Source organism: Culex pipiens, chromosome 2, assembly GCF_016801865.2.
Source record: "Culex pipiens pallens isolate TS chromosome 2, TS_CPP_V2, whole genome shotgun sequence".
In the NCBI taxonomy this organism is placed as follows: Eukaryota; Metazoa; Arthropoda; class Insecta; order Diptera; family Culicidae; genus Culex; species Culex pipiens.
The window spans coordinates 90609225-91181984 of NC_068938.1; the positions used below are offsets into that span (position 1 = coordinate 90609225).

General features: G+C 38.3%; 15 protein-coding genes, 1 long non-coding RNA gene, 3 other non-coding genes and 2 pseudogenes across 35 annotated transcripts; 13 read left to right on the top strand and 8 right to left on the bottom strand.

The window, feature by feature from the left end:
- Nucleotides 1–16834: 16834 nt before the first annotated feature.
- LOC120416303 (protein arginine N-methyltransferase 9-like) lies at nucleotides 16835–27373 on the bottom strand. Its single transcript, XM_039578022.2, has 2 exons — nucleotides 26759–27373; nucleotides 16835–18839 (listed from the first exon to the last, which is right to left on the bottom strand). Exons 1-2 carry the CDS (start codon nucleotides 27082–27084, stop codon nucleotides 16886–16888), a joined length of 2280 nt encoding a protein of 759 aa, XP_039433956.1. The 5' UTR covers nucleotides 27085–27373; the 3' UTR covers nucleotides 16835–16885.
- A 3010-nt stretch (nucleotides 27374–30383) lies between these two features.
- On the top strand, nucleotides 30384–49081 carry LOC120416299 (polycomb protein Sfmbt). Its single transcript, XM_039578018.2, has 8 exons — nucleotides 30384–30905; nucleotides 37859–38016; nucleotides 38286–39066; nucleotides 42228–42723; nucleotides 42795–43654; nucleotides 46637–47076; nucleotides 47140–47446; nucleotides 47514–49081. The coding sequence occupies exons 1-8, from the start codon at nucleotides 30899–30901 to the stop codon at nucleotides 48311–48313; spliced, it is 3849 nt and encodes a 1282-aa protein (XP_039433952.1). The 5' UTR covers nucleotides 30384–30898; the 3' UTR covers nucleotides 48314–49081.
- Nucleotides 49082–55601: 6520 nt separating this feature from the next.
- On the top strand, nucleotides 55602–260423 carry LOC120416291 (helix-loop-helix protein 11). Of its 4 annotated transcripts, none has more exons than XM_039578005.2 (4): nucleotides 55602–56127; nucleotides 56772–56990; nucleotides 131016–131214; nucleotides 258197–260423. In XM_039578005.2, exons 2-4 carry the CDS (start codon nucleotides 56920–56922, stop codon nucleotides 259646–259648), a joined length of 1722 nt encoding a protein of 573 aa, XP_039433939.1. In that variant the 5' UTR covers nucleotides 55602–56127; nucleotides 56772–56919; the 3' UTR covers nucleotides 259649–260423. The 4 variants fall into 4 exon arrangements, with proteins under 4 accessions (XP_039433939.1, XP_039433940.1, XP_039433941.1 ...); XM_039578006.2 differs by having other exon boundaries at nucleotides 55602–56073; XM_039578007.2 differs by having other exon boundaries at nucleotides 55602–55870.
- Nucleotides 117769–119326, top strand: LOC120416293 (uncharacterized). The gene is made up of 2 exons (XM_039578009.2): nucleotides 117769–117926; nucleotides 118065–119326. The coding sequence occupies exon 2, from the start codon at nucleotides 118136–118138 to the stop codon at nucleotides 119186–119188; it is 1053 nt and encodes a 350-aa protein (XP_039433943.1). The 5' UTR covers nucleotides 117769–117926; nucleotides 118065–118135; the 3' UTR covers nucleotides 119189–119326.
- Nucleotides 193094–193165, top strand: Trnap-cgg (transfer RNA proline (anticodon CGG)). Its single transcript has one exon. It is a non-coding gene; the product is annotated as a tRNA-Pro (tRNA).
- Nucleotides 195401–195472, bottom strand: Trnap-cgg (transfer RNA proline (anticodon CGG)). Its single transcript has one exon. It is a non-coding gene; the product is annotated as a tRNA-Pro (tRNA).
- On the bottom strand, nucleotides 203144–203215 carry Trnap-cgg (transfer RNA proline (anticodon CGG)). Its single transcript has one exon. It is a non-coding gene; the product is annotated as a tRNA-Pro (tRNA).
- An 8608-nt stretch (nucleotides 260424–269031) lies between the features above and the next one.
- Nucleotides 269032–271907, top strand: LOC120416320 (uncharacterized). The gene is made up of 3 exons (XM_039578042.2): nucleotides 269032–269285; nucleotides 269352–270130; nucleotides 270191–271907. Exons 1-3 carry the CDS (start codon nucleotides 269142–269144, stop codon nucleotides 271722–271724), a joined length of 2457 nt encoding a protein of 818 aa, XP_039433976.1. The 5' UTR covers nucleotides 269032–269141; the 3' UTR covers nucleotides 271725–271907.
- Nucleotides 271908–274412: 2505 nt separating this feature from the next.
- Nucleotides 274413–276967, bottom strand: LOC120416324 (PRKCA-binding protein). 3 transcript variants are annotated; one of them, XM_039578047.2, is made up of 5 exons: nucleotides 276808–276967; nucleotides 276376–276510; nucleotides 276135–276287; nucleotides 275816–275927; nucleotides 274413–275758 (listed from the first exon to the last, which is right to left on the bottom strand). In XM_039578047.2, exons 1-5 carry the CDS (start codon nucleotides 276852–276854, stop codon nucleotides 274490–274492), a joined length of 1716 nt encoding a protein of 571 aa, XP_039433981.1. In that variant the 5' UTR covers nucleotides 276855–276967; the 3' UTR covers nucleotides 274413–274489. The 3 variants fall into 3 exon arrangements, with proteins under 3 accessions (XP_039433981.1, XP_039433980.1, XP_039433982.1); XM_039578046.2 differs by having other exon boundaries at nucleotides 276135–276290; XM_039578048.2 differs by lacking the exons at nucleotides 276135–276287; nucleotides 276376–276510 and having other exon boundaries at nucleotides 276808–276966.
- Nucleotides 276968–281059: 4092 nt separating this feature from the next.
- On the top strand, nucleotides 281060–287393 carry LOC120416315 (WASH complex subunit 2). Of its 2 annotated transcripts, none has more exons than XM_039578037.2 (4): nucleotides 281060–281217; nucleotides 281843–281935; nucleotides 283433–286709; nucleotides 286765–287393. In XM_039578037.2, the coding sequence occupies exons 1-4, from the start codon at nucleotides 281215–281217 to the stop codon at nucleotides 286878–286880; spliced, it is 3489 nt and encodes a 1162-aa protein (XP_039433971.1). In that variant the 5' UTR covers nucleotides 281060–281214; the 3' UTR covers nucleotides 286881–287393. The 2 variants fall into 2 exon arrangements, with proteins under 2 accessions (XP_039433971.1, XP_039433970.1); XM_039578036.2 differs by lacking the exon at nucleotides 281060–281217 and adding an exon at nucleotides 281354–281755.
- Nucleotides 287394–290523: 3130 nt separating this feature from the next.
- LOC120416323 (tumor suppressor candidate 3) lies at nucleotides 290524–292115 on the top strand. The gene is made up of 3 exons (XM_039578045.2): nucleotides 290524–290748; nucleotides 290884–291767; nucleotides 291838–292115. The coding sequence occupies exons 1-3, from the start codon at nucleotides 290662–290664 to the stop codon at nucleotides 291851–291853; spliced, it is 987 nt and encodes a 328-aa protein (XP_039433979.1). The 5' UTR covers nucleotides 290524–290661; the 3' UTR covers nucleotides 291854–292115.
- Nucleotides 292116–295386: 3271 nt separating this feature from the next.
- On the bottom strand, nucleotides 295387–355197 carry LOC120416296 (carnitine O-palmitoyltransferase 1, liver isoform). 4 transcript variants are annotated; one of them, XM_039578013.2, is made up of 9 exons: nucleotides 354826–355197; nucleotides 318827–319025; nucleotides 314454–314590; nucleotides 313265–314378; nucleotides 309406–309431; nucleotides 308424–308489; nucleotides 303151–303289; nucleotides 302482–303090; nucleotides 295387–296027 (listed from the first exon to the last, which is right to left on the bottom strand). In XM_039578013.2, exons 2-9 carry the CDS (start codon nucleotides 318965–318967, stop codon nucleotides 295908–295910), a joined length of 2352 nt encoding a protein of 783 aa, XP_039433947.1. In that variant the 5' UTR covers nucleotides 318968–319025; nucleotides 354826–355197; the 3' UTR covers nucleotides 295387–295907. The 4 variants fall into 4 exon arrangements, with proteins under 4 accessions (XP_039433947.1, XP_039433949.1, XP_052562929.1 ...); XM_039578015.2 differs by lacking the exon at nucleotides 308424–308489 and adding an exon at nucleotides 308992–309054; XM_052706969.1 differs by lacking the exon at nucleotides 354826–355197 and adding an exon at nucleotides 325250–325652.
- Nucleotides 355198–357812: 2615 nt separating this feature from the next.
- On the top strand, nucleotides 357813–358402 carry LOC120416330 (60S ribosomal protein L38). Its single transcript, XM_039578060.2, has 2 exons — nucleotides 357813–357971; nucleotides 358058–358402. Exon 2 carries the CDS (start codon nucleotides 358059–358061, stop codon nucleotides 358269–358271), a length of 213 nt encoding a protein of 70 aa, XP_039433994.1. The 5' UTR covers nucleotides 357813–357971; nucleotide 358058; the 3' UTR covers nucleotides 358272–358402.
- Nucleotides 358403–359244: 842 nt separating this feature from the next.
- On the top strand, nucleotides 359245–360609 carry LOC120416314 (uncharacterized; annotated as a pseudogene).
- Nucleotides 360610–369878: 9269 nt separating this feature from the next.
- On the bottom strand, nucleotides 369879–370282 carry LOC128092653 (uncharacterized; annotated as a pseudogene).
- Nucleotides 370283–370299: 17 nt separating this feature from the next.
- Nucleotides 370300–371215, bottom strand: LOC128092854 (uncharacterized). Of its 2 annotated transcripts, XR_008212044.1 has the most exons (4): nucleotides 371103–371117; nucleotides 370760–371038; nucleotides 370396–370699; nucleotides 370300–370336 (listed from the first exon to the last, which is right to left on the bottom strand). It is a non-coding gene; the product is annotated as an uncharacterized LOC128092854 (long non-coding RNA). The 2 variants fall into 2 exon arrangements; XR_008212043.1 differs by having other exon boundaries at nucleotides 370760–371215.
- An 8576-nt stretch (nucleotides 371216–379791) lies between these two features.
- LOC120416300 (platelet-derived growth factor receptor alpha) lies at nucleotides 379792–481561 on the top strand. Of its 4 annotated transcripts, XR_005605323.2 has the most exons (21): nucleotides 396658–397252; nucleotides 411602–411709; nucleotides 415985–416009; nucleotides 416075–416274; nucleotides 418907–419048; nucleotides 421532–421694; nucleotides 436700–436896; nucleotides 437082–437107; nucleotides 437346–437370; nucleotides 437450–437478; nucleotides 437589–437710; nucleotides 438010–438076; nucleotides 440086–440251; nucleotides 441907–442061; nucleotides 448415–448599; nucleotides 449303–449370; nucleotides 449579–449720; nucleotides 450405–450510; nucleotides 454717–454822; nucleotides 480726–481061; nucleotides 481386–481561. XR_005605323.2 is itself a non-coding variant. In XM_052707322.1 (20 exons), exons 2-20 carry the CDS (start codon nucleotides 411647–411649, stop codon nucleotides 459328–459330), a joined length of 2268 nt encoding a protein of 755 aa, XP_052563282.1. In that variant the 5' UTR covers nucleotides 379792–379809; nucleotides 411602–411646; the 3' UTR covers nucleotides 459331–461373. The 4 variants fall into 4 exon arrangements, 3 of the variants coding, with proteins under 3 accessions (XP_052563282.1, XP_039433953.1, XP_039433954.1); XM_052707322.1 differs by lacking the exons at nucleotides 396658–397252; nucleotides 480726–481061; nucleotides 481386–481561 and adding exons at nucleotides 379792–379809; nucleotides 459050–461373; XM_039578019.1 differs by lacking the exons at nucleotides 480726–481061; nucleotides 481386–481561 and adding an exon at nucleotides 459050–461373.
- Nucleotides 481562–486089: 4528 nt separating this feature from the next.
- LOC120416294 (unconventional myosin ID) lies at nucleotides 486090–535267 on the top strand. Of its 2 annotated transcripts, none has more exons than XM_039578011.2 (9): nucleotides 486090–486285; nucleotides 493480–494056; nucleotides 504089–504391; nucleotides 506875–507094; nucleotides 511848–512073; nucleotides 518838–519301; nucleotides 526359–527753; nucleotides 534366–534523; nucleotides 534594–535267. In XM_039578011.2, exons 2-9 carry the CDS (start codon nucleotides 493959–493961, stop codon nucleotides 534766–534768), a joined length of 3039 nt encoding a protein of 1012 aa, XP_039433945.1. In that variant the 5' UTR covers nucleotides 486090–486285; nucleotides 493480–493958; the 3' UTR covers nucleotides 534769–535267. The 2 variants fall into 2 exon arrangements, with proteins under 2 accessions (XP_039433945.1, XP_039433944.1); XM_039578010.2 differs by having other exon boundaries at nucleotides 486090–486260.
- A 6776-nt stretch (nucleotides 535268–542043) lies between these two features.
- Nucleotides 542044–549835, top strand: LOC120416328 (helicase domino-like). 3 transcript variants are annotated; one of them, XR_005605329.2, is made up of 5 exons: nucleotides 542072–542619; nucleotides 542835–543488; nucleotides 547816–547957; nucleotides 548211–548371; nucleotides 548426–549835. XR_005605329.2 is itself a non-coding variant. In XM_039578058.2 (2 exons), exons 1-2 carry the CDS (start codon nucleotides 542350–542352, stop codon nucleotides 543174–543176), a joined length of 612 nt encoding a protein of 203 aa, XP_039433992.1. In that variant the 5' UTR covers nucleotides 542073–542349; the 3' UTR covers nucleotides 543177–543747. The 3 variants fall into 3 exon arrangements, 1 of the variants encoding a protein (XP_039433992.1); XR_005605328.2 differs by having other exon boundaries at nucleotides 542044–542619; nucleotides 547816–548371; XM_039578058.2 differs by lacking the exons at nucleotides 547816–547957; nucleotides 548211–548371; nucleotides 548426–549835 and having other exon boundaries at nucleotides 542073–542619; nucleotides 542835–543747.
- LOC120416329 (deoxyuridine 5'-triphosphate nucleotidohydrolase) lies at nucleotides 546363–547108 on the bottom strand. Its single transcript, XM_039578059.2, has 2 exons — nucleotides 546895–547108; nucleotides 546363–546831 (listed from the first exon to the last, which is right to left on the bottom strand). The coding sequence occupies exons 1-2, from the start codon at nucleotides 546996–546998 to the stop codon at nucleotides 546492–546494; spliced, it is 444 nt and encodes a 147-aa protein (XP_039433993.1). The 5' UTR covers nucleotides 546999–547108; the 3' UTR covers nucleotides 546363–546491.
- A 2445-nt stretch (nucleotides 549836–552280) lies between the features above and the next one.
- On the top strand, nucleotides 552281–557771 carry LOC120416312 (sodium/potassium/calcium exchanger 1-like). The gene is made up of 2 exons (XM_039578033.2): nucleotides 552281–553077; nucleotides 556503–557771. Exons 1-2 carry the CDS (start codon nucleotides 552474–552476, stop codon nucleotides 557276–557278), a joined length of 1380 nt encoding a protein of 459 aa, XP_039433967.1. The 5' UTR covers nucleotides 552281–552473; the 3' UTR covers nucleotides 557279–557771.
- The last annotated feature ends 14989 nt before the right edge of the window (nucleotides 557772–572760 follow it).

Here is a 572760-nt window from a genome sequence, read left to right on the forward strand (position 1 = left end):
AATATTTGAAAAAAACTTTGATCGTTGAAGCCAATAAAAAAAACTCAACTCTTACTAAACACACCCTCATAAAAATATTAAAAGAACGACATTGATCGTTGACGCCAAGAAAAAAAACTCAACTCTCTTTAAATACGCCCTCATAAAAATATTAAAAAAAAAAACTTAGATCGTTGAAGCCAAGAAAATAACTCAACTCTTACTAAATACGCCCTAATAAAAATATTTAAAAAACGACATTGATCGTTGACGCTAAGCAAAAAAATTCAACTCTCACTAAATACGCCCTCATACAAATATTAAAAAAAACTTTGATCGCTGACGCCAAGAAAAAAAAATCAGCTCTTTCTAAATACGCCCTCATAAAAATATTTAAAAGAAACTTTGATCGTTGAAGCCAATAAAAAAAACTCAGCTCTCACTAAATACGCCCTCATAAAAATATTTAAAAAAACGACATTGATCGCTGACGCCAAGAAAAAAAACTCAACTCTCACTAAATACGCCCTCATAAAAATATTTGAAAAACGACATTGATCGTTGACGCCAAGAAAAAAAAATTCAACTCTTACTAAATACGCCCTCATAAAAATATTAAAAAAAAAACTTTGATCGCTGACGCCAAGAAAAAAAACTCAACTCTCACTAAATACGCCCTCATTAAAAATATTAAAAAAAAACTTTGATCGTTAAAGCCAAGAAAATAACTCAACTCTCACTAAATACGCCCTCATAAAAATATTTAAAAAACGACATTGATCGTTGACGCCAAGTAAAAAAATTCAACTCTCACTAAATACGCCCTCATAAAAATATAAAAAAAAACTTTGATCGCTGACGCCAAGAAAAAAAACTCAACTCTCACTAAATACGCCCTCATTAAAAATATTTAAAAAAAACTTTGATCGTTAAAGCCAAGAAAATAACTCAACTCTCACTAAATACGCCCTAATAAAAATATTTAAAAAACGACATTGATCGTTGACGCTAAGCAAAAAAATTCAACTCTCACTAAATACGCCCTCATACAAATATTAAAAAAAACTTTGATCGCTGACGCCAAGAAAAAAAAATCAGCTCTTTCTAAATACGCCCTCATAAAAATATTTAAAAGAAACTTTGATCGTTGAAGCCAATAAAAAAAACTCAGCTCTCACTAAATACGCCCTCATAAAAATATTTAAAAAACGACATTGATCGCTGACGCCAAGAAAAAAAACTCAACTCTCACTAAATACGCCCTCATAAAAATATTTGAAAAACGACATTGATCGTTGACGCCAAGAAAAAAAAAATCAACTCTTACTAAATACGCCCTCATAAAAATATTAAAAAAAAACTTTGATCGCTGACGCCAAGAAAAAAAACTCAACTCTCACTAAATACGCCCTCATAAAAATATTTAAAAAAAACTTTGATCGTTAAAGCCAAGAAAATAACTCAACTCTCACTAAATACGCCCTCATAAAAATATTTAAAAAACGACATTGATCGTTGACGCCAAGCAAAAAAATTCAACTCTCACTAAATACGCCCTCATAAAAATATAAAAAAAAACTTTGATCGCTGACGCCAAGAAAAAAAAAATCAGCTCTTTCTAAATACGCCCTCATAAAAATATTTAAAAGAAACTTTGATCGTTGAAGCCAATAAAAAAACTCAACTCTCACTAAATACGCCCTCATAAAAATATTTAAAAAAAAACTTTGATCGCTGACGCCAAGAAAAAAAATTCAGCTCTTACTAAATACGCCCTCATAAAAATATTTAAAAAAAAACTTTGATCGTTGAAGCCAATAAAAAAACTCAACTCTTACTAAATACGCCCTCATAAAAATATTTAAAAAACGATATTGATCGCTGACGCCAAGAAAAAAAATTCAACTCTCACTAAATACGCCCTCATAAAAATATTTAAAAAACGACATTGATCGTTGACGCCAAGCAAAAAAAATCAACTCTCACTAAATACGCCCTCATAAAAATATTAAAAAAAAACTTTGATCGCTGACGCCAAGAAAAAAAAAATCAGCTCTTTCTAAATACGCCCTCATAAAAATATTTAAAAGAAACTTTGATCGTTGAAGCCAATAAAAAAAACTCAACTCTCACTAAATACGCCCTCATAAAAATATTTAAAAAACGACATTGATCGCTGACGCCAAGAAAAAAAACTCAACTCTCACTAAATACGCCCTCATAAAAAATATTTAAAAAAAACTTTGATCGTTGAAGCCAAGAAAATAAGTCAACTCTCACTAAATACGCCCTCATAAAAATATTTAAAAAACGACATTGATCGTTGACGCCAAGAAAAAAAATTCAACTCTCACTAAATACGCCCTCATAAAAATATTTAAAAAAAACATTGATCGCTGACGCCAAGAAAAAAAACTCAACTCTCACTAAATACGCCCTCATAAAAATATTTAAAAAAAAACTTTGATCGCTGACGCCAAGAAAAAAAATTCAGCTCTTACTAAATACGCCCTCATAAAAATATTAAAAAAAAACTTTGATCGTTGAAGCCAATAAAAAAACTCAACTCTCACTAAATACGCCCTCATAAAAATATTTAAAAAAAAACTTTGATCGCTGACGCCAAGAAAAAACTCAGCTCTTACTAAATACGCCTTCATAAAAATATTTAAAAAAAACTTTGATCGTTGAAGCCAATAAAAAAACTCAGCTCTTACTAAATACGCCTTCATAAAAATATTTAAAAAAAACTTTGATCGTTGAAGCCAATAAAAAAACTCAACTCTTACTAAACACGCCCTCATAAAAATATTAAAAAAACGACATTGATCGTTGACGCCAAGAAAAAAAAACTCAACTCTCACTAAATACGCCCTCATAAAAATATTTAAAAAACGACATTGATCGTTGACGCCAAGAAAAAAACTCAACTCTTACTAAATACGCCCTCATAAAAATATTTAAAAAAAACTTTGATCGCTGACGCCAAGAAAAAAACCCAGCTCTTACTAAATACGTCCTCATAAAAATATTTTAAAAAATCTTTGATCGTTGAACCCAAAAAAAAACTCAACTCTTACTAAATACGCCCTCATAAAAATATTTAAAAAACGACATTGATCGTTGACGCCAAGAAAAAAAACTCAACTCTCACTAAATACGCCCTCATAAAAATATTAAAAAAACTTTGATCGCTGACGCCAAGAAAAAAAACCCAGCTCTTACTAAATACGTCCTCATAAAAATATTTTAAAAAATCTTTGATCGTTGAACCCAAAAAAAAACTCAACTCTTACTAAATACGCCCTCATAAAAATATTTAAAAAACGACATTGATCGTTGACGCCAAGAAAAAAACTCAACTCTTACTAAATACGCCCTCATAAAAATATTTTAAAAAAACTTTGATCGCTGACGCCAAGAAAAAAAAACCCAGCTCTTACTAAATACGCCCTCATAAAAATATTTTAAAAAATCTTTGATCGTTGAACCCAATAAAAATATTTAAAAGAAACTTTGATCGTTGAAGCCAATAAAAAAAACTCAACTCTCACTAAATACGCCCTCATAAAAATATTTAAAAAACGACATTGATCGCTGACGCCAAGAAAAAAAACTCAACTCTCACTAAATACGCCCTCATAAAAATATTTAAAAAAAAACTTTGATCGCTGACGCCAAGAAAAAAAATTCAGCTCTTACTAAATACGCCCTCATAAAAATATTAAAAAAAAACTTTGATCGTTGAAGCCAATAAAAAAACTCAACTCTCACTAAATACGCCCTCATAAAAATATTTAAAAAACGATATTGATCGCTGACGCCAAGAAAAAAAATTCAACTCTCACTAAATACGCCCTCATAAAAATATTTAAAAAACGACATTGATCGTTGACGCCAAGCAAAAAAATTCAACTCTCACTAAATACGCCCTCATAAAAATATTAAAAAAAAAACTTTGATCGCTGACGCCAAGAAAAAAAATCAGCTCTTTCTAAATACGCCCTCATAAAAATATTTAAAAGAAACTTTGATCGTTGAAGCCAATAAAAAAACTCAACTCTCACTAAATACGCCCTCATAAAAATATTTAAAAAATGACATTGATCGCTGACGCCAAGAAAAAAAACTCAACTCTCACTAAATACGCCCTCATAAAAAATATTAAAAAAAAAAAACTTTGATCGTTGAAGCCAAGAAAATAACTCAACTCTCACTAAATACGCCCTCATAAAAATATTTAAAAAAAAACTTTGATCGCTGACGCCAAGAAAAAAAATTCAGCTCTTACTAAATACGCCCTCATAAAAATATTTAAAAAAAAACTTTGATCGTTGAAGCCAATAAAAAAACTCAACTCTTACTAAATAAGCCCTCATAAAAATATTTAAAAAACGATATTGATCGCTGACGCCAAGAAAAAACTCAGCTCTTACTAAATACGCCTTCATAAAAATATTAAAAAAAAAAACTTTGATCGCTGACGCCAAGAAAAAACTCAGCTCTACTAAATACGCCTTCATAAAAAACTTTGAACGCTGACGCCCAAATCAAAAATCAACTCTTAATAAACAAACCCTCATAGAATAATTTTGAAAAAACTATTATCGTTGACGCCCAGAGAATAACTAAACTCTAACTAGAAACACCCTTATCAAAAATTATTGAAAAAAAACTTAGATAGTTAACGCCAAGAGAAAATTTCAATTCTCAATTCAAATTCAGCAAAATCGATTTCGAGTGGTGTGCCGCGTAAAATGCCCCTAAGCCTTTGTATGGGCAGCTTCGAAGTTTCTATGGAAACCTGTACGGACGAATCAATCAATTTATTTAAAAAAAAGCTAAAATGCTGGTAAATTAGGTTTGAGAACGTTCTATTGGTGTTCAAAATTAGGGGCATTTAGCCTCAACTGTAAACGAAAATCAACAAATTCGAAATCGAATTTTTTAAATTATGCTCAAATTTAGTGGGGCTATTGATCTTTTAAAACACGGCACCGCCCCAAAGTTTTGCGATTTTCGTCAATTTTCAAAAAAAAAAACTCTTTTTTTATTGAGCATGTCTTTGAAACAAAAATTAATAGAGCAAAACTCGACTGTTATTATTAAAAGAAGTTGGACGCTGAATTGCGTCCCGCCCATGTGGATCAATCGGACCGCGCACTGGACTCACAATCCAGAGGTTGCAGGTTCGAATCCCGCGGCGGGCGCTCTAAAATTCTAAGTGTAAATATGGGAATCCGGCGCCGTCGCTCCGTGCCGTACTCAAACACTTAGGAGCCCAGGGCGGCAAAGTTCTTGTAGTTAAAAGGAAGACACTAGAGCAGTTCTCTAGGATTTCGGTCATTCGATTTTTTTTGTATTTTTTAATCCGACTGAAACTTTTTTGGTGCCTTCGGTATGCCCAAAGAAGCCATTTTGCATCATTAGTTTGTCCATATAATTTTCCATACAAATTCGGCAGCTGTCCATACAAAAATGATGTATGAAAATTCAAAAATCTGTATCTTTTGAAGGAATTTTTTTATCGATTTGGTGTCTTCGGCAAAGTTGTAGGTATGGATACGGACTACACTGGAAAAAAATAATACACGGTAAAAAAAATTTGGTGATTTTTTTATTTAACTTTTTATCACTAAAACTTGATTTACAAAAAAACACTATTTTTAATTTTTTTTATTTTTTGATATGTTTTAGAAGGCATAAAATGCCAACTTTTCAGAAATTTCCAGGTTGTGCAAAAAATCACTGACCGAGTTATGAATTTTTTAATCAATACTGATTTTTTCAAAAAATCGAAATTTTGGTCGAAAAAATTTTTCAACTTCATTTTTCGATGTAAAATCAAATTTGCAATCAAAAAGTACTTTACTGAAATTTTGATAAAGTGCACCGTTTTCAAGTTATAGCCATATTTAAGTGACTTTTTTGAAAATAGTCGCAGTTTTTCATTTTTTTAAATTAGTGCACATGTTTGCCCAGTTTTGAAAAAAATATTTTTGAAAAGCTGAGAAAATTCTCTATATTTTGCTTATTTGGACTTTGTTGATACGACCTTTAGTTGCTGAGATATTGCAATGCAAAGGTTTAAAAACAGGAAAATTGATGTTTTCTAAGTTTCACCCAAACAACCCACCATTTTCTATCGTCAATATCTCAGCAACTAATGGTCCGATTTTCAATGTTAATATATGAAACATTTGTGAAATTTTCCGATCTTTTCGAAAAAAATATTTTTGGAATTTTCAAATCAAAACTCGACTGTTATTATTAAAAGAAGTTGGACGCTGAATTGCGTCCCGCCCATGTGGATCAATCGGACCGCGCACTGGACTCACAATCCAGAGGTTGCAGGTTCGAATCCCGCGGCGGGCGCTCTAAAATTCTAAGTGTAAATATGGGAATCCGGCGCCGTCGCTCCGTGCCGTACTCAAACACTTAGGAGCCCAGGGCGGCAAAGTTCTTGTAGTTAAAAGGAAGACACTAGAGCAGTTCTCTAGGATTTCGGTCATTCGATTTTTTTTGTATTTTTTAATCCGACTGAAACTTTTTTGGTGCCTTCGGTATGCCCAAAGAAGCCATTTTGCATCATTAGTTTGTCCATATAATTTTCCATACAAATTCGGCAGCTGTTCATACAAAAATGATGTATGAAAATTCAAAAATCTGTATCTTTTGAAGGAATTTTTTGATCGATTTGGTGTCTTCGGCAAAGTTGTAGGTATGGATACGGACTACACTGGAAAAAAATAATACACGGTAAAAAAAATTTGGTGATTTTTTTATTTAACTTTTTATCACTAAAACTTGATTTACAAAAAAACACTATTTTTAATTTTTTTTATTTTTTGATATGTTTTAGAAGGCATAAAATGCCAACTAATCTAATCTAATCTAATCTAATCTAACCCTAGCGCAGCCAGTCTTTCGAGGGCATCCTGGAAAATGCCTTAGGTTGATTAACGCCTAGCATCCTCTTGTCATTATTAACAATTGCAGTGCCCCAATGCAATAAATTGCTTTGAAACATCACAAACGTTAAAGCGGCCAGGCCAACTGCGTAAAGTTTACCGCAAAGATGATTCGTTGAATTGGGTTGAGTTTGAGCACGAATGTTCAAACAACAACGCAATTCTGAATCTACAGGGGAGGAAGAAACGTGGGGATCCCCCGCTCACGTTCCTGTTAGTTATAGCAATAATCGTTGGGAGCACCATGCTAAGAAGTTTTGGTGCTCCGGGACCCTCTGGGATGGGACATTGTATTTCCACAAATGCCCTGGACACTTTTGCCATGGTTATAGCGCCACAACTCGCTCTCTGTGGATAAATAAAATATGAGTGGATTTTATCAAAACAAAATTACACATATTATTTAACGAGATGCAACACACAGAGCATAATCGAGATTTTCTACGTTAGTTACTTATTATAAAATTAACAATATAATCAAGAGATTAATTTGAAAATGTCCTATAAATATAAGTAAACCCAGAGCTTTAAGGACCCTTGCAAAAAAAAACAATAGTAATGTTGAATAATTTCAAAGTTATTCAGATGTTATATGTTGGTCAATAAGAGCAACCATGGGCATTGGAGGGTTAAAAACAAGTTGAAATTTACTCACCTTTCAGTGCACGCACACACGCGCGTTAGCTGGAACGTACTCACCAGAAGTAAAGCTCTTCCACGTCAGCACCAATACACAAGCAAGAACTTGCAGAGCGACTGCGAACACCACAGACATACTAGCATCTTCGATGTCAACCTGCTCTTCGGTGTTGTTGTGGTCTGGTGCCGCTGCAACTGCTGCTCCTCTGATGCATTTGTTGGTCCAAATTATTAAACTGGAATCTGGATGCAGTTGAGGCAAGTCTGGCTGGTCATATTTCACAATCCCACAGTACAGACATTTCATCACAGTCAAATGTCTCTAGCAATTTTTGCCTTCGTAAAATCTCAAGCTTTTATCTCCTGCAAAAAAGCTCATGCCCCTACACTAACACACGCGCACAAACTCAGGCTGCCAAAGCTGGGCTCTCTTCGAAAAACGGCATCATCTTCCGTGAGCAGCCAGCACAGGATGTGACTGTAATTTTCCGCTCGCTATCACTCACACAAAACACGTTGATTTTTTTAACCGAAAGGAACCACTTTTTTCAACCAACCGACTTTCTTATTTGTTTCCACCACACGTTCTCCTTCTATCCAGCTTGGCTCGAACTCACGCACACTACAATCACACAGTTTGTACTACAATCTTTCTCTCCTGGTGCACTTTCCGGAGGGCATAGCGCTGGGCAGCCATGACAAAACAAATCGAAGCCAGAACAAAAACTAAGCATAAACACACATTTCTTGCAAATTTCCCAAGACTTCACGCTAGCCACAAGCACCGACGAATTCCGAATTGTGTACCATCACTTATGCGAAGTCAAACCGATTTTTTCCCGTGAAAAACGCGACGAAAACAAAAAAACACACGGACCGCCACGTTTAAGCGTCTGCTCTTGGAGGCAGTCTTCTTAGAAGGCATAAAATGCCAACTTTTCAGAAATTTCCAGGTTGTGCAAAAAATCACTGACCGAGTTATGAATTTTTTAATCAATACTGATTTTTTCAAAAAATCGAAATTTTGGTCGTAAAAATTTTTCAACTTCATTTTTCGATGTAAAATCAAATTTGCAATCAAAAAGTACTTTACTGAAATTTTGATAAAGTGCACCGTTTTCAAGTTATAGCCATATTTAAGTGACTTTTTTGAAAATAGTCGCAGTTTTTCATTTTTTTAAATTAGTGCACATGTTTGCCCAGTTTTGAAAAAAATATTTTTGAAAAGCTGAGAAAATTCTCTATATTTTGCTTATTTGGACTTTGTTGATACGACCTTTAGTTGCTGAGATATTGCAATGCAAAGGTTTAAAAACAGGAAAATTGATGTTTTCTAAGTTTCACCCAAACAACCCACCATTTTCTATCGTCAATATCTCAGCAACTAATGGTCCGATTTTCAATGTTAATATATGAAACATTTGTGAAATTTTCCGATCTTTTCGAAAAAAATATTTTTGGAATTTTCAAATCAAGACTAACATTTCACAAAGGCCAAACATTCAATATTACGCCCTTTTAAAATGTTTGTCTTGATTTGAAAATTCCAAAAATATTTTTTTCGAAAAGATCGGAAAATTTCACAATTGTTTCATATATTAACATTGAAAATCGGACCATTAGTTGCTGAGATATTGACGATAGAAAATGGTGGGTTGTTTGGGTGAAACTTAGAAAACATCAATTTTCCTGTTTTTAAACCTTTGCATTGCAATATCTCAGCAACTAAAGGTCGTATCAACATAGTCCGAATAAGCAAAATATAGAGAATTTTCTCAGCTTTTCAAAAATATTTTTTTCAAAACTGGGCAAACATGTGCACTAATTTAAAAAAATGAAAAACTGCGACTATTTTCAAAAAAGTCACTTAAATATGGCTATAACTTGAAAACGGTGCACTTTATCAAAATTTTAGTAAAGTACTTTTTGATTGCAAATTTGATTTTACATCGAAAAATGAAGTTGAAAAATTTTTACGACCAAAATTTCGATTTTTTGAAAAAATCAGTATTGATTAAAAAATTCATAACTCGGTCAGTGATTTTTTGCACAACCTGGAAATTTCTGAAAAGTTGGCATTTTATGTCTTCTAAAACATATCAAAAAATAAAAAAAATTAAAAATAGTGTTTTTTTGTAAATCAAGTTTTAGTGATAAAAAGTTAAATAAAAAAATCACCAAATTTTTTTTTACCGTGTATTATTTTTTCCAGTGTAGTCCGTATCCATACCTACAACTTTGCCGAAGACACCAAATCGATCAAAAAATTCCTTCAAAAGATACAGATTTTTGAATTTTCATACATCATTTTTGTATGGACAGCTGCCGAATTTGTATGGAAAATTATATGGACAAACTAATGATGCAAAATGGCTTCTTTGGGCATACCGAAGGCACCAAAAAAGTTTCAGCCGGATTAAAAAATACAAAAATTAAAATTGAAGAAAAAAGACCGATTTCGTAGAGAATTGCTCACTAGTGGTTGGTACTAGCAATGGTGGCCGACAGCTTCGTTGGACGCTGAATTGAATGATGTCAACAGATCTTCGATTGGTGCATTGAGCATTTTAAGCAATTGAAAACTTTTTCAAGCATTTTTTTCAACTTACATGTGATTTAATTTCAAATGATTTAGATGTTTTTTGGATTGATATGTAAATAAATCCATCGACTTTTAGCGACTTTTCTGAAGAATTATCATTTATAATTAAATCAATCTTCAAAATAAAAAGATGCATTAAACTCCTCGACGAAATATTTCAATAAACCTCGAAAAGTTTTGAGAATAAACCTCTTTTCATGGTGCCAAATATCACCTGCGATTTTTATTTTAACTTAGGCCGTTGTTTTTTGAAGTTTATGTCCCTCGACTCTGACAAAAGTCAAGGGGAGCAAAAAAATAAAAAAGTTAAAAAAAATGAAATTACAGGCCACAGTTTTAACATGTTCAATACACCTGTCCAGTCGTTTTGCAATCATAAGTTTCCAAAATTTAATATTATTAAAAAAAATTGCGAGAAAAATGTTATAAATAACACTGATACAAATCTTGTAAGCATATCCGGTAACTCTATGTTTATAAATTTGTAAATTTGGATTTTTTTTCAAAATCGTCAAAATTTTTCTCGAACTCGATTTAAATGTAACTCGATGTTGTCTTCGGCAAACTTGTTCCTTAAAATACGAACAATAACCTTATGACGTTTTTGAAAAATAAAAAAAATCCATAAAACGGTATAACCAAATTGTGTTGATTTCCTCTAAAAATTGATTTTGTTTCGGGGGTTCAATCTGTGAACACAGAAAAAAATCAATTCCCGAAATCGTGAAAATTGTTCATGAATGTGAGAACCACGAAGAAATATATTCATGTTAGTAGTGTAAATGCACCAAACTCATGAATAAATTCCTCCGCGGTTCTAACATTCTTGAACAGAATTCACGATTAAGGGAATTGAATTTTGTCTGTGTACTACAGCTGAATAGAGTCATTTGTATTTATTTTTTTGTGCATCCCTCCCTGAAAAAAATGGGGGCAAAACAAAATATTGATGAAAAAATATTAACTTTTGGAATCATGTACAATAGATTGTAAATTATTTAGGATTTAATATCGTTAAGTTTTATAATTTCAATCATATAGAGCATTCAGAAATTTACAAAATAGGATTTAGGGATCGCAGAAATTAAAATATATAATGAGTTTATTGATGTTGTTTGCGCATGCAAAAGGTTCAGATTGTAGATTTGTATCAGTTCAGTTAGATCTAGTACTACAGAATAATTCTAAGCATCTTCAAATGAGTTCTTGGCATTGCTATAGAATTTCCCGCTAGAACTACCAGCTTTGGTCACAAGAATCTCCTCTAGAAGTGGCAATTGCTCCGCGAGACACAGTACAGAACAGATCAGACAGAACAGAACCGTCCTGTTCTGAAATACAGCTCAAGATGTAGAAAGATACAGTTTTCTCGTCTAATTACCGTCCAGTACAGTTCAATAAACCGACAGAAACCAAGAGCAATAAAGTTTTGATTACAAATAACTGTGCACTAGCTAACCCGCGAGCTTCAGTTCTGTCCAGATCCGATTAAGCCACGAACCAAGCACCAGACGCTCTTATGTGCGTTAACAGATGTTTAGATTATTTTTTAACATTACTGTTACAATATATAAAGCAAATATCACGTTTTGGCAAAAAATGTTTGAATTTTAGTTTAAGGATTAAGGGATCGCAGAAATTAAAATATATAATGAGTTTATTGATGTTTAGATTATTTTTTAACATTACTGTTAGAATATATAAAGCAAATATCACGTTTTGGCAAAAAATGTTTGAATTTTAGCCAAGGGACAAAAACTTTAAATTATTTTTTTACTAGCCATAACCAATTCCACCACAATTCATCATTTTGTATCAAAAATCAGCGCCCAAGGAAGGTTTGTCAACTGCGTTAACATATGGCACTGAAATAAACGCCTATGTTGACTGTATACGCCCTTCCTACCACACACATACACCCCTAACGCCCTATTGGGGAAAACACCCCCCATTGAAGAATCCTGGATACGGGCCTGCCTTCCAAATGCCTTTGCGAGTTATTTGCATGTATAGAATGTAGATCTAAAAATACATGGAAACAACTCAATTTGTAAGAAGTGGCCGCGTGGTCCCGTTTGGTTGGTTGCACACACGCACACACACACACAGTCGAGGGACAAAAGCAGAGCAATCCACTTTAACGACCCCGGGTCTTTTGTGGGCTCTGTTGCAAGTTTCTGCTCATTTCTAGGCGTCCGAAGTAGAGCGTCCAATTTCCCGGGGTTACAAAATTCCCGGGAAACGGGAAATTTTCAACAAATTTCCCGGGAAATCCCGGGAATTCCCGGGAAATTTGAAACTCAACGAAAATTATTCTGATCCTGTTTCTGATCAATATTTTGCAACACAATTGTATAGAACAGTAACTTTAATGGTCATAATAAGTGTTAGGATCAATTAATGGCTTGACTGCTTGTGAAAAATCATCAAACTTTGAAAAAATATATAAATTTTCTAGTTTTTTATACTGTCTTTAAATCGTACCAAATCGAAAAAAATATAATTAGTATGTTTTTTTTAAGAAGTAGTATGTTTTAATCAATGTGATTGAACAGTGAAAATTTATGCTCCATAACATAAAATTGCTTTTTAATTTGTCTCAGTGACCATAAAATTTAAATGAAAAAAAACATGCTGAAATTATGTTTATCACGGCAAATAACTTATACCAAAACAAGTTTTTTCAACATGTGAATGAATAGATAATCATTGAATTTGCGTTAAAACCTAATTTCTAGCGCATTTTAACTTGAAACACTATTTCATGAAATCACAACTCAAAGATTTTAAATATATGAAGCGAGTTTTTGAAATATGGTTGCATTCTTTGGGTTAATTTGATATTATACGAAGTTGTTTTTTAACGATTTTTCATGGTTTCATTTATGAAATGATTTTAGTTAAATTAAATATTTTTTATAGTGTAGAAGTGGTTGAAATCAAACGATATTTTTTTCATTTCATTTCGTGGCGCGGTGGTTAGCGGCTTCGGCTGCCGATCCCTCATGTGTGCTAAGGAGCCCGGGTTCGATTCCCGCCCATCTCCTCTGGGTGTTCTGTATTTGTCCCGTTTAGTTAGTAAATTCAGTCTGAAAAGACGGTGTGATGTCTATTTTAATTTTTAACCCTCTTACGCCCTTGGTAGCTCACGTGCTTCATAAATTTATAACTTCAAACTGTAATTTCTCGAATACTTTTAAACAATTTCGTTTCGCACAACCCTTTTTGAGAAATGTAATTATATCAACTCAATTTTCATCCAATTTGGCCAAGGTAATCAAAATTGTTGAACAAATCTCAAATTTAATCTTGGCCGGAAGAGGTAAATATCTTATTTTCAAATTATATAACAAAATAATTCGTTAAAATAGGTTGTCAAAAATAAAATAGTTAATATTCATTCCATAATAGCGTAATTTTTGTTGCCCAACATGTAAGCAAAAAATATTCCTAGTTGTGAATGCTTCAAAAATAAATATTATCTGAATTAAACCTTGACATGAAATTTACAGACAAACTGATTAGTTCAATATGAACAGTAGATTGAAATGAATAAAATAAATCAGGTTTTCTAATTATTATTTTTTGTACAATTTAAAATATTGGTGCCAAAATGGTAGGAAAATGTATACTTCCGCTTGTATTTCGGGAATTCCCGGGAAATTTACAAATTTCCCGGGAAACGGGAAATATTTTTTCCGGGAAATCCCGGGAATTTCCGGGATTTTTTTCCCGGGACGGGAAATTGGACGCTCTAGTCCGAAGGTTATGTGTGGTGAGTCACTCAAAACCTCTTTTAGCGTAAAAAAGTCGAGGGACATAAACTTCAAAAAATATTTGCAACGGCCTTATTATTTTTTTTATTTCAACAACTAATCCGATCATCCTGATAACAGTTGGAGATATTCTTCCATAACAAAAAATATTATTCTGAAGTTGTTTTGGCTTTCAACCAATATCAGACCAATAACAAATTTGGTTATGATAACATAAACTGTTATTACACCCTTATGCAAAAATGGGTTTTTCAAGAAGATTCCATAACACTTTCTGTTATTTTAACAGTATTTGTTATTGAAGTGGCATGAATTTTGTTATTACCGTCTGCCCGGATTGTGTGATTAAGTATTTATAAATTGCAAAACCCTAATATTTTTCGAAAAAAAAATCACATTAAAAATTCCTATAACTTGAAAAAGGTTCACTGTATCAAAAAAGTTATGCTGTCATTTCGATTGCAAATTCAATTTTCATCTAAACTGGAGATGATTTTCGAAATTTTCTTTGACAATGTTTTAGAGAAGAAAATGACAAAAACTCAATTGTTTTAACTAAAACTTTTTAGGGTACAAAAAGTTGCGTCTTTCAATTACGAAAATTTCAGCACCCAAAAAAAGGATAGGTCATCGCTCAAATTTGCTAGTTATCGCAGTTTTAGTAAAAAACTTTTTTTTTTCGTTTTGGAAATTTTGGCAAAAACAATCTCAAGTGCATGTTTCTACATTGATAATCCTAATATGCATGTTTGAGCTCGTTTAAAAATATTCTGTTTTTTATGAAATTCGGATACACTACCGCAAAAACTCTTTTTTTCAATTTTTTTTTTTTTGTCAATACTTTGATATTTTGAAAACTAATGATTGCCAAACAACTAGAACAACTAGACAGGTGGGTATTGCATTTTAAAACACTTTTTTTGATTCAAAAGTTCAAATAACAAGCTGTGCTTTCAACATTTGAATGAAAAATTTTCGGTTCATTTTTTTTTCTTTCTTTCTAAATGTTGGAGCGATGTTTTTAATTGCAAAAATTACAGATTTGATCTAATCGAGTTCTGCAAAGTTCTAGGATAATCTATACATCCTTACGATTCACTCAAAAAAAAGGTCTCGATTAGTTGAGTTCAAATTATGAACTATCTTGATGAAACTTTTTAAAAAAGATAGAAAAATCAATTTACAGTACACTCAACCCCTCCGGTGGTTGGTAACTTTTTCGTTTGACACTTTTTAAATTTGTACCCCGTTGGTTGGTCAAAGTCAAACTAAAAAGTGTCACTTTTTACACGGCGCTCACGCACCCTATCAAAACAAACGTTTGATAGTATGTGTGAACTCTGTGTAAAGAGGGTATCAAACTAAAAAGTGACACCGTTCGTTTGACAACAGTTAATGTCAAACCAACGGGGTTTGAGTGTAAAACATTACAACTTTCAGCAAAAAAAAAGAAATTGAACGCAATTCTAACGCTTATTAAAGTACCGTCATCACGGATGACATTAACCCAATATTGAGTGTGGGGTGAGAGTGGACATACAAAAATGCTGAAATTTGTATGACCCAATATCACCCTTGATGACGGTAACGTTAATTTTGATAACAATACCCATGCGACACCTGCAACCACGTGCACATTCCTCTATCCATCTTCGAAATATTCGCCGTTATTCTGACCACTCTACTGCACTTTCCTTCAAACACATTAAAGTTTGCGTGTGCACATTCCACACACAGTCACGAGTCGTTTTGTTGTGTTTTATTTTTCTCAAATGTGTTGAGCACCCCCACCGAATGTGGGGTGTAAACACATTCATTGCTCCCTCGCAAAACGATTTTGCTCTTATTCTGTGCGTATTTGTGTGCGTTTGTGCCGATTCCTTCTAATTTAGGCTGTCTGAATTGGATGAATTAGGTAAAGTGAATTGACCATCGACTATCGATGTGAGGACTTTTTTTTCTCTCCCTTTCTTTCATGATTTATTGGTTGGGTTTATTTTTGGAATCCCGAGGTCAATTGCATGTGATCTCGGAATTGATGCTGGAATGTTGGTTGAATTTAAATGGAAAGAAACATTTGTTCAATTTTTAACGAACTTATCAAACAAATTAAATATTTATGAACAAATAAGTTAAGAGGACAACTACTTAGCATATTTAATTTTAAAAACAGTAGCGAATCAATAACACAACTCAACATTTTTTAAGTTGATGTCAGTAAACGCGTCAGTTTCGTGAAGATATGATAGATTTGGGCTCCCTGAACACGCTCCAAACGACAGAATTGAATTCTAGCGAATTCCCTGCCAATAAATAAAGTTGGAAATTTCGGTACTCACTCACTTATAAGCAACCATGCGCACCCCTTAGTTTGGTTCCCCCACAGGAAAACGTGGGTACGCATGGTTGCTTAACTTAATTCCATACCAATAATATCCGAAATTTACAACTTTATTCGTTGACAAGGAATTCTCTAAAATTCAATTCTGACGATAGGAACGTGTTCTGGGAGTCCGAATCTACCATACCTTGACGAAATTGAAGCGTTTGCTGTGACATCAATTTCAAAAATGTCGAGTTGCGTAATGATGACCATTTCCAGGCTGTGATAGTCTCACCAATCGAGTGAAAAGCGGTTTCGTTCTGCAATACTACAGGTACTCTAGGTAGGGTCCTCAGATAGAGAGAGTGTGTCACTGTTTTTTTTCCTTTTTACTTTTGTGTGTTTGTGGTTCGGTGAATGTACGTGTATTCAATCTATTCAATCTTATCTTTGCATCATAAATGTCCTTAATTGTTTCTTGTTTCATTTCTTGGTAAGTGCGAGTGTAATACAATATGTTTCATTTTGCTTTTACTTTTCCCCATCTTCTTCTTCTTCTGTATATATGTAGTGTATAGAGTATAATAATGATTCTCTACTGACAGTCAAGCAGATTGCACTTAATAACACCATGATTCTGCACTATATTGATATTGACTCGGTTCACCTTGGTCCGGGCCGGTTGGCCGCCTTCTTCTTCGTTGTCGTCGTTCTCTTGTCCTGCTTGAGCTTTGCCATTGCCCCCCTGGAATGCGTCCTTTGGAATGATAAAAGCAGACCGCTTGGCGAAGCTCTGCACCCGTTGCGTGCTGAGAAATTCCTTCTGCGGTGCGAATTCGATCTGGTAGTAGTACAGGATGGCGTGGATATGGGCGGGATCGGTCGGTTCCCGGAGCGCCAGCTGCATGTCCGCCTCGTGCAGCTTGCCGTCAAAGTGCACGTCCGTCAGCTTGGCCGGTTCGGCTAGGTTTTCATACGTGAACGGGCCGAGATCGAGGTGGTTTTCTGTTTCCAGCGTGGAAAGGTAGCGATCGATGTGGAACTGGTGCAGCTCGGGATTTTCCACGCGGCAACACTTGACGATCCAGTCCGAGTGGACGATGCTGCCGTGCAGTTCGAGTCGCGACGGGACGATCGATCCGGTGGGTTTAAGCTTGGGGAAGAGCGATTGATACTGGCAAAAGTGTTCGCTGTTGATCTGACCGAACACGTCGACCGGCTGCAGGATGATCAGATCTAGCGTGTAATCGTTCAGCAGGAATGCTTCGGGAAGCGAACTGAGCAGCATGATTGCGCTCATTGGAATGTCGTTTTGATTAGCGATAAATTCAATCAGATCTTCGGCACGATCCAAGCAGAACAACATCGAAGTTTTGCCCTCTTTGAGGAGCTTCAACCCTGTATACGGGAACAGCGATAAATCCAAGACCTTCTCCAGGTCTTCCATCTCTTCAATATCTGTGGTCAGTTTGTTATAATATTCAGCATCATTTAAATATTCCAGCACGTGCTCGTCAATACTAATTTGATTATCCATCGAGTTTAGGTTGTGAGATATGGCGAGGGCTCCGTCCTTGCAGGACATGGTCAGCGACAATCGCTGCTCTTTGGTAACTGGGAGCCGTTGATTTAGCTTAAATATTGCTTGATTCCAGCAGGTGGCCGTCGTCGGATCGGTGCTAATCTTATTATCCTCATCCAACTCCAAATCGAACCACACAACAAACCCATCCAAAATGCCATCATCCAAACAGCTCAGCTCAAACTGATCCACCTCCAGCCCCTCCTGGCAGCGCACCAAACACTCGAGATCATTAAAATCGACCGTCATCGCACAGACCGTGTCCGTAACGAAGACAAAGTCGTCGTTTGCCTTAATCCTACTGACGTCCTCCGCGTCGTAACACTTGATTCCCTCCTTCGAAATCAGACAATTGCTCGGTAGATTAAAATCACTGCTAAAATGTTCGTTGATCAAAATATTGCTTGCGGTTAAAGCCCGCGACCGGTACCCGGACACGTACAGCACCACCTGACTCGGCACGATCCGTCCCTTGGGCAGCAGCAGGTTCTGCTTGGCGTGGATCAACGTCTCCAGAATACCCTCGCCAAACGCACCCGAATCCAACGTTTCCGTCACGATCAACGAAAACTTGTCCCCAATCTTCAAATCCTGCGAAAAGCTCTGGAACAGACAAATCCGATCGCTCAACCCGTTCGCCCCGAACACATCCCTCGCTATCTGCACCATAATCTCCGAACCATCGCAAGCGGCCACCTTCCGGATCCCCTCGCACTTGAGCGCATACAGCGACAGCAACCCCGTCCCAGTCCCAATATCCAGCACCTCGTCGTGACCGGCCTTGATCTGGTTCTGGATGGCGCGTTTGTACGCCGCGTTCCGCACCACGTCGTTCAGCATACGAAAGTGCCACCGCTCGACCAGTTCACACTTGGTGTTCTGCAGGTTCTGGTACGCCTTCAGATACTTGGGCTCCTGCAGCAGAACCCGCTCGAAGCAGATCGACGCCTCCAGCGAGCGGCCATAACTGCCGAATTTAAACGAATCGATTGTTTTTGGAATGATAGAAGAGATAAAATAAAAGAATAGTTTTACTAAATTCTGCTTGTGATTTTTGTGCAAATTCATGTTTATTTTAAAATGTGATTAAATGACGAAAAAGTTGTGCTATAAACAAAATCAAATAAAGATTTTATTACATAACTAACTCAAATTTCTAATGAATCCTTTTTTTTACAATCAAAAAAAGTAATGTGGGATACAACTAAATTCCTTCATCAATCAATCAATCAATCAAAAAATAAGAATCTTTACCAAATATCCGATTGCGGTTCAATGATATTCTGTTTAATAAATAATTATAATGTTTAATAAGGTACTCCGCAAATTAAAAAAAAAAATGTCTTGTAGAGTTTTGAACATTTCGCCAAAGGTCGTTTCGCCAAAAACTTTTATTTTGCTAACAAAATTCATTAGTAGACCGATTCTCCGGCTACTTTTCAAAAAATTCCCAAGTTTCTTCAGCGTTTTGACTGCAGTGGCACAACCTCAAAAAAAAGTATAAGTAACACTTAATGTTATCAAAATATCTGAGATCCGGGCTCAAAAAAGTGTATTAAAACACTAAAGTATTAATAACTTTTGATAGGGTTGTCCAATGTTCAATCTTTAGGATTCTTTGGATAGATCTCTAGATTACCCATCCAACGACAGGTCGCATGGTAGATCCGGACAACTTTTTCATCAACATATTTGAGATCCGGCCTCAAAAAAGTGTATAGAAAACACTTAAGTGCTCATAACTTTTGTTCAGAATTTGATTCTGAGTCGAAAAATATACGTGAAGGTCTACGAGGTTGAATAAAGAAGTTCATTTTTCGAGTGATTTTATAGCCTTTCCTTAGTAATGTGAGGAAGGCAAAAACTCCTCTCCCATTCCCCACCCCTACTTCAAGATTGGTTCGAAAAAACAGAATGCAAAAAAATTGTTATTCAAAAAACTAGAAAATTTTAAAAAATATCAAGGGGTTACATACATGTGGAAAATCAAAAAAATCATGTTACAGAAAATTTATTAAATCAACTTAAAAGATGATTTTCAATCACTCCTAATAGTTTCATGAAGATATTTTATGATTAAAGTAAATTACAGACGATTTCAGTACACAATTTTGCCATGCGCAAAGCGCACTGTCAAACTTTGGGAACGTTTTTCTCTAAACACCGATTTGATTTCGGGTGCCACGATATATCGAGATGGAATAGACCAAATTGACTTTAGCCAAATTGAAACTTAGCATTTTTGAAAAATACAAAAATCAAAAACTTTTGATGATTTATATGAAAAACATAAAAATATTTTTATCTTTTTTAAAAATAAACTTTTTGAAAATCGGCCTTCGTCATGCACACGGGACCGGTTTGACGAGTCATCACCAAAATTTTGAGCCGATTTGGTTAAGGCAGTGTTAAGATATCGTGGCACCCGTTTTTTGAAAATGCTAACTTCATATAGCTGTATCTCGGCAATGATACAACCAAATGTCTTCAAATTTATTTTGTTAAAAATTGAAAATGTATATTTTGATGTCCTGAAAACAGATTTAAAAAAAAGTTTAAGTTTGCGCTCAAACCAACCTCTGACATTTTTGCTGATTAAGATGTATGTAACCCATAATTAAAATTCATTTCAAAAAATTTATAAATGTATTTGAAAAAGAGCGTTACAAAAACCCGGGGGAATAATTATTGAAAAAAAATACTCAAAATTTTACTGGTTTGAGCTCTTGAACTAAAAGGTGAAGCGTTAAATTCATGCTGGAAATCAAACTTCACGTTTTTCAACATAAATACATTTTATTTGAAATCACAACTCGAAGTTTTCAAATATGATCGAGTTATTGAAAAATGTTTGCATTGATTGCTAGTTTTTTAAAATATTTTTTGTATGATTTCACTAATGATTGGTTTATGATTTATGAAAAAATCAAAATCAAATTATTCGCTCTACAGGATTGCCTTGGCGTTCTCGATTGCGAGATTCCTACTCGAAATTAGGTGTTCGAAGGCTTGATTGTTGAGGCAATTGCAAACCTCTTTTTACACCTTAGCTTCCATCCACCCCGGGATTCGAACTGACGACCTTTGGATTGTTAGTCCAACTGCCTACCAGCGACTCCACCGAGGCAGGACCCAGGGAGACAACTCCTACACCTGGATTGAGCTAACGACCTAACCTTTTTTAGGTTAGTCCGGGACCAACATTTACTTCCCTTCCGACGGAAGGCGTGATCAGACAAATCTCGTCTCGAAAAATGCCACCGGGACCGTCTGGGATCGAACCCAGGCCGACTGGGTGAGAGGCAATCACGCTTACCCCTACACCACGGTCCCGGCTATGATTTATGATTCCAGCTTAATAAACGGCTTCAGTTAAAAGTGTTTTCATAGCACAATAAGTTGTTATAAATTAAATGGTAAACTTAAATCATTGATCAATCAGCAGTGCTGTAAATGAGTGATAGAAAAATCTATCATTTGATGATTCCTGCACGAAATATCAGAATATAGCTTTTGATTGTTTTTACTCCTTCTCTTTTCCTCGTTTAGGCACACTCGTCGAAGATTCGTTTGTTTTCTCAGAAAACTGCAATGAAATAACGCGAGAGGGGGATTGGGAATTGATTGCGTATTCCGTCCCGTTAAAATGCGTTGGAAATTTAACCATGAAACTCATTGAAAATACATAACACAACAGAGCAGTATCCTAGGATTTCGGTCATTCGATTTTTTTGTATTTTTTAATCCGACTGAAACTTTTTTGGTGTCTTCGGTATGCCCAAAGAAGCAATTTTGCATCATTAGTTTGTCCATATAATTTTCCATACAAATTTGGCAGCTGTCCATACAAAAATGATGCATGAAAATTCTAAAATCTGTATCTTTTGAAGGAATTTTTTGATCGATTTGGTGTCTTCGGCAAAGTTGTAGGTATGGATACGGACTACACTGGAAAAAAATTATACACGGTAAAAAAAATTTGGTGATTTTTTATTTAACTTTTTATCACTAAAACTTGATTTGCAAAAAAACACTATTTTTAATTTTTTTTATTTTTTGATGTGTTTTAGAGGACATAAAATGCCAACTTTTCAGAAATTTCCAGGTTGTGCAAAAAATCATTGAGCGAGTTATGAATTTTTGAATCAATACTGATTTTTTCAAAAAATCGAAATTTTGGTCGCAAAAATTTTTCTACTTCATTTTTCGATGTAAAATCAAATTTGCAATCAAAAAGTACTTTAGTGAAATTTTGATAAAGTGCACCGTTTTCAAGTTATAGCCATTTTTATGTAACTTTTTTCAAAATAGTCGCAGTTTTTCATTTTTTTAAATTAGTGCACATGTTTGCCCACTTTTGAAAAAAATATTTTTGAAAGGCTGAGAAAATTCTCTATATTTTGCTTTTTCGGACTTTGTTGATACTACCTTTAGTTGCTGAGATATTGCAATGCAAAGGTTTAAAAACTGGAAAATTGATGTTTTCTAAGTCTCACCCAAACAGCCCAACATTTTTCAATGTCGATATCTCAGCAACTAATGGTCCGATTTTCAATGTTAAAATATGAAACATTTGTGAAATTTTCCGATCTTTTCGAAAACAATATTTTCAAAATTTTCAAATCAAGACTAACATTTCAAAAGGGCCAAACATTCAATATTACGCCCTTTTAAAATGTTAGTCTTGATTTGAAAATTTTGAAAATATTGTTTTCGAAAAGATCGGAAAATTTTACAAATGTTTCATATTTTGGCATTGAAAATCGGACCATTCGTTGCTGTTACATAAAAATGGCTATAACTTGAAAACGGTGCACTTTATCAAAATTTCACTTAAATACTTTTTGATTGCAATTTCAATTTTTACATCGAAAAATAAAGTTGAAAAATTTTTGCGACCAAAATTTCGATTTTTTGAAAAAATTAGTATTGATTAAAAAATTCATAACTCGGTCAATGATTTTTTGCACAACCTGGAAATTTCTGAAAAGTTGGCATTTTATGTCCTCTAAAACATATCAAAAAATAAAAAAAATTAAAAATAGTGTTTTTTTGCAAATCAAGTTTTAGTGATAAAAAGTTAATTAAAAAAATCACCAATTTTTTTTTACCGTGTATCATTTTTTCCAGTGTAGTCCGTATCCATACCAACAACTTTGCCTAAGACACCAAATCGATCAAAAAATTCCTTCATAAGATACAGATTTTTGAATTTTCATACATCATTTTTGTATGGACAGCTGCCAAATTTGTATGGAAAATTATATGGACAAACTAATGATGCAAAATGGCTTTTTTGGGCATACCGAAGGCACCAAAAAAGTTTCAGTCGGATTAAAAAATACAAAAATTAAAATTGACGAAAGACCGATTTCGTAGAGAATTGCTCAACTACCGAACTACTTTGGAATCCTGTTCCGGTTAACCTGGAACCGGTTCGCGGGTAACCGAAAAGTGGTCAGCTTGATTATTCTGATGAAACCCCATCATGTTGTATTTAAAGCTTTATGAAATTCAAAGATTTAACCATCAATCATACTGTTGTTCTCTGAACAAACTTGGTCACACCAAAACCGGTTACCGGTGTTCGTTGGGGGACACTTCGAAGCCAACATTTCAAAAAGCATCATGTACAAACCATCCTTTTTGAGAAAAACGCATTTGAATGTTGAGCATCATTTTTCAATTCCCATTTTAATATAAAAGAAGAGCGTCCAATTTCCCGTCCCGGGAAAAAAATTCCCGAGAATTCCCGGGATTTCCCGAAAAATAATATTTCCCGAAATTCAAGCGGAAGTATACATTTTCCTTACTTTTTGGTCCCAATTTTTTGAAAATTTATTTAAAAAAAATTAGAGAACCTAACTTAATTTTATTCATTTTAATCTACTGTGCATATTGAACTAATAAGGAAAATTCAGGTTCATTTCAGGTGTATTTCAGATAATATTTATTGTAAAACGGGGTAACAATCATAGGATTTCATTCTGTTTTTATATTTTTTTCCAACTTGTAAGGTTAGTCTCAAGATTATTATTTTGAAAAAAAGGAACTGGTCCATGCATTTTTGTTGGGAAATTTTTTTTTTCAATGGTTTTTGAAAAAATAGTGGCGTTGAAAATTATATTTAGCATTTGAGGGTGACTTTGTACAAAGTATTTGTTGTTAAAATCATATTTAAAGTGTTAAAATTTTACACAATCACTAAGGTTGCTGATAAGTTTTTAAGAAGAAAAAAAAATCGATGTGTAAATTTACTAAGCTTAAGCTTTTTAACAATATAAATTATAGGTGAAATTGATAAAAAGTCAAAATTTTGCCTAAAAATCGTTAAAATGAGTTTTGTTGATAAAATTGCGGTCTAGAACAAGTTATTTGCCATGAAAAACATAATTACTGCATGATTTTATTTTTTTGCTTTATGAGTCAACGTTATTCTTAAACATATTCCCTTGAAACAGAGACAAATTTAAAAGCATTTTTATGGTTGAGAAGCCTGGATTTTACTCACTGATTACTCACTGATTCAAAATTTGATTTATAAAATAATACTTCTCAACAAAAAAAAATCAATTGATTTTTTTTTATTTGGTAGGAGTTGAAAGACAGCATATAAAATTAGAAAATTTCGATATTTTTTATAAAGTTGTATGATTTTGAAAAGCAGTCAAGCCATTAATTGACCCCCACACTCATTTTGAACATTAAAGTTGCTGTTCTATACAATTTTGTTGCAAAATATTAATCAGAAGCAGGATAAGATCAATTTTCGATAAATTTAAAATTTCCCGGGATTTCCCGGGAAATTTGTTAAAAATTTCCCGTTTCCCGGGAATTTTGTAACCCCGGGAAATTGGACGCTCTATATAAAAGCAAAAGAAGATGTTCTAATCAGACATGCATCCGCTCTAACTCCTCTTCTAGAAGAACTTCTTTGGCATTTCACTTAGAAGATACCCAGCATGTTGTGCCAGTGATTAGAATACGCTAATTACGCTTGTCTTTTAGGCTCCCGAAGACCCTGAGAGATTATTTTGAAACCCAACTGAGATATAGGTTAAGAGCTCTTAATTGCACTCAAAGAGCTTTTAAGAAGTTCTTCTTGAGAGCTTAAGAGAACATTTACATGAAAATATAGCTAAAATCGGGGTTTTCAATGAACCAATGTTTTCTACACATTATTCAAGCCAAAAACAAGAGATTTTTACCTAGCAACAAGCATAACATTGCTTAAAACGAAAATGCCATCTAGAACAAGCTGAGTGCCGTTAAAAAGAGCTCATAGTGCCGATGCATGTCTGGTTCTAATGATAACAAACGATGAAAAACGTTGCTTTTATTGATACTTGATCATCCAAATTCAATAAAACATTATTTCCGTAATTTTATTTGAGAAAAACAAACATAACTTCTTTTGAAATCACCAACGTCGATATCACCCTGCTGTCATTGAGGGGGACGCTTTGTTATGATTCGTTTTTCTTCGCCGAATGTACATGGCGCTTTTTTCATGATGCTTTTTTTTCATCACGAGGTTCATGTAGTCTTTTATGTGACAGGTTGACAGGGCTATATAAACAGGCACTGCTGATGGCAGAGATTTTGTTTATGTTACTTTATTTAAAATCATGATTAAACAGACTTTACTGAAGTAACTTTTGCTCATTTTTGGTGGAGAGGTAGCTTATTAGGAGTACTTTCAGAATATGCAATAACCCAGAAAGTGTCAAAATGTACATGATGCCTTTTGAAATGTTACCGTCGACTTCCGGAATTTGCAAGCAACCCTAACATGCGACATATCAAACTTCATGAAATTGAAATTTATGACAAACCACGATAAATCTACACAATTAATGTTTGCATAAATTAGCCAAATGCTACGTAATTTGTCGATGGCGCCAAAGAATTCACGGAAAAGTTAAGTTTTAACATATGCTTGGCAAAATAGGTAGTAGAGTTGTATGTGAGGTATGTGTGATATAAACTAAAAGAAAAAATAAGAAAGGCAATGTTCACGATCCCATTGCATGAATTTCCAGTATATTTAGAGCTACATTTTACACCAAAATCACAATTCTAATTAAAGTACTACGGTGTCTAAGGTTTTACTAAAGCTTGTAAAATGGAATTCACTATCGGCGACCTTTTGTTTCCACAAATCTACACTGGTCTGCACAATTTCGAGCACACAACAAGGAACGCTAAAGGAAACGGCGGGAGTGGTAAAGTTTGGCCCAGACTGAGGACGCCATCCGACCTGGAATACTGTAAGTGGCACTCCCGACAGACAGTTTTGATCCGATTGTGCAACATCGTACCAGTAAACGACCGGGTAGCCAATAAGCAGACCAAAAACCGTGGGAATGCAATGCACGGTCGAATCGAAATCTAGCGTGAGAATTTCGTTTGGAATTGAGTGCTGAATTTGGGCACGTATTGAATTTAGGGTTTGCTGAATGGTTTGAGAGTTTTGGGAAGACTTTTCAACAACGACGGGACAGTTCAAGTGATTGGAGATGTCAATGAATGCGAAATTATCGAATTTGATCTCGTCAATTCGACTACCGTCAAAGAATCCAAAATCTTCTCCAATTTGGAATGCGAGGAGGGAATATTTAACAAGTTTAGCTTCTTTCAACTTTGTTAGCAAATCATTGGCCTGTGCGGCACTGAAGCACGCAAAGTCCCAAATAAATCCTGTTTTGAGTCCACGCTCAATACTGTGAAGCTGCTGCACCAAGGCATCTGCTGCTTTGTGGCCATGCCGTGGCAGCGTTCCGATAAGATTTGTCCTCAAAAAGTTTCGTATTTCTTCCATGTTACAAACTAAAATTTGAACCAATAATAAAAAACTAATTCAAACCAATAAGAAGCTAAACTTACCGTTGCAGTCGGACGCCGGTTTCGTTCAGCAGTTCCGGATGTTCCGGGAAAAGCTCCAACCCTTGCTCGATGATCTCGAACACCTCCTGGAACTTTTCCTCTTGCTCGAGTTGATCGGCGTACTTGCTGACCACAAACAGAAACAGCTCCTCGGCCGAGTCCTTGTCCTCGATGCCGGCGGCGGCCAGTGGAGCCTCGGTCAATTCCGGTGTCTTCAGCTGAAGCAGCTTCTGCAGGGCCTCGAACGCCTTTCGGAACTTGGCCCGGGTCACAAAATCGTACACCACTTTCAGTTCGCCAACCAGAATCTCCTCATCGCTGCTCATCTTTCGAGAACGGATCGATCGAACGAACCCGAAACCAGAATCGATTTTTACACCCTCAAACGTAGGTTCCACCAACCGAAAACGCCGAACTCTCTTCCAACTTAAACACGCGCTGCAAACAACCGGTTTGGTCAATCTAACGGCCCATCGGGAAATGACCTCGGGAGACTTTTTCTACGGACAGCACAGAGTTGTCGCGCAAAACAGGAAAAATCGATTTTTTTGAATCTCGGCGACCCCGTCCCGCGACCGGACCACTTTTTTTTTTGTTTGGGCAGTGTCAAAACGGAACTGTCAAAATTTTCAAGGTCGTCGAGAGAATCGAGAGAGTTGAGATCAACAACAAACAGAGAGAGAGCAAGCTTTGCACGCATAAGTGAAATAGTCCAAATTTGAGTGAGTAAAATTTATTCATTTTAAGTTAAAACCGATCAACCCCAACAAAGGGGTCAGAATCGTAATCAGAATATTTATTGCGCGTATTCCCGATAAAGACACGCGGCAAACCAGCCTCGGAACGACGCGCCGCACTTTCGGCAAATGCGCGCTGTCAAATCCCATACTGCACGTTTTGTTTTTGTTGATCTTCTTCTTCGATTCGCCTGGAATAGAGCTTTATGACGTTTCGCGTATGCACACTAGCGCACCATTTGATTTTGCTGGCTGAGAAAATTTAACCTCACTTTATTTTCGTGTACGTACACGTAATACATACGCACGTAGATAACTCTATTGTTGGCAGGTATGTTTTTAATTGCACCAAAAGTGCAGAAAATCACTGGCAACAATGCCTACGGCACATTCTGAAATGCCACGCGGCGTGTACCTTTGAAAGAAACGGACAATACATTAAAACAATTTCTGCAAACACACATTTAAAATCAAGCAAATAGAGTTATCTCTCACGCAAACTACCAAGCAATCGGTTTTATAGTACAGATTGTCTAGGAAACAGATTGGCTAATGTTTGACAGATCCAAACGCGCTGGACACCAAACGCCCTTTACGCCCAGCAAAACTGGCAGTGTTGCAAGCGCAAAACATTGGTTGCCAGTGCCTATTTATTTTGCATTGGCCAGTCTGTTTCCCCTAGACAGTCTGTTTTTCATAGTGGTAAGAGTGGTTACCTCTCACGCCAGTTGTAACGAAAATGTTGTGATATTTACCCAGATCTGAGTGAGTTTTTGCTTTTTTCTACAAGTATTTCTTATGGAGCGAACTGTCAAAAACTGCTCGACTGCGGGTGCTCCATTTTGAGTGAAATTCACTCGATTCTGACAAATGCCCCCTTGCTCATTAAATTTTATCAGCAAGGTTAGGTTTTGACAAAAATTAAGTAATTTTGAATGTGCGTGTACTGCTAAAAGTTTAAACCCACTGAGAAATATTGTTTACATTGTCGCATAGGATGTTTTGCCAGCACCTATCTGACAGCTGACGACGAGAGCGCTGATTGGTCGATTTTTTCTCCTAACGGTTTCTCTCTCTTGTGCTGCAGCGTGTTGAAACATTTCATGTTCTCGATCAGCTGTTGCCAACACGTTGCGCGAGGATTGGGTAAACATAGTAATCATAAAAAGTTTGTTGATCTTTTTAAATAAAGATTTAATTTAATTTAGAAAAGTCCTTTGTGCAATGCTGCACGCATTAGATCCAATGTGTTTAATCCTATCTGCAAAAATTGTTCTATGAAACGTGTCCTATGTGCAATCAAAGGTCGTATGAAACAAATTTATTCAGAAATAAGGTTCAACTAGACTTTTGGTAGTTCCCGTTAAGTACACTTAAAAAGCGTCATTCTAGGTTCATTTGCGCGTTTTTAGAATTGAAAAATACCCAACCTTGTTTAAATGGGATTTGAAAATGTCCAGCAAAACTTTGTCATCAAATTACTCAGTTTGAGGTTGTAGCACATAGGACCTTTTGAAAATTTACTCTAGAATTTTGGCTAGAGCCTCGACTCGATTCAGACTCGATCTCGAGCCAGATCGACTCGAGGCTCGAGCCAAAATTCTCAGTGGGAAAAATGTATAGTTTCTGGCTTTACGTAACGTCTTAAGGAGCGTTCTTTTATTACATAACGCAAAAAAAGATTTTTAAACCTCTCCCTCCTTTCGTAACAAAATTTCCATACACATTTTAAATATTTTGTATGGAGGGTAACATGGCCTTCGACCCCCCCCCCCCCCCTCCTCGCAAACTGCGTTTCGTAATAAAAGAACGTTTCCTTGGTACGCTGGTTGCCAGAATAATGATTTGAATCGGCTCATTTAAAACTTTATACAGACATTTATGTGCAAGACAGATTTCTTGCAGATGTTTGTGATTTCTTGCAGATGTTATGATGTCATCAAAAAAACACAATAGCTAATAGGACCTTTTCAAAAAAAACTCTAGATATAATATATACACCCTAAACAAAATTCATGATTTTCTGAATTCAATATCCCACTTTTCGTAAGATTTTTTCAGTTCAACCCATATAACCATTTTTCATGGTTGTAGTACCTGAACTCAAAAATCGTATGAAAAAGTGGGATATTGAACTCAAAAAATCATGATTTTTGGTAACAACAGCACCAACATTAGAAAAAAAAATGCGGCTGTCATTCCATGGCACACTTTTTTCGTAATGTTGGTACCACTGCGTGATTTTTACATTTCGGGCTTTCACCATTTGAACACCATTTTCGCTTAAAAAGCTGGATACGCAGACTTTCCTGCGAGTATCTATAATGAGCTGCGTTGGTTGCTGTGATTCCCCATTTGGAACTGTCAACGCAGAAATCTTGCGAAAATTTTCATATGTTTCAAAATTTAGAACTGCGGCAGTTGGACTAACAATCCAAAGGTCGTCAGTTCGAATCCCGGGGTGGATGGAAGCTAAGGTGTAAAAAGATGTTTGCAATTGCCTCAACAATCAAGCCTTCGGACACCTAGTTTCGAGTAGGAATCTCGCAATCGAGAACGCCAAGGCAATGCTGTAGAGCGAATTATTTTATTTGATTTTTTACTCTGTGATGAGGAGCTCGTTATTTTTTATTTAAATTTAACAACAGGCCCAGTGCTAGAAAGACTTGCAGGTCATTATTAAGCACAAATTACTTGTTAGATATATTTTGAATAAACGTGCAATGTGTCAAACATGTTTCCCCCGGCTCATACAGATCTTTACTCTCTGATACAGACTTTTCCCTTTTGCTTACAGATGTCTACCCTCTGCTGGCCACCCTGCCCACCTTCAAGCTCAAACTTCAACAAACTCTCTGCGTGCCATCGGGCAACACCGACTGGCGGTTTCATTCTTGTTGCCTCTCTTTTTTTCCTTCTTCTAATTTCGTTTTCGAAGCCCACCGTCGTCGGCCCGCAGGACAAATTTTGTGACGAGTTTTTCGCGTTTTTCGGCACGCAATTCTAGCCCGAATCGGTTTCCGCGTGCGGTGGCCACTGCCGGCAGCAGAGTGCGAGTGGTTCCGGAACCGGGTTTTGCGACGGCGGCCGGAACAAAATTTTCGCCTTGAAGGAAAGTTTTTTTTTTCTTCCTTTTTTTTTGGCTGCTCACTTTTGTGTGGTTGGTGGTGGTGCGGACTGACAGAACGCGCTTGCTTGTGTTTGTGTGAGTGTGTATGTGCGTCGTTCTCGGACTGGAAGCAGAATATTTTCGAACCCCGGAACGGGAACGCAAAAGAAGCAGCAGCAGCTGTGGAGGAGAAGGAGGACACCGAATTGTGTGGTGCAAGAAAACATTGTGCAAGCATCTTGTCACAACAACCGGGAGAACCTTCCCCCAAAGCTATGTGTAGCTAGTTGAAGTATGAACGGTAAGTGGCAACATATCCAACGGGGAGCTTTTGACAGGTTCTTTTGCTCCCCCCTCGAATCCCTTCTTTGTCCTGCCCCTTGAACGGCTAAATTTACGTGAATATTCTGGAAATTGAAGGCCAAACAGTGATTTGTTGTGCAAAAATCGCAAGAACATCATTTGCGGATCCGAATCCGATTGTGGAAGATCCACTTCCGGAAGGGGACAAACATTCTGGCTTCGCGAAGGAACGCAAATCATTAGCATTTAATTGCATCTGCCTCAGACACAGGCACACATTGTTCCTGTCCTGGCTGCAGCGCGGACAGGGATGCCAGATTTCACTTAGATGAACATCATTGTTTTTTAATCAATCATAATATGATTATGAAAATTTACATGATGCAATGTTTACATTACTTACTAATTTAATTTGTAATTTGTTGATCCAAAATAAACTAACAAATTCTAAAACACTAGCTCTAAACCGAACAAAAAAAGCTAGTTACAAATTTCAGAAATTCTCCGTTAAGGTTAATTGATTTACTGATTATTGTAGTCTTCAAAATCATAAATTTATCAGCGTGCGCATTAGTGTGTCCCAAAAAACACGAAGTCGAGGAAATTAATGTGATCAGTTCTCATTTAATGATAGATAATCATGTTAGAAACAACTCTCTCATACATGAAAACTTTCGGAAAAATCGTTTACCATGTTCCTTGGGCATTTTTTGAAAAAAAAAATCAAATTTTTCGACTATTTCACCAAATCTGCTTAGTAAAAATGAAAAATCTTAAAATTTTATATAGCCTGATTAGATAATGATGGACTGTGGTCCAATAAACAAGTTAATGTACCGTTTCGGTTTTTTATTAAAACCTTGTTTTCACTTTCCCGGTAGCTTCAATGTAGAAAAATACGAGTTTTAGCTTTACTTTTTTTCAATCTTTTTCCTCAGTATTGTGTGTGTTTAACAAATCCAATATCCGTAGGCCGGCTACGAAATTATGGGAAAGTATAATCTGTATCAGACTTGGTTTATGCTGATACAGCTTATCGCAGTTCCGGACATTAGGTGGTGTTAGGCGCTGCTTCCAATGACCCGTTTCAGAATGACAGAGCTCCTTGCGGTCCAATTCCGAGGTCATTGGGCATTGTCTGGCCCCGCCTAAATTGGTTGTTGGTTGTTGATAAGTAAGCAAATTTTTAGAGTTTCAGTTTGGATAGATCTCACCATGTTTCTGGAATTTCCGGGAGCCCTTTTTGTCAGCTGCTTTTCTTCTAAGCATCTGGATGTTGCCATCCATTTTCAGTCGTAAGCGTTTGTTTGGTTCACTCTGTAAAACGATATACGCACCAAAAATTTCTCCTAACGCTTAAACTAATCGAATCAATTATGACCAATAATTCATAAAATAAAACAAACCGTCAAAAAGTAATTTGATTCCGCATCACTGTATTCAATCTTTTCCCTCAGTATTGATCACAAAAATTTCCTCATCTGTAAAGATACATGCATGTATGTATTATGTAGGAAATAGGACGCCGTCTTGTGTAGGAAATTTTCCGACGAAGATTTTTGTCTAAGCAACTTTGAAGTTTCATCAACTCTGAGCTGAGATATTCCAGTTTTTGTGAAGAAAGAATATTGAATTTCTGAAAATATTGAAATTAATCATTTTTGACATAAAATACTAAAGGAAACTGAACCCTTATTTGAATTGAGGCTATATCGCATCTGTTTTTAAACATAACTAGCTCATCCTCTAATACTTCCCTGGGCCTTGTAAAGTCAAGGGGCATGATTTGATCCTAGTGCATTAGTTAAAATTTGGGTATAAATTCTTTTTTATAAGCACTATGGACACCACTTCATGCTACGAGAACTCGCTTTGTAGCAGCCCCAGGGCTTAAGCGTTGACCGATAAGCTGTCTTCGTGAAATATCACAATTGCACAAGACACCGCTGCTTCTGTGACTTTTTCACTATCACAATGTGGGATTTAGGTGGGACTTCAGGATAGTACAATTGATTTGTTGCTTAGCACTAGCATTTAAAATAAATCTGTATCTTTTCCAAATCTATTTGATGATAAATTTAGTTGCAATTGTTAAGTTAGAGTAATGCTGTCAATAAACTTTGATAGATGTAGAATACTAGGCATTCTTTTATGTCAAATTGTCCATAGAGTCTCGATCAATCAATAATGTAATGATATCGGACAAAATTCGTTGATCTGTTGAACTAACGGTTTTCGGATTATGGTTGTATTGACCATTGTTGCGAATCGAGGAACTACGGATCTTTTGACGTAAATGATCATTTCTTTTTAAAATCGCGATTTCTATCCTATTTGTACATTAGTTCACAAATTTTTATTGTTTTTTTTATAGAAGTAGTACTGCAACAGTTAAAGGAACGTTTAGTTTTGAACATTAAGTTTAGAGGATTTTAGATTAAAATTTAGATTTTCAATCCAAAGTAGTTAGCAAATGAATATTTGGACTTAAATGAATAATTGAATAAGTTGGACTTATGAATAACACACAACTGTGCATTTATTCTAGAGTCAGATCCATACAGCGTCAGTGTTTATTTGGTCGAAGTGTACTAATTCATTGGCAGATCTGATTCTAGTTGTAATGTACGACAAGACTTCTGACGGACGTGACAGGACGAGGGCCCAGTTTAGAGGTTTCAACATCAACGATGTGCGGCTGGACCACCCTCCCAAAAAAAAAAAAAAAAAAAAAAAAAAAAAAAAAAAAAAAAAAAAAAAAAAAAAAACTAGCTCATCCTCTAATACTTAGGCCACCTGTTGTTTTCTCATGGCACACTACGTGCTAAATCAGTGAATTACTTTTAGTAAATAACTCATGTTCAGAGCATTTTGAATTTAAGCCAATCGATGCACGTTTACTGCGTATCCATGGATACAAATCGATGCCAACATTTCAAAAAGCATTATGTACACACCATCCTTTTTGAGAAAAGCGCATTTGAATGTTGAGCATCCATTTTCAATTCCCATTTTAATATAAAAGCAAAATAAGATTTTCTAATAATAACAAACGATGAAAAACGTTGCTTTTATTGATACTTGATCATCCAAATTCAATAAAACATTATTTCCGTCGTTTTATTTAAGAAAAACAAACATAACTTCTTTTGAAATCACCAACGTCTATATCATCCTGCTGTCATTGAGGGGGGGCTCTTTGTTATGATTCGTTTTTCTTCGCCGAATGTACATGGCGCTTTTTTCATGATGCTTTTTTTTGTCACGAGGTTCATGTAGTCTTTTATTTGACAGGTTGACAGGGCTATATAAACAGGGACTGCTGATGGCAGAGATTTTGTTTATGTTACTTTATTTAAAATCATGATTAAACAGACTTTACTGAAGTAACTTTTGCTCATTTTTGGTGGAGAGGTAGCTTATTAGGAGTACTTAACCGGCTCCGTGGCTTAATGGTTACGGCTTCTGCCTCACAAGCAGAAGGTTCAGGGATCAAATCCCGGTCGGTACCTTTGAAATTTGGAATCAGGAATTGGAACAAAAACGAAACTGAATCAGGTGGGATTCGAACTCACACCTCTGGATTGATGGTCTGGGACTCTAACCAGTCGGCCATCTGAAGGTTATAAAACATGTTGTATTCTTCTCATATTAAATACGCTCTGATCCCTGATTTGCCTGAAGGGATTGGGAGTCTTAAGATAGATCAAGTATCCGTCTGGTGCTTGCTTCTATGTTAAGGCGGGGCCGGACAATAGGGACGTGGCGTTACATCGTGCTGCCACCTGGTTTTTTTAAGCGCAAGAGTGTAAAAGTGCTGAGTCATCGTCTAAAAATAGACGGCGTCCTATCTCGCCCAGCAAAATTAGGTCGATAAAGTAGTCGGTTTCGATGAGCAAAAGTGGAAAACGTGGTCTAAAAATAGCGACGCCATCCCCCTATGCCCAACGACCTCGGAATTGGGCCGCTAGGATCTCTGCCATTCTGAAATGGGTCGTTGGAAGCAGCGCGAGGGCTATCACCACCTAATACCCGGGACTGAGATAAGTTGTATCAGCATTCGGCATATACAAAGTCTGATACAAATTATACTTTCCCATAATTTCGCTACCGGTTAGCGGGTATTGGATTGGACCACACACACACACACAGAGGTAGCTTATTAGGAGTACTTTTAGAATATGCAATAACCCAGAAAGTGTCAAAATGTACATGATGCCTTTTGAAATGTTACCGTCGATTTGTACAATGAACCGCTACATAGGGGAAAGTGGGGCAAGTGTAACAAGTTAAGGAAATGCTCGTTATAACCCATTAAAAACGTTAGAAAATCTGTCGGTTTCTTTAAAATCATCTGATTCCAAGTCGTGACTAAGACTTTGCTGGAATAAGTTTTCAAAAAATTCTGTTTTTTAATGTCCCTGGGCTTTGTCATAATGAGTGTCATAGGTTTGATGCTTGTTTGGCAAAGAGTACAGTCATCCCACATATTCGGAACACCCACAAATTCGGAACACTTTTGTGATAATTTGTCAATAACATGCCAAATGCAGCTTTTCTGTCGACCCTACTATTTTTAGGACCTTTATTTGGACATTCTCTTGCTATTTCACTAGTAAAAGTAGTATTTTTTGAACAAAAAACCTCATTTCAAGACTATTTTATCCAGAGCAACAAAACACTGCCTCCAAATTGCCTGTTTCATAATTGTGGGATGTTATTGTGCCTCCCACAATTGTGGAACACCTGAATCTAACTGATATTTTCACAAAAAAAAATATCAGACCATTCATAAAACATAACTAAGCTTGCATTTCGTTGCTTTCAGTGCGAGAAGTCATTATTTTGTAAAAAATATATACTCATGGAGAGAACCAAAGTTTGTTTACATCCGTAAGAAAAAAGTGTTCCGAATTTGTGGATTTCAAGGGTCAAAGTTTTTCTTCAAAAACTTTATATAAAAGTTAAAATTTGCAGTTGTTCGATACAGCATTAAAAGATCGCAAGAAAAGCTTCCAAATGAAGGTAAAAACGAATCATTAAGTTCAATCATTGATTTTCTATGATTTTTTGAACATTGGCCGATCTGTAAACTGTTTCGAATATGAGGGATGACTGTATGATTTGATTCGATGTGGAATTAAAATCGAAGTGTTCAGTATATTGCTGAAGCTTCCATTTTTACACATGGACACCACTTCATGCTGCGAGAACCCACTTTGGCGCAGTCTCAGGGCTTAATCGATGGCCGGTAAGCTGTCATCGAGACAAGGAGGTTCTCAGATAGTGGAAATATCACATTTGTACAATGAACCGCTACATATGTGATTTTTCCCTATCTTAATGTGGGTGTCAGGTTAGGATGCGGGTTTTTTTTTAAATTTAGTTTTTGTAGAATTTAGGATTTTAACTATAAATATCAACTTTTTATACTTTGCCTTTAGTTATTCAGGGACAAAATTAGTAACCGTGAATTTAGTAATTCTATCAGAATCGGTGATTTTCATTCAAGTACCATAAAAACTATTATGATTTGTCAAAATTTCCGTAGAGTCTCGATCAATCAATAGTGAAATGATATCGGACTAAGTTCGTTGATCTGTTGAACTAACGGTTGTCGGATTATGATTGTATCGACCATTGTTGCGAAACGAGGATCTACTGGAATTCTGACGATCAAATGGTCGTCTCTTTTTCAATTCACGTTTTGTAATATAAGGACTGTTATTATTATTTTTTTTTTTTTTTTTTTTTTTTAAAGCGGCCAGACAGGTTTTAAAAGAAACGTTTTTTTTTGGCTTTTAATTAACATGTCGGGGATTTGAGATAAGTGTAGCTTTCGGATAGCTTGCTTTAAATCTTGTATTCAATTCAAGTTAGGTAGTTATCCGCAAATGAAAATTTGGACTTATATGAATAATTGAACATTTTGGACTTATGAATAACACACAACTGTGCATTTATTCTAGAGTCAGATCCATACAGCGTCAGTGTTTATTTGGTCGTTTAAATGGGACGAAAGGCCGTAAGAGCAATGTCGTACCGCCCCTTTCAAATGTTGCTCCAGAACTGTATCAGCATAATAGAGTTATCTACGGGCGCATGTGTTGCGTGTACGTACACGAAAAAGATTGAGGTTAAATTTTATACCGGCCAGCAAAAAAAAATTGCGTGCAAGTGTGCGTAAGATCGGGCTTAGATAACTCTATACAAGTCTGAAACAAACTATACTTTCCCATAGTTTCTCTGCCGGCCGGCGGATAGTTTGGAAATACACACACAGGTGAACGGTAGTACGCAATTGTTATTTCTACCTCATATCTCTTTACTCCTTTTTTTATTGTTAATTACTACAAAATCAGCAGGTGCCGCCTGAAGTGTCGCGTACCTCGAATATCCCTGACCCTTCTACACTTCTCTCGTGTTATTCCTTCTACGCATACACACTTTTTTGTTGTTGTTATAAAAGCCATCACCGATATCAAACAGTCTGCAGATGCCGCCGAATAGCAACATTATTCGTTCCTTTTTTTTCCTTTTCCCTAGCATTGAAAGAACTCTACCCTCTTTTCTTTTCCTCTCTCAAATTCGGCAGTGTCTGCCTTGGTTTGGGTGCATCATTTTCGGTGCCTTCCACCAGGTCGACGATGTTTTGATGCAAGATGGTTATTTGCAGCGAAAATTACGATAAACGTCAGCGACCCCGTAATTGAGATAGGTTCTGTTGATACGTGATACGTAATTCAGAGGAGGGGGGAAATGTTAGGGTTTTGCAAGAATGAAGAAATTATTAGGAATGTGCGTCATTGTACTGGGAAGGTTAATTTCGCAACTGTTACGTGTCAACCAATTATGAAAAGATTACTGAAACGCACAGGTTCATACACGGAGTAACTTGTTAGTTCAAGACACTTAAATATCTTTTTTTTTTCTTTTATTTCCCTCTTTCAGTTTTCAACCAAGTGATACCTAGTATGAATCCGCAAGAACTTAGTACTATGGTTTGGATGGGACAGTTCGCCTCACCACTGGATGAAAACCTGACCAATATGTACGGACAGCCGGTGCCAGCCGTGATGGACGACATTGCCCAGCCGACCCCGTCAATGGTAAGTGCTCTTGCAGAAAGAGGACCTCCTCCATCAATACCGTAATTCAAGAGTGTGTGTGTGTTCGTTGTAATGTATTTTAGTTTGCGCTTTTTCGTAACTTATTTTGTTGAGTAGCACTTTTGTTTGGGGTTTTGTCTAATTTTCCTTTTGTTTTATTCTCTTTTTTCTTTTTTGATTTACGTTTCGTCAAATTTTGGGTCGGACACAACACATTGAATAACCCAACAAAAAACACTCGTCAACACACAAAACAAAAATCAACACAGGACATGAACCCGGCGATCGGATCACTGATCGGTGACTACAGTGGCCACGTGACGGCCATTCCCACGCCCGGCGGAGGCCTCGCGGCCCTCCCGAATCCCGAGCTGGCCATCACCAATCCGGAGCTGTTCAATCTCCAGCAGCAGCAACTTCAGCTGCAGCAACAGCTCAGCATGGGCAACTACAGTTTTCTGGAGCAAAGTGGGCTTGCGGGTCAGCTGGCTGCCGCGGCCGCCGCAGGAGCTGCTGCAGCTGGAGCCGCTGCCGCCGCCGCCGGAAGAACCACCAACGAAACGGGCCCCCCGACCATGGTCGACGACGACGACGATGAGCCTGGACTGACCGACGAGGAGCGCGCCATGCAAACGTACGAGCAGTACCAACGAATGGTGGACGCCAACGAGTTCCTGTCCGTAACGGGCCAGGAAACCTTGCTCAGCTACAAGCTGATGAACGAAGCCCAGCTCCTCCAACCGCAGGGCAACTTTCTCGACTTTGACGTGCACGACGACGACGGTTCCTCTAGTCCGACCCACGACATGAAGCTGGCCGGCATGGCGGAACACATGGCGGCGGCGTCCGCCAGTGGCATGATGTCCTCCGGTGGTTCCCAGCACGGACACGGAGAATCCGGTGGCGGTGGCGGCAGCGGGTCGGCGGCCATCCGATTCCCAAACAAGAAGATTAAACCCGTCAAGCGGCCCGGGCTGGTCCTGAAGACACCGATCGCGTACAAGGGCGACATCGATCCGTCGGTGATTCCGATCCAGCGCGATGGAATGGGTAGGTTGGATTTTTGGGAATTTACGGATTTTATTTTGTTGCGGTTTGAGTTTATTTTGCTCCTTTGTTCTTGTTTGGTTGGATATACGTTTGAAAAGCATTATTAAATGTTGTTCACTTATCACATTTGGCTCAAAACAAAAACTTGTGGAATGGGGAATTTCCATTTCTCATGCAACAAATTCCTAATTAAGAGTATTGAAAAAAATTGACATTCGAGCGAGTTGTGGCGCTATAAGTACGGTATGCTGATCGAGAGGAACGCGGTCAAGAAATGTTGCGTGTTCTTTTCGTGACCCCCCCAAGAAAAGTTGACAGCTCGGTTGACAGTTCGGTATGAGCGCGATTGACGGTGTGCGCGCTTGAGGTTCTTTCGAGGAAAAAATAAAAAGATTAAAAATATTCAAAACTTACAATTAAATAGATTAAAAATGTTTATTCAAAAACTTTTAACAACAATTATAAACAAAATTAAGAAATCAATAAATAAAAGCAAATTTAGAAATTCTTATATTCTAAAACAAGAAAAACTAAAATTAAAAAATATGTAATTATGAAATAAGGAAATTAAAAAACTATGTAATTATAAAATAAGGAAATTAGGAAACAAGGGAATTAGGAAATTTGGAAATTATGATAATAGCAAATTAGTAAAATAAAGAAAATAAGAAAATTAGGAAATTATGAAATTATGAAACAAGGAAATTAAGAAATAAGAAAATTAATATGTAAGGATATTAGAATGTTAGGATGTTAGGAAATTAGGAAATGAGGAAATTAGGAAATTAGGAAGTTAGGAAGTTAGGAAGTTAGGAAGTTAGGAAGTTAGGAAGTTAGGAAATTAGGAAATTAGGAAATTTGGAAATTAGAAAATTAGGAAATAAAGAAATTTTTAAAATTCGGAAACTAGTAAATTAGGAAGTTAGGAAATTGGGATATTAGGATATCAGGAAACTAGGAAATTAGGAAGTTAGGATATTAGGAAGTTAGGAGATGAGGAAATTAGGAAACTAGGAAATTAGGAGTTTAGTAAGTTAAGAAATTATGAAATTAATATATTAGGAAATTAGGAAGCTAGGAAATTATGAAATAAGGAAAATAGGAAATTCAGAAATTAGAAAATCGTGAAATAAGGAAAATAATATGTTAGGAAATAAGGAAGTTAGGAAATTAGAAAATTAGGAAGTTAGGGAGTTAGGAAATTAAATTAGGAAATTAGAATATTAGGAAGTGTGGAAGTTAGGAAATTGGGAAATTAGGATATCAGGAAATTAGGAAATTAAGAAGTTAGGAAATTGAGAAGTTAGGAAATCAGAAAATTAGGAAGTTAGGAAATTAGGAAACTATGAAATTAGGAGTTTAGGAAGTTAGGACGTTAAGAAATCAGGAAATTTGCCAATTCTTTTTAAAGATCAAAAATTGGTTGAAAAATTGATTTCGGCGATTTTTTTTTTAAATCGAAGCCCGTCTAAAGGCGGGATTAGGTTGTAGAGGGTTAACTTAGGCCGTTGCAAATATTTTTTGGAGTTTATGTCTTCGACTTTGAGCAAAATCAAAGAAGGGGGACGAAAAATTAAAAAAAAAATGAAATTGCAAGCCATTGTTTCAACCTTTTAAGGCATTTTACAACCAATCCCTTGACCAATCCTGTTATTCAGCAATCATTATTTTTAAAATAATTTAAGTACCTTCGATTAGGCTGGTACAAATTTAATTTAAAGTTTGGACTCACAATATAAAGGTCGTTAGTTCGAATCCCGTCAAGGCAATTTGACCAAGAATTTGACAAGTACAGGCGCATAAATAAAAAAATGCTACATGATATTTTATTTTATGATGTATTAGGATGATGCCTTGCAGTTTTGCATCATTTCCGGCATTGTTCTGTGAAAAAGTTTTTGTTATATTGACCAAAAACCCATATAGTAGAGCAGAGGTACCCCATCGGAATCCGGAATATCTCCGGTAAAAGTGGACCATATTTGTCCCCCATCTGATAGTTTAAAATATAGACAAATCTGGATCTTTTGCAACCGGAAGCATCAAAATTGGTCAATTCTACTAAAAGTCATAAGATTTTTAAGAAAAAAAAACGTTACTTAATCCACCTTAAGGTGGTTGGTGCCTTCCTCTCATTTATAGAGTAATTCCAACCCCTCTAAAGTGTCCACATGGTTTATGGATCGTCCCTAACGTGATCGCAACACCAAAGAGGTCCTAATAAAAATAAGTGATGAGTAAAAAAACAGACTACCTGCAGACTTTTTGTCAAGATTGTACATATTTCCGTGGGGAAATAGATTGAGGTTATGTAAATTCAGAGCATTTTTTAAACTGCTTGTAATTATAGATAGGTAAGTCAGATCTTGAAAATTCTTAATCCCCAAGAAAGCTTATTTCAGAAACTTTCTAAAAATATATAATATGGCAGGTTTCCATGCAAAAACCACCCTTTTTTGCAAATTGTGAAATTTATATGCAGCAGTTTTTTAAGCATAACTTTTGATGTGCTTTACTAAATCTTATAAATTTCAATAGGGACTTATGGGACCCCAAGACGAATCGAATGAGGCCAATACGGTCAAAATCGGTTCAGCCAGTGACGAGATATTTCAGTGACATTGATTCGGTACACATGTCTACATACAGCCAAACACACAGACATTTGCTCAGCTGGTGATTCTGAGTCGACATGTATAAATGACGGTAGATCTAGGAGGTCTAATTAAAAAGTTCATTTTTCGAGTGATTTTATAGCATTTCCTCAGTAAGGTGAGGAAGGCAAAACAGGGGTCAAATGAATGCCCAAGCGTTTAAGTGTTAACATAACAAAAACCTAAATCTTCAATTGATCTGAAAAAAAAACAGACGTTTTACTTAAGATCGTAGACATCTAGAGTTTTTTTTTTTTTTTTTTTGAGTAGGTCCTATAAACATATTAAAGACAATAGTTTATAGGACCTTTTTAAAAAAATAACTCTGGATATTTATGTTTCAAAAGAGAGGCATTTCAAAAGACGTTAAATGAAACATGGACTCAAAACAGCAGCGCAGCTTTCGGTTATCCTTGGAACTTGTAGTTGCTGCAGTTACAAGAATGAATCCGTTTCATGAAAATAATTCTAAACTCAATGTTTTTCTTTCCTTTCGCCACCCTCCAGCAATTTGCGAAAAGTGCGGCGCAATAGGTGTGAAGCACTCGTTCTACACCAAACAGCGCCGGTTCTGTAGCATGACCTGTGCCCGCTCGTTCGACGCGTTACGTCTGTACGGTGGCAACAACAGCAGCAGCAGCAACAGCGGTCCTTCGGCACCTTCCTCCGTCGGTAAACTCCTAGCGGGTTCCACGACCACAACCCTGGACGACGGCATTCCCTCGCTGGCCAATCCGTCGGCCCTTCCGCCCGAACAGCTGATAGACGACTCGGCCGCCGAGGACGACGAGCTTTCGAACGGGGGTTCCACGTCGGCAGCGGCCGCGGCCATCCCCGAGGAACTCATCGACAGCAAACATCTACTTCAGCAACAGCAACTCCAACTGCAGCAACAGCTGGCCCTGCAGCAGCAACTACAACAACAACAACAACAACAGCATCATCAACATCAACAGCAGCAAGTACAAAATATCAACTATCGATTCAAAATGTCTCAGATTGGGTAAGTTCCGCGGGTAGAGGTGTCCTGCGATTGCAAGTTGTCTAACCTTCATTTTCTCTCTCCTCCTCCAGAAGCGACAATAGCAATCACGGTGTAAATAGCGACAAAACTATCACTCACGAGATCGTTCCCCAGGACGAGATTCCGCAGCTTCCGCGGGGAACGCGTCTCCCATCGCCTTGTCCGCAGGACGAACGGATCATCAGCATCCGGCGGAAGCCGTCGGAGTTTATCAACTCGTTCGACTGGACACCGGCCCTGTCGGATCCGACGTTCTTTGCGGCACCGGTGACGTGCTTCCGGCACGCTCCCGGCTACGACATGTGGCCCAACGTGGTCATCGGCATGAAGGTCGAGGTGGAGAACACCGACTGCGACCCGCAGCAGTCGGCCCTGATCGGCGGAGCGCCGCACTCGTTCTGGGTGGCGACGGTGCTGCGGATCTGCGGCTTCAAGGCACTGCTCCGCTACGAAGGGTTCGACACGGACTCCTCGAAGGACTTCTGGGTGAACCTGTGCTCGTCCGAGGTCCACCCGGTCGGATGGTGCGCCACCCGGGGCAAACCGCTGATCCCGCCACGGAGCATAGCGAAGCCCTACAAAGATTGGAAGGAGTTCCTCGTGAAGCGCCTGTCCAACGCCCGCACCCTGCCCTCGACGTTCTACAACAAGATCAGCGAAAGCTTCAAGTCACGCTTCCGGGTTGGGCTGAACCTGGAGGTGGTCGACAAGAACCGCATCAGCCAGGTGAAGGTCGCCTCGATCAACAAGATTGTTGGGAAGCGGCTGTACGTGCGGTACTACGACAGTCCACCGGACGACAACGGGTTCTGGTGCCACGAGGACTCGCCGCTGATCCACCCGGTCGGGTGGGCCACCACCGTTGGCCACAATCTGGCCGCGCCCGAGGAGTACATGGAGCGGATGAATGGTGAGTGGTTTAATATTGATTATTAGTTTATCTTTTACTAGCTTCTTAAGTGAGGGTACAAGAAGTGTCCGAACATGACGTCAACACAACCTTCAACGATCTCAACGCTCATGTCAACAGACGAACGAGACCTCCAGAAACATGATCATACGCAGTAGCTTCTTCCAGTACAGCCTTCACGGAAAGTAGACCTGGAGATCTGATACGGCGATCGCCACTTCTGGGACATAATCGGCCTGGTTGGAGCCGCATACGCTCAGCCACCATCAGTGCAGCGGAAGCCGCGCTGGGTAGTGCGATCCGAGTTAGTCGAAATGATTGGTAGGCCGACGAGTGCCAACGGATTACCGCCGAGAAGAAGGCAGCTTACGACAAGAAACTGCACAAGGCGACGAGAGGAAACGAGTGGAACGATACAGGCAGGCTCGGAATCGGCAGGTTGCGGTCTCTAAGATCAAAGTGCAAAGTGCCCACACATCACATCTTTATCGACTTCAAGGCGGCCTATGATACAGTCGACCGCGAGCAGCTATGGCAGATTATGCACGAGAACGCATTCCCGGATAAACTAATTCAGTTGATCAAGGCTACCTTGGATGGTGTGATGTGTCACGTGCGTGTTTCGGGGGAATCAGCGGTACCCTTTGGATCACGCCGAGGGCTGCGGCAAGGTGATGGTTTATCCTGTGCGCTGTTCAACATCGCCCTTGAGGGCATTATACGAAGAGCGGACATTTACACGAGTGGCACGGTCATGATCAGGTCCTACCAGCTGCTTGCTTTTGCCGATGACATCGACATTGTGACAAGAAACCTGTAGACGGTGAAAGATGACACCCGACCGAAGGTACAAGCAAGACGCGTAGGACTTGGCATGAATACGACGAAAAAGTAGTACATTAGATGAAGGAGTTCGAACTACGTCGGCCTCCAACTTTCTCACCCCTCTAGCTGTGGTCGATGATGAGTTGGAGGAGTCGAGCGAGTTCGTGTACTTGGGATCGCTAGTAACCGCCGACAACGACACCAGCAAAGAGATCCGGACTCGTATTATTGCTGGGGATCGTTCGTGTGCGTACTTCGGATTACGGAAGACCCTCACACGGATCGAGTGCAACGCTGCACAAAGCTGACGATGTACAAATCACTGATTAGACCGGTAGTCCTCTATGGCCACGAGACATGCGGCAGGAGGACGAACGTGCCCTTGGAATTTTCGAACGGAAGGAGCTACGAACGATCTACGGTGGAGTGCAGGTGTCTGACGGAGTGTGGCGAAGACGCATGCACCACGAACTGCACGCGTTTCTTTAAGAACCGACCATCGCCACCCAGGCGAAGATCGGGAGGCTCAGGTGGTCCGGCCATGTCGCCCGAATGGACGATAGCCTGCCTGTCAGACTGCTTTTTGACCGCGCTGAACCAGCTGGCGAAACAGGCAGAATAGTAGGGAAACCGCGCGCACGGTGGGACGATCAAGTGAATGGTGACATCTAGAAGATCTGTAACCTGGAGAAATGTAGAGTAGCAGCGCAGATCGAGAAAGATGGAAGCGCCGACAACGACTCCAGCAAAGAGTTTCTAACACGTATTTCCGTGGGTACTTTAGATTGCGGAGCACCCTTACATCGGATCGAGTGCAACGCCACACGATGTTAACGATGTTCAAAACACTGAATAAACCGGTAATTCTGTATGGCCATGAGACTTTGTGGATGCGGAAGACGAACGTGTAAGCCGTGGGCACCCCTGTCAAGAACTTTAATAAGTAATGCAAAGCAGAAGGTTGAAGAAACGAGAAGGTTGTACTAACGCTGAAAGTGGTGAAGACCAAGTGTTAGGCGTTTGGGCTCGCGTAAAACCAATCGTGACCATTTTGAGGTTCTGCAAAATTGGTGTACCTCGGCTTGTTTGTTGGGTCGAACATCAATACAGCAGTATAAAAAATCACAAAGCAATCTACCGAATTATGTGGAGCAAGCTGAGACCGATGAACGAGACCTTTGTCGGCGAATACCAGCGTGGTTTTCGAGCGGCTCGGTCAACTATGGATCAGATGTTCACTCTGCGACAAATTCTCGACAAGTTCCGGGAGTACAACCTGCAAACACACCATTTATTCATCGACTTCAAGGCGGCATGTGATTCAGTTAAAAGAAACGAACCTTTGGAAGGTTATGGTAGAACACGGCTTTCATTGGTATTGAACGTCGTTCAGTGGAGGAAGCTGATACTCCCTGTGGCTAGTTACGATCACGAATCGTGGGTGCTTAAGAAGGCTGACCAGAGAGCACTTAGGGTCTTCGAGCGGAGAATTCTGCATGTTATCTTCAGCGGCAAGCTAGTAGGAGACCGTTGGCACAGGCGCATAAACTTTGAGTTGTACCAAGACTGCAAAAACGCTAATATCGTGAAAGTAATCAAGCACGACCGAGGGGAAATACGGCGTCAAAAAACTGTTTAAAATGGTTTGACTAAGTAAATTTACTAAGTAACCCATGCTTTTTTTCTCGACGACCGGACAACCACGTCACTTGCTGATGCAGAAGGACGCAACATCACGGAAATCCTTGAACCGCACAAACATGGACACTTTTACAGAAACTGCCCGTGCCCTGTTCCTGATCAAGCCCGAACCCCCGCGTTGCACTTGTTCAATCACCGCCAATCCGAGTCCTGCTACAATGCCAATGCCACGAGCAAGATCAACCGGAAGGATAACGCGCAACCCCTTCTTCAACTATTTGGGTCACTTCCGGGCCAACCACCGCGATCTATCGCCGGTGGGTGTAACCGTGGAGGGTGCCCGCGTTTGGCGTAGGATGACCCATCAGGAAAAGGCGCCGTTTGTGAGGGTAGCACGGTTGGCGCGACGACGCCGTAGGGGAAGACGGTCCAGTCGTTAGACATTGTGTTGACGTGGAAATAAATTATTTGTGGAAAAAGAGACCAAAAGTTGTTTTTGTTTCTATTGCCTTACAGCGGCCCGCGACCAGATCCTGGAGCCGAATGAGGACGACGCCACGATGGACCTGTTCAAGACGAACTTCCACTTTGAGGAGTACTACCTGGAGGGCAAGCAGACCGGCTTCGAGGAGGGCATGAAGCTCGAGGCGGTCGACCCGCTGAACCTGTCGTCGATCTGCGTGGCGACGGTGATGTCGGTGCTCAAGTTCGGCTACATCATGATCCGCATCGACTCGTACGATCCGGACGTGAGCGGCGCCGACTGGTTCTGCTACCACGAGAAGTCGCCGTGCATCTTCCCGGTGGGATTCTGCACGGTGAACCAGATCACGCTGACGCCGCCCAAGGGGTACGACCTGACCACGTTCACCTGGGACCAGTATCTGGTGGACACGGACAGCAAGCCGGCCACGGAGGACCTGTTTCATCGGGATCCGATTCGGCAGAAGTTTAAGGTGAGGTTTGAACAATTTGGTTGGGAGGGCGTTGTGACGAAATTTCGCTTTTTGTTTCCCAAGGTTGGCATGAAGCTGGAGTCGGCCGATCTGATGGACCCAAGACTGATTTGCGTGGCGACCATCTCGCGCGTCGTCGGCCGTCTGCTCAAGGTCCACTTTGACGGCTGGGACGACGAGTACGACCAGTGGCTGGACAGCGAGAGTCCGGACATTTATCCGATCGGCTGGTGCGTGCTCGTGGGCCACAAGCTCGAGGGACCCCGCGTACTGCCGAAGGTTCCACCGGCGCAGAAAATCTCCCCCAAAATTCTCAAAAAGGGCAAACGGAAGAAAAAGACCATGAAGTTCGAGCTGAACGTGTCCGAGCGTAAGTTGGAATGACGAAGCTGCCTGACTTGAATTTCAAGCTAAACTCCCTTTTACCTTCCTTTCAGTGCACCCAGTGGCGACGACCCGCACGGCTTCGATCAAGAAAGAGCAGGAACAATTTGAACAGCAGAAACTGCTCAGCCAGAGCAGCAACGCGCCCTACTCGTTAGCGGAAATGGACGACGACGAGGAAGACGACAGCGGCGCATCCCTCTCCCTTCACCACCACCAAATACAGTACACGCAGCAGCACCAGAGTACGCCCGTGACGGCGCCCACGCTGGACACGCACCACGTAACCGGTGCCACGTCCGCGTCCCTGCTCTCGATCAAACACGAACCGCCGCACGAGCCCCTGCTCGGGCCCATCTTTGACCAGTCCAACGAGAGCCTCGGCGTCGACGACGACGACATGGCGGACCTCAAGACGGAGGACGAGGACGGCGAATCGAACAGCGCCACCGGCAACCCCTCCTCAGCCCCGTCCGAAATCACCGACATCGAGATGGAGAAAATCATTCCAAGGCTAATCAATGACAACGGAGGCAGCAGCTCGCCGGAGCCAATGTCGGCGGCGGCGTCCGCGGCCGGCGGCCAAATCAACCCGGACGCCTGGGACGTCAAGGACGTGGCCATGTTCCTGACGGCGAACGACTGCTCCGTGCACTGCGAGCCCTTCCTCGCGAACGGCGTCGACGGCAAGCGGCTGCTGCAGCTCAGCAAGGACGACATCATCACGCTGCTCAACATGAAGGTGGGCCCGTCGTTGAAAATCTACGATCTCATCCAGCAACTCAAGTGCAAAATCGACCCGAGCAAGTCGCGCCTGCTGCTCAAGTCCAGCCTGGGCAAGAAGTTTCTGTAGCGGGCCGGCGTGCAATCGTCGCGCCGCCGCCGCCGCCACAATCCAAGAGTATTAATTTATGTCTCCGCGTGCTTGATTCGAGCGCAGTCGCAACCGCCACAAATCTGGCGTTTATTTAGGGAAGCTTTTCTTTTTTTTTTTTGTTTTTATTGGTAGATTTTTTTCCGTGTAGCAAAGTTTATAGGTCTCTTTTTTTTTAAACCAAGTACTCTTTCTGTTGTGATGAAAGCGAAGTCTCTTTTTTTAATCATTATCAAATAGTGTCGGTAAATTCCAAAGCTTTGTGTCGTAGTGCAGTTGGGAGAGTTAGATTTTCTTTTTTCGCGAAATGAACATTTCCAGTGTGAGGCAGGGAAGTGTGGGAAAAGAAAGAAAGCAATTACCAAAAACCTAACACATGGAAGGAAACACCACTTAGATGAAGGGGGGAGGGAAACATAATCAGGAGCGCGAAACGGTCACGGGTGGAAAGTCGCCTCAAGTTTGGTGTGTAGAGACGGAGAGAGAAGTTGCTCGAATTGCTATCAAGATAGGTTTACTTACACAGTGTCTAAACATCAAGCAAACAAGCGATACAAAACGTATAAAAAGTATACACGAAATTGTATAAAGGTAAAAAAGTCTAAAACGCTAAGGTAGTATAATGTTTCAGAATTTATTGGAGTATCTTTTTACGAGGAGAAAGAGAAAAGTAAAAGTATATTTAGAGTGTAGAAGCCAACATGGAAGAAATACAAAGCAAAAGGAAGTAATATTTCTTGAAAATAGTGCGTGTGGCTTGTGTGTACTGTTATCCGAAAGTCCTTGTATTCGTTCTTTTATGTTGCAGATTATCTGATTTGTCTAATCGGCAAAAGTCACCGCGGTACAAGTTCAAGAGCTAATTTAGCTTCAAGTTAATCCGTGCTCAACCGAATCTGAACACCGGACCATCGAGATCGATTGCTGATCAAATCTTTTTGCTACGCCAAATCCTCCAAAAGTGTCGCGAGTACCAGATTCGACGCACCACCTGTTCACGTTTTCAAAGCAGCGTACGACTCGGTCGATCGCGAAGAGCTATGGAAAAACATGCACGAGAACGGGAGCGTTCTTTTATTACGTTACGCAAAATTTGGGATTTTTGACCCCCCTCCCCCCCCCCCCCCCCCTTTGTAACAAATCGTAACAGATGAGCCATCCCTCCTACCCCCCCTGTCTCCCAATTTTCGTAACATTTCGTAACAGACACCGACACCCCCTCCCCTCCCTAACTGCGTTACGTAATAAAATAACGCTCCCAACGGCTTTCCCGGGAAGCTGATCAGAATGATGTAATCAACGATGAGTGTCATTGTACTAGAGCGTTCGAGGAGGTGGTTACGAGGCGGAAGCGTTACCACTGGACTACGTGGCTTGGTCTTAACTTCAATAAGGCTTTATTATATCATTTTGCCTTAATCGCCATAATCTATGCTCTGTTTTTTGTATCCTTTCAGATTTCTCTTGCCAGGATCAACCAAACTCCTTCACAGGTGGAAACCAATGGAGTTTGACCGGATATTTAATACATAATTGTTAACACTAAAATTTATTGTATATTGTATTAAAACGATGTAGGTTTTTGGTGCTACTGCTTTGGTGGCTTTTCCTACCGAATAAAAAATCAAAAAAAAAATGCTGTGCAAATATTTTTTTTTAATTTTATGTCCCTCAAATCTGACCTAAGTCGAGGGGGACAAAAATATCCCAGCCATGGATTCAATATATGAAAAAAAATTGTTTTAAAATGCATTACACACCTGTTCAGTTGTTTTGCAATCTTTAATTTGCAAAAAAATAATTTTTGTAGTGCTGTACATTGGAATTTCATAAAAATTCATAATATTTTTAAGCGAACCCAAACATGCTAAATATCAATGAAGAAAAAAGCATTTTTGATTGTTTTCAGTTGCGAGGGCGTAAACTTTAACCCAATCAGGACTGAATTTTCAAAAAAATATTTTTTTCAGTAATGATGGAAAAATGATCCTGAGGACCATACGAAAATCAAAGGTTTTCCCGACATTTTTCCTTTCGTTCGTTATATAAATAACAGTGAATTTTTGCATCCTTTGTATTTTTAAGCCAGGGTGGCCACTCAAGTCGGCAAATCGGGAAAGTCGAAAATTCGCCAAAATCCGCTAAAAATTGAGAAAAAGTCGGGAATTTGTGATTTTTGTCAAAAAGTCGGGAAAACATTTCACATAAAATTGGTAAAAAATAAAGTCTTATCAAACTGGAAACTTAGAAAAAAAAACTTTTTTTTAAATTCCTGAATATTTTTAAAATTATTTGAAAGAATACCCTGTAAAAATAATGACAGTTCTCAATCTGAGCCATCAACCAACGAAATCGGGTGCCTCCAAAAACGGCCGATCAATTAACCGACTAAGTTTGGATGCGTATTGTTTACAAAATGGACTTAGTGAAAATATTTGCTATTTTTTTCGGCAAAGGAAACAAGTGAATTACGAAGTGAAATTGATAGCATTTTGTGGAAATCCATTGAAAGGTAAGTTTTTGCAATGAAATATGTGGTAAGCTTTTGAAGGAAAACATCCGGAACCGTCCTGGACCTTGTCGGACACTTCTAAAAGAGCAGGTAATAAATCATGAGCATTATTTTATTTTCAGATGCCGTAGCGAAATCAAGATTGCCGCCGGAAAAAACAGTCAGGAGTTTTAAGGTATGTAACAATAGTATTCATTATATGCAGCGGATTGACCAACGGGTTCCAGTAAGGGCCCCCCGGAACGAGTATTTTTAATCAGCCGACTAATTGATTAATTTCGTCAGATCAAGTCGGCTAATTCCGTGTACCGATCCGTCGAATATCGTCTGTGTTAAGTTTCCATAAGAGTTGGGTGCACCATTGACCGATTCTTCAGCCAACTCCGTCGGTTGATTCAACCGACTAAAACCAACTTAGTTTTGGGAACAGTAGGGTGTTTTTTTTACAGGGTACAAATATTATTAACAGGGTGGCCACTCAAGTCGGGAAATCGGGAAAGTCGGGAAAAAGTCGGGAATTCGCCAAAATGCGCAAAAAATCGGGAAAAAGTCGGGAAAAGTCGGGAATTCTAGGCATACTTGTTTGAAAATTATTTTTCAACTGTTGAATATTTTTTTTTTACAATTTTCCAATTGAATATACTGAATTCTGCTTTAGTAACTTACTTTAAATTTATTATTCTTTCCACTATTTCAATATATTTGAGTATGGAAAAGCTGTTTAAGACATTCAAAATCTTAATGAATATTGGATACTTTGACACAGATTTTCATAATATTTTTTTATGAATCCAATGATCTCTATTAATTAATGTTTTATCAAACAAGAGGTAAACTGCCGTTCTAAGCATAATTGTCCCATGCCATTTTTGGACGATTATGACTTTTTGACATATGAAAGTTTAGTTTTACATATACTAAAAAAAAACACATAAAATCTGGTATTTTGTTCGGAAACTCATTAAAAACAACACCAAGTCTGTTTATCCCATCGTTAAACTTCTACGCATAATTGTCCCACCAAGTATTTTCTTACACGGAATCATTAGCTTTACGAAGCTTTATGTCTGGTTTATCTGTTGTATAGCAACAGGATTACAAATAAGGGTGATAAAGTGCTAACTGGAGTGTTTAGGGACACATAGGGCGAATCGGAACCCGCGGGACAATTATGCGTAGAAACACAGAAATCGTTAAAAAAATTCAATCGCGTTTTTCTCAGTTGCACTTTTTAAAGTTAATCAAAAAATAATATAAAAATAGAGCCTAATGGCCAGCTTAGAGTTATGACAACATGAGTTTGGCAATGTTTTTTTTTGTACATATTTTTAATTGTTTAACTAAATTCATTAAGTAATTTATAATATGTTTTTATTTTTTCAAATATTGCCCTTGAACTTTTTTTGAGAGTATGGAAAAATTACCTACTATAGATAAAGCTTGATTTTCAGTTTTCGGAAAACTTAAATATCGAATAAAATCCAAAATTGAAAAACTTTTTTACGTTTTAAAACTATGACCAAACTGAATTTTCATTGATAAACAAAAAGAGTTTAATAATGGCCACTACATAAATTAACATTGATTAAAAAATTCAATATCAAAAATTACAAAATTTAAAAGGGAACTTGGCAAAAACATTTTTTATGAATTCCTTGGCATTTTTCTAAATCCTTTGAAAGAATAATAACAGCAATTATGTTTAAATCGTTCTTTGATTTAAAATGATGATGAAATTTAAAAAAATTGGAACGAAATTTTAAGTTCAGTTATCTTTAACTTTTTGTCATTTCCAGTTGAAACGAAGTATCAAAAAGTATACGTTTGCCAATTTAAAAAATAACATGGAAGTTATAAGTATTGTTGATCTTTCGATTATATTTCAAAGACTAATTGTTTGTGTTTCTACTCTGAATCATAATAATGAATTTCCATTTTTGAAGTATTTTTTTATTTGTTGTTCAGTTTCTGTATTTACAAAAATTGCCTATAGTTGGAGGGGTAGGCGTGGCTGAATGGTTACGCTGTTCGCTTTGTAAGCGGAAGGTTCTGGGTTCGATTCCCATCTGCTCCTATCGAGAAATTATGGAAAGAAGGAATTCTGAACACTTGAATATGAACGAAAAATTCATTTGCTCGCGGCGGGGTTCGCTTGGTGAACCGAATTGGAAAGCTTCCAAAAATGAATCTAAGAACATACGAAGAATTAAGGACTATAAATAGATTTGACCGGCCGCATCACTTACCACGGTGAATCCTGGCTTCACACCCATCTTACTAACACCCTCAAACCTCACGTGATACTTTGTCGAAGACGCAGCCGATTTAGCGGTCTTCATCACTCAAGTATCGGACTAAAATTCCTATCCACTTCCCCCGTGTCTTACCACTGGTCGTGGCCGGCGCTGTGATTGACTAGCATGATAGGGACAGTTGAAAGTTGCGAAGTGGTGATGATTGGTTCTTACTCTTCATCTGTGGTCCACGGAGCAATTCTTGGAGGTCCTGGTCAATAACAGAGTAGCAACTACGGGTAGACACCAATGCTATGCTATGCTAATTGCCTATAGTTGGATTTTTTTAAATTCATTTAGAATTTTTTCTCGGTGATTAGTATTGACTTTTCTTAAAGAAAGTGTTATGTTTGAAATAATTTCTGGAGCATTCTGGAAAAGTCGGGAAAAAGTCGGGAATTTGAAAATGGGCTTTGAGTGGCCACCCTGTATTAAGATTTCGGTTATTTTTTTAAAAACACATAATCGGAATGGCCATCCCGTGTGGATCAATCGGACCGCGTACTGTAATCACAATTAAGAGGTTGCTGGTTCGAATCCCGTACTCAAACACTTATGAGCCCAGGGCGGCGAAGTCCTTGTAGTTAAAAGGAAGACACTAGTGGTTGGTACTAGCAATAGTGGCCGACAGCTAGCAAGTCAACTTCGTTTTTATTTTCTAATCAGAATCAAAATAATGAGTGCTTAAATTTTAAAGGTTTTTTTTTAGGAATTTGTTGTTAAATTTCTATTTTGACGAAAATTGTCAATAGTTTTATTTTAATTAAATTCATTTAGATTTTTTTATGGTTTATATTTATTGATTTTTATAAAGAGTTTCTTGTTTGGAATCATTATTTAGATAAGAAATGCCTATTACACCGACCAACAAAATGGAAGCATGAAGTTTTGGGTCCCCAGAAAATTTTCAGAAAATAAGGCCGTTGCAAATATTTTTCAAAGTTTATGTCATGTCAAAGTTTATGTAAAATTTTCGTCAATACTTATAAATTTTGGAAACTTATGATTGCAAAACAACTGGACAGATGAGTTATGCATTTTAAAATACTTTTTTAATTCAAATGTTGAAACCGTGGCCTGTAATTTAAATTTTTAAACTTTTTTATTTTTTTAATAGCACCACCTAGGTATATGAGCAATTATCGACATTTTTATTTCTTTAGATTACTTCGTTTTAGTTTTTAATTTAGTTGTTAGTTTTAATGAAACATTTAAGTCATTTAAGTCAATGTATATAAAAATGGTTGTACCTTCGGTATATATTTGAAAAATAAAATACAAATACAAATTTTCAAACAACTTTACTAACACTGACCTACAAAAATTGATAAAAATGGCTGCGCAGACTAAACTCGAGGGGAAGCATGAAGTTTAGGGTCCCCGGAAACACGTGCATTTTGAATTTTTCAAAAATATTTAGGCAGGGCCCAGGGAGAAATACCATTCGGCCCTGCCTAATTTTTTTTTTGAAATATTTAAAATCCACGTGTTTCTTGGGACCAAAAACTTCAAGCTTCCCCTCGTGTTGAGCCTGCGCTGAAATTTTGTTGGTCGGTGTAATAGGCATTTCTTATCTAAAGAATGATTCCAAACAAAAAACACTTTATAAAAAATCAATAAATATAAACCATAAAAAAATCTAAATGAATTTAAATAAATCTATTGACAATTAAGTCGTCTGACTATGCTGCAAAAAAAATATCTAATTTACAAATTTCAATTTATTCAGTTTGAGAAACAAAAAAAATTGGATTTTGTCAAAAAAGCTCCTCCATTCCCCAAAGCTCTCGAAAACTCCCAGCGAAAACCACGTGGTTTGCTTCTCGCATAGCCAGACTTGCATCCCGCTTGCACCACTAAACGCACCCCGCGCCGCGTCGCAAACACGAACACTCGCGTTTCGCGCGCTCTCTCTTTCTTTCCCTCTGCTTCGGGCCGCGACTTATGTACTCCATCGACCGCCGATGATGCCAGGGGAAGCCCCCCTCACCACCACCACTACCGAGCAGTCAGTGATGATTCGATGATCGCTCGCAACACAACATTGACGGTGTGGTTCACACACACACACTCGCCCGCGCGTTCAAAAGAAAAGACGTAATTTATTTGCTGCTCGCTCGCTCGCTCTCTCTCTCGGTGCGCCTACTGCGCACACCAATACAGACGCAACGCCGTTCTTCGCCCCGCTCGTCGTTTCCCGTTGTTTCGCCCACGAGCGGACGCGTCTCTGCGGCCGTAGCGCATTTTTTACTACGCGAGACGAAACTAGATCCGGCGGATTTTGGGCCTAGGGGGACCGTTTCCGGGCGGGGTTTGTGTGAAAAAGTGCGCCGGAAGTGGGTTTTCTGGGGTTTGCGAGCGTTTCCGGTCGGTTTTGGGGTGTTTTGCGTGGTGTACGGGGGCTTTTTCTCGTTACCGCCCATGGGCGTAGCAATACAGCAACATAGCGTCACCTACGGACTCAGCTGTTTCCCGCCACCAGAAATCGGCCGAAAGTCGACGCAGAGTGTTGTGCGGATTTTTCGCTCGCCAAAGTGCTCGTGTCTTGGCGGTGTACAACGCGCGGATTTGTTCCTGCTGAGTGTGTTTTTGAAGGGGGGAAGCAAGCAAGTGTGTCTCGCGTTAAAAAAAAAACGAAGAAGAAAAAGATTCAGCAGCGCGAGAGGTTAAGAATTTGGCGCGCGCGACCAAGTTCTGGATGTCGTCGTAGCAGGCGGGGGTCACCGTGCAGTGAGTGTGGAACCTGTGAGGATACGCAGCTAGAGCATTCAGCGGCGCAATATCAAGAAGAAACCAACGGAAGTTGGTCAAGTGCGGTGGTCACGAGGTCCCGGGTGGCCCAATCGGCGCAGGAAACGCAAGAATCGCTCCCGGAGCGTCGGATATCCACGGAGGCAACCTGTGGAGAAAAAGCTAGATCCGAAGTGTGGAGTGTGAGTGTCTTATCTACCACACAACGCCGTGGAGTGGGTACCTCTTATCGCAAGGTACAGTACAGGCCCGTTGTGCAAATAGCGAGTGAGTGCGCTGAGGGGAGAGTGAGTTGGGAGCAGCGAGTGAGAGTGGTGCAAGGCGGCGCCATTGCTCTCGTTTAGTAGCAACAACAACAGCAACAACAGTTACTGATAATAACGAGTTACACAGCTGAGTGTGTGTGTATGCACGCAAGGGAATGATACACACCGGCTAAGGAAGAAAACAATAACAAACAACACACAACGCAACGCGGCAGTCTAACATAGAAGGCAACAACAAAACAAAAGCAAAGCGAGAATCAAAAGTGATGAAAGTGGAAGAGTGTAAAGTGGAAAAGTGAGAATAACAGCAAAGTCCAGAGCAACATTTGAAAGGGGCGGTACGACATTGTTCTTACGGCCTTTCATTACACGCGTTTAAAGGGGACGAAAGGCCGTAAGAGCAATGTCGTACCGCCCCTTTCAAATGTTGCTCTGGAAGTGTCGTCAAGTGAAAAGATCAGCTGAGAAATCAACGACGAAAGTTTCATCTAGCAAAAAAAGAAGAAAAGAAGCCAAATTGAAGGCAATCAAAAAGTGATTCTGAAGAATTTAGAAGAGAGGGAAGTTAATCACAAGTGAATTGGGTGAAATTGAGTGTGTGTTTTTTTTCGTAGCCATCATTCTAAGGTGTGGTGATTTGAAGTCTGAAAAAGCTGGTTAGTTTACGCGCAAAAAGGAATATCGCAGAGGTGGTGATATTAGGCGCAGCTAGTGCAAAAACGGAGTGAGAATTTACAACTTTACAACAACGCAACAGCAACAATGTCGGTCGACGTGTGGTGTAAGGGCGACGAACAGATGCAGGACGTCATCGTCGAGGAGGATGCAGTCAGGTGGGTGAAATTCGATTGTTTTTTTTTTTCAGTTGGATCACAAACCGGATCTAAATCATTTTTATTACTCAATACTACGAGACTTAATTTTCCATCTGATTATACAAATTGTAATAACAGATAGTTATCAAAAATTCAAAACTATCTAATGTTGGTCAGAAATAAATAATTAGTGAAAATACTTCTCACAAAATATATTTGGTCAATCCCACTATTAACTTAAACTTCAATAATTATTTAATTTAATTTAATTTAATTAAAAATTAATTAAATTTTGACTTGAAATTGTCTAAAACAATTTTTTTGGAGAGCAACTTTGGCCTTGATTTTACCACAATCGTCCATACTTTTTTTAAGTTAAAAATCTGCAGTATTTTTAAGGATTATTTTTAGCTGTATTTTCTTTAAAACTGAGCTTCAAAACTCGAGTTGCGGAGCGTGTGTTTTTTTCGAGATTTCTTATAAAACTCCTGTTCAAATGAAATCAATTTCTGAACTCGACAGATTGCTTGCTTTTGTTATATTTATCGTCTGTCTTTTGTTTAACTAACGACATTTTCCTTAAAACTTGGTTTAAAAACTAGCGTTGTCTTCCCGTTTCACCTTAAAACAAAATAAAAAAACAAAAACAAAAAAAGCTTCAAAATAAAGTAGACTTGCCCAAACACATACCTGAAAGATTTCCGAATAAAAAATTAGCTCAAACTCAACCCAGAACAGTTTCAGTGATTGATGTCTTCCTCTCAAAATCAATTGCAAAGGAAAAAAATACAACCTTAATTTTTAAAGAAGTGCGAGGAACTTTTGGACAATTATGTTGATCCGATTTCAACGAAATTGTAAATTATTTAAAAATGGCCTTCAATCCCTTCTTAGACTTGTATTTATGTTGTGAACTAAAATAACGTAAAAAAGAAACTAAAAGAAGATAATTGTTTCTGTGCGAAGCTTTCCTGTTTTTCCTCACTGAGGTAAGACTATAATCCTGCTCAAAAAGCGAACTTCTTATATTAAGCTCGTAGACCCACCTTCATGTAAAAGGCTTTCTAGTAAAAAAAAATTACTAACACGTTCACACCTTTGAGTGCCACAGAAGTTGATTTATTTGCATCAGATCTGCTTTCTCTTTCCAGCAAAAGTTTTGTTTGCGACTTAAGGAGATATTAGACTACGGCAAACAAACAAAAAAATCGCACATTTTGATAGTTTGCGTTGTTCGTTCGCCAACATTTGTTTGAGGAAACGTCAACTTGCATGCATTTTGTCTTCTTTGCGAGTTTGTTTGTTTGTCATAGTCTAGTACCTCCTTTATAGCTGGGTTTTGAAGGCCTAGATTATAATTTGTTCACTAGGCCTTGAAAGCCTCACATCTATCGACTCACAATCAAAAACTAGACAAATGTCTGTGTGACCAAAAGTTTAAGATTTGTTTAAGCCAACCCTGTTGCATTCAGTCCGGCTAAGGGTCTTATAGAAAGCTATAACTTTTATGAACCCACGGCAACCCTATCAAAATGTATAGTTACTTATGTAACATAAACTGTTTTAAAGTCTGATAACTGGAAATCTAAATTAATACGTTGTCCGGATTAACTTTCTAATGAGTTAAAACAAATCAATACCTGGTCACTCATTCTCTTGTTATAGCCACATAACTGATATTTATGTACTTTTTAAAAGCCGTATCTTTGTAAACTTGATGAACATGATGTCCGGATTTATTTATGACACATTATTGGTAATTGAAAACCCTTTCCAAAGAGTATTAAACTTTAATGATCTGGTCACCTTATATCTTATTTTGGCCACTTAAGTGATATTTATGTACTTTTTCTTGTACGCATCATTGAATAGAAATAGTAAGATTTTTCTAAAAGTCAACATCTCAGAAGATCTGGTTACCCTATATTTCAATTTTTTCAATATATATAATATGGAAATTGTGAGGAAGGCATCAACCACGGAGGTTTATTAGTTAGTTAGTTTATTTTATTTTAAAACTGCCTAAGAATGTATAGGGGCCATCCATAAACCATGTAGACTCTTTAGGGAAAGTAGAAGGGTTTGATGGTTTTCTACACTTAACTCAAAAAAATGGTTTTGTTCGAACGCCTGAAAATCCATTGAATAATGAAAAATTGTAATGGTAATTTCTATGAAACAGTGAAACTCACTTTTTGTAAAAATAATCAATGCTGTAAAGAACAAATTGACAAAATTTCATGGAATAAAATCAAATAAACTAATTATTTTTTGTAAACTAGTTATTTCTAGCAAATTTTCTATCCAAAAATTAGAATATAAAATGGATTAATTCACTTTTAGTGTGTAAACCTCCTGATGGCAGACGGGTTAGGCGCCCCAGAAAACCAAATCCCAGGTGTGAGTTCGAGGCCCACCTGATTCACGAAGTTATTCTAAGTAAAAATTTCAAGAGGATTCCTGAACCTTCTACTTATGGGTCATACAAATTTGCAAAAAAAAAAGAATCAATCTCACTTGTCCAAATAATGGTTATTTAAAGTTTATTCAAAGAGTTTAATTTTCGAGATTTTCTAAGTATTTATTTTAAATAAACCAACTTTGTAGCATTTTTCTCAACGTTCTAAGAATCTCGAATAGGTTATCAGGCCATTATAATGTAATTGAAAACTTATCAATAGTTCAAACTAATTCTACGGAAATGTTTTCGAAGACTCCACAGTGTGGTCGTTCGTAGCCCGTGAATGTTTGCAAACCATCATTCGAACAACAAAAGGTTCAAAAAGGGCCGGATTATTCCTAAATAATAATTATTATTATAGTTGTTGCGTACAACTTCCAGCTTCTTTTAGTGGTCTCCAGATGAAGCTTCCAGAAGTTATCTTGGTCCTGCCGCCGCACACACGTTTCCGAGCCCCCGCCCCTCCCCTTTCAAAATAGTCTAATTAGATTTCGCAGCCCGAACATGTGCCGTTTTCATGTATAAACACACCTCTATGCTCTGACGAGCGCTCTGCGGTAGAACGACTCAGCTCATAGCACATAGCAGGCCGAAACGTGACCAAAATTATTCAACTCCTAATGTTGCGTTGCGCTCACATGGCCAACTACGACGACCAGGACTCGTCGCCCGAAAGAACCGCGTGTTCTTTTCGCACATTTTCCTTGCTATCGCGCGTCTGGTCTGGTCGTCGTCGTTCGTTCGTTCAGCTGAATGAAGGAAAATCGATATTTGCTGTTGTTCCCCGAGAGCTGCGATTCCAGGATGCTGGTTTCGTACCCAAGCTCGCGCTCGTATAGTCTCTTCATCAGCTAGAACCTCAACGCGGTCAAAGCCTGCTGTTTCCACTGCTGTTGCGCCGCTGCACAGGTCCTACAAATCGCTCTCTACTCCACATCCTCAGCTAGTCGTCGTCGTCGTCGTGTCACATTTTACGCAAAGTTCAGCACTTGAAATTTTCCAGCTGTACCTCTTTCTGCTCTCTCGTCGCTGTGTTTGTGTATCCACTCCACGCTCTTTCGTCCCTTCTGTACCTTCCTCCTTTCGCTTTATCCTTTTGGGCTGTGTGAACCCGCCGCAGTCTCCCTGCTTGTGTGTTGATGGCGTCCTTCGGCTGCTCGTGGGCTGATTGTAGGTTATGTATCACCACTACACATGAATGAACCGTCAACCAGGGTTCGTCCTGCTTTGATGGTGTGGTCGAGAGCCTTTTAAATCCCCCCACCGATGACGATGATGGCTCGGTGTAGTCTCTCCTGCTTCCTTGATTGTGTGGCGAGGGAATGAGTGTGCGGGAACAAGTTTTGCCTTCTCGGTCTTTCTGGACGCTCGCTTTTCATGGAGGGATTGCATGTTGCAACATGGAAGGAGAGTGGGTTTCGGGTGTGCGTGTGTTGTGAAATACCTTGCACCGAGGGGATGATACGCGGTATAAACAGTGGAAGCGAAGATTTGCATCAGGGTTTTGGGAACCACATGGTTTTTGTTTTGACGTGAAACAGCTGGGTTTTGCGTGAATGTTCGGGTTGCTACTTTGCTAAAGGTTAATTTTGAAGAAATTTGTCGATTTTTGAAAAATAATAGACAGAAATGCCCTTGTTTTATGGGTAAAATAATAACGGTAACAAAAACAAACTAAATCCACCTATGTGTTGGGTGGGGCTTTCCTCACTTTTTTTCAAATATGTAAAAAAAAGTAAATTATTGGTACAGTCCAGACTCGATTATCCGAAGACCTCGAAAAATGACACTTCGGATAATCGAAACTTCAGATAATCGAATCACGATTTTTTTCGCTGTTTTATTTTTGGTTTTGGATCTCAAGTAACACCCCTAAACAACGCTAAAATGGTTTAAATTTTAAAATTCAAGATGGCGGGAATGAAGTATTGAAAAAAAAAACATTTTTTTTAATTTAATTGGCAAACAACCATTCAAATTTGACTGCGACCCCATGCAAAACTCGAATTTAATGATAAAAAAAAAAACGAAAAAATGTGTTGACATGATTTGGTTATCCGAAGACTTATACAAACCTTCGGATAAGAGCAATTCTCTGAGATTTCGGTCATTCGATTTTTTTTTGTATTTTTTAATCCGACTGAAACTTTTTTGGTGCTTTCGATATGCCCAAAGAATCCATCTTGCATCATTAGTTTGTCCATATGATTTTTCATACAAATTTGGCAGCTGTCCATACAAAAATGATGTATGAAAATTCAAAAATCTGTATCTTTTGAAGGAATTTTTTGATCGATTTGGTGTCTTCGGCAAAGTTGTAGGTATGCATACGGACTACACTGGAAAAAAAATGATACACGGTAAAAAAAAATTTGTGATTTTTATTTAACTTTTTATCACTAAAACTCAATTTGCAAAAAAACACTATTTTTAATTTTTTTTTATTTTTTGATATGTTTTAGAGGACATAAAATGCCAACTTTTCAGAAATTTCCAGGTTGTGCAAAAAATCATTGAGCGAGTTATGAATTTTTTAATCAATACTGATTTTTTCAAAAAATCCAAATACTGGTCGCAGAAATTTTTCAACTTCATTTTTCGATGTAAAATCAAATTTGCAATCAAAAAGTACTTTACTGAAATTTTGATAAAGTGCACTGTTTTTAAGTTAAATCCATATTTAGGTGACTTTTTTTTTAAAATAGTCGAAGTTTTTCATTTTTTTAAATTAGTGCACATGTTTGCCCACTTTTGAAAAAAATATTTCTGAAAAGCTTAGAAAATTCTCTATATTTTGCTTATTCGGACTTACGTTCATCACCGCAAACACTTTTTTTTCTCGCAAAACAAAAATTTCGTCTATGCTTAGAAATTTTGGAAACATTTGATTGCAAAACAACTGGACAGGTGTGTCATGCATTTTAAAACACTGTTAAATTCAAATGTTGATAAACTTCAAAAATATTTGCAACGGCCAATTGAATACATGGAAAAATCATGAAATGTAACCTAGTACGTAGCTAACAATAGATAGACTTTCCTTTTTTTCTGTAGACATATCGTTTTAAAACATATTTTATCCAATGATTTTTGGGAAATGTTGACTAAAAACTTCTCCTTAAATTAATTTAAAGTAGACGGATTGCCGTATTCTTTTCTAACTTACAAAAAAAATATCATTCTGGTTTTTTATAGCTCAATCAAAGCAATAGTTTAGTTGATCGGTAACCACAAACAAACACACGAAAATCTCTTTCAAATTAAATTAATCAGAGCAATTCTCTACGAAATCGGCCAATTTCGAGCTTTTCTATTTTTTTTATTTTTTGAACTGACTCAAACTTTTTGGGGTCCTTCCCTATAGAGCAATTCCAGCTCAAATCAGGATTTTTTCTGGTACTTTTGTACCCGACCCTCTCCGATTTCAATGAAACTTTTTAGACATGTTATCCTAGGCCTATATAAGCCATTTTTGTGTATATGGAGCCAATAGTACTCGAAAATATCATTTGAGAAGGGCGTAAGGTATTTAAATATTTTTGTATTTTACAATTTAAAAATTACTGTATCTCGATGCCATTGCGTCGTATCAAAAAGTGGTCAAAGACAAACTTGTAGGAAATTGGACGGGCTTTCTGAAAAAAAATACACTGAAACAAAAATACACGCCACTTCTATGAGATTTTTAGATTTTTAAGTCTAAAACTTAAATTTAAAGGTGTTGTCACGATTTTTTTTCGTTCAAAATTTTTGAGGAAATAGCCTAAGATGTTACAAAAATACTGACGAAAAATGCAGGATGGTATGTCTCTCCTAAAAAAATACAAAAATCATTTACTAAAACTGTTTTTTTGAAAAGTGGTCTAAACGTCAAAATTTTGAAAAACCCATAGTGGGAATCGATTCCCCAGACAATTTTACATAAAAGTCTCTATATTGACCATTGTCCTATGTCCAGTCCTTGGGAAGATACAGCGGTTTTAAAAATAAAAATGATGAAAAAATGGGTTTTTTGGTGGTTTTTGGCAATTTCTATATGACAGACTTGGTTTTTCAGTCTCGTTAATATTTTTACCGGAAAGCTCGTCCAATTTCCCATAAGTTTGCCTTTGACAGCATTTCAATTGGATGTAAGGGCTTACAGTTATAAGCTTAATTACATTGTTAATAACTGAAAAGGGAATATTTTTTTCAGTGTGGTAGAAACCTGGATAGTAAATTAGCTTACGTAAATATCAAAACGAGTCAAATCAAAAAGCTGTCAAAGGCAAACTTATGGGAAATTGGACGAGCTTTCCGGTAAAAATATTTACGAGACTGAAAAACCAAGTCTGTCATATAGAAATTGCCAAAAACCACCAAAAAACCTATTTTTTCAACATTTTTATTTTTAAAACCGCTGTATCTTCCCAAGGATTGGACATAGGATAATGGTCAATATGGAGACTTTTATGTAAAATTGTCTGGGGAATCGATTCCCACTATGGGTTTTTCAAAATTTTGACGTTTAGACCACTTTTCAAAAAACAGTTTTTTTGAACGAAAAAAAATCGTGACAACACCTTTAAATTTAAGTTTTAGACTTAAAAATCTAAAAATCTCATAGAAGTGGCGTGTATTTTTGTTTCAGTGTATTTTTTTCAGAAAGCCCGTCCAATTTCCTACAAGTTTGTCTTTGACCACTTTTTGATACGACGCAATGGCTTCGAGATACAGTAATTTTTAAATTGCAAAATACAAAAATATTTAAATACCTTACGCCCTTCTCAAATGTTATTTTCGAGTACTATTGGCTCCATATACACAAAAATGGCTTATATAGGCCTAGGATAACATGTCTAAAAAGTTTCATTGAAATCGGAGAGGGTCGGGTACAAAAGTACCAGAAAAATTCCTGATTTGAGCTGGAAATGCTCTATAACCAAAGAAAACATTCTAGAGTTTTTTTTTGAAAAAGTTCCTATAAGCTATTGTCTTTCATATGTTTCTAGGACCTATTTAAAAAAAACTCAAGACATTTTGAAGATAGTACGTAAATATTCGAAAATTTATTAAAAAATATTTTTTCTGATCGGTTTGATGCCTTCGGCAAAGTTGTTGGGGACATGGCCGCCAAGTTTTGATTTTTTGAAGAATTTTTTTTACTTTAATTTTTTGTCTTCAGTTTTTAAAGTGAAATTAAATTAGCAATCGAAAAGAATTTCACAGATTTTTTGATAAAGTATACTGTTTTCTAGATATAGCCACTTAAAGTTCAATTTTATCTGAAACATTCCAGTTTTTCGATGTTTTAAAATAGTGTCCATGGAAAAGTGGACCTGAAACCTGTTAAAATACAGCTAACAAAAGAAACAAGAAACATAAAATTATAAGTTTTTATAGTTTCATTTAAACAGTCTTTTAATTTCTAATACAGTCCAGACACGATTATCCGAAGGCCTCAGAAAAATACTTAAAAATTGCATCGGATCATTTTTCAAGCAAATCATCCATTAAAATTTCACTAAAACGGGTTCGCAGAACTCGAATTTGATGTTAAAAATAAGGAAATGAAAAAAAACGACAACATTTTTTTTGTTCGTGATTCAATTATCCGATGTCCCATACAAACCTTCGGATAATCGAACTTCGGATAATCGACACTTGGGATAATCGAGTCTGGACCGTACCAATATCTCAGAAATGAATGGTCCTATTTTAAATGCTTAAAATGAAACATTTTTGAAATTTTCTGATTTCTTCGAAAAAAATATTTATAAAGTGTGTAAGGTTTATGTTACTGGCATGACCAATATGATAATGACAAAGAACATCGTTTCCTTATTAAGTGTGTTGGGAGAGAGGATAAGGGTCTGGAGAAAAGTCTCAAACAAAATTTTGCATTGCCTAAATAAAGATTAAGATAAGCCCTAGAAAGATTTTTCCGGAATTGTGGTATGAAACACAAATTAATATTTTTTCAGACCTCTTTGAGCCCACAACATTCTTTACAAAAAAAACCTCTCCAGCAGCAACAAGGCAGCAACTCGCCCCATAACAGTGTGTCCTTCGGTCTCCCGAACGATTCCCGAACCAGTCGGGTTCGTCTTCGGAAGATTTTTTTTTCATGTTTTTTTTCCCTACTTCTCATTCCAACTCTTGATTCCCATCTGACTTGGTTCTTGTTTGGCTTTTGGCTGTGTGCTCGGATGCTGTATCCCCCTAGCCTCTACTCATTCAGCAGCTGTGTCGGGTACCTGTCGGTTGCAGAGTGGTAGTAGTAACCCTGTACATAGCGACAACACGAGAAAGTTTGTTCCTTGTCTCGTTCCAGCTGCTTTATCTGCTCCTTTCGGTGGTGGTGTTTGTGAATGTTTGGCTGTAGAGGTGTGACGGCGCGGATTGCGTGTGTAAATTTGGAGGGTAGAACGAGAAGAGGAGTCGTCGTCGTGTCCATCGCCCAAAAGTGTACACAGTATTGTAATCAGATGTTTACAACCATATGTTTATGTAATTGTTGTTTTTTTCTCCTTCTCTCGCTTACTTGTTTTCATTGTCGATCTATTATGTATACAGACGGGCGGCGCGTGTGTACGAACGCGATATCCTACCCTGTAATACACACACACATCCAGACAAATTTACACAAAACCTTCGATGTAACCTGCGCGCTAGTAAAATGTGCTCCTCTCAAATGTATTCATCATCGTGCTTTTTTTTATTATTTTGTTGTCTTCTTTCTAGCTTCCCTTTTTCTTACTCGAAAGATTCTTCCCTTGTTTTCCCATTCCAGCTGTGTTTTGTTTTCTCCCTTCTCTGTTTCTCCCTTCCAACTCACTCTTTTTTTTCTCAAACAACAAATTCAAACGTGTAAATGTAATTTCCTTTTCGTGTGGAAAGTTTTCCGTTTGGAGACGGAAAAAGACAAACCCTCGCCTATTAGAATCTCACTAATCAGCTGAGACCGCGTGAGACGTGAGAGGTGTCACACACACACTGTGAGAAGTGGCGTTCTGTTGTTGTTTGTTTTTTTTGGGGGAAGATGGCGCGCAAATTAGATTTTGGAGGACAACTTTGTTTTTGCTGGATCAAACTGCGCAGTTGGCGGTGAACGGTTTTTTTTCGGGGGTTTGGGTTCTACTAAAAGTAAACAAAGGTGCACGGTAAAATTTGGTTGAATTACTACGCTAAAAATAAGAAAATTATGCTTTGAATTACAAGTTTAGCCTCAAAAATTAAATAAAATTTTTTTTTTTAGATTTTTCCATGTGTTAGGATGACTATTCTGTATGTCTCAAAAATGTTGTTGGTTTGCTAGTTGGTTGTACTACTTTTGAAAGCCTCAGGCAAGCGTTTTAAGCTTCACGAGACATCGTAGTCGTAGTTTTGTTGTTGTGCGCGCGATGTTACCTTCGAGGTTAGACGCGGTTTTATGTGCGATTTTTTATTGTTTTGTTTATCGTGAAACAAAAGGTGGGGGCAAACTTCTTTGGACACACGTTGATTTATTGAGAAAGAATATTGAAACGGGGTTTGAGCAGCTTGTACTGCTTGCAGTTATAATGTTAATAGATTTGACTAGGCACTTAGCTTGGAAGCACTTAAAATATGAATGTGAACATAAAAAATGCAATGAAATGTTATACTTTTACTGTTAACTTAAATATCAGAAACCTTCTTTTTGATATTTTAAATCTTCAATTCGTCAAATCTTCAATCTTTAAATCTTCAAATCGATAAATTTTAAAATCTCAGAATCTTTAAATCCTCAAATCTTGAGTTTCAAAATTTTCCGAAGATTTTCATTATCACCAAAAAATTGTAGGAAAAACGCCTGCACCTTTAACATATCAAAAATGCTTGCAAACATTGTGAAAAAATCATGGCGCTGACCGAGAATATCATAAAAATATCGTTTGCTCGTTGATGTTCTTTCGAGAGATCGGTAGAGATTTTCGCCAAAAAAGCTGTCAGTCGGTGTCATAACTTAACATTTGTGTAGGATGACGAAAGTTTTTTTATTATTATTTTGAATTCAATGTTCTAAAATTAAGTGCAAAAATCAAATTCGTATTACATTTCCAAGCCAGGGAATTTCCATGTAATTCAATACCTTTATTATATCCTCACTATAGAAATGAATAAATCATTCTCGTCACATACCTTACAAATGCGTTAGTGAAACCTAATAATTGCAAACCACCACCCTTCTTCTACCTCTTCTGGGAGCAATAAATTTCACGAACATTAAATTTCCCATTTCGCCGAGCAAATTTCACTTTCCCTCGCCAAACATACGTTCAAACAGCAGGGGGGTGACCCTTTAAAAGACGCATTTCCTTATGTACAGCAAAAAAAAAAGAGAAGCTATTTGTCATAACTTCTGGGTGCATCACAAACAACACCCAACGAAGAAGAAGAGGGAACCCAATAATATGGTACACCTAATGCAATTATGCTACCCAAAGAGTGCAACCCCTCCCAATTCTTTGGCCTCTTTTAAACAAAAAAAGTCGAGGGGGTTCCGCTCTTCCTTTCCCGATGTATCAGGCCAACATATGCTGGACGTGTCGGAGTGTCGATTCGGTGGCGGCGTGAAATGATAGAGGTAATAAAAAGAGAAGACGGGTCGAAAAATGGGTAAAAATTGAGACAGAGGAAAAAAAAAAGAGCTAAAAATCGTAAGGCACTTACTTTCCTTCGTGCCTGGTAGCGAGCGATGTTACTTTGAAAAGGGGAAAAATACAACACATCAGACCCGACGGCATGGGTGGAAAGGTTTAGACAGAAAATTGGTTATTTCTTCTGCGGTTGGGATCAACCTGTCTTGCTGTTCGATTCTTTCAAAAAGAAGAAAATCACAAATGAATTCCCAGAAACATCAATGAGTGAAGGATTAGTAGAACCCTCAAAATAGTTTTTTTTTTATTTTTTTTATTTTCAATACTTAGTTTTTTTTCTTTTTTTAAATATTTTTTTGAACGGGTTTGTATTGTTTTTTTGTGCAGATTTTCAAAATGAATATTTCTCGAGAAATTATCGGATTATGAAGCTCGATCTTTAGTCGGATCCAAAAGCAAATCCTATACCTTTCTTTAGTAAGAAATGCAAAAAGATGTGCAGAAATGGAGTTCATTGAATTTAATGTCTATGAGCTTTCTTCAAAACTTTAGCAGTGAGGTCCTTTTTTGAAATTGAACAAGAATCTCAATGCTCAATTTAAGTACTTGGTTGCTTCGTGATTTTTTCTCTTAAATATGAGCATTTTTCTGAAAACATAGGCAGTTACAAATGTTTTTAAATATTATTCCCTACTTGAAAATTTTCTAAGAAAATCGAAGGGCAAGGATAAACCAAAGTCCTCACCAAAATTTCACCTGAGATAATCGAATCATGACATTTTTATATAAACAATTGAGTGTAATCTAAGATTGTGGCATTGGGATAATGCATCATTTTTTTTTTTAATATCAGACAACGAACAGGCCGATTTTTTAAATTCATGATTCGATTACCCGAAGGCTTTTCAGAAACTTTCGGTTTCTGAATAATTGGGGTTTAGAATAGTTGAGTACGAACTTTATTTAAAAAAAAAATAATTTTCATAAAAACAAACAGATTGTAAACTTTTTAGAATACATTATTTAACCTTTTTTTTACTATTTTTGATGATTTTGCCCAAAAATAACAAGAATGTGCATTTTTTATTAAATAAGATTTTTTGTAGTTTTTGATTCGGGAGAAATTTTGTGTGTACTTTATATATGACCAAACAAGTCATTTTGCATTATTGGTTCTTCCATACAATTTCGGCAGCTGTTCGTATTCATAAATCTGTATCTTGAGAACTCATTTTCAGATCGACTTGGTGCCTTGGGCAAAGTTGTAGGTATTGCTTAGATTTTTTTTTCAGAAAAAAACACAAAAAATGTACTCATTTTCTACCTTGGATATGTTTTAGATGAAAAGTAATATGCCATCTATTTAGCAATGGAAAAAATTCGCAAAATTGTGCTGATTTATTTTCGAAAAAAATGTTATTTGAAAAACGTTGAAAAAATACAGTATTTGCCCTTTTATTACTAAATGTCAAATCCAATTTGCAATCAAAAAGCACTTTAATTTCAATATCGTGCTCCGTTTTGAAGTTGTAGCCACTTGTTCTTTTTTTTATACCTAAGGCTACCAACTCTTGCTGAGCCGAGTCCGTACACTTTGCTTATATGACACAATGGTATAACAAAAACTGTCAATGAATTATTTAGATAAATTAAATTTAATAAATTTGAGAATTAAAAATATAAAACTGTGTCGTTTTTACAGCTAACAAATTTCACAAAATGCTATCAGAGTGCTTATGACTTGCACGTTTAAAAGTATTCATAAAATAAACCGTGATTTGAATCAAATCATTATGTTCTTCAATTTTTTTTGTTAAACTTTTAAAAGTTTACGAAATGTCAAGTTTGCTTTTACGAATAATATCGTTCTTAGTGTTTTCACGAACACTTTTCCAGAGTGTTTTTTTTTTTTATTGAAAAGGTCCTATAACATGTGAAACACAACAGTTTATAGGACCTTTAAAAAAAACTCTAGATTTGTTAATTCAAATGTTCAAATGTTTTCACAAGTTTTAGAAAGCCTTTGGAAATGGATAAATATATTTAGTAAGGAATTTCTAAAAGAACAATTCTAGAGTTTTTTTAAAAGGTCCTATCAACATATGAAAGACAATAGTTCAAAATCTCTAGAATCATTGATAATCAGGTTTGAATTGAGGAAACGCCGGAAAACTCTCCCTTTTTAAATCAAACTCACAGAAAAATAAAAATTTCTAGTTAACAAAAGCTTTGACCACATCAAAAAAGCAATTCAATGATTAAAAAGTTGTTAAAATTCCGTACAAATCCGTATTATGCGTAAAATTCCCTACAAAAATTCCGGCCTGTTAAAAATCCGCGAAATGGTTCAAAAGTCCGTATGGTAAGGAAAAAAATCCGTACAGTTGGTAGCCTTATTTATACCGTTTTTTTTTTTACCTCTAGGGGTCATGAACAAGCTTGATCATTTCTAAACATATTTTTTAAAGAAAGGTTCATAAAATTTCCTATAAATTAGCTTCAAAGATATTAAAGAGTGGAACAATGGTTACTGGGATACAGCTCCTGAAAGAAAAGCTAACAGAAAAAAAATATGTTTGCTCTACATCACCAAAATATTGTATTTCTTTTAAGAAATGAGACAACAACTCAGCAAATGCGACCAATTTTTAAATGGCACAAAATGAAAGTGTGAAACTTGTTGATCTCTGAAATAAAAATATATATAAAAAAAAATTAAATCAAAATTTACATTTGAAAACACCTATTTTCCACCAAATGTGTGCATTGCATTTCTCATAAGAATTTTACTTTTTACGATGTTTTGGCTTGGAACAAGTTTCTACACAAAAATAATAATAATAAAAATTATTGTCAACACCACTTTTATTCTTAAAAATTTCATAACTTTATCCCTGAGTATGAAATTTTAATGTTTTTGCATATATTGTAACGTTAAGCTGTAAAATTTGTATGGAGTTTTGTTTAGAAACGCCAATTAGTGCGACCACAAAATGTAAAACAAAAAAAAAGGTTGCTGGCCGAAATTTCGGAAAATATCACAAAGGTATTTTCAATCGAGTATTTGACATAACCTTTGGTTCCTCAACCTTCAAATCCGTTACTTTACCTCCACATTAATCACACATCCGTTTAGTTCAATATTTGCCTCCAGCTCCTCAATTTGCTCCAAGTAGCTGTCTCGTTGGCAACTCGCCCGCGAACCTTCTCTCAGAACGTAGAAGGTTCTTCCCGTACTACTCCTCTGTACGTTTCCTCAATTACGACCCCATCGATTTCCCCTGCTCCATGTGTCACGACGATTGTTACGAGCTGGGTGTCACACACACAGTCCGCTTGACTCTTCCGCTGTTTCCCGTCTATCCAGCTCGCAATTATCCGCGCGCTGCAAACAGCTGTGATGAGTTGTTACTGTTGCTGTGTTCCAGAATCAGCCGCTTCGAAATCAGATTGTTGTGTCGGTCGGCAGGTTTATTTTTAGAACACGAACGATAATTATTATTTACACCGCGCAGAGCGAGGAGTACGTAGTACGGCGGCGGCAACCGTAACTCAGCGGCCTTCCCGCGACCTGCCGGAGAACGTGGCGGCGAGATATATCATTCAGTACTCCAGCATCAGTCGGCTCGCCGTCAACCGGCGTTGTGATGACTGTGCTGACGATGACGGTGACGTTGATAAATTGATGATAATGAAACTCGGGCCCCACTGGCAGCTCCCAGCTCAGCTGACTTGGGAAAATGTGACGAATGCAGCAGCCACATGACGAACACCCGTCCGGAACTGGCGCATGAATAACTACTACCTACGCGGCGCGTAGATCCGGGTACATCCCCAAATCGGGCGCTCCAATCTACCAGGAGAAGAGAAACGCGCCTTGCGTGTACAAGTCAGCTTCGCCGAGAGGTTCTGCTTTGTACGACGCAACTGTACCTGCTGCTTCCCCTCTCAAGAGTTCTTTTCAACGCCGGATTACAACAACCTCATCCCCACAGCAGCAAAGACGGTGGTAAGGGGTCGTGCATAAACCACGTGGCCTTTTTTTGGAGAATTTTTGACCCCCCCCTCCCCCCTCATGGTTTTTCGTGGTTTCACGCCAACCCCCCCCCCCCTATGTGGCCACGTGGCTTTTTCCTCCCAGGTGAAAAATCTTTAAAAAAAACAAAATAAGTATAGATTTCAAAAATGTTTATCCACAAATGATGTACCGTCAGTGGTGGTGACTTTTGGTCAAAAAACGAAATTACTGTTGTTATTTTAACACAATAAAAACATTTCAAATTATATCGAAATAAATAATGTTGGGGAATGCTCCTGAATTTACCAACATTTTCCCAGAATATGGCAAGTATAATCACACCGTTCATAAATGCCAATCGTTTTAAAATTAACTCGAACTCACCCTTTAGAGGGGGTGACATTGGGTCAAATAGAAAACATTTTAATTTGTGTAGGTGCTGTAACACCATTAAAACCAATTTAATATTATATATAAAAAAACAGAAATTCACTTAAAAGTGTGAAAAAAGTATGATATCACAAAGTTTAAGGTAAATAATAACAGCATAATATAAAAATTTCGACGGTTTTGTTCGAACGCGAATCAGTTCAATACGGAACGTCGGATCGAGGTGCTCTTTGTTGCGTTGGGTTCGTATAAGCCCAAGGAAGGTTCTTACGCCAAAAAGTGACAACTTTGGCCACTCTGGAACTGATTCCGGAAAATCTGCAGATTGTATGGGAAAAGTAACTTAAAAACAAATTTTGGTCACAGGAGGCTGAATTAGCAAACAAGCAAGAAACGTCAGGAAACCTTAAAATGGCAGGACGAAGTTTGCCGGGTAAGGCTTGTAACAGTATAACAATTTATTGAAATGGTACAGAAAGTAAAAAATACTCTCAACAAAACAAGCAACTTAGTAAAACATATGTATTCAAAATTATGGAATTGCAGTGCAATTAATTGCATCCAGAATAAATATGCTTTAAGAATTAAAGCTATTTTGATATATAAACAGCATTCATGATTTAATTTAAATGCGCTTTTAAATATTTTCTTAAAATCAAAATTAATTAAATAGAAAAGTTTTGTTTCAGGAAAAAAATATTTTCATTTTATTTTAAGGAAAATATCTAGTTATGAAAGCTTCTAGTTAATATTTATTTTATTCCAAACATTCATAAAAATCCAAACTAAAGCAACTTTTCTTTTTAATTAAGCATGATTGATTCCAATGATTCTGTTTGTCCCAAAAAGTCGAGCAATGTAATTTTTTTCTCCATACAAGAATCAGAGACAGGGACAAACATTCAATATTACGACCTTTTGAAATGTTAGTCTTAATTTATTTTTTTTGAAAATATTGATTTCGAAAAGATCGGAAAATTTCACGAAAGTTTTATTTATAAACATTGAAAATCGCACCATTAGTTGCTGAGATATCGACATAAGAAAATTATGGGTTGTTTGGGTAGTAAACATCAATTTTTCTGTTTTAAAATCTTTGCATGGCAATATCTCAGCAACAAAGAATTTTCTCAGCATTTCAAAAATATTTTTTTTTCAAAATTGGGCAAACATGGGCACTAAATTTTTTAAATTAATAACTGCAACTTTTTTTAAAAAACGTTACCTAAAAATAGCTATAACTTGAAAACGGTGCACTTTATGAAAATTTCACTAATGTACTTTTAGATTGCAAATTCGATTTTACATCGAAAAATAAAATTGAAATTAAGTTGCGGTCAATATTTCGGTTTTTTTTAATCAGTATTGATTCAAAAATTCATAACTCAAGCAACGATTTTTTGCCCGTTCTGGAAATTTCTGAAAAGTTGGCAAAATTAAAAAAAAATAGTTTTTTTTTTGCAAATCATGTTTTAGTGACAAAAAGTGAAATTAAAAATCAGCAAAGTAAATTACCATTTATCATTTTTTTCAGTGTAGTCCTTATCCATACCAACAACTTTGCCGAAGACACCAAATCGACCAAAAATTTCTTCAAAAGATACAGATTTTTTAATTTTCATTGCTGCCAAATTTGTATGGAAAACTATATGGACAAACTAATGATGCAAAATGGCTTGGGCACCAAAAAAGGTTTCAGACGGATTAAAAAAATCAAAAATAAAAATTTAAGAATAAAGACCGATTTTGTATAGAATTGCTCGAAAATCGATTTCGTGTCTTTAGAAAAGTTGTAGACAACGCGCTAAAAATCATTCTTTTAGTCATAGACATCCAAATTGTTTAAGTCTTACTCTTACTTTAAATTGATTTTGCTATCGACTAGGTGTTTTGATAAATTTAAAAAAGATTGAGCTAAAATTTGGAATTTATTTTACACTTTTTTTCAGTTATTTAACGGTGCACATCAACCAGAGCTTATGCACCCAGATTTGTATTACAGACATTTTAGTATCTTCAAAACTACAATTACTATTGCAATATTTTGTTATTCATCCCCTAAAGTACTGTCCACAAAGCAATTTACAACAAAGTTTGACTAATTTTACAATCCCGTTATTGCAGGATTGGGTCCGTAAGTTTGACAAATTTGAAACAAGAAGACAACAACTTCCTTCGTTGCTGTGCACCCTTAAATAGGCAATTATCTACGATTTAAGATTTTTGATCCAACTTTTGGTTGCTGAGATATTACCTCAAAATAAATACAAAAAAAATATTAAATAAGTTAATTTTTCAATCTTTTCAATATCTTTGAAATTATTAACACTGGGACGCCCAACGCATGTCCAATATACACGGATGCCAAAGCCTCCCTAAAACGTTGGAACGGTAACTTCAACTCACAGGTTTTCGGGCTTGTCTCCGCGGATTTTCGGGCGATTTTTTTTACTAGAGCAAACAAAAGTTGGAACGACGTTTTTGATCGCATAAATTACAGATTTTATCAAATCGAGTTCTGCAAAGTTTAAGGATCATCTAGACATCCTTATAATTCACTCAAAAAAAAAAATGTCCCGGTTGGTTGAGTTATGCCCGAGAACCAGCGAGTTGAAAATATCGTTCCATCTTTTTTTAAGTAGATTTATTTATGTTGATCTTTAACGGCATTGTATTGAAATTTATTTCACAAATTGATATCGGCATTTAAAAATTAAGTGACTCTTTAAAACTTAAATTATTTTAATGTGTCTATATATTTGAGTGGTTTTATCTCAAATATGAAGTTGAGGGTATAGTATATTTTCTCAGCTTAAAGAAAAACTAATATTTTCAGGAAAGGGCACCTTTGGCCCCTATTTTTTTAATCTTTAAATTAATTGAGAAACAATAACAATGTTTGCTTGAAGCTCGTTTTTTTTCTCTAAAAATCTAAAATGTTTGCCCATGTTTCTCTTTGGCTCAAGAGATGGTCCCTATTAACATAAAAAAAAACAAAAAAAAATACCTACAACTTTGACGATGGATAGTAAGCGTGTATTTTATGAAATGTTATGTAATATAACATTCCGAATTGTGTAACCCATGAAATAAGGAATCTATTTTAGACCAAAATATTCATCAAATTTTTTGGTGAATCTTAAAGTATGTATCGTTCGTTTTTTCGTTACTGGTTATTTTTTAATGTTAGACGTTTCACTTGCAAATGAGGTAGTGAAACTGAAATTTTGCGCGATAATCCTGAAATTGGGGTTTTTAGTTTCTTTGTACTTAAAAAAATATTGCATGAGAGAGGAGATACAAGATATCTTGAGTTTGTTTTAAGTGTCAAAAGGAAATCTTTCGATTAAGATTCTTCGATCACTTATAGGACCAGCTACGGTAATTAGCTAAGATCTGAGACTTTGAAATTTTTTTTTTTTCGCAGAGAATCATTTTTAGACACTTCATTTATAATACATATTTATTTTTTTGCCTTGTTACGAAAATCTTATAAAATTGTCAGCAATATTTATTTTTTAAGTTGTTCCAAAATAGAACTATCGAAGACTACATCTACTTTCAATGCAAATTTGCAAGCACATTTTTAGCTACTTGATACCATCAACAAAAAAATGAAATTGTGTTTGCATTTGGGTTCGCATTTTTTAGGGTATTTTAACTTTGGATACTGTCACTTTATTTTTTAACAGCTTTTAAACTTTTGCAAGACGTAGTTACATGAGTATTAAAAAGTTTACATTCAATAACAGGCTCAAAGTATTGATATGAATCTGCCGAAATATATAATTCAATATTGAATTGGAAAATATTATGACATTGAAATATAAGTAATAATTTTAAACACAATAATTGTATGGTTTTGAAGTGTAACAAAAAATGTATGCATGTGAGTAAATTCAAAGCGCGTATTTTTTGTTTTTTTTTATGAAGACTTTTTTTTTAAAGGCCACGTGGTCAGCCGTCGACCCCCCCCCTCCCCCCCATGGCTTTTCATGGTTTTTTTCGGTTGGATTTCGGACCCCCTCCCCCCCCCCTAAGGAGACCACGTGGTTTATGCACGACCCCTAATCGCTCTTCCGTATCGCTGCACCTTGCACATGAGCTCCCGGCACTTGGTTGGATCTTCTTCGCTTCTTCACAGCTGTGGAGAGGGGTTTCTTCGCGGCGAGTTCTCGTGCTGACGGCCGTCAGTCAGTCAGTCGGTGGAGACCTTGGAAGGGAAGACGACCTGGTGCGATAATAAGGCGCAGATTGCGATGATGATGAGGAAGGAAAGGGCCTTTTACTACGGCGAGAGTGGGGGACTGTGAAAGCAGGAAGGAAAGGCAGGAACCGGGAAAATGGAGTGGGAAGTCAGAGGCAGAGCTGCGATCATTGGAATAGAAAATTCTGCGGAAGACAGTTCAAGTGGTGGTGGTACCAGCAAAGTGCTTTCTTGTAGAAGATCTCGGAAAAGTAATCATTTTTGAGAGAAAACCTGATGCTTGATAGGCTTTTATCAGTTATTTATTTTTGAATATTAAATTTCATCCTATTTCAAAAACAGAAGTTCAAAAAAGCAATGATACAAAAATACTAAAATACTAAAATACTAAAATGGGTGATTCTCCGCCAACTCACTCAGCAGTTGCCCCGACCCCTCTTCGATTTGCGTGAAACTTTGTCCTAAGGGGTAACTTTTGTCCCTGATCACGAATCCGAGGTCCGTTTTTTGATATCTCGTGACGGAGGGGCGGTACGACCCCTTCCATTTTTGAACATGCGAAAAAAGATGTGTTTTTCAATAATTTGCAGCCTGAAACGGTGATGAGATAGAAATTTGGTGTCAAAGGGACTTTTATGTAAAATTAGACGCCCGATTTGATGGCGTACTCAGAATTCCAAAAAACGTATTTTTCATCGAAAAAAACACTAAAAAAGTTTTAAAAATTCTCCCATTTTCCGTTACTCGACTGTAAAAAAATTTGGAACATGTCATTTTATGGGAAATTTTATGTACTTTTCGAATCTACATTGACCCAGAAGGATCATTTTTTCATTTAGAACAAAATTTGTCATTTTAAAATTTCGTGTTTTTTCTAACTTTGCAGGGTTATTTTTTGGAGTGTAACAATATTCTACAAAGTTGTAGAGCAGACAATTAGAAAAAAATGATATATAAACATAAGGGGTTTGTAGATAAACGTCACGAGTTATCGCGATTTTACGAAAAAAAGTTTTGAAAAAGTTGGTCGTCGTTGACCATGGCCGTTCATGGTCACCCGCGACAGACACGGACGACGAAACAAAGAGAAACGCAAAAAGTAACTTTTTCAAAACTTTTTTTCGTAAAATCGCGATAACTCGTGATGTTTATAAGCAAACCCCTTATGTCTATATATCAAAAATTTTGTAATTGTCTGCTCTACAACTTTTTAGAACATTGTTGCACTCTAAAAAATAACCCTGCAAAGTTAGAAAAAAACACGAAATTTTAAAATGAAAAATTTTGTTCTAAATGAAAAAATGACCCTTCTGGGTCAATATAGATTCGAAAAGTACATTAAATTTCCCATAAAATGACATGTTCCAAAAAATTTTACAGTCGAGTAACGGAAAATGGGAGAATTTTTAAAACTTTTTTAGTGTTTTTTTCGATGAATAATACGTTTTTTCGGAATTCTGAGTACGCCATCAAATCGGGCGTCCAATTTTACATAAAAATCCCTTTGACACCAAATTTCTATCTCATCACCGTTTCAGGCTGCAAATTATTGAAAAACACATATTTTTTCGCATGTTCAAAAATGGAAGGGGTCGTACCGCCCCTCCGTCACGAGATATCAAAAAACGGACCTTGGATTCGTGATCAGGGACAAAAGTTACCCCTTAGGACAAAGTTTCACGCAAATCGAAGAGGGGTCGGGCAACTTTTCCCGATTTCGTGTGAGTTGGTAGAGAATTACCCAAATACTAAAATACTAAAATACTAAAATACTAAAATACTAAAATACTAAAATACTAAAATACTAAAATACTAAAATACTAAAATACTAAAATACTAAAATACTAAAATACTAAAATACTAAAATACTAAAATACTAAAATACTAAAATACTAAAATACTAAAATACTAAAATACTAAGATACTAAAATACTAAATACTGAAATACTATAATACTGAAATACTAAAATACTAAAATACTAAAATACTAAAATACTAAAATACTAAAATACTAAAATACTAAAATACTAAAATACTAAAATACTAAAATACTAAAATACTAAAATACTAAAATACTAAAATACTAAAATACTAAAATACTAAAATACTAAAATACTAAAATACTAAAATACTAAAATACTAAAATACTAAAATACTAAAATACTAAAATACTAAAATACTAAAATACTAAAATACTAAAATACTAAAATACTAAAATACTAAAATACTAAAATACTAAAATACTAAAATACTAAAATACTAAAATTCTAAAATACTAAAATACTAAAATACTAGAATACTAGAATACTAAAATACTAAAATACTAAAATACTAAAATACTAAAATACTAAAATACTAAAATAATAAAAAACTAAAATACTAAAATACTAAAATACTAAAATACTTAAATACTTAAATACTTAAATACTTAAATACTAAAATACTAAAATACTAAAATACTAAAATACTAAAATACTAAAATACTAAAATACTAAAATACTAAAATACTAAAATACTAAAATACTAAAATACTAAAATACTAAAATACTAAAATACTAAAATACTAAAATACTAAAATACTAAAATACTAAAATACTAAAATACTAAAATACTAAAATACTTAAATACTAAAATACTAAAATACTTAAATACTAAAATACTAAAATACTAAAATACTAGAATACTAGAATACTAAAATACTGAAAAATAAAAATCTAACCATTTCGTCGCCGTCGTGCTAACTTGTCGTACGTGCATTTTGGGCCAAATTGAGTCAAGAACGCCATTTTGTGCAGCTCACAATGCCACATCTTTTGACCTTCACAGATCCCCAAAATTCGATTTCAATCCTAAGATATTCAATGAAAACCAAAAAAGCTCCGAAAATTTTTGTCACTTTTCATATGAAAGTAGTTTCAATCTTGTCGTGCTATCTTGTCACTCCCTGAAAATTGATGTAAGTGCGACAAAGGCCAAAGGGATTTTAGGTCAGGATGCGTTTGACGCACGTAAAAGCTAGACTACCGTAAATATTTGTAATTATAACTCGGGACTCCGGCAACCAAATACAACCAAACTTCGGGACAATGTACAGAATGGTCAGCCAAACAAAACGTGTTTGTTATTGTTTACATTGCGTGCTTTCGTTTTTGTTTATTCAAGGTCAAACATTAAAACGCGTTTTTCTCGGAACGTCAAAATGGCGGGTGCGACATGATAGCACGACGACGTCGATTTGGAGACCATTTATTACGTAACTCTTTTTCGTGTCAGTTTCATGGACCTCTGGTCTGGTTCCAGCGTTTGGTTCCTTAAAATAACCTTTCTCTTCGGATCAATACGGACAAAAAATAGATCATCAGTTACACCTGAACCGTCGGCGGCGCGGTGGCGACCTTAATGGTCACACGGATCATCGCATGCCTCCTCACACTCTTCTGAATGACTCAATTTTACCCCAAACGAAACGCGTGCTTTCGGAACTCTTGGTATTCCCTGCCAATGATCCACATCCACACAACCTTTGAGACGAGACTCGTGTGGAGTCGGAGGAGCCTCGAGTCGTTGAAGGAAATGCATTTGAATTTGTAGTTGTGATTTGAGCGAACTCAACTGTCGCAACTACTAAAGAAGCAAGATCTTGAAAGCAAGGTTGAACATCGGGATTCGAACTGATGACCTTCGGATTGCTAGGTTTGCATTACGCTTCTTTAAAGTCGCAAAGGTTCCCCACAGCGCTCGAGTCTTTTACATTTCCCTCGGAATGACGCTGCGCATTCAGGTTGAATAAATTATATCACATGGAGTCACGTCGGTCGGCCGAGAATTGGCCACCGGTCCAGCCGTCGTCGCCGCCACCGGTGGGGTGAGTCTATCGACCACCTGACCCTGACCCCGCCCAGCCTGCACTCTTCGGCAGCCGACTTGGCGGAGACCACGGCGTGTGGTTGACCTTTTTTTTCGCGTTAGTCTTGGCGTCGCTTTATACACACGAGCGTTTTATAGTGTGTACGCCGAAGGAAAGTCTATCGACGAAACGCGCGTTTTATGAATTATTCAATAGGCAGCGCACTGCTGCCGGAGTTCACCAGAGTTACAAACTTGGCCGCCGAATAAAAGTGAGGTTAGAAATGAAGCACTAAAAGATCCATTACAGCGCGCGCGTACCTTCGGGCAATATCGATTTCGAATTCAAAAAAAAAAAGGGGGAAACCCCGTATTATTAGAACAGAGTCGTCCGCCTGATCTGAACCCCTTTTGACGATCAGCCTGCCTGCGGCGACGGCACATGTTCGGAACACGTGTTTCCGACTTTTCTTCTTCGTTTCTTCTACGGAAGTGTGCTTGCGGCGCGCGAGACTAGGTCTGTACGCGCACGAGGTGTACTCTGGAGGTTGCTCTCTGGAACGCCGCGAAGCTGGTCAGAGTTCTACTTTTTCCAATTGATACAATTTCAAAATGACGTTGATGAAAATCACATTTTCACGAGATATTTCACGTAATCTAAACCATCTTGGAGAGTTAAAAGGTATTGTTATCAGACTGAGAGAACTCTTTAGCAAAAAAAAAGTGCAGCGGGATTCGATCGCGAATCCTTTGACATCTCAGATTCGTGCCTTTACAGTATCAGCTACCAAGATTCACTAATTTGAATAATATAACACAAATAAAATAAATAAAAATAATATGTGCGTAGATCGGTAATTCGAGGTCGTTAGCTCTCAATCCAAATCGAGACCATTTTACTCTCTACCGTCTGCCTAGGTGTATGCTAACTACACCCACCCTCACTTGCACCCACCTTATCTTGATCCATTTTTTCTAATGACGTTGAGAGTTGGGGGTTGGAGCCAACATAAAAATAGTGCAATGTTATGACCGATTACCCCCCCCCCCCCTCTCCCCCCTTCTCAGCAGGTAGTACAAACTGCCTCACCAATGTGTGGGTGTGGATATTCAATTCATTAGCATAGCGTGATACATTTTTCCAACCCTCCTCCCTTAAATCAAACAACAATTTCACCCTTCGAGTGACTCCTGGTGGTGGTAGTGTATCGATCTCCGGTGTGTGTTTGTGTATTTGGGGCTACCTGCGTGGCCACCATCACACAAACCAATCGATGATGTTTTGTTTACATTTTGTTCACCTTGCTCCACTATCACGGCGTGGGTCGTGTTTTGCACCCCCACCGAGCCGCCCCTCTTCCACGTGGCTTATCACGACAGAGGGAAATGTGTTTTTTGTTGTTGTTATCGGCGGTAGGCTTCAATGGGATAGCGATTCTCGTGATTGTGAATGATGGTGGGTGAGATTTGTTTTGTTTTTTGGTTTGAGATATGACCTGGAAACTTGAATTTGTGGGCGGATTTTGTGATTTGTTCAAGATACAATTGTTAAAACTAGTTATAAGAAATCATTTCAACAGCAAAATAACTTTTTGAAACTTCAGAAAGTTTGAAATCTTTAACATGTTTGATGTTGATGAATCATTCGTCCTAAAAAAACTAGAAACTTCGTTTGGGATACGCCCTAAGCAAGTATTGTGATCAATGGTAATATTCATAGAGCATCTTACTTAAACACCTTCCTGATCAAAATTTGAAAAAAAAGGAACGTAGCTTCCACTGCAATTGGAAAAATAGGATACGCCCTAGGCAAGTAATGCGACCATTTGAAATAAAAAAATAAATTAAATTTGAAATCAACCTTTTCAAAATCCATAAACTCTAACCAGCAACACCCGCGTCCTCAACATCACTAATTACAGCTTTTCTCTGCCCTTGACGTTGTGGTCCATTTGAGGCGCGCTGCTTCTTATGCTCACCCAACGGAACATCGTATGACATAAATGTCAGTCAGCGCACCCAAGTCACAGTCATCATCATAATCATATACAGACCATATTTTGCACACTGCAAAAGAAGAAATAACCCCAACCCCCTTCCCCACTCCGCTTGCCACGTCTAATTGTGGTCTTTCACTGCAGCGGAGCGTATAAACGCAACTTGAGGCGCAAGTAGCAGCTACACGGTGAAAATGAGTTGGTAAAGTTTCCAGAAAATGAGACATTATTAACTCATGGTGTCCACAAAACTTGTCCAAATTCGGATGGGTTGACAAGTCTTGTCTAGTTTGACGGTTTCGAACAAAATATTTTTAAAATTGAAAAGTGTCTTTAACTTTTGACAGGGTTGTCAGATTGTTTTTCTTAAGAATAAAATCTCACTTTTCAACCCAATTATGCCAATGGTCGTAACGCTTGCTTAGAGCGCATCCTAGATTTTTTACCATAACTAAAAATGAGCAACTCTAATCAATGCATTTTCAAGAAAACAATGAAAATTTTCCCTCAGTCATCATGGTTCGTACCCTTTGTTTGTTTCCAATTCCTAGGCACCTTGGACTAGAAAAACATCACAATTACATGACGAAATCCAGTCTGCAATTTCCCAAAATCACCGTCTCCAAACGAAGCGCGGCATTGGGCAGGGTTCCCAGAACATCCATTTTTTTAATGTTCGGAAAGCTGCTTCAAATATCTACACTATACCGGAGGGAGGTTTATCGTAAAATGTATTTCTTTACAATATTTTTTAATTACAAAAAAACGTGGATTTGACATTTTGAAATATTTTCTGAAAACTGAAAAAGTAGCTGTAATTTTTGATTTTTTTATTTTTAATGCTAGAAATTTTAATTTTTATCCAGCTATTTGATTACTTAAGCTTATTTTTTCTCAAATCTTTGAAAAAAGGATTTTTCACATTCTGAAAAAAAACTAAAATACTAAAATCCTAAAATCTTAAAATCCTAAAATCTTAAAATACTAAAATACTAAAATACTAAAATACTAAAATACTAAAATACTAAAATACTAAAATACTAAAATACTGAAATACTAAAATACTAAAATACTAAAATACTAAAAAACTAAAATACTAAAATACTAAAATACTAAAATACTAAAATACTAAAATACTAAAATACTAAAATACTAAAATACTAAAATACTAAAATACTAAAATACTAAAATACTAAAATACTAAAATACTAAAATACTAAAATACTAAAATACTAAAATACTAAAATACTAAAATACTAAAATACTAAAATACTAAAATACTAATATAATAAAATACTAAAATACTAAAATACTAAAATACTAAAATACTAAAATACTAAAATACTAAAATACTAAAATACTAAAATACTAAAATACTAAAATACTAAAATACTAAAATACTAAAATACTAAAATACTAATATACTAAAATACTAAAATACTAAAATACTAAAATACTAAAATACTAAAATACTAAAATACTAAAATACTAAAATACTAAAATACTAAAATACTAAAATACTAAAATACTAAAATACTAAAATACTAAAATACTAATATACTAAAATACTAAAATACTAAAATACTAAAATACTAAAATACTAAAATACTAAAATACTAAAATACTAAAATACTAAAATACTAAAATACTAAAATACTAAAATACTAAAATACTAAAATACTAAAATACTAAAATACTAAAATACTAAAATACTAAAATACTAAAATACTAAAATACTAAAATACTAAAATACTAAAATACTAAAATACTAAAATACTAAAATACTAAAATACTAAAATACTAAAATACTAAAATACTAAAATACTAAAATACAAAAATACAAAAATACAAAAATACTAAAATACTAAAATACTAAAATACTAAAATACTAAAATACTAAAATACTAAAATACTAAAATACTAAAATACTAAAATACTAAAATACTAAAGTACAAAAAAAAATCATAAAGAGTTTTGCTTCGTTTTGGTCTCAAATTTATGATTAGTTACAAGCATTCCAGATAATTTATACGCAAGAATCTTAAATTTAGCTAAAATTCTATCCAGCGGTGGAATAATCATCATCAAAAGAAAATCTTTGGATGTTCATCCAGAGAAAAAATCCAAAGGGAGCATGGCTCTCCTCTCTCGCGCACGAAAGTTCGGTAAAATGAATCTAAAAAAATCATCATCTCGATTATTCGGCGGAACATCATTTTCAATACTACACTTGCAAGTGTAACGTCACACGTCGAAAAATGACCTGTCACATTTTGTATATGGACAATGTGTGTAAACAAAGTTAAATAAATATTTTTGAGTGGTGCTGACAAGGAAATTCACAAAAAATCATCAGCAGATTGATTTTCTTGGAGAATTTCGGGAGCGATTTTCTTTTGCGTGATTTGCCTCCTCTCTCTTTCGCGGGTCAAGAAAGTTCGCAAGCGAAATTGATTTTTTCGCGATTATTCCATCCCTGATTCTATCTGATTCTAACGAAACAATAGCTGTTTCTTAAATTTGAAGCTAGCCAATTTAAATTGCTCAATTTTAGATGTTTCTTTCCGTTTACAACAATGCCTCAAGTACTAAAAACTTAAGACAGTGTTGTCAAATTTTTCGAGAAGCTGAAAACAAATCAAATTGTCACATTCGTTTCAACTGTGCGCAGCGCGTGTGCGTCTTGCAGTGCAGTACCTACTGCGACATAATAAATTGCATCGAAAGACGCCGTCGCAGGAGGCACAAAAAAAAAGAAACAATAATGAAAACTTGTGCGCGACACATCGAGCGAGGAGGAGTTGAAAAGGATGAATCGAAAATAATAACAACTCTGCCTATTAAAAGGAGGTGTAGTGAGGAGCGAGAGAGAGGGGGAAACTGAAATGAATATAAAAATAAAAAAGTACGATATATTTATTTTTAAATTTTTCGAGTCGAAGAAGGAAGTTGACGGGAGGGAACGAGTGGGCGAAACACAACAATAACAATAATAATAAACAGCATGTGTGAGGAGGAGGACGCAAGTGAGAGAGCAACACAACAACAACAAGAGGGAAACAAGGTCTAAAAAAAAGTGCAGCTTTCAGCTGTGGGATGGGTGCAACCGTCGTTGATGACGTTGATTGTTGACGACGATGACGCGTTAAAACGGCGGTGCAGTTGCATGGTCGTTGCAGGGTGTAGTATATTGACCTAGAGCAATATGGCCGCAGAAGAAGCGATCGACGGATGGAGAGAACGAAGACGTCTCCGTGATTAAAGGCCTCGAGCCGCGCTTCTGTAAACGACGTGGGTTAACTCCTGGTAATGGTTTTGGATTTTGGAACTCGCGGGAGGAAGTGATTATTTTTAGCTTCTGGCACCAGAATTGTGGCAGCGATATCTACCGCGTTCGACGTAGATTTCGGGCTCACACTCGGTGGTTTTGGGCTTTTTTGATCTGGTGGCGAGAGGTGGTTAGAGCGGTGGCCTGATTCAATTTTAGTGCACTTACTGGCGGTGACAATGGTTGATAGCAGGTTATTTTCAACTTTGTTGGAAGCCAATTATAGCCATTATATATGTGAACACCGTCTGCGATATTGATCTTAAATGTAGTACAAATTGAATTATTCTGTCTGAAACAGGGGAAAGAACCTTTAAACTGAGAGCAGAAGGCACGAGATGGTCGAGAGAATTTTATTCTCAGGTTCATACTGAAAAAAGATTACTCGTAAAAAATGTCAGGATTCGATCCCGCGCCCTTTGCCTCATCAATGCATTGCTTTAACCGTATCGACCATGACGCGATGAATTTACGAAAATCATAAGTCGATATAAAAGGCACTCAGCTAAGATGAACTGCTCAACGATCGAATGAACTCACCAGAGCATAATCCTCTCGCGATTACTATTATGCTCTCAGACAAACTCGGGGACGACTGAGAGTAAAATGCTCTCAACCGTTTCTTCGTGCAGTCCGTGCAGTGTACCGTTTTACTCCTAGTTTGAGAGCTATTTCCTCTCGGTTGGCGTAACATTTGAGTGCAACGTAAGAATGCACCTTTCTTTCTAGCTGTTTCAAACACCAGACTGCACGCCAACCCAAGGTGGGTAACTACAATGTTTGGGTGCAACGTTCAACGTTAGAACAGGGACAGGGAAGTTGGAGGGCGGTTTGTTTTCGTTCTCATGCAATTTAATACGAATTATTGCCCCTGATGTTGTTGCTGCTTCTCACAATGACTCCACTGACGACGACGATGATGATGATGGGAAAAGGGGGGAGAATGAATCGTTGCCTTTGGCGTTGGCCACTGAATTAAGTGGTGGGGGTGGATGGGGTAGGAGGTCTCCAGTCAAAGCAATGTAAGGCTTTGATAATTCCATCTGTTTGTAATTTGAGGTGGCAGGGTTGGCAAAAGCAGACTGAGTACAGGGGCGACGCTAAACGATACATGCTCTCGGTACACATTCTAGGGGGGCATTGCTCAGTGTGTGTGTTGTTGATGTTTTTGTTGCGCGAAAGTTGATACCGGAGCGTTGTTATGCGAGCCTTGAAGCAGAGCAGCTGGTGCGGGAAGGTTCTTGGCGGGTTCACGTTTCTGGACCAAGTTTGGGAAATTGGACGCAATTCGAATGAAGTTTAACTATGTTTTATAAAAAAGCTTAAAAGTTAAAGTTTCTTTTGAATTTTCGGCTTTTGAACTTCTACAAGTTTAAGTCTGATTGAAATTTAAGCATCGTTCCTTCGGAAAACGCACTTCTTAAGTAGATCTCCTGGACCCACCTTCACGTATAGATATCGACTCAAATCAAATTCTGAGTCAATGTCAGAATAATTGCACTCGATTATCTCGTAACTGCCTCAACAGATTTTGTCCGGGTTGGTGTCGTTCGATCCGGATTGGGGTCCCATAGGTTCCTATTGAAAATTATTATGTTTAGCTAAGTACTTCAAAAGTTATGCTTAAAATCGATTTTGCTTAAAGTCCAGAATATTATTATTATATATTTTTATAAAGGTTTTTGAAGGTCCTTTCCGATAAGCCAACAAAATTGAAGATCTGATAACCCTATCAAAAGTTATGGGCACTTAAGTTCTCTATTATATACTTTTAGAGCGGGATCTCAGCTATTCTGTAAAACATATTGTCCTGAACTATCAAGCGACTCATCTTTGGATGGGTAATTGAATGGAATCTCCAATAAGCCATACATTTTGAAGACCTGGCAACCCTATCAAAACCAACCACCTAAACGTGGATTGAGTAATTTTTTTTTAAAATTTATTCTGCTAAAATTGAAAAGGTCGAAAAAAATTATTAAGGCAAATTTCAAGCTCAGTCCAACCCGCGAATCCCACCAAAACAAACTCTCGTGGTGGTAATCCGAGATTCTGAGTCTCCATTCCTGGCTCGTCGTTACCTGGCTCGTCAAATCTTCCACGTATGTGTGCGTGTATGTGCTCACCAACGCGAAACTGGCGCCATCAATTTTCGCCTTTCGTTGCACTTTTTACACTCAAAACTGAGGCTCCTTACGAGAGATTTTTTCTCTCAAATAGTTCGCCAAGCAAAAAAAAAAGTGTTGATGTCGGGAATCGATCCCGAGATCTTTGACACGTTGATTCTGTGCCTTAACAGTATCGGCTACCACAGCTCGATGAACGTTATAAGGAAATTTGTCACCATAAGTCACTCAATGAGCGGATGAACACTTGAGAGAATTACTCTCTCGGGATGAGCGTTATTCTCCCAGTAAAATTTGATACCATTGTTCTCTCGACCGTCTCTCCTTTGGGTGTAAGCCACCAGTCTGGCGCGGCCGACAACACCCCGCCTGCAGGCTTGTCTTGTATGTCCGTCGCAGTTGCATGTGTTTTGAGTTGCATTTTTTGCCCGGGTAGGTCAGGGGGTAGGAACGGACGGGCTCCTTTCTAAGGTTTCCGCACGCTAGTCGCCCGAATGCACACTACCTGCAGTGCACACTGGTCGGGGCACGTGTTTTTGCTGCGCACAAGAACCTGCGGAGGTCTCCTGACCCTGCAGCAGCGATATTAATGACGCGCCCCGGGGGAGGTAGAACTTGGGTACGAGGGCGCCACCTAAGCGCCATACGTTGCTAGGTCGTCGTCGTCAGCTGGGTGAGTGTGTTTACTATTGTGAATAATTCACCACACGAGGTGCACCGGTTGTACTACGGCACTCTATAGTATGCGGCCTAGTACTATCTAGGCACTTACGTAGTGCACGTAGAACTTGCGCGCGCTTTTTGCGTTGTTGTTTTGTACCTTTGAACTCTGCGAACCGGAACGTTCCGCGCGGAGACCTGGAGGTAGTGCAGCAGTAGTGGTAGTTGTGAGAGAGTACCTCGGCGTCGTCGCGCGATTGTTTTGTTATTGTTGATTGCGTCGAATCATATCGCAGAAATAGGGGGGCTCTCTAATGACGATGATGATTGCAACTCTCTTGGAGACGCGCACTCTGTTTTCGTTTGCTGTTTTCGTTTACCGACGCCGCCGCCGGGGTCTATTATAGTTATTAGAGAGGGGAGAGAGGGCGGGCATTGTTGAACTCCGTCGTGCGTTCGAGGAATCACGGTCAGGCTAATTAAGGGTAGGCTCGTTGGCGCCAGCGACGTGTTCTCACGAACAAATTGGATTAGAAACAAAACGGTACACGTCAGACGGCGGCGACGACGGCTTATCAGCTGCTACTGGGTGATGTTCGTAGAAGATGCCAACGGTGTGTAACCTTGAAGCGCCGAAAAGCTGGCTTATCAGACGGATTTGCGAGAATGTAGACTACGCACCCCGGTGCGAGACTTGGTTTTCTTTAGCGAACTATGGCGAGGAAGCTACGCGGAAAATGATAACTAAGGTCAATGTGGTTCAGGTCGTTTCATTTCGCGTCTAGCTGGACCGAATTTTTTTACAATTTGTCTAAAAAGTTCCTGGTTCAACTCCCGTTCATCAAACCTAGACTTGATCTTGAAACAGATTTCCTAGAGACTGGAGGCTTCGAGATTTGGAGATTCGGAGAACAGTTTGAGTAATTTGTCCTACTTTCGAACTTTGCAGCAAAGGAAGCTTAATGTTTTGTTAAAGAAAAAAAAAAAACAATTTAAAATTAAGTTTAAAAACTAACCTAATCAACCTATGTGGTTGATGCCTTCCTCACTTTTTACCAAAAATGGGTAATATGAGTGGTTTGGACACACATTTCAGCTTTTTTTAGATCCAGAAAAAAAACACAGATATAACTTATGTGGTAATAACTCGAGACAGGGTTGCTAGATCTTCAATGTTTTGGACTCTTTGGAAAGGCCTTTCAATTGCCTAACCAACGATGGGTCGGATGATGGTTCCGGATATAGTTTAAATACATTTAAGTGAGATCCGGCTTTAAAAAGTACATAAATATCACTTAAGTGGTCATAACTCGAGACAGGGTTGCCAGATCTTCAATGTTTTGGACTCATTGGAAAGGCCTTTCAATGACCTAACCAACGATGGGTCGGATGATGGATCCGGACATAGTTTACATACATTTAAGTGAGATCCGGATATTTGCGAAAACACATTTTTATACATAACTTTTGAACTACTTATCGAAACTTCAAACAATTCAATAGCGATGTATGGGACCCTAAACCAAGTCGAATGCAACTGGTTCGATCAAAATCGGTTCAGCCAGCGCTGAGAAAACTCAGTGAGAATTTTGGCACATACATACATACACACACACACACACATACACACACACAGACATTTGTTCAGTTTTCGATTCTGAGTCGATATGTACACATGAAGGTGGGTCTAGGAGCTTTTAATAAAAAGTTCATTTTCAGAGCAGGATTATAGCCTTACCTCAGTGAGGAAGGCAAAAATCAAAATTTCATTGAAGATTGTAGGGTAAAAGGTCTTAGTGGTGAACATTAGGATATAGGGTCCAATTTTTGTTTATTAACCCTCCACTGTCCAATTTTTTTGGACATTTTTATTTTTCCCGTGTTCAGGAGGTCATTTTGAGCAATTTTTGTTTTACAAGAACCTCACTTCTCTTGTTTTATGTTTTTCTTGTTTTATTTTTAGTATTTTAATTTGCATTTATCTTGTTTAGTTTATGTTTGTTTTTGGTAGTATTTGGCCTATTCTACGACCTAATATAATTACATTTTGCCTAACTAATTTTTTCACATTTTTACAGTCACTTTTTCAATTTTTTGCATGTTTTTCACATTTTCTGCTATAGAATGGAACCATTATCATTTAAATTACAAAAAATGCGTAGAGGCATAGTCTGGGACACTACAAAAATTACTGCATACTTCTTTTTACTGAAAATATAGGAAATGTTTTTAAAAAACACAGCCAAAGTTGACCCCTAAAAAAATGAAATTTTTAAAAACATTGGCAAAGTCACATAAAACAAGTTAAACTTCCAACCCTGAAATTTTCTAAAATTTTAAGATTTCTTCTTTCCAATGCTTTTTAAAGATCAAAAATCGGCTGGAAAATTGATTTTTGACGATTTTTTAGATCGTAGCCCGTCTAAAGGCGGGGTTAGGTTGTAGAGGGTTAATGGGCTGAGCAGAGTTCCCTACTCAAGTAGGGAAATCGGGAAAGTCAGGAAAAAATCGAGAATTTGTGATTTTTTTTACTGAAAAGTCTGCATGTAAGCATGTTTAAGGGAAAAATATTTTTCAACTCTTCAATATTTTTTCAATTTTTTGTTTTGCAATGTTCGAATCAATTGCTGTTAAATTGTTATTATTATTTAACAGAAAATTTAAGGTTCAGGTTTTTAAAACATTAAATTCCTAAACATTATTCATCATTCTGATGGCATGCATTTGAAACAGTTTTTCTTCATATTTTTTAAAATTCATTTTCATTTTTCGACAAGCGTAAATTTATGGTTTCATTTTGTCACATTTCTTAATTATTAAAATAAAATATTCCAACCCAATATGAGTTTGGCAATATTTGCTTGTTTTTGCAGTGAATATTTGCTTGTTTGTGCAATGAAATAGATAATGATGGAAAAAAATTGCATCATTAACTATTTTTCTTTTTAATTCAGGCCTGAAAGGGTTTGAAAAAGATGTTGGATAGAGATGGAATTCTTTTAATTTTTTTAAATATTTATTTATAGACAATTTATTATTTGAGATTCTGGAAATGTCGGAAATTAGGGTGAGACTCACGACTGTTAAAAATTAGGGTGATGCTTTATTTAAAAAAAATCACGATTCAAGGGTTATGGTTACATGCAGTGTTGCAAAAGAGTGATAGAAAAGCTATCAATAGATTATCTCTGCACCAAAAATATCCGAGAGTAAAGCGGCCGTCACTATAGCTTGTGAGATCTCTTCTTGTGTCTCGTGATTCCCAGCGATGTCATTCTCTCTCTATCACTCCTTCCCTTTTCCCCGACTATGCGCTCTCACCGCTGAGTCTCTCAATCTCTCCGAAAACTGCAATGAGAGAACGCGAGATGGCGATTAGGAACCAACCACGCATGACGTCCCGTTAAACTGCGTTTGCAAAATTGGTTTTGTGGCGGTTTTTGTGGTTAAACGCTGTTGCGTTAGGATGATTGTGGAAGCAAGAATGAGAGAGAAAAGGAAAATGTCAATCGCGAGTGGGTAAACACGAAAACGTGTTCGGCTTTTTTCGGCGCTGAGAGATTCAATAAGGAGAGAAGAGCAGTTGTATTTGAGGCATGAATATTCAGGCGGGATAATTGTTGTTGCTGAGAACTGATATTTTGATATTTTAACAACCCTGGTTACAAGATCAAAACTATAACTATTGAATAATTTTCTGAGTTGTTACGTTAACTAATAAATTATTTTTCTTTCTCTTATAGGTGAGACGACCTATCTATTACCAGCGTTGAGTTACACTCACAGCCGAGCAGCGCCATTCGTGAGGAAAAAGCTCACGATATGGTAGTTGAAAGGTACTTTGAACGGAAGGAGAGAATAAATCTCGAGATGTCCAGAAACTTCATTCCCGAAGGTTTATTTAAAAAAGATCATCAAGCTAAAAAAAAATTCACTTTTCAAGCTTCAGAATCTTCCATCTGCCTTGTCTATCAAAACACGTGTTCACGGAACAATTTCCTGGAATCCGTGCAGGGAGCAGATGTTTACGCAATTCTTCTGTCTCATCATCCTTCGAGCTGATGCCACTCCGGTAGAGATCTTGTAAAATCACAATCTTACGCGGGGAAATCTCTTCATCATCTGTGTACTGCACAACCCCCGGTAGGCGAACAAGACATGCTTGTTTCTGTTGTGATTTTCGGGAGTTTGTACAAACTCACACAACAAAAAAAGCAAAAGAAATGCGAATCAAAAATAACATTTGTGCAATCTCGCACGCATGATTTTCTTGTACGACATGACTGCAGGCAGCCAAATTTGGCGGTTCTTCGAACCACATGTTTCGAGAAATGGACGCCGACATCTTCAGGCAAAACATCAAATATTTATCTCGATTTGCGCTGCTCTGCTTTTTTGTTGTTGTTACTTCTGGGAAGTCCGGCGACGAAGATTCGCGCGATAGCAAAGAAGAAAGAGCCTGCACGTGCTCGGAACCGTCAAAAACAAGCCGACTGAGGAAGAAGTCAGATTTTGCAACAGAAACAAAAAAAAAATCTTGAAAGACGGGGATTGATACCTGGATGCGAAGCTTTCTGAGGAGTGCAAAAAATGGCAGCTTTTTCGAGAAGGATCGGGATTCTTCTTCCGATGGACACAGATAAATTCTTCGGAAAACTTTCTTCGCGATAATTTGGACCGTTAAAGTAGGTCACCGTGGATACACGGCTTGGATTAAAGCCGACGATGATGGTTCTGGGATTTCCGCAGAAAAGAACAAGAGTGCAAAGATGCGAACTGATTGAGTAATTTGCACACTCAAATGAGAAAATTCTTAATCAGCTTCAACATATCAGAAATTAAAAGGGTTGGTGGTTATGTTATTAGCATGACCAGAATTACAAAAAATACTGCCAGAAGTTTAATAAGCTCTAGGACAATCCAATTCTGTCCAACTGTAAATTGTCATGCCCGGTATCGAAAACAAGAAGTTTGACACCCATATAGTCCAAACTTGCGTGGTTCGATGAATGTCCCATTGTCGGAATATCCCCATGGACTCCCGGACATTGAGAGTTGTGATCAATAAATGTTAGGATTTGGTAGTCAAAACTTTTGCCAGATGTATTTCGTTTAGGTGTTCGTTTTCAAACTTCAAACCGTGTCATTTACTGAAAATTAAACAAAAATTGCAACAACTTGAAAGCAGCCGATTTCTATCAACGCTCCCCTAGACTAGACAGCCCCCAAAACGATACATTTGACGTGCCCCAGATCGGCGAGACTTCGTCAAAGTGACTTGTCCTCTAAATATACCTCTATCTCGTCAGTAATCGATCCACTTGTGCGGTGTCGCACGCAACTTGAATCAAGAAATGCTTTCACATATTTGTGCCTTCGCGAGCAGCATCCTACGCCCGAGATAACGTGTGCAGCGCGCAGATCTAAAATTAGTCCCTCCCAACGTCAGAACATCAAAACAAGCGAAACTTTATCTCATCACACTTTCGGTTTTCATCTCCGTGCGACGCGTTGACGTCGCGGACGTCGCAATTTCTGGGTGTGCAATTTAGGCCAAACGAGACAGACACAACTGGTGTTCAAGGTTCTTCGTTCTACGCACCCAAACAGCAGCTCGGCAACGGAAGGACCTCTTGACACTGTCGAGGTCGTGCCAACCGCCATCATCATCATCATCTTGCTCAGCGAGCGATTACCGCGATGGGCGTTGAGATGAACGTCGCGTTGCTCGGCCGGTTCTCGGATATCGCTTGGAATCGCTTGGAGGAGGGAGGCGGACCAGCTGTTGGTTCGGTAAGGAGGACGTGAGTAGCACGAAGAAATGATGGTGATTAGTAGTGGCTGGCTGGTACTAAATCGTAGTCGAGTAACAGTTGCTGCGAGGCCAAGTACTGCTGCCATCGAAGTGATGATCACCGTTTTGATGGGACACCCCCACCTTTTAAAAGGTGTTATTCGCCGGATCCGTAATGGGTACGTGTGCGCATCCTGTGATTTTCTCCCTTCTTGGTGAAAGTTATGTCATCTTGAAGTTTCCCTTATAGTTGCGTATAGTTGAGAACTTCACCCAAATCCAAAAGTTTTGAGACAAAAACTCTGCCAAGATTGGCCTCTAATAGCGCCCAAATTAGTAAGTGAGAGTAAAAAGGTCTCACTTTGAACTGAGAGAATTATGGTAGGATCGAGAGCGTAATGCTCTCGAATCAACGATGTACGCATTTTGCCATTTAATGGCATTTGTTGGCGTTGAACCCTTCCAAACTCATGGTGGCCGATACTGCAAAGGCACGAACTTGTCACGTCAAAGGTTTCGGGATCGAATTCCGTTTTCGAAACTATTTTTTTTATAATGAATATATTCATTTTACTATCAGACTGAGAGCATTTATCTCTCAGTTTGATTTCAATAGGTTTTTAGCATGATTAATCATAAATCTGAGTAAAAAAAACCAAGTCAAGTTTGAGCAACAATCCTATGTTAATGGCACTTTGCAGTGCTGCCATCTACCCTAGTTATTTCGTATCGAATACAACTGGTTCAAGATTGAAAACCATTGCCAGACACCGAGGCACTTAATATTGACAGTTCTGATAAAGTAGTGTAATTTGTATCCACTTCTCTCGCCAATGGCGTTCAAACCCGTTACCAAACGTGACTCAAATCGCTTCTTGGAAACTAAACGATCACCCAAATGAGTGTAGTGATTTAATTTAATTAAGACCACACTCCGACCAGCCGCGGGCGAGACAAATGATCCCGCCGACTTTTGAGTCTCCGCCGCTCCGAAATGGCCAAGGACAATACCCGGAGAGTGCTCTAAATTTAGACAATCACCGAGCGCGTTCTGGCGGGGTGACCGCTTTTGGACCTGGTGGCCGACAATTAAATAATCGGAGAACGAAACCACCCCCGCCGATTGCGGGGTTGTCACATAAATAGTCTGGAAGGGGAAGTAATTTGGGCACGGAAAGACTGAAGCAATTATTAAATTGGGAAAAAACTCAGTTTAAATTTGTCAAAAAAAATCTGCCAGTTTAGCTCAAATTTAGCTATTTTAGCGAACAAAATTGTTGGATGTGAGCAGAAAGCGGTTCACTCTTTTCCGATATTTCCTCTTAGTGAACAATGAAACAAAAATCGAAAGAGAACGCCTCTCTCATCTCTCTTTCGCGAGGTATTGCATCAATGATAGATTTTCAGGAGTAATATTGATATCACTAATACACTCATAGGTAAAACGTCAGACCCCGCTTAAAAAGCCGATTACCTGAATAATTGAGTTCAAGCCCGGAACTGAAAACTTCTCTTCTCGTTGACCCTGACCCTGACACTTGGGGACTCCATTTTCGGATAATTTAATACCATCCGATTAAATGACACATGTGCGGGTGGGTGTGCGTCGCCGGCGGCCAAAACGGAACGGATTTGTACGACGACGACGACGCGTGTGCGTGTGACAAATTTTCTTGGCCGCGCGCGGTCCCAAAAAAAGTGAGAGTGATTTACGAGCTGACAATGGGTCTCTCCCTCCTTAGAATTGGATGACTAAGTTTTTGATTTCCGAGCAGAGTGGGTTTTTTGGAGACACCGACTACACAATTGGACGCGTTGGAGGACGGCTTTATTGCCACAGTGGAACCCCGCTGGATCGACAGTGTTTGATGTCAGTTCTACGCTTTTCAACCTTTTAAAAATGATTTTAGTGTATTCAAATACACAAATACAAATCATGGTAATATTACATCTGGGAAAGGGTTGAATATTACCTCTTTTATGATGTAATTTTACCTCAATTTAGACTGAAAAAGTGACATTACACCAGAAAAGTGGTAAAATTACACTTTTTCTGATATATATTCAGAGGCTTTTGTTTTTCTATCAGAAAAAAACCTCTGAAAATGTGTAATTTTACCACTTTTCTGGTGTAATGTCACTTTTTCAGTCTAAATTGAGGTAAAATTACATCATAAAAGAGGTAATATTCAACCTTCCAAAATTATAACTTCCAAATTTACATTATTTTTTACTGTGTATCTAGTGTTTTGTTCCTGAGCCATTGTCGGAAACATAAAAGTTGGTTATGGTCAAACAATAGCCATTTTGTTTTGTAAGTAATTGTGTTCACCTTAATTCTAATGAAGTTGTTTCTTAATTGTGAAATTTCGAATGCGGCAAAAAAAATTGATTATAATATCTAGTTTAAAGAATTCTGGCAACACTGCCCTTGAAAATTGTAATTGAAACTAACCTAATATTTCTGGTTAGGGAAGCCACTTCCATAAAATTAGACCAATAAGGTTGGTACTAATTATGAGCCGGCTTGAATGAACTTAGCTGGAAATCAACAAATTTTCAAATATTGATACCGTCCAAAATATTTACCCACACACACACACGCGCGCTCCTGAATCGTTGTCTGAGGGGGGTAGCCAAATAAAACCACAATCTGCGAAATGTGTTTATTTTTGGCGAGGAGGCCCAGCAGATAACTGCGTTATCAAAAATGAATGAAATGTTGTGGCTTCATTTTGAGCAAATCACGCACGAACACACACAAACAAACGGTACCACTTTGTGCTTGTTTAGGATGGAAGGTGCTATATTTAGCCTGTTGATTGAATTTTGTACCTTAGGTTAATATTTTGGCAAGTTTCTTGTGTAATTTAATTCTCCACCGCTCCTTTTTCTTTCTTTTTTCTCGACCTCCTTCATTATGAGCAAATTTTAATTCAAAATTTCTTTCGCTTTTTAAATTTTTTAAATTTACATTCAAATATTGGCTTAAAACCATATTTATGCTACAATCTAAAAATATTGCATTTAGCTTAAAACAAAATAGTCTTAAAATATTGTTGCATATTCATAAAAAAAATTTCAAATAAAAAAAATAAAAATCCTTTTTTCAAGTCAGTGATTCAACATTTGATTGAAAATAAAAAGTGTTTTAAAACGCATTTTACATGATGATTTTACATGCCCAGATGTTTTGCAATCAAAAGGTTTCAAAATATCTAAAGGACGTATTAGACTATGACAAATAAACAAACAAACTCGCACTTTTTCGTGTTTGCCCGTTTGACAAATTCGCAAACTTGTTTGTTTGCGAGTTTGTTTGTTGTAGTCTCATAGTCCAGTAATGACGAAATCTGCAAGCGCAAAAAAAAATTGCCGTGGAATTAAAAATATTTTTTAATTTGCTCAAACATGCAAATGACTATTATCAAAGCAAAAATTGAAATTGTATTCAGCTTATTAGACTTATGTTTCCGTTAAAATTATGATTTTTTTTTAAATAATATGTTTTTGCACCCCTGATTTTAAGGGGCAACATGAAATTAGATTTGATTTGATTTAATGAACTTAGAAAAAATATTTTCTACGGCTTGAATTGGGTCCTAAAATGAAGCTTAGATTGCTGATATTATTGTTTACAGCGATAAAGCTTATTTTTCTGAGTACAATGACCCTTTGTACGACCACAAAGAGTTTAAAATTGATTTTTAAATCAATTTTGAAAAATTAACCTCGCGGTCCTTCTTGACAGAAAAGCTCCTACTTGACAGTTCGTTCCAAGGGGACCATAGTTGATCCATCGAAAAAATGTTGCCTTGTCAAAAAAAAGTGATCAGAAATAGTTTTTAATCGTGTTTTTTACCGTTGTACATAAAAATTTACATAGGGCTTTAGTACCTAATTGTTCAAAAATTGAATAATGATGTAAATCGGTAAACCATCAGTCATAATTTATTTGAAAATATTATAAAATCGATCTCAAATAGAAAAAAAAATGAGTAATTTTAAAAATTTCGATGAAATTTAACACAGTTGTTAATTTTTAAAATATGTTCGACATCTAGTTCTGTGATCCCAAAATTAAAAAATATATTTCAAAATATTATATAATGTACATGTTTTTTTTCCAGTATAAATTTACATTAATGATTTACATGGTGATAAATGCTTTAGCTGTTTTTTTTTGTAAAATTTTGAAAAGATAAAATAAAAACTCAAACCTTTCTATCGAATTCTGTAACCAGAATTGTGTTTGTCTACGGAACATGTATCCCAGTTATACAGCTTTCATGCAATTAATCATGTTTTAGGTATTTTGTGACACATTATGCCAGCATTATGCTCAGCAGAATTTATAACTAGTTTTCAAATATGATTATTTCGATCTCATCATTTAAAATTAGGAAATTTTTAAATATTCGATTGTAGAAACCAAAAGGATCTATCACTATAGGAAACTCATGATCTTTAAAAAAGTTCTTCAGAAACACAAGGATTGTTTTCGTAAAATTCTTTTTAAGTAAAAATTTGAACGAATTAATTTTAATGCTTCAAAAGTTGGCATATTTTGAACACTAAAAGACATAACATAAATATTAAGTTTTTTTAAAATGAAATTTCACAGATAAAATTAATTTAAGTAATTAAAACTGATTAGATTCAAAGAAGTCCTAATTATCCATTAATCAGAATAACAGATGTTTGTTCGCATAACTGACTTACTAAAATTGACAAAAAAATGTATGCAATATGTACAAGGAGCGAACTTGGAATACTTTTTTGTTTGTTTTTGATGTTAAAAGTGCATTTGTTTATTTTGTGTTTTATGTGTTTTATGATAAATCCTTAAAAAAAACTTATTCTATTTACTCATTTCAAGGCTAAAATAACTAATTTTGGACAAACAATCTCAAAATAGGTGATTCAACCTTCATAACCACGTTTTTGATTGCAAATATCGATACAAATCTTGCTGCAATTAAAAACACACTCGTCAAGATAAGATACGAGAAATTACATAATTTTGCAGTTGACTTTTCTCGAATTCGCTTGCAAAACCGAACCTGCCCCAGGTGATTTCACCACACCACGAGATTTCCCATTCGCTCGCGTTTTAGGTCAAGGAAAAAGCTTAATTAGTCTGGTCGCAAAAGCGCACACGCACGCCACGGGTCCTAACCTCATTCTAGCGCTACGTTTTTTTCTCGAACAAACAAAAGAACGACATCAACAACAGAAAAAAAAATCGAAGCACACCGAGACCTGTCAATCTCCGAACCGACAAATGTGTCGACACATGACGGAACCGAAATTAGATCACTCAACGCGCGTGTGTGTTTGTGTGTGCGTGTGCGACTGTGTCCTAAACACGCGCGCTCACACAGAATAAAACGCAATAGACCAAATGTTTTTCAAGGTTCTTTGCCGAAATTTATTTCGCGGATCTGCGGTGCGACGTCCAACGCACACACTCACACAACGATAGAGAGCAAACAGAGAGAAGGAAAAAAACAACAAAAAGAAGCGAAAGAATTTTTCGCACAGCCGTGCGTCCCCACCTCCACCAACGTCGTCGCCGCCGCGCCGCACCCACCTTCAACACGACGCAAAACGACCATGCGTCGTCGTCATCGAAGCATGCCGCGGCGTTTGTTCGTGGTGGTGGACAACATGTGCGAAGGATTGCGATTTGACCGCGTTGTGTGAGTGCGTGTGGCGGCGTGCGGGGGCTATTTTTGGCAGCACGGAAAGACAGACCAACACACGGAGAGCGGAGAGTTGAAGTTGGAGCTAACGCATGGTTTTGGGGGAGGGGAGCGGAGAGGGGATCTGATGAGTTCTCTGCTGTGTCGGCATCCGTTTGACTGAGGGTTCGTTTGTGGTCGTCGTCGGATTTGGGGAGACACGGTGGAGCTGATATTATTTGAATAATTTAAATTGAATTCTTTTAATTCCCTCAGAGTTATTCTCAAGCCCAAAACTATATTAAAAATGTTTCGATTTATCAAAAAAAAATAGATATTTTTTTTTATAAAATTCAAATTTGCCTTAAACGACATAAAAAACTTACACAATTTTACAATCTAAAAGTTTCACCAATCAATCTGATTTGAGTTTTCAGCTAAAACGGTGCTGATTTGTCGATTTTGACGATTTTTTGTTGTGGTTTAGGCCGTTGCAAATATTTTTCAAAGTTTATGTCGATAATATAAAATTGGAAATGGAAATTGAAAATTACATAAAATCTATTGGAAATTAAAAAAACTGAACGCAATTTATTTCTTCTTTAAGTTTTTATTTTTATTTCGGAACAAAATCCTGATTTAATCCACCTAAAATTGAGGTAAGGGGTGACCAAATGTCGCTGGCGAAGTGATTTTTGTATGGCTCGAGAACACATCCAGAGTTTTTTTTGAAAAGGACCAATAAACTATTGTCTTTCATATGTTTATAGGACCTAATCAAAAAAAACTCTAGACATTAGGAGGGTTGATCATGTAAAATGGCCCTTTAACTCAGCCGTAAAGTAAATTTATAATTTTCAATAATGAAGGTTTAGTTTAAGGGTACACAGCAACCAAGGAAGTTATTGGCTTATACCAAAATTGTCAAACTTACGGACTCAATCCTGCAAAAATCTGATTGAAAAAATAGTCAAACTTTGTTTTAAATTATTTGGTTGACTGTACTTTAGGGGATGAATCAAAAATTATATCGATAGTTCCTTTAGTTTTGAAGATACTAAAATGTCTGTAACAAGAATCTTGGTACAAAAACTCTGGTTGATGTGCACCGTTAAACTTTTTTTTATCCTTTTTATTTTTTGAAACCAATGATTTATCAATACTTTGATCCCAATTACATGACACAAACATTTTGTTTAAATGCAATCTCATTCAAAAAATTTCACATGTTTAAATGTGATTGAAAATAGTAAATTTCGTTAAAATTATCATCAAACAATTTTGGAAATGAGTTATTAAAATTTGAATTTCGACTCAAGTCAAAAACTGTAAAGATAGTAAAAATATAAGTACTTAATATTAATTTGAAAATCAAAATGCACCATTTTTTTTTGTTGGGCTGTGCTTCAAATTTATTTTGAACTTCGTAACCCTTCACATCGGGATTCAAACTCACACACTAAAAAATTTGGAATTTTACATTTGACGTGATCGTATATTAAACCTAATACCAAAACATGTAATCGTATATTCGATGTAAAATTATGTTTATTTTGACGTAAACTGATGAAATTCTCGTTGGTATACCATAACCTCATCCGAAACCTAAAATTACATTACTTACAGTATGTAAAAAAAGTATTTACACCCCTTGGGCACTATGCACATTTTGTGATGAAACATGTAAAAAATTTAAAGTTTGACAGGAACCTAGTACTACGTTTTGTTCAGAAACTCATGCCAAACATTTTGCTACAAAAAGCTCATGACAAGATGATTTCTATAAAAAAGTTATATAACAAATACTATTACGATAATAAAAAAGGTGCAAAAAAAGTTTGTACACCTTTCAAAAAATTAACATAAATAATGTTATTTGTTGACAAATCACCATAAATCCAGTCTCCAACTCCAAATAGGCATCCTTGACTGATTAAAAAAAAGAATTTGGATTGAATATAAAGTTTACTAACTACTTAGTATAAAAGTTTATATAACTCTGGAAATTCTATATAAAACTTATCTAAACTTAATTTTGCAAACTTTTAATTCAACTAAATGTCAATATATTACCATAGAATTGCTAAATAAACATTTTGGAGTGGGTATAACACCGTTTTGGGGGTATTTATATCGATAGAATAGATTTTTCGTTGGAATTTCGTACCAACCCGGAATTACGTCGTAGGAAAATCCGCCGGAATCCGAACCGGTCCACGATTCACAAGTCAACCTATGTGGAATCGGAAAGGGCATAAAATTTCCGATCTTTTGATACCCAAACATCTAGGTTTTCTTTAAAACCTACGTTTTTAAATACCTAAGCAAAAACGTTGTTATGGTTTCGTTTGAGCAACCTGCCAAAAATGTATGGAATTTCGTAATTTTTGTTCTCGTGGATCAAACTTACTTTTTGCCCAGGTATTTAAAAACGTAGGTTTTAAAGAAAACCTAGATGTTTGGGTATCAAAAGATCGGAAATTTTATGCCCTTTCCGATTCCACATAGGTTGACTTGTGAATCGTGGACCGGTTCGGATGCCGGCGGATTTTCCTACGACGTAATTCCGGGTTGGTATGAAATTCCAACGAAAAATCTATTCTATCGATATAAATACCCCCAAAACGGTGTTATACTCACTCCAAAATGTTTATTTAGCAATTCTATGGTAATATATTGACATTTAGTTGAATTAAAAGTTTGCAAAATTAAGTTTAGATAAGTTTTAAATAGAATTTCCAGAGTTATATAAACTTTTATACTAAGTAGTTAGTAAACTTTATATTCAATCCAAATTCTTTTTTTAATCAGTCAAGGATGCCTATTTGGAGTTGGGAGACTGGATTTATGGTGATTTGTCAACAAATAACATTATTTATGTTAATTTTTCGAAAGGTGTACATACTTTTTTTGCACCTTTTTTATTTTCGTAATAGTATTTGTTATATAACTTTTCATAGAAATCATCTTTTCATGAGCTTTTTGTAGCAAAATGTTTGGCATGAGTTTTTGAACAAAACGTAGTACTAGGTTCCTGTCAAACTTTAAATTTTTTACATGTTTCATCACAAAATGTGCATAGTGCCCAAGGGGTGTAAATACTTTTTTTACATACTGTATAACCCAACTTCACGTTTTATTTGATGCACATAACTGGAGCATCAAATTTGATGTAATTTTACATCAAACGAAACCTAATTTCACGAGCTTTAGCCGTTACACTTTTGTCTGAGTGGCGAAACGTCAAAACGTTCGCCATGTTTGACGCCGCAAAAAATATTGTTGCATCAGCATTTTTCGTCAAGATTATCTTATTTTTTTTTTCTTTGCTGGCCTGAACCTGCTCTCGGCACTCAAATCTATGAGAAAGGTAAGCATTCTTGAGGTGGCAAAATAGAACACTAATAGTTTTGACGTTTTCCGTTTCGTTGCGGTTTGTCGCAGGTTGCACAAAATCATCGTGCTCAAAGAAAAAATCGGCGATGTTCCTGTTCCAGTTCGGTCCACTGAAGAGGATGTTCCCGGAGTGGACCAAAACCGTAGTGCCCAAGAAGTGAGTTCCATCAAGCATGGCAAGCATCCAGTTGTGTGGCCAACACACTCCAAACGGCATGCCGGAAAATTTGTAATGGAACAAAGCCATAGATTAAATTTTGGTGAAAATGCGAGGAAGAAAAATAAGACAATTAGTGGCTGTGAGTGAAATTGTGTGATGAATTGAAATGTGTTGCAATAAAATCATAAACTTCAGATAAACAAACGTTTCTTTTTATCCAACAAGATTCCTATTAGAATCATTCTCCACCAAACAATATGTTAATGTAATTTTACACGAACATGGATGATAGTTGGTCGTGTAATTTTACGTCTTATTTAACACAAATTTAGGTCTGATTAGATGCTCCAGTTATGTGCATCTTATTTGACCGAAAATTACACGTTTTTTTCTTAGTGTGGCATGACATTGAGATTCTGATTCACTCCCATCTGAATCTGCATAGCAAACTTTATTGATATTTAATTGAAATTGGAGGAATGATAAATGGAAAGTTCTTTCGCAATCATTTATCATGATTGTTCAACTTTATTTCAAAATTAAATGAAAATTTTTTACCAAAAAACTGTCTGTAAAAATATTTGCATTTTACTTGCATTGAATTTGTAAAATTACAATTGTCTTCAGCTAAAAATGTTGAACTACCCCTCAACCTTGACAAGACCGTGGTATACAAACTTCTTACGAAAATATTTGCAGCTGTGCAACCTTTCTTGTTTGAAAATGAAAAATACAACAAGAGCCTTATAAATAAAATGTTTCAGTTTAATTTTTAGTTTTGCTGATTTAAATAAATTTCAACAATTGTATGGAAGCTTTTTTTATTTAAATCAAACTATAGGCAAATTGTCATTTTATCTATATATATATAAAATTTGGACGGTTTTGTTCGAACGCGAATCAATTCAACACGGAACGTCGGATCAAGTTGCTTTTTGTTGCGTTGGGTTCGTATAAGTCCAAGGAAGGTTCTTACGCCAAAAAGTTACAACTTTGGCCACTCTGGAACCGATTCCGGAAAATCTGCAGATTGTATGGGAAAAGTTACGTAAAACCAAATTTTGATCACAGGAGGCTGAATAAGCAAAAAAGTTACAAATGTCAGCAAACGAAAAAAGGCAGAACGAAGTTTGTCGGGTAAGGCTTGTATTTTATAATAATTTAATGACACAGAAATCCCTTATGTTTCAAAAGATTTCAGATCAGATGTATTTTGAAGTCTTGTAGATTGAAATAAAGTACCTAATTTCATTTTTTTTATGAAACTATTTTTCACATTTTGCCCGCCGTTCAAATAACTTTGTGGACAAATTAATTCAAGTTAGTTCTTTTTTAAAGTAGTATGATGTAAATGAAAATGCGTAACAACAAAAAAATGCCACGGATAAAAAAGTGGTTGTAATGTAACTAAAATTAATCCATGAAAAACATATTGGATTTATGTTATTGGAAAATACAAAGAGTACAGTCTCAATGCTAGTCTATACCCGGGTAGACAGTAATAACAGAATTCATACCATTTCAATAACAAATACTGTTAAATTAACAGAAAGTGTTATGCAATCTTCTTGAAAAATCAATTGTTGCATAAGGGTTTAATAACAGTTTATGGTATCATAACAAAATTTGTTATTGGTTTGATATTGGTTGAAAGCCAAAACAACTTTTTAATTACATTTTTTGTTATGGAAGAATACCTCCAACTGTTATTGGGATGATCGGATTAGTTGTTAAAAAAATATACCTCCAACTGTTATTGGGATGATCGGATTAGTTGTTAAAATAACAAAAAAATAATAACAAAGATTTGTTCGAAGAATATCTAAAAGTGTTATTAGTCTGTTATTACAATAACAATCCAATAACAAAATATTCATAACGACGAATAACAAATCTTGTTTTAAATAACATTAAATGTTATTGTCCTAGTATTTTGAAACATCAAATTTTTTAATTCTTGAGTTATTTCCGTCTGCTCGGGTATTGAACCTAAAATAGAGCAGTCTATCGATAGTGCACTTTGGAGTTATTAAACGATAAGCCACAAGGTTCATTAGCACTAGCATTCGACTTAAGGACTTGACGATCTTTTGAGCAAGAACGAGCTAGAACTTCGAATTTGATGTGCAGTTTACGATTCTGCAAAGCCAAAAATTTAATGAGTAAAAATAGGTAAAAATTATGAAGCGGAATGCAAAAGATTGAATAATCTTTGGAAATAATATTCAGAAAAGCTTAAATTTCTTGGTACATTCAGTTTATGGCGCATGCTTTCGAAAAACTATTGTTTGAAAATTGAGTTCTTTGATTTTGAATGTATTTTTTGTAAGGCACAATAACTTAAAATTGTAATTGTAATTTCATTGAAACGACTAACAGTATAAGTTGACCTTATTGTTTTTTAGTCAAATAAAATGTCCTATGATTTTTAAAATAATTTTTAGAGCAGCATTTGCAAATAAGGAAGGAGGTAAAATAGAAAGTAGATTTGAAAGCCAATCCTTTAAATTTAAGCAATTTTATTATATTGAATCCTAATTTTATCGAAATGTCAAACCCACTGTGCACTGCCCAAAACTGCCAACGACGAACGCACATTCGCGTTGTGTCCGCACATTCGTGTGGTGGACCATGTGGTCGTCGTCGATCGAAGAGAAAAAATCCCTCTCCAACACACTAACGCACCCGAGCAGCTGCTGGCAGGCTGACTGGCTGGGGGTGGGTGTTGAGGTTTGCAAAAATCAGCCGATTCAGACCGGTTGGGCATACAAGTGTGTGTGCGTGAGGCCAGCCGCGTCAGATGATTCAAACGCACCAAATTTTAAATAGATTTTATAATCGTGATTCAAGGGAATGGCGTTTTTTTTTGCGTTTATAGCATTAAAAGCGTGGAACTTGTCGGATCGCGCGAATCTATCGGTTCCGGTTTTGACAGATGTTCGCAGTACTGCGTGTGGAGCACGGATTTCCAGCAAACGCACGTGGGTTGAAATCGAACGTATCCAAAATGTTTGAATATGTATCCGCAGAGGAAAAGCACGTGTTTTCGGGGTTGTAGCAGGTGGTGACGCTTGGAGGAGAGAACTAAAAAAACGGTTGAAAAGAAGACTTTGAGCTAAATATTAGAGCAAACTGGCAGCACTGCTGCTCTGGATTGTAGCATCTGATTAGCACTTTGGCGAGATAACGAGAGTGCAGCAGCGGTTGCTCAGGTGTGAATTGGTAAAACTATCTTCTTGAGCAAATTGAACTTTTTACCGTAGAAAGCAGCTGGGTTTGGATTATTACAAAGTTATGATAGCATATGGCTGTTGAACTATACTAGGGAAGAATACTCATTCCAAAGCTTCGCCAAACCTCGGTAATCGTAACTACTTTCGTCACGACCAACCACACCGTGCTAATTGATACCGCATGATCTGGATCACCCGTCATCACTGTGACGAGCGCCGGTACTGGTCCAACGGTGCTAACCACCAAACTAGTTCAATTAGAGAAGATCCTAGACATTGCCCCGAGATGATCCCTGAGCCGTTACGCCCAAATAGCTTCACCGACAGACCGGCCGGCCGTCCATCTCGGTGGACTACAAATTCTCCCCCCGAAAAAACTCATAACTGTCTCGCATTCCCAGACGGAACATCACTTTTGTGCGCGCAAACAAAACAAAGTCGTCCCCGTGTTGAATATCTTAAGACGACAACTGCGTCGAGGACGCACAGCTTCTGTTTACATTTCGGCCACATGACAAACATTGTAGCGCTGCGCTGCACCCCGAAATGTGTTACTTAACGCGGAATCCGCCGGCCGGTCCTAAATTTAACCCGCACGGACGACGGCGGTACTTCAAAATTGAGCACGGTCAGCTGATGGCCGCCCCCTCTTTTGGGGCTATTTCTGGCCAAGTGGTGGTTCCGCCCAGAAACACACCGAGAAGACCAGTGGCGCCTGGCAAACTGCCAACTCCCCATGATGACCGGAACAGAGCGGATTTGGCACTCTTGGAGTCGTCCGGACGTGGCCACTCACATGACGATTACCAGCGGCAGCTAATTAACTGTCACGCCCGATGACCACTTCTGGGGCGGCCAAGTAGCCGTGCTCCACACACACTGGATCAGGTTCGGATGATTCACCGTTGCGCACCCAAACTATGAACGTCTAAAAAAAGTTCAATAACCGAGAATCGATCCCAATCCCTTTGCTTTGCATTATTTATCTCTACCACAATGCTACGCTGGCTTGAACGCAACAAAGCGCCAAAACGCAGCCACCGACGCAGGCTCGTCGAAAAACGAAGTTGCCCGAGTACTCTCCCGTTTGGGTGTAGTGACGAACGGTGGCGTGTGTGGCTACTCGGTTCTAAAATTAAATTTTCGCAATTTTTGACGACTAGCGAGTGTGGTGAAACTCTCGCTTTCGCCAAAATTTTTGCACACGCAAAGTCTCGTCAGCGTCGAATTAAACTTGTGTGTGTGTGCGTGTTTTCTCCCTTCGCACACAAACACACTCTCTTTCAAGGATTTAGAAGCAAAGTGCGAGGGAGTTTTCTTTCGCGCTGTGGACGGTTTTTTTTGTTGTTTCGTGTTTATTTTTTATTCACTTGTTTGTTTATTGTACTGCGATTTTTTTCGTCTTTTTTTGCACTTCTGGTTTAACGGGAACGAGGTCAACTCGAGAGCGCGCGTGGAGTAAATTTAAGAAAACTCGCGCGTCGAGTGTCAACGGGGATATCGCGGGTTTTGCGCCCAAACATGGTTTGGTGTGCAATTGAGGTTAGAAAAACACTTGGTGGAGGCACACATTTTTGGTGGTTTGCGCAGATTTCTGATTTTTTGAAATATGCCAGAGTATTATTTACTTATCTTAATTTGATTTTTCTTACGGCCTACACAAACATGTTGGAACGACGTCTCCTTTTTCAATTATTAATTAACTAAAAGTATTAAAAGTTTTGTAAACATGAAATTTTATTGAAAAGCCTTCTGCAATCAATTGTTGGCGGATAATACAAAATTTCCAATCTTATTCATTGATTTTGGGTAATTTTTCAGGCCTACACTTTTTTTTAAATTTCATATTTTGGAATTTGTCATGACATGTGACAAGAGACTTTTTATTATACAATTTCTTTTGTGTTTGACGGTAAAGTCGTGATTATTCAGGTTAATTTTTTGGTGTGCTTTTGTGTCGCTATTCGTGTGGGGTGAGTGATTGTGGTAATCGAATAATAGCATCATTGGTGCGCTGGAAGTGGGGACGCGAAGTCGTGATTATTCAGGTTAATTTTTTGATGTGCTTTTGTGTCGCTATTCGTATGGAGTGAGTGATTGTGGTAATCGAATAATAGCATCATTGGTGCGCTGGAAGTGGGGACGCGAAATCGTGAATATGCAGGTTAATTTTTTGATGTGCTTTTGTGTCGCTATTCGTGTGGGGCGAGTGATTGTGGTAATCGAATAATAGCATCATTGGTGCGCTGGAAGTGGGGACGCGAAGTCGTGATTATTCAGGTTAATTTTTTGATGTGCTTTTGTGTCGCTATTCGTATGGAGTGAGTGATTGTGGTAATCGAATAATAGCATCATTGGTGCGCTGGAAGTGGGGACGCGAAATCGTGATTATGCAGGTTAATTTTTTGATGTGCTTTTGTGTCGCTATTCGTGTGGGGTGAGTGATTGTGGTAATCGAATAATAGCATGACTTTCTGAATAGTTTGTGTCTTGAGCGTAATTTTCGTTGAGTAATTGGTGTTTTTTATGATTTTTTTTGTGATCTTAATTAATTGTTTTGTGATTTTCAAAGCCTATCCTATATCATCGTTGATCGGAAGGCACGGCGTCGGGTAAATTGTGTATATTTTTTCGAATAAGGTTTTATTTTTTATGGTGAAAAAGCCATTTCTATATAATGATCGAAAGACGCACTGACATTTTGGATTAATTAATAGTGAAGTGAAATAATTGTGTGTGAGTGACTTTGTTTGTTAACCAGAAAGACCTTCCCATAGCATCGTTGCTCAGAAGGCTCGCCGACGGGTTTGTTATGAAAGTCCTCCCCATAGCATCGTAGCTCGGGAGGCATCGAAAAGCCAATACCTTATCCTACTAACCCAAAAAAAAATAATCATGTGATGCTTGAAGGAGATGCTGTGGATTCAACGGTCTCAAGCGGTATCAACAAGTATATAGCGAAAAACTGTGTGCTTGATGAGTCTGCAACTTCAACTATCGGACTAACATTCCTCCCTTTCGTTGAACTGCAGGCTTCTTGGGAGGGCGCCGGTATTGACTAATAAAGTAGGGATCTTCAGAGGTTAAACAGTGAACGGATGGTTGGCTCCCACTGATCATTTTTGATTCATTGTTTAACTTCAGCTGATCCGTCAATAACGGAGTAGCAGCTCATTGGCAGTCAACCATGCTCATGCTCATGCTCATGCTCAATTTCTTTTGTGTTTGACGGCACCAAAAAATGTATCTTTTGCAGTTTAAACAGTGCAAAATCGATTTTTTGAAAAAATATTTTTTTTTGGCATATATCATACATATGGTAATACAAATTAAAAAATTGGTTTTAAGATGCAAAATCAAATTTGCAATCGAAACTTATTTACCTTTTTTATATTTGAGAGGAGCCTTTAAACGCTTATTTTGGATGTTTTGAAATGTTAGACTTGTTTCTAATAATTCAAAATTATGTTTATTGGAAGAGTTAAAAAAATCCCCATACTTCCAAAATTCTGTTATGATCTTCAAAGAAAAAAAGGATTAATTTTGTTTTACCAGAACCAATTTTGTAGCTTCTGCTTTTTTTATAAAATCAAATTTGCAATCGAAAAGTACTTTACAGATTCTTTTGATGAAGTCAATCGTTGTCAAGATATAACCACTTAAAGTTAAATTTTAACTGAAAATTTCAAGTTTTTCGTTATTTTTTCAATAATGTCCATGTTTGTCCATTCCTGAAAATATTTTTTCTAAAAGTTGAGAAAATTTCTAATTAAATTACCTAAAACGCAAAGATTGCTGAAATGCAACGAAAAGAAGATAAAGAAACAAGAAAATTTATGTTTTGAAAAGTTTCATCCAAACAGCCTTTTATTTTTAATACCAATAACTCAACTAATGGTTCTATTTTCAATGTTAAAAAATTAAACATTTGTGATATTTTCTGATATTTTCGGAACAAATATTTTAAAGTTTTGGAATCAACTCTTACGTTTTAAAATGGCGTTATATTGACTATTTGACCTTTCATCATTACCTACAACTTAACCAATTAGAAAATTTCTTCAATAGATATAGATTTTCGATTGCAATTTTGATTTTTTATCTAAAATTATTTTTTTTGTGTCATCGTATGTTTGATATTTTCCAAAATCCTTTTTTTCCAAAATTCGTAACTCCAAAACTAGATTGTGCACCATCCTAAACTCAAATGCAAAACAATATTTTCGTTTCGTTTTTCGATATCTTTTTTTTCGTAAATTGCGATAACTCTTGATGTTTATAAGCAAACCCCTTATGTTTATATATAAAAAAAAATTTTTGTCTGCTCTACAACTTTGTAGAACATTATTACATTCTTAAAAATAACCCTGCAAAGTTAGAAAAAACACGAAATTTTAAAATTATTTTTTATTGTTATAAATGAAAATAATACTCTTCTGGGTTAATGTAGATTCGAAAACTACATTAAATTTCCCTTAAAATGACATGTTCCAAATTTTTTTTACAGTTGAATAACGGAAAATGGCAGAGTTTTTGAAACCTTTTTAGTGTTTTCTTTTCGATGAAAAATAGGTTTTTTTTTCGGAATTTGGAGTACGCCATCAAATCGGGCGTGCAATTTTACATAAAAGTCTCTTTGAAACCAAATTTCCATCTCATCACCGTTTCAGGCTGCAAATTATTTACAAAACACGTACTCCTTAGGACAAAGTTTCACGCAAATTAAATGGGGGTCGGGCAACTTTTCCCGATTTCGTGTGAGTTGGTAGAGAATTACCCTCATATGTAAATCAAAGATCAAAGGAATAAAAAATCTTTTTTTCCGCTTTCTTCTTAATTAGTCGATTATGATAAATTCAACCAGTTTAACCTCAAAAAAAAAGTTTTTTTTGTAGTCATATTTTTTAATTATAGTTTAAACTAATGTTTTAAAAGTATTGCAAATACATTAATTAATTTAGTTTAAAAATGTATTTGCAATCAGAAAATACTTTTCGTGTAAAATTTTAATAAACGTTTTCAAGTTATTGCTTTCTGTACCCTTTTCTCCAATTGTTGAATTTAAAAAAAAGTTTTGTCCATTGCAATTCCCCAGTTTTATTTAATAGTTTATGAAATCACTACAATTTTCTTTTCCTGACCCTGCAAGAATTAAAAAAATACAATGAAGAAATATCCTTCTTATGTTATTAGTTTAGCCTTCATTTTTGAATCGCTATTGCTTTGGATTTGATTTTCAATGTTAAAAATTGAAACTTTTTAGAAATCTTCTCTTTTGAAAAAAACATGTCCATGTTTTTAAAATTCCGGCTAATTATAACGTTTTCTTTAGGGTCTCAGTCACCCATTGCAATCACGTGTCCCCCACACTTTCACGTGGCCACAAATCGAAATGTCTTTCTTCCGACACAGCCTAGCCCTTGGCCAAGCCCCCACAGCTGTTGTCAAACTGAGCTGCACTGCATTTTCGCAGGCCTTGTGAGACCCTCTGCTTCAGCCCGGGAAAGAAAGAAATCCTCACACACGTGGGCGCCACCGTCAGCTGCCTTCTCCTCCTGGTTCGCGTTAATCATTTCCATGGCAGCATCCCACGCCGGACCGGGGGAAAACTTTTATGCTCGCGAAACGTGATCGCAATCTCAAGTGGTGGGTCCACTGCGAAATAAGGGTGGGCTGATGGAAATGGCCACGTGGGTTTTGGCTGCGTTGGCGCGCGTTTTTCTGTGCGGGGGTGAGGCGAAAATTTGCGGTGGGTGGGATTTGTGGATTGCTGGAAGCTCTACTGTAGCTTGATTTAATTTTTTTTAAGCCAAAGCTAGTCCAAAATTATGTCAATTTATCATTTTAGCAATGACCTACATGAAAAATGCCACTGCGCCACGTAATGCAATCAACGGGACAGAGTGGTGCAATTTTTCTTCGAAATCCTGTGCACAAAATCCACGGTCAACGACCGGTTGACCGTGGCGTTAACTGGCGGTTCCTTTCAATCAGTTTGTGTTGTTTCGATTTCTTTCAACGCGGCACTTTGCTAGATCCTGGCCGGGTCAGTTGTCAATTGTGCAACTTGTATGCAACTCAAATCGATAATGTAAACTTGTATGCAACATGCGTCAAAGTTAACACTGCCATCTAGTGGCAAAACCTGCCTGATATTGAAAAAAATAGATATTCGCACAAAAAGTGGGCAAAAGTCAAACCGCAGCGATATCCTTCAATAAGCAACTCTTGGAAGAGGTTCCGGGAAGGGTGCGCGGCAGTAAATTGAGAACGATCCATCATTACTGTAGTGCAGTGGATTGCTCGCCCACCGAGCTGTGTCCTTTAATGGTTTCGCGCAAACCATGGGAGGAACAGGAGGAAGGGTTTTGCGACGTGCAGGGTCTTCAAGGTGAGCCAATTTGCGTTGGCCACGACTTTATTGCAACTGAGGGTCATCGCTGGACCTGTTCTTTGTAGAAAAGGGGCTATATAGCTTCAACCTTAGACTTCCATTACATAACCTCAAAAAATTAAAGCAAAACTCATAAAATCTTTTCTCCTTCTTCTTCTTTCAGGTAATTCAAAATTCCCGCCAACATCGAAATTAATTCAACGTGCTTGCAACATTGTATTCACCGCATGCATTGATTAGTGGCGATGCCCAAATAGGTGTCTGTGCGGCGGCGTCTCTTTTCGAAAGTCACTTGCCATATACCGGCGAGGACATCCAGCATGGCCATTATGCGCAGGACGTCGCGGCAGCGCCGCGCAGCGGACAAAAGCGCGGCAAGGCGACCAAGAAAGCAGCAACGAGAGAAGTAGAAACACCGGGTATAGCATGTGCAGCTCGGCAAGAGTACCGACGGTGCAGTGGCACTCGGAAAGCGCGCGCGAAAGTCTCGAGTGCAACGGGGTGGAGAAGCGGGGACACGGAAAATATAATTTTCATATTTAAAATAAAATTTTATTTAAGTAATTTTCAAAATTCTGAGTTAGGTCAACAAAACCATATTTTGAAAATGAATCCAAATAATGGATTTTTTAATACATTTTTTTATACCAACAAATTATCAAATCGTGTTGTAGAATTGTCATATAAACCCAATAGAATCCTTACTCATGAAAAATAAAACGATATTTTGTCACGTTGGCTCAATTCTGAAGGTAGATTCAGATTCAGTGGGCAAAATTACATTTGAAAACATATAGTTGAACAATTTTCGAAATTTGTTAGGGTGGTACCATTTTCTTGGCAATCTATCTAACGTAACAACATCGACAGACATTTTTAAATATAAAATCTTGAATTTAAAGGAAATAAACATCCATGATTTCTTCAGCGTTTGTAGTGCAAGATCACCCCTTTCGAATGAAAAAGGGCCACTAGTCGAAACCCATTCTCTACCGGTTAGGATTCCCAGTGCGCATTTTTACTCTTTGAAGGGAATCTGACTTTGCCGAGTCAGACAGGATTCGAACTTATCACCGTTTGCTCATAAGGCGAAACCCGTAACCATAATAGCTCGATTCTAAATTAAGTCAAATTGATAATGTGCTTTTTTAGCTCTAGAAGTGCTCCGAATATCATTTTTCTCTAAATCTTATCGCTGACTTATTGCTACGTTAAAAAACTGATTTTTAGAATAGAACTTTTCAATTTACTAGAAGGGAAAAAAATTCCAAAAATATTCCTGAAAAGTAAGATTTTAAATGCCGGGACAAAGCCTCCACAAGCTTAATATTTTTTCTTGAGCTAACTTACGTCTATGGACCAAATATGAGTAACCAAAAGTTTATCATTGGAAATTTAATGCTTTGGAACTTTGTAGAACATACCAAAGCTGTAAAACTCGATCCTGAAAAGTTATTAGCAAATAAAAAATGTAATTTTTATATGAAAAAATTGTTTTCATTAATTTCAGGCTCGGGTATCAATGGGTTATTCTAAACCAATTTTGCTCAAAATTGGAACAGATGCTTAAAATATCCCAAAACCGTTTCCTGCTTGCGAAGCAGGGGTTTTTTTTCTGGGCACTCTATTTACCACCCTATTTTTTTTTTTAATTAAATATGTCTTTATTGAACTTTCTTATAATAATTACATTTCTTAAATTAAATTACAAGCCTAGGTTTCAACATTTGGATGAAAAAAGTGTTTTAAAATGCATTTTACACGCGTCTAGTTGCTTTCCAATCATTAGTTTTCAAAATATCGAGATATTGACGGAATTTTTTTTTTCGCGAAAAAAAAACTTTTCGTGGGACTGTACTGTACTGTAAATTAAAAACGTTTTCAAAGGAGTTCAAACATGCTAAATAGGGTTATAAACGCAGGAAAATGCATTTTAACTGGGTTTCAGTTGATTAAACTTTAATTTTCTTTAAAATTTAGAAGTTTTATTCAGGCCGACTTTGAAGGGGGGGGGGCTTAAACATTGAAAAATATGTGCAACTGCCTTAGGTATATAGTATAACATTGTCCAAGACACCATCAAATTTTACACATTCCATACTTACACATTTTTCGATCACTGAAAAATTAAAAAAATCTGAAAATGATTTCCATTATTGTAGCAAAATTTAACCATTTACTTTTGTACGATAAGCCATCAGATCTGGGTGTTAGATGGTAAAGACGTAGTTCAATCCAACCGTTTGTTATAGAATCCATAAAATCTAAGAAAACAAATCGTTTTTTTAAAGTCGAAATGAGCATGCACCTGAACTTTTGGGGGTGTTCGATTTTTCGGCTAGGATTACCATTTATTTGATTACGAAGGTTATTTACTAGATGAACTATAGTTATGTATTATATTTCTTTGTTATATTTCATTTAACAATATATTATTACACTGAACACAACCTTCAGAAACATATAGCACCAATAAATCACACTATTTGTTACGGTATGTCCACGCACCCCTCTTCCCCTTCAAATTCTGTGAAATGTGATCCGATCACAGAATGCTCTCTGCGACAAACACAACGCAGTAGGGCTGGCAGCATTCATTTTCTTAGAAGTTAGTAGGTTTTTTGTAGAACAAAAATTGCTCAAATAGATTTCCTGAACATGGAGGAAAATCGAATAAAATACCCTGCATTTTTTTCCGTGCATAACCACAGCTAGAGCGAGAGAGAGAAATAGAGAGAGTGCGAGTATTTGCAGACCCCCGGTGCAGCAGCTCGCAATCCTCTCCCGGCGGCGGCGGCGGGCCAGACGACCGAAACGAAACTCGAAACTGGGTCATCGCGGCCACACGGGACCACAAATCGCATGTCTGCGCCATTGCATTGTGAGCCGAGCTGCACTCTCGGTGCAAGTGCGCGCTGGATGGTGGAGGAGGTGGTGGATGGCCGTCGGCAGCCGGTGTCTGCCGGTGTGGTTGCCGCGGCAATCAGCCGGGGCTCTCGCGGAGGACGACCTGGGATCGCATGGGCGTAGCTGGAAGTTGAACTCTGCGGTTGTGACGGAGTAGTGACTTGCAGTGCATGTGTGCAATATCCTACCCGAGTGGATGGCACGTTACGTTCATGTGCGAAGCACAGACATGATTCGGAGAAGCTCCAGACTAAACAGAGCGAGAGTGAGCAAGTACTATACAGTAGTCGCCCCTGAAGTCGCCCCGCTCAGGAGAGAGAGCGAGCGTGTATCGGATTTCTTCCAGACACCAAAGTTATGCACCGCATATTACATCGCGCGAATGTACTCGTCAGGGACATCCAACCTCCGCGAAGCTGGTGCGCGCGAGTGCAGCATAATAAAAATAAATGGAAATCGCATAAATTTATATGCGGAGTTGTCGCGGCTACAGCTCAAAAGACCCCCACTATTGGGTGGACAGCTGTGGGGAAAGGTGGTTCAGGCTCCTGGGTGACGAAGGGACGCGATGGTGGCGAAAGATATGGCCGTCACCGGCAGCATGAATAAACTCTGTACTCCTTACCCTGGTGGACTGCATATCGACTCTTATCGGTCAGGATGGTGGAGGTCCTTGTAGAGCCATGGGGTATGGCTGGGTTGTTCAGCAAGTGACATGATTTCTCAATGTCAGCCTCTTTTCGATAGCGATCGTAATGCCCTGCGAATCCAGTGTGTAAATAAAGTGCACGTGGATTTAAACTGGAAATGCATTTGTTTTATTTATTTAAATGTCTGAAAAGAACAACCCGACCGCGCACTGGATTAGCAATTCAGAGGTCGCCGGTAGATGCCCGTCTATTTTTAACTCTTCAAAATGTGTCCATTTCAACACAAAAAAAAACTTAACATTTACACTGAGATTCGAACCGAAGCACTTTGTATGAGAGTCTGAATCTCTACCACTGTGCCACAATAGCTCGTTGGTAGAGCTGAGGCAGCACGCAAACATGCTCTTCGCTGTTGTTCTCTCTGAGCCCACATTTTTCATTTGCAGTAATTCTGCAATTCTATGCCATCACCTTGAGATTACATCGCTTTGTAGTAATAATTTGGTTTGGGTGTAACCAAATAAGGGTCATGACTCATGACCATGAACCGCAGGGTTCGTAGATGGTCCCAAAGGGCTATAACGTCACATCGCATTTGTGCTACGTGACTTCTGTCGCGTCACCACCATAACCGGCTACTCTTCCCATCGACATGTGCGTTTTCAAAGACTACGCACGCGTCCACATTAGCATACACGCACCGCTCACACACACATAATCACTCACATCAAAACAGCTGAGCCGCCACGGCAGACGGCGCGGTATTTCCAACTTCTAGTGCCGGCTATTTTTGTGGGGTTCAAATCCACGCCTACTTGTTTTGGGGGGACGTCCCCGCACCGGAGGGCATTCCAAGGTTGGACCCTTTTTGTAACGCAGGTCCAAGGTATTTGAGGAAGTCGGAGCACGTTTGAGCTAGTTAATACCGTAAAGGTAAATAAAAAACAAAGACGGCTGGAGGTGTGTTCCTGAGCTGCGGACAGAAAAGTCATCTAATTGCGGAACTTCGCGCCAGAGCAGACCACGACAGTGACCAAAAGAAGGAGACCGCTGATATCTCTCGGACCAAGCGTTATCTAAACCAGCCCTGCCCGGACAAAAAGGTGAACTCGTTTCTAATTTCTCCGAAAGTTGGTAATTGGTCGCCATTACTCGGAAATCTCACCCGCCTCTTTACTGTTTTTATTCGTGCATCTGATCAGTCAAATGTGCAAGTACTAATTCCACATTTGCTTGTGCAGTACTAGATCGCCGTCTTCTCTGTCAATATCTACTTCGTCATTCTACCGCGTCCACACTCGACACTACCACCATGAAGAATAGTGCATTCCTGTGTGCTACATGTAACACAGAAGAGAACGACCAAAACAAAATTGTCCTGTGTCACTACTGTATGAAGTGTGAGCATCTGAGCTGTAAAAAGGTGTACGGAGTAGCTGCCGAAAAACTGCGCGCAAAAAAGTATTTTTGCTCGCTGGATTGTGCTAAGCTTTCGTCGCACACGAGTTCTGGGATGGAGAACCAAATTATGGAGGAAATCGGGAAGGTGCTCGCCGAGGTTCGTGGCACCTCCGCTGAGCTGCGAAAGGTACAGGACACCATTGGGGAGCTTCAACGCACGCACAACTCGTTCGCTGAAAAGGTCGACACACTGCTGAACGAGATGCAAGCCATCAAAGAGGATCAACAGCTGCTGAAGAACGATGTCGCAGTTTTGCAGGAGGAACAGTTTGCAGTTAATGAAACAATCACTGACCTGGAAAAGCAGCTTGATCAACTCAATCGTGCTGCCCTCGCCACACACGCCGTCATCCTAGGAGTTCCATCTTCCAAAGATGAGGATTTAAAGAAGGTGATCACTGATATCGCCCTGGCGGTGAAATGTACGCTGCCCGAAGATGCTATCGTCGAAACGAAGCGGCTGGTGTCGAAGGACGGGGAGCAGACTGGCAAACCGGTCCCGATAAAGGTGATCTTTTCCGACACAAGCTACAAGGAAGAACTCTTCGCCAAGAAGAAATGCCACGGTCTACTCCTCTCATCAACAATCGGCTCCAACAACACTGGCACAGGAGGCAGCAGAATCATTCTTCGCGACGAATTGACGTCGTTTGGAATGACGTTGCTGAAGCAGGCGAGGGTGGTCCAGGAAGCAGCAGATTTGAAGTTCGTCTGGCCTGGTCGCGATGGGGTTATCCTCGTCAGGGCCACCGACAACTCGAAGGTTGAAAAAATTCGTAACGCCAAGGACCTTGAGAAACTCCAGCACCAGCACCCCAAACGCCCTCTCGATGGATCGCTGTTGAACTCCACCATGCTATCGTTGAACGGCGCACCGGCTCCGAAGCAGCAGAAGCAGCTGTAACACGCAGTTTCGACGGCAGATCAACTGCAGAGCATTTTGTTCTATTATTTTGTTTTATAAAATGTTTACAAATTGTAACTCTAGTTTTGCTTGTATCGAAGATTGGATTAAAAATAAAAATATCTCTCCTGTCTCTTCCTTAAACATCATTCAACTAAACATTCGAGGCATCAATCAACTATCAAAGTTTGACTGTGTGGGTGAACTGCTTCAACGCCTCGGGAAACGCATCGACATTATTGTACTCGGCGAAACCATGCTGAAGGATGATCGTACAAGTTTGTACAACTTGTCTGGGTACAGAAGCTTCTTCTCGTGTAGAAAAGAAGCTGGTGGAGGATTGGCTGTCTTTTGCTTAGCAGATCTGAATGTAGAAGTCCGGGAGAACCGAGTCCTGGATGGTCTTCATCACATTCATCTTCAACTTTCTTCTCGGGGTAAACACTTGAACATTCACGCGATCTATAGACCACCAGCGTTTGAAGCAGCTCGTTTCCTTTCTGAACTTGAGCAAATGCTTTCAGCCAATCCCAACAACCAGGAATGCATCGTGCTTGGTGACATGAACATCCCTATAAACATCGTCACAAACAACGTGGTCTGTGAATATTCTCGCTTGCTATCATCTCTCAACATGGTAGTAACCAATACATCGGTAACCAGGCCAGCCAGCGGCAACGTGCTTGACCACGTGGTATGCAGCGAACATCTTGCAGACGGTGTCTTCAATGAAACCATCTGCAATGATCTGAGTGATCACAACTGGATCGCAACTTCATTCAAGTACTCCTGCGAGCTGGTGAAGCAGACCTTCCACAAGGACATCGTCGACCACGCACGGCTAAACCAACAGTTCACTGAGTCCCTGGCAGGGCTGTCTCCACACCTGACTGCAAACGAGAAACTTCTGTTCGTGATGAACAGTTATAACTTGATCAAAGAGCAATGCACGAAAACAGTAACGATAAAGGCGAAGGTGAAAGGTAACTGTCCATGGATGACTTTCAATGTCTGGAAGCTGATCCAAATCAAGGATAAAACACTGAAAAAGCAGCGACGAAACAGCGACGACCCACGGCTAGTAGACCTGTTGGCTCACGTGTCCAAAAAGCTACAAAAAGAGAAGGAAGCTGCTAAGCGGAACTACTATGAACGTCTCCTCTCCGGATGTGACCAAAAATCTGCTTGGAGGGTAATCAACGATGTACTAGGGAAGCAGCGCAGCAGATCTCAACCGAAAGAGCTACTTGTTGATGGAAATGTGATTTCAGATTTGACTGAAATATGTCAATCTTTCAACGAATTCTTCTGCAACATTGGACCAGAACTGGCCGCTACCCTGAATAGTGACCGCGACATCTACAGATTTGGAACCCTACGTAGACACCGATTCTCCATCTTTCTACATCCTGCAACTGTTGCTGAAACGACAATTTTGATTAACGGTCTAGACTCCAAAAAATCCGCTGGGTACGACAACATTCCTGTTACTTTTGTCAAGCAACACTTTAATGTGTTTGCGGCCCTGCTGTCCGATATCTTCAATGAAATCGTTGATACAGGAGCATACCCAGATTGCTTGAAGGTTGCCAGAGTCACGCCAATCCACAAATCTGGCGATTTAAAGAACCCTAGTAACTATCGACCCATCTCATGTTTGTCAGTTCTTGACAAAATTATCGAGAAACTGATAGTTTGCAGACTTGTTGGTTTTGCTAACAAGCACGGACTGATCTACAAGCACCAGTACGGATTCAGGCAAGGAATGAGCACCCTCACAGCATCGTGTGACCTAGTGGAAAGTATCTACGATGCCCTGGACAGCCGGAATGTAGTTGGCGCTCTTTTCATTGATTTAAAAAAAGCATTCGACACGATCGACCACAACCTGCTGCTGAAGAAGCTAGAGATGTACGGCATACGAGGAATTGCCTTATCCCTAATCCAAAGCTACCTGGACAACAGATCCCAATTTGTGACTATTGGTGAATCTCGGAGTCAGCTGAGTCCTGTGACAACCGGAGTGCCCCAAGGAAGCAACCTAGGACCAATCTTGTTTCTGCTCTTCATAAACGACCTCCCGTCACTGGGCCTTACCGGTGAGGTACGCTTGTTCGCCGACGACACATCGATCTTCTACAACGGTGTTGGTGGAAAGTATGCTGCAGTAGTCGAGTCTTTGCAGCACAGGATTAAAGTGGACCTTGAGCTACTGAATGACTACTTCTGCACCAACCTTCTGTCAATGAACCTAACAAAAACCAAGTTTATGCTGATCCACTCGCCCTGGATTCCCATCCCTGTGCATGATCCTGTTGTAGTCTGCAACCGAGTAGTCGAGGAAGTATTTAGCTTCGAATTCCTCGGTCTAACGCTGGACAGCACGATGAGCTGGTCAGCACATGTGGATCTACTGAAGCGGAAGCTGTCTTCATTTTGCGGAATACTTCGGAAAACCTCATCGTTCCTGCCGACGTCTGCACTGAAAAAGCTGTACTTTGCAATGATCCACTCTAGATTGCAATACCTCATCGCCAACTGGGGACATGCCCAAGAGTCGTGTCTTCAAAAATTGCAAGTTATCCAAAACAGATGTCTCAAAATTGTGCTCCGCAAACCTTTCCTCTATCCCACCCGTCTGTTGTACAATGACCCAAACGATTCCATACTCCCCGTTCGAGCAATGCACGAGTTCCAAATGCTAATGCACATTCGGAAAAACATTAACTCTCCTGACATCAGCCTGGTATTGCAAAGGATGCACACAGGCCGTTCCAGCAGACAAGCTGGACACTTCTACCTGGTCAGAGCTCGAACAGAATTTGGCCGAAAGAAGATTGCACACATCGGAAGTAAGCTGTACAACGACCTCCCACCACCCTGTAAAGCATCACCCACGCTGATCCAATTTAAAAAATCCTTACGCGCGCTCTTCAAATCAAAAGTGTTACACTACCTTCCAAGAAGCTCACACTAAAAAAAATATATGCTTTCTCGTTTCCGCCACCGCCCACCCGCCGCCACCCACCGCAAGCCGCCCATCGCCCACCGCCACCCGCCCATCGCCCACCGCAAGCCGCCCACCACCAACCGCCAACCGCCATCCGCCAACCGCCCACCGCCAGCGGTCGATCACCGACCGCAACCCAACATCACAACAAATCCGCCATCACACTAGTTATATGTTTAATAGTTTAAGTGTAGTCTTAAAGGCAAACTATCCCTTAAAAGAGCTTAGCTCACTGGGATCTGTCTATTAGAATTGCACCCGCAATAAATCCCACGACCGAGCCTAACCCTTTATAAGGGTAGGTGAATGTTTCCGGCAAGCAATGCTGTGAAGTGCGAAATTCGGTATTAAAAAAAAAAATAAAAAAAAAAAAAAAAAAAAAAAAAAAAAAAAAAAAAAATGTAACATAAAACTTGCATTTTCACCGAGGAGCTCTAGCTACAAGGTAGCAATTTCTAAACCCTTGAAACCGAATTGCCGATGTTAACTCCGCCAAACAGCCAAAAGCTCGTGAAAGATGATTTACGCGACATCAACCAGCCATGCAACGGCGACGTTGGCCACCAGAGTAATACAAACTAGTGCGCGCATTAATGGCACATTAAAAGCGATAAAACAAGTTCACGTCCTCCCCCCTCTACCGTTACATGGGAAGTTACAACTCTACTGTGTCGGATCGGATCATAAATCATCTTTTCCGCGGGGCAGGTATGGAGGTAGCCCGGGAATGTCGATCGATTTGCGGCCAGTTTTGTGTCGTTAAAAAGTTGCGACTTGCGACATTGTTGCGAGGGATGATTACTAATTTTGAAATTATACTGTTCAAGACTCCGCAACGGGAAAGAAGTTTTTTTATTTTTATAGTTGAAGTTCGAGCTGACACCTGCCTTTAGAAAGAGTTACACTCTCTAAGGAAATTTTATTGTGAACACAGCAAAAAAAAAATTGTTATCCAGCTACATGTAAAAGTCCTGCATGTAAAATAAATTTTGCATTATTCTATGAAAATGTATGTAATTTTACACCCTAAATTATGTAGTCCATTAGTATGGGAAACCTACTTGATGGAAAAGTCAAGCTGATGTATTTGTTTATCCTTTTCATTCTCCATCTGGCCGAGCGGGTTAAGGCACCAGTCATTACTGTTGGTGCTGGGTTTTAATCCCGACGGTAGCAACTTTTTTTTGTGTTTACAAAAAATGCTCATACAGTGTGTAATATCAAGTGTCTTTTCACAAAGGTGACGTGAATGCATGCGATTTTACCATCGGAGTTTTTGTTGTGAACAAATTAAATTATAAATTTTGGTACGACTTCAAAAGTTATGATAAACTACCAAGTGTTTTATGTTATTACATCTTTTAAAAACTACCAGTTACCTCTGATCTGGAGCGTATGTCCATGGATCCTGTAGATTCTGTGAAATGTAAAATTTCCTGCTCTATTCAAATTGTATATTCTGAAGCAACTAAAACACTTATTTTGGACATTTTCAAATTGTATGCCAGATTTTTAAATTGCGACATATTTTTCATTGAAAAGAGCAAAAGATTCATTTTTAATTTTGAAAATCGAACTAATTTTTTTCCAAATACAGTCCAGACTCGACTACCTGAAGGCCTTGGCAAAATTTCATTTCGGATAATCGAAACTTCGGATAATCGAATCAAGAAAAAAATAGATTTTTAAATACATGATGGCGGCCACAATGGCGGCAATCAACTCGAATTTGATGTTAAAAGTGAGAAAATAAAAAAAATACATTTTTTTTTCGTGATTCGATATCCGAAGTCCCATACAAACTTTCGGATAATCGAACTTCGGATAATCGAAACTTCGGATAATCGAAGCTTCGGATAATCGAGTATGGACTGTATCGTGAGTTGAAAAATGAGGGCTTATCAGATAACAGTTAGAAAATCTATATTTTTTCCCTATTTGATTATCCGAATTTTGTATGATGCCCTTCGGATAATCGAAAAAGAAAAGAAAATGATTAACACTTTACATTTTAACTTAAATTTGTATTTGTAGTGTTTTTTATGTTTTTCAAAATTAGTTTTAAACGGTTTTGTTCTAGTTTTAGTGTCTATAAATTTGATTAAAAGGAATAAAATAATAAAAAGGTAAAAAAAAGACTGAAACATGTAAAACACTGAACAAAAAAGAAATTTTGAAAAAAATGATAGATCATAATTCTTACAAGTGACTACTCTCCCCTTTTCCATGCGTATGGCGCAAACAAATCAATCGCCAAGGACGCACATATTTTTTTATGAATGAAGCTCTTGGTCACTTGCGCAGCAGCAGCGTGACAAATGGAACCTGTAATAGGGAGATAATTGTCCCTGCGGTGCACACTGCGACTGGCTCTGAACTGGTTAATTGGAAGGCACGAAATAGACAGTGCACTGTAAAAAAGTGATCGTGAATTTGGTTTCAAATGAGAGGTTTTGGTTTTAAACAACAATCAATGTAAAGTTACATAAAAATCATGGTAAATTACTTTTTCGCTGTGTACCATGCGGTTTCACTTCTCTTCCAATTAGCCAGGTGATAATTGGGTTTCATTTGTGCGACGCCTCCACTACCCTGGTTGTACACATCACTGAACTACACGTGTCACGTTGGAATTTGTGCAAATAATAACATGTTGTTGAACTTGGGGTGGCACAAGTGTAAACACGAAATCAATATTCAGTAGAATTCATTTACAAGTATCCACTCAAGCTCAATTTGTCAAATTTGGAAGTTTTTCATGTAACTAGGTGAAACAGCTAATCCACCCAGTTTCGCCTTAGGTGTATGCGTACAGGCAAATCACAACAAAAGTGGAAAATTCCCCAACCAAACACAAACGAAAGAAAAAAAAACTCACTGCAACGGAATTTTACCATGATTCAGCGGCGCACACCGAAAGAGACCGGGTCCCCCCTGTTCGCGGTGGAATCCCCAAAACACCATCAACATAACCTCACAAACCGATTAAATAACGCATAGTCAGACGGTCAGACGCACACCGCCGAAAGTAAAAAAACGCGACGCACGTGGGCGATTTAAAGAGCTTGCCGCCGCCACCACAAACACACAAATGCCCGTACGCACTTTTACGCACACCAGCCCACGGCCCCCCCAAACAACAGCTGAGTCGTGTCCGAGTTAGAGAGCGCGGGAGAGAATGGGAGAAAGAGGTTTAGACTTCTGGAGCAACATTTGAAAGGGGCGGTACGACATTGCTCTTACGGCCTTTCGTCCCATTTAAACGCGTGTAATCAAAGGCCGTAAGAGCAATGTCGTACCGCCCCTTTCAAATGTTGCTCCAGACTTTTAAAAACTTGTGTTGTGCGTAAATAACTAACATTCCGCGGTCTCCGAGAGGTTTGCTGGTTTTGATTGATGTGAGCCTTCCCACGTGTGGTCAGCGGATTTTTGGTGGCTTATGTTGTGGAATTTTATGCGTAGAGATTGTTCAGTTTATGTAGTAAGACAGAAAATTATATCGTTAAACTGAACAAAAATAAAAAAAAAATCACTCGATTTATCCTTTGTCAAATTTTTTTTTGAAGAAGTCCCTCTTCTGTCTAATTCATTCAAACTGAGCCGTTGCTAACTTGAAAAATTATGGTACTTTATGCTACATTAATATTATTTGCTACATTATTCTAGGAATTGAAAAATACGGCACGTTTTTTTTTTTACATTTCTGAAAAATATTCATAAATGAGTCCGCATGGGAATTTTATACAATCCAGACTCGATTATCCGAAGTAACGATTATCCAAAATTTAACTGTCTGAAGGTTTTCATGGGACTTCGGATATTCAAGAACATTTTTTTATTTTTTTTATGTTCTTCCTTTAACACCAAATTCGTTTCTCACGACCCAATTTTGGTAAAGTTTGAATCGTTGATTTCCAATAAATTAAAAAAAAATGTAGTTTTTATATCCGTGTACTCTACCTCCTCCTATAATTACATTTTGCCTATCTAATTTTTTCATGTTTTTACAGTAAATTTTTCAATTTTTTGCATGTTTTCACATTTTCTGCTATAAAATGGCACCATTATCATTTAAATTGTAAATAAATGTGTAAAGCCATAGTCTGGGGCACTAGAAAAATTACTGCATACTTCTTTTTATTAAAAATATAAGAAATGTTAGTAAAAAACACTGCTAAAGTTGACCTCTTAAAAAAGGACATTTTTAAAAACATTGGCAAAGTCACATAAAACAAGTAAAACTTCCAACCCATAAATTATTTAAAATTTTAAGAGTTCTTCTTTCCAATGCTTTTTAAAGATCAAAAATTTGTTGAAAATTAGATTTTTGGCGATTTTTTTAATCGAAGCCCGTCTAAAGGCGGGGTTGGGTTGTAGAAGGTTAAGGGTTATACTTAAGCTCGACAATCAAAAATAATACAGCAAAAAAACATTTTTCTGTGATTCGATCTTTCGAAGATTCTATTATTCGAAGTTAAATTTGTCCAAGGCCTTCGGATAATCGAGTCTGGACTGTATTCGGAATTTACTTTTTTTTACTCTTTAACCCTTTTGAATTTCTACAAGAATTTTATATAATTGGGCCATTTTAAACCAGTTTTGTATAGATCATCTCAAAACCATTAAAAATATTCAATTTTTTAACTCTAAATTTGTTAACTGTTGAGCAGTTATTTGAATGAAACTTTGTGTGTTCCAATTTTGGCAGCTGTCCATTAAAATATTCAAAAATTTATTAAAATATTCAAAAGTATTGAGAACGGATTATATGATCAATTTGGTGTCTACCCAACGTAAACTGTCACTAAAGCAAGTATATCCAAGGTTTTGCCCTTTTTAAAAGCTATCGCGGTACAGCGAAAAAAAAAAATTACAAATTTAAACAAAAAATAACCTTGTTTTAATTGGAGTTTTCACACCAAACATTGGATTGCGCATATTAACTATTTTTGAAATAAAACAATCGCATCCTGCTGTGGCAAAAGTTGATCTAAATTCATTTAGCAGTGTTGCCAATTTTTCGAAAAAATATCTTTTGAAAATCGTGTCAAAAATGTCGAAAACCTTTTCGAAAAGCAAACAGAAAAAATGAAGTTTTTTTATAAACTGTCAAATCAACGCATAACATTGGTCAAAAAACAAGTGTTGTAATTGGGTAATTCTCTACCAACTCACACGAAATCGGGAAAAGTTGCCCCGACCCCTCTTCGATTTGCGTGAAACTTTGTCCTAAGGGGTAACTTTTGTCCCTGATCACGAATCTGAGGTCCGTTTTTTGATATCTCGTGACGGAGGGGCGGTACGACCCCTTCCATTTTTGAACATGCGAAAAAAGAGGTGTTTTTCAATAATTTGCAGCCTGAAACGGTGATGAGATAGAAATTTGGTGTCATAGGGGCTTTATGTAAAATTAGACGCCCGATTTGATGGCGTACTCAGAATTCCGAAAAAACTTATTTTTCATCGAAAAAAACACTAAAAAAGTTTTAAAAATTCTCCCATTTTCCGTTACTCGACTGTAAAAATTTTTGGACATGTCATTTTATGGCAAATTTAATGTACTTTTCGAATCTACATTGACCCAGAAGGGTCATTTTTTCATTTAGAACAAAATTTTTCATTTTTAAATTTTGTGTTTTTTCTAACTTTGCAGGGTTATTTTTTAGAGTGTAACAATGTTCTACAAAGTTGTAGAGCAGACAATTACAAAAATTTTGATATATCGACATAAGGGGTTTGCTTATAAACATCACGAGTTATCGCGATTTTACGAAAAAAAGTTTTCAGTTTAACTCTTTAACAACTTACCGATAATTTAATTTACCTTTTGTCACAAGAAAATAAATAACCCAAAATTGGTACATACTTTTGAGTTCTTTTGTTTAAAGCCATTTTTTAATAAAGAGTTTCATTTCAAAAAGATATAATTTGAGGAAAAATCATGATTTGAAAAAAAATCTTCTAAAAATAATAAAATCGATTATAAAGGCATAAAATTCGAATAAAATAAATCTAAATTAGACCTAAAATTTCTTGAAAAGAACGAAATTGGTGTTTTTATCCGCAGAATATCAATTTCTTAAGTAAAGGTCTGTTTTTGACATTGGGTTACGATCTTTTTTCGTAAAACTAGTCTCAGATAAGCTTGTATTAAAATTATGTTTTGTTTTAGAGAAAAAAGTCACTCTATCTGGCTTTTTGTATAAAATATTAATGTCTTCTGTTGAAATATGTTTAAAGGAAATGAGTCAAATTCAGAAAATCAGAAGAGATGTTTCAGAAAATGATTACAGTGTAACATTTATTCTGAGGGAGCGGCCGTGGCTGACTGGTTACGGTGTTCCCTTTGTAAGCGAATGGTTCTGGGTTCGATTCCTATCTGCTCCCAACGAGAAAGTTAAGAACACAAAAATTTGAAATGATGAATATGAACGAAAAATCATAGTTGCTCGAGGCGGGGTTCGATCCTCCGTCCTTTGGATTGGTGAGCAAAAATGCTAACCACTAGGCCATGACGACTTGGTGAGCGTGAACTGAAATTAGGAATATTGTTACAGAGAGCGAGTTGTGGCGCTATAACCACGGCAAATAGTGTCCAGGGCATTCGTGGAAATACAATGTCCCATCCCAGAGAGTCCCGGAGTACCAAACCTTCTTAGCATGGTGCTCCCAACGAATACATCCAAATCTCGGAGCGTATGGTGGTGTGTCGCTTCTTCCTCCCCTGTCGATTCAGAATTGTGTTGTTGTTCGAACACTCAGTGCTCAAACTCAACCCAATTACGAGTCATCTCTGCGATACGGCTTTACGCAGTAGGCCTGGCCGCTTTAACACTTGTGATGTTTCAATGCATTGTGATGCAATGGCGCACTACAAATGTTAATAAATGACAAGAAGAGTGCTAGGCGTCATCTAACCTAAGGCACTCTCCAGGATCCCTTCGAAAGATTGGCTGCGCTAGGGTCTGATTAGATTAGATTAGATTAGACAGTGTAACATTTATTCTGATTCTTATGAATTATATGTGAGGATAATAGCTGTTGAAACAGCTCAAATGTTTATAAATATGTCTAAGAGCATTTTGCTATTTTCCACCAAAAACAAGGAACTTTTTCTTTGCTTTACTTTTTGATTCGAACGGAAGTAAGGCACACCATTTTAATTATGGATAAGAATTTAAAAGAACCCTGTTCAACCATAAAATTAGCAACGAAAAAAAAAACAGCTTTTGCATGTTATCCCTTTCCGTCCATTTAACCCATGAAATCACTCTCACTTGTTGTGCCCGCGGATGATAAAAAGGGCCCCATCCACTACAATCAGCTCCAAGATAGCCTTCACTGCCTAATTAGCATCCGGCGTCCGGCTACTCTAGTAAAGCTAATTAACTTGTACCCACAAAAGGCGCGCAAAGAGGCTCGTCAGGAGTTAAACCGATCTGCAAAGATGTGCACCACGGTGTAATGATGGAGTACTTGCCCGGCGAGAGCAAGACATAAACTTCTCCCAGACGTTACGCTCTGAAAAGCTTGGCCCATTGGAATCGATATGGTTTCGCCAACGGGGGGTGTGGGTTGGGCGTGTAAACCACACTCGTTACACGGCCTCTGGCCAAGTGCATCTTTCCCCTTCGAAAACTGCACCAGAGCAGAGCTGATGAATGCACGCACTTGTTCAGATTCCCTCTCGAAGGGCCAGCCAGCCGGCCAGCGTGTTGATAGTGGCCAACAGTGAGGGTCTGTCTGCAACATAGTTATGCGCCCACTTATGCTCTCTTTCTCTTGGGCGGTTTTCATTCATTAAAAGTCTTTTCGATGGCGAGATTTTCAAGTGCACTCTGAATCGGTCGATGAGTGGTTATGCTTGGGAAATAGAGTCGTTTTTAGGATTTGATGCGAATCACGTGCCATTCGGTCGTGGAAGGCTCAGGACACCCCAACATATAAGCCAACTAATCTACCATGCTCACTGAAGCTAAGCGGGTATTATTCTGGGACGAAATTCACCGACCTCTTGCTTGTTACGACGGTAGATCGACAGGTATTAACTTCAGGAACCGCTTGGATGACCCAGCACAACCCAACATACTAACAGAGTAGTCTACCATATTCACTGAAGCTATGCAGGTATGATTCGGGGTCAAAATTCGCCGACCTCTTGCTTGTTACGACGGGAGATCGACAGGTATTAACTCCAGCCATCCTTGGATAACCCAGGACACCCTTACATACCAGCCAAGTAGTATATTATACTCATTAAAATTGTGCGGGTTAGAATCGGATTCAAGTTTTATCGAACTCTTGCTTGTTACGGTGAAATACTTATAGATCTTCACGAAAACTATTTTTGAACAACTCCACCTATATTTTAGCAACAAAAATAACCACAAAAGAAAAGAACACAATTTTGAATTGCCTCGCTTGAGATAAAATGTAGCATAGAGTCACAGACACAAACTTTTTCAAGTTCTGCTACCAATTTCCAAGACTTGAACACACCCTTTTGCCACACCCGTACCATCCAATCCCGGTGCTATTTTGGGAACTTTCTTCGGAACCATCAGCAATGACACAGACACTCAACGAATCCAAGCCGGGAAGAAAGCCCCGGTCGGCCCACCATCGACTACCCCACTTCCTGTTCCGCTGACACAGATTCCTTCGTCAAGCTATTTTCGGATTCTTGCTAGCACCACCAATTTCTCAAAACATCCCAGCCCCGAACCGGCATTTGTTGTGACTTAAATCTAGCCCCAACACGACAAGTGAGCGATCCTAACCTAGATTCCCGCTTTTCTTCTTTTTTTTCTTCCGCAGATTCTGCCGCGTCACGACCGAGGAGGGGGGCGGGGGAGGACCCGGCTCCGGGGGTCCCATCTCGATGGACAAGGACGAGAAGCGGATGCGCCGGGAGATCGCCAACAGCAACGAGCGGCGACGCATGCAGAGCATAAACGCCGGCTTCCAGAGCTTGCGACAGATGCTGCCACACCACGAGGGCGAAAAGTTGAGCAAGGTAGGTGGTTCTGAAAAGTTGTCAAGTTTCTGGTACTCCGAAACTTTGGAACATCTTGACAAAAATTGCAAACTTTTCCGCTTGAGAGTGACACTCTTCACCTGCAGGTTGTTTTCCGGTTTTTAGACCGATTTTTGATACAAGGTCCTTGAAAGAAAGGTTGGAAACAAACTTATGTAGCGTGTAAGTTTCACAACGGTTTTACAACAGTTGCAAACCTCTGTGAAACACTTCTGAAACCTTTATGCAACAAAATTAAGCAGGAGTGTCACGATTACACATGAGGGCCAACCTTAACATTTAGAGCCTTGAATATCACTCTAATCGTCCTGCCGCTCCAACGACATCTCAGTTTTAAGGTTAAAGTGATTTTCCCCTCGCGAACTTCATGTCAGGAATGAAAATTGCTTCAACACGTTAATAAATGCCATAGCTAATCAAGGTCCGCCCGCGTCAATATTGATTGAGCCCCCTTGCCAGCACATGTTTGCATACTTTTCGCACCCCTCGACACAGTCGAGTTCAAGTGTGTGAACTACAAGTACCGAGGTTCTTGGGGCAGGTTCAGGTTTTGCAACAAAGTGTGCGCGACACAGCGTGATGTTCGAAGAATAAACATCTATAAATAACATCTCAATCTATTATCTAAAATTCCTTAAAACCACCTTTTCAAATCGATTGTAGCGAAACAATACTTTTATTTTTCCCCATAATCTTCCCGGCAAGATCGCGGGAAAGCTCACTGTGCCGCCGACGGGCAGTGCAACAATGTTGCCAGCGCTTACAATGTTGCCGTGATAATCCAGTTGATAATTGTAATCGAGCACCCACCAACGACGACTACGTTGACCTAATCTTTTCTCGCGTACCAACGCACTGGTACCTCTTCCCCTACCCCCCTAGCTAATGGGCGGTGGCGCCGCACTGTGAGAAAAACTCTTGGGTACGGTGGTAAAAATATGGTTTTAAAATAGTTTAGACAACACACTTTTTTGAAATCGTTTTTATGCCGTATTATGACCAAAATATTCTTACAAAAACAAGTTATTTATTGAAGACCAACGAGTTGCCGCCGCCGTGCCTTCCGAGCTACGCTACTATACGAATGTATTTTCTGTCGTGTTGAAACATGCATGTCGATGACATGCTCAATTTTCAAATCGATTGTCCGTTGGCGAGTCATGAGATTGAACTTTAACTAAACTTGCCCGCCGGCATGCCTTCCGATCGGTAATGATCTGCTATGTCCTTTTTCGAATCTGTTCATGCTGCTAACGTTAGTTTGTTTTTCGGATTTCATTGCAAGTTTTAGTCTCTCCTCCTACTAAAAAAAAAATAAAGTAGAAATTTAAGTTGAAAAAAAAAAAAAAAAAACTTGCACGATTGATTGAGCTAATAAAGTTTATTGAATTATGTTTATTTTAGCATTTTCATTCTATTAGGGCACTCCTTATATTTAACAAATTTTAAATTGTTGTGCCATTTAAAGCTTTTAAAAATTTTAGGATCATTTTGAAATTTTAACAAATTTCGAATTTTGGGAAAATCATTATTTTTATGAATTAATCGAAATTTTCAAAATGTTCGACTGATTACTGTAGTTACAGTTTATAACAGTTGTTATAGCGTGAAAAAAAAATGTGACTTTTTTTATTTCAATATTTTAAAATAATGCTTTGACATCGGTAACGGCCGAGAAGAACCAGTTAATTAATTTTGCTAAAAAAAAAAAAAAAACACTTTCCTCAGATTACTTTAATTAGTATATTTTCCAGATATTTTTTTAAATTCCTGTAAAATCATATTTAATACGACAAAAAAAATATCCTTCTAGCTTTCTTTTAACATTTTTGGTAGATTTTTGGGTAAAATAAATACAGAAAACTCTAATGGTTTTTAAAGGTTCTCTAAGCTATAGGATTCCATTTGTTCAAAGAACTCTTTCAAATAAAATTTTACTACTGTTTCAAATTTATTTTCCAGAGCTTATTATTCAATTTTCAATCAAGCGGGACCATTTATAAAATTTTAATTTGAGTCCACAAATGGACTACTTGCCTAAACCGATATTCACCAAAATTATGTATTGAACCGATATAACCAAAATTATGTCTTGAACATTTTTTGATTTTATGGTAAAATATTTTGAAAATGAGCCTTTAAACCAATAAAGTTATAAAACTCAAAACCATGATCAGCTTAAAAAAAATGGGACTTTATGCAAAAATGCAGTCAAAATTTTTAAGAAATTTGTAACTTGAGAAGGGATTTTCTGAATGTTTTGTTCTCTTCGATAAATTCTAGAGTTTTTTTTTATTAGGTCCTATAAACATATGAAAGACAATAGTTTATTGGTCCTTTAAAAAAAAAACTCTGGAATTGAAGCTATTGATACTGATAAAAAAATGGTTTTATTTTGAAATAATAATAACTTTTTTTCACTTTTAAAAATAAGAAATGGACAAAATGACTCTTTGGTTTTTTTTTTAATGGACACAACATAATTTTTTTGGTCCTAAATGTTACAGTGTTGCCATCTTTTGTTAAATCATGGATTTCCAAGCATCTCTAAATTAAACTAATTTTTTTTTGTTCGAAATTTTAAAAATAAGATTTTTATTTATTATTTTTTTGTGTAAATTTTTTATTTGGTGCACTGTTTTGAGTTTTTTTTTCCAATAAAAGTTGATTTTCGTTCAAACGCTTGTTTTTGAACCTGTTGAAGTCATAACTATAAAGATTTAAAAAAATTGGAGAGATGACTCACACTTTTTTCTTCTCCCAATTTTGACCATTTCCGCACCCACTGTGCCCTATGCAAGAATGTGCACCCGGCAAGCAATTAAATAAACGCGCATTCTCCCGGCTGCCGGTTGATTTTGTTGTTTAGCCAGATTCCTTCCAACGTACTCAGTGACTCTATTAAGGCTTAACGCTGATAGTACTAGTCACACAGTTTCAGGAAAATCGCGAGCAACGGGTTCTGGATGGAGTCATCTAAGCGAGGAGTGGAATTAGTTTCCAGGGAATGATTTTAAGGAACCGTTTTAAAAGTTCCAGTTTCCAAGAAGCTGGCACTAACGTTTTACCACTTGCGAGTGGGGGGGGCACCCTTACGGAATTCACGTTCGTATAAGGAATTCCTCCGACATTCCACCGGTGAACATAACTGCAGAATGCAAAACTCTCTGCAGATCTACCTTCCCAGCAGAGGTTAGTTGCATTCCACAACCGTTGTGTGCAGTACCTTCTTCTTTCTACAAAGTATTCCAAACGCTTTCTTCGCAACTCCATTAACATTCCAACGCCCAAGGCTCCAAAAAAGTTGGAACGGTAACTTCAACTCGCTGGTTCTCGGGCATAACTCAACCAATCAAGATGATTCTTCTTTCTAGTGATTTGTTAGGATGTCTAGATGATTCTAGAACTTTGCAGAACTTAATTTGATCAAATCTGTAATTTTTGCGATTAAAAACATCGTTCCAACTTTTTTTTTAGCGTACAAAAAAAAATTCGCCAAAAATTCCGCGGAGGCAGTCGTTTTGAAAAAAGGTGGAACGATGTTTTCGGTCGCAGAAATTACAGATTTGATCAAATTAAGTTCTGCAAAGTTCTAGGATCATCTAGACATTCTTACAAATTACTGGAAACAAGAATCGTCCCGATTGGTTGAGTTATGCCCGAGAACCAGCGAGTTGAAGTTACCGTTCCAACTTTTTTGGGAGGCTTGGGAGTCCGTGTAAGTTGGACATGCGTTGGGCGTTCCAGTGTTAACAGCATTACAGCTGGATGTTCGCTATGCCCGGCCGGTCGGTCGGTTCTGTGCGCGAGGAATTTAAATTTCAATTATTTACATCCAATTAATAGTGGCGCGGGGCGAGCTCTCGAGATCTCTTCACGTTCGCCCAAGTCAGACTCGCCCGCGCCTCTGTTGCCCTAGGTCAGGGTGGCAACATTTATTTCAATTTTTAATTACAAATCCTTTCCCTTCGGCCGACCCCTGCGGGGCCTCCTCGGCTTCTCTGAGTCGCGACTATTTATAGTCGATATTTATTGGCAGCTTGGCCAATTTAAATTCTACCGCCGTCGTCGGTCCAGTGAACTCCGGCGATGGTTGCAACGCGCGGTCTATCCTGGAGCTAAACATGGCCGTAGAAGGCAAAAGAACGACCGTCGTTCCCACACCTCGAGTGCCACCTACACGCGACTCCGGCCGATGTTGGCGTGGTCAGTTTGGTCGCGGTAACGTCGTCATCACCAGAGACGGTGGACTGAAGTACGTCTTTGGCTATAATAAATCATTGGGAAGTTTGTGGATTGAAGGATGTTGGTCTCAAGTCGACCAAGTTGCAACGATTCATCTCTGCGGCTATCTTAACGTAGTGGGTCTGGCCAGTTTACGATTTTAAGTTCGTTTTAGCCTCCTTTTTAAAAGCTGATGTGCAAACGCTTTAGAAAACGAGCGCAAAAAGCATTTTGTTGCAAGCGAGATTCGGAACACTGGTCTTTGATTTATGGACCAACTCTCTACCACTGCGCCACGATGACTTGATGTTTGTGGAGAGGCAGAACGCAAATACTTCCTTTCCTTTGCTCTTTCTCTCTTTCTTCATCCTTTAATTGATGCCAGCAGTACCTGTATTAGGTTTTACGCCGACTCGATTTGGAGGTTAGAAGGAGTGCACTGTTTACATGGACTTAGCACAGTTCGATGCGGTCGTCGATTTTGTTCGGGGAAATTCGTCGACAATCGACGAAGACCATGTAAACAGTGCACACGAGCTGTCAAATGACGTCACGGTGTAAAACCTAATTGGTGACGTGACGATGTTTTGATTTCTTAGTCGCTTTGAATGTCAAAAAATTCGGTTTGCCCATAAATTCCGTACTTTGGAACGCCGCGATCCGCGCAGAACAAATACGGGCGCCAATAAATCTATAAAGTAATTAAACACAGAGTGGGTTTCCCCCCTCGCTGAAATCACCTGGTTTTACACTACACACGAGTACGAGCAGGTCAGCCCTGTCGAGGAGGAGGAGCGCACTTCAGTGCATTCGCGCTCGTTTCGCGCCCAGGCAATCATAACTATACGACGCGCGCGATATCGCCGGTTGTAAATCTTTATCTCCGCCGGCGGCCACACTCGCGAGCGATTGGCCGCTTGTTTTTGCGCAGCTTTGTTTTTATTTACAAGTTCCAGCGAGAGCGGGAATTGAATTCCAAGCCCCTCCGGAGAGGTGGAAGCGTCAGCTGGTCCGGGGGCTCCAGATATGGCAGGGTTGCCAGAAAATTGGAGTTTTTTTTGCTTTGAAGAAGTTTGCTGCATTCTACATGATTGGCATGCACAGAAAAAAAATCATGGTAATGTTACATCTGGGAAGGGGTACATCTTTTATGTCAGAAAAAATGTGTAATTTTACCTCTGAAAATGTGTAATTTTACCACTATTCTGGTGTAATGTCACTTTTTCAGTCTAAATTGAGGTAAAATTACATCATAAAAGAGGTAATTTTCAACCTTTTAAAATTACACCTTCCACAATTTTTTGCTGTGAGGGATCAACCCAAGCAACATTTTTTTCCAGGAGTTCTACAAGAGCTCTTCAAGATAGCTACAGCATAGCAGTTTGGACCGCGGTAGGATAAAACTCTCTTCAAGTACTCTTCCAAACTCCTGAAGAAGTTTTGAAGATAATTTTATCCTACCGCGGTCCAAACTGCTATGCTGTAGCTATCTTGAAGAGCTCTTGTAGAGCTCCTGGAAAAAAATGTTACTTGGGAACGGAACTTCCGTCAAATCTGGCAGCACTGGCAGCTCGGTTAATCTCCATCGAGATCAGAACGCCGGGCCACGAGAATGCAAATCCCGCCTGAGGGGGCTGGCCGGTCTGCTCTAGGGGGGCGGTTTTACGACTGTCAATTACTTTTAATTAGCATACTTTGAGATTAACAACATTTATGAGCGCGAGTCTCGGCTGGTTGGGAGCGCTGTGTGTGGCGGCCCTGAAGGACCTTGGAGTCCGTAGAGTTGGTCGTGACCTCCGCGAGGGTATGGGGAGCTAAAAGTCTCACGAATCAATGTAACGTTGAGCAGTGGACTAATGGATTATAGAGGAACGTACACCCAAATCAGAACCCCCAAATTCGCTTCAAAATACTTCGTTTCATAAGAGTTGCAAATGTGGAGATTTTCCCTTATCCTCTTAAAAAAGGGGAACATCAACACTTCCTTATCCCAGGTGCGCGGTGGAGATGAGATGGAGAATCTTCACTGTTATAAAGACAACTCTTTTGGGTGTAAACCTCACAAACATTGTTTGTTATCTCTAGAGACGCCGTTTAATTTGTAATTCCCATGTGAAAAATCGCTCCAATTTCGCTCGAACACGATAAAATCTCATCATCTTCAAGACTCACCAGCCATGAACCTCGTCGCAGCCTGTCAAGTCCGCGCCGTACCTGTCATCCGGTCCGAAGGGTGCGCGCGCACTTAATAAATTGTCGGATCAAATCGTTCTGACACCCCCATTACCGTCATGGGACGCCGTCGTCTGACGTTACCTGATATCCGTTGCATCTGTAAGGCTGGCGGCGGCGCTTTCTGCCTGCAACTTTGTTGCAAAATTAAATTACACCACGATTGCAGCAGAGGGGCCACATGTTTGGCTTCGCCTGCAGGGGTGTAGACACGGTGGGAAATTGGCGCTAAATTGGACGTGGAATGTCAGTTTGTGGCCGAGTTGGTAAGGTCGCGTGCGTCAATCAAAGGGAGTCGGATCGAATCTCGCGATTTTTTTTTGAAACTTTTTTTTTCACTGTGCTCAAGTCGTAATTACGGTACACCTCAATTGGAAAGCAATCATTTAATATGAAAATTTATGATTATTCAGAACCCGCGCGCTAGCGATTGAAGCTGGACAACCTTGGGTGCCGCCGCCGAAGCCGATGTTGACCAGCGGTGAAGAAGGGCCGCCATCTGTATGCAAACGAGCAGCACGCGTGAAAGCAATTTGCTATCGGTGATAGCTTCGAGAGCTCTTCCGCATGAGGTGTGAAACAAGTTGGCGAGGTGTGCTCTGCAGAGCAACAAGTTTCTGCTTTCCGGCGTACAATGTAATTGACACAATACCTCGCCAAAAGGCGACAAAATTTGTAAACAAACTTTCGACGGACTGCAGAAGCACGACACTGACATCAATTTGTAGTACAAAGTGGCAAATTGCAGCTCAGGTTTGTTCTCTATTCTAGCCTGTGTAGCAATTATGTGAACATTCGTAGGTAGTTCACCACTAGCTCCCCAAGAGCCCTAAATTGGACACTCTCTGTTTGGATCATTCAAACACAATATGCTGCAGATCTCGAATCTGAACTAGATTTCTATTCGTAAGATGTCATCGGGGTTGGTATAATGTAATGTTCATCAATTTGAACCCAACTAGTAGTATTGTAGACTGGCAACACTGTTGTCTTGATTCCTGATACACCCAAAGAAGATTTAGATGGACTCAATTATCCACAGCCCAGAATGGCCAGATACCCTCGGGGATGTTCCGACACATAACATTTATTCAAATATCTCCAAGTTAAGTCAATATGGGCATCAAACTTCATGGTTTTTGATACCGGAGTACTTCCGGTCATGTCTACAACATACCCCCTTGCCCAATCAATCGCTACTCCCGTTGTCCGAGTCTTCCGTCCTTCGATGTTACAGAGTTAATGAGAGTACAAGTAAATCGCATTGTCCGCACCAAAGAGACATCCGGTCCAGGCCGCATTCCTGCCGTCCGGAACGGAAATCCGGTAACTCGGTTCCCATTAGGAGCCGTCGTCACTTTGCTCTCTGTGCATCATGAATTATGCATTTGCGCTGGGCGCGCGTGCGCGCAGCACGTGAACCAGTACCGCGATTGCCGCAATACCTCTTCATAATGCAGTTTTCGCGGCGTAGAAATTAATTGGATGCCAACCCTGCACTCTCTTTTTCTTCTGCTCGTGGGTTGCCGGTGGTACAATATTCGCGAGCAAAAGTCATACATATAAATTGGAACCGCGCAAGAAACTGGATCATCTGGTGGGTGCCCTCCGGGTACCACTCGCGGACTCTGCGCGATGATGAATTGCTGATAATAACAGTCATAATGGCTCATCAGCTAACAGTTTAAATGACGCGTGTGTGTGTACGCCGAAGAAGTGGCCGTTTATTACTGTTATTAGCCGCGGAGGTGACGGAAAATTCCTGGAGTGAGAGCGCGAAACAAACTCCGGAGAACCTTGGTGAGAAATTAGGTACAAATGACCCTCTGGTTTGATGATAGGCATCAGGGTCGGGCTAATGTAGGTGCGAAAAGTAGCGCGAATTCGTCAAAACATTTCCCGGTTGGCAAAGTGGACCGATGGATGGATGAGCCCTAATGGGACTTAGGTTGACTTCCAAAATGGTCGTCCGTAGGGGACCTTAAATTAGAGCAAGAACTACGTGCGGTGAATACGTAATGGATTTTCTTGTAGCTCGTGGGGATGACTACTAGATGATACCTTGTCAGTTGGTGTCTTAAGTCGTAATATTAAAGAAATGTAGCAGTAACTGAACATTCGTAGGTATTTCACCACTAGCTCCCCAAGAGCCCTGATTTGGAAACTCTCTATGTTGTATCATTTTAACGACAATCTGCGTTTCCGAATTTGAGCTATATTTCCATTCCTACAGTATCACCAGGGTTAGTATATCGTAACGTTAGCTGAAAACACACAGGTACTTCACCACTAGCTCCCTGAGAGCCACATAGAACAAGCCCTGCACAGACTCAAAGTTCGAACGCGTCAGCGCCCATAATTCACCTGTTGTGAGCAGTTAAAGTTAAACAGGAGGTACCCCCATGTCGAGTCCGCTCTGGTTAGACGGTTCAACTAATTACACCGAAGTTAAAGAGCGTTCCAAACGCTGCGCGCACCTCCGATGCATTATGATCCGCCGCCAGGTTTGAGCAGCAGTCTAGAATAGCATTTATGTTCGGAAATGAAAGTGCGCGAGCAGCAACAAAAACGCAGCAAAACATGATGGGCGTAATTATAAACTGTAGACGAGAATCAGTCCCCCCCCTCCCCTCTCGGGAGGGTAGCTCAACCGAGTCAACGTAGAGCTTCATGTAGAGTATCATGTCAACTGGTAGTAACAATTACTCTCTCTCTGCGTTTGCGATTATCATTATTAACCATTATTATTTACTATTATTTGCCCGGTATATGGTGCACGGAGAGAATGAACCGCTGGCACAGCTGGTAATTACGAGCTTGGTATGTACTTGACTGAGTACGGTGTTCAACGCTGCACCATGTAGAGGTAACGATTAGCAAGCGAAATGTGACTTCAAATGGCTTAAAATTTTACCAGTGAAAATATGGAGCAAAAAACCATCAATTCAAGGGACACTTGTCTGATTAGTTCTATCCGGATAGTATGATCCTGGATAGAATCATATTCTATCATCCGATAAAGCGTTACTTTTAAACTATTTCATTGCTGGTATCATTCGACACCATCAAGATTTGGGATTTTATCCAGAAATGTTATCCAGATAGTATCATTCAAACAGATTGTATTTCGGATGGTATAGTCCAGGTTATCCGGATAGTAAAATTCGTAAAGTATTATACTTATATTGGTACTGTTGGATAGTTTTATCAGGCTAGTATCATCCGGATTTTATTATCTCTCGGATTGAAACATTTGATTAAACCGATACTATTACTTAACTGGTATCTTTCGGATAGTATCATCTGGATCTGGATATTGTTATCCAGATAGTGTATTCCAATTAAAATGTATTCGGAATGTATCTTCCACTTGCACCACTTGGATAGTATCGTCCAGATCCAGGTCCTCTAGATTGTTCTGTCTGGAGAATTTGTACTATTATATGCCGGACTATACCAGACTGTAGAACACAATACCTATACTATCATTATTTTGGTATAGTATCGCCTACATCCGAGTATTATCTAAGTATTGTCATCCAGATGGTGTTGCACAGGTACTTCTGTTCAGGTGGAATAATCTGCATATTATTATCCGGATTATGTTATCTGGTATTATTTGGATCCGGATTGTACTGATATAGTTATATCTGGATAGTAACAACCTCTGGATTGTTTCGTCCAGTAAATCGGTGTGGATCCAAAAGGTATTGACAGTAATGGACCATCCGGATAATGTAGTCTTGATAGCCAATATGTGCAGTATTTCAAATAATGGCTGAAATAGTTTAATATCGAACTCATTCAACCAACTCTCCAGTAACTTGCAACGTTACGCCCAACCTGACCCCAAACGCACTACTGGCACGTCCAACTGCACTTCCAGCAGTGCAGCTGCTGCTCTCGCTATCACAAACCGGCCGGCACCAAAAAGTAGGTCACCCTGTGCGATGTCCCTGTACGGAATCCGACCGCAGCAGTGTGCAATCATGCTGTCGCGCCGCGTATTTTCCCATAAATCAAAGAATTCCATTGAAAGAACTTGCCTACGGTTTCCTGACACCATCACTCTTCATCTTCGTCGTCGGGGGTTGTCATCGCTGAAGAGGAGGCTGACTTCTTTTTTTTTTTGCTCTCGCTGAGCAAGCCCGGTCCAGAGATATTCAGTAGCTCGGCCAAGCCTTAGATGGCAAGGGAAAGTGAAGGCCCCTCTTGACTTTTCAATTCATTCATAACTCTGGGCAGACTTGTTGTGTGTACTACATCTTGAGGAACCCCCCCGAAGGGGGGAGGGGGGCGGGACGGTATAAAACAATTTTAATCACCCCATATTTCGCTCGATAATGCCTGCCGGCTAGATGGTCTTCGGTCTGATGGACACAGACGAGCGGCGAGTACTCGATGAAAGGGTACGAAACCCCGGAGAGTGGACTTTATGAGAGTTGTGAGGACTATCAGCGGCAGCCGCTGTGCGTTCGGGGAGGAGCAGCTTCAATGCTATTCAAGAGAAAGGATGCAACAAAGTCGAGAAACTTTTTGAACGACTGTCAGGGCTAGCTTTCGTTGTAATACAAGAGAGTACTCGTCGTGGAAATAATACAAAAGTAATGTTTGAAGTATGAAACTTTTGTTTAATGATTTGCTCTTTTCTCGTACATCTCCTAGCGAAGCTGTGCAGCACCCAACTAAGAGGAAAGAGTTAAAAAAACTTAACTCGTGCAAAAAATAAAGTTGCGACACGGGAATTGATCCCGCTATCTTCGAGTTGATAAAATCGCGCCTTTACAGTTTCGGCCACCATGACTCAATGAGTTTGAAGTTTAAGAAATCAGTTGCAACACAACAAAGTGGTGGTGTTTGTAGATCTGTAACTCATGGGTAAATCTGTATTGTGCTTTCGATGACCATAAACCTCTCAAACAAAATCGCGACCATTTCGCTCTCGACCGTCTGCTGTGGGTGCAAATGATGCCGAGATTTGCATACCATTAAAAATACTTTGTAGCCGCAACGTAAAGTACGTTACGAGCAAGTGCATCCCACCAACGCAGCTGATCTCGTCAAGTCCCGCACCGATACTGTCGCGACAGCCAATTTGAATTAATTTAGCTTTCGATTTCTTTCTTGGACGTTGATTAAAATACGACACGTCTCGCGCTAGGCAAAAATGTGACTAGCTGTAAAGGCCACCCTTCGCCGATACCTGGCCGCGAAGGTTGAAGCTCGCCTAGGCCGCGCCGCGGCTCAAAACAACATCACAACAAACGCCTCGCTCTTTTTTTTCTGTTCATTCATTTTTATTCGAGCGTTCGAGTCCCACACCACCGCCGCTCGGTAGCCGCGCGTTGATTTTCATTCATTCAAAAATGGTGTTTCATTCATAAAATAAGCACCGTTATCTTGGCGCGAACGAGCGCGCGCGCGAGCTTCTCGTGATTGCCGGCCGGTCGTCGCGGAGAAGAAACTTCTCGGCAAGCCATTTTTTAAATCACCCGCTCGCACGAACTTCAAAACTTCTAGTTCATGTGAGTGGGGGTTGATCGGGCGGCCCATTTCTAGGTCGTCCATCATCCTCGAACCTTGAGACGGCAGACTGCTGCCCTCCTCTAGCGTGCGCCGGAACCTAGACCTAGGCTGATTGACACATCATAGGTTGAACCTCCGCCGTCAGTCGTGCCGACGACGGTGCAGTTTGCACGAGATGCAGCGGAGATCTTGACGCGATTTATGAGTTGAGAGGAAAACGCCCCCACGCGGAAAGCGTTCGATTGATCGGCATCCAACTGAGAGGAGAGAGCTCTCAAATTGGTAGTTAAATGGAACTAAGAGTATTTTGCTCTCATATTGATTCTGAGAAAAAATGGCAGTGCAAAAACAGCAATGCCGACTTTGGGATCGATCCCACGACCTTTGATTTATTATGACCGTGCCTTTACAATGTCGGCCACCACGCATTGAGAGCATTATGCTCTCGGTGTAACGTAAAACCTCTCAAACTAAATCGATACCATTTTACTCTCGATCGTTTGCTCGATACCAGTACTCTCAAGTATGGGTGTATCAATCTAAAACAAGTCAACAAAGAGGTTTACTGTGTGTATTAAAGTCAGAAACTTTGTGACTATAAGCGATCTCATTACAGCTGTCAATTTTGCAAATTGCTCACTATTGAGACAGGTGTGATTGCTCTCAGTCAGAGAAACGAACACACTCTCTTGCGCGGTACCGTCTTGAAACACTTGCACCCTTGTGTCATTAAAAGAGAGGATGCATCCCATAAACCGCCGCACACATTGTTGCCTGCCTGTTGGTCGTGATGTTGGAGGCTACAATGTATTTGGCCATCGTCGTGGCAAGACACACCGCAACAATAACCAAGTTATAGCCGGAGCGCTAACACATCTCAGCTGTGCATACAAACTTAAAGCTGGCAACTCGGGCTGCCAGCGGTAATGGAGTGCACTTGGGTAGTAGTTTCGTCTAGGGAGCGAGTGAACCAGACCAGACCTCATTAAAGTCTGGAATTTTACTATGAGCCTTACTTACCTTTTTAACCCATAGAAAAAATATCCAAAGTATCAATTCAAACGATCGTAAAAGTCTTATTTGCAGCAGAATTTCTCAGAAAACTACTTGCATGCAAGTTTGTAGAACGTGTACCGCATTTCCATCACATTTTAATTAAAGTTTAACAATACACCGAAGGCAGCTCAGGACAAAAATATTAAACTGATTGCATTCTACTGTCAAGCTCATTCTCAAAAAATGGCATCTATAAAAAACGATGTCGATAACGGGGATTGATCCCTCGACCTTTGACTTATCAATGTTTTGCCTTTACAGGATTAGCCATCACGATCCACTAAGTTATAGAATGCTTAAAATATGTAACTCTTTCGCGATTGCCATTATTCTCTCAGACAAATCCGAGGCCATTTTGCTCTCGGCATTCTGCTACACTGAAAAAAAAAAGTACAAAATTCCTAAATTCTAGGAGTTTTGCCTCCTTTACTTATTTAGTAAACCAAAAACCCAATTACTAAATAAGGAAAGGAGCCAAAATTCCTAGAATTTAGGAATTGGGTACTTTTTTTATTTCAGTGTATAAACATTGAAACTTGTGTTAGTAAAGTTGCACCGTACTTTTCTTAAATGTTCAACATGTTTTAGTAAGAAATAATACTAATCTTTCTTATTTTGTTTTTCTTCTTGCAGGTAAGCCACTACTTCTTTTTGGAGCCAATAACTAGAACCCATATCTAGAAAAAACTGTTTTGGTAAGCTTTATTCAAATTGCAACTTCACTTGATGAACCACCATTTAGAGAAGCCTATCGTTTCTATTCGCCACTCTGCCTTATATCTCGGCAGCCAACTTAAAAAAAAAACATCACACCTGACCCGGCCAAAACAGATGACCGGCCAGATCGCGGTCTCAAGGTCGTCGTCCCCTGCTGCCAGTTTTGCGCTAAGCTGAATTCAGCCAAATTTCAGCAAACCTCCGTCATGTGCGCCAATTAGCGGACCCCCCCGACTTTAACCTTGGCAGATATTATGAGCTGTGCGTGTCTGACTCGTACACACACACATGTATTCGATGTGCCGTCCTTTTGTCTGTTCCGACAGATTTTTTTTTTGTTGATGTTTCGGCGAATATTCACGCATCGTGCTGCGATGTGGGGGTTAAACGTCGAAGGTTGCCAGACCTCGGAGGTGAAGTCATCGTTCCACCGCGAGTTTGAACCCTTGCTGATCGCCTAGAAACGAGGAAGTTCTACTGTGAGCTAGGGAAATCAACGTGTACTCAGGTGGAGATCAAGGTTATGCTGCGTAGACACGGAGGGAAATATTGTTACCATAACTGAAACCTCTTTTTGACAAATTTGAAACTATTGTTTACACCGCATTTGTGTAAATCGGAAATATCTAGTTTCAAAAATTCGTCAACAAATGTTCGCGTTGACTCCGAGCAAACTTCTTCCAGTGCACACCGCACATTAAACGTCACATTAGGGCTGGTTTGATGTGGTGGAACGGACCGTCCCAAAAAACCTAACACAACAAAACCTGCAAAGTTTAATGAAATTCGGTGGTGTGCAAAAATCGTCTGGGTCCGGTTGACCTTCGGTCTTTCGGTGGCTTTTGAGGGTTTTTTTTCGCCGAGTGCGTACAGTAGTCGGTGTGCACAAATGAACGAAGCACGCATCGGATCAAGGTTTGCACGTGTACTGGCGAAAATGGGGCGAATCGAGTGGTTTTTTTCGATGGCGTTAAACCGGTAATGTGCGTAAAGGTCGCCACGGGCAGCAAACCTCGCAGATTGCACTTTTATTAAATTGAGTTTTGCATACCTGGAACTGGTTTTTATTTTTATGTTGGAAATTGTAAGATTGAATGACACTTAGATTTTTTTTACCGAATTCGGTAAAGTTTACCGAATTTTCATCTGCTGAACAGTTCGGTAAACTGAAAACTACCGAATTCGGTAAAAACTTACCGAAATTCGGTAATGAAGTTCATTATTGTTCATCGTACAACCGAAATTCGGTAAAATTTTGTTCATTTTGACAGATGGTTTACCGATCTAAACTTTACCGATTTTTCAATTACCGAATTCGTAAAAAAAAATCTGAGTCTTTTTTGAGTGTTTGCATTCTCTGGAAAATATTATCTGGTTTTTTGAAAAAAACTAAATATTTATAACAATGGATTTTATTAACTACTAATCCATAATTGATTGCGAAGTCTCCTGTTAAATGTTTTTGTTATGATTTTAGAAAAAACTGATTTAAACATGTTTTTTTTATCTTTTTCAAATAGTTTTGATTTATTTCCTAAGAAATATTTTGTTCAGCAAATCTAGAAAAAAAATCCCCAATTTTTTAAAGATTTTTTAATTTTGTTTTATTTATTTAGATGAAACTTTATGTCCAAAAATTCAATTCTGCATAATTAGTTTGTTCATACAATACAAAACTATTCTGCGGAAAGGGATTTTCTAATCTGAAAAAGTTGTAATTGCAGATTTGATTTTTTTAAAGAAAAAATAGGCAAAATTTAAAAAAATCCGTTTTTGTTATTTGACTTTTTATTTCTGAAAATTGTAATTCTCCAAATACGTTTTTTTATTTTCGAATTTATTTTATATGTTTAAGAGGGCAATAAAGAAATCTTTTGGGCAAGATGTTTGTAGGACGGTGCAAAATCTGATACCGAAGCTATAATTTATTGAAATAATTGTGATATTTGGATAAAGATTGGACTATTTGTCCAAACAAATTTCAAAAATTATCTAGAATAATCTGTAAAATCTAATTTGCAATCAAAATTTACGATTTTTTTTTTGAGAATGTACACCGGTTTTTAGGTATGGACATTTTCTGATGAAATTTTTCGTAAAATGTTCATTTTTTTTTCAATTAAAAAACATTTCATGGAGAAACCCACCCACACCCACATATTTTCGAAAAGCTACGAAAATTGCTTAAAATTTATATTTTTTTTTGTCTCTGTTGATCAGACTGCCTGTGAAAGTTTAAATTTTGTTAAAAATAATGGTTCTCAGTTTTATTTAACTAGCCTTTATTTTTCTTTTCGCTATATTACTAAAATTATTTGTTTGATTTTCAATGTAAAAAAATAAACTTTTATGAAATTATATGTTCTTATCAAATAAAAAAGTTATATTTTAATATATTGCCTAACAATTGAAAATGTCCAAAATAAGTTTTTTAGACTTTTCAAAAGATTACTCTCTTGTTTCTAAAATTCCTAAATTATTTATTTTGAAAGTATCAGAAAATTTCACAACAGTTTTATTTTGCAGAAGTGTTTCATACAATATTTTAAATTGCAAAAAATGTTTTTTTTTCATAATTTCATTTTAATATGCATATAACATTTATACAATGGAATTTATTAAAAATGTGTTGAGTCATTTTTGACGGCAAATTTTATTTTGCATCAATAGTTTAAGTTTGACAAAACTTTGGAATATTTCCAAAAATTACATTTTTATTAAGAAAATTATAACTCCGGTACCATAGTAAATTCTAGCGCAAAATATCCATTTTTGTTTATTAAAAGTTGTAGGTTTGTATTAAAAAAAAAGACTGATTATGTTTATTTTTCAATTAAAACAGAAAAAAAATATTTTTACACAAAAGTGTTTAAGATCACGAAAATTGTCATCGTTTAAAAAACTATAAACCACAAAGGTAGCTTTTTTTAAAAAAAAATCATGATTAAAAACAAGACTTTATAAAATGTTTTAACGCTGTTGGAAAAAAGATGACAGATAAGTTAATAATGTCATCCGCAAGAGGAAAACCCTCAAGCACGCACACCAACACAAAATTCTGTTCATTCGTTCATTGAAAATGTTCATCCCATTAAATGGCTTATATGCCAGGTTGCCAGATAAATCTGGCATAGCCAGTTTTTTTGAGTAGCAATTTGTAAAATTTTATTTTTTATTTCTTCCAGACTTTGTTGAATTGACGTATGATGTTTATATTGTGAAGCTATAATGCATAAAAAGTGAAAATACACTATTTTTGAACACTATTTCGCTTATTACTTTGAGAAAAGTGACTAGCCAGGTATTTTTTCCAGCTTTTGCCAGATTTTTTTTTGTTCAGGCCTGGTAACCCTGCTTATAATGTCTAATGACCATTACTTGATCTTCGATCCGAGATGGCTAGAGCGTCCAATTTCCCGGGGTCCCGGGAAACGGGAAATTTTCAGCCAACTTCCCGGGAAATCCCGGGAATTCCCGGGAAATTTTAATTTTATTGAAAATTGTTATGATCTTGGTTTTAATTAATGAGTAATTCTCGCTGAAAGTGGACCACTATTTACACAAGGTGCTCGAAAATCAAAAGCAATGTATATTTTCAATAGCCCCCACCAAGTTATGAAAGAAACCATGTTTGGTTGGTTAAATTTGTCCTCACCTCGGCGCCTAGAAGCTAAAACATTTTTTTAAATTGGTAAATTTTTGACTTAGGCGCGTCTACAAAATTGGATATAACTTTGCAAAACTTCAACGAACCCTTGATGTTTAGGGGTGTTTTGGAAAGGAAATGAGCAGAGCTTTCGAATGCACTTGTCGGAAAAATACCGTTCCATACATTTTTTAGCCACAAAACACCAATGTATTTTTAAAAGTCATTTTTGAAGGCCGGCGCCCCGCTTTATCGAAAAACTGACAAATCCATTCGAAAGCTGAGACGATTTCACATAAAGGACCAATAAATCTAAGGTGTATGTTCCTCCTATCTTTTTTAATCTAATTTTGATTCTGCGAGCGAAGCGTTCCGTTCGCATTTCGGGCACCCAAAATGTTGCAATTTGCTTGCCCCATTTTAAGGTTTTGTAAAAAAAAAAAGGTGCTCACTTTTTAAATGATAGTTTATTTCCAAGGATCAAAATGCACTTTCGATAATTGACCAATATTTATGTTTTTGGGTTCTCCTAGGCAATTTAATGTCGAAAAATTGTTTTTTTTTTACTTTTTTTTTGTAAAATGCTCACTTACAATTGGGTGGACTTTTTTTCAGTAGAAATAATGAATGTAGCATGTAGGAAATTTCACCACGGAAATTTTTCTCTAAAAGAAAACGTAATTTTGATACTCCAGTGCCAAGATATTTTAGTTTAAGTGAGAAAAAAAGTGCCAATTTTGCAAAGCACGGCCTATTATTTACATGCGGCATATGTTTTGGAGGCCAGAGTATGGTTTATTATAGTTATTTTGGTCGCTGAATTTGGATCTGGAATCAAAATTTAGATAAGCAGTGAACAGAGATATTTTAGCCACGCTCAAATATTATTTGCATGTATTCTCCATAGCCACTTAGGGATTGGCAGCCGAAGCCGCTAACCACCGCGCCACGGGGCCTCTCAAAACAATCAGAAGTTGAAAAAAACAATCTCCATAAAAAAATCCGTAAGTAAAATATCAATTAAAGGTGAGCGAAAGATGAAATATGACCGAATTCACTAGCGATTAAAATTACAGCATATTACCGCAAATAACTTTTGGGCGTGGCTCCAAATTTAACTGTAAGTCCGAATTCAGCGACCAAAATAACTATAAGAAACCATACTCTGGCCTCCAAAACATATGCCGCATGTAAATAATAGGTCGTGCTTGTTGATTCCGAGAAATTAGTAAAATTGGCACTTTTTTTTCTCACTAAAACTAAAATATCTTGGCACTGGAGTATCAAAATTACGTTTTCTTTTAGAGAAAAATTTCCGTGGTGAAATTTCCTACATGCTACATTCATTATTTCTACTGAAAAAAAGTCCACCCAATTGTAAGTTAGCATTTTACAAAAAAAAAAGTAAAAAAAAACAATTTTTCGACATTAAATTGCCTAGGAGAACCCAAAAACATAAATATTGGTCAATTATCGAAAGTGCATTTTGATCTTTGGACAATAAACTATCATTTAAAAAGTGAGCACCTATATTTTTGACAAAACCTTAAATTGGGGCAAGCAAATTGCAACATTTTGGGTGCCCGAAATGCGAACGGAGTTCTTCGCTCGCAGAATCAAAATTAGATTAAAAAAGATAGGAGGAACATACACCTTAGATATATTGGTCCTTTATGTGAAATGGTCTCAGCTTTCGAATGGATTTGTCAGTTTTTCGATAAAGCGGGGCGCCGGCCTTCAAAAATGACTTTTAAAAATACATTGGTGTTTTGTGGCTAAAAAATGTATGGAACGGTATTTTTCCGACAAGTGCATTCGAAAGCTCTGCTCATTTCCTTTCCAAAACACCCCTAAACATTAAGGGTTCGTTGAAGTTTTGCAAAGTTATTAGCAATTTTGTGGACGCGTCTAAGTCACAAAATTACCAATTTAAAAAAATGTGTTAGCTTCGTGGCGCCGAGGTGAGGACAAATTTAACCAACCAAACATGGTTTCTTTCATAACTTGGTGGGGGCTATTGGAAAAGTACATTGCTTTTGATTTTTTAGCACCTTGTGTAAATAGTGGTCCACTTTCAGCGAGAATTACTCAATATTAAACAACAAAATTGTATAGGACATCAACATTAATGGTTTAAATAAGTGATTTAAGGTTCCACACAAGCCGGAAATTTCGCCTAACTTTTTTTTTGCGAAAATCGCTGTAACTCTTTATTAGTTTTGTCAAACTCTTATATTTTTACGTCTACGGGAAGAGAATTGTCTGACGAACAAATCAACACCAAAACGGAGAAAATCTGTCCAGTACTTTCTTCACGACGCTGGAATCAATAAGGTTCAATCGGTGAAAAAAATAAAATAGTATGGGATTCAAAATCTTCAACTCTTTGAAGCTCCATTGCGCTGAAACGGCATTATAGATCTAGCTCATATTTATATCTCCGGGAAGAAGACATTTCAAGGAATAAAATGGTTCCTCCAGACTGCCGGAATCCCATTCCTAAGTGGCCACCACCTTGAAATAAAAAGATTCCGTGTTCCGGGCACAAGCCGCCATGTCGGCATCCTTGCCAAGTTCGCATTTTGTATCATGCACTGTGGAAAAAAATAATGCAATATCGCATTGGCTTCCCACGTTGTGCTTTATTTCAACAAAAATCATACTGTTATGGTATTGCAGTCTTGGGGGCAATAAAATAAATCATTAGACGAAAATTGTTTGTTGCTATGTTCTAAATTTTGGCAATATTTCTTGAAAAGTTTTTATATTTTTACATTCCAATTTTGCTTTACCGCTTTTTAGTGTGCACTTTTAGGTTGCGCTGCGATTTGTTTTGTTGCAGGTGCTGTTTTGCAACATTTTGATGTTGCTCTTTGTCGTGCTTTGCAAAATCTTCAAAGTTGTTTTGCAAAATCGGATTGGTTACGTGAAAAGTGACGGAATCGGATGTTCGCCGACGGTTCCGGAGAAGTTTTTGAGACCTGGCCAGCAGCCAAGGAATAGTTGCGGTGTCTTCCACAGGCGGTAGTGGAATGACCGCTCGAACTGTAAGTTGCTTCCGGCACCAGCACGTTGGCCGCTGAGGCCGTCGGAGTTCCGGAGAAGAGTTGGCCGATGGCCGAAGATGTGTTATAGTGCTTGTGGTAAAGGGGAGTGAGCTGGTGCCGGCTCGACGTCGGAGTTACGGAGAAGAGTTTTAGTGCCTTTATCACCGACTGGAGTGGAAAAATTCCGTGTCCGTTGATTCCGGCACAAGCTCGAAATTGACAGCAGCAGAAGGTCGTCGGAATTCCGGAGGGTAGTTGGCCAATGGCCGAAGATGTAGTGTTCATACCACACACGGGAAAATGAACGCACTGAAGTGTCCGTTGATCCGTTGAGCTGGTGGACGCTTGAATTGTAAAATTGTAAAATTGTAAAATTGTAAAATTGTAAAATTGTAAAATTGTAAAATTGTAAAATTGTAAAATTGTAAAATTGTAAAATTGTAAAATTGTAAAATTGTAAAATTGTAAAATTGTAAAACTGTAAAATTGTAAAATTGTAAAATTGTAAAATTGTCAAATTGTAAAATTGTAAAATTGTAAGAAAATAAGAAAATAAGAAAATAAGAAAATAAGAAAACAGGAAAATAAGAAAATAAGAAAATAAGAAAACAGGAAAATAAGAAAATAAGAAAATAATAAAATAAGAATATCAGAAAATAAGAAAATAAGAAACTAAGAAAATAAGAAAATAAGAAAATAAGAAAATAAGAAAATAAGAAAAAAAAAGAAAAAAAGAAAATAAGAAAACAAGAAAATAAGAAAATAAGAAAATAAGAAAATAAGAAAATAAGAAAATAAGAAAATAAGAAAATAAGAAAATAAGAAAATAAGAAAATAAGAAAATAAGAAAATAAGAAAATAAGAAAATAAGAAAATAAGAAAATAAGAAAATAAGAAAATAAGAAAATAAGAAAATATGAAAATAAGAAAATAAGAAAATAAGAAAATAAGAAAATAAGAAAATAAGAAAATAAGAAAATAAGAAAATAAGAAAATAAGAAAATAAGAAAATAAGAAAATAAGAAAATAAGAAAATAAGAAAATAAGAAAATAAGTAAATAAGAAAATAAGAAAATAAGAAAATAAGAAAATAAGAAAATAAGAAAATAAGAAAATAAGAAAATAAGAAAACAAGAAAAAAAGAAAAAAAGAAAACAAGAAAACAAGAAAACAAGAAAACAAGAAAATTAGAAAATAAGAAAATAAGAAAATAAGAAAATAAGAAAATAAGAAAATAAGAAAATAAGAAAATAAGAAAATAAGAAAATAAGAAAATAAGAAAATAAGAAAATAAGAAAATAAGAAAATAAGAAAATAAGAAAATAAGAAAATAAGAAAATATTACAAAATTACAAAATTACAAAATTACAAAATTACAAAATTACAAAATTACAAAATTACAAAATTACAAAATTACAAAATTACAAAATTACAAAATTACAAAATTACAAAATTACAAAATTAAAAAAATTACAAAATTACAAAATTACAAAATTACAAAATTACAAAATTACAAAATTACAAAATTACAAAATTACAAAATTACAAAATTACAAAATTGCAAAATTACAAAATTACAAAATTACAAAATTACAAAATTACAAAATTACAAAATTACAAAATTACAAAATTACAAAATTACAAAATTACAAAATTACAAAATTACAAAATTACAAAATTACAAAATTACAAAATTACAAAATTACAAAATTACAAAATTACAAAATTACAAAATTACAAAATTACAAAATTACAAAATTACAAAATTACAAAATTACAAAATTACAAAATTACAAAATTACAAAATTACAACATTACAAAATTACAAAATTACAAAATTACAAAATTACAAAATTACAAAATTACAAAATTACAAAATTACAAAATTACAAAATTACAAAATTACAAAATTACAAAATTACAAAATTACAAAATTACAAAATTACAAAATTACAAAATTACAAAATTACAAAATTACAAAATTACAAAATTACAAAATTACAAAATTACAAAATTACAAAATTACAAAATTACAAAATTACAAAATTACAAAATTACAAAATTACAAAATTACAAAATTACAAAATTACAAAATTACAAAATTACAAAATTACAAAATTACAAAATTACAAAATTACAAAATTACAAAATTACAAAATTACAAAATTACAAAATTACAAAATTACAAAATTACAAAATTACAAAATTACAAAATTACAAAATTACAAAATTACAAAATTACAAAATTACAAAATTACAAAATTACAAAATAACAAAATTACAAAATTACAAAATTACAAAATTACAAAATTACAAAATTACAAAATTACAAAATTACAAAATTACAAAATTACAAAATTACAAAATTACAAAATTACAAAATTACAAAATTACAAAATTACAAAATTACAAAATTACAAAATTACAAAATTACAAAATTACAAAATTACAAAATTACAAAATTACAAAATTACAAAATTACAAAATTACAAAATTACAAAATTACAAAATTACAAAATTACAAAATTACAAAATTACAAAATTACAAAATTACAAAATTACAAAATTACAAAATTACAAAATTACAAAATTACAAAATTACAAAATTACAAAATTACAAAATTACAAAATTAAAAAAATTACAAAATTAAAAAAATTACAAAATTACAAAATTACAAAATTGCAAAATTACAAAATCCCAACATATCGCATATGATTTTGGGTCGAAATCTATCGACAGCTTTTTTGTTACGGCGGTAGACCCACAGGCCTCAACTCCAAAGAGTGATCCTGGGTCGAAATCTATCGGCCTCTTTCTTGCTACGGCGGTAGACCCACAGACCTCAACTTCAGGGAGCTCTGGATGACCTAGGATATCCCAACATATCAACAAAGTAGTCTTTCATACCCACTGAAGTTATTCGCATATGATCCAGATTCAAAATCTATCGACCTCTTTTTTGTTACGGCGGTAGACCCACAGGCCTCAACTTCAGGGAGTTCTTGATGATCTAGGATATCCCAACATATCAACAAAGTAGTCAACCATACCCACTGAAGCTATTCGCATTTGTTCCGGAATCGAAAATAACCTCTTGCTTGTTACGGCGGAAGACCCACAGGCCTCAACTCTAGGGAGTTCTTGATGACCTAGGATATCCCAACATATCTACAACAACCAGTTCGAGCACAGAAACGGAATTCGTATACGATTCTAGTTAGATTCTGTTTCAGAAATCGAAATGTATTGACTGGGTACCTTGCAACATCAATTTATGTTGCGCGACATTTTTTGGAAGTGTTGGCAAAAATTCAGAAAATTTACCAGATTTCGGCTTTAGTGGTACCTTAACAGCTTGACTGCATGTACAAAATCATTCAACTACAAGAAAATGTATTTTGGTATTTTTTGATGAGAAATTTTAAACTTGCCTCTGTGACCAGTTTATTGAAATGAGAAAAAAACATGCAGAAATTATGTTTTTCATAACAAATACTGGTTTCAGCTTTTGAACAAATGGTAAAGCTTTTTAGTGTTGGTTTTACTCCAAACAACCCAATGTTTTTAAATATTTGAAGCAAGCTTTGAATATATTTTAGCATTTTTTGAGAACAAACAATAGAAAGTATTTTTTCAATGATTTTTTTTGTATTATTATGAAACATGATTTAAATTATACGATAAATTAATATCATTCCACAAAAAGTCTTCTTTTTTTTCACATTTAACCCTCTAACACCTGTAGTTGCACAATCTGCATAATTCTTTTACTGCAAATTGTAATTTCTTTAGTACTAGGTATTCAACCAAATGAATTAATTCTTTCTGCACAAATTCGATTTTTATCTCATTTTATCATGGTAAACAAAAACGTAAAAAAATCTCAACTTTAATTTGGAGGTAAGGAGTTAATATTGTTAAAGCTTAACTAATTGTAATAATTTAATACTAATTAAGCAAGATCTATTCCCAGTTGCTTCAAAAAATAATATTATCAGAAATAATTCTGATATCATAATTTCGGATAATCTGATTAATTATATATAAACCAAACAATACATTTAATTGAACAAAATCATGTTGAGTTTGTTCATTTATTATTTTTCAGACCATTTTCAAAAAATAGTTCCAAAAATTTAAGAAAATTTATACTTCCGCTTGAATTTTGGGAATTCCCGGGAAATTTACAAATTTCCCGGGAAACGGGAAATATTTTTTTTCGGGAAATCCCGGGAATTCCCGGGAAATAATTTCCCGGGACAGGAAATTGGACGCTCTAGAGATGGCTGAAACGGTAAAGGCGCTGATTTGTTGATTCAGAGGTCTCGGTATCGAATTTCGACTTTCTGTTTTTTTTTTAATTGAAAATGAGTGAACAAGAGTGAAAAGCACTCAGCCTCGTGCAGTATACTCCCAGTTCGTTCATTGTAACTTATTACTCTCAGCCCATGTTATTCATGTGACGTGCTGACTTCCCTTCGTTTGGGTGTACTGTCCCCCTCTAACGGAGCACAAATGCAACCATAACCGGAGCTCGTATCCACTCAAGTGTCGGTGACTCATCACTGCTACTCGCAGCTGTTTTTGACGACCCCGGGCGGTAACATCCTCTTCGCGCCCGCGAATTTCCCATTCACGGTGTGCTGCGCGCAGCCAGTCATAAATTGGCGGATAAAAATAGACAGTAAACAAACCACAATTCGCCGCGCGCGGTGTACGCGATGACGACTTGCCGCGGGCAAAAAAAAACGCACGCCAGGAGCATGCTTACCTGCGCGATAAGTGCGCGGTCTTGACACAGATTCGTTCGTTCGGTGTGCAAATTCGGGTGTGTGCTGCACGGTTGAGTGACTCCAGAAATGGGCGGGACTTCCCACGCACCGGAGTCATTGTCCCCGCTCCGGGAGTCGTCTCCTCGGGAGTGTCGGGCTTTTTAATTACGATCGTTGAAGTCCTGCCCCAGGACGAGTGGTAGGGTAGGATGGCGCGGGGTTGAGGAGGTCTCACCTTGAGTTGTGCATATTTTCTCACCGTCTCGAAAAAGTTGATATCAAAATCAGGTTTTGCAGCCCCGGCCGGCCGGTCGATCCGGTGCACCGTCATAGTCGTTCAGACGACGGCGGCCTAGAAGACTGAGTGCTCAACCAGCGTGTCTGGTTGGTTGATCCCATCTCCGAGCGCGAAAAGTGGAGGTAGCAGCAGTCTCAGAAGAAGAAAAAAAAACGAACGAACGAATCTCTTCAATGAATTTGCATATCTCGAGCGATGCAGTCTACTGTTGTAGAGGAATCAGGGGGTGTGAGGACAGGGTACTTGTTGCGACGACCATTTGTAGGAGGACGCTCTCCAACAGGTGCGCTTGACACGGTCCATCCGCCACCAAGCAGGTGATGAAGATTTTATTATTAAATTGTAGGTAATTTTGATTGTCGGCAATTTGTTTCACCACTTGGGGCTCGCAATTTCATTGTTTTGTGAGTTCGATGGGCGGCAACGCGCGGGGGTGGACCTGTCAACTCTGAGCTGAGATTGATGGCGTTGGGTTGTACACTGCGGCACAAGTGTGAACCAGGTAATTAGAAGTGGCGGAGGGATGGTAATTTTGGCGCCCCCGGCAACTTAACGAGCGAGGCAAATCCACTGAAAAACATCTTCAATCAGGAATTAAAATGAAGACCATAGATTGGCAAAGTAACGCCAAAACAATCTGATATCCTAACCCCTTTTAAAAAATAACTCCAATAATCTGCACAGAATTTTTTTTTTGTAAATTTGGAAGATTTAATTTTGGAAGGTGGAATATTACCTCTTTTATGATGTAATTTTACCTCAATTTAGACAGAAAAAGTGACATTACACCATAAAAGTGGTAAAAATACACATTTTCAGAGGTAAAATTACACATTTTTTCGGACATAAAAGATGTACCCCTTCCCAGATGTAATATTACCATGATTTTTTTTCTGTGTATACATTTTAATGAAAAAAGAAGTGAAATTAACAGAATACAATTCAAAATACGTTTTCAAAGCTTTTTTTAGTGATTTATGGATTTAGCAGGGTGGCAACTCAAGTCGGGAAAAAAATCGGGAAAGCCGGGAAAAAGTCGGGAATTTGCGAAAATCCGCCAAAAATCTGAAAAAGTCGAGAATTTGTGATTTTTTGTCAAAAAGTCGGGAATTCCAAGCATATCTGTTTGAATATTATTTCCGACCTTTGAATAATTTTATAATATTGATTATAATAGTTTAAATTTAATTTCACTCAATTCGTCTTTAGTATCTAACTTTTAATTCAAGGTTTCTTTCACTATTTCAATCTATTTGAGAGTGGAAAGCCTATTTGAAACATAAGAAATTCTAATAAATTTGACACAGATTTTCATAATATTTTTTTTATGAATCAAATGATTTTCATTTACTTTTGTTTATCAAACAAGAGGTAACATTGTACTTCAAAAACAATAACAAACGTAATGAAAAACTAATATGAAAATAGAGCCTAATTTCAACTATTATGGCTAGAGTAAAGTTTTTGTTCTTGTTATGGTAATGGTCACATAGCTTGAATATAAGAAAAAAAAACGATGCCAACATAATTTTTTTTAATTAATAAACTAAATTAATGAATTTATTTCAAACATTTGTTTTTCCAAATGTTTCCCTTAAAATAGTATTAAATAAAATCCAATCGTTTTTCGGTCTAAATGGAAATGAAATACTTTTTACACGTTATTTAAACATGAAAAAATATAGAAATTGCTAAACAAAAATCCAAGGAATTTAGGTTTGCCGATGCCGGTGTGCTCTTTTGTACTAAGCTTGCTGGGATTCCTATCTAGATAGAACAAAAGAGCACACGGGCATCGTTATGTTATCACAAATATGTTTTAAGAATTTGTCTCTTCAAACATTTCGCTTAAAATATGTGGTAAAACATGGAATGTTATCAAACTGATGTTTTCTTTACAAAAAATAATATTATATATTTAGATAAACATTGGAAAATTAAATATCAAAATTTACAATGTTAAGAAGGGAACTTGGCGGAAACAATTTTTAAGCGAAATCCTAGATATTTTGATTTTTTGATAATCATGTTTAAATCTTTGATAAAAAAAATTAGGATAAAATTTTAAATAAAGTTATTTTTAACTTTTGCCATGTTTTTTTTTTTTTTTTTGAAAGTCGGGAATTTGAAAATGGGATTTGAGAGGTCATCCTGATTTCGGCTCATTTTAAAATATGTTTTATGTTAACGAATATCTCAAACCTGTTCGACCTTTTGTCTTTTCGACGTTGTGTCCATTCGACCTTTTGTTCACTTTCGACTTTTTGTCCATTCCACCTTTTGTCTATTCGACCTTTTGGCATTCGACCTTCTGTCTATTCGACCTTATGTCTGTCAACCTTTTGTTATACATTCCTAAAAAATTGTTACAACAAAAAAGATTTGCTTACATCGAGATTAAAACCAGAGCTCTTTAGATAAGAGTTACCAATGTACGGCCAGCCCTACTCTTGTAAAGTTTACCGCAGAGATGATTCGTTGAACTGTTTTCAATTTAAAGCACAATGTGTCGAATTACATAACAAATCCGGTTTTACAACAGTGGAGGATCATCTGTAATTCAATGTTTTGAACGGATAGTGGCATTCGCTGTCAAAGATTTTCCCTTTCAAATGTACAATTTAAACTTGGACGTACTATAGAATCTTGAATGCTCTTCTCTTCACAACTTCGAACGTGAGTTCCAGTTCGCTTCGTGTGAAAATCACCATCCCACTTGTATCTCTCCCCTCTCCAATTTAAAATTTCAAAATTTCCAGCCAGAACACGACTCCCGGTTTTGCGCTAATGACTGCACGTAAATCACTGCTCCAGGAGGTCGAGCAAAAAACCCCAGCCCGTTCGCTCCAGTTAGCCCCCAACGCGCGCGCGCGTGTACGTAATTTATGGTGAACTTTTGGACAGCTGAAGAATCGGCGTTGGCTCCATATGCACTTCTTGCCGTCGACTCCCGAGTCTGACCTTTCGGGTGTGGTCACCACCACCGCCGACCACGCCGGTCTTGATGATTTAATTATCTCTGGGTAGACACCCCGAGAGTCCCGAGAGGGTATTTTTTTAGCTTCTACCCAGTGTGCGGAACCGTCTTCGGCGTATGGCTTCCTTAAAGGTACACCGAGCCTGTCCCCCATCACCCCATCTAGCACGCACACACCCCGTAGTGGAATTATTTACGAGGTTACATACTAATTTATTTATTTATTCGCTATAGAGTTCCTTTTCTTTCGCCCGGGCAAGGTTCCCCCCTCGGTACACACTTATTTGAATGCGCCGCCGTTCAAAGGAACTGCAACATTGTAACACATAGTACGGACGGGTGGCAGCAGGGCTGCCGGCGACCCGAGCGGAACGTCCCTGAACGACGGCGAAGTCGGTTGGCTATCTCCACCGCCGCATCGCCGAGATGCGCTTTTCTCTCTGCACAGTTGCACTTTTGTAATGCGTTTGCGAGTGTCCATCCCTTGGTTCATCAATAGATTTCATTGCATTGCAGAATAATTAGGATTTTATACAGATTTGTGACAGACTTTTGTTACAAGACAGAGCACCAAATAGACGCCCTTGTTTACGTAGATATCGTTTAACTCACTGCCATGCAATTCGCGCTAAAGTACTTCGATAGAGATTTACATAGACGCCCTTGTTTGAATTGATATCTTCTTCAATTCTGCTAACAGGATAAATGAATTCGCATCGAATTTCAGAGCCAATGGACACCACTTCAACTTTTTATAAGATCTGCAAAAAGGAGTTAAAAATAAGACATCCCATTTAAAGCGGTGGTCTGCTTCAAGAGTAGTCGAAGGAGCGCAGGAGGGGTAAAGTTAAAACAAATGACGCAGAATGCTGCTGCAATTGTAAATGATGTGTTAAAAGCTGTTACTCTGGCTCCAGCAGTGTTCGCGGCTGGTCGTAAACCGCGCTCCTTTACAACGTTCGTGTAAGCCGGAGGGGTCGCTGGCAGCACTGCTGCCAGACGAGAGCCCGGGACAATGTGTCTGGGAAGAGATATTTCTTCATTTATTATCATTGACGACCACCGACTTTGAGAATTGAACACAAACGAGCCGTTTGTTCTCCCCCCAAAGACAGCACGCGCGCGCAATTGAACTGTCAGCGATGTACAATTTCTTGAAAAACGGCTGCACGCCAACAACTGCAATGGAGGATTACGGGTTGCGCTCAAAAATTTGCATAACCTTTCCCTCGGTGGGAATGTTGGCCACCGCGACTTGTCGCGGCTCGATTCCTGCGTTGATTGCCGGTAGACGGCTTTGACGACCCAATTCTTGACCAGGGACAATCGGCGAACGTGATGTACGCGGCGCTCTGTAGAGCTTGGCGTCGTCTAGCGAAGCGACTAGGTCAACCATGGTCAAAACTATAAACACACTGGTAGACAGACATACACATACGAGCAGGTTCTAGTTCGAGTCATCGCCAGAGATCAGTTGCATCCAGCTGGGTAGCGCAATAACAATGCACCCTGACCATATTTAGAGATTACGAACGTTCAACTAGTGTCTGCTGGTGAGTGTGTGCGACTGCAATGCAAAACATTCCGTGACACCGTCGAGACTACACGGACAGAAATCTGTATTGATTGATTAATTTGAAAGGCGAGGTCAAATTCAACAAAAATTGTAACAGACAGAAAATAGACGCCCTTGTTCACATTCAAATCTTTTTGAGTACTGCAAACTGAAACCATCAACTTCTTTTAAAAGTTCGTTAGAAGTTCTGTGAAAGAGTAGCGACATTGGCTTCAAATTCACTCAAATTTAAACAAATGAAGTATCACATAGACGCCCTTGTTCACATTGATAAACTCTTAAGTACTTTAAACTGAAAACGTCAACTTCTCTGACAAGACAAGCTGCCGATGCCGATTTCTCTCCGTGCACCCCTAGCTACACTCTAGCTTACACTAATCCGGCTCGCGCTGGAAAGTGATTAATCTTTAATGACCTCACCCCCGGCGCTCGGCAGCTGTTTTTTGCGCGAGTGTATACAGAGATTCTGTGCAACCGCTGATTCTCGAGCTCGCGAAAATCTAGGTCTCCAGCTGTTGAATCACGTCATCCGGCTAGCCTGCAGTAGCAACAGCCGATGATAGAGTGGTCTTGGCATTTGAAATTTTGTGAAAGATCACGCGCAATTGTAAACAAATGCACTGTTGTTGCGCTACAGGTTTCGGGTCTTGCGATGACATCAGCTGGGAGTTCAACTCCTGGGACTTTGCGACGACGTATTGACTTTGTTGGAACCACAAAAACGTAAGGTTCCACTATTGTATGCAAACGTGCGCCGCCCGATTGCATATTGATGACCGCCTGACGACTCTATCCGTCCGTCACCGGCTGATCAATTGTCAGTGCCAGGTCACCGTGTGTGGCATTTGAGGCGGGGGGATTTGCATTGTCCCGCACTTTTGGACATGACCCCAGCTCGTGAGCACATGACTTGATCGCGTGCGCAAGCGAAAGTTTGGAGCAGATTGTGGCGGTTTTTTGTTACAATTAGACGCCCTTGTTTACGTAGATATTCTTTACTTGTTCGCAGAATCTATCGCGAGAGTTTCGTTCTACCATGTAGTTTGGGACAAATTACTAAGAGTTGTCGCATTATTTCTGTTTTGCTCAATACTTACAAGCCAATGATTCGTATAGACGCCCTTGCTCAGATTGATATCTCCTTCTGTACAGCAAACTGGATAAGCCAACTTCTCTGACAACTTTGACCAACTGTGGATACCGCGCCCTCAAGTAGGTCATTGTTGTCCAATTATTATCTACGACTTAAGATCCCAGTTTACAACGGGGTGCGCAAAACGCCCGAGATCAAGATCAAGGTACAACGACTTGCGCTCTACGACTCTGGAATGCTCAATCGCTGCTAGCGCGCGTTGCATTCAATAGAGACATTAACATTCCCTGAATTGTGGCATATCTAATTCAATTAGTGATTCACGACGCTGCGCGCCATTTAGAACCAGTCCGCGAGAATTACGCGCCGTTCTCGGTCGCGCCGTGCTGAAATTTCAAAGTAATTAAGCGGAATTAATTTCTTTACGCGAGGTTTCCTCCTTCTCCTCCTCCCCGTCTACAGTAGTAGTGCAGCTGATTAAGGGGCGGTTAACCCTCGAATGTCGCAAATTTGTCTCATTTTTTGGAATGAAATTAGTTTTCAATTTCTTGACGTCAACGCTTCAAACCGAGTATTGCGAATTCCAACCAAAGTATTGCAAGTGTCCACCAAACTTTCCGCCACAACCCCGCAGAGGGTTAACGAATCACCAGCTCTGAAAAACTGCATTTTTGCGAGCCGACTCGCTCGCGTGCATCAGGTGTGTGGCCAGACGAATCTGGCGTCGAACAAAAATGAATGAAAATCACGCGGTTTTTCATTCAGTCGCGCGAGCGAGGGTGCGCGCACTCGGTAGTAAATACAACAGCGACACTGAGGACTGGTAGTAATATCGCGGCTGCAGACATCAATGAGCGATGACGGGGTTGGTGCTTGGTGGTCGTTGAATGCAGAGAGTGATGTGGCAGTTAGAAATGGACTAAGCTAAGATATCTCAGGCTCATGCTAAAAATAATACTTGCGCAAAAAAACCCGTTGATAACGGGGCTCGATACCAGAATCTTCGACCTTGCAAATCGATGCCTTTACAGTATCGGCCATCACGACACAAAGAATTTGTTGAGGTTCAACGCCAATGAACGTCACTATGTGGTTATGAACAGATCAACAGATCAGTGGACATTGTGCTCTCAATGTTACCAAAATTCTCTCAAACCAAATCGAGACCATTTTACTCTCAACCGTTTTCCACACTCGAAAGAGCAACAAACTGAGAGGAAAATGCTCTCAAACGGGTAGTCTAGTACACAATAAAAAACCATGGTAATATTACATCTGGGAAGGGGTACATCTTTTATGTCAGAAAAAAGGTGTAATTTTACCTCTGGAAATGTGTAATTTTACCACATTTCTGGTGTAATGTAACTTTTTCAGTCTAAATTGAAGTAAAATTACATCATAAAAGAGGTAATATTCAACCTTCCAAAATTACAGCTTCCAAATTTACATAATTTTTTGCTGTGTAATATTGTATAAATACAGAGAATAAGCAACTTTACCGTTGAGAGCATTTTACTCTTAGGTGAAATCTTCGGCGCTGACAGCTCACAATCCAAATCGAGAGCATTTTACCCTCGGCGTTATGCGCAGTAGATCAGCCGAGTTCACGTGTGATAGAGTTTGATATTCGTTCTCACATAAAAAATAGTCGTTATTTTTACTCCGTCCCTTAATTGCAACGCCGTAAAACTGATCGCCCTTATCCCAGCGCGGACAATGGATCGCATTAATGCTGCTTTAATGCTTGCTAGCCGGCAACTTGCATCGCTCGTTTAGGCAAATTATTCGATATTAATTTAGCGTTATTTTTCTTCAGCTCAGTGTCATGAACCATGTGGATGAATGTGTTATGGAGCTGCGGCTAATTGCACTTTATGAAAGCCGGGAGGCCTTCGGTTTTATGAAGCTGTTAAAAATTCAACGTGGCTCGACCAGATGCTATCAAGAGCGCCGCGAAACTTGATAGCATGTAATCTGGCCCCAACATGCAACCAGCTTCAGAGTTGAAAAAGCATAAAATTTGTAGTACCGCCCGCGCCAGCTAAAGTATTCTTCCGTTCATTTGCATTTCATAATTTGATTCTCGAAAAGAGAGGAAGAACGAAAAAACGAACACCTCTCTCGTTCGGATTGTGCACTTGAATATCGGTTGCCACCGCCGCCGCCATTCATAATGAATTGGCTTTCCCGGGCTGTATCGCATCCGATCTCCAGACACATAGCTACATAGCTTGAGGGTACAGGGAGCGTTTGTTGCCCTACCTTGCACAACAGCAGACGGTCGAGAGTAAAATGCTCTCGATTTGATTTGAGAGAGTCCTGCTAGCCGATACTGTAACGGCACGATATTGCAAGTCAATGATTGCGGGATCGAAGCCAGAAATCAAATGATCTCAATTCTGATTGAGAGCTCTATTCTCTCAATGAATGCTTTGGGTTCAGTATCAATCACACTACCCTAGCCGCTCTTAAAAACCAAACTGCCCACGATTTGTCGGCAATGCATCATGCAATCCGCCCATCAACCCACTTTCCCACTGCACGTTCTATACCTAACCTCACCCCTCGTCTCTCGCCCGCCAACCTACCAACAGATGACTGGGCCTTATGATGTGCACTTCTCCGGTGTTTCCTATACCCAGTACTATACACTCTATGCATAAAACGATGTACGATTCCGTGCCACGATATGAAAAATCATGAATGAAATTTGCGTGTTTTGTTGCCCTCCTCCTCCTATACGTTTGTGTTAGTAGCTCTCTTTCCACCCTCGAGTGCCATTGTCTTAACGACCTTATGCGTATGAGACGTGTCCGGCAGGCATCACCCACACGCAACTTTTCCTTACCCACTCTGGAAGATGCAGCGGAAAATTACGGGCCGCAAATTGGAAATAAATTGCATTTCCGACTTGGCCATCTTCAAGACAGCACTGACTAGGAGGGCAAACAAAAGGTCTTGCATTTTTTCAATTACTCGGTTCTGTTTGAAGATTTTATTAACTCTGACAGAGGTTGGTAAGATGGATGTTGAAAATAGCTGAATCTTTTGTGGCGTAAAATTGTCGCTGTTCCCTGACAAGATGAAACGTCCTACACCCAGAACTGGGCATCGGCATACGAGAGGATAAAGAGCACGGTTCGGTAGTAAAATGGTACTGTGTGCGGACGGAGAGGATAAATCCCGAAATTAACGAGAGTACTTTACTCATAGGTTCATTTTCCAAAAAAGTTCATCTACACAGAAAAAAATTGTGTAAATTTGGAAGCTTTAATTTTGGAAGGTTGAATATTACCTCTTTTATGACGTAATTTTACCTCAATTAGGACTGAAAAAGTGACATTACACCAGAAAAGTGGTAAAAATACACATTTTCAGAGGTAAAATTACACATTTTTTCTGACATAAAAGATGTACCCCTTCCCAGATGTAATATTACCATGATTTTTTTTTTTCTGTGTATCAAAAAAAAAAAAAGTACCGGTACCGAGACTTGAACCCAAGACCTTCGGCTCATTGAACCATGCCTTTGCCGTATGGGCCACCATGGTTCGGTGACTAAGTGGTGGTCATTTGTCCATATAAGCCACTCAATAGGATGAACTGTTTCAATGAACGAATGAGCACAAGATCCTCTGTAATTATTAAGTCAAATGTAATTACAAAAGCCGACTCGGTCCTAACCAGGTCCCAGTACCGAAAAGGACCTAATAAAAATAATTTTATGAAAAAAAAAAAAAAAAAAAATGAACGAATGAACACGCAAGAGGTCTTTACTCACGCAAAATAGTACTTTCCTCACGTTTCTTTTCGAGAGGACTATCCCCTCGGTCTTTAACTTTGGGTGTATGCTTAATTTAAAAAGGGTATAAAGCAGTTGGTCATCTCATTCACAACACCCACAGCTGATGGTTGAGAGTAAACGATTTGGAAGGAGAGAATGATTTTGACATCAAAGAATCAAAAAGATTGACGATTTGCTTAAAATCGTGTGTTATAGATCATAGTCCAGACCACGAACGAGCCTCCACAACAGAACTGAAATTAATTGAAACTTTTCGCTTTCCATTATAAGACTGAATTGTATGGGTTACTTAGCCTAAATCCCAAATGTAAGCTAGATTTGACGAAAACTGGAGTAATCCAAGCCAAGATTTTGTAGGGGAACTATACCCTTTTTAAGCCTATTTCTATTATCGGCCTATCAGCACTTTGATCATGAATTACAGCTTTCATAAAGTGTTTTAGACTGTTACAAAGTAATAAATAGCTCAAATAAAAGTGAGCAAGCATCTCTCCATTGTTGATACATCTGAAAATGTTGATTTAATAGCGGAAAACGGCAAAAATGATGAGAATTGGTCGAATGGCTTAGAGTGATTAAAATGGGTATATTTCCCCTACCTTTTCAGTTATGGCCATACAAGTTTCAAAGATTCTGGAGCTCTGTACGGAGCATTCAACCAACACAATAACAACCCCAAAAATAAAAGTTCTCAAAGCAGACACTTTCATCTCGGCTTCAATTTCACCAAAGTATCACACTCTCAAGCTGCAAAACTTCCCCGCGAAACATTTCCATTGCAATTTTGTGTGGTGGGTGCAAACCCACCCAACACTCCCACGTGCTTCTTCAGCGCGCTCACTTCAACCGTCCAACGACCTACCAGCCGGATCGCGTGGGATCCTGGTACTTTTCCGTTACATCCTTGCACACTTACAAGGACAGGGCACGCGCCCGCCAGCAGCTGAGAACTCCACCACCAACACTACTGTTTTGTTGGGGGACTTTCCAGATGGTTCCGGACTGCCCTTTTTGGTCCAGAAGCAACACGTTACAATGTTGAAAACAGTGTTTTCGTTTCTATAAAATTCCATGAAATGTAAAGGGAAACATGAAATTCGATTAATTGGTTCGCCCATCATCAATCGAAATGTGCCCAAATATCGCTTTCAATCTCCGCATGTCAAGTCGAACCCCTCGCAAAATCGAGAGGTCTCAATCCAAACAAGTCCTGACAAATGTATGACAGATTGCATCGAAATGGCTGACACAATAACATGATTATTTCTGATGCGATACCATCTCGTTCCATCTAGCTGATTTTATGTAAACACAAGCTTTGGAGCCCAGCATCCCAACCTTTCTCGCAGCAGCAGGCAGGCGCTTATGTAACAGTTTTCCACCCATACCCTGAAAAAAGACGCCCCCACCCCCACAGAACCGTTTGCAAACATTGTATTTCCCTCCAAAAACTTTCCCAGCAACAGGATTTTCGTGGGCGCATGGGCTTCTGGTAGCGTCACTTGGCAGTGATGTAATGTTTCGGAAGGCTGTTGCTCATACTCGTTCTCTCTTTCCACCTCTCTGTTGTAAGAGGTATCTATCGTGTAACGTTACATTTAGAGGTGGGTGGTGTGGGGACTTGTGGGAGTTTTGGCAACATGTGTGAGAATGGGACTCTTTGTGAACGGTGGGAAGGAATGATTTTTGGAGGGAAACACAGATCTGGGTTTGTGATGGGATAACTCTGAGCAGTGCAACGTTTACGGTAGAGGATTATTTTTTTAATTTGGTATGTGCATAATACTTGCTACCAAAAAATAATTATTGCAGACACCTCATGATACATATTTGGCTTTCTTTTAATATAGAGCAATTAGGATCTGGTACATTTCGCCGATTGTCGTTTCGCCGATTGTCGTTTCGCCGACAGTCATTTCGCCGAATGTCGGTTTGCCGAATGGTACATTTCGACGAAAGTCATTTCGCCGAATGGACGATTCGCCGAATTTCCTAAAATAATGACTTTTTGCCTTCCTCACTGAGGTAAGGCTATAATCCTGCTCTAAAAATGAACTTTTTATTACAAACTCAAATACCCACCTTCATGTATACATATCGACTCAGAATCGAAAACTGAACAAATGTCTGTGTGTGTATGTGTGTGTGTATGTGTGTGTATGTGTGTGTGTATGTGTGTGTGTATGTGTGTGTGTGTATGTATGTATGTGACCAAAATTCTCACTGAGTTTTCTCAGCACTGGCTGAACCGATTTTGATCAAACCAGTTGCAATCGACTTGGTGCCCGTGGGAGTCGCTCAACCTGCATTCCTGTCACACATGAGGTCTGCACAGCTGATTCCACGTAGATTTTTCCCGCCAGTAATGACAGGAAACGTTGACAAACGGAATATGTGCCAAAATAATAAGTGGTTTTTAACATATGAAGGGAAATCATCGTGAACTGGAACTGCCGGTCGTTAGCCCGGGTAAAGTGGAAACGTTGAGATGATTGTTGTCCTCTGCTCTCATCTCGCAAAAAGCCATACAGAGAACCACGTCTCATTCAACCGGCTCCGTGGCTTAATGGTTACGGCTTCTGTCTCCCAAGCAGAAGGTTCAGGGATCAAATCCCGGTCGGTACCTTTGAAATTTGGAATCAGGAATTTGACTATGATTAAAAACTAAAATGAATCAGGTGGGATTCGAACTCACACCTTTGGATTGGTGGTGGTCTGGGACGCTAAGCAGTCGGCCATCAAGAGATTTTAACTCTTTCAATGAATTGATCCGTAGTGTTGAAACATGTTATCTTCTCATATTAAATACGCGCTGATCCCTGATTTGCCTGAGGGGATTGGAAGTCTAAATATAGATCGAGTTTCCTTCAGATGCTTGCTTCTATATTTAGGCGGGGCCAAACAATGCCCAGCGACCTCGGAATTGGACCGCAAGGAGCTCTGTCATTCTGAAATGGGTCGTTGGAAGCAGCGCGAGGGCTATCACCACCTAATACCCGGGACTGAGATAAGCTGTATCAGCATGCGGCATGTACACAGTCTGATACAAATTATACTTTCCCATAATTTCGCTACCGGTTAGCGGGTATTGGATTGGACCACACACACACACACCAGTTGCAATCGACTTGGTATAGGGTCCCATACATCGCTATTGAATTGTTTGAAGTTTCGATAACTAGTTCAAAAGTTATGTATAAAAATGTGTTTTCACATATATCCGGATCTCATTTTAATGCATGTAAACGATGTCCGGATCCATCATCCGACCCATCGTTGGTTAGGTAATTGAAAGACCTATCCAACGAGTCCACAACATTGAAGATCTGGCAACCCTGTCTCGAGTTATGACCACTTAAGTGATATTTATGTACTTTTTTGAAGCTGGATCTCACATAAATGTATGTAAACGATGTCCGGATCCATCATCCGACCCATCGTTGGTTAGGTAATTGAAAGACCTTTCCAACGAGTCCACAACATTGAAGATCTGGCAACCCTGTCTCGAGTTATGACCACTTAAGAGATATTTATGTACTTTTTCGAAGCCGGATCTCACTTAAATGTATGTACACGATGTCTGGATCCAACATCCGACCCATCGTTGGTTAGGTTATTGAAAGACCTTTCCAACGAGTCCAGTATTTTTCTAGATTTAAAAAAATAGCTGAAATATGTGTCCAAACCACGCATATTACCCATTGTTGGTAAAAAGTGAGGAAGGCATCAACCACATAGGTGGATTAAGTTAGTTTTTGTATAATTTATGCTATTTTTTCGCTGCAGTGCCATCTTGTAACTCACTCATGCAAACTCGAGAAGGAATTGCAAGATAATAATATAATAACTTAAAAAGTAAAGAACGTCTCATGTTTGAAAGAAATTATTTACTTAAACAATAATGAAAAAAACTTACAGTAACCATTCTAAATTATATACTGAAAGTTAAAAGAACTGCTCATGTTTCAAGGAATGCAAAAACTCACAGAAATAATTGAAAAATATGCTTAAAATACAAAGAATGCAAAAATAAACAGAAATAATCAAAATTATAAGTAGAAAAAAAGAACTGCTCATGTTTGAAAGAATGCAAAAACTCCCAAAAATTATGCAAATAAAGTGCTTAAAAAACAAAGAATGATAAAACAAACAGAATTAATCAAAGTTATTAGCAGAAATTTAAAAGAACTACTCATGGTTGACAGAATGCAAAAACTCACAGAAATAATTCAAATAATACATTAAAACAAGAATGCAAAAAACTTACAGAAATTAATGCAAAAACTCACAGAAATTGTTTAAAATTGTATGCTGAAATTAAATAACTGGTTATGTTTGAAAGAATGCAAAAACTCACAGAATTTTCTTCAATTCGATAAATTTTTAATCAATTGTTTATGCATGTAATAATGCATAAACTTATAAAAATAACATACTAACAAACAAAAAATTACATTTTTTAAAAAAGAATGCCAAAGCTCCCTCAAAGGTTAAAACATTAAATTTTTTTTAAATATTTTAATACTATTTGTGCCCTTTTTATTTAGTTTTTTTTAACGATTTTTTGTCATTTCGGCGAAACGTCCCATGCGGCGAAACGACATTCGGCGAAATGACCGTCGGCGAAATGTCCCGCACCCGAAGCAATTTTATATCATAGGTTTGTCAGTTTATTTGATCAGTTCAGCAAAGATTATTTGATCAGTTCAGCAAAGATTATTTGATCAACTCAGCAAAGTTGTAAGAATACACACCAATAGTTACACTCTTAAAATATAAACTAATTTTTCAACACTTTCTACATTTGATCCGGTTGAGTGATCTCCGCCGAGGTAGAACCAAAATAAATACATGTACCCTAAGTTCTGGAATGTATAATATTTCCATCTTTTATCCTCGAGAATTTTCAAAAAAAAAAGCCGTGATTTTTGAGACCCTTTGTGGATCAAAAAGTCTAAAGAAAAGGATGGATAATTATTTTTATTGGAGTTGTATTTTTTTTTTACGTCATGGTCTCCAGTGAAATGTACTGGGAGAACTCAATTCGATGGTACTTTTAGTTCTTTTTTTTTGTTATCGAAATCAAATTTTTTTCAAGGTCATATGTTTTAAAATCCTAATCCTGTACATGGATATTTACCATTTTGAGATGTGTTACTTAAAATATTCCGAAAATTATTTTCAGCTGTGAGCTGGGAGCTCTTAGGTTCTTCAAATCAGCAAATACTAAATTCATTATATCTGTACTGCCCCTGATCGCATAAATGTCCCATATGTATTTTCATCGTTTTTGAAGTATTGATGCAGTTTGGTTCAAAATCGTGTGCTCTTTCAAAAGAGCCTACAACATCCAGTACTTTGTTCTAGAAATCAGGAGGCAATCCAGTTTTTCCGCGAAAACTTAACACGTAGCCTTATGTATGGGACAAACTTCAAATGCGTTTTTCTCAGCATGCTCTTTTTGCAAATGGGACATTTATGCGAACATGGGCAGTGTAAGCGTATTCAGCTTTGTTATTTTTTATTTTTTTTTTTTTTCATAAAAAGGTCACCTTTCTTTTGCAACTCGGCGAGCCAAAATTGGTTGAGCCGTTCTGAGGACACGATAATTTGAAAAATGTGTTTTTTTTAATGCAAAAATGTCAAAATTCATTTTTTATGCACACCCTATTTTGGCAAACAATAAACTATAGGTCTAATTTTTTTGGACAAGGAATTTACAGGCGAAATTTGACCAAATCAGAGCAATTCTGATTTGGACAAGAACATTTTTGTTCTACAATTTAAATGACAATTCAAAATGTGTCGTGATGAGGTTCATATTGTGATGATGATCTTCCTTTACTAAGCAATGAAATCAAGAAGAGAAACGATCATCAGTTGTGTTGATCTGAGCCGGGATTTGAACTCCGATCTACTGCTTTTAAAGAACTAGGCTTACAAAAGTTTCCTATACATAGAGTCGAAATATTTGATGTGCAGCGAAAAAATATTGTTGGAATCTCAAATCTCATTATCCCAAAATCCATTTTCTGCCTTCGATATTGAAATGTAACCATGAATCATTCTCAGTCAATCAATTCTTTGGAAATCCCAATTTGTTTTCAAATCGAAGCTGCACTCCAAAAACATCATCATCACCGCAGCTCGGATTTCCAACGCAATGAATCAGCGCGCGCGAGCAAGGATTACATAACATCGTTCATCGAAGGTCCTTCCACTTGAGCGAGCGACTGAACTCGCTCCGCATGTTATGCTGGCTGGCCAGTCCGGGTGAAAAAGGATAATCCCATGAAAAAATCATCTTTACGATCCACCTCTACCACCCCATCTATCTCTCTCCTTTAGTTTCCTCATCATCCGACGGTACAACCGACCGTAAAATTTTCGCATATGTTTTCGTCGCTGCAACCCCCCACCCTACTTCTCCGAATTTCCCTTCTATGACCTACCCCTCCCCAGCTGGGATGCGCTTCCTCACATCTGTTCGGGGTTGACCTCCCCGTCCCCTTCTTCCAAGCCCCCATGGATCGATAATTTCTCCACCCGTTGCCAGGGCAACGGTACAGAGAGAAAGCTCCTGCTGCAGCATCAGGAGTTTGTTCTCACAATAACCCCGGGGGGGTTACCATGGTGTGGGGGACCGAGGGGGAGGCCACCCACTATGAAAGCCAGTCGTCGTCGTCGTGGGCGCGCAAAAATTTTCCTTCACAACGCGCGTGCCCCAAAAACACGGGAACAACACACACGGGTAAAAGACCGCGCTGCTCCTTCATCAGAGCAGATGAGGAAGACAGGTAACCTGCAGAGATTGGGAAAATTTGGCGGGTAGATTTGTTTCGGTTATGGCAGACGAAAGACAAATTGGTACCCTTTCTGAAGCTATTTTCACATGGTTTGGCCGTTGGAATCATGCTAAATGTCAACGAAACACGATAATGTTTCCAAAGAACTTTATGTCACAACCAATTACACGGCGCGGCAATGTTTACCAAGAACCATCGAACGCAAATCGAGCTCGCATCGTTCAGTGACCGCGACGTCAAGGGACCGAACCATATAGAATACCCCTTGAGTAGAAGTAACTTGTCACCGTAGTTTGAGCGCAGTGCCCTCAACTTACAGCAGCGTCAACTTACCTCGTGTGACCACATGCTACTGGCCGCCGCCGAGTGCAAATTCTAATGAATCATAAAATCGCATACGTGTAAAAGCCCTTCCAACTCCACAACTCTACCCCCCGACTATGATTTATGCTCAGTGGGCTTCGTCAAGCCGCACGCGGCTGGGCGCGAAAAGTGGGCAAACTCTCGGCGGCGGCGGCGTGGAGTCACACTCCGACTAATAGAATAATTGCAACCGTTTTGTACTATTTTACATAAAACACACACTCGGTTGGTTAGCTGGTTGAGCTATTCCAGTAAGCAAAGGGGTGCTTGAGTATGTTGTGAGTGCATTTCGCAAATTGCATCAAGTCCGACTTGGTCACGAAGCTGCTGCTTGACATAATTTGAGCCGGGAGAGGACATGTGTGACCCGGGGAAAAAAGGTGCAACAAATGTGTAACAATCAGCATGTAGCCTGCCAGACACCTTAATTGGTGTTGGGGGTGTGTGGGAGTGTAGCGGACTATGTATTCGCGAACGCGAACAAAAGGCCAAACGCAAACGATGACGACCTGGTTCCGAGGCTCGGTGTTCAAAGCCTGATTACAATTAGTATGGGCGGCTAGACAGAAATGCAATAAACCATCAGTAACAGCAAACAGAACCATATGGTGGACCACGCTGCTGGGTTTATGTACACACCCCCGCGAGCGCGAGCAAAAACGTGTTGTTTTTTCTGATTGTATTTTTTTGAGAGTATTTTTTTTCGATTTTGTTTTGTCTAAAAGTTCTTAAAGTCACCTGGAGACCGTTCACCTTCCCAAAAACCGCCCAACTCGAAGCGAAACTTACTTGAGGATACCATGGAGATTTTCCCTTGTCCTGTTGAAAAAGTCGAGCATCAACAACTTCCGTCTTCCAAAACCCCTATCTTTGTCCATGTTGTGACGGTTGCCATGTTGTTGAGAATCTGGTTCAGATAAAGTTGGTTCTATTATCAATTATCGATTTCTAGGCAACTTGAACTTGGATAAACATTGCATGAACATGACTACTGCGCTCATTCTTTGAATTCCCGGGACAAAATTTCCGGGATTTTTCGAAATCCGGGAATTCCTGAATCCCGGGATTTTTTTATAATTTGTCCCGGGAATTCCCGAAATTGCAAAAAAGACAAATTATGGTCTTCATACATAGTTATCACAAATAATCAGTTAATCGATAAGAATTTTAAAGCATTAAAAATTGTATTCGACATATATCAGCATTACAATATTTTCTGTTTATTTTATATATTTTTAAAAGACTGGGTATCATATTAACGTTTATTTATGCTTTTAAATTTGAAAAAATGACATATTTAATTATTTTCCTTCAAACACCGGCATCTTGGGCAAATCAGGACAAATGTAACGATTAAAAAGACAGAAAAAAATGATGGTAATATTCATCAGGAAATGGTGACACATTTTGTGGCAAAATAAATGAAAAATTTTACCCCAGAAAATGATGAATTTTCATCAGTTTTTGATGAATATTAGAGTGTAACAAAAATGACTTTTTGGCGGGCATTCAAGGGTTTGTTCCGGTGGGCATACTAAGCCCAAATCCAAAATATGAGCTTGATTGGACGTAACAGGAGCTGGCGCTCCGCCCTTCAATTTTAAATGGGATTTAACCCGTAAAAAAAGATTTTTTCAAAAATGTCACTTTTTGAGGCATTTTGGCCACTGAAGCGTTTATTTTCAACATCATTTGCGTGTAGGCCAGATCCTTGCGCATCTTTTGGTATATATGACATTGAAATTTGGAGCACCCTGGAGCTCGGTACAGACCTTCAAAGTTTGGCATTTTTTTTGAAAAATCGGCTACGGCAAAATCAAATGGCGTCCAGGGCGTCGTGAGGCGCGACGCATATCTTTTTTGCCGGGGCCGATTTTTCGAAAAAATGCCAAACATTGAAGGTCTGTACCGAGCTCCAGGGTGCTCCAAATTTCAATGTTATATATACCAAAAGATGCGCAAGGATCTGGCCTACACGCCAATGATGTTGAAAATAAACGCTTCAGTGGCCAAAATGCCTCAAAAAGTGACATTTTTGAAATAATCTTTTTTTACGGGTTAAATCCCACACAGCAAAAAATTCGATGGTAAAATCGCATGCAAAAGCATGCACATCACCTTCGTCAAAATAAACACTTAATATTACACGCTGCATGTACAATTTTTGTAAACACAAAAAAAAAGTTGCAACCGACGGGACCCAAACCCAGCACCAACAGTAAGGACTAACGCCTTAGCCCGCTCGGCCATCAGACCGATAAAGAATAGATAGGATAATCGATCAGTTTCTGATGAATATTCATCCGGTTCCCATTTTTACACATTTTTTGAGTAATATTACTCAAAAAATGAATAATATTCAACCTACCAAATTTTCAACATTCCAAAATTCAACTTATTTTTGCTGTGTAACAATTAATACACCGATTTCCAAATTTACTGCTCTAAAATCTCCTGTTCAGACTGTAGTCCCCACACAGTAAAAAATTGTGTAAATTTGGAAGGTGTAATTTTGGAAGGTTGAATATTACCTCTTTTATGATGTAATTTTACCTCAATTTAGACTGAAAAAGCGACATTACAACAGAAAAGTGGTAAAATTACACATTTTCAGAGGTAAAATTACACATTTTTTTCTGACATAAAAGATGTACCCCTTCCCAGATGTAATATTACCATGATTTTTTTTTCTGTGCAGTTGGCGGTGGTAATTTTAAGATAGTATGTGAAATATGGTTTATATAAAACATGAAATTTAAAACATATTTAAAATTTTACATTGACTGGCATCATTTTATTTGTTGTTGCTTCTTGTTTTTATAGACATTTTCAAAGAAATTTTGCAAGCTTTTCTAGTCATGTCCTTTTAAAAAAATATATACAGTCCAGACTCGATTATCCGAAGCCTCGATTATCCGAAGTTTCGATTATCCGAAGGTTTGTATGGGACTTCGGATAATCGAATAAGGAACAAAAAAAAGTTTTTTCCTAATTTTTAATTTTCTTACTTTTAACATATAATTCAAGTTCTGCGACCTCCTTTTAGTCAAATTTGAATAGTTAATTGCCTATTAAATTGAAAAATGCATATATTCAATATTTCAGCACAGCCATTTTGGTCGCCATCCTGTATTAATTTTTTTTGAATCACTGAAGAGTAATTTAGGGGTTATACTTAAACTCAACAATCAAAAATAAGACAACTTTTTTTTTGTGATTCGATTATCCGAAGTTTTGATTATCCAAAGTAAAATGTTGCCAAGGCCTTCGGATAATCGAGTCTGGACTGTAAATGAAATATTTTTATGAAAGCCTTTTTTAATTTGAATCACATTGGAAATAAACATCCAAAGCACAACAAAGAACAAAAACAACCATTTATAACTTCTTTTTATCTTTTCAAAAACTGTTATCCTCGTTTAGATTAAAGTTTAGATTATCACCAATCAATATTATTGAGCTGATTCGACGATTTTAAGCTTAACAAATATTATGAATTCATAACAAATATTATGAAAACATAGATTTTATAACTATTTTAAAAATTCCTGGGATCCCGGGAATTCCCGGAATTTCAAAAATATTTTTCTCGTTTCCCGGGGAATTCAAAACTCGGGAAAATTGGACGCCCTAAACATGACGAAAACCAGTGTTTAATTCGCCAAATTCGCCATCTCCAAGTAAAGCGAAGGAAAGTTCTTCTGAAATAAATATTTATTTTCTGTTTTTTTTTTTTTCAATGAGTTATCTAACGTACTCGTTTATCTCGACTGGGACAGTTAATATGGCTGTTTTCGGCTTAGCAGTCGTAAATAATTAATCAAAAACGATCCGTTTTTGTTCTACTTCCGACGTTTCGATGTATTTGACATCATCTTCAGGGATTCTACAAAAACATTAAACATAGAAACATAAAAGTACCCAAGAGCAAAAGCTGTCTAAAATCTAAGTATATGTTTGGCAATATATTTTACTTGAAGTTGCGGTTTTTTTTAAATATTGAAAAATCGATTGGTCCAAAGTCCATATCGCCACACTGAACCAGACAATCCGTCGTCATTTTAATCCAAGCTGTTTCGCTTCTCTGTAACGCAACCATCGCCAGAAAGAAAAAATGTATAATTTACTCGTCTCAAAATTAAAAGAAAAACAACCCCAAGAAAGTCCTCCCATTTTCGACCACGTGGCCGCCGCCAACAATCCTCAACATTCATGAGCGCCCGGACTAGACAGGAAATTGGGCGGAATCGACTTGGTGTGCGGTGGTCAATTGAGTTTTTCCCAATGTGGCATTCCGTCGCCGCCGCCGCCGGAAAGGACACTAATTGAGTTTTATTGCTCTTTGGCTGGAGGGGTGGGGTGTTTGAAGGTCAGGATCGGTTCGGTTGGGTTGGCTGTAATTTCTTACGGGTCGTCGGCGATGGAAATGACAGCCGTGGTCAGTTGATTTTCGTGGGATTGGGGCGTCAAATGTTGATAGGTTTGAAACAGTGCTTCACTCATCTTTCCATAACGGCATAGCTCGGTTGGCACATCGTCAGTTACTATCAGTTGTTTAATTTTGAATCAAATTTCAAGTACTTTTTTAAAGTAAGTTCTTCAAATCGTCTTAGTATGTTTGATTTCCGTCGTTGCTGAATTAACTTAAAGAATATTAAAATGTCTTTGTTGTAGATTTTGGTTATCGTCTTTCGCTCAGATTTTTTTTTCAAAACTTACCTCCTTTATAAAAGGAGTTCAGGGAATCGGGGTGGGTCGCGGTGTCCGCACTTTTCCGAGCTCATCAACCCGGGGAGTGTCTCGTCGTCGAAACGCAAACGGCGCAGCTGTAGCAGCTGATATTTACTACAAGGTCCGCTCTACGCTGTACAATCTCCGGGTTCACCGTAAAATCCCCGGTCTCATTCCAACAATTTCTCTGCAACTGGACAAGGAGTTGGAGCTGGGGGGTCGTTGCATAACTTCAGGGGTGGTAGTGCAGCATCCTTCGCAGGAAAAACTACGAGCCAGCGGTGTTGGTATTGGTGTTGCAGTTCTGGAACGTTGGCGATACATAGACACCGGGGGGTGGGGGATTTTTCCTTCATTTATCAGGAAAAGTACATAAAACTCTCGTAGAATTCGGGAACGGGAAAATTGCACACCGTTGTATTGGTGGGCTCTTGCCAATGCAGTAGTCTGGTGTGGGCAAGAAAGAGCTTGCAGTTGCAGTGCAAGCAACAACAAAAAAAACTCCGACACTATTGTACGAAAAGCTGCATCTCGTGTACGAGAGTCGGGTCGGGTTTTGTGAGATGAAAAATCGATAACTGCGATAATTATTCGAGTCTGTCTGCTGGGGTGGGAGAGGACGTGCCGGTGGCCCCATTTTTGCGACGACCAGGAATAAAAGGGGCTCGATGCACTTTGAATGATTTCCCAGGTCATGAAAGTGTAAACGTGGAAAATGTTTCAAAAACAATTAAAAAGTAATTGGGGTCAATCGGGGGAGGGAAAGGCCGGATGGCTTGGTCACTTGACCAGACCAGTAGTGTAGTGGCAGAGGTCAGTCAGTTGCAGTAATTACTGTTGTTTGCCGCCTTTGGTCGATCAATCGAGGCAATTGTTGCATTATTAATTGTGTGGTGGTTTATCGCTGCTGGATTAGCTTTCGTATGCATGGGCGGATTATGATTTGATGGGTTTTATTCTTGCACACAGCTAACTTATGTAATAACCATGCATTATTTTTTTGCATTTTTGATGTTATTTTAATCATATACTTTAGGTTTTTGATGGGTTTTTCATAGTCAGCTTCAAAGTACTTTTTTTATGCATTTTTAAATTCAAATCATAATTGTTTATTTTTTCGTTAACCCAAAATCAGCGTATTTGTAAACAAACTATTAGTCATGTTCAGAAAAATAAACTATAAAGTACAGTCAGGAATGCATTTTTAGATATTTCATGTGTTTTTGCCTTGAAAATCCATAAACCGCCGAAAATAACAATACTGAAAAGTTCTTTTTGCAATTCCGTCGTTAAACTACTAACTTTTGTTGTCATTTTCGAACGACGAAACGGCCTACTTTTCTCTACCAAACATAACAAATGGGTGGAATGGGTGCTGAAAAGTTGAACTTTTTGGCACTAGAATAGTATTGAAAAGTAACATTTTTCAATATTGTTCTGATTTGAACGGTGAACATACTTTGACACGAAATTCCATTCAAAAAGCGTTTTTCGAAATAAAAAAAAAATGTTATAAGCAAGTCGGTAAACCTCGTTAAATAATGTACGACTTGTGCTGAAAAAATCTTCTTTTGCAAATTGTTGAATAAAATACTGTTTCAGCTGCCAATTTAGTGCTGATAAGTTCAACTTTTGGAGTTTCAAATAATCAAAAAATATTCAAACGGAGAAAAAAAAACCTCTGCAAAAATTCAATTCTTTGGACATGGTTTCCCTAATTTTGGTTTTGAAAACGTTGCAAAACTTGTTTTTTAGCACTCGTCGTATTTATCCGACTCGGTAAACCTCGTGCTATTGATTGATATTCAAAGTACTATTAATACGAGTAATAAAACATTTAATAATAATTAATAAATTTTTCTACCTGTTTTCAACCTGTTTAAAAATATCAAATTGGAATTAAATTTAAATATTGACTCCAAACGATTAATTAATTAAACTAAACATGAAAAACTCAAATTAAAAAACTTAAAAATGAATCAAGAAAAACAATAAAAAAAAGATGTAAACTTTTTCGCAGAACAAAAATTGCTCAAAATGACCTCCTAAATTCGGGAAAAATAAAAATGTTCGAAAAAAGTAGTGCATTTGTGGATTAAGTTAAATTCAAACTATTTTGTCAATTGTTTTTAAATATTATTTATAGTATACTTTACCACTAAGACCTTCAGATTCAGTCATATTCAACCATCTCTGAACTGCTCATGATCTACTAAATGTCCCATATACGCAATAACAGCAAGCTGAGAAAAACGCAATTCAAATGTGTCCCTCACATAAGGTTACGTGTTATGTTTAAATTTCTGGAACAAAGTTTTGGATATTTTTGGTTTTTCTGAAAGAGCAAATATTTCTCATTTCTGCAAACAGGGGCAGTAAATCTCTATAAAAATGTATGTGGTATTCTGATTAGAGGGTGACGTTTCTCGAGATTTTCAATTTCCCGGGTATCGAGAGTTGTTTTTTTTATTTCCCGGGAATTCCCGGGACCTGGGAGTTTTTGCAACTATGCAATAGTGCCAATAATTTAACAGAAATGTAATAAATTTGCTGCTTTTCAACCAATTCAGTTACAATTAATTCAAACTTATTCAGTGAAACGTTAATTTTATTAGCCTCGTTTTATAGTTCACAGTTCTACATTTTAATATTTTTTTCTGAACTCTGAAGCTTTTTGCATGTACTTGTTATTAGATTTTTAAAAATTTAAAATTAGCTAATATATAATTTCCCAGTATCTTTATTTGAATATGATAAATAGCGACTCAAAACAACAATTTAAAATTGTTTTTCCTTCTTGGGTCAATTGTATATATTAAATAAAGAAATATTTACCTGGAAAATATTAAATGAAGAAATATTTACAGTTATCCGGAAAACCAGAATTTCAACAATTGGCGGACCTAAACTTTACAAAGAGTTGCAGAGTTATTTTTCCAAAATGTAATTTAATATTGAGGTTGATGCAAAACCCAAAACTACTATTGACATCAAAAAGGAAATTACCTTGATACAGCGAAATTAACTTACTTAGAATTAAAAAAAAAAACAAAATTGTACGGTTTGTTATGCTCTAGAGATGATATAGAAATTGAACTTATCTTAAAAAGGCTTTTCCCTCTTAGACATAATAAATAAAAATAATATTTAAAAAAAAAAGTTTTTCATTTCAGGAGTGTACCTGTTAAGTATGCTTTAAAGTAACTTTGGCTACACTCAATTATAGTTATTGGAATTTTTGACAAGTTAAAAATTACACTTTCTGTATCAGAAGATTACACAAGCATTGGTTTATTCGAACTTGAATATCGATCATTGAACACTCAATGTTCTGAGCAATTTCGATTTTTTCAAAAAAAATTCTGATTAGTTTATATAATTTGGCTATCATATTTATATGAATAAAATTTCCCGGGAGTCTCGACCAAATTTTTTTTTTGAGTTAGTCAATATCTTAAACATTACCAATTTTTGACCAGTATCTAATGTTTTTTTCTTTCTTGTTTCCTTCCAGGTAAGTTTTGTTAGTTTATTTTTCAAACTGTAAGTAAATCAATATTTTGTAAAATATTTAATTTGTTTATTCGGCGCTTGATATACATCAGAAACTGAATTACTTAAAAGTACTTCAATTCCTACAAGAACCAATAACTCCTTCTTCACCAATGCAACAGTTGCCTAAACGGGCGATGAAAACTTTTGCCTGGCTGGAACTACCCTATTTCATCCCGTCCCGTTTTGGTCCCACTCAAGCAAATCCTTGAACGCGCTTGCAAAGCAATCGCAACTTGTTGAGCAACGGCCAAGACCGCTAAAACTTTCTATGGTTGGAGGGTGACTTGAAGATGTTTTTTTCTTCGTTAAATCTTAAAACCTCTGAAATCTCTTGCAAAAATATAAATGGTACCAACCTTTCCATCGAGAACCTTGTGCCCCCGCCATCGTCGTTGGCCTATATGGAAGATTTCAAGGACTCGCGCGCGTCTCGTCGTCGTCGCTCCCAGAACGTGGGATTGCCATTATCAACGGGCCGCCGCCCTGTCAACCACCGGCAAGCCTTCGCGTCGAGAGACACATTGTTCCATTCCTTGTGACATGCGAAACATGTTCGTTCCCTGTGCAAGTCAAGAACAGAAATTATGTACGACGACGTCCTGAACAGTGGGCCGAGCTATCACCGAGCCGCCTCCGGGGCCCCCTTCTTCCAATCTCGGGTTGCGCAACAGTCGACAGCCACGGCCAACACGTACGTACGTACGGAGGAGGAGGCATATATTGGCCAACCTGTCAGGACCGCCGTCTCCCGCCCGTAATCTCTCGCGTCTGACTGGTGGGCGCCCTTGGCTTGTTAGCATAAAGTTACGTAACGCGCGAATGTCCTTGCCAAAGCATAACGAGTTCCAGTTCAGACCCACAGTCGAACCAAAACCAGACGAAGAGTTGGACGAGAGAAAAAAAAAGTCTCGACGACGACGGGCTCCTTCAGAGGAAATCGAGAAACGCTCACCCGAAATGTTGGCCAGTTAAAGGGCAGCAGGGTTGACACCTCCTCCGTCCGGGAGGGAATCGACCCACACTCGAAGTCACTCCAGTCCTGCATGCAGACGAAAAGTGTAATTATTCCTATTTTGGTTCAATGTCAAATGTCAAGGGTCAGGAGCACCAACCAGGTGGGTTGCCATTTTTGCTGGACCCAAAGCAGGCTGGAGTGTTATGTGGTTGCAGTCTTTTCCACAATAGTCATTGAAGACGTAGGCGTGGAAGGAGTTTTCGCACACACAAAAGCGAATCAGTTCTCCAGGTTATGTGCTGACCGATAAGAAATTTTGTTGTCTCAATGTTTAGAATGAAGGACAGAATTGGTTGATTAAAGCATCTGGTTTTTGATGGACACACAATTACTCCTGATATTTACGAAATTTGAATACATAATTTTAAATTTGAATGTCCTTAGATTTCTTAACCCTCTACTGCCCAATTTTTTCGTTTTTTTTTCAGGAGGTAATTTTGAGCAACATTTGTTCTGCGAAAAAAAAAATACTTCTCCTTATGCTTTCTTGTTTGTTTTTTTTTTGTTTTTTAATTTGTATTTATGTTTAGTTTATGTTTGTTTTCGGTAGTATTTGGCCTATTCTACCTATCCTATCTTATCATTACATTTTGCCTTTCTAATTTTTTCATGTTGTCAGAGTCATTTTTTAAATTTTTTGCTTGTTTTAAACATTTTTGGGTCTAGAATGGCACCATTATCATATAAGTTGTGAAAAATTGCGTAGAGGCATAGTCTGGGATACTACAAAAATTACTGCATACACTCAACCCCCGGCTCACGCACACTCTCAAAACAAACGTTTAGTAGTGTGTGTGAACTCCGTGTAAAAGGGGTGTCAAACTAAAACGTGACCTCGTTCGTTTGACAACAGTTGGTGTCAAACCATCGGGGTTTCAGTGTACTTCTTTTGACTTAAAATATAGAAAACGTTAGTAAAAACACAGCCAAAGTTAACTGCTAAAAAAATTGCTTCCAAACGTTAAATTTTCTAAAATTGTAAGAGATTTTCTTTCCAATACTTTTTATAGGTAAAACTTTGATTGAAAAATTAACTTTTGGCGATATTTTAGATCGAAGCCCTCTAGAGGTGGGGTGTTGGTTGTAGAGGGTTAACATTTTTTGAACAGCTTATCAAACCGACCTGTATTTCATTTGAAGTTCACAATTATTTCATGTTGTGATATATATTCAGCTGTTAAGCAAAAAAAAAAAACAACAAATAAATAAAACTACAATTATTAAATTGTTCTCAATTTCATCCTTGACAAATTGTTATCAATTTTTATCTTATTTTTAAAGGAATTTGTATTTTGTATTGAGGTATTTTTCATCAAAATAATAATTATGAAAAAATATCGAGTCTTTTCTATTGCGAGTGAAAATTTCTGTGAAATCAAAGCTCAAAATTCAAAGTATTCATACACAGCAAATAAACCATTTGCAGCACAGCAATAAATAAAACTACAATTATTAAATTGTTCTCAATTGCATCCTTGACAAATTGTTATCAATTTTTATCTTATTTTTAAAGGAATTTGTATTTTGTATTGAGGTATTTTTCATCAAAATAATAATTATGAAAAAATATCGAGTCTTTTCTATTGCGAGTGAAAATTTCTGTGAAATCAAAGCTCAAAATTCAAAGTATTCATACACAGCAAATAAACCATTTGCAGCACAGCAATTTTTCAGTTCCTTTTGGGGTCCTAAACAATTCCTCAAAGTTTGAGAAAGATTGGTTAAGTAGTGTTAACTTGCTCCTGAATGAAGATACAGCGTCCTCAAAACTCGTCTAAAACGTGATTTTTGAGCAAAAAACACGTTTTAGAGGAGTTTTTAACACGCTGTATCAAAACTAAAAAAAATGGTTTTTCTTATACGAATTTATATGGAAAATTAAATCGCTTTGCGCAATGTGAGGACTTAACCAATCTTTCTCAAACTTTGGGGAATTGTTTAGTTCCCCAAAAGGAACTGAAAAATTGCTGTGCTGCAAATGGATTATTTGCTGTGTATGAATACTTTGAATTTGAAATGGTTTTCTCCATACAAATTTATATGGAGAATTGAATCGCTTTGCGCAAAGTGGGGAATTAACCAATCGTTCTCAAACTTTGGGGAGTTGTTTAGGACCTCAAAAGGAACTGAAAAGTTGCTGTGCTCACTAAATTTGAACAACTTTATTTTTTTCCATACAATCATACTACACCCTAGTGGCCCATCAGTATAGCAAACCTACGTGCATGCGATTATTATCATCGGATTTTTTGCTCTGTACATTTCGAAATATTCAAAATTTAAAATCACAGAAAATTTAAAAAATCTTCTTATAAAATGATTTTCATCACTCCTGAAAATTTCATTAAGATATTCCATGATTTAAGTGAGTAACAGACGATTCAAGCTTACATTTTGCCATGCGAACCGAACTGTTAAACTTGTTGAGAATTTTCTCAAAGCACCATGTTGATTTTCGGGCACAATAATATCTCAAAATTGGATGGACCAAATTTGCAGAAATCTCAAGACATAGCCCATGTGCATGACAGAGCCCGATTTTAAATGCTTGTTTTAATAAAAATCGAAAATCGGTTTTTGTCATGCACACGGGTCCGGTTTAACGAGTCTTTACCACAATTTTGCTATCAAATATTGATATTGGAAATTGTTAACTTTAAATAGCTTTGTCTCAGCAATGATACAGCCATTTTGCGCAGCTCACACTGCCTCAACTTTTGACCTTCACCGATCCCCAAAATTTGATTTAAATACTGAGATATTCAATAAAAACCGAAAAAACTCCGTGCATTGTTGCCACTTTTCATATGAAAGAAGTTTCAATCTTGTCGTGCTATCTTGACACAACCTGAAAATTGATGTAAGTGTGACAACTGGCCAAATGGATTTCAGGTCAGGACGCGTTTGACACACGTACTAGTCCGACTACCGTAAACATTTGTAAATATAACTCAGGACTTCGGCAACCAAATTCAACCAAACTTCGGGACAATGCACAGAATGGTCCGCCAAACAAAACGTGTTTGTTATTGTTTACATTGCGTGCTCTCGCTTTTGTCTTTTCAAATGTCAAACACTAAAACGCGTTTTTTCTCAGAACTTCGAAACCGTGGGTGCGACAAGATAGCACGACAGTGTCGATTTATAAACGAGATTTACAATTTTATTTATTGGTAGGGAATTCACTAAAATTCAATTCTGTCGATTGGAGCGTGTTCAGAGAGCCTAAATCTATCATTCCTTGGCGAAACTGAAGCGTTTACTGACATCAACTTCATAATTGTCGAGTTGTGAAATAAACATAATTCGCCAACATTGCTATTTTTTCAACATAAAATGCCTAAATGTCAAAAAATCACAACCATAATCGGTAAAGGAGAAAAAAAAATCAGCTCCATTTCCGGTTTCGATTACTTTACTTTCCGTAAAGAGATCTCTCTCGGGCTCAACCACCATAAACCGTTGGGGGAGTCCGCTGGCATGCACAGCCGCATCAACATTAAGTCAAGGATAATGGAAATGAAATGAATTTCGTGCCTTATCACGATCGCGCCAATTTCGCCCCCACTCTCAACCGGGGAAGGACGCAGTTTGCTTTTAAGCACCCTTGTTTTGAGGTGGAACACAGTGGATAAAACTTTGGAATTATCAAACAAATATTGAAGGTTGATTTTTTGAAGATGTTTTCAATTTAAATGTTATAAACACAATAAATTTTACAAAAAAGAATCTACGAGTTGGTAACATCTACAGGGGTTCAGAAAATTTTCATCTTATTGTTTGAGTGTTTCACTTCACAGCAAAAAATCCGATGGTAAAATCGCATGAAAAAGCATGCACATCACCTTCGTCAAAATAAACACTTAATATTACACACTGCATGTACAATTTTTTCAAACACAAAAAAAAGTTGCAACCGACGGGATTCAAACCCAGCACCAACAGTACGGACTGGCGCCTTAGCCCACTCGGCCATCGGACCGATGAAGAATGGGAAGGATAAACGCATATATTAGCTTGACATTTCGGTCAAGTAGGTCTTTTATTTTTATATTTTTTTTTTTTTTTTTTTTTTTTACACAGAATTTCATATAATAATGCAAAATTTATTTTACACCCAAGCCTTTTACACGCAGCTGGATTACTACTTTTTTAGCTGTGTTGAAAAACCTCCAAAGTCAACAATTACTAGTGATACACGGAATGATTCGCTGATTCTGATTGTGGTTTTTTTTTTTTTATTATTTTCCAACTTTCCGTGTGTACGTTTACCACAAACAAGCTTCCTCGAAGAGCCTCCGGCGGCAAAGTGTCATTGCAAAAGAGAGGACCCTTGTCGCTTGAAAGGACATTTTTCATACAGAAAATTACACAATTGGGACACTTGTGGCACCCCCCTCACCTTCTTGGGGGGCGGCAAGTCAATTGATTTCTCGAACGCACACAAAGAGTAAACATAATAAAAATTTAAATTGACTCTTGGCCGCGACTCATCCTCGAGCGAAATTTACAAGCGGCATGAGAACATAAATATGTAATAATACGATTTCCATATTTTTGGCCCGATCGAACGTCGCACGCAGGGAAATTTCCAGTGCGTGTGCCTTAAAAACACAACACACACTTCAATTATGCATTTGGGTATTACTGACTGTGGGACCTACGCTGACTGGCGGAGGGAGATGGGCTGGTGCCGATTCTTCAATGGAATTAATGTTTACTTTGGAACTTGGAAATGGAGTGCGTGTGTGCAGTTGAATAATTTAAACTGATTCTGCGACATTGACACCAAATTGGAAGTGGGTCATTGGCTGTGGAAATTGGAAGAACTGTTTTTATGCAAAAACAAAATCAGTACTTTAAAAATTATACTTTCCCATAATTGCATAGCCGGCCTTCGGGAATCGTATTAATTGCATTTTTAGACGATACAAGCCGAAGATCTAGGGATCGAAACTTGTCACCGACATTTTTTCAACCCCATATTTTTCCTCTGCACTACTGTGGCTGAACAAATTTTACATTAAAATCTTCAAACTCCAAAAAACTTTCCAAAATCCTCCAACTGACCTGGTTAGAGCTTCAGAACTCGCTCCAAATTCCCCGCTCGAACCACCCAACCAACAAGAGCTGCTCACCGAGATCACGTTACTCCGGCCAGATGGTGAGTTCCGCGGCAAAGAACATGCTGCTCTCTTCACTTTAACTCTTCCAAACGGAGGAAAAAAGCGCGCGAAACATCTGTTCCCCGTTTCGCCATCAGTGATCGCAATCGAGGTTTCCAAATCCCAGTCTTCTGCATCGAACCAAAAAAAAAAGATGAATGATACTGTGTGTGTGTGGGATGTGCGGGACCAATTTTCTCGAAACTTCGAAACGGTGGAAAATTATTATTTTGGAAGGCTTTTACGCCTTTGTTTTTATCAGCAAGCTCCGAGGAGCGCGCCAAAAAGTAATGAACCAACCGGTTCTTGGGTTTTTTCTCTGCGCGAAACCCCGTTGCTGGTACGTACAAGAATGTAAATTACGACCGCCGCGGTTCAGGACGATCCCAAGGATCTGGTGCGTGTAGCAATACCGCTTCGGACCTCATTACAGGGCTTTCTTGGGGCGCGTAATTATGAGTGTGTGAAAACCAGTTTCGAAGAGCGCACCACACACGCTGGATTGTTTTGATTACATACAGAGAAGGGGGGGGGGGGTCCGGAGTGTGTACGTAATTGGCGAATGACCTCCTGAAATACGGGTACAACTGCAGCATAAATTGGGACAGAACGTCGAGCATAAAAAAACGAGTGTGGGAAGGTTTTCGAATTTTCGTTGACCGTTGCAAGGAATGAGGATCGTAGTTTTTGAGTACTGTACTTTTTGAGTTGGAAAAAAGTCCGTTGGAGTTGGAGAAACGTTGTGAAATAAAGTTACCAAATTTTACTGGATGAGAAGTGCTCATTGCGAGAAAAAAAAATCATCATCAAAAAATTATATTGCCACATGACAGATTAAAAATTCAAGTGCAATATGCTCTTGGTGATATCTTAAAACACTCAAAAAAACGAGACCATTAACAGGCAACGCTTGTGTTCTATCGACATTTTTTGCGACACTTGACTAATATCTTCTTTCGTTGTCGCTACGTCTGTCTGACTTTGATACCCTGCTCTCGCTCACACACACCTGAACGAATGAGCGCAACGCAAAGTCACTCACACAGTCATTTGACTCTCGCCACTCTCTCTCTCATTCGCGCCGCGCAGAGCTCGTTCGTTTGAATTCTACCAATATTCCGTTCACTTGGCCCCATGACTGCATTCAACTGATTGTTGTCACCACACTTACTCGCACAAGCTAGAAAGAGATGAGAAAAGCGAGAAAGATAGAGAACATGTGTCTTCGTATCGCCCGGCTGTTTGAGTGTTGAGTTCGGCATTGTCTCGTGTCAACCTCGTGTGTGTCAACTGACGGTCGCATCTAAATGACGATCATGACCGGCGCTGCGTCAGTGAAAATTCAACGATGATTCCCAGTCAAATCAATCCGAATTCTGAAACGGAATCTAATTAGAATCGTATACAAATTCCGTTTCTAACGCAACAACCGGTTCCGTATTCGAACCGGTTGTTGCGTTTGAAACGGAATTTGTATACGATTCTAATTAGATTCCGTTTCAGAATTCGGATTGATTTGACTGGGTTATAGCTGACTCCCGAGGAGCTCTATAAAATATCAGCAATTTCTCTCAGTGATCGATCATTTTTCAAGCTTTGTTAAAGGGTGGCCACTCAAGTCGGGAAATAGAGAAATTTTCTTTGTGAATGATATCCTTTTCTATAATTATAGGTAAAAATGTAGATAACTGTTTTAATTTTTTTACATTTTAAAACATGAAAATGCTCCTCGAAAAATATTTTTTGAATTTGTGGTCAAGTTTATATGTTATAGAGGTGGGCAAAAAAAGAGCGAGCCTCTCAAAGAGCCGGTTCACTAAAAAATGGAACGAACCATGGCTCACTAAAAAAGAGCCGCGGTTCTTTTTGAACTCCGGTCTTTTGAAAAAAAAAATCGTCCCATGATGGAACGATTTCTAAACTTTTATCTTTTTTTAAGTTTATAAAAATATAATTGATTGAATTTCCAACAAATTGTAGCCAGAAATTTGTTTTCGAGAATTTAATTGATTAATGTCAAATTTGTCAGAATTGTGAACACGGTGTACTTTTTCAATTACATTAATTACTTATAAAGTGAATTATTTTCTGAACAAAATAAAATACTTTTCATTCCTTTGATCGTAAAGATACATTAAAGAATTACCCAAGTACATATTTGAGGAAATTTTTAAAATGCCGATCATGGAAAATTTTGCCGAAAAACTGCTAAATAGCCATATACCAACTCCTCTTACACAATTAAACTTTTGAATTTGTAGACTTAATTGATAAATCAGAATGTAGAAAAAAGTTCTCAGAATATTTTCTCAAAATAAAACATCAAAATTTGTTTACTTTTAGCAGAAATAAAGGCAATTCCGTACAATTAAAAGCAATTTTCTCCAAAATCCTAGATTGAACTTTGGGTGCACCCCGCACCCAATTATTCAAACGTTTAGACCTTTGGTTCTCAAGAGAATCTTCTCGTTTATAGTTTTTTTTTTAATAATATATTAAAGTTTAATAAAAAAAAACATAAAAAATTACACCATTCTTTAAAATAGCCTTTTCAACAAAATTTTGAAAAAGAGCGAAAGAGGCGTTCAAAAGAGCGGTTCATTTCAATGAGCGAGCGAAAATTAGTGGCTCCTCAAAATGTGCGATTTGGCCCACCTCTATGTTTTACTAAAGCTAACAGATGTTTATTTTTAATTTGTTCAATTCATTTAATTTTTTTACAAACAATTAATTAATTTTCTGCCTTTTTTTGAGGTTGTGGGAAAATCGAAAAACATTCAAGAATTTGAAAATAGGATTTAAGTTACTACCCTGGAATCATTTGACTCTCAATTTTTTTTTATATGTTAATCGAAGGTCCATATTTTAGACATGCTCAACTAATAGTTCACATCCGGTATTTGCCAAAACTTACCCACCTCTCCGTAGCCACCACTGAAGGGTCCAAATTCCATCGTTTCGCGACTAGTCGACCTCGCCAAAAAAAATAGCACGAAATTCGCACAGCTTCACCCCTCCGGCGGCCCATCGAAATCGTGAGAAACGCGAAACTTTTGTCCGTCCAAATTCCACGGCGCAAAAATCCGCTTGAAAGTGCCTCTGCCATTTATGGAGTTGCCTGCCAGTTGCGGATCTATTGGCAGCGTGATTTCTCTCCCCCCTCCGTGGAACGTCTCGCACATTCCTCAGGTGGTTGACCGGAAGTTGGCACAAATCGTTATCCGTACACCCACGCCCGCGCGCTAATGGGAACTAATTACACACACTTTTTCGATTAGTCCGCCAAGAATCAGAACAGCTGGTACCTCAACGAGGTTCCGCACCAACCGGCAATTATCACGTATAAATTACCTTTCCGCGTGTAGAGCGATTCAGAGAGCCGCGCGCTGCTCTTTCATTACGAGATTCGCTCCGGCTTGTTAAGGCTCTTGCCGCGAGCTCACAGAATCAATCTCCCGAAGAGGGCGCCCCGCTTCCTCGCGTGGAGTCAACCATTAGCCGCGGCTAAACGAATCGAGATTAATTAGCTCTACTCAACAATTTTCCTCTTTAGGCCGCGGCGCAATCACAGAGATTGTGTGTGCACTTTCTTCGCCCGGCAGCAAGAGTACCTCGAGATCAACGGTGGAGACCTCGTGCGGGTAGGTTCCCAGCTATCTAGGGGCGCTCGCGCGAATAAAGAGGTCCCGCGATAAACTTCTGGGTGGTAATGAAGAGAGCTGCTGCTACAATGTTGGAAGGGTGGGATTCTGTCCTGAGGGCGTCCCGGGCACATGGTGGGTGTCTTGGATTGGATCGTAGACTTCAGCTGATCGCTGGCGGAAGGCCTAGAAAACCATGTTCAGGGTTTGCAGTACCGCAGGAAGATCTATCCTTGAGCTTCATACTTAATCTTCATACCGGGAGAGCTCTCAATTCTTTCGTGATCTGTTTACTATCGGCCGTCTGCTGTACGGGTCGATGTCGATGATCAGATATTCACCATGATACGTCGATTTTAAACTTATGATGCACGAAGTCTTTTAATCAAAAATTCAATTTAACCTTCAAATAAGCAAAACAAGTTCTCTATTTTCTCAGCTGATGCAGTCACCCTCGCGTGTCTCAGTCTCAACCAAGTAACCCTGACCTCCGACAGCAACCTCTCCTCTAATCCCCCCCTTGAATCTTCCCTTACCGCCAGGACGATCGCAAAGCTCGCTGCGATACACCCCCAAAGGGCAAAGCTGCAGCTCCCACGAACTTCACCCAGCCAACCGCGATCGCGTTGCATTGTTTATGCCTTTTCCACTTAACCTCGCGTCTCCCCTCACAACCCTTTGGGATTTTCCCCCTCCTCTAAAACCCGACAATGGCGTTTGCACGCAGTTGCAACAATGTTGCGGAATTGCATCTGCTGATCCGCTTCGTTGGCCAAGCTTTGTAGACGCTGCTGCAGAGCGGCCGCATCGTGGTGTTTTTATGGCCTGCACTTTTACCGCCCACTTTGATAGATCTATCTGGCCGCTGTTGCTACCCATTGCTGGGGGGCGCGCTCTCCACCGTCGCGCGTTGGTACAGAGAGCAAAAGAGGTTCTCGCATGTTTCCGATTGATTGAACGCCGATTTGTGGGCATATTTGTAGAGCGATTTGCGGTGCATTAGCGGGATATCATTATTAGTGGCAAATAAATCAGCGTGTTGTCTGTGAGGTGAATTAATTTATTTACCTTTGCCAGCATTACACTGATTGAGACGATGAAAAAAGGTCAAAATAGCTTAAATTCCAACAAACTTTGAAGAATTGGATCAATTTACAGTCGACTCTCTGGCTGTCGATCTTCTCGATATCAATATTGCTCCAGCTGTCAATATATTTTTATGAGTCCCTTCAAGTAGCATGCCAGGGATGCCACATGATTTTAAAAAATGTCTGTGAAAAAGTCTGTGTATGTCTGTGTCTTTGTCTAAAATTCAAATAAATCAATTTACAGTCATAGAAATCTATCAAAAATTGTGTTTTTAAGCATTTGAAGACTAACGAAATAAGTTTCGATTGATATTTTAACAAAATAACAATTTAATGAAGTTTTTAAAAAGTCTGTGCACCTCAAAAAATGTCTGACACGAGCTCAAATGTCTGTGAAACACAGACAAATCTGTGTATCTGGCATCCCTGTAGCATGCTTTGATTTTTCGTTCTATAATTTGATACCTCCCGCTCAATATCACTTCAATATGAACTAAAGGATAGAGTCCACCTTATTTGTATGTGGCTCGTTGGTCTAGGGGTATGATTTTCGCTTCGGGTGCGAGAGGTCCCGGGTTCAATTCCCGGACGAGCCCGCTTTTTTATAAAACCCAATTTATCAATTCTCGTTTGGTCGCAGGTTGAGGATTTGGAATTAAATACACAATTTAACTTATTTTGCAGTTATTTACTGTTAAGGGCTCGTGCATAAACCACGTGGCCTCCAAATTATAATATTCAAGAGTGTATAAATTTTGTTTCACAAATAATTTATTTAGAGTCTAAAAAAAATCATGAAATTTAATGATTTGGTTTGATGGTCTCCGTCGATTAAAATTAATTAAAAAGTTTTTATTTTATTTGGAAGATTTAAGTAATATATTTCACTCATAATCATTGCTTAAGTTCTTTTCCGTAGATAATGTTATGGTAAGTCATCTACAGTCTTACTCGACTAATAAGAAAAAAGATTTTTTGATAAGTTTTTCTCATAATTTTCTATTTTCGTCACACTGAAATTTTCGACATATTCTCGTCACTTTTGCAGTTTGCCGCTATTCAAACAACATTTTCAGATACGTCAACAATAGCGAATTGCTTGCTCACTTTTATTTAAGCAATTTATTACTTTGAAACAGTCAAAAACACTTCATGAAAGCTGTAATTCATGATCAAAAATCTGATAAGCCTATAATAGAAATGGGCCGAGGAAGGGTATATTTTCCCCTAATAATACTTAAGGGGTTACATACATGTAGAAAATCACAAAATTTCATATTACCAAAAATTTATTAAATCCACTTGAAAAATGAATTTCAATCACTCCTGAAAGTTTCATGCAGATATTTCATGATTTAACTCAGTTATAGATTATTTAAGCTCAGAATTTTGCCATGCGCAAAGCAAACTGTCTAACTTTCTGAGCGTTTTTCTCTAATCACCGAGTTGATTTACGGGTGCCACGATATCTCGAGATGGGATGAACCAAATTGGCTGAAATTTTGCGTGAAGACTCCCAAGACATATCCCGTGTGCATGACGAAGCCCGATTTTGAAATTTTGAATTTTCAAAAAATACAAAAATTAAAAACTGGCGATTTTTTATATGAAAAACAGAAAAATATTTTTATCTTTTTTTTAAACAACGTTTTTTGAAACTGCTAACTTCAAATAGCTATATCTCGGCAATGATACAATCAAATGTCTTCAAATTTGTTTTGTTAATAGATGAAAATGTATATTTTAATGCCCTGAAAACATATTTTGAAAAAAGCTTAAGTGTGTGCTCAAACCAACCTTTGACATTTTTGCCGATTTACATGTATGTAACCCCTTAAAAAAATGGGGAAAAAGATATAATAGATTTCCAAGATTTTTAAAACATTTGTGTACAGAAAACTGCTTGTGGCATCATCGAACCCTAAGACTTTTCAGTATGCTTTCTTCGGACTGGCTGCGTTTGTGTTACATTAATATTCAATTATGTACAGTAGTTGATCGGTAACTGGGTTTTGTTTAAGTGGGCTGCTTTTTAACTGGGCCCAGTTAAAAAGCAGACAAACTTCAAAAACTAAAACAAACCGAAATGACCGAGGGGTAAATGGATGCAAAAATCATGTTCAATAAATTAAAAAAAACTTGTTTCAAGCTTTTATGGAATTTCAAGTCACAATTAAAGAATAATGAAAAATAAGCATTGTAAATAAATTTGAGTATCTTTTATTTTTATATTTTATCAGAAAAATATTATGCATCGGTGGTCCCCTCGTTATTTTTCGATAAGCCCAGTTAGCGAGCAGAATTCGGTGACTGGGCTACGTTCTCAGCCCAGTTACCGAACAAGTACTGTACATTGTCCCGAAGTTTGGTTGAATTTGCTTGCTGCAGTCCCGAGTTATAATTTAAAATGTTAACAGTAGTCGGGCATGTACGTGTGTCGAAACGTCTTCTGACTGAATTCCCTCTGGCTAGTTGTCGCACTTGCAGCAAGTGTCAGGGTGTGTCAAGTTAGCATAATCAGATCTTTTTTTTTTTTTAAATAGGGACAACAATGCTCGGAGTTTTTCCGTTTTTTGTTGAATATCTAAGGATTGAAATCTAATTTTTACGATCTGTGAAGGTCAAAAGGTAAGGCATTGAAAGCTGCACAAAATAACACTTAACTCAATTTGGCCCGAAAAGCACGTGCGACAAGATAACACGAGCACAACGAATTGCTAAATCAAGTTTGATAAGTCAAACATAGGTTCTGTGCCAAATAAAAAATATTCAACCAAGATCAAGATTGAAAAAATGAAAAAAAATCAGGATTGTGTTTCCTTACAAAATATGGGCTCGTCCGGGAATTGAACCCGGGACCTCTCGCACCCGAAGCGAAAATCATACCCCTAGACCAACGAGCCACTTGGTGTAGTGAAGGACAAAGAAGTATCATGTTGTTGAACTCTACTTTCAAAGAAGTTTGCATGACATAACCTGGTTTTTTTGTTATTTTTTTAAGTTTGGGATCAGAAACGACCCCAATAACTTTAAAGTCACTTTTTATGGAAGTTCCCCAAAGGATCGCTAAAGGTTTTATTATAAATATTTATTTTTCTGTTGTCTAAAAATCTTGTTTGTTCAAGGCCCATATTCTACTATGTTTATATTTAAAAAAATTAAGTATAATTTAACAAAGATCCCAAAGTTCAAACCGCGTATATTTCAAAAAAAAATCTGGTCAAAAAACCCTCAAAACTCATACCCCATTGCAGCAATCCAAAAGTGGCAACCACCTGTTTCGCCACCGTCATCGGTGGAAATTGGAGAAAAGATGCCGACAAAAAGCTAAAAATAGCCACCGCAAAAAAAAACCGCTTCATCGCAACAACAACAAAACAACACAAAGTTGCAGTAAATTGTTGTTATTTTTGTTGTTACGTCAACTCGCGCGTATTTTCGGCAGCTCAACTTTTCAAAACTCACACTTCGTGGTCGTGACACACGTTTTCTTGAAAGTGGTTTTTCCGCTATCGCGCGAAGGCTACCTTCCCCCCGTGTGGTGGGGCAAATCGGTTTGGGGCTTTCCCGCCAAAATGAGCTCCGGGGAAAGTGTGCTGATTTGATTTTTTTGCAAGTGTTTTGGCGCGGTTTTTCCAATACCTTTCAACGCGGTGGGTTGATGCAAAATGTTTACTTGAAAAAAATGTTTTCAAAATATTTTTTTTTTCGAACAAAAAAATGTTGTTATTATTTTTATATCGAATAAAAGATCAGGATTTTCTCCAAAGAATCCACCGTGCCCACCCCTCCAGTGGTGGAAAGCGCGCGCAGACTCTCTCTCTTGTGTCGAAAAGAAGACGCAAAAGAGCGGGAGTTACGGTTTCTACCGGGCGTTCAGCATCGGCGAGAAGTTTTCCTCAACATTTTGGGCGTTGGATTTTCATGCCAGCCTGAAGCTGGCCGGGGCCGGCAGATGGCCCCCTCCGTTTGTTCCGGTGGATAACCCTCTTCTTTGCTTGAAATTTCTGTTGTAGAATTCGTTTTACAGCAAATTTACAGGAAAAATACTAAAAATAAAAGGAAACATAAAATTATTTTTGAAATTATTGGAAAAGCTTTACTGAAAAATCTTAAATTTAACACACAAATCAAGAAAAGACAATTTTTTCCAGTTGAGGGTTACTTTCCCCTCAGATCGAGAGTGAAGTGCACAGCAGCAGATAATTTCACCGGTGTAATGTTCCAAATTAAAAACGTGCGAGCCGTTATACCTCCTCAACCCGCTTCTGCTGCTGGTTGGCGTGATTTACCCCTCATTTGAAAGAATTCTGGTGTGAATTCCGCGCTTTAATTTTGATTTGAATTCGAGGTGGGTCACGTAGCGCGTGGGTGACGAGACCCCAGAAATCGTGCCCGCGACTTGGTGCGATGATTTTATTAAGCCTTCATCTGCTTAACATCTCAATTTAATGGCCTTTCTTGGGGGGAGGATTCGAAATGTAATTTCAGCGCCATCATCAGCTGCTGGCCTGGCGGAGGACGACGTTTCATTTGCTCTCTTAACAGGCGCTGCTCTCCTCTCAATGGTGGGTTACTTCATTCATTCGTTCAATTCATGAATGGTGTGCGGTGTGTGAGGCGTTGTGACTCACGACCTGTGGTTGGAGCGAGGGATGCAGTTGTAAATATCTTGTGTCGCAAAGTTGAATTGAAATAATTGAGCTAAATCATCTTTGCGAACTCTACAAACTCAACTTTAAATCAAATAAGCAAAGAGATCATAATTTGATTGAATCCTTTTGTTGGCCTTTGGAGTGCTCAGTAATAAATTATTCGTGAGAAAAACCTGGACAATCGTGTATGGTTCCAAAAACTCTACGAATGATTCAAGCTGCAGCATCCACTTAAAGTTTGGGTCTTTAAAAACTAAGATCATTGTTCGTGGATTGAGAACTGTGGCTCCAATGTTTACCAATACAAGGGGTATGGAAAAGATTTCTCAACTTGTTTAAGGATAAGGGAAATTCTCCACGTCTATTTTCGGCCACTTCAATGTTCACCAGATACAAGGGGTAGGAAAAGGATTATCACTAGATTAAGGGTATAAAGAAAATTTTACACGTATATTGCTGATTAGACACCAGGGGTACGAAAAGGATTTTCCCCTGGGATTCCTGGGATAAGGGAAATTCTCCACGGTAATTAACGCCTTAATTTGACCACAATGCAAATAAAATGTCGTTGTAATGTAGCAAAATAACGGTCAATCGATGTTATAATTTTGAATCAGGTACATTTCGCTGTAAGTCATTTCGCTGAATGAACATTTCCCGTAAAGTTTTTTTTTTGCTTTAAAGATCATAGGGATTGCTTGTATTTATATTTGGCTGACTAAATATAATAATTGAAAATATAACTGAATTTATGTTAAAACTGCCTTTTTCAAATTCATTACAAAAAAACAAATTATCAGACAAATAATTTTTCTAAATGATAATTTTTAATGGAATGCAAAAACTTAAAAAAACGTTACTTAATCCACCTTAAGGTGGTTGGTGCCTTTCTCATATTCATGTTGTATTTTAGTCTGTATTTACAAATTAATTTAAGAGTTTTTTTTAATTTTTTCTATAATTTTTTTTATTTATTTTTTTTTATTTTTTTTTTTATTAAATTTTATTATTATCAACATTTCAATTCTTTTTTAACGAACTCTCCATTATAAAGGAGAAATTAATTGAATTTTAAAGTGCTCATATGCCAACATTAGACAAAATGATGTATTCAGCAACATAATTAATACAGACTTTTTCCAGAAGACATTTATTCAGAATTGATTCTGAGTCGATAGGTATACGTGAAGGTATATCTAGGAGGTGTATTTAAGAAGTTCATTTTTCGAGTGATTTTATAGCCTTGCCTCAGTGAGGTGAGGAAGGCAAAACTGCTGCCAGCCGGCCAGCGGCGCCGATTTCTGACTGAGTATTAGGGAGCATTCTGGGGGGCAGCTCATCTCACCAAGGGAAAAGGGTCAACATTTTGTGGGGAGCAAAAGGTCCCGTGCCCCCCCAAAGTCAGCGCCCCTGGCAGTCAGTATTTTTTAAAGGAATAACTCATGCCAAACAAATGCAAATATATTCAAAAAATAATTTTAAAAATCTCTTCGAATTATTTACAGAACTTTTCATGTTTAAAAGAATGCAAAAACTCATAAAATATATTTTTTGAAAAACCTATTTGTTTTCAAAAACTGCTTTTGTTCTTATCTTATCAGAGAAATAAGTTTAAATAAAACTAACTAAATAAAAAATCTAAAAGTTGAAACAATCCATTTTCTCAAAATTTAAATGAAAAAATGTGTTTTAAAATGCATTTTACACTAGTTCAGTTGTTTTGGAATCATTAGTCCTCAAAAAATGTAAGATTTGACAAAAACAAAAATTAAGTGAAAAAAATAAAACTCATACATTTTTTGATTAAACCCAAACATGCTAAAAATGATTCTAAACGCAGGATAGATTTCAGCTAAATACACTTAAATTTTCATTGACATTTTATAGTTTTTTGGTAAACTTTTTTTTGCCCCCTGATTTTTCAGACCGACTTTGAAGGGGGGATGACAAAAACTTTAAATAAAATTTGTACCAGCCTTATAAATTTTTCAAAGAACTGGTCATGTTTATAAGAATGCATAAAATAAAGATTTTTTTATTTAGATAAATATTTTTTTCAAAGAGCTGGAAATGTTAAATAGAATGCAAAAACTTTCAGAAAATTATAAAATTATCTTTAAAATTGTCCAAAGAACTGGTCATGTTTGCAAAATGCAAAAAATTCAGAAATATTTTTTGTTGAGAAACTTCTTTATTTTCAAAGAACTGGTTATGTTAAAAAGAATGCAAAAACACCCAGAAATTAAAAAAAACATTTTTTTAATTGTCCAAAGAACTGTTCATGTTTAAAAGAAAACAAAAACCACACATTTTTTTTTAGAAACCAATTCATTTTTGAAGAACTGGCCATTTTAAAAAGAATGCAAAAAGTCCCAGAAATGAATAAAATAATTTTGAAATAGTCCAAAGAACTGGTCTTGTTTGAAAGATTGTAAAAAATAAAGAAACTGCTGTTTTTCGAAAACAACTTTTTTAAAGAAGTGGTAATGTTGAAAAAAATGCCCAGAAATGAATAAAATCGTCTAAAAAATTGTTCAAAGAACTAGTCATGTTTCAAAAAATCAAATTATTCGCTCTACAGCATTGCCTTGGCGTTCTCGATTACGAGATTCCTACTCGAAACTAAATGTCCGAAGGCTTGATTGTTGAGGCAATTGCAAACCTCTTTTTACACCTAAGCTTCCATCCACCCCGGGATTCGAACTGACGACCTTTGGATTGTGAGTCCAACTGCCTACCAGCGACTCCACCGAGACAGGACCCAGGGAGACGACTCCTACACCTGGACTGAGCTAACGACCTAACCTCTAGGTTAGACCGGGGCCAACATTTACTTCCCTGTCCGACGGAAGGCGTGATCAGACAAATCTCGTCTCAAAATTTGCCACCGGGATCTTCTGGGATCAAACCCAGGCCGACTGGGTGAGAGGCAACCACGCTTACCCCTACACCACGGTCCCGGCTTGTTTATAAAAATTAAATAAATAAAAAACTCAAGCAAATATTATTTCAACATTATTTTTAACTACCGTAAACCGGGGTGACTTTGATAGGATTTCAATTTGTTTTTAGAATATTTTCCAACAGGTAAGGTTTTTCTCAAGATTATTATTTTTAAAACATGTACTGGGGTAGACTACACAAAGTCCATGCACTATTTCGGAAAAAAAGTTTTTTCAATAATGTTTAGAAAAATAGTTACGTTAAAAATTCTTAGTTTTAATTCCGGGGTGACTTTGATAGTCATAGTTTTTCTTGTTAAAATCATATTTAAGATGTTCAAACTTTATTTGTACGCTTAATGTACCATCACTAAAGTAACTGATATAGTTTTTAAGAAAAAAAATCAATGTTTATATTTATTTAACTAATTGTATAAGCTTTTTAGCAATAAACATATAAATTTTAGGTAAAATTGTTAAAAAGTCGGAATTTAGCCTGAAATTTGTTAAAACTAGTTTTGTTTATAAAATTATCGATTTATATTGCATTTTATACTGAATGCAAAGCATGAATCACAAGTTTTCACATTTTACATGAAATTTGTTCAACTGAAATTGCCTATAAATTTGGAGATTTTTTTTAAGTGTGTTTCAAAAACACAAATTATTTATTATTTAAAAACCTTTTTTAACCTTTTCTTAGTGGAAAATTGTCCAAAGAATCCGAAAATGCATTCCGTTTTCCGATTAAAAATCATGTTCATTGAGAAAATCATGACACTTTGAGAAGTTTAAAATAATGACTTTCATCATCATTTTCTTAACTATAGTTAACTAACTTTTTAACCTTGTCAAAATTTTATGAAAAGTTCTTCTTGTGGTACTTTGAACACTTCTCTACCACGGTCAGTATGTTTCTAAATAATTCATTACGTATTTTAATAGTACTCTTCATTTTGCGGAAAAATCGCAAACCTATCAAAGTCACCCCGTTTTACGGTACTATTTTTCCCAATGTTCTTTTTCGGCGAAACGACCGTCGGCAAAACATCCTTTTCAGCTAAAAGATCTTTAGCGGAATGTCCATTCGGCGAAACAACTTTGGGTAGTCAAATTGGTTGTCCAAGATCTTTTGCTTAGATGCAGACAAAAAATGTCAAAGTATAGTATTTTTAATTTCAATAATATTGATTCGTAGAAAGGATTTCACATCCGATACGCTAACCTAACCCAAACAGAAATCAATTACCAGTCAATACCGCTCACTCTACCCACTCAATTAACCCCGTTCAAGGGTTAATTTCTCCGAGGGCCCCTCGTCCGCGTCGCCCCAGTTATGCTTATCAACCCCGCGCGATCACCATAATTTATCGCCCACCCGATGCAGTTTATCTTGTTCTCACGTTATTACCATTACCGGGCGGCGCGAGTAGGAGGCACTGTATAATGTCAACCCACGATCGACACAACATCACGGGGCAAACCTTTCTCCGTCCGACCGTCTCCTCCACTCGAAGAAGTTGCAACCGCGCACGTTCGATGCACCACGTGGTCCCAGCCGCCCCCCTCGTATTTCAACCAGAGGCAACCTTCACCGCTTGTGGCTACAGCTGGTCCCCGGGACAGACGACATCGCGTCAATAGACTGCATCAACAAACCGGGACTGTCGAGACACCACCGCCAGATCAATCGCGGTTGATTTCGGAGAATGGAATGCGGTTTTGCGAGGTCTTGCGGGACGGGGCGGGATCCGGTGTTAGTCAAGGGTGCCCCCGTGCCGTAGAGGTGCTCTGGTATTTCTAGACTAACTGGTTGCACATTTTGCGCTAGGTAGACTGCATCTCGCTGCACAGAGTTCGTTGTCTTTGGTGGAGGTCGTATGGTGGGCGCGCGCAGCTGGTCGCGTTACGCGGTTTGGAGACGTTGGGTCATTAGATGTTCATGAAACGATGTTTTAATGGGGTTGAGCCCCTCGAACTATTTTGAAATCCTAGAGGTTCAACACAGACTCATCGAAACAGCTGTTCTCCAAGAAACGTCCCAAAATTTAAAGCCATCAAGCGGGGATCAACGGCTTATCAATGAACGACCACACCAAAAACATAGCAGTTCTTCGTCAGCCCCCCCGAAATCTCGCGCGCAGCTTGGAATGTGTCGGAAGACCACGCCGGTGTTTACAACGGTTCCGCGCTCCACGAATTTGCTTTCATTCGGGGTTTCTCCTTTTATGACCACAGAAAGCGCCTCCCGGCCCCTTGGAGCCCGTTGGGGTCGTTGGGGTTGTGTGCGTGTGCGTGTGTGTTTGTGTATTTGAGGGGAAAGAATTTCGTGTGCCGGCCGTGACCGCTAGAGGCCGCGCCACCAACTTCAACGCTCCAAGTGACGAACCTCCTCAAACTGTTGTGTACTGTTTTTTACCCTCTCTCTTGAGCGGAGTCGCCAGCGTGGTCCAATGACCCATCGAGATGTTGTTTTTGCCCCTCGTGCTGAAGGGGAGGGGGGGGGACCCCCACGTAAAATGGTCAGGAATTTCGGTGTGAATGATCGCGCGCGCGCGGTACGACGCAATAACGCAGACTTCTAAGCCGGTTTTTGCCCGGTTGTACTGCGCTACCTTCTTGAACTCCTGAGCTGATGATAGGGCGGCCATGTCCATCGAGACCGGTCAGCGGCAGTGGTTTGCCTACGGTCCGCTCGGATATGTGTGATTTCGATAATTTCGCCGTGCCGCGGACAATTGAATTAAGGCTCTTTGTGGTCTCGTCAGGCCAGCTGTCGTTGACGCGATGATTACGAATCTGGTCGAGGGGTTTTTTTGTTCATCTTCGTACGCGCGCGGTCCTCCTGATTACACGGTCGTCACCTGGTAATTGTGCTCGCGTCAGAGACGGTCAATGGGCTTCTATCTCTAGGTTGGCTGGAGCAAAAGGGTGAGAAAATCTACAAAATCTACGAATGACGCGTGAAAAAAAAATTGGGCTCGTCCGGGAATTGAACCCGGGACCTCTCGCACCCGAAGCGAAAATCATACCCCTAGACCAACGAGCCACTTGTAGAATTGCAACTAGGTGATCGCTACTGTCCTTGAATTTCCCATAGATGAGTCCGGACGAGGAAGGGTGTTTTTGCGGGCATGATGAAAAATTCACAGGGCCACATGATTTCCCAAGCTTCACAAAAAAGCCCCACGCGATCTTTATCGTGACGCCCACGAAATGCCCCCTCCGACTGCGTGTGTAATTAGTTCATTAAGCTATTAGCATTGGGTAAATAAAATGAAAACAGCAGTTGGAGCAATTAGTTTAAATATTCCATTAATTTTGAACAATGCTTAGCGTGTAATTAGCTGGATTTGTTTGACAATGCGCTGCATGCATTGGCGCTTTTCTCTCTGTCATCAACATAGATTGACAGGTGTTCTGGAACACACTGTGTCCACAACGCTTTAATTTAAGTAAAATGGTCTTGATTTGGATTAAGAGCCATGTTCGTGAACTACAGATCTACGCACACCATGAAAAAAAAAAACTATTCATTCAATTTTAACTGATTTACTGTCGAGTTCAGTATCGATGCCGGTGTGCTTTCTTATACTAAGCTTGCTGGGATTCCTATCTAGATAGTACAAGAGAGCACACAGGCAAAGTGCTGCTGAGTGGCATTAAGTAATATACCCATTTTAATCACTCTAAGCCGTTCGACTAATTCACATAATTTTTTCCGTTTTCCGCTATTAAATCAACATTTTCAGATGTATCAACAATGGAGAGTTGCTTGTTCACTTTTATTTGAGCTATTTATAACTTTGGAACAGTCAAAAACACTTTATGACATTTTACTTCCTCATCCGATGGAAGGTTGGAGCAGGTGGGAATCGAACTCAGAATCATCCGCTTACAAAGCGGACAGCGTAACCATTCGGCCACGCACTGCCACTTGTGTGAAATAGTATTTTAATGATGCTATTACTGAAAATGTAAAATAAAATAACTACAATTTAAAACCAAAAAGAACTAAATAATTATTATTTTCAAAAAGTGATTGCTTGTGAAAAATTTGTTTGCCAGTAGAATATTAGACTTTTTCAATGCAATTTCATTATTATATTATAAGAATTTGACAGTTCTGCTCCAGCATGTTACATTTGAACACGCAGAAAAATATTTTGTAGAATCAGCCTGTACGAGGTTTGATTCAACAAAATTTTTGTTGAATATAATCAACGCCGATTTAGCGTTGAAACAAACCTTGATTTTCTCAATTCCACAAAAATCTTTTGTTGTTTTGAAAAAGTTGCTTTGACGTTTAGCGTTGATTCAACAAAAATCGTTTTGTTGATTCAAATATGCCTTATTTTTCTGCGTGAAATTCAGAGATTTGGAGAACCTTTCAACTGACATCAATTCATAAGCCTTTGCAGGGAGGGTACATATTTCTATGTTTAGATTTTGCTAGCTAAGTGCTCTTTTAGGGAAAATATTTTTTGAGAAAAAAAAACCCTAGATCTAATTTTACAAATCTAAAGTCAAAATTTTGAAAATATTTCAACTCCAGAGAGAATCAAGAATATTTTACCTATGTTCAATTTGTGTCATTGCAATCAAAAAGATCAACACGTTTTGATAGGTGTTTTACTGGTGAAAGTTTCCTTAACAATTATTTAAAATATCTTTTGTACCAAATATTTACTATCAATTAATAAACATTCATAAAAAATAAAAAATAAACTGCAGGGCAATTTGTTCTGGATTATTTAAAAAAAAACCATCTCATCATGATTTATCTGACATCATCAAATTTTTAACAGTGAAAATCGTATGATATTATTCATTTATTTATAAATATCGGGTTAGTTTTTAAAAGGTCCTAAGTGCCAATTGTAAACGAAGCCGTTTGTCGATTATTAAAATTATCAAATAAAATGCTTTGAATTCTAGAGTTTTTTTTAAAGGTCCTATATACTATTGTGTTCTTATGGACCTATTAGAAAAAAAAACTCTAGAATTGTTCTTTACTGAAAAACAACGAAAATTTGATTTGTTTCATAAAAAATCGAAAAATGGTCGGAAGTCACGATGGCTGTTACGACGAATTGCAAACAAACCAGAGAAATAAATATTGAAATACCTTTTAAAATAAAAAATAATAATTTATTCGTTTGTTTATTGAGTTTAGAGTTTATGTTCTTTCAGAGAAATAATATTTAAGAGGAAATTATCGAATTTACACTCACTCAACTAATAATATTTTCCGGATTCAGTCAGTCAGTCAGTCTACTTCTCCCAAGTTGGCCCCCTGATTGTTCTCGATGGTGCATTTCACCAATTGACTGCACCTTTGGGTGAAAGCTGTATAGGTGACATCGAGTCATATCAAGTTTAAAAGACCAATCAATGTTATTAAAATTTGAAGTCGCATAAAATATCAGCCATGTTATGTTTGGGTGTAATAGAAAACCAGTAAACCGAAACCTGTTTGCATTCGCGGTTCAAATTCCACCGCACAAACGACCGAATCAGCTGAGTCTATAAATATAAACTCTGGCGCTCCATTCTACACTAACCCAAACAAATCGCCATTCATCGATACCCCGTGGGTAAGACCTGATCAACATTGCCGGCTTAAAAACGGTAATTTCTTCATTCGCTGCTCGATCAAATCCATCAACCTGTCGGGAGTTCCCGTTGCCCGTTCTTGGTGCGAATTTTGGCAAGATCTACGCGATCTGAACGCTTGAGAGATTCGCGCCAAGTTCGCATCGGCGTCAGCTGATTCTCCCTAACCTTGTGACTGACTCTAATTAGATTATCGCGCTAATCGCGCCCACACACGAGCACGGATTTGTTGTGGCGTAACTTTGTTGCACAACCCCATCAACAGCTGGGAGGACGGAGGAGGACGACCGCGCAACCCGGGGTTGACACGTTTTCGTTTATTCTGGGTAGGGATTTGCGCTGATAACATGCTGATAAGAGTGTTGAAGCTGTTGGCGGAACGGCGTGTTTTAAGAATCGTGCGATGACATGTCGCGGTCGTAAACGATGTTGAAAGAGTCGAGATTGGAGTGCTGGTAATGTCGTTGCTTTTGATAGAAAAAAAATGCAGTTATAATCTGTTGTTGGTCCTCGCTAGACTTCGAAACTAAGCGAATATGTTTCAACGTTGAAAACTATCGACCTCTCACTGTTATGGCGGTTGACACTTTGACCATAACTCACGTTTAACTTTTCATCTCCTTCACACAAGCTCCTCACAAAGCATCCCTAACGGCGGAGCAGAGTGTCGACACTGTCAACAGTTTAGTCACGATCGGTTTCGATTATGAAGCGCTCTTTCACTGCTGGCAACACTTCCCACCCTTACTCCTTGTGGATCTACAGCATCCATCCAGGATCGTCCACCCCGCCGAAGAAGATCTCCGCTCCGCCGGCTAATGAGATTCGATTAATGGCGTTTTTCTCACCGAGTTCGGATTTCTGCCGGTCGTGTTACCTCCTCCCCGGGGGACTCCCAACTGACTAACGCTCCCCCCATACGGGGCTGCGGTGGGAACGTACTGCCCCGATGGGAAGATGTCTTCATCAACTCCCAACCAGCGCTGCGGTCAACACGGATTGTGGTCGGTGTGGTCGTGACAATTGCTCCTCCCTAGACGGTCCCAGAGAGAGAACGTGCGGCCAGACGCCGTTCGAAGGTTAGAGCTCTGTTACGGCCTCCTCGATTATAAAGTTATTTACGACCGGAAAAGATTCACTAATGATTTACTTTTGCGTGATTTTTATCTGTTTTTAGTTTTGCATTGAAGCCGGTAGACGGAGCACTAATTACCTTCTTTTTTTTATTTATTTCTCTTCACAGGTGAGTGCGTTTTTCGGCGAGTGATGGATGGGAGCCACATCTAGATCAACTGCTAGTGGTATGGTGAAAACACTTAAACAAGGGGGAAGCCAAATCTGCTGACAAGGTTGGCAGTACCTCTGACATTGAAAGACGGGCATCTGAGGATAATATCAAAAAAGAACGACATTTCCTTTTCTTCTATTACATATCAGTGAAAAAAACGCTCTCACCAAATATGTCTTACTAAAAACATCACTTATTTCTTGATAAATTTTTTTTGAGTCTTACACGGAAAAAAATTATGGTAATATTAATCAGGAAATGATGACAGATGTTGTGTTAAAAAAATGTGTAATATTGCATCAGAAACTGGTGAATTTTCAACAGGTTCACATTTTTACACATTTTTTATGTAATATTACTCAAAAAAGCGTTAATATTCATCGTACCAAATTTTCAACCTTCCAAAATTCAACTTTTTTTTGTGTGGTAAAAGTAACACTCAAACGATCGTATTATAACATTGACAGAATCTCTGTCATTCGAAGTCAGACAATATTAATTGTCTTAGCATCACAAAATTTGATAACATTGGTCGTCTGCGAAAAGCGCCACGCTGAAGATTATTAGTAAATGTATTAGTGAGATCTAAATCTCTTTCAGTGCATTACAATTTATATAGTTAAATACTAAAATTTTCCAAAAGTTTGCGATTCTGTCGAAATGTATCGAAATTTATGAAAATTTTAGCAAAAACAGTATTTTGTGAAATCGAAGTATTTTACATTAGAAATGGTAAAACAGTAAACATGAATTAAGATCCAATTGTACCCACATAGTAAATATTGAAAATTTGAGTGTTTAAAATCACTAATTTGTGAGAATTTTAGTACATGGCACTAAAAATTGTAATATGTACAGATATAATATATACAAATTTTGCGTTGTTTTGCACCCAGATTTCAAATTAGAGGCTAATACAAATTTTATTTAACGTTTTTTCCCCTCGGGTCTAGTCAAGGTCAAGGGGGAGCAAACAAAACTAGACAAAAAAAATAATTGTCAAGCCTATTTTTCAAAAATTATTTAATCAAAGACTTTCACAAAACGCTTGTAAAATATCAAAGAATTTTTTGAAATTATTTATTTTTTCTTGAAGTTTCATGTCTTTTTTCCGACATGTTGTCCCAAAATTTTAATTCAGCAAAAATTCCAAAGATTTCCTTTTTGAATCAAATATTTAAAATATTTAAATAAGGCTGAAGCAAAATTTTCAAAGTTTTTAGAACAATAACGTGAAATAAAATTTACAATCGTTTTTGGGTACATACATATGCTTTATTAGAATTATGTATTTCATTTTAAAAAGCTCTTTATAATTAATTAGCTTAAAAAAAAAATTTTTGTCCCCTGATTTTTTGGACCAATTTTGAAGGGGGGAGGGGGGGGGGCGACATAAACTTTGAAAAATATTTGCATCGGCTTAACTATTTTTTTTTCAACACAATTGTGGCCTACCCTAGTACATATTTTAAAATTGATAATCTTGAGAAAAATCTTACCAGTTGGAAAATATTCCAAAAATAAATTGAAATCCTATCAATGTCACCCCGGTTTACGGTATCGTTATCGATTTTCGATTAGGTTACCGGTGACAACCTTGAATAAAATCATGCTCTACGCTTTTCATTCTTGAAATCAATCAATTTATCTTTTATTTCAAAAGATTATCACCAAAGATAGAAGATGAGTTCGTTTGCACTTGAATTTTACCCTTATTATTTTTCAAAGTTAAAAAGAGTTTGAATGATTCAGTCTAGAATGAAACTATGCGGAAAATAGGTTAATTATTTCAATTACTCAGAGATGCAACTTTTTTTTAATGTCTGTAAAAAAGTCTGTGTATGTCTGTGCATTTGTCTAAACTCAAATATATAAATTTACAATTATGAAAATCCATCGGAAATTGCGTTTTTAAGCATTTGAAGACTAGCGAAATAAGTTTCGGTTGATATTTTTACAAAATATTAATTGATTGATGTTTTTAAAAACTCTGTGCACCTCAAAAAATGTTTGTCACAAGTTCAAATTTTTGTGAATCACACATAAATCTGTGCATCTGGCATCTATGATCACAATAACATTTTAACATAATATCTACTACCACGTACTAACAACATCACAAAATTCCTCCATCAAACGAGCTGAGCTTTTCGTTGGACAGCAACGTGTAAACAAAGTATGACGCAGCAGTGTTGCCGAAAATTGCTACAAATTTGGTATGCTCCAAAGGTGGCGGCGGCAGCAACTAATAAAACGTATAAAAATGTCAATCAACCCAGCTTCGTGTGCCCGCGCGTGTATTTGTCGTGCTCGTCATTTTGGCTAACAAGACTTTCACGTTTCCTTCGGTTGAAGAACCTGTCGATGGCTTACACACTTCTTTCGCAGATCGTTAGGGTGGTTTGTCTTTTGTTGTGTGAATTTGGCTTATGTCGTTTTGATGCATTTACTTCGTTTCGCTTTTTGTCATGTTTATTGTTTCCTAATTTCTTTTTTTTTAGTTTTGTTAAATTTACTTGTTATGTTATTTTGTTAAGTTCTGTTTTTTTCTTTTTGTTTTATATGTCAGTTCTTGCTTCCAGGACTTGTTCCATCATCTACCTTTCTTGTTTTATGTACCACAAAAACGTGTAAGCTCCGATGAATATAATACACACACCATCATCAGTCAAGTGTTTGCCGATTCTGCGGGTTTCCAACGTGGAGGTAAATTTGTTTTTCGGCTGTTTTGCTTTGCCGCGGCCACTTGTTTTTGTTTGTGATTGATTTTTGGCGGCAAAATCACCACGTACACCTAATAAATACATATTTGTATCGCGAGAGTGGTTGTCCTTTGGCAGCTGCAGGGGGGAGGGATGGGTTCGGGAGGAGGTTTGTTGTTTCAGTTGTTGGATAGCCCATGGGCTGATTTTACGACCCTCACCCGGGGAAGAGGGGGGGACTAAGACTGGGGCACAGGTAATAGAGAGAGAGGAGAGCGAGTTTCTGTGCGGAATGCTAATGCGTTGTTTGTGGAATAAATTTGCATTTGATGGATAGACGGTTACGTCGAGGGACAACGTGTGCGGCTAGTAGTCGTAGTAGCAGTATAGGTGAAAAGTGAGGGTCTGATTGAAAGAATGTTAGCAATTTGGTTTGGTTATGGGGAGATAGGATCGATCGGGCTGTAGCAGTGGAATAAATTTACCAATAATCAAATTTGATGCCGATAAATCACTCTCTGTGTTTCTGTATGGAGAAGGTTTAGAGGTGGTTTAACTTTTGGAACCAAGAATTGATGATAGGAATTCATAATTGGACATAATGGATTATTAAGTTACTGATTACCGTTTTGACCACCCACGTATTAGCTGTTGGTTAAAAGAGGATACATTTTTTATTGACCTAATCCACCTATAGTGATTTGATTTACCCAAATTTGTGACTTCCCTAAATTCAAGTAGTGCACGAGCCACAACTAATGTTTAAAGGCCGGATTAAAAAAAACTGTTTAAAGCACACAATCTAGTTTTGGGGGTGCATTCTTAAAAAAAAACTGTTAAATCTTCACTAACACTTTTAAAAGTAACCCTGTAAAGTTGCAAAACACAAAATTATAATAAATAATTCTATTTTAAATGCAAAATTACCCCACCTGGGTTATGACAGTTTGAAAAATATATTACATTTATCATAAAATTACATTCCTCTCGATTTTTGACGGTTTAATAATAGAAAATGGGAATGATTTTGAAACCTTTTTTTATTTTTATTTTACATTTTACAATTTTCAAAGACTTTTTTTGACAAATTCATAACTCTAAAAAACGTATCTCAGTAAAAAATAAAAATATGAAGTGGTTGTACCGCCCCACACCGTCCACAACCTGGGATTTGTGATCAAGGACTAAAACAATCTTTTTTTATGTTTTATATGAGGGAAAAGCCCGTTTGAGTGGAACGCCTACCGATGGGTTCTTCTCAAATAGGCACAAAACCTCTTCTTTTTTTTATTTTCAACAGATTTTACAATCCAAATGACATAGATATATATACAATCAAACTTTAGCTAACAAACTAAACTAGCAATGTAAAAAATAAATAAATAAAACTAACTAAAAATAAACCGGTCTAAACCTTTGTCAAAACACATATGCTTCCCTGAGAAAAATTAGAGCAAAGTATCGCGGAAATCGTAGAGAGGTCGTGGCAACTTTTTCTGATTCACTGTGTGTTGTAGGAGAAAGACCCACTGATTTCCAAATTCGGAGATTTTTTAGTAAATCTTTTTCCAAAAATTACGTACACTGGTTAAACTAAGTTTAGGGAGACAAAAAAAATATTTTGAAGTTTTTTTTGTAAATCTTTTTCAAAAATTACGTTTGGTCTTACTCGACTCTGGTTAAATTAAGTTTAGGAAGACAAAAAACTAAAAAATTTCAAGCCTGAGATTTTTTTTAAGTCATCAGCAAAATCATATTTTTTTCATTGAATATTTAAACGTTGCCATCGGAAATGCTCTAAATTTGTGCAAAACGTGGAATAGAAATGATTACTTCAAATAATATTCAAGACTCAAAACGAAGCTCCTCTCGAAATGTTGTTGGCAAAAACTCATTTTTTTAGAAAATATTTTATTATGAACATTTTCAGTGTGGCCACTAGGGTGACAAGAAAAAATGAAAATTTTGTAAAATCGTAAGAGATACCCCCTGGCTCGATTCTATAGGTAAAAAAATAACTGTGCCAATTTTTAGCCAATTCGGTTAAGGGATGCTTTTTATCGTTGAAGCAAAAATTTCAAAATTTCGCCAAAAGGTGTCGTTAAATGTGTCGGATCAGAGATTCTCATGTAAAAATTATGACAAACAACTTTGTGGAAGACCGCAAAACGATCCGAGTTAACTCTGACGCGTTATTAACGATTTAAAAAAGACGTTTTTCATGAGAAGATTTTTTTTCACCAACTTCAACGATAAAAAGAGATCGTGCTCTTAACCGATTTCGCTCAAAATTTTCACAGTTTCTTATTTTTGTCTAAGGAATCGAATCAAGGGGTATCCCTGTTGTCGATTTTTTTTATAGTCATCCTAGTGGACACTCAAGTCGGGAATCTTCTCAATCTGGCTATTGCTTCAACTATTGAGTTTTCCGCAGTCGCTTCAAACTGCATACTTCGAAGCTCTTCATTCCAAGATGATCTCTCTTGCTCGATGAATCCCTTATCTCGATGGTTGCTTGGATTCCATGTGCTTCATGTCCAAAATACATTTTGAACAATATCTTCAAGTTCTTGAAAATTGTTATTTCTGTTTTTTTTTGTCCAGAACCATCATTGACAGTCAAGGAGGTATTACAATATGGCAAACAAACTCGCACTTTTTTGTGTTTAACAGTTTGCCAAACTCGCAAACTTGTTTGCGGCAAAGAAAGCCAAATGTATGCAGGCTAACGTTTCTGCAAACAATTGCAGGCAAACTAACAAAACAAAGAATCTGCAAAAAGTTTGTTTACGAGTTTGTTTGTTTGTCGTAGTCTAATACATCCTTCATTCTTAGAAAAGTAAATGACATCAACTTAAACCATACTAACGAACTACAGTCATCCCACATATTCGGAACACTTTTGTGGTAATTTGTCAATAGGATGCAAAATGCAACTCTTCTGTCGACCCCGCTATTTTTAGGACCTTCATTTGGACCAGGGATGCCAGATACACAGATTTGTCTGTGTTTCACAGACATTTGAGCTCGTGTCAGACATTTTTTGAGGTACACAGACTTTTAAAAAACTTCATTTAATTGTTATTTTGTTAAAATATCAATCGAAACTTATTTCGTTAGTCTTCAAATGCTTAAAAACACTATTTTTGATAGATTTCTATGACTGTAAATTGATTTATTTGAATTTCAGACAAAGACACAGACATACACAGACTTTTTCACAGACATTTTAAAAAATCATTTTGCTATTTCACTAGTGAAAGTAGTACTTTTTGAACAAAAATTTTCATTTCAAGACAATTTTATACAGAGCAGCAAAACACTGCCTCCACTTGCCTGTTCCATGATTGTGGGATGTTATTGTGCCTCCCACAATTGTGGAACACCTGAGTTTAACTGATGTTTTCACAAAAAAAAGTTATTAGACCATTCATAAAACATTACTAAGCATGAGTTTTATTGGTTGCAGTGTGTGAAGTCATTATTTTGTAAAAATTATGTACTCCTAGAGAGAACCAAAGTTTGTTTACATCCGTAAGAAAAAAGTGTTCCAAATTTGTGGATTTCAAGGGTCAACTTTCAACTTGATGTAAAAGTTAAATTTTTAAGTTGTTTGATACAGCATTCGAAAGATCGCAAGAAAAGCTTTAAAATGAAGGTAAAAGTGAGCCATTAAGTTCAATTATCGATTTTCATGATTTTTTGAACATTGGCCGATCTGTAAACTGTTCCGAAAATGAGGGATGAGTGTAAACAAAAAAAAAACTTTTTCAAGAAAAACAAAATTTGCTTACTACAAATTACACAGAAAAAAAAAATGATGGTAATATTCATCAGGAAATGGTGACAGATTTTGTGGCAAAAGAAATGATTAATTTTACCCCAGAAAATGATGAATATTCATCAGTTTTTGATGAATATTCATCAGGTTCACATTTTTACACATTTTTTATGTAATATTACTCAAAAAAAGAGGTAATATTCAACCTACCAAATTTTCAACATTCCAAAATTCAACTTTTTTTTCTGTGTACATCCTGATTATTACACTCTTTAATTCCATAATTTGGAACAAAATAAGATATACATTTTTCTTCTTCATGGTCCTTTAAATCAGTCAAACGAAATCAAAATATTTCGTTAATGAAGCTATCAGAACCGACTTTGCCAGCACAAGATTTGTTCACAGCCCCAACTGTTTCCCGCGGGGTATACAATACTGTCACTACAGCTGATTTGCGAAAGCCTCACCCCATTATTATTGCGCTGCTCCAACGAACCCCGATGAGTCAGGTCGGTACAAGTGTTTTACCAGTGGTGGCGCCGCCGTCGAGGCCTTATCACTCAAATTCTAAACCTCTCTAATAACAATCATCGTGTGCCCAGCGTGCTCGCCGGCCACTTCGGCCGGCCTCGATCGTTCTCAGCTGAGCTGGCGTTGCAGGTGACTCGTCGCCGTCTCCGTACCGAAATCCCACTCCGCAAGGCATTTCAACGTGCAGGTCAGTATGTGTGCGTGAGGGGGCCCCCAAGCCCCAACGGACAAATCGCGCGCAAAGGCCTCTCCAAGAAGGAACGCCACGCCACCTCGTGGTGAACGGCGCAAAACAAAACACACAACACGAAAAGTACAGTCATGACAAAAACGGCTGAGAAGAAAACACACTTCTTCCAGCGAAGTGAAGAGAGTCAGATGACGGCCGGTATACCGGCTTAGTGGTGGTGTGCGAAAGGCACCTTAAACGCGCACGGTGTGTGAGTGCGGTGGACCTTAAGCTGTTAAGGCTCTGCTCCAGCGTACAGGTTTTTAATGGCCATCATCATCAGCCGGTCTCTTAATGGCGTCTTGGTGGTAGTTAACACCGCAATCACCGACTCCACGCTTGGTAGTGGTGTCGGATCACACTCACACTCGAACAAACACACAAGTAAACGGAAGAGATACGAAAAATAAATCAAATAACACAGCGAGCAGCCACTTGGAGAGCTTCTTCTGGTAGAAGGAAGTTGTGCTCTTCGATGGCATGGACTCCCGGCAGGCTAGCGCGGAACTTTGGGGGGCTAACCAAGCCCCGTCGGCGGTTGAACCGCGTGGTCAAGCGAAGCACCCCAACCGGACGACTTGGCGTTCTTGTTCTTGTTTGATTACTTCCTTCCGCTATTTCGACGCTGTCGTCGTCATCGTCGATTGATGTATTTATGCCTTGGGGCATTTTCTGGAATGGTTTTTGAGCAGGGAACCTCCGGGAAGTGATGCTTCTGTGTAATAAAGAAAATAAAAACACTTGGAAAAACCTGGCAGTGCTACCGGAATACTAATTGGAATTGGTGTACTTCGTAGTGGTTATGGTGAATCGTGTTTACCCTTTTCAAGGTATAACACTAATAAATTTAAACACGTATGCAAACATGATGGAAAGTCTTAATGTAAAAAATAAAAGTTGTAAGATCACGGTCGATAGCAAGCAATCTGTCGAGTTCAGAAATTTATTTAAGTTGAACAGAAGTTGTCCAACAACTGGCGTCCCGTTTCCAATATTTGGTGGCTCTAAAAATATAAATGCCTAGCAATAGATGTACGTTTTGATGGGAAAAGTGCTGTTTTTTTTTAAATCCTTGTTTTAAAGGGGTTTTTTTTAAACCATGTTTTAAAGAAAACATTTTTTGCGATAAAACCTACTTTTTGCAGTATTGCACATTGAATTTTATTTAATATTCTAAACATTTTCAAACAAGCCAAACCATGTAAAAAGTTATTATCAACACAGGTGAATGAAATTCAAGATTGCTTTCAGTTAATTGCACTTCTACTTATACACATTTTTTACAATTTTTTTCAGGACAATCTTCCAAGGGAGGGGGGGATGTGACATAAACTTTGAAAAATGTTTTCAACGGCATTACTAGACATCACAAAAAAAAATTGGTCAGGTGGTATAAAAAAATGTTTAAATTTAGCTTCAAACACAAATTTTAATACGAGCATTTATTTTTAAATATTCGCTTTAACGTGAAGTCTTCCATAATTGCCATGATTTTTCGTTCAAAGATATAAATTTTGCGTCGGTATCAATATTTTGACAAAATTCCTCTACAAGTTGTTTAGAATAGTGCCCTACACATGCTGATTCCTTTTGGTAACGATTATACCATTCCTTGCAAAGTTATGGAAATCGTCATTAATCAATGATTGCCAACTAGGACGTCAATGATTGTACCACAAAATTATATAAATTTTGAAACACATTTGACTTAGACCAAAAATTCCTTCAGTGGCTTCAATAAAGGCAACAACCGGCACATGTTCATTCATTTTGGTGCAGAAATTTGTTAAGAGTACAGAGCATTTTAGAGTGATGATCAATTTTCTTCGAAAATGATCAACGACATCACCTTAAAGGGCAAAAAAATATTCGATAATCTGTAACCTTTGAAGGAATTTTCTGTTCAATTTGGTGTCTTAGGCAAAGTTGTAGGCATTGTTGAGGACTATTCAGAAAAAAAGGTACACGGAAAAAATAAATTTTGACGACTTTTTATTAACTTTTTTTCACAAAATCCGTATTTTTTTATTTTTGAGATTTTTTTATATGTTTTAGGGGACAAAAACCCGCAACTATGGTCAAAAATTTGACCGCCGAGTTATCTATTTTTGAAACAAATAGTGATTTTTTGAAAAAAAAAATCGAAATTCATGAATACATTTTTTTTTTCTTTTTTTTAAATGTAAAATTGAATAATCGAAAAGTACTTTACAGATTTTTTGATAAAGTGACCCGTTTTCAAGATATAACCACCGAAATTTTGATTTCAGCGAAATATTTGCAGTTTTTCGAATTTTAAAAATAGTATTACTCTCTGGAAATATTGTTTTTTTAAAAGTTCAGAAAATTTTCTATAAAATTGTCTAAAAAACATTGAAGATTGGACGTCTGGTTGCTGAGATCTCAGCAACTAATTGTCCGATTTTCAATGTTAAAAAATGAAACATTCGGGAAATTTTACGATCTCTTCGAAAAAAATATTTTCAAAATTTTGTTTTATGACTAACATTTCAAAACAGCGTAATATTGAATGTTTGGCACCAAATTGACCAGAAAATTACTTCAAAAGTTACAGATTTTCGAATATTTACGTACCATTTTTAAATTTTATGGATACTTTTATGGGTGAACCAATGACACAAAATGGCTCCTTTGGTCATAGGGAAGGCCCCACAAAGTTTGAGCCTAGTAAAAAAATACAAAAAATAAAAATGGCCAAAATCAACCGATTTCGTAGAGAATTGCTCCCATGTTTTGTCAAAACGCATAATATTGCAATAATTTTTTTCGATATCATGGATGTTTTTTACTCTTCTGGTCATGATAGAAAGGCTACTATTAAATTTTGGCAAAATATGGATTTTTACTTCGTTTCGTTTTTCACATTGTTTTTCGCAATATATCCAAGAATACCTTTTAACAGAATTCTGAGATTTTTGAAAAATAGTATCGGGTTTCGGTGCATCAATCAAACTTAAAGTACCATGCTTCTCCATCCAAATGAGTTCCCAGTACATTTGAATGGAGACGCATGGTGCTTCATGTTGATTAATGTACCGAACTCTGATATATTTATTTTTATATATATAATCATATCTCAGAATCCTGTTAATAGATATTCACCATTTTTAGGAATTTGTCGGATAGAAAGAAAATTTTCATAAATTCTTTGTTTTTATAGCACAATTTGTGACAGATGCTGTAATAATGTTTAGGCATCTAAAAATATAGTTAACACTTTTAAAAAGTAGGCTTGTAATTTAGAATAATTTCCCTCAACCTCGGCCAAGGCAGACGACAAAAACCTTCAACAAAAATTGGTATTTGCCATATTTAAATTACTCATCGATTTATTTTTTTTAAATGTTGCAAATTTCGTATATTGGATAGAGAAAAATCAATTTTACGTGTTATCCAGGAAGTACGAAATCCTACGGATTTCACGTGTTCCGCGAAATCGTGAAAAATTACTAACCTTAGCTATAACTAAATCAGGATAAGATGTCTTCACCTGAATAAATCTTTTAAGAGCTCTAAATTTTGAATAAGAAACATACATGTCGCCAAAGTCGGGAAAGCAAACGGGTACCCGAACAAAACTCCAACCCTCTCGCATGTCTACTGTAGTGGTCTCTCGTTGCGTTACTGAGCACAAATTTAATTCACTAGCGAAAATAAATTATGCTAATGAACCGACGACCTTCTGCAACATTGTATGAACTGCGTTAGTGTTGTTCTACCGTAGAGAGCGGTGATCTGGATTAGCTTCGTCGAGCGTCGGGAATCTACTGAAATATTCGAAGCATCTCCAGCTTACGGTCTCTAACTCTTGGACAACTTTTACGCCCAGAAGGGGGTTATACCAAGAGGAAAAGCACGGAGGACGGATTTCCGCTGATCGCGACTACTCGAGTTTGATCACCAGCTGTTGGGTCGTTAATCTGATCGGACTGTGTATACAGTGCGAGATTTGGTTAATCGACTAAACATCATGAAACGCAAGTCGTCGGGACTTTAAACACCCAACTGGCAGTCGCATGATTGTGATGCATGGCGGCATGAAAGTATATCAGAATCTGCATGAAATCTGTCCTCATGCATTTTTTGCGATATAGGAGTATGACATTTTTGCCCGTTACCGACAATTATCGACATTATCGACGGCTTTTTGGTTGTATTTCACAAAAAAAACACTAAGCAGAACGAGGATTGAACCACCAACTTCTTGGTTATTGATCCGACACGCTACCACCGCGCCATGGACGCTTGATGAAAAGTGAGTGAAAGAGCACCAACATACGCTTCTCTTTGGAGTGTTGCTCGGGGACGGGCTAGCATTATATGTGTTGGTGAGAACTGCAGATCGCTGAAATTTTTACACGCGGGCAAAAATGATCTACGGGCTTGGTGCAAAAAATGTTATAAAATATGACATTTTCTGCAGCAAATCCAATGTTGCAGATTTTGAGATATATTTTTCCTTTGGGTGAACCTTTACGCAAAACTCAAAGTGAGCATTAACCGACCAGTTTCTCTGCAAGAGGAACAAAAGCAAGCCTGTTTACGTGCAGCTCGCGGCTATCCCGCGCGGTTCCCCTTTAAAACCTTCAACGGTGGAGCATGGCCTTCACGACTTCTGAATGCCGTCGTCGGCCCTCGAAGGCAAGATCTTCGGGACGTGCATACACACATATAAGCGTGCAGACAGAAATGCACTTGCACACAGGTGCTCAAGAGACCGTAAACATTTTCGCTTGGAAGCATCGAGCAGCATGGTCTGCGAAAGACCACATGTTTCATGGTTTCAAGCCAAAAAGCCACCACCAAGCAGAGCTGCGTTTAAATGGCCCAGCAGAGGTGCAGCAGCAGCACATTTATCAACACGTGAAACCACTGGGCCATAACCTCAAATCAATTATCTTCAAGCAACGTGGAAAGACGCCATCTTTGTTTGCTTCCTCTGCTGCGTTGTGTTGAAGAAAAGAGCGCGTCAAGTAGTTTTAAAAGGCTCTTCTCGACTACCATGAAGCGGATGCGTTTTTGCAGCAGCGCATAAGACACGACGACGGTCAAGGACGTTAGACGAAAACAGGCTGGAAAGCAGCAACTCTTGGAGACGTTTTTGCGGGCAGCAAAACCGGTCTTGCGACGAGCTGCAAAACCGGACGGGACATTTCTGGAAACGTCGCGGAATGTGCGCTGTGCGAATCAGTTTTATGATTCTGTAATCTCCAGCTCAGATACGAAAGATGTGTCCGGATTGTTCCAATTAGTCAATTAGTGGCGCCAACTTTGCATTAGCGTCGAATAGTTGTTCGAAGTGGCTTGCGATTTTTTATCGTTCAAATATCAAATTTAATCGAGCATTAGCTAGAATGAATCACGAGAGTTCGATCAAAACTGGTAAAATTCAGGCTCAGACACTATCAGACACCAAATCAGCAAAGAGATTTTTTTGGTTTGATTTTGCTGATATTTACCAAAACATTCTATAAACAAGCGATTTTTTTTTCGCAAAAATCAGTAGCTGCGCCAAATCAACTTTATTCTTTGACAGCTGAAAAACTAGCGAATTTTTTCGCTGTTTTCAGCGTTGTTCTCTACTACTCTGGCAGAAATTCTATTGTATGTGTAGCTGCAAAAATTACAGTTGTCATTCACATCTCAGAAGTAAAATCGGTAACATATTTGGAAAACAATGTTTTTTTTAAACCTAACAAACGAATTCAGTTTGTCTGTTGGTAATTCTCTACCAACTCACACGAAATCGGGAAATGTTGCCCCGACCCCTCTTCGATTTGCGTAAAACTTTGTCCTAGGGGTAACTTTTGTCCCTGATCACGAATCCGAGGTCCGTTTTTTGATAACTCATAACGGAGGGGCGTGCCGCTTCCAATTTTGAACTCGCGAAAAAGACATGTTTTTCAATAATTTGCAGCCTGAAAAGGTGATGAGATTGAAATCTTATGTCAAAGGGACTTTTATCAAAAATCCGTCCACCCGATTTGATAGCGTACTCAAATTTCCGAAAAACGATTTTTTCATCGAAAAATACATTAATTTTTTTTAAACTCTGTATTTTTTCGTTAACAGTCAAAAATCTTGAAACATGCCAATTTAAGGGAAATTTAATGTACTTTTGGAATCTACATTAACCCAGACCAGAAGGGTCATTTTTCTTTATTTAGAAATTTTTTTTCATTTTAAAACTTCGAGTTTCTCTAACTTTGCAGGGTTATTTTTCAAACTGTAACAATGTTCTTCAAAGTTGCAGAGTAGACAATTACAAAAATGTTGATATATAAATAGGCTTAGTGATTTTTCACGCTCGAAAATTGCTAATTTCACGGGGACCTCAACTTAAAAATACCAAATTTCACGCAAACTTCGCGGAACTTGAAAAATGTTAAAATAACTCTGAAAATCCTATGTTGAAATCACAGAAACTACTTTTTATGCTTCATTATGTATTATTCTTCAATAAACTAAAAAAATCTTCACTAAATTTGAATGCGAGACAAAAAAAAATCATCTCATTTACAAAAAAAAAAATCCTTCTGGTTTATGGATGGGCTCTATATATATTTTAAAACAAAATGTAGGGCACGCATATTCTCATTTACTGAACTGCTCTTTTAATATTCGACTAATAAATCTAAAATGTTTTCGCTAATTTGCTTCTGTTATATTATTTTACATTTTATTGAATTTCATATCAAAGCAAGACTTAACAATCTTGTCCAGTCAAAATGAGTAAAATAAATTGAATTTTCTGCGACATTTAGCCCATTAAACATATTTTTAAGGATTTTAGCTCACTTTTCAAAAACTAAATTTAAAATCAATTCGCAAAAATAATATTTTTTTTAACAAAATCGACATTTTTATTGTAAATGAGAAATGAAAACAAAAAAGTAGTATTTTTAAACTTTCACGGGAATCATCCACCCAAATAAACAAATATCGTTAAAATTAAACGGGTCAAAACGAATTTATATGTTTTTAAAATGTTATTCCAAAGATAAAAAATACTTTTCATTTTATTTTGAATAAAACAAAACTTGATTCTTTTAATTTCTTCCAAAATTATATCTTTCAAATAAAATAGTAGTAAAATTTTTAATACGGCGAATGAAAATATTACTAAATTTAGTTAGTTTCTAAAAAAAAACTAAAAAATCTGAACTTTTCTTCAAATGGACATACATATATATTAGTGGGCCCAGAATATGGGACTTTTTCTCAAAACCTCGCTCCACAAGCTGATTATTGTTCCTTGAGCTATTTTAGGACTCTGGACCAAATATGAGCAAAATCGGTCAACATTTACCCATTGATACTCGAGGGTGAAGTTTGTATGGGAAAAATCGAAAAAATATATGAAAAACTTAATTTTCATACGGATTTGTCTGCAAGGCACGCTACTTCCATCAAAACATTCTCAAAAGTGAGATTCTAATTGAAAATTTAATGTTCTACAACTTTGTAGAACACACCACAGCTGTAAAACTCAAGCCTGAAAAGTTATTAGCGACTAAAAAAGTCATTTTTGTATGAAAAACTTGTTTTTCGCCATCTTTAGGCTCGAGTATCAATGGGTTAATCTCAACCAATTTCGCTCAAAATTTACACAGATGCTTAAAATAACCCAAAAACTGTTTTCCGCTTGTGGGGCAGGGGGTCATTTTTTCTGGGCACCCTTATATATATATTCAAGCTTTTTAATTGAAAACTTATAAAGTTTTATTAAATAGTCTTTTTGGATAAAATATTTATTAAGTTGTTATTACAAAAAATGATTTGAGAAAAGTGATAAATTTCACGAATTTCACGCCGTCCACGAAATCGTCAAAAATAACTAACCTTAAATTAGTAATTAAACCAGGATATTCAATCGCTTAATTCTACAGTAGTTCATTAGATTATTTGTATTCCTTTTTGAAATTGATAAATTATTTTGAGTAAAATCGTCACATTTTCACACAAACATAAAATTTCACGGGATTTCGCGGAAAAATCCAAATTTCGCGGATTTCACGCTGTCCGCGAAATCGTGAAATTTCACTAACCCTATATATAAACATAGGGGGTTTGCTTATAACCAACACAAGTTATTGCGATTTTACGAAAAAAAATTTTTTGAAGAGGTTACTTTTTGCGTTTCTCTTTGTTTCGTCGTCCGTGTCTGTCGAGGGTGACCGTGAACGGCCATAATCGACACAACCAACTTTTTTAAAAATTATATTTTCGTAAAATCGCGATAACTCGTGATGATTTCAAGCAAACCTACCTTATTTTTGTATATACAAAATGTTTAATTGTCTGCTCTACAACTTTGTAGAACATTATTACACTCTAAAAAATAACCCTGCAAAGTTAGAAAAACACGAAATTTTAAAATGAATAATTTTGTTCTGAATGAAAAAATGACCCTTTTGGGTGAGTTAATGTAGGTAGATTCGAAAAGAACGTTAAATTTCCCTTAAAACGACATGTTCCAAAATTGGTTGGTTAACGAAAAATGCAAGAGTTTTGAATTTTTTTATTCGTGTCTTTTATTAAAAATACGTTTTTTCGTAATTTTGAGTACGCTATCAAATCGTCAAATTTTACATAAAAGTCCCTTTGACACCAAATTTCCATCTCATCACCTTTTCAGGATGCAAATTATTGAATAACACGTATTTTTTATGTTCAAAAATTGAAGGGGTCGTACCGCCACGAGATATCAGCAAACGGATCTCGGATTCGTGATCAGGGACAAAAGTTACCCCTTAGGACAAAGTTTCGCGCAAATCGAAGAGGGGTCGGGCCAACTTTTCCCTATTTCGTGTGAGTTGGTAGAGAATTATTGGCGATTACAAACTTAAAACGAGTCCTTCTCATAGCGTCATACCTTGGAAGGCACTGAAAACAATAGTTTAAGACATTTTCATTTATCCAGCCATACTCTCTAACTAACGTGAGGCCTTGTTCATAGTTGTAGGGAAGCGTGGTACAAAAGGGGAGACGCGGCAGGGCAGCACCAAAAAGTGGATATTGAACTCCTCTGGTCAGCTTCCACCAGCCAGTACACGCCGCTTGCTATGCTGCTACTTTTTCGCGGTCGTTTCGCGCCACGAATCAAATTATTGCGAACTTTTTTTTACTTTGCTTGCTTACCCCAATCCTCAACCCACGGATCCACCTCCCCCCTCAGTAAACCTCCACCTGTTATGCTGCTGATTCTTTTTTGGCAAACAAAATTGCAAACTTAGATGTGTGTGTGCGTGATTGTGCGAATACTAACGCAGACAACGCACACCAACCCAAGCTTACTTTTGGGGCCGATTGTTGTGGTTTCTCTCGGCTGTTTTTTTCGGGTGAGAAGACCCCCCTCTGCTGAGGGGAAAGGGGGTTCAGAGGGGGGCACGTTTTTATTTTGCTTTGCTTTTCGCGATACCGACCTACATGCCAGTGTGCGTATTTACAAGAGAGTGTGTGTGTATGTGCAAAGTTTCGGTGTTTCGGCGTTTGCGTTTTGTGCGAATTCACAACACTGAGGAAGAAGAGGAAGACCACAAACACCACAGCGAAGAAGAAAAAGAAGAGGAAGAAGTATGCTTTTAGCGCGCGCACTCTACCGAGCAAACATGAGACCAGAAGAGAGAGAGAGAGAGAGAGGCACATACACACAGACAACCAGAAGAAAATTACTGCGCAATTTCTTGCGGATCAATCAATTTGTGTGTGCGAGGCGCGGGGATTGGTGCTGCGTGAACACGTGGAACAGGGTGGGTGGGAAGAGGAAACCAGGTGGCAAAAGGAGGAATTGGGCGCGGAAAGGGGTTGCGAAAAGAAACTAGCGAAAATATAAATGAAGAAAATAGCAGACCAGAAGGAAAATTAAATAATTGTGCTTCCGAAACTGGACATCAAAAAGAAGATGCAAAGTAGAGGAGATGAATGAAGAAAGAACGCAGAGAGCTAACGCGGATTGAAGCTCGTGGAGCGAAACGGAGCGAACGGTTCGAGCGTGGTAAAAAGCGCTGCTGGCGTTGATTTGTATCCCAAATCTAAGGAGGAGAGCACATGCTTGTTGATTTAGAAGGGTAGTTTAAGCTGAAAATTAGCTAATCCGGATGTCCATGGGTTAAACCCTGTGCGGCTGTGTAGAAATGATTCCATTAAAATGTATATTTTCCACCAGTTTTTTGTTGTTTGTTCCATACAGTACTAGAACATGCAATTTGAACACTTTGTTCATGGTTTCAAAGTCCAAAAACGCTTGTTCACGATTTTGGGAACTGATTTTTCTCCCTGTGAACAAAACTTCAGATAATTGAAACTTCTGATAATCGAGGCTTTTAGTCTGGACTGTACTTGAAAGCAAACTTTCGAACGCAACTTTCGCGGAAATTGGAGAACTACTTCATATGGGTCATTTCACGTTTCACCTCAATCATGTACAACAAAATTGCAAATTTGAAAACAACATTTTATGATCAAGCTCAAATTTGGTGGGCTGGTAATACCATACCAATAGGCAAGAATCTCGATTTGCGTCAAAATCGGATCATCCGCTCCTAGGTACTGCAGTTAAAAAATTGAGGTTTTATTTTTTCCAAAACTTTGGGTGGTGTCAACAAGGAGCGGGTGGTCCGATTTGGACGCAAATCCAGATTCTTGCCTATTGATATGGTATTACCAGTCCACCAAATTTGAGCACGTTTGAATGAAAAAACGTTACTTGGTGCCTTCCTCACATTTAGAGGGTAATGCTATCCAAAATAGATACAAAATGGCGGACCTTTGACCTTTGGTTGCCAGATCTTCATAATTCAGAGCACTTATGTGCTTATAACTTTTGATAGGGTTGTCAGATCTTCAATCTTTTGAACTCGTTGAAAAGGTCTTTTAATTACCTATCCAACGACAGGTCGCATGATAGATCCGAACAACGTTTTCATCAAAATATTTGAGATCCGGCCTCTAAAAAGTGCATAAAAAACACTTAAATGTTTATAACTTCTGATAGGGTTGTCAGATCTTCAATCTTTTGAACTCGTTGAAAAGGTCTTTTAAATACCTATCCAACGACAGGTCGCAAGAGAGATCCGGACAACGTATTCATCAAAATATTTGAGATCCGGCCTATAAAAAGTGCATAAATTACACTTAAGTGCTTATAACTTTTGATAGGGTTGTCAGATCTGCAATCTATTGAACTCGTTGGAAAGGTCTTTTGAATACCTTTCTAAAAATGTATAACATGGCGGGGTTTCTTACAAAAACCACCCTTTTTACAATCTTCCGGACTTTTGTTAAAATCGTTTTTTAAGCATATCTTTTGAAGTACTTAACTAAACTGCATAATTTTCAATAGCGACTTATGGGACCCCAAGACGGATCGAAAATCGGTTCAGCCAGTGCCGAGATAATCCAGTGCAAATTTTTTGATCAACATCCCACCACACACACAGACATTTGCTCAGAATATGATTCTGAGTCGATATGTATACATGAGGTCAAATAAAGAATTTTGTTTTTCGAGTGATTTTATAGCCTTTCCTCAGTAAGGTGAGGAAGGCAAAAAGAAAAAAAGCCAAAAGAGTTTTGAAAACAAAGGGTGTATTAATTTCCCTTAAATTACAGTTTTAATAAGGTGTGAGAGGAACACATTCTTTTTTTACAAAGCTGATGTTCCCGTTTGAAATAAGCAGTAGCAAATGTTTTTATATTTTAGATCCTTTAATTCTTTTAATTATTGTAGAAAGTCAAAGTTATTATTTGTCTTCTTTATAAAAGCATCTCAAATTTAAAATAATGGAAATTGAATGAATCAAAAATAGTTTTGATATAATTGAACTTCTTCCCACGTAAATGAATTTTATGTTGAAACAGTCAGGTTTTCTACCTACTTCCTTTCTGCTCTGGACCTGGAAAATTAGAATATATTTTCTCAAGTTTTTTTCAAGGAAAAGAACTAAAGTTTACTTATGAACCACGTGAACATTTTCGGGTAAAAGGGTACCAAACTAAGACCATTTGCATTTTTACTAAGCAAACCATCTTTGGCGTAACAGAATTGCAAATTGGAAAACTTTAATTTTTATTTGCTAAATTTGTAAAAAAAAACCTGCTTTTTTATTATTTGATTCAGACCACATATGTATTTAAGATTCTTACACAAATTGAGGGTACTTTAAAGTGGATCAAATCAACTAAATTTTAATATGTTTGTTTCACGTGGGTGTTGTTGTCTGCAAAGTTCTGACGAATACTCACTGTTAGATCTTCTACGAACCGCTGACGCTACAGCATTCCCCCATCAAAGGTTCGCGGTCTACAAACGACGAAATTAGCCCATCGACGATTTCCAGAACCCACTAATCCAGCAAGGCAAGAGTTAAAAAAACGGGACCAAACCCGCTCCACCCAAACAGCTGATTCGCCAATTTTGACGTGGAGCTTTGAAATTCCGATTCCGAAAGAGACAATCCGACATTTGTTGAATAAATATGCACTTTTGTTCCCATGAATCAGCGAGTGATCGCCATTTGGCGCGAAAAATTGCGGTTATGTTGCGCGCGCCAAAGACACTCACACACACACGGGCGAGCACGCCCGGTCATCAACTTTTATTTTATTACCAATCCGAGGAATTCTTGGGGTTGACCGGTTTGCGGTCCATTTGCGCTGCACCCAAACCAAAGATTATCGGCATGCAGTGCGTCTGTTAGGTATGATAACACTTGTTGACAGTTTTTCTGCAACTTGATGCAAAACTAAAGAGAGAGGGAGTGCAACGATGAAGAGAGTGTTTGCGCTCTGACTCTCTTCTACCATCAAACCGTCTTGGTACAGTGGTAATAAGATGTTCTAATAATTGGAAAGCTCTGTTAACAGTTCAAGTTTGTGTGTTGTTTACATTGAGCCGGTTCGGCTGAACGCGCTCATTGCAGATATTTTTATTAGGGTCTCCTGACCACGCGCTTTGACTTCTTGGAAATATTTTGTTTTGTGTAAAAGAGGCATCGTCCATGCATCGATTCCGGACGCATACCATCCACACCACCACCCTGCCTCGCCTGTAGTTATCCGTGTTCTGTTTTGGTTCTGGAAGAGTTCAGCAAAGCGGACTGAACAGCCCGGCACAACTGTACCTCGCGTCAGGTGCGCTCAATCGAGTTGTTCACCTGACCTGGCGGAGGCCGAAATACGAGCTTCGGCTCATCTTGTGCTGACGTCAATCGCGCGCGGTGAGGCTTCCAGGTTCAGAAGCTTATGGCGTCCGAAATCGAGGTAACAGGTACGCAGACCGTTGATCCGTGGAAAAGCCGAAGACACGACGACGAGAAGCTCGCCGCATTTTGGGCTCGCCTGAAGCTTTCAGCGCCCCGATCGACGGTACCATGAATGATATGTACTATGAGGAACAAAACGCGGAATGGTGTGCTGCAGGTGGAGAGGAATGGTATCTCATTAAATGTAATTATCACCTGAACGGTGTATTTACATGCCGATTTCGCGCATCGGAGAGCTTGGCCTGCCTCGGGCAAAGTAAATTGTCGAGTCAAAGCGCACGTGAAGTGCCTGGATTGTAGAGGTAATCGATTGGGCACGCACATTCGTAAAAAGGGAGTTTGAAGGGCACCGGTTTGTGATCGAAACTTATTGGTTTGACGGTTTGAGTATCATATGAATTCGGAATTTATAGAAATTTTTAGTTACATTCCAGACTCGATTATCCGAATGACTTGGAAAAACTTCGGATAATCGAGTCTGGACTGAAATTACAATCTTATGTAAACCATTCTTTTTTTAATTTGATTGAAAATTTATCCATCCATTTCTTATGCACAAATGATCCATCTTGCATATTTGATTGCTACATACAAAAGTGTTGTGAAAATTTTAAAATCTGTATCTTGATAAAGGGTATTTCTGATCGATTTTGGTGTATTTAGCAGATTTGTAAGTTAAAAGCAAGACTGTCAAAATTAAAAATCCCTACAAATACCAATTTTGTAGTCGAGTTTTAATCAACAATGAAAAAACAATCCAGTCAATCTTTTTTTGCTTTTTTTTTTTTGAAGTATATATATTTTTTGCAATGTGTTGTTGAAAAGTATTTAAAAAGTCCAACTTTGTCTATTTTCATCCTTTTAATATCTCAAAATTGCTTTCTTAAATTTGTCATTATTGAAATGAGTAGAATAGTGTCTATTTTTGTCCATCTTCGATTCTTTTTAAAATAAAGTCATATGTTTAAAGCATGTTTAAATGATCAGTAGTTTGTTTGATGAAAAATGTTCTTTCAAAGTATGATTGAAATTTCCTCATGTTTTGCTTTTCCAAAACTTGTTGACCTGATTTTAATGTATGTTTTGTAAATTTCCCAGATTATAACTAATGCTAAGAAACAACCTATTTTTTTGTAATTTTCAAATGTTATTATTCGTGATTTCTAACTTCAGTAAAAATGTTCCGATTAATGAAAAGAATCACAATAACAATCTCAAAATCAAAATCGATCTGAACATTTGCTGTATGATTTTATAATTTAAAATATGTAGAAGGCCAAGAGGTGGGCTGAAATTTAAGCAATCCCCGTTAACCTACACAATGAAAATAAAGTTTAAAACAGCAATTTGAAGGGATCAATTCAAGTACAATTAAGTACAAAAGGATGACAAATTGAACAGTTTCTGGAAATTTCAACATTTTTTGACATAAAATCTTAGAAGATAGAATTTAAGTCAGAAACTGATCAAAATAACTTCGTCGAGGTAATATTCTCATTTCATTATATGTAGTTTCGTTTGTTACAAATTAATTTCCATTACACCTTAAAGTTTTCATCTTATATTTGACTTTTTTTTAACCTTTTATGAAAATCGACCAACTGTTTTTCAAGTTTTCAATTCTCAATCAAAGTAGGCTGGTTTGGGTGACAAAACATGACCCACGTAATAAAAAAACAAATTGGTGCAGATTTGACGATTATGTATTTTCAACAAAATTACGGTTCTTCGGTTTAAAATCAATAAATTAAGGGGTTACATACATGTAAATCGCAAAAAATGTCAGAGATTATTATGAGCAAAAACTCAAACTTTTGTTTAATCTGTTTCCAGGGCATAAAAATATACATTTTTATCTATTAACAAAACAAATTTGAAGACATTTGGTTGTATCATTGCCGAGATTTAGCTATTTGAAGTTAGCTGTTTCAAAAAACGGGTGCCTCGATATCTCAACACTGTTTTGTCCAAGTCGGCTCAAAATTTTGGTGAAGCCTCATTTATCCGGTCCCGTGTGCATGACGAAGGCTGATTTTCAAAAAGTTTATTCAAAAAAAATAAAAAAACTATTATGTTTTTTATATAAAAAATTGCCAGTTTTTGATTTTTGAATTTTTTGAAAATGCAATTTTTCTAATTCGGACTTTGTCTTGCACACGGGATTTATCTTGAAAGTCTTCACCCAAAATTTCAGCCAATTTGGTCCATCCCATCTGGAGATATCGTGGCACCCGTAAATCTACTTGATGTTCAGAGAAAAACGTTCACGAAGTTTGATAGTTTGCTTTGCACATAGCAAAATTTCGAGCTTAAATCGACTGTTACTCACTTAAATCATGAATTATCTTTATGACACTTTCAGGAGTGATTGAAAATCATTTTTTAAGTGGATTTCTGCAATATTACATTTTGAGATTTTTTACATGTGTGTAACCCCTTTAGTCTTTGTTTTGTGATTTGAAGTTTGACCAGTTATTTTTTTAATACTTAAGCAAAATGGACAGAAAAAACTTTGCAACTGTTTCAAACATTGTTGCAAAATTTTGTTTTGTTTTATTTTAAGTCACTTTCTGTAATTTTTGAACACTGTTATTTTTCTACTTTTATATTTTGATGCGAAATAAAACAAAATATAGTTTATTCTTCTTTTTTGTAACTGTTTGCATTGGCTTAAATTTAAAAAGTGTCCCTAACATAAAGCTATGTTTTTTTTGCCTTCCTTTTTTTTTTTTTTTTTGCTGCATAGAAAAGTATTTTAGATGACATTTATTTTCAGTGCAGATTGGAACAAATTTAAAATATAAATTTCAAAAGCCATTATCAGCATGGAAGATCCTTGAAACACATGTAGTAATAAAAAAGTACTCAAATTTCATTAGCGTCATAGTTTTTCCGTTTGGGAACATACAATCAAAATAAATTGTAGCAATCAACAACATTCGCCCAACTTGCAGTCCCAACCCGCAAACTTTCCAAACTTGGCATCAACTCGAATTCCCACCGAAACTCAATTGGCGCGCAAAATCTGCCCAAAAACCTGTTGAACTTGACCTCGCCCGGTTTCGGCTGCTGCACAGCCTTTTCGCAATGATTTGCCTCGTTCCCATCCCATGGGCTTCTTCTTCCGTGGAGTATTACTTTTGAGCTTTTCCTCCCCTCGACGGTTGAAAGCTCTCATTTCGCGCTTCCTTCCTTAATCTCACGCACCCTTCCAGATGCCCCCAACCTACCCCATCAACAACTCTCTAAGCTAGCCTAACTTTGTAGAGTTTAGCAAATTTAACCCCCTCCCCCCTCGTTCGAATGAATGGACTTTGTTGCGAAATCATCCCAAAGTTGCCCAGGTGTACTAGGAAGAAACTCGTTCGCGAATAAGGGGGGGCTTTTAAAATTTAAATCTCCGCAAAACCATTTGAAATGAGCATCGGCCAAAAAATGGAGGAGGCCGGGGGAAAATAATCAACCGCACCTCCTCGCCGGAGTTCAGGTTAATGGCTAGCTTGAACCCTTGAGGCTGAAGCAGGAGAGTCAGGTGGAGTGGACGGAAGACTCCAAACTTCTTTCTTTCCTTTTTGGTGTGTGTGGTTTGTGCGCTACAAACGTGAAGTGCAGAGAGGTAAACAACTTTAAACTCAGTTGAAGAAAAAATCGTCTTATTTAATGTTTGCTAAAAATACAAATGAGAAAACGGAGAGTTGAGAATGCTTTTCTCTTAATCAGGATTCAAAAACAAAAAATTACATAAAAAACTTAGTTTTTGTATTGGGAAAGGGGCACATTTAATTAAAAAAAAAAGCGTGCATACTTCTCTAACATAATTTTTGAATGTTTTCCTACCTTTTTTGAATTTGGAACATCTTAGTTCTTTGAAATGGTAATGAATTTTGACAGGGTGGCCACCTCGGGAAAAAACCGGGAAAACCGGGAAAAACCCGGGAATTTATTCCACCGGGAGAAAACCGGGAAAAACTCGGGAATTCGACTGACAAACCGGGAAAATATATTAAGCTGAGTTAAAATTCAACAAATTACTATTAAATGACTTCAACGTATACTTTTCTCCATAAAAATATTATTCTAGTTATTCTAAATGAAGAATTCGGGAAAATAATGTTTAAATTTGTGTAATAGACTCGAGCTACTAGGCTTTGGCTGTTTTTTTTTTCTGTTGAGTATCCCATGATATATATCTTTGGCGAGGGGGGAGAAGCAACTACGATTACCACTACACCACCGGACCCGGTTTAAAAAACAAATGTTTGATAAGCTGCAATTTTTCCGATCAAGTTCGCGTGTCAATAGAAAATTTACTCAGCGCTATGATTTTTGAAGTCTTATTTCAATAAGTATTGAATTTCATAAGCACAATAAACATTTGTTTTATTATGTATTTACATATCAACTTGAGGGTGCACAGCAGCCAAGGAAGTTGTTGTCTTTTTATTACAAAATTGTCAAACTTACGGATTTCACCCTTCAACAGTATGATTTTAAAAAGAGTCAAAATACGCTTTATTTATTTTTTTGTAGACAGTAACTTTAGGGAATAAACAAACGATAGTTCCCATAATTTCGAAGATACTAAAATTTGCGTACCGAAAATCGTGGTGCAAAAAGCTTAGCTTTTTTTTAGAATACAGTTCAGACTTGATTATCCGAAGGCCTCGGAAAAAAAAAATATAAATATTGAAATAAAAGGCCACAGTTTTAACATTTGCATGGAAAAAGTGTTTTAAAATGCATTTTTGCAATTCCGTCGTGAAACTACTTACTTTTCCTGTCATTCTTGAACGACGAAATAGCCTACTTTTCTGTACCAAAAATAACAGAATCGAATAGCAACACTTTTCAAAATAAATGCTGAAAAGTTCTACTTTTCAGCACTGAAATGGGTGCTGAAAAGTTGAACTTTTCAGCACTTGTTTCGAAAAGTAACACTTTTCAACATTTTTTTGATTTAAACAATTTATTGACAAAATACATGAAAATTTGACTTAAAATTTCACTCAATGGGTGTTTTTCGGAATTGCAAAAAATGTTGTATGGAACTCGTTGCAAAACTTGATTTTTTCAGCACTCTTCGTATTTATCCAACTCGGTGAACCTCGTTGGATAAATGTACGACTCGTGCTGAAAAAATCCTCTTTTTGCAACTTGTTGCATAAACTACTATTTACACTAGTTCAGTTGTTTTGCAATCATTAGTTTTCAAAAAATGTAAGATTTGACGAAAACAAAAATTTTAGCGAAAAAAAAACATTTTAGCATCAAAATTTTCAAAAATTCAAATGATTTTTAGATCAACCCAAATATGCTAAAAATTATTCTGAACGCAGGGGAATGGATCTAAAATTGATTTCAGTTGATTACACTTAAATTTTCATTATAATATAGAAGTTTGCTGAAAAAAAATTTCCCCCTGATTTTTCGGGCAAAAACTTTAAATAAAATTTGTACCAGCCTAAACTACTTTGAAATGATTTAGAATTATGAAATCCAAGATGGCGGCCAAAATGGTTGGAATGAAATATTGAAAAAAAATGCATTTTTAAATTTAATAGGCAATCACTCAACAGTGACTAAAATTAATCGCAGAACTCGAATTTGATGTTAAAAGTGAGAAAATAAAAAAGACGAATTGCTTCTTATTGTTCAAACCTTCGGATTATCAAGACGGACTGTTTACAATTTTTACTGTAAAACAATTGGTGGAATTTAAAAAATCTGTTTTTGGTATTATTTAATAAGATGATTATTGGCTTTCTCAGTCAAACAAATTATTAAGGACAAATTGCTATGAAACTTTGTGTTTCTGTTTTTAAATCAGATTTGAGTACTTTTGTATAATTTTAAAATGTCTTAAATATTTGGTATTTAAGATATTTTATATATAGTTATTTGGGAATCTTTCAATAGTTAAATGCCTATCAAATTGTGTTCAAACTCACTTTTCAAAGAAAACTGAAGAGAATTGGCATAAATATTGTTGTCTTTTGCAAATCTTTTCTACCCATACTCATACCTAACATTGTAAATTCGATTTCCTGCTTTCCAGTAATAATTTATGTAATTCTTAAATTTAATACAAAAGATTTTTTATTGATTTTAAGTTAAGAAAAATTGTGGAGCATGGAGATGATCACAAGCATTATGGAAATTAAATTAATTCTTAATTTTTGTACTCAATTTGAATGCTTTCTTGAGAAATAGAAATATTGAACCAAATGTATACGTTGTGTATGCGTTCAAACAGAATTTTGATACTAACGTCAGTCTATAAAAAAAACATTGTAATTTGATTTAAAACTATATGGAAAAAATCCTTCTGGCCTCGGGAGAAAAACCGGGAAAAAACCGGGAAATTGAAAATCCAAATCTGGTGGCCACACTGATTTTGATTAAAAAACTTTGTATTCTTAATTTTTTGAAATTTTATCTGTACTCAATTTATTATTAAAATTTGCAAAAAAAAAATCCGATAAAGTTTACAAAATTAATGATGAATTTAGTCATAAAAATCCATTTCGCATTTTTAGTTTTTCCATACCAGCTTCGATACAATTTTGTTTGGAAATAAACATCTTGAGGAGGGATCGGTTATGATAATGATGAAATTTTTTCAGAAAAACTTTGCACAAGGAAAAAACTCCTGATTTTTTATTTCAGTTTTTGAACAAAAAAAAGTTGGCTTCTCAAAATACTTTATTTATTTTAGGGGACTAAGGCATCTTTTTCGCCAGAGTTAAGAATGGTGCAAAATCTGGTTCCGGAGTTGATTTTTTTTCAAAAATAGTTTTTAGAGGCAAAATTAAATTGGCAAATTGAAAATTACTTTACAGTTTTTTGATAAAGTGCTACATTTGCATATTAAATAGGTATAGGAATCTTCAGGTATTTTTTCGAAAAATGGTCAGTTTTTAGCAAATTTCCAAGAATTTTCCTTTTTTGACATTGTTGAAGGAGATAAAGCCTAAAATTTTATTCTCGCTGTCACCTAATTTGCTCTCTTTTTTCAACTCACAATATCTCGGTTACAATTGATTCAATTTTAAATATTTAAAATGGAAGAATTCGAGATATTTTTGGCATTTTTCTATGAACATGATTTTGAAATTGACAAATCTAGCCTGTCAGTTAAAAATGTCTACAATAAGTATTTTTAGCCCGTTTAAAAAATTACTCTTCACTCTAAAAATTCAAAATTGTTTTCAGATTTTTGACAGTACTTCAAATAATGTTCAAATTCTATTTTAAAAAAATATAAGTATTTTGATGATGATGACGGCTTAATATTTTAAAACATTTAAATGTTTTAGAAAAAAAACTCCAAAATAATGAAAATTTATGACTGTATATTTCCGGGATTTTTCGATACTATTACTTTCATTTGTTAAAAAATAACGCATTTTCTATTTTTTTATAGGTTGAATTTCAGTATTTTCGAAAAAGGCATAGCACAAATGAAAACTTGTAAAATACTTTTGTATTTTTTTTTCTTTTTTTTTGCAAAACACTCGAGTATCCATATATTTTTGGCAGCCGTAAATTTTGGAAATCTGCATCTTGGAAAGATTTTTTTAATCAAATTGTTGTTTAAAATTTTGAAAAATATGCTTGATTTTAAAAAAAACTCATGGGGTTTTTTAAATTTTTAAATGAGTAAATAAATTGTTTTGAAAAAAGATTTTTTGCAATTCCGTCGTGAAACTACTTACTTTTCCTGTCATTCTTGAACGACGAAATAGCCTACTTTTCTGTACCAAAAATAACAGAATCGAATAGCAACACTTTTCAAAATAAATGCTGAAAAGTTCTACTTTTCAGCACTGAAATGGGTGCTGAAAAGTTGAACTTTTCAGCACTTGTTTCGAAAAGTAACACTTTTCAACAATTTTTTGATTTAAACGATTTATTGACAAAAAACATGATAATTCGACTTAAAATTTCACTTAATGGGTGTTTTTCGAAATTGCAAAAAATGTTGTATGGAACTCGTTGCAAAACTTGATTTTTTCAGCACTCGTCGTATTTATCCAACTCGGTGAACCTCGTTGGATAAATGTACGACTCGTGCTGAAAAAATCCTCTTTTTGCAACTTGTTGCATAAACTACTATTCCAGATTTAAATTTCAAAAAAAAGTTTTGTGCTCAAAGAAAATAAGTTAAGAAAAAATAAGATACGCTTGAAAATACTTTTCAATTTAGAATAAATAGTAACTATTTATTACTCTAAAAAGTATATTTTTTAAATAAATGTTTTTATCACGAATTACAAAAAAGAATCACCCACATTTTTTACACATTTTAAAAGTAAAACTACTCAAAAAAGTGGTAATATTCAACCAACCAAATTTTCAACTTCCAAAATACAACTTTTTTTCTGTGAAAAAATACTCGTTTTATAAGCTTTGTCGGATTAAAAATTCTGTTCAAACTTGTTTTTGTATTTTTGTGATTTAGAGTTTTTTCAAAGGTCCTTTAAGCTGTTGTGTTTTATATGTTTATAGGACCTATTAAATAAACTCTAGACCTGTAACAATTGTGTGTGTGTGTGTGTGTGTGTGTGTGTGTGTGTGTGTGTGTGTGTGTGTGGTCCAATCCAGTACCCGCTAACCGGTAGCGAAATTATGGGAAAGTATAATTTGTATCAGACTGCGTACATGCCGAATGCTGATACAGCTTATCTCAGTCCCGGGTATTAGGTGGTGATAGCCCTCGCGCTGCTTCCAACGACCCATTTCAGAATGACAGAGCTCCTTGCGGTCCAATTCCGAGGTCGCTGGGCATTGTTCGGCCCCGCCTAAACATAGAAGCAAGCATCTGAAGGAAACTCGATCTATATTTAGACTTCCAATCCCCTCAGGCAAATCAGGGATCAGCGCGTATTTAATAATATAAGAAGAAGAGATAACATGTTTCAACACTACGGATCAATTCACTGCTAGAGTGTAAACCTTCTGATGGCCGACTGCTTAGCGTCCCAGACCACCACCAATCCAAAGGTGTGAGTTCGAATCCCACCTGATTCATTTTAGTTTTTATTCATATTCAAATTCCTGATTCCAAATTTCAAAGGTACCGACCGGGATTTGATCCCTGAACCTTCTGCTTGGGAGACAGAAGCCGTAACCATTAAGCCACGAAGCCGGTTAACTCTAGACCTGTATGGGACATTTATGCGAACATGGGCAGTGTAACAGTTTTTTTAATTTATTAAAAGACTGACTTTGTACACTCAGGTAGTTTGGAAGATTAACCTCATAAAAACTGTTACTTAAAAACGATGAAATTAGTTTGACTTTTGATTTGCACGCTTATTTATCATAAAAAAAGGATTTTAGTAAACAGAGTTGAACTCATTTTCAATATTTTTTGAAGGTACCTTCAAAAAATATTGAAAATGAGTTCAACTCTGTTTACTAAAATCCTTTTTTATGAAAAATAAATGTGCCATTCAAAAGTCAAACTAATTTCACCGTTTTCAAGTAACAGTTTTTATGAGGTTAATCTTCCAAACTACCTGAGTGTACAATGGTGCCAGAGAGCAGCAGCGTTGCGTCCAGCAGGATTGAGCCAATTGTGACGACGACGACGTCAACGGTCCGGCTGGCCAAGTGGTGGCTGTTCAATAAATTTTGAACGTAATTTTCGGTGCTCGAAAGCACTAGCCTTGAGCATGGGAACCTCGCCGATTCCCGTGGGGTTTCGCGCCCAAGATCGCGCTCGTAACTCTCGTCTTGGCGTCTTCTTGGTTGTGGGCACTCCTGTTGCGGTTTTATGACGCTTGAGTGATTGGCGCCAGTGAGCTTGGGTCCATTCAGTGGGAAATAATTATTAGTGCTATTGTAATGTAATACGGTTTTTCGTTTTTTTTTTTTTTTTTTGGGAAAATCAGAACGAACTCAAACAAAATCTTTAGATTAACACGACTTAAAAAAAAACTCGATAAAATGTTTATTGGACATCTACTAACTTTAATTTCCCTTTTCTTTCCAGGTTTGTACCTTCTGATATGTAATAATTTTGAAACAGTTGGTATGTATGAACACAAACAAGATTAATGAATTTGTATTGACGCAATACTATTGAGACAACTAGGCTGTTTGGCTACATACTTGCTCGTGATGTTTACCGAATTGTTCAAACTTCACTTTATCACTTGATTTAAGTTAATCAAACATTGTTCAAAACCACCAACCGCGCTCATTGTGCGTTCCTGAAATTTACGAGCAAAACTTTTCCAATTATTTTTCTGCGCCAAAATTTAAGAGCAATTGTGGAGTTGGAAGTTATTCCCAGTAAAAAAAAAAAATCTAATAAATTTCCAATACGATCCCAAGTAAATCATTGCCCATTGAGTGAAAACTCAAGACGAATGAAAAGGTAAAAAAATCGCGCGCCTTTTTCCCGTCTAAATTTACACACGCAACGCACATTTGTTGCGACTCGCCCCGGTGAAGCTTTTCCAGCCCAACCCTAAACACCGATCGATATTTCCCACCCACCCTCTCCAGCGCAACATTTTCCGCAATTCTCTCACTCTCCCTCACACATGCATCCGTCGTCCAAGTGAGTGCTTTTTGGCGCGTCGTCGTCGAGGTTTTCCGTTCAGCTGGTTTTCCACTTTGGGTTTCAGCTGGTTCCTGTGACTGTGGGTGGGCGGGTTGGGTGACTGAAATATCGATCGCGGCATGCCATGGGATGGGGTGCTGCTGAGACCACCCTTGCCTGGTGCGTGTGTGTTGGTGTTGGCGACATTGGGTGCCTTGGGCTTGGGCTCGTCCTGGAAAGGATTCTTTTTTGTTGTTTTGAGCGATTCTCTTGGAAATAAGACTTTTACTGTTGAGTTTGATTTAAATTAAAACAAATTACAAAAACAACCTAAAAAACAACGTACAACTGACAAAAATCGTGTTTTTAGAAATATTTTCAAAGTTACTGTATCTTCGAATGGATAAGACTAAGAATAATTATCTAGAAACTTTTATGTTAAATGATTTGTGTATTTTTTAGGAGACATTCCACCCTGTCTTTTTTACATCTTAGGCTATCTCCACAAAAAAATTACTGTGAAAAGTATAGTTACCTTTTCAACCATTTAATTTAAAAATCTCACAGTTAATTTTTTTACAAACTAGTTTTTGGACACTTGATGATACAATGCAACGGAGAAACAGCAATATTCAAATTAATCAAGCTCTATCTTTCACGCCCTTCTTAAATGGTATTCTCTGGCTCCATACACAGAAAAATTCCTTATAAGAGCTTAGTCTACAAAGGTACATTGGTATCGTTAGGGTCAACCGATTCCCTTTTTGGCATTGAATTGCTTTGTGAAGGGTTCTTATTTATGTTAAGTTCATATAAATGTTGATGTCTCTCCTTACATCAATTCCCAAGTAGCTAACTTGTTGAACAACAGTTTTGGCAACCATTTTAAATTTTTCACTTCAAAGTCTTGTTTTATATTATCTGACATTATTTGAATATCAAAGAGAAGAGAAGAGATTTATTATTTATTATTTCATGGAAAATAGAACGTGTTACATGTATCCAGATTATGACTAAAATTATTGTGATAAAATATGATGTTTATAACAAAAAATTTGACTTTTCTATTGAAATAGTCTTGGAAATAGCAGTTTATGCACTAAATTGTAGAGCCTCATTGGATAAATGTACGACTCGTGTTAAAAAACGTTACTTAATCCACCCTTAGGTGGTTGGCGCCTTCCTCACATTTAAAGGGTACTATCCAAAATAGACACAAAACAGTCCAATTCGTGCTCGTTGAAAAGATTTTTTAATTACCTATCCAAAGATAGGTCGCATAAATGTTATGAGATAAGATGAGATGATCATGCGATCCGGTCTCCAAAAAGTGCGTAAATAACACTTAAGTGCTTATAACTTTTGATAGGGTTGTCAGATCTTCAATGTCTTGGACGCGTTTAAAAGGTATTTTGATTACCTATCCAACGATAGGTTGCATGAGAGATCCGGACAACGTTTTCATCAAAATATCTGAGATCCGGCCTCCAAAAAGTGCATAAATAACACTTAAGTGCTTATAACTTTTGATAGGGTTGTCAGATCTTCAATGTCTTGGACGCGTTTAAAAGGTATTTTGATTACCTATCCAACGATAGGTTACATGAGAGATCCGGACAACGTTTTCATCAAAATATCTGAGATCCGGCCTCCAAAAAGTGCATAAATAACACTTAAGTGCTTATAACTTTTGATAGGGTTGTCAGATCTTCAATGTCTTGGACGCGTTTAAAAGGTATTTTGATTACCTATCCAACGATAGGTTGCATGAGAGATCCGGACAACGTTTTCATCAAAATATCTGAGATCCGGCCTCCAAAAAGTGCATAAATAACACTTAAGTGCTTATAACTTTTGATAGGGTTGTCAGATCTTCAATGTCTTGGACGCGTTTAAAAGGTATTTTGATTACCTATCCAACGATAGGTTGCATGAGAGATCCGGACAACGTTTTCATCAAAATATCTGAGATCCGGCCTCCAAAAAGTGCATAAATAACACTTAAGTGCTTATAACTTTTGATAGGGTTGTCAGATCTTCAATGTCTTGGACGCGTTTAAAAGGTATTTTGATTACCTATCCAACGATAGGTTGCATGAGAGATCCGGACAACGTTTTCATCAAAATATCTGAGATCCGGCCTCCAAAAAGCGCATAAATAACACTTAAGTGCTTATAACTTTTGATAGGGTTGTCAGATCTTCAATGTCTTGGATGCGTTTAAAAGGTCTTTTGATTACCTATCCAACGATAGGTTGCATGAGAGATCCGGACAACGTTTTCATCAAAATATCTGAGATCCGGCCTCCAAAAAGTGCATAAATAACACTTAAGTGCTTATAACTTTTGATAGGGTTGTCAGATCTTCAATGTCTTGGACGCGTTTAAAAGGTATTTTGATTACCTATCCAACGATAGGTTGCATGAGAGATCCGGACAACGTTTTCATCAAAATATCTGAGATCCGGCCTCCAAAAAGTGCATAAATAACACTTAAGTGCTTATAACTTTTGATAGGGTTGTCAGATCTTCAATGTCTTGGACGCGTTTAAAAGGTATTTTGATTACCTATCCAACGATAGGTTGCATGAGAGATCCGGACAACGTTTTCATCAAAATATCTGAGATCCAGCCTCCAAAAAGTGCATAAATAACACTTAAGTGCTTATTACTTTTGATAGGGTTGTCAGATCTTCAATGTCTTGGACGCGTTGGAAAGGTCTTTTAAATACCTTTCTGAAAATGTATAATATGCCAGGTTTTCTTACAAAAACCACCCTTTTTACAATCTTCCGGACTTTAGTCAAAATCGTTTTTTTAGCATAACTTTTGAAGTACTTTACTAAACTTCATAATTTTCAATAGGGACTTATGGGACCCCAAGACAAATCGAATGAGACCAAAACGGTCCAAATCGGTTAAGCCAGTGCTGAGATAATCGAGTGCATATTTTTTGGTGCACAGACCCACATCCCTACACACACACACACACACACACAGACATTTGCTCAGAATTTGATTCTGAGTCGATATGTATACATGAAGGTGGGTCTATAAGGTCAAGTTAAGAATTTCGTTTTTCGAGTGATTTTATAGCCTTTCCTCAATAAGGTGAGGAAGGCAAAAAAGAGTTTTGCAACAATTTGCATGCAACATTGTATGCGATTCCGAAAAAAAAACTTTAGTGTAAGATTTTTCAATGAAACTTTTATTTCTCTGCTTGAAGTTGGCGTCCGTGTGTTAAACCATCTAAAAAAATCATTGTAAAAGTATTACCTTCCCAAACAAGTACTTAAAATTCGAACTTTTCAACACTCAAATAAGTGCTATAATAAATTTTTCAGCACTTTTATTTTTGGTGACGACAAGTAGGCCATTTCGTCACTGTAGAATGACAGTTTATAGTTACCATCTCTTAGAGAAAAACCATCTCAAAACAAAAGTACCAATCCACAGTTACGAAAATTTTTGAGCTCACCAATCAGAAGAGTTGTTGCAAAAGCTTGGTTGAAAATGGGGGTGCTTCACGATTAGGGTGTTTCAGAACCTCTAACGTTCCAGGAATATTTTCGAAATTTTCTTCTCTTTTAGAAAGTTATTACACGGAGAAAAAAGAGTTCCCAAAATCGTGAGCACGCATTCATGTAATCGATTTTGAAAAACGCACCATGACAGTTAAACACTTTGTTCGTGGTTCCCAATTTCATGAACGACTTGTTCACGATTTTGGGAACTCTTTTTTCTCCGTGTAGGCATGCTAATCCAAGCCACTCGAAAACACCAAAATTTTATCTCGTAATTTACTTCTACGACTAATTTTATAAATTATAGCATTAGCAACACACCAAAATCTGTTTTTTGTCGTAGCAATTAAGGGCTATGTTTTGGAAATTAATGATGTTTTGAGCACTTTTTGAGCTCTAAAACGTATATATTCGTTTTGAAAAAATGATTTTATGACATTACTCGAATATCTCGAAAAAGCGCTAGCCAAATTATATGCAACAAAATGCTTTAAAAAAACTCAGTATTTTTCTCTAAACTCAAGACATCTTCATTTGAATGTGTCTAATTATCAACAAAGCCTAAGGTTAAGATTTTTTGTTTTACCCTAAGCAAAGGGCAACGCGATTTCTTAATTTATCATGCTAATTCTTCAAGCCGAATGAGTACAGAAATTAACAGTGCGAGGAAAAAGCTACCGCACATCTGGCGCGCCGGGGAATCGAACCCCGCTCTTTCGCATACCGTGTACATACACCATACACCACTTCGCCAACGCGCCGTGCTTGCTGATGGCCGAGCGGGCTAAGGCGCCAGTCCTAACTGTTGGTGCTGGGTTTGTATCCCGGTGGTTGCAACTTTTTTTTGTGATAACAAAAATTGTACATGCAGTGTGTAATATTAAGTGTCTTTTTTGACGAAGGTGATGTGCATGCTTTTGCATGCGATTTTACCATCAGATTTTTTGCTATGTACCCTAACGAAGTTCTAAAAATGTGTAGTCACTTTTTGTTTTATCATGTCCTGAATCTGAATCCGCCCTTAGAATGTTGTATGAGTCATATTTGACCTCAAAGACTCAACGAATAATGCAATAAAATAGTAGTTTATGTAACAAGTTGCAAACAGAAGACTTTTTCAGCACGAGTCGTATATTTTTCCAACGAGGTTTTCCGAGTTAGATAAATACGACGAGTGTTGAAAAAATCAAGTGCAGCGAGTTGCATAAAACATTTTTTGCAATTGAATGGAATTCTAAGTCATGTGTTCATGTGTTAAATCACTTCACCGTTCAAATTAAAACAATATTTAAAAGTATACACAATGTATAACATATATATAAAAGTGATACAAGGGCTGAAAAGTTCAATTTCCAGAACCCTTTTTAGTGCTGAATAGTAGAAATTTTCAGTCTTTGTATCGAAAAGTATTACTTTTCGATTCTGTTAGGTGGTAGAGAAAAGTATGCCGTCTTTAAGCAGTTTCACGCCGGAGTTGCAAAAAGTACTTTTCAGTACCAACAAATAAAATTCAAAAAATGTTCTATAAACTAATTCGTGTTTTGTTTATAAACACCCAATCTTCCGTAGTATTCGTACACGATGCAAATCGCTGTGTCTTCCTTACCAACTCATACACGTGCACACGTGTCGTGGTTCGGTCGAAAAACCGGGAAAAGTCCCGCATCATCTCCCCCACAACCACCACCGTATAGCTATCCTTCCTATATGTCTACCAAGAAAAGCTCGTGCGCGCTACTACCGACCGAACAGATGATTCCTGTAGTAGTACACCAGGAGAGTACTCTCCTCACTCCACTCGGCGTTCCCAGCAGGGGTTCCTTTCTTCAACCCAGCCAGGAAACACTGCTTCTTGTTCTTCTTCCCACAAAGACGACGCGCTGCGGGGCTGGGGACCAGCTTGGCAGCGTTCTGCAGGAGGAATACCTACCTCCGGTCGGAGTTGTCGTTGACGGTCCTCGCGACATGCGCGTTGAGGCTCCATTTATGAATGATGACGTACAGCCAGCCAGCCTGGTCGAAGGAGTGGAACGCTTCCAGAGGACACACTGCTGGCACAGATGCCAATGGCATAGTAAGGGCGAACACATGTTGAGAGGTGGGGGGGTCACCCTCACAAACACAGCTGTAACAGTCATCGACGACCGTCATCGCCGAGTAGGTATATAGCCACGAGGACGAGAAAAATCGGTTCGGAACGGCGGGCCCCGGAGTCTGGTGGAAACAGCTGGAACCTCTGCGACACAGACATGACGCCACGCCATTTTCGCCAGCAGAGCCCCCCACTGCAGACAATCAGTGTGGATTGGGGATTGGTCGGCCCAGCCGCGGTGACGCGCCGGAGGAACATGGAACCGATGTTGGGTGGGAGGCGGGAGAGGGGAGAACATGACCGGGTTGGAGACACTGCTCTAGACCGAGAGCGCCGAGTTGCTGCAGAGCTTTCGTTGGAACGCGGGGAGCATGAAGTTGGTTGGAGTTGGTGGTGGAGAGGTATACGAGGATCCGGAGCATCGTATCCTGGTGATGGGAGAAAATGAAAATGCGTCAGCTATTAGGGTTGGGTTGGTTGAGAAAATTGCAATGCTGTGGGATTAAAAGCCAGTGTAGGTCAGGGGAGGTTTGATCTTTTTTGCTGGGTTTTATTTTATAAAAATTGAGAGGTTTCAAGGGATTCAGAATTTCCCTGTGTTACATGATTTGACTTGAATATTGACACTTTTGAATTCATACCAAAATGTTGACTCATCGGATCACAGCTTTTAAAAACGTTTCCTTTTAAAATCAAGCAATGCATAGCTCATTAGAAAGTGAGCAGCAAGTTCTCATTCGAAGTTATGAAAAATAATCTGTTAGTTATTTTTTTTAAATTAAGACTAACATTTCAAAAAGGCCAAAAATTCAATATTACGCCCTTTTGAAATGTCAGTCTTGATTTAAAAAAATTGAAAATATTGTTTTTTTACCGTGTATCATACCGTGTAGTCCTTTTCCATACCTACAACTTTGCCGAAGACACCAAATCGATCGAAAAATTCCTTCAAAATATGCAGATTTTTGAATTTTCATACATCATTTTTGTATGGACAGCTACCAATTTTTTTATGAAAAATTATATGGACAAACTAATGATGCAAAATTGCTTCTTTCTACTAAATTAGTCTTTCTATTCTCTAATCTGTTTTCTCAAGGATGATTTTTTTTTGAAAGTTTGGTTTTTGTATGTTTTGACTTTGTGTGTACTTTTTCTATGACAAAAAAAAAATCATTTTGCATAATTTTTTCGTCCATTGAAGTCTCTATAAAAAGATGTCAACCGTCATACAAGAAGGCTATATTAAAACAAATATTTAAAAACTGTTGGTGTTTTGGGCAAAGTTGTAGGTATTGCTTAGAACTTTTCAGAAAAAGTCACACTATAGAAGAATACCTGTTTTTTTTTCAATTGGACCTTTCACACAAAAAAAAATAATTGCGCAAAAAACTATTTTTGGACTTGACGAAATTTATATAACTTTGCTGTTTCTGAGATACAGCATCTGAAAGAAAATAAAACATGAAAAAATAGGCGTCAAATTTTTAAGAAAAAACTTTCGTGGAACTTTTTGTCAAATACTTTCAATTGCAAATTTGATTTTACATACAAAAATAAAGTAAAAAAAAACTACTTTTTTAAATTAATTTTGACCAACTTATGTCATAGCCCACAAAATTGCCAAAAAAGAGAATTTGAAAAATAGTTATTTTGTGCAATTTATTCTTGGGTTGAAAGTCCAATTACGTTTCAGACTCGATTATCCGAAGCCTCGATTAACCGAAGTTTTGATTATCCGAAGGTTTGTTGGGACTCCGGATCAGGCCTGCAAAAAGTTTACAACCCAGCGTACACATGAAGCAAACCAAAATGTCAGTTCACTGCTAGCATGTGACTGCAAGCCTACTGTGTCTATTCAACCACTGCCGCCTGACTTGTGCCGGTCGGCTGCTGGAGAATGAGAGACGTGAAAAAATGAGCTACACTCACTCAATTCGTGTCATATGACTGACTCGTAAAATCCTCTTTAAACACTATTTTGACAATTTTCAAACAATTAAATGGTTTAGACTGTGCAAAACACTTAAAACAACCATAACTTATATTCAAAATTACATTTCCACGCATGAGCATGAGCATGAGCATGAGAGACCACCCATGGTTGTCCTTCTCCGTTGCTGAACAGGACCGTAATATCCTATCAATACAACTGACCATACGCTTAAACGATCTAATGGCGTTTCCCTTATCAACAGCATGTATGAATGCGTTGAAAAGATAAAACATCAAGATCATTAAAACTAGATCTGAAGCAAATAGGTAACAGTCATTGGCCACCAACGGCGCCCGCCATGTCAGTTTGTAGATCTCGGGGGGATTGGGACGGGAATGTTAGTTAGCACAGGTTGCTACAAAGGGTGGGTTCTATACGATATCCACACCCCCACGTGTGCCGGAAAACTACTTCTACTTGGGATTTTGTTAGTGGGAAAGGGTAATGGCCAGGATTCATCATAAAGGATGATGATGCGACCCAATAATCAATAAATTTTGTTTAATGATGTGGTGTATTATGCATTCTCAAGGCAAATAGTCGGAGGATGCGGATGAGATTATTCCCGGTTATTTGGTGTTGAGTTTAGCATAAATGATTCAATCTTAGACAGCCGGCTGTGGAAAGATAAAACCAAATAAAATGCGAAAACGCGAAACCGCTCGGACCGAAAAACACACACAATCGGGGGGGAAACAAAGACGGAAACGGCAACGAAAATCCGGCTTGTTTACCGCGACGCGAACCGTTCAAATTCTCCAAAACAACTTCCAAACATCCCAAAATCACCCGGGTCGAAATACACACACAATCGGGGGGGAAACAAAGACGGAAACGGCAACGAAAATCCGGCTTGTTTACCGCGACGCGAACCGTTCAAATTCTCCAAAGCAACTGTCAAACATCCCGAAATCACCCGGGTCGAAATACACACACAATCGGGGGGGAAACAAAGACGGAAACGGCAACGAAAATCCGGCTTGTTGACCGCGACGCGAACCGTTCAAATTCTCCAAAGCAACTCTTCAAAATTACATTTCCACGCATAAATACAAACTTTTTGTATAAAAACTTGTTTCTTTATGTGTGTGCGTGCAACGTCGAATGAGCGTTGGTCGACTACTGCCTCGCATTGCAGCTGCTCAATGAGCTAGGGCACTCACGACTGCGCGGGGTTTGTTTATGTCACGGTTTTGCGGTTCAGTGAATGGATCTCAAAAATTCGTGTCAGCGTCGCCGATTTTCGCGTCATGACCCCTGACATTTTCAGCTCTGCTCCGGATAATCGAATCACGACCAATTTTTTTGTCTTTTTCTCGTTTTAACCATCAAACTCGAGTTCTTCGACACTATTTTAGTCAAATTTGAATAGTTGATTGCCTATTAAATAATAAGATGCATTTTTTCAATATTTCGTCACCGCCATATTGGCCGCCATCTTGGATAAAAAAATAAATCACTTTGGCGTAGTTTAGGGGTCTACTTAAGCTAGATAATCAAAATTTGACAACGAAAAAAAATGTTTTTTCGTGATTCGATTATTCGAAGTTTCGATTTTCCGAAGTGACATTTTTTCGAGGCCTTCGGATAATCTAGTCTTGACTGTATTTAAATAAACGAAATTTTCAAACAATATTTTTTTCAATGTTACATTTTAACTACAATTTCAATCAATTCCGTTGTAAAAAAATAAGCTAGTCTGTTTGTACCAAACATCTGAAGTGTTCATAATTTTATCAAGACTAGTCAAAATTCTTCTCATTACAAATTAGTTCAGTTGGGCGAAAAAAAGAGATCTGTGTTTGTTCCGAACGTTAATCAGTTCACCGAGTCTTTATTAGGATTTTCAAACCCAAAAATGTGCAGAGTCTAACCAAGAGGAAAAGCCTCTCAAAAGTATTTTTACGCGAAGGATAAAGAGCAAGGTTTAGAGCATTTTACTCTCAACTTAAAAGTTGATGGCAAATGCGGTTGGTACGATTTCCTTCATAACTCTCTCAATCCAAACCAAGACCATTTTACTCTTCCTGGCTTGTTTTGAATCGTCACCAGTCTCTTGGAAGGAGATCGTTACGTAATATTTGAATAGTCCCCAACCAGAGCACAGTATTGTCTACCAACTCAAACCTCAGACGGCAGCGTGTACTGTCGCACACTATGCAACTTCTGTTCGCCGTGGCTCGTTACACCAGGCAAAAGGCAGCAAGAAAATCCCTCAGACAACGCCCTGTTTTTCCTCTAAGGAAAAAAAAGTACAAAATTTCCCTTTTCACGTGGTCAAGCTTTTCTTTTTCGGACGAAACGCTTTCGCCGGAAAACTTTGGCGCTTAAATAAGAAGAGAAAAAAGGCGCAACTAATTACCCGGGATGATTGTTTAGGGGGGAAAGGGGGACGATGTTGACACAAGAATGTGCTTGCAGATGCTGAATATCCTGCCGGAAGTCAACAACAGACGCTAACGCGAAGGAGGCCCCTCTATGTCGGGGTCTATTTGCGGGTTGACCTTCGTCAGCCGGCGGCGGCGACCCCGTCATCCGAGACATCCTTGATTGATTTTTGATGGGGGGATGGGGAGACGGGATCTTGCTGCGTATGCTGTGTGGAGTACTAACACAGGGTGGATATTTCCCCTAGTTTGCGGCAACCGACAGACATTGCGACGTTATGGCATTCGACGTAGGAATGTGCGTCTAGCCGGAATGTTTCGAGATGTCTACGGAGATTGGAATCTGCATGGAAGGGTAGAAGATGCTGAAGCATATGTTACACGATTAGACGAGTATTACGATGAAGCTCAAACTTGCGGTTGCGATATTGATTTTCACGAAACATACACCCAAGATAGAGTGAAATAGTCTCGATTTGGATTGAGAGGAAAATGGTAACACCAAGAACATAATGCCCTTAAATCGTACATGCTTTTCTTCCCTGTTGATCAAAAGTGATGAGCGTCGTGGTCGCACTCTGTGAGTAGACTAATTTTTGTTTGTGAGTTAAAACTAGCAATCTAAACAGAGATTCAATTTTAAGATTCCCTCAAACATTCTACCTAAACAACAACCAACAGCGAGACAGACTTTTGCAAATCCAAACAAGTTTCTCCCCGTTTGTTGATTCTTAAGCATGCGTAATCCATTTGCAATCGCTGCAGTTGCAAGTCCCGTCCATTAGGCAACCCTCAGACCACGAGGAGCGCGAGTCCGGTCATCTAACGCGTGTGCATCCATTATCGTTTAATTTACAATTCAATATTTGTTTTTAATTACGGTGTGCCGTGCGCGTGAACTTGCCAATTCGCTGAACCACCACCGCGGTCGGTGTGACAAACGGCCACTTTGAGTTGACCAGTATGGTCGTCGCGGCACATGCCGACGATTACCAGACCCCCTGTCCGAGGTGTTGACGACTGTCTCAGGGGGGAGGCCTTCGTGGCCACCAGTAACGTCATTATGAAATCGCTTTAAATGTTTGCCAAAAAAACATCATCCACACTGGGATTTAAACGGGCGCAACGTGTCTTCACCGAACTGTCACTTTACCGTTAGAGCTGCACTCGAATTGTCGACAGGGAGAAAAATCAGTTTCCAAACAAGCGGGAACAAGCGTTCACGAAATTCGGAACCAAGAACAAAATGTTCAAATTCCACGCAATTTTAAAAATTTGTTCCTGGTTCCGAATTTTATGAACGCTTTCTCACGACTTTGAGAACAGATTTTTCTCCGTGATCCAAAAATTCTAAAGTGAAAATACTGAATCAAATTTAAAGATTTCTTTTTGCACTCATCGTGTGTGTGACTTGCTAATTTTCGCTGTTTATGGGAGCATAAATGTACGCATTTTTAAATTAGTGTTTTCATTATAATATTAACTGCCTGGAACAAGATAAAGAAACCATCCAGAGCGCACACCAATTAATGATACGGGAGGCATTTAACAACCTGGGAAAGTGCTTCTTTTTTCGGCCAAAATGTGGGTTCCCCCCTTTTGCTTCTATTCCAACAGACTGACGTGACAAGAACGCAGTGGCATTTTACATTCTGCTCTGTTTTGTTTTTAGTTTCCCTCCACAAACCCGAATTAATGAATCTCATCAACACCTGATTATCGATATTTTATACAGAAGCGAGTTTTTTGTTGTTGTTTTAATTATTAATTCCCACTGCTAAAGGTTGGTGTTCACGATTCTGCTTTCTTCTTCTTAGACACTGCTAGATGAACAAATCACACATTTTGCTGTGAGTTCCTTCAATTTAAAAACTGGCACGGAATTTTCTTGGTTTCTTGGTTCCTTTACAACTGGGTGATGGTTTAATCTCCTGACATACACAGCAAAAAAGATAGTAATCCAGCTGCGTGTAAAAAACCTGGGTGTAAAACAAACTTTGCATTATTTTATGAAATTTTATGTAATATTACACACTGAAATGTCAAGCTCTTATATGCGTTTATTCTCTCCATTCTTCATCGGTCTGATGGCCGAGTAGGCTAAGGCGCCAGTCCTTACTGTTGGTGCTGGGTTTGAATCCCGTCGGTTGCAATTTTTTTTTGTGTTTACAAAAATTGTACATGCAGTGTTTAACATTAAGTGTCTTTTTTGACGAAGGTGATGTGCATGCTTTTGCATGCGATTTTACAATCGGATTTTTTGCTGTGTATCTGTTTTAAATATCTATATTTGTTAAAAGTAACTTTAAAATTTTGATAAACTGTCAGATGTTCAACAAATCTCTGACTGCACAGTGTTTGGATAGCAAACTTAAGTGGGATAAATTGTTAACTCCTTTATTTGACGTCCTAGCCAAATGGTGTTTCTGGAAGCGTTGTTGCACTTGATAAGGGCTATCTTTTGAAGTTATTGATGGCACGAGATGGCGTATACGCCATTTTTGCAAAAATGTGATAACTCAAAAGGTTAGCATTTTAGCGGCCTAATATGTTATGAAGAGTTGTTCATAACATAAAACTACACATTTTTGCCGAAGACATCAAAATGTTTTGAGCCTTTATTGAGGAGTTATATCAATTTTTAAGTGATTTTGAGCCTATTTTTTAAGTTCCTTATTTTCAATATGGCGCATTTTGACCCGAAACCAAACAAAGCATCTGAAAGAACACACTTTCAACTACATTTCCCGAAAATATCTCCGTGTCTGTTTTTAGATATCTTAATTTGAACTTGACAGTTTTTAATCAATTCTAGTTTTTTTTTAATAGGTCCTATAAACATATGAAAGACAATAGTTTATAGGACCTTAAAAAAAAAACTCTAGATATTTGTTTATAAAATTTATACGGAATAATATTGAAAACGGGGTTATATTCGATAAATTAATGAGTAAATTGTTTGATGTCAATGGTAAATACACTGTTTACGGAAAAAACTCACAATAAACTTTCATTCAATTTTTGGATACTGAAATCACGAAAAAAATAATTCTTTGTCTTATTTTTGATTGCAAAGCTTCAGTACCCTTGGCATGACCCATAAACTACTCTAAGGTTATTTTGAATTTTGAAATCCAAGATGGCGGCCAAAATGGCGGTAATTAAATGTTGAAGGCTCGAGCCAAAATTCTCAGTGGGAACTTTTCAAATTTGACTAAAATGGGGTCGCAGAACTTTAATTTTTAAATTTTTGAAGTAAGAAAATAAATATAACAAAAATCGATAAAAAATGTTTGTTCATGATTTGATTATCCGAAGTCTCATCGAATCGAACCAATCGAATCAATCGAACCTTGGATAATTGAAAATTCGGATAATCGAGGCTTCGGATAATCAAGGCTTCGGATAATCGAGGCCTGACTGTATGTCCCTATCTCATCTGGGTCTGAAGACAATGATTTGAAAAATGAGATAAATTAAGACCACCCTAGTGTTGACATGGCCCAAAAACACGTAAAATTAAATACTAAAAATAGTTCTTATGACACCAAAGCTCTTATCGTTTTAGTTAAATCATTGTCTTAAAAGTGGTGAAACTACATATGCTACTTACGAACCATTAATCCTTAATTTGTCCTATCTTAGCCTGTTTTTCACCAAACGTGTTCAAACTTAAATGTTGAATTCTAAATTAAATACTCTTATTTACAAATTATAAAAACAAAATAGGTATTTATAGAAATCTAAGTGTTGTTTGTGATTTTATTAGGGTAAAAATCTAAGTGAAAATCCAGAACATCCCCCATTCAATCTAACCCCCAGTCCTCCAACCAACCAACCTCCCCCGTGTTTGGCCCAAAGATTGAACCTCTCAACATGTGCTCCGGTGAACCAGCCAATTCCATAAGACCACGCTGGTCAGCAGGGGCAGCAGCAGCTGTGATTAACTATGCTCACTGGCCGGTTGAAGGACAAGAGTTTCTTCACCTGCCGACCTGCTTCTAGTGGTGGTGGCGTATCAATGTATTTGTGTGCGTACAGATATGAATGGAATCGATTCGTGTATCGCGTATACGATATAATGTGTTACAAACGCGTTCTAGAATGTTTGTAGAAGTTTGAAAAATGCACATGAATTTGTTGATGTTTTTTGTTTATTTTGTACACCAAGACGATGGCAATGGCCAGCTGGTGCGGCTTTAGATCGTAATCGAGTGGTGGTTCCTTTCTAAAGTTTATGATAGCAGTTTAGAGCTGTTAGAACGTTATACGACGTTTGGGCCTCATCGCGATGGCATTTCGATTATTTCAAATCACTTATATGTGACCTGGATTAGCTAAGGAATGAGAAAATCTTTGACGAACATCTGATTAGAAACACCTGCTAAATTGATTCTTCTAGAAAGATAACATGTCAAGAGATTTAACAATCTTCTAGGTATTTACGTTTTTTTTTTTTTTTTTGTTGCCAGATGTCGTTGATCGAATTTATTCATTTGCGTGCAGTTTTCGGATTTAGTTGTTCAAGTTGTATGCAACAATTAAGTTGTCACTAAACTTCGCGAGTTAGTTTACGAAAGTTAGATTTTCATTTGGAACAGTAGGAAACGATTAACCGGAACACATCTCAAAATACAGAAGAAACATCAACAAAAAAGGAAGTTGAAGTAATTTGTGCCTCCCAACGAATTGGTTCCATTGCGGAATAGATTTCAACTGTTCTCCTGGCCCCACCAAAAAAAAAGTCGGATTTCCCCCTCTTCAAGATGATGGAAGAGGTTTTTCTCTTCTTCTTCTTCTGGATTCATTGAACTTTTCGGGCAGCCGAGCAGCAAGAGTATGGAAATAAATTAGCACCCGAAATTAGCACTTTCGCGCGCGGTTGGCTCTCGCAGTAGGGTGGTTCCGCGCTGCACACACCGCAGAGTTGGTGTGCTGGGAACTCATGCCAAACTAATTAACCTTGAACTCGGGCGCGAGCTCGATGCAGCAATGTTTCGTTTCGCGAGTTTTGGGTTTTATTTTGGAAGTATTGAAATCATTGGGTGGTTGCAAGGTTGGAAAGATTGAAGTTGTCTTTCCAAAGTGACAATTTTTGTTGAGACCTTTTTAAGTTTTCAAATGATTTTAAAAGTTGTTGCTGTTAAAAAAATCTGACCAACTTTCAGAAACAGAGGGTAAGAGAAACCTTTTTTATCTGTAGTAATAGCTTAACTTCTCTTGTTTAATCTCACCTTTTTCAATTTTTTATGCTTAAAAAATATGTTTATGTAATAAGTCTAGGCCTAGTCTACAATCTTTTATTTTTGCGAGTGTTTTTTAATGTTTCCAGGCAAATTTTGTTTTTTTACTTGTTTCCAAAATTTGTTGTTATTAAATTAAACATTAAACAGTTGAGGTTGCATAATCTATAACCAGGGTTGGCCATCCTTGTGTTCTCTTTAGAAGAAGAATAATACTCACGATTTTACTTAATGAAGAAAAAAATTAATGCTCCGAATCTATTGTCTGTTCCTGTTCTCAGCCAAGCTTCACAAAAATTAATATTCACTGATTTAAATGATAACAGTTTTTGTTGGAAAATATAGAAACGCACAGTAAAAATATTGTTTAAGATATTCGGGGATCCGTTTACGTTTCAAAGATAACAAAAAACCCACCGAAATTTATAAAAGAATGACTTTGAAAGAATCTCCATAAAAAAAACATAATCTGCTAAATATTACAAAATTGGAGAAGATTATTTGAAACCAAGAATTTTGTAATAATTTTCAAAGCTACTCATATTTATAAAGGTTTCGAAAAAAATAAGCCAAAATGGAAACAGCTTCTTAGATAAAAGAATGTGCCCTTGGCCCTTTTCTTGGAAAGTGCGCATTGGCCCTTAGGTAGAAATAGCAGTGTATATTGAAAATTAAACATTCTTAAAAACAGTTATATTAAATGAGCTCAAATGTACTTAAAACAAACTACAAACGAAATTAAAATCAAATTTCTTATGAATATGCCTTTAGAGACTCTAAATAACATATTTTACCGTATTTCACTAATATTTAATCTCTAATAGAAAGTTTTCAAACAAAATTTACCAGATTTCTAGCTTTCTTTGAAATTATCCCAAAGTCAAAAGTGGAAAAACCTTGGAAAGAAAACCAAGACGACCGAATAAAAATATTTTCTTTGTACAATGTGTGATGGAATTTCAGCAACATTATGCCCGGAGCTTTAAACAATGCTTAACTTAGATTATTTTTTAAAATGCTTTTTACTACCCAAAAGGTTTCCCACAATTATTTTCTCAGTAATTTGCCATATTATAGTTTTAAAACATTTTCGAAACAATCACATTGTAGAGAATAATTTGCAAAACAAGTTTCCTGAAAAAAAGTTTCGGGTTTGGTTCAACTATAAGCAATATTGCAGCCTACTGTGTTTTTTCAATGATTTTAATAAAATAATTTTCAATGAAATTCATCATTAATTCATATTTTTTCTAGAGCGTAGAAGTTTTGTATGATTTTCGTAAACATTTTTTATGAAAAAAAAAGCTCAAACGGGGGAAGAAAAGCAAACAAATTAGATAAGTTCTGTATTGAACTAAAGGAGCCTAATTTGGCCCTTCAAACACTAACAAAATAATGTTATGAAACTGCAAAATACATAACAAATTTTGATCAACTCATGGCAAAGACAAAGCCAAATGAAACCAAAGAAGAAAATCACAAAAAAAAATCGAAAAGACTAAATTTCTAGATGTTAACAATCGTCCTATCCTGTCCGCTTCCACTTCGTGTTTATGTTCTGATTGAGCAATCAAGATACGCACAAAAACAACTCTACGAAACACAGACTTAAGCCACACATGCGTATTTGATCGTACCCAAAAAAAGAAGACCGAAGAACTGACCATCACCACGAACCAGCGCCCAGCTTGTGTACGCACTTTTTGAACGCTCGTAGAGAAATGTGCGTTGATTTACGACTCCGCGGGATTTCGGAGCTCGGAGGGGCGGAAACGCACAACGCAACGGGTTGGTGTTTAGAAAGATCCGAGCAAAAGGAAAAAGACCCGCGGACGGTCAAAACATTCAAACTTCTTCTTCTTGACGGTGCGTGTGCGTGATGTCTTGAGATCGGCCTTACGCAACGGAATCGAGGACGGGAGGAGGTATCGCGACGAAGATCTCCGACTTTTTTCGGGGGAAAATTCCGAGGGAGTGAGAGTAACGACGCATACTCGTGGCCGTGATTTTGACCGCGTCTTCTTCGCCGAGTTTTTGATGCATTCGGTCGAGGTTTTAAAAATTTAAATAGACCGAACAAACGCGCGCGCGGGGAAAAGGTGTGCGTTTTGAAGTGCGTACGAGGCGGGCACGCTCTGTGAGCGCTCCGGGAGTTGCTGCGTGCCTGGTTGGACAAATTTGGGAATCGGCTCCCCCTTCGTATTTGAAGGCCGTGCCGCCGCCGTGTTAGAGCCGTCAATTGGGGTTCACTCAGATTTTGATTGGAGCTAATTTTGGGGTGGATCCTACTGGTGCGTTCTGTTCCCGGTGGGGGGAGGTGGGCGGCCCACCTTCTGGAGAGGACTTTCTCTCTCAGTTCGAAATGGAGCTACCGGGAGGGCAGGAAAGGAATTGGGAGTTTTTTGATTCTAGGTGGTGGGAGCGCTTACGCACTGATTTTTTGTTGGTTAGACATTCTAGCGTTATAATCGCGGGAAGGATTGGGGAACTGAGAATGCCTGAACTTGGAAAAAAGTAACTTGATCGGAAAGAAGGAGGGAAATAGATTGACAATTTTACTCTGAAACATACTCCTAACAAGTTGCAAAATAATGAAAATTAAATTAAAATAAGGCCGATGCAAATATTGTTCAAAGTTTTTGTCCCTCGATTCTGGACGAAGTCGAGGAGAACGGTGCGCAAACTAAAAAATATGTAAAAATTTAAATTACAAGCCAAATTTTCAACATTTCAACGAAACAACTATTGGACCACCACTCTCACAATTGGCTTTTAATCATTAGTTTAAAAACGTTACTTAATCCACCTTTAGGTGATTGGTGCCTTCCTCGCATTCATAAAGTGAATACACACAGCCTCAAAAAAGTGTATAAATAACACTTATTTTCATCAAAATATTTGAGATCCGGCCTAAAAAAGTGTCCAAATAACATTTAAGTGCTCATAACTTTTGATGGGTTTGTCAGATCTTCAATCTTTTCAACGCGTTGCAAAGGTCTTTGAAATACCTTTCTAACAATATATAGCATGACAGGTTTTCTTACAAAAACCTCCCTTTTTACAATCTTCCTAAGTTTGGCCAAAATCGTTTTTTTAGCATAACTTTTGAAGTACATTTCTTAACATAATAATATTAACTAGGGTCTTGTGGGACCCTAAGACGGATCGAATGAGACCAAAACGGTCCAAATCGGTTCAGCCAGTCCGAAGATAATCGAGTGCATATTTTTCGGTGCACGGACTTACAGACATACACACGCACATACATTTGTTCAGAATTTGATTCTGAGTCGATAGGTATACGTGAAGGTGGGTCTACGAGGTCGAATAAAAAAGTTCATTTTCCGAGCGATTTTATAGCCTTTCCTCATTGCGGTGAGGAAGGCAAAAATGTAGGATTTGACGTTATTCCTTGAATTTTGCGATTTAAATTTCAATAGGTCAATCTGCATAGGAAGCCCATAGCAAATGGGCTGTGTTGAAAAATTACTCTAGAAATATTTGCGTTTGGAAAAAAAAATCATTAAAAAATAAGCCATAAGTTGACCAACATGCTTGGCATATTAATGAAAAAAGCAAAGCAATGTCGTAATCTTTATTGAAGTCAAACAATATATCTAGATTTCTTTTTCAAAACAACCAATGCGCCATGGGTTTCCTATGTACAAAGGACCTTTTGGAAAAGTACGCGAGATATTAGATTTATTTGTTTTCATTGAGAGTCATTCTAACTAGCATATTATACTAAAAATATGTTCAGATGAAAAGAGTCCATCTAGATTGGAAAAAACAGGTTTTTCAAGTCTATACTTGTAAGCCTTAAGGAGGCACAAGACTATGACAAACAAACACATAGACGCGCACTTTTTGACAGTTTGGTAGTTTGGCTGCGTTTGTTGTCAGAAACGTCAGCCTGCATACATTTTGCTTCGTTTGCGAGTTGCCATAAACAAGTTTGCAAGTTTGGCAAACTGTCAAACACATAAAAGTGCGAGTTTGTTTGTTTGTCATAGTCTAACACCTCCTTTAGTAGTTCGGTACAAACATATTTTTCTTCATAAATTTTAAATATTTTGGGTTCGAATTTATATTTTTTGTTAGGTTGCAAAAATGTATTTTTTGAGACCAAATTCAAACACAATAATTCTCATAAAGTTTGTCCTTCGGTTTGATTAAGTGCCTTATTTGGTATTTGTTTACATCCCAACATTTTACTGAAATTTAAAAAAAAAACAACCCCGCGTCTCCATTGTTTCCCCGCGTCTCCTCTGTTTGGCTTGGCGATGCCTACTATCTTCGCTTGCCCTAGTCCCAGACAGACAGAAACTGACGGAGGATGGGTAAAACCCAAACAGAAAATTGCACATTTGTGGTTGCTTGCACGAAATGCATTCAAAGTGGCACGCATGAAGAGTGCGTATTTATTGCATGCTAACCCTGCATTGGCAGTGCCTATTTTGATTTAAAGATTTTTATTTCAATTCAGTTCACTCGTTACAGTGATCAAACTATTTAAATCTTATTCGAGAAATCCTCATTGCTAAATAATTAAATTATTCAGATTGAGAAACAGTAATTATTCAAATCGCCGCCCAGAGTTAGCGGCACTCGCCGTACCAAACCGGCTATATATTTATAGAATTTATATATATTTAGCTAGTACGCGACACCGGCGGGCCGCGATCATGACCACAGTCAATGCAATGACGCCGTGCATCGTGTGGAGCTGGTTCTAACCGGCTTTGCATTGCACTTTGCACATGAAACTAACTTTTGTTTTTTTTCTCCCTCTCACAACAGGCGGCAATCCTGCAGCAAACGGCCGAGTACATTTACGCGCTGGAGCAGGAGAAGACGCGACTGCTGTCACAGAACTGCGCCCTCAAACGTGACCGGGAACGTGACCAGCAGGACCAGGCGGTGGCAGCGACCGAGCAGGCCACTGTAGCGTCGACGACGACGATCGTTCCGGTCACGACCGTGGCCAAGAAGCGCAAGATCGACGCCATCATGACGGTGTCGGACTCGTCGGACGAGGGTTTGGGCTCGATGTCGCCGGAGCCGGTTAGTCTCATGCAGGTCGTGAACAACGCCACCGGCCAGACGATCATCACGGCGGCCGGAAATGGACGGGTTGGAGCGGTGGCCGGACCGACGATCAGCGTTAGCGCCAAGGACTATTTGGAATTGAAACACCAGCTGGAGGTCGAGCGACGGCAGAAGGCGATCTTCGAGGAGCGGTTGAAGGCGCTGGAGCGACAGATCTACCCGGCGCGAGTGCTCTACCCGGACATTGTCGAGGCGAACGAGGCGATCGAGGAAATTGCGGCGATTCCGACGACGACGACAACGACGACGAAGCCGACGACAAAGATGGAGAACGTGCAGCTGATCACGCTGGACAGCGGCATCATCGCCAAAAAGCAGCTGGTTGCGGTTTGCAACCAGGAGGTGATCGAGGAAACGATCTTGCCCATCGCCAAGACTCTCAACATTGTTCCGCTGAAGGAGGAGAAGGTATTCATCAAGCGATCACGGTCGCGATCGCCAACGATCGAGCCCCTGCCACTCCCGCAGCCGCCACAGCAGACGACGGTGGTCACGTTGCCCCCGAAGAAGAACCGCTTCCCGACGATCCTGGAGGCGGCCATCAAGGCCGAACCCAAGGTCGAAGTCGAACGCATCAACTCCCCCTCGTCGATCGTCGTCAACGACGATCACCTTTCGCACCTGGCCGCAAACAGCAGCAAACTGGTTCCGAACCAGCAGCATCAACAGCAAAACAACTCCCGCATCAACACCTGCCGACACAACCTGGAGACGATAGTGGAGGCCATACGGCACCTCGAGGGTGATGCGTTCGACTCGGTGATCCCCGCTCCGCAGCAGCAGCAGTTGACGATATCGCGACCGGCCGCCGTACAGGAAGTCCCGCTTGCGTTGACCACGTCCAGCAAGCAGAAAGAGCGCGATCACCGCCAGAGTCAGCTGGAGCCGTACCTGAAGTTCCGGACGGCACCTGCCGCCGTCGGGGCCGTCTCCAACACCACCTCCACCATTGCCGCGTCCAGCGCTACCTCCGCCTCGTCCAGCAACCCCAGCGGCCATCCGGCGATCGTGTCCGTCTCGATCACGCCCACGTTGAGTCCCGCCACCGTCGTCGTTCCGAGCGCCCAGCAGACGGCCTCGCAGATCCTCCAGCAGCATCAGCAGTGCCGGCCGGGCGTGATCGTCGTCAAGCAGAACTCATGATCAGCTGGTAGTAGTTCCACGATCACCGCCGCCGCCGCCCCTGCTAGCAAGAACGTGATCATCAAGTACCACCACCAGGCGGACATTGGCGGCCGATAAGAACCTCTTGGACGGAGCATTTTTCTTTTTTGTTAATTATTTTTATAGCAGTAGCAGATATATTTTTTTTCTCTCGTCCCGATCCAGCAGTTATACATGAAACAACCTTCCACACACATCGTCATTCAATGCATCCCGCGGTATATTTTTTTCGTTTTATACAAAGTTGTGATTTTTATGGCAATCTTTATTTTTCATATATACTTTTTGTTTTTAATTTCCCGCGCTCGCGCGTTAGGTTTTAGAGCAGACATTCAACCCCACAAAACTCTTGTTTAACTCCCCAAACCCCCTTTTTATTAGACGCATAGTTTCTTTGTTTTGATTTTTAAAACACACAGAATGTCACGAGTGAAGAAAACCGGGAAACGTAGAGAAGAAAAAACAAGCTAAACTAGAATTGATAACGTGAATATCAAAATAATAAGCAACACACAGACACACACGCGTGTTAGGACATATAGTATAGAACGCGAGGAAAACACCTGAGCAGCACGTATGTTGACTAGCGAAGAAGAAAAAAACTAACGTGAAACATATACACATTGTACAGAGAGAGAGACTCCGAGATGGACGCAAATAAAACATAAAGGTGTACCTTTACAACAACCATCTGCATTATACCGTAAGGCTAAGAAAAAATCATGTTAAAACCGACAAAACAATAGATTGGCGATTCAAGTTAACTCCTTTTTTTTTTTAACCCTGTGAAATGTTGCGATCGTTTCGGAGTTTGTTGTAATTTACTAAAACATTTGAAATAGCTCGACTACGCCGTTAAAACAACTTCTGCGTGACTTTTAATCGCTCCGCGAGAACAATGCGAAAGGTGGTTCTTTTAACCGATCGCAGCGCCACGTGCGTTCGTTTTCTGAAGCTCGAAAGGACTTTAAACTCACTCAGATCTTGTCAAAACCAAAATTATTTAGAAATAAGTTTTTAGTTAAACTACACACTTGGTTTTGGGCAAATTTTCGACTCTCGATCGAGATTTCTCAATCGAAATATTGCGATGGTAATTTGTCAATGGTAAGTTGTAATTTGTCGATAGTAGATTGAGATCATTCAATAGTAATTTCTCGATCTACCATCGACAAATTACAACTGACAATCGAGAAAATTTCAAGACATGTTCGAAGCGAGTTTTCAAAAATGACGAAAATTTCAAAAGAAAATAAAATAAAAATAAAATAATTTTCTTTAATCATAAGAAATTTATAAATTCAAATTTTAAAAAGATTTAAAAATGATAGAAATAAAAAAAGTTTCCAGAGTAATTTTTTTTAAATATAAAAAATTGCATTTATTTTTTTATGAAATTGGATTTCTAATTTTTGAATCATTGAATTTTATTCTAACTTTAAAAATTTCATAACTCTTTTCAAAAAATTTAAAGTTTTAATTTTTTTAAATGCTTAATTTTTTTTAATTTTTGATGTTGTTACTGCTGATTTCGGTCGTGATTTTTCGATCCACAATAGAAATTTCTCTAGAAATATGTTCAAAATATTACGATCGATTGCAATAGTCACCACGGTTATTTCCGGCCAACTTTTAAGGATTTCTACTCCATTTTTAAGCGAAATTTACTGATATTTGAGTATACAGTCCAGACTCGATCATCCAAAGCCTCGATTATTCGATGTTTCGCTTATCTTAAGTTCGATTATAAAAATCTAGAGCAATTTTTTAAAGGTCCTATACTGCCGTTCTACGCATAATTGTCCCATGTTCAAAAAAGTGCAACTGAGAAAAACGCGATTGAAATTTTTCGACCGATTTCTGTGTTTCTACGCATAATTGTCCCGTGGGTTCCTATCCGCCCTATGTGTCCCTTATCGCCCCAGTTAGCAGTTTATCACCCTTATTTGTGATTCTCTTACTATTCAACAGGTAAACAAGACATAATGCTTAGTAAAACTAATGATTCCGTGTAAGAAAATACTTGGTGGGACAATTATGCGTAGAAGTTTAACGATGGGACAAACAGACTTGGTGTTGTTTTTAATGAGTTTCCGAACAAAGTACCAAATTTTATGTGTTTTTCTTAAAGTACACGTCAAACTAAACTTAAAAATGTCATAAAGTCAAAATCGTCCAAAACTGACATGGGACAATTATGCGTAGAACGGCAGTATAAGCCCTTAGATTCCCTGTGTTTATAGGACCTTTTCAAATAAAACTCTTGGAATGGTCTCCAAAAAAACATCGGATAATCGAGTCAAAAAAACACCTCGGGCTAGTTTTCAAAAGGTCGAGTTTGTTTGCCGTAGTCTAATACCTCCTTAACCAGATGTTTATTTAAGATCAAATTCAAGACTGTTATTTATATAACCAATTTTCAATTTATCAACACCGCCATGTTGGCCGCCATCTTTGAATACATAGTTCAAGTTCAAAGCAAAGTGTAAACAAAGAGTCTATCATGCTCACGTCAGTTGATGTTTACATTTGGAACGAGCAGGATAGACTCTTTGTTTACACTTCGATTTCTTGAGTAAAATTTTAGCTCAACAACCCGGTAACGGCAACGAAAAAAAAATCAGCCATCCGTTTTGAAATTTTTGCTCGTACTTTGGATAATCGAGTCTGGACTCATTTCTGAATAGATTCAAACAAAACAACAAAACTTAAACTGAGAGAAAATAACTACAAAATTGAGAAACTTCCTTTGAACAAAATTTGAGGAAAGAGCCAAGTTTAGAAATTAGGAAATTTGTAACCCAAAATCGAGTCCAATCCACTCAAAACAAGGGCAAACACTCATTTCTGGTAGAGCCAATTTCAACAAAATTTTAATCATAATAGCTCTGCTATAAAAGATGAGCCTTTCAAAGGCTATGTGTGTCAAAACTAAAAATGCGTTAATATAAATTTTGAAACATGTATGTAATTTAGTAGAGTGTGATAAATGTGTGTTAAATGAATTATCAAAATTTAAAGGCTATGTGTGTCAAAACTAAAAATGCGTTTAAACGAATTTGGAAACAAATATGTAATTTAGTAGAGTGTGATAAATGTGTGTTAAATGAATTATCAAAATTTAAGTTTCAATTATGAAATTCACTCAAAGTTTATCGAACAGTTTGCACAAATGTTGAGTAAACTGCTACTACTATTTGAGAAAACACGATTTTAACCAAATTCGAGTGATTTAAGTTTAAATTACAAAAAAAAAATCGGTCATTTTTTTTTGTCTGAATACACATGAAGTTGTTTATCGGTTATGTTATGAGTGAGTTAAGGAGCTATTAGACTACAACAAACAAACAAACTTTTGTTTGTTTGCCATAGTCTAATAGCCTCTTTTAGAGTAAAATAATAATGAAAAAGGTGTTTAAACCCGGGAAATGATTTATAGTTAAGTAAGAACCGAATGTCTAATCAATGCAACAAACCCTTTTGGCAACAAACTCCAAAACGATCTATCAACACGTTTTTTTTTTGTAAAAAAAAGTATTTTTTCTGTTCTCTAAATCAATCAAATTTTAACCCAACAATCATGCTTCAGCTTCAAACCGCGCGCGGAATCGTTTATTGATTTTGAAAACAATTTCGAAGCGAAACAAAATGATCGTCGGTTCAAACCCCCAAAACCAACCAAATTGGTATAAACTCGTGTGAAAAACTATAGCTAATCCTGTGCTGCAAGCAAACCACCACACTTCCCGCGCGCAATGCTTTCGAATCAAATTCGGCTGTAAACTTTTGAGATTGCGGGCGGCGACAGTGGGAACGTAAATCAATGAAAAAATTAAGGCAAAATTGAACTTTAAAAGAGAGTGTAGAAAATATATGTTTGTTTGTTTATTTTTTGTGATCGCTTAGTGAAAATTATTTTCGGTTGGCTTTAAAATCCTAGATTCCTAGCAGCATTGATCGGCGATCATTAGAGGGAAGGCATTTCATCATTCGGACAACTTGAACAGCGTAGAATAATTTACTTTACGATAAGTGTGTAAGGCTAACGCGAACGTGCATGAATTTGGGATTGCAGCTTCGATATCTATATACATTAAATATATAGCTGATAAGGTTACGTCTGCGTGTATAAATCTATTGTTTGATTTGGCTACACATTTGAAGCGGGAGTACGCGTAGAGTTTAGAGGAGGAAGGTTAAAAGAAAACAGAAAATCAACATAAAATATTGCTATAATATTACGGTATATATATCTATAAGTATTTAAATCGCATTAATATATGAAACAAAATATGGAAAAGGCAGAATCAGAATATAGCTCGAATCTCTTTATCAATAAAAACATAATAATTAATACTATTATTATTACTACTATTACAAACACATACATTTACGAGTTCAGATTTAAAGTAAATTGATACAAAACAAAACATGCAAAGATAGCAACTGAATGTATTGAATTGATTTTTTGTATTCATCAAACTACTTATATATTCATTGACTAAGGCGATTAAGGCAAAAAGAAGAAGCAAAAATCTATTGTTAAACACACATACATTATCAAACACACACACACATACATAAACACAACACGCAAACGAAAGCATCTGCATCATATTGAATACATTGCAAATGATGAAGGAAAATTCGCCCGAGTAAAAAGTCCCCTTCCAAAAGTGAATATTTCTAATCGAAGCAAAACAATTGCTTTCAGTTCAAAGCATAAACACACAGAGACAAGTAAGTTCAGAGTCAGTCTGCGGAGAAACAAAGTCGTAATATTACTAATAATAATGTTATCAAATATTATGATTTTATATAAGGAGAAGCAAAAGAAGAAAGTAAAAAAGGGAAGCGAACTCTAGAAGACCATCGCATAAATATTAACGGATATTTTACACCACAAAAATACACACAAGCACACACACAAACAAACAAACTCCAACACAAAACGTGGTGACAAGAACGTAATTGAAACGAAACGTAAATTTAAAGTGATTTGTAACGTAAAAAAAAATACCAGTAAAAGTACAGTCGGCGCGAAAAGAGTTCGCGCGAGCTGCTAGTTTTTTCAGAATATTTTAAAAGCATCTTTTTTGACCGTGTGTATTACAACTTTTTTGCGATTGAGCGATTGAAGAAAAAAACCTAAGAAGCATAGTGGACGATAGGAGAAATATTCAAGAATAACATTTACTACGGGCTAACTAACAAACAGTTCGAAGTCGTGGCGAGAGGAACGCGTGAGCGGAAAATAACATGAATACTGCCCAATAATGCCTGATATATCTTATTGTCCTGAACCAGTTTTACCAACATAAAATATAACAAAAGAAAAAACAAATCCAAAAAATCAGACTAAAATGCGATTTTTCAGTACGGTAACAAACAAAAAAAACGCGAGAAAGAGAAGCGCATCCATATTTAAAAAAAAGTGCATAAAAAATAAATAAGGATATGTCAAACTAAAATTAAAACTCAAAATTGTCTGCATACAATCTCTGAAACAAAACGACTAAACTCGCGAGACGCGTCTCGACCCCGACAGAAAGACAGAAAATAAATACACTCACACACACTTACAAACAGAGAGAAAAAACATCCCAACATGCGAACTCCCTTTTCGTGCGAGAGAGTTGACGACTCGCACTGTGCGGCGCACTCAGAGAATCTTCTCTCTTTTGCAAAATTGCGCTCCCGTAATCGCTTGCTCATGTCACGAGAGCGCGACTTAGCCAGAGAGAGAGAGCTCCCGCTCTCGTTGATGTTGCGCGAGAGAGCATTTCTTGCAGGAGAGAGAGAGCTTTTGCTGGTGTGGTAAACACAAAGCTGAACGTCACACACTCTGCGCGAGGAATAAGAAACTTTTGGCGACTAACGAAATTGGAAACCTAACAATACAAAATAATGAAATTTTAGTTCAAAATTTTCCAAACCGATATGAAACAAATCAAATATCCCTAGGAATAAGTAATATTTAAAGCATTAATTATTTATTTCCTTCGAAGACAGAGACACAGGTTAAGCGGAGTGACGTGCGAAAGCGAAATACTACGAAACAGGAGAGGAGAATAAAGCAATTAAGCTTGAAATTAAAATTTAATTTCTGTGAAATTGTTTTAAATATTATTTTTTTATTTAAAAAAAAGTCTGAAGACAAAATTTTTGAAACAAAGAGAACTAAAAAGCAAAACAGAACAACGCTGTTGCGACTTTCCAACATTTGGTAAAACGAGAAATCAAATACAAACCAGCAATTCCTAAACATATACACTTGTATTTGCTAATCTTACACAATCAATACAAACACAAACCCCTCTACTCCCCTTTTTCACCCAAGTAACAACAAAAAACAAAACGTTTGGCTCTAGTAAATTAATTTTTGGTTTGACATACCGCATTAAACGTCATAAGAAGCTTGAAAACACATACACATGAAAATCATTTTAAAAAAATCTACAACTATTAAACTAAGCAAACCAACATTTACCTAACATATTGATAAAAAAAAACCAAGCAAATCAAGCAAGTAGAAAGAGAGAGAACGAGTGAGCTACAGAGAAAATGCATTACCCAGAGAGCAGGTCAAACAATAGGTGATTGTGTTGCGCCCGCTCCCCTGCGAAAACACACACAACAAAACGTATTGTATTTATTTAACTGTGTTGGTAACAATCGCACGTGAGGATTGCAACACAAATACACACACCATCTTCACAAAAAGAAAAGAAAAGTAAAGTAAAGGCAACAGAACAATAGCAGCGAGCAAACGTTGCAGGACGCAGTGTTTAGTTTTAACCCTAACCTAGGTTTACATTTACTTGACCCCGCCCATCCCTTCCCCGTTTCCGCCACCCAAAAATCCCAATAGATTCGCAGCAGTAGTGTGCACCTCCTACTTTTCAAGATTTCTACGCACCAACACACACACACAACCACACGCGCCGCAGCTACTGTTTCTCCCTTCCATTGTGTGAAAACAACACTTCAAGATAACACAAAAAAAAGAACGCATTTCATCGAATAATTTTCCAACGGAACTTTTTCATCAGGGTTTTTATTACGAAAAACAAAAAGAAATAAAGAAAACAAAAACAGCTTCTCAGATTCTCTGATACCTAACACATATAATATTATTTTTTTACGTTTAAGGTGATGATTTACATTATTTGTATATTGTGTATAAATGTAAGCAAAAACAATTGTTCCTTTGAAGAGAAGTTGGAGAAGACGATGCAAAATAAAATAACAACAAAAAAAATCAAACACCCGAGAGAAAGTGAAAATTATTTGTAAATCTGCGGATGAAAAAAAAATTGAAACAAAAAATCGCTTGTTCACAGGTGGTTCAAACAAAATATACAAGAGCAAAAAGAAAACGCAAGTAAGATTACACACGAGCTAGAACAGTGAAGCAAACAAGAAAGATAGAGCGAAGAACAGCAACAAAGTGTTTTTTGATCATTTTGCTTTATTTTATTTTTATGTTTCTAGCGCTAAGTTCTCTTTTTATTTTTTTATTTTTTATTGTAACAACATTATTTTGGAATGTTTAGAAAAGAGAAATATAGATGCTTAAGACTATGTTTAAAAAAAGAGATGCATTTTACTCACTGTGAAAGAAATTCCTCCCCTGACTTGCCTTGTGTTAATACGCACCTCCAAAGGAAACGTGCCAAGAATCAGCCTTACGAATGGCAGAACAAAAGAGATTGAGCGTTTTCTTGGGGCTGTCCGTCACCCTCCTCCCACCGAGAATTGGGTCCTATAAATCAATTTTGAAAAATTAACCTCGCGGTCCTTCTTGACAGAAAAGGTCCTACTTGACAGCTCTTTCCAAGGGGACCATAGTTGATCCATCGAAAAAATGTTGTCTTGTCAAAAAAATTGTTTGCATTAAAATGAAAAAAAGTGATCAGAAATGGTTTTTAATTGTGTTTTTTACCGTTGTACATAAAAATTGACATAGGGCTTTAGTACCCAATTGGGTACTAAAGCCCTATGTCAATTTTTATGTACAACGGTAAAAAACACGATTAAAAACCATTTCTGATCACTTTTTGTTATTTTAATGCAATTTTTTTTTGACAAGACAACCTTTTTTTCGATGGATCAACCATGGTCCCCTTGGAAAGAGCTGTCAAGTAGGAGCTTTTCTGTCAAGAAGGACCGCGAGGTTAATTTTTCAAAATTGATTTAAAAATCCATTTTAAACTCTTTGTGGTCGTACAAAGGGTCATTGTACTCAGAAAAAAAAAAAGCTTTATCGCTGTAAACAATAATATCAGCAATCAAAGCTTCTTTTTAGGACCCAATTTTGGCTCGACACCCTAACATACTTTAGGGCCAATACGCACCTCCCAAGAAAAGGGGTCAAGAAATGGCTTTACAAACAGCAGAACAAAGAAGAGGGAACAATTTTTTGGGGCTTTTCTTCACCCTCTCGGGCTTGCTTTCGCTGCCGCTGCTTCCCATTTGCAATTTTCTTGACCGGTTCCATCCGAAGTGCGTATGCTATAGCCTTATTTGTGGGACAAACTTCAAATGCGTTTTTCTCAGCTTGCTGTTTTTACATAGGGGCATTCATGCGACCATGGGCAGCGCAAAGAATTTAAAATGGACTTTAAAATCAATTAAAAAAATAGCTTATCGGTCCTTCTTGACAGAAAAGGTTATACTTGACAGCTCGTTCCAATGGGACCATAGTTAATCCATCGAAAAAATGTTGTCTCGTCAATATATTTTTATTTTTTTTCAATTAAAATTAAAGAATGTGATCAGAAATGGTTTTTAATCTTGTTTTTTTTACCGTTGATTTAATGCACAGAAAAAATGGTCATTGAGTCTCCACCCTAACCAAAAATCATGCTTTTCTAAATTCAAAATTCCACTTTTCATACGAATTTTTGAGTTCAGGTACTAGAATCAAAAAAATGGTTATATGGGTTGAACTGAAAAATTCGTAATCAGAAGTACCCTTCAAAAAGGGTTCTATCTACCCTTTATCTGTCATCCCAAGGAAAACAAACCCTTTTTGAGGGTTACTTCCACCCTTTTTTCAAGTTTACCGGTAGTAACCCTTTGCAAAAGGGTGACGACGGGTAAACTTGAAAAAAGGGTGGAAGTAACCCTCAAAAAGGGTTTTTTTTTCCTTGGGATGACAGATAAAGGGTAGATAGAACCCTTTTTGCGGGGTACTTCTGATTTTGAGTGTACGTTTTCTGCAATTCCTTGGCAAGTCTGTAGTGATGGTAATGATGCAGATTTTTCATAAACCAGAGCTTTTGTCGGATTGTGAAGCAACCCTGCTGTGTTTACACAAACTGTCAAACCGCTGAAGTTTTTGTTTGCGTTTGCTTTGTTGTTTTTTTTTTTAACACGAACTCGTAATTTCATTCAATTTTAGTTGGATCTTCTTTTTGTCCCGAAAAATGCAATTTTTTGGTATGTAGTTTGCCTGAAAACTGCAAAAATGAGCACTGCGAACAACGCGCTGGAACCACCGGCCAGCTGCACACTCTGCCAGGCCGACGACCGTCCCCTGACAAGCCTGATATCGACGGATGCGAGGGCCAGGCAACTGCGACGGTACATCCGGGATTGTCTCAAGATTGTGGTGAGTAGTTATCAGCATCTCTCTTCTGATAATATTTTTTACAGAATGTCTTTTTCGATTTTGTAGACAAACTCTGAAGATGACAAAAACACCCGAATTTGCGCCGATTGTGGCGAAAAGCTTCAGTCTTTCAACTGGTTCTACCACCAAGGACAGGCAAACGATGTGTTCCTGAAGCAGCTTCCCGAGGGAACCATTCCAGCCGATGAGCTGTACTGTCGGTTGTGTCTGGGCCTGAAGAGCAACATGTACAACGTGTTCCCCACAAACGGTCAACCGGAGAACCCGCTGAGCGAAATCATCGCCGAGTGCGTGGGCGTAAGCTTGAGCTTTTACCAGGACTTTGGGGCGTTGATTTGTCCGTCGTGCCACACCCAGCTGGAGGGTTTCACCACCTTCAAGCGAATTAGCAAGCAAATTTTGCTGGACATTGGCGATTCGGGGGCGAACGTGTCCGTCGAAGAAACCAGCGAGGAAGTTCGCCAACCCGGTCCGGACCCGGAGTCGCTGCTCGAGGTGATGAGCGTTGAGCCGGAACCGACGAAGGGCTCGAGCAAGTCCAAGAAGCGGAAAAAGCCACCCCGACAGGTCGTCGAACCGAAGCAGATCAAGGTTGAACCCGAACCGCAGTTTACGAATTCGAGTGTGGCTTTTGCGAAAAACGGTCGCCAGCGCATGTTCCGGATGCTGAGGGTGGCCGACGACGAGCGTAACTTTGAAGTGATCAAAGAAATTAAGGGGCGGTCGAAAATCGTAGTCGACGGATACCGGTTTGTGTTTACGTCGGAGAAAAAGGACGGCACCAGCGTTTGGAACTGCGAGTGGAAGGTGCTGCACAATTGCAAGTGAGTGGTTTGGTTGAGGAATGATGTCGTAAAATTTACTAATGTATGTTTTCTTTTTAGGCACACGATAACCTTGGACGCCAACACAAAGTTTGCGACCTTTCCGAAAGGCATGGTTCATCCGCATGAGCCGGAAACGCGCCTTCTGAAGTGTCCTCTCGGAAGGGGAAATTTCCTCCAAGACGACGGCACCGAAGATCCGTTTTGGCTGATTGGAGAATCAGGCCTGAACAAGCAAAACGAACGACACCTGATTTACCAGAACCAGCGATACGTACTGCGCAGCATCAACGCGATGAACGACACGAGCGAGTGGGTGTGCAATGTGGCCAAATGCAAATCCCGGGTGGAGATTATCGGAATCTTTAAATTCATCTCGTTGGCAAGTGCTGAACATGGTCATGCACCACTGGCATATCGCGAAGTGTGTCAAGCGCTCAAATCGAGCAAGATTGGCGTTGATGCGAGGGATTTGATAACGGAGTTCCGTGAACAAACGCTGCCCGAGGAGGAGTTCAAAAAGCTGAGAGGAAGACGCACGGAACATTTAGCACCGGCAATATACGCCAAAATGGCGGTGGAAGATTCCGGTCGAAACTACGACATTCTCAAGATCAAGGAAAACCTGTTCAAAGTCTGCTTTCAACAGTACGGTTACAAGTACTATCTAAGGTTGGGCGAAGGCGCAACGCTCTGGAAGTGCATCTGGGAAGGCCTGCACAATTGCAACGCGATGGTGCAAATTTCGCCGGACGCAAAACGAGCCGAACTGTGGGGCAGCATCCAGCACACCCATCCAGCCATCCCAGCACCCATTTTCGACTGTGATCTTATCAAATACTCAGTTCGTAGCATTACAAGCGCGGCCATCGAGACGATTGAACTTCTCTCTCGCAAATGTCTTTACTTTGACAGTCGTTCGCTAGTCTACCGGAAGCACATCTACAACCTGAACCAGGTCGTCAACCAGACCGAAACGCGCTGGTCCTGCGTCAAAGCCGGCTCCAACGGTCAAATGTGTCCTGCTTTACTCATCATCAACGGCATGATGGAGTCATTCCTTCACAAAGGACTTCACTGTGATCAACCTCTGACCGATTCCCAGCTGCGCAACATCATCCTCCCCGGAAACACGATCGATCTATCCGTACAGCAAGACACCCTCCCCGACTCGGACGATTCCGAACCGGACGAACCAACCCAGGAACCCCCACCGGATGTCCTTATAATACTCAAGCAACAACTCTTCAATTTCACCCTGGGACGCGCCACAATCTACGACAAGCAGGAAGGCAAAGTAATGCCCTTTTACTTTCTCAAGGACACCACCAAACAGGACGACGGCGCGTACCTTCTTTTCTACCAACAGCATCGCTACTCGTTCGCCTCGATCGATGAGTACGGCGTCAGTCAGTGGATTTGCTCGAAGCTGCTGCAATCGGACGCGCACGGAGTCACCTGCACGGCGCACATCACCGTTGAAGGGGTCTTCCAGCGGCTTGAGGCAAAGGGCGGCCACAACCACGAGGGGGCCGCCATGATGGAGTACGTGTACAGGCCGGAAGGGGAGCTGGTGCGGGCGGGAGTTTCGTGAGGCGGTTTTTTGTTGTTGTAATTTTGTGTCTTATTTATTCTCATTTATAGCGTTATATGTTCTGGTCCAATGGGGTTTATAACTTGAGATTTTACAACACAGTGTAAAATGTGTACGTAACGTAGAGTATTCAATTTAAAATAAACTTGACAAGGATTTAATCCCACTACACACTTGTTTTATTGCAACGAGAAGAAGTTCTTCTTAATCGCGTTCCAACTTCATAGTTGTTATGAAAGACTGGTTTCGTTACAAACGCTTAAGCGACTTTGTGGACTTTCGGGATTTGAGTTAGCTGCACTGCCGTTCTACGTATAATTGTCCCATGTCATTTTTGGTCGATTCTGACTTTTTGTCATTTTTAGGTTTAGTTTGACGTTTACTTTTCGAAAAACACAAAAAATCTTTATGACACGAATGCCAAATTATTATAAAGTGTCAATAATAAACTATAATAAAAATAATAACAAAAAATCTAGTACAGTATGTAAAAAAAGTATTTACACCCCTTGGGCACTATGCACATTTTGTGATGAAACATGTAAAAAATTTAAAGTTTGACAGGAACCTAGTACTACGTTTTGTTCAGAAACTCATGCCAAACATTTTGCTACAAAAAGCTAATGAAAAAATGATTTCTATAAAAAGTTATATAACAAATACTATTACGAAAATAAAAAAGTGCAAAAAAAGTTTGTACACCTTTCGAAAAATTAACATAAATAATGTTATTTGTTGACAAATCACCATAAATCCAGTCTCCCAACTCCAAATAGGCATCCTTGACTGATTAAAACAATAATTTGGATTGAATATAAAGTTTACTAACTACTTAGAATAAAAGTCAGTTCCCCAAGGGCCAGGAATTGTTCCGCCTTATTCCGGCAGCTCCGAAACCGCGTCATCATCTCCCCCGCGAGAGCAAAGAACTCCGGCAGGTTAAAGAGATCTTCCCCGGTGACTTCTTGCTGGGCCGCATTGCCGTTACCGGCAGCGACCACGCTGGCGAACGAACGCCCCCAACCAGGAGGGAACGCTGAGTTTTCCGCTGGAACCGTACGCTGTCCAGCTGCAGGAACGGCTGCGCTCGTACTTCGCTGAGGAGAGTGGGACGCTGCTGCTTTCTTTTTCTTCTTTTCCTTCTCCTCGAGGTAGGCTTCGCGCGCGACGCATCCGCGGTAATTGCCGGTATGGTTGCCGTCACAGTTCGCGCACTTTACGCGCGGCTTGGTTTGTTCTGCCTTGTCCCCCATGTCCGCCTTTCGTGGCAGTGCGCACGCCTCCGAGAGGTGTGACTCACCGCACTTCACGCAGCGGGGCCGGAGGTTGCAGTTCCGCGAGCCGTGGCCGAATTTCTGGCAACGGTGGCATTGCGCTACGTCCGTCGGGTTCTTGGCGTAAAACCGCCAGTTTACCCAAAAACCGTCCAACGTCTTAGTCCGCCGCAGGTCTTGAATCTTGATCCGAAAGGTGCTTCTTCAGGTCGGAAACCGGACGGTCTTGGTAACCCTGCAAGTCTACCCTGACAGGGGGCTTCTCGGGGTTGAATGTGTAGAAGGCGAAGTTGCTACGCTTCAATTCTTCAAGCACCAGGTCGAAATTCTTTTTGGTTAGTGTGATCACTTGCACTGACGACTTGCCGATTTTCAGACAATATCCGAGGCCTTCCAGAAACTCGTCAACATCGTCCGCCAACGTGTCCAAAACAAAAATTGGAGGTGGTCTTCGTTCCGTAGGAGAATTGTTCTTTTTTGACGTCGGCTCTTTTTTCCGTGCACGACCATCGTCTTCGTCGTCGTCGTCGGTAGTGCTGCTACCGTTTGTTGTTGTTTTCTTCGTCGTCGCTCAGCATCTGGAACTCGTTCCTGATGGGGATGTTGGCGGATGTTGATGTGCCACTGGTTGTGGCACCGGAAGTACCGGAACGGGTTCGCACTGGTGATCTTGGAACATATCCGGGATGTAGTAACTTTTTGTCGATGCCGTCTGCGCTCACGCTCCCCTGAACGATGGCGGTCGACACGACGTTGGTTTGTTTACCTTTTTGCACACGGCCGGTAGACGAACTTGGGTTGCGATTGTCCACGTTCCATAAAAAAGATTTTTGAATGGTCCCTAGACTGTCTGTTGAATGCGTGCGACTTTGGCTTCATCCATAAAGTACGTCACGCTAAAAACTGTCATGGCCTACTATAGTAGTGCATCCAAATTTGCAACAATATTGGCTTTTCAACGACATTTTCATGAGAATTGTATCAGGTTTATCGACCCAACGCTGAACTAATTGATGATTTTCTGGACGCTAAACCTGCTTCCTTCAGCTTCCAGGTTTCGTGTCCGTAAAGAGCTACAGGGAGTATCAAGGACCTGTACAGCGTTAGGTAGACCCTGTTTGTAGCTTTAATCTAAACTCACATCGTTGAAAGACGTTACGTGTGTATCAAGGTAAACAGATTCATCCACCACTTTTTATCTTTTGGATTGCGAGTACAACTACCCACCGACTCAATCGAAGAAGGTTCCTAGGAGGACGACTCTACCTAGAATAACCGAACAAGCTATCCGGGGTCGACCCAGGTTAACAAGGGTGAGAGACAGCTTCAAGCTTCTAATTTGAGCTTCTCCTTAAAACGTTCACCAGTTATAATCAAGGATGGAATGTTCTTTCATATTCATAACTCACACCTGTTCAATTAGGATAAATATATTGACATGACACAAGACAAACATAAATAGCCGTAGAACTGCACCCAAACCACCACATTTTACTTACCAAAATCTCCGAGATCCGGTATGAGCGGATCTTCCAGCAGGTTCGCTCCCATCGTCGACGCTCCCGCAGACAAGTCGATATCGGCCAGCCCAAGTTCCACCAACAGATCGTTGTTACTCTCGGCCGCACTAGCAGCACTGCTCTTGTTTAGATCAATTTCCTCGAAACCAGCCAACAGTTCATCAATCGTGTCCCGTCCTCCGTTCGACGACTTGGCCGGCGGAATCTCGATGGCCTCCTCCGCCTGGTGCACTTCCTCTTCGAGCTCCTCCTCCGGTTGGAACTTGAGCGCCGACTTGTACTGGAATGCACTCGCCTTGAGGTCGACCTCGATCGGGAACAGGTTCGGGATTGACTCTAGCCGCTCGACGGTTTCAGAAGCTAGCGTCGATAGTCCCTGGATGAACTTGCGCAACTGCGAGGCCAAATCCCGCGCATGTTTGCACTCGAGCAGCTCGATCTTTTCCAGTACGTCGGAGCGCAGCTTGGCGAACTTGACGCGCGCCTCCTGGCGACAGCGCAGAATAAGGCGGTACTCGTAGTTGCCGGTTTCAACGCGATAGAGCGGTTCCTGGATTGCTGCGTAGCTGTGCTCTTCGTCGTCCATTTCCTTGATCTTGAGGCAGTACGAAAGATAGGTGAACTTGGCGTCGGCGTAGCGTTTGACTGTTAGCTTCGTGTCCGGAATGGCCTTGTGAAGGTACGTGCCCATGTCGGCCAGGATCGGCTTCAGACTCTTGATCATCTTGATGCCGTCCTTTTCCAAGTTGCGGTGCAGCTCGCTGAAGATGCGGAACGCCTCGGAAGCTCGCGGTTGGGGTTCGCGAACGCTGATGGCGGCGAAAATGTTACCGAATTGCTGGTAAGTTTGCAGAACGTCAAAGTGAGCCTTCAGCATTCGCTTGGCGTGCTCTACCAGTCCCTTGTACATGGATTCGGTGCGCTCGAGCTCCTGGAGGCGCTTCACGAGCGAGTCGTTGCACAGAATTGCTCGCGACAGTCCCAGAGTGTCGGCCGTGCTGCTCGACATTCGTTCCACCAGGCGGTGCTTCATCTTCTTCAGCACAATGTCCAGCGTTTCACCCTGGGTTGGATCGGCGTGCAATTTGTTGTAGTGAATCGTAACTTCCGAGGTGGCTGCCTGAATCATCTTGGCCACTTCGACCTTGGTTTTGCCCTTGACCGAGGCACCGTTCACGCCGAGCAGTTCGTCTCCGGACTGGAGAGTTCCCTCCTTTGCCGCCGGAGTGCCGTCGAATACCTGCAGAAAGGGGAAGATTTTAGTATTTGAAGACTAATTTCCGACGACTTCACCGACCTGCACAATGTACAGACAAGGGCACAGCGGGGCTCCTCCACCGATGCTTATTCCTATCAGGTTAGTAGTATCTTTCTTGACTATGACCGTCCCTGAGCTAACGGTCATTCCCCTGATTTGCGTGTTAGTTGAGGGTTATGAATTAGGATTAGTAGAACGCAGTTTCAAGAACACAACACAATTAATGCAACTAAATGACACAAACAGCAACAATAACTAACACATAAAGAAACAGATAAGATTTTTCTAAATTTCGCGAAAATCAAGCGTTTCCTACCGGATAAATTCTACAAAATTTTCAAAACTCAACAGAACTTACAATCGCTCCATCTCCTGCTTCTGGCAGAGCATAATGATCTTGGTATCGTCGACGCAACCGTCAGCGTACAGCACCGGTTCCGGCAGGTCATCGTTCGACACGAACGCAATCTCGTCCTTGACCCTGCCCGTTCCGGCACTGTCCGTGGTGCTGCTGCTATCCACGTTTTAACAATAGAATTGTAAATCTTTAAATCTTTGCTCATAAAAACGTAACAAAAAAGAAGGTAAATCCTACTCACAATTCGGACGGTTTTTCGCGCTCAACGAAAGAATCGGTACTGCCGTCGAGTGGACCGAGCAGTAGCGACGTTTCGTCGTCGCCCCCGCCGTCGTCCGGAGACGGCGCCACGACGGACGGAACATGTTCCCTGGGGCTATTAGGAGTGCGATTTAGGTCACCGCGCCCAAATAAGGAACAAGTATTGTGTGTGCGTACCATATTGGTGGGGAAAATAACGTGAAAATTACTTGCTTAATCTTCCTGTCTGGCGGTAATGTTATCGAAACTAGTTTAAAATCAAGTATTTTTTGTTGGACAAAAAGATACAACCACAAAACATTAAAAAATGAAAATTCAAACAAAATTCATAAACATAAACATCCATTGTCACAAATTTGCGTGCAGAAAATTAGTGGAAAAATAATTGTTTCAAGATATACGGAATACTTACATTTTATCCTCTTCGAGGAAGTAATCATCCTCGTATTCCTGCAGCATTTTTAATTATATTTAAACAGCAACTTTAAGCTGTTTTTCAACTAAAATATGGACCAACAAATTTAAAACATCTGAAATCGGATCAAATTTTTCACTGTTTGACATAAGAGCGTTACGAAATTTTTAGGGATGTTCACCGCTCGGCTGCTAGTTTACACGCTCATTTAGTCTTAGCAATTTTAATTAAAATTTTTATATTTATATATCTGTATCTGTAAAACTTTTAAATAATCTTTTTTTTTATTTAATGAACTCCTAAAATTATGCATATATTGGTGAAAATATTGTTCACCATTTTAAATTTTAAACGTATTTTATTACCGTTGTACATAAAATCTAGAGTTTTTTCAAGGTCCTGTAGCTTCCCGCATAGTCATGAACTATATAACTACTTTATGACAAATAGTTACTCAACTATTTATCAAATGGTCTCTACTATTCATTAAATTGTAACCCAACTATATATGTACGATATATCAAACCATTAATTCCATTCCCAAAATAGTTTTGGTCGATTTTACTATATGAGAAATTAGTTGTTAGGCAGAAAACTATATGAGGTTTTCATACATATGTAAATATTTTTATAAACTTGGATTTTACGTCAAATAGTCATTGCCCAAAAAATTGACTATTCCCTATATAGTTTCTGAAAAACTACTTTACCGACACTACTTTGCCGACACTTTAAAAAAGACCGCAAAAATGAACCCTACAATTGTTGTGATAACTACTTCGGATATAATCAAATTTGATTTTTAAGTTCTATCGATAGTTGGTGAATGTTTACCGCCATTATATGTGATGTTATTTACGTTGCTGCCGAACTGCTGCCGCCTTATCCGATTGATCTATATCTGATGGTGGTTTTTCAGTGGTTTTGGTGACATGTTGTGTTAGAAGGGAGCAAGCTCGGGGGCAAGTATTTTTCGATAAGTCCAAGTAGTCCAAACAATTGACTCATTTTATAGTGAACAGTAATAGTCCACCATGTAGTACACATATTTTTGGTGTATGGTAAGAACAGCATGCTTACTTTTTCTGGAATAGTGAAAGTCAATTTCATGAGCCCTCGTAACATTTTTCTTCTTTTGGGGAGTTTTCTGATAATCTGAGGAGAAGTGGTGGTGTTGAAGGTTCTCTATCATCCAGAGGAATCGACTGTGATCAATTTACTTGATAAAAGTTGAATTTTTTGTACCAATCGTTTAACATATAGTTGGATTATATAACAAACTGTAATTGTACTCCATACTGTTGAAATATTGTTTGAACTATTTGGACTTATAGAAATTTTTAATTCAAAATAGTATGGTGTATAGTAATTTTACTTCATGTAAGTTGACAAATTATTTGGATTATACAAACTTATCGAAAAAAATGTGGCCGCCATCAATTGTGTTCTACTATAGCATTTATAGTAGGTTTTTAGTTCTTACAGGTTCTGACTGTAAAAATCTAAAATCTGTGGAATTTTGCTATATTGTTCTCAATAAAGTTGATAAATTGTTTGAACTATTTGGACTTGTACATTTTTTCGTTGAGTCACGTTGTCTAAACAATCCGAACTGTTTAGTGTAAGGTTATTGTACCCCAAATAGTTCAAAAATAGTTAGAATCATTAGATTTACTTCAATAAAAACGTCATCATTTGACGATCAGTTTCGTTATGGTTTTGTATAGTGCCGTAACTATATGATAATGGTTAAGTATGTGGTAACTACATCTCTTTTAGTAGTAATATAGTTTGGACTATTCCCCCGATGGTTTTTGATTATGCGGGTTGTCCTGTAGGCTATTGTTTTTCATATCTAGAGTTTTTTTCAAGGTTTTTTTTTAAAGGTCCTGTCAACTATTGTCTTTAATATGTTTATAGGACTAATTATAGGACCTTTTCAAAAAAAACTCTAGATATGTTTATAGGACTTTTACAAAAAAATCTGGAAATCTAGAGTTTTTTTAATTCTAGCAAAACATTGTACACTGAGCAAAACTCACACAGCGCATCGAAGTGTTTCGCACATGATCTGACCCTGCAGTACAGAGCACTCAAATATCAATCGCAAAACACTCGAAATTGCGGTGATTGGCCATGAAATAATTTCAATAGCCAAACACTTGAATTTTAAATGGTGTTGAAAAATAATAGTACGTACAAGCGATATACAGGTTCTCGCTTGCTAGTCGAGCACGCTACCACTGCGCCGGCCGACCAATTGAAAACGGGAGAGTTTTTTGTGCTACTTGTTCTAGCCTCGCTTCTAGCCATCGATAAAAGTCGCGCTAAAATCAATCAGTGAAACACATTAAATTCAAGTGGAAAATCACGTTGACTTTGAATAGTGCTTGTTTTGTGTAGATCTTAAGATCAATTTCAAGTGTTTTCCTCATCACTTTGAATAGTTCAAGACAGTGGGACAAATTCATGAGCAAAACACTTGAAAAGCTTGAGCCACCCGAATGACAATAACGTGTCAAAAAATACCAAAAAGTTAATCGCCCAAACACTTGCATTTGATAGTGATTTGGATTGATGTTGAAACACAAACCAATTAGATCTATGATGTGGTTTTATTCAATCATTTATGTGTTTGGGCACTTGAATAAAAAAGAGAAATTAAAAAGAGAGATGTGAGCCGGTAAGCGAAACTTTAGCAACTGTCATGAAAAATTTCACAGCAGCTTGACAGAAAGTTTAACTCCATGTTGCACTTTTAATTTCTCGCTAGAAATGAACTTATGACTTAAGGACCCTATTTCAAGCAAAACAAAGTAAATGGGCCAAAGCCGAAGTGTAAACAAAGAGTCTGTCCAGCTCGTTCCAAATGTAAACATCCACTGACGTAAGCAGGACAGACTTTTTGTTTACACTTCAAGGGGTTTTTTTTGAATAGGTTTTTTAAAGAGTTTTTTTTTTAAATATGAAGAGTTTTTTTTTTAAATATCGAGAAATTTAAAAGAGAGATGTGAGCCGGAAACATGGAGTTAAACCAAAGGGCAATTCACTTCTGATATTGCACCAATATGAAGCCAATATTGGAGTCGATACGGTATGCAGCCAAGGAATACTGCGCGAGTATTATGCGAGTATGATATTCACGCTGATATTTGGGTAGATATGACCTCAAATACGACGAATATGGGGTCTATATCGTCAATACGACAATGAAAATATTATGTGCGTATGATAAGCGTATGCAGTATACTCGAAGTGATTAACCCCTAGAGTTAAACTTTTTGAATTGCCATGGTGAATTTTACAGCAACTGCACAGAAAGTTTAACTCCATGTTGCGCTTTTAATCGAGAAATTAAAAGTGCAACATGGAGTTAAACTTTCTGTCAAGCTTCTGTGAAGTCTACCATGACAGTTGCGAAAGTTTAACTCAATGTTACCGGCTCACATCTCTCTTTTTAATTTCTCGATTTCTCGATATTTTATAGGACCTATCGAGAAATTATAAGTGCAACATGGAGTTAAACTTTCTTTGCAGTTGCTGTGAAGTTTACCTTGGCACTTTCAAAAGTTTCACTCCACGCAGAAAAATAAGGCATATTTGAATCAACAAAACGTTTTGTTGATTTTTGAAAATCAAGATTTTTGTTGAATCAACGCTAAACGTCAAAGCAACTTTTTCAAAACAACAATAGATTTTTGTGGAATTGAGAAAATCAAGGTTTGTTTCAACGCAAAATCGGCGTTGATTATATTCAACAAAAAAATTGTTGAAACAAACCTCGTACAGGCTGATTCTACAAAATATTTTTCTGCGTGTCCATGTTACCAGCTCACATCTCTCTTTTTAAGTTCTCGATTTAAAAAAAACTCTGGACTTCGGCTTTGTCCCATTATTGCCCGTATTCCCGAAAAAGACACGCGGCATACCAGCCTCGAAACGACGCGCCGCACTTTCAGCAAATGCGCGCTGTCAAATCTGATACTGCGCGTTTTGTTTTTGTTTATCTTCTTCTTCGAATCGCTTGCCATTGCTGCCAGGTATGTTTTTTATTGCACGAAAAGTGCAGAAAATCGCTGGCAACAATGTTTATGGCACATTCTGAAATGCCGCGCGGCGTGTACCTTTAAAAGAAACGGACAATAACATTATTTTGCTTGTTTTTGCTGTAATGTAACGCCGCCCATTTTTCGTAACGCTTTGGCCAACCCTGCAGCCGAGAGCTGTCAAAGTTCCTTGGAAACATGTCAGATTTTTTTTGTTATGATTCGACAAAATGAAAAGTTGAAAACAAAGTTCGCTCGAAATTTTCCAGTGAAATTCGACACAAAATCTTTTAAAACCTTGTTCACAACGTACGGCAGATTACTCGCGATCAATCGGTGAACATTGTCACATCAAAAAATGGTGAGTTATCGTGGAATAATAAACGATTACGCAGCTTTCATCCCCATTGCCAGCTCATTCTGCTTTATCTTGAGTGGCCTCCGGATGAGAAGAATGAAAGAAGAACGATCCCTGCACTGATAAGGATGCCGTTGGGATTACATCGGTCAGAGAAATTCCTGCGCTTGATTGGCTTCGCCTTTTGTTGCCCAGTTTCTTCGATTGGCTCAGCTGTTTTGCAATCTGCTTCGGTTGGAACCGATTTGGAAATTGAAGGAGGAGGAGGAGGATCCACAATAAACTCTCCCAAATGTTCAGCTGAGTGGAACATCGCGCTAGTTGATTTAGTGTACTCCGCACCGCGGGGTAGCTCTTAATCAATCTAGCACGATTGTTGAATTAATTTTGGGGGCCGTCGTAGCACAAAACGAGCTGCACACATTCACCGAGGGGGCTGATTGAGTTGTTTAGACTTTCTTTGGCCATTAATATACGGTGGTCGTACACGCGAACTCCAATTGAGTTGCATCTCGTTTGATTTATGCTCGAATCGAAAATGGTACCTTATTATCGTGGCTGCACTCGTATCGTTTGATTTCACAAATTGTGTGCCGTCTTTCACCATGAATCAACTCTGTTTTTGCAGGCACTGCCACCGGATGAGCTGCGGAAGCGGATTCCTCAGTGGTCACTCGAGTCGGACGGTCAGCTGCTGCAGTACATGGTGCAAATTTCGAAGGTAAGTCGATCAGTGCTTGAGCTGAGAAATCGCGTATTGTGATTCGAAATTCAATAATATTTTATCTGAATGAATGTTTATAGAAGAGAAAATCTGAATATGTAATTGTGCAGTAATTGGAAAAATGTGCCTATTCTAATCGAATTTACATTTCGTTTTCGTATTCCAGTATTATGTTCTGATTGTCTGTAATTTAGGATTACGTAATCCTGCATTACATCTTCCTATCAGATCTGTTATAACATTTTTGTAATTATGAATTACAAAAAGAAAATAATAATACGGATTTTCAATGATTGATTAATTTTACATTGCAGTTTTTTCGCTATAATTTTTCAAGCTTGGCTAGTTGAACAATTTTGATAATTATGATTTCGGGTAACTAGAGCCGTGCCTTGGGTAGATAAATTGATGTAAATTTTCAATGTTCAATGTGGCTGATTAAAAAAAGAAACATTTTTGTTATACCTGAAGTATTCCAATTAATATTTGAATTTTAATGTGTTAATAATAGCCGAACACAGAATCGAATTATCAGTCGTGATAAATTTTGTTTATACTTGGACATTTTTGATATTTTCCAAGTCTGCTTTATTTTTATTGTATCAGCAAAGAGCTTTCCTGGTTTTGTAAATTATTTGATTGTACTGATTTGCAGGGATGGAATAATCGCAAAAAATCATTTTCGCTTGCGAACTTCTTTTACAAAAGATTCATAATTATTTTAAAAGTGCTTTTGAGCCATAGTGCTGAGTACTATGTTTTTATAATGGCGCATTTTGGCGCAAAACCAAACAAAACGTAAGTCGTGATTTTTTTCATCAACAATATATTTACTCTTAATATCAATTAAGTCACTCATTAATTTACCGTAATTAACCTCGTTTTCAATATGATTCCTAATAAAATTGGTAAATAGCTAATTTGATTAAAAACTGTCAAATTCAAACTGAGATACAGTGGACTCTCTGGCTGTCGATCTTTTCGATATCAATATTGCTCCAGCTGTCAATAATTTTTTCAGTCCCTTCAAATAGATTGCTCTGATTTTCCGTTCTATAATTTGATAACTCCCGCTCTCGACGGTCCCTTCAATATCGACAACTAGAGAGTACACTGTATCTAAAAACAGATACCGAAAAACACGAAGGTATTTTCAGTAAATGTAGTTGAAAATATGTAATGCTTTGTTTGGTTTTGCGCCAAAATGCGTCATTCTGAAAAAAAAGAAGCTTGACTATAGGCAAAATAATACTTAAAAATAGTTATAACTTGAAATTAGTTTTTTTTTGATGATTGGAACTGTTGGAAATAAGAAATATACATATTAAATTTAGTTAAATTTAGTTCTGAGATTTGTTAGTTTATTTTGGATCAAATGTGAATTTTAGGCTAGTTCCTTCCTTGACTTGATACATAGTTTAACTAAGAAGTTATCGTACCCAATAAAACAACAAATTACAATTTTTCAAATGCGGATTCTATTTCCTTTTGCAGAACCTAGAGCAAAAGTGCAAGCAAACGCAGGACAACCTGGGCACGCTGCTGCTCCAGCTCGACGAAACGCACATCCGGTTCGCGAACGCCTCCAACACCTTCAACGGCGTTCAGCAGGTAAAGTTCGTCGAGAACCGCGTCAAAGACGACGACGAGAGTTTCTACTCGGTACGGGAGGAGGTCGAAGAGCCGGGCGAGCGACTTCCGCACGCTGACGTCTTTCAAATGGCGGTTGAGCAGTCGATCACCAACATGTACAAGTGCTTCGAGAAGGTGACCGTTGAGCTCGGTAGTGACAGTGACAGCGAGGATGAGGACGAGGAGGCGGCGGCGGTGCGGAATACGGTGCTGCGGGCGGTTCAGAAGTATCCGTATATACGGCGACCGTTGCCGCACATAATTGGGTCGCGGGAGTGGCGGGAAAAGTGGCACGCCGGGTTGATCGATTCGGAGGAGGAGGAGGACGGGGATGATGGCAAGGAGCAGTACTCGGACTCGAGCGAGGACACGGACGATACGGGGATGTTTGCGTCGCAGGCGACCAGTAATCACACGCCGTCGGAGTCGGAGGGTTCGGTTTGGGGGGTGCACGCGGATCCGCGGCGAAAACGGGCTCCGTCGGTTGATCCGAGCGTGTCTGGGGATGACACGATGTCGGTTCACTCGGCTACGTCCAGCGTACGGCGACCGCAAATGCCTCAAGCCAAGGTGCCTGTTCTTCCAGCGGCGGCGGCTGCGTTCCGACCGCCATCGTTGTTCCCGGAGCAGCCACCGCCGGACGATACGTACAGTGTGTCGTCGCGGACGAAGGTGGCGAATCTGTTCGAGGAGTCGGACGAGGAAGAATCGACGCCAACGCATCAACCGGTCGTGCCACCGGTTTCTTCCTTCTTCAGGGGGAACGCGCAACAGCAGCAGCAGCAACAGGCTCGCAAGACGGTTAATCTGTTTGAGGACGAACCGCCTCCGGCGGATTCGGACGTGACCCCGTCTACGAGTCAACCTGGGGCGGCAAAAAAACCAGTGAATCTGTTCATCGAGAGTGACGACGACGGTGGGAACGATGATTCGTTCAACAACAACTTCAATCGCAGCGAACCAAAGCCCAAGAAGCTCGACGATGCGCTGAACAACAACGACGACGAAGACGATTTGTTTGTTCCGGTGAAGCAGTCCGTCAACGGCGCGACGCGCCGAATCGCGAATCTATTTGACGACGAACCTCCACTGGATGATTTCGATGAAATTTTCAAACCCAAAGGAGAGCGGAAGAAACCGGTGGCTGGTGGGAAGTTGGTGCTGCCACCAATTGGGATCAAGTCGACTCCGGTGGCCAGTCCGGTGAAGAAGGAGGTACTTGTGGCGGCGAAGCCGTCGATTGAGGTCAGCACTCCGAAGAAAGGCGTTAACTTGTTTGACGAAGAGGACGACGAGGAGATGTTTAAGCCCACGGCGTCTACGACGCCTTTCAAGCCTAAAGTGAATCTGTTTGACGATGAAGACAGTGGCGATGAGGTGCCTCCGGTGGTCGTTTCAAGCAGCAGTAGCAAGCCGGCGAGTCAACCGAGCATTCGGGCGGAGATCCTCAAGAAAAAGTCAATTTTTGATTCGGACAGCGACGAAGAAGACGACGAGGAGGCGCTGTTTGGTTCCGTCGTGGAGAAGGCGAAAGAACCGGAACCACTGCCGAGGACGGTTGAGCCTCCTGTTATGGAGGTTGCTCCGAGCAAGATCGAAACTCCAGTTGTAGAGGTTTCTCCGGTAAGAGAGAAACCTCCAATTCCGGACGAACCTCCCGAGGAAGAAGAACCGTGGGACGTTCCTCCGGACGATGAATTCCCACACGTTTCCAACGATATCGACTACTTCTTGACAACCAACACGATTTCCGGTGGTGCGGAGAAAAAGCTAGAAGAGCCATTGAAAGTTGAAGAACCACCGCAAATCGAGACTGTTGCTGAACCTCCTGCGAATCTCTCCGTCCCCGAACCAAAAAGTGCCTTAAGTTTCAACTCCATCGGACTGTTTGACGACGTGCCTCCGCCGGATGACGATGAGTTCGACGAGGTTCGTCCTAGCCAGCAGCAGCCCTCCGCTGGCGGCGATCCCGCCGAAGATATTTTCGGATCTCGACCAAACAGTGGGAACGCCGCGGCCGCAAAACCCAACCACCGCTATCTGTTCATGGACGACGACGGACCACCGCCGGACGATCGGGATGAAGTCGACGAACGCAAGCAGGAGCCGACGCCGCCGGTTTCAACGAAAATTTCCGCCATCATTGGCGAGATGCGCCAGAAGGGGGAAGTTGAGGAAGTGCGCGAAAAGCCCAAGATCAACCGGCTGAGCGCCAAAGTTAACATCAACGTGAACGCGCTGCTGCCGGGAGCGCGAAGGCCTGCGACAGCGCCGGCTATGCCGGACGAACCGGAAGTTCCTGAGGTGAAACCTCCGCAGGCGGAGCCGGAGCTTGGGACGGGAAAGTTGACCCAGTTGAACAAAGGCAGGGCGAAGATTCAAACCAAACGAAAACCGCCTTCGCGGCAAACACGGAGGGCGAACTACGAAAGCAGTTTGGAGCAGGACGTTCCCGCTGAAGAATCTTCCAAGGAGACTCGCGTGGTCGTTGGTTCCGAGGTAAAGCCCCAGCACGTGGAGGTGATCGCAGCCCACATACAGATCCCGAACCAGCTGCTGGCCAGTGAACTGACGAGGAAACTCGCCCAACCGAAACTCTTTGAGGACGAAGACCTCGAGGAAAGCAAGCCGCTTCCAGCAGCACTAGAACCAAAGAAGCCCGCCGTGGCGGTCGCAACTCCGAAAGCCTCGTCCAAACTCTTCAGCGATGACGAGACGGACGACGATGACCTGTTTGGCAAGCTAGCCAAAACTGCCCCAACGAATCCTCCACCACCGAAGCAGGTCGCGCAGATTCCAGCTCCACCCAAACCGACGCCATCAACCGTCCCCCCCAAGCAGTCCATTTTCGACGAGTCCGACGACGACGATGACCTGTTCTCGAAGAGCAAACCTGCTGTTGCGAGGGTGGCGCCTGCTGCGACTTCAACGCAACCCAGCAAACCGAAACCACCGAGCGAAAAGAAGGTCAAGAGCATATTCAGCTCGGACGAGGACAGCGACGACATTTTCGGCAGTTCGAAAAAGAAGGCGCTTCCCCCTCCCAAAGCGGTGGAGAAGAAAACGGCTACAAAAAGCTTGTTCGGCACCTCGGACGGCGACGATGACGACGAGGATGACCTGTTTGGGACGAAGAGTAGTAAGTTAACTAATCAGCTCGCAATAAAAATCATCTAACATTTTCCTTCCCGTAGAAGCTGCACCAAAACCGACCTCCTCGCAACCAAAAAAGCCCGACAAGCCGACCATCGTTGCGGCAGCGTCGGCACCCGCGCCCGATGACCCCCTGGCGGATCTGCTGCGATCGTGAACCCCATCTCCCACTTCGGAATCGAACAAGAAAAATCGAACAAATTAAACTTTAAGTTTGCGAAGTAGAATCATCAGAAAATTTGCATGCCCCCTCCCTAGCAGATCAAATTGAGTTTCGTTTGAAAAAAAAAGTCTAGTCAAAATTGGTTGGCGGTTTGCCACGTTGCGAGGATTTCGGGTTTAAATATTCATATATTGTTTGAAGCATTCCGGTAAGCTTAAGTGCACGCTCAGCTATTACGAGAAAATGTGTATTAATGATGTGTTGTTTGTTTTGTCTACTTTTGTACAAACTCTGAGATGTATCGCGCCGCATCGAACGCTTGTAGGGTTTTAGTTACAGCAAAATGTAATAAATCGGCAAATTGTAATTTTAGCAAGATGAATATTAATGCTATTAGAGATATTGTAATACACATCTACATTAACGTTGTTGTTATGAATTTTTATGTAATAATAAGCTAAAATAGTGAACCATTACACAATAAAATTATATATTCTTAGCTAACGGGATGTTGTTTTGTATTTCCTAAAATATCATTTTTCAAAACATTTCCAAGGTCACAAAATTAAATGCTAGAAATTGAAAATTTTCGGAAACCAATTAAATTCTTTACATATTGTCATGTATCTTTATATATTAGGGTGGCCAACATGATCCATTTTTCAGAACATGCATTTTTCGGTTCCATTTGGGCCCCCAAACAACCCCTCCATATTTGGGAGCGTACCAACCAACACGGTTTTCCGCAAAGCGATTCAATTTTGCATAAAAAAAAATTGTTTTGTATGGAAATTGTTCGCGAGGGGGGTTTTTACCCCAAGGAATCTTCTACTCTATAGGATCAACAACAACTAAGGCCGGGCCCGACGTTTTACTACCCCAGCTGACGGAAGGCTGGTGCAGATGATAATCGAACTCAGATCATCCGCTTTCAAAGTGGACAGCGTAACCATTCGGCCACGCTTGCTACACGGAAAGCCGGGAAAAGTCTAAAAAAGACTAATTTTTAGGCCATTTAAAGCTCTAAACCCAACCATAGACTATATATATATAGATATGCCACTCCCCTGTTGGGGCTGGCGACACTACCGCCACGCCAAAATTGCACCTGGTGGCAATTCACAGGTACTAATTTTGGATATTTCCGAAGGGAAAAGTTGTTTCCCCCAGTTTCAGTTCAGCGTTCTGAATTATCATAGCAACCTCTGTTTGCAAACTTTGACACATCAATTTCTCGTGAGCAAGTTAAAACATTCCGACAATCCGTGAATCTTGCCGTTTCGCGATTTTTTGTTGGTCCCACCAGCTTTCCGGCGATAATTCGTAATCCTGCCGTCACCGGTACAGATTTGGTAAAACAGACCATCCAAATCGTTGCTCCGGAAGTTCGTTAGTTTGAGGTCTTGTACACTCTGGTCACCAGGTTTCAACGGTTTCAAAACCTTCCGGTGGTACCTACCGTTCGGCTTATGTTGACTATGGCAGGTGAGTAAAACCAAAGTTTTATCAAAAATGCCTCAAATTTAAAAATTCGTTCTGCTCTTAGGTTAAACCACATTCAAGAAGTCACAGTCGGAAAAATTTAACTGCTGCCACTGGCTCGACCAGACGCACCTTAAAAATAGTCAATCAGAAACGAACATTTCCTCGGCAAATTCTTCGATGGTGCCAAGTCGCCCGGCGAGCTAACGGGAGTCCGCTTCGAGCTGTAGACTTGGAGCTTTCCGCCCAAGCGGAGGCTAGGTCACTTTCGCTGCTGCTCGTTGCTGGAGGCTGCTTGCGCTTCGCGTACAGCCTCTGCATGTTCGGCTCCAGCGTGGCGTCGCACAGTGACTCCGTTGAGCCTTCTACCACGACGAAGAAGGCGTTTCAAGAGAAACGAGAACGCGAAGCCAATCTGAAGCATAAGCCGGATGTTGCCAAGCAGCACATGTCGCTGCGACACACGAAGCCATCCAAAACTTGCTCCTCGAATGACTATGCCAACTGTCGCTGAGCTGCCAAGAGGCAGTGCATTCGGAAGACAATTTTATGTAAAAAATTAAAATGAATTGTTAAGTACGAATATAAAGCTACAAAAAATACTGAGTTTGTTTATATTTCAGTTTTACAAGCACGCTAAGTAATCCATCATTTTCACAATATTCAAATTCACGACCAGATTGAATTTTATTATTTTACTGTGAACCCTGCAGAGTTCGTGCAAAAGGTTCACATAAGTTTTCATTGCTTTGAAAATTCCTTTTTTCTTGAATGTTCTCCGAAGTATAGCTCTGAACATTGGAAAAGTCATGTCATTGATCGAGATGTAGACCTTATGCTGGATGCTCCTCTACTCCTCCCACAGCTCGGGGTTATTCTTGTAATTTCAGGTCACGTTGAGGCTTCGGATGACCACCCGGGAGGCCGTGCTATCAATTCACACCTGCATGGCTCCTCGCAAGAAAAAAAAACCGTTAAGGAGGAGGTCCAGGTTTCATTACGACCGCAGTTCTGCAAGGGCTGGGACGTATTCGGACTGGCCTACATCTACGTCAGCTTCAACGACACCTTCTTCAACGTTGTGGCGACCCATGCGAAACCGGTCTCCGGCGGCATGAACGTCTAGGCGCATTCATTTGCTTGCCTAGGGAGGAAATGGCACTCCATGCCATGGCTTGTTCGTCGAACAGAGGACGTGATGACATCCTGTCCGATTCGACCCGCCGAAAGGGAGGTCACCGTGGTCCATGTCTGTAGATAGAAAGAGAGTGCCTGTATTTTTGTGGCACTGTGCAAGTTTCGAATTCTTTACTCAGAAGTGTAACGAGAAGCGAGAATTGAGAATGAAATTCCGAACTCAATAATTGGTGACACTTTGTTGTCAAAAAGAAAAACCATTTTGAAACAGGAAAGTGCCCTGAGTACTACGATCTTGTTTACCAAATTAGTACCTGTAACTTGACTGTGGTGGCGCTCGGAGCGCTAAAGGGGTGTCGCCAACTGGATGTATGGAAAAATCCCGAAGTGAGACATCTAGGTAATTAATAATCTAAGACCCAACTAAAACTGTTCAAAAGAAAATGTGACGAACCACCGGGAGTTCAGTGTACACCCTTACCAAAAATCATGATTTTCTGAGTTCAATATCTCACCTTTTCATACGATTTTTTGAGTTCAGGTACTACAACCATAAAAATTATTATATGGGTTGAACTGAAAAATTCGTATTATAAGTGGGATATTGCACTCAGAAAATCATGATTTTCAGTTAGGGTGTAGACTGTATGTGGATCAATCGGACCGCGCACTGGACTTACAATCCAGAGGTCGTTGGTTCGAATCCAACGGCGGGCGCTCTAAAATTCTTTGTGTAAATATGGGTATTCGGCGCCGTCGCTCCGTGCCATACTTTCATACACTTAGGAGCCCAGGGCTGCGAAGTCCTTGTAGATAAAAAGGAAGACACTAGTGGTTGGTGGCCGACAGCTATAAAGTCAACTTCGTTTTTTTTTCGTAGACTGTAGACCGTTACTCAACCGGCAATCGGTCCAACAAATTTCTCACTGGGAACCGTCACCGGTATGCGTTACGAAAAAAAAACCATAACGCCCACCACCTGTCATCGCGCCTTCCCAAACCGACACGTCACTTCAAACGTCAACATTCAGCTGCAGTTCAATTTTCGTTGTCGTCGGTCGGGGCCGCAAATTGCTGCCGGAGAAAATTTAAATTATTTTGTACTTTTCCCCGATTAATCGATAGTCCACCGGAACGACCGGACCACCCCGCCACCATGCGAATCCTGGTGAAAATCGCAATTCTGATTGCAATCTCACTGTGCCTGTTCCACCATGCGGACAGCCAGACCAAGGGCCGAACGGTGAGTGTCGATCGATTGTGTGTTTACTTTATTCTATTTTCCAGTTCGGTGCGGGGCCATTTTTCGCTTCCACGTCTACCAAAATTGCACAACCGCGATGCCGATACTGACTTTGTTTTGGTTTTTCCTTCGCAGGCTCAGCCACTGTCGGAGAAGGTCCAACAGCTGCTGGAGATGAACGCCAAGCGGCCGGTGATGCGGTTCAACGGGAACCGCTTCCGGGACTTTGTCAAATCGGTGCCCCGGAACTACTCGATGGTCATCATGTTTACGGCGATGGCCCCGGCTCGGCAGTGTGTCATCTGTCGACATGCCCACGACGAGTACACGATAGTGGCCAACTCGTACCGATACTCGCAGGTCTACTCGAACAAGCTGTTCTTCGCCATGGTAGACTTTGACGAGGGCTCGGACGTGTTCCAGATGCTGCGTCTGAACACGGCCCCGGTCTTCATTCACTTCCCGGCCAAGGGAAAGCCAAAACCGGCCGACACCATGGACATCCAGCGGGTGGGCGTCTCGGCCGAGGTCATCGGCAAGTGGATTCAGGAGCGGACCGACGTTCAGATCCGCATCTTCCGCCCGCCCAACTACTCCGCCACTGTGGCCATCCTGATGCTGACGGCGTTTGTCGGTGGTTTTCTGTACCTGCGACGCAACAATCTGGACTTTTTGTACAACAAGCAGATGTGGGGCTTCCTGGCCGTTATCTTCTGCTTCGCGATGGTTTCCGGCCAGATGTGGAACCACATCCGCAGCCCACCGTTTGTGCACAAGGGTCAACACGGCATCGCGTACATCCACGGGTCCTCGCAGGGCCAGCTGGTGATCGAGACGTACATCATCATGTTCTTAAACGCCATGATCGTCACCGGTATGATCCTGCTGACCGAGTCGGGCTGGCAAACCGACGCCCGCAAGGGCAAAATCGCCGCCGTGGTCGGACTGGTGCTGGTCGCGGTGTTCTTCTCGCTTATCCTCTCGATCTTCAGATCCAAAGCACAAGGCTATCCCTATAGGTGAGTTTTTGATCGGTTGTATAAACCTGAACGATTGAAATTAACTTTCGTCCAATCTTATTTCTTTTAGCTTCTTATTTAAGTAAACTACACACGAAAACTAGCACTGTTCTCAAATTGATTCGGTTGTGCTCGCGTGTGTGTGTGCAATGGGTTAAGTCCTACGAATCAGCAAGTAATGAATTGACTGTCACCGTAATCACACATTTTTTTCCATCATGTTTCGCGTTGGCGAGTTTACCAAAATCACATTGATTTGTTTTTAGGTGTGACAACTATTAGGGTGCAAAATAATCTGTCCGGTAAATAACTAAACTAAACAATACATTTTCTTGTTCACAACTGTCACGTTTGAGTTTCGAATATTGGATAATGTGTTGCTCTCGAGGTTTGAAAAAAAAAGGAAAAATAAAAAGTGAGGACCTCTCTAGTGTGATGGCTAGGAAAAATAAATAAAAGCTGATTTATGCCGAAAATGTTATTTGTCCGTTACATTTTGTACGTTCCCACATTTCGACGAAATAATTTAAATGGTTACATACATTGTTGGAGAACTATTGCTGATTATTGAATTTGTTACCCTAGATATCTAGAGTTGTTTTTTTTAAGGTCTAATATTTTAATATAAAAGCAAAATAAGATGTTCTAATGATAACAAACGATGAAAAACGTTGCTTTTATTGATACTTGATCATCCAAATTCAATAGAACATTATTTCCGTAATTTTATTTGAGAAAAACAAACATAACTTCTTTTGAAATCACCAACGTCTATATCACTCTGCTGTCACCGAGGGGGGCGCTTTGTTATGATTCGTTTTTCTTCGCCGAATGTACATGGCGCTTTTTTCATGTTGCTTTTTTTTCGTCACGAGGTTCATGTAGTCTTTTATTTGACAGGTTGACAGGGCTATATAAACGGGAACTGCTTATGGCAGATACTTTGAAATGTTACCGTCGAATTGTCCAATGTTAAAAAAAGTGCAACTGAGAAAACACGATTGAAATTTTCCGACCGATTTCTGTGGTTCTACGCTTAATTGTCCCGCGGGTCCCTATTCGTTCTATATGTCCTTATTCGCCCCAGTTATTAGTTTTCCACTCTTATTTGTGTTCCTCTTGCTATACAATAGGTAAACAAGACACTATGCTTCGTAAAACTGATGATAACGTGAAAGAAAATACTTGGTGAGACAATTATGCGTAGAAGCGCAACGATGGGACAAACAGACTTGGTGTTGTTTTTAATAAGTTTCCGAAGAAAGTACTAGATTTTATGTATTTTTCTGAAAGTATACGTCAAAACAAACATAAAAATGCTAAAAAGTCAAAATCGTTTAAAAATGACATGGCACAATTACGCGTAGAACGGCAGTTAACGGATCTGAATATTTATTCAGTTTTCAGTTTTGAGTCATGTAATAAACTTATTTATTGTTTTTTTTTATACTGGATACATTCAATTTTAAATCTAGTGAATCATATTTCAAACTTTTCCCGAGGATATAGACATTGGATGTAACAGAAACGATTATTGGAGCTTGTTCCCGTGCTTGAAGCTGGCTCTCCGCCATTGAATTTTAGATGGCATTTAAACCGTAGAAAGACATTTTTCTTGCCAGTTTTCTAAATTTATACATTATTGGGGGAAAAAAGGTTCGAAATTCAAAGTTTCTGAGATTCAAAAATCCATACACTTTTTTGATTTTTATAGCTTTTTTAATCCAAACAATTAAAAACTCAGATTCAAAAATTATAGAAATCCGAAATTTCTAAATTCAAAATTCAAAATTTCAAAATTCAAGAATTTTAAAAGTCACAATTTAAGCATTTTAAAATTCAAAATTAAAACAATCAAGGGAACTAAAATGTAATTTCTCAATTGTTTAAATTGGTAAAACCATATTTTTTAAAGTTTATGTCGCCCCTCCCCCCTTCAAGATCGGTTCGAAAAATCAGGGGGCAAAAAATTTTTTTTTCAAAAAACTTCAAAATTTTAAAGGAAATAATTAACTAACTAAGAATTATTTAAATAACACCCCCACCCCCATCTCGACCTCGATCAGAGTCGAGGGACATAAACTTCAAAAAATATTTGCAACGGCCTTATTGTTATGGCTTTTCCAAAAAAAGAGGTTTGCAATTGCCTCAACAATCAAGCCTTCGGACACCTAGTTTCGAGTAGGAATCTCGCAATCGAGAACGCCAAGGCAATGCTGTAGAGCGAATAATTCAATTTTTGAGAATTTTCTCAGCTTCTCAATTTCTTTTTTTTTTTCAAAAGTGGGCAAACATGTGCTCTCATTTAAAAAAAAAAATTATAACTGCGAATATTTTCAAATAGTATCCTAAAATGACTATTACTTGAAAACGGTGAATATTTTAAAAATTTCACTAAAGTACTTTTTCATTGCAAATTCGATTTTACATCGAAAAATTAAATTGAAAAATTTTGGCGACAAATATTTCAAAGCTTTTTTGCACAGCCTAGAAATTTCTGAAAAGCTGGCTTTTTTGTTACCTAAAACAACATATAAAAATAAAAAAAATAAAAATAGTGTTTTTTTTTTGTAAATCAAGTTTTAGTGACAAAAAGTGACCGAATCGATCAAAAAATTCCTACAAAAGGTACAGATTTTTGAACTTTCATATAACATTTTTATGGGCAGTAGTCAAATTTGTTTGGAAAATTATATGGACAAACTAATGATGCAAAATGGCTTATTTGGGCATGACAAAGGCACCAAAAAATTTCCAGCCGGATTTAAAAATTCAAAAAAGCAGCGAATGACCAAAATCTCAGAGAATTATTATTTTTATTTTATTTTATTGTTATTTTCAACAGCATTGAAATTAGGAAAAGGGAACGATGGGAAAATTGTGATAGTACTCACTGCTCTCAAGGCTTTTCCAAGGTCCTGTGAAAACTTACAATCCATACCAATTAAAACAAGCGGTTTTACAGTTTAGTACTCTTTATTTGTATCCAATCTCACAATAACGCACGTTCATCTTCGAGCCTGCCGCCTACCGGCAGCTCAGCCTGCTAAACAAAACAAAACAAACAAAAAATCATCGTTTGGCAAAATACATTCCACTATGTGTGTAACGTTACACTTGCTTAAAAAGTAGCTTCTATTAAAATATCATTTGCACTAAAGTTATCCTCGCGTTACTTCCATGCACTAGTGCTGCATTGATAATTGCATCAATCGTGCCCCCCTTCTCCCCCTTCTAAATTTTAGGGTGGGGGCTTTGGCTGTTTTAAAACCGAACTTTTTTTTTGTATTTTGAAAAATAAAGAAATAAATCTGCACTTGTTTGTTTTTTGGTTTGGATGCACATTTTCGATGATGCTTTTTTTAGTCGTCTTTTTTTTTGGGAAGGGTTGTGTGTTTGCTAAACCTACAGACAATTTGTTAAACTAGGATTACTAAAGCTAAAGGAAAAGTTAATCAATCACCAAAAACAGAACGAAATTTCACTATCACTAATGGTTTTTTTTCTTCTTCCTTTTGCAATTATCACTGACAAATATGTTCTACTGCTGCTATGTGTTGGTCTCTAAAATTACCTTATTATTTCAGGAAAAAATGATTGCCTCCAGTTTTTTGTATTCTTTTACACGATTACATTGCAGTTCTTTTTTGTTTGTCTTCAAAACTAATAAATTACCTATAAACAACAGTCTAATACAGTTTCACACTAGTTTTGTTTGCTCTTTCAAAATGTTTCGAAACCACCAGATTTGAACGGGTTTTAATTAGATCTAGGCTCTGATGGACAGAATAGTTCGGTGTTGTTGTTGTAAGTTTTAAAAAGTTTCTATTGCTCAGTTGGGAAAACATGATTACGATGCTAATATCATCAACAACAGTCGCCTCGAAACTTAACATGTTGGTTCGATACTCAATCGGTGTGGCTAATAAAAAGTTATGTTAGTTCATAAATACATGCTACGTAAGTGTACCGAGCACTACCTAGGTGGTAATACTTGGCGTGATAACAAAATTAAAAACTAGACGACAGAGAAGAAAAAAAGAAACGAACCGAAAAAGACGGGAAAACTTTGTGATTCACTGTGTGTTACAGGTTACAGGCGGCTTTCGTGGTGGATATGTCACGAGAGGGATCCTCCCTTTACTTGGCCGTTCCGTTGGTGACACCCTTCTTCTGCGCCTGCAGTGCCCGGTGCTGCTCAAACAGCTGCTTCATGTCGTCCAAGGCTCGCGCAATCTGCTGGGCGAACCGCTCTGAGCTCTGTTTTTTTTTGGGTTGAGAGAGAGAGAATTATTAGATTTTTTGTTAAATCGAACTGAGCATGAGCATGAGCATGGTTGACTGCCAATGAGCTGCTACTCCGTTATTGACGGCAAATTGACGGATCAGCTGAAGTTACACAATGAACCAACAGATGAATAGTGGGAGCTAATCATCCTCACTGTATAACCCCTGAAGATCTCTGCTTCAAGTCAATACCGGCGCCCCCCCAAGGAGATGCAGTTCAACAAAGGTAGGAATGTTAGTCCGATAGTTGAAGTTGCAGATTCATCAGACATAAAGTTTGTCGCTCTATACCTGTTGACTAGAGGGTGACGATTCTCGAGATTTTCAATTTCCCGGGAATCGAGAGTTGAATTTGGCCATTTCCCGGGAATTCCCGGGACCCGGGAGTTTTTTTTTACTATGCCAATAGTGGCATAATTTAAAAAGAAAAGTATAAAATTTGTTACTCATTCGTTAAATTAAGTATCCTCATAATTTAGAGGAACTATAAAGTTTACTTTAATAGTTTAAAATGTTTACGAATCATAATTCGCACTGAGTGATTTTTCAAATGTTTATTAAATTTTTGTGAAGTAAAAACATTGCTAATATATAATTTCACAGTATCGAGATTCTTGCAATATGATAAATAACGACTCAAAACAACAATTTAAACTTTTTTCATCATTTTTAAGGTCAACTTTAAATTTTAATTTAAGATATACATATTTACAGTTATCAGGAAAACTGGAGTGTTTACAATTGGCGAACCTTAACTTTACAAAGATTACCGCTCCAGAGTTTTTTTTTTACAAAATATAATTAATATTGAGGTTGATGTGAAACATAAAATGGCCTTTTACACAAAAAAAAAAAAAGAAATTACCTTGATACAGCGAAATTACCTTAGGTACTAAGAATTAAAAAAAATATATAAGCATTGCTATGCTCGAGAAAAGATATGGAATTTGAACTTATCATGAAAAAGCTATAACCTTTTAGAAATAATAAATAAAAAAAAATATTTCTAGAGTTTTTTTATAACGTCCTATAAACATATGAAACCCAATATCTTATAGGACAGTTAAAAAACACTGGATTTATAAAAAAAAAAAACATTAAATTTCATTTCTGGGGTGTAACTGCAAAGTATGTTTTAAGGTAAATTTTGGGGTCCAAATTTTTTTTGTCTTCTCTCGATTATAATTATTGGAATTTTTGACAAGTTAAAATTAAAAAAAAAATATGAATAGAAAGATTAGAGAAACACTGGCTTATTCGAACTTGAACATCGAACATTAAACATCCAATGTTCCAAACAATTTTGAATTTTTCAAATAATTCTTGATTAGTTTATATAATTTTGCTTCAATAGTTTAAGTTTAAAATTTCCCGGGAGTCTCGACCGAATTTCCCGGGAATCGAGAGGTCCAAAAATGATCGATTTCCCGAGAATTTTTTCCCGGGAATTTCCGCTCGTCACCCTCTACTGTTGACACCGCATGAGACCGTTGAATCCACAGCATCTCCTTCAAGCATCACGGGAAGTGGGGGAATTGTGTTAGTAGGGGAAGGAAAGGGAAGGTCAGGATTCATCTTGGTAGATGATATGACCAGAAAGTGAAACAATCGTTGCCTTCCGAGCTACGACGCTATGAGAAGGACTTATCAATCGCGTATTTTTACTTCTTACCGCCGGCGTGCCATCCAAGCAACGATGCTTTGGGAAGGGCTTTCAAACCGAATTGAAATTTGAATTCTAGATTAAATTTTCAAAACAACCTATCCCTCATGGGTTTCCTATGCAGATAGGGCCTTTTGAAAATTTAATCGAGAATTGACGTATTATTCGGTGACGTACAATTTAAAAATTGTTTGTAGATTGTTTGTTAAATCGAACTATTTAAAAAGATGTTTTTAATTTTATTTTGTAAAGCTTAGTGTATATTTTTTGCAGAAAATAATTTTTACATCATATTCGAGATCTCCATTCCCCATTTTAGTTCAAATTGGGGGTTGGTTGTCTGTTACCTAATGACCGATTCTTTCTTGACGGGACAATGTTTGTACGCATATGTTTTCAGTTTTATGCTGATAACTTTAAAATCTGTGGGAAAAGGTACCAATATTTCTAGACTTTTATTTGAAAAGGTCCTATAAACTATTATCTTTCATATGTTTATAGGACCTGTCAAAAAAAAAAAAAAAAAAACTCTAGATTTATACTAATTTGGAAAGTACATTAAATTTCCAATAAGAACCACTCCAGCAAATATTTCGAGCCAAACATTTCATTAGGGCATAAAACCAAAACGTAAACATTCGGGATTATTCCACTATTCCATTCATTAGTACACTCCCTACATGCCCTCCAAGAATCAGATTGATAACAACGGAATCTACGTAACATCTTATAATGTGGCCCTCTTAAACCTTGCGGTTTCGTCAACGGATCCACAGGTGTGTATTCGTTTGCGACAAGACTCCGCCTCCCGGGTCTCCTAAGTGTGAAGGTATGGCACGGGGAGAGGGCTATATTTACACTTAGAATTTTTGCGTCTGCCTCGGGATTCGAACCGGCAACCTCTGGATTGTGAGTCCAGTGCGCGGTCCGATTGATCCACACAGGATATTCGAAACTTCGGATAATCGAGGCTTCGGATAATCGAGTCTGGACTGTAATTGGGTCCAAAAATTAAGCTTAAATTTGTGATATTATTGTTCACAACGATAAACTGCCGTTCTACGCATAATTGTCCCATGTTCAAAAAAGTGCAACTGAGAAAAACGCGATTGAAATTTTTCGACCGATTTCTGTGTTTCTACGCATAATTGTCCCGTGGGTTCCTATTTGCCCTATATGTCCCTAATCACCCCAGTTAGCAGTTTATCACCTTTATTCGTGATTCTCTTGCTTTACAAAAGGTAAACAAGACATAATGTTTAGTTAAACTAATGATTCCGTGTAAGAAAATACTTGGTGGGACAATTATGCGTAGAAGTTTAACGATGGGACAAACAGACTTGGTGCTGTTTTTAATGAGTTTCCGAACAAAGTACCAGATTTTATGTGTTTTTCTTAAAGTACACATCAAACTAAACTAAAAAATGTCATAAAGTCAAAATCGACCAAAACTGACATGGGACAATTATGCGTAGAACGGCAGTAAAGCTTATTTTTCTAAGTACAATGACCCTTTGAACGACCGCCAAGGATTTAAAATTGATTTTTAATTAAATTTTTAAAATTCCCTTCACGGCCCTTCTTGGCAGAAAAGCTCCTACTTGACAGCTCGTTCCAAGGGGACCATAGTTGATCCATCGAAAAAATGTTGTCTTGTCAATATTTTTTTTTTGCACAAAAATGAAAAAAAAAAACGTTATTAGAAATGGTATTTAATCGTTTTTTTTACCGTTGTACATAAAAAATGACAAAGGGCTTTACTACCCAATTTAACCCCAACATTTAAGTACACCGTCTGGAAAAAATAACGCTTTGTACTAGAAAAAGGGAGTCGTGCCCACCATTCGGGCGGAATCAACTGATGAAAACGACCCCAGACAGGCGATGAAAAAGGAATTAGCCAGCAGGAAGTGGGTTTATTGGAGAAAGAATGGCTGGACCAGGGTTGCCATGTTGCCAGATAAAACAAAAGATGCCAGATTTTTCAAGTGTCAGCCAGAATAAAATCATCCTACTCTGTGCCAGATATTTACAGATTTTTGACTTTATGCCAATTTTGAACAACTTTTTGATTAAATTAGATTTAGTTGAATTTTTTTAAAAATAATGTGTGTTTTCTAAAAAAAAAAAGAAGTAAATTCTACATTTTAGAGGCCATAAAATGACTCTGTGCTCGACGACGATTTTACTGGCAATGGTTCTAGTAATTCCGAGAATAATCACAAAAGGTTCGTTAGCTAAAAAATATTATGAAAATATTAAAAGAAAAAGAAAATCAGCAAACCACATTTGCTTTTTACAATGATTTCCCAAATGTTCGATTAAAATACTTGCTGCTTCTGGCGAACAGTAAAATGAGTCCGCTTTGACAGTTCAAAACGGTTCCGCTTTTGAGCCGTCCTATTCACCCCCCAGGTTAAAACGAAGTAACAAAACATCATGTTTGACTACTTTTTGAGGTTCTGGAAAAGTCGTTGAAAGGCGGGAATTTGAAAATGGCATTTGAGTAGCCACCCTGTAATGCATTTCTCTATTGGTATGTTCGTTTGAAGAGCCGATGCGGCACTGAGTGCCGCACTCGTCGGTGCCAGTTTTGGTTCAATCGAACGTCATTTGTCAGTGCGCGTGGAACTCGCATGAAACTGAAAAAATATCGAGTGCGGCACTAGAGTTTCAGTTCCAAGATGGCGGCGAAACTCGTGCGGAACTAGCGCGAGTTTCTTCAAAGAAACACTTTGACAGCTCTGAGTGCGGCACTCAGTGTGGAGCTAGCCATCAAACGAACGTACCATATATTTCATCACCGCCATATTGGGTTTAAAATTGGACTGCACTCAAACATTTAACAAAAAAAGGTCCAATACGCATCTCTTAGGTCAAGTAATGGCTTTACGAACAGCAGAACAAAGGAGAGGAAACTACTTCTTGGGGCTTTTCTTCACCCTCTCTGACTTGTTTTCTCTGCCGCTGCTGCCCATTTGAAATTTTTCTTGACCGGTTTCTTCGGAAGTGCGTATACCGCTAAAGAATGTATTTTGTTAAGGTGAAACGGGACGCCAGATCTTGGACAACTTCTGATCAACTTAAATCAATTTCAGGTTGGTTGCTTGTTTCAATCAATTTACTGCCGTTGGGGTAAATTGGGATCTACGGGACAATAATGCGTAGAATCACAAAAAACGGTGGAAAAAATTCAATCGCGTTTTTCTCAGTTGCACTTTTTTGAACATGGGACAATTATGCGTAGAACGCCAGTTTAAGGCTCATACTTTAACTCGACAATAAAAAATAAGACGGCGAAAAGAAAAAAATTCGGAAAAATATGGTATTTGAGTATTTTGAGTATTTATATTTTGAAACTTAATTTGGTTAGATTATGTCAATTTCAGAAATATATATTAAAAATTAGTTATTGTCCTTTATCGTCGATAATATTATCGCCGATAGAGTTATTGAAATAACAATAACGAAGGATTATCATTATCCAATCAACGATAACGATGGATTATCGTTATGAAACTTCTATAATTTTGTCGTTAACAACCTTGGTAGAAATTTTGTTAAGGGTTTCCATATTTGTAAAATAAATTGAATTTTTATAAATGCCAGCCCAGTTAACATTATAAAATGAGTTCCAGAAGTGATTTTCCCCTGGGCCTTGTAAAGTCAAGGGGCATGATTTGATCCTAGTGCATTAGTTAAAATTTGGGTATACATTCTTTTTTACAAGCACTATGGACACCGCTTCATGCTACGAGAACTCGCTTTGTCGCAGCCCCAGGGGCTTAAGCGTTGACCGATAAGCTGTCTTCGTGAACTAGGTAGTTCTCCGATAGTGAAAATATCACAATTGCACAAGACACCGCTGCTTCTGTGACTTTTTCACTATCACAATGTGGGATTTAAGTGGGACTTTAGGATAGTACAATTGATTTGTTGCTTAGCACTAGCATTTAAAATAAATCTGTATCTTTTCCAAATCTATTTGATGATAAATTTAGTTGCAATTGTTAAGTTAGAGTAATGCTGTCAATAAACTTTGATAGATGTAGAATACTAGGCATTCTTTTATGTCAAATTGTCCATAGAGTCTCGATCAATCAATAATGTAATGATATCGGACAAAATTCGTTGATCTGTTGAACTAACGGTTTTCGGATTATGGTTGTATTGACCATTGTTGCGAATCGAGGAACTACGGATCTTTTGACGTAAATGATCATTTCTTTTTAAAATCGCGATTTCTATCCTATTTGTACATTAGTTCACAATTTTGTATTGTTTTTTTTATAGAAGTAGTACTGCAACAGTTAAAGGAACGTTTAGTTTTGAACATTAAGTTTAGAGGATTTTAGATTAAAATTTAGATTTTCAATCCAAAGTAGTTAGCAAATGAATATTTGACTTAAATGAATAATTGAATAAGTTGGACTTATCAATAACACACAACTGTGCATTTATTCTAGAGTCAGATCCATACAGCGTCAGTGTTTATTTGGTCGAAGTGTACTAATTCATTGGCAGATCTGATTCTAGTTGTAATGTACGACAAGACTACTGACGGACGTGACAGGACGAGGGCCCAGTTTAGAGGTTTCAACATCAACAATGTGCGGCTGGACCACCCTCCAAAAAAAAAAAAAAAAAAAAAAAATGAGTTCCAGAAGTGATTTTCATTTTAATTCTTATCCGGCCTTGAACATTTTTATAAATATAATTTAAAAGTTTTAAAAAAAGCTAAGTTAGACTCAAGATTAAACTCACCGTCGAACCGCACGTCTTCTTGGACGAGATGTGGAAAAAGATGAGGTCCTCGCCGGCCACGATGTACGATACGCCGTACCCGTCGTCGGCGACCGGTCCGAAGCCACCGCCGGCGCTGATGCAGTTCGGGTGCTTCTTGAGATCCATCTTGGCGGTTTGGCCGTGCGGGGTTTGACTAGTGGACAGCCGCCACGGTTCGCTCAGCACCTCCTTCAGGAAGGGCGAATCCACCTCCAGGTACTTGGACACGACGTACAGACAGAACAGGTGCCGATCGATGCCGTTGCCGCACATGGCGTCCTGATAGCCCAACTGGTGCCGCTCGCACGCTTCGTTCAGCAGCTTGACGCGCTCCTCGGCGCCCACGCTCGCGTCGTTCATCGCCTTAACCCAGGCCGACGACTCGATCGTACAGGGACGCACGGTTTCGGTACGACCCTCGCGGAACAACCGCGTCATCGACGCTTCGTACGTGAGCGAGAACTTGCCCGCGTCCCGGTAGTAGGCCAACTGCAGCGCCATCTGGAGGAACGCATCCGGCGACAGGCGACACTTCTTCATCAGTCCCTTGCCGTACGCGTCGTGCACGAAGATGCGCAGGTCGACGTCCTAAATCAACCAAAACTCATATTACTCAACTTGTTACAGATGTTTGTCAAATTAACTTACATTCAACAGCTGCTGGGCGCCCAGGTGAGCCTCCTGGATGGCGTCCAGCGCGACCGGATTGTCCAGGTCGAACGCCAATCGCTTCGGCTTTGGTGGTTCAAACTCAGGAATTCCCAGGGTGTTGCCGTTCTCGTCGTATCTGTATCATTTTGGGAAAGATAATTTTGTTTTAACGGGGTTTCACTTTTGTGTACTCCTACAGATCGTGCATTTGTTTGAACATTTGAGACACTACGCGTGCAGTATAGGCAAACAAGCAGTTTTAGTTTTTTTTTGCTGGATACTTAATTAGTAACGGTTAAAGTTAGCGAACAAACGAAGGCATGCGAAATAACTGTCAAGTTACAACTAAAACTCAAAAAGAGAACTAAAAAAATTAACATATTTCAATAAATAACAAAAATCCAGTAGCATAAGTGTCATTCTCCGCTAACACACACATCAGTTGTCCCGACCCGTGAACTCTGTTTTCAGTGATAATTTTGGTCCCTGATCATAAATCACGCCGTTGCAAATATTTTTCAAAATTTATGTCGTCGTACAAATCAAGCTTAAAATGGCAATGCATTGTATAAAAGCAGGGGTCCTCATTGCTCCAAAAATACTCATTCACTCGCGATCACAAATCGAACGCGACGAAAAACTGCTCTAACCGATTCCTACCGTTTATCACTTCCACACCAAAGCAAAGCAATCCACTTTAACGACCCCCGGGTCTTTTGTGGGCTCTGTTGCAAGTTTCTGCTCATTTCTAGGCGTCCGAAGGTTATGTGTGGTGAGTCACCCAAAACCTCTTTTACGCAAATGGACCGACGTTTTACTTCCCCATCCGATAGAAGGCGTGATCAGGCAAATCTCGTCTCGAAAAATGCCACCGGGTCCGTCTGGGATTGAACCCAGGCCATACTGGGATTTAGAGGCTACCACGCTAACCACTAAACCACCGGACCCGCCACTTCCACACCAATCGCTACTGAATACTCTCGCTTCGCTCTCCCTATCACTCCAATCGGGTAGAACAGCGAATTAGGTTTTACAGCGTGACGTCACGAGCGCACACGCACACACATTTTTACTTAGACACACGTGCAAAAAATGTAAACAGTGCAGCCGAACTGTCAAATTTCTAACCTAAAAATCGAGTCGGCGTAAAACCTAATTATGTTTTACGCCGTGACGTCATTTGACAGCTCGTGTGCACTGTTTACATGGTCCATGTAAACAGTGCACCTTTTTCTAACCTCCAAATCGAGTCGGCGTAGTATCTAATGGCTCAGAGAGACCGATTGCGTTCTACCGCTCAAAGCTGACTCGAAATAATCGGCGATCGGATTTGTTTTGATCATTTATTTAACTGCTTAAAATCAATGTTATCAAAAATGTGTTGCAACTTTGTTGATAACACAACATAAAAGACACATTTGACAGCAATTTCCACCTTGCTAAATATAAATTTACGGCAAACTGTGGTAGTGCAGGCCAAGTGAGCGCATCGCAGTTATATTGTTAGACTTTCTCCTCTCTGAACATATTCGATTGTGACTCTGGTCGACGGACGGAGTAGGCAATGAATTTAAAGAAGTAATTGTTTCGCTATGTGACGCGGTTTGCCAAGGCGCTGGCAGCTAGTGGGTCGTGTTCACTCGCGAATGGTTGTGCGTTCCAGTCATAGATTCGTTCGAGTGAGTCATTTCTGATCTTTTAACCGAAAATCAGGACCCCTGTATAAAAGTATGCTGTATTTTAAAATTCAAATTTAAATTCAGTTCGGAAATGAATTAAAAATTCAATAGATTATCAAGGAAATTAAGTTTTTTTTTAAATACAAAAAATAAATACGAGTAAAACGATATTGAATGATACTGAGCTAGATAGAAAAGTGTTCAAAGTTTAGGAGCTTTCAACTGATTTTGAATAGGTTCAATAGTTAGTTGACAATTATAAAAATGTTTATAAATGGAATAATTTGAATACTCAATAAGTGTAAGATATTCTTTCAAGGAGGTATTAGACTATGACAAACAAACTCGCACATCTTCGTGTTTGCCAGTTTGCCAAATACGCAAACTTGAACAGATACAATCCGTTTCTTAATTACATATTTTAATGTTAATTGAAATTTTATTAATGTCACCCTGGTTTACGGTAGTAAAAATAGGATAAAATTTCTGTGCAGCGGAAGAGCTGACTCGTCGGCACTTTGACGCTCGATTACAGCTGAGCTTTTGTATTTTTTTATCCGACTGAAACTTTTTTGGTGCCTTTGGTATGCCCAAAGAAGCCATTTTGCATCATTAGTTTGTCCATATATTTTTCCATACAAATTTAACAGCTGTCCATACGAAATTTCGAAAATCTTTACCTTTTGAAGGATTTTTTTGATCGATTTGGTGTCTTCGGCGAAGTTGTAGGTATGGATATGGACTACACTGAAAAAAAAACGATACACGGTAAAAAAATCGGTGATTCTTAATTTCACTTTTTGTCACTAAAACTTGATTTGCAAAAAAAATACTATTTTTATTTTTTTTAATTTTCTGATATGTTTTAAAGGACATCAAATGCCAACTTTTCAGAAATTTCCAGAAAGGGCGAAAAATCTTTGACCGAGTTAAGATTTTTTGAATCAATACAGTTTTTTTTTCAAAAAATCGAAATATTGGTCGCAAAAATTTTTCAACTTCATTTTTCGATGTAAAATCGAATCTGCAATCAAAAAGAACATTAGTGATTTTTTGCTAAAGTGCACCATTTTCAAGTAAAAGCCATTTTCCGGTAACTTTTTTGAAAATAGTCACAGTTATTCATTTTTTTAAATTAGTGCCCATGTTTGCCCAGTTTTGAAAAAAATATTTTTTCAAAGCTGAGAAAATTCTCTATATTTTGCTTTTTTGAACTTTGTTGATACGACCCTTAGTTGTTGAGATACTGCCATGCAAAGGTTAAAAAACAGGAAAATTAATGTTTTCTAAGTCTCACCCAAACAACCCACAATTTTCTAATGTCGATATCTCAGCAACTAATGAACCGATTTAAAATGTTAAAATATGAAACATTCGTAAAATTTTCCGTTTTTTTCGAAAACATTATTTTCAAAAATTTAAAATCAAGACCAACATTTCAAAAGGGCGTAATATTTGAAATGTTAGTCTTTATTTTAAATTTTTGAAAATATTGTTTTTAAAAGTTTCAGCCGGATTCAAAAATACAAAAATTAAAATTAAAGAAAAAAGACCGATTACGTAGAGAACTGCTCAGCTTTGTTAAAGCAGAATTGTCCGCCTAAGTAAAATGTACCGGAAACCTTACAAAAACATACAAATTTATGAATTCAGTGTAGTAGGCTTATGCTTTGGAATGTACACTTCAATGTTATATACTTGGTTGATGATAAAGACGACTTTAAACTATGTTTTTGCAATTCCGTCGTGAAACTACTTAATTTTCCTGTCATTCTTGAACGACGAAACAGCCTACTTTTCTGTACCAAAAATAACAGAATCGAATAGTAACTCTTTTTAAAACAAATGCTGAAAACTTCTACTTTTCAGCACTGAAATACTTACTTACTTTAGTAGAACTTTTCAGCTCTTGTTAGGAAAAGTTATACTTTTCATCATTATCTCAATGCTTGGACATTTGACTTACAATTCCATTCAAAGGGCGTTTTTCAGAATTGCAAAAAAAATTGTATGGAACTCTTTGCAAAACTTGTTGCATAAACTACTATTGAAGCACTTCAAAAAATGTGTTTTTTCGACTAACTTTCCAGGGTGCGGGGCAGAATGGGCCACCTTAGAATACAAGCCAATTCGTTTAATAGAAAAGAAAGGACTTAAGGGACCTTTCCAACATAGTTTCCATGAAGTTTGATCACTTTTATAAAAACGTTACTTAATCCACCCTTAGGTGGTTGGTGCCTTCCTCACATTTAAAAGGTAATGCTATCCAAAATAGGGCGGACCTTTAAGTGTTCTATCAATTTGACTCATTATTTTTTCATTCAGATTGGGTAGTCAGATCTTCATATTTCAGGGCACTTATGTGCTTACAACTTATGATAGAGTAGTCAAATCTCCAATTCAATTTGTGCCCGTTGGAAAGGCTTTTTAATTACTTATCCAAAGATAGGTCGCATGATAGATCCGGACATCGTTTTCATCAAAATATCTGAGATCCGGCCTCCAAAAAGTGCATAAATAACACTTAAGTGCTTATTACTTTTGATAGGGTTGTCAGATCTTCAATGTCATGGACGCGTTGGAAAGGTCTTTAAAATACCATTCTAAAAATGTATAACATGCCGGGTTTTCTTACAAAAACCACCCTTTTTACAATCTTCCGGACTTTTGTTTAAATCGTTTTTTTAGCATAACTTTTGAAGTACTTAACTAAACTGCATAATTTTTAATAGCGACTTATGGGACCCCAAGACGGATCGAATGACGCCAAAACGGACAAAATCGGTTAAGCCAATGTTGAGATAATCGAGTGACAATTTTTTGATCAACATCCCACCACACACACAGACATTTGCTCAGAATTTGATTCTGAGTCGATAGGTATACATGAAGGTTGGTCTAGGAGGTCTAATTGAGAAGTTCAGTTTTCGAGTGATTTTATAGCCTTTCCTCAGTAAGGTGAGGAAGGCAAAATAGTCACTTAGCAAAACAAACATTTTTGAAAATAGTGTAAATATGTCGAAACAAGACACTATTTTTACAAATAATGATGCATTAAACGTGATTTGTGAAGCTACCAGGAGTGAAATAATCCATTTAATCCAAATTTCATAACTTTTGATTGTTTTTATAGAATTAGAATAGAAATCATTTTTTTGTGCGTTACATAACAAAAGAACTTTTCATATGGAGTTTTTCGTTCCTTACCAGCTCCGCAGCCTATTCAATGGAAGTACCCATGGATTGAAACACCTAAACTATACTGAGCTTGGAAAAAGTGCGTTTGCTTTCGTGTTTGCTATAGAGTTTTTGTGAACTTCGAAGTTTAAGAGTTGAAGTTCTTTGCATCTCACTCGATATTATTTCTACTTCTACAAAATGCATGCAAACATGTTAGTCAAAACAAAACACTATAATCAAACCAGTTAGAATTTCTGGAAAAAATGTTAGTTAATTTCAGCGGTTAGTTACATAAATTTGTTTTGTCTGTTCGATTGATTCAACTATCGCCAATTAGTTAATTAGCTGCACCACGTGATTAGACCAGGATTGAGGGCTTTCGGGGGGTGGGGGTGGATTAAACACCATTACCGTTTCTGGACTTGCTCTTCCGCCACAATGTTCTCCCAAACGTGCGCCATTACAGGTGCATCAGCCCTGTTGGAGGATCGGTCGTCGTCGTCGCGTTGGTAGAGTCGGTTCAAAGTGTTTGGTCAAAACGGAAAATGGAATAAATAATCAACTAAATACGTTTTGCGCATTTTTACACGCTTATTAAGAGATGTGTGAGACAATGGATGGGAACAGATAGGTTGTGAGAGGGTAATGAATTGTATTCGTGAGCGTACAAAAAATGCAACTAACCAGCAGACTAAATTTAGGATCTACGTTCAAGCGCACATTTCGTAATTCAACCAGCACCATAATACAATCAATCAATTTATATGTATATGCCATCACACAGAAATTTGGGACTCTCTCTTCTTACATCCCCCTTCTCTTGTGGAAGAAGCCCCTCAACCAGAAGCAATTTTGTGTGAAGGGTTTTACAAGGCCTATTTACAGGAAAAGCTGTCTCAAAAATGTTCAAATTTGGGAGTAATTGTGCAGAAAGTTGGAGCGCGCGTCCACAAGGGATCGCTTTTTGTGTTTCAATTACCGCGGGTGAGTTTCTTCCATGATCAACATTTCCCAGATGTGTGACATCACAGCAGCGTCCGCCCTGATAGAAGATGTTTTTTTTTTGTTTTTGGTTTGTGAATAGTGTTTTTTTTTTGTAGATTTTGGACGGGCGATGGACGACACGGATCAGATGAGCCAATTGGTTGGATTTTTTTGGGAAGACAAATACAAATGTGAAAAAAAGAAAGAGAACATTATCATCACGAATGTTGCAATTCATAACACTATCGAGGTTTGCTGGTTGCGTTCTCCCTATCCACTCGGGATGGATCGTGTGGGACATTGGACTATGGATTTGGGTGTGTAATTTATGGTATATAATACACGAGATTTTTTTTTTGGTTGAGGATGCTATTGAATATGTTAAAACATGGGCAACGATTTAACTTACCAAGTGTGCTCCGAGTTAAAGCCAATCTGTAATGGAAAATTGAAAAAAATGTTAAGAATTGCTTTAATCAATTAATATCGCAAAAGAAAAACAAAAATACAAAGACATTTTTATTTATTTTTTCCAGTTAAAACATTTGTTTTGAAATGCTATTTTAATGCAAAATTGATCAAAATTTTCCCATAGTTTCAGGCGAATTTAATAACTAAAAGAAAATACAGTAGTTGTGCGGTGACTGGGCGTTGTTTAACTGGGCTGCTTTTTAACTGGGCCGTAGCCCAGTTAAAAAGCAGACAAACGTCAAAAAACCAAAACAAACCGAAATGACCAAGGGGTTAATGGATGCAAAAATCATTTTCAATAAATACAAAAACTTTTTTTAAGTTAGAATTAAAGAAATATGAAGAGCAAGCATTGTAAATTAATTTGAGTAACTTTTATTTTAATATTTCATCAGGAAAATATGATGCATCGGTGGTCCCCTCGTATTTTTTCGTTCAGCCCAGTTAGCGAGCAGCATTCGGTGACTGGGCTACGTTCTCAGCCCAGTTACCGAACAAGTACTGTACCAACATTTGGTATCCCAATTTCGACAGTTTTCGATTTTTATTCAATATCAGAATAATACCAAAAGTTGGCCTGATACAGAATTTTGCCCTTAATTTCCCTACTCAACATTCATGAAGCTGATGTCAGTAAACGTTTCAGTTTCGTCAAGGCATGATAGAATCATGTTGAGCAACCATGCGCACTATCTTATTTTTGCAACTCTCATATATATAAACGTGGGTGCGCATGGTTGCTTAAGATAATTCCATGGCATTTATATCCTAACTTTACAATTTTATTTATTGGCCGGGAATCCACCAAAACTCTATTTTGCCGTTTTAAGCATGTTCATGGAGATCAAATATGACGAAACTGAAGCTTCAAAAATGTCAAGTTGTGTTATCCTGGGTGTTATTTTTTAGGACTCAATTCTTTATGATTTTTTGTTTTTATGTTTTTTTTTAAATTCATATGGATAAAACTTTTCTTGTCGATTCTTTATGTCCAAATTTGCCAGTTGGCATAATTTATTTCTCTATAAAAGTCTCCCTGCAAATTTGCTTCTATCCATGCGAAAGTGTTTAGATATTTTTAGAATTCCTTATCCTTTTAGTTATTTTCTGATCAATTTGGTTTCTTCGGCAAAGTTGTAGGTTGTGATTAAGATAATTTAGAAAAAAAGAGGTACATGAAAACAAAAATCTCGCATTTTGTTTTTCTCGTTTCAACACAAAAACTCGATTTAGACAAAGTTCATACCATTTGTTTTTATTTTTTTTATTTTTTGAAGTGTTTTATTCGGACGAACGTTTCATTTCGGCCATGCTAGGATTTAAAAAAAAAATTTGACAAAGTTTTGAAAAAACTTAATTTCTGAATACAGTAGTTGCTGGATAACTGGGGGTCATTTCACTGGGCTGTACTACCGCTGATCGCATAAATGTCCCATATGCATTTTCATCGCTTTTGAGTTATTGATTCAGTTTGGTTCAAAATCGTGTGGTCTTTCAGAAAAGCCGACAACATCCAGTGCTTTGTTCTAGAAATCAGAAGGAAATCCAGTTTTTCGCGAAAACTTAACAAGTAGCCTTATGTGTGGGACAAACTTAAAGTGCGTTTTTCTCAGCTCGCCGTTTTTGCATATGGGACATTTATGCGAACATGGGCAGTGTAGCCAAGTAATACAGCAGTCAAACGTCAAAAACAATAACATAGTTAAAAGATCGAGGGGTCCGTGGATGCAAAAATCCATTTTAACGAATTAATATTCCTTTTTACGTTTTTTGGTGAAACTTCATATCACATTCAAAGCAAATTTGAAGGGTAAATTCTAGACATAGTTATAAGTTAATTTTATTTATCAATTTTAATTAAGACATCTTGAGGATTAATGATCTCTTCGACAATTTTCGGGTTTGCAATCAATTAGTACTATATAAATTTTATGATAAACGGTACCGTTCTCGAGTTATAACCATTTTCAGGCTATATCTTCAAAAAGTAAATAATGTTTTCGAATTTTGTAATTCAGTATCCATTTGGATGTTCCGAAAATAACTTTTTTTTGCGAGCATTCAGCATTCATGGCGTAGATATTTTCTATGGCCAAAGAAGTAATTTTGCATTATTAGTTCGTCTATACAAGTCTTCATACAATGTTGGCAACCGTCTTTGAAAAATTAAAATATTAAAAAAACGTTACTTAATCCACCTGAAGGGTGTTGGTGCCTTCCTCGCATTCATATAGTGAATACACTATACAGCCCCAAAAAAGTGTAAAAATAACACTTATTTTTATCAATATCTGAGCTCCGGCCTCAAAAAAGTGTATTAAAAACACTTAAGTATTTATAACTTTTAATAGGGTTGTCAGATCTTCAACTTGTCTTCAACCTTTTGGGCTCGTTGGAATTGTCCTTTGGTTACCTATCCAACGATGGCTTGCATTATAGATCCGGACACCTTTTTCATCAAAATATTTGAGATCCGACCAAAAAAAGTGTATAAATAACACCTAAGTGCTCATAACTTTTTATGGGGTTGCCAGATCTTCAATCTTTTGAATGTGTTGGAAAGGTCTTTAAAATACCTTTCTAACAATATATAGCATGACGGGTTTTCTTACAAAAACCACCCTTTTTACAATCTTCCGAAGTTTAGCTAAAATCTTTTTTTAGCATAACTTTTGAAGTACTTTTCTAAACTTCAAAATATTAACTAGGGTCTTGTGGGACCCCAAGACGAATCAAATGAGACCAAAACGGTCCATATTGGTCCAGCCAATCCGGAGATAATCGTGTGCACGGACTCACATACAGACACACGCACAGACATTTGTTCAGATTTTGATTCTGAGTCGATAGGTATACGTGAAGGTAGGTCTACGAGGTCGAATTAAGAAGTTAATTTTTCGAGTGATTTTGTAGCCTTTCCTTATTGAGGTGAGGAAGGCAAAACTGTATGTTGAGAAAGGATCTTCTGATCGATTTGGTGTCTTCCGCTATGTTGTAGAAGAATAGTAACACTTTAAAACCTTTTGTCAATTGGACTTTTCATACAAAACAAGCCTTACCCGACAAACTTCGTTTTGCCTTTCTTCGTTTGTTGACGTTTTTAACTTTTTTGCTTATCAGCCTCCTGTGATCAAAATTTTATTTTACGTAACTTTTCCCATACAATCTGCAGAATTTCCGGAATCGGTTCCAGAGTGGCCAAAGTTGTAACTTTTTGGCGTAAGAACCTTCCTTAACTTATACGAACCCAACGCAAGAAAGAGCACCTCGATCCGACGCTCCGTATTGAACTGATTCGCGTTCGAACAAAACCGTCGAAATTTTTTATATATATAGATAAGAAGAAGAAGATAATGAACCAATAATGAACAGCACATTTTTTTTAATTCTAATTTTTGGATATGTTTAAGTTTACAAAAAAAATGCATCCTTTGAGCTACGGCATAAGTTGGTCAACATTAATGCGGCAATTTTACGAAAAAATATGATTTTTGAAAAATCTCTTAATTGGTTTATACTTCATTTTTAGATGTTAAATCAAATTTACAACTGAAAAGTACTCAACATTGATTTCGATATCGTGCACCGTTTTCAAGTTATTGTCACGTAAAATTGTTTTTTTTTTTTGTTGAAAAGGCCGTTGCAAATATTTTTCGAAGTTTATGTCGCCTCTCCCTTCAAAATCGGTCCGAAAAATCAGGGGGCAAAAACAATTATTTTTCTCAAACCTTAAAATTTGCTCAAAATGACCTTCTCGAGAATAGTTGTACTACAACCATGGTCTACCGTACACTTACCCGTCCATTGCTGCCGACGCACACCGTAAAGCTCTTGTCGAACCATCTGTCGTGGCCGTTGCCGTGCAGCAAGTACCGCCCAAACTGGTCCAGCTTCTCCGGGTGGGCCATGTCGAACTCGAACGGCAGCGTGTCCAGCGACAGCACGAAGGCCGCACTCTCGATCAGGTGCAGCGACGTCTTGTTGACACCCTTGGCGAACACCGACTCGCGGATCTTGGCCCACTTGGTACGATCTCCGGCGGTTAGCGACGCGAGCAGCTCCTCGCCGGCCTGCGGCTTGTCACTGCTGTTGAGGATCTCCTCGATTTGGATTTGCAGCTCACACGGTCGTAGGATGCGCCCGTTGTGGTAGATGACGACCTTGTAGTAACATCCGCGGTACAGCACCACGATGTGGTTTGAGTCCTGGTAGTGGACAATCTTGTCCGTCTCTACGCCGGGCACGCGTACGGTGTTGAAGATACGTTCGTACTGCCACGAGCACAGTGGGACCAGCCCCTGCACCAGAATGGGTTCCAGCTCTTGCCGTTCGACGATCCGCCGGAATTGCAGCAGCATGTTGATGACACTGGCGGCCCGGGCACTTTGAATGGTGGTGGGCTGCGTGAAAATGGCATCGATTCCGTAGAAATTGCTGTTGACCATGAGGGCGCCACGACCGCGCAGGTACACGTACTCCTCCCACCAATCGGACACGTAGTTCGTGGACCACCAGCTCTTGAGCGTCAGATAGCGCTGCAGTTTGGGCGCGATTCCGGCCTGGAACTCCTTGGCCAGTCGCTCCATGCGGCTGTAGTTGGCATCGTCCAGCAGGGGTCGCACCGACCGGAGGTACCTGGTCATTGTTTCCTGTACGCCCGGCAGGGGCAACCGCGGCAGCGATCCCTGGAAGCTGTACAGGCCCGGTTTGTTCCACGTGGCCAGCACCTTCACGCACAGGGCCCACAGCCGAGTTGGCAGCGAGACCTTACTGCCCGGGGCTCGCTTCTCGTACATCCACCCTTTGTACATGAGCAGCAGCTTCAGCGAGTACCGCATCGTGTAGCAGATGCACAGCCAGAAGAACAGCCCCGCCAGGCCGCATGCTGTCACTTGGTAGCCCACGGTATCTCTGAGGTTGCAACAAGAGAAGAAAAGTTCAAAGTCAGATTGTTGCCAGTTTAGAACGTCACCTCGTTCAACTTACCCCGGTAGTAGGGCTGAAAATTTACCAACTAAGTTGAACGGAACGTGCCGTTGTGTGAAGTGGAGTGCCATTGCCACCGCTATCACCAGCCAAAGGCTCTGAAGGTGGGCGGGGTAGACTCCGTTGCGGACGCCGGTCTGTGGAAGAGGGGAAAAGCAAAAAAAGAGAATTATTATCAGATAGATTTATTGGTGTACTATTTTTGGCGCGAGAATTGTCACAACAACATCAAACAATGTGTAATCGAAAACCATTTCTGGTTGATAACAACCACAATATATCAGGAAATGATTGATGCCGACGTTGGATGTTATCTCGAGAAATTTGTTTCTGTTCAAGGGTTGATGTTGAACTACAAATAGAATCAAAAAAGTGAAATGAAAAAAAAATACTCTCTGTTTTAAGCTCTCTGGAGACCCTGCTCGAGACAACTCATACACATTTGCATTAGCAGTTATAATAACACAAAATAGGTGCTAAAAGAGATTTGTTCGAAAAATAACTTTTTTATCAAAAATTATTACCAGAAAATCCAATAACATAGGAAAGAAAAGTGTTCCATATGGCATTCGATATGGCTTACAAATTTTGTTCAACATTTTAAAAAAATGTAAAATTAAGCAGAAAGCAGACAAATTATCCATGTGAGCAAATAACCAAAATAGTGAACTTGAAAAATATTAAAATTTTCCCAAAGTTCTTGCAATACAAAAATTACATATTTCGATATGACCACTTAGAAAATTTTCAAACAAATTAATTTCCTTAGGTGGTTTAACAATAATGAACAATATCAACTTTCAAACAATAAACTTTTTATAAAGCTTTACAACGACCATCTGCATTATACCGTAAGGCTGAGAAAATCATGTTAAAACCTTGAACTGACAAACCAAAAGATTGACGTTTAAAGTTACCTCTTTTGAAAATGCTGGGATCGTTTTGGAGTTTGTTGTACTATTTACTACTACATTTGAAGTAGCTCGAGAGAACAAGGGATAAGGAGGCTCATTTTGCCGATCGCAGCGCCACATGCGTTCGTTTTCTAAAGCTTGACTAAACCTTTAAACTCACTCAGAGCTTGTCAAAACCAAATTTAGTCTGAAACTAGTTTTTAGGCGAAAATAATTTTAAAACTAAGAAACTTACTCTGAACAACAATTTGAGGAAAAAAAAATTGATGAATCCAAAATTGAGTCCAATCCACTTAAAACAAGGCAGAACAACTTTCAACCAAAGGAGAATGAGCAAATTTGTATGGGAGCTCAAAAATGTACACGAACGAAACCGACTTTTTTTTCCGAAAGATCTCACCGAGACATGAAAAAAAGTCTTCTGGACCAACTCTCTAAACCCCGGAGTTCAAAAGTTACAAACTGTTGAAGTTTGGGCACTTTGGGTGAAAATTTACAAAAAATCGTATTTCTGCATTTTCTAAAATCACTCATAAATACAATCTATATTTTATTTTGGATTTCGATCATCTTGACTTCATTCGACTCGTATCAGCGAAAATTATCAGTTCTGATACATGTATGTAAAAAAAGTATTTACACCCCATGGGCACTAGGCACATTTTGTGATGAAACATGTAAACAATTTAATGTTGACATAAACCTAGTACTACGTTTTGTTCAGAAACTCATGCCGAACATTTTGCTACAAAAAGCTCATGAAAAGATGTTTTCTATAAACAGTAGGGTGGGTACGTTTTTCAAAAAGTTCTCGGATCAAGTTTTAGTATGGTTCCCCTTGTAGGGCATGCCCATCGGGACTTTCATGCCAAATATCAGCTCATTTGGTTGTAAACTGGCTGCGCGCATCAGGGTTAAAGTTTACATGGGAATTACTACGGGAAATTGGAACTTTTTGTTCAAACGCTCCTACAGGTCTGGGAAAATCACGCGCCAACTTCTGGTATGGTCAGGCCTATGGGGAATGGTCTGGAGAACACTTTTCCCGAAGAGAGCATATGGATTCGTTGTCCCTAGACCTGGCGCATCGACAAACAATCCGATGTCTCCGGAATCAACGGTTTTTCCTGAAAAAGCATCAAATTTTCCTTAGCATGCTATGAAAGCTTGATGCACACCGCGACGCCATATGTCAGACAGCTACCACGTGGGCGAGAAACGGCTGGAATAATCAATTGCAAACCTTCTTTTAACTAGAAAATGATCATTTCGAGCAATCCTGATATTATTTAGTCGAATTCTGAATCTTTGCATTGCAAATTTGTATTTTTTTGCAAATATTTCAACCACGTGGTAGCTACCTGACGTATGGCGTCGCGGTGTTCATCAAGCTTTCATAGCATGCTAAGGAAAATGTGATGCTTTTTCAAGGAAAACCGTTGATTCCGGAGACATCGGATTGTTTGCCGATGCGCCAGGTCTAGGGACAACGAATCCATATGCTCTCTTCGGAAAAGTGTTCTCCAGACCATTCCCCATAGGCCTGACCATACCATAAAGTTGGCGCGTGATTTTCCCAGACCTGTAGGAGCGTTTGAACAAAAAGTTCCAATTTCCCATAGTAATTCCCATGTAAACTTTAACCCTGATGCGCGCAGCCAGTTTACAACCAAATCAGCTGATATTTGGCATGAAAGTCCCGATGGGCATGCCCTACAAGGGGAACCATACTAAAACTTGATCCGAGAACTTTTTGAAAAACGTACCCACCCTAATAAACAGTTATATAACAAATACTATTACAAAAATCAAAAAAGGTGCAAAAAAAAGTTTGTACACCTTTCGAAAAATTAACATAAATAAAGTTATTTGTTGACAAATCACCATAAATCCAGTCTCCCAACTCCAAATAGGCATCCTTGACTGATTAAAAAAATAATTTGGATTGAATATAAAGTTTACTAATTACTTAGTATAAAAGTAAAAATAAAATCCGTGTTTTTCGACGCGTCGCGCGCAAAAACCGGAGAATGACGAAATTGGCAAAAAATCAACTTTTTTCACTAAAACTGCGATAACTTTAAAATTTCAGCGATGACCTATACATGTCTGGGTATCAAAAGTTGCGTCTTTTAATTACAAAAAAATTGGTACCCAAACATTTATAGGTCATCGCTGAAATTTTAAAGTTATCGCAGTTTTAGTGAAAAAAGTTGATTTTTTGCCAATTTCGTCATTCTCCGGTTTTTGCGCGCGACGCGTCGAAAAACACGGATTTTATTTTCAAAAAATCATATCTCAGAATCCTGTTAATGAACTCCTCCCATTTTTTAGTATGTTATGTAAAAATGTCCGGGGAATCCGATAAAAATATTTTCAGACATAGGCTCTTTTGTCCAGACACCATCAAAACGGCATTTTAAAGTTTCATACGCCCTTTTCATATGTTAGGCTAGATTTTTGAAACTTCTTATTATTTTTCTTTGAAAGGCCAACTTATCACCTTTCATTTGCGTATAAGACAATTGAAATCGGTTAAAATGCCGAGGAGTTATGATTTTTCAAAAAAAAGTGGTTTTTGCGAAAATCGACGAAAATGGGCATTTTTCAAACCACCCTAACACGGCGTAAGTCACCCTAATGGCCAAACAAAAAAATACGGGTCTAATTATTTCGGCCAAGGAACCCCCAGAAAAATTTTGAGGACTTTTGTTTTTTTCCATGCTGTTTTCGTGGGGAATTGCTGTATATCTAGCTTACTAAGTCCGCGCCCCATCCCGCACGGCCATCTCGCCACTGTGAAAAGATCAAAGCCAATGTGGGTCTACGTATCTCGTATATCGTATATCCTATATGCAGTAAATACAGTATACAATGCAAAAGACCTCTCCAACGAGTTCAAATGATTGGAGATCTGACAACCCTATCAAATTGAGTCAAATTGATAGAACACTGAAAGGTCCGCCCCTGTGTGTCTATTTTGGATAGCATTACCCTTTAAATGTGAGGAACGCACCAACCACCTCAGGGTGGACTAAGTAACGTTTTATTTTTATTTTTTTCCTTCTCTTACCAAATCCATTGTTAGAATAACCAATTACATTAAAATGAACTATAGTATAAATCATAGTTTAAAGAAAATACAAAAGTTTATTAGGATATAAATAATACGAAATTGTGAATTGATAATTTACTTATAAAAACTAAGCGAATTGAATTTTATTATTAAGAAAGTGCTCATGAGCAATTACAAGGTTAAACTACTACAATTTTTTTTCAGATGTTTTTTTCTTCTAGGAGTTTACATCAAGTTGTTTACTGGTTAATAGGATTTAATAATAATGAAAATGTGTTTACACAAAGGGACATGATTTATCGTTAAACATGAACCGAATGTCGTAAAAACTGTCAGTGCTACAAATCGTCTTGAAATTAGGTATTTGATTATTTAAAACGTACCCGAAACCGCGCGAGCCGCTTCTTCCAGGACCGGAGGCCGGACTCCCAGACCAGGTTCAGCACCTCCCGGTCGTAGTTCAGGTGCCATCCCTCGTGGGTGATGGAGAACGAGAACGCGACAGCTGAATGGGCTTCAGCCATGGCCCGGCCGCGCTCGACGTCGTCAGATAATTACCGGCAGGCAGGGGCAAGTCGTCGTCTGGAAGAGGAGATTAGAAACGAGGTGGTGATAATGAGATTATTCTGTTTTGTAATGTAATCGGCGGAAAACTAGATCATTGAACATTTTAAGTTCATTGAAAAGACTGTTTTTTTTTGGTAATTGGACCCGAAAGTATTCCGGGTTGGACTAGAGATAAGATAAGGTTGATTGATAATCCGGAGAAGTCCCACGAGGAAGGGATTAAAATGTTGAGGGGGTTTAGAGTTTTAAGGCAACATTGTGGTGGAAATCCGAAAATAAACTTTTGTTATCTGCAAAGTATGACAATAATTTGCATTGTCATCGGAAAAATATTTTTTTCAAGGATTCTGACGAACAAAATTCCTTACCTTATATTGGATAAAAAGGAATCACCCTAATCAAAAAATTCCCTCATGAAACGATTTATGAAATACCAAATAGAAGGGTAATTCACTCTTTCCATAAAATAAGACATTTTTTCCTGTAAAAACAGTTTATCCGTGCTGAAGGCAAACGACTGGACTGGACTGGTATTCTGTAGTTCACCGAAAACGGTACTAGTGCTGCTGGTATGTGACAATCACTGTCCATGACTGTGTCTGTCAGCTGCGGCTTAACCGGTTTCTCCTTAGGAGGGGTATTTTACGTCTTGGATTTTTTTATGTTAAACACAAAGGCTTGATTAAGTCGCTTAAACAATAAAAGTGATTTAACTTATAAATTAGCGATATTTAAAAAAATGCTGCAGTTTTTAATATTGTTGTGGCATTACATTACAGGAAATTTGGCCTTAAAACTATTATCCCTTTTAAGACTGCAAAAATGCATACAGATCAAAACCTATTTAAATTCAGCAAAATATTTGTTTCAAAACCACAATCAAATAGTGCTACTGCGCGTCAAACCGTTAAACGGCAAGTCAACAAACTGTGATTAATAGTTAACCTTTTAACCTGGAGTAAATGGGTCTGTGTGTGTTTTTTTCTTTCAATTGTTGCTTGTTTTGCTGATGCACTTGCACAAAGTACAAACAGGCGATCGAGAAACTGGAAGAAGTGCTTTCAGCGACACTTCTGCTGGAGATAAAGTGGTATAAGTGAGCGTTTCAGAGATATGCGTTTTAAAAATAACTTTAATGTTAAATTAACGTACATTTATTGTTTTCAACACTTTTCATTTGAATTTTTGTATTTTTATTGATTTTGGTTATACAAAATACAGCATAACAAAAATTAATAAATCGATTTCCATTTTTGAAGGTTCTATAACTCTAAAAACTGCAGCCCCTGTTCAGACTGTCGTTTCGACATGATGGTGACATGGCGATGATGAAGAAATGTGGAAGAAAATCGAAAATTATAGGATAATTTTGGTAGTTTTGGCATATTTTTTCATGCTTCAACAAACGAGAAATATTTTATGAAATATCAACCCAAATGAATTACATCACTTGTCTCACATTTTTTTAAATTTTTAAACACTTTTTTTGTATTTATTCGTCATAATATCAAATTATATGAGATGTGTTTTTTCACAAAAAAAAAAAACTTTAATCAATGCTTTCTTTTATTATATCATAAATTCAATCTGAAAAAAGCCTAAACTGAAAAAAAAAATTTTTGATCAGGCTAAAAAAAATTCTGGGGATTCCTTAGCCGAAATAATTAGAACCGCATTTTTTTGTTTGGTCGTTAGGGTGACCTACACCGTGCTAGGGTGGTCCCAAAACGACAATTTTCGTCAGTTTTCGCTAAAACCACATTTTTCAAAACGCAAATCTAAGGTGATTAGTTTGCCTTTCAAGGAAAAATAATTTGATCCGAAAAAACAGCCAAACATTTGAAAAAGTTGTATGAAAAATTAAATTCACGCAGAAAAATATTGATTCAACAATTTTTTTCACTAAAAATGCGATAACTTTAAAATTTAAGCGATGACCTATACATGACGCCCGTGTGGATCAATCGGACCGCGCACTGGACTCACAATCCAGAGGTCGACGGTTCGAATCCCGTGGCGGGCGCTCTAAAATTCTTTGTGTAAATATGGGTATTCGGCGCCGTCGCTCCGTGCCATACTTTCATACACTTAGGAGCCCAGGGCGGCGAAGTCCTTGTAGATAAAAGGAAGACACTAGTGGTTGTCAACTTCGTTTTCGCTATACATGACGCAACTTGGGCATTTCGTAGATCTTTTTAATTTTTTTGCCAAATAAACACATTACTTCATTTACAACAAGCACCATTGATTAGCGTCAAGTGCATCCTTCGGCATTCCTATTACTGATAACAGGTGCACGTGAGCCCCGTCAAACGTGATTCAATGAAAATAAACAATCATCTGCTGCGCGTAAATAACGTTCTTCTCCAGTACACATATAAACAACCATATAAAAGCATTACTCCCAGCCAGTGAACGTCAGAGGCCGGTTTTGGAACGGAAATGAAAACAAAACCCAACCAAGAAAGTGAACCACACACGTCAAATTATTGGCACAAATTAGCGCAAACGACCTTGATCTTCACACGCACGCTAGCGATTTTCACGGCAAAGGCCAATGCGTTGCTTATGGTGTTAATATCGGTGGAGTTGAACCAGCTCAGCTCAGTACTCAGCTGGTGTGAACGCATGCGACCATGGCAAATGGCCTTGGAGTCGGCAATTTTTCTGCGTTTTCTCGTTTTCGCTTTCGTTTGATGCCGGTGGCGGTATTGCCGATAACTGAAAAGTTTAACTTAGTTTTCTTTGTCAATGAATAATAAATGATTGTGCTTTAGAATAATGTTTTTTAATACAAGTAAAAATGAACTGACGCTTAGAATTAAATATTTCAACTTATTTTAAATTTATTTTTGTTTTTTTTTTTGTTTTATGGTACAAGTTTAAAATTATTCTTGGACCTATTTTCTGTACTAATTTAATTTGGGAATGTTAGAAAAAATAAATAGTACGTCGACCAAAAAAAATTGTTAAAGTTGCCTGGAGTTGAAGTCAAGAAAAATCTTTAAAAAGTTGAAGGCGGGATCTTCATTTTTCATATTTATGAATGGATGTTGTTTATGAAGTCGATGCGTTTGTATCCATCCAGAAACTGTTTTTATTGTTTGATTCAATTTGAAAACCTACTGGTTTAGTGAAAATCTTCACTGTTCGTTGGATCAGCTTCGCTAGAATTAGCGAAGTTTTTTCCCTGGACGAGAAGAGCTGCAGGATTCTAAAATCAGCCAGGGAATTTATCCACGACTTTGCAGAATGACACTCTCGCCGCAGTTCTTTGCCACCCGTAAAAAAAGCCTCTTCAAACAGATTAAAACTTGAAAACACACAATTTTTCAGCAAAAAAATTACAAAAAAAAACTAGACAAAATAAAACACATACTACTGATTATAAAACAGTTGATTTACCAGTAAGAAAAAAGTCATGCTTGTGCTTGAACAGCCTCCTACTTTGTAGATGTAAACAAAGTGGGATCATTCAAAAATCACGTTACGCATTCTCTCTATTCATCACCCAGATTAGGCCAATTGCAATTTGTTTATGTCCTTTAAAAATTTAAATTAACAGTCTCAACATTTCAATGAGAAAAGTTTTGTTAAATGCATTATATGGCAGAACAGTTGACTTACTACAATCATACATTTTCATTCAACATTAACCAGAGCGGGGGGTACGGGAACTGTCAACGTATTTTTTTATTCATCTTCTAAAGTACTTTCTACAAAATAATTTCCAACAAAGTTATTGGGTTCGCAAGTTTGTCAATTTTGGAATAAAAAACAACAAGTTAAACCTTTTTTTTCATTTTGCCTCATTTTGCCTTAAGCTTAGTACGGAGCTCGGAAGGAACGCTAGACTCCATTAACAACGAAACTCCCAAGCTCGAGAGTAAAGGGGACTTTGTATGGAAATACTCCTTTTTCCCGAGCATGGAAGTTAGGTGTTAAAAAACGCTTTTTAAGAAACGATCACGAAAATATTTTTCTATGACTTGTTCACGCACGGTGCTTGGAAAATACAAAATAAAAAAACATAATAATTTGAAAAAAAATAGAAATGTATTCATTTAAAATAAAAAACTTAGAAATCTAAAAATATAAAAAAATAAAACATCAAAAGATTTTTAAAGTTTTAAAATTGAGAGATCTAAAAATTTCAGAATTCAAAAAATTTAAAGTTAAAATGTTAAAATTGCGGAAATAACTTATAAATTTCAAAATTCAGAAATAGTGCCATATAGGACAACGAAAATCCTAACTTTTCCAAAAATGAACCCCTATAAATTTTACTTACAAAAAAAAGAAGAAAATTTTGTATTTGAGCAATAGGTTTTCTTAAACATGCAATAAATGCTAATTTTGAGCATCTTAATTGCATGTTTGTTCAGTAATGAGTTATAAAAATAACTCATACGAAAAAGATTTATTTTGTATGGAAATTGTCCACGAGGGGGGGTTCTGAGATTTCAAAAAAGTGTCCACGTGGGTTATGGAGGGTCCCTTTAGTGAAACATTTAACTAATTGATATGCAAAAAATTACACATTTACATAATTTGACTTTGACAGACTTCAGATCTCATGGTTCTGTACAAAGGGTTATGAAATAGTCTTTAAATATTGAAAACTTGTAAAAAATACTCGTCGGCTCTACTTGGGTGTCCACTAATTGTTAACAAACCCTATCCTAAAGTTAAAATTTTACAGAATTTTATATTCAAACTGTCAAAACTATGAAAAACTCAAAAAAAAAATTTACAAAAATAAATTTAAAATTTGTATACTTGATTAAAAAAGCTAACATTTAAGAATTCAAAAATTCAAAACATAAAAAATGCTAAAAATTAAAAAATTTCAATCATTTAGAGTTTAAGAATTGGATAATTTTGGATTTTTGACTGATTAAATTTTTAATGATTTTTTTTTTAATTTGAAAATTACTTAATGCTTTTTTCTGAAATAATAAACAGAGAATAGGGTTTGTTCAAAATTACATTCATGAATAGGAGGAGGGCGGGTCTGGGGTTTGTGACCACCCATGTTAAAGTTATAGGAATAGTGCGTAACAGGGGGAGGGGGGTCTCTAAAATCCCTAAAATGTTTGGGCGTTATACTTGAACAACTCCGTAAATGTTAAAACAAGCAAAAAAATAAAAATGTTTAAACATTGAATTTTCGAGTCATGGTTTCAACATTTGAATGAAGAAAGTGTTTTAAAATGCATTATACACCTGCCCAGTTGTTTTTGCGGTGCTGTGCATTGGAATTTCATAAACATTCAAAATACAGTCCAGACTCGATTATCCGAAGGCCTTTTCAAAATTTCACTCCGGATAATCAAAGCTTTTTGTTCCGAAGTTTTTCCGAGGACTTCGTATGAACGAGTCTGGATAAATGTGTTAAAGGGTTTGATTAGAGAGCCTGGATCTTATTAGAGAACGGACATCTCAAACCAAAAGTACCAATCGAAGCACGAGAAGTGTCAAACGGAGGTACCAATCGAGCAAAATCCTTTGTCTTATGCTCGTTTGGTACCTCCGTTTGACAGTTCTCGTGCTTCGATTGGTACTTTTGGTTTGAGATGTCCGTTCTCTAATAAGATCCAGGCTCTCTAGGTTTGATTACTTTGAAAACAATTTTTTAACATAAATGCCCATTTTTATATAAGATTGAGGGTATCCGCTTCCAAGCCTTTTTTATGTCAGCAAAAACGAGTTTTAATGTTTCTGCGATCTGCTGCATGAAATATATCGTTCTTTGTTAGACTCCACAAGTTGTGTATCTCAAGTCAATTCTTCTGCCTGTTTTGTGCTCTCCGTGATTAGCATGATGAGGTTGCTCAAACTCCATTCAGTGCAACGAGCTCATAAAAAAGTCCAACAATCTCAACACACACTCTCAGTCTCAGAGCTCGTTGTTCCACCACATTCATCACTTGCTCACTTGCTAGAGATTGATCTTTGTACCGAGACTTCTACCGTTCACACAAGTTTACGTACGGTTCTTCCCGGTCTTCGTGTACCCCCCTGCCCCCGACCTGCCCTTAACACAAGTCTTGGAGGTCACCACCTCATCGATTCGAAGTGCGTTTCACCAACTTCAACAGAACTGGTTGTTCTTCGACTCAGGTATAAAGGAGTACAAGGGCACACACGGCCCTTAATTACTCTGTACTCGTTGAACGATTTCTGGTTTTCAATGAACTTCTTACTTTTTCAAGTTTCGATTTCCGTTTGGAACTTACACTTTTCACACCAAACGGTACCGATTATACAATTGAGCGGTTAAGCGATTTGACGCACTAAAGTGAATTTTTCAAAGCTTCTTGGAAACTCTCGTTGTCTTCGTTGAGCTGGGGATTCAAAAATTCACACATGCAATCACGTCAGCTGTTGGTCTTCAGCCGCAGGTTTCTCCTCACTTCGCTTCTCATTAAGAACACGCGATCTGTTTGCACACACTTTGCCACTCGGGAAAAGGTCGCTGATCTCTGGCACTCTATGGCGGAAAAGTCGAGCGGAAAATTCGTGCACTCTCACGCACGCACGCACACAACCACACGAGTTAGCAGCACGTGGTGGTTGAGGAATTCGCTATTAGTTGAACACAACCCGGAGTTACGACCGCACTGCACCGACAACAATACTCGACTGAGGAGGACTGCCGCCGCGTTCGAGTTTGTACAAAGCAACAGGAGGAGGTATGTTCTCGTCGTCGTCGTCGTCGTCGTTGTCTGCGCCGAAACCAGCTGAACGAGAGTGTGTGTATTTGTGAGACTAGAGTTGAATTAGTACTGCTTTGGCTAGTTCTTGCTAGTCGTCGCAGTTCCGAGTTGACCTATCGGCGTGGACCTTGAGTAATTCACCTAACCGTGAAAAGTCCCCGGCCACTGCACTGCTGGCTTTCTATGGCGGGTGATTTTCTAAGTTTAAGGACTTTTGCAACCAAGTCGTGACAAATGTATGTCCGGTGGAAACTCTAATCACCCAATGACGCATTGACGAGGTTTTCCAAACTTTGTTGATATCTTAGATCACCTTTTTCATAGACATTTCAACCTTCTGAAGATTTCGCTATGCAACAAGCTAAAATTTTGTCAAGCTTTTCAAAGCCGATTTGTATATTGATCACCAGAACATGCAAGAATCGATTTTTTAATCTTTATCTGTTTTACCACATATCGTTGGCTGAAAGACTTCGAAAGAAAATTACGGGGTATTAAATATTGCAGTTCTATATGGTTTGTAGAAATACATTGCACAAAGAAGTTCTTCCTGTATAATCCCAGATCGGAAGGCACGCCGTCAGGTAACCTTCTGAGATCCGGCATCAAAAAATGTATGAACAACATTTAAGTGTTCATAACTTTTGACAGGTTTGTCAGATCTTCAATATTTTGGATTCGTGGGAAAGGTCTTATGATTACCCATCCAACCATGGGTTGCAAGATACATCTAGACAACGTTTTCAACTACATATCCGAGATCCGGCCTTCAAAAAAAGTATAAATAACACTTGCAAAGCAATCCAGTTTAACGACCCCCGGGTTTTTTGTGGTCTCTGTTGCAAGTATCTGCTCATTTCTAGGCGTCCGATGGTTATGTGTGGTGAGTCACCCAAAACCTCTTTTACGCAAATGCACCGACGTTTTACTTCCCCATCCGATAGAAGGCCAGGAGGATAAGGCGGGAATCAAACCCGCGCCCCATAGCAACTTAGGGATCGGCAGCCGAAGCCGCTAACCACCGCGCCACGAGGCCCCACAACAATAACACTAGACTAGGGTTGTCAGATTTTCAGTGTTTTGGAAAGATCTTTTAACTACCTTTCTAAAAATGTATAACATGACGGGGTTTTTTTTACAAAAACCACCCTTTTTACAATCTTCCGAACATTAGTCTACATCGTTTTTTTTGCGTAACTTTTGAAGTACTTAACTAAACGTCATGATATAAAAATAGTAGTTTATGGGAACGAATGAGACCAAAATGGTCAAAATCGGTTCAGCCAGCACCGAGATAATCAAGCAAAATTATTTTGATCAACATCCCACCAGCACTCACATTTGCTCAGTACATGATTCTGAGCCGATATGTATACGTGAAGGTGGGTATAGGTAGTCAAATAAAGACATTCATTTTTCGAGTGATTTTATAGCCTTTCCGCATTGAGGTGAGGAAGGCAAAACGTTACTTAATCCACTTTTAGGTGGTCGATGCCTTCCTCTCATTCAGACGTGCATCCGCTCTAACTCCTCTTTTAGAAGAACTTGTTTGGCATTTCGCGTATATGACTCCCAGCATGTTGTGCCAGTAATGAGAGTACACTAATTAAGCTAATCTTCAAAGCTCCCGAAGACCCTGCGAGGCTATATTATACACGAAGTGAGATATAGAACCGTTAAGTGCACTCAAAGAGCTTTTAAGAAGTTCTTCTTGAGAGCTTATGAGAACAGTCACATGAAAATATACCCGAAGTCGGTTTTTCCAATGAACCAATGTTTTCTACACATTATTTAAGCTAAAAACAAGACGTTTTTAACTGGCAACAAGCATAACATTACTTTAAACGTAAATGCCAACTAGAACAAGCTGAGTGCCGTTAAGAAGAGCTCTTAGTGCCGATGCATGTCTGCTCTCATTTATATGGTAGGTAATTTCGTCTAAATTCGAAATTTTCCGATTTCAAAAAAAATGCAGACCTTTTGTCAATAATATAAAGACCCCGCCTTTGAAGAAAATGACAGCTTCGTTGAAAATCACCCTTTTTGTAGGTGCCTAAAAAGTTTTTTTTTTTTTTTTTTTTTTGGTTTTATTATAGAGACTTTACACCATTGTGCATTCATCTCTTCAAGGTGGATAGTGAAAGAGGAAAGATTACATAGTTTAAAATCACTTGTCTGGCAATATTCAATAATTGTTACCATGCCTTTTTTCTAACGATTTCTGTCTATGTTTCAAATATTTAGCAGAATATTTAAAGAGTGAATTATCAAGTTCTTCAAGTTTATCTTCGTCCTCTTCTTCCAGGGATTTAGAAGTTATCTCACAACACTTTTTCTTATAATATTTAGCTTTTATGACATCTTCATCTTCTTCATCAGTTTCTTCTGCAGCCATCTCTCTTCGTTTTGTTGTCAATTCGTCATCCGCGTCCAAATATGCCTGTAAGCGCTTCCGGGTTTTGCGAGTGTGCTTAGAAAGCACGGTCTCGAATCCATCGTTGTCTTCTTCATCAATTTCACTTGTTTGCATTGCATATAGGTCAGGTTCACTGTTGTTACTTTTGCTGCTGCTGCTGCTTGGCTCAGGTTCAATCGGTGGTGTACTGCTTTTTTGGTTCACCTTTTTACTCGAATCCGCACATTTTTTGTTCTTTGCTTTGAGTTTGCAAAGCGATTTTTTGCCTATAATCGTCACTGCTGCAGCAGCATTGTTTACAGTGATTGATTTCGGCGTTGGCTGTTTCAGCAACATCCGCAGGGTCCGAACTCCATTTGGGATCCCTGGGAAGAAGTTAATCCAGCGGTCGTTGGTGATGGTCAAAATTTCGCCGTATTTACTCATCACTTTGACTACGTCATCATTGCTTATGCCTAGAGGTAGGTCAAGCACACGAACTTCCGTAGCGTTGTTGTCCAGGTAAATCGGGATTTTGCAACCCTGATATACCAGAGGTTTGTCGATGATGGACGAAGCCATTGCTGAGTCGGCGAACTGCAGCACGGCTATTCTTCTTCTATTGCATAATTGCAATGCTCGCAAGTTTTCTTGGTTTACTTGAAGGTCTGCGAGAAATTTTTTTACAAGCTTTGGGCTTGGTTGGTTTTGGAGTTGACAAAAATCCAGAACCACACTGTTTTTGTCTACGGTGCACATTTTGAAAAAAGCGGCGACGCGCACACAAACTGCGGACTGGCGTTGAGAATGCGACTTGTAAGGTCGGCGGTTACTTTGCAACTGGCCTAAACAGTTGTTTTTATCATAACTTTTAAACAACTGAATAAAACTTTACAATTTTCAATACCAAGCTGTTGAACCCAAAACTGGATCAGTGGACCACATTCGGGCAAAATTCGTTCAGCCAAAGCCGAGAAAATCAAGTGAGTCCATAAGTACACCCAGAACCGGGTATCGGCATACGAGAGGATAAAGAGCATGGTTTGGTAGTAAAATGGTACTGTGAACGGACGGAGAGGATAAATCTCGAAATTACCGAGAGTACTTTACTCGTGAGTTCATTTTCCAAAAAAGTTCATCCTTGAAAATAAAAAAAAGTACCGATACCGAGACTTGAACCCAAGACCTTAGGCTTAGTGAACTGCACCTTAGCCGTATCGGTCACCAAGGTTCGGTGACTAAGTGGCAGTAATTTGTCCATATAAGCCACTCTATGAGATGAACTTTTTCAATGAACGAATGAACACGATTTGTTGTGGTTGTAAGCGCAAGAGGTCTATACTCTCGCCAAATAGTACTTTCCTCTCGTTTCATTTCGAAAGGAGAAAGGATAAATAAAAGGGGTCAATTTAAAAAGTTCATCTTTCGAGTGATTTATAGCCTCTCCTCAGTGAGGGAGCAAAAATCTTTGTCTTATATTGAGCTCAAATAAGACTCCAAAAAACTCTTGAGTAATTTGGAAAATTTTAAATCCAAGATGGCGGCCATAACGACCTAACAACATTGAAAAAAATGCATTTAGCTCCGCATGAAATCGGAAAATAGTTGTCTCGATACCTTTACTATTTTCGGTGGTTTCTGATCACGAGTCCGAAGTCCATTTTTCGATATTTTGGATGAAGGGACGGTACGACTCTTTCCATCTTCTAACATGAGCAGTTTACTAGGAAATCGGCCGCATTTGTGCATTTTTTTATTAAGCTCAATCTCATTGGGGCCTTCCTTAGACCAATGAAGCCATTTCGTCTAATTTTTTTTGTTGCCCACTGCAACCACCTGAGAAGATTATTTTTTGTGATGTACCCTGGTTACTGTCCATACTACAAATTACTCGTATCCATTGGATCGGAAGACGAGGGGTTATTTTGCAGACATGGTTTATCCCAACTTGGCGCGATACAGTCGATGAACTGTATGACCTTCTTGGGATGGGTGTGGTGCCATTTTGTCTCATACAAAAATCGTACGTAAATATTCAAAAATCCGTATCTTTCGAAGGCATTTTCTGATCGATTAGGGGTCTTTGACAAATGTGTGAGCACAGAGTACACCCTTACCAAAAATCATGATTTTTTGAGTTCCAAATCCCACTTTTCATACGATTTTTTGAGTTCAGGTACTACAACCATAAAAATGGTTATATGGGTTGAACTGAAAAAATCGTATGAAAAGTGGGATTTGGAACTCAAAAAATCATGATTTTTGGTAAGGGTGTAACACATCTTACTCTGTGGTGTGGGTGTAGTTGAGACAAAACTTCAATTTCCCAAAATCCGTATTTATTTTTCATTTTTGCGGCCAAACATTTTGCCACCGAGTTGTTTTTTTTTTTCATAGAATGAAACAATTGTAGAATTTTGTGATCTATTCGAAAAAAATATTTTGAAAATTTTGGAACCAAGACAAACATTTCAAGGCCAAATATTCAATATTACCACAGACAAAGCTTGAAAAGGGATCTGTCACTGAATGAAACTGTTCGATATTTTATAGAACTTTCTGTCAGCGATCATTGCCGAAAACGAAATTTTAGAAAAAATCGGAAGAGAACTTTGCTTTCCTCTCCCGCGCACGAAAAATCGGTAAGGGACCATCCATAAACCACGTGGACACTTTTTTGGGAATCTCGAACCCCCCCCCCCCCTTCGTGGACAATTGTCCATACAAAAAAAATCTTTTTTGTATGGAGCGTGGACAATCGCCATACCCCCCCCCCCCCCTTAAGTGTCCACGTGGTTTATGGATGGTCCCTAAAAGGAAACTGAAAAAATCATCATCGGGATTATTCGGCGGATTTTTCACTACTACACTTGCAGGTGTAATGTCACTCTTCGTAGATGAAAAATGTTTGTAAACATAACGAAATAAATGGATTTAAGTGGTGCTAACAGTGAGAATCACAAACAATCTTCTACTGATTGATTTTTTCGAATAGTTCGGGAGCGATTATCTTTTGCGTATTTCGTTTCCTCTCTTTTTCGCGGATGAAGAAAGTTCTAAAGCGAAAAATATTTTTGTGTGATTATTCCATCCCTGTCGACGACACACAGCGCCTATCATGACGGTCGGCGAACGTATCTTCCCTGTGTTTGCTGAAATGCTGAGTGGTGACAGAAGTCATATTATGCTTCGATGATCTATTTGTCATTCAGCTCAGCAAAGGCCGTTATGAAAAGTACTATATTTAATACTGTGTAGTTTACCCTTTCCAATGGACCTCAATATATCCGATTTGAAGTGCTTACCTGTAAAAAGAAGAGAAAAATATTAAATTACTAACTACACCATGTAACAGTTAAAATATTACGCAGCAATCCCAACACTTATCCCGAAAAGAACAATTCCCAAAACCATTTTCTAAACCAGCCAGCGACGACAAACAAACATCTCATAAATCTAGGTTATAAATAAACCCAATCTAGGTTAGTGCTGCTGGCGTGGGTCATGTGCAACTCACACACTCAGTGCTGCCCTGCTGTTTACACAGTCAGATTAGCTTGTAAATGCAATGCGTTCAGTGAGCATTACGCTTAGAGCCATGAAGTTGGCGTGTCGTGTCGCTCATTTTTTTTTCTCAGGTTCAAAGGTTGATTATTCTATACGTTACGGTGTTCCAAAACACGAAGGGCTGCCGGCTAGGGTTGTAGTGGGAGATAATTGGCACCGAGCGTGTCGTTTTGCGACTTGAACGAGTTGCTGTAAGTAGGTATCAACTTCAGGAAATAACTAGATTTAGGTATTAACTCCAAACAAACTTGTACGAGATCCTAGGCTGAACCTTATTGAAGAAATAATACATGTTTTGGATAATATTTCAAGTCGCCTTTGTGCAGAGATCACAACAAACATCGTTCAAATCGTGTTCGCTCTAACTGGTGTTGGTCATGATGGCGAATGCCACTAGGTCAGCATCCAATCAACGACATACTAACAACAATATCAACAACCTAACTCAACAGAATTTCATCTCTGAACAACCGGTCTCTCAACGACCAACACCAACACCTCCCCCGTTGAGAAGTGTGTTTTTATTTTTGTACGGCGCATTTTCCGTCGACTTTTGCCGTTTGCACTTGCCCATCATCGTCTTGAGGAAGAAGGAGAACGGGGGACTAACCCCCTCGGGTTACGAATCCACGTTGGTGTTGGTGGTGGTTTGCCGGTTCGGTTGTGAATATTTTGCCGGGTCCCGTGGCCGCCACCACTTCAGCTAATGACGTAAATAAAGCCGGTCCAAAGTCCTTTCGGACAACTCGTTGCTTTCTTGGGGGGGACGCGCAAATGAACAAGACCTTGCAGGCCACAGTCAGTGTTCTTGGGCGGATTCCGTTTTGTTTGTTGTGTTGTTGCGTTGATAGCGCTTCATTGGAGGATTAGCGGGGAGGGAGCTTAGTAGAAGAGGAAGGCTTTTCGATGTTGTTTTTCTTTAGCTATCTGCGTGTTCAGGGTTTTGGATCAAAACATCAGTGATCGTCATATTTTTTTTTTTACTTTTGTTAATGTATCTTTTGCATGTATCGATTTTACTGTTCCCGACAAGATTTTGTTTCTATCATAGTTTTGAGATGTAAACAAATTAGTCAAATTGCGGTCATTTCAGGACATGATCTCTTAAGAGCGAGTTTTTCACCAATGTGTAACAGGTCGTATCGAGGTGCTCCGAGCCCTCTACGACAAAGGGAAGTGGGGTAAAACGGGCTTTGAAGTTTGAGGTCCAAAAAACCTAAAAAATCTTAAAATTGCTCGCATTTCCGTAAAACTTCATCAATTCCAACTCTCTTAGATGCATTCGAAAGGTCTTTTGAAGCACTTCAAAATGTGCCATAGACATCCAGGATTGGTTCGACTTTTTCTCTTAGCTTTTGCAAATTACTGTCAAAAATGGATTTTTTTAAAACCTTAATATCTTTTTGCAACAGCCTCCAACACCCATACTCCCATAGGTCAAAAGATAGGTAATTTCATGGACTATAAGCCTACGGTATTAACTTTTTGGCCAATCGCAGTTTTTCTCATAGTTTTTCGATTTTTCTATAACAAACATTTTACAACGTTAGTTTTTGCCCTGTAGGCCGCCATAGCGGCACTTTTTGGTCTCAATTTTGTCATATTCGGAATCCTCGGACAATTTCACGTAAGTTAGAAGTATTGGAGTTGTAAATTTGATTGGAAAAATTGCCATTTAGAATGAATTAAAATATTTTTTAACAATTTGTTGGATTAGGGGTAAAACAGGTTTTCGCCTACTTGATACAGCATTTGACGTATTGATCACAGGGTAAATAAGATCTATTTCTTTTTTCAAAAATGTTTTATTAAATTTTTTTTTCCAATCAAATTTACAACTCCAATACTTCTAACTTACGTGAAATTGTCCGAGGATTCCGAATTTGACAAAATTGAGACCAAAAAGTGCCGCTATGGCGACCTACAGGGCAAAAACTAACGTTGTAAAATGTTTGTTATAGAAAAATCGAAAAACTATGAGAAAAACTGCGATTGGCCAAAAAGTTAATACCGTAGGCTTATAGTACATGAAATTCCCTAACTTTTGACCTATGGAAGTATGGGTGTTGGAGGCTGTTGCAAAAAGATATTAAGGTTTTAAAAAAATGCATTTTTAACAGTAATTTGCAAAAGTTATGGGAAAAAGTTAAACCAACCATGGATGTCTATGGCACATTTTGAAGTGCTTCAAAAGACCTTTCGAATGCATCTAAGAGAGTTGGAATTGATGAAGTTTTACGGAAATGCGAGCAATTTTAAGATTTTTTAGGTTTTTTGGACCTCAAACTTCAAAGCCCGTTTTACCCCACTTCCCTTTGTCGTAGAGGGCTCATATTTGGCATGAGTTCTTCTCATGTATAGTCAAACAAACGCTGAAAGTTTCATCCAAATCGGAGCACCTCGATACGACCTCTAGAACAAACCGAGCAATATTTACAAATACTGCCTCTTAAGAGATGTAGGATAGAGTAGTCATCAGTGAGACACGGGGAACAATGATAAAAAAAATCACAAATCGTAGTTTCAACCAAACATGATGATTGATTATAGACCTCCTTGCAAGGTTATTCATAAAAGTTTGATATTGGGGTGTAAAGTAAATTAAAGAAGGAAAAACAGAGTCTGCGATCAGCAGAGCAGCAAGTTAGACGTGCGTCCCTCTAACACCAAATAAGTGCTAAAAAGTGCAAAAAATGCCTCACGGCAAGAAAAAGAGGCGGTCCTCCTTTAGCAAGATCGGCAGATTTGAAGAAGCTAAAGAATGCCGAAGCGCTACCTGCAAAGCCGGGCAGTTTGAGCAAGGATGCTCAAAATTCGTCTGGAAACCAGTTCGCTACCCTCCCTGTGGACGTGAGCGAGAAGGAAGAATTTGAACGACGGGAAAAGTTGCCACCCATTTTTGTGAAAACATCGTCATCGGATTCGGTGCGAAAGTGGCTGACCGGGTTTATCAAATCTGGTGCTTTACGAGCTTCCATTCGCCTGTGTGCTGATGGACTCAAAAATCTGCTACCTACCAGAAAGGATTACAACTACGTTAGGGATTTCCTGAACAACACAAAGATTGAATACTACAGCCATGACGATCTAGGTAAACGACCCATGAAACAGGTCCTCCGAGGCCTGTACGACATGGATGTGAGTGTGCTGAAAGAAGAGCTCAAAACTCTTATGTTGATCGTGATCGAAGTCTTCAAGATGACGAGACACAACAAGGACATCAAGTATCGTGATCAACTGTACCTGGTTCATCGGGCAATTTTCAATATCATCGTGACTTGGGAACGTTATCGTCCAGTGCACCGTGACGTGACACAGTGTTCGAACTGTTTGCAGTTTGGACATGGTGGAAGGAACTGTTTCATCAAGAGTCGTTGTGCAACCTGCGGAGGTGAGCACAAAACTCAAGCTTGCGAAACTATCAGCCGCTTCAATTGCGGCGGCGACCATTCTACCAAGAATCGAAGCTGCCCAAAACGTGCTGAGTTTTTAAAAATTCGGCAGCAAGCGACGACGAGGCACCAACCAAATCGTCGCAAAACACCACCAGCATTCACGGACGAGGATTTTCCTGCTTTGGCGTCACCAGGAGCGGGATCTGCTCGAGTGGTTCCAAATCTGCCGCCATTGCCGTTGAATCAGCGGCAAAAAGTTGCAGAGAATACAACACCTCCAGGCTTCAGTCAGCAACCGAGGGAAAACCAACCAACATCAACGGGTGAAGGCAGTTGTGACCTGTTTTCACCACAAGAACTTCTGAACATTTTCATCGAGATGACAACAACTCTGCGTGGGTGCAAAACTCGTGCGGAACAAGTAAGAACTCTTGGAGCATTCATCTTAAAATACAGTTCGTAGTTTACTCGTTCTAATGATTTTGAATATTTCAATGAATTTACTTTTTTTTTAGTTTTAAGTTAGGATTAGTTGTTAAAGTGATTTTTTTTTCTTTTTTACCCAAATGTATTTGATTCAATGCAAAAATGTAAAACAATTTGAAGTAAATAAATGAATGTGAACAGTTAATAATAAAACGAAAAATACAATAAAGATGAAGAGCATTTAGCCATACCACTTAGAATGTAAATGAAATGTAATTATTATAAGAAAGTTCAATAAAGACATATTTAATTTAAAAAAAAAAATCAGAAAAGGGGGAAAAACATTTTCGATCAAACATATACTATTGCAGATCTCTTTTGTCATTTTAAAGGGTGTGCGTTGGATTAAAATGTTCTTTCATTGGATTTGTCCAAATTTCGTGATATTTTCAGAATCCCAATTGTCTTATTGTTTCGCTTACTGTTAAGCCTTCTGGTAACAATGAGACACACGCCATGGCGGAAAGTGATTGTTATTGCAAATCAATGAACCTTAAAAATAATCTTCGTGGAAAGGTCTCTAAAGGGGTCTTTTTGATATATCCGTGACCTAGAAAATAATTTACCCAGGGAATTTGGATTTTTTCCCAATTTGAAGCTTTTTTTTCATATTTGTATGGAAGCGCACAATCATTCAAAAAGCTTCGTTTTAGGTGAAGATTCGAGAAGTTAAATTAACCCTCTACTGCCCAATTTTTTTTTCGAAAATATTTATTTTTCCCGTGTTCTGGAGGTCATTTTGAGCAACTTTTGTTCTACGAAAAACTTTACTTCTCTTGTTTTATGTTTTTCTTGTTTTATTTTTAGTATTTTAATTTGCATTTATCTTGTTTAGTTTATGTTTGTTTTTGGTAGTATTTGGCCTATTCTGCCACCTAATATAATTACATTTTGCCTATCTAATTTTTTCACGTTTTTACAGTCACTTTTTCAATTTTTTGCTTGTTTTTTCACATTTTCTGCTATAGAATGGCACCATCATCATTAAAATTGCAAAAAATGCGTAGATGCATAGTTTGGGACACTACAAAAATTACTGCATACTTCATTTTACTGAAAATATAGGAAATGTTAGTAAAAAACACAGCCAAAGTTGACCCTTAAAAAAATGACATTTTTAAAAACATTGGCAAAGTTACATAAAACAAGTAAAACTTCCAACCCTGAAATTTTCTAAAATTTTAAGAGTTCTTCTTTCCAATGCTTTTTAAAGATCAAAAATCGGTTGGAAAATTGATTTATGGCGATTTTTTAAATCGAAGCCCGTCTAAAGGCGGGATTACCTAGGTTGTAGAGGGTTAATCAAAAATCCCAAGGTATTTATTTTCAAGATCACAAATATTTGAAAAGGACCCCCTAGGAGTCCTTTCCACGAAAAACGTTTTTAGGTACATTGATTTGCAATAATAATCACTCTCTGTCCAGGCGTGAGACATTTTGATTTTTGTTTCTAAAATATTTCAAAAACATTGTAAATCAGTTATCATTTGAATTGAACAGGGCTGCTGAGTCGCGTCTGGTTTCACCAAATTGTCCGACTCCAACATCTCACATGTTCAGTTCACATTTCGAGGTCCACATTTCAAAAAGCGTTATGTATAAACCAATGGTTTTGAGGAATTGGAATGTTGATCATCATTTTTTAATTCCCATGGGAATCAATTTTAAAATAAAAGCACAACAGGATATTCTAATGATAACAATCATAGAAAACATAGTTTTTGTTTTCTATGTTCAATAAAACTTTTTTGAACTTTATTTTTATATTTAAGGACAACAACTTCTCTTGAAGTGAGAAGCGTCCATATGAAAAAAGCCTTTTTTAATTTTTTATGTCTATACATTTTGCTCAGGCTGATTTTTTTGGGTGCTTTCTGTATGCCCAAAGATGCCAATTTGCATCGTTAGTTTGTCCATATCCATCCACAAATTAAGTAGCTGTCCATACAAAAATGTTCTGTGAAAATTCAAATATCTGCATCTGTAAATTATAAACGGATTTTTTTTTGCTGATTTTAAAAATCACTTTTTGTCACTAAAAATTGATTAGGCTATAAAAATTTTATTTAAAGTTTTTGTCTCCCACCCCTAGTGTAAAATGCATTTAAAAACACATTTTCCATGCAAATGTCCCCCCCCCTCGACCCCAGCCAGAGCCGAGGGATAAAAACTTGGATTTTTTTTGCATCGGCCTTATTGTAGTTAAATTTTGAAAAAGAGCGAGGTTTTCAATTTATAGTAATTAATTATTCTTTTGAAAAATAGCAGTTTTTCAATTTAAAAAAAAAGTGCTCATCTTTGCGAATTTTCATTGTTAAGAAACAAAAATTTTCTGCTATTTAAAAAAAATGTATTTTGATATTTTACAATAAACCCTGTACTGCCGATTTTTTTTTGTTTTTTTTTTTCCCGTGTTCAGAAGGTTCATTTTGAGCAACTTTTGTTCTACGAACAACTTCACTTCTCTTGTTTTATGTTTTCTTGTTTTATTTTTAGTATTTTTATTTGCGTTTATCTTGTTTAGATTATGTTTGTTTTTGGTAGTATTTGTCCTATTCTACCAGCTCCTATCACAACATTTTGCCTATCTAATTTTTACATGTTTTTACAGTCACGTTTTTGCTTGTTTTTCACATTTTCTGCTATAAAATGGCACCATTATCATTAAAATTACTTCTACTTCTTTTTACTTTAAATATAGGAAATATTAGTAAAAAACACAGCCAAAGTTGACCCCTAAAAAATGACATTTTTAAAAACAATGGCAAAGTCACATAAAACAAGTAAAACTTCCAAACTTTAAATTTCCCAAAATTTTAAGAGTTCTTCTTGCCAATGCTTTTTAAAGATGAAAAGATGGTTGATAAATAGATTTTTGGCGATTTTTTAGATCGAAGCACGTCTAGAGGCGGGGTTGGGTTGTAGAGGGTTAAGGATAACTATACGGAAGAGTTAAAACCACATATTATTGACATTCCTTCATAAGATACATATTTTTTAATTTTCACGTACCATTGTTGAATGGACAGCTGTCAATTTTTTTAAAATGGAAAATGCTATGGAGAAACTGGCTTTTTTAGATACACGAAAGGCACCGAAAAAGATTGAGCCAGAAAAATCGGATGGCCGGAATCTCAGACCCTCTTAAAGCCCCTCTAAGTTTTGTTTTGATTCGCTTTTCGTTTATGTTACTATATTTAAAATCATTTTTGAACAAACTTTACTGAAGTAAATTTTGCTCATTTTTTGTGGAACTACTAGAATAGGCAATAATCTGCGGAAATGTACATGACGCTTTTAAAATGTTTTTAATCGAAATGTTGTTTATTTTTAAATTCAAATATAAACTTTTCAGGTTCAGGTACACTGTCAATTACAACTTTTCCATTCAGCTGTTTAATCAAAACAACAACACCAAAGTGCAGCTCCAAGCTTGATCCAAAAGCCTCGAACTTGTCTGAGAACATTGCTCCGGCAGAAGTCTCAGCGGTTAGTCGTGTTTTTTCGCGGTGTGTTTGGCGCGTTTTTCACGGCGATTCCGAGGCGTGTGCGAGCGGACAAGCCCGTTCCGGTGGTCAGAGAGGCCACAATCTGGTCGTCGTGGACACGGCGGCGGTGCAGCAGCGGAAGAGGAACGAGTTCCTGCATCCGAGCAGCAGCAGCAGGAGGAGTGAGCAGCAGCGGCCGCGGAGGCAGCTGAGGCGAGAGACGGTCGTTGGTCGGTGGAATCGGCCCCGGAGAGTCGACTGCGGTCGGCGGACCAGTTTTCGGCCAGGCCAGGTCGGAGACAACCCCGTTGTTTACGTGGCTGGCAGCAGGCAGCACAACAACAACAACAAGCGCGCGAAAACGAGCTTCCCGCGCATCCCGCTGCGGGCGGCAGCCAGTGCGGCCAATTCGGCGGTGAGTGCGAAAGGCGAGTTTTTTGTTAGCGTTTAGTTTTTTTTTTTTTTTTTTTTTCTCATAGTTTTTTTTTTCGGTTAGTTTTTTTTTTTTCTTTCTCCTTTTTTATTTTTGCGATTAGTTTCATCACTTTCATTTTCGTTTAGTTTATCGCGTTTCTTCGCAAACATGGATCCGACCGAGTCGGACCATGAGGAATTCGACTCCGATTCAACCCTTGAGGGTGACGAGGACGTGGAAATGGAGGACTCTGTTTTGGGAGTTCCTTCAAACACCACCAACAGGGACCTCTTCCTGAAGGATAAGGATCCTGGCGGTAAAGGGGGATCCTCGGACGGGTCTAAGAGGACGAAGCGAAAGCGTTCTAAATCAGATCCGAATCCGGTTCCCCCTCAACCACCGATTCCTCCCTTTAATCCAGACCCGATTCCTCCCAATCCAGATCCACTTCCTCCCAATCCAGATCCAATTCCTCCTAAAACACCGGTGCCGAATCCGGATCCAAATCCCCCCCCGCCCCTGAATCCTCATTCCCAAAAACCGATTCCTCGTCCTCGTCAGTATCAAGAGGGATCGCAAACGGAATGGGTGGTCTTCTTCCGGCCCAAACAGAAGCCGTTAAACTTTGTACAGATCACCAAGGATTTGCAGAAGCACTATCCTGGGGTGGTCGAATGTACCAAGCTGAACAAGAGCAAGCTCCGCGTGATCGTGAACTCCGCGGTGCAAGCTAATCAGATCGTTACTGATCTGCGGTTCAGCATTGAGTACCGTGTTTGGATTCCGGCCCACAAAGTCGAGATCGACGGCGTGGTGACCGATGACAGTCTGTCGCTTGTCGACCTCTCAAGGGCGGTGGGACGCTTCAAGAACCCTAAACTTCCAGCTGTGGAGGTACTCGAGTGCCGGCAACTGGGCAACGTCACCACCGAGGGTGGCCAGAAGAAGTTCATTCCTTCTGCCTCGTTCCGGGTGACTTTTGCAGGGTCAGCTCTGCCGGACTACATTGAGCTGTACAAGCTTCGGCTTCCAGTTCGATTGTACGTTCCGCGAGTGATGTGCTGCGAAAACTGCCAGCAGTTGGGACACACCAAGACCTACTGCAGCAACAAGAGCAAGTGCTCAAAGTGCGCCGGCCCCCACAAGGACGTGGATTGCCAAAAGCAGGCTGAAAAATGCCTGCTTTGTGGCGGGGAACCGCACAAAACTCGACAGTGCCCAAAGTACAAGGAGCGCGAGGACAAGATGAAGCGATCCTTGAGGGAACGCTCCAAGAAGTCCTTCGCGGAAATCCTTAGTCAGGTGACCCACCCCAATCGCTTCGCTCCTTTGGCGGACGAAGATTCGGGGGACGAAGATTCCGATGTGGAGGTCCTCTTCCAGAGAGACGAGGAAAGTGACTCTTCCGGGCCAAACCCGAAGCGCAACAAGGCTTCCAAGTCCAAAAAAGCCGCTGGCGGCAAGGGTAAGGAAAGTGACTCGTTGAACTTCGAGGAGGATTTTCCTTTCGGTCCGTCGGGTAAGCCCGCTCCGAAGCCGGCACCGAAGCCCGTTCCCAAGCCGCTGAAGCCCGTTCCCAAGCTGCCAAAGATCCCCCTGAAACCGGTTCCTCAACCGAATCCGATCACCGATGCCTTCAAAGGAGTCCTTCCTTTTTCCACAATCGTGGAATGGCTGTGCTCTTTTGTGAGTGAACCGACGCGTTTAATCATAAAGCGGTTTGAGCCTCTCGCTAGACACATCGGGAAACAGCTTGCTAGCACGATGCCCCTCTTGTCGTTCATTTCCTTTGATGGGTAATACACCAAAAACGAAAAACGGCATCTCCTTTCTACAATGGAATTGTAGAAGTTTAACCCCCAAGTTAAACGATTTTCAACAATTCGCATTCGAACGGGACTGTGATGTGTTTGCGCTGAGCGAAACGTTTCTTATCGGAGATGAGACGCCAGCTTTCCGGGGGTACAACATCATCACAGAGAGCAGGGCAGGACCAAATAGAGGTGGAGGCGTACTGATTGGGATCAGGAAATGCCACACTTTTAGAAAGGTCACGCTCCCGAAGCTAGGAGGAATCGAAGCAGTCGCAGTACAGGCCAGGATCAGAGGACTGGACATTTGCATTGTGTCCGTCTACGTTCCTCCACAGGTGTCGTTAACTCGACAAAAGTTGTGGGGTATGCTTGAGCTGTTGCAGGCACCGCGACTGGTTCTGGGTGACTTTAATCTTCACAGCACCGAGTGGGGAAGTCACAAGACAGACCCTCAAGCATACCTGATTCATGAACTGTGCGACGACTTCCAGATGACCCTCCTAAACAGGGACAAGCAAGTTACGCGCATTGCAACACCACCAACGCCAACCACGTCCGGTACGAAGGCGAGTGCCATCGACTTGTCGCTCTGTTCCAACAGTCTGGCAGTTCTCTGTGACTGGAACGTGCTCCAAGATCCTCGTGGCAGTGATCATTTGCCGATCGCTATTCTGGTTAGCCATGGCCCACAGCATTCGACAACGGTGGAGATGCCTTACGATCTGACGCGAAATATCGACTGGAAACAGTACGCGGAGGCAGTCTCCATTGGAGTTGAGTTGCGAGCAGGGTTGGCACCGCTTGAAGAATATGCGTTTTTGGCTAATTTGATCTATGACAGTGCGTTACAAGCTCAGACGAAACCCGTCCCGGGACCATACATCCGAACGCGCCCTCCACTTCCCTGGTGGGACAAGGAGTGTACGGATCTCTCGGCGGCCAGGTCAGAAGCTTATGTGGACTTCTGCAAGTGTGGAATCCGAGCGAACTTCCAAAAGTACAGAGCTCTTGATCGCAGGTACAGTAATACTCTGAAGCGAAAGAAGCGAATGTACTGGCGGGAGTTCGTTGAAGGACTACCAGCAGATACGTCCATGAGCACTCTGTGGCGCGTTGCGAGGGCCATGCGTAGAGGTTCCGTTCCGAACGAGAGTGTGGAAAAATCGGACAAGTGGATATTGGATTTCGCCAAGAAGGTGTGCCCGGACTCGGTGCCGACACAACCATCATTCGACGTTGTTGATGGGAGCGATGCTAATCCTCCCTTCTCGATGGTAGAGCTCTCCATAGCACTATTGACGGGCAACAATACTGCTCCTGGTCCGGACAAGATCAAGTTCAGCTTGCTGAAGAATCTTCCGGACGTCGCCAAGCAGCGTCTGTTGAATCTGTTCAACACGTTGGTGGAGCAGAACATAATTCCACACGAATGGCGACAGGTCCGGGTGGTTGCCATTCAAAAGCCCGGTAAGCCGGCGTCCGACCACAACTCGTATCGTCCAATCAGCTTGCTGTCGTGTCTACGCAAGTTGCTGGAGAAGATGATCCTCGACCGCCTCGAACCATGGATGGAACGAGAGCACTTGCTGTCAGACACGCAGTATGGCTTCCGGAGAGGCAAGGGAACAAGCGACTGTCTAGCCTTGCTGGCCACAGGAATCGACATAGCCCGTGGTAAAAAACAGCAAATGGCTTCTGTCTTCCTAGACATCAAGGGTGCATTCGATTCAGTCTCCATCGAGGTGTTGGGAGTAAAGCTGCGGCGGAGCGGTCTCAATCCGACGATGTGCAACTTCCTCATCAACCTGTTGTCTGAAAAACACATGCACTTTGTGCAAGGTGATCTGGCAATCACCCGGATAAGTTACATGGGTTTGGCACAAGGCTCACGCCTTAGTCCATCCATGTATAACTTCTACGTCAGCGATATCGATGATTGCTTGACCGGAGACTGCACCCTTATACAGTACGCAGATGACGCAGTGGTTTCAATCGCTGCCAAGAAGGAAGCCGATCTGCTAGAACCCTTGCAAGATACCCTGAACAACTTGGCCCATTGGGCAGTTGAAAAGGGTATTGAATTCTCTCCGGAGAAGACGGAACTGGTCGTTTTTACGGGGAAGCATGAACCGCCGCAGCTCAATCTTTCTCTTTCGGGAAAGACTATCGAGCAGTCGGACCACTTCATGTACATGGGTACCATCTTCGATCAAAAGGGAACATGGGGGAAGCACATTAACTACCTGAAGCAAAAGTGCCTGCAAAGAACTAATTTTCTGCGCAGCGTCTCTGGCAACCGGTGGGGTGCTCATCCTTCTGACCTGCTTCGACTGTACAAGACAACGATACTCTCGGTGCTGGAATATGGCAGTTTCTGCTTCCAAACAGCTGCGAAATCACGCTTGTTGGTTCTCCAGCGGATACAGTACCGAAGTCTTCGCATTGTCTTGGGATGCATGCACTCAACTCACAACATGACCCTCGAGGTCTTGGCGGGAGTGTTGCCTCTGCGAACTCGTTACTACGAACTGTCTTACCGGTTCCTGATCCGGTGTGATTACAGGAATAAACTGGTAATTGACAATTTTGAAACGTTGCTAAACCTTCACGTTGAGTCTCGGCGCATGCTTCTATATTATGACTTTATGTCATCGTGGGAGCGGAGCCCGAGCACAACGGTACAGCGCACGCCTCCGTTAACCAGCAGCACCCTGATTGGCTTTGACACGTCCATGAAAGCCGATACTCGCGGTATCCCAAACCATCTTCTGCGGGGAGTTGTACCGTCGATCTTCGCATCAAAGTACAACCATGTTCCTCCAAACAACAGATTCTTCACCGATGGCTCCAAGCTTGACGGCTGTACGGGCTTCGGTGTATATCATGAATCTTATCAGCTGTTCTTTAAGCTGAAGGACCCGAGTTCGGTTTACGTCGCAGAGTTAGCCGCGGTTTACTGCGCACTGCGAATCATCGAGACCATGCCACCTGACCACTACTTCATCTTCACCGATAGCTTTAGCTCTGTTGAGGCTATCCGGTCTCTGAAGCCGACCAGGGAGTCTTCGTTTTTCCTCACGGAAATACGTAAGACTTTAAACAACCTGGCGGCTCAGTCCTTCAGCATCACGGTGGTGTGGGTCCGCGCTCATTGCTCGATTCCGGGTAATGAGAAAGCGGACTTGCTCGCTAAGAAGGGTGCTGAGAGTGGAGACATTTTTGAAAGGCCAATTAGCCTACAAGAATGCTACGGTTTTCCGAGGCAGCGTGCGCTTCTGGATTGGCAAACACAATGGGTCGGCGACTCCAAGGGACGTTGGATGTATTCCATACGTCCTAAGGTGCAAAGAAAAGCCTGGTTCAAGGGGATGGACTTGACGCGTGGATTCATCAGAACGATGTCCCGCCTTATGTCGAACCATTACTCGTGCAAGGCTCATCTTTACCGTATCAACATGAGTGATACGAACCTTTGCGACTGTGGGCAGGGTTATCAGGACATCGACCATCTCGTATGGGCGTGTCCAGATCACCAGGCTCACAGAATTAAGTTGAAAGATACCCTCAGGGCCCGAGGAAGACCACCAGAAATCCCGATGCGAGACGCGCTATCTCAACTAGACCTTGATGTTCTCTATCCTATCTATCAGTTCCTCTCAGATTCCAAAATATCTATTTAGTTTTCTTCCAGTTAGTTTTCTTTCAGTTAGTTTTCCTTCAGTTAGAATAACTCGCCTTCACACAAAGCCGTCGTTTCTGGTTTGCACCGGATGCAAAGCAAGATCGCCCCAGCAGCTGGACACCGAGTTGCGGCTGAGGACAAAACGCAAAGGCCAGCAGAGCCAACCAAGACCCCTACACAATCCCCCTTCCCTTTCCACGCCTTGTCTTTAACATCAATCCCTTCCCTACTTACCCCGAGTAGGCCGCGGGTAATCGGCTCCCCTCCCACTAACATTTACACACAAGATCCTCTGTAATTATTAAGTCAAATGTAATTACAAAAGCCGACTCGGTCCTAACCAGGTCCCAGTACCGAAAAGGACCTAATAAAAATAATTTTATGAAAAAAAAAACTTGTCTGAGAAACAAATAATTAAACAAAGCAACAAACACAAAACAAAACAACACAGCCCAGTCGACAACAGTACACAGCCAGAGGCAGTGGTTGACCTTAACTCGTGTGGCCGCCGGAGAACCTGCTAAATGGCGATGGTGGCCACAAAACTATACACACATCTATAAAAACACAGTTGAAGGTTGTCATCGGTTTGGCCTGGCCTGGTCTTTGTTCACTTTTCGAAAGTAAAGAAACTCCCCTCCAGTCAGCCAGTGCCACCGAAATATCAAATCGGATGGGAAACGTGCACGTGGCCTCCAAAAGTCATGCCGCGCTCGAAAAAGCATTCACTACAGTTTGCTTTTGCTGTTCTGGTAAGCTTATTTCAATGTTTGTGTGGTTGTGACTTTTGGGGTGTTGCATAATATTCCCTCAATCAGCTGTGTTTTTCGGTCTCTCTTTTGGCAGGGTGTTTTAAATTACCAAAAACCGGTTTGTTTGTTTGCGGGTCCAGCCATTTGGCCCTTTCAAGGTAATTTAGAGTGCATTAGGGTGATCAAGCTTAACCTTTCGGAAGTCGCGTTTTTCTTCCTTCCTTACAAACGGTGCACAAAGTACACTAGCACGCCACTGCCTAAAGGTTAGTTCACTCGTGAAGTTAAATCTGATTGTATCAGATAAACCCAAATCTTTTTTTTTTTTTTTGGGATGGTGATTCAGCCGCACATCGTTGATGTCGAAACCTCTAAACTGGGCCCTCGTCCTGTCACGTCCGTCAGTAGTCTTGTCGTACATTACAACTAGAATCAGATCTGCCAATGAATTAGTACACTTCGACCAAATAAACACTGACGCTGTATGAATCTGACTCTAGAATAAATGCACAGTTGTGTGTTATTCATAAGTCCAAAATGTTCAATTATTCATATAAGTCCAAATTTTCATTTGCGGATAACTACCTAACTTGAATTGAATACAAGATTTAAAGCAACCTATCCGAAAGCTACTCTTATCTCAAATCCCCGAAATTAATAGCCAAAAAATCTAGAACGTTTCTTTTAAAACCTGTCTCGCTTCTTTAAAAAAAAAAACATAAAAAAATGAATAACAGTTCATATTTTACAAGTCGTGAATTGAAAAAGAGACGACCATTTGATCGTCAGAATTCCAGTAGATCCTCGATTCGCAACAATGGTCGATACAATCATAATCCGACAACCGTTAGTTCAACAGATCAACGAATTTAGTCCGATATCATTTCACTATTGATTGATCGAGACTCTACGGAAATTTTGACAAATCAGAATGGTTTTTATGCTACTTGAATGAAAATCACCGATTCTGATAGAATTACTAAATTCACTGTTACTTATTGTGTCCCTAAATAACTAAAGGCAAAGTATAAAAAGTTGATATTTATAATTAAAATCCTAAATTCTACAAAAACTAAAAAAAAAAAAAATCTAAAAAAAAAAAAAAAAAACCCGCGTCCTAACCTGACACCCACATTAAGATAGGGAAAAATCACATATGTAGCGGTTCATTGTACAAATGTGATATTTCCGTAGAACCTCCTTGTCTCGATGACAGCTTACCGGCCATCGATTAAGCCCTGAGACTGCGCCAAAGTGGGTTCTCGCAGCATGAAGTGGTGTCCATGTGTAAAAATGGAAGCTTCAGCAATATACTGAACACTTCGATTTTAATTCCACATCGAATCAAATCATACTCTTTGCCAAACAAGCATCAAAACTATGACACTCATTATGACAAAGCCCAGGGGATTGTTTCAGATAAACCCAAATTAAAAATTAAACCAAACATGTGTTCAGAATCATTTTAACACAAAAGTATAAAATAAAAAAAACTTGTTCTAAAGTCAAAATACACAAAAAAATCAAATATTCTATTATTCTTCACATGGACACATTGTTTACATTACCTAACAAGGTATTTCCAAGTTAACAAACAGGGGTGTTCATTTTACCCCAACACAAAAATGTGGGGGTAATTCGGACACCTTTACATTTTTTTTGCGAAATTTATCTCTTTTTAGAGCAATTCCAGCTCAAATCAGGAATTGTTCTGGTACTTGGGAATTCAAGAATTTTTACTGGTACTTGTATACCCGACCCTCTCCGATTTCTATGAGACTTTGTAGACATGTTATCCTAGGCCTATATAAGCCATCTTTGTGTATATGGAGCCAATTGTACTCGAAAATAACATTTGAGAAGGGCGTAAGTTGTTTAAATATTTAAATATTTTGTAATTTAAAAATTACTGTACCTCGAAGCCGTTTCATCGTATCAATAAGTGGAACTTGTGGGAAATTCAAATTGAATGGGCTTACTGAAAGAAAAAAAAAAACACACTTAAATAGAAAGAAATGCTACCTCTATGAGACTTTTTGATTTTTAGGAAAGCCCGTCCAATTTACTACAAGTTTGTCTTTGACCATTTTTTGATACGCAGCATTTTCGATACGAATACATCGAATATGTTAGAGTTCTTCCCCTTGTGCCATCCACATTCTTTCAAAATGTAGCAGTTTCTTGTGGCAGAGCAATTTCCTTAGGGTATCCAAATTACCCCAAACTGCCTACGTCCAATCAAGCTCATATTTGGAATTTAGGCCGTATGCTATTTAAATATTTTTTGTATTCCGGAATTTGAGAATTACTGTATCTCGGAGCCGTTGCATCGTACCAAAAAGTGGTCCAAGACAAACTTGTAGGAAATTGAACAGGCTTTCTGAAAAAAAAATACACTGAAAGAAAAATACATGCCACTTCCATGAGATTTTTCGATTTTTAAGATCAAAAGTTAAATTTTATAGTGATGTCACGATTTTTTTTTCCTTAGATGTTACAAGATGTAGATGTTGCTCGTCCCATTTTCCAAAGCTTTTAAACTAAACAATCGAAAAATCTCACGGAAGTGGCATGTATTTTTCTTTAATTTCTATTCGATAAAAGGGATTTACATTGTACGGTGTACACTCTACGCCGACTTGTTTATGGTGCTGGTACTGTAGTCCTAGTTTACGTGAAACTGGCTGCAATAGAGTACGTTTTGCACATCTGCAACCAAATGGGCACGTTTGAGTAAGTAGGGGGCACCACTGCTCACACAAAGGGTCACAAATAAATAACATAGTCCGACCAGGGCACACACGATGACTAGTCAACTACTTGCTTTACGGCTAACAAAGTTCACGCTGAAAGCTCATTCAACATGTGCGCTGATGGAGACACACTGCTGATTAGATGGCTTTAGATTTAAATACAGGTCGGAGATTGTGCCAAGCTGCTGTTTAAGCTATTTGCACCGTTTCTGTGGTAGTGTCTCTGAGAATGGAAACAACATTTCGTGACACTACCGGACAGAGATAAGATGTCTGTGCGCAGTGGAATCTCCGCGGAGATCGTACTTTGTACCTTCGTTATAGGTACAGACTCACAACTATACTCAGCGCCGCCACTTGTGACTCTTATCGTTGTGACTGTCGAAGGGCTTAACTGAAATGACCTTCGGAACCGCGACCGCGAGCGCTGACGCATTCGCGGATGGCACACGGGGGATTTGATCCGGATTTGAAGCCTGGATTAGGCCTTTAACTTCGTGCGCTGATCCATTGTCGTAAACAACGATATCAGATGGGCTCCTCGGTGAGCCGAGGAACACCACCTGATGGATTTTGGCACCTCAATAGAGTGATAGGAAGGAGAACTACTTTCAACGTCGAAACCTTGAGGAACTTTCAAGTTCGTTACCAGGAAAGAGCAAAAAAAAAAAATATATGCACAGATCAATCATCGTTCAATCCCATCCGTTACATAACCGTGTGACATTGTCCGATTTGTTCAAACGCACATTAGCCGCCACGTCAGTGAAATTCTACCCTCCCGAAAAAACAGGTCGTTCCTGATAACGCTAATCACGCACCCCTTGCAAAAGGGGATTCTATTGTTGGCGAGATGTACCAGGAAGAAGCCGGTGGAACCGGTCACCAATCGTACCACCACCACCAGCCATGCAGTTCAACCGGTAAGTCATATGACTACCAAAGAAAAAAGCGTGTTAATTTTCTGTTTACGCGCGAATGTTTTTTTTTATCGATGATAAACTTGCTCTTTTTTTGCCTTCCTCACTTTACTGAGGAAAGGCTATAAAATCACTCGAAAAACGAACTTTTTAGTTAGACCTCCTAGACCTACCTTCATTTGTACATATCGACTCAGAATCACCAGCTGAGCAAATGTCTGTGTGTTTGGCTGTATGTAGACATGTGTACCAAATCAATGTCACTGGAATATCTTGTCACAGGCTCAACCGATTTTGGCCGGAATGGTTTTAATCGATCCGTCTTAACGTCCCCTAAGTTGCTATTTAAATTCATGCAGTTTTATCATGTATTTAAAAAGTTATGTTAAAAAAACTGTTTCATATTAAATTAAAATTATGGTAAAAAGGGTGGTTTTTTCATGAAACCCTCACATGTTATATATTTTTAGAAAGCATATGAGAAGACTTTTCTTGTGGATTAAGAATTTTCAAGATCTGACTTACCTATCTAAAATTACAAGCAGTTTAAAAAATGGTCTGAATTTACATAACCTCAAATGGTCCCGTCTGATCGCCACGAAAAAAGCCTTGTAGAGGGATGCCATTTTCCTGAAAGGCGGTGTCTGTATAATCTTGACAAAAAGTCTGTAGGAAGTCTGTTTTTTTTACTCGTCACTTATTTTTATTAGGACCTCTTAGGTGCTGCGATCACGTTAGGGGAGATCCATCGAGAAATTAAAAGTGAGAGTGTGTGCAACATGGAGTTAAACTTTCTATGAAGTTGCTGTGAAGGTTACCATGGCACTTTGAAAAGTTTAACTCCATGTTGCACGCACACACTCTCACTTTTAATTTCTCGATAAACCATGTGGACACTTTAGGGGATTGTAATCACTCTATAAATGAGAGGAAGGCACCAACCACCTAAAGGTGGATTAAGTTACGTTTTTATTTGAGAATACATTTGGTGATAATGGGCGCCTTGTGCGTTCAGGGTTATGCCAGGTAGATTTGGAATGGTGACACAATGCATTTTGATTGTGACTCCCGATGTGGTTCGAAGCAGTTTGGATAAATACTTTCTGTTTAAGAAATTGATATACATTTGCGCTCCACTTGAGCAATCCTCTACGAATTTGGCTTTGTCTCAAACTTTATGGACCGATTCTTTCGTGACGGGACAACGTTTGTACGCACATGTTTTCAGTTTTATGCTGATAACTTTAAAATCTGTGGGAAAAGGTTCCAATATTTATACAAATTTGGAAAGTACATTAAATTTCCAATAAGATTCACTCCAGCAAACATTAAAAAAAAACAAAGTTTTAGTCAAGTGAGATACAAATGTAGCGTGACGGGACAACATCGTACAATTGGATCATTTTGATTTGTATACACAAAAGTGAAGAACTCTGCTCTTCCAGCAAGTTTTTGAAAAAACCTTTTTCTACAGTTGTTTCTACAATGAAAAACGAAGATTTTGCTTCCTGGATCACCCCATGTTGTCCCGTCACGAATTGAAGCAATTGTGAAAATCTCTACTTACTAGTCAACTTTTACTAATTTGGGGTCGCTGAGCTCGAATATGATTCCTAGAATACTCCAAAGTATTCAGAGAATGTGATTCAAAATGGCGGCCAATATGGCGGTGCTCGAATATTCGATATTTTATAAAGAAATGTAACCGGAAATGAATAGGTCAAATTCAACTAAGGGTTGCTGAACTCGAATATGAGCCCTAGAATATTCCAAAATACTCAGAGAATGTGCAATCCAAGCTGGCGGCCAATATGGCGAAGCTAGAAAATTTGTTTTTTTTTTTTTCAGGGGTGTAACAGGCAATCAACGGGTCAAATTTAAATAATTTGGTGTCGCCAAACTCGAATATGAGCCATAGAATACTCCAAAGTACTCAGGGAATGTGCAATCCAAGATGGTGGCCAATATGGCGAAGCTAGAAAATATAATTGCATTCCCTGAGTACTTTAGAATATTCTTAGGCTTATGTTCGAGTTCAGCATCCCCAAAGTTATTAAATTTGACTTGTTGACTGCCTGTTACATTTCTGTATAAAAATTTCCAATATTCTAGGTTCGTCATCTTAGGGTGATTTCAGAGTGGACGCTACTAGCGACGCGACGCGACTTTGACAGGCGAAGCGACCACGCGCGACTCATTTGCTGCCAGCAGAAGTCGCGCGCGCGAAGCGTCCACTCTGAAAGCACCCTTAGCCGCCATCTTGAATTTCACATTTCCCGAATACTTTGAAGTATTCAAGAGGTCGTATCCGAGTTCAGCGATCCCAAATCAGTTAAATTTGACTAGTTGATTGAACTTAAAAATCCTTTTATGGTGGTTTTTTCCCTTCAGCCGCCTTATTAGACGCCATCTTGAATATCTCGCTTCCTTTTAAGACTAAGGAAAATCAACAGACAAATTTGGATACAGGAGGGTCAATTTAGTCTAGATCGATCAAAAACTGGCCTGTTACACGATTTGCTTCTAGACTCGAGAAATGAGCACATTTTTTTGAATTCGTGCCTTGACCAAAAATTGGCGTGACGGGACAACGCAAACTTGCGTCAGTCGTAACTCTGGTTCCTTTTGACCAATTTTCGATTTCTATGAAGCATTTTAAAGCGTTCTTGGAGTATGAAGAGAATCCGAAATATGATGCAAATACGATTTCACGAACCATTGCAAACTAAACAATTTTAATTTTTCATGACGGGACAACGCTTCCATATACCCCCTTTTTAAATGTCCTGTTTAATTTTATACCTACAGAATCTGCTTTTATTAATAAGAGGGCTTATAATTGAGTCATTTTACTATGAAATTCCGTTTAGAATGATTAAATATGTGCATTCCATCCATTCATTTGAGCAATTATTTAAAAAAGTTGGGAAAATTAAAAATTTCCAGCGTTTATACATTTTACAACTTCTGCTCACAGATATGTTCAGAATAGGAACTTTGGTGAGGGAATATGTTTTTTGTGTGGTTCAAATAGTTGGAAAAAATGGAAAATTATCAGAACCATCCAAAGTTCAACTTGAAAAAATTACTGCTTGGTAAACAAGTGCTAAGAATCGGTCTAATGGATGGATGATCAAAGAAGCGATTTTGTACCAATGCAAGTCTCCATACAAATTTGACAGCTTAAAAATTCTCTACATTTTCGCAAATTGAATCGCAAAAATGTATGCAGAAGAACATCGTTTCAGTATTTTTCTGCCATGTGGAGCGGGTCTCGGGCATCAAATTTTCCCTGGTTTTGAAGCAGTCATAAAATCTATTTTTTCAAATATTTCTAGATTAAATTTTCAAAACAACCTATCCCTCATGGGTTTCCTATGCAGATAGGGCCTTTTGAAAATTTAATCGAGATTTGATGTGTTTTCAAGCTTCAAATCATAGAATTAGCTCAATAATAATAATTGGTGACAATCTACACTTCAATCTAAACAAGGACGACAGTTTTTGCAATTCGCAATTTTCAGTGTAAGAACGGGCATTGACCGATCTTATGCACCAAGTTCCCGACGAACACGCACTGCCCTTACACCTACATCTTACCCTTGCTCTGAGTCAGTACGAGCAACACGCTAGAACACGCTTTGAGTGTTCGTGCCAGGCATTCGCACCTGTTCCGGTTACGCATTTGAACTCGTTCCGGAGGTGGTACATTGCGTAGGGTTTGCGCCTAACTATTTATAGTGTGCCTATCAACATTTATTTAAGCAAAAAGTGTATTATTTTTAGTTTGAATTCAAAAACTAATTGTTATTTTACTGTGTATTGTTTTCTCCTGAAATCTTTCCTAGTGTTGGATCGTATTTATCTGTTGGAATTTCTTCTGTCGCGGTGTGTTGTTATAATTTTTTGGTCCTAAGCATTTTATAAGAAATTACAAAAAGTACAATAGTAATATTTGTGTTAATTCTTTGATCATTCCATAAATTGTGTAAGGGCTCGAACCTCACTTGCTTAAGAAAAAGGTGAAGATTCAAAACAATGGGCAGTGAAGGATATATACTATGTAAAGAATCAATAGTAAAAGAAAGATAGTGATTTATGTAGTAGATGTAGAAATAAATAATAGTTAATAAATAGAGGTTAGCTTAGATTGTATTAAGGACAACTTATACGGCAGATGAAATTATTCAAATAGATATATAAAGAAAAGGCAAATGATAAACAGAATTGACATTGCTACCAAATTAAGGGAAAAATTACAGTTTGTTACAGCAGCATTAGTTAGTCAAATATAGTGGAAAGCGTTGAGAGTTGAGAGAATCAAGAGTTAATAAAATCAAAACCAAATTGTGGATAGTAAACAGAGGAATCAGTGAATACGTTTGAATCAGTTGAGCAAAATAAAAACAGAAGATAGATGGTAGATAAAAATGGAAAGAATAGAAACCCCTTTCTGTGATGTTTCAGGTACATCCACAGCAGTTGACTCAACATACTGCGAATCAAAACAATACCGTCTAAAATCACAAATTACTTCCCTTTCCCACATTGATTTTCGATTTTAAATTAGATCATAGAAAAATTGTTTTGTTCTAAATTTCTACCTTCGGTATCATAAAAATACAATAAAAAAATGCATAAACTTTAGATTTAGAACGTAAGCTTGCATTTACCAAACCCATCACTGGACTTCTAATACTTCTCGCTGAACTAAACTGACATGAACTATGTTATTCAATGCTATTTCGGATTATGACTACTGTCATCAGGGGTGACATAGGGGGTGAGATTGGGTCATACAAATTTCAGCATTTTTATATGACACATTCAGTCTATAACCTGTGCCAATTACCGATGGAAGAATGTTCTGAACAAAAGTTTCACTGAGCATCAATTGAAAGATAAATTTAAAGCTGCATTTTCCTAATATTTACAATTTACAAACAAATCTACGGGCAAGGTCAACGAACCCGTTACGTGCAACCTGTCGGGGAAGCACCGACGATGCGCCGTAAACGGTTCGTAACAACCGAAAAGGATTCTCCGAAATATACCAGATATTAGAGCTTCTCTCTGTTTTGTTCCAACTTCGTCCATCCATCGGGCGGCCCGAACCGTACATGAATGATTGTGTGTTTTGCCTCTCTTCGTGTCTGGTCGGAACCAACTGTGTATGGCTGGTGGCCATGTCGCCGCCGTGGAGGAGGAAGGAAGATAAGGGGTAGCGGCAAAAGCACACACCAACACAAATGTTGTGCTGAAGGCAGTTCGAAAGTAGGTCAAAGCGAAAAGTTTGTGGTCGATGATGATGGGCGGGTGACGACGAGGAGTTCGGACGGAATCGACCAGGACCCACGGGGTACTTTGTTTACATGTTTGACCACTGCCTGGGGAATCTGTATGAACCCGGATATGTCTGCCGGACTTACCTCGTTGATGCTCTACCGGATTATTGCGATGCAGTTGCCCTTTTTTACTCTTGGTTTGCCTTGAACGGCCTCCACACGAAACTGGATCTATAAATAACCCGGGTCAGACCCACGTCACAAGAACCGCGGAAGCGAGCTAATCAGATCCAAAATTGGAATCCACTTTACTTGAATTCTCCCGAAAACAAAATAAAACCCAGCGCAAAGCTAAACCAAATCACTGCAACACTTCAAGCGAATGAATTGAAAAACTGCACCGTAATGTTCAGACGCAAATGAGTCTTCCTTCGGATTAGAGAACCGGAGTTGGAACCGAGCGCGCACAAACAAAATCTGAGCAAAAAGCCTCCACCAACAACGACTGCTGCAACGAGACTGTCGTCTGCAAGAAGGAAAATGCGCAGCGACGGACCGAAAAGAAACACGCACGCAAAGCGAAACGTCAAAAACGGCTGACAGCTGGGGGTTGTGCGCAGTGGCATCTGGTGGATTTTTTCTGAACTGATGCAGCGAGGGGTTTGTTGGAGATAAGCTTCCGGTTTCTGATTGTGATGTCGCGTTGCTTGGTGCGTGCAACATTGGTTTGTGTGTTGCAGTGACACCCAGTACCGACATTGTAGCAGAATAGGGTACTAAAGCCCTATGTCAATTTTTATGTACGACGGTAAAAAACACGATTAAAAACCATTCCTGATCACTTTTTTTCATTTTAATGCAATTTTTTTTTTGACAAGACAACATTTTTTCGATGGATCAACTATGGTCCCCTTGGAACGAGCTGTCAAGTAGGAGCTTTTCTGTCAAGAAGGACCGCAATTTTGAAAAATTAACCTCGCGGTCCTTCTTGACAGAAAAGCTCCTACTTGACAGCTCGTTCCAAGGGGACCATAGTTGATCCATCGAAAAAATGTTGTCTTGCCAAAAAAAAATAATTTTGCGTTAAAATGAAAAAAAGTGATCAGAAATGGTTTTTAATCGTGTTTTTTACCGTTGTACATAAAAATTGACATAGAGCTTTAGTACCCAATTCTAGCAGAGTTCTAACAGAGCTAGTTATTCTTATAGCATTCTAGCAGAAATGATCCACCGTTCTAGCAGGATGCTGACAGAACCAGCTCAGCTAGAATATTTCGTGACTGGATAGTAATGCAAACAAAAAATATTACTGACTTGACTTTTGAATTAAAAAGTTACTAAAATTTGCTAGAGGGAAAGTTTTTTTCTTGTTTTAAAAATGAAAACTTTTACTGCTAAAGTTTTTGAAAATCTCCTTATTAACTGATTTAAAAGTCTTAACTCAAATACGACTGTATAATTTCTTTCATTTTGTTGTTCTCCAACAGCAGCAGCGGAACGCCTTCGAAGGAGGGTGGTGCGGGCACAGAGTAACCAAGAGTGCCCAGTCCGAAGAAATGTCATTGAATTTTTTGGCTCCATAAGATTTGCTGGTAGCAGGCGTGCGATGTACCTGCGATGTACCACCAAGTTGAACCAAAAATTAAGAAGCAGTGCGAACTCAGTCTTACTCTGTGGTGCGGGTGCGGGACGAAGTCGAGGACTCGCTGCAAGTAAATAAATAAAAAAAATTAAAATATCAAAATACGATTATTCCCCTGCAAAATTCTGCTGTATGGCCCCGATGTTATTTACAACGGTATTGTACGATCAGTTCCTTACTGGACTCGGTCCAGCTGCAGCTTTATTGGCAAATAAACGGATCGAGCACGTGGTCTCATGATGGCCGCATCGGCTGTCAATTTCAAGGGCCGGTCCCGGTGGTATAGTGGTAAGCGTGGTTACCTCTCAGCCCAGTTGGCCTGGGTTCGATCACAGTCGTTCTGCTGCAAAGGGCAAATCACTTCTGATATTGCTGTAATATGAAGCCAATATATTGGAGTCCACACGGTTTGTAACGTATAAACTGCGTGAATATTATGATTTTTGGGTGGATATGACGTCATATGCAACAAATATGGGGTCTATATTGTAAATGCAGTATGCAGCCAATGGACATATTATATTAAGCGCTTGTGCAATATACTCGAAGTGATCAAATCCCTATACACTGAAACCCCGATGGTTTGACACCAACTGTTGACAAGATTTTTACATAGGGGTCCTACACCTGGAGTGAGCTAACGACCCAACCTCTATACGACCGCAAAGCATTGATTAAAAAAAAATAAAAAGAATTTCTTCGCGACCCTTCTTAACAGAAAAGGTCCTACTTGACAAAGTTGTTCCATCGAAAAAATGTTGTCTTGTCAGTTTATTTTTTGCATTAAAATAAATAAAAAAGTGATCAGAAATGGTTTCGTAGTAATCGCAAGGTATTGCGCGTATTGAGAAAATATCAGTTTTGGTGTAGGGGTCTCAAAGATACGAGCGCAATCTTGAGCGCAATAGTTTTTTGAATTCATCGTAGCAATCTTGTTGATTTTCGCGTTCTATGGCTGTCAGCTCACCTCAAAATTTTCAGCCAAATGTATCATTTTGCGTTTTGAGTGGGTTTATTGGACGCAGCAAGTGATTTTTACGGAAAATATAATTATTATTTTAAATTGTACTACTTGCTCTTATTAATATTCTATTAATTCGAATTTGTGTGGTTTGACATGGTGCCTCTTCCCAGAATTAAGACAGATATTGTCCGTTTCTCTCGAAGATACACGCCGCGCGGCATTTCAGAAAGTGCCGCAGACAATGTTGCCAGCGATTTTCTGCACTTTTGATGCAATAAAAAACATACCCAGCTACAATGCCATGCAATTCGAAGAAAAAGATCAACAAAAACAAAACGCGCTGTATGGAATTTGACAGCGCGCATTTGCCCAAAGTGCGGCGCGTCGTTTCGAGGCTTGTATGCCGCGTGTTTTTTTGGGGAATACGCGCAATAATCGCAAGGTAATCAAAATATTCTGGCCGGTACTGTTGCGACGCAACATTTAGCTGCAACATCACGCGCCTGCCGGCAGTTTCCCACAGATGGCGGCGGTGTTACCTCATCTGTCAGCCTGGCGGAAGTTGACGAGCTGCCATGTTCGCGGCCTTCTCTCTCTTTTTTGGGCTGTGCTAAACGTCAACAGCACACACGTTCCGTTTGCGGAGGAATATTTTCCCGATTTTAGCCAGTAAAATCGTCCCAAGTGAGTGTTTTCCCGGTGGAAATTGTGCCTCGGAAGACGCGCGACTAATTTGTGGTGTTTGTTTCGATCCGTTCCGTTTCTCGCAGGATGCCGCAGGAGATCAAAGAAGTGAAGGACTTCCTCATCAAGGCCCGCCGGAAGGATGCCCGTGCCGTCAAGATAAAGAAGAACGAAAACAACACCAAGTTCAAGATCCGCTGCTCCCGGTACCTGTACACGCTGGTGGTCCAGGACAAGGAGAAGGCCGACAAGCTGAAGCAGTCGCTGCCACCGGGTCTGCAGGTCAAGGAAGTCAAGTAGGGTGGATTTCTTCTGTTGGCGGTTGAATGCGATTTTTTTTTTGCTTTCTGTTTAACGGAAGTGAGGAATTACCGTAAGAAGCGTTCTGTGAACAACCTGAAGCGATTCCAATAAAGATGTGTTGAAAGCAACGACGGAGTGTGGAAACTATTTTATTAGTTGGAACAGACGATCAACTGCTGGCCAGCTGAAATGAACTGAAAGAAGATCCGGAGGAAACGTTGGTGGTTTGTGATTTGATGTTGAGCTTTATTCCGGGAATCGTACGTGTAACGTGAGTTATGTTAGTATTACTTCTGGAGCAACATTTGAAAGGGGCGGTACAACATTGCTCTTACGGTCTTTCGTACCACGGCCTTTCATTACACTCGTTTAAATGGGACGAAAGGCCGTAAGAGCAATGTTGTACCGCCCCTTTCAAATGTTGCTCTAGACTTGTGTACGGTTTTGTCTCATCGTAACTTTAATCACTATTTGATAATTGAAATTCTAGAATAAATTTCCAAAACAAACTATTATGTAGTCATGGGTTTCTTATGCAGATAGAACCTTTTGAATATTTAATCTATAGTTGATAGTTGAAATTAAATTCCCATTCGATTGATTAACGTGAAAGGATCCGTACGTTTTGAAACCAGAATCGTTAAATCTAGATTACTTTTTCAAAAGAACCAATGCGCCATGGGTTTTCTATGTACATAGGACCTTTTGAAAAAAGTAAGCGAGAAATAGTGTACACTGGAACCCCGATGGGTTGACACCAACTGTTGTCAAACGAACGGGGTCACTTTTTAGTTTGACACCCTTTTTACACGGAGTTCACACACACTACCAAACGATTGTTTTGATAGTATACGTGAGCGCCGTGTAAAAAGTGACAGTTCGTCACTTTTTAGTTTGACTTTGACCAACCAACGGGGTATTGCGCGTATTCCCGGAAAAGACACGCGGCATACCAGCCTCGAAACGACGCGCCGCACTTTGACCAAATGCGTGGCTGCGTTTGACAGTTCTAGTTTTAGTCAAATTAAATGTCGCGCAGAGCAAAGTAGTAGAGGTATTTTTTCCGCGGTTTGTTTTCTCGATCAAAATTTACAATTTTTGTTGAATAAATTAGATAAATTGTTGAAAATGGACCACTCTGAAGTGTTTAATAATGTGCGGCACCGGCAAGCCAGTGTAAATACAATCTTTCACTGCCTGTACGCCTTTTTTTTCTCTTGGATTTGATCGTTCCACTCTGGCCAAGATTTTTGGAAAGTCCAAATCGGTTGTATGCAAATGGATCCGGAAGTACAACAGTGAGGGAACTTTCACGAGGAAGCAGAGGAAGCAAGTTTATCGACGGTTTGGTGCACGCCAGCGGCAGTGGTTGCTGGATTTGTACTACAAGGAACCGGTTTTGTACTTAGACGAGGCTTGCCGTCGATTCCAGAGACACTTCAATTATTCAATTAGCCGGGCGTCGGTAGTTAAAATTTTACACGCATCTGGATTGACCTGGAAAACAATCGAACGCAGAGCAATACAAATTCGAAAATCTAACATACAAAAGTATGCGGACGAGATGGACTCTTTCCAATGGCACTTCCATCAGCTCGTTTTCCTCGATGAAGTGTCCTACGATTCTCGAGACATGCTGCGCAATAAGGGTTATGGTGTTAAAGGGAAAAAGGTACGACTTATCATCTTTTATCTATCTATTTTTATATTTATTTTAAAAAAATGTTTCTTTCTAGGTTATTGTTAAAGGAGAATTTAAGAGACGTCCAAGAGAATCCTACTTATGTTTTCTTGGGCAAACTGGAATGCTGGAGTCGTATCGAACAGAGGGAACATTCACACGTCAAAAATTTTTCGATTGTATTCAAAAGTTTGCGCACAGTGGTAAAGTTTCGCAATATCCTGGCCGCCATTCCATTTGGATAATGGATGGCGCCAGGATTCATTGTGACAAACATATTATCATGTATTTGAGGTCGTTGGGAATTTTACCAGTTTTTCTTCCCGCTTATTGTCCCATGTTTAATCCGATAGAAGTGGTTTTCGGCCTGGCAAAACGAGACCTTCAAAGGCACTACATCGAGAACTCAAAAAAACCACTATCTATTACCGTCACCGAAAGCTTGACCAGATTTGCTCGCTTTGATTGCACTAATTTGTTCAAAAAATGCGGTTATTTGTATGAAGGAACATTTGACCCGACTGTCGCATTGAAACAGCCATTGAGTGAATATGGATTTGATACTATTGACAAATAAGATTAAGATTATTTTCTGATAAGCAATGTTGGATTTGATATCATCAATAAACAGATTAAAGCACTTTTGTGTAGTTATTTATTCAGTAATATCGAATAACAATGGATAATAAAAATGAGAAAAACGAAAAATAGCAAGATTCCGAGTTGAGCCAGTTGAGTTACTTCTATCGACCGTGCTCGAAATCCAGCATATCTCCAACTGCAACACGGTGAGACTGGCTCAGTGTCGTCTCCTCCGGGGCCGTGGTCATTTTCATACCCTGCAGCATAGCACGACACAAACTGAACTTTTCAGCCAGAGCATGTGCTGAGTTCTTTATCTCGAACGCTACACTCATGAGATGGTTGCCGTGATCTTCGAGGATCTTGACAGTTGGCTCCAGGTTGTCAAGAATGTTCTCGGCCACGATCAATCCCTGACGCGTAATTTCAAGGCGACTGCCTTCGGAGGTTGGCAGTGAGAAGAACATTCCCCGCATCGAGGCTGGCGGCAGCCGTTCCTTGAGTTCATGTTGCTCATCTGCTGGCGAACTCTGGATTGATGTAGCCCACTGGATCCAGGCTGAGTGATGTGCTTCAAGGTGTTGATTTTTTTCCATCAGTTCCTGCACAAGTTCGTTGAGCTCAACGTTTGACGGAGCGCCAGACCGATCGCAGTCCGATGGCTGGAGGAGATGCTTATTCATTTTTTCCCAAATTGCCAGCGAACTGATCGACGTAGAGTACGCGAATGCAAAAACGAGCATCGTTTTGTCGCGCCAATTTAGCAGCATGCGTCCCTCACCCAATGCATCGATCCTAATCACGCTCTTTCGCTTGATGTCCTTGAGCCACACAAACTTTTCTATGCCACGTAGGTCTGGTTCCAACTTGGCGGACCAGCTCACTTCGATTCCGTTGGCCTCAGCCACGTCAACCTCACGACGCAAATATGGTTTCACAACATCCCATATACATTGCACGACCTCAGGAACCGAGTTTCCAGCAACGATCTCTGGAATGTTTTTTTTTGCATTAAGGGAGGAGGAGAGTTTTCCCTTCTGTAAGGAAGGGAAAAATTTATAGCCTTGTTATTATAACTGCGACACGGGTTTAATTTTCCCTTTTTTAAGTAAGGGAAAAAATACTTGACCACTTACACAACTTTTTAAATTTGTTATCACTAGTCAAGAGAGTTTTTCCTTATGGAAACAAGAAAGAATACAAGAAAAAAAAACTTTAAAGCGAAAATTCAACTTCTGTTAGCAGATATCACAAGTCAAGACAGTTTTCCCTTCTTTAAAGAAGGTGAAATTCAACTTGTGTCAGGAGACCTTAAAAGAAGGAAAAATTAATCAGTTATTGTAAGTCAAGAGAGTTTTCTTCTTCCAAAAATGATAAATTAAATTTTGTCACCTTAAATCAAATTTAGAAAATTTAAATAATCATGCAAAATGAGCAATATGCCAAAGGTCCAATATGTCAAATGGAATTATACCAATGACACCCATAATCATATTTTAATTTTAACAAACATTTTTCTTCTTTGCAAAATAAAAATAGCATTCACGGAAAACAAGAAATAAAAAGAAACTGCAATTTATTCGGCATTTGTATAACAAATTTAACATGACTGAAAAAGAAGGGAAAATTTCTTAGAATAATAGAACGAGTCATAAGCCGAATTAACATTTTCTGTTATTTTCTCAAGAATTGTTGTCAAAAAAAAAGAAAAATTTCTTGGCATGGATAAAATAACCTTGTCCAATTTTTATATTTTCTAAGAAATTTCAAACAAACTAATATTTGAAACTACTTTGATTTTTCGAGAAAGAAACTTTTCTGGGGAATGGTTTTCTGGGAAATGGTACATTCTGGGGAATAGTTTTCTGGGAAATGGTACATTCTGGGGAATGGTTTTCTGGGGAACGGTTTTCTGGGGAATGGTTTTTGGGGGTTTTCTGGGGAACGTGACACAATCGAAGTTTTCAGTAGATAAATAGTAGTTTTTGCAACAGATTGAAAAATTTAGAAGTTTATGCAACAAGTAATACAACTTTTTTTTTGCAATTCCTAAAAATATCCTTTAAAGGATTTTTAAGTCTGAATTTCATGTAGGTATTTAATAATAAGTTTCTTGTGGGTGCTGGAAAGTTGAAATTTTCTGAACTTGTTTCGAAAAGTAATGCTTTTAATTTTTTTATTTTGATTTTTAAATATTGCTTTGTTTTTTTACGGTGAGTTTCTGCATCAAAAGCGATTTTATAGCCTTCATTTCTAGAGTTTTTTTTAAAGGACCTATAAACAATTGTCTTTCATATGTTTATACTGCCCCTCAAATCGAGTCCGTCCTATATGTAATTTCGTCAATTTTGAGTTAATGATGCAGTTTGATTCAAAATCATGTGAACTATCAGAAAAACCTATAAAATTACGTAGTTTATCCAGACAACCGTAGGAAATTTCATTTTGTCGTGAAATCCTAACACGTAGCCTTATGGGCGGGACAAATTTGTCTTGCGATTTTCGGCTTGCTGTTTTTTTTAAATATGGGACAGACTAGATTAGAGCGGCAGTATAGGACCTATTCAAAAAAAAAAAAAAAAACTCTAGATTTGTAGCTGGGTTTGAACTTTATGTTTCTGTTTTCCAGTTGGCCTATAGCGGTCGATTCAACGCTGCATAAACGTGTCTCAAACTTTGTGGGGACCTTCCCTATATCCGAAGAAGCTATATTGTGTCATTGATTCTCCATAAAATTTTGGAAGCTGTCCGTACAAAAAAGGTACGTAAATATTCGAAAATCTGTAACTTATGTATGAATTTTCTGATCAATTTGGTGTCTTGGGCAAAGTTGTAGGTATTGTTGAGGACTATTCAGAAAAAAATAGGTACACGGAAAAAATTGCCGATTTTTTTTTATTAACTTGTTTTTCACAAAAACTCAATTTCCCAAAATACGTAGGGTATTTGTCTATTTTGGGCCTAGTAAGCCGAGCTCACTTTGAATTTGATGTATTCTCAAAAGCTGCTATAGGCAGCCTTGCTTATATTACAAGTTGGTTTTTTAATGCTAATGCTCGTACTTAATCACATTTTTGATAAAAATACCTTATATCGCTGTATAAGCCCGAAAAACTAAAACATTTTTTGTCCCTATTTTGGGTCTATTGCTCCTATGATACCTTCTTTGTGCCTATTTTCGACCTACCTTCTGATTGGTTGAAATCTCGAAGCACGTGGCGAACTTTTTTGACGTACGGTTCAGCCCTAGCTCGTACAGTGCCGCACAAATTCGGTCGACTAACATGGTAAACCATTGTGATGTTTTAAGGCACAAATCAACATTAGAATGATTGATTACAATTGCTTTACGTGCATAATTAGCATGTACATGATATATTTCTTCATTTAAATGAGTTCTAAACATAATTAAACATTTGTTGCGTAGCCAAACAGCAAGCCCGTAATATGCAAGAAAGACTGTAACATGTGAAAAGCGCACACACACTGTCACAGATTGTAGAAGTGTCAAATGGACTGCTCTCCGAAATGGACGAAGTAACGTAATATTGAATATTTAGCCCTTTTAAAATGTTTGTCTTGATTAAAAAAATAAAAATATTGTATTCAAAAATTCTGAAAATTTCACGAATGTTTCATGTTTTAACATTGAAAATCGATCCATTAGTTGCTGAGATATCGACATTAGAAAATGTTGGGTTGTTAAGGTGAGACTTAAAACAACTTCAATGTTCCTGTTTGTTTTTTTAAGCCGGTGTATCTCAGCAAGCAGAGGTCCAATCTTCAATGTCTCTTATTCAATTTTATAGCAAATTTTCTGAACTTCTCACTCATTTTAAATAATATTCTAAAACTGCAAATATTTCACTAAAATAAAACTTTCGGTGGCTACATCTTGAAAACGGAGCCTTTTATCAAAAAATGAGTACTTATCGATTGCAAATTCAATTTTACATAGAAAAAATTAGGTCAAATTTTTTTTTCTGTTGCCGTAAACTGGGGTGAATCGGGACTACAGTCTGAATAGGGACAGCAGTTTTTAGAGCACTTAAAGCTTTTAAATTTGGAAATGGATGTACACATTTTGTTGGCCTGAGTCTGTTCTAACCGAAACCAACCAGAAAAATCAAAATATTGTGCTCCAAAATGGTTAAAACTGCTGTCCCAATTCGCCCCATGTGTCCCGATTGACCCCAGTTTACGGTAGGTTTCTTTTTTTTAAATCACGGCAGCAGATTTTTTGACCATATTTCTCTGTGGTCCAAATGTTGCGGGGTTTTGCCCGCTTAAACATATAAAAAAATCTCGAAAATAGAAAAATCGAGTTAATCAGAAAATTCATTCAAAAGTTACAGATTTTCTAATATTTACAAACCGTAAAACGGGGTGACTTTGATAGGTTTGCTATTTTTCCGCAAAATGAAGAGTACAATTAAAATACATACGGAATTGTTTAGAATCATACTGACCGTGGTAGATAAGTGTTCAAAGTACCTCAAAAAGAACTTTTCATAAAATTTTGAAAAGTTTAAAAAGTTAGTTAACTATAGTTAAGAAAATGTTGATGAAGGTCATTTTTTTAAACTTCTCAAAGTGTTATGATTTTCTCAATGAACATGATTTGAATCGGGAAACGGAATGCATTTTCGGATTCTTTGGACAAATTCTACTAGGAGAAGGTTAAATAAGTTTGTAAATAATAAATAATATGTGTTTTTGAAACACAACTAAAAAAAAACTCCGAATTTATAGGCAATTTCAGTTGAACAAATTTCATGTAAAATGTGAAAACTTGTGATTTGTGCTTCAAATTCAGTATAAAATGCAATATAAATCGATAATTTTACAAACAAAACTAATTTTAGCTAATTTCAGGCAAAATTCCGACTGTTTTTTTTACCAATTTTACATATTTTTTTGTATTTTGTTTAAAAGCTTATAAACTTAGTTAACTAAATATAAACATTGATTTTTTTTTGTTGAGAACTATTGAGGTTTTGCAGCGCGACTGAGTTTCAAATGTAGGTGGCGCCAAAATGAGGTTACTTGCCAAAAATCGTATTTCTTTCTGCTGCATTGAAGAACAAAATCGCTTATTTCTCATGATTCCCTGCATCAATCTTAATGAAACTGGTTGCAAAAGACGAGAAAATTTTTTTGCTTTAAAATAATGAACATCAATTTTTGGGCGCGCAAAAATGTGTGAACTTTTTCTTTAAAAAACATGTTTTGGAACACGAAAAAATGAGTTTCCCCGTATATATAAATGAAATAAACAGTTATATAGTTGATAACAGATGTGGTAACGTATATCCAACAATTTTCATTGATTTTTGACAGACTTTCTTGTCAAATAGACCAAATTACTATCTTTTTCTAAATTTACAGTTTTCTCATAGAAAAATCAAACAAATATTGGAGAGTTGTACACCAAATTGTTGGAAATAATTTTTCTCATCCGAATCCGGCATAAGTTTTATAAAAATGTTGATAATGAAGGAAAAAACACATTTTTTCAAAAAATCATAGGTTTACGCTATTTGTTCATAGGTGGCGACATGTGTCTTTTAGCTTTGCTGCAAATCCTCTATATCAGCTACTTTTTTTTTATTCTAAACTTATTTTTATTAGGTCCTCTTAGGTGCTAAGACCAGGTTAGGACCGAGGATCGATCAACGTATTAAATATACACATCAGAAAAAAAACTCATTACAATCCATACTTGGAGATCATGTAACTGACGAGGGTTACTTGGTCCAAGCGGGTCTTGCAGGTCTTGAACCTGCCGATGTACTCGGAGAAAATGCCCCACAGCTCAGCCGAACTGTAGAGCATTTCCCCGGCTTCCTCCTCCGTGGCTCCACCGTCTCGGGAGCCACTGCTTCCTTTGCTGCTTCCTGCTTGTCGAGGGCGATCCTTCGGTTTTCCGTCCGGAACTGCGCCCGGCAGCGGAGGGAACTCCGCCGGCGAGAACACCGGAACTACTGGACTCTGCTTCTCCGCCTTCCTTGCCGGCGGGTTTGGTTTCGATGCCTGCTGGCGCCTCCGGATGAAGTCCGCACGCTTGGGGCAACTGCGGTCCGTGGCTTCATGGCTTCCAGAGCAGTTGGCACACCGCTTTGGCTGGGCTTTCTGGACTTCGCACTCGTCCGTCTTGTGGGGACCCCCACAGTTGTTGCACCTCCCTTTGAGGTGACAGTTCCTGGTTCCATGACCCAGCTGCAAGCAGTTCCTGCACTGGGTCACGTTCGGTCGCTTGTTCCGGTAGGCCTCCCACCGGATGTGAAATCTCCTCAAGCGCTTGATCTCACTCAGCTGCTTGAGGTTGGTGTACCCCTTGGGGAACGTAACAATGTACGGGGTTTCCTCCGAGGAGGTGAACTCTGCTTTTCTCTTGATGGCGTGCACCTTCACAGCATCCAGGTTGTGCGATTCCTTGAGGTTCTTCTTGACGTATTCAGGTGAAGCCGGTGGAAGTCCTCTGACGACGACGCGGAGTTGCCGCTCGCTTCGTTTCTCGTGGGTGTAGAACTCCACTTTGTTCGCAATCAAGTGGGCCCGCGCGGTCTCAAAACGTTCCTCGGAGGAACACATCAATTTGATCCCAAACGGAGTTAGCTTGTAACTTGGCTTGGTTGTGCACGGCGACATTACACTCCTCAGCTTGGCGTAGCTCGTATTCTTTACCACCAGAGGTGGTGGTTTCTTGGCCACTGGAACCACTGGAACCGGTGGAACGCTTCCTTTCCCGGCTGGGGTACCATTGTTATTGTTGTTGTTCTCCGCCAGCGGGCTGAACTTGTTGTTGTTGAGAAGATTCTCCTCTGGGCCATTCCCGACAATGGCTCCGTCGCTGGTCTTCCTCCGCATCCCCGTTCCGTTTACGGAACGAAACTCGTCCCCATCGGAGGATTCTTCCACCTCCATCCGTAAGCACTTTGCCGCGCCACGAAAACAGCAGAAAAAACAACCGCTGTCTCCGGCTGTCAGACGAAAACTGATATCAGCTACTTTAGTGATGGTACATTTAACGTACAAATAAAGTTTGAACATCTTAAATATGATTTAAACAAGAAACAAGAACTATGACTATCAAAGTCACCCCGGAATTTAAACTAAGAGTTTTTAAAGAAACTATTTTTCTAAACACTATTGAAAAAACTTTTATTTCCAAAATAGTGCTTGGACTTTGTGTGGCCTACCCCAGTACATTTTTTAAAAATAATAATCTTGAGAAAAACCTTACCTATTGGAAAATATTCCAAAAACAAATTGAAATCCTACACACAAAGAAAAAATACTCTGAATTTAAAAAGATCGTTCGTTGGATTAAAAGTTCGCGTTGGTGAATATTCGTAGAAAGTTCAAACTTTTCAATTTAAAAGTTGGAAAGTTTTTGATACAACCATGCATTAATGGAACAAAATCGTTGTATCGGTAAAAGTGTTTTACTTTTAATTAGAAAAGAAACCTTTTATAGCAAGAATAAACAACATTTAATACTACAGTGGACCTCCGTGTACGCACGAGAGCAAGCAGCAGTCAAGTGCTCAGTGCTCCATCGTTTTTTCGATTTTTTTCGCCGTAGTTTACCGTGATTAGCCGCGAGTTTGCTCCACCAGCATGCCAAGGGCCGGCCGTGGCCGTGGCAGTTCGAGTGCGGCCTCGAAAAACCCGCGAAGTTCGTCTACCGGCCGTGTGCAAAAAGGTAAACAAACCAACGCCGTGTCGACCGCCATCGCGCAGGGGAGAGTGAGCGCAGAAGGAATCGACAAAAAGTTACTACATCCCGGATATGTTCCAAGATCACCAGTGCGAACCCGTTCAGGTACTTCCGGTGCCACGACCAGTGGCACATCGACATCCGCCAACATTCCCATCAGGAACGAGTTCCAGATGCTGAGCGACGACGAAGAAAACAACAACAACAACACCGACGGTAGCAGCACTACCGACGACGACGAATACGATGGACGTGCACGGAAGAAAGTGTCGACGTCAAAAAAGAACAATTCTCCAACGGAACGAAGACCACCTCCAATTTTTGTTTTGGACACGTTGGCGGACGATGTTGACGAGTTGCTGGAAGGCCTCGGATATTGTCTGAAAATCGGTAAGTCGGCAGTGCAAGTGATCACACTGAACAGAAAAGATTTCGACCTGGTGCTTGAAGAACTGAAGCGTAGCAACTTCAACTTCTACACATACGACCCAGAGAAGCCCCCTGTTAAGGTCGTCTTGCAGGGTTACCAAGACCGTCCGATCGCCGACCTGAAGCGACACCTCTCGAACGCCGGAATAAAGCCACGGGAGATAAAAGTGCTCTCGCGAAAGACAACAGTCACGGGTACGCATACCCTGTACTTGTTGTACTTCGACCGCGGCACCGTCAAGATCCAAGATCTGCGGCGGATTAAGACGTTGGACGGTTTTTGGGTAAACTGGCGGTTTTACACCAAGAACCCGACGGACGTAGCGCAATGCCACCGTTGCCAGAAATTCGGCCACGGCTCGCTGAATTGTAACCTCCGGCCCCGCTGCGTGAAGTGCGGTGAGTCACACCTCTCGGAGGCGTGCGCACTGCCACGAAAGGCGGACTTGGGGGAAAACGCAGAACAAACTAAGCCGCGCGTAAAGTGCGCGAACTGTGACGGCAACCATACCGGCAATTACCGCGGATGCGTCGCGCGCAAGGCCTACCTCGAGGAGCAGGAAAAGAGGAAGAAGAAAGCAGCAGCGTCCCACTCTCCTCGGCGAAGTACGAGCTCAGCCGTTCCTGCAGTTGGACAGCGTACGGTTCCAGCGGACAACCCAGCGTTCCCTCCTGGATGGGGGCGTTCGTTTGCCAGCGTGGTCGCTGCCGGTAGCGGCGATGCGGCCCAGCAAGGAGTCACCGGGGAAGATCTCTTTACCCTGCCGGAGTTCTTTGCTCTCGCGGGGGAGATGATGACGCGGTTTCGGAGCTGCCGTAACAAGGCGGAGCAATTTCTGGCCCTCGGGGAGCTGATGATCAAGCACATCTATAATTGATTATTTTTGTCTGTGATCTAGTTTTAAGCTTTCTCTCTATCTATCCTTTTACCATTGCACTTTCTGTAAGTTTTTTGAAAACTTTTTCTTACTCTTGTCTATTCCATAGTTATAAGTAATAATTTTTCGATTGAATTACGATGTAAAACACAGCTGAAAGGAACACCAAAACTCTGTTGCGTACCTAAATGAACTCATTGTTACTTGATTACTCACAAATAAAACCGAATTGAATTGAATTAATACTACAGTGTTAATTTCAGAAAAATTTGCTTGATTCTAGGCTTTATTTTATATTTATTTTTAAAAGTTTTAAACAGTATGTTACATAAGACATTTTGTTATTGTATTTTACGCTTCTGGCCAAAATCCGAGTCCAAGCTGTACCGATTCTTAGGGTACGCCACCGGTCACTTCCGAAGACCCCAAGCTGGACGGTTCCAGACGGACGTTTCGACGCGCGACAGCAAAGTAGAGAACAGGATGGTCACGTTGCCGGCCTTCATCAGGACAGGTTTGGAGAAGTTGGCTGTAGATTCGGCAAGGGTGATCGACGTTTCCTGGCTGGAAAGTGAAGTGCCTGAACGGGGAGTTCCCGATTCTGGAAGCGCATCCGGAAGATTGGGTTGATGAGGCCCTCGGAACGGAATTCGATTTCGAGCACTTCATCCTCCTTCGAGAATGACACAGATTTTTTCGGCACGCTGTCCAGGGTTCATTCGGCTGGAGCTGCGCCGTCGCGAGATGAGCATTTGTGGACGGTTATTTGCTAAAAGAGATGGAAGTAAGTGAAGTTGGCAAGCCACTGTACACATTCTCATTACTCACAGGTGTTGTAAACCGCCGGCACCGAGTGCAACATCCGCTCTGGCTACCTCCGATTATCCCGCTTCTCGACGTCCTCCTCTTCGTCGGCTCCTTCTCCTCACCGTGAAAATCACCTGTCTCGTACTTGTCCAAAAACCGGATGTTTATCTTCTTCAACGCAATCTCGTTGTTCACGCAACTCTTCGGCAGCGCCATCTCCTCGATGATCTCGTTACAGTCCTCGCGGGAATTGACCTTCAATCACCAATCCCGGGCCACCACCACCGAATACAACCGGTGCGAATCCACATTCCTACCTCCCATCCTAAAAAAAACAAACAAAATCAATCACAAGCCCCACAAAACACCCAAGCTTTCTTCTTACCCATTCCGGTCGTGGAACAGCTGCAGTTCCTGCAGGAAGCTCGCCTTGTCCTTTTTGAGCACTTCACCTCGTCCCGCACCCGCACCACCCTCCTTCGAATGCGTTCCGCTGCTGCTGTTTGGCTCACGAAGGTTTCCGCGTCCGATTCCTGGCTGCTGCCACCGTCGGCTTTGCTTTGCGTCCTAGAATCACCAGCACCACCGGACCCACCAAAGTGTTTGTTTACATTTGGAACTTAGTCGTACACGGTTACACGAGAACGTCAAAATGAAAGAAATTCTACAGTCGTATTAAAAGTTAAGACTTTTAAATCAGTTAGTAAGGAGATTTTCAAAAACTTTACCAGTAAAAGTTTTCATATTTTAAACAAGAAAAAAACTTTCCCTCAAGCTAATTTTAGCAACTTTTTAAATCAAAAATAAGTTACTTTTGTCATTACGGTAATATTTTTTTTGTGTGTATCAAAGTCACCCCGGTTTACTGTACCTTTTTGTATGAACAGCCGCCAAAATTGTATGGAGACTTGTATGGGTGAACCAAAGACACAATATAGCTTCTTTGGACATAAGGAAGGACCCCACAAAGTTTGAGTCAAATAAAAAAAAATACAAAAAATAAAAATGGTCGAAATCGGCCGATTTCGTAGAGAATTGCTCATGTTTAACGTTTGGTTAAGGAAATACAGTCCAAAATCCATTATCCGATGCCTTGATAATTCAAAATTTCGATTTCAGATGTTCGATTATCCGTTTTTTGCCTTCCTCACCTTACTGAGGAAAGGCTATAATCAGTCGAAAAATTAAATTCTTAATTTTACCTCCTAGACACACCTTCACGTATACAATTCTGAGCAAATGTCTGTGTGTGTGGTGGGAAGCTGATCAAAAAAAATTTCACTAAGTTATCTGCGCACTGGCTCAACCAATTTTGTCTGTTTTGGTCTCATTCGATCCGTCCGACCCATAAGTCGTTATTGAAAATAAAAAAAGGGTGGCTTGGGGAATCTATCTCCATAGTTGCCATAGTTTACCTATATAATTGATAAAAAAACTTGTGTGAAATTTTGCGATCATCATATCATTTTCACCAAAATTCATCTCGAACCCATTGCCCATCGATTACTCGGCTCGATTCGATTGTTTACAGCTTCTTCTCGTTCGATACTCCCGCATTTTAAGATACGGCTGGTTGACCGGTTTCGAAATTTCAATTGTTTAATTTAGCGTACTCACACGTTCCTAACGTAGGGAAGCTATAAGCAAAGAATTGTTTGGATATTGCCAACGTCGATGGTGTCATAAGCAGTCAGCGGTTGAGCTTGTCTTCCTCTATTTTGCTTTACAGTCAGCTGACCTAGGACCATTTTCTAAAAGATAAAAATAATAAGATAATAATATTATATTATATTAAATTCGCCCCCCTGACAACTTGTGAGTGTGTATGAAAAACACATGGTATACATTTCTAAACAAAATTTTCAGCTTTTAGGGTGTTTTTTAATACCCCTGACTCAAGGCGGTTTCAAAACTTTTTGGGTGTTTTGTTGGAAATTTTGTTTATTGGACCTTTTTTTTTTTAAAAAAAAAAAAAAAACTCCAGATATATATAGCAATTTTAGAGAAGTATCAAACATATGTTATGATATGTTATGTGAAATTTTCCGAGGAATCCGATAAAAATATTGGTCCAGACACGGTCAAAACGCCATTTTTAGTTTTCATACGACTTTCTCAAATGTTAAGCAAGATTTTTGAAACTTCTCACTATTTTTCTCAAATAGCCAATTGAATCACCTTTCTTTTGCGTCTAAGACAACTAAAATCGGATGAAATGACACGGAGATATGATTTAAAAAAAAATTTTTTTTTGCGAAAAATGACGAAAATTGCCATTTTTTGAACGACCTTAGCACGATACAGGTCACCTTAATGGCCAAACAAAAAAATACGGGTCTAATTATTTTGGCCAAGGAACCCCCAGAAAAATTTTGAGCCCGATCGGAGAACTTTTTTTCGGTTTAGGCTCTTTTCAAATGGAATTGCTGTATATATAGCAATTTTAGAGAAGTATCAAACAATATTTTTTCCCGAAAAATATTTACAGATGTAAGGAAAGATAAATCCAACTGGGTGAAGTTAATCGCAAAGATAGAATAATTTTGAGTATAATTTCCCTCCATGTTTATCTCGACACGAAAAATTTAAGTTTTTGCTACATCAAACAATAGCCAAATTGGGTCCTAAAATGAAGCTTAGATTGCTGATATTATTGTTTACAGCGATAAAGTTTATTTTTCTGAGTACAATGACCCTTTGCACGACCACAATGAGTTTAAAATGGATTTTTAAATCAATTTTGAAAAATTATCCTCGCGGTCCTTCTTGACAGAAAAGCTCCTACTTGACAGCTCGTTCCAAGGGGACCATAGTTGATCCATCGAAAAAATGTTGTCTTGTCAATATTTTTTTTGCATTAAAATGAAAAAAAAAGTTCAAACAATCAAACCATCCACATTAACGAACCCCGGGCCTTTTGTGGTCTCTATTGCAAGTTTCTGCTCGAACCTAGGAGTCCGAAGGCTTGAATGGGGAGAGCACCCAAACCTCTTTCTACTCCAAGGAACCTTCCACCCCAGTGTTTGAACTGACGACCTTTGGATTGCGAGTCCAACCGCCGCCAGCGATTCCACCGGAGTAGGCTTGGTTTGGTGTGTTGTTTGTACTTATGGCATGGAGACGACTCCTACACCTGGAATGACTTAACGGCCTAACAACAACCAAGGCCGGGACCGACATTTTACTTCCTCATCCGATGGAAGGTTGGAGCAGATGGGAATCGAACCCAGAATCATCCGCTTACAAAGCGGACAGCGTAACCATTCGGCCACGCACTGCTAAAAAAAAAAAGTTATCAGAAATGGTTTTTAATCGTGTTTTTTACGGTTGTACATAAAAATTGACATAGGGCTTTAGTACCCAATTATGAGAACCATTTGTTTTTTTTTGTTATCTGTAAGAGGGTTGACTGTGTGTCAATATCATCGCTCTTTCTAGGTAGGTAGATCTTTGCATGCTACGGACGCTGCTTTTGACCGATGATGTTCAAATAAACACATAGTTTCGTTGGAGTAAAATTCACAAGCTTGTGTTGCTTATAATGGCTATTGGGTCAAATACACTCTTGTCGCAATTTAAAAAAAGGAGCAAATTTTTTTTCTAATGTTGAACCTTGCTAAATTAGGCAGCTTCATGTAATTAACGAATGTACATCCTTGACCTGATAAAAAGTTGTAAACTAACAGGTTATCGTTATAAATAAACACACAAATTACACAAATTTTATAAATTCCAGCTTAAATTTGGTCTTCATAGTATTGATCCTTGCACTGTAACTTGGATTTGGCCCGCACTTTTCTCTCGCACTTTTGAAAACAAAATTTCCAAAATATAGGCAACCATCAGTTGTTTATTTACATTTCCAGCCGCAGTTTCCACCAAACTGGACATTCGCACTTTAAAATTGCGAATGACAGGTGAGCAACATCGGCTCGCTTTGATCATTTTTTGAGAAAATTAAAATTTCCCAAGCCAGTTTGACAAGTCGCAATAGTGCGATAGCAATAATTTAGTGCGAAGTCCAAGTTAGTGAGAATTGCGCAATATAATAATTTTTTTAACAGATGTTACAACTACGTAAAAAAAATGCATGTATGGTTAAAGCAAGGATTGCCTTTTAGTAATAAAAATTGTAAATTGTACGTTGAAGCACAACGGCGACAAAGTAATGATGATCGAATTATATTTCTTAAATGACGACCGACGGCGGCAACGTGCACCGACCTCTACGCCGCCTTTGGCAAATATTGATAGTTTACCATACTCTACCGCAGAGAAGGTCACGTGGTTTACTTGTGTTTCGTACTGAGAGATTCCCTTAGATCGCAAGAATAAAAGTGTTTTGTGATGAGCTAATTTTGGCCATTTCGAGCGAAAACCTTTAAAATTAAAGCCAATTTCATTAACGGCAGAAAAAATGTGACCGATTTAATATAGGGTAGCATTTCGCAGAATATAAACACATTTTTGTGGTAAATTTACAATCATTTTTTTCAGCTCTATCTCGAATTCTGTGGAAATGTAATCTGTCGAATCCATGCAAGCCCATACCACCAAATACCAGAAATATGAGGTGGCTCGCTTGATAAAAAAAGTCGGTAATCAAACCCTCTGTGCAAAGGGCTTTCGCGTAACATTAATGTACATCTGATGCAAACTGCAGGCTCCTTGCACAGTCCCAGTCCCAGCATCGAATAGAATTCGTGTTCAAAATTCGGCCTCAAAAATTCAAAATAATTTCGGCCGATTTTTGCGTGACATAGGGGGAGAGGGGGTAATATGCACCCCCTAAGGGAAAACTGTGATTTCTCAACCATTACAGCATTACTGTGGAAGAATTTTGTTCGATGTTCTAAAACAACTATTATTCTTCGTCATCCATGTGAAAAAAGTCTTAAGAAACCTCAAAATTGTTTGAAAATATCAAATTTCTAAAAACATTTTTGATTCATTTCAAACAACTATGCGGGGCAATATGCACCGCAACATTGGGGCAAAATGCACTACAACAAAGGGGCAAAATGCACCACAACATGGTTTTTTGCGTGACATACTTTATGGATGACGCCGTAGAACTGACTGCGAAGTCTTTGTGTCTCAAAGACCAAAGTTCGGGTTTGTGCTCGTAATGATATTTTCCCCGCATCCAGTTCATTGAATTAAGGCCGTTAGAAGGTGTTACTTCCAAACTTCGGTCTTGTTTGTTTTTGGAATACTTTCAAATCTTGATTCAGAATGCATTATTTAAAAATGATGTTATGCAATGCAATGGGGGAGAGGGGGTAATATGCACCCCTGGGGCAAAATGCACCCCCTGCTTTTCTCGGTATTTGGAAGAATATTCCGGGAAAAAATCAAAGAAATTGGAAGCTTAACATTGTAAAACTATGCTGGAAAAGTTTGAGCATGGTAGGATAAAATCAGCCAAAGTTATTTGCAAAACATTAAAATGTTGTGTTTTGATCTAATTTTTATTGAACTTTCAATACATATGATTTTTGGACAATATAAAAACCATTTATTTATATTGTAAGTGGTGAGGTATATAGTTTTTGACATAATTTTCATTATTCTGTAGATAGATGAGTCGAAAAACATCAAAAAATGCATTTTTAATTAAATTTTCTGCAAAAAGCATGGTCGGGGCAAAATGCACCGCTGGGAAGCTCCTTTGTAAAAACAGTGGTGTCATCTAGTGGTGACTAGTGAAAACTGCTTTTACCCGGTGCATTTTGCCCCATGTTGTGGTGCATTTTGCCCCTTTGTTGTAGTGCATTTTGCCCCAATGTTGCGGTGCATATTGCCCCGCATAGTTGTTTGAAATGAATCAAAAATGTTTTTAGAAATTTGATATTTTCAAACAATTTTGAGGTTTCTTAAGACTTTTTTCACATGGATGACGAAGAATAATAGTTGTTTTAGAACATCGAACAAAATTCTTCCACAGTAATGCTGTAATGGTTGAGAAATCACAGTTTTCCCTTAGGGGGTGCATATTACCCCCTCTCCCCCTACAAGCATTTTGCATATTGTGAGTCAGTTTTCAATACAATTTACTTTTTCTGGACTGTACATCCAAAAGCATTTCATTTCACCATGAACAAACCTGATAAATGAACAAAGAAAGCATGAAAAGATAACAAATTATTCTTGTCAAAATCTGGGTTCGTCAGAATTTAGGGCTTGTTTTTGTGTTTTTTTACGCCGATAGTTTTCCTGGTTTTTACGATTTGGTTTTCATCCAGCAGCAGTTTAGTGTAAAAACGAAACTATTGGCACTACGCCCCCCGGGGCATGGCCTTCCTCTAACGTGGGATTTCTGCTCCAGCGCCTCTGACGAGACAGGAGAAACCGGGACCGACGTTTTACTTCACCATCCGATAGAAGCTCAGTGGATAAGGCGGGAATCGAACCCGCGTCTCATAGCATCATCGGGATCGGCAGCCGAAGCCGCTACCCCTGCGCCACGAGACCCAGTTTAGTGTGCTATTATTATTTTACCGAAATTGAGTAACGATTCCCATAGCATAATTGAATTTCAATGGAACGAATCGTATATGGTGGGGTATCTTTCTTTGGAATTGGCCCGACCGGGTTTGGTTGTTTGGCGTTGCGTGTGATTGTCTCTCACCCTACTTGTCCAAATGTGAGATTCTTGTAGGAAATTAAATTTCCTATAACTTTGTCGAAGATTGCAAAACGATCGGAGTTGATCCTGATTTTTGGTGATTTTTTCAGTAAAAAGTTTTTTGTTGTATACTTCGTATATAACTCATCAGGATCAACTCGGATCTTCTTGCAGCCTTGAACAAAGTTGTAGGAAATTAAATTTCCTACAAGAATCTCACACTTGGACAATTTTGGGCGAGACCCGCGCCACCTGCTGCCAAAATCCTGAAGCGATGTTTTTCCACATACATTTTTTCGATTTTTCCCAAATAAACTTCAACGCTAAAAATTGACCCCTTAACCTTAACCGATTTGGCTCAAAATTGGTACAGTTACTTATTATTGTTGGCATTATGGTAAGCTACGATTTTAAAAGATACAATAAAGATTATTACTTGTCTTAACCTACTACACTAAAGACGTGTTTCCAATAATTATTGCCTAAAGCATCGATTCAGGGGGTATCTCTTCAGATATTATAAAATTTTCAATTTTTCTTGTCACCCTAAAGCACATGCAACATGCACGTTATGGACTCGTAAAAAGTTGAAAAAATCATTTTCTTTCGCTTCCATGGTTAAACTTCAGAGTAAGAACAACATCATTCGCAAATTTTAATCCAAGCTGAATAGCTCCCATCATGGATGTAACATTACTTACAAATTGAATCAAACCAAACAGTGAGTTTTGCAAGTCATTTTTTCAAACGTAACATCGCCGAGATCAGAAGATCTCAAAACGTTGCTAGCCGAAAAAAAATCAAATTGAATTTGAGGTTTGATGTTCTTGTTGTTCGGTGAAAGTTTGGTGATCTCGTAAAGATTCCGTCAACAAGCGACATGCTCCTCTTCGACCAAGCTGGAACGAAACCTTCAACTTGCAAGTTTCCTTGCAATTCTTCAGTTGCGTTCGAAAGCTGGCCAAATCGGAGACGGAAGTCACAACAATTGGCGGAGCCTTTACTCGTTTCTCGACGGCAGAAGGCTCAGTACGAGGAGAAGTTTCCTTGTCCACAGTTTCGGATAAAACACCGAAACTGTTTGCCAATGGAATTGGAGGATTGACCTCACATTCAGAATCAGAATCTGGCCTCGGATGAAGCTGTTTTCTTTTTCTGTTTCCGTTAGCCGATTTAGCGTTCAAACCAGACTGGTGGCAAGCTTGTCAAAAAGTGAACCTCGCTTTTGACAGTCCATATAGGGTGAACGCTCCATAAACTGGTAGCACAAAATAGGGTATACTGGCCATTTATGAGAAAATTTGAAAATAAGTTTATTTAATATTTAGGTTTGTAATTTGAAATTGTTATTTATTGTCTAGTTAATTTTTTTGTGTTAAGACCGAGTAAGCGGTAACGCTTCCGCATCGTAAATGGGAGTTCAGAACCCGGTGCGGACCAACATAGCTGGTGATCGTTTTCTATCTGGATACGATTTCTAAGTAAAGGAAAGGTAGTTTATCGTCACAATCTGGACATTATCTTGTTGTAATATTGACATTTAACACTAATTTGTGTTAATAAGTTAACATTAAAAAATGGGAACGATTGACTTCGTCCTCAAAAGGCAGGATAATATTTTATTTTTTCAAGTTATTTATTTTTCGACAAAAAATATTCAAAATTATTCATCAAAAACAAAATTTGAAATAATTTTTCACAAAAAAAAACTTTTTTTCAATTGCACATTTGCTGGCTCTTTTACCCTATTTTTAGCGTCAGAGGGGTAAAGCGACCAAATAGCGGGGTCCACGGTCCAACCAATGTGAGTATCGCGGCCCATACATACAATTTGACAATCTTGCCACCAGGCTGGTTCAAACGCTTCACCGACGTAACGAGCAAATCTTCAGAAGATTTGCGATTACCTTTGTTTTGACGCATTTTTGCAGGCAAAGTACTCTTGAAAAGATGACTTCGTTTTTTTTCAGTCTTGGAAATACTGTTTCAGGCAGTCTTAAAAAAGACTGTGAGTTTTGTTTGAAATAACTCTTAGCTTAGGTAGTATAAATACCACAGCTACAGTGTCCGTTCACCTCGAAGGTTCGCAAGAAACTGGTACTATTTAAATCATATTTGTCTATTCTCACTCTTTCAACTAGTTATCAGGCAACCAGGTTACAGTGAAAACGATTTGGATGGATGGAAATAGGTATACGCATTTTCCTAAGCTTATGATGAGGATGATCAATATCCTGTCAGGAAACCGAAATGTTTTTGCCGTGTGTTAAATTAAGCTACTTCCACGATAGCGGAATTACATGCAAATTTCCGTCGCTGGCTGGTAGGCAAACATATCCGTTTGCTTGCAGTTATCCACCAGTTACACTTCGACAGTCGGACCTGTTGGATGTGATCCGGCACACCGGTGCTCTCGCGGGACTTTTAACATACTGGGTGGGGGAAAATAGACTCGTTCTGGTGCGTTCTCGTTGTTTAAATGTTTGGGATCATCGCTTGTTTTGTGGTTCATTTTGGTACCCCAAACAAAAAGTGTTCAGGTTGGCAAAGGTTTAACAACATTTGAAAAAAAAAAGTTGTGAAAAATCAACACGTTTTCCCGTTTAAAAAAAGTATGAGAGTTGTTTCCGTAAACTGTTTGTCCTCTTGGATGGTTTGTGGAAATATTGATGGTGCTTATGACAAGTGCTGTGATATAGATGGTGCTGTTGCCAATTATTAATTTACATTAAATACATTAAAGAAAAGGTCTTCAAATAGTTGAAGATTTATAGTAAATGTTACATAAAGTTCTTGGAATATTCTCCGTAAGTGTTTTTTCAAATGTTTTTTCTTTTATCTTCTTTAAGCTAATTTTCTCTTTGAGGCCAATCATAAACAACGACATATTTTTAAGTTCATCTCCAGGAAGAGATACATTCAAATTTAACTTTTGAGTGCTCACTGCGACCTGTATTGAATTTGAATCTCACATATTTATAAGTAAACTTCCATTTGAATGGGCTAGGGAGCAGAATGAGCATACTTTGCCTAGGTTTTTGGGTTTTACATGTATTTCGAGCAATTATAACACAAGGGCTTTATAAACGTCATCAAATATCAACACCACAATGAGAATGAAATTTGAATTCATTGTACTGTTCGAAATGTGTAAGACGACCATAAGGGGCAAGAGTAGGGTGACAAGAAACAAAGAAAATGTTGGAAAATATCAAGAGATAACTCCTGGCTCGATGCTTTAGGCAATAACAATTTTGAGGGAAAATTGCGAAAATGTATGGGGAAAAATATAGCTTCATGATTTTGGCAGCAGGTGGCGTTGGTCTCACCTAACATTGTCCAAGTGTGAGATTCTTTCCTACAACTTTGTCGAAGGTTGCCAGAAAATCCGAGTTGACCCTGATGAGTTATTAGCAATGCGATGAAAAGAAATCGACTTCAACGATAAAAAGCGACCCTTAAACCTTAATCGATTTGGCTAAATATTGGCACAGCCGCTGCCGCTTTGCGTTTGAATTTAAAGTGGAATATAACCCGAAAATACATTTTTTTAAATGTCTAGTTTTCAGGCACTTAAACCACTACAGCGTGACAAAAATAGGGGAACAGCTTTTTCACGAAACTTCAACTTTTTATTCACTCTCTTCTGACAGCACTTGCTACCACGGTAGAAAAGATTCAGAGTAGGCGTCGCGACGCTCATGCAACCAAGCAAGCTGATGGTTGCCAGAAGACAGTGGAATAAATAGGGGAAATCTACCCTTTCCAATCAAACACCTATCTTCGTCATATGGAGAGTTTGATGCTCGATTAAAGCTCCAAAAATACTATTTGGGCTATAAACTTACCAGCAACAGCACCGCCTCGAGTAAGCACGCAAATGTATGCCACTAACTGGCCAAAAAGATCACATTTAATGCACTTTTGATCATAATTTGTATTTTGCGAGACCACTTCTCATCATTTTGTTGGCACACACAGTGACACACACGAGAATCCCTCAAACGCTTAATGAATATCGCCAAAATTAACTTTTCACTTTCGCTTACTTTTTCACGGCGCTTAAGATATGAAATTGCTTCCAACTACCGGCAACATGTTCTTTTGACCGTTACTTAGTCACTCACTTGAAGAATAATCCCGAAATATGTAATAAATTAGCAAGCGCCATCAAAAAAACAAACGCGCCAAGTCGTTTGACGTTTCAATTTTCACTTTGCATTCAAATCGAAGGCTGAAGAAAACCGAGCGAGAGACGAAGGCAAAAAAGAACAAAGGCTGACCGTCAACACCACCAGCAGCACAGCCAGCGATGCCAGGAAACTTTCCCTATAAATGCCACTTTTCGTGAGTGTTCGTTTGAACTGTCAGCGCAAATGGCAACACTCGACAGAGTGTTGGAAGAAAAAAGAACTAAGCCGATATTAGAAAAATGGGCGTGGCCCAATGCATTCGCCTCGATTAGAATACCCTTGGGAATTTTTTTTTGTTAAATGCTTGGTAAAGAAATAGAATAACTTTTAGTGAAAGTGAAAATAAACAGAAATGTTCACAAAAACTTGCTCTACTCGTTGGTGTACTTGGTTTTAGTAAAATTCAAGGGAGACTCTAGATTATCCAGCATCATTCAAACACGACCGCTTATTAGGATTAAAATGGGTAGATTTCCCCTAGTTGAAGTTTTCAGCGGCGGTGTTGTGAATTCTGTAACAATCTTAAGAGCGAGTTTTTCACCAATGTGTAACAGGTCGTATCGAGGTGCTCCGATTTGGATGAAACTTTCAGCGTTTGTTTGTCTATACATGAGATGAACTCATGCCAAATATGAGCCCTCTACGACAAAGGGAAGTGGGGTAAAACGGGCTTTGAAGTTTGAGGTCGAAAAAACATAAAAAATCTTAAAATTGCTCGCATTTCCGTAAAACTTCATCAATTCCAACTCTCTTAGATGCATTTGAAAGGTCTTTTGAAGCCCTTTAAAATGTGCCATAGACATCCAGGATTGGTTTGACTTTTTCTCTTAGCTTTTTCAAATTACTGTCAAAAATGGATTTTTTTAAAACCTTAATATCTTTTTGCAACAGCCTCCAACACCCATACTCCCATAGGTCAAAAGATAGGTAATTACATGGACTATAAGCCTACGGTGTTAACTTTTTGGCCAATCGCAGTTTTTCTCATAGTTTTTCGATTTTTCAAGAACAAACATTTTACAACGTTAGTTTTTGCCCTGTAGGCCGCCATAGCAGCACTTTTTGGTCTCAATTTTGTCATATTCGGAATCCTCGGACAATTTCACGTAAGTTAGAGGTATTGGAGTTTTAAATTTGATTGGAAAAATTTCCATCTAGAATGAATTAAAATATTTTTTAACAATTTGTTGAATTTGGGGTAAAACAGGATTTCGCCTAGTTGATACAGCATTTGACGTATTGATCATAGGGTTAATAAGGTCGATTTCTTTTTTGAAAAATGTTTTATTTAATTATTTTTTAAATCAAAATTACAACTTCAATACTTCTAACTTACGTGAAATTGTCCGAGGATTCCGAATATGACAAAATTGAGACCAAAAAGTGCCGCTATGGCGACCTACAGGGCAAAAACTAACGTTGTAAAATGTTTGTTCTAGAAAAATCGAAAAACTATGAGAAAAACTGCGATTGGCCAAAAAGTTAACACCGTAGGCTTATAGTCCATGTAATTACCTATCTTTTGACCTATGGGAGTATGGGTGTTGGAGGCTGTTGCAAAAAGATATTAAGGTTTTAAAAAAATCCATTTTTGACAGTAATTTGAAAAAGCTAAGAGAAAAAGTCAAACCAATCCTGGATGTCTATGGCACATTTTAAAGGGCTTCAAAAGACCTTTCAAATGCATCTAAGAGAGTTGGAATTGATGAAGTTTTACGGAAATGCGAGCAATTTTAAGATTTTTTATGTTTTTTCGACCTCAAACTTCAAAGCCCGTTTTACCCCACTTCCCTTTGTCGTAGAGGGCTCATATTTGGCATGAGTTCATCTCATGTATAGACAAACAAACGCTGAAAGTTTCATCCAAATCGGAGCACCTCGATACGACCTCTAGAACAAACCGAGCAATATTTACAAATACTGCCTCTTAATATTTGACGAATCTTTTCGCGTATTCAAACAACTCATTTGGTCATACTTTTGAGAGAAACTTGCATACCCATTTCATATGAAGCTATTTATTTATAATTACTCGATTTATGGTGAAAAAGCATTCAAGAAGCTGTACAACTAACAAACCAAGATTAGGGAAGCTGTACAACTAACAAACCAAGATTAGGGTCTAAATTGGAATTATATGCTGTTCTCCTACTTCCAGGCCGGAAAACGGTACGATATGCTTCTTGTGGAATCAGCAATGCTCGCTCGCTCGTTGGAACGAAATTTCGCGTGCCATTTTTCATACGCTTTTCCGCAATATGGTGGCGTGAAATACAAACAACTAATCCGTATTCGGAGTAATTATGTGTTTTTCTTGCTATCGTACGCACCGACTAGGACACGGTTACACAGAAAAACAGGCAACCCCAATGACCGCACTGTCTTAGTCGGTTTGTTTATCTTAGTTGATTTGAACGGAATTTTTGAATAAATACACTTTACTTTCTGGACTGTGGGTGATATAATTTTTTGGAATAAGCCAAATGTGCATCTTATTCACGGTTTTTTTTTTATTTCGAGTATTTTAACCTAACCTGTTGTTCCTTAGGCCGTTGCACATATTTTTTGAAGTTTATGTCCCTCGACTCTGACCAAAGTCGAGGGAGGGGGGGGGAATAAAAAAAGTATAAAAAATGAAATAACGAGCCATGGTTTCAACATTTTAATGAAAAAAGTGTTTTAAAATGCATTATACACCTGTCCAGTTGTTTTGCCATCATTAGTTTCCAAAATATCTATGTATTGACGAAAATTTTATTTTTTGCGAAAAATTAAATTTTTGCGGTGCTGTACATTGGAATTTCATAAAAATTCAAAACATTTTTGAACAAGCCCAAACATGCTAAATATGATTATCAATGCAGAAAATGCATATTACATTGTTTTCAGTTGAATAGACTTCTATTTCCATGGCAATTTTGGAGTTTTTTGGAGAATTTTTTTTTGCCCCCTGATTTTTCAGACCAATTACATAAACTTTGAAAAATATTTGCAACGGCCTTAATGGTTTAAAAAATAAAACTTAGAAAATGATTTTTTTTTATCAGGAACACGTTAGCGAGGTCAAATCTTCAACGAAAATACGAGCTCAATGTTAGAATTATTCAAGTTATTGTTGGCACAACACTTACTAACAAGAAAACTGGAGAATAACTCCAGATTATCATACATAATAACGTTTCACGTTTAAAGTTCTAGTTAAACACCATTGTCAATTCTATTCTGTTTCTATAAGTATTTTTTTAACATTTCAAACCTGTCTAAATTTTATCTGCGAATAATTTTTTTCTTTAAAATGATCAAATAAACATTTTAATTTCAAATTGAAAAACAAACAAAGATTATCACAAAATGATGGTATCGTTCTATAGGGGAAGATGTGAAAAACAAGCAAAAAATTGAAAAAGTGACTGTAAAAACATGAAAAAATTAGATAGGCAAAAGATAATGATTAGAGGTGGTACAGTATGCCAAATACTATCAGAAACAAATATAAACCAAACAAGATAAATGCAAATTTAAATTCAAAAAAATGAAACAAGAAACATATATAAACTCATTCTGCCGTGGCGTTACAACGGTTTGATGTTTCTTTTTTTCAGTTTTTTTTCTGTAACTCGGAAATTAAAAAAAAACACCTCAATATTTTTACAGATTCTGAAAGAACGTTAAATAAGAATAAGAATCAACTTTGGGCTAAGGATTTAACGTTTAGGTTGCTGTTCTACGAGCGATTATGTAGCGTCCTTCAATATTTTTTAGAAAAGGCTGTGGTCCTGCTTTGTTTATCAACATAAATTACACTTTTTATGTTTTTTTTAAAACGTTAAATTGACTGCTGAATCGAATGCCATCATTGGTTTTTGAAAAAAAGTTAAGCTATTTTTTTTATGCATCCGCTGTACATTTCGTGGCGTTACAACGCAGACTTTTACAAAAAAGGTGTCCTGCTTGCGTTGTAACGTCACGGAAATTCTCAATGCTGTATCTTTGCGAAAAAAATACCAATTTAGATCTACCCAGTTGCATTCGTCGTGAAATTTATCCTTTTTTCAGGATATGATTAGTTTTGGCAATATGGTTCCTGACCACCGGAGATATTCTGAGTTTCCTGAGGTGGTTTTGAGGTGTTTTTTGGTTGATTGAGGTGCCTGAAAACACGATATTTCGGTTTATTGCAGTAAATATTCACTTGCGTCAAAAGTCAAGGATGTAAATCTTTGATTGTTTGTAAAAGTTGGCTTTACAAGCCTTAAACAATACAGAATCCAATCACAACAACTATTTCGCCATTAAATCAAATTTTAAAATTTTCTCACGAGTATACTAGCCCAGAAAATGTGTCTATAACAGGAAAAGTAAAGTTTTGTGTAGAACAAAAGTTGCTCAAAATGACCCCCTGAACACGGGAAAATAAAAAAAATCGGTAAAAATTGGGCAGTAGAGGGTTAACTGCGCATATCAACCGAAGCTTTTTGCACCAACATTTTTGTAACACACATGTTAATATCTTCAAACCGGATGTGTGACAAAAGGTCTAAGGGAAGGGTTTGTATGGGACTTCGGATAATCGATCGGATAATTTTAAATTTTCTTACATTTAACACCAAATTCGAGTTCTGCGACCCCATTTTAGTCAAATATGGATATTGGACTGCATTTAATTTTTTTTCAATGTGCTATCACCGCCATTTTGGCAGCCATCTTGGATTTAAAAATTCTATATCATTTTAGAGTATTTTATGGGTCATTAGGGTATAATATGGTTGTATGGAAAAAAATAAAATTGTCCAAATCTAATGAGAACAGCAACTTTTAAGTTCCTTTTGGGGTCCTAAACAACTCCCCAAAGTTTGGGAACGATTGATTGAGGACTTTGCGCAAAGCGATTCAATTTTCTTTGGGAATTTGTATGGGGAAAACATTTTTTTTTGGATTTTGATATTTATAAATTTTACGCATCACGCTGTACTTAAACCGGATTCATATTCGAATACTCTGAAAGATGCTCTACAACTTTCCCCAAGAGAGCATGGTGCTAACTTGCTCCTATAAAAAGATACAGCGTGTTCAAAACTCGTCTAAAACGTATTTTTTGCTCGAAAATCACGTTTCAGACGAGTTTTGAGGACGCTGTATCATCTTTCAGGGGCAAGTTAGCACCATACTCTCTTCGGGAAAGTTGTAGAGCACCTTCCAGAGCATCCAAATGTGAATCCGGTTTTAGTACAGCGTGAAACTTGGATTTTTCAAATATTACAATTCAAAAAAAATATTTTTCCCTTACAAACTTATATGGAAAATTGAATCGCTTTGCGCAAAGTGAGGACTGAACCAATAATTCCCAAACTTTGGGGAGTTGTTTAGGACCACAAAAGGAACTGAAACAATGATGTGTTGGAAAATCGATTTTGATATAACACCCTAATGGGTCATACTTAAGCCCGACCATCAATAAATAAGAAAACGAAAAAAAACCTGATTCGATTATCCGAAGTTTTGATTATCCAAAGTGAGATTTTAAAGAGTTTTTAATCATGGTAATCAACTTTTTAGAGATTTTTTTTCGTTCGTTACAAAAATATTTTTTTGTTATATCATTGTGAGATATTTAACTTTTTCGAACATGAGCAGTTGAAAATACCTACCTCTGAAAATATTTTGAAAGATTTTCCTTTCTTTAAAAGCAAACTATTCTTGATTGTTGTAATATTTTTGTTAGTTTTTTCATTCTTTCAAACATTTCCTTAAAAAAGTCTGACTTCCAAAATATTTTGAGATTTTTTCTCTTCTTTAAAAAGAAACTATTCTTAATTTACGTAAAATTTTGTGAGTTCTCACATTCTTAAAAAAAACAACCAAATTTATCTTTATCGTCGTTATATTTTTGTGGATTTTTCCATTCTATAAAACATTAACAGGGACTAATTTTATTTCATAAAACTACTAAATTTCTTTTATTTCTAATATATTTCTTACATTTTTTTGCCTTTCTTACAAAAGAAAGGTTTAAGGTTTGCTTTTGGAAAAACGCTTTTCAGAAATCTTTAAAAAAATCTTGCATGCGTGGCGGGGAATCCCAGAAAAAAATCCTATTACTAATTTGAAGGTTTTGATGAGATCTTTCGATTGAATTTTGGCCCAAAACCCTTAACTCAAAGCCTGACTTTTTATAGCTCTATTTCTGAAATACTTGTGCGATGTCTGTATCCGCTCTTAAAAATTTGTGTCTTCAATAATTGCAAAACTGCTCGTAAAACCCACAATTTTTATATTTCAGATTTGTAGCCATGGGGTCGAAGACGAACATTCTATTTTTCGATTTACAATTTTCGACCAGTAAATGTGGTCAAAGCCATTTTTAGAGGTATTTTGTGGACTATTTTACGGATAACACTATCAAAATAAAAGAATTCAGTTTTAAACAAAAGCCATTCGAAAACATGCGCCATAAACTGCTTGGGCCCAAAATTTGAAGCTTTTCCAAAATTTAGTTCCAGAGATATAGCCACGTCTTGTTTTACTCATTTTTTTCCTATTTTTCTTTGGTTTCATACAGAATCATATACTGAACATCAAATTCGAAGTCCCGGCTCGTTCTCGTTTTTTTGGACTAGTTGTCAAAATATCGATGCAAATATTGATGTTTTTTTTGTAGCGAAGAAAGCTTTTAGTGGACTCGTACATCGGAATTTTAAGAAACTATTTTCAAAATATTTTGAAACGGCCCAAACATGTTAAATATGATTATCAACGCAAAAAAAAAATAATTGCATTTTAAATTGTTCGTAGGGGAAATATGTGTTTTTAAACAGTCAGGACCCGGTGCCTGCGATTCCCGTTACATTTTATAAGGAATTCTAATAAGAATGTAACAGAAAAATCAGGCATCGGGTCCATACTGTTAATCAAACACATATCTTCGCCATATGGAGAGTTTGATGCTCGATTTAAGCTCCAAAAAAGCTTTTTAGGCCATAAACTTACCAGCATTTTCATTTTTATTCAATAATACATTTACGTCACTTAGTCGATTTTGTACAGATAAAATATATTTAAAATCCAACTCAGGATTTTTTATTTGTCGTACGGGAAATGATCGCAGTAGCTGTTTATGTCATGGAATTTTGAAAATTTGGCTTTTTTTGTACACTAATGTTGGAATAACTGTTCAGATTCGATGTATTGATGATATCTTTTTGGCAAATTGATTCTAGATGTAATTTGCTACAAATCTGCACAATCATTTTTGATAAACACGAGGAAAATTGATATTTCCAGCTGAATTAGAAAAAAAAATTATTAAAAGATAGCAGCTTGAAGCTTCTATCGAACCTGACGGCCGAGATAAACACTTTTCCATGATAGGATATTGAAGACATGTTCAGGGAACTCAAAACTAATGTTTTGATGAAATAAGACCAACAAATATCTCAATATCAGTGAGATATTTGATACTTTTTTGTGAAGTTAGCTAATACCTATATATGGTAAAAAACTTCAAAATGAGGAAAAAACTATTTTCACCGATAGAAGATTTTGAAAAACTGTTTCCCTGACTCGGGACAGTCCCCCTAACAAACTCCTGGGTAATTTAGCGAGGTTCATTCAAGTTCGATAAAACTAACCTTTAGGCAAGCCGTGGCATCAGTTATGTCTATAAGTTGACCTGTTTTCCGAAGCTAATTGGATTTTCCGACAGTTTTTGGTTTCGATTATCTTCTTCTATTATCTTCTATATATATATAAAATTTCGACGGTTTTGTTCGAACGTGAATCAATTCAACACGAAACGTCGGATCGAGGTGCTCTTTGTTGCGTTGGGTTCGTATAAGTCCAAGGAAGGTTCTTAGGCCAAAAAGTTACAACTTTGGAAACAAAAAAAGTCAAGACGAAGTTTGTCGGGTTAGGCTTGTTATTTATATTGTTGTATCAATGAAAACTCATGTTCAGTTGACGCTCATCTGATATGATTGATGCAGAAAGGATGTTAAAAGTAACACAGATATATTCTACCAGAATCACATTCTCAATTGCCGACCTTTCAAGAGTATCGTCACTTTCAAGCTGATGCACGTTTGCTCATTAGCGTTCACTCATTACGATTTTCGCACCATTTTTCAAGCGCTTTCCCGTTAGATCCTGACGCGCGTAATGCAAACAACTAATCAGTTTCTACGCAATTTTGTACTTTTCACAGCTAGCTGAGTTTCCAGCCAAACGTTCAGTCTTTTTATGTTTATTTGTTTTTTGCTAAATAAAACAAGACCTGGAACGACGGTTGGATGTATTGACTAGAAACCATAGGATGTAACAAAATTGAGTTTTGCGGGTTTCCAAAGTGGTCACACATCTCTAAATTCCTAATACACAAGCTTGATTGGCGGCAATAGTGGCCGATCCGCGGACTTTGAAGATAATATAATGACAAAAAGTTTTTTAAATGTATGCTTTTGTATTTTCCAAAAAAAGATAATTGAATTTAATTTTTTCAATAAAAAACAACCTTATGTAAATGTTATTTTTAAATTAAGTGCAATTTTATTGATAAATCGTTGCAAATGATTTTCAACAGTTATTAGTCCAATTTCAATCAAATTTGCATACATTTTGATCTGCCAGGAACAAACTTCAACATTTTTGTAAGACTCAATCTCACCCCCGAACCCAATGTAACCCCTGATGACAGTACCTATATTTTTGCTTTAGCTATAAACTTTCTACTTTAGAGCAATTCTCTCAGATTTTGGTCATTCGATTTTTTTTGTGTTTTTAAATCCGGCTGAAACTTTTTTGGTGCCTTCGGTATGCCCAAAGAAGCCATTTTGCATCAGTTTGTCCATATAATTTTCCATACAAATTTGGCAATGGCAATATCTCAGCAACTAAGGGTCGTATCAACAAAGTTCAAAAAAGCAAAATATAGAGAATTTTCTATAATTTCCCATACAAATTTGGCAGCTGTTAATACAAAAACGATGTATGAAAATTCAAAAAAATGTATCTTTTGAAGGAATTTTTTGATCGATTTGGTGTCTTCGGGAAAAATTGTAGGTATGGATAAGGACTACACTGAAAAAAATGATACATGGTAAAAATTTTCTGATTTTTAATTTAACTTTTTGTCACTAAAATTTGATAAGCAAAAAAACATTATTTTCATTTTGGCAATATCTCAGCAACTAAGGGTCGTATCAACAAAGTTCAGAGAATTTTCACAGCTTTTCAAAAATTATTTTTTTCAAAAGTGGGCAAACATGTGCACTAATTAAAAAAATGAAAAATTGCGCCTTTTTTCAAAAAAATACTTAAAAATTGCTTTGCTATTGCGCAAAAAAAAAATATTTCTGAAAAGCTGTGAAAATTCTCTGAACTTTGTTGATACGACCCTTAGTTGCTGAGATATTGCCATGCAAAGGCAAAGGTTTAAAAACAGAAAAATGCCAACCTTCCATTTTCTTACGTCGATATCTCAGCAACTAATGGTGCTATTTACAATGTTAAAACATGAGACATTCGTGAAATTTTATACGCCCTTTTGAAATGTTAGTCTTGCATTAATTTTTTTTAAAATAAAACATATAAAAAAATTTAAAATAGTGTTTTTTTCAAATCAAGTTTTAGTGACAGAAAGTTAAATTAAAAATCACCAATTTTTTTTACCGTGTATCGTTTTTTTTCAGTGTAGTCTTTATCCATACCTACAATTTTTCCAAACACCAAATCGATCAAAAAATTCCTTCAAAAGATACAGATTTTTGAATTTTCATGCATCATTTTTGTATGGACAGCTGCCAAAATTTGTATGGAAAATTATATGGCCAAACTAATGATAAATAATGGCTTCTTTGAGCATACCAAAAGCACCATAAAAGTTTCAGCCGGATAAAAAAAAGGTTTCGTAGAGAATTGCTCCTAGTCAAATTTACACGTTTTATGACTCATTTCCAAAAATGTTTGACGAAATTACAAATTTCAACCACATTTAAACTTTCAGTAAGATGGATTTTTCAACAAAAAATTTGTGTCGTACAATCGGGATCAAGGCATGGATAAACCGTTACCTTTATATTTTCAAAAAATTAAAGGTTCACACAAAAAGCTTAGACTAAACCTTATTTTTTAAGAATTATAAAATCACTCTACAAACGGGTCAAAGGGCCATTAACTTTCAAAATGAGTCCGCGGACCACAAAAAAAAACACTCTTCAGAGAAGCTCAAGGTTGGCCATGTTTCTAAAATATGGATCTTGGTAAAACAAAAAATACTTTTGAAAGCGTGAAGGCAATCAGTTTTGAAAACAAGAACAAAACTATTTAAGATCTGCCAATGATACAATCAATGTGAAAATACACAGTTCAATTAATGGTTGAGAGAATGCAAAAATTCTTAAATATAATCTTTTAAAAATAAGTGGATATGTTCAAAGAAATGTAAAAAAACTCGAAAAAATGTATTAAAAAACCTTATTTGAGAATTTGAATATATTATTAAAAAAAATGGAATCCTCATCCCCCCCCCCCCCCAAGTGTGGCCAAATTCCCACCCAAGGGGGAATTCCTCACCGGTTGAGAAATTCATTGGTCTACGGAAACAAGCCCCCGAAGGCCGGCAAATAAAGTCATGTTTGTTACACCCTTCTAGTCACACTGAAAATAAATTTAATAAATTAAGGTAATGCTATGTCATGCATCTCATAATTTGTAATTTGTATTTACTTCCACATGGTGTCATCGACGGGGATGTGACATCAAGTGCCATGCTAGTACGTTTCGTGCATCATTTGTAGGGATGTTGGTAAGGGAGGCAAAATTCGCCAATATAAATCAATATAAATTATGATGTTCCATAACTGTGGAAGGTACCATAATATTCCTATACTGCCCCTGATCGCATAAATGTCCCATATGAGCAACTCTCTACAAAATTGGCCTATTTCGACCATTTTTATTTTTTGTATTTTTTGATTTGGCTCAAACTTTGTGAGGGCCTTCCCTATGACCAAATAAGCTATTTTGCGTCATTGGTTCACCCATAGAAATCTCCATACAATTTTGGCTGCTGTCCATACAAAGATGGTATGTAAATATTCAAACAGTTGTAACTTTTGAGTGAATTTTCTGATCAATTTGGTGTCTTGGGCAAAGTTGTAGGTATTGTTGAGGACTATTAAGAAAAAAATAGGTACACGGAAAAAAAAATTTGCAGATTTTTTAATCAACTTTTTTTTCACAAAAGCTCAATTTCCCGCCGAATTTGAAAAAAATTAAATCAGGACTATCATTTTAAATGGGCGTTATATTCAATGTTTGGCCCTTTTTAACTGTTAGTCTTGATTTAAAAAATTTCAAAATATTTTTATCGAAAATATCGAAAATTCGGTTGCTATATCTCGAAACCGGAGCCCTTTATCAAAAAATCTGTAAAGTAGTTTTCGATTGCAAATTCAATTTTGCATAAAAAAAATAACTTCAAATTTGTTTTTGCATGAAATTTCGATTTTTTCAAAAATTCATAACTCGGCGGCAGATTTTTTGACCATGTTTCTCTATGGCTCAAAAGTTACGGATTTTTGTCCCCTAAAACATATCAAAAAATCTCGAAAATCCAAAAATACGTATTTTGGGAAATTGAGCTCTTGCGAAAAAAAAGTTGATTAAAAAATCTGCAAATTTTTTTCTTCCCTGTATGGACAGCATCCAAAATTGTATGGAGACTTGTATGGGTGAACCAATGACACAAAATAGCTTCTTTGGTCATAGGGAAGGCCCCCACAAAGTTTGAGCCAAATACAAAAATACAAATAAAATCCATTTCCGGTATTGGTAGAGAATTGCTCATATGTATTTTCATCGATTTCGTGTTTTTGATGCAGTTTGGTTCAAAATTGTGTGCTCTTTCAAAAGAGCCTATAACATCCAGTACTTTGTTCTAGAAATCAGGAGGAAATCCAGATTTTTCGCGAAAGCTTAACACGTAGCCTTATGTATGGGACAAACTTCAAATGCGTTTTTCTCAGCTTGCTGTTTTTGCATATGGGACATTTATGTGAACATGGGCAGTTTATGTTTTGCAATAAAAAACTTTGTAGAATTATATTACACTTATGTTGAACATAATTTTTAAAGAGACAAAACATGCTAAAAATTATGATCAATGCAGGAAAGTGTTTTTTTAAATCGTCTTCAGTAGATTGCACTTCAAACAGAAATACAAAAAATGTATTTGTTCAATTCAAAATCACATGGTAATTTAACACAACCATTCTTAAATACACCTCCTAGATATAGCTTCACGTATACATATCGACTCAAAATCATTTTTTGTTCATCCCTCTCGTTCAGTCACGAAATATTCTAGCAGAGCTGATTCTGACAGAATCACCCTCAGTTAGAACTCTGCTAGTAACCTGCTAGAACGCCGTGACTGGGCGACTTTGACACAAGCCGTGGGCAGAAACTGTAAATAATATAATAATTAGAATGTTTTTATGACATTCTGTGACGATGAAAAAAAAATAATTAATTGCTCAGTGCATTATATCATAAATTGAAAAGCATTAACCAACACACTTGTCCAATAATTATATAGATTTTCGCTGTATCAATGGCATTATTCAAATTTCTCGGTTCAAAGCAAATTCCACGGATTTTAACGGATTCCGTGAAATAGTTTAAAACCACCAAGGGATCGTTCTTTAATTACTTAACGCAGTTTGGGGGAGGGGAGTGTAGTCGAAGGCTGTGGAAATTGGGAAATTCTGCCAGATAAGATGGCTGGCGCAAGCCCCCAGACGAACGTCAGAATCGTGTCCGCCATATCGATGATTTGTTTGTGTTTTGTGGCCATAGTTTAAATTAGAGCGTGCCTTATACATACAAATGTTCGGGTCAGGCTCTTTTAAGTTGCATCCATCCTGTTGACTGGTCTTCGCTTTCATGGTGTTAGTGGTAGGGGGAATTTACTTATTTTCAGCACACTAAACTTAGCGACCTATTCGCATTACGCATTACGCAACTGCAGATTTATATTAGGCGCCTTCCGCTAATGACGTAGCATTTTGGAGAGGGGGGAAGGTCTGGGAGTGCGTGATGTATTTTTATGGGAAAATGGTAATTGTTCCTGACACCTACCAACAATTTTGAATTTATTGTCGAAAACACTTTAAAACGCTGTATTCAAAGCCAAAGTTCTGATAGGCCGGAAACAGTCATGTGAACAGAATAGGCATACTGCCCCTAGATCGGTACCGGTCGGGACGCACTTCTGATTCATTTTCTAGAATTTCGCAGTTTTTCGAATTTCGCATTTTTTCGAATTTCGCATTTTTTTTAATTTTGTAATTTGGGTTTAAATGAAACTTTGCTCGTACACCATTAACCTTTGGGCAGTCGTGCTAATGTACGTTTGTAAGGGACCATCCATAAACCACGTGGACACCTTAGGGGGGGGGGGGAGGGGGGCGATTCCACGGCAAACAAGAAGTCTCTTAATCAAAAGTGCTCCGATTTGGCTCAAATTTGGCATGGGAGTTCCTTGGCCAAAATAATAAGACCCGTATTTTTTTGATTGACGCTTGGGGTGCTCCTATTCGAAATAGGGTGGTCCAAAAAATGAAATTTTTCGTCGATTTTCGTAAAAAGCGCATTTTTCAAAACATCATATCTCAGGAACAGCTGAACCAATTTTAGAGCGCCACGTTTCAAAATAAAGGTTAATAGTTGGGCTTTTAAGAAAAAATATTTGGAGGTTAAAAAAAAAATAGCTGAATATTCGAGAAGGTCATATGAAAATTTAATATTTTACAAAACACATCCGAAAATTGCGAATATCCATTAACACGATTCGAAGATATGATTTTTGTGAACATAAAAACTGGGTTTTTTAGACGCGCCGCGTGCTAGAACGGGAAAATGACGAAAACGGGTAAAAGTAAACTTTTTTCGCTAAAACTGCGATAACTTGAAAACTTTAGCATACAGATTTGTGAATTGGTCATTCATACAAAATCTGTACATAAATATATAAAAATTCGTACTTCGCGAAGGAATTTCCTGATTGATTTGGTGTCTTCGGTAAATCTTAGGGTTAGGGAGTTAGGGAGCATTATTTTATTATGTAACGCAATTGAGTTTTTGAAATTCGTATGAAATTTTTTTTACGATGGGACCCCGGGAGCGGGTACAAAATTCATTGTTTGCATTACGCAATAAAAGACTAGGGTTGTTAAAGAAGAAGGGAGCACCGAAAAACTATTTTCTGCTAAAAAAATATACGAAATATAAAAGTATACGAAAATGATTTGATTTGGTCACAAAATATTAAAGCGGTAGATTGGGGTTCGGACCAATACAACTGTTGATCGTTTCCTTTTTGGATTCGATTGCTTGGTAAAGGTAAGGTATTGCATCGTCACATGCTGGACCTTATCAAGACACCTCAGGAAGACAACCTATGGAATGTAAACATTATCCTTAACATTTTATCGTTAAGTCTATTGATAAACTGTCACTGAATCCACTTTATAAGTGCTGGCCCGAACTCTACACGGGTGTTCCCCTCAGGAACAGGGTAAGATCATCAATTTTTCGAAGAACGCGCCCCATTCTCAAGTGATAGGCGTTTTGTTTGGTTTAATTTTGGATAAAACAGTTTTTGCAACATAAAAAAACATTCATGTCTACATTGGTTTGATTATAACTAATAATGAACTTATGTGAAAAATTGTTCTCTTTTGAATAACAAAATAAAATTAATGCCAGGTCTATAATTCAAAACGTCCAAAATTTTGCGTCTTTTTATTTAGAAAATGCAAACTTTAATAAGCTCGATCCAAATTATTGGATTTTTTAAAGATCTTCGAAAATAAATAAGCGGGGTGGTTCTCCTTTGTGAAATAGTTTAGAATTAATGTTTTTTCGGGAATTCAAACTAGAAAATGTCTCCAACTAAACAGTAAAAAATAGTGTAAATTTGGAAGGTTGAATATTACCTCTTTAATGTTGTAATTTTACCTCAATTTATACTGAAAAAGTGGCATTACACCAGAAAATTGATAAAATTACACATTTTCAGAGGTAAAATTACACAATTTTTCGAACATAAAAGATGTACCCTTTCCCAGATGTTATTTCACCTTGATTTTTTTTCTGTGTAGCAAGCGATGAAATTTATACTAAAAAAAAACAACAAGTATACAAAAATGTATTGGGTATAAAACAAAAATGTGAAATAAAAACAACCGGATTTTTTTCATGTACCATTTCGTTCTAAAAGTTCAAATCATAATTTACAATTTTGCCGATGACACAAATTCGATCAGAAAATCAGAAGCAAAATGGTTTCCTAAAAAAAAAAAGAATGTCATAGATGTCGCTTTGCGAAAACGCAGAGAAATACCTTATACTTGATACGCAGTAGCACCGTCAGGGGGGTAAACATATCTTTTGGCTGGCTGATAGCTGCCAGTTGCACTTTGGCGGTCGGACCGTTTGGATTTGTACGGAAATTTCGGAGCAACTTCCGGTGGAGCACATTTGCTATTCAGCGTGTAACTCGTGTGGATTCGCTCGTGGTGTTTGTTTTGTGGCGGATTTTCTCAATTTCCCGGAAGTGGGAAGTTCGACACAATTTTGCGCCCTTTGTGCTCAAGTGGCTCCCCGGTGTGAATGGTGGTGTTGTAAATGAAGCAGACTATTGGTCCTGTCGGTTAACCATGGTCCAGTGGTGACTCGTGATGGATTGAACGGCAAACGTTAAAAAAGTGGAATTAATTTAGTCGCTTCCGTCATATGTTTATTGGCACGGGTGCTTTGTGTAAATGTTGATGGTGCTAATATTGGATATTAGTTTTATTGATGGTGAGCGACCGAGGCGTGTTGATGATGGCGGTGTAAATATCTATTACCATTAAAAAAGGGAGTTCCACGTCGATACATTTTCCAATCGACTTAATTATAGTGGTTTAAGGTGACTTGTTACGTTGATTTTTGTTTAATTGTACAGCAGCACATTAAAAGATTTCATAAAAATTCAGCATCAACTGTGTATTTCTTGGTAAGTCTATAGTTTTATTGATTGCTGCACGTTTTCTGATAACTCGTTATCATCTTAATCAAATTCAAATAAAAAAGATAAATATTAATTAAGGAAACATGCTTATAAAGTTGGTTCGAGATGGCCGATTTAAAAAAAAATCGATTGTTTTAGGCCCCTAAACAACTCCCCAAATTTGGGAGCGATTGGTTGCGTCCACACTTTGCTCATAACATTTTGATTTTGTATGGGAATTAGTATAGAAAAACCCTCTTGTGAACGTTTCTATTTTTATCACTTTCCACTATTTTTTTCAAACCAACACAATAGCGTTAAAATTGAAAAAAATCTATAAAACTTTCCCGAAGAAAGTAATTTATTGATATTGATACAATGTGCTCAAAACTGGTCTAAAACATGATTTCAGAGTAAAATACACGTTTTAGACCAGTTTTGAACACGCTGTATATTTTGAAAGGAGCAAGTTAGCACAACACTTTCTTCGGGAAAGTTTTAGAGAATTTTCTCAATTCCAACGCTATTGTGCTGGTTTGAAAAAAATAGTAGAAAATAAAAATGATGAAAATCGAATTGTAAAAAGAGGGTTTTTTCATTCTGATTCCCATACAAAATTGAAATACAATGTGCAAAGTGTGGACGCAACCAATCGCTCCCAAATTTTAGGGGGTTTGTTTTGAAACCCAAAAGGCATCGAAAAAACTTCTGGTCATTTTTTTAATTTTTCCATAAAACGACGGGCCAGTCTAATGCTTATGCCATAGAGCATAAATGGCTTATTTTTAAAATCCGCTTCGGTTGCTCCAATTGATAAATAGCAACAGTCGATCAAAATCAGTATCGGGTTGAAAAGGCAGATGTAAACATAGAATAAACTTTGGATAAATCTCAAACGATACCCCTGACCCCATTCTTTAGGCAAAGATAAGCAACTTTGCCAATTTTGAGCAATAGGGGCTTATAGGACCTATTAAAAAAATCTCTAGAAATCTTGCTTGTGTTTTTAAATTTGTACACAGAATTAAAAAAATGATGGTCATATCGACGACGTCATATGCATCAGGGAATTGTGAGAGATGTTGTGTAAAAAAAGTGCAATATTACATCAGAAAGTGGTGAATTTTAAACAGTTTCTGGTGAATTTTCATCAGATTCTGACTGAACGTGGTGGGAAATAATGTCATTGATAAAAGAGTGCTTGGCAACTTTGCGGTGTTCCAGTAATAATTGAATGCTAATGAGCAATAATATTGTTAATGAAAGATAGCATGGCAAATTTGCGGCAAACAGCAAAAAAAAGTTGAATTTTGAAATGTTGAAATTTTGGTAGGTTAAATATAACCTTAATTTTTTGAGTAATATTACCTTAAAAAATGTTTAAAAATGTGAACCCGGTAAATATTCGCCAGAAACTGATGAAAATTCTAGAATAAATTTTTAAAACAACCTATCCCTCATGGGTTTCCTATGAAGATAGGACCTTTTGAAAATTTAATCGAGAATTCATCATTTTCTGATGAAATATTACACATTTTTTGACACAAAATCTGTCACCAAAAAATAAAAAAGTTTTAAAATTGAATTAACGAGCTATGGTTTCATCATTTATTTGAATGAAAAGATTGTTTTAAAATGCATTATACACCTGTCCAGTTGTTTTGCAATCCTGGGATTTGTCATAATGAGTATCATTGGTTTGATGCTTGTTTGGCAAGGAGTATGATTTGATCCGATGTGGAATTAAAATCGAAGTGTTCAGTATATTGCTGAAGCTTCCATTTTTACACATGGACACCACTTCATGCTACGAGAACCCACTTTGACGCAGTCTCAGGGCTTAATCGATGGCCGGTAAGCTGTCATCGAAACCAGGAGGTTCTCCTATAGTGGAAATATCACATTTGTACAATGAACCGCTACATATGTGATTTTTCCCTATCTTAATGTGGGTGTCAGGTTAGAATGCGGGTAGCATACAAACAATTCTGATTTTTCAAAATTTCCATAGAGTCTCGATCAATCAATAGTGAAATGATATCGGACTAAATTCGTTGATCTGTTGAACTAACGGTTGTCGGATTATGATTGTATCGACCATTGTTGCGAATCGAGGATCTACTGGGATTCTGACGATCAAATTGTCGTCTCTTTTTCAATTCACGACTTGTAAAATGTGAACTGTTAATCTATTTTTTTGTTTTTGTTTTTTAAAAGAAGCCAGACAGGTTTTAAAAGAAACGTTCTAGATTTTTTGGATATTAATTAAAATTTCGGGGATTTGAGATAAGAATAGCTTTCGGATAGGTTACTTTAAATCTTGTATTCAATTCAAGTTAGGTAGTTATCCGCAAATGAATATTTGGACTTATATGAATAATTGAACATTTTGGACTTATGAATAACACACAACTGTGCATTTATTCTAGAGTCAGATCCATACAGCGTCAGTGTTTATTTGGTCGAAGTGTACTAATTCATTGGCAGATCTGATTCCAGTTGTAATGTACGACAAGACTACTGACGGACGTGACAGGACGAGGGCCCAGTTTAGAGGTTTCGACATCAACGATGTGCGGCTGGATCACCCTCCCGAAAAAAAAAAAAAAATTACACACCTGTCCAGTTGTTTTGCAATCATTAGTTTTTCAAAATACCTAAGTACTGACCATTTTTTTTTCAAAATATTTTTAACCCAGCCCAAACATGTTAAATATGTTTATCAATGCAGAAAAATGCATTTTAGAGTGTTTTCAGTTGATGTGACTTCTATTTTATGAAAATTTTGAACTAAAAAAAAAAAATTCTTGCCCCCCTTGCCCCCCCCCCCTTTGCAACGGCCTTATTAAAAAAAACTTATGTTATATGGGCAAAATTAAATCAACATTTTCCGATCCAGTTCAAACAAGCAAGAATCTCGGTTTTTGTCCACATCGGATCACCCCCTCTTTTTTAAAAACCACCCGAAAGCTTCACTTTTTTCGCAAAATATCAACATTCCAGAAGAAACCATATTTTTAGGATTTTTTGCTAAACAGTTATCAGCCTCATTTCCGCACGGACAGCTCTAAGGTGCTAACGTCATGATTCGCAATCCAGACACTTATACAGCAATTCCCCACGAAAACCATGGAAAAAAACAAAAGTGCTCGGATCGGGCTCAAAAATTTTCTGGGGGTTCCCTGGCCAAAATAATAATGACCTATACATGTCTGGGTACCAAAAGTTTCGTCTTTCAATTACAAAAATTATGGTACCCAGACATGTATAGGTCATTGCTGAAATTTTAAAGTTATCGCAGTTTTAGTGAAAAAAGCTGATTTTTTGCCGATTTCGTCATTTTCCGGTTTTTGCGCCCGGCGCGTCGAAAAACACGGATTTTATTTTCAAAAAATCATATCTCAGAATCCTGTAAATGAACTCCTCCCATTTTTTAGTATGTTATGTAAAAATGTCCGGGGAATCCGATAAAAATATTTCCAGACATAGGCTCTTTGGTCCAGACACCGTCAAAACGGCATTTTAAAGTTTCATACGCCCTTTTCATATGTTAGGCTAGATGTTAGAAACTTCTTATTATTTTTCCTTGAAAGGCCAAATTATCTCCTTTCATTTGCGTATAAGACAATTGAAATCGGTTGAAATGGCGAGGAGTTATGATTTTTTGAAAAAAGTGGTTTTTGCGAGAATCGACGAAAATGGCCATTATTCAGACCACCCTAACACGGCGTAGGTCACCCTAATGGCCAAACAAAAAAATACGGGTCTAATTATTTTGGCCAGGGAACCCCCAGAAAAAAATTGAGCCCGATCCGAGCACTTTTGTTTTTTTCCATGCTGTTTTCGTGGGGAATTGCTGTATAGTAACATATCATTTTGTTATAACTAGTCAGTTGTGTGCTATCTTGTGACAACGACAATTTAGTACTTTTCGAGAAAATCGATTTTTAAAGTTTGTTGGTAAATAATTTCAAAACTATGAATGATAGAGCCAAACTTTTTGAAGCAATCTGTTCGTTTACTATCGCTTAACAAACGCTCCAAGTTTCAACTAATTTAGTTACACCAGTTTAAAGATACAGTAAATTATGTAATCAAAAATCTGAAAAGCACGTGTCACAAGTGTGTTTCGAAAGTAAAATTGTACTACGTGTCACAAGTTTGCACAGAATTCCCATGCAAACTAAAATAAGCTCAAATCAATGGTTTAACCGACTCAATCAGTATATTTTCAAAAACAAAAGATTGCATTGCCTTCAGAAAATGTGTATCAACATAAATTTGTAAAAAACAAGAAAAAAAATCCACATTTTCCAACAACATGTATAACGTGTCACAAGTGTGCACGCTCATTTTGATGATAAATTGGTCTATGTCACAAGTGTGTATTGCGATATCCGGGAAACGGAAGCGAGTTTCCAAAATCGGGTTAAAGCATCTTGAAGTGTTTGTTAAGTATAGCAAAACGTCATCACAAACTCATTTTCGACCAAAATGGTCTATGTCACAAGATAGCACACAGCTGACGAACTGGCAAAAAACATGTAAGGCGTCATCCATGAAGTACGTCCCGCTCTAGGGGGGGAAGGGGGGGGGGGGGTTTCAAGCGTGACAAATTGTGACAAGGGGTTCGTGAGACCGTGACGTCACACTAGGTTTTTTTTGAATGCTTTTTTTCAGAATGCTTTTTCTAGTTTAAGACAATCAGTTATAAATAATGCTGTTTTTGTAGGGGAAATATACCCTTTCTAATCAAACACCTACCTTCGTCATATGGAGAGTTTGATGCTCGATTAAAGCTCCAAAAATACTATTTGGGCTATAAACTTACCAGCAACAGCACCGCCTCGAGTAAGCACGCAAATTTTTGCCATTTACTGGCCTAACAGATCAAATTTAATGCACTTTCTTCATAATTTCCTACTTTTAATTCAACAAAAACACAATAAACTTATTTTGCATTCAGTCGATAACTGCACAACACTCGTCAGCCAAATCAACCGAAAATTCAGCTGTTTTCTACTAATCGAATGTGCTGAAATTAGTGAGGCTTGGCATATGCAACATTTGAAAATTCAGACATAAAATATATACAACAAAACTGTTTGATTTTTAATAAACTTAACTCATAAATCAAACATGATACAAGGCTTTAAGAAACGTAGTCGTTTGTGATAGATATATATGAAATGCTTGAATCATCTGATCGATCGTGAATTCAAAACTAAAAAAAACACTGACCAACAAAATTTCTGCGCAGGTTCAACTCGAGGGGAAGCATGAAGTTTAGGGTCCCCAGAACCACGTGTACTTTGAATTTTTCAAAACTATTGAATTAGTGATGTTCGCTACTCCCACATATTGCATGCAACTTTTTGCTTGTATGCAACAGCGACGAACCGCCCTAATTCTCCATAGGTACAAACATTGGAGGAAAATTATTCGGCCCAGTCAAAATATTTTTGAAAAATGCAAGGTAGGTACACGTTGTTCTGGGGACCCTAAACTTCATGCTTTCCCTCGAGTTGAACCTGCGCAGTCATGTTTGTCAATTTTTGTGGGTCAGTGTCATCATATTTAGCATGTTTGGGCTCGTTTAAAAATGTTTAAATTTTTTATAAAAAAAAAAATTCGCCAAAAATAAAATCTTCGTCTATACTTTTTTTGGAAACTAATGATTGCAAAACAACTGGACAGGTGTATAATGCATTTTAAAATTCTTTTATCATTAAAATGTTGAATGCATGGCACGTAATTTAAATTTTTATCCCTTTTTTGTTTTTTACCCACCCCCCCCCTCGACTTTGGTCAGCGTCGAGGGACATAAACTTTAAAAAATATTTGCAACGGCCTAATTGATTTTGCATTGACTACAGCGTCCAAACAAATTTGAAATGAAAGTTGATGTTGGAATTCATCAAATAACACCGTTTTGACAATTTTTATGAAAACATATATCCAAATAACTGATAAAACAAGATGAGGTGTCGAAGCATGAGGTTACCTAGAAACAATTATTTTTAAACTCACCTGGGTACGTGCAAGCTTGCCTGCCTTTCAGGCATTGCACCTGTTATGTTGCCCCTTTGAGCCGGCCGCGTAAAGATGGTCTTTTTCGGAGGCTAATAACTTTTTAGCATAATAAAATCCTATAAATATGGTGTCTGCGGGAAAGTTTTTTTTTCCAAATTCGATGAAGATCTTAGTTCCGAGAGTTGGTAAGAATTGTAAAAAACTGAATCAGTTGCTTTTCTTCATAGATTTTAATTATTTTTCCAATACAAACTTCAACCGATAAGGAGAGGGGTTCCCGTGGTCAGAATGAGCTAAAATTTGGAATTTGGTCAATATTTGATTTCAAGGGGTGCCCGGTTACTATAAATAGTTGTTGTTTTTTTCTAAGTTTGTTTGTTAAGACTTTAACTTTGCCAGGTGTAGAAAATATTGATTTTGCTTTTGAATACTGGATTTTCTACTTTCATAAAGAGTTTCGTTTAGTCGACATATACGAGCACGTTTCGTTTGTATCTAAGAATAAAGGAAACGACTTTTACGTGCAGAATGAAAAAAAGAGGGGATAGGAATCTTTATTGTAACTTCCCCGTAACTGACATAGATTGAAGGTTTTTTTTCTTCTATTTTTTCCAATTTAAATATAAGCAATGTCTATTCTGGTGATCTCTCATGCTCATACTTTTAAATAAAAGCAATGTCTATTCTGTCACACCCAAGTAACCATCCAGCATTAATATAAATCATAAATTAGCTGTTCATCAGCATTCACCAGCTAGTTAGTCATAAAACAGCTAAGATCAAAACAAATCAGCTCTAAAACAATTGCTTTAGGCTTTGCTGAAATGCAGCTGAATTAATGCTGCTCCTAGCAACACTGCTGGATTTTTTTCCCATTAACTGGCAACACAGTTGAGGTGTGAAAGAGAGAGAATGAAGCAAACGAAAATAAACACATTTCTTACTCGCTCATCCCTTCAACTAGAACAACCATCACAAACCTGCGGAGAAAATTTCCGCTGTCAGTTGGTGGCTGAGATTCACCGTGATTTCATGCTTTAGCAGGTGTTGTTGATTATTTCAGTCCTTATCGAAATTTTTCGTAAGAGCTGAATAAACAAAATGTGGACTAATGTTGCGATTATTATGAAAGAGAATCGCTTCTTTTGAAAAATGTAGGTTGGCCTAAAGGTTGGCACTTTTCGGGCCTCTTCGGTGCCTAAAGAATCTTCAGAATTCGCCGTGGGTACTGGGGTACTGGTCATAATGGAGGAACCTGCCCCAGCAGAGTCTGATGGAGCATATACCACAGAGTTATTTTAGGTATCATGCAAAGTACAAGCATTGGTAGGTTTAAAAACAGCTGCGGTAAGCCAACTCCAAATTGGGCGTAAAAGCGCTTTTAGTGCAGATGTCTAAACTTGTTAGCAATAATCCGCAGCTGGTGAAGCGCTTGTAGTGCTGAACACTGACTTGTTTTAGTGCTGTTTGGTTACTTGGGCATGCTCGACTAAGTCCGTGTATAATGCTTGTTCAGCCAGAGTGTTAGAGAATTGGGAAAATTTGACCAACCTTCTATTTTGTTTTAACACTGGAACGCATGTCCAACTTACACCGAATCCCAAGCTTCACAATAAAGGTTGAACGGTAACTTCAACTCGCTGGTTCTTGGGCATATTCCAACCAACCAGGACGAATGTTAACAAAAGCGCTATCTATTGATCATTTATTTATTCAAATGTATTTTTTGCCATCTCTCTTGACCTCGATTTGAGTTGAGAAAATATAAGTATGTGGTAAAAACTTTGGATTTAGGAGAACTGTAAAAATGTTTTGCAATAACAAGTTATAAACCAACCTTAAAATTTAAATTACACCACATTTTCAATAGACTGTGTATCTCGAATGAAAATTTGCTGCAGCTGCGACTTTTGAAGAAATTAATTTCAGTTGGTGGAATCTTTTGGCTGTGAGGTAATTGAATTTCTTCCAGCCAAAGGTTTTGGCGAGTAAACTCTCTTTATCCCAACTTTGCATTTTTATGGGGTAGAGTAAAAATCGCCGACAACATGCTTTTCATTAAACTTGAGTTGTGGACAAATCATTGGCATCAATTTTTTTAATAGATGATTTTTTTTTTTGTAGAAATGATCGTTTTATGGTTCTGGAAATACCTCAACATTTATTAAACATGTTTATTTTCCACACATATTCAAAAATACGTGCATGCTTCAATAAACCAAATTTAAAAATTGTTTTTGCAATAGTTTTCAGTAAGGAGGTTTAAAAAACACCCCAAATGTAAAGTTTTATTTTTTATTTTTGAAATGCACTTGTTATTTTAAAATTACGAGATGCTTTTTGAATTATGGCCCATAGCACCCCCACTGAAGACAGGTGTCTATTAGTTTCATAATCTTCACAATTTCTACTACTTATTTAGACCTTTGCAGTTTTTGGGAACATCCTTAGATCGATATCAATTTTGGTTTTCAATAAACTGTTTTTTGCACATGATCTATGAATACTAAAAGTTTGTGCAGCTACCTTTTCCCCAACCATTCGTGTTTCAGTTCTGCTAAATGTTAGGTGGTTGGAATTTTCTGAGGAATATTACTTCTGAGAATTCTTATCAGCAGGTGACTTTCAATGTGGCTATCGTGAAGAAACCTGTCGCCATCGCCTTACCCAGGGCAGTTTTGTGTCGTAAAGGAGGGGTACTGATAAGATTACTAGTACTCTGTGGACTTCTTCCATATTATAGGCGTTGTTCCTGATAAGAAGCCGATGTCATTATATTGTAAATGATATCAAGCTATGAAAACACATTGGATAACGTGTTTTGAATTGGGCCGTGCTTTCGCAATTAAGGTGAGTGCGACCTCTCTGTTAGCGTGATTTAGCCCAATCGATTGAAGTTAAGTTAAGCTTAAAAGTGTCATATCTTTGAAAGAATTCGTTAACCATTAGAAAAAGTGAAACTTGATTTCAGTTCAACAGTTACCTTGATCAATTAATCAATGATTGAAAAACAAAATTAACTCCAAAATGTTTTGTTCATTCATAACTTCTTAAGCTTAAACCCAATCTGATGGTTGCTGCTAGAGGTGGGCAAAACCGCTCATTTTCGTTCGCTCTTTAAAATGAGTTGCTCTTTCGCTCTTTTTAAAAAAAAAATACGAAAAGGTTATTGTAATTTTTTAAGCTATTTCATTGGACTTTTATATAAACAAAAAACGAGAAGATGCGCATGAAAACCAGAGGTATTGGCGGCAGGCCTGCGAAAAGTTTCCAACCCAGCGTGCACATGAAGCAAACCAAAAATTCAGTTCAATGCTAGCTTGTGACTGTAAGCCTACTGTGTCTGTTCAACCACTGCCGCCTGACTCGTGCTCGTGAGATACACTCATTCAATTCGTGTCATATGATTGACTCGTAAAATCCTTTTTAAACACTATTTTGACTATTTTAAAACAATTGAATGGTTCTAGATTGTGCACAACCATAACTTATATTCAAAATTCCGTAGTAACAGTTCAATAGGGCGAATCTGCGTTTGTAAACAAGCAGTCTATCCCCCTCTTACTTTACGTGAACTGTCACTTGAGCAAAAGGGATAGACTGTTTGTTTACAAACGCAGATTCGCCCTATTGAACTGTTACTACGGAATTACCGTTCCACGCATAAATACAAACTGTTGTGTTAAAAACTTGTTTCTTTATGTGTGTGCGTGCAACGTCGAATGAGCGTTTGTCGACTACTGCCACGCAGTGCAACTGCTCAGTGAGCTAGGGCACTCACGACTGAGTCGGGTCTGTATATGGGTCATTCCACCTGAAGTGTGCAAGAAAAAATGCAAATTTGAATATTACCATCTCCGATTTTGCTCAAATTTGGCAGAGCTGTTGAGACTATCAAAACATGCAAAAATCCCGAATTTCATCCAAATCGGACCACCCCCTCCATTTTTGTACCCTCCCAAAAAATCGACTTTTTGGCGATTTTTGAGCGAAACCCCTATCTTCAAACGACGATAACTCAGGAACCACAAGCACCCAGTTGTGCTGATCAATAACTGCTACCTGGTAATTTATTGAAATAAGATTTCATCCCAATTAATCATTAGAAAATTTGGCAAAAATTGTAGGAAACTGCTGTATTAATCTTAAATTAAAAAAAATAGTATACGGTGAATGTGCTAGCCCACAGGACAGAGCAAGAACGACACGCAATATAGGGCAGAATGGAATTCCCGCTGAGCTAGCAGGAAATTGAAATTCATCTTGTAAGTAACACTTAAGAACAAGTGTACGATACATTATCGTGTTAAAAATTATGAATTAACATGAATCTCGTGAAGCATGATTAAGCAAGAGGATTTCTGGAAAGTACAAAACTGAAAAATGTAAGAAAATCAGAAAGATTAATTGGATTTATTATCTGATTAAGATCAAATTAAGTGGTGTTGATTTCGACACCGTCCGAACAATTTAACTTTTTTTTTGTCAATCATTTCGAAATCTTGAAAGACGATACAGCTGCTGTCCACATGTATCAGAAGTAAATGGTATTGTTTTTGAAATTAAATGTACCAGAATTGAAAAAAAAATCATCAATTATTCAGATGAAACTGGCTCACAATATAAAAATCGGTTTAATATGATCATGCTCAATCTTTCAAACCGTAAGGCAGATTTTGGGGTTTATTGCTGAATGGCACTATTTTGCTACCGCACATGGCAAAAGCTCTAGAACCCATGAGAAATATTTCATCTAGGGGAACTATACCCTTTTTCAGCCTATTTCTATTATCGGCCTATCAGCACTTTGATCATGAATTACAGGTTTCATAAAGTGTTTTTGACTGTTCCAAAGTAATAAATAGCTCAAACAAAAGTGAGCAAGCAACTCTCCAATGTTGATACATCTAAAAATGTTGATTTAATAGCGAAAAACGGCAAAAGTGATGAGAATTGGTCGAACGGCTTCGAGTGATTAAAATGGGTAAATTTCCCCTACTACATCCAGCTCTACATTTGTTCTTGCTTCAAATAAAAGAAATAATTTGATAAAGTGGGAATAAATGAGGAATTAGGAAAAATATGAAAACAATAGAAAAATGATATTTTTTTAATTGTGTTGTAAAAACGTTCTGGCATTTGCAAATAAATATTAAAAGTTCAAATATTACCTAATATGATTCTATGACACTAAGATCAGGAAAAACAGTGCATTCAAAATTACCCAATAAATATTCCTTAAACAAAAAATAGATTGTTCAAGGTATTGATTTTCTCAAAATCGTATAAAATTATAAAAATAATTCATATTACAGAACACCAGGTAGTAATTATTGATCAGCACGACTGAGTGCTTCTAGCATATGCGGCAAGTGTAGCTAATTTAGGTAATTTCGAATACTCAAAACTTTAAAATTCGATATCTCTGGAACGAAACATATTCCTTTCTGTCGATAAGTGATTCTTATGTAAAATTGGACGGGGAATACGATGGTGAGGTCAAATTTAAAAAATAAATAGGGCTGTTTTGAAATACGGCCATTTAAAGTTTTCAATTGCGCAATACAGGTAGACAAAATATTTTAATCCAAATTTTGATCACGGAAATGGATTCTACGTCCAATTTCCTTCAAAATTGAGTCTAAGACCGATCCTCTAAGATTTGTGGTTCCTGAGCAATCTCCGTTTGAAGATAGGGGCTTCGCTCAAAAAACGCCAAAAAGTCGATTTTTTGGGAGGGTACAAAATTGGAGGGGGAGGTCCGATTTGGACGAAATTCGGGATTTTTGCATGTTTGATAGTCTCAACAGCTCTGCCAAATTTGAGCAGAATCGGAGGTGGTAATTTTCAAATGCTGTTCCGCTTCAGATGGAATGACCCATTAGGGTGTAATATCAAAATCGATTTTCCAGCACAGCAATTTTTCAGTTCCTTTTGGGGTCCTAAACAACTCCCCAAAGTTTGGGAACGATTGGTTTAGTCCTCACTTTGCGCAAAGCGATTCAATTTTCCATACAAATTTGTATGGGAAAAATCATTTTTTTGAATTTTGATATTTGAAAAATCCAAGTTTAACGCTATACTAAAACCGAATTCATATTCTGATGCTCTGGAATGTGCTCTACAACTTTCCCGAAGAGAGTATGGTGCTAACTTGCTCCTGAAAGAAGATACAGCGTGTTCAAAACTCGTCTAAAACGTGTTTTTTGATCGAAAATCACGTTTTAGACGAGTTTTGAAGACGCTGTATCTTCTTTCAGGAGCAAGTTAGCACCATACTCTCTTCGGGAAAGTTGTAGAGCACATTCCAGAGCATCCGAATATGAATCCGGTTTTGATATAGCGTGAAACGTGGATTTTTTAAATATCATAATTCAAAAAAATGATTTTTCCCATACAAATTTGTATGGAAAATTGAATCGCTTTGCGCAAAGTGGGGACTTAACCAATCGTTACCAAACTTTGGGGAGTTGTAAAGGACCCTATAAGGAACCAAAAAGTTGCTGTGCTGGCTAAATTTGGACAACTTTATTTTTTTCCATACAACCATATTACACCCTAATGACCCATATGTCACGGTTTTGTGATTTGGTGAATGGAGATGAAAAATTCGTGTCAGCGTCGCCGATTTTCGCGTCATGACCACTGATATTTTCAGCACTGCTTGGCGGTCTCTATGTCAAGATTTTTACCCGAACCTAAACGTGGCTTTTATAGAAAACCGGTTCGGATGACGGTGGATTTTCGTACGACGTGATTCCGAGTTGGTACGAAATTCCAACGAAAAATTAGTTCTATCGATACAATGACCATAGATATAGAATTTCCAGAGTTATATAAACTTGTATAACGTCATGATTCGAAATCCGGACACTTAGTAGCATATCATTTTTGTTATAGCTGGCAAAAAATCATGTAATAAGTTGGAAATGTAGAAATATCATCAGGATGTAGTATAAACAGTCAGTTTCAAGAAAATGCATGCAAAATATGTCTTTTCTAACAATTTTTCATCACAATTTGAAAATTAAAATGACTTGTTGTGCTTCGAATCCCGGACACTGATAAAAGCTGATTCGAAATCCGGACACTTTTGCTTCGAATTCCGGACACTCGATTTTACTTATAAATTGCACAAATTTGGACTGAAATGTTAGTGAAAGGCATTCTCTAGCTCTCAAATAAGCTGTTAACATCAAAATAATCGATAGTTTATATAACAATTTGCTAGAATTTAAGAAATCGAAACCACACATTTCTGCTGTGCCTTCCCGGTGCTTCGAACGCCTATGAAATGTTTCAAGTGAAATGTTTCGCATTTTTGGTAAATTTACAATTTTATTGTATTTAATTGTTTTGACATTAACTATAGCGTTCAAACAAACTTTATATAAAAGTTGATATTGGAATTCATCAAATCACACAGTTTTGACATTCATAATGCGAACTTATATCCAAATAATTGATAAAAAAAGATGAAGTGTCCGGGTTTCGAAGCGTCCGGGAATTCGAATCATGACGTTACGGGTCATTTCGCGCCAACTGGCACACCACTCAAAATGCACTTTTGGTGGAGCTATTGATATTATCAAAACAAGTAGAAAACCCGATTTTGAACCAAATTGGACCACCCCTTCTTTTTTGGCAGCGCCCCACAGTTTTGCGATTTTCGTTTTTTTTTCTTCAAAAAACCTCTTTTTTTCAAATGGCCATATCTCGGAAACAAAAAATTTATAAAGCAAATCTGGACAGCTATTTTTAATGGAAATCGGAATCAAACTTTGATGCATTTTTGTGCAATTGAAAACTTTACACGCAATCTCTTGAGATAACGATTTTTAAAGATTGCAGTTGCAGAATTTAGTAAAAGAACAAGAAAATAATTTGTTGAAAATGAGAGGGGGAAATGATGTTGTTGAAAAAAGACAGGGGAGTGGGATGTGGATTAAAATGGGTTGAGGACCACTACCTCTAGTTAGTAAACAACAATATTAGGTTTCAGTCCGTGACGTCATCTGACAATTGGTGTGCACCAAACCGCACACGCACACACATTTCACAGCGGCACTAGTGGCAAGACGTAAACAGTCGCTTGCAAAATATCAAAATTATAGCCGAGTCTGTGAAAATAAGACGTGGCTGGGTGGAAGAACAAAACTGTAATGCTTTTCTGGTTTTCTGGTAAACTCTGATAGAATTTATAGAAGAAGTTTCGGTATTGATTGGCTTTCAAATTGGGTATCGGTTGATTTGTTTCGGACTTTTGGCACAATCCAGTAACGTTACATATAATACGAGTATCTTTTGTTTTCTCCATTGCAGGTGTCTCATGTAGATGCACGAGAATGAAAATTCCAATTGCAGTTCATGGATGAACTAATAGGACAATTTTTACTCGTTTTCGCAGTCTTTGTGCTTTGGATGAAGCCGGTAAGTAATACAAACAAATTCTTCTTGTTAGAAAAAAGCTCAAATGCCACAAAAAGGGTCAAGTGACAATATTTAATAGTCGGGACTCGTGGTGTAGGGGTAAGCGTGGGTGCCTTTCACCCAGTCGGTGGTATTTTTCGAGACGAGATTTGTCTGATAACGCCTTCCGTCGGACTGGGAAGTAAATGTTGGCCCCGGTATAACCTAGAGGTTAGGTCGTTAGGTCCTGTCTCGGTGGAGTCGCTGGTAGGCAGTTGGACTAGCAATCCAAAAGTCGTCAGTTCGAATCCCGGGTGGATGGGAAGCTTAGGTGTAAAAAGAAGTTTGCAATTGCCTCAACAATCAAGCCTTCGGACACCTAGTTTCGAGTAGGAATCTCGCAATCGAGAATGCCAAGGCAATGCTGTAGAGCGAATAATTTGATTTGATTTGATTTGTCAATATTTGATAATTGTTTTTATTTTACTAAAAGCTGCATTGCACAGAAACACCAGCCAAGACAAATTAAAAAAAAAAAGTTGGTAAACCTAACCAAAAGTTTGGGTTCAACAAATTTAAGCATTTTATCAACATTTGTTTGTAACATTTGCTAATCGGAATTAGTCGGATTTGGCATTGGGTCATTCCAGGTCAGCTGGTACCCCGAGCAGGTGGACAGAACTGGAAAAGGAGGAGGTCAGAATTGTTATTAAAACTCCTAGATTAGCTGTTATAGTAATTAAAAATAATAACAGAGATTTGTTCGAAAAATTACTCATTCTGTTATCAAAAAATTGTTACCAGAAAATCCGAAAACAGAGAACACAAATGTTCCCGATAACTCAATTTGGTATTGGTGAGATATGTTTTTTTACAATAGAGCAGTTCTCTACGAAATCGGCCGATTTCGACCATTTTTATTTTTTTGTATTTTTTGATTTGGCTCAAACTTTGTTGGGGCCTTCCCTATACCCAAAATAGTAGTTTATGCAACAAGTTGCAAAAAGAAGATTTTTTCAGCACGAGTTGTACATTTATCCAACGAGGTTTACCGAGTTGGATAAATACGACGAGTGCTGAAAAAATCAAGTTTTGCAACGAGTTGCTTACAACATTTTTTGCAATTCCGAAAAACGCTTCTTTAATGAAATTTTATGTCAAACATTCATGTGTTTAGTAAATTCATCGCTCAAAACAAAAAAATACTGAAAAATGTTACTTTTTGATACTAGTGTTGAAAAGTTCAACTTTTCAGCACCCATTTTAGTGCTGAAAAGTAGAACTTTTCAGCACTGTTATTGAAAGGTATTAATTTTCCATTCTGTTATTTTTGGTAGGGAAAAGTAGGCCGTTTCGTTTCTCCAGAAGGACAGGAAAAGTTGACAGTTTCACAGTGGAATTGCAAAAAAGCTATTTTGTGTCATTGGTTCACCCACAAGTCACAAGTCTCCATACAATTTAGGCAGCTGTCCATACAAAAATGGTACGTAAATATTCAAACAGCTGTAACTTTTGAGTGAATTTTCTGATCAATTTGGTGTCTTCGGCAAAGTTGTAAGTATTGTTGAGGACTATTGAGAAAAAAATTGCTACACGGAAAAAAAATTGCCGATTTTGTAATTAACATTTTTTTTTACAAAAACGTTACTTAATCCACCTTCAGGTGGTTACAACTTTTTCTGATCAAAATGGTGAAAACCAATAAATTAATTATAAATGTGCTTTGTTTGTCCTTGAAATGGAAGAAAACACTTCAAGATGACCAGCTTGAGGAAATGCTGCATGAATTCCAGTGATTGATAAATCAGAAAGGTATGTTCAGTGCATTACATTTCCAAGAGGGACTCATTTGTGAAAATTTTCACGATGGGACTCATAACTGAACATTTTTCAGATGGGACTCACGAACCTGTCGTAAATTTTCAAAATTCTAGAACAAAGTAGTAAATATTATTAGTGTAGCAAAAATAAACCATAAAATGAAGCTATTCCAGTATTTTTAAGGTAAAATTTTGAGCGCCAGGTTGTATTCAAAAGGGGCGATCTAGCACTACAAACGCTGAAAAAATGTCAGGGGTATCCATCGTAACGAAACTTGAAAATTGTACAACTGCATGTTTTTCCATGCAATTTTGCCCACTGATTCTGAATCTGCCCTCAGAATTGAGCCAAGTGTACAAAATTCGATTTTTGGTCATATCTTGGATTTTTATGTAAAATTATCATACAAACCCAAAATATGACCAATAATCGATAAATTTGGTTAACACTATTTCATTGCAAATGATTTAATTACTTTTGAGTCCTTTCTACTCATCGTACTTCAATTCCTATATTCAGATTTGCCCACCAGATTATTGAGTTTTCTTCTTTCAACAGCACTTTTTGAAATGTTATTTAAGAGGCAGTATTTGTAGATTTTGCTCGGTTTGTTCTAGAGGTCGTATCGAGGTGCTCCGATTTGGATGAAACTTTCAGCGTTTGTTTGTCTATACATGAGATGAACTCATGCCAAATATGAGCCCTCTACGACAAAGGGAAGTGGGGTAAAATGCGCATTGAAGGTTGAAGTCAAAAAAACATGAAAAATCATAAAATTGCTCCCATTTGCGAAAAATTTGATCAATTCCAACTCTCTTAGATGCATTCGAAAGGTCTTTTGAAGCTTTTCAAAATGCGCCATAGACATCCAGGATTGGTTTGACTTTTTCTCATAGTTTTTGCAAATAACTGTTAAAAATGTTTTTTTTTTAAACCTTAATATCTTTTTGCAACAGTCTCCAACACCCATACTCCCATAGGTCAAAAGATAGGTAATTTCATGGACTATAAGCTTACGGAATTAACTTTTTGGCCAATCGCAGTTTTTCTTATAGATTTACGATTTTTCTATAACAAACTTTTTACAGCGTTAACTTTTGCCCTGTAGCCCAAGAAGACGGCACTTTTTGGGCTCAATTTTTACATATTCGGATTCCTCGGGAAATTTCACGTAAGTTTGAAGTTAAAAAGTTGTTAATTTGATTGAAAAAAATGCCATTTAGAATGAATTAAAATAATTTTTAGCATTTTGTCGGATAGGGGGTAAAACAGATATTCGCCTACTTGATACAGCATTTGACGTATTGATCACAGGGTATACTAAATCTGACTTTTTTCAGAAATGTTTTATTTAATTAGTTTTAAAATCAAATTTACGACTCAAATATTTCATACTTACGTGAAATTTCCCGAGGAATCCGAATATATAAAAATTGAGCCCAAAAAAAGCCGTCTTCTTGGGCTTCAGGGCAAAGGTTAACGCTGTAAAAAGTTTGTTATAGAAAAATCGTAAATCTATGAGAAAAACTGCGATTGGCCAAAAAGTTAATTCCGTAGGCTTATAATCCATGAAATTACCTATCTTTTGACCTCCCTCCCCCTTTCAAAATTGGTCCGAAAAATCAGGGGGCAAAACAAATTTGTTTCAAAAAAACAAATTTGTTTCAATGGAAATAAAAGTCTAACCAACTGAGAACAATCTAAAATGCCCTTTCAATTTTTTGAAATCTCGCGACGGTAAGGCGGTACGACCCTTTTCATTTTTCTGGATGCTTACTAAGACACTTTTTTTTTAATGATTTGTAGCTTGAAACCGTGAAGAGAAAGAAATGTGGTATTAAAGGGACTATTATGTAAAATTGGACGCCCGATTCGCGTTGTAATTAAAATTCAATGTACTTTTTGAATCTGCAATAGCCCAGAGAAGTTATTCTTTCATTTAGAACAACATTTTTCTCTGTACTGTACTGCCGCTCTAATCGAGTCCGTCCCATATTTAAAAACAGCAAGCCGAGAAAAACGCATTTCAAATTTGTCCCGCCAATAAGGTTACGTGTTAGAATTTCACGAAAAAGTTGATTTTCTACGGTTTTCTAGAACAAAGGACTAAATTTTAATTGGTTTTTCTGATAGTTTACATGATTTCGAACCAAACTGCATCATTACCTCAAAATTGACGAAATCACATATGGAACGGACTAGCTTCGAGCGGCAGTGTAAATACTTATAAACTAAACGCATAAACAGATTAAAAAAAAAGAGTCGAGGGAGAATAACCCATCGCTGCTTACAAATATAAAAAGAAAATATCTAGAGTTTTTTTTTGAATAGGTCCTATATAAACATATGAAAGACAATAGCTTATTGACCTTTTTCAAAAAAAAAAAAAAACTCTAGAAAGCTTATATGCAACATGAAGTTTACTTAGATATTCCGGGTTTGATTCTAACATATTCCATTTGTTTCCCATTCCAGGAATCGTTAGCCGAGAACACCCATGGTACAAGTAGCTACATATGCGGAATGAAGCCATTTACAAATGAGAGTTTTAAATGTTTCTTGCAGAGCTCAACATTGGTGCTGTTCGCCTACACAATGCTTCCAGAGTGCTTCAGTTGAACATTTCGTGGGAAGGGGCATTTGCGCAGAAAAGCTCTCTATACGATGTGAAAATAAATCACATCCCAACGAAGAATTGCTCAATCGAGCGATCCCTCTTCGCCGATCGATCGGACATCAAATGCGCTCCGGTTGTGGCTGAAACGGTAGGTACAGCTTGAAGATTAGATTGTAACCTATAATGTGTGGAAGTGGTAATAATTACTCACGTTAGTTGATGTACACAATAGGAACGAGCAGAATAAAGTCTTTGTTTAACATTCGACATTGGGGCATTCACGTTGTTTTGCCTAAATTAAGCCAGACCATTTCGACGCCGTCGTGCTATTTTGTCGTTTGTCGCTTTTTGACGTTTCGAGAAAAACGCGTTTTAATGTTTGACATTGAATAAACAAAAACGAGAGCACGCAATGTAAACAATAACAAACATGTTTTGTTTGGCTGACCATTCTGTGCAATGTCGCGAAGTTTGGTTGAATTTGGTTGTCGAAGTCCCGAGTTATAATTTAAAATGTTTAGTCCAATTTGAGGAGTTGATAGCCCGTAAAATAATAAAAAATGCATTTTTTCAATATTTCATCATCGCCATTTTGGCCGCCATCTTGGATTTAATAAGGGTAATTCTCCGCCAACTCACACAGTAGTTGCCCCGACCCCTCTTCGACACCTGATCACGAATCCGAGGTCCGTTTTTTTGATATCTCGTGACGGAGGGGCGGTACGACCCCTTCCATTTTTGAACATTCGAAAAAAGACACGTTTTTCAATAATTTGCAGCATGAAACGGTGATGAGATAGAAATTTGGTGTGAAAGGGACTTTTATGTAAAATTGAACGCCCGATTTGATGGCGTCCTCAGAATTCCGTAAAAACGTATTTAAAACACTAAAAAAGTTTTAAAAACTCTGCCAATTTCCGTTATTTTACTGTAAAATGTTATGGTCCTTTTAAGGGAAATTTAATGTACTTTTAGAATCTACACTGACCCAGAAGGGTAATTTTTTCATTTAGAACAAAGATTTTCAAAACTTTTTTCGATCACTTGTGATGTTAACTAGCATACCAATTATGTATAGATATCAAATTTTTTGGAATTGTCTGCTCTACAACTTTGTAAAACATTGTTACACTCTAAAAAATAACCCTGCAAAGTTAGAAAAAAACACGAAATTTTAAAATTAAAAATTTTGTTCTAAATGAAAAAATGACCCTTCTGGGTTAATGTAGATTTGAAAAGTACATTAATGGAAAATGGCAGAGTTTTAAAAACTTTTTTAAGTGTTTTAAATACGTTTTCACGGAATTCTGAGCACGCCATCAAATCGGGCGTCCAATTTTACATAAAAGTCCCTTTGACAACAAATTTCTATCTCATCTCCGTTTCAGGCTGCAAATTATTGAAAAACACCTCTTTTTTCGCATGTTCAAAAATGGAAGTGGTCGTACCGTCCCTCCGTCACGAGATATCAATAATACGGACCTCGGATTCGTGATCAGGGACAAAAGTTACCCTTGAGGACAAAGTTTCACGCAAATCGAAGCGGGGTCGGGGCAACATTTCCCAATTTCTTGTGAGTTGTCAGAGAATTACCCATAATTCTTAATCAATTTAGAGTAGTTTAAGGATCATACTAAAAACTAAAGCTCAACCTGCAACAATCAAAAACAAGACAACGAATTTTGCCAAGGCGTCCGTATAATCGAATCTGGACTGTATGTCAAAAATGTGACAAAAAAGTGCCGTCTTGTTGGCCTACAGGGCAAAAGTTAACGTTGTAAAATAAAAAACGAAGTTGACTTTATAGCTGTCGGCCACCATTGCTAGTACCAACCACTAGTGTCTTCCTTTTTATCTACAAGGACTTCGCCGCCCTGGGCTCCTAAGTGTATGAAAGTATGGCACGGAGCGACGGCGCCGAATACCCATATTTACACAAAGAATTTTAGAGCGCCCGCCACGGGATTCGAACCGGCGACCTCTGGATTGTGAGTCCAGTGCGCGGTCCGATTGATCCACACGGGCGGGACACGTTGTTAAATATGTTATAGAAAAATCGTGAAACTATGAGAAAAACAGCGATTGGCCAAAAAGTTAATTCTATGCAAGGTTGAAAAAAAAATCTTTTCTAGGGAATATGATTGCCTGAAGAAAGGCCCTCTGAGTATGCCTTGATCATGTTTTTCCTAACTGCCACTTGATCGTTGAGAGCAGGGGCGATTTAAAATTTTAATGATTGGATTTAGTCGCCAACTTGCTGCGATCAAAATACAATCTTTTCAACACTATTCCGTAGGCTTATAGTCCATGAAATTCCCTAACTTTTGACTTACGGGAGTATGGGTGTTGAAGGCTGTTGCTATTAGGGAATGATCCGCAAAGCGAAAACAACAAACTGTGCGTTTTAGCACAGAAAAAATCCAATGGAAAAATGCCATGGAAAAGCATACACATCATCTTTGTGAAAAAAGACATTTAATGTTACAGACTGCATGTACTTTTTTTCTACACTAAAAAACCATCTAACGGGATTTGAAACCAGCTCTCACTGAAAGGAATTGCATATTAGCCCGCTCGGCTATTGATTCCACGTGCGACATGAAAGTACCATCACAAAATATTGTCACGAACTTTTAAAATAGTGCCATGTGCACATGCTTTGCGTTAGGCATTGTACTTTTCGATCAATTAGCGTCGACACGCTAAATGATTCCCCAAATTTTGATCCTGGCTGGCAAATCGTAACAAACAACTACTCCTCCTTCGTGTCTCCCATACAGGAATTGACAACACTTTTACTGCCCCGGGACACACGTGCACTGCACAAACACGAATGTGAAATTTTACCATCGTGCGTCTACGAAGTGGTGGTGAAACCTCTGGATTTCATCAGCACGCTAAAACGAGTGTACCATGTACCAGGTAAGTGTTATTAAAGTGTAATTAGTAGTAAATATTTTAGTAATACCCATGGGGAAGGGGATAGGATTATTCTTTAATTAGTCGATGGAACGTCATTGAAAAAACAAAAATACAAAAAACAAGAAAAAAACATAAAAAAAAACAAATAAACAAATAAACAAAAATACAAAAATACAAAAATACAAAAATACAAAAATACAAAAAAAAACAAAAATACAAAAATACAAAAATACAAAAATACAAAAATACAAAAATACAAAAATACAAAAATACAAAAATACAAAAATACAAAAATACAAAAATACAAAAATACAAAAATACAAAAATACAAAAATACAAAAATACAAAAATACAAAAATACAAAAATACAAAAATACAAAAATACAAAAATACAAAAATACAAAAATACAAAAATACAAAAATACAAAAATACAAAAATACAAAAATACAAAAATACAAAAATACAAAAATACAAAAATACAAAAATACAAAAATACAAAAATACAAAAATACAAAATACAAAAATACAAAAATACAAAATACAAAAATACAAAAATACAAAAATACAAAAATACAAAAATACAAAAATACAAAAATACAAAAATACAAAAATAAAAAAATACAAAAATACAAAAATACAAAAATACAAAAATACAAAAATACAAAAATACAAAAATACAAAAATACAAAAATACAAAAATACAAAAATACAAAAATACAAAAATACAAAAATACAAAAATACAAAAATACAAAAATACAAAAATACAAAAATACAAAAATACAAAAATACAAAAATACAAAAATACAAAAATACAAAAATACAAAAATACAAAAATACAAAAATACAAAAATACAAAAATACAAAAATACAAAAATACAAAAATACAAAAATACAAAAATACAAAAATACAAAAATACAAAAATACAAAAATACAAAAATACAAAAATACAAAAATACAAAAATACAAAAATACAAAAATACAAAAATACAAAAATACAAAAATACAAAAATACAAAAATACAAAAATACAAAAATACAAAAATACAAAAATACAAAAATACAAAAATACAAAAATACAAAAATACAAAAATACAAAAATACAAAAATACAAAAATACAAAAATACAAAAATACAAAAATACAAAAATACAAAAATACAAAAATACAAAAATACAAAAATACAAAAATACAAAAATACAAAAATACAAAAATACAAAAATACAAAAATACAAAAATACAAAAATACAAAAATACAAAAATACAAAAATACAAAAATACAAAAATACAAAAATACAAAAATACAAAAATACAAAAATACAAAAATACAAAAATACAAAAATACAAAAATACAAAAATACAAAAATACAAAAATACAAAAATACAAAAATACAAAAATACAAAAATACAAAAATACAAAAATACAAAAATACAAAAATACAAAAATACAAAAATACAAAAATACAAAAATACAAAAATACAAAAATACAAAAATACAAAAATACAAAAATACAAAAATACAAAAATACAAAAATACAAAAATACAAAAATACAAAAATACAGAAATACAAAAATACAAAAATACAAAAATACAAAAATACGCGCGGAGTTGAAAGTTTTTTTTTTAAATGTGACGAAAATTGCAATTTTTTTGAACACTCTCACACGGCGTAGATCATCCTAACGACCAACAAAAAAAAAGGGACTAATTATGCTGGCTGCAGGCCCCTAGTCCAATTTAGTGATCCATGGCGAAAATGGTTTTAGGTTAGATGGAATCCCCGTCCATGTAGTTTTCCACGATTTGACTCTAACCCGGTTGTTTGGTGCAAACGTTTTTTTATACTGACGAACGAGTCCCATAGCATTGAATTACATTTGGGTGAATTCAACTGGTTACCCGGGAATCATGCTTTGGAAGTGATTTGCGAAAAGCTGTTTGGATTCAATTTCAGAATTTGTTGAGTTTCGGTCGAAATAAGTACTGCTCGGCAAATGGTTGTGTAATTTTTGTTAGCGGAAGTGGTTCAAGATAGTGACTATGGAAACCGGTGAGGACTTGAAGTTTCAAAATGGGTTGAATGGGTCAACATTATCCCGGGTCGAGTTTTATTTTTGGGTTTGTCCATTTCTGCTTACCAAAGGCACACGCACACGCACACACACACACACACACACACACACACACACACACACACACACACACACACACACACACACACACACACACACACACACACACACACACAATGGTTTAGTCCTTGTCTGCAATATTCAATTATTATTTTTTGTCTGATGATCGTTTTCAAAAAGATCTCACTTACTTTCGATTTTGCTTGTTTTTAAATTACAGTCCAGACTCGTTTATCCGGACTCCGCATAATTGAATCATGAACAAACATTTATTTTCGAAGTTTTCATTTTCTTACTTTTTAAACCCAATTCAAGTTCAGCGACCACATTAAATTCAAACTTTTATTTCCAGACTGTGTTAACAGCCTCTGCTCCTGCTTCCATGAAAAGTTCCTGCCGTCCATCCGCACCAATGCATCCATTTCTTCTGACCACCTGGTGGTCAACTGGACACTTGGAGAATACTCCCGCAATGCGCTCCCAGACGATGTTTCATTGGACTATATTACGATTACGTAAGTTTTTTTACTTGTCGATGTATTATGAAGGTCGGTGCAGCGTTCTTTAGCATTTCGCGTGATAAAAAGATTTTGGCCTTCCTCACCTCAATGAGGTAAGGCTATAATTATTCAATTCAATTAGTTTCTATTAGTAAATAATCAATTCTAGAGTTTTTTTAATAGGTCCTATAAACATATAAAACACAATAGCTTATAAGAGCCTTAAAAAAATTTGGAATTCACAATTTCGAAATTCTTATAACCTAATAGAGTTTTGGAGTTCCTTTCATCTATGATTTGTACTATAGTTCATTTTGATGTAATAGGATATTCTAACAATGGATTTGTGACACAGCAAAAAAAAGTTGAATTTTGGAATGTTGAAAATTTTGTAGGTTGAATATTACCTCTGTATTGAGTAATATTACTTAAAAAATGTGTAAAAATGTGAACCTGATGAATATTCACCAGAAACTGATTAAAATTCATATTTTTTTTTATGTAATATTACACATGTTTTTTGACACAAAATCTGTCACCATTTCCTGAAATGGAAAAATTATTTTAAAAAAACCTTCAAAATAAGCTAAGGAAACGGATAGAAATAGAAAAGCTTACAACAAGGCATTGTCATTGTCACACAGGCCCCAAAGTTTTGGGATAATTCTTTTTTAAATTCCTCTTGCAATTATGTTATATACGATTCAATCAAAAATATTAAAAATTCAGAAAACTTCAAAATCAACTTTTTAATGAAAAATCACATGGCATTGTTATATGGCCCTGAGATATTAAGAGCGAGTTCACGAGCAAAGCATACCCATCTCGCATCGACCTCACCAATCTGCCTGAAATTTTCAGGGGTTGTTTGTATATATAAAACTAGCATCTGGCCAAAATATGAGCACTCTAGGTCAACGGGAAGTGGGGCAAATCGGGACACAAATTTTGAAGGTTCAAAAACGTCAGAAATCTTAAAAATGCTATAACTTTGGCAAAATTCAATATAATTTCAAAATTCAAAATGCATCTGAAAGGGCTTAAAAAATGAAACATAATGCAGGGAGAAGCACCCCAATTGGTTAAATCTAAAGAGAGTTATTGGCATTTTGGTGAAAAAATAGCATAATTTTCAAACTCAAATAAAAAAGTGTTCCATCCAGATATCAACTCGGTTCGACCTGCAGCTTGTAGGGGACATCTGGGACTACCATCTGAGACTGAGAACGCTTTGGGTAAGGCAGTTTAACATAATAAATAGAAACTTTTACTTTTAGTGAATTTTTTGGTTGTACATTTTTGCTCGGGGGACCCCTTAGATCCCATTTTCTGGTAATAATTTTATCATATTCGTGTTCCTGAGACAATTTTACATCAGAAACATTCATAAAAATGTTTATTTTCATCCATTTTAACCCTATATAAAATGAAAGTTAAAAAAATTAAGAAGCTGCTTTTTTCTGGTGTCATCTAGTATCCTTGGAAACGAGCTTGATTTTCAATAAATGTGAATCGAAGATTTTTTTTAACTTTTATTGTTTAAAGGGTTAAAATAGATCAAAATAAACATTTTTATGCATGTTTCTATTGTGAAATTGTCTCAGGAACACGAATATGATAAAATTATCACCAGAAAATTGGATCTAAAGGGTCCCCCGAGCAAAAATGTACAACCAAAAAATTCACAAAAAGTAAAAGTGTCTATTTAATATGTTAAACTGCCTTACCCAAAGCGTTCTCAGTCTCAAATGGTAGTCTCAGATGTCCCCTACAAGCTGCAGGTCGAACCGAGTTGATATCTGGATGGAACACTTTTTTATTTGAGTTTGAAAATTATGCAATTTTTTCACCAAAATGCCAATATCTCTCTTTAGATTTAACCAATTGGGGTGCTTCTCCTGCATTTTGTTGCATTTTTTAAGACCTTTCAGATGCATTTTGAATTTTGAAATTATATTGAATTTTGCAAAGTTATAGCATTTTTAAGATTTTTTACGTTTTTGAACCTTCAAACTTTGTGTCCCGATTTGCCCCACTTCCCGTTGACCTAGAGTGCTCATATTTTGGCCAGATGCTAATTTTATATGAACAAACAACCCCTGAAAATTTCAGGCAGATTGGTGAGATTCAAACGACGTCCCATACAAAAAGTTATGCCCTGTTCGTGGACTCGCTCTTAAAAGCTTTTTTTGAAATTTCAGCTTGTTTCTATGGTTTGAAAACATGAAATACGAAATATGTACACTTCTCATGATATTCTTTTTGAAGAGTTAGAATGACAGTTGGAGTCACTAAATCTCAGAAACCGGAGTCAGAGTCTTTCTAACTCCTCAAACTTGGAAAATATTCAAAATTTTATTGAACGCTCAATTGTGGACATGATTCATTGATCGCCAGTTCCCCGAATCCGATCAGGCGGGTATGTCCGTTGCACAGAACCGCGCGTGCGGTTCACAGCATCAAACTCTCCATATGGCGAAGATAGGTGTTTGATTAGAAAGGGTATATTTCCCCAAATTCACTTTGGAAAGTAAAATTTTACATTTCGCAGAGGGTCAAATCTATGATTCCAGCAAAAACCTTTCGACTTTGCCAAACAAAATTGAATTCTATTAGGCCCGCGAGAATCTTCCGTTTTCACGACAGACGTTCCGTTCCCCAGGAAAGCAACAGCTATTCCGATTCAAAATCAAAATCAAACATCTCAAACAAACCAGCTGCAGTTTTTGTCTGGATTTGACCACAGGCATTTACAGGCCGAGGGTGGATGATACTGATGATACCTCGTCGGTTGACTTACAGCCGAGGAACATCCCGGAAGTAGCCCAACTACATCCGTAGTGCTGTCAGATCGTCGCTGTCGTGCTAACTTATCGCACGTGCATTTTGGGCCAAATTGAGTTAAGAACGCCATTTTGTGCAGCTCACAATGCCTCAACTTTTGACCTTAACAGATCCTCAAAGTTAGATTTCAATCCTGAGATATTCAATAAATACCTAAAAAACTCCGTGCAATTTTGTCACTGTTCATATGAAAGAAGTTTCAATCTTGTCGTGCTATCTTGACACACCCTGAAAATTTATGTAAGTGCGACAATTGGCCAAAGAGATTCCAGGTCAGAACGCGTTTGACACAAGTAAGAGCACGACTACCGTGTACTTCAGTAACCAAATTCAACCAAACTTCAGGACAATGCACAGAATGATCAACCAAACAAAATGTGTTTGGTATTGTTTACATTGCGTGCTTTTTTTTTGTTTATTCAAAGTCAAACAATAAAACGCGTTTTCTTCGGAACGTCAAAAAGCGACGTGCGACAAGTTAGCACGACAGCGTCGAGATCATCTTGGTCCAAACAGTTTAGCTCTGGTTCCTTGCAGTTTTTGTAGACGGTATTGTTTTGATTCGCAGCATGTTGAGTCAACTGCTGTGGGTGTACCTGAACATCGCAGAACGGGGGTTTTCTTCTTTTCATTTTTAGCTACCACCTATCTCCTATTTTTATTTGTCTCTACTGATTCTCACTTCTTCACGGATTCTTCTATTTATTATCCATAATTTGATTTTGATTTTACCAACTTTTGACTCTCTTATCGCTCAATGCTTTTCTACTCGCTTTACAAATTGATACTGCTGTAAAAAACTTTGATTTTTCCTTAAAATATACTTTCCCTTAACGGTGCACATCATTCAGAGCTTATGCACCCAGATTTTTATTACATATGTTTTAGTATCTTCAAAACTAAGGGTACTATCAAAATATTTTTTTATTCATCCCCTAAATTATCCCCACAAAGTAATTTACAACAAAGTTTGACTAATTTTACAATCCCGTTGTTGCAGGATTGGGTCCGTATGTTTGACAATTTTGGAATAAGAAGACAACAACTTCCTTGCTTGCTGTGCACTAGCCTGTCCCATTTTGAGGTCATGTCGAGGAATTTCATGTGCTCACTTCTTAAATGACTTGACCGAGCCACGTAGCCTAGTGGTAGCGCTTCCGCCTCGTAAGCGATAGATCGGGGTTTAAATCCCGGCTCGGACCAACACAACTGGTTATCTTTTCCCTTCTAAATTCGATTGCTTAGTAAAGGGAAGGTAGTGTATCGTCACAAACTGGACCTTATCAAGACACCTTAGGAAGACAACCAATGGAATGTTAACATTAACCTTAACAAACTATCACTGAATCCGCTTTGTAAATGCCGGCCCCGATACTCTTCAAGGGTCTTCTCCTCAGCAACAGGGAAAGATTTACTTTTTTTTACTTCTTTAATGATAGATTATAATGTTAGGAACAATGTTTTCTTAGACAAGAAAAAAATATAAAATACTTTCTCGCACCCCCTATTCGATCTACTGAAAAAATCTCTTTTTTTAAACAAATTTTCTAAAATCGCTTGGAAACAATACAAAAACTGGTTCAATCTAATGTGTATTTTGCTCAAACGATAGGTTTTTGTCCATAGATGAAGATGCACTATCAATATTAGACCAAAGTTTAAGTTTTTTTTTTAATCGCATTTTTTCGAAACTTTTTTCAGAAATGCTCATTTAATTTAGGGTAGCCCATTTTTCATAGCAAAATCAATGCATGCAGCTTGTAGGAAATTTCACGGCAAATATTTTTCCTTCTAAGAAAATTCGACAATCGAGTGCTGAGATATTTGAGATTTAGTGAGAAAAAAGTGCTAATTTTCAAAATTTCTTAGAATTTAAAAGCAAGGCCTACTAATTACACGACGTTGCAAGCATATGTCTTAAAGTTCAGGGTATGCTTAGTTAGTTAGTTGTCTTTATTAACGAGCCTTTCAGCCATAAACGCTAATTCGGCTCGGTAGGAGTGAGAGGGCTTCTTAAAGAGTGGCCCCCCCATTTTTAGGAGAATATTTCACATTTCATTTTCATCGGGATTTCGGTGGAATGCTATCGTCGAGAGTGCAGCTGGAACTTTCGTCCATGTTTTCTCGGTTCTTTCCAAGAATATGTCCAAGTTGGTGTTGGTGAATGATTAGAGTAAGGGAGATTTGATGTCTGTTTTGGTGTGGTGTAAACATGTACTGCAGGGGAATGGGATCTGGGTCCCTTGTCCGTCCCTCATCCAGCCACACCAGATTAACTGATTAACTGTCCTTCGGTTCCGGGTATGCTGTGGCGTCCGGTCCGGGGCGCTCCGTTAAATCTGGTGTTCCACTGGGTTTTCATGGATGGAGTTTCGTATAGGCGGTCTAGTTCTGTGTCCTGTTCTTACGAGGTTTACTAAATATTGTGAAATATTCGAAAATCTTTGCAGAAGCCGATGATTCTGTCCTCGGCGGTAGGGTTGTTGGCGAGAGCTTCGTCGACGTTGGTTAAGATTTCGTTTGCTGCTCTAATCGGTTCCGTGCTGGGGCATATGCTGAGTAGATGTTCCACTGAGCAGTATTCTTCGCATTCTGGACACTGTCTTTTAAAGTTAGCAGTGTTTCCGAAGTTGTGAGTCGCTCTGGTATGGCCGGTGCGCAGTCTGGAGACGACTCGTTGTTCCCGCCAGTCCTGTCGGTCTTCCCAGGCCATAGTAGAGGGCTTTACTTTTCTGATGAATAGCGAACGGCTAGCAAACCATTCAGATTCCCACGTGTTCCTTATTACATAAGAGATCCAGTGTTTGATGTCTTGGGCTGGAACCTTGTTCGTGAAGAGACGACCTTGTCTGCCCAAGTTGGCCATTCTATCGGCCTCTTCGTTACCAGGGATTCCAACGTGGGAAGGGACCCACATAAATACGGTTCTTTGGTTGACTATGTTGGTGATTGCTTGGATCCAAGGGTGTTTCTGGATGTGGCTCTTGAGTGCGTCCAGAGCACTCGCGGAGTCGGTGATGATTAAGGTCGGGCGTTCGGACTCCGTTGATACTGCAGCTAAGAGAGCGGCTGCTTCTGCTGAAAAAATGGAACATTGCTTTGGTAGTCGGTGACTGGATCCTAAGCCGTCGTCTACCATTGCCGCTGCCGGGGGTGCGTTCGTCGCAGCCGACGGCTCTGCGGGAGATGATTTCTGTGGCTAGGAGACGAAATGGGAGTAAGCCGGTCTCAACACTGACTGCGTCCGCTGGGGTAGATGGGAGCTGTCCGGCGGCAACACGGGTAGCAATATTATATGTAGGACCAAGCTTTTTGATGAACAGATCTGTGTGGGCCCGCATAGCGCCCCCCTGTCTATGGATCTCAATATGTGTGCAGGGATGTCACCCCCTGCCTCCGCACGTCAGCTCTCACAGCTGTCAGCGTTCGGCAGCACAGACAGTTCCTCAGCAGCGGTCGAACAGTACGGTGGTGGCTCGGCCACGTCAGGGATTCCGACACGTGGGAGACTCAGTCTCCACAATGGCGAATCCTGTCAGAAGAAAGATTTCTTTTCTGTTGAAATCTTGTGTTTTTTTTTCTCGACATCCCCTCAGCGCGGTGGCAGGTGAGTTTTAAAAAAAGCGGTGACGCATTCTTGTGGCGTGCAGTGTTTTGTTTTTGGAGAAGGTAGAATGAGGAGTCTGAAAAAATTGAATTGCGTGAGAGGGAGAAAGAAATGACAGGTCGGCAGGGGTGTCAGACTTTCAATATCTGTACAGTTTTCTTAGTTTGTCTGCAAAAAACATTTGTTCTCAAGTTTTTGTTTTCGCATGATTTTTGAGAATGGTATGAACAATATGTGTCTTCTTATTGTTATTAAAGCACCTGATTGCTGAATACAGTAGAAAATAACGCGGATTGTGCGTAGATGATGGGTGTGAAAGGACCGTAAGGAAGTGGTCGAAGAAAACTGTTTGACGTTGTAGAAGAGGAGATTGCTTGCTTTACTTAACGACTTGTGAGAAGACAACAACGGCTTGTGAGCTCTCACTGAAAGGCCCCTCTGGCTTGTGAACTCACTGAATAGGCCACAACGATTCAACAACGGCTTGTGAGCTCTCACTGAAAGGCCCTTCCGGCTTGTGAACTCACTGAATAGGCCGCAACGATTCAACAACGGCTTGTGAGCTCTCACTGAAAGGCCCTTCCGGCTTGTGAACTCACTGAATAGGCCGCAACAATTCAACAACGGCTTGTGAGCTCTCACTGAAAGGCCCTTCCGGCTTGTGAACTCACTGAATAGGCCGCAACGATTCAACAACGGCTTGTGAGCTCTCACTGAAAGGCCCCTCCGGCTTGTGAACTCACTGAATAGGCCGCAACGATTCAACAATGGCTTGTGAGCTCTCACTGAAAGGCCCCTCCGGCTTGTGAACTCACTGAATAGGCCACAACGATTCAACAACGGCTTGTGAGCTTTCGCTGAAAGGCCCTTCCGGCTTGTGAACTCACTGAATAGGCCGCAACGATTCAACAACGGCTTGTGAGCTCTCACTGAAAGGCCCCTCCGGCTTGTGAACTCACTGAATAGGCCGCAACGATTCAACAACGGCTTGTGAGCTCTCACTGAAAGGCCCCTCCGCCTTGTGAACTCACTGAATAGGCCACAACGATTCAACAACGGCTTGTGAGCTCTCACTGAAAGGCCCCTCCGGCTTGTGAACTCACTGAATAGGCCGCAACGATTCAACAACGGCTTGTGAGCTCTCACTGAAAGGCCCCTCCGGCTTGTGAACTCACTGAATAGGCCGCAACGATTCAACAACGGCTTGTGAGCTCTCACTGAAAGGCCCCTCCGCCTTGTGAACTCACTGAATAGGCCACAACGATTCAACAACGGCTTGTGAGCTTTCGCTGAAAGGCCCTTCCGGCTTGTGAACTCACTGAATAGGCCGCAACGATTCAACAACGGCTTGTGAGCTCTCACTGAAAGGCCCTTCCGGCTTGTGAACTCACTGAATAGGCCGCAACGATTCAACAACGGCTTGTGAGCTCTCACTGAAAGGCCCTTCCGGCTTGTGAACTCACTGAATAGGCCGCAACAATTCAACAACGGCTTGTGAGCTCTCACTGAAAGGCCCTTCCGGCTTGTGAACTCACTGAATAGGCCGCAACGATTCAACAACGGCTTGTGAGCTCTCACTGAAAGGCCCTTCCGGCTTGTGAACTCACTGAATAGGCCGCAACGATTCAACAACGGCTTGTGAGCTCTCACTGAAAGGCCCCTCCGGCTTGTGAACTCACTGAATAGGCCGCAACGATTCAACAACGGCTTGTGAGCTCTCACTGAAAGGCCCCTCCGCCTTGTGAACTCACTGAATAGGCCACAACGATTCAACAACGGCTTGTGAGCTTTCGCTGAAAGGCCCTTCCGGCTTGTGAACTCACTGAATAGGCCGCAACGATTCAACAACGGCTTGTGAGCTCTCACTGAAAGGCCCCTCCGGCTTGTGAACTCACTGAATAGGCCGCAACGATTCAACAACGGCTTGTGAGCTCTCACTGAAAGGCCCCTCCGGCTTGTGAACTCACTGAATAGGCCGCAACGATTCAACAACGGCTTGTGAGCTCTCACTGAAAGGCCCCTCCGGCTTGTGAACTCACTGAATAGGCCGCAACGATTCAACAACGGCTTGTGAGCTCTCACTGAAAGGCCCTTCCGGCTTGTGATCTCACTGAATAGGTCGCAACGATTCAACAACGACTGGTGAACACTCACTGTCTGGCTTGTGATCTCTCACTGCAAGGCCGTCCGTTGTGAACTAACTGAAAGGCCGCAACGACTAATGAACACTTGCTGAAAGGTCATGCCTGGTAAAGGTAAGGAAAGAGTGAAAGTAGAAAAGAGTGGAGAGATACATTCACTAGTCATTAATAAAAATGTGTATGGCAGCATAGCGAACATAGCATAGAGAAGACAAAAATTGTTTTGTAAAAATGTGTTGGAAAATACATCAAAAGAAAGGATAATCGAAAAAACAATTCGCGAGCAGCATCTTCCTCTTTCATCTGACGGTCGTCGTAGAGGCGTGTATATCGTGGTGGCTGCAAGGGAGAAGGGGGAGATGTGTGGGCCCGCATAGCGCCCCCCTGTCTATGGATCTCAATATGTGTGCAGGGATGTCAACCCCCTGCCTCCGCACGTTAGCTCTCACAGCTGTCAGCGTTCGGCAGCACAGACAGTTCCTCAGCAGCGGTCGAACAGTACGGTGGTGGCTCGGCCACGTCAGGGATTCCGACACGTGGGAGACTCAGTCTCCACAATGGCGAATCCTGTCAGAAGAAAGATTTCTTTTCTGTTGAAATCTTGTGTTTTTTTTTCTCGACATCCCCTCAGCGCGGTGGCAGGTGAGTTTTAAAAAAAGCGGTGACGCATTCTTGTGGCGTGCAGTGTTTTGTTTTTGGAGAAGGTAGAATGAGGAGTCTGAAAAAATTGAATTGCGTGAGAGGGAGAAAGAAATGACAGGTCGGCAGGGGTGTCAGACTTTCAATATCTGTACAGTTTTCTTAGTTTGTCTGCAAAAAACATTTGTTCTCAAGTTTTTGTTTTCGCATGATTTTTGAGAATGGTATGAACAATATGTGTCTTCTTATTGTTATTAAAGCACCTGATTGCTGAATACAGTAGAAAATAACGCGGATTGTGCGTAGATGATGGGTGTGAAAGGACCGTAAGGAAGTGGTCGAAGAAAACTGTTTGACGTTGTAGAAGAGGAGATTGCTTGCTTTACTTAACGACTTGTGAGAAGACAACAACGGCTTGTGAGCTCTCACTGAAAGGCCCCTCTGGCTTGTGAACTCACTGAATAGGCCACAACGATTCAACAACGGCTTGTGAGCTCTCACTGAAAGGCCCTTCCGGCTTGTGAACTCACTGAATAGGCCGCAACGATTCAACAACGGCTTGTGAGCTCTCACTGAAAGGCCCTTCCGGCTTGTGAACTCACTGAATAGGCCGCAACAATTCAACAACGGCTTGTGAGCTCTCACTGAAAGGCCCTTCCGGCTTGTGAACTCACTGAATAGGCCGCAACGATTCAACAACGGCTTGTGAGCTCTCACTGAAAGGCCCCTCCGGCTTGTGAACTCACTGAATAGGCCGCAACGATTCAACAACGGCTTGTGAGCTCTCACTGAAAGGCCCCTCCGCCTTGTGAACTCACTGAATAGGCCACAACGATTCAACAACGGCTTGTGAGCTTTCGCTGAAAGGCCCTTCCGGCTTGTGAACTCACTGAATAGGCCGCAACGATTCAACAACGGCTTGTGAGCTCTCACTGAAAGGCCCCTCCGGCTTGTGAACTCACTGAATAGGCCGCAACGATTCAACAACGGCTTGTGAGCTCTCACTGAAAGGCCCCTCCGGCTTGTGAACTCACTGAATAGGCCGCAACGATTCAACAACGGCTTGTGAGCTCTCACTGAAAGGCCCCTCCGGCTTGTGAACTCACTGAATAGGCCGCAACGATTCAACAACGGCTTGTGAGCTCTCACTGAAAGGCCCTTCCGGCTTGTGATCTCACTGAATAGGTCGCAACGATTCAACAACGACTGGTGAACACTCACTGTCTGGCTTGTGATCTCTCACTGCAAGGCCGTCCGTTGTGAACTAACTGAAAGGCCGCAACGACTAATGAACACTTGCTGAAAGGTCATGCCTGGTAAAGGTAAGGAAAGAGTGAAAGTAGAAAAGAGTGGAGAGATACATTCACTAGTCATTAATAAAAATGTGTATGGCAGCATAGCGAACATAGCATAGAGAAGACAAAAATTGTTTTGTAAAAATGTGTTGGAAAATACATCAAAAGAAAGGATAATCGAAAAAACAATTCGCGAGCAGCATCTTCCTCTTTCATCTGACGGTCGTCGTAGAGGCGTGTATATCGTGGTGGCTGCAAGGGAGAAGGGGGAGATGTGTGGGCCCGCATAGCGCCCCCCTGTCTATGGATCTCAATATGTGTGCAGGGATGTCAACCCCCTGCCTCCGCACGTTAGCTCTCACAGCTGTCAGCGTTCGGCAGCACAGACAGTTCCTCAGCAGCGGTCGAACAGTACGGTGGTGGCTCGGCCACGTCAGGGATTCCGACACGTGGGAGACTCAGTCTCCACAAGATCTAAGGCGGATCCGTAAATTTCTATGCCGTAGAATAATTTGCTCCAGACTATGGCTTTCTCAACTCTTAGCAACGTTTGTCGATTTCCTACTTTGTGTGGGCTGTTCACTGCTTATAGTAATTTTGGCCGCTGAATCCGAATCTGGAATATAATTTCGTGCAAACTGTTATGTTTTGGAGCTACGCCCTTTTGGAATTTTATTTGCGGGTATTAGCTGCAATTTAAATCGCTTACAAGTTCGGTCAAATCTCGGTTTTCGTTCCATTTCGATTGATTTTTTACTCACAGAACTATTTTAGGTTAATGTTTTCTCATGTTCTGATTATCTTAAGAATATCGTATAATCGCATTTTGTGATTTGGCAGGGGCTTAAGCAAATATGGGTATATAAAAAAGGAAACCGAAGATTTTTTAGAAAAAGCGCATTAAATTTAGCTCTAGAAGACATTTCCGAAAATTTTCCATAAAAAAAGTATGTTCAACCATAAAAAATGCCATAGAATTTTAATTTGTCTCTATTTATTAATCAATCATTAGATCTAGCCCCCATCAAATAAAAAAAAAACTGACTGACTGACTAGATTCCTTTGGCCAGTTGTCGCACTTACAGCAATTTTCGGGGTGTTTCAAGAAAGCACGATCAGGTCGAAACTCATTTCCTATGACCAGTGACAACGATGCAGGGAGTTTTGTTTTTCGTTTTTTGTTGAATATCTCAGATATCTGTGAATGCCTAAAGGTGAGGCATTGAGAGCTGCACAAATGATGTTCTTTATCGAGTTTCAATGTCAAACAATGAAATCGTCATGAAAATTAAATAAATGGGAAAGCAAAGCCGAAATGTATGGTTTTTAATTCTTTCAAGCCTAGCAAATTGTTATTCAAAATATCTATTGTTTGCTGTTAATAGCAGAGATCACGGTGCTCAAAATACCATTATTATGAAAAAAAATATGCAATCCGAGATTTTGGTGTCTATCGAAGAATAACATTTTAAAATGGCTGTATCTCGAGAACTACATCAGCAAACCTTCTGAAACTTTGCCCAGAGATACTTGACAGTCATATGAAGCAAAATTCATCATTATGTCGAAATGCATATTCTTTGAAATGCTGAAATTGTATTGATTTTATAGATTTTCTTTTAAAAAATCGGAAATAACATTATAAAATGGCTGTGTCTCGAGAACTACATCAGCAAACCTTCTGAAACTTTGCCCAGAGATACTTGACAGTCATATGAAGCAAAATTCATCATTATGTCAAAATGCATATTCTTTGAAATGCTGAAATTGTATTGATTTTATAGATTTTCTTTAAAAAATCGGAAATAACATTATAAAATGGCTGTATCTCGAGAACTACATCAGCAAACCTTCTGAAACTTTGTCCAGAGATACTTGACAGTCATATAAAGCAAAATTCATCATTATCTCGAAATGCATATTCTTTGAAATGCCGAAATTGTATAGATTGTTTGGTTTTCGTATTGAAAATCGGATGTAACATCTTAAAAGGGCTGTATCTCGAAAACTACATCAGCGAATGTTTTCATTTTTTGCTCAGATGTGCGTTATGGTGTAAGGAATCGATAGACACCAAAATCTCGGATTGCATATTTTTTTTCTTCATAATAACGGTATTTTGAGCACCGTGAGAGACCTAGCAAATACCGTGCACTAAAACTTCAGCCCATACTTCAAGGAAACTTAACCGTGTGTTCGGAATTCTAAACAAATGTATCCGGATTTCGAAGCACAACAAGTCATTGAAATTTAAAAATTATAATTAAAAAAACTTAGAAAAAATAGGACAAGTCAAGAGATAGCAAACAAGCGACGATGTGTGGTAACGCTTCCGCCTCGTAAGCGGTAGATCGGGGTTCAAATCCCTGCTTGCAGTTGCAAAGTGGCCGCCGACCTTACAAGTCGCATTCTCAACACCAGTCTGCAGTTTGTGTGCGCGTCGCCGCTTTTTTTAAATGTGCACCGTGGACAAAAACAGTGTGGTTCTGGATTTTTGCCAACTCCAAACCCAACCAAGCCCAAAGTTTGTAAAAAAAAAATTCGCAGACCTACAAGTAAACCTAGAAAACTTGTTAGCGTTGCAATTGAGAAGAAGAATAGCCGTGTTGCAGTTCGCCGACTCAGCAATGGCCTCGTCCATTATCGACAAACCTCTGGTGTATCAGGGTTGCAAAATCCCGATTTACATGGAAAACAACGCTACGGAAGTTCGTGTGCTTGACCTACCTCTAGGTATAAGCAATGACGACGTAGTCAAAGTGATGAGTAAATACGGCGAAATTTTGACCATCACCAACGACCGCTGGATTAACTTCTTCCCAGGAATCCCAAATGGAGCTCGGACCCTGCGGATGTTGCTGAAACAGTCAACGTCGAAATCAATCGCTGTAAATAATGCTGTTGCAGCAGTGACGATACAAGGCAAGAAAATCGCTTTGCAAACTCAAAGCTAAGAACACAAAAAGTGCAGAATCAAATAAAAAGGTGAACCAAAAAAGCAGTACACAACTGATTGAACCTGAGCCAAGCAGTAGCAGCAGAAAAAGCAACAACAGTAAACCAGACCAAAATGCAAGGCAAACAAATGAAATTGACGAAGCAGCCAACGATGGATTCGAGACCGTCCTAACTAAGCACAATCGCAGATCCCGGAAACGCGTACAGGCATATTTGGACGCGGATGACGAATTAGCAACAAAACGAAGAGAGATGGCTGAAGAAGAAACAGATGAAGAAGATGAAAATATAGTAACAGCAAACTATTATAGGGAGAAGTGTTATGAGATAACTTCTAAAATCCAGGAAGAAAATAATGAAGATAAACATGAAAAACTCTATAATTTAAGAACAAAATTTGAATTTGAACGAATGCACAATGGTGTAAAGTCTCTATAAATATACAGAAAAAAAACCCTTCTTGGACCAACAATCCTCTTTTTTTTGGGCCGGGACCCGTGGTTCTGGGTCGGTCTGGGTTCGATCCTAGAAAGTCCCGGTGGCATTTTTTGAGACGAGATTTGTCTGATCACGCCTTCCGTCGGACGGAGAAGTAAATGTTGGCCCTGGTCTAACCTAGAGTTTAGGTCGTTAGCTCAGTCCAGGTGTAGGAGTCGTATCCCTGGGTCCTGTCTCGGTGGAGTCGCTGGTAGGCAGTTGGACTAACTGACTAACTGACGACCTTTGGATTCGTCAGTTCGAATCCCGGGGTGGATGGAAGCTTAGGTGTTAGAACAGGTTTGCAATTGCCTCAACAATCAAGCCTACGGACACCTAGTTTCGAGTAGGAATCTCGCAATCGAGAACGCCAAGGCAATGTTGTAGAGCGAATAATTTGATTTGATTCTTGATTTGAATTATCTTTATAACTGCCGGCCTCTATACTCCGATGCCTCTGTGCTCTCTTATACTTAGCTTGCTGATTTTCTTATCTAGTTAGCATAAGAGAGCACAGATGCATCGACTCTCCAAGGTTGTCTCCCTTAGGAACTGGGAAAGATTTACTTACTGTATTACTTAAACGATAAGAGTACCAAGTGTCCAAATTTCGAATAATGACGCTTTTTATACATTTGAGTGAATAAATAGTCAGTAAAATGAAGTTTAAATGAGTTTTATAAACAATTTAATAACAAATAAAAACTATTATGCTATGTTATTATTAATTTTCATATTCAAACCAAATTGTGTTCTCAATGGGCTATGAATGAATATTTTAAGTTGGGAAACTCAAATTAAAGTGATTTTCAGCAAATAACTTTATTTTGTTTAATATTTAGTAAAGGAGACAAACTTTTAATGCACGTTTGTTAGCGTTATCTAGCAAACAGTTTTTTTTACGCAATCATCATAACTTTTTCTGGTAAAAATATTTGGCATGAGTTGCAGTGCATAAGCAGTGTTATTTTTTTTCTTGCAGTATTCAGTGAATATTAACAAAAAAAAATATTAACAAAGTAGTATGAATAAGTCATTCACCTTTTCCACTTCGTTTAGCGTTCGCCGGGGACTGAACGAGGACCTGCATTGGGGTGGACAGGAGAGCAGCAAAAAATCGTTCAACTTGCCCGTGGCGTCAGCCGGCGGTTTCCAATTTAACGTTGCCGATTTCCAGGGTAACAAGACGATTTTTCTCGTGCATGCTGCCCTGTACGACAGCAGACGGTGCTTTTCCGAGGCTTCACCAGTCAGAGGTATTTATGACGATGTTTTATGCAAGTTTTTTGTTTTATCGTGTTTTTTTGGAGTTCCCAACATTAATTAGGTAAAAATTTTGATTTATCATTAAACCAACTTTCAATTAAGGCAAGGTAAAACATGAAAGTTGCACAATTCAAAGGAAATGAGAATTCGTGTTGGTAATTTTGTTTCCTTGCAGTTTTTCTTTCGGTTAAGGATTCTCGGGTAAGTTAATTTCGTATTATGTAATTTTAAGGAATTGATAAACAGCAAATAAAATCAGATGATGCTGCTTTTGATATTTTTAAAAGAGCTGTGAACTTACAGCTGCTTTCAATTAATTTCATGATGAAAATGTGCAGAGTGATGGACAAGGAGTCTATTTTTAAAACCTTTGATGTTATTTGCTATTACAGTCGCTACTTCTACTCATACAATGATCATTCGCTTTAAACTTTTACAGCCCGATGCTATTCCGTCCGAAGAAGGTAAGTTTAATTCTTGAATTAATTTAAATTGAAATAAAAAATATTCCCTTGACATTTTGTTTTTATTTTTGTTTTTAAGCGGTTGCTGCAGATTCCAGAGCAATTAAGGTACTTTTCGGATAAGGGGTCATACGCAAGCCACACAGTAACAAAAATGCAATGTGTTTTGTGAATGGCTTTTATTGCCATAAACAAAGATTAAAAAAATATTTTTCCAGGCCACAGCTATTGCACTGGGGGTTCTGATTTTGCTGGGTGTGTTAGTGAGTGCTACGGTCAATATCCGGCGAAAACGCAAATTACGTAGAGTTAAGCAAAACTGGCCGAAAGTCGTAGCAAGGTATGTATGTTTTTATTTGAAGTTTTATAAAAAAAAAACAGTGGAACCTCGGTCAACGTGCAGGCACAGAGTAACTTGGAGAGAACAATTCGTAAAAAAAATCATTCTATTGTGTGGCTTCATAAGGTTTGCAGGTAGCAGGCGTGCGATCAAATGCCAGTGTTCTCTGGGATACTCTGTGATGCAGGCCTCACGCTTTGTGTTTCGTTGTGTTTTCTGGGATCACATAACGTTCTGGCAGACGTTTAAAAAGTAATTTTTCGTCTTTTGCTAATCTTCATACATATTTACTGTTTCAGTGAAAATCATCATTTTCCTTCAATTCCAATGGAAGAAAATCGTCTTTACGTCGAAAAGGAAATTGAGGTAAGTAGATTTTTTTTAAATAAAATCCCTTAATACTCTTTTGATAAATCAAGTAACAAATTTAAACCCACTGATTTTCAAGTTAAGGGCATGAATCAAATCAAACCATCCACTTTAACGACCCCAGGTATTTTGTGGTCTCTATTGAAAGTTTCTGCTCAAACCTAGGAATCCAATTACTTTTTTAAAAGTCCTAACCATAACACTTTGCCAAAAACGCCATATCCATCAGAAAATCACATACCAATTTTGAATGACCAGCCCCCAAAATTGTATGGCGACTTGTATGCCATTTTGCATCATTAGTTTGTCCATATAATTTTCCATACAAATTTGGCAGCTGTCCATACAAAATGATAGATGAAAATTCAAAAATCTGTTTCTTTTGAAGGAATTTTTGATCGATTTGGTGTCTTCAACTTCATTTTTCGATGCAAAATCAAATTTGCAATCAAAAAGTACTTAAGTGAAATTTTGATAAAGTGCACCGTTTTCAAGTTCAAGCCATTTTTAGGTAACTCTTTGCCCACCTTTGAAAAAAATAATTTTGAAAAGCGGAGAAAATCCTCTATATTTTGCTTTTTGAACTTTGTTGATACGACCTTTTGTGGCTGAGATATTGCCATGCAAAGATTTTAAAACAGGAAAATTGATGTTTTCTATGTGTCACTCAAACATCCCACCATTTTCTAATGTCGATATCTCAGTAACTAGGTAATGGTCCGATTTTCAATGTAAAAATATTAAACATAATCGTGAAATTTTCCGATCTCTTCGTAAAGAATATTTTATATTTTTTATTTTTTAAATCAAGACTAACATTTCAAAAGTGCGTAAAATTGATTTTGAAATTATGGCCCCGTAAATTATGGGAAAGTGTCATTTGTATAAAATAAAAATTTGATTTACGAGCCACGATTTTAACATTTCAATGAAAAAAGTGTTTAAAATGCATTTTACACCTGTCCAGTTGTTTTACAATCATTAGTTTCCAAAATACTTAGGGTATTGACGAAAATTTTCCCAAAAAAAAAAAGTTTTTGCGGTGCTGTTCATTGGATGTTCATAAAAATTCAAAATATTTTTAATCCAGCCCAAACATGCTAAATATGTTTATCGATGCAGAAAAATGCGTTTTGGATTGTTTTCAGTTGATTTGACTTTTATGTGCGATGGTTTTGTGTGGTTTGCCTCCTATGCTAACTTTTTGTTCTTCAAACTGCTCAACCCAGAATTCCCGGGTGTTCCAAAAACCGATCCGATGCAGATCCGATGCTACGAAAATTAATATAAAAAAAATGTTTTGTGTTCAATGTAGTAACTGTATCAACTGTAAGATACAGTTCTTTTTTTGTTGTACATAGTATAGTAGTCATAAACACACATTTAGATTATTTTGTGAATTTGCAGGTTCAAACTCACAAATAAATAACGAAAATTTTGTGTTTCTAAATAAACGTCGGAAGTTGTGTTAAACGCAATATTCGCCTCTCGTTATGGGCTGAAAACAAAAGGGCGGAAACTTGAATTGGTTTGTTTTGATTGATTTCATTGACCCTTTTGTTTTTTGCTTGTAAAATAACGTAGTTTCGAAATTTTGAGATGTTGGAGGGTGTTTATAAACAATTTAGTTCGCTTTATCGCCCTCTTGAAATGTTGTTACTGATTGGTTTTCTCAAAAACAAATTAAATTTGACCATTCATAAACCACGTGGACACTTTTTTGGAAATCGTAACCTCCCATCGTGGACATTTCCCCCGCTCCTTAAAGTGTCTACGTGGTTTATGGGTGGTCCCTTATCAGTGAAGTGCGATTTAAAGTGCGTAAAGACGAACAACTTAAAGCATTTTTTAAGTCGATTATTCGCAAATCAAACGAGAATCAATTTAAAAACGGCTTTGTTTATATTGGCGGTTAGGACCTTTTGAAAACTATCCCGAAATATATACTGCATATTCAAATAGGACTGCTGTTAAACAAAAACCTTCTCTTCTCCAACGCACTCCAGGAGGCTCGCGCACGAGGTGATGCTGATATGCTTGAGGTGGCCCACACCTGTCTGCGGATCGGACGTGAAATCGGCAAGGGGGCCTTTGGTCGCGTTTTCATGGCCAGTGCAGTCAACATCGCGGGATGTCCTGACCCTTTGATAGTGGCCGTAAAACAACTTAAAAGTAAGTTCAATGTACAACGTAACTTTTGGAAATACTAAAAATAACTAGCTCGAGTTAGTGTTATCTTGTCCTTTATGTTTCGAAGTAAGCTCTGTTGCTTAAAGATACCCCGTAGAGTTGTTAATAACGTAATCCGGAGTGAAATTGATAGGATTTAATTTTATTCAAATATTTCCCAACTGGTAAGGTTTGTCTAAAGATTATTATTTTTAAACATGTACTGGGCTAAACCACATAAGGTCCATGCACTGTTTTTTTTGAAAAAAGATTTTTTTAAACAGTGTTTTAAAAATGTTTGCGTTGGAAATCCTTATTTTAAGTTTCGGGATTGGACAGTCTTAATTTTAAAGTGTGCAAATTTAATTTTTAAGTCAAGTGTATTATAGCTGCTTTAGTTTTTTAGAATAAAAATCATTGATGTTACTTCAGCAGGGAAACGCAGGAAAAAATAGTTCTTGTTTTGGCCACCAGATGGCGTCATTGAATTCCACTTTCCCTGCCCACTTCATATCGTCAGCAGAGAAAATAGTTGTGAAGACAGCAGGGAAAGTTTTCTTGAGAAATTTTCCTGCTAACGTAAGCAGTATTTTTTGAAAAATGGTTTGTATCGTAATTTTTTTTTTATATTTAGGAATTCCAAAAAAATCAAAATTTTGCATTACGTTCTAAAAGAACGCTCCCTTTCCCTGCTAACGTAATACTTATGAGCCAGAAATGAACTTAAAGATCAGGAAATGTACCTTGAATAGGCATTTTTCCAAATAATTTAAGTTAACATCAACTTCAAAACTTATATTTTGGTGATCAACAGATTCCCAGACATTTATTTTTTCTTTCTGGCCCTGTAACCATTTATAAAAAAGCAATGTACGATACGAATTATTTTTCCAAAATTCCTGCTTAAGGACCATTCATTAACCACGTGGAAATCTTTGGGAGGGGGGGGGGGGGGGGGGTCTGAGAATTCAAAAAAGTGTCCACGTGGTTTATGGATGGTCCCTTACGTTAGCAGGGAAATTTGTGATGAACACTTTCCCTGCTATTTTAACAACTTTTTTCCCTGCTGACGATGTGAAGTTAGCAGGGAAAGGGGATTTCAATGACGCCACCTGGTGGCCAATACGAGAACTTACATTTTCCTTGCTAACCGTTTCCCCGCTGAAGTGACATCAGTTAAAAATCAGTGTTCAGGGATGCCACATTTGAAGATTTTCGAGCACAGGCTCAATGCTCAAACGTATTGTTTTGCCATTTTATTCGATGATTTTTAATTAAATGAATTACTCACGAAAAAGATAACAATGTTTTGCTTCTTTTGCCAAAAACAGATTTGTAAAATATTATTTTGCCATCAAGTTAAACTCATTTGCGTTTTTGTGATGTGCCCGAAAATCTTCAAAATCTGGCATGCCTGTCAGTGTTATTCTATTGAAGGGGCAGAGCCGTGCTTACGGTGTTCTCTTTGTAAGCAAAGACTCCGTGCTCAAACTCAACCCACTTCAACGAATCATTTCTGCAGTAAAATCTTACGCGGCACGTGTGGCTACATTAACGTTTGTGCTGTTGCAATGCATTTTAATGATATGGCGCGCTACAAATGTTTATAAATGCCAAGAGGCGTAATCAAACCTAAGGCTTCTCAATTTGTTCCACAGAGAGCTCAAAGACGGATGCATTCGATGAATTCTTGGACGAGATTGCAATGATGAAACGCGTCGGTCGGCATCCCAACATCGTTACTCTCCTCGGATGCTGCACCATCAAGGAACCACTGACGATGATAATGGAGTACATTGGCTGTGGCGATTTGGTATGTATCATTAAGTTTTTAACAGCATTATATATTTACCCTGATTTTGAATTTCATACACTCTACTCAGAATGGCATCAAAACTCTTGTGACACAAAAGGAACCTTTTTGTTGACCGGACTGCGGCATTTAGGCCCCAAAACTAGCCTATAATTGTCGTATGGTCATAAGGCGTCATCCATAAAGTATGTCACGCTCTAGGGGGGGAGGGGGGGGTCTGAGCAAGTGTGACATTGCGTGTTGTAAGTATAGGAAAAGCGTGACAAAGGGGTGGAGGGGGGGGGGGATAAATTTTGGCTGATTTTAGCGTGACGTACTTTATGAATGAAGCCTAAGATCCATTTTCGCACCATTAACTTTTTTTTTAAATTCAGGCCTGAAAGGGTTTTAAAAAATGTATATTGCAAGGTTAATAATGATAACCAAATCATGGTCTGGGAGATCCTTGGCCAAAATCATTTGCCCCGGGGCACTGGCCACTTTGGGTGTGACCAATACTGCCAAAATGGCCATTTTCATTACCAGTATCAAAAACCATGAATTTTGATACCCATATTGCCCCAATTTGTATGGTTCCGTAAATGTCCTCCCTGGAGAACCTTCCCCAGGGCACTGCCCACTCCGAGTGTGGCCAATCTGGTCAGAATGATTATTTTCATTACCAGTATTAAAAACCATGAATTTTGATACCCAGATTGCCCTAAGTCGCATGGTTCAATAAATGTCCCCGGTAGGACCAGGCAACAAGGCCTGTGGCAGTGCTGTTGTGTCCATTGCGTATACACACACTAAACGAAACCGCGCGCGGTGTGCTGAGAGTGCGTTTTTGAAAAAAAGAAAACGAGAAAAGTTTTTTAACTTTTTTTTTGCTAAAATAAAATAAAAATTATTTTATTGTGCTGTTGTGAAAAATTCTGTGCTGTAAAGTGAAGCGCATACACGCACAAACGCAGGACGTCCTCTTCCGGATATGAAGACCGTTAGGCTTCGAGATAAAAGCCCCGTTACGGTAGCGTGAGAAAACCGGGGCTAGGTCTCGGTAGCCCTTAGGTGGTTCTCCACCCCGAGACTAGGTAGCGCGGCCCTGATAAGGCTGCCTACCGAAAAAGAGGATCGCGAATGGCAAGAAGATTGGAAATCCGGAGCAAACGGCAGAAGCCCATTGAAAAGCAGATCACCGATTGGCGACTCGGTTCTTGGAACTGCAGATCCCTGAACTTTTTGGGTTTCCAGTTCGCATTGGCGAATGAGTTGCAACCTCGCAACTTCGATGTTGTGGCACTGCAGGAGGTGTGCTTGGAGGAGGAGCAGGTGCTCGACTGGCCAGGTCGGCAGACCAATTCCCGTTTTTTTCTGAGCGGCGGCAAGGACAAGAAGCTGGGTACCGGCTTTATCGTGCGGGGCAAGATGCAGGATCGCGTGTTCGGCTTCACGGCGATCAGCGAGCGGATGTGCAAGTTAAGAATACGAGGCCGGTTCTTTAACTATAGCATTATCAATGTGCACTGCCCCCACGAAGAAAAGACCGACGATGAGAAGGAAGCATTCTACGCGACGCTGGAGGAGATGTACGACGGCTGTCCGCGGCAGGATGTAAAGATCATCATTGGGGACATGAACGCTCGGTTCGGAAGGGAGGAAATGTTTCGACCGACAATAGGCCCAGAAAGTCTACATGCGGTCACCAACGACAACGGCCAACGCTGCATCGACTTTGCAGCCTCCCGTGGAATGGTGGTCAGGAGCACCTATTTTCCTCGAAAGGACATCCACAAAGCCACCTGGACATCACCTGATCAACGGACGAAAACGCAAATCGACCACGTCCTGATCGACGGCCGATTCTTCTCGGACGTAACGCACGTGCGCACCTTTCGCGGTGCGAATATTGACTCGGACCACTACCTAGTTGGAGTTGACATGCGCTCAAAGCTGTCGACGGTGTTCAACCAACGCCGAAGCCGGCGGGCCCCTCCGTTCAACACCGCGTGTCTCCAGAACGGGGAAGTGGCCCACAGTTACGCGCAGCAGCTGGAAGCGAATCTGCCAGGTGAGGAGGAACTTGGCGCAGCCTCGCTCGAAGATGGTTGGAGTCGCATACGCTCAGCCATCGGCAGTGCAGCGGAAGCCACACTGGGTAGTGCGATCCGAGTCAGTCGGAATGATTGGTACGACGACGAGTGCCAACGGATTACCGCCGAGAAGAAAGCAGCTTACGACAGGAAGCTGCACAAGGCGACGAGAGGGAACGTGGAACGATACCGGCAGGCTCGGAATCGGCAGGTCGCGGTCTTCAAGCTTAAGAAGCGCCAGCAGGAAGACCGAGATTGCGCGGAAATGGAGCAGCTATTCCGAGCTAACGAAACGCGGAAGTTTTACGAGAAGGTGAACCGGTCCCGCAAAGGCTTCGTGCCGCGAGCCGACGTGTGCAGGGACAACGGTGGAAACCTGATCGTAAACAAGAGCGAGGTGTTGGAAAGGTGGAAGCAGTACTTCAACGAGCACCTCAACGGCGATGAAGCGGACAGAGACGGCATTGGAGTCAACCTTGGAGCGCCCGCAGCTGATGAACAGTTCCCGGCGCCTGATCTAGAGACGGTGAAGAGGGAGATCAGGAAGCTGAAGAACAACAGAGCTGCCGGCAAGGATCGGTTACCCGGTGAGCTCTTCAAATATGGAGGAGAGAAACTGGCGAGGGCGCTTCACTGCGTGATCTCCAAGATCTGGGAGGAGGAGAAGCTACCGGAGGAGTGGATGGATGGTGTCGTGTGCCCCATCTACAAAAAGGGCGATAAGCTGGACTGCGGAAACTACCGCGGCATCACGCTTATCAACGCGGCCTACAAAATCCTCTCCCAGATCCTCTGCCGCCAGCTGTCACCCCATGCAAGGAGGTTCGTGGGGCCCTACCAAGCGGGCTTTACTGGCGCGCGCGCCACCACGGACCAAATATTTTGTCTCCGACAAATCCTCGAGAAATGTCGTGAGTACAACGTGCCCACACATCACATCTTTATCGACTTCAAGGCGGCCTATGATACAGTCGACCGCGAGCAGCTATGGCAGATTATGCACGAGAACGGGTTTCCGGATAAACTGACTCGGCTGATCAAGGCTACTTTGGACGGTGTGATGTGTCACGTGCGTGTTTCGGGGGACTTAGCGGAACCCTTTGGATCACGCCGAGGGCTGCGGCAAGGTGATGGCTTATCCTGTGCGCTGTTTAACATCGTCCTTGAGGGCATTATTCGAAGGGCGGGCATCGAAACGAGTGGCACGATTATGAACAAGTCCTACCAGTTGCTTGCTTTTGCCGATGACATCGACATTGTAGCAAGAAACCTGGAGACGGTGAAGGACGTCTACACCCGACTGAAGGTACAAGCAAGGCGTGTAGGACTTGGCATGAATACGACGAAGACGAAGTACATGAGAGGAAGGGGTTCGAAGGACATCGGCCCCCCAAGTCTCACCCCTCTAACTGTGGATGGTGATGAGTTGGAGGAGGTGAGCGAGTTCGTGTACTTGGGATCGCTGGTAACCGCCGACAACGACACCAGCAAAGAGATCCGGACTCGTATTTTTGCTGGGAATCGTGCCTACTTCGGATTACGGAAGACCCTCACATCGGATCGAGTGCAACGCCGCACGAAGCTGACGATGTACAAAACACTGATTAGACCGGTAGTTCTCTATAGCCACGAGACCTGGACGATGCGGCAGGAGGACGAACGTGCCCTTGGAGTTTTTGAACGGAAGGTGCTACGAACGATCTACGGTGGAGTGCAGGTGTCTGACGGAGTGTGGCGACGACGCATGAACCACGAACTGCACGCGTTTCTTGAAGAACCGACCATCGCCACCCAGGCGAAGATCGGGAGGCTCAGGTGGGCCGGCCATGTCGCCCGAATGGACGAGGGCCAGCCTGTCAGACTGCTTTTTGACCGCGCTAAACCAGCTGGCGGAACAGGCAGGAGAGCAGGGAAACCGCGCGCACGGTGGGGAGATCAAGTGAATGGTGATATCCGGAAAATCTGTAACCTGGGAAATTGGAGAGTAGCAGCCCAAGACCGAGAAAGATGGAAGCGTCTTCTTGCTACAGCACGCGTACCTGGTGCGCTATGCTGATTGGTATGGTATGGTAGGACCTTCCCCAGGGCCATGACCACTCCGGGTGTGGCCAATATCCTACCAGTTTGGTCCCAACCCCATTGCCCCAAATCATTTGGTTTTCGGGTGACCGTCCTAACAATCTTCATTAGAACAGAATTCCTCCCAACTTGGTGCACAACCTATGTCTTTCAATGTGTGCATGTGTGTGTGTGAGCAATAAAATTACCACCGTGGATCCGTCTCTGACGGATGTTCGGTAAACACTAATTGTTGGCTTATATAGTCCGCATGAAATGTGGCAACAATGGTGCAATATTCTCGCGTGACAGTTCCAAGAAAGCAGGAGACGAGGCAAAATTTGCACCACTGACTGTTGCCACATTTCATGCGAACTATATAAGCTAACAGATAGCCTCTGATCAGTTTTAGTGTTTACCTTTGCCATAGAGGAGAAAATCAACTCGCGAGAAAATGTTGAGGCTAGGAATTTTGACAAGTATGATTTTTCATAAAGTATTCGCCTCCTTTTCTCTCCCACAGAAAACCGGGGGACAATGTAGCTGTCAAACTAGGCCAAACTGTTAAAGTCACTCACAAAATAAACTTTGAGTGATTTGAGTTCATTCCTGACGTCACGATTTTCTCCCCTATCGTTTGAAGTTACTCACAAAATGAACTTTGAGTGATTTGAGTTCATTTCTGACGTCACGATTTTCTCTTCTATATCAGCCACCATGGTTCGGTGACTAAGTGATGGTCATTTGTCCATATAAACCACTCAATAGGATGAACTGATTCGTGATCGTGTTCATATCATGCATGCGGTGAGGGGGGTCATTGTGCTAATGAATATTATTGCGCGTCATTATCGTGTGAGCAGCAGCGCCGGGAAGATGGATTTTTGTGGCGTTCTTTTTGTGCTGTATTCGTGATCGTGTTCATGTCGAATTATGTGGAAGGTGCGAAGCCGCGTTTTAGGATTCTTGTGTCTTTGTTGTTTTATTTGTGTTTCCATCTGGAGTATTAGTTTTAAAATTATTTTCATTTTTTACAGCTTCCTGGAATTATTTTAAATCAAATGTCTACATATAAATTTGTCTACGCACTATATGATTTATTTAAATGTTCATATTATTCCTTATCCTATTCCTTTCCTGTAATATACCATCTCCTCATACCATATATGATCAAACTGCTTAAATTAACGAAACTTTCTAAAACAGCATGGGAACCATCTGGAGCATTTATATTTTAAATAACTGTTTTTTTTTACAGCTTCCTGGAATCATCTTGATTGTATTTATTATATTTATTATATTTATTTTATTTACTAAATTTATTTTATTTATTATTTATCATTATTACAAAACTATATGCTTATTAGATAATACACTACAGACTCACATTTACACTTACAAACATTCAAATCATTAAATACATTACGCACTCAACCATTTTCATCGGCCCGATGAAATTCCCCTAACCCCCATTCCAAACCTCCCAAAAATATTCCGTTCACTTTTAAAAGTCGCATGGGTTCCCTGCACTTTTGCCACTAGTGAACAACAAAAACATCCCCTCCCAAATCCCCACGGGACTGTATGGGCGTAGCCTTGGAGCACAGTGTGGAAATTTACGTTCTTAGATATTCTTGGTTGTACCGGGCAGCAATCAAATTGTCTAAGAATATTGAATTGACCATTGTGGCACCCCCTACAGCGTGGTGCAGACCCGTTATGCTATGCTATGCTATGCTATGCTATAAACCACTCAATAGGATGAACTGTTCCAGTGAACGAAAGAACACGATTTGTTGTTGTTGTAAGCGCGAGAAGTCTATAGAGGAGAAAATCGTGACGTCAGAAATGAACTCAAATCACTCAAAGTTCATTTTGTGAGTGACTTTAACAGTTTGGGCTGGTTTGACAGCTACATTGTCCCCAGTTTGCTGTGGGAGAGAAAAGGAGGCGAATACTTTATGGAAATCATACCTGTCAAAGTTCCTAGCCTCAAAATTTTGTCGCGAATTGCTTTTCTCCTCTATACTCTCGCCAAATAGTGCTTTCCTCTCGTTTCTTTTCGAAAAGACTATCCGCTTGGTCTTTAACTTTGGGTGTAGTATTGGTATGGGAGGAAAGAGGTTAAATTCAAATTAAATACAAAATACGTTTTTGCTTTTATTTCTGTTGATACATTTTATGATAATGTTTTTTTCTTTGTTTCTAAAATCTTCAAATCAGCTCGAGTATTTGCGGAAAGTTCGTTTCAAACATGAGGCCAGAACAGCAGCGCAAAAATCGGAGGGCTCCTGCAGCACCCCAGCGAACCCAATCGACAGCACTAGTTTGCAGCGGTCAACATCGAATCAATCTGAAATAACGGTGTTTGGATCGACCATTAAGTACCTGGACATTGGACACGCGTCGTAAGTGTCGTAATTATACGGGCACGATTCACTAGAACTTGAGGTTTCGTATAACTCATTTGCATGAATGCTTTCCTGTATGTTTTATATTGGGATGAAGTAAACGACACTGATTTTCTAAATACAGTCCAGACTCGATTATCCGAAGTATCGATTATCCGAAGGTTTGTATAGGCTCCGGATAATCGAATCATGAACAAAAAAAGTTCTCGGGTTTTTTTTATTCTCTTACTTTAAATATCAATTTCAAGTTCTGCGAGCTCATTTGACATAAATTTAAATAGTTGATGGCCTATTAAACAACCATAATTTTCTCAATATTTCATCACCGCCATATTGGCCTTAGAAAAGTTTAGGGGTCATACTTTGACACGATAAACAAAAATTAGACAACAGAAAACTTTTTTTTTCGTTATTCGATCATCCGAAGTGAAGTTTTTTCAAGACCTTCGGATAATCGAGCCATAAATGCGTATGATTGGAACATTTCCTTTTTATACATATCATAATCTGGAGAATAAGTAATGTAGAATGGTAGAAGTTTATGGGAATAAGTTCATGCAAATAAAGTAGAAAACAATAATAAGCTTTAAATTGAAAAAAAAATGTAAAGCAGCTGGAATGCTAAAAAAAGACAAATCCACCAGCCTTAAAAAACTACAAGCTTAACATTACATAGTGGTCATTGTTTCCATCATTTCAGTAGCTCAAATTCGGACGCCTCTTACATTGCACAGCCTGAAACGCTGGTGAGGCCATCACTGACTGACAGTAAGTTGGATCTTTTCACATTTGTGAAAAAAATGCATTTATATTTTTTTTTCAAAGTGGCGGTGTCATGCTTTGCTCTTCATTTATTTCTTTATATATTTTTTTGCAGCTGTTACTTTGTAAATAAAGAAATGCAAAATGCACCCCGCCTCCGTAAATGAAACAGTTTCTAACTATTTGAAATCCTATTTGCTCTTTTGCTTTGCAGCACTGTATACTACTTTAAGCGGCAAGACTGCAAAGTCAAGCACGTCGATAGAGTACGTTCTGGATCACAATGAGCTGCATGACTTTGCACAACAAATTGCATGTGGTATGCACCACTTGGAGAAAATCAAGATAACCCATCGGTAAGCTTGCAAGTTTTTCAGCAGTTTCAGCTTTAATTTCTACAAACGTTATGAGGTCAGTGGTTTTCGTCTGATTATATTACTGTTCAATATACCCCGAAGCCCAACTATGCATTGCACGGAATCGCTCTGCAAGTTTTCATTGTGTATTGTGTACAAAACAAATATTTTCGTATGGAGCGTGAACAATGGCTGAACAACGCCCCCCCCCCTCCCCCCTAAGATATCCTCGTGGTTTATAAATGGTCTCTATCTACTAGGATGTAACAAAATGGGTAATTTTTTAGGGCATTTGAAGGTAGGTGTAGTGAGCCCGAATCCCAAATATTAGCTTGATTGGCTGCGACTGGACCTGGCGCTTTGACTTTGAAGTTTAAATGGGATTTAATCTGTAAAAAGGTGCGTTTTGGTTTTTGTCAGTTAACGATTTTTTGCATTTTTGAAAAACCTCATGGGCTTATGGTTCGAGTTTCAGGGAACAACTTCGCGAAGAGTGCGAAAAGATTCGTCAAATATTAAAAATGCTACAGAATTTATAACACCACCACTGAAAACTTCAACTTTTTCTGCAAAAATGATCCATTTTGTTACATTCTACTTTCTACACATAACAATACTTTATTCCATTCGCTACAAGAGTCGCGGTGTACGCCTGTTAAATGCTGAACTTTCTCCGTTTTGTAGTGATCTAGCAGCGCGGAACATTCTGATCGATGAGAGGAAAACGCTGAAGATATCCGACTTTGGAATGTCACGAACAGGCATTTACGTCAATACTAGGAACAAAAAGGTAATTTTAGAATTCATATTCTGCTGAATTAATGTTGCAGTTTGGTTCTAAATCATGGGAACTATCAGAAAAAGTTTAAAACAAATTTCGGCTTGCTGTTTTTATATATGGGACGGATTATTCAAAAATCAAAAATCAAATTATTCGCTCTACAGCATTGCCTTGGCGTTCTCGATAACGAGATTCCTACTCGAAACTATGTGTCCGAAGGCTTGATTGTTGAGGCAATTGCAAACCTCTTTTTACACCATAGCTTCCATCCACCCCGGGATTCGAACTGACGACCTTTGGATTGTTAGTCCAACTGCCTACCAGCGACTCCACCGAGACAGGACCCAGGGAGACGACTCTTACACCTGGACTGAGCTAACGACCTAACCTTTTAGGTTAGTCCGGGGCCAACATTTACTTCCCTTCCGACGGAAGGCGTGATCAGACAAATCTCGTCTCGAAAAATGCCACCGGGACCGTCTGGGATCGAACCCAGGCCGACTGGGTGAGAGGCAATCACGCTTACCCCTACACCACGGTCCAGGCTTGGGACGGATTATTATCATTTAGTATATACTAGGGTAACAAGAAAAATTTGGAAAATCTAAAGAGATACCCCCTGGCCCTATTCATTATGTAAATCTTGAGCCAAATGGATTATGGTTAAGGGCCGCGATTGATCGTTGAAGTTTGTACGGGAAAATTCGCAAAAATGTATCCAGGTTTTTTAAGCGAAGATGGCGTTCGAATGGTGAACATCCGAAATGTCAGTAGTATCAACATTAGAAAACAAATATGGCTGTCATGCCATGGCACACTTTTTTCTGAATATTGGTACCACTGCGTAATTTTGATATTTCGGACGTTCACCATTCGAACGCCATCTTCGCTTAAAAACCTGTATAGAGAAATATATCGCTTTAGAATTTTTCAAGTAGTTGATCCTTATGAGATATTAGATTTTTTGCTAATAAAAAAAAAAACCATCTGATATCAGGATCAATTCGTCTCTGTCGAGCTAACTTGTCGTATGTGCATTTTGGGCCAAATTAAGTTAAGAACGCCATTTTGTGCAGCTCATAATGCCTCACCTTTTGTCCTTCTCAGATACCCAAAATTCGATTTCAATCCTTCGATAGTCAATAAAAACCGATAAAACTCTGTGCATTGTTGTCGCTTTTCATATGAAAGAAGTTTCAATCTTGTCGTGCTAACTTGACACACCCTGAAAATTGATGTAAGTGCGACAACTGGCCAAAGGGATTTCAGGTCAGAACGCGTTTGACACAAGTACAAGCTCGACTACCGTAAAAAATAGTAATTGTAACTCGGGACCTCAGCAACCAAAATCAACCAAACTTCAGGACAATGCACAGAACTGCCAGCCAAACAAAACGTGTTTGTTATTGTTTACATTGTGTGCTCTCGTTTTTGTTTATTCAAGGTCAAACATTAAAACACGTTTTCTCGAAACGTCAAAAAGCGACAAACGACAAGATAGCACGTCGGCGTCACTTGGACAAATTTGAAAGAGGCCTGCGATTTTTTTAAATGCAAACTTCAACGCAGAACAACCTTAATCAGAGAGAAGGGAAATACTGTTTGCCTTAAGGTGGTAGATGGTGGAATGATGGTTCTAAATTCAGGGTCCTGAAATAGTAAATTGAAATGAAGAAATAATCACTATATGTAAAATGCTTCTACAAACAACAAGACTCGAAATCAAGATTTAAATGTTTTTTGCCTTCCTCACCTCACTGAGGAAAGGCTATAAAATCACTCGAAAAATGAAATCCTTTATTTGACCTCCTGGACCCATCTTCACGTATACATATCGACTCAAAATCAAGTTCTGAGCAAATGTCTGTGTGTGTGGTGGGATGTTGATAAAAAAAAGCACTGGATTATCATGGTATTGACTGTTTGGTCTCATTCGATCTGTCTTGGGGTCCCATAAGTTGCTATTGAAAATTATAAAGTTTAGCTAAGTACTTTAAAAGTTATGCTAAAAAAAAACGATTTTAACAAAAGTCCGAAAGGTCTTAGATTTTGATGAAAACGTTATCCGGATCTATCATGCGACTTATACCTATTCAACGAGTTCAATGGATCGAAGATCTGACAACCCTATCAAAAGCTGTAAGCACATAAGTGCCCTGAATTATGATGATCTGACTACCCAATCTGATGGTATGAATAATGAAATTGATTCAAGACTGAAAGGTTCGCCCTTTTGTGTCTATCTCGGATAGCATTATCTGCTAAATGTGAGGAAGGCACCAACCACCTAAAGGTGGATTAAGTAATGTTTTTCTAAAACAAACATGGCCGCCAAATGGCCGATTGGGGATGATGCCTTCCAGAGCCTTAACCGGGAACTATACTGCCCGTGTTCGCATAAATGTCCCATATGCAACAACAGCATGCTCAGATAAACGTATTTGGGTCATTCCACCTGAAGTGTGCAAGAAAAAATGCAAATTTGAAAATTACCATCTCCGACTCTGCTCAAATTTGGCAGAGCTGTTGAGACTATCAAAACATGCAAAAATTCCGAATTTCATCCAAATCGGACCACCGCCTCCATTTTTGTACCCACCCAAAAAATCGACTTTTTGGCGATTTTTGAGCGAAACCTCTATCTTCAAACGACGAGAACTCAGGAACCACAAATCTTAGAGGGTCGGTCTTAGACTCAATTTGGAAGGAAATTGGACGTGATCAAAATTAAGATTAAAATGTTTGTTCTACCTGTATTGCGCAATTGAAAACTTTAAATGGCCGTATCTCAAAACAGCCCTATTTATTTTCTAAATTTGACCTCATCATCGTATTCCCCGTCCGATTTTACATAAGAATCACTTATCGACAGAAAGGAATATGTTTTGTTCCAGAGATATAGGATTATAAAGTTTGAAGTATTCGAGATTACCTGTATTTTCTTTATTTGCCGCATCTGCTAGAAGCACTCGGGCGCGCTGATCAATAACTGCTACCTGGTTATTTATTGAAATAAGATTTTATCCCAAATAATCATTAGCAAATTAGGCAAAAATTTAATGTACCACTGTAGGAAACTGCTGTATAATCTTAAATTAAAAAAAATAGTATACGGTGAACTTGTGTGCTAGCCCACAGGACAGAGCAAGAACGACAAGCAAAACAGGGCAGAATGGAATTCCCGCAGAGCTAGCAGGAAATTTCAATTGATCTTGTAAGTAACACTTTAGAAAAAGTGTACGATACATTATCGTGTTAAAAATTATGAATCAACATGAATAAAACTCTCGTGAAGCAGGATTAAGTAGGAGGATTTCTGGAAAGTATAAAACTGAAAAATGTAAGAAAATCACAAAGATTAATCTGATTTATTATCTGATTTAGTCAAATTCAGTGGTTTTGATTTCGACACCGTCCGAACAATAATCTTTTTTTGTTTGTCAACCATTTCGAAATCTTGAAAGACGATACAGCTACTGTCCACATGTATCAGAAGTATATGGTTTTGTTTTTGAAATTAAATGTACCAGAATTGAAAAAAAAAATCATCAATTATTCAGATGAAACTGGCTCACAATAAAAAAAATCGGTTTAATAGTCTCAACAGCTCTGCCAAATTTGAGCAGAATCGGAGATGGTAATTTTCAAATGCTGTTCCGCTTCATATGGAATGACCCGTGTGAAGTTTGTCCCCCACATAAGGATACGTGTTAAGTTTTCGCGAAAAAACTGGATTTCCTCCTGATTTCTCGAATAAAGTACTGGATGTTATAGGCTCTACTGAAAGAGCACACGATTTTGAACCAAACTGCATCAATAACTCAAAACCGATGAAAATGCATATGGGACATTTATGCGATCAGGGGCAGTATAAATCGTTGAAGTTCAACCACTCCGTTTTCTCCTCAGAAATTTTCACATAATGTTGTTGTTGTTGTTAATTTATTCATTTCGGGCAGCTTTAACCTGTTATAAATGAATTAACAATAACAACAACATTATGTGCATAATTCACAATAATATCTCGAGTTTTTTTTGAAAAGGACCTATAAACAAAATTTCCAATTTTTGCTTTTTGGGTGTTTTTGAATACCCCTGACTCAAGGCGGTTTCATAAACACCCAAAAAGCAAAAATTGGAAATTTTGTTTATAGGACCTTTTCAAAAAAAACTGGAGATATCCACTTTATATCTGTGTTTTGATTTTGCTTACAGGTTCCCCTCCGGTGGCTCTCTATCGAAGCAATGAGAGACAATTTCTACTCTAGCAAAAGCGACGTGTGGGCATTCGGCGTTGTGCTTTGGGAAATTGGAACCCTCGGTAAGGTTTGCTAATCATAGTTTTGTTTCATACTGTACATGTTCGTTGAAGATATGGGGCTTGATATAAAAAAGTTTATTTTGTATGAACAAAAACCATGTTGTTTATGGGCGACCCCCATGGGCTTTCATTTAATGAAAGCATTAGTATCTGGGTAATTGAAGTTATTTATTTTTCTGGATACATAATTCTCATCAACACCTACAACTTTGCCGAGGACACCTAAAGGATAAGAAATTTCCTTCAAAAGTAATAGATTTTTTAATTTTCACGTACCATTTTTGTATGGAGAGCTGCCAAATTGAGCCAATTCAAAAAACATTTAAAAAAAATCAAAAAACATATTTAGAAGGTTTTTTTAAAATAATTTTTCCTTCTGTTGGCAAATCCATTGTTAGAATATCCAATTACATCAAAATGAACTATAGTACAAATCATAGTTGAAAGGAACTCCAAAACTCTATTAGGTTATAAGAATTACGAAATTGTGAATTGATTATTTACTAATAAAAACTAATTGAATTGAATTGAATTGAATCAAAAAAAAACATAAAAATGTTACCGTCATGTTTTTCAGAAAGCTATAATTTTTTTTCTGGAGCAACATTTAAAAGGGGCGGTACGACCATTCATTACAAGCGTTTAATGGGACGAAAGGCCGTAAGAGCAATGTTGCACCACCCCTTTCGAATGTTGCTCCAGTTTTTAAGTATACTATGGCTGGTACCCGTATTTTAATAAGACTCGTATTGTTTTGTTTGGTCATAAGGGTAACCTTCGCCGGGTGGTCCCAAAAGTGGCCGTTTTCGTAAATTTTCGCAAAAAATACTTTTTTCTTAAAAAAAATACTACGCTCCATTTCAACAAATTTTAAAATGGCGTTTTGACCGTGTCTGGACCAAAGAGCCTATGTCTGAATTTTTTTAATCGGGTTCCTCAGAAAATGTTACGTAATATACTCAAAAACTGAAGGTGTTCATTAACAGGATTCAGATATATGATATATTTTAATAAAAAGTGGGATTTTCGGCGCGCCGCGCGCTGGATTGAGAAAATGACAAAAACGAGAAAAAACAACTTTTTTTAATCTAATCTAATCTAATCAGACCCTAGCGCATCCAATCTTTCGAAGGGATCCTGGAGAGTGCCTTAGGTTAGATGACGCCTAGCACTCTTCTTGTCAGTTATTAACATTTGTAGTGCGCCATTGCATCAGAATGCATTGAAACATCACAAGCGTTAAAGCGGCCAGGCCTACTGCGTAATCGCAAAGCCGTAAAAGCCGTATCGCAGAGATGATTCGTAATTGGGTTGAGTTTGAGCACTGAGTGTTCGAACAACAACAAAATTCTGAATCGACAGGGGAGGAAGAAGCGTGGGGACACACCACCATACGCTCCGAGATTTGGTTGTATTCGTTGGGAGCACCATGCTAAGAAGGTTTGGTACTCCGGGACCCTCTGGGATGGGACATTGTATTTCCACGAATGCCCTGGACACTATTTGCCGTGGTTATAGCGCCACAACTCGCTCCGAGAAAAAACAACTTTTTTTAAACTAAAACTGCGATAACTTTAAAATTTCAGCGATGACCTAAACATGTTTGGATACTAAATGTTGCGTCTTTTAATCACGAAAATTGGCTCTTCTACCTGAAATCTTTTCTGCAGGAGCGTAGAGTGTAGAAAAAAGTTGATGTTTTCAGCGGCGGTGTTATACATTTTGTATCATTTTAAATAATGGATGAATCTTTTCGCACTCTTCGGCAAAGTTGTTTCCTGGAACACGGACTATGAGCTCATGAAGTTTTTGAAAAAAGCAAAAATCATTAAGGGGCTCAAAATGGCAAAAACCAAAACGTACCGACTTTACGGGTTAACCCTCTACAACCCAACCCCGCCTTTAGACGGGCTTCGATTTAAAAAATCGCCAAAAATCAATTTTTCAACCAATTTTAGATCTTTAAAAAGCATTGGAAAGAAGAACTCTTAGAATTTTAGAAAATTTATGGGTTGGAAGTTTTACTTGTTTTATGTGACTTTGACAATGTTTTTAAAAATGTAATTTTTTTGGGGTCAGCTTTGGCTGTGTTTTTTACTAACATTTCCTATATTTTAATTAAAAAGAAGTATGTAGTAATTTTTCTAGTGCCCCAGACTATGCCTCTACGCATTTATTTACAACTTAAATGATAAAGGTGCCATTTATAGCAGAAAATGTGAAAAACAGCCAAAATTTGAAAAAGTTGCTGTAAAAACATGAAAAAATTAGATAGGCAAAATGTAATGATAGGAGGTGGTAGGATAGGCCAAATACTACCAAAAACAAATATAAACTAAGCAAGATAAATGCAAATTAACATACTAAAAATGAAACAAGAAAAACATAAAACAAGAGAAGTAAAGTTTTTCGTAGAACAAAAGTTGCTCAAAATGACCTCGTGAACACGGGAAAAATAAAAATCTTCGAAAACAAAATTTGGGGAGTAGAGGGTTGAATTCCATTAAAATTTAAAGTCAAAACGCCAGATCCTGTTGCAACCAATCAAGCTCATATTTGGGATTCGGGCTCAGTAGGGTAGAGTAGTCATCAATGAGACACGGGTAACAATTATAAAATGGCTTTCACAAATCGTAGTTTCAACCAATCAGGCTAATATTTGAGGGAAAGGTGTGTCTACTGGATACACGTCTGCCATATTACTGGCTTTGGTTATGAACGCTCCCTTGCAAAGTTATGCATAAATGTTTGATTCTGGGGTGTAGTAGTAAATTATGGACAAAAATTACCTTTTCGCTCGTTGGCTGCCATTAAACACTAAAACTAATAATTCTTCAAATTTCTTTCTACGTTCAATAGGGAATTAATTGGGCTACAATGTCCTTTCATTAGGTTGGACCAAAATTAAGAATATACCCAGAATCCAGGGCTGTCTCATTGTTACCCACTCTTTGCAGCCCATGGGTAACAATGAGACACTTTGATTTTTCTTCATTAAACTTTTCAAAATCTATGGAAATCTTTCAAAACATGAATTGGAAGTGATTTTTGGCATATTTATTGAGTTTTAACTTCATTTAACCAAAAATATAAATTTGTTTAGTATAAATACATGGATATTACAAAATTTAAATACGTTTAGTATAACTTTTGTTAATTAAAGTTTCAAGTTGGCAAAATTGCTTTAAAATGTTCAATGCAAGTCACCTGCAATGGAACGATACAAAATCATGTTGTTTTACTTGAAAAGAATTGATTGACATTGTTCCCCGGCTGTCTCATTGTTCCTGCCAAGTGCGTCTACAATGAGACAGTTGAATAACTCTGGCTATAGACGTGAAATCGATCTTATATTTTGATCAATGTGGTGGTCAAACACATCAAAAGAAAGAAAATGCAACAAATAACTCATTAAAACATACTGAAGAAAAAAATACAAAAATCGTTGTAAGTTAAAAAGCAAAAGTATCTCATTGATGACTACCCTACCCAACACCTAGGGGATCATGCCCTGAAATGCCCGCAAAATTGATCCGTTATGTTACTTCCTAATATATATCGATGAACTTATGTAAAAACTTTTTTTGACTTAATTTCAACGTCTTTTTCGGATATGTGGTTCCAAAATTGAAAATATCCAAAACTGATGCATTTAATTATAAATGCATCAATAAACGTTTTGCAATGTGTTCTAAATAGGTAACGAGAGATTTGACAAGTTCACACGAGATTAAAACATTTTTTTAAATCGAAAACTCGATAGCGTCACTCAGTCTACATAAGGCTGAAATATTTTTTTGAGCCAAATCGGTTAAGGTTTAAGGGTTTATATGGGCGAAAACGCAAAAATGTATGCAGAAATAACAGCATTTCAGTATTGTTTTGACAGGTGGAGCGATTATCGCCCACAATTATCCAAGCGTGAGATTATTGTCCCTACAACTTTGCCCAAGGGCGCAAGAAGAACCAAGTTGGTTCTGATGAGTTATTAGCAATACGATGAAAATAAATCGACTTATATACTTGAAACTACATAACCGACATTATTGCTGTACATCTGTTGGTATTGATAGCACAAACGAAATGTTTCTAAGGGGGATGGGGCTGCGTTATAATTCTGTGTTTCACTCCAAATTGGAGTCCATGTCGAACTGGTAGTTGGACATGTCCGTAGTATTGATTATTACAGCATGAGGATTCATTAAAACACTTTTTTTTCTGTCGCAGGTGGTTTTCCATATCCGTCAGTGAGTAATCACGAGCTGTTGGCTTTCCTGCAGGAGGGAAATCGAATGGCAAAACCAGAAAATATTACCCCCGAATTGTACGAACTAATGCAAAACTGCTGGAAACCCAACCCAGATGACCGACCCTCATTCCGTGAGATCCGAACGTTTCTGGAGCCACACCGCCAGATCTACATCGACTTCAATGAAATTGAACCCTCCTACGTGTTTCCACCGACTGCCGAGCAGTGCCGCCAAACGATGGCAAACAACAAATCGTAAAGTTCGTTGCTATTTACAGGTCACATTACTCGTGTCGACAACTGTCCCACCTTTAGCAGCATCTGACATGGATGGTGCTTGGATCCCTTTGCTGTGCGTTTGAACCAATGGTTGTGCAAATCAATGTTACAGTGGATGTTTCTGCTCTATCAGTGTACAAATCTTGCAATACCAGATAAACAGTATTCATTAGCCCGAGTCAAAACATAAAAGGTGCACCAATCACCCCTCCCACCCCCATTATGACAAGTTTTACACAGCAAAAAGTAATAATGCAACTGCTTGTGTTGAAAAAGTTTTGTTATTTTGACATTTTGACTCATACAACTTGAATTCCAAGGTTTAAAAAACGGTTCTACAGCTATCGATACATTAACCATGTGCGGGTGCAAAATGGAGTTAAACTTTCCGAAGTGATATGGTAAACTTCACAGTAACTGCACAGAAAGTTTAACTCCATGTTGCTGATTTAACAGAGCTGATTTCGATTAGAGAAAGGGTAAGAATTGGATAACTATTGCGCCCTCCACAGGTAAAATCTTAAACAGTTGCTCTTTTGCATACATTCTGACGATTTTTCCCATACAAACTTCGAGCGATTAGAGGAAGGGGTTACCGTGGTCGTAAGGAGCTCAAATTTTGAATTTAGCCTTGTGATGAGCCAATTCAGGGGATGCCCGGATTTGGACCACCCTAATGAGTACGGACAATCATTTGACCTTGTTTTTTTTTTTACTTTTTTCAGCAAACAATTATGTATTTTTCAAATTCAATAACAAGATCTTGAAGAGGACATAAAGTTGATTCTTTAGTCGAATTGTATGTACTTTAATATCGAAAAAACATTCAGTTCAGCGGGGTACGGACATATATTTGATTCACTATATGTTTTTCTCAAGAATTATAAACAGCATGAAAAAAAAAACAAAAGTGCTCGGATCGGGCTTAAAATTTTGCTGGCGATTCTCTAGCCGAAATAATTAGACACGTATTATTTTTGTTTGGCCGTTAGGGTGACCCCCACTGTATGAGTTTGGTCCGAAAAATGTCCATTTTCGCATAAACCACATTTTTCAATAAATCATAAGTGGCGTATTTGGGTACCAAAATTTTCGCAATTGAAAGATGCTACTTTTGTTACCCAAACAAGTATAGCTGTAAATCTAGAGTGTTATTTGAAAAAGTCATATTTATAAACATAGGAAATCCCGTCGCTTATAGGACCTGTTGGAGAAAAAAATACCCTTGAAATGTATATGTTGCTTGCTAGCAAAGAAACATCGAATTTAAAACTAGTATATATCAGGATTTTTGTACTTTTGATCTTAGAACCAATCAATATCACAAAAAACTGATTTTTATTTTTTGATGAAAAAAACAAAAAAAAAGATTATTCAAAATCACAAATGATGTCATCAAACCTTGCACCATTCTTGTTTACATCAAATATTTGCTAAATAAAATTAAAAAAAAACTACATTGATTCATGATTTTAGGGCACATTCTTGTTGTATCAACACATTTTTTCTTCGAAACTTTAAGCAAAGTATTCAATTTCCTACAAATCGACATTCCTTTTTCTGTGACGTTACAACGCCTTGCTTTTCTTGGGTGCAATAGTGCAAAATATTTTTTTTTCAGTTTCCTTAAATTTTATTATTGATTATCAACTTTTGATGATCAACTAGAATGTCATTTCATAATTAAAACATAACAAATAAACCAAGCCGTAAATTCGTGATGTACAAGTGCTAAGAATATGTAATAGATGTTTAAAACAAAAACACACAAAGATCGCACCCAACATGAGTACAACGATGAAAGTGTTTTTATTTTTCAACGGCAACGTTTCAAATACTCCAATCATCCCGCAAATAATGACTCGGTGTTAAGAACATAAAATCGTATTGATTTGTAATTAATGGTGCTGATGACTGTAGTAGAAGGACAACACAAAGAACCATACTAGCTGTTAATCTGTGATACATTGTGAGTTACAAAATTTATTAAATTTACACTGAGATGTTTAACGTTTTACTGTGAGTGGAAACATGTTTTGATGTTTTATGTAGAAAAAATGAGAAATCCAAAAGAAAAAACTAATTGTTCGCTTTGCAGCATCCATAATTCACGAGGACACTATAGGGGGGAGCCGTGGCCCAATGGTTACGCCGTCCGCTTTGCAAGCGGATGTTCATGGGTTGGATTCCCATCTGCTATAACCTTCCATCGGATGGGGAAGTGAAACGTCGGTCCCGGTATTGGCTGTTGTTAGGCCGGTAAGTCATTCCAGGAGTGGTAGTCGTCTCCCTGCTATAAAGAAAAACAACACACCAAACCAAGCCTGCTCCGGTGAAATCGCTGGCGGCGGTTGGACTCGCAATCCAAAGGTCGTCAGTTCGAACCCTGGGGTGGAAGGTTCCTTAGCGTAGAAAGAGGTTTGGGTGCTCTCCCCATTCAAGCCTTTGGACTCCTGGGTTTGTGCAGAAACTTGCAATAGATACCACAAAAGAGCTGGGGGTCGTTAAAGTTGATGGTTTGATTTAATTTTTGTCTACGTGGTTTATGGATGGTCCCTTAGGTGCCTGAACCTCTTTTCCAAATGCCAACCAGCGACTTTACCGGTTTATATATTTTCCAGGGAGACGACTCATACGCCTGGACTGACTTAACGACCTAGACTTGAAGTTAGGCCAGAACCAACATTCACCTTAAATGTGTGTGTTTTTTTTAAACATCTTTTTTTACTTCATTGGTTTATGTAAAATAGAACATGCAATCGAATAATATTTAACATACATTTTGATAAAGTGCAATGATTTCGAAATATGATCACTTCAAATTTGATTTTAATTAAAAATGAGAATTCTTCGGTTTTTTTAATAGTGCCGAGTGACTTGGTCTACTCCCGACTTGCAGATTCGCAGAATTTTGCAGTCAGCAAATTAACTTTTTTGCAGCGGGTTCCCGTACTTTTTTGCAACTATTTCCTTTGCAGAAGGATGCAACAGAGAAAAAAAGAGAGAGAATTATTTAGGGTAGAGTAGTCATCAGTTAGAACTTTTGGTTTTTAATTTTCAATGATTTCGAAAGTTTTTTTTTAATGGGTCCTATAAACATATGAAACATAAAAGCTTTGAATGCATTTTCTTTCTTTCAAATTGTGCTAAAATCATCCAAAATATGAGATCGATTGCTGACTAATCTACCCTACCTACGCACTATGGGGTATTTCCATAGAATAGCAATTCTCGATTAATTTTTCAAAAGGCCCTGTCTGCATAGGAAACCCATGAGGGATAGGTTGTTTTGAAAATTTAATCTAGAATTCTCTACAAAATTGGTCTTTTTTATTTTAATTTTTGTTTTTTTTTATCCGGCTGAAGCCTTTCTGGTGCCTTCGTTCGGTATGCCCAAAAAACCATTTTGCATCATATGTTTGTCCATATAATTTTCCATACAAATTTGGCAGCTGTCCATACCAAAATGATATGTGAAAATTCAAAAATCTGTATCTTTTGGAGGAATTCTTTGATCGATTTGGTGTTTGGAAAAGTTGTAGGTATGGATAAGGACTACACTGAAAAAAAAAATACACGATATAAAAAAATTATACACGATTTTTTATTGTTTTTAATTTCAGTTGTTGTCACTAAAACTTAATTTACAATTCTTTAATGTTTTTTATTTGCTGATATGTTTTAGGGGACATCAAATGCCAACTTTTCAGCAATTCCCAGAATAGGCAAAAATCTTTGACCGAGTTATGAAATTTTGATTAAATACTGATTTTTTCAAAAAATATAAATATTGGTCGAAAACAATATTTAAAAAATATTAAATCAAGACTAACATTTCAAAAGGGCTCTTTTAAAAAGTAAGTCTTGATTTGAAAAAAGGAAAATATTGTTTTCAAAAAGATCGGAAAATTTATTACAATAATGCTTCGTATATTTTCACATTGAAAATCGGACCATTAGTTGCTGAGATATTTACGTAAGAAAATAGTGGGTTGTTTGGGTGAGACTTAGAAAACAACAATTGTCATGTTTTTAAATCTTTGCATTGCAATATCTCAGCAACCGTATCTCAGGGTCGTCAAAAAATTAATAACTGAGACTATTTTCACAAGAGTTACCTAAAAATGGCTATAACTTGAAAACGGTGCACTTTATCAAAATTTCACTAGGGTCCTTCTTGATTGCAATATTTCCATCCAATCCAATATTTCGACTTTTTTTAAATCAGTATTGATTTAAAAAAATATAACTCGGTCAATGATGTTTTGCTTATTTTGGAAATTTCTGAAAAGTTAGCATTTGTTGTCCCCTAAAACATATATAAAAAAAAAAAAAATAGTGTTTTTGCAAATCAATAATGAGTGACAAAAAGTGAAATTAAGAATCACCAAACATTTTTAAACCGTGTATCTATTTTTTCAGTGTTGTCCTTATCCATACCTACAACTTTGCCGAAGACACCAAATCGATCAAAAAATTTCCTCCAAAAGATACAGATTTTTGAATTTTCATATATCATTTTGGTATGGACAGCTGCCAAATTTGTATGGAAAATTATATGGACAAGCATATGATGCAAAATGGTTTTTGGGCATACCAAAGGCACGTTTTGTGTTTCAGCCGGATAAAAAAATACAAAAAAAATCGAATGGCCGAAATTTCAAAGAATTGTGCAGAAGCGAGCGGGCAAAACATTTTTTTTACCTTTTTGTAACTCTTTTGCGGTGTTTTTACTTGTTATGACGAGCAACTTTTTTTGGTATGTTGTTTGCTAACCCACAATGAACTTAAATATGGGTTCGATTCATGCAATGCCCTTAAAAATCTAATTTGATTGTCGAGATTTTTTTTCCAGCACATGCATTTTATTAAATGTACCTATTAAGTACAAACAGAGTCATGGTCTTCAAATTAATTTTAAAATCGTCGAAATCGTTAAGTTTTTAATCATGAACCCAAGCACCCTTGCATGAATCAAAATGTTTAAAATGGCATAACTCAAAGAGTGCAAATTTATGCATTTTGAAGTTCAAATTTTAAGCTGGAGAATTTTCAGATCGCACAAATGCACACAAAAAAAGTACTTCATTAACATAGTTTAAAAAACGATACTTAAACCACCTCAGTGATTGGTGCCTTCCTGCTTGCGCATGAATACATGCGAGCAAAATGCTTTAAAAGCTTACTTACGTTGCAGCCATAAAAAGCTTAGGCTAACGAGCTTTTTGAGGCCACCTATTTGAAAGACATCCAAAAAAAATGGATTTTTAGACCCCTCTTCCCCCCCCCCCCCCCCTCCTTCCTTCTCGTAACAAAGATTCCATACCATTTTTTTTTGTATGAACGTAACACGGCCTCCGACCCACTTTCCCTAGGGGAAAAAACCCATTTTGAGCCTAATAAGCGGTCGTGTTTGAATGATGCTGAATAATCTGGAGTGTTCCTTTTTGTGAACATTTCTGTTTAGTTTCACTTCTAATAAAAGTTATTCTATTTCTTTTACAAGCATTTAAAAAAAATATTTCCCAAATGTATTCTAATCAGACGACAATGCATTGGGCCACGCCCATTTTTCTATTTTCAGCTTAGTTCTTTTTTCTTCCAGCGCTCTTTTGGATCTGCTTAGTGCTGCCAATTGTGATGAAATTTTAAGCGAACACTCACGAAAAGAAAGTTTCCTGGCAGCACTGGCTCACTCCAACAGGCGCTGCAGGTGGTGTTGGTGTTCTTTATTTGAGCAGTTCTCTACGGAATCGGTCTTTTTTCTTTAATTTTAATTTTTGTATTTTTTAATCCGGCTGAAACTTTTTTGGTGCCTTCGGTATGCCCAAAGAAGCCATTTTGCATCATTAGTTTGTCCATATAATTTTCCATACAAATTTGGTAGCTGTCCATACAAAAATGATATGTGAAAATTCAAAAATCTGTATCTTTTGAAGGAATTTTTTGATCGATTTGGTGTCTTCAGCAAAGTTGTAGGTATGGATATGGACTACACTGAATAAAAATGATACACGGTAAAAAAAAATTGGTGAATTTTTTATTTAACTTTTTGTCACTAAAACTTGATTTGCAAAAAACACTATTTTTAATTTTTTTTATTTTTTGATATGTTTTAGAGGACATAAAATGCCAACTTTTCAGAAATTTCCAGAATGGGCAAAAAATCTTTGACCGAGTCATAATTTTTTGAATCAATACAGCCAAACATTCAATATTACGCCCTTTTGAAATGTTAGTCTTGATTTAAAAATTTTGAAAATATTTTTTTCGAAAAGATCGGAAAATTTCACGAATGTTTCATGTTTTAACATTGTAAATCGGACCTATAGTTGCTGAAATATCGAGATTAGAAAATGGTGAGTTGTTTGGGTGAGACTTAGAAAACATCAATTTTCCTGTTTTTTAACCTTTGCATGGCAATATCTCAGCAACTAAGAGTCGTATCAACAAAGTCCGAAGAAGCAAAATATAGAGAATTTTCTCAGCTTTTCAAAAATATTTTTTTCAAACGTGGGCAAACATGGGAACTATTTTTAAAAAATGAAAAACTGCGACTATTTTCAAAAAAGTTACCTAAAAATGATTATAACTTGAAAACGGTGCACTTTATCAAAAATTCACTAAAGTACTCTTTGATTGCAAATTCAATTTTACATCGAAAAATGAAGTTGAAAATTTTTTGCGACCAATATTTCGATTTTTTGAAAAAATCTGTATTGATTCAAAAAATCATAACTCGGTCAAAGATTTTTTGCCCATTCTGGAAATTTCTGAAAAGTTGGCATTTTATGTCCTCTAAAACATATCAAAAAAAAAAAAAAATAGTGTTTTTTTGCAAATCAAGTTTTAGTGACAAAAAGTTAAATAAAAAAATCACCAAATTTTTTTACCGTGTATCATTTTTATTCAGTGTAGTCCATATCCATACCTACAACTTTGCTGAAGACACCAAATCGATCAAAAAATTCCTTCAAAAGATACAGATTTTTGAATTTTCACATATCATTTTTGTATGGACAGCTACCAAATTTGTATGGAAAATTATATGGACAAACTTATGATGCAAAATGGCTTCTTTGGGCATACCGAAGGCACCAAAAAAGTTTCAGCTGGATTAAAAAATACAAAAAAAATCGAATGACCGAAATCTCAGAGAATTGCTCATTTGCCTTCGCTTCTTGCTCGGTTTTCTTCAGCCTTCGATTGGAATGGGTCGTCAAAAGTCAAACGTCAAAAGACTTTTCGCGTTTGTTTTTTTTATGGCGCTTGCTAATTATTTACATGTTTCGGGATTATTTTTCAAGTGAGTGACTAACTAATGTTCAAAAGAACATGTTGCCGGTTGTTGGAAGCAATTTCATATCTTTAGCGCTTTGAAAACGTTAGCGCAAGTGAAAAGATATTGATGGTGACTTTAGTTAAGCAGTTAAGCTCTCATCTTGCGTGTGGATGTGTGTACCCACAAAATGATGAGAAATGGTCTCGCAAAATAGAAATTATGATCATGAGTGCATTAAATTTGATTTTTTTGGCCAGTAAATGGCATAAATTTGCGTGCTTACTCGAGGCGGTGCTGTTGCTGATAAGTTTATAGCACAAATAGTATTTTTGGAGCTTCAAACTCTCCATATGATGAAGATAGGTGTTTGATTTGAAAGGGTTTATTTCCCCTACATCTTTTGCGTCTCTCTTTGTTCTGACAAAAGTTCTGACCAAGAGGAAAGTATATTTTGTTGCAGCAAAGTACTGGAACGCCTGCTGCCGAATGTGTGCAAAATTACAGCATTCTGCAGGTACGGGGAAAAAATTCGTCCCAAAATTCCCAAAACTTTGTCTTAGAAGAAGATGCATTGAAGATTGACCTCTGGTGCTGAAATACAGCGAATAAAAGCAAAAGAAATAATAAAATTGAAAATTTATAAGTCCTACTCAAACAGCCCCCCTTTTTCTAATGCCTACATTTTGAAAATATTGAAATATAGATGTGCATTTCAAAAGGCCAAAAAAATCAAAATAATTCCGAAAATAAGGCAGGTTGTCCTCCGCCATACAAATATAAATGTATTTGTAAAACGTGGAAAATCGACAGAATACGTTCTACGTTTTTCGATGGAAAGTGTGTACTGATACTTACTGAAATGTGTGGAAAACGGGCACTCTGAACCAGGACGAGCAAAGCAAACGACAGAGAAATCGACAGCATTGAACAAAGCAGGTTAGAACGTGCTAATCGTGTACATTACTCTGGATTATGTGACAGAGACATAATGTTTAGGTCCAAGTTCCGTCTGATAAATGTATGATTTTAGTTAAATGACTTAACACATTTTTTATGAGCTTTCAGCATTTTTTTTATGTAAAAAACATTATTTCGATTAAGGAGTATTTTTGAAATTTTATCGATTTCAACAAAATTATGAAGTTTATTTTGTTAAAAAATGTGAAAACAATCTTCTACAACGGATAATACCACCACGTTTCTGGGAGCGTTTTAAAGCAACTGCCAGCAGCCTTTTTTTGATATTTTTTCCCCGTTGTGCTGCAGCTTCACACCTCACAGGTGTCAATTGTGATGCTTGGCAGACAAAATAATAGGAACTTTACGGCACTGGATTCGTTCTCTTTTCCCGGAAGGAAGAGCACGTGTTATGATATTTTTTTTAAAGATTTGTTCATTCCTGACTGGGGCCTGACTTTTTTGCCTGTAGCAAATTGTCTAATCTGATCAAATCTAATCCTTTCGGAAGTATCCAGGCGGAGGTCGGGGCGATTACTTCCAACATCTTTCTTTTCTAAACGGCCAGGCCAACTGCGTAAAGTTAACCGCAAAGATGATTCGTTGAAATGGATAGAGTTTGAGCACGAATGTTTAAACAACAATACAGTTCTGAATCTTCTCACCTGTTCAGGCGTTTTTGATGTTAAAAACGTTACTTAATCCACCTTTAGGTGGTTGGTGCCTTCCTCACATTTAGAGAGTAATGCTATCCAAAATAGATACAAAAGGACGGACCTTTCAGTGTTCTATCAACTTGATTCATACCATCAGATTGGGTAGTAAGATCATCATAATTCAGGGCTCTTATGTGCTTATAACTTTTGATAGGGTTGTCAGATCTGCAATCTATTGAACTCATTGAAAAGGTCTTTTGATTACCTATCCAACGACAAGTCGCATGATAGATCCGGACAACGTTCTCATCAAAATATCTGAGATTCTGCCTCTAAAATGTGTATAAATAACACATAAGTGCTTATAACTTTTGATAGGGTTGTCAGATCTGCAATCTATTGAACTCGTTGGAAAGGTCTTTCGATTACCTATCCAACGATCAGTCGCATGATAGATCAGGGCAACGTTTTCATCAATATATATGAGATCCGGCCTCTTAAAAAATCATAAATAACACTTAAGTGCCTATAACTTTTGATAGGGTTGTCAGATCTGCAATCTATTGAACTCGTTGGAAAGGTCTTTCGAATACCTATCCAACGATCAGTCGCATGATAGATCCGGACAACGTTTTCATCAATATATATGAGATCCGGCCTGAAAAAAGTTCATAAATAACACTTAAGTGCGTATAACTTTTGATAGGGTTGTCCGATCTGCAATCTATTGAACTCGTTGGAAAGGTCTTTCGATTACCTATCCAATGACAAGTCGCATGGTAGATCCGGACAACGTTTTCATCAAAATATATGAGATCCGGCCTCTAAAAGGTTCATAAATAACACTTAAATGCTTATAACTTTTGATAGGGTTGTCAGATCTTCAATGTCTTGAACGCGTTGGAAAGGTCTTTTGATTACCTATCCAACGATAGGTCGCATGAGAGATCCGGACAACGTTTTTATCAAAATATCTGAGATCCGGCGTCCAAAAAGTGCATAAATAACACTTAAGTGCTTATAACTTTTGATAGGGTTGTCAGATCTTAGATGTTTTTGACGCGTTGGAAAGGTCTCTTTATTACCTTTCTAAAAATGTATAGCATGGCGGGTTTTCTTACAAAAAACACCCTTTTTACAATCTTCCGGACTTTTGTCAAAATCGTTTTTTTTAGCATAACTTTTGAAGTACTTAACTAAACTTTATAATTTTCAATAGCGACTTATGGGACCCCAATACGGATCGAATGAGACCAAAACGGTCCAAATCGGTTCAGCCAGCGCCGAGATAATCGAGTGCATATTTTTTGGTGCACAGACCCACATCCCTACACACACACACACACACACACACAGACATTTGCTCAGAATTTGATTCTGAGTCGATATGTATACGTGAAGGTGGGTCTAGGAGGTCAAATTAAGAAGTTCGATTTTCGAGTGATTTTATAGCCTTTCCTCAGTAAAGTGAGGAAGGCAAAAAGAGTAAGTAGTAACTTTTTTCTAAGTACTTTTGAAGCCTAAGAATAATCGAACTGCTGATGATCGAGTTTCGGCTGCATAAATTTTCACTTACGCCCTTTTTCAATGTTTGTCTAGACAAATCTATCAAAAAGCGACGGTTTTTTTCGAGGGAGGTTATGTTTTTCGGCATGGCTTACTTTATGGATGAATGTTCATCGCAAGTGTACTGGTAGGTTTCCCAGTACGTTAATAGTGTATTAACTGTAAACGATGTATCGGGAACTTACAGCTGTAGATCAGTGTTGGTCCAGGCAACTTCACAGCGGCGAGATAGCCGAGAAGGGCGCGGACTTGGTAATCTGAATGTGACTCTCCCAGATTGATATCATTTTTGGGGTGCTCAATATTTTTTTTTTTCTAGCGTACATGCTTTTTGTGTACACGTTTTGCCTTCCTCACCTTACTGAGGAAAGGCTATAAAATCACTCGAAAAATGAACTTCCTAATTCAACCTCGTAGACCCACCTTCATGTATACCTTTCGACTCAGAATCAAATTCTGAACAAATGTCTGTGCGTGTATATGTATGTAAGTCCGTGCACCGAAAAATATCCACCCGATTATCTCCGGACTGGCTGAACCGATTTGGACCGTTTTGGGCTCATGCGATCCGTCTTGGGGTCCCATAAGACCTTTGTTTATTTTATGAATTTTAGAAAAGTATTTCAAAAGTTATGCTAAAAAAACGATTTCGAATAAAGTCCGGAAGATTGTAAAAAGGGTGGTTTTTGTAAGAAAACCCGTCATGCTATACATTTTTAGACATTTTTAGAAAGGTATTAAAAAGACCTTTTCAACGAGCCCAAAACGTTGAAGATCTAACAACCCTTTCAAAAGTTATAACCACACAGTAAAAAAATGTGTAAATTTGGAAGCTTTAATTTAGGAAGGTTAAATATTACCTCTTTAATGATGTAATTTTACCTCGATTTAGACTGAAAAAGTGACATTACACCAGAAAAGAGGTAAAATTACAGATTTTCAGTAGTAAAATTACACATTTCTTCTGACATTAAAGATGTACCTCTTCCCAGATGTAATATTACCTTGATTTTTTTTACTGTGCACTTAAGTGTTATTTATACACTTTTTAGAGGCCGGATCTCAGATATTTCGATGAAAATGATGTCCGGGTCCATCATGTGACACATCGTTCATAATTGAAAGACCCTTCAAATGAGCCTAAAACATCGAAGATCTGATAATCCTATCAAAAGTTATGAGCACTTAAGTGTTGTTTATAAACTCTTTTGAAGCCGGATCTCAGATATTTCGATGGAAACGATGTCCGGATCAATCATGCGACCTATCGTTGGATGCGTAATCAAAAGACCTATCCAACGAGTCCAAAAGATTAAAGATCTGACAACCCTATCGAGTTATGAGTATATGAAGTTTTATTTAGAGAACATTTGTAGGTTAGACATTTTTATTTTACAAAAAAAATAACTACAGTACTTATTCGGTAACTGGGCTGGGAACGTAGCCCAGTCACCGAATGCTGCTCGCTAACTGGGCTGAACAAAAAATAACGAGGGGACCAACGATGCATAATGTTTTACTGATGAAATATAAAAATAAAAGTTAATCAAACTTATTTACAATGCTTACTTTTCATATTTCTTTTATTGCGACTTGAAATAATTAAAAAAAATGATTTTTTTTTTATTTATTGAACATGATTATTGCATCCATTAACCCCTAGGTCAATTCGGTTTGTTTTGGTTTTCTGACGTTTGTCTGCTTTTTAACTGGGCTACGGTCCAGTTATCGAGCGTCCAATTAAAAAGCAGCCCAGTTAAACAACGCCCAGTTACGGAACAACTACTGTATATTAATGTGAGGAAGGCATCAACCACCGGAAGATTAAGTAATGTTTTTTCATATAACATTACATGCTTTTGCTCTCAAAGGTGATGTGCATGCTTTTGCATGCGATATTACCATCGGATTTTTTGCTGTGTGTGGACCGCATACATTGAAACCACGCAAACATTTGAAACTTGGAATGGTGCAACAGGGTTCCAAAAAAAAAAAAACAATGTGTGAAAATTGAACATCTGTATGGAAAATGCAAAAAAAAATCAAACTGTTCACACATCAGAAATTCGTAAAAATTCATAATATTTTTTATCGAACCAAAAATGCATTTCACACAGTTTTTAGATGATAAGTCATTAAAAATTTAAAGTTTTCTGCAAAAAAATATATTGAAAGGAGGGGAGGGGACCATAGATTTTGGAAAATGTTTGTCAACACTAATGTTATATATATGGGTCATTCCTTCCCAAGTGACCACGCGTCCAACATCGACCTTCACCAAATCTGCTCATATTTGGCATGGGGGTTGTTTTTTCCCCAAAAACAAAGAATCCCAAGTTTGGTGACATTTGGTCCACCCCCGCGCCCGTGGCACCCCCCTCTTTTTCTGAGATTTTTGAAAAACCTCATTTTTAAAATGCATTTTGCTAAGAGAAAAGTTTACAAAAAGTGAACTTTTGGGTATGCATATTTGAAGATTTTTTGATGTAGAATCGAATGGCGTACTCAAAATTTACGTACAGTGTTGCCAGATATGAAAATTTTGCGATTTAAGTTTTAAAATGCATTTTTAACCCTTTGTACGAGCACTTACGGGAAAACTGACAATTGCAATCGATTGCTGAGAGTTTTTTACATTAAATTCAATCAAAACCTCATGGTAAATTGGATATTTCTTGAGATATCACATTTTTAAGTTGGAAAGCCCTGTATTGCATAGCAAATGTTTTACTTAACCATCAATTTTCAACAGTACATTGCGTTAGAGCATAGTAGGCCTTGAAATTTGAAGATTTTTTAAAATTTCGTAGCTGAAGTAAGTGAATGTGAAATTAAGTGAAATTGAATTCATGTATGTAGCTAACCTGTAAATATGACCTCAATTGGTTAAGGTTCAGCGGGTCCTTTTTTTGTAACTTCAATCTATTTAGTATGAGGAATTTTCACTTCTTACATCTTCTTCGACAAAGTTTCCCAAAACGCTATCAAAGTTTCTTAAAGATTTTCCGGGGAATAACTTTGTATAGAACATCGCAAAGCGCTAGGAATTGATCCCTGAAAGATACAGGTTAATTTTTTGGGCATGTTTTTAAATTTTGCCAAAAAATCTCCAAAAATTCTTCAGGTCAAAATTTGACTCACTAATTTAGGTTTAAAACCTTAACCAAATGACCTCATATTTACAGGATAGCTTCTGAGGCCATAATACTTGGCAATTCCGGTTGATGCGCTCAAAATTAAATCTTTTGTCATTTTCATTTATCCGTGAACCACGCCAAGTCTTGCCAAGACGGGGGTTCAAATACATACATACAATACATACATACATACAGACATGAATTCAATTTCATTTAATTTCACATTCACTTACTTCCGCTACGAAATTTTAAAAAATCTTCAAATTTCAAGGCCTACTATGCTCTAACGCAATGTACTGTTGAAAATTGATGGTTAAGTAAAACATTTGCTATGCAATACAGGGCTTTCCAACTTAAAAATGTGATATCTCAAGAAATATCCAATTTACCCTGAGGTTTTGATTGAATTTAATGTAAAAAACTCTCAGCAATCGATTGCAATTGTCAGTTTTCCCGTAAGTGCTCGTACAAAGGGTTAAAAATGCATTTTAAAACTTAAATCGCAAAATTTTCATATCTGGCAACACTGTACGTAAATTTTGAGTACGCCATTCGATTCTACATCAAAAAATCTTCAAATATGCATACCCAAAAGTTCACTTTTTGTAAACTTTTCTCTTAGCAAAATGCATTTTAAAAATGAGGTTTTTCAAAAATCTCAGAAAAAGAGGGGGGTGCCACGGGCGCGGGGGTGGACCAAATGTCACCAAACTTGGGATTCTTTGTTTTTGGGGCAAAAACAACCCCCATGCCAAATATGAGCAGATTTGGTGAAGGTCGATGTTGGACGCGTGGTCACTTGGGAAGGAATGACCCATATATGCACTTTGAAAATTCTGCCTTCAAGAATTTTTGTTCTCCTAATGCCCTAAGGTGCTCTGGTGCACTATTTGTGAAAATAGTGTTTAATTATTTCCCCAACCATACCCAAAATTGCGCATGAAAGAAGTGATTTCGTGGCAACCATAGCATAAATGTAAGCCTGTGCTAAACAATCCCATTTCCAAGAATGCCAATGAAATGAATAAATAGTACTCTGATAACCGGCACTCCACTGCAGCATCGTTTCAATTCAATCGTCGAGCTTGAAGCATCTGGATCATCAAACTTTAAATTCTCACAGAACTCGTGTTGTTGGTTGTTAATGATGTGGAATTTGCCAAGGTTACAAGTTCCGCAAGTGGTAATTGAACTATGGTGCGTCCTGCTGCTTGTGGCAGAAGTTGTTCCTTCGAGTTCGACAAACGACCGCTATTTCTACCGAGGGCCAGAATATCGTGGTGATAGCATGCGGCAAATTGGATGGAATAGGTAATTAGTTACGGAAAAAGTTTAACAACATGGCCAAACCAGTGCACAGAAAAAAATCTTATACGCGGTTCATGTGGAAGAACGAATTATAAACAGTTTGAAAATATTTATTTTTAAATTTAAAAGTGTTGCTTATTGTAAATAGAGTAGCCCGGGGCCTAACAAACATCGTATTGGTTTCTGCTGAAAATGAACGATATATCATTCAACCTTGTTATCAAAAGTAATCTGTATCAATTGCCTTCAAAATGTTTTACCAGGCTTTAAAAAAATGTGTGGCACGAGATATAGGCAAAATCTGTAAAAATCACAAAAACGCTGTACGGGGTAAGAGTGCGCATTGGATATTATTACTTCTTGATGAACTATTTTATTTTTTGTGTATTCCATATTCCAAGATAAACCAAAAATAATTGTTAAAAGGGGTATTTGCGACAAAAAGTTTAAAGTTTCGATTATTCCAATTAAGGGACCATCCATAAACCACGTGGACACTTTTTTGGAAATCTGGCCGATTTTGATTTTATTTGGTCCAGAGTCCTAAAATCGCTCATAGAATAATATTCAGCATGTGGAGCGAGGTTTTGAGAAAAAGTCTAATATTCTGGGCACCCTAATAATTACACATTTTCGGACATAAAAGATGTACTCATTCCCAGATGTAATGTTACCATGCCTTTTTTTACTGTGTAGGTTTGCTGATTTTTCAAATCATAGGTATTGTAAACATTATATTTTAAACATAAAATGTACTAACAAAATTGCGATTTGACCGCAAAATTAACACGTACATTTTTCCTCAATTTTTGTTTTACACTTGAATTTTATACACAGAAAAAAATTATGGTAATATTCATCAGGAAATGATGACAGATTTTAAGTAAAAAAAAAGTGTACAGTCATCCCTCATATTCGGAACAGTTTACAGATCAGATCCAATGTTCAACAAATCATAGAAAATCGATAATTGAACATAATGATTTGCTTTTACCTTCATGTGAAAGCTTTTCTTGCGATCTTTCGATTGATGTATAGACCGGCTGTACATTTTTACGTTTTATATCAAGTTTTCAAAGAAAAACATTGACCCTTGAAATCCACAAATTCGGAACACTTTTTTCTTACGATGTAAACAAACTTTTTTCTCTCTCCAGGAGTACATATTTTTTACAAAATAATGACTTCACGCTCTGAAACCAGTGAAACTCAAGCTAAGTAATGTTTTATGAATGGTCTGATAACTTTTTTGTGAAAATATCAGTTAAATTCAGGTGTTCCACAATTGTGGGAGACACAATAACATCCCACAATCATGGAACAGGCAATTTGGAGGCAGTGTTTTGGTGCTCTGGATAAAATAGTCTTGAAATGCAGTTTTTGTTTAAAAAGTATTACTTTTACTAGTGAAATAGCAAGAGAGTGTCCAAATAAAGGCCCTAAAAATAGCAGGGTCGGCAGAAAAGTTGCATTTTGCATTCTATTGACAAATTACCACAAAAGTGTTCCGAATTTGTGGGTGTTCCGAATATGTGGGATGACTGTAATATTACATCAGAAAATGATCATTTTTCATCAGTTTCTGGTGACTATTCATCAGGTACACATTTTTAAACATTTTAGGTAATATAACTCAAAAAAAGGTAATATTCAACCTACCAAATTTTCAACATTCCAAAATTAAACTTTTTTTTTGCTGTGTACTTATAGACACAATCACCAGCCAAACATTGGAAATTTTCATTGCAATTAAAGCCACAAAAGACCAGTGCGCACACTTGCCCCGGTTACTCTACAACAACAGTTTTGTATGGAGATGTAGCTTGCGCACGTTTGAAACATTGACGGCTGTAAAACAATTTGACCGAGAAAATGCCTTTTAGTGAACGTTAACTAGTCTGCCAATCATTGAGAAAAAGGTGGTAGAGAATGCTTCAGGCATCTTCTGAAACACAATGTTCACATAATTAGTGTCAGCGAGTGCTACCGAAGTTCTGGATGGGGTGCGCCACCTCAGTCAATCCCCTGCTGCAGCGGTTGTCCCCTTGAGCTGTGATATTAGAAAAAGTGATGCCTCCTTTCCTCTAACTATCCCACATCTATTAGCTTTTTCGAAGGTTATTTTTGCATATTTTTTTTTCCTTCTCTGTCCAATTCGTTCTCCTTAGTACCAGTAAACTCTCTCCTCATTTTGAACAAATCAGCTGTTGAAAGGTATTCCATATCTCAGCTCAGGATAACAACTGCACCAATGTAATTGTTAAAGCAACCTAATAAATTGAAATGAAATGAAAACATAATTAGTGTTTCGTTTTGGTTGCCAAAACGACAATCCAATCGGCTAATATACCATTTGAATTTAAAGTTTTTTGCTTCAAGAAGTAAAAATCACGATTATTGAACGAATTCATAACTAAGAAATTGTAAAACCTCCTAAAAACTATTTTTTTTTAAATCGGTAGATCAGGCTTTAGGTTGTCTGCACCAAAGCGAACTGTTAATGTTGCTACGTACTTTTCTATGAATACGAAGATTTTTCATGGGTGTTAAAGTTTGCTTTTGGAAAAACGCTTTACTCAGAAATCTATGAAAATTCGTGCGCGGGTTAGGAATTCTTACCACAGTAAAATCCCATTACAAATTTAAAGGTTTTTATGCGCTCTCAAAACCCGGAACTCAAAGCCTGATTTTTGAAATACGCCTCTTTTACGGAAATACTTGAGCGATATCTGTATCCACTTTTGATAAATATTAATCAATTAATTATTAATCTATCTATCTTCTATCTATCTATATAAAAAATTTCGACGGTTTTGTTCGAACGCGAATCAGTTCAATACGGAGCGTCGGATCGAGGTGCTTTTTGTTGCGTTGGGTTCGTATAAGCCCGAGGAAGGTTCTTACGCCAAAAAGTGACAACTTTGGCCACTCTGGAACCGATTCCGGAAAATCTGCAGATTGTGTGGGAAAAGCTGCGTAAAATCAAATTTTGATCACAGGAGGCTGAATTAGCTAACAAGCAAGAAACGTCAGGAATCCAAACAAGGGCAGGACGAAGTTTGCCGGGAAGAGCTTGTAAATTTATAAAATAATTATTATATGTGATTGGTGCCTTTCATCATTGGAAAACCACTTATAAAACTAACAATATTCATTTTTCATTTTTGTAGCCGTGTAGTAACAGACGAGAATTCTTTCATGGATTCACAAAACATAAAAAATTTCAATTAAGCCATTGCAAATATTTTCCACATTCATGTTGCCCACACCCTCCCCCTTCCCTCAAAAATAGCTCGGATAATCGAGGGGCCCTGGCGACGGGATGATAAACGCTACCGAACAACTTTGGCAATACTGCGTCATTAGTTTACCAAGGTTAAAAGTTTTGCAGAAGAATAAAACAAACTTTTTTGTTGCGATAACTCTTATTGTTACGTCCTTTTCAAAGATGTGACTATATTTCATAATTTTTTTGTTTTAGTTTAATTTTCAATTTTCAACTTATTTTGAACCTGAAATTCAATCAACTAAAATCATGACGTAAAATAACATTTGGCAACCCGCTTTTTGTCATCCATGTTATTGTTTTTTTTATTGTATGAAACTCTGGGAATTACTGCGATTCAAGCTAACCAAATTGCACCAAACTGGAATCCCATGCAAAAATATTATTTAAAAAATCGCCAACCTGCTGGAATGTGCGGTTGTCTCTATTTGGAAATAAAAAAAAGGTCAAATTTGACTAGCACGTGTAACTCATCTCACGACTTTCGATGGAAAGTGAAGACTGACTGGATGTTTGGATCAAGTGGTTCTGTTTACTCGGTGAAATGTGTGAAAAATGGGCACTCCCAACTAGGGCACGCTGAGCGGAAGAACGAGAAATGGGCAGCAGTTGAACAAATAGGTTAAATAGTGCTAATTATAGATTGCTCCTGAATCAAAACTATGGTACTTCAGTTATGAGTCATACATTGAAAGTATGTTTCTCGTGATGAGTTTATTTAAACTTTAAAAACAAGTCAAACTCAACCATAATTAGTACACCCGTAGAGTGAAAAAAATGGAAAAACAACATTATTATCTGTTACTACATACCACAAATTGCCACCACTTCATGCTCATCCCCTAAAATTTTGAAAAGTTCAGATGAATACATTACATATCTTTATTTTCTTAAAAACAATAATGACAAATATTTTGCTTCGATCATGTCTCCACACGTTCAGATGCTGTTCATAAATGACAGATGTATTTGATGTGGCGTAAAATTTCACTTTGAACAATATGGAATCATCAAGTGAGTAGATTTTGCTGTTGTGATATCGTTTCCGGTTTTTGTTGGCTTCGAAATGAACGGGTGTAAAGTAGGGTAGTCATCAATGAGACACTTTTGGTTTTTAAACTTCAACGATTTTTGTATTTTTTTTTTCATTAGCATGTTGTAAAGAGCTTTTTGTTGCATTTTCTTTCTTTTTAATTGTTCTAACACTAATAAAAATATGAGATCCATCTGACGTCTACAGCCAGAGTTATTCAACTGTCTCATTGAAGACGCACTTGGCAGGAACAATGAGACAGCTGGGGAACAATGAGACACTCTACAAAAATCAATACTTTTCAAGTAAAACATCATGTTTTTATATTGTTCCATTGCAGGAGACTTGCTTTGAACATTTTCAAGCAATTTTGTCAACATGAAACTTTAATTAACAAAAGTTATACTAAAAAGTATCTAAATTTTGTAAAATCCATATATTTTACCAAATAACTTTATATTTTTGGTTAAATGAAGTTCAAACTCAATAAATATGCAAAAAATCACTTCTGATTCATGTTTTTAAAGATTTCTATAGATTTTGAAAAGTTTAATGAAGAAAAATCAAAGTGTCTCATTGTTACACATTGGCCGAAAAGAGTGGGGAACAATGAGACAGCCCTGGATTCTGGATATATCTAAATTTTGGTCAAACCTAATAATAGGACATTGTAGCCCAACTCATGCTCTGTGAAATGACGAAAGAAATTTGGAGAAATATTAGTTTTTGTGTTAATGACAGCCTATGAGCGAAAATATAATTTTTAGTCATAATTTACTTTTACACTCCAGAATCAAACATGTATGAATAACTTTGCAAGGTAGATTCCATAACCAAAGCAGACGTGTATCTAGTAGACGCACCTTTCCCCCAAATATGAGCCTGATTGGTTGAAACTAAATCTTGTGAGAGCCATTTTATCATTGTTCCCCGTGTCTCATTGATGACTACTTTACCCTATTAAGAAAAACGGTATGAAAATACCAATTTTTTAAGTATTAATTGAGCAAATAACAGAGACCAAAAATGTGTCCTTTTTGCCCAGTAGTAGTTGATAAAAGACCATTAAATCATACCAAAATCATGTATGTGGAAGATCACAGATAACCCAAAATCTGATATTCCAAGGGCGTGGGAATACCAAAAAAAACCATGGCAATACCAAGTTTTGGTATTCAAGCCATGTTCCAAAATCTAGAATCCTCAACATGGTATTGAAATGGTTTTATTTTGTGGTATTTTTTTACCCTTGAACTAACATGGTTTTGTATTGTTGTGGTTTCCCGCATTCAAGATTTTTGCATTGTTTCACAGTATTTTACCGTCTTTTACTGGGCAACCACTTCTAGCATGTTGTTGAGCATGGCAATCCAAGCAACTTTGTTTAAAACGACTCCAACATTTAATCTAGCAATGTTCGCCTTCGGGGCAACAATATGAGCCATTTGAAAATTTCGTCGTTTATGAGCACTCCCTGCGCAATTTCACAACATATTTTAGAGGATGGCGAGGCAACTGCCCAATGGTGCGGCAACCTGTGCACGCTAGTAATCTCACCCTAATGAAATTGGAAAATTGTTTAACTATGTGTTTCCCATGGATTTTTCTCCGCTGACACTAACAAAATTTAATTTTGAGAATTCCACTAGAATAAGTAAAATCTAATCTAATCTAATCTAATCAGACCCTAGCGCAGCCAATCTTTCAAAGGGATCCTGGAGAGTGCCTAAGGATAGATGACGCCTAGCACTCTTCTTGTCATTTATTAACATTTGTAGTGCGCCATTGCATTAGAATGCATTGAAACATCACAAGCGTTAAAGCGGCCAGGCCTACTGCGTAAAGCCGTATCGCAGAGATAACTCGTAATTGGGTTGAGTTTGAGCACTGAGTGTTCGAACAACAACATAATTCTGAATCGACAGGGGAGGAAGAAGCGTGGGGACACACCACCATACGCTCCGAGATTTGGTTGTATTCGTTGGGAGCACCATGCTAAGAAGGTTTGGTACTCCGGGACCCTCTGGGATGGGACATTATATTTCCACGAATGCCCTGGACACTATTTGCCCTGGTTATAGCGCCACAACTCGCTCTGAATTCCACTAGAATTAGTAAAATGAAAAAATATTTTCTACCATCATGTCTAGTCAACAGTATCCACCTGCTGTCGAAAACTTAGGTTGGCTTCCCAAATTCCAGCCCGTACAAAGCAAACCATTGATGCGGACGGACTATGGCTACTCTTCACCCACCTCTGTCTACGGTCCCGTATACAACCGCCCAACGTATCCAGATGACAGCGTTCTGAGATATCGTTTCGGTTCCCCATGGCAAAACAACTTCAACCGAAGAATGCAACAATCATCATCAGCACCTCTGTTTGGATACGATACCGGCCCCAACAGTGGCTACTTCTACCCAAATGCAGGCTACGGTTACGGACAGCCAACGGCACTGGCCTGGAAGCGATACGGAAATAGAAGGTAAACGTTCTTACTTAACATACGTAAACTATTTTTTCGAGAGTAATAAAGTCATACTTTGACTTTTTTTTTGCTTTACTGTATCAATGTGTAAAGCATTTTGCATTACTTTTTTGAATTTTTACTAAGTTACGAAACATGCTAGAAGAACTAAAGTTCTGTCAGAGTTCTGCTAAAATTGTTCGAATATTCCAGCTAGAATTTTATTTAATCTCTGTAAAAAAATGCCGGAATCCTGGCTCACAACATTGGTTATCGACTGTTCCCTAAAATTTCAAATAATTGTTTTCGTTATCCCTTATATATTTTTTTCTCTTTTAACAGAGAGGATTTAATGATGAACGGCGACGCTTGGAGAAGTGCCTCAACCACAACCACTACGACGCCACGGCCGCACAGACCTAGGAAAAGTAAACTTTTCGTGGCAAACGTTTGGGGATGATGTAACTTGTTTCAATAAAGTGGATTTTTAATGCGAATTAAAAAGTTCTTCAAAGGCACTTCTGTTGTATTATTCAATAATATCACAAAATTGTGTAGGTATTACACCACACGAAATCATTTTATTGTGGATAAACATTAGAGTGTGACAAAAATGACTTTTTGGCGGGCATTCAAGGGTTTGTTCTGGTGGGCATACTAAGCCTAAATCCAAAATATGAGCTTGATTGGACGTAACAGGAGCTGGCGCTCCGCCCTTCAATTTTAAATGGGATTAAACCCGTAAAAATGATTTTTTCAAAAATGTCACTTTTTGAGGCATTTTGGCCACTGAAGCGTTTATTTTCAACATCATTGGCGTTTAGGCCAGATCCTTGCGCATCTTTTGGTATTATAACATTGAAATTTGGAGCAATCTGGAGCTCGGTACAGGCCTTCAAAGTTAGGCAAAAAAGATATGCGTCGCGCCTCGCGACGCCCTAAACGCCATTTGATTTTGCTGGGTTCGATTTTTCGAAAAAATGCCAAACTTTGAAGGCCTGTACCGAGCTCCAGGGTGCTTCAAATGTCAATGTTATATATACCAAAAGATGCGCAAGGATCTGGCCAACACGCCAATGATGTTTTTGGTAAACGCATTGGTGGCCAAAGTGCCTCAAAAATAGACATTTTTGAAAAAATCTTTTTTTACGGGTTAAATCCCATTTAAAAATGAAGGGCGGAGCGCCAGCTCCAGTTACGTCGAATCAAGCTCATATTTTGGATTTGGGCTTAGTATGCCCACGGGAACAAACCCTTGAATGCCCGCCAAAAAGTCATTTTTGTTACATCCTAATAAACATACACTATGCCAATGCACAGTGGTCCAGATCGCAAAATTGAGTGTAAAATTGATTTTCCGAAAAATGGTGACGTTTTAGAGCTTTGGTGTCTTCCGAAGTGTTGTTGCAAATAGAAAGGGGCAACTTTTGGTTTGTTTGAAAATTAGAGTGATTCATGATTAGGGTGATTTAAAAAATCTAACATTACAGGAATATTTTTGAGAATTTTTTTTTGTCTTCTAGAAAGTTGTTGGGCTTGTCAATTAAAGCAACTTTGTCGAAGACACCAACTTTTTTTTTGTAATCTACGCCTTCTATGACCAAATTTATAGAAAGCATCTGAGCAAACCTTCAAAAATCAGTTTTTTGAACGAGGCAATTCAGAATTAAGTTTTAAAGAAAAGTGATATTCGGAGCACTTTTTGAGCTCTAAAAACGAACATTTTTATTTTTTGACATTTCAATTTGGACTTAAGGGTCAAAAGTTACAGCCATTTTAAGGTAAAAAACATGCAAATTTAAAACTTAAATATCCCGAAAAGTCGCAAGCCAAATTTTAAGCACCAGGTTGCACTTGAAAGAGGAGATCTTGCACTAGAAACGCTGAAAAATCTTAGGGGTGTTTTTCTTTAGGAGCGAGTTATTCACCAATGTGTAACAGGTCGTATCGAGGTGCTCCGATTTGAACAGGGCGAAACCCTGTTTTACCCCTAATCCAACAAATTGTTAAAAAATATTTTAATTGATTCTAAATGGCATTTTTTCCAATCAAATTTACAACTCCAATACTTCTAACTTACGTGAAATTTTCCGAAGATTCCGAATATGACAAAATTGAGACCAACAAATACCGCTATGAAAGCCTACAGGGCAAAAACTAACGTTGTAAAATGTTTGATACAGAAAAACCGAAAAACTGTGAGAAAAACTGCAATTGGTCAAAAAGTTAATATCGTAGGCTTATAGTCCATGAAATTCCCTAACTTTTCATCTATGAGTATGGGTGTTGGAGGCTGTTGCAAAATGATATTAAGGTTTTAAAAAAATCAATTTCTAACTGTAATTTGCAAAAGCTATGAGAAAAAGTTAAACCAATCCTGGATGTTTATGGCTCATTTTGAAGGGCTTCAAAAGACCTTTCGAATGCATCTAAGAGAATTGGAATTGATGAAGTTTTACGCAAAAAACACTGAAAGTTTCATCCAAATCGGAGCACCTCGATACGACCTCTAGAACAAACCGAGCAATATTTACAAAAACTGCCTCTTAAACTCGAGATATCTTCATTTGAAAAAGTCTAATTTTCGAGGGAAAACCACCCTAACAAAATTCGAAAATTGTCCAAATATATATTTTTTCATGTAAGTTTGTCCGCTGAATCTGAATCTGCCCTCAGAATTGAGCCATAGTATCGAAAAATCGATTTTTGGTCATATTTTGGATTTCCATGTAAAATTAGCCGTAGCACATCATCAAGGAAAAACATAACATCACAACTAGCGACGCGGTCATCTTAAGACACATCACGAATCCATTGAAGCTTCCTGTCGCCGAATGTTTGGAAATCTTCAAAGCAGGCAACACACGTTTACTCAACAAGGATTCAGGTAACGGCTCAACTTGGCTGTTTAAGCTGTTACCTATACAGGCACCAAAGAAGAACGTGGAGGTAGTAGGGGAACTATACCCTTTTTCAGCCTATTTCTATTATCGGCCTATCAGCACTTTGATGGCCTATCAGCACTTTGATCATGAATTACAGCTTTCATAAAGTATTTTTGACTGTTCCAAAGTAATAAATAGCTCAAATAAAAGTGAGCAAGCAACTCTTCATTGTTGATACATCTGAAAATGTTGATTTGATAGTGGAAAACGGCAAAAGTGATGAGAATTGGTCGAACGGCTTAGTGTGATTAAAATGGGTATATTTCCCCTACCTACAGTAACTACAAATCGTCAGCTGTGTGCTATCTTGTGACATTACGACCATTTAGTACTATTCGAGTAAATCGATTTTTAAAGTTTGATGATAAACATTTTTAAAACTATGAATGGTTGAGCCAAACTTTTGGAAGCAATCTGTTCGTATACTATCGCTTAACAAACGCTCCAAGTTTCAACTAATTTGGTTACACCAGTTAAAAGATACAGTTAATTATGTAATCAAAAATCTGAAAAGCACGTGTCACAAGTGTGTTTTGAAAGTAAAATTGTACTACGTGTCACAAGTGTGCACAGAATTTCCATACAAACTAAAATAGACTTAATTCAATAGTTTAACCGACTTAATTAGTATATTTCCAAAAACAAAAGATTGCATTGCCTTCAGAAAATGTGTATCAACATAAATTTGTGAAAAACAAGAAAGTTTTTCCACATTTTCCAACAACATGTATGACGTGTCACAAGTGTGCACGATCACCAGTAAACTTTATTTTAGGACCCAATTGCTCCATAGACAAATTATCACAAATGTTTTTCAAGGTTGTGGGGATTTAAAAAAATTAAACGTTTTTTTTCCTGCACGCCACTGCTTATAAAAGGAATGCATAGTGAATAATGCCTTCCCCGGAAAAGCGATTCATTTGTATCGCCTTAAGTTAGGCTTAATAGTAAAAAGCTCTTAATTGAAAGTGCGATTGCAATAAAATCTATTCCCACGCTTCACAAACTTACGGAAAACAAACTCTTTAATCCGTTTTAGCTCCAGACAATTTAATGCAGCTGGTTATCGTTTTGTATGCATTCACTTACGATCCTAGCCTATAGCTAGTACTAACCGTAATGCCACAAACAGTGGCACACCAACAGCTCTTGAACAAAAACAAACGCGAAAGCATTCGTCATTCATTGATGAAAAGCTTCTGCCGGCATCTCACAAACACAGACTGAAGGCTCGCTTATGTTGCACACCCGGCGACGCTGAATGATTTCATTCAGTAGTACAGTTGTGCCACACACACACACACACTCATACTCATACAAATCAGTTGCGGCACGCATATACATTTTGTTGTTGGTGGTATTCACGGACCCATGCGACGCAACATAAACATTGCGGTGAGAAAACATGTGTTGCAATACACATTTGCTTCGATAAATATTATAATGCTTAAGTTGAATCGATACACTATGGCATACAATGGCAGATTGAAAAAAACAACAATATTTTTTTCGAATTTTTTAGATTTTCTTATTTGTAACATCAAATTTGAGTTCTGCCAACCCATTTTGGTAAAATTGGAGTGGTTGTCATTTTGGCCGCCATCTTGGATTAAAAATTCTAAATCACTTTAGAGTAGTCTGGGGATCATACTTTAGCTCGCCAATTAAAAATAAGACAACGAAAAAAATTTGATTCAATTATCCGAAGTTTCGATTATCCAAAGATAAATTTTGCTAATTCCTTCGGAAAATCGAGTCTGAACTGTATATGTCGTCATTGACGCTGTGTTAAAATGCTCCAAAAAAATCGATGCTTCTGTGCACTAAGCTTGCTGGGATTCTTGAAACTTTTTGTAAATTTTAAACTTAAAACTGATAGCCAAAAATCTCTTTTGCTTATAAGCAAACAAATATTTGTTGACCAGTGCCCTTGGCCATGTAAACCGACGGAGATGGAATCTACCGGTGAGTCAGAGTGCAAGTGGCTTTGTGTTGGTGCAGCTTTAATACGCACGCTGTAGTCGTGCTGGTTATGTCTGACGGACGAACAACACCCCGTATGTGTCATCGATTGCTATGGTTTGTGTTGCTTCAACGAAGTTGCTGTCGAGGGTTGTAGACCGCAGACGGTGCACACCCAGCTGTTAGTTTTTTCCGTGCTTTCTGCGATTACGAACCGATTCTTGGTAGTTTTTTGTTGTGTTCCGCGTCGTGACGTTTGAAGAATCTTTTTTTTTTGAGTGCCTGTGCGTGCCATCGTGTGTTTTCCAATGTAGGTTCCAAAAGAGCAGTGAAAAGTGATTGAGCTGTGCGTTTTCCAGGGTGTAGCAGGCCACGCAAAAATCGGAAAGGCTTTTAAAAAAAATGCGTGGCCTGTTTTGCTTATGTCATCCGCACTATGTTGTCCACCGATGGACGTTTCCATGGTTGATGACCAAATTGGAAATCAATTAAATTTCCAAAGGCTTCGGTAGAGCTGACCTTTCTGTGGCAATCGAGGGCTTCACCTTTTCGTTAGAACCTGCCTGTCTGTGTTCTTCTGTTTTTTTGGGGTGTGTGATGGTCTTACGGATGCATTAGTGAATGCTACCGTCGGTCGATGTGAAGTGACAATACAGCAAAACAAACTCTTGTCGTTTTGCGTGCTGGAATGCGCGTAAAACTGCTGGCGTACTCACGGCGGAGTCTTCCCCAGTGTCCGTCCACTGCCGTCGACCGATACGTCTGTTTTAACTTTGTAATTGTCGTCACATCGCGTTACATGCTGGTGCACAGTATGTACCTTTGTTTGTGCGGAAGAAGATAGTGCGGCGAACTTTCGCGTATTGCCATTAATTTAATTCAACAAGTGTGCCTGCTGAATGAGTTGCACCAGCAGCAGACATCGCGATTAGGCCAATTTCGGTGACTTTAAGCCCCTCGTGAATGTTAATGTGTGTGGTTTGATGTCGGCGCAGAACCGTCACCGGGGGTGGCCCTGGTATCGTAGGGCTAATTTTGGAATATGGTCTGGAATCCATAGAGACAAATCTTGTGGGAATTTATTATTTTCAAAGCAAGCCCGTTTCTGATAAGGCGAAATGAGTTCAAGAACAACGTTATGAACTCGCTTTCACTATGTTGCCCAAAAACCTAAAACTGGACCGCATTTCCATCATATAAATAACAGTGCATGCTGTTTAGGGTGTCCAGAATACGGGACTTTTGTTTACAACCGGGCTCCACAAGCTGAAAATTGTTCCCTGGGTTATATTGAGCCCATGAACCTGATTTGAGCAGAATTAATCAACATTTCCCCCTTGTTACTCGAGGATAAAGTTTGTTTGGGAAACATCGAAAAAATGTACGGTCATCCCACATATTCGGAACGGTTTACAGAGCGACCAATGTTCAAAAAATCATAGAAAATCGATAGTTGAACATAATGAATTGGTTTTGCCGTCATGTGAAAGCGTGGTGTGGTATCTTTCGATTGATGTATAGACCGATGGTATTTTTTTTGTACATTTTACATAATGTTTTAAAGAAAATCATTAATTCCTTGAAATCCACAAATTCGGAACACTTTTTTCTAACGGATGTAAACAAACTTTGATTCTCTCCAGGAGTACACACTTTTAACAAAAAATTGACTTCACGCACTGAAACCAATGAAACTCAAGCTTAGCGATGTTTAATACATGGTCTGATAACTTTTTTTGTCAAAATATCTGTTAAATTCAGGTGTTCCACAATCGTGGGAAGCACACTAACATCCCACAATTATGGAACAGGCAATTTGGAGGCAGTGTTTTGCAGCTCTGGGTAAAATAGTTTTGAAATGAGGTTTTTTGTTCAAAAAGTACTACCTTTACTAGTGAAATACCAAGAGAATGTCCAAATGAAGGTCTTAAAAAAAGTAGGGTTGACAGAAAATCTGCATTTGGCATGCTATCGAAAATTATCACAAAAGTGTTCCGAACATGTGGGATGACTGTATGGAGAGATCAATAATTCTTTAATTATTCTTCTGTCTCCATTCAAATATTCTCAAAAGTGAAATTCTAATAGGAAATTGAATGCTCTAAAACACTGTCAAACAAACCAAAGGGGACATTCTCGTATGTTTGGCAGGTTCAGCACTTGCTCCTACGAAACGAAGTTGACGTTATAGCTGTTGGCCACCATTGCTAGTACCAACCACTAGTGTCTTCCTTTTAACTACAAGGACTTCGCCGCCCTGGGCTCCTAAGTGTTTGAGTACGGCACGGAGCGACGGCGCCGGATACCCATATTTACACATAGAATTTTAGAGCGCCCGCCGCGGGATTCGAACCAGCAACCTCTGGATTGTGGGTCCAGTGCGCGGTCCGATTGATCCACACTTGCTCCTAACTCGATCAAATTTGTTGATTTTCACTATTTAGCGTGCCTTTATGTTGCCATATCAGCACTTTGACATTCAATTACAGCTCATTAAAAGTGTTTTCGAGTGAAATCGAGTGATAAATATCCCAATAAGAAGAGAGCAAGCAAGTTTCTGTCAGAAGTTTTGCAAAATTAGTTGTTGAAATAGTTAAGACAATCAAATTGGATGGAGTTGATTTCGAGTGCTTAACCTGCCAAACATACGAGAATTTCCCCTGAATAACTTATTTTGTAAAACTGTTGATTAGGGTGGTCCAAATCCGGGCTTAGTCGGGGCTACTCCCTGAAATCAAAAATTGATCTATCACCCTTGGCTAAATTCCAAATTTGAGCTCATTCTGACCACAGGAACCCCTCGCTCCAATCCCTTGAAGTGTGTATGAGAAAAATCGGCAAAATGTATGGAAAAAAGCAATACTTGGAACTAAGTTCTTCATTGAATTTGGAAAAACTTTCTCGAAGACACCATATTTTTAGGATTTTTTGCTAAATAGTTATTAGCTTTCGAAATGACATTTTTGCGCGGTCGACTCAAAAGGGGAGATAGGTTAATCTTTGATTTGAGAGGATAGCCCCGAGTAAGTCCGGATTTAGACCACCCTACTGACGATAGAAACTTACTTGCACACTTCCTATTGAGCTATTAAACACTATATTTAAGTTGAAAAGCTTTTTATGAGCTGTAATTGGGCATCAAAGTGCTGCTATGGTAACATTAGAGATACGATGAGGTTAGATGCTGTTCCCCTATTATCGATTTAAAAAAGTGATTTTTGCATATTTTTTTATTTTCGCAAACGTTAGCCTCAGTTATCTACCAATTCATGCTGCCAATTTATGCTGAGCAAAAATCCTTAAACTTTGCTGATATGACACAATGAATTATATAGATAATTTTGAAATTTGGGAAATTGCAGCTTACAAATTTAACTTTGCTATCAAAGTGCTTATGACAGGCACGCTTAAATTCTAAAAAAAAAAAAACCGTGGTTTGCCGAATTAAATTTTTATGCGGGTTTTTTTTTTTTTTTTGTTAGAGAAAAGGTTTACAAGTTTACTCGACTCGACAAGAGTCTGCTTTTACTAATAATATAGTAATTCTGAGTGTTTTCACAAAAACGTTTCCAGAGTTTTTTATTGAAAAGGTCCTATAAACAAGTGAAACACAGCGTTTTCAGTACAGTTTGACGTGCTAAACAACCCTACAGAAAAATCGGTGAAATTTGCTCGGAAAATAGTCGACTTTTTAGTTTTTATGAAATCTCCATATCAAATCCAGTTTTCGTGCTTACTATTTTTTGACAACCTTGACAAACCCGCCTTCCCTCATCGAATCTACATACCTTGGGTTTGACCAAAATCGATTCAGCCAAAATCGAACATTTTGTTTGAAGCATTTTGTTATACTTTTTAGTTTTGAAGTTTTCAAAAACCGGCTCAGAATAGGCTATTTTTTTTCTTCTTTGCTAACCTGTGCAAGAGGGCTTCATCCGATACTGTGCTAATCAAGAGCCTAAACTTCAAGTGTGTTATCTCAAGGCTTCAAATCGAAACACTTTATTGAGATAAGATAAGTGGGGCAATAGGAACAATCGCTCGTACGGTCGTTATTCTTACAATTTTGTGTTTCCAGTATGAGAAATGGTTACTAGCTATGCAATTAGTCGACCGCCTTGACGTAAACGCCACGGGACATAAGATTGAATGATTTTTTTCAAAACCTTGGTTTTCTTATACACTGTAACTGAAAATCGCACTTTGCTGAGTTCGTTTTCGTACTTTTTCATACGATTGTTTCAGTTCGACTGCGATTACACAAAAAAGTGTAATCGCAGTTGAACTGAAAAAATCGTATGAAAAAGTGCGAAAACGAACTCAGCAAAGTGCGATTTTCAGTTACAGTGTAACATTTGGAAAGCACAAAATAAGACTTAGGGTTCGTTTTTAAGTTAATTTTATCAAAATTCAATTTTCCTAGGTCAGTAGTGTCTCTAGTACCTATTTCAAAGTATGATTTATCACTTAGTTATTTTTGTTGAGAGCTTCTAAATATAAAAAAATAGGTTTTTCCTATACAAATTCCCATAGAAAGTTGAGATAGAGGCGAAGAAAACAAATCCAATTGAAATCCAAAGAAGAGAAAATAAATATTATTGTTGTCGAAGTTCCTGGGACAGGAAATTTTAGGTTTCATTGCTGAGAAGGAGTAAGGTTTTTGTGTGGGTTTGTGTTCACCAATCGTGAGGTTGTCGTAGGCATCGGTGCGGAAGAAAACAGGATTTAAAATTTACAACATAAATTTTGTAAGCATATGCCGCTCAATGCTTAATGTGATCTTGTGAAAATCGTAGTTTGTTGATTTAGACAAGCCATGTTGCGATGCCGGTGAGAAAAAACTTGAGTGAAATGTGGCTCCCCAGGACGTACTCGATTCGAGGTGGCCGCGACTTTTGTGATTCCTGACCGAGGAGAACGCTCTCAAGAGGGATCCAAGATGAAGCTGTAGTAGGCGGAACTGGACACATTCTCACCACAGTGCAGGGATGTTGCCGTCGTGTTCAGATGGCTCATCTGAATGCATCGGACCAGCGTGAGAGGTTTGGAAGTGTATCATCAATTTCAGGTAGGATCGTTTTATTTTTCAAAGCATGTGTGAGAGCACCTTGCACTTGGGTTTTAATAAAGGTGAGTCATCATTTATTCATTTATTTTTAATGCCGTTAGATACTAACTACAAAAAGTAGCAGTTGTGCCTTACTTTTTCCCATAGCATTAAAATGGATTGTACAGTACATGTAAAATGATACAGAATTTTAGTTTCACTCTATTATTAGTTTAGTGCATTTCAAATTTTGAATTAAAAATGGATTAAAAATAAGGTCACTAACACTATCATACAATGTAAATTCCAAATTGTACTAATTTTAATATTTCTCCAACAGTGAGCGAGTTGTGGCGCCATAACCACGGCAAATAGTGTCCAGGGCATTTGTGGAAATAAGATGTCCCATCCTCGAGGGTCCCGGAGCACCAAAACTTCTTAGCATGGTGGCTCCCAACGATTAATTGCCTAAATAAACAGGAACGTGAGCGGGGGATCCCCACGTTTCTTCCTCCCCTGTAGATTCAGAACTGTATTGCTGTTTGAACATTCGTGTTCAAACTCAATCCAATTCAACGAATCATCTTTGCGGTTAACTTTACGCAGTTGGCCTGGCCGCTTTAACTTTTGTGATGTTTCAAAGCAATTTATTGCATTGGGGCACTGCAATTGTTAATAATGACAAGAGGATGCTAGGCGTTAATCAACCTAAGGCATTTTCCAGGATGCCCTCGAAAGACTGGCTGCGCTAGGGTTAGATTAGATTAGATTAGATTAGAAATTCCCATAGAAAGTTGAATCGCTTTGTGCAAAGTGAGTTCTAAACCAATCGTTCCCAAACTTTGGGGAGTTGTTTAGGACCCCAAAAGGAACTGATAAATTGCTGTGCTCGCTAAATTTGGACAACTTATTTTTTTCCATACAACCATATTACACCCTAGTGGGGCAAGTTTAGAATATAGATTTTATGTAACGCTTCCGCCTCGTAAGCGGTAGATCGGGGTCCAAATCCCGGCTCGAACCAACACAACTGGTGATCGTTTTTCTTCTGGATTCGATTGCTTAGTAAAGGGAAGGTGGTGCATCGTCACAAGCTGGACCTTATCCGACCTATGGAATGTTGACATTAACCTTAACATGTTAACATTAGTTAAGTTAAAAACTGCCCCTGAATCCGCTTAGTAAATGCCGGCCACGATACTATTCAAGGGTGTTCCCCTCAGGAACTGGGAAAGATTTACTTTACTTCAAATACATTCTAATCGAATGTGTCTAAGTTAGCAAATTAACATGGTGTTTCATGCATTATTCATCTTGCCCCACAAGTTGAGTAGAACGTACTAAAAATCAATAATTTTAAAGTTATTTTTTCATGGTGAAAAACAGGATTTTTCAGAAACTTGTTCTATCAAAGTCTTAGTCAAGACCTGGAATAAGATGATAATCAAAACATCCGTCTGATTTTGAAAGTTTTTAATGGTTTTTAACGAGCATTTCCTTAGCTTGTTACACTTGCCCCACATTCCCCTAAGGAACACATAAATATCCTTTCCATTACCTTGCGTGTATATCGATTTGCAGCATTCATTGGTTTTGGTCCATCCACAAATGACGCAGCATTTTTTAAAGATTGCAGACCACCTCTCCGGATCATTTTTCCCGGGCAAAATCCAGTCGTATTGTTTGGATAGTACTCACATATTCAGCATCCCTATCTCATAATGCAGCGTTATTTGTGGATGGCGTCTTATGCAATTGGTTCGTTCCACGAAAGAATCATCAGGATCGTTGGTAAATATTATTCGGAATTTAATTCAGTGAAAATGCTCTTCATTTCATGATGGCCAGGTGGTTAATTGTTTTACGCCCACTCGGAAGACACACACTGATGGTGTTGGAAATTTGTTGAATGGTATTCTAGGTAACAGCATTTAAACGCCGTTGATCAACGATTTATATATATATTTTTTATTGCTGTTTGGGGTTATAGGAATGAAAATATGTTATTGAATTAACAGTTCTTAAAAAAACTATTTACCAAAAATTCGAGTGGTTCCGTGTTAGGCTTGCTGTCCTCTATACATTTACCGAAAAAGTATTGTTAGTTTCAATGTTGTCTAAAGTGGTTTCATTTCTTTTATTTTGTTGCTTAACCCTCTGCAAACAAACCCCGCCTCTAAACGGGCTTCGATCTATTCTTCTTTTTTTTAATTAAATATATCTTTATTGAACATTCTTATAATAATTACATTTAATTTCCATTCTAAGTGGTATGGCTGAATACTCTTCATCTTTGTTGTACTTTTCATTTTATTATTAACTGTTCACATTCATTTATTTACTGCAAATTTGTTTACATTTTATTCCATACAACTTTGCCCAAAGGTGAAAAATCGATTTTCAAAAAACGCAGAGAATTGCTCATCTGTAACATTTCTAGCGATTTTTTAAAGTATTGTTTCTTTTTTTATTTCTTTTTCAGATAATGATAGATCAGCGATGTGATGTCGTTTCGCTCCTAGATATGTAAAAGTGTAAAGTTACCATCGAATGATTCCCGCTTGATGTTTGGTGTGGTGCTAGTTACAGTGATGTGTGTGTAGAAAAAAATAATTTCCACAGAGAACGGCCAAATTGGGAGAAATACGTGCGGTCGTGATTCATCGGTCAAGTGAGTGGGCAGTACCATCAACGAACGAACGCAAACGTACATGTGTGTATGAGAAGATGGAATAGTGTTCATCTGAAAATAAAACAAACGAAAACAAAAAATCAATCAAAACAAAATCAGAGTTCTTACAACACCAACACAAAGTTGGCCAGCTGACGAATATTCACCGATCGTAATTAGTCGTTTTTCGTGAGTGAGAGAAGCAAAATCACCGATCAAAGAAAAGAAGCACAACCACCAGCTCCGTAATTGCATAGTTGCAACACACAACTCGACGAGAACGCAACAAGATGGCACTGCACCAAAACAGCCAAGAGGTCGGCGTGCAAGATTTTGTACTGCTCGATGTGGTCACCAAGGAGAGCTTCATGGAAAACCTGAAGAGGAGGTAAGTAGAAATTCAAACGACGCCGCTTTGACCCAGTTGTGATACACTGGAGTGGCACCGAGTAGCAGATATAATGAATTTAATAGACGTCAGTCAGTTTCTAGATTTATAACTAATTGATAAGAAATTGTATTCATTTCTGGAAAATGACTGATGACTGATAGATCATGGAAAATCGAACTGGCGCATAATTGGCCGGACAAAGGTTGTGTACTAGGGTGCCAGAAAAAAATGACCCCCTGCTCCACATGCGGAAAACGGATTTTTGGGTTATTTTAAGCATCTGTATAAATTTTGAGCGAAATTGGTTAAGATTAACCCATTGATACTCGAGCCTAAAGTTGGCAAAAAAAAATGTTTTTCATGCAAAAATGATATTTTCAAATCGCTAATAACTTTTAAGGATCGAGTTTTGCAGCTTTGGCATGTTCTACAATGTTGTAGAACATCAAATTCCCAATAAGAATCTCACGTTTGAGAATATTTGGATGAAAGTAGCGCGCCCTGCAGACAAAACCGTGAGACAATTGGGTTTTTCATACAATTTTCCCATACAAACTTCACCCTTGAGTATCAATGGGTAAATGTTGACAGATTTTGCTCATATTTGACCTAGAGTCCTAAAAAAGCTCAAGGAACATTAATCAGCTTGTGGAGCGAGGTTTTGAAAAAAAGTCCCATATTCTGGGCACCCTATTGTGTATACATTTCGAATTGTTTTTGTCTTCCTCACTTTACTGAGGAAAGGCTATAAAATCACTCGAAAAACGAACTTTTTAGTTAGACCTCCTTGACCTACCTTCATTTGTACATATCGACTCAGAATCACCAGCTGAGCAAATCGAGCCAAACATTTCATTAGGGCACAAAACCAAAAACCGCGATTCGAGAAAATCACTGGCAAAAAGTGGACAACTTGTTTCAATTCCTATTTAAAAAGAAAGCTTGACTGGTGGTATTTTTACTGATGTTACGATAAAACACATCATCATCCTCAACTCTGCTTTAATGCTTCTTAATTTATGTTAATTTTCGCAATAAAACTCATAACTTTAAAAAATCTCGCTATTGGGCCCTTTTAACTTTCCAACTGTTGTTCATAATGGGCCCTTTCTTAATGCAATTTCGAAAAGAACTGAAAGGGCACTAAAGCGCTGTGACCTGATTGTTGTTTTTAATGATTTTTTTGGGCCTTTTTTTTAGTTAGAAATAATGAGGAATTCAGCGGAAATTTTGATAATTTGGAGCCTTACATTTCAAAAAAGGCACAAAACTTTTGTAAACAATAGTGTATCCCTTTCACTCAAATGACAGTTTGCATAAGGTGTGAGAGGGATACACTCTTGTTTACAAAAGTTTTGTGCCCTAATGAAATGGAAAGCACGATTTGTGAAGTTTTGTGATCGAATGGTGTAGATAAGGTATGTGAAACATAAAAATTCTTCAAAAGTGTACTGAACAGCAGCCGCGGGCCGTATTAAATATTGTATTTCGACGAAGTTTTTTTCTGCAGAAATCCTTGGTGAAACGTAAACCATACTTTGTTTTGGAGTGAATTAGTGTTAAGAATGTATGAAAAGTTCACTTTATAACATAGAAAGTTCCTTAACCACGAAAAACTAACGAAAAAGAAAAGGGCACAATTGAACTTTTTTCTGGTTTGGAGTGAACATTGTTATGTGCCCTTTTGTTTTTTTGATTTTTTAATAGGAAATTGTTTGCTATCAATCTGATTCTTGAAGGGCATGTAGGGAGTGTACTAATGAATGGAATAGAGGAACAATCCCAAATGTTTACGTTTTGGTTTTGTGCCCTAATGAAATGTTTGGCTCGAAATGTCTGTGTGTTTGGCTGTATGTAGACATGTGTACCAAATCAATGTCACTGGAATATCTTGTCACAGGTTTAACCAATTTTGGCCGGAATGGTTTTAATCGATCCGTCTTAAAGTCCCCTAAGTTGCTATTTAAATTCATGCACTTTGATCATGTATTTAAAAAGTTATTTAAAAAAAAAAACCGTTTCATATTAAATTAAAATTATGGTAAAAAGGGTGGTTTTTTCATGAAACCCTCACATGTTATATATTTTTAGAAAGCATATGAGAAGACCTTTCTTGTTGATTAAGAATTTTCAAGGTCTGACTTACCTATCTAAAATTACAAGCAGTTTACAAAATGGTCTGAATTTACATAACCTCAAATGGTCCCGGCTGATCGCCACGAAAAAAGCCTTGTAGAGGGATGTCATTTTCCTGAAAGGCGATGCCTGTATAATGTTGACAAAAAGTCTGTAGGAAGTCTGTTTTTTTTTACTCGTCACTTATTTTTATTAGGACCTCTTAGGTGCTGCGATCACGTTAGGGGAGATCCATAAATCATGTGGACACTTTAGGGGATTGTAATCACTCTATAAATGAGAGGAAGGCACCAACCACCTAAAGGTGGATTAAGTTACGTTTTTTTTTTTTTTTCAATGACGGTATTTTGGCCACCGTGACATTTAACTCCCCCATCTAATGGATCAAACATGTCTCGTCAAATCCCAACTGGGGTCGTTTGAGATTGTACCTAAGCCAACTGTGTTGATATGCCAGCACGCTTGCTACTACACTACATGCCTAGGAGAGCTCTGTAATATACTACTTGAATAAAATATATCAGTTAAGTCTACTTTACGAGAAAACAGATAATTGAAACATACGAAAGCAGCAATAATTTTTCCAATCGCCTTTGAATCACCTCCAAGATAAGCGTGGGTGGGCTCTACTCATGTCTCATTATTTGATACAGTTTATCAATGATACCGTTCTTCAAACGATGATAAGCCACGAGGTTTTGTGCCATTTTCAGCATTTCTGAGACTTGAGGAATGTTACGTCTTTAGATATTATACGGACATGTGGGCGAGAAACACTCACTCGTTCTTTTTTTTTTATAATTCGAGTATGAGGAATTGTTGCTTGTAATGTAGTAAAATGACTCGAATACGACAAAGTCACCAAAATTACGAAAGGGTTTTTTTCAAACATTACGTCCATAGATTTTCGAGATTTCAGCCCCTTTTCACAGAAAAGCTCGTAGACCCACCTTCCTGTATACCTATCGACTCAGGCATATAATCGGTTCTCACTTATATGTACGTAAACTGTGTTCGGATCCATCATTCGACCCATTGTTGGTTAGGTAATTTCCAACGAGTTAAAATTTTAAGATCTGGCAGTTTTGTGTGCAGTTTTGACTACTTAAGTAATAGATATGTACTTTTAGAAGCCGGATCACAGTTATATTTATGAAAACTATGTCCGGGTTAATCGTTCTGCCTACCGTTGGACAGTAAAAACCTTTCTTGGACCGAAACACCATCCGAAAGAGTCCAAAATATTGAAGATCTAGCAACCCTGTCTCAAGCTATGACCACTTAAGTGATATTCATGTACTTTTTCGAAACCAGATCTCCCCCCCCCCCCCCCACCTTACTTTGATAGAAATTTGTTCTTGATTTGTCCGGGGGTCATACACAAATATCGTAACCAAAAATTTTCTCATGCGAGTGACTCTCCTTTCTGTCAGAGCCTGGTAAAAAAATGCACAAATATTGAATAATATTTGCATAAATGTTTTTGGACTAAGTAGGTTTTTCCCTAAACTTCTCACCCAAAACCAAAAAAAATCATTTATATTATACTTTCTGCATTTTGAAAGCTCTCCCGTCTATTTATCTATCTGTATCAACTTTTTGCTGTAAAAGATAGCAAAATTCAATTTACTTATCCCGGGCAGGGGGGAAACAAATCCGTAGGGAGCATGGCTCTCCTCTCTCGCGCACGAAAGATCGGTAAAAGGAATCTTAAAAAAATCATCATCATGATTATTCGGCGGAACATCTTTTTCACTACTACACTTGCAAGTGTAACGTCACACGTCGAAAAATGACCAGTCACATTTTGTAGATGGGCAATATGATAAACAAAGTAAAATATTTTTTTTTATGTGGTGCTGACAATGAAAATCACAAAAAATCATCAGCAGATTGATTTTCTTGGAGAAGTTCGGGAGCGATTTTCTTTTGCGTGATTTGCCTCCTCTCTCTTTCGGGTGAAAAAGGTTCGCAAGCGAAAATGATTTTTTTGCGATTATTCCATCCATGATCCCGGGAAATTAAATATCTCGAAAATCTTCACCCACTGCCCATGAATCAACTTGAAGCACAAACTTCAACCCTTAGTTGACCCTTTTCGATCCAAGATGCAAAATGTCACTTCAAATTAATCCTAACCCAAATAGTAACATTGCTATCCTCTTAGCCCCGTGCGGACTATGATAATTAATATTAATGGTGCCCAACTGCACCTGCTCACAGCAATAAGGCAACCAATCTACGCCTTTTGATCAATGGCTTTAGCTTATTAGGGTTCATGTCTCTTTTTTGTTTTTAAGACACTTGCTTGAATCAAATAAAAACAATAAATTGTTTATAATTTTTTTTTTATTTATGAAGCACCGTCTTTACAGACTGAATTTAAATTAAACGCTTAATCCTATGCTTAAAATTTAACTTTGTCATTCCATGGAAATATTTGTCGGATACAACATTGAAACATTTACAACATTCATAAAATGGATTGTAGAAGCTTCTCCAACCATCGTTTGGGAGACGAATAAACTCCGCGTCCCTTAGGGTCCTAGACAGTGTGTTGGCTGGAAGTAATGCTTTCAATGCTTCACAATCTGTGACCCCGTTGACAACGTCGAACATAAATAGCCTCCTCAAGAAAGAGATGCGCCGCGAGAGCTTGTCCATTCGCAGAAAATGTAGCCTTTCTTCGTAGTGAAGCAACCTTGCCGGATGTTCTATTGGAAGCCGGGCCAGAATAATCCTAGTGGCAGTTTTTTGGACTCTTTCAAACAGGTTAGTGTCTCCAATTTGTCGGGGAGCCCAAATTTGTAACCCGTACTCAAGAGTGCTGCGAACCAGAGAAAAATATAGACATTTCAAGGTTGACGTGTCTGTAAACTCCTGCGTGTTCCGTGAAATGAATCCCAGAGTGGTTCGTGCTTTGGCAATCGTTGCTTGCAGGTGTTCCTTAAAAGACAGCGTTTTGTCGACTATGATGCCGAGATCCTTGATCGAGTCGACGAGCTCCAAGTCCGTTCCTTCGGCCTTATAGCGGTAGTTTGTTGGTGCGTTTCCTCGGTAGAAAGACATAATCTTGCACTTGCTTGCGTTGATCAGCATTCCGTTGACCCGGCACCAGTTTAACACCGCATTCATATCCTCTTGTAGCGCCGCACAGTCATTTGTGTTGTGGATAACACGGTAAAACTTGAGGTCGTCTGCGAACATCACCTTTTCAGACCTGATGATTTCGCAGATATCGTTGATGAACAGGTTGAAAAGCAACCGTTTTATTGCCCAAAAGTGTAAGCTCAATCGATTCTTATCAACGCCAAGGCACTCGCAATTTGTGCGCCAAGACGCCCGAGCGAGTTTGCTAAAGCTTTATCTTGAACAGTTCAATTGTTTAACTGCAAACAACACAGTTGCATTTCAAGGATAATTTCACCATTTTTACTGCGAGCGATAAGCACTTGGGGGGAGAGGAGGTAATATGCACCCCTGGGGCAAAATGAACCCCTTGTTTTTGTCGGCATCTTAGAATTAAAACAACTCATCCAAACGGCGGTCGCATGATTGCGATGCATGGCGGCATGAAAGTGTATCAGATTCTGCATGAAATCTGTCCTCATGCATTAATGGCATGACATTTTTACCCGTTATCGACAATAACCGACATTACCGACTGCTGTTTGCTGCTATTTAGAAAAAAAAAATCACTTTCAAACGAGGATCAAACTAGCATCTTCTTATTTGGGGTAATCCGATACGTTATCACCACGGTTACGACACGACTGCCATCCACATACAAAGCGAGTGAAGTCAAAATCGAACCAAGATCGAACCAAGTTTTTAGCGCGTGGCATTTGAAAAGGTCGTATAAGCATAGGACATAAATTAAATAAATAAAAACTTGTTTTCATTTTTTTTTTTCTATAGAAAGATTTATGTTTAATCTCAAATTTGCACTAAGGGAACAGCATATAATTCCATCGCCAAAATTTACCGCCCCTCCCCCCCTTTGTCACGCTTTTCCTATACTTATAACATGCAATGTCACACTTGCTCAGACCCCCCCTCCCCCCCTAGAGCGTGACATACTTTATGGATGACGCCTATATATGTATTGGTGAGAACTGTAGATCACTGACATGTTTGCACTAGGGAAAAAATGATATATGAGCTTGCTGCAAAAACTGTTATAACATGTAACATTTTCTGCAGCAAATCCACAGATTTTGATATATATTTTTCCTTAGGGTGTAGAAATGTAGTAACGGTTGTGCAATCACACTTTTCCTTTAGAAGGTGCATATTACCCCCTCTCCCCCTAAAGGAGCGCATTGGTGAATCAATTACTCAGGTTTCCGGGAATTTCAAACACTGTGTATGATGTCATATCACGCCAAGTTGTTGATGAATGCTCTTTGGTGAGGCAACGCGGGGTTTGAAGTGGGATGTTTTGAGTCATCATCAATAGCAAAGGGATTGAAAATCACGCCGTGATTATTCCAGGCATGAACAACTGCACTACAGGTGGGCGAAACCGCTCTTTTTTAGGAGCCGCTCATTTTCGTTCACTCATTAAAAAGAGCGGCTCTTTTGAACGGTTCTTTCGCTGTGATAGAAAGGCTATTTTCAATAATGGTGTGATTTTTTTTATGTTTTATTAACGAGAAAATGCGCTTAAAAATCATAAGTCATGGCGGTTTTTTTTGTCAAGATATCTATGCAAAACCTAAATGTTCGAATAATTGAATGTCACCCAAACTTAAATTTAGGATTTAGGAGAACATTTTACGAAATTGCGTTGATTTCTGCCAAAATTGTACAAATGCTGATATTTGGTAAAAATATTCTGCGAGTTCTTTTCTACATTCTGTTTAAATCGATTAAGTCAATTAAGTTTTTTCTCAGAGTCTCGTAGGCTATTGATTATATTTTTGCAAAATTGTCCAGGTTAAGTAATTTGGAATGCTTAAATTTATATCCGGGTAATACTTTAATTTACGACCAAGTGTACAGTGAAAAGTTTTTTTTAACTTTGTTTAGAAAATCATTCACTTTTGGAATTTCAAAGAAAACTAGGATAATGAAAAATAAGATATATGGGGTTAATGAGGATTCAATAGAAATTTAATGGCTTTAAGCGAATTTGCAAAAAAAAAAAACTTGAATCATTATTTGACAATTCTATGCAACTTTCAGTTTCTTTGATTAGTAAGAACGACATCAGTTTTTTTCCTTAAATTTCATTTTTAAAAGTTTTAATTTAGGTGAAGTTTGACATTTCGATGCCTCTGTGCTCTCTTATGCTAACTATATAGGAAAACCAGCAAGCTTAATACAAGAGAGCACACAGGCATCGATTTACTGAAACAATTTCTCAGGCTTTGTTTTTTTTTTGGACACGGGCAATATTGACAGTTCTTCAGAAAAAAATGGGCTTTCAAATATTATTTTAGAGTTTTTGATTTTTTACATGTTTGGTAATGCTTTTTATAAAAATCGCTGTGAATTGTTGCAACCTTCAAGGTTAATTTTCAAGTAATATTTTTTTGAGTTTTTGTCTTATTTGAAACATTTCAACCACTTTTTTTTGTAATTTTTGATAAAGGATCAGAGTATAAGCAGAACACTGAATTGCATATTACAGAGTACCGTCATCAGGGGTGACATTGGGTCTGGGGGGTGAGATTGGGTCATACAAAAATGCTTTAATTTGTATGACCCAATCTCACCCCCCAGACCCAATGTCACCCCTGATGACGGTAGTTGAGTAAAAATAAACAGAAACAAATTTAATAGAACTGTCGTGAGATATTTATTGTGAGATTAATTTAATTAAATTTGAGCAGTTAAAGACAAAATATTTTAAAAAAATATTCGTTCAAAATTACTTAACCTTTAGAAACCTATAAATGAAATTTGTGTTCAAATAAAAATGGACAGCAAACGTAAATGTTGATTTATTATGAAAATTGCCATGTATATGTAAACATCTAAAATTTATTGGTATATTTGTGCATTGAAACCAATAACTTCAAAATAAAGGTGAGGAAGGGGGGGGGGGGGGGGGAATTGAGTTCTTGAAAATTTGCCAAGGGGGGAACGGAACGCAAAAGGTTGAGAAACACTGTCTTAGCTCAACTGCAGGGGTCGTCCATGCAAAAAAACGACGTAACAACATGTTGTGCACTCTTAGCTCAACTGCAGGGGTCGTCCATGCAAAAAAATTCGTAACCATATCTTCCATCGTTGATGTGCACACTTGGCACAACTGTATGGGTCGTCCATACTTAAAAATATAACGTATTTATTTTTTTAAGCACATTTATTCTATTCAATACATTCATCGACTTCATTGCATGAGACACACTTGTTCCAACTGCAATTCACCATAAATCTAAATAATGGTTTGTGCCTTGGATACCATTCATCTTGGAATGGTTGCATGATATAATTGAAATAAAATAAACTAGCTAAAAGTTTTTACAACAAGTACATCAACCTTTTAATGAGTACACCAACCTAGTATTCGTCATAGTTGATGTATTATAGATGTTTTTACACTTATGTTCATAATAAATATAATTTCACCAAGTTTTTCATACAAAAATTCTGATTTAAATGCTCATTTTTCCAGAAGAATAATTTTCCTACCAAATTCAAACTACAAAAAGTTTTTGAAAAAAGTTTTGATATATAATGTTTTTCTTAAGCACGAATTAATCAACTCGTGAAAAAAGAACATTGAAACAACTATTTTGAACTATTTCAACAATAAAATGACTTTGCACTCTTTTAATCTAATCTAATCAGACCCTAGCGCAGCCAATCTTTCGAAGGGATTCTGGAGAAATTTCTATGTTCTTAACTTTCTCGTTGGGAGCAGGTGGGAATCGTACCCAGAACCTTTCGCTTACAAAGCGAACACCGTAACCAGTCAGCCACGGCCGCTCCCCATAAAATGACTTTGCACTCTTTTGTACCAAAACCCTGTGCACGTTTGTTACCTCCCAAAACACACTTGTGCCAATTGCAAGCATGATTTTTTTTTCGTAATTTCTCTGCCAACATTTTTCTGGCATTTCAAAAGTTTTTCTATTTCACAATGTCTTTAAGTGATGTCAGGTGCATACTTTAAAATTGTTAGAACAATTGTTTGTCGAATAGTTTTCCAGAAACAATAATTCAATGTTTAAAAATCGATTTTCTCACAACTACCAAAATGTCAGTTAGTGTAAGAGAGCACACCGGCATCGAATTGTCGGTAAAGGGCAAAATTTTCATACCCCTATACTGCCGTTCTACGCATAATTGTCCCATGTTCAAAAAAGGGCAACTGAGAAAAACGCGATTGAAATTTTTCGATCGATTTCTGTGTTTCACGCATAATTGTCCCGTGGGTGCCTAATCGCCCTATATGTCCCTAATCACCCCGGGTCACATTTTATCACCCTTATTTGTAATCCTCTTACAGCTAAACAGGTAAACAAGATGAAATGCTTCTTAAAACTCATGATTTAGTGATAGAAAATACTTGGTGGGACAATTATGCGTAGAAGTTCAACGATGGGACAAACAGACTTGGTGTTGTTTTCAATGATTTTCTGAACAAAGTACTAGATTTTATGTGTTTTTCTGAAAGTATACGTAAAATTAAGCTTAAAAATGATAAAAAGTCAGAATCGTCAAAAAATGACATGGGACAATTATGCGTAGAACGGCAGTATACGCAAAAAAAATGCATGAAGACAGTTTTCATGCAGATTCTGACAAACTTTCATGCAAATTTGTAGCCAAATGACCACCGTATGGGTGCACGATTTGGTGGAGGAGTCTAAACTTAATACCACGACTGTTGCAAAACTTTAATTAAGCAATTCTCGTTTTTCTTTTCGCTCCTCCTAGGTTCGGGGCCGGCAAAATCTACACATACATCGGCGAGGTCTGCATATCGATGAACCCGTACCGCGAAATGAACATTTACGGCCCGGACCAGATTAGCCGGTACAAGGGCCGGGAGCTGTTCGAGAACACACCGCACATCTTTGCCATCGCGGACGCGGCCTACCGTGTGCTGAAGCAGCGCAACCAGGACACCTGCATCATGATCTCGGGGGAGTCCGGTGCCGGCAAAACCGAGGCGTCCAAGATCATCATGAAGTACATCGCCGCCGTCACCAACCAGGGCAAACAGAATGAGATCGAACGGTGAGTGGTGCGTTGATGTAACGCTGGCAAAGATGGTTCTGAATTCAGGGTCCAGAAATAGTAAATTGAAATGAAAAACAATCACTATATCTTGACTTTTTTTTGATAAGGTCCTATAAACAAATGTAAACATTGAGTGTATCCCTTTCACACCTTATGTCAAAGTCCACCGGAGTAAGTGGGATACACTCAATGTTTACATTTGTTTATAGGACCTTATCAAAAAAAAGTCAAGATATGTAAAATGCTTCAACAAACAACACAAAGAAACCCATTTTTTGATTGAAACATTCTGAATCAAGATTTGAATGTTTTTCTAAAACAAATAAATGGTCAAGCTCCAATAAGGGGTTCCTGAATTTTGGTAAAACATGGAACTTCCACCGAGGAAACTCTTTTTGGCACAGGTTTTTTCACCGAGTGTCTCGTTATGTTATTGGATAAAACGTTTTTCATGCTTCGACTGGGTTGACGTTTGGCGTCGTGTTTGCCATTTCTAGCAAAACATTGCAATCGGACCGAAGCCGAAGTGTAAACAAAGGGTCTATCCTGCTCGTTCCTAATGTAAACATCAACTGACGTGAGCAAGATAGACTCTTTGTTTACACTTCGGCTTCGGCCCTTTTACATTGTTTTGCTTGATTTATTTACACAATGCTTCATAGGGACGTGGCGTTACATCGTGCTGCCATCTTGTTTTTTTTAGTGCAAGAGTGGAAAAGTGCTGAGTCATCGTCTAAAAATAGACGGCGTCCTATCTCGCCCAGCAAAATGAAGTCGATAAAGTAGTCTGTTTCGATGGAGAAAAAGTGGAAAACGTGGTTTAAAAATAGCGACGACATCCCCCTATAGTTTCGTAGCATAGGGGGATGGCGTCGCTATTTTTAGACCACATTTTCCACTTTTTCTCCATCGAAACCGACTACTTTACCGACTTCATTTTGCTGGGCGAAATAGGACGCCGTCTATTTTTAAACGATGACTCAGCACTTTTCCACTCTTGCACTTAAAAAAAACCAGAAGGCAGCACGATGTAACGCCACGTCCCTATGCGTTGACCTTAGGGGGGTGGCGTCGCTATTTTTAGACCACGTTTTCCACTTTTTCTCCATAGAACCCGACTACTTTATCGACTTCATTTTGCTGGGCGAGATAGGATGCCGACTATTTTTAGACGATGACTCAGCACTTCTCCACTCTTGCACTTAAAAAAAACCAGATGGCAGCACGATGTAACGCCACGTCCCTATGAAAACGGAGATTTTGAAAGAATCCGGCGCCGCCGGATAAAACTGCAATGCGCAAGCTCAGGGTTGAACGTATAACCATGAACCCTTAGAAAAAAATGTTCCTTGGACCATCCCCGACACGGCTACCTAGTGTAAGTGTGGGCTAAAGTTTGTCGCTTAGCATGTAGGAGCGTTTAAAGATAAAGCACGCGTTTTCCATAGTAATTTCCATGCCAACTTTAACCCGCCAGCGACAAGCCAGTTTTCAACCAAATGCGCCCAAATTTGGTACCAGATCCCCAATGGGTACCCCCTAACCGGCTCCGTGGTTTAATGGTTACGGCTTCTGTCTCCCAAGCAGAAGGTTCAGGGATCAAATCCCGGAATTTGAATATGAATAAAAACTAAAATGAATCAGGTGGGATTCGAACTCACACCTTTGGATTGGTGGTGGTCTGGAACGCTAAGCAGTCGGCCATCAGAAGGTTTACTCTCTAGCAGTGAATTGATCCGTAGTGTTGAAACATGTTATCTCTTCTTCTCATATTATTAAATACGCGCTGATCCCTGATTTGCCTGACGGGATTGGAAGTCTAAATATAGATCAAGTTTCCTTCAGATGCTTGCTTCTATGTTTAGGCGGGGCCGAACAATGCCCAGCGACCTCGGAATTGGACCGCAAGGAGCTCTGTCATTCTGAAATGGGTCGTTGGAAGCAGCGCGAGGGCTATCACCACCTAATACCCGGGACTGAGATAAGCTGTATCAGCATTCGGCATGTACACAGTCTGATACAAATTATACTTTCCCATAATTTCGCTACCGGTTAGCGGGTATTGGATTGGACCACACACACACACACACAGATCCCCAATGGGTACCCCCTACAAGATGGCCCTTATTTCAGCCGGATCCAAGCACTTTCGAAAAAATTGACCCACCCTAATGAACATATTTGAATGGTGGCACACTGCAAAAGAGACGAGAATAGGTCAAAAAGCTTTGTGTGACGACAAAGGGTATATTTCCCCTAGAGTCTTAATTGTTTTAATGCAACTTCGTTGTGAAACTACTTACTTTCTCTGCCATCTTGAGGTAAATAATGGATCTGCTTACTCTTTACCACACAAAATAGTAGTTTATGCAACGTAAGTCGTACAGGTATCCAACGAGGTTCTTCAATTTCTTTATTTTTTTAAGAGCAAATACTAAATATTAACATCATTAATTTGCTACTTTCTCCCACATCTGCAGGGTGAAGAATGTCCTCATCCAGAGCAACGCCATCCTGGAGAGTTTCGGCAACGCCAAAACCAACCGGAACGACAACAGCAGCCGGTTCGGCAAGTACATGGACATTGAGTTCGACTACAAGGGCGACCCGGTGGGTGGCGTGATAACCAACTATCTGCTGGAAAAGTCCCGCGTCATTCAGCAGCAGAGCGGCGAGCGGAATTTTCATTGTTTTTACCAGGTAGGGTGCACGCTTGGAAAATCCAGCTATTGTTATAAAAAGTAAAAGATGACCGTTTTCACTTTTAAAGATTGATCAACTGTATTTTTCTTAACTTTTGATGGAGACCAGCTTGTGAACTTTCTATTGAAACAGGGGCGACCAAAGTATGGCCCTCAGATCCATTTTGAAAGATCATGTGAAATGGCTAATTGACATATCTGACAAGTGATTTAGAAATTCTTTAAAAAAAATAAGGTTTAGATGCTTGTTTTGTGATCGTTATTCCATTTTGTTAACATAAAAGTAATGATTGTGGTATCCAAGCTTTTATCCCGATCATTCGATTCAAATATTTTGTTGCATCACATAACATATTGAAAGTTTAAATATGATTGAATAGTTTAATTTCGTCTAAATTGTCATCAAACGTTTTTGCAAATGAGCTATGAAACGTTCAAACTGGACTTAAGTTGAAAACTGTAAAAAGAGTAAAAATATGAGTATTCCATATGAATATGAAAGTTATAATTTTCTTATCAGCTGGGCCTCAAACTTAGTTTGCACTTGGGTTATGAATCTGGGGTGACTGGCATCTGATTCAGGCAGACCTAAATTTAATCAAATTGGAGGAATAATAGTTGAAACATCATTTTGTAACGATTTATTATTATAATTACACGTTATTTAAATATAACATCTAACCGTTTATCAAATTTTGTGTGACCCCCTCGTAGAGGAAGTTTCAATGCATCTTCTAAAACTTGAATTTCATTTAAATGGTGTTTTGTTTTAGCTGCGTTTTGGCTGCGTTTGCGAAAAACTAAAGGCTCATACCCCATTCCCCTCTGAAATTGTCTTGGCAAAAATTTGACAACGAACAAAAAAAACGCGCTTTTCTCGGAACCATAGAAAAGCATAAAAATATACGAATTCAGTTTAGTAGGCTTATGCTTTGGGATGTTCCCTTCAATGTTGTACAAAGAAACCTCTTTTACGCGGAGACGTTACGCTTTGTCCCGCCCGTGTGGATCAATCGGATCGCGCACTGGACTCACAATCCAGAGGTCGCCGGTTCGAATCCCGCGGCGGGCGCTTTAAAATTCTATGTGTAAATATGGGTATTCGGCACCGTTGCTCCGTGCCATACTTTCATACACTTAGAGGAGCCCAGGGCGGCGAAGTCCTTGTAGCTTAAAGGAAGACACTAGTGGTTGGTGGCCGACAGCTATAAAGTCAACTTCGTTTTTTCGTTACGCTTTTTATTTCGTCGATTGCTCTTAAACCATATAGAATATTTCTGCAAGTTTCAAAAAGCGTTTTGTAGATCTGAACAAAACCTACAAATTGTTTTTAAAAAATTGCAAAAATGTTGAAAAAAAATGTCCAAAAAATCGACAAATTGTAAAAACTTAACGCATCGCGTAGAAAGAGGTTTCTCTGTACCAGAGAGAAGGGGAAACTCAAATTCCATAACGCTTCAAACTCGTAACGCATCATCAAAGGCGATGCGGTTGTACCTTTGGTTGGTTGGTACAGACATATGTACCATGAATTAATTGGATTTTTTTCCGAGCCCGCGCTCTATTTTCAATACTTTTTGGTTGTATGCTTGGTTGATGAAAACAAATAACTTTGAACTTTTTTTTTATGCACCTAAAAAAATAATGTTTTTTCGACTGCTCTTCCAGGGTGCGGGGCAGAATGAGCCACCTTAGAAAACAAGCCATTTCATCATTAAAACGTTGATGGGTGATAAGAAATTATTTAAGGGACATTTCCAACATGATTTCCATTAAGTTTGATCACTTTTATAAAGATAGTCACTTAACAAAACAAACATTTTTGAAGATAGTGTAAATGTTTTGAAATAAGACACTATTTTTACAAATAAGCATAACAAAAAACATAAAAAAATCAACTGATGTTTCATTAACCGTGGTTTATGAAGCTACCAGGAGTGAATGAATCAATTCAATTTTATTCAAATTTAATAAATTTTGATTGTTTTAATAAGGCAGGAAAAGGGTGGCTCATTTGCGAATTGCGAATTGCGAATTGTTTTAATAAGGCAGGAAAAGGGTGGCTCATTTGCGAATTGCGAATTGCGAATTGTTTTAATAAGGCAGGAAAAGGGTGGCTCATTCTGCCCTCTAGTGGACTTTTATTTAATACTTCCAGCACCAAGCCTTTCGATTATGGCTTCAGAACAAAGCTAGAATAAAAGAATAGCTGTCAATTACGAAACCAACGCAAAACAACTGTGCACTGTAAAAATGAGCAAAAAATGGTTGAAAACCGATTATTTACTCTCGCCAAAAATGTTTGATGAATTAGACTAACTTTATTTTTATTCTAAATTGTTGATCGAAAAACAAAACTTCATAAAATAATTAACAATTATAAACATGTTTGAAAAATTCTTGTTGCCAAAAACGGGATGGCACTGTATCTGATTTGGTGTGAATTTTCTCTTTTTATATGCAACATATATTTATTACTTCACTTATGGTCACTATTTTTAAAAATTGAAAAACTGCAAATATTTCGCTAAAATCAAACTTTCGGTGGCTATATCTTGAAAACGGAGCCCTTTATCAAAAAATCTGTAGAGTACTTTTCGATTGCAAATTCAATTTTGCATTAAAAAATAATGTCAAATTTGTTTTTGCAAGAAATTTCGATTTTTTCCAAAAATCACTATTTTTTCAAAAATTCATGACTCGGCGGCAGATTTTTTGACCATGTTTCTCTATGGCTCAAAAGTTGCGGATTTTTGTCCCCTAAAACATATCAAAAAATCTCGAAAATCAAAAAATACGTATTTTGAGAAATTGAGTTTTAGTAAAAAAAAAGTTGATTAAAAAATCTGCAATTTTTTTTTCCGTGTACCTATTTTTTTCTCAAAAGTCGTCAACAATACCTACAACTTTGCCGAAGACACCAAATTGATCAGAAAATTCACTCAAAAGTTACAGCTGTTTGAATATTTACATACCATTTTTGTATGGACAGCAGCCAAAATTGTATGGAGACTTGAATGGATGAACCAATCACACAAAATAGCTTATTTGGTCATAGGGAAGGCCCCCACAAAGTTTGAGCCAAATCAAAAAATACAAATAAAATCCATTTCCGGTTTTGGTAGAGAATTGCTCTTGTAAAAAATCATGCAATAAGTTGGAAATGTAGAAATATCATCATCAATATCATAGAAATATCCCTTAGAGTATTTAAATAGTTCTAATTATAAATGTATCCATAATTATAGAAAACTAACTTTTAAAACATTTCAAAATTTGTTCATAACTACTTACTTCTTAAGTTTCTACTCCGATCCATTCTCTACCAAGCTTAGTATGATTCCGTACAATTCTGTTTGTATTTAATTCGTATTTATGATTTTGCATATATAAAGGTTTCCATATATAAAGGTTAACAAACAACTGCATAGCAACGTATATCAGCCCAGCAAGTTTTCTAAGTTGATTGTAGATGACGGCCGTAAGTTGCGTACTTTTCTAAGTAACTTATCGGAATCGGCTAGAGTTGGTAGGTCGGAGTTGGAGTCGGAGTCGTATGGAGCTGAAAGCCGGAGTCGTTTGAAATATGACCCGACTCCACAGCCCTGCTATATACAAAGTCATTTTTTACTATAATCTGAGAACAGATAGATTTTCGATAACACCGACCAACAAAATTTCTGCGCATGCTCAAATCGACGGGAAGCATGAACTTTAGGGACCCCAGAAACACGTGCATTTTGAATTTAAAAAAAATGTCATGGCAGAATGGTTTTTGTTCAATGTTTGTATAGAGAATAAGTGCGGTTCGCTGCTCCTATATATTGCATGCAACTTTTAGTTGTATGCAACAGCGATGAACCGTCCTGATTCTACATACAAACTTTGGAGAAAAACCATTCGGCCCTGACTAAATATTTTTGAAAAATAATATAGTGCATCATGATTCTGGGGACTCCAAAGTTTATGCTTCCCCTCAATTAGAGCCTGCGCAGTCATTTTTGTCAATGTTTGTAGGTCAGTCAGAGCAAAAGTTTATGTTTTATTGCCCACGGTTTCGTAGAACAATTTTGGATCCGATTTGAAAACATTTAATTTGGTGTAAATCAGTGTGACTTATTTAAATAAATAATCGAAGAAAAATCTTCAACAAAAAGTTGCTCTATAGACCCCCGACGAAATATTTCGATATACCCCGCAAAATGTCGAGATAGAGCCCTTCTTTCAAGGTGCCAAATATCAGACTCGAATATTTTTATCTCAATAAAAAAAAATTAATTATAGATGTTTTTCGACTTCCAAAACATTCTCAGAACGATACAGATAGTTGTGGTTTGGTTGAGCAGTTTCGCATGAAGCATTTCTGCGAATAAAAAAAGAGGAGTGTTCAGAAAACAGAATGTTGTGGATGTGATACATCACGAACAAATTTTGTTTACGAGTTCCGTGTGTTTGCCGGCGCTTAAATATGTTTTTGTTTTGGGTTTGAAAACTATCAGATCTGGAGTTTTTTTTTTTAAAAGGTCCAATAAACAAAATTTTCAGTTTTTGCTTTTTGGGTGTTTTTTAATACCCCTGACTCAAGGCGGTTTCAAAAACACCCAAAAAGCAAAAACTGAAAATTTGGTTTATTGGACCTTTAAAAAAAACTCCAGAGATCTCTTGTCTTGCTTTTAACAATTTTGTTATGATTTAAAAAAAAACAGCTAACGCGATTAAAATCATTCCATAATCTGCTTTCCTCGTTCCAGTTGCTGCGAGGAGCCACAGACGGTGAACTGAAGCAGTACCATTTGAGCAGGGATCCCGTCCATTACCACTACACCAACCAGGGCAGCATGGAGGTACTGGCGGAAAAAGCGGATTACCGTGCTACCACCGCGGGACTGAAGGCGCTCGGTTTCACCGGCGACGAGCTCTCCATGGTGTGGCGTACTGTGGCTGCCGTCCTGCACCTGGGAAACATCGAGTTCCGAAGTGAGTGAACTGTGAAACCATTTCACAATTTAATTTTTAATTCGGACCTCGACTTGGCCTATAAGGGACCATCCATAAACCACGTGGAGTCCACGTAAAATTTATTATACTATAATAAATTTTAACGTTTAAACACACTGGAGCGATTCTCTACCAAATCAGCGGATTTCTTGTGCTTTTATTTTATTGTTTTTTTTACATGGCTCAAACTTTGTAAGGGTCTTCCCTATAACAACCCATGGAGCCATTTTTGTCATTAGATCCCACATACAAAGCTCAATACAATGCACAGTGGTCTGAAACCGGAATCTAGCGTGACAAAATTGATAGCGGCCACACGTTAAAATTTAGAGCTTTGGTGTCTTCGGGACAAATGATCAGGGTCAATAGGGGCATCTTTTGGTATGGTGGACATTAGGGTGGTCCAAATTTTAGGGTGGTTCAGAATTTTTATTTTGGCGGGATGACGAGATAGCGCTTTGGTGTCTTCAGAAAAGTTGTAGGGAACACCATTCTGAGCAACTTTGCTGAAGGGCACAAAGCTCTATATACAAACGGGAAGTTTCTAGAGCCATTTTTGTAATTTAGGTTTGGGTGTTTATGAAAAAATGAGTTTTTTGAATTTATCAACTCAGGCTTATGTCGTAGCGAGTTGGCGTCTTCTAGACATTTGAAGAGCTTATCAAAACACACATTTATCTTCCAAGAGAGCGAAAATCGGACCTTTTAAACGAAAGTTATAGCCAAAATACGACGAAAAAGACGCCATTTTGAAATGTGAATAACTCGAAAAGGTGGTGGAGTTTGACCTCGCTCTTAGAAGCATCTGAAAGTACACATTCTAGAGTACATTTGCTGAAAATATCTCGGAGGTCTTTTTTGTTTAACTCATTTAATCTTAATTTGAAAATGAGCATTTTTAAATCGTTTTTTGCCCATAACTTTTGATAGAATTGGCCAAAATTCGTTTTTCAAGAACGAAAATGTTCATTTTAACAAGCTCTACAATTGTCTAGAAGGGTTCAAAAATGTACAAAATGATCTAGTGGTTGTAAAAGAAGAAACAAGTTTTTACTGAAATATTTCAGGAATCAACAAAATAATTAAATTTATTCCTGAAATATTTCAGTAAAAACTTGTTTCTTCTTTTACAACCACTAGATCATTTTGCACATTTTTGAGCCCTTCTAGACAATTGTAGAGCTTGTCAAAATGAACATTTTCGTTCTTGAAAAACGAATTTTGGAAAATTCTATCAAAAGTTATGGGCAAAAAACGATTTAAAAATGCTCATTTTCTAATTAAGATTAAATGAGTTAAACAAAAAAGACCTCCGAGATATTTTCAGCAAATATACTCTAGAATGTGTACTTTCAGATGCTTCTAAGAGCGAGGTCAAACTACACCACCTTTTCGAGTTATTCACATTTCAAAATGGCGTCTTTTTTGTCGTATTTTGGCTATAACTTTCGTTTAAAAGGTCCGATTTTCGCTCTCTTGGAAGATAAATGTGTGTTTTGATAAGCTTTTCAAATGTCTAGAAGACACCAACTCACTACGACATAAGCCTGAGTTGATAAATTCAAAAAACTCATTTTTTCATAAACACCCAAACCTAAATAACAAAAATGGCTCTAGAAACTTCCCGTTTGTAGATAGAGCTTTGTGCCCTTCAGCAAGGTTGCTCAGAATGGTGTTCCCTACAACTTTTCTGAAGACACCAAAGCGCTATCTCGTCATCCCGCCAAAATAAAAATTCTGAACCACCTTAAAATTTGGACCACCCTAATGTCCACCATACCAAAAGATGTCCCTATTGACCCTGATCATTTGTCCCGAAGACACCAAAGCTCTAAATCTTAACGTGTGGCCGCTATCAATTTTGTCACGCTAGATTTCGGTTTCGGACCACTGTGCAATGTTTGCAGCTCTCCATACAAACATGGTACGTAAATTTTCGAAAATATGTATCTTTCGCCCCGCCCGTGTGGATCAATCGGACCGCGCACTGGACTCACAATCCAATGGTCGCTGATTCGAATCCCGCGGCGAGCGCTCTAAAATTTCTTTGTGTAAATATGGGTATCCGGCGCCGTCGCTCCGTGCCGTACTCAAACACTTAGGAGCCCAGGGCGCAATGGGCCGACAGTAGCCTGTCCCATTTTGAGGTCATGTCGAGGAATTTCAGGTGCTCACTTCTTAAATGATAGATTATGATGTTACGAACAATGTTTTCTAAGACAAGAAAAAATAATAAAATACTTTCTCGCACCCCCTAGTCGATTTACTGAAAAAAGTCACTTTTTTGAACAAATTTTCTAAAATCGCTTGGAATCAATACAAAAACTGTTTCGATCAGGTGTGTATTATCTTCAAACGATAGGTTTTTGTCCATAGATTAAGATGCACTATCAACATTGGACCAACATTTAAGTTTTTGGACTCTCCCAGGCGGATTTGTGTCGAAAAAATCGCATTTTTTCGAAACTTTTTTCAGAAATGTTCATTTAATTTAGGGTAGCCTATTTTTCCCAGTGAAACCAATACATGCAGCTTATAGGAAATTTCATGGCGAACATTTTTCCCTCTGAGAAAATCCAATTTCGACACTCCAGAGCTGAGATATTTGAGTTTTAATGAGAAAAAAAGTGCCAATTTTCAAAATTTCTCAGAATTCAGAAGCAAGGCCTACTAATTACACGATGTAGCAAGCATATGTCTCAAAGGCCAGGGTATGCTTTTTTATAGTAATTTTGGCCGCTGAATCCGAATCTGAAATCAAATTTCTTGTAAACAGTGATGTTTTGGAGCTACACCCTTTTGGAATGTTATTTGCGTGTTTAAGAGGCAGTTTTTGTAAATATTGCTCGGTTTGCTCTAGAGGTCGTATCGAGGTGCTCCGATTTGGATGAAACTTTCAGCGTTTGTTTGTCTATACATGAGATGAACTCATGCCAAATATGAGCCCTTTACGACAAAGGAAAGCGGGGTAAAACGGGCATTGAAGTTTAAGGTCCAAAAAACATAAAAAAATCCTAAAATTGCTCGCATTTAAGTTAAACTTCATCAATTCCAACTCTCTTACATGCATTCGAAAGGTCTTTTGAAGCACTTCAAAATGAGCCATAGACATCCAGGATTGGTTTAACATTTTCTCATAGCTTTTGCAAATTACTGTTAAAAATAGGTTTTTTTAAAACCTCAATATCTTTTTGCAACAGCCAGCAACACCCATACTCTTTGAGTTCAATAGTTAGGGAATTTCATGGACTATAAGCCTACGGTAATAACTTTTTGGCCAATCGCAGTTTTTCTCATAGTTTTTCGATTTTTCTATAACAAACATTTTACAACGTTAGTTATTGTCCTGTAGACATCCATAGCGGCACTTTTTAGTCTCACTTTTGTCATATTCTAAATCCTCGGAAAATTCAAACTTCAATGCCCGTTTTACCCCACTTTCCTTTGTCGTAAAGGGCTCATATTTGGCATGAGTTCATCTCATGTATAGACAAACAAACGCTGAAAGTTTCATCCAAATCGGAGCACCTCGATACGACCTCTAGAGCAAACCGAGCAATTAGGTTTTACACCGTGACGTCATTTGACAGCTCGTGTGCACTGTTTACATGGTCTTCGTCGATTGTCGACGAATTTCCCCGAACAAAATCGACGACCGCATCGAACTGTGCTAAGTCCATGTAAACAGTGCACTCCTTTCTAACCTCCAAATCGAGTCGGCGTAAAACCTAATATTTACAAAAACTGCCTCTTAAACACGCAAATAACATTCCAAAAGGGTGTAGCTCCAAAACATCACTGTTTACAAGAAATTTGATTTCAGATTCGGATTCAGCGGCCAAAATTACTATAAAAAAGCATACCCTGGCCTTTGAGACATATGCTTGCTACATCGTGTAATTAGTAGGCCTTGCTTCTGAATTCAGAGAAATTTTGAAAATTGGCACTTTTTTTCTCACTAAAACTCAAATATCTCAGCTCTGGAGTGTCGAAATTGGATTTTCTCAGAGGGAAAAATGTTCGCCATGAAATTTCCTATAAGCTGCATGTATTGGTTTCACTGGGAAAAATAGGCTACCCTAAATTAAATGAACATTTCTGAAAAAAGTTTCGAAAAAATGCGATTTTTTCGACACAAATCCGCCTGGGAGAGTCCAAAAACTTAAATGTTGGTCCAATGTTGATAGTGCATCTTAATCTATGGACAAAAACCTATCGTTTGAAGATAATACACACCTGATCGAAACAGTTTTTGTATTGATTCCAAGCGATTTTAGAAAATTTGTTCAAAAAAGTGACTTTTTTCAGTAAATCGACTAGGGGGTGCGAGAAAGTATTTTATTATTTTTTCTTGTCTTAGAAAACATTGTTCGTAACATCATAATCTATCATTTAAGAAGTGAGCACCTGAAATTCCTCGACATGACCTCAAAATGGGACAGGCTAGCCGACAGCTATAAAGTCAACTTCGTTTTTTCGTATCTTCTGGAGGAATTTCCTGACCGATTTGGTGTTTGGTGTCGACAAAGTTGGAGATATTGAACTATTCAAAAAGATAGATAAAAAGAAAAAAATCATTTTTTTTTGCAGTAAAAAAATTTACCTGATATCGTATTTTTATTTTTTTATATTTGATATGTGAGTATGATCCGTGGTCAACAATCACTTATCCCTTGCTTGTTACGCCTATAGACCTACAGATCCTAACTCCAAGGCCGTTTAACGCTCAATTATTTTTTTTAAATTTGAATGGAAATTTTGTAATGAGGAAAGAAGGGATCCAATAATCCATGTTTTGCGTTACGTAACAAAAAAATAACGCTCCCTTAACATTTTTGTCAAATTTACGCAGTCTTTCCAAGAATACCCCAAAAGGCCTTTCCCCTACCCATCTCCTACTTGTCGAAATTATCACGTGGTTTTTCGACCGTCCCTTAATCTCATTGCAGTCTCACCCTCACAAAGGTCGTAGATGGTGTCATTCTTTCTTTGAGCAATGACTGTCAGTGATGATTCTGAATGCAAGGTCAAGAACCAAAATCGAGGGGGACGGGGGGGCAAAAAAAAAATAAAAAAAAGTTTAAACATTGAAATCACGAGCCATGGGTACAACATTTCAATAAACAAAAAGTGTTTTAAAATGCATTATTACACCTGTCCAGTTGTTTTGCAATCCAAAATATTTAAGCATTGACGAAAAAAATGTTTTTGCAAAAAAAAAGTTTCTGTGGTGCTGTACTACGGAATTTCACAAAAATAAAAATATGTTTAATCCAGCCCAAAAATGCTAAACATGATTATTATTGCCAAAAAATGCATTTTAGCTTGTTTTCAGTTGATTAGAATTCTATTTTCATTAAAAAATTTGCGATCAAAAAACACGTTTTAGACGAGTTTTGAACACGCTGTTTTTTTTTTTATAGGAGCAAGTTAGCACCATACTCTCTTCGGGAAAGTTGTAAAGCACATTCCAGAGCAACCGAATATGAATCCGGTTTTAGTATAGCGTGAAACTTGGATTTTTTAAATATCAAAATTCAAAAAAATGATTTTTCCCATACAAATTTGTATGGAAAATTGAATCGCTTTGCGCAAAGTGAGGACTAAACCAATCGTTCCCAAACTTTGGGGAGTTGTTTAGGACCCCAAAAGGAACTAAAATAATGCTGTGCTGGAAAATCGATTTTGATATTACACCCTAGTGTTCATTCGTGAATTGATACAATAAATCTCCAACAAGTGTCATACATCGACATCTGACCACTCCTCATTAACCAAGCTGTGGTGGCCGAGGCAGTCAAGTCATAGGGTTAGTCTGTCAAAGGTCTCTGGATCGATTCCGGTAATCTACACTTTTTGTTTCTTTTTTTTTTTTTTTTTTGACGGATGAACTTTTTTCGCAAATGAACCTCGAAGGAATAATTCTCTCGACCATCTCGAGCTGTGTTCTCTGTGTCCGTGAATGGTACCACTATTCTCTCGACTCGAGGCCATTATTCTAACGGACGAGCGCTGCCCAGTTTTGGGTGTACTTGCATTAAATCTTGTTTTTCTTCAGATTGTTAAATCTAAAGTTCGAAAGTTTATATGTTTTATATGTGATAATTGGTTGTGCTCATATTAGTCAAGGTAGGCATATGCCTAACTGTGTACACGGAGAAAAAAGAGTTCCCAAAATCGTGAACAAGCGTTCACGAAAATGGGAACTTCGAACAAAGCGTTCAAATCCCATGGTACGATTTAGAAAAATGTACCATGAAATTTGAACACTTTGTTCGTGGTTCCCATTTTCATGAACGCTTGTTCACGATTTTGGGAACTCTTTTTTCTCCGTGTAAGGATAATTAAGATACTGGAAATTGAACATTTGAAAATTTATCAATCTATTTTAATGCATTTGAGTTAAAATAGATGTAAAAAAGTTGTTTAATGTTTGATAAATTTAACTCATATATCAAACATGCTACAAGGCTGATTTTGGCTGATTTTAGCGTGACATACTTTATGGATGACGCCTGACGGTTTTTGCGTACACATATTGCGAAGACTTTTTGCACAACGCAGCATCGATGGTCTCGTCATGCACATATGAATGTCACAGAAAAACATTTCGCTCGGCAGTTCATTTTACAAGTGTGGTATTGTGAAGTAGATACTGCGCTGTAAATAGTCAAGCTCCTACAATTATGCTTCAATCCCAACAACTCAATTAAGGCAATTTTTTGCATTTCTCCGTTTCACAGCCCAGGACGAGCAAATCCAAATTAGCAACCGAAAGCAGCTGACCACGGTGGCCCACCTGCTGAACGTGACCGAGGACGAAATGCGACGGTCGCTGACGGAAAGGGTCATCGCAGCACGGGGTGAAATCATGACTAAAACCCACGACACGACACAGGCGGAATTCGGTCGGGACGCGCTGGCCAAAGCCATCTACGACCGGCTGTTTACGTGGATCATACAAAGGATAAATAAGGCCATTGTGGTCCCCGGCGGAAATACGCAGAAACGGTACAACCGAGTAATCGGTGTGCTAGACATTTACGGCTTTGAAATATTCGACCTCAATAGCTTCGAGCAGTTTTGCATCAATTACTGTAATGAGAAACTCCAACAGTTATTTATCGAGCTGGTGCTCAAGCAGGAACAGGAAGAGTACCGTCGGGAGGGCATCGAGTGGACCAACGTGGAGTACTTCAACAATCAGGTAAGTTTCCGGAAAAAAGAGTCGTCTCTTTTTATGGTTAGTTGGGCAAATTTATGCGTAATTTGAAATTTATGCTCACTGTCAATTACGGGACCATTCATAAACCACGTGGACACTTTTTTTGTACATCTGAACCCCTCCCCCACCCCCCCACCCCTTCGAAAAAAACACAATTCTGAATCGACAGGGGAGGAAGAAGCGTGGGGACACACCACCATACGCTCCGAGATTTGGATTATTCGTTGGGAGCACCATGCTAAGAAGGTTTGGTACTCCGGGACCCTCTGGGATGGGACATGGTATTTCCACGAATGCCCTGGACACTATTTGCCGTGGTTATAGCGCCACAACTCGCTCGTAAAATCGTGATAATTGATGCAAGATAAAAAAAAACACTCAATCATTCGCTAATTGGCTTGATTCATTTTAAAACGAATTTGGAATAATGGAGCGTGTAGATAAATGGAACATTAAATTATGTGCTTCATTAATTGGTCCTATACAAAAAGCGTAATATGGTCCATTTACATTACCTGATTACCTGTACGGATTCAGCTGCAAAACAAATAGCAATTTAGTGAAGTGATCAAATTCGACGTGATCATGCTATCTTGTCACAGGTCGGTTTTTGGCGTTTTAATGTTTGAACTTCTATAAACAAATACCAAAACAGTCCTGCGCTCCAATCGAAAATGTGAACTGCATCTATCTAAAATTCCCACATAAATGTTGTCGCAAGACCGTGCCAAGCTGCACTAAATGGCGTCCTCAGTTGAGCCCAAAGTGCACGTGCGACAAGATGCCACCATCACAACGTAATGATGTGCTGATGTTATGATACTGATTGTATATGGGTCATTCCATCTGAAGCGGAACAGCATTTGAAAATTACCATCTCCGATTCTGCTCAAATTTGGCAGAGCTGTTGAGACTATCAAAACATGCAAAAATCCCGAATTTCATCCAAATCGGACCACCCCCTCCATTTTTGTACCCTCCCAAAAAATCGACTTTTCGGCGACCACTACTGTTTATCCTTTACATAAACGACCTGACGAAAGTACTTAGGCGGGCATGTGTTAACCTGTTTGCTGACGACACCGTGATATATATTGCTGGAGACAAACTAGACGAGTGCTACGAGATCATGAATAACGAGCTGGCAGTGTTCGCGGATTGGCTGAAATGGAAGAAGCTGAAACTGAACGTCAGCAAAACAAAATACATGGTGGTGACAACAAGGAGGAGTGAAAGTAACTGTACAATATCTGTCGACGGTGAATTGGTCGAGCGGGTTAATGCCATCAAGTACCTTGGTGTGATGTTGGACGAAAAGCTCTCTTTTGCGGAACACGTGGACTACACTATTCGGAAAGCTGCTCGGAAGTTGGGTGTCCTGTGCAGAATCAATCGCTACCTATCGTTTGACAACAAAATTATGGTCTACAAAACGCTGATTGCACCACATTTTGACTACTGCGCTTCAATTCTGTTTCTTGCCACGAACCAGCAACGGAAGAGGATGCAGATCGTACAGAGTAAAGCTATGAGGATGATACTTAGATGTGACAGATTGACACCAAGAATTTTGATGCTTGACTCTCTACAGTGGATGTCGATTAGGCAACGTGTGGAGTATAGTACATTAGTGTTTATTTTTAAAGTTGTTAACGGATTGGCACCACAATACTTGACAAAAACTGTACAGTGCGGAAGAGACGTTCATCGACATTTTACTAGGCAAGCAGGAGATATCAGATTGCTGAATTTTAAGAAATCGTGCACACAGAACTCGCTATTCTACAGAGGATACAACTTGTTCAACATGCTACCGGAGTCAACGAGAGCGACAACTAATCTTCGTGAGTTCAAGAAACTGTGTAAACCTTTTGTAAGGCAGAGACCTTTGGAATGAAGTGGCATCCCATAGGTGTGGCTGTGAAGGAGAGCATGTCATGACGGTCGGCTTCTCTATATCGGTTCACGTCCTAATGAGGATGTCACTGGGCCGCATATGAAACAGTCCAAAGTAACGCGATTCTGGGCGCGGTAAACCCCTATGTGCTCATATGTGTGTGGAACAGGAAATGATTCCAGTACCCAAAGTGGATGTAAGCAATCTGGTGAAATGAAAAGACTCTTGAAATTATGAGCGCCTTGAGATGACAAATGAGAGACGGATGGGCATACACGGAAGTAGAGTTAGATTTAGGACACTCTCAAATACGGACAATTGAATTATCGAAAGATATCTGCTCGTAATCCTTCCATGCTACAAAGATGTGTATGGGTAAGAGGTGGGCCATCCAAGGAAAAAAAAAAAAAAAAAATTTAGATTAACATATTTTTTCTACCTGTATTGCGCCGTATCTCAAAACAGCCCTATTTATTTTTTAAATTTGACCTCACCATCGTATTCCCCGGCCAATTTTACATAAGAATCACATATCGACAGAAAGGAATATGTTTCGTTCCAGAGATATCGAATTTTAAAGTTTTGAGTTTTTGAGATTACCTAATCTGCTAGAAGCACACAGGCGCGCTGATCAATAACTGCTACCTGGTGTTCTTTAAGATGAATTATTTTTATAACTTTATACGATTTTGAGATAATCAATACCCTATCTATTTTTACCAATCTAGTTTTTTTTAAGGAATAATTATTGGGTAATTTTTAATGGACTGTTTTTCCAGATCTCAGTGTCATTGAACCATAGTAAAATTTGAACTTTTAATATTTATTTGCAAATGCTATAGAGTTTTTACAATACAATTTTCAAAAATTTATCATTATTTATCTATTATTTTTATATTTTTCCTAATTCCTCATTTCTTCCCACTTTATCAAATTATTACTTTCATTTCTTTTATTTGAAGCGAGAACAAATGTAGAGCTGACTTTAGTAGATGAAATAATTCTCATGGGTTCTAGAGCTTTTGCAATGTGCGGTAGCGAAATAGTGCCATTCAGCAAAAACCCCAAAATCTGCCTTACGGTTTGAAAGATTGATCATATTAAACAGTTGAAAAGAATCATCAATTATTCAGATGAAACTGGCTCACAATATAAGAGCCAGTTTCATCTGAATAATTGATGATTTTTTTCAACTCTGGTACATTAAATTTCAAAAACAAAACCATATACTTCTGATACATGTGGACAGCAGCTGTATCGTTTTCCAAGATTTCGAAATGATTGACAAACAAAAAAAGATGATTGTTCGGACAGTGTCGAAATCAACACAACTGAATTTGATCTTCATCATCTCAAATACTTAAAACTTTAAAATTCGATATCTCTGGAACGAAACATATTCCTTTCTGTCGATAAGTGATTCTTATGTAAAGTTGGCTGGGGAATACGATAGTGAAATCAAATTTAAAAAATAAATAGGGCTGTTTTAAGATACGGTCATTTAAAGTTTTCAATTGCGCAATACAGGTAGAAAAAATATGTTAATCTAAATTTTGATCACGGAAATGGATTCTACGTCCAATTTCCATCAAAATTGAGTCTAAGACCGACCCTCTAAGATTTGTGGTTCCTGAGCAATCGCCGTTTGAAGATAGGGGTTTCGCTCAAAAATCGCCGAAAAGTCGATTTTTTGGGAGGGTACAAAAATGGAGGGGGTGGTCTGATTTGGATGAAATTCGGGATTTTTGCATGTTTTGATAGTCTCAACAGCTCTGCCAAATTTGAGCAGAATCGGAGATGGTAATTTTCAAATTTGCATTTTTTTCTTGCACACTTCAGGTGGAATGACCCATATACAAGGTCTAGGGTAAATTACTGTTTGTTTGTTCGGTAACTATGCGTTACTTGGAAGCTTTTCAATTGTGAGCTCTCCATAAGTGTATTTTTGCAATTCCGTCGTGAAACTACTTACTTTTCCTGTCATTCTTGAACGACGAAATAGCCTACTTTTCTGTACCAAAAATAACAGAATCGAATAGCAACACTTTTCAAAATAAATGCTGAAAAGTTCTACTTTTCAGCACTGAAATGGGTGCTGAAAAGTTGAACTTTTCAGCACTTGTTTTGAAATGTAACACTTTTCAACATTTTTTTGATTCAAACGATTTATTGACAAAATACATGAAAATTTTACATAAAATTTCACTCAATGGGTGTTCTTCGGAATTGCAAAAAATGTTGTATGGAACTCGTTGCAAAACTTGATTTTTTCAGCACTCTTCGTATTTATCCAACTCGGTGAACCTCGTTGGATAAATGTACGACTCGTGCTGAAAAAATCCTCTTTTTGCAACTTGTTGCATAAACTACTATTACGCAGACAAGCGTTCAGTGGCAGGAAAGTCCAGGCTCAATTGAAAAAAAAAAATGTGTTGACTTCTTTTCTGAGAAATGGCTATAATTAGGGCTAGTGTTTTTCCGCGATTTCGCGAAAGCCGCGTAATCTGTGAAATTTGTAAACCGTGAAATTTGGTCAATGCCGTGAAATGCCACAAAATTTGAAATTATCCCTCAAAAAAGCTTCTCAGTTTAAATATTTAAACTAATTTTATTGAATTCGATCACACCATCAAAATTTGACGAATAATATAATGCGAAATTAATAGCAAAAAAACGTGAACATATTTTTTTAATTAAAAATGTCCTATAAAATGTGAAATAACGTCAATCAAAACTCAAATGAAACATAGCGCAAGACAAAAAATGAGGTATGGTTTAATGTTTTCGAAACTTTTTAATTTTAATTGTCTAATATTTTACTGGTCATAAATATGTAGTTTAGATTGAAAAGCATTTTGTGGAAATTTTTTAATACCATTTTGATATATAAGTTCACAAATAGTCTCAAAGCGCATTTTTCAGTTTATTCAACAAGCTTTCTGAGTTCCGTGAAATTGTCGTGAAACTCCGATGTTTTGCAATTGCCATGCCGCGAAATTTCAATATTTTTGCCGTGTAAAATCTCTAGCCCTAGGAATAATCCTCATAAATGGCAGTATTCGTAAGCTACACGTTTCCACCGAAAGGCACCTCTTTTTCATTGAATTTGTCAATTCTAAAAATAAACAACACAGTCAAAATTCGATTATCCGAAGGCCTCGGTAAAATTTCACTTCGGATAATCGAAACACGAACTTATTTTATTTCAGTGTCTTATTTTCCCAGATCCTTGACTGATTAAAAAAAATGGATTGAATATAAAGTATACTAACTAATTAGTATAAATGTTTATATAACTCTGGAAATTCTATATACAACTTATCTAAACTTAATTTTGCAAACTTTTAATTCAACTAAATGTCAATATATTACCATACAATTGCTAAATAAACATTTTGGAGTGTGTATAATACTGTTTTGGGGGTCTTTGTATCGATAGAATAGATTTTTCGTTGGAATTTCGTACCAACCCGGAATTACGTCGTCGGAAAGGCATCCGAACCGGTCCACGATTCACAAGTCAACCTATATGGCATCGGAAAGGGCATAAAGTTTCCGATATTTTGATACCCAAACATCTAGGTTTTCTATAAAACCCACGTTTTTAAATACCTGGGCAAAAAGTAAGTTTGATCCACGAGAGCAAGAATTACGAAATTCCATACATTTTTGGCAGATTGCTCAAACGAAACCATAACAACGTTTTTACCTAGGTATTTAAAAATGTGGGTTTTATAGAAAACCTATATGTTTGGGTATCAAAAGATCGGAAATGTTATGCCATTTCCGATGCCACATAGGTTGACTTGTGAATCGTGGACCGGTTCGGATGCAGACGGATTTTCCGACGAAGTAATTCCGGGTTGGTACGAAATTCAACGAAAATTCTATTCTATCGATACAAAGACCCCCAAACGTTGTTATACCCACTCCAAAATGTTTATTTAGCAATTGTATGGTAATATATTGACATTTAGTTGAATTAAAAGTTTGCAAAATTAAGTTTAGATAAGTTTTATATAGAATTTTCACAGTTATACAAACATTTATACTAATTAGTTAGTAAACTGCGACCGTGGTGTAGGGGTAAGCGTGATTGCCTCTCACCCAGTCGGCCTGGGTTCGATCCCAGACGGTCCTGGTGGCATTTTTCGAGACGAGGTTGTCTGATCACGCCTTCCGTCGGACGGGAAGTAAATGTTGGCCCCGGACTAACCTAAAGGTTAGGTCGTTAGCTCAGTCCAGGTGTAGGAGTCGTCTCCCTGGGTCCTGTCTCGGTGGAGTCGCTGATAGGTAGTTGGACTATAACAATCCAAAGGTCGTCAGTTCGAATCCCGGGGTGGATGGAAGCTAAGGTGTAAAAAGAGGTTTGCAATTGCCTCAACAATCAAGCCTTCGAACACTTAGTTTCGAGTAGGAATCTCGCAATCGAGAACGCCAAGGCAATGCTGTAGAGCGAATAATTTGATTTGATTTGATTTTTAGTAAACTTTATATTCAATCCAAAACAATTTTTTAATCAGTCGAGGATGCCTATTTGGAGTTGGAAGACTGGATTTATGGTGATTTGTCAACAAATAAGATTATTTATGTTAATTTTTCGAAAGACCTGTGTAAAAACTATTTTGCGCTTTTTTTGATTTTTGTAATTGTATTTGTTATGGAACTTTTTATAGAAATCATCTTTTTAAAAGCTTTTTGTAGCAAAATGTTCGGCATGAGTTCCTAAACAAAACGTAGTACTAGGTTTCGGTCAAACTTAAAATTGTTTACTTGTTTCATCACAAAATGTGCATAGTTCCTAAGGGGCATAAATGTTTTTTTTACGTGCTGTACATTCTCTAAAAACATTCAAAAAAATCTCTATTGTGCGATTCCTGCTCGAACCCAGGTGTCCGAAGGCTTGAGAAACGGTGATATAGACTATAGATAGACTTTTAAGGAAAAAAACAGTTTAAGGTTTGAAAAATCTATCCTGACATTCGAAAACAATAAATTCTGTTTTTAAGGTCTCGGGACCATCGGATTCCTCGGGAAGTTTTACATAACATAGCCAAAATTTGGGAAGCTATAATTTCAATATTCCGCAATACGATTTTTTGATAATAAAAACTGGATTTTTTGCTCTCTGTTTCATTTCAGATCATTTGTGAACTGGTAGAGCAACCCCACAAGGGTGTGATTTCGATCATGGACGAGGCGTGCTTGAACGTGGGTAAAATTACCGACGAGATGCTGCTGGACGCGATGGACAAAAAGCTGTCCAACCACCCGCACTACAGCAGCCGTCAGCTGAAGCCGATGGACAAAGAGTTGAAGCACCGGGAGGACTTCCGGATCACGCATTACGCGGGTGATGTCATCTACTGCGTCAACGGGTTCATCGAGAAGAACCGTGACACGCTGTTCCAGGACTTTAAGCGCTTGCTGTACCATTCCGGCGATCGACTGATCAGCACAATGTGGCCCGAGGGCGCGCAGGACATTTCCAAAACGACCAAACGTCCGCTGACGGCAGGAACGCTGTTCCAACGGTCAATGGCCGAGCTGGTGGCGACACTGCTCAAGAAGGAACCGTTCTACGTGCGTTGCATCAAGCCGAACGACATCAAAAGTGCGTCGGTGTTTGACGACGTCCGCGTTGAACATCAGGTGCGCTACCTTGGCTTGCTGGAGAACGTCCGGGTTCGGCGAGCTGGATTTGTACATCGTCAACGGTACGACAAGTTCTTGCTGCGCTACAAGATGATTTCCCAGTACACGTGGCCCAACTTCCGTGGTGGGAGCGACCGTGACGGCGTCAAAGTTCTGCTCAACGAGAAGAACTTTAGCCATGACGTCAAGTTTGGCAAGACGAAGATCTTCATCCGCTCGCCGCAGACGCTGTTCGCCCTGGAGAGGCAACGCAACGACATGATACCGCACATTGTAACCTTGTTGCAGAAGCAGGTCCGTGGTTGGATCTGCCGTCAGCAGTACAAGAAGATGAAGGCCGCCCTGGTCATTATGCGTCACTATCGCAAGTACAAGCTAAAGAGCTACGTGCAGGACTTGGCTCTGCGCTTCCGTAATGCTCGCCAGCTGCGAGACTACGGCAAGGGCATCCAGTGGCCCAAGCCACCACTTGTGGGTCGCGAAGCCGAAAAACAACTGCGCATGTTGTTCTCCCGTTGGCGCGCCTCGATGATCTTGCGCAAGTATCCACGGGACGAGTGGCCCCAGCTGCGACTACAGATCATCACGGCCAGTGCTTTGCGCAAACGGCGCAAGTTCTGGGGCCAGGACCGCCGCTGGATGGGCAACTATCTGTCCATCACGGCGGAAAACTCCAACTATTCGTCGTACAACGCCAGTATTAACAACATCAAGAACACGGACAACTTCCGCGCGGTGATGTTTTCGGCCTTCGTCAAGAAGTTCAACAAGTGCAACAAGTCCGCGGACCGGGCCATCATCGTCACCGATGGTGCCATCTACAAGCTGGACGGGCCGAAGAACAAGTTCCGCAACATGAAGCGGACCGTGGCCATCAAAGAGGTTAGTTTTGCCAGTTTATTTTTATATTTCGCAGTCCAGACACAATTATCCTAGGTTCTATTTAAAGGACCATCCATAAACCTTGTGGACATTTTTTTGAAATCTTAGACCCCCCCACCCCTCCCCCCTCGTGGACAATTTCCATACCAATTAAATCTTTTTTGTATGGAGCGTGGACAATCTGGCGACGTGTCCGGCCCACCGGATCCGTAGAGTTGCGCCAGCTCGTGGTTCATCCTTCTCCTCCATACATTGTTCTCACGCACGCCGCAAAAGATCGTCCTAAGCACTCGTCGTTCGAAAACTTCAAGCGCTTGCAGGACCTCCTCGAGCATCGTTCACGTCTCGTGCCCGTAGAGGACGACCGGTCTTATCAGCGTTTCGTACATGGTACACTTTGTACGGTGGGAAAGATGACCGGACCGTAGGGTCTTGTGGAGTCCAAAGAAGGCACGACTACCGGTGATGATGCGCCTCTGAATTTCTCTGCTACAGTTGTTGTCCGACGTCACCAACTATCCGAGATACACAAACTTCTCCACAACCTCGAACTCGTCCCCGTTGATCGTCACGCTCGGTCCTATGCGAGCCCTAAGGGACTCGGTTCCTCCTGCCAGCAGATACTTCGTCGTCGCCACATTCACCTTCAATCCAACCTTATTCGCTTCCCGCTTCAATTGCGTGTCCCGGAAGCCGGCACGCCTCATAACACCCTCAAGCCCTATGTTGCAACAGAGGCCGGAGATACCGTTGCCTTGTCGCAGTCCCTTGCGCGATTCGATCGGGTCGGACATCGCTCCCGAAATCTTCACGCTGCACCGTGCCCCGTCCATTGTTGATTTCACCATTCTGATCAGCATCCCGGGAAAGCCGTTTTCGTGCATGATCTTTCATAGCTCTTCGCGAACGACCGAGTCGTACGCGGCTTTGAAATCGATGAACAGGTGGTGCGTCGGGATCTGGTACTCGCGACATTTTTGGAAGATTTGGCGTAGCAAAAAGATTTGGTCTGTCGTCGATTTCCCTTCCATAAAACCGGCTTGGTACGAACCAACGAAATCCTTTGCTCGCTCCGACAGACGACAGAAGATGATCTGAGACAGCACTTTGTAGGCCGCGTTGAGAATAGTGTATTTTAAAAATTTCGTGTTTTTTTCTAACTTTGCAGGGTATTTTTTTAGAGTGTAACAATGTTCTACAAAGTTATAGAGCAGACAATTACAAAAAAAAATGATAAAATCGCGATAACTCGTGATGATTACAAGCAAACCCTTTATATTGTGGATTTAGCTCGTAGCTGGATTTTCTGGCATCTTCTCACGGTCATTGGAAACGGTCGTGGATAGACCTAGGGGTTCCCAGTAAAAGTGAAAAAAAATCAATTTACAAAAAAATATGGATTAAAATGTTGCTTTTTTTCACTTCTCCGACATCAGGAATAATTGTTTGAACATGCTCGCAATTTTTTTATTCGGTCGGAAAAATATTATTTTTCTTGAAAAAACTTTCATTGTTAATCACATGATCACCCCTAATTCTCGCTCGATGCCGCCATCATGCGACCGCGTGCTCCGTTTGTTTGTCAACAAAGCTGCAGCTGGAGGGTGAGACGAAGTGAGGGGGGAAAAGATTTTGACAAATTTATGCCGCTTTTATCGCGATTCTAAGCAAGATTACGCAACAAATCATCGTGCCTTTAGTTTATCTTTAGTTTCTAAACCGGTTTGCTTTAGTTTGTTGTTTAAATTTTGAAATTTAGCATATATTAAGATAAGTTGCTAAATTTCCAACTTCAGCCATGTGCAACAATTTCCATTTCACCCGTGCGGGAAACCGATAATGGGGTAATTCATACGTTCCAGACTGTCAAAATTCCAAAACGTCACGCGAATCTTCGGTTCGCCGCTTTTGTACCTGTATGACGTTTCGAGGCGAGGCCCTGATCGACCCAAAGAAAAAAAGCAAAAAAAGGGAAACAGAAAAATCACTTTTTTCGATATGAATTTTCAGCCAATATTGGGATGGAATCTCCAAGGATATTATAGAATTTACCATAAGCAACACTATTCACGTGTTTTTTTTCAGATATTTATCGTTTGAATTGCGGGAAATTTGAAAATCAAAAACCCAAACAATGATTTGTTATGGGCTACCATTTGACAGTTAGTGCTTTTGTTGTGGTGTGGGCTCTTATTTGACAACCGTGCTAATGTCGACTCATGGCTTTCTACCTAAGGTACTCGCGATTGAGTGTGTACTGTGTAGTAGTGCGGTTGTCAAAATCGTTATCTCTGACTCTCTCACTCCACTGACACTGACATTGTTTATGTTTTGGTTTTCCTGGCACGGTCCATAGAGTTATCTAAGCTCGATCTCACGCACACTAGCACGCCATTTGTTTTGCTGGATGGTACAAAATTTAACCTCAATCTTTTTCGTGTACGTACACGCAATACATGCGCACGTAGATAACTCTATTGTTCGTTTGTTATTGTTTTGGTTTTAGTGGCACGGAGCCATGCACTCACACTAATGCAAAGCAAGATCGCGAGTACCTATGATATACAGCCTTGATGTCGACTGTTGTGAGTTTGCTTAGGTCGGAATAGGGTTGCCATCCCCCCGTTTGTAATAGTCTGCTCGGGGGGATGGCAACCCTATTCCGACCTAAGCAAACTGACAACAGTCGACATTAGCACGGTTGTCAAATGAGAATGAGAGTCCACAACAAAAGCACTAACTGTCAAATGGTAGCCCATAACAAATCATTGTTTGGGATTTTGATTTTCAAATTTCCCGCAATTCAAACGATAAATATCTGAAAAAACACGTGAATTGTGTTGCTTATGGTAAATTCTATCATATCCTTGGAGATTCAATCCCAATATTGGCTGAAAATTCATATCGAAAAAAGTGATTTTTCTGTTTACCTTTTTTTTGCTTTTTTTCTTTGGGTCGATCAAGCAGTGCACCCATACACCAAGAATCGGCATTACACATTTTTCAGTTTGGTTTTACACATTTGCATGATACTTTTGAGTTCAACTAGGATAACACACTTCGTGTTACCAAAGTAATATGCATAATACTTATTCATAGTGTTTGTTATCTGAACTTCCAAGATGCCGGCTTCTTCGCTACCCCCTGAGTCTGCTCTACAACTTAGCAGTACATTGTTACACTTTAAAAAATTGTTAGAAAAAACACGAAATTTAAAAATGGATTTTTTTTGTTCTGGATGAAAAAATGTCTCTTGTGGATTAATCTATATTCGAAAAGTAAATTATATTTACCTTTAAATGCCATGTTCCAAGAAAAAAAATTGAGTACGCCATCAAATCGGGCGTTAAATTTTACACAAAAGTCCCTTTGACACAAAATTTCCATCTCATTACTTTTTCAGGCTGCAAATTATTGAAAAACATGTATTTTTTTGCATGTTCAAAAATTGAAGGAGTCCTACCGCCCCACCGTCACGAGATATCAAAAAACGGACCACGGATACGTGATCAGGGACAAGAGTTATCCTTAGGACAAAGTTTCACGCAAATCGAAGAGGGGTCGGGGCAACTGCTGTGTGGGTTGGCGGAGAATGACCCAATAGGGTCCTAAAACTCTGTGTCAATTTTTATGTACAACGGTAAAATCACGATTAAAAACCTTTTCTGATCACTTTTTTTTTCATTTTAATGCAAAAAATAAATTGACAAGACAACATTTTTTCGATGGATCAATAATGTTTCCTTGGAGCAGGCTGTCAAGTAGGACCTTTACTGTCAAGAAGGACCGCGAAGTTATTTTTTGAAAATTGAATTAAAAATCCATTTTAAATCCTTTGCGGTCGTACAAAGGGTCATTGGTCTCAGAAAAATAAGCTTAATCGTTGTGAACGATAATATTAGTAATTTAAGCTAAATTTGAGGACCCAATTATGAGACGACTTTCGATGACATAAACTAGCATACTAGGTACCGTCAACTGGGGCGAATCGGGACACATGGGGCGAATTGGGACAGCAATTTTGACTATGTAGGAGCACAATATTATGATTTTTCTGGTTGGTTAGAACAGACTCAGACCAACAAAATGTGTTCATCCATTTTCTAATTTAAAACCATTTAACGCTCTAAACACTGCTGTCCACGAGGTGGTCACTCCAAATATATTGCATTTATTTCATAAGTTGATCCATATGTGCATCCATATTTACGTGTATTCACGATTTCGCTATAAATTTTATTTCAGTGTTTTTACAGCTGTCATCGCAAACGCGCGCACTGCTGATTGTTTACAAACAAAACAAAAATCCCTTGAATTTTGCCACGTTCTTTGGGCAAGGCACGCTATGTTGAATTCCGAGGAGCAATCGGGACGGGAGACCAAGATCAGTAGGAACCGATCGACCGCGGTGGTGGTGTTGGACTACCAGCGGACGGGCAAGCGCACCCTCATCAAGACTACGACACGGCAGACGTACTTTTTGCTCGTGATTGGCCTGGTCGTTCCGGAGAAGCTCAAGCCGGGCAATTTGGTGAAAGTGAACAAAGACTCGTACGGCTTACCCCATCCTGAAGACACTTCCAGCCGAGTACGACGCGCGCGTCAAGGCGATGGAGGCGGACGAATGGCCCACCGAGCAGTACTCGGACATTGGCGGGCTGGACAAGCAAATCCAGGAACTGATTGAAGCCGTCGTGCTGCCGATGACGCACAAGGACATGTTCAAGAACCTGGGAATTCATCCAAAGGGAGTGCTGCACGCTTTCGGCTGGTACATGTGTGGCGCAAACAATGTTGACCTTCCTGAAGCTGGCCGGCCCGCAGCTGGTGCAGATGTTCATCGGAGACAGTGCCAAACTCGTCCGGGACGCGTTTACACTATCCAAGGGAAAGTCGCCGACGATTAAAAAAAAAGTTTCTTGGATTTTCTTTTTATTTATTTTTTTTGTATTGTTAAATATGATGAAAAAAAAAACAATAATCATGAGACAACGCGTTGCGTTGCGTACGGTTGCAAATTATTTGCCGAATTTGTCATTTGTCTGACCATTTGCAGAAGCACCTTAAAGTTGCACGCGGGATCCTTCTGCTGGAGGATTTTGTAAATATCCACATTATTGACCTTCACTTGAACTCCATCCTCCGCTCCGTTCAAACAATTTGACTTGGACGTTTGAGTCCCGTTACTCACGTAACCATCCTGATCGGCACTCTTTTTAATCGGCGAACAATCTCGAATGTCGCGTAGCCTTAACGCGTGGTCAATTTCCGACTTCGCTGGCGTTCGCCGTACAGCAGCCAAAACGGTTGCTCCTTACCGTCAAACTGAACCATCCCCTTCCGCTCCGGACACTTCATCAGCTTGTTCAGCTCGTGTATGTGGTTGTGGTTGTCGATTGATCCCCGGTGGCCAACATTCCCTTCGCGTCAATCTTCAGCTTCACGCGACAATCTCGCAGCTTGCACTGAACTCAATCCCACAGTGAACTCCCGTCCGACAAGACCAACCGAAGATCGAACGAATATTCCTCAAAGCGACCGTGCCGTGACCTTCTGCTTTTCCCCACGCTTCTCTCCGTTATCCGCCATCGAACTGTCCGACTCAAAACCCTTTCCCCCTTCCCCATTCTCGCTGCCAATTCTGTACGAATCCGACGAATCCATCACGTCCTCCAGCTTCACCGTGCCGGCCGTCGGCGAAAATTCCGTCCGAAATGTAGCCAACTCTTTAACACTGCCCACACAATCACCGCAAATCTTCGTCACCATGTCCCAGCTGTTGATCTCAACCCCTAAACAATCCCGCACCGTTTGCACCTCATCCGCTATGTTCCCGCCGCCGCCCGGAAATAACTCGACCAACGCCGCCCCGCCATCCGCCTTCTAGCAGACCGGCACACGTCCTCGTCTTCCTTGTCCTCCAGCCCGTTCTCGACGTAACTGTTGCAGTGCAGGTCTCGCGTCCGGAAGGCATGCTGCGCGTCGACGCGTTCGGCACAACCGGCGCAAATCCGCACCGTCGGATCGACCTCCGGTGAAATCTGCGAAGGCGGAAAGATTAGAAATGAAGCAAAAGATCGGAGGATTACTCACCTCAAGTCCGAGGCAGTCGATGGTCGTGTCGGCAACTCTGGGTCGGAGCGCAGATCCGCACTGGGCTTCTTGCACAGATTGCTGGTGGATTGTGGGAAGGTTGTTGCGAGGATCGGTTCCGCAAGTGAAAAAAATACCTCAAGCTCGAAAAATATTGGAGCGGTGACAGTTTGTAAACGAAGGAAACAAACAAGTGACAGTTCTTAACTGTCATTATCCACACTGAACAAAATGTTGTGCCGAATATCGTGCAGGTGAATAATATTTACCTATATTTACGATATTTACGGAATATTTACGGAAGTAAATCCAATGCGCTACAGATCAACCTTGTGCCCAACCCCGTGCTGCTGTCCCTATTCAGACTGAAGTCCCGATTCGGCCCAGATGACGGTATCTAAAAAGAATTTGTTTTTCAATTTATTGGCCAAAACAACTCGTGCATCATATAAATAAAACATTCTCAACAGACAACGTCAAAACTTGTTTCAAAAAACGTCCTTTCCTCCTCCCCTCCAGATCACCTCCATCAGCGTCAGTCCCGGCCGGGACCAACTGGTGGTCTTCCATTCGCATCACAACAACGACCTGGTCATAGCCCTCCAGGGAGAACATCAGCCGCTTAAAGAAGACCGCGTCGGCGAAATTATAGCGCACGTCAGCAAACGTCACTACGAGTAAGTGCCATAATGGCGGCACCTGTCAACTGGGCCATAATGACGCTTTTGGTTCTGATTCTGTTTTCAGATTGACCCAGGCGGACCTGCCGGTGACCGTTAGTCCCACGTTCCAGCTCCGGCTGGGCAACAAGATGCGCACCCTCAGCGTGGAGGCCGTTGCCGGCGTCGATTCGCCCGCGTTCGAACATTCCGGTGCCGTTATCGTGTTTAAGGTTCCTTCGTCGTACGCCAGTGCGATCTAGTTTAAGTGATTTTTTTTTTGCTTGTTTTTTTTTTCATTAAATTTGGGAACGGGTTTTAAAAACGACAATCGTACTGACACAGTATAAAATTGACTCTTTTTGTTTCGCGTTAGACGTTAAGTTTTACCGGATTTAATCCAACCGAAAGTGCTTAAATCGTTTAGCGTGTAAGGAGTGCAGAGTGAGTTTTGTTTTTTTATTCGACCACAATGCAACGGCAATATATACAAAATATCTAGGTATTACAACAGTGCTTTTAACTTTACAAAAACAGATAATAAAAAAAAAACTTAGTTTTGATAAGATTGGCATGCAAACTTACCGGTGGTACTAAAGTACAACAACAGAGAAGAGACTTCTTGCAAAGTGCCATTGTACAATTAAACTTAAAAAAAGTAAAAGCGAAAGGACGGCACCATCCAGCAGCGATGATTGGCAATGTGATAGTTTTAAAAGAAAAGATGTGAAAATAAGACGAAGAAAAAAAATTATAGATTAACATTCCAACGCCCAAGGCTCCAAAAAAGTTGGAACGGTAACTTCAACTCAACGGATCTCGGGCATAACTCAACCAATCAAGATGATTCTTCTTTCCAGTGATTTGTTAGGATGTCTAGATGATTCTAGAACTTTGCAGAACTTAATTTGATCAAATCTGTTATTTTTGCGATTAAAAACATCGTTCCAACTTTTTTTTTCGCGTACAAAAAAAAATTCGCCAAAAATTCCGCGGAGGCAGTCGTTTTGAAAAAAGGTGGAACGATGTTTTCGGTCGCAGAAATTACAGATTTGATCAAATTAAGTTCTGCAAAGTGCTAGGATCATCTAGACATTCTTACAAATTACTGGAAACAAGAATTGTCCCGATTGGTTGAATTATGCCCGAGAACCAGCGAGTTGAAGTTACCGTTCCAACTTTTTTGGGAGGCTTGGGCGTCCGTGTAAGTTGGACATGCGTTGGGCGTTCCAGTGTTAAAAAACAACAAAAAAGGTTGATTTTGTTAGTCATTTTCGTACTTGAAGACCGCGAGGTATTTAACCAGCATTACGAACGAGCATTATTATCAGGCTGAGAAGCATTTCATTTTTTTAATGTAACATATTTTTTCTTACTAGTGTAGTTTGCAGTTTTTACGATTTCCAATTATAATCAAAATATTAAATAAATTTTTATTTAAATCACTCACTGTTTGTTGATTTACCTCGATGACAATAAATCAAGTTGGATCTAGGGGTTAACCTATTTCTTTTCATCGCATTGCTAATAACCCAAGTAGCAATTGAAATGCTTTATATTCTTATATGGTTTTAAAAAAGTTTTATTAAATGCAAACATGTTTTATAAAAACTTTTATCAAAGCAAACAGGTTTTCATCTTGCATAACCTTCATTATATTTTCAAGGTTTCTTGAAGACTTGATCAGGAATTCTACTTAGAAGTTTTAATTCAGTTTTTCAGTTACACTTCGAGATTTCCTAAAGAATATATGGCGCAGCTCGAATATCTTGACGAAGTCTGCAATAAATCTTTTGCGTCTTAATAAGGAATTTGACCAATCGTGTTGGTTTTGAACTGTCACCTCAACTTATTCAGTTGTAGAACGAGAAAAACATTGCAAGGAGATAAATTACTTTGATCCAGCTTTTAAGTGCAAATTTTAATACAAATTTTTCAAAAGTGTGCAAAGAATAATAAAAAGATTAAATTGGTGGTTTTGGTTGTGTTTTTTTGCGAAAAGATTTTTTAATTACCGTTTTTTCCAGGATGTATTATTGGGAACTATTTGTGTATTTCTGAAATGGCGCCTGTGCAGTTGTTGCTTAATATTATTTTTGTTAATATTGTTTATGTTATGTTATTTTTCGCAATTTATAACAACTGAACAAGGCGTTTCACACATTGTTTTGTGTGGCGTTTCTCGCAGACTTTTTGTTGAAAACTTTTAAGGTTTGATCAGAACTATATAAAGTGCTTATGGTTTACAAATAGAAATTGATATAACTTTGAATTCTACAAGTTTTCTTATATAAAGCCATCAAGCTTTTATTTGTGTATTGCTACGCGCTGTCATTTGCAATTTGTTGGTGCTGTTTGAGTGAGTTAACCAAACGGGAGTGATAATTGCGCTGTTGAGTCGGATGAAGGGCATCCGGTAACCGATCAGTATGGACAGTTTCACGCAGATGGGGCGTGTCAAGTTTACGCCGGTAGTTCCAGTGGATGATGGTCAGGGAGTTTTCTCCGAGGACGTCGCTTGTCTTCAGGAGACGAAGCAGGAGATGATGGAATTTGTCGAATTGAAGGCACCGGATCGGCTGGGGCAAAGGTTCTTAAAGGTGCTCTACCTCTGGGTTCACCTGAGTGTGTTGGCGAAGGCGGTGGCCATCCAGGCGCAGGTTCCATTCCTCAGCATGAACTGATCGGAATGTATTGAGAAGATTGGCGGCCTAGGGGCGGCTCGTGTCTGAGATCTGTTCAAAGAGACCCGCATACGGATTCCGTGCATAACTTACATTGACGAGGTGGACGCCACTGGACGGCAACGCGACGGTGGATGTAGCTTCGGCGGATGTGTTATTCGAACAAATAAATACCTTTGAAATGCAAGCGTATGTTTTTTTATTCGGTTATTTCCAAATTCAAGTTGTCCACCACCGATGGCGATCTTTTTGCAGCTGAGAAAACATGCATGCGCTGCGTCCTCGCCTTGTGCACTCAAAATAATCCACACGTAGATGCTACGTGAAAAATCACGTAACCCCAAAATTCCCCTCCATAGGTCCATTTTACGTGACACACGTAAAAATAATGTGAAAGTGTACTGGCAAAAAAATATTTTCACGTTGAAATTACGTGAAAAACCTTATAGTATTTTTCCACTAGGGTTTTCCGTGTAGCTTTTATGTGTTTTAAAATGTAATTCCAACGTGACTGGAGTGCACCATTCCGCAAAATTTCTACGTGATTATTTTAGTATGAAAATTGATGGTGTACGGTGAAGACCTGCTGTCGGTCTTGTGCCTGAAAATTGAAGTGAAAATAGAACGGTAAGTTAAATAAAGTTAGAATAATTTGATCAATAATTAATAATATTTTTCTCGCAGAAGCCGATTCTTTGTCAGCAGCATCCTTTTTCCTGGCGGCAAATGAATTTCTAGGCTCGTTCCAACAGTAGTGGCCGATGCTACCGTGTTAATTGACGTCACCGAAAATGTCACGGATATGGCCAGCGTTTGCCGGGTGTGCTCCGGAGGATTGCGAGTATGGATTGCGATCTTGGTGGTCCGATCTTCAACGCCGGATACTTTGCCGCCGCTCTCTCGTCGGCCCTGGCCAGTTTAGTGTCCGCGTCGAAGGTGCTCTAAGCAACAAGCTGTATCCAAATAAACGATTGGTTTAGAAACAAGCATCGGAAATTACAACCAAGGCGGACATCCACTGGGGTTCGACGATGTAAGCCGACCAACCCGACCATCTACGACAACGACTTCGAGACGGGTTCCCTTGCGGCCATGCAGGCCAGCGGAATCAGTAAGCTTCGCTCGAACATCTTCCTGCTCCGCACATGCGCGACTGGACCAAGATCAGTTAATCTAGTTAATGAATAAAATGAGTTTTTGCAAATTAAACTTAATTTCTTTTTATTTCTCTTCGCAAAACAAAAATCAATTATAGTTATCACCCATACCTGCAAAGTACATATAATGTTTACTAAAACAGACATGTAGAATTTATCAATCGATTCATATAGCTTTTACGTGCGAAACACGTAGAAACAACGTGAAATGATCTGGCCAGCAAATTCCGTTTCTACTAGGGCCACCTCGTAGAAGTTACGTGAAAACTCTAGTGGAAAAATACCACATAGCTTTTCACGTAACCTCAACGTGAATATTTTTTTGAGTGTGCGATTTGATCTTGATGAAAGCCATGATAAAACATTTTGGATCTGATTATAGCCCAGTGTTTCTCAACCGGTGAGGAATTCCCCCCTGGGGGGGAATTTGGTCATTTTTGGGGGGGAATGAGGATGCAATAGAAATCCATTGCCTTTAAACGTATTTGCAAAAAATAACACAGAATAAAATTTTCAGATTAATCAATACTGAAAATTTTATTCTGTGGATATTTTTAAGCTTCTAAACAATAAAAAAACAAAAAAAGATATAATTTAGAAATGCTTTGTAATATTTTTTTTCGACACTGGATTTTATTTCAAACAACAGCGAATCATAATTTTTAAATGTTTTCCTAAAATTAGAGTTACGAGTTAATTTTCAAAGAGATTATTTGTGCACACATCTAAAAATTAACGGTTCTTTGAAAATAAATTAAACTAAAAACTTTTGTAGTATGTATACCGCATTTCAAAAAAGAGATTTTCTCAATGTTTTTTTTGTGAACTACGTCGTCCTTACTTTTTCAAATATTTTTTTTTATTTTCTCCATATTGCATTGATTTAAACACGAGACCCTTGGATTTTTTCAAGGAGCAGTGGTTGTAAACAAATTGTGTAAAGAATTCAAATATTGTTTAAACTCGACAGTAAAACTTTTATACGTATTTTTAAATGTGACTGGTTAACATTCAGAATTGATTCCAGTACAATGTTGTTAAATTTAGTTTGTTTATTTGGTAATATAAATAAAAAAATGGATTTTCATGCTTTTTTAATATTTTTTTTGCTTTTCATAATAACTTAAATTTTATAGTAAACATTGAATCTAAGATTATGATAATTGATTTTTTTTTTCAAAATTCTAGGGGGGGGGAGGAATGAAGGTCTTGAAAATTAGTCAAGGGGGGAATGGAACGATAAAGGTTGAGAACCACTGTTATAGCCGTTATAAAACTTCTATAAATCTCGTTAGTCTTGGCAAGCTTTGAGCCACTCTTGTTCAAGAAGGAATGGATTTGAACAGGGTGGCCACCAGATTTCGATTTTCAATTTCCCGGTTTTTTCCCGGTTTGCTCCCGAGCCCAGAAGGAATTTTCCGAAATGTTTTTAAACCAAACTACAATGTTTTTTTAGGCTAACGTTAGTACCAACATACTTTTTGAACGCATACATTTGGTTCAAAGTTTGAATTCCTCAAGAAAGCTTTCAAATCTTGAGTAAAAAGTAAGTAAGTTGTAAACGAAGCCGTTTTTATCTGTTTCCAATCCAAACATCTAATTTTCATAATGATTGGGATTTTTCATCATCATACATGTAGATTGTAGGGGAAATATACCCATTTTAAGCCTAATAAGCGGTCGTGTTTGAAAAATGCTGCATAATCTGGAGTGTTCCTTGAAATTTACTGAAACCAAGTACACCAACCAGAAGAGCAACTTTTTGTGAACATTTCAGTTTAATTTGATCTTTATCAAAAGTTATTCTATTCCTTTTACAAGCATTTAAAAAATAATAATTCCCAGGGGTATTTTAATCACACGAGAATGCACTTGGCCACGCCCACCTTTCTAATATCGGCTTAGCTCGTTTTTCTTCCAGCACTTTTTTGTGTCTGCCTATTGTTGCCATTTGTGACGAAATTTTAAGCGAACGCTCACGAAAAGTGGCATTTATAGGGAAAGTTTCCTGGCATCGCTGGCTGCGCTGCTGGTGGTGTTGGTGGCCATCATTTGTTCTTTATTTGCCTTCGCTTCTCGCTCGGTTTTCTTCAGCCTTCGTTTAGAATAGGCTTTACGTTAAGTGACTCAGTGCGTTTGTTTTTATTTATGGCGCTTGCTAATTAATTACATGTTTCGAGACTACTTAACAAGTGAGTGACTAAAATATGGCCAAAAGAACATGTTCCCGGTAGTTGGAAGCAATTTTATCCCGAAATAGCTGTGTAAACTTGAGCGATAGTGAAAAGATGATTTTTGCGATATTCATTAAGCGGTTGATAGCTGCTCGCGTGTGTGTCAGTGTGTGCACGCAACGTGATGAGAAATGGTTTTGCAAAATATAAATTTTGATCAAAAGCGCATTAAATAAGATATTTTTGGCCAGTAAATGGCATAAATTTGTGTGCTTACTCGAGGCGGTGCTGTTGCTGGTAAAGTTATGGCAAAAATAGTATTTTTGGAGCTTTAATCGAGCAACAAACTCTCCATATGACGAAGATAGGTGTTTGATTAAAATAGGCATAATTGCCCTATAACCTCAAAATAAAAAAATCGTTTTATTTTTTAGAATGAGATTAATTATTACTACAATTTATTAATTTTAAAGAAAAGAATTGCAAAAATAAATTGTTATCAACAGTTATGTAAATGCTCGTTAATTCGTTAGTTGCCTCGAAAAATCAGGGGGCAAAAAATATTTTTTTAAAAACATCAAAATTTCAATTGAAATTTAAGTGCAACCAGCTGAAATCAATAAAAATGCATTCCCTTGCGTTTGGAATCATTTTTAAGCATGTTTGGGTTAATTTAATAATCTTTTATTTTTTTAAATTTTACACCTTTAGTTTTTTTTTTGTTACCGCCAAATCTTACATTTTTTGAAGACAAAACAAATAAACTAGTGTAAAATGCAAGGATTGAACCGATTGATTTTTGTCCAGACAGCTGTAAGATAGTCCCCCCGATTTTTGCCAGATTCATCTGGCATTTGTTAAAACCAAGGTTAAAACAGATTATTTTCAAAGTGAGTTTTTGATATTATTGTTCACAATTATTAAGCTTATTTTTATAAGCTCAATGATATTTGTACGACAAAAAAAGTTTTAAATCTAGAGTTTTTTTAAAGGTCCTTTAAGCTATTGTATTTCATATGTTGTCATATGCTTTTTAATTAAAAACTCTTGAAATGGATTTTCAAATCAATTTCGAAAAATCAATTTCACTTCTTTTCTTTACAGAAGGCGTCATCCATAAAGTACGTACGCTCTTAGGGGGGGGAGGGGGGTTACCGTAAGTGTGACAAGATGTGACGAAGAGGGGAGGGGGGGTTCAAGACTGTGACGTCACGTTAGGATTTTTATGATTGCATAATAATAATTCGAAATGTACACAATAAAATTAAATCCTCTTTTCTACAATTGTTTGCTTACTATATTATTATATAGTCACATTTGATCACATTGGCATTTATGTATGGTGAATATTGCCTTGAGCCAAAATTCTCACTGGGACGTGTCGACTTATCAGCACTTTTGTGTGCAACAATCGCTTTAAACAAGCTTTATTAACTGATATCAAGTTATGCTTTCTTAAATCAGTTTCTCCAAAAGTTGTTTTGCAAGCAAAAAACTACAAAAAAACGCTTCCTTAACAAATTGACACCCTCCCCCTACGCTTGTATCACAAAAATGATTAATCCTAGTTGTACCGTAATCTGGGGTGAATCGGGACTACAGTCTGAATAGGGACAGCAGTTTTTAGAGCACTTAAAGCTTTTAAATTTGGAAATGGATGTACACATTTTGTTGGCCTGAGTCTGTTCTAACCGAAACCAACCAGAAAAATCAAAATATTGTGCTCTAACATGGTAAAAACTGCTGTCCCAATTCGCCCCATGTGTCCCGATTGACCCCAGTTTACGGCACTGAAAAAAATCCATACGTGTGTAAAAGTGAACTGCAGAATGTGTAATTCTGATTCCCAGTGCGTGACCCCGTTCCTAACTCCGACAGTTATCAAACCAGTCTACCAAACATACCTGGTCATTGAAATTGAACTTAACTGTCAAAATGTTCAAAAGAACGAAAGAACCAAAACAAAAGAACAAAGCGGCGTTCAGCACGGACACTCTGGGTTTCGCATCCAACCCCGTCGCGTTAAAACATCCAACAGGACAAGATTACGCAAATCACGGATGGCCCCGGTGCTGCACCTGATAATATTAGCCACGCAGGTGAGTATTGGCGGGTTTTTATTTGTTTGGGGTTTATTATTCGCTCGTAAAATCATTCACTCCGAAGCACTTCTGCGGCTGGGTTTTGCAAGACACACCATCCGTCGGTTTCCGAGCCCTATCGCGAGAAATCTCCGGAAGCTACGTTTTTGGACCAAAGCTTAAACGTAGTTAAAGTTCCTGAACTAAAAAACAATTTTCCCTTCTATTCACAGTTCCTTGATCCCGACTGCGGCAAGCGGCAGACGTTCAAATTCCTGCTTGAATGTATCAAATCGAGTTGGCATCGGGTGCTCCGATGCCTCTTCACATGCTGGACGTTCTGGAGGCGTCTTCAACTACCCCGGCCCTGTAATCCTGCGGCTAGACGGAACAACCAAGGTCGAGCAGATAGTACTGTTGATAAATCGCTTCAACTGGACAAGCGAATGTTTGTGTTGAACCGGTCGACCCGTTCCGGAGGCATCAGTACAGAATCCGTCGTCTTCTACGATTCTGAATCGAATCCTACCAGAGACGCGCAGGCGCAGGTTCGGTGCTACAAGTTAGGGCTGTGAGATACATACTCGGCGATCTGGCCAACGTGGACGGCAACTTTACGACGGCCTTCTTAAGTGGCGTGGCGCGGCTTGCCGAGGTCATTGAACGGTTCAGTTGGTCATCGTCGAGACTGAGACCGAGCAGCAAACGCGCGACGTAGGGGCGAATCAATAGGCGCAACTGAAACCCGAAAAGGAATCGGCCGCCGAGAGCTGTTGTGTATCCACCAAACTTGAGGACAAATCTTCTGGAACTATGACGCCGCAACCTGAAATCGCATCGCGGACGATTGCCCTCAAGGAGTCCACTCCGTACACAGAACACGCGAGGTAGGTCTCTGTGCTGTGGTTTATTGATGACCGTAAGTTATTTTTATGAATGTATGAAAACGGATTATTTTTTTCACTTAAATCAAAATCTCGCTCCGTTGAATTTTTAGTTCGATGTAGTCTGAATGTTTGTATTTCATACTGTTTTTCTTCACGCTGTTCAAAAGTATGTGTTACAAAACAGTGGAGTACTTGATTCGAGTGGTACCATCATCAGGGATGAGATTAGGTCTTAGAAATTTGGGCATTTTTGTGTGACCCAATGTCACCCCTAATGACGGTAGATTGACAATTCGCTTCATACATATGATAAACATTGTTCACTACCAATCGCGTCGTGTACTCCATTGGCATAGCTTTTGAAGCAGCGCCAGAATACAATGGAACACAACAAGCATTAAAATTACATCGAATTCAAAATTCAACGGGGCAAAAAAATTTTTGCTCCGGTAAAATTACATCGATTTCATCGGAAAATTACATGTTTCTGTAGCGACATTTGTTCGGCACATTTACGTCGAATGGCATTTAAATTTACAATGAATTTGATGTAAATTAGCATCATTAATGACGTGCACTTTTGGTACATCATAAATGATGTAAATTTACCGGATTTTTTTTTCTGTGTACAGTGTAGCTGTCACTTCCCAATGCGAATTTTAATGCCCCGTTTGGCCTACGTCAGCCCGATTTCATTCTACGATCAGACTGATCAGGGCGTTACATTTCTAAGAAGGTGGTTCCCACTGAAAATTTTGGCTCGAGATCGAGCCTGAATCGAGTCGAGGCTCGAGCCAAAATTCTTAGTGGGTTAATGCCGTGTTCATGTGATACACGCTTACTAGGAGAACTTTATTTTTGAGTTCGTTCAATCAAGTTGAAGTTCGGTTCAGCGATGTCAATTTTGAGATGAGTTTGTTTTGATTAAATTTGGCAAATTCGAGATCACTGAACTGAAACTCATTTTGCTTGGCAATTTTGCCGAAATCTTGAAAGTGACAGTTTTGGACCTAGTGGTTTCAAAGGTGTTTTGGTGAGTTTGGTAAAATGAATATTTTGTTGCGAATTTCTATTTTTTTTTTATTTTACAACATTGTTCTTGGCGCGCCGTGTTGATTAACATCGACAATGATATATCATTTTATAGTGTCGTGTTTTGTTGATTCTTTCGTTGTTTGTGAATAAAATTTATGTACATGTACAAGTCACTCTGGGTTACTCCGTGGTTTCACTTCGTTTGATTCCTTCCGTGAACGTCTAGTTTAAGTGGTACGGACCGTGTAAATGTTGGGATCTAGCAAGCTGTGGAGTTGGACCGATCGTAGTTGACTTAATTAGTAAAGACATTTGAATAAAACATTCTGTATCTGAACTTCTTAGAAACCAGTCGCCTAATTATTTCGCTCTCGGACAGGATATGGGCCTGCACCTGTAACCAGGCGACGAAACAAACAAGAAGTTTTTTCACGAAGAAAGTTTTAAGATCCCACTGAAGATGGACCGGATTGGAGTGGCCAAACTCAACGGTAACAACTACTGCAGCTGGAAGCGCAAGGTGGAGTTCCTGCTCATCCGGGACGATTTGTGGACGGCGAGCGGCTGTCGGTACCGGATCGGATGAAGCTGCTGGCGCGGACCAAGTCGTGCTCAACGCGGCGGAAATTGAAGCTTGGGACAACGGCGACCAGAGGGCGCGGGCCACGATCGGGCTGCTGATGGAAGACTCACAGTTGCCTCTCATCAAGAATGCGACGACGGCTTAGCTCTGCTGGAACGCCCTAAAGGACCACTTTGAGACGTTTAAGGTGGCTCTGCTGAAGCGATTGTGCGGGATGCAGTACTCGGAAGGGGAGGACATCCAGCAGTATGTCCAGCAGATTGAAGACATTTTTGAGAGGCTAGCGATGGCTGGTCAAGAGCTGGACGAGGACCTGTGCGTGGCCATGATCCTGCGGAGTCGCTCGACTTGTTCCATCAAACCGAAGACGCACGAGTGGACCATTGGCCGAAACCGAACCTTCGCAGGGAAGTATCGTTCTTTATCCATTTTCTGAAGTCTTCCCGAAAGAATGTGTGGCTGATGATGTGCCCGTTGTTCTAGCGGAAGCGGTCTACGATGGCGAGGAGAACGCTGATGACCCGAGCGAGGCAGAGTGATTTCGAAGCAGAGGTTTCCGGCGACGGACGGAATGATACGGACGACGTTGATGACACGTTGTCACCCGAAGAAGACGAGATCCGGGCAGCAAAGAGACAGGAGGAGCTGCAAGATGGGCGGAGTGTTCATCGTACAACTCGGACGATCCAAGGAGTCCTGCGATTTCGGGACGTGGCCGGGCCTTTCCAGGAGCGCTGGGAATCCCGTACGTTTGCTGATGTGATGGAGTGCTCGGATCGCGAGAAGTCCACGCTCCATACATAAAAGATTTTATTTGTATGGAAATTGGGTCCTAAAATGAAGCTTAGATTGCTGATATTATTGTTTACAGCGATAAAGCTTATTTTTCTGACTACAATGACCCTTTGTACGACCACAAAGAGTTTAAAATGGATTTTTAAATCAATTTTCAAAACTTAACCTCGCGGTCCTTCTTGACAGAAAAGCTCCTACTTGACAGCTCGTTCCAAGGGGACTATAGTTGATCCATCGAAAAAATGTTGTCTTGTCAAAAAAAAATTTGCATTAAAATGAAAAAAAGTGATCAGAAATGGTTTTTGATCGTGTGTTTTACCGTTGTACATAAAAATTTACATAGGGCTTTAGTACCCAATTGTCCACGATGGGGGGGAAGGGGGTTGGGATTTTCAAAAAAGTGTCCACGTGGTTTGTGGATGGTCCCTAAGGTGTGGCTGAGGAAGGTACGATCTTTTTTCAACACAGAAATAAACAAATCAATAACTTTTTTTACTCACAGCATCTTTTTATTGGCTTTCGCCACTTATTTTTTAACGAATACAAAATGAAAACCTTAACAACTAGAGAGAGAGAGATCGTTCCACTCCTTACTGCGTTCCCGTGGAACCGAACCCTCCCGCACCGCGTTCCGTTTCCGTCAAACTGGCGACCTCTTCCAGCTCGGGGTAGAAGATCCGCTCGCAGATAAACTGCGCAATCCGATCGCCACGGGCCACCTTGAACTCGTTGTCGGAATGGTTGAACAGGACCACACCCAGGTTGCCCCGATAGTCCTCGTCCACGACGCCCGCACCGACATCGATAAAGTTCTTCACGGCCAAACCCGAGCGGGGCGCCACCCGACCGTAGCAACCCTCCGGAAGTTGAACCTGGATGTCGGTCATAACCAGCTGCTTGCCGCGGGCCGGAACGGTATACTCGTAGGCGCTGTGGAGAGGGGGAAAAGAACCGTTACGGTTAGGTAAAACGGAAGTCGATGGGACCACTTACCTCTTCAGATCAAATCCGGCAGCCTTGACAGAACCCTTGGACGGCGCGAAAGCCTGGTCCGTCAGTTTGGCGAAACGGAGAACGCACTTGGAATCAGGCTTCATTTTGAACAAATTGTTTATGAAAGTTTTGCAAAACAAAAAAAAACTGAATTTTACTCGAAACAAGCAACAAACGATATGCGCGAGCGCGTTTCAGATGCAAATAAAATTTGTTAGCGAAAATGCAACAATAAAATTGGCGCGCAAATTTAAGAAAATTATTTGGTCGGAAACACACTCAAGAAAGTTCGATTTCTTTTTCTGAGGGGTGATTAGTGAATCGAGCTTCACAAGTAACCGGTGTGTGTTGAGCTGAACAAAAATTTCAGAACAAACAGGGTTGCCAGGTTGCCTGATATATCAATGCCAGATTGTTGAGCAACAGTTCGACAAAATAAAATTCTGTGTCATTCTGCTCGTTAGATTTTCTCTCAGCAGCAGCAACAAAAAAAGTAAGAAGTGACATTTCAGTTTGATAGATATGCAGTTAATGATTTTTCATTAATGTTTTTGTTTATTACCAAATTTCAGCAAATGTGATGATTACTGAATCGCATTCAGTTATTTATTCTATCCAGGTTTTTAAGCGAAGATGGCGTTCGAATGGTGAACGCCCGTAATGTCACAATTGCGCAATAGCACCAACATTAGAAAAAAAAAATGTGGCTGTCATGCCATGGCACACTTTTTTCGTAATGTTGGTACCACTGCGTGATTTTGACATTTCGGGCGTTCACCATTCGAACGCCATCTTAGCTTAAAAATCTGGATAGGAATTTAAACAAATTAATCGGATTTACAGAGATATTAGATGATAAGTTTGTAATTATTTACAGATAAACCTTTTTTTTACAAAATTGTCCTAATTTAGTATCTACAGTTGTTCCAGGCTTTGTTAAATCGCAAGGTAAGGCGAACCATCGGATTCGTTGTCTGGACCGGTGACGGTCGGCCCGGCCGCAGCAGCAGCATCAAACTCAGCAACAGTTCCCGTCCAAACCGCTTCTACAACCTACGCCACAGTACACACAGTCCATTTTTGATTTTCGAGCTCGGCAGAATTCTGCCGAAAACAGAACAACTGATTTTTTTCGGCAGAAAAATGCCGAACTTCGGCATATCAACTGTCATTTTTCGCCGAGAATTCGGTAGAATGACTTCCATTTTGCCGAGATTCGGCATATATTTCTGCCGAGCGATAAGTTGTTCTGATTTCGGCAGAATTTTGCCGAAGTTCGGCATAAAAATCTAAGTGTGCACCACTATCGCTTCCAGTTGCTATCATTTGGACTTCGCTGCCATGCATGGCCCATGGGCGCCGACGGTGTCCATTCCGTCGTTAACCACGCGAAGCAGATAGGAGCAAAATGGCTCTAACGATTGACGGGGAGGTCACCGACGTCCGTTGGATCAAAAGGCGCTCAAATTTAACCTAGGTAAGACATTTTCTCATGCATATAATTTCAAAATATTGACTTGCTTCTTTGTAGGAAGCATTGCCTTGGCGTTCTCGATAGCGAGATTCCTATCCTGCTTTTTAGGCGAAAATGGCGTTCGAATGGTGAACGCCCGAAATGTCAAAATCACGCAGTGGTACCAACATTACGAAAAAAGTGTGCCATGGCATGACAGCCGCATTTTTTCCTAATGTTGGTGCTCTTGCGCGATTTGACATAAGCTGTCTGATTGTCTGTGGAAGTGTTGTCGTCTCCCGGACTTCGCTGCACTTTTTGAAGATTTCTCGCCGTTCAAACTGAGTGGAATGTAAAGTGTACATCAGTTTCCTGCTATTAAGGACCCACATCGTCGCTGCAAGTTGGAGTGCAAACGATCGAGTGATTTGCTGGCCTGTAAGACAAAAATCTTTATCGCGAACACAGAGGCATAACAACAAACAGTGCTCCATTGTTCGATATCGAGGGACAGTCCGCTGGAGCTATCTTCGTTCTCAGCAACGCTGGTGTCATCTATCGGTCACTAGAGGAACTATACACTGTTGTGCAAAATTAATAACTATGAAGAGATCCTGCCAAAAGTGTAAACAAAATATCGCTGCTGATGAACCGATCGTTATCTGCGAAGGATTTTGTGAAGGAATTCAACGATACCATGCGAAGTGTGTCGGCCTAGCGGCGGAAGACCAGAAATCCTGTCATCTGCGCAATATCTTTTGGATGTGCGATGAGTGCTGCGATCTAATGTCGAACAACAAGTTTCGTAATACCGTCAACGGGTTGAGATCTGCTGAACGCAAAGCTGACTGTGAACTGGAAAGTCTGAGAAACGAAATGTTTGAGCTGAGAGGAACTCTATCAAGTTTTATGGATTCCTTTCAAATCTCCAAACATCTGCTGCAACGTCATTTCCTCTAATATCACCATCACGCGAAGGTTCGACAAAAGACGATGCAGAGCCGCTCTCTTCGACTAAAAATCTCGAGTCGTCACCCTGTGCAACGGATAACTCGAATGCAGATCAACCTATTGCGAAGCTCAGATTGCACCTCTCAAACATTGCCGTAGACGTCACGGAAACCGAAGTGTCTGAAATGGTCAGCGAAACTCTTGGGATTGATAAAACGCTCATGGTTAGGTGCTTGGTTCCATCCTGGAAAGACTTTTCGTCGCTAGAATTTATCTCGTTCAAGATCGAAGTTGACCCCTGTTGCAAAGCTCGTGCCCTGAACCCATCAAGCTGGCCAGGAGGAGTGAGATGTCGGGAGTTCAAGGAATTTGCTAGAGATGTTTGGCGCCCGAGAACCAGAAGCCGCTGTTAACTTTCATGTTTGATTTTGTAACCGATGTAAATTATTGATTTTTGCTTAGCAATTTATGTTTCCGAATTAGATTTTAAGTCCATTTGGGCTAAAATAGCCTGTTGGGAGAAAACAAATAAATAAATAAATAAATAAATAAATAAATAAATAAATAAATAAATAACTAGGTGTCCGAAGGCTTGATTGTTGAGGCAATTGCAAACCTTTTTTTAAACCTTAGCTTCCATCCACCCCGGGATTCGAACTGACGACCTTTGAATTGTTAGTCCAACTGCCTACCAGTGACTACACCGAGATAGAACCCAGGGAGATGACTCCTACACCAGGATTGAGCTAACGACCTAACCTCCAGGTTAGACCGAGGCCAACATTTACTTCCCGTCCCACGGATGGCGTGATCAGACAAATCTTGTCTCGAAAAATGCCACCGGGACCTTCTAGGATCGAACCAAGGCCGACTGGGTCCCCTACACCACGGGTCCCGGTTTAACAATAAGGCTCGAAACTAATACACTGAAACCCCGATGGTGTGACACCAACTGTTATCAAACGAACGAGGCCGCTTTTTAGTTTGACACCCGCTTTACACAAGGCTCACACATACTATCAAATCAAACGTGTAAAAAGTGACAGTTCAAACAAGGACTTCTGAGGTGAATGTCTGAAATCAATACTCCGATAAAAAAGTCAGTAAATCACACCAAGAATTTTTGTTAGCTAATGCTAACAAAAATTCTTGGTGTGATTTACTGACTTTTTTATCGAAGTGTATGAAGAAAACCTCGGAACTTAACCTCAAAGGTTAAAACCAAATGAACTTTTTTAACAGGTGTCGTTGTTGGGACATTTTTTTTAATTTGAATTTTCTTCCGATTACGCGAAACGTCATAACGCGAGTTTTTTTTTCGTATTGGTATCCGTGTCATAGTGCTTCTGGCCCTTCTGGCCGTTTTCGTTTCGGTTCCCGTGGTTGTGTTCTAGGCCGTGTCCTTGTCGTGCTCCTGACCGTGCGAAACGGAACAAAACTCAAAATTTAAATGCTAAAAGTCCAAGGCAACGACAGCTGTACAGAGTTCTTTGAGTCCATTTGCACACTCAGCCAAAAAAAGATATATCAGCCATAAGGATGCCATATAGATTTTTTCCATAAGCGAACCTTATAGATTTTATTGGATCTTTGAATGATTTACTTTCCATAAGCTAATCTTATGAATTTGATGTATGAGCGATTTTTTGCTTTCATAAGAAAAACTTATGAATATGATAAACACACAGTATTTGTTTTTTATATAGTTATCTTTTGAATGTGATTTTTGTTGTTGTTGTTTAAATTAAAACTAAATTAATGATTGCACATATAAATATATTTATTTATTTCACCAAAATTACATTAATATGCCATTGGCAGAAAAAATATCACTTTGATCATTTCGCTGGAAGGGCCGGATCAATGTCGACGCGATCCTTCAGCTTGCTAAGCAGGTTCACCTTGGTCATGCTAGCGATCAACATTTCGCTGCGAATCTTCCTGATCGATGGCTTTTCCAGATCTAGGGCTTCGCACCCTTCGCACAGGTCATTCAGCACCGCCGAGTACATCACGGCGTATTCCTCCTCGGTTTTTGGATTGGATTTCGATCGGCTGCTGCCTGCCGGCCTCGACCAGGGTCAACTGGAACTTCTTTTGCTTCTAGTCGATCAGCATCGTGATGAAGGTACCCGGTTTCCGGCACGACTCGTTCGTGTCGATTTCGTACGAGATTACCACGTCGATGTCGTCAATACTGCAACCCAAAGTGTTCGTACAGATGATGTTGGAAGAGGAAGTTTCTTACATCGTTCATATTAAAAAGTATCTCAAAACAACTCACCACGCTCATCCACGCTCATCCTTGCCTGAAGACCCAACGAAGATGACCACTCCTCGATGACCAGCACGGTGCCGAAAATTTTGTGCAGCACAAACGACAACCGATGCGGTCCGTCGATCGAGTTGTCGCTGCTGCCGTTTGTTGTTTTGGAGTTTTGGGCAATGACCAGATCGAGCCGATACGGCTAAACGAGGCATAGTTTTTGGGCAGCTGCGGCAGAGCAAACATTTACTTAACCTGTGAAACAAATTTATATCAAAACAAAACGCAAAAACTAAAAATTTTGTTAAAAACCTGGAATCTGTTGAAGGCCGCTCCTCGAGCCGCTCCTTCACTTGTTTAATGTTGTCCGCCATACTACTTTCTGGTTCATAAGGTTGGGCATATGACATTTTCACATAAATAATATTATTGAATGCCATAAGCCCACCATATAAATTGAGAAAGATTTTGAATAGTCATAATTTAAACTTATGGTATTCAAAAACGATTAACTTTTCACAGTTTATAAGGTACGCCATATGAATTTTAATAGATATTTTGGCTGAGTGCAACGTCAAGGTTTTCTTGGTGACGCAAAAAAAAAAATCCCAAAAAAAAATCCCAAACACTAGCATCACTGCAATTCGTTTGACAGCGACAACGTCAAACGTCAGTGTACACCGGGCTGAACACTCGCTCAGCCGCCCCGTTTCGTCCGCGTCCTCCCGCTGTCATCACGCAAGCCACCACCCCCCTGCAGTATAAACAGCAACACAGCGAGAGGGTGAAAAAATACGGAAAAAAGCGACGCTTCGTGTTTTGAGTTGAAAAAGTCAGAGGAAAAAGTGCATTTTCTGTGCTAAATAACCGGATTTCCCTCCGAAAAGTGTGCGCCACAGTTCGTTAGCGATGAGAAAGGAAAATTTGAAGCGCAAAGGCGTCGACGACGGCGACAATTCCGGCGAGGAGAATGACGACACGACCCTGCCGGCCGGTGGAGAGGGGGCTGCGGGAACGGATCTAACTGGCGACGATAGTGCCGACGCTGGGGCAGATTCTCCGTCGCAGGATGGCGCCAAGGACGACGATGAGGATGAGGGTGGAAAGGGTGCGACGGCGGCGGACACGGCCACCGAAGAGAACGGCGACTCGAAGGAGGCCGCCTCGGACAACGAGCAGTTTGAGGACGCGGAAACCGGGGACAAAGCGGCCAAGTCGAATGGCGGCGGCGGTGGCCAAGAGTCGACCGAGGAGGAAATAATCGGCGAAGGCGATAAGAAGGTTAGCCGGGGCCGTGGGAAGCCACCGAAGAAGGCCATCACCCAGGAGCAGACAGCAAATGGCGACGACGACGCCGAGAAGGAGAAGGAAAATGGTGGCGGTAAAACATCCGACGACGAGGGTGAGGGGGATGAGGAAGAGGACGACGATGAGGAGGATGCCGGCGGAAAGGATGACGACGATTCGGATTATGGAAGCTCGAAGCCGAAAAAGGCCAAGAAGGCGGCGGCAGGTTAGTAGAGGGGGGAAGGAACTTTTGAAAAGGGTTTAAAACATATAAAAAAAATCTTATAAGAATGTAAAATGCGTTGCGGTTTGAAAATTTCGTATAAAACTTTTGTTTGATAAAAAAATGCGAAATTTTTGGGTTTTTTTTTCCCAAAGAGTTGTGTTAAAATGTTTGAAATTATATAATTATAAACAGTCCAGACTCGATTATCCGAAGTTCGATTATCCGAAGGTTTGTATGGGACTTCCGCGACCCCATTTTAGTTAAATTTGAATGATTGAATGTCTGTAAAATTATTTTTTTTTCAATATTTCATCAGCGCCATCTTGGATTTAATTATTCTAAATCATTTAAGAGTAGTTAGAGGGTTATATCTGGAGCAACATTTGAAAGGGGCGGTACGACATTGCTCTTACGGCCTTTCATTACACGCGTTTACATGGGACGAAAGGCCGTAAGAGCAATGTCGTACCGCCCCTTTCAAATGTTGCTCCAGATATTAAATATTAAGCTCAACAATCAAAAATAGGACAACGAAAAAAAAATCGTGATTCGATTATCCGAAGTGAAATTTTGCCAAGGCCTTCGGATAATCGAGTCTGGACTGTACTATTTCATCATCCTGGTACGAGAATCGAACTCACGACCTCTGGATTGGAAACCCAGCACGCCGCTAGTCGAAACCCATCCCCTACCGGTCAGTATTCCCCGTGAGCATATTTACTCTTTTAAGAGATCTGACTTTGCTGAGCCAGACAGGGATCGATCACCTTCCGCTTACAAGGCGAAACACGTAACCTCACGGCCACGGAAGCTCGACAACTGTTTAGAAAAAGCTAACCATTTTTTAGCCTTTTACTCAACTTGATGTTTAGCTAACGTATCGCTAAGGGACCATCCATAAACCACGTGGACATTTTAAGGGGGGGGGGGGGGATTGACGATTGTCCAGGAACCAAACAAAAAAGTTTTTTTTTGTATAGACAATTGTCCACGAGGGGGGGGGGGGGGGTAACAGATTCCCAAAAAAGTGTCCACGTGGTTTATGGATGGTCCCTAACCTCTAAGATAAAATTAGTGCCGATGAAATTTGAAAAGCTTTCATCCGTATCATATTTCTTGAAACCACAACTCGACATTTTTGCCTTCCTCACTGAGGAAAGGATTAAAAGTCACTTGGAAAATGAACTTTTTAATTTGACCTCCTAGACCTCCTTGTCTGTGCGTGTGTGGGGATGTTGATCAAAAATATGCACTTGATTTTCTCGGCTTTGGCTGAACGAATTTTGTCCGGATGTGGTCCACTCGGTTCATTTTAAGGTCCTACAGCTTGGTATTGTACTGTTTCATTTGGGACCATCCATAAACCACGTGGACACTTTTTTGGGAATCTGTTAACCCCCCCCCCCCCCCCCCTCGTGGACAATTCTCCATACAAAAAAAAACTTTTTTGTATTGATCGTGGACATTCACCTTACCGACGTAAACTTTCACCCCCGGGACATCAAGGTGCTCTCAATAACGACTGCGGTCACGGGTAGTCACGTGCTGTACCTACTCTACTTCGATCGTGGTACCGTCAAGCTCCAGGATCTCCGACGAAAAAAAAAAAAAACTTTGGACGGTTTATGGGTGACTTGGCGGTACTTCTCTAAGAATTCGACGGATGCAGCCCAATGCAACCGTTGCCAACAATGCGGCCACGGCTCAAGAAACTGCAACCTCCCGCCGCGCTGCGTTAAGTGCAGAAAGCGAGGCTGAGTGAAAGCGACGCTCAGCAGCACCGTTCGCGTGTCAAGTGCGCGAACTGCGATGGCAACCTTACAGCGAACTTCCGTGGCAGTGCCGCGCGTAAGGCCTTCCTGGGATTACTCCAGCGATTCCTCCCGGCTGGGGAGGTCCCTACGCAAGCGTGACCGCGGCGAGCGGTACAGTCCCGGAACAAGCAGATGTGTCCGGAGATGACCTATTCACTCTGCCAGAGTTTTTCGCCCTCGCCGTAACAAGGCAGAACAGTTCATGGCTCTGGGAGAGCTTATGATCAAATACGTGTACAACGGATAAGCTACCTCGTGCAGCGCTGCTCTTCGACGTCAACAGACAAAATCATTCTGTGATCTAGCTTTAAGTTTTCCTCTAACTATCTCCTTTTATAGCAATTGTGTAGGTATTTTTTTCTTGAACTTTTTCCTACTTGTGATTAGCCTTTTTTATAATAACCAATTTTGTCGAATTAATTTAATTTGTTCGCAGGAAATTCACTTAAATACAATTCAGGGAGTACTAATCTATCATACCTTGATGAAACTGAAGCGTTTACCGACATCAATTTTAAAAAAATGTCGTTTTGTGTAATTCACCATGTTAAAAATTATACTCATTCAATTTTCTTCGAATCATTATTTTTTAAACACAGAGGAGCAGCAGCCGTTGCCGACTGGTTACGGCGTTCGTTTTGTAAGCGAATGGTTCTGGGTTCGATTCCCATGAAAATAAATACTTGAAATGCTGAATACAAACGAAAAATCAAAGTCACTCACGGAGGGATTCGATCCCCCCGCTCTTTGGATCGGTAAGCAAAAATGCTAACCATTAGGCTATGGCGACTTGGTGAATTTAGGCTGTGATTAGGCATATTGAGAGCGAGTTAGGCCATTGCGATCTTTTTTAAAGTTTATGTCCCTCGACTCTTAAATTGGCCTAAATTGGCTGTAACTCAAAAATTGGGCACTTAAAAAATAATTAGAGTGCTTTTCAACTGCAACTTCCAATTTACATCAAAAATGTTTTGCTTGAAAATCAAAATACATGTTTTTTGTCCCTGAACATTTAAAAAATACAATAATCTAAAAATACGGATTTTGGAAATCTTTTTTTTTGTGAATTGTCCTAACCTACATTTTTGCCGAAGACACCAAATCGATCAGGAAATCCGTTCCCAAGATACATACAGCTCAGACTCGATTATCCGAAGGCCTTAGCAAAATTTCTCTTCGGATATCAAACCACGAAAAAATTGTTTGTTTCTGTCTTATTTCTTATTGTTGAGCTTAAGAATGACCCCTAAACTACTCCAAAGTGACATTTTTCAAATTTAATAGGCAATCAACCATTCATATTTGACTAAAATGAGGTCGCAGAATTCGAATTTGACGTTAAACGTAAGAAAATAAAAAACACGAAACAAATTATTTTTCGAATATTTACATACTATTTTAATATGGTTGCCAAGTGGATAGCTGCCAATATTGTATGGAGACTTGTATGAGCAAACCAATGATGCAAAATGGATTCTTTCAAAATGGAAATCAATTTCCGGTTTTGGGGAGAATTGGTCGATAGACCGTAACTATGGGCGAAATAAGCTAGCACTACAATCTCTGCGAAAGAATGCAACAAAAATAAACTTTTCTCCCATTTTCTTGCAGGCAAGCGCGGCGCCAAGAAGAAGGCCGGCAGAAAACCCGCCGCGGCCAAGGCCAAGGGCCGCCCGGGCCGGAAGGCCAAAAAGCAGGAAAGTGAAGACGAAGAAGAAGAGGAGGAAGACGAGGAGTACGAGGTGCAGGACATTATCGACCACCGCAAGGAGCGCGGCGGCAAGATTGTGTACCGGATTCGCTGGAAGAATTACGGCGCCTCGGACGACACCTGGGAGCCGGAAGCGACGCTGTCCTGTCCGGACATTATCAAGCGGTACAAGGCCAAGTGCGAGAAGGACGACGAAGCACCGCTGGCCAAGAAGGGCAAACCGACGCCGACCAAGGGAAAGAAGGGAGGGCCCGGAAGGAAACCCGCTGCAGTTGCTGCTGCCGGCGGACGTGGCCGTGGACGTCCCGGAGCGAAGAAGGCAAAGGACGACGAGGATGAAGACGAGGAGGGCGATGATGAGGAGGAGACCGAGGCGGAGTACGAGGTCGAACGAATCATCGACGTGCACTTTAAGCGTAACGGCGTGCGCGAGTATCTCGTCAGATGGAAGGGCTTCGGCGCCAAGGACGACACCTGGGAACCGGCCGACAATCTCAGCTGTCCGGATTTGATCGAGAAGTTTAACGAAAAGCTGGACAAAACCAAGAGCACGGGCGCCAAGGAGCTGCGAGTGAACCGGAAGCACACCGAGCGGCTCACGCTGGTCGAGAAGGGCCGCAAGACGTCCAGGCGCAACGCCAACAAGGGCCGCGTCTCCTACTACGATGGCGAGTAAAGGCGCGGGAGCGGCCACATTTTGCACGTGTCTCGTCGATTTCCTGCCCGCCACCTTCACACCCATATTGAGATGAATCAGAAACAATTATTGCAATCAATATTTGAGGAAAATATTACACACACAGACAGACAGACACAACACCTACCCGATTGCATTTTACACGTACGTAGAGGACGATTGATGTTTAATACTGAACGATGTGCATCTACTTCTTACGCTAGTTTTAAACGTAAAAAACAAAACAAAAAAACACATTTTCGGTTATTATTTTTCGTCACACGTGACGATAATATATATTTGTCGTGTCTAGCCAGTAGAGAAAAGATGGAAACTATCATATTTGAAGAGATAAAATAAAAACCAGCGGAATGAAAAAGGACAAAATTTTGAATTAGTGTATTTGGGTTTGGATAAGTGAAAAAAAAAACAACAAAAAAACTATTTGTATTAATTACAGAAAGATAATAATAAACTACAACTTAGTAACTAGTGACTGATGTTGTTATTTGCGTCGAAATGTCTCCGCTCTTTCGGTATCGTGGCCGTGGGAACTCCATGAAGGTACTGAACCGAGTCGGGAATGATAGCGTGTGCAATATGTTGTTATGCGACGACGATGATGATGATGCGTTTGCGTTAACCTGCGACAATTGTATGCTATTTGATGCTCTCCTTTTTTCTCATAGAATTTTATGTTGCAGTAATGCAACACTTTAGCGTTGGAGTCCGAAGTGCTTCAACATGAGTTATGTAAATGTAGGTTCAATTCTTAAACACTTCTTCAAAAACTCAGGGAGGTTATACTATCGTAAAATTTTCCGCTATTTCGAAAAAAAAACATATTTTTCAATCAACCCTCTTTAAATAACTCTTTCAACGTTCAATGTCATACCCTTATCCGACGGTTGAATAAAAACGTATTTTTCACCGAAACAAAAAGTTAAAATGAAAAAAAAAATGTTCTAAATGAAAAAATGACCCTTCTGGGTTAATGTAGATTCGAAAAGTACATTAAATTTCCCTTAAAATTACATGTTTCAATATTTGTTACAGTTGAGTAACGGAAAATGGCAGAGTTTTTAAAACGGTGAAAAATACGTTTTTTCGGAATGGGACCATCCATAAACCACGTGGACACTTTTTTGGGAATCTATTACCCCCCCCCCCCCCCTTCGTGGACAATTGTCCATGAAAAATCTTTTTTCTATGGATCATGGACAATCGCTATATCCCCCCCCCCCCTCCCAAGTGTCCACGTGGTTTATGGATGGTCCCAATTCTGAGTACGCCATCAAATCGGGCGTTCAATTTTACATAAAAGTCGCTTTGACACCAAATTTCTATCTCATTACCGTTTCAGACTGCAAATTATTGAAAAACACCTCTTTTTTCGCATGTTCAAAAATGAAAGGGGTCATACCGTCCCTCCGTCACGAGATATCAAATAACGGACCACGGATTCGTGATCAGAGGCAAAAGATACCCATTAGGACAAAGTTTTACGCAAATTGGAGGTCGGGGCAACTGCTGTGTGAGTTGGCGGAGAATTACCCATTACATTTCAATGCTGAGAAGTAGAACTTTTCAGTTCTTGATTCTGTTATTATTCTCTTTTTCCTATTTCCTCATTAAAAGTTGAATTCCCATTTTTTTTTATTTTCGAAAAAATGTTCTAAGGGACTTTTTTGACTAATGAAAAAAAATATTTAGAGTACAGTAGTTGTTCGGTAACTGGGCTGAGAACGTAGCCCAGTCACCGAATGCTGTTCGCTAACTGGGCTGAACGAAAAATAACGAGGGGACTATCGATGCATAATATTTTTTTGATAAAATATTAAAATAAAAGTTACTTAAATTTATTTACAATGATTACTTTTCATGTTTCTTTAATTGTGACATGAAATTACATAAAGGTTTGAAAAAAGCTTTTTTTATTTGTTGAACATGATTTTTACATCCATTATCCCTTCGGTGATTTCGGTTTGTTTTGGTTTTTTGACGTTTGTCTGCTCTTTAACTGGGCTACGGCCCAGTTATCGAGCGCCCAGTTAAAAAGCAGCCCAGTTAAACAACGCCCAGTTACCGAACAACTACTGTAATTCGAAAAGTACAGTCATCCCACATATTTGGAACACTTTTGTGATAATTTGTCAATTGCGTGCCAAATGCATCTTTTACGTCGACCCTTCTATTTTTGGGACCGTTGATTGGACATTCTCTTGTCATTTCACGAGTAAAAGTTGTTCTTTTTAAACAAAAAACAGAATCTCAAGACTATTTTATTCAGAGCAGCAAAACCTTGCCTTCAAATTGCCTGTTCCATTATTGTGGAATGTTATTGTGCCTCCCACAATTGTGGAACACCTGAATTTAACAGGTATTTTCACACAAAAAAGTTATCAGACCATTCATAAAACATAACTAAGCTTAAGTTTCATTGGTTCAGTATGTGAAGTCATTATTTTGTAAAAAAATATGTACTCCTTCACATCAAGGTTGTTAATCTAATCTAATCTAATCTAATCAAACACAAGCGCAGCCAGTCCGAAGAAAGCATCCTGGAAGAACATGTGATTAGATTACGCCACATGTTCTTTCTTGTCAATATTAATGATTGTAGTACATTCGAGCATCCCCGAAACGTATTACACTCATAAAAGCGGCCAGGCCTACTGCGTTGCATTAACCGCAGAGAGGATTCTGTAAACGGGTCACATTTCACAGAATCTACAGGGGAGGAAGGATGCGTGGACATACCGTACCAAACGCTCCGGATCAGTTTTGATGTGGTGTGTGTTTTGTATGTACTCCTTCACATCAAGGTTGTTAATCGATATAATCGTCGATAATATTATCGTCTAACGATAACGAAAATCTTATCGCCAATAACGAACGATAACTCATTTTTAAAACTTTCTTGAATTTACTTAATCCATCAATAGCATGTTAAATTTTCAATGCATTCGTTAAGACAGGATGACCAAAGTATGGCCAGCGGGCCAAACGTGGCCCGCGAGGTGATTTTTTGTGGCCTGCGGACCCATTTTGAATAATCATGTAAAATTGCCCTTTGGATTTCATAATATTTAAAATTAAGGTTTAGTGAACATTTTCAGTTTTTTGTTAACATATAACTAATGATTTATCCATACTTTGATCCAGCATATACGAAACAAATATTTTGCTGAAAAATCTATCGTTTTGAAACTGTTTCAAAAGTGCGAATGGGATTGAAAACAGTTAATTTCGTCAAAATCTTCATCAAATGAGTTATGAAACGTTCAAATTTTACTGAAGTGAAAACTATAAAGATAGCAAAAATATAGGTATTTCATATTAAGGGGTTACCGGGTTACATACATGTAAATCGGCAAAAATGTCAGAGCTCGGTTTGTGCACACAATTAATTTTTTTTCAAAATCTGTTTTCAGGGCATTAAAATATACATTTTCATCTATTAACAAAACATATTTGAAGACATTTGGTTGTATCATTGCCGAGATATAGCTATTTGAAGTTAGCAGTTTCAGAATAAGGGTGCCACGATATCTCAACATTGCTTCGACCAAATCGGCTCAAAATTTTGGTGAAGACTCGTTAAACCGGTCCTGTGTGCATGATGAAGACCGATTTTCAAAAAGTTTATTTAAAAAAAAGATAAAAATATTTTTCTGTTTTTCATATAAAAAATAGCCAGTTTTTAATTTTTGTATTTTTTGAAAATTCAAAATTTCAAAATCGGGCTTCGTCATGCACACGGGACATGTCTTGGGAGTCTTCACCCAAAATTTCAGCCAATTTGATACATCCCATCTCGAGATATCGTGGCACCCGTAAATCAACTTGGTGTTCAGAGAAAAACACTCAGAAAGTTAGGCAGTTGGCTTTGCGCATGGCAAAATTCTGAGCTTAAATCGTCTCTAACTCAGTTTAATCATGAAATATCTTCATGAAACTTTCAGGAGTGATTGAAAATCATCTGAGCAGTTCTCTAGGATTTCGGTCATTCGATTTTTTTTTGTATTTTTTAATCCGGCTGAAACTTTTTTGGTGCCTTCGGTATGCCCAAAGAAGCCATTTTGCATCATTAGTTTGTCCATATAATTTTCCATACAAATTTGGCAGCTGTCCATACAAAAATGATGTACGAAAATTCAAAAAGGCCAAACATTCAATATTTCGCCCTTTTAAAATGTTAGTCTTGGTTTAAAAATTTTGAAAGTATTGTTTTCGAAAAGATCGGAAAATTTCACAAATGTTTCATATTATAACATTGAAAATCGGACTATTAGTTGCTGAGATATCGACATTGAAAAATGGTGGGCTGTTTGTGTGAGACTTAGAAAACTTCAATTTTCCTGTTTTTAAACCTTTGCATTGCAATATCTCAGCAACTAAAGGTCGTATCAACAAAGTCCGAAGAAGCAAAATATAGAGAATTTTCTCAGCTTTTCAAAAATATTTTTTTCAAAAGTGGGCAAACATGTGCACTAATTTTAAAAAATGAAAAACTGCGACTATTTTGAAAAAAGTTACATAAAAATGGCTATAATTTGAAAACGGTGCACTTTATCAAAATTTCACTACAGTACTTTTTGATTGCAAATTCGATTTTACATCGAAAAATGAAGTTGAAAAATTTTTGCGATCAAAATTTCGATTTTTTGAAAAAATTAGTATTGATTAAAAAATTCATAACTCGGTCAATGATTTTTTGCACAACCTGGAAATTTCTGAAAAGTTGGCATTTTATGTCCTCTAAAACATATCAAAAAATAAAAAAAATTAAAAATAGTGTTTTTTTGCAAATCAAGTTTTATTGATAAAAAGTTAAATAAAAAAATCACCAAATTTTTTTTACCGTGTATCATTTTTTTCCAGTGTAGTCCGTATCTATACCTACAACTTTGTCGAAGACACCAAATCGATCAAAAAATTCCTTCAAAAGATACAGATTTTTGAATTTTCGTACATCATTTTTGTATGGACAGCTGCCAAATTTGTATGGAAAATTATATGGACAAGCTAATGATGCAAAATGGCTTCTTTGGGCATACCGAAGGCACCAAAAAAGTTTCAGCCGGATTAAAAAATACAAAATTTAAAATTGAAGAAAAAAGACCGATTTCGTAGAGAATTGCTCATCTTTTAAGTGAATTTAATAAATTTTCTGTAATATGAAATTTTGTGATTTTCTACATGTATGTAACCCCTTAATTGAAATGTCATGACGCAACATTTTTTATGAGCTGGCCCAAAATATTTTTTCTGCACTTATAAACCACCCAACTCACGACATTTGGGTTACGAATTGAGTTCGTAACACCTGATTCAGGGTGTCGAAAATTTATTAAAATATTATTGAAATTGGTGGAAGAATTGTAGAATAATTTCTTTGCAACGATTTATATTCCAAAATATTCGATTTCTCCAAGTATAAATCACCTGTTTTAAACTATTTTTACAAAAAAAAAAAAAAAATGTAAAAATATAAAAAGAATTCAGTTGAAGACTATTTTCATTTTCATTAAATTTGTTCAAAAACGATCGTCTGCAGTCACATAATTATCAAACACCCATCAACCTAGACCACGCGGAGTATTTTTTACAAAAATATTGTACAGCCTAATCTGTTGGTTGAGGCATGATAATTGCTGTTTTTCTGCTATTTTTTTATTTTTTTATTATTTTGTTCTCCAGAATTTAATTGGCGTATAGATGTCCAAAAAATTCATGCAATTTAAAAAAACTGCACTGCCCATGATCGCATAAATGTCCCATATGCTTTTTCGTCACTTTTGAGTTATTGATGCAGTTTGGTTCAAAATTGTGTGCTCTTTCAAAAGAGCCTATAACATCCAGTACTTTGTTCTAGAAATTAGAAGGAAATCCAGTTTTTTTCGTGAAAACTTAACACGTAGCCTTATGTATGGGACAAACTTAAAATGCGTTTTTCTCAGCTTGCTGTTTTTGCATATGGGACATTTATGCGAACATGGGCAGTGCAGCTGATACATGTATTTTACAGTTTTATAATTTGAAATAACGCTATTTATTTAAACAAATAACATTTTTTCCCATTTGGCCCGCAAGTTTATGTAAACTTCAAATTTGGCCCGCCACTCTAAAACTTTGAGCACCTCTGGTTTAGAATATACATTTCGATGATGTAGTAAGTTTCAAAGCATAAATTCTAATTTTTTTACAAAATACCGTATTTTTTTTGAAAGTACTAAAATTGACTAAAACCAACCAAATTATGTTGAATTTTCAAGCTTCCTTTTAGTAAATATATTTTGATAATATGGTAAGTTTCAAAGTATAAATACTTTTTAAAAAATCACAAAATACCGTATTTTTTGAAAGTACTCAAATTTTTATAATTCGCAATATGGGTATCAAACGATTCGAAATTTTGCATGCATTTTCACTGTTTTAGAGTTTTTTGAATGAAATACTCAAATTTTCACAAAATACCGTATTTTCTCAAAAATACTCAAAAATACACAATTTTGTGAAAATTTTAGTGTTTCATTCAAAAAATCTAAAACAGTCAAAATACATGCAAAATTTCAAATCGTTTGAAACCCATAATGCGAATTACAAAAATTTGAGTATTTTCGAGAAAATACGGTATTTTGTGAAAATTTCATTCAAAAAACAGTTAAAATGCTTGCAAAATTTCGAATCGTTTGGTACCCATATTGCGAATCATAAAAATTTGCGTATTTTGGAGAAATTTCAGTATTTTTTGAAAATTTGAGTATTTCAATCAAAAAACTTAAAAACAGTTAAAATACATGCAAAATTTCGAATCGTTCGATACCCATATTGCGAATCATAAATATTTGAGTTTCTTCGAGAAAATACGGTATTTTGTGAAAATTTGAGTATTTTATTCAAAAATTATTGAAAATGCATGAAAAATTTCGTCCCGACCTCGATAATTTTTTCAATGTTGAATGAAAATCAAACCAATAATATCCGAGATATCGTCAGTTGAAAATTACAGGCTTATTAGTGTCACTTAGAAAAACTCATTTTCATCGATTCGGATTCTTTGTGAGGCTGTATCTTAGAAACTAATTTTCTAATTATAAAAGTCTCATTGTAGGAAGTTTCTCAGCTTTCAAAAAAAAAATTATCATAGGTGCAACGGCGTGGCTGGAGCAAAATATCATAAACCGAGATACTCCTAAAAAGCGTTTTAAAGGTCAAATTTGATCTTAAAAAATATTTTTATTTTTTAAATAAGGCCGTTGCAAATACTTTAAAAAACTTTAAATAACATTTTTGTCAGCCTAAAACATTACAAAACATCTCAAAAATAAAAAAAAATACGTATTTTTGAAATGCAACTAAAAGTGAGAAATTTTTTTAATAAAGAAATGAGTAATTTTTAATTTAATTTTAGTGTAACTATTTTTTTCTGAATAGACCTATAATCTACAATTTTGCCGAAGACATCAAATCGTTAAGAAAATCGCATCTCAAGATACAAATTTTGCTATACATTCCAGACTCGATTATCCGAAGTTTGATTATCCGAAGTTCGACTATCCTAAGGTTTGTATAGGACTTCGAATAATCGAATCATAAACATTTTTTTTTTCCTACTTACTAACACCGACTAACTAAATTTCTGGGCAGGCTCAACTCAAGGAGAAGCATGAAGTTGCATGCAATTTTACTTGAATGCAACAGCGACGAAAACCGCCCTAATTCAAAGTGCACGTATTTCTGGGGACCCCAAACTCCATGCTTCCTCTCGAGTTGAGCCTGCGCAGTCATTTTTGTCATTTTTTGTAGGTCAGTGTAACCGATTATGCATTAGAGTGATTATCTAGAATTTCAAATTTGCATTTATTGATTTTGAAGAAACTTTGTCCATCCCTTCCCTTTGTCAAAACAAGCACACCATACAATTTAGCGGACTGTTTCCGATTCGGTTCACCATGAAAGCGATCAATAACCTTTCCTATAAAATCCTCCTCCCGTTCAGGAAAACTGCAGCACAACTTCACCTGTTGCAGCAGGAGCAAATGGGGGGTAGTCATTGGAGCATAAATGCAGTTACTGGCTGGCAAAACATCTCAAAGTCCTACACGTTCATCACTTCGGGAGAGGTGCTCATCAAGAGGCACGATAGAGTTTACTCCACATATGCCTGATGTACCTGGCACCACCCCCACTGCCGATTATTATTATCATAATCATTCCCTGCGCACCTGCCCATACTGCAGCGGGGGGTAAATCCTTTCCATTGACTAGGTTAGAGATGGTTTAGAGGCGCGTGCAGGCAAAAAATTAACATAAAAAATCATAAGCCACAAACCTCCTGCAGTCAGCCTCATAGCTCATCTAGGTTGCAGTTTCGCGTGTTCGTGAGTTTCCTCGCTCCCACAACTTCCACCCCTTAACCACCCAACCGAGCAGTCTTAGGGGGAGGAAGCAGGTGCAGCTCAAATATGCAGGCAAAACCAAAGCCCTCTCTTCCCATTATTGCACTCCAATTAATTAGGAGGAGAAGGAGGAAAACTAATCCAGTGTTGAGCGCAAGAAAAAAAGGAGAGCGAAGCAGGCGGGAGTCGTAATTTTCATGTTATAAAAATAATAAGCGAAACCGATGCAGTTGACCTGCGGAAAGATCAGTGAACGCCGCGCGCACCACTTTTTCATCGCGATAGATTAGCTTATAGTAATTGCACTCGAAAAGAATAATATATTAACTAATTTTACAGTAAATAATACCACAAAATTCATACCGAAATATGCAGAACAGATGATTCCTGATCCCACTTAGGCATTTGAACAAACTCCCTTGATTTGGAAGAACAGTCGAATCTCTGGTAGTCGATCTTCGCTGTCCTAATATTGCTCCATCTTTCAATGGCTTCTTCAGTCAATTCTAACCGCATACTTCGATCATCTGGAAAAAAATTATTCGTGTCTTCATTTTGCATCGTTCTCTAGACTGATGGTTAACCCTCTCAACGAACCCTTCGTTCGAAACTTAAAAAAAAACATTAAAAAACCTATGTTTATACATCAAGTACACAAAAATACGGTCCAGAGTCGATTAATCGAAGGCCTCGGAATTTTTTTTACAAATCAAATCTTCAGATAATCGAACCACGAAAAAAATTATTTGTCTATTGTCTATTGTCTATTAACATGTGGGTAATTCTCCGCCAACTCACACTACAGTTGCCCCGACCCCTCTTCAATTTGCGTGAAACTTTGTCCTAAGGGGTAACTTTTGTCCCTGATCACGAATCCGAGGTCCCTTATGTTTATATATCATTTTTTTTGTAATTGTCTGCTCTACAACTTTGTAGAACATTGTTACACTCTAAAAAATAACCCTGCAAAGTTAGAAAAAACACGAAATTTTAAAATAAAAATTTTTGTTCTAAATGAAAAAAATGACCCTTCTGGGTCAATGTAGATTCGAAAAGTACATTAAATTTTCCTTAAAATGACATGTTCCAAAAATATTCACAGTTGAGTAACGAAAAATGACAGAGTTTTCAAAAATGGAAGCTCGGTACAGACCTTCAAAGTTAAGCATTTTTTCGAAAAATTGGTCCCGGCAAAATCAAATGGCGTCTCGGGCGTCGCGAGGTGCGACGCATATCTTTTTTGCCGGGGCCGATTTTTCGAAAAAATGCCAAACTTTGAAGGTCTGTACCGAGCTCCAGGGTGCTCCAAATTTTAATGTTATATATACCAAAAGATGCGCAAGGATCTGGCACGCCAGTGATGTTTATGGTAAACGCATTGGTGGTCAAAGTGCCTCAAAAATAGACATTTTTGAAAAAAAGTATTTTTACGGGTTAAATCCCATTTAAAATTGAAGAGCGGAGCGCCAGCTCCTGTTACGCCCAATCAAGCTAATATTTGGGATTTGGGCTCAGTAGCCCACCGGAACAAACCCCTGAATGCCCGCCAAAAAGTCATTTTTGTTACATCCTATTACCCATGTCTATTGTCTATTGTCTATTGTCTATTATCTATTGTCTATTGTCTATTGTCTATTGTCTATTGTGTAAAAATGTTTAAGAGCGAGTCCACGAACAGGGCATACCCCTTTGTATGGGACGTCGTTTGGACCTCACCAATCTGCTTGAAATTTTCAGGGGTTGTTTGTACATATAAAAGTAGCATCTGGCCAAAATAGGAGCACTCTAGGACAACGGGAAGTGGGGCAAATCGGGACACAAAGTTTGAAGGTTCAAAAACGTCAAAAATCTTAAAAAGGCTATAACTTAGGCAAAATTCAAGTTAATTTCAAAATTCAAAATGCATCTGAAAAGGCTTAAAAAATGCATCAAAATGCAAGGAGAAGCATCCCAACTGGTTAAATCTAAAGGGAGTTATTGGCATTTTAGTGAAAAAATAGCATAATTTTCAAACTCAAATAAAAAAGTGTTCCATCCAGATATCAACACGGTTCGACCTGCAGCTTGTAGGGGACATCTGGGACTACCATCTGAGACTGAGAAAGCTTTGGGTAAGGCAGTTTAACATATCAAATAGACACTTTTACTTTTAGTGAATTTTTTGGTTGTAAATTTTTGCTCGGGGGACCCCTTAGATCCCATTTTCTGGTGATTATTTTTTCATATTCGTGTTTCTGAGACAATTTCACAATAGAAACATACATAAAAATGTATATTATCATTTATTTTAACCCTTTAAAAAATGAAAGATAAAAAAATTAAGAAGCTGCTTTTTTTCTGGTGTCATCTAGTATCCTTGGAAACGAACTTGATTTTCAATAAATGTGAATCAATTTTTTTTAACTTTCATTTTTTAAAGGGTTAAAATGGATGAAAACAAACATTTTTATGCATGTTTCTAATGTGAAATTGTCTCAGGAACACGAATATGATAAAATTATCACCAGAAAATGGGATCTAAGGGGTCCTCCGAGCAAAAATTTACTACCAAAAAATTCACTAAAAGTAAAAGTGTCTATTTGATATGTTAAACTGCCTTACCCAAAGCGTTCTCAGTCTCAGATGGTAGTCCCAGATGTCCCCTACAAGCTGCAGGTCGAACCGAGTTGATATCTGGATGGAACACTTTTTTATTTGAGTTTGAAAATTATGCTATTTTTTCACTAAAATGCCAATAACTCCCTTTAGAATTAACCAATTCGGATGCTCTACCCTGCATTTTGTTGCATTTTTGAAGCCCTTTAAGATGCATTTTGAATTTTGAAATTAAATTGAATTTTGCCTAAGTTATAGCCTTTTTAATATTTTTGACGTTTTTGAACCTTCAAACTTTGTGTCCCGATTTGCCCCACTTCCCGTTGTCCTAGAGTGCTCCTATTTTGGCCAGATGCTACTTTTATATGTACAAACAACCCCTGAAAATTTCAGGCAGATTGGTCAGATCGATGCGAGATGGGTATGCTTTGCTCGTGGACTCGCTCAATGTAAAAAAGGGTATTTTTTAAAAGATCCTTGCAAATCATAAAAATTTACCCTTCTGTTTATAATATTCGATGGTATAAAATGGAAAATTTTTATACGAACTATGAACTTCATAGAGTTTTAGCCTTCTTTTTTTAAAGATTTGAAGATTTTGAAAAGAAGTGTTCAATATTTCGAGAAACGTGAAAAATATAGAGGTTTACCCCTTTGAAGATTTGAATAAATCAATGGGATAAGAAAATCTTTACCCCTTTTTTGAAAAACACCAACAACAAACATTTTTAGGGATGAGCCATCTTGGCGATTTTCAGGGTTTATTCTGATGATATTGATAAAATTAGTTGAAGAAGGCATAGACTGCGATATATCATTTTTGTGTGTTTGTCAAAGATGCTTTGAGTGGCATGCTCAAAAACTTTCTAGAAAAGAAAAAACCCAAAAAACCACCCTAATTTTTAACCAAGCCAAACGTTGCCACATTCCACGCAACAACTCTTCTGAAGACGCCAAAGTTCCAAAACTTTACCATTTTTCAAAATAAGTTGCTGGAAAAAAGACAAATACATAAACAAGCAAATGAAAAAGATTGAAGCAAATTGTATAGAAAAAAAGAACTTTTTAAGTTGACTTTTCAATAAGGTTATGTTTAATGGCCATTCAATCCGAGCTTTCTAAATTTCGCAAAAAAAAAATAAGTGCAGCAGTAAGGTGTTGATTGCTACCTCACCTGACCGGCTTCGCGGTGCCGAATGATCCCTTCACGCCGATTAATTATTCAAAACTGAAACAGAGGCAAAACGAGCGATTTTCGCTCGAACCCATCAATTAGAGGGAAAGAGAGGGGCCAGAATTAAAAATTCTGCACGCCACCATGGTCGACGAACGGTACTAGAGTGGCTAAGCGCGCTGCGGCTAAGCTCATCACCGACCAGGACTAGCCCAAGTGGGGGTGCATTATTATCTCAAAAAAGATGTGCATCAAAGCCTAGAAAGGCAGTACAATTTTAAATATTTGAAATGCAATAGAGAGAATAATTAATAATTTTTCGTTTATATGCTGCACTTTCCGCTCATAAAGCACACGTGCCCTCCTCCCTCCTTCCTTCAAGGGTCCACGTGGAATATGAGGAAAAGGGGTTGGGGGAGTCCTATAAACATGCTTTTCGCGCGCTCAACTCCATGCCAAAGGCTATTAATTATTTCCTGCAGTCAGGCGGCGGAGGTGGTGTGCACCAGTTCTTTCTTTTTTCTTTGGTATCTTTTTGCCGGAGAAGACCTGCCTCAACATCAACTGATGATCAGTCAGAGTCGGTGGCGCCTCATTCACTCCCTGGCTGGCTGCTGCTGCTGTTGCCCGCCATCATAATCAACATTCAGCAGCAGCAGAAGCAAAAGCATAATGATCATCGATCCGTGCAGGAGATGCTTTATAGGGGAGTTTGGGTTTGAAATAACCGGAAGTACGAGAATACGACATAACAAAATCTGTCAAGGGATTTTCTTATTAATTTGGTGTCTTCAGCAAAGAAAAAAATAAACACGAAACAAGAAACAAGAAACAAGAAACAAGAAACAAGAAACAAGAAACAAGAAACAAGAAACAAGAAACAAGAAACAAGAAACAAGAAACAAGAAACAAGAAACAAGAAACAAGAAACAAGAAACAAGAAACAAGAAACAAGAAACAAGAAACAAGAAACAAGAAACAAGAAACAAGAAACAAGAAACAAGAAACAAGAAACAAGAAACAAGAAACAAGAAACAAGAAACAAGAAACAAGAAACAAGAAACAAGAAACAAGAAACAAGAAACAAGAAAAAAGAAACTAGAAACAAGAAACAAGAAACAAGAAACAAGAAACAAGAAACAAGAAACAAGAAACAAGAAAACAAGAAACAAGAAACAAGAAACAAGAAACAAGAAACAAGAAACAAGAACCAAGAAACAAGAAACAAGAAACAAGAAACAAGAAACAAGAAACAAGAAACAAGAAACAAGAAACAAGAAACAAGAAACAAGAAACAAGAAACAAGAAACAAGAAACAAGAAACAAGAAACAAGAAACAAGAAACAAGAAACAAGAAACAAGAAACAAGAAACAAGAAACAAGAAACAAGAAACAAGAAACAAGAAACAAGAAACAAGAAACAAGAAACACGAAACAAGAAACAAGAAACAAGAAACAAGAAACAAGAAACAAGAAACAAGAAACAAGAAACAAGAAACAAGAAACAAGAAACAAGAAACAAGAAACAAGAAACAAGAAACAAGAAACAAGAAACAAGAAACAAGAAACAAGAAACAAGAAACAAAAAAAAACACAGGTTGTAAAATAGGTCTAAAACCATCAAAATAGTCAAATAAAGGAATTATAATAGTAAAAATTAAAAAAGAAAAACATCAAAATTTATATAAGTGAAGTTTTTGTAGAGCCAACCATATGCAACCCCAACTCTCCCGTATCCCTTATGCTGTGTACACGTGTGCGTGCGTGTTTGTTCCGCGGCCTGGCAAACCGAATGTGCAAGTGCATATTTCCGCTGCAGTGCAAAGTGTCTAGGCTAAGCTCTGTATGGCGGTGGTACTAGGACTAGTAACATTCAGATCGAGAAGCTCCGGTGATCATCAATTTGGAGGAGAGAAGGCAGAAAAAAAACAACAGCAACCGCTTCTGCAACCACCACTAAAACAACGGCTCTGGCGAGGGGCCAACCTACATGTGCAAGGAGGGAAAATTATACCTCCCAGCGGCAGCCAAACAGTTGCAGTTTGCTGAGCCCACCCACCTACTACTGTGGAGGAGGAGAGCACAGCATAGCACTCCTTCAACGCTCCGCAACTCGATGTTTACAGATGTTTAGGAAAGAGGTACCTACTAACTACTCATTTCGTGTAGGTTGGGTTTTTTTTTGCAAATTTCTAATAAAGGAAAAAACTTAAAAATAAATTTGTAGTGGCATTACATTTAAGAAAGACAAATAAAAGTTAACAACTTTTTACTACCATCATCTTTCTTTTATTTGAATATTTGCTCTTTGAACTCGATCTGTTGCAGGCGTTAGAACCTAATTTTATAAAGTTTGTAAATGTTGCAGACACGAATCACCATTTGGATGTGACCCCGATCACTCGATCATCTTAATTTACAGAACACTGTGTACTCTTATTGTTAAGTCACTTTTTCAATACACAAAAAGTTGTTTTTTGTTTGTTTGTTAAATTTTCTTACTAAGGGACCATCCACAAACCACGTGGACACTTTTTTTGATAATCTCAACCCCCCCCCCCCCCTCGTGGACAATTGTCCATACAAAAAAATCTTTTTTGTATGGAGCGTGGACAATCGCCATACTTATGTGTCATGTAGAATAACTTTATAAGATGCTTTGTTTTGTTGTTTTTTACTTTAAACATTTTTATCAATATTCAGCTCATTTGAGTTATAAATTTAAATATTTTTTTTTGTTTTTTTTCCAAATCCAAATTTCCAAAAATCAATTTCTCATTAAATGTTTCATCTTAAAAAGCATTTGAATGAAGAACTTTTTAACTATCAAAATATTGTGACATTCTTTATGACAGTAAAATTTTTGACAGTTTCATAAATTTTTAAATGTATAAATATTTTTTGATATTAAATTATTGTATTAAAAATATTTATATATTAGGCTTCAAATTTGAAATTAAGGAACGAAAACTTTTAATAAAGTTTGTATACAGTATACTAGCCTAAATAATGAGAACTTTTGAGCTGCTTACAAATTTGTATGTTGGGACCACTGATCGGAAATATGCGTTATAGGTACTGTGAGGAAAACCATATGTTTTAAGAGTTCATTGTGCAATCTTGTGACAACGACCATTTAGTACTATTTGAGAAAATTGATTATTAATGTTTGATCGGAAATATTTTCACACTATGATTGATTAAGTCAAACTTTTTGAAGCAATTGGTTTGTTAAACAAACGCTTCAAGTTTCAACTAATTTGATTACACCAATTAAAAGGTACACTAAATTAAATATGGGTCATTCC

Bases quoted from the DNA above. Each gene is read 5' to 3' on its own strand.
- LOC120416303 (XM_039578022.2), bottom strand. From the start codon at position 27,084: ATGAGCAGCGATGAGGAGATTCTGGTTGGCGAACTGAAAGTGGTGTAC. The intron at 18,840-26,758 runs GTAAGTTTAGCT...TAAATTCGGCAG, and splicing joins ACCGGCGTCCGACTGCAACG to TTATGGCCGCTCGCTGGAGG.
- LOC120416299 (XM_039578018.2), top strand. The intron at 38,017-38,285 runs GTAAGTGCTCTT...AAATCAACACAG, and splicing joins CCCAGCCGACCCCGTCAATG to GACATGAACCCGGCGATCGG. The intron at 43,655-46,636 runs GTGAGTGGTTTA...ATTGCCTTACAG, and splicing joins GTACATGGAGCGGATGAATG to CGGCCCGCGACCAGATCCTG.
- LOC120416291 (XM_039578005.2), top strand. From the start codon at position 56,920: ATGTCGGTCGACGTGTGGTGTAAGGGCGACGAACAGATGCAGGACGTC. The intron at 56,991-131,015 runs GTGGGTGAAATT...TTTCTTCCGCAG, and splicing joins GTCGAGGAGGATGCAGTCAG to ATTCTGCCGCGTCACGACCG. The intron at 131,215-258,196 runs GTAGGTGGTTCT...CTCTCACAACAG, and splicing joins AGGGCGAAAAGTTGAGCAAG to GCGGCAATCCTGCAGCAAAC.
- LOC120416293 (XM_039578009.2), top strand. From the start codon at position 118,136: ATGAAGAATAGTGCATTCCTGTGTGCTACATGTAACACAGAAGAGAAC.
- LOC120416320 (XM_039578042.2), top strand. From the start codon at position 269,142: ATGAGCACTGCGAACAACGCGCTGGAACCACCGGCCAGCTGCACACTC. The intron at 269,286-269,351 runs GTGAGTAGTTAT...TCGATTTTGTAG, and splicing joins GGGATTGTCTCAAGATTGTG to ACAAACTCTGAAGATGACAA. The intron at 270,131-270,190 runs GTGAGTGGTTTG...TTTTCTTTTTAG, and splicing joins AAGGTGCTGCACAATTGCAA to GCACACGATAACCTTGGACG.
- LOC120416324 (XM_039578046.2), bottom strand. From the start codon at position 276,854: ATGCTGCAGGAATACGAGGATGATTACTTCCTCGAAGAGGATAAAAT. The intron at 276,511-276,807 runs GTAAGTATTCCG...CACTCCTAATAG, and splicing joins TTCCTCGAAGAGGATAAAAT to CCCCAGGGAACATGTTCCGT. The intron at 275,759-275,815 runs GTCGGTGAAGTC...CCCTTTCTGCAG, and splicing joins CTTGTCTGTACATTGTGCAG to GTATTCGACGGCACTCCGGC.
- LOC120416315 (XM_039578036.2), top strand. The intron at 281,936-283,432 runs GTAAGTCGATCA...TTCCTTTTGCAG, and splicing joins ACATGGTGCAAATTTCGAAG to AACCTAGAGCAAAAGTGCAA. The intron at 286,710-286,764 runs GTAAGTTAACTA...TCCTTCCCGTAG, and splicing joins CCTGTTTGGGACGAAGAGTA to AAGCTGCACCAAAACCGACC.
- LOC120416323 (XM_039578045.2), top strand. From the start codon at position 290,662: ATGCGAATCCTGGTGAAAATCGCAATTCTGATTGCAATCTCACTGTGC. The intron at 290,749-290,883 runs GTGAGTGTCGAT...TTTCCTTCGCAG, and splicing joins GCCAGACCAAGGGCCGAACG to GCTCAGCCACTGTCGGAGAA.
- LOC120416296 (XM_039578013.2), bottom strand. From the start codon at position 318,967: ATGGCTGAAGCCCATTCAGCTGTCGCGTTCTCGTTCTCCATCACCCAC. The intron at 314,379-314,453 runs GTAAGTTGAACG...TTGCAACCTCAG, and splicing joins TTTTCAGCCCTACTACCGGG to AGATACCGTGGGCTACCAAG. The intron at 303,290-308,423 runs GTAATGGTGTTT...AAAATGATACAG, and splicing joins GAAGAGCAAGTCCAGAAACG to ATACGACGAGAACGGCAACA.
- LOC120416330 (XM_039578060.2), top strand. From the start codon at position 358,059: ATGCCGCAGGAGATCAAAGAAGTGAAGGACTTCCTCATCAAGGCCCGC.
- LOC120416300 (XM_052707322.1), top strand. From the start codon at position 411,647: ATGGATGAACTAATAGGACAATTTTTACTCGTTTTCGCAGTCTTTGTG. The intron at 416,275-418,906 runs GTAGGTACAGCT...TCTCCCATACAG, and splicing joins CTCCGGTTGTGGCTGAAACG to GAATTGACAACACTTTTACT. The intron at 437,108-437,345 runs GTAAGTTAATTT...AAACTTTTACAG, and splicing joins TTTCGGTTAAGGATTCTCGG to CCCGATGCTATTCCGTCCGA.
- LOC120416294 (XM_039578011.2), top strand. From the start codon at position 493,959: ATGGCACTGCACCAAAACAGCCAAGAGGTCGGCGTGCAAGATTTTGTA. The intron at 504,392-506,874 runs GTGAGTGGTGCG...CCACATCTGCAG, and splicing joins AAACAGAATGAGATCGAACG to GGTGAAGAATGTCCTCATCC. The intron at 512,074-518,837 runs GTGAGTGAACTG...TCCGTTTCACAG, and splicing joins GGGAAACATCGAGTTCCGAA to CCCAGGACGAGCAAATCCAA.
- LOC120416328 (XM_039578058.2), top strand. From the start codon at position 542,350: ATGTGTAATTCTGATTCCCAGTGCGTGACCCCGTTCCTAACTCCGACA. The intron at 542,620-542,834 runs GTGAGTATTGGC...TTCTATTCACAG, and splicing joins TGATAATATTAGCCACGCAG to TTCCTTGATCCCGACTGCGG.
- LOC120416329 (XM_039578059.2), bottom strand. From the start codon at position 546,998: ATGAAGCCTGATTCCAAGTGCGTTCTCCGTTTCGCCAAACTGACGGAC. The intron at 546,832-546,894 runs GTAAGTGGTCCC...CCCTCTCCACAG, and splicing joins GCCGGATTTGATCTGAAGAG to CGCCTACGAGTATACCGTTC.
- LOC120416312 (XM_039578033.2), top strand. From the start codon at position 552,474: ATGAGAAAGGAAAATTTGAAGCGCAAAGGCGTCGACGACGGCGACAAT. The intron at 553,078-556,502 runs GTTAGTAGAGGG...ATTTTCTTGCAG, and splicing joins GGCCAAGAAGGCGGCGGCAG to GCAAGCGCGGCGCCAAGAAG.